The sequence below is a fragment of the Zalophus californianus genome, chromosome 14, assembly GCF_009762305.2.
Source record: "Zalophus californianus isolate mZalCal1 chromosome 14, mZalCal1.pri.v2, whole genome shotgun sequence".
NCBI classification, from domain to species: Eukaryota; Metazoa; Chordata; class Mammalia; order Carnivora; family Otariidae; genus Zalophus; species Zalophus californianus.
In genome coordinates this window covers 10,081,167-10,499,488 of record NC_045608.1, presented here as the reverse complement: position 1 = coordinate 10,499,488, position 418,322 = coordinate 10,081,167, and the positions used below count along the sequence as shown (strand labels likewise).

The following is a 418,322-nucleotide window of genomic DNA, read 5'->3' as shown; positions in this document are numbered from 1 at the left end:
CCTTTTGTGAGCACTTCTGGGGGGTTTTTATATTTCGGAGGCTTGTAAATGAAATGCTGTTTCTTGGTACCAAGGACGAGACAGTGTGACAATGTATATCGGTCTAGTGTGTTCTTTAATCCAGTGATTTGCCTTTTGGGGCAGAGCTGTGGAATATATAGAAATCAAATGTCTGCCACAGGTGTAATGTTAACATTTTTTAGGAGCCGTAGGAAAAAGCAAAAAGAAACAGAGAAGTCCATTTTGATTCAATTCAACATCTCAGAAAGTTTTGTCATTTCAACATGCAATCAATATAAAAAATGATCAGTTGTCAAGAATGTGACATTCTTGGGGCACCTGGGTGGCTCAGTGAGTTAAGCATCTGCTTTCGGCTCAGGTCATGATCTCAGGGTCCTGGGATCGAGCCCCGCACCAGGCTCCCTGCTCAGGGCGTCTGCTTCTCCCTCTGCCTGCTGCTCCCCCCGCAAAGATGCTGGTCTTAGATCCTTCTGAAAGTTAGAAGGATCCCAAATGATCCAATATTAAAAGTCAGTGCATGCAAAAGTCAGACCAGGAGGCAGGGATTTCGGTCTGTTTCATTCACTGCTGTGCTCCCAGCGTCCAGAACAATGCTTGGAACACAGTAGGTACTCAATACATATTTCTAGTTGAATTGATTCATATATACACACATATAACACGCAGATATATATACCTCTTGGCTCTAGGACTTGCAGTTAATAAACACCCAACACATGGTATTTGCTATTCTTTTTATTGTTATTGATGATATATTGGACTATAAGCCTCCTGCCAGGAACACTGAAGAAAGTTAAGGCTCTCTGGCTGCCTCTCAGAGATGACTGTCAGAGAACAGGCTGGGCCAGGGTGGGGCCGGAGGGAAATGGTAGCTATGAGAGGGGAAAGAGCATAGAACAGGGGAAGGGTGGGGGTCAGGAGACCTGGATTCCAGTCTGAGGTCTGACACCAACTCACTGTTGGGATTGGGGCCGTCTTCCGCCCTCTGGATCAAGGGACCTCCCCCAACCCCTGAACTGAGGGGGCTGGCCTGGATGATTCTGGAGCCCTTCCCCCTAAGGCTCCCTGGCATTCATAGGATGGCACACAACCAGTCATCTTCCTTCCGGGCAGTGGGTGGTATCATGCCTGTGCTGAGGCTCCCAACAGATAAAGGGCGCCATCCATAACTCTGGGACTGATACATTCCGTGTTCGTAAGTTATCCAATTGTCCTCATTGTCTTCTTCAAGCTGAAAGGGAAAAGCACGTGATCACATCAGAGGATGGGTCCTTCCACTTGGCACTGGGTCTCTGTGAGCATTTATGGTGGATACTGTGTGACATGCCCCCTGGGTCCCCCTTGAGGAAAGACAAAGAAGTCTCAGCTGCTGGGGAGGGGGTCAGCAGACAGATGTCAGCAGTCAGCCTTTTAGGCTTGCCTTGACTACAGAGAGCCCCACGTTCAAGGCTATGCCCCTTCCTGAGTTGCCCACATTCAGTGACGGATCTGTGTGGGTGTCTAAAGGCCTGACCACCCCAGATTGGGGCAGGGCAACTCTGAAGGCCATTGGAGCTCCAGAGGGGTGGGCTGAGATTTTCACTGGGCTCCTCCCCAGCTGGACTTCTCCCTGTGCCCACATAGCAAATGTGGCCCAGGGAGGGCTGAGCACTGGCATTGGAGTCCCCGACTTCGGATCCCAGCTCTACCACTCCCTAGATAAATGTCCTTGAGCAGGTGACTTCACCTCTCTGAGCCTCCTTTTCTCATATGTCAGACTGGGAGTAGCAAACACACCTCAAAAGGTGTTGTGATGATTTAATGAAATAATGGAGCATTTAGGACAGAACCTGAGTCCAAAGCCAATATTTAGTAAGAGGTGGCTATTATTATTTATTATTATTCACAGAGGAATGAGCCCACTGGGGCTGTGGAAAGAGTTGCCTCTGGCCAGGGTCATGTTAACTGAAGAATGAAGTCTGGACAAGGGATGTGCAAATCCCAGGAACCCTCTGAATGGGCCCAAGATGACTGAAAATATGGAGCCTAGCCTGAGACTCTGTATATATGTGACTTCTAGCAAGGAGCAATTTCTTTGGAGAGAATGTTTCTTTGGAGAGGATGGAGGTCACCTGACCTCTCTAGGCCTGCTTCCTCACCCGTGACATGTGGAGAGTAGGAGCGGCCTGTCTCAAAGGATACGATGGGAGGTTGGAGACGAGACAACACATGTGAAATGCTCCGCACCAGACTTGGAACGTAATAAGTGCTTAGTGCACGTCAGATAATGACCATAATTATTTACTAGTATGTTAGAGAGCATTAGTCTTACATGCCCCATGCTATGCCATGCAGAGAGTGTGTGGGGAAGGACGACAGGGTGGAAGCAGAAGGTCTTACTGGCACGTCCCAAGAGCCCACTGGAGACCCATCCCCTTTCTTAAAGCATGGGTAACTCAGCCAGGCCCTGGCCTCGTCTGCCAGTCGCCGCCAGCTGTATGGGTCTCCAGCAGCCACGTTTCCCGTCGGGTCAGCTGGGTCCAGAATCACAGGCCTGGAGGGTAACAGTGAGAGAGGGACGGGTGAGGAACCAGGGCTGTGTCTGGCAGATCCAGACGTTCCCGGCAGGGCAAAACACCAGCCTGCCACAGGCTGGGACTCAGGGCAGGAGTGGGGCGCTGTTCTTACAGCAAGCTCTTAATCCCCGGGAGCGATTATGATTCTTGCTCTAGCTGTTATTTTAGTTCAAATTTTGGCTCTTCCACTCATTTTCTGTTAAGGGTAACACAAGCTCCTTACCCCTCAGAACCTCAGTTTACCCATCTGTACAGTGGCTACGGAGGGCCTGCCTCAGACGGTTGGAGGTTTAAATCAGCAGGAAAAGGCTCAGCACAATGGCTGGCCATAGAAAAGGACCAGCAAATGAGGGGCCCTCATTGCCAAGATGCCACATCTGTATCTAGGGGCTCATTTACGTGGGGAGCTAATCCATGTGGAGATAGAGTACCTGGGTTTTGCAAGCTGCCTCTTTAGGTATCGTCCAATAATTGGGTTTTCAAAGTTGTAATACTTTGTCCAGTAGATGCAAAGCTGCTGGTAGTTCAGGACTAATTCCAAGACGGTCTGAAATCCCTGAGCTGTGCTGAACTCCGTTTGCTTGCTGCCGTGCTCCCAGGCATAGACTGTCAGGAGCTCCAAGGCATACTGCTGTGGCAGGGGCTTCCCAAGCTTCTTCTTACACTGAGAGGAGGAAAAAGAATCAGAAACGTGCACTTGTCCGGCTGGGGCATAAAGCACATTTCCCAAAGGCCAAATCCAGCCTGCCATCTTCTTTTGTAAATATCATTTCCATGGAGCAAATCCACGCCCATTCAATCCAAACCCACACTCCATTCATGTGGAGTCTAATGGCTACTTTCATGCTACAGAGTTGAGTAGTTGTGACAGAGACCATGTGGCCCACAAGGTCCAAAATACCTACTACCTAGGGCATTATGGAAAAAAGTTTACTGACTCCTGGGTCAAGAGCTTGGGCTCTGGATTCTGAGTGATGTGGTTTGAGTCCTGGCTCCACTGGTGTCCAGTTCCTGGAAGACAACTTAGACTCTTGGAGCCTTATTTTTCTCCCCTGTGAGAGGTCATAGTAGCACCAAACAAATAAGGATACTGTGAAAATTAACTGAGAGGAAGAACTTGTAGTATCCCTAAGAGCCAAACAAAATTCCCTTTGGAGTAAGAAATAAAACCCAAAGCCTCAAGTGATTTCACAAGCAAATTTCAAGTACCATGACCAGCACATAAATAACCAGGCACACAAGGAAACAAGATACCAAGAGTAATAACCAGCAAAGAAAGGGGGGGGGGGACAATAGTAATAAGTCCACAAAACTTTAAATATTGAAGGATCATACAGAGACTTTAAAATAACTAGAAACATTTTGTTTACAGAAATAAAAGAAGAGCTTGAACTAGAGGAAATTAGAAGCCATAAGAAGTAACTTAGCATATTTGAAAAAGAATAAAATAGAAAATGTTGAACAAAAATTTACAATAACTGTAATTAATAACTCAATTGCAAATTAGACACAGTTAAAGGAGAAATTAGTGAATTAGAGAGTATGTTAGAATAAACTATTCAGAATGAAACATTGAGAGACAGAAAGATGGAAAATGTGGAAGAGAGTGTAAAGATAATGGAAGATAGAGTGAGGTCTAACATACATTTAATTGGAGTTCCAGGAGGTGAGGAAGAGAGAGAGACAATGTTTTAGGAGAATGGCTGAGAGTTTCCGAAACTGGTGAAAGATACCCATTCACAGATTCAGGAATCCCAGTGAAGGACCCAGTGAGCTCCAAGCAGGACAAGTGAAAAAGGAATCATCATTAAGACACCTCAGATTGAGGGGCACCTGGGTGGCTCAGTTGGTTGAGCATCTGCCTTCAAATTGGGTCGTGGTCTTGGGGTCATGGGATCTTGCCCCACATCGGGCTCCCTGCTCAGCGGGGACCCTGTTTCTTCCTCCCCCTCTGCCATTCCCCACCCCCAGCTTGTGCTCTCTGGCTCTAGCTCTCTGTCAAATAAATAAATAAAACCTTAAAAAAAAAAAAAAAGACACCTCAGATTGAAATGGAATAAAATCAAAGACAAAGAGAAAAATATAAAGGCAGCCAGAGGAATAAGAGAGATTACCTACAAAGGAGCCACAGTTAGACTGACAACTGACTTCTCACTAGTGACCCCGGAAGATGGAGTGATATATTTCCGTGTACTGAAATGGCCGCCAACCCAGCAAAAATACCCTTCAACAATGAAGGTAAAATCAAGACATTTTCAGGCAAACAAAAACTAAGAGTTCATTATCAGAAGACCGTCAGCAAAAAAATCTTCCAGGACATACTTCAGGAAGAAGGAACATGATCCCAGGAGGAAGGTTAGAGATGTAGGAAAGAGCTGGTGGTAAAGAGCGCAGTAAACACATGGATAGATAAAATGAGCTCTAACTATGGAAAATAATAGTAATGCTTTGCAGCCTTTGAAAATACAGAGACTTGAAACACACAACAAAGTGGCATGTAAGTTGCAGGTAGTGATGGTGGTGGTGAGTGGAGTTAAAGTATTGTGAGATTCCTGTATTGTTTTATGGGAAAGAAGAGAGAGGGAAGAGGGGCAGGGAGGGAGGGAAAGAGACAATTCCTTGTCATGCAGGGCTATCTTGCTCATTGTAAAATAACTACTATTCCTGGCTTCTTTCTTTGTCAGTAGCATCCTTGCCCCCTAACACCATGGTTACCAAAAATGTCCTCATGAATTTTCAATATCCTTGGGGGCAGTGTTACACTTGTCAAGAACCACTTTGGTAAGTTCTAAGATGTTCAGGCTCCATGATCAAATTTCCTTCAACAGCAAACTAAGATGTCTAGCAAATAAAGGATTGTCTTGCTCTGCCTAAAGGTAATTTTTATTTTTTAAGATTTTATTTATTTATTTATTTGAGAGAGAGGGAGAGATAGTGAGCATGAGAGAGAGCAGGAGCAGGGGAGAGAGACAGAAGGAGAGGGAGAGAAGCAGGCTCCCTGTGGGCTCGATCCCAGGACCCCAGGATCATGACCTGAGCCGAAGGCAGATGCTTACCTGACTGAGCTACCCAGGTGTCCCTTAAAGATTATTTTTAAAGTAGGAAGGTTTATCCTTAATTACTTTCTTCTACTCATTCATCCAAAAACATACATGTATATTATAAAATGAATATTATATATTAGGCAAAGTCTTAAGTCGGAAGGCCCAAATTTCAAGTTTTTGTTCTGCTACTTATTAGCTGGAAGAGCGTTCTGACTCTTATTCTCTTTCTGTAATACAGGTTTGAGAGTAACACTTACCCTTACTCAGTGAACAGACTCACCATAAGTAAGATATAGGCTATTTGAGAGTAAGCAGAAATGCATATCACATCCACAAAAGATGAACTATGATGAGCCTGGCACAAGCAAAGCACATGATACATGTGAACTTTTATTCTGTGTGCTCCTGGCACGGCTCCAAGAGACCACATTTATTAGGACTGGCTGTGCCAGGCACCACGTTCTGTGTTTACTCTTGCTATGCCATGTTCCTCTTTGCAAATGAGAAAACAAGAAGCCAGAGGGAGTTAAGTCAGACCTGTTCAAGGTCAGACAGCCAGGAAGTGCACAGAAGTGTGTGTGTGTGTGTGTGTGTGTGTGTGTGTGTGTGTGTGTGTTTATAGCGTTCATTAATTTATTCAACAATTCCTTACTGAGCACCTATTATGTGCCAGGTATTGTTCTAGGTTCTGGAGATACCACGGTGAATAAAACACACAAATCCCTTCCTTCATGCACATTTTTAGTGGGGAGACAGACTATCCCACAGGCTGGAGCAGAGTTTCCCCCTTGGAGGAAATAAAAGGAAGACAGCATGGCCTGAAGGGCGGTGGGGGGGGGGGTTCGGAGAGGTCCAGGGCAGATCCTGGAGCCTCATGAGATGACTGGGACCAGGGTGAGAGTGATAGAGGGGTGAGAACTGGTTATATTTTCAGTACAGGACCAACATCATTTGTAGACTGGTGGGATAGAGGAGAGCATGTGAAACAGTCCAGGAAGACCCACGGTTTAGGCCAGAGTGGCTGGAAGCCCATATGGGGTTGTCATTTCCTAAGATGGGAAGGACCAGGAGGAAGGAGGCACCCTGGGTCCACGGGCACCTGTCCTAGGCCCTGCGCCTCCCCTTCTCATCCTCCCCCTCCTCTCCGCACCCCTTCCCTCCCTCTATTCTGCAACCATCCCCTCTTCCTTCTCTACCACCCCCCCTCTGCTCCCCAAGCAGGAGGAACATACCTTTTGGTACCAGTACTTGACCAGGCGGATGAGGCTCTTCACCTTGGTTGGACGCTGCCTCAGGAAGTCCCGCTGCAGCTCCGTGAAGCAGGTGGAGAACTCCCCCTCTCTGCCCAGATCCTGGCACTCTTGGATTAGCTTGATGTAGACTTGAGGGTTAGGCCTGCCGTTATTGGTCCACTGACCTGTTAGGGACAAATCCATCACTTTAAGATGTCAGCGCTTCTCTGAGGTTCTTTCAGTTGCTCTGAGGAGACAAGCTTGCTGGCCGTGGGGTGCAGCGGAAGGGGCAGCAGGCCCAGAGCCAGGGGGCCTGGAGTCCATCCCCAGCCTTTCCTTCTCCCAGCTCTCCAGCTCTCACCCCGTCCAGGCAGCCGTCACCCATCTCTCCCACCAGGGCTTTGGGCGCCAGCCTCCTTGCTGGGGCCTCCACAGCCCATTCCCCACCCAGCACCCAGACAGGCCTTTCAAAACCTGGTCACACGGCTTCTTGCTTCCCACAACATCGGGAATAAAGTCCAGAGTCCCCATAATGGCCTATGAAATTGGATGTGCTCTATCTCCTGCCGCCTCTCCCATCTCGCCTCCTACCTTGCTCCCTTGCCTCGGACGCCATGTGGCCTTTTTTCTCTTCCCCAAAGATGCCAAGCTCGTTCCTGTCTCAGGGCCTTTGCACTTGCGGTTTCCTCTTCCTGGAACCCCCAGATCTTCCCATGGTGGGCTCCTTCTCATCCCTTGGGCCTTAGCTCGGAGGTCACCTCCTCAGGGGATCCTCCATCATCACTCAGTCCGAAAAAGCCCTCCACCCTCCATTGCTCTCCATTGTAGCAATCCTGTTAGGTTTTTTGTCACAGCAGGTAGCCTGCCATTTATCTTATTTCTGTACTTATTGTCCGGCTCCAGGAGAGAGGTTCCTTGTTGGGCTCATTCATGGCCATAGAGCAGCGCCTGGTCCACAGTAGGTGCTCCATGGATAATCTGTGCCTCTCATTGTTGATTGGATGTCTCCATCCTCTGGTGTTACCTCTCTTCCGATCTATTTTCCACACTACAGTTGGGCTGTCTTTCCAAAACAGAAATCTGACCCTGCTCAAAACTCTTCCACAGCTATCTATTGTGCTCAGGAGAAATGCATGGCCAAGGTTGCAGGCTTCTGCAGGGTCAGCTCACTCCCTCCCTGCCCTCCACCCTCTGTTCATCCTCAGCATCTTGCAGTCCTCCAACACATCCTGATCTTCTCTCGTCTCCAGGCCTTTGCTTGCACTGTTCCCTCTGCCTGGTATGTCCTTCCTCCCCTTCTTATCTTTTTTGTAGCCAGTGGAATGCCAGCACCCAACACTGGACATGGAACAAGGAAAGATTCCCAAACTTTCTCATTTCCTGGTGGTTTTAGAGTTTCGGTATTATTCTCATGGGTCCCCTATGCCAAACAACAACAAAAAAACCCAAACAACAACAACAAAACCCACCCCAGTTCCATGTATGTAGTTGAGTACGAGGGAACAGTAGTAGTTTCTGTGGTGTTTCCCTCCAAAATTTAAAATCTAACCTATTCCATGTGCCCCTGTGAGATATTTCGCTGTGGCACCCTGGGGCGCCTTGGGGCACAGTTGGGGAACTCGCATTTTTTAACACCTCCTATGTGCCAGGCCCTGTGTAAGAGCTTAATGTAGATGATCATTTAATACTTAAAGTAAGAGCAGGACCTAGGTGGCCTGGTTTAACCCGTTTTCCTAACCAGGGGATGCTTCCTGTCCAAATGTTTCTGCAGAATTATCTAGAGATTCCAACCTTCGGCATAAGTGTAGCGGGGTCTCCTCGCGTTTGGGGTAAAAGATGCAATTCACATGTTGACTCTGTGCCGGATCTACGCTGCCTCATTTTCAGCAAGAGAAGTCTCAAGTAGAAGCAGCCAGCCTGACAGGAGTTCCCTGAGAAATGTCTTGCCCCCAAATGGTGCCAATTTGCCGTTTCATGTCGCTCCTGTGGCGGGTTATGACCTCATTCATTCTAAGATCTCCTCCCCACTTTGATGGGATGCCCCGTCATGGTAAGACTCTCCAACTGTGGGAAGTTTCTGTTCAGAAATGTGAAAAGAGAAAGAAGCCTTGACGCAGGACAAAGGCAGAAAGCTGGTGTGTGTGTGTGTGTGTGTGTGTGTGTGTGTGTGTGTGTGTGTGTGTGTGTGTGTGTGTGTGAGAGGAGAGAGAGAGAGAGAGAGAGAGAGAGAGAGAGAGAGTGTGCGCGTGCGCGCACTTACCCAGGACGTCAAAGGCGGGCAGTACATCAAACTCCACCCATTCGTCCAGATAGCGGTTCCGGAGCTGAAAGCTGAGGGCTCGGGGCTTCTCAGGCTGCAGACTCCGGACCTCAAACTGCACTTCAAAGATTTCTTCTATTTGACAGGCTTCCAGCTGCCTCTTAATTTCCCAGATGAAACGTTCTCGTTTGTGAAGCTGCTCCTCAAAACTCCCGAGGTTGTTAAGAAAGACCACAAGGTCAGCATCTGATCGGCCTCTGAGGGTCGTGCCTTTGCCCGAAGAGCCACCCTAAAACAGATGAGGAAAATGAGAACTAACAGTTATGGAGGAGAGCCTCCCTATATAAAGTGATGAGGACAATCACTAACATTCTTGAGCCTCAGCCTCTGCGCTGAGGGCATCAGCAGTCTTAGCTCCCATGATGCTCACAGGACTCTATGACTCCCATACTCTTGTTATCAGCCCCCTATTTCCAGGTGGGGCAACAAGAGCTCAGAGAAGGGATACAGAAGCCCAGCCTCCTGGTGAGAGGTGGCAGGGCTGCAATTCAAACCCTGGCTGTCTCGTTCTAGCATCTGTGTTCTTTACTCCCTAACCTTTACTATCTTATATAGGATTATATACTGTAGGCTGGCCCGTGCTGGGGAGTTTACATACATCATAGAATCTGTACAGCCCTATCAGGCACTGGGAGTTATGGAAGAGGAAAGTGAAGCACAGAGAGGTGCAGTGACTTGCTCAAAATTTCACAGCCAGCAGGTGCTATCTATATGATCACTTCTTAACCAGCCCATGATACCATAGAAATGGTGGGTCCCCATTGTGGATGGAGGAAAATGGGAACCCTCATACACTGCTGGTGGGAATGGAAATTGGTGCAGCCACTGTGGAAGACAGTATGGAAGTTCCTCAAAAAATTAAAAATAGAGCTGCCTTATGATCCAGGAATCCCACCATTGGGTATTTACCCAAAGAAAATGAAAACATTAGAGAAGATACATGCAATCCTATGTTTATTGCAGCATTATTTACAATAGCCAAGATATGGAAGCAGCCCAAGTGTCCAAAGATGAATGGATAAAGGAGATGTGGTACACACACACACACACACACACACACACACACACACACACACACAATGGAATATTCTCCAGCCATAAAAAGCATGACACCTTGCCATTTGCAACAACATGGATGAATCTAGAAGGTATAATGCTAAGTGAAATAAGTCAGACAGAGAAAGACAAATACCATATGATTTCACTCATATGTGGAATCTAAAAAATAAAACAAACAAAACAATAGACTCGAATATAGAGAGCAAACTGGTGGTTGCCAGAGGGGAGGTGGGTGGGGGATGAGTGACATAAATAAAAGGGGATTAAGAAGTTCAAACCTCCAGTTATCAAATAAGTCACAGAGATGAAAAGTACAGCCTAGGGAATATAGTCAATGATATTGTAATAACACTGTGTGGGGACAGGTGGTGACTACATTTATGATAAAGAGCACTGAGTAATGTATAGAACTGTCGAATCAATATATCGCATACCTGAAACTAATATCACATAGTATATTCGTTATACCTCAATAAGAAAAAAGAATCCTAGTTCATCAGGGAAGTTGAAAAGCTGAGCTTTCAGCAACGCCTGGCTCTGTTTTTGTGGAGTATTTACTTTACGGGAGGCGACACCTACAACTTTGTAGCCACACAAAATCAGAATAACAGCTAGTTGTTGTTGGCTGGAGAGGGGCTCTGGAAGCCATTTTGTCAGGAAAAAAACAGAAACAAGCCCCCGGGACGTAGTCTTAAACAGCTCATGATTCTGCAGAAATTGTGTGTCCCCAGCCTGGCTGTTCATTAGCAAATTATTTACTAGAGCCGGGCCTGTTTTCCTGTCTCTGAAATGGATGTGGCTGAGGATGGTGGTTCATAAACTTCAGCCAGGACATTTATTTAAAAGTTACAGGTGTAGGGCCTCACCCCAGAATCTATTCTAACGAGTTATGGTTAGATTTTTTTGGGGGGGGTATGGATATGTCAGAAACCACCAGCCCCAAAGACCTTTACCCTTTTGCTCTCCCTCTCTGTCTCTGCGGGACCTGTTGCCCATCCAGGCACCCCTCCCCCAGGCAGGGAGGCTTGGGCTCACCTTGACAACTTTGGACACCCGCACAGGGTGGGTCGCACCTTGGAAACACCTCTCCTTCAGGAAAGTGGAGATGATGTGGACGGCTTGCTTGATCTGCCTGCGGAAATGCGTGTCTGGCAGGAGAAAGTTTTCAATGAACTTGTCCAGAAACCTGGCGGGGGTCTTTTCCAGCTCCCCCATGATTCTCAGGGCAGGGACAGGAGTGCCTGTGGCTGAGGAGCTGGCTGCAGGGAACTCTAGCCTCCGAGGTCCTGTGGCCTGATTCAGTGAGTTTCAATTCCTGAGAAGGGAGGAGCTTAGCATGACAAACACCCAGAACGGCTTCCACCCTACCAGCTCCATCCACAACTTAACTACCCTCTCGTCCTTTATGCGGCGGCCCAGAATATCGGGCTGGACTCTGAAACTGTTGCTTTTTTTTTTTTTTAAGTGAGCGTGTGAGCCTGGGGGAAGGGCAATGGGAGAGGGAGACTCCCCGCTGAGCAGGGAGCACCAAAGGGTCCAAGGGTCCATCCCAGGGTCCAAGGGGCCATCCCAGGACTCTGGGATCATGACTGGAGCTGAAGGCAGACACTTACCTCGACTGAGCCACCCAGGTGCCCCTGAAACTGTTGCTTTTTAACCTGCATTAGTACCTCACCCAGGAGAAATTGTCATTAAAAACCAATTTGTGGTTTTCTGCTTTACCCTGGAGAAATTGTCACTAAAAAAGGGATTTGCAGTTTCCTGCTTTGTCTTTTTTTATTGCTGACAAAATTGTTTTATAGTTTCCTATGATCTTTACAGCGATATGTGCACATTGTAAAGTGGAAAAGAAGTCAGAAAAGCAGGAAGCCTAAAGACCATCCGTGATCCTAAAACTCAAAAACCACTATAAACACTTCGGTATAGATGTTTTCAGATATTTTTCTAGGTTAACACACACACACACAAGCACACACACACACTCACAGTTTGTTTTTTTTTTAAGCATCATGCTATATATATTTTCCCTTTCGACTAATAGGCTTTATTTCTTACAGCAGTTTTATGTTTAGAGAAAATTTGAAGAGAGAGAACCGAGCTCCTGTAACAGCACTCCAAGCGGTCTGAAGGGGTAACTTGCTTCAAGCTTCTGCACTCTATGCTTGCTGACCTAAGTCCCTTGGTCTATAGCAGAAGGGATCGTCCCTGAGATTTGCAGACGCCTGGTCTCCAGGAAAGAAGGACAAAACTATCCCAGAGCATAAGGCTTGACCACATTCAAGAAAACAGCTGCCGTGATCTCAGCCAGCCTGTTCTGGGTCCTGTCCACGGACGACTATCCACCTGCTTCTCCTGCCCATAACCCTCTTCCTCTCCCCGTGCCTTCCCCTTTAAAGCCTCCCAGCTCCTCCTGCACAGGGAAGATGGTCTTTGAGACATCAGTCTGTCATCTTCCCAGGTTGCCGGCTCCCCGAATAAAGCAACCCTTCCTTTCCACCATCATGTGTCCCTTGAGCATTGATTTTCGAGTGGTGAGCAGCGGAACCTGAGTTCAGAACTGGTTCTGGGTCTGGTAACAGATTGTGGCCAGCAGCCAAAAGCTGTGCTTCTGACTTGTCCAGTCCCGCCCCCCTCCCCGGGGACTCCCCGAGACAGAGCAGGTGGCTGGCTGCCGTAGGGCCCAGGGCCCACCCATATGTTGCCAGAGCTGGTGGCCGTGACAGATGGAACCAGCTGCTGGTGGCTGGGGGAGCCAGCGGGGCCAAGGCTTAGAGGAAGTTTTCCCAAGCAGCTGTCCAAACCCTTTTGTTTTGGAGATGCTCTCTGTCTACTCCGGACTGGGCATGGACTGACTGCCTATTTTCACTTTTTGTTGGTGGAAAGAAAACATGCCTCTGTTCCATCTGTTTGAGCTGATGGGCTCTGGGACCGGGTAAGTCGGCTGGCCTGCACACGGGGAGTCTTCTTCCTGTGCCTTCTGGGCTTTTAGCCTTCTGGACCCTTCTGGGTCAATCTACAGGACCACTGGTAAGGGACAGGACTTGGAAGTGGCTCCGTACCTGTCTCTCCTCAAAGGAGGGGAAATCTGTCTAAGAGGAATCTCATCTGTCTGTCTGTTTCTGGAATCTGCACAAGAACAATCACTATTCTTGCTGTGCTTCTGTAAATAATTAAGCCAAGTTTGTTAAAACTGAACTTATTTTACAAATATATTAGTCTGGGGGGGCCTGGGTGGCTCAGTCTGTTAAGCATCTGCCTTTGGCTCATGTCATGATCTCAGGGTCCTGGGATCGAGTCCCGGGTCGGGCTCCCTGCTCAGCGGGGACCTGCTTCTCCCTCTCCCTCTGCCCCTCTTCCCCCGCTCGTTCTCTCTCTCAAATAAATAAATAAAATCTTTAAAAACAAACAAACATATTAGTCTTCATTTGGCTATCTTTAACGGGACAGTGACTTTAGAGAAAAAGATTATGTTTCAGTAACACTGTGGATGTTTGTCAGATTCTGGTTCTGGTTAATTATCTTTGAGTGTTTGCTGTTTACCTATAAAACTGGGCTGGATCTTGAATCCTTCTGGTTTCCTCGAATGTTTGGCAATGACTCTCCGAACTCAGGTTCCTGATCTTCTCCCACTCTCTTGTCTTGGAGTCCTTGCTCCTTCTGCTGAAGCTTTGCAGACGGATGCTGGACACCTTGAGATAAACTTTGGAGAAATTGTCTCAACAGCTCCTATATTGACAGGAGTGCCTGTTGCCCTGCAGGCCCCTCAAAAGGATGGCTGGGGACGTTTGAACTACAAACCAGAAACACCCACCAGATTGCTGCTGAGATGAAGGAACTCAGGCTGCCTGCCCCCACTCCATCTGAAGGTGCCTCCAGCCTGACATCTAGAAATCTCACTGGCCGCACTCAAGACACTCACACTGGGTTTGTAATTTGCTCCGACCATTAACCTGTGTTTTTCTTTCTTTCTTTTTTTTTCTTAAGATTTTATTTATTTTTTTGAGAGAGAGAGCACGAGTGGGGGAGGAGCAGAGGGAAAGAGAGAAGCAGATTCCCCGCTGAGCAGGGAGCCGGTTGGAAGGCGCGTCTCCAGGAGCCCCTAACCTGTGTTTTGTTTACGTTTCCATAGAAATGCCTCTTATTCATGACCTGATTGCCTGCTGAACAGGGCAGAGTCTCTATGATGGCTAACCCCACCACTTGCCGCACCTATATTAGCTCCTCCTGGGAAGTAAGAATACGTATAGATAAAATCAGGCAGCAAGCCGCTTGGCTACAAGAAGCCCTTGAACGCCACAAACCCCTTTTCCAAGGTGGCTGGGGCTGGTTTACTGATCTATTCTCTAGGATACCCACCAGTATCAAATCAATTTTATTTATTTATTTATTTATTTTTATTTATTTTTTAAAGTAGGCTCCACACCCAGCATGGAGCCCATTGTGAGGTTTGAACTCACGACCCTGAGATCAAGACCTGAGCTGAGATCAAGAGTCGGACGTTTAATGGACTGAGACACCCAGGCGCCCCTTAGAGGAAATGGTAACATTAGGCCTGGCTATACTGTCCCTGTTGCTTGGGATATACTTGGGAATAAGGTTAATGATGTCATGCAGAGCCAACCTATACAGAAGAAGACTATCCATATTCTCAGACAAGGAGTGACATTTGACATATCTCCTCCATTAGAACAAGGGAGTTATGTCCTGCATTATGTCAAGTTCTTCCATTCCGAAGTCCCTACTTGGCCCTAATTCGGCTTGAAGCAGGTACATTAGCCAAGTCAGGCATACCCATATTTATGAAAACTCTCCTCATGTATATTCATCTTGGCTTCTCTGGCATGTCCACATACCTGGGGAAGGAGATCAACCATTTTAGAGATGGAAATTAGCTTTCTTTTCAACTGCCCACGACTGACTGCTGGCGGCTGCCTAGAATGCTGTGTTGAGCAGGATTCAGAGGCTGCTAGCAGGCTCTGTGAGGAAGATGCCATATTGATTAGCAATGTCTGCTATGAGTGCAGGGAGAGATTAGTGATGTCTGCCATGAGCACAGGGCAACCAGGGTCTCCTGCCGCTCCTGGAGGGGGCTGCATGGCCCTAACTGATACCTCTTTCCACCTGCTGGCAACTGGTTAAATTGTAGGAAAAACAGATGGACTATAGGGCAGTTGGAAAAGTCATGAGGGAGGCGGGAAGCTCAAGGCATCGACTAAGAAATATGTTCAAATATACAGCTTGTCCCCAGGGCACATTTAGGGTCTGGGGGCAGAGTGGCAGGGAGAACATGGGTAGTTTGAAAAGAAAATCTCCCCAGGTGACCCTAATATGCCTATCTCTTCCCCAGGATTGAGAACCACTCTTTTGGGGATAAGGAAAAGATCTTGTCTCTAACGTGGCTATCCGGTGGATGGAACTGATGGTTCCTTCTGGGAAGTAACCGACATTCCTGATAAATTACTTAAACACTTTCGGGATAGATCTTGGTGAGATTAAGAATCCCCGTGGGAAGTTAGTTACCTCCTCAGCTCATGTTCAGGACTGTTGGGGGCCACCTGTGAAGACTCCTTGCAGGATGGAAGGTGCTAGAACATAAAGGAGGCATTGATGATCTGTGATATTACTCATCAGCGTGTTAAGGACATTGCACCAGGAGTCCAGTGAAACAGCTCCTTTCCTGGCATTGCTGCCGTGAGCCGTTGGCCGTGTCAGTCCCTTCCCTGGGCTTTGGCTTATTCCTCTGTCAGATAAGTGAGTTGATTGAACTAGGCCCTGGCTCAACTCTTTGTCTCTTTGAGCCTTGACACTGTCTAATTCCACACCGGAGGCTGGACCCCTGTTGGGTGGGCACCAGCAAAAAGTATTCTTCTAAGAGGGTGTGGAGTCGGCCAACATGGCCAGAGACCACATCTGCCTTGTCCACTGCAGTAACCCCAAGGTTTGGACATAGCTGCAGATGCTCATTAAACACTGACTCTCCAAATAGCATCACGTATCCTGATGGGAAGGAAGCACTTCCAGAAACCAGAAAGGAAAAACCCCGGCCACCAGTTTTTCCTGGATATTCCTACTTTATTTTTGGCTACATCATCACAGAGAAAGGCAGTGGGCGGTTCTGCATGCACTGGAGGGCGTGTGTGTATTCTAGGCAGGGAGGTGGTTACATTTGTCAGGGGCAGCATGCGCCCGGACCGGGGACACCGTGAGCTTGCTGCATGCTGATTCCAGCGCCAATACCAGTGTCAGGCTTGAGCCGTGCAGCCAGCATGCTTTCTCCTGGGGGCAAATCGTGGGAAGGAGGTGGGCTGAGAGTGGGCGCCACGGGGACTGACGGAGGGCCAGGGCCAGGAGGCAAGATGGCAGCCTGGAAGTCACTGGCCATCTTGGGGAAGGAGACGAGTTTGATGTTTAGAAGATGGTTATTCAAGGCAAGAAATCAGAGTCTTCCGATGAATTGCGCAGGGAGCTGAGGGTGGAGGCATTGATTGGGAAAGGTTAAAAGGTGCGTTTGGAGAAAGTGAGAGTTGGAGTGTCCATCTGATGGCATCTATAGACGACAGGCTGTCAGACAGAAGGAGAGGATTTTTCACGGGGGAAGACACTGGAAACCTGGAGAAAACAAGCCTTTCTCATGGGGCAGTGACGATGCCCTGACCCCAGCCTCGCATTTATAATGTTCATTCTCATCGCCTTTTCCTCCTTTTTATTATTATTTTTTTAATTTTTTAGGAAGAAAGACCGGACGACTCATGATGGAACAACGGTCTTGGGCGTCAGGATCTGTCACTCTCTGAAGCTTCACATTCGTGATGGTATTTTATTCTCCCGACAAACTTGGTGAAGAGGGTGCAAGAGATAGACAGAGCCACGGACAGAGAGATTCAAGGTGGTTCTGAGTGAGAGACAGGACTCCAGAGATCAGAGAAGCAGAGAGTCGAAGAGTGCCAGGGATGGAGCAGTGTGTTTACTTAAGAGCAGACGGAGGGGGAAGGCTGGGGGCTTGGAGAGCCCTCCCGCCCCAGACCCGGAGCTCTGGTTTCTAAATGCCTTTTGCACCTATATGGGCAGCCCAGGGGCCGAGGAAGCCCTCTAGGGGCGTCTATGCAGCTGACGGGAGGCCACCATGCACCGGGGGCAGCGCCAGTAGCTGGCCCAGCCAGGGACCCCGGGCTCTGCCACCAGGAGGCATGGGCGGTGCTGAGAAGCGTGGGCCTAACTGGAACTGGGGAGGGGCCAGTTTGAGTTTGCTGGCCGAGCTGGGGAACGGGTGAGGCTGGCTTAAGGTATTTTTTTGCTGTTGCTAATTTACCTTCTTAGAAAGACGGAAAGGAGAGAGAGATGGACAGGAACAGAGGAGTGTGAGGAGCTGAGAAAGAGTTTGATGGGGTGTAAGGTTAGGGAGGGGGAGAGGGAAGGATGGGGGATGGGGAGTGCTAGAGAAAGGGTGTTGGGTTTTGCTAGGAAGCAAACAGATGGCATCCTGAAAGAGGGGGCTGCCAAGCCCCTTTATGTGTTCCGCGTGTCTATTTCTGGACGCATTTGGGGCCAGGAGGGTGCCTTCCTAGTCACCAGGGAGTTTAAACATGGTGGTCTGTTTTCCTGGCAACCAGGGGGTATGGTGTGGAGGGGCAGTGAGGGCCTGGATGCTCTATTTCTGCCCCAGTGCTGGTCCTCACAGACTTGCTCCGGTCAGCTGACAGCTGAAGGCATACACAGACACGACACTGGAAACACAAGGGGTGTGTGTGTGTGTGTGTGTGTGTGTGTGTGTGTTTGTGGGTGTGTGTGGGGGGTGTGTGTGGGGGGGTGGGTGTGTGTGTTCAAGGCCAGGAGGGTCTAAAAACAGTCCTAAATGATGAAGAACCTTTGCAGTTTTCCCAGAAAGCTTGTTAAATTCTAGCCTCCTTGTAAAAATCTCTGCATCCCTCTCCCTCCCGCTCCATCCTAGAGGGACCAGAGAGGGGCTGCAGTCAGGGCCTGCACCACAGCATCACAGATGGAGGAGAAAGGTCTTTGGCAGCAGTGCCCAAGGTCAGGGGGGCACCTCAAAGGCAGGTGCAAGGAGGGAGAGGGTGGGGGAGGCAGAGAGAAGAGAGACCAGAGTGCGAAGGGCAGCTGGGTCAGGCTGGCGGGTGACCTGGCATGGGGTAGGGCATGGAGCCGGGACCTGGGGGCCCACCCTAATCGCTTGACACGTGGTTCTCGTTCTGTAGCTGGTGCCAGCGCTCAATCTTCTTGTCCTTGTTTTTCAGACACTCGTACCAGTGTTTTAAGCGTTCTCCTTTGGCCGAGATCCCCAGCTGGCAGCCTCCTGGAAGACAAGATGGGGAGAGAGAGGGAGGTGGTCAGAGTGGAGGTTATGCATGGGACTCTCATTCTGGATCCAAATGTTTAGTTGGGGAAAAACTGCCACCAGCAGGGACCCCTCCAGCAACCTGGGGTCCTTCTTCATGGAGGGCTGTTGTTAGGATGTTGTTATTACTCCTGGCCTTCTCTGTGTGCACACTAGCTACTCAAGAACCTGCCATGGCTCCCTACTGGAGCATTAAGTTGTAGCTTCACGGTCTCATTTTTTTAAGACCTTTTGTAAGTCACCACCGCACTCACCGAAACTTGTCTCCCACTATGTCTGGGTACCCCTTGTCTATTTCCAAAGGGTCAGCTTGGCCACCCTGTCCAGTCCTGCCTCCACACCTTTGCTTATGCTGTGTCCCTTGCCTGGAGTGCCCTCCCTGCTCTATCTTTAATGACTGCTCTTCCTCATCATTTGAAGGGGAGCTGGGAAAACTAGAATCTTCCTCCAAGACTCGCAAATTGATTAAGGGGACTTCCTTTGCACCCTACTTTCTGAGGCCACAGACCCCACTCTCCTCTGTGATTTGATTATCCACTGGAGGTGATCTGTTCAGCAAATAACCAACCATGACCCAGTCACCCAGCTTTGTAAGCCCTTTCCTATAAAAGCATCCCCAAATTGGACCCAGATCAGTACGTGTTTGGACAATGCGGCCACCAAAACACACAGAGTGCCCTGAACCCTCCAAGAGAAGCCTGAATCCTTAAGGCTCTTCTCTCCTGGGAGGATGGGCTTTTCTCTGGGAGCCAGGAGCACTCACCGATATAATCGTTGGACTTGCCGATGTCATAGTCCCAGACCGAGATGTCCAGGGACTTCTTCGCCAGGTCACCATGTTTGATGTCATAGAAAAACTCCTGGATGCAGCAGAGAAAGACAGGTGATTGGGAGGGTTCTGAGCCTTCAGCATCAGAAACTAAGAGGCTGAGCCGGACCAAGGGGAGGCCCCTGAACTGGGCATCTAGGAGCAAGGGGGCCCTCCTGCTGGAGCTTTTACGCCAGGACTAACAATCCCCTTTCAACAAACACTCTGTATAACAAAGTCTCTCCAGCCCTGTAATTCACGTTTCAGTGACTCTCTAAAATCAGGAAGGCTGATGGGGTTTTTCTAAGAGAGCTGCTCCTGGTCAGGTTTCCTTGAAGGCAAATGGCTGTGAATTCAGTCCTTCCATTCTGGTAGCTTCTGAAGTGGGTTTTCCCCTCTCCATCATTTAGAGATTAAGGGTAGTTGAGGGCACGGAGACTGACGTGAAGGATAGGTGCTTAGGTTTCCAGACAATCTGACTTTTTACATAACTTTTCTGCCTAACTGTAAAATTCATTCATGTTCATTGTTAAAACAAATGAGGAAGCTAAAATAAAATCAAATAAAACCCAACCCCCAAAGCCTGTCATCTACCTATCCCCCAGAATAGCCACTGTCAACATTCCCCATGTGTGACCACATTAATATATGTTTTCAAAAGTTAATATGGATATTAATTTGAATATTAAACATCTGAATATTATATAAAGTATAATATAAATATGCTGCATTGTGACAATCTTCTTTTCCCATTTTAGAACATATGGTAAAAAACCAACTTAGCGTGTTAGCCAGTATCTTTCTGGTTTCATTTAATGCTTGTTGTGTAGCTGTCCCTTAACCTAATGCCCAACAACTGAGTATTTAGGTTGTTTCCAACCTTCCACTACCATTAATGATATGATAAAAGGCACCCTTGCAACTCAGTCATTGTGTGAATCCATGATAATTTGTTTAGGATAAATTCTGGAGACATGTATCTCCGAGTTTGTAAAGTTTTTTTTTTGTTTTTTTAAAGATTTTATTTATTTGACAGAGAGAGACACAGCGAGAGAGGGAGCACAAGCAGGGGCAGAGGGAGAGGGAGAAGCAGACACCCCGCTGAGCAAGGAGCCCGATGCGGGGCTCGATCCCAGGACCCTGGGATCATGACCTGAGCCGAAGGCAGACGCTTAATGATTGAGCCACCCAGGCGCCCCTGAGTTTGTACAGTTTTAAGATAGAGAGCAGTGGATGTACACCATGATGCCATTTGTGACCAGTAAGAAAGCTGGCTACATACATATTTGTCTTGTATATTTATAAATCCTGAAAGTTGCTTCAGAAGAAGAGAAGTAGGTGACAGAGGCTGGGAAGGGAGGAGGATTTTTGACTGGATACCCTTTGGTACTTTTGGAATTTTCAGGTATGTGACTCTATTCCCTGTTCCTCAAATAAATGGCATTTAAATTTTAAAATGTTAAGGCTTTTGGAGCAATTTGACAAACATCCTTTAGGAAGTTGGACCGGTTTGTTCTCTTACCCATGGTGTGTACATTTCCCCACAGGCTCACCAGCACCAGGTACCAACATTTTACAATATTTTTGTGCCAGTTTGTGATGAGATCCAGTGTCTGGCCTTGTTTCGTATCTTCTCTATTGCTAATGAGGCTTATTGGCTATTTGGATTTCTTCTTCAGTGACAGCGGTCGTTGGCTCCTTACTCAAAATTCAGGAGTCAGAGTTGGGACATTAGGGGTCCAGCTGAAGGAGGGACCTGGGAATACGATGCATTGAACTACTGGCCAGTGATGCTCTGAGCTCTGTTTACAAAGAACTTTCTCCATGCATGCTCATATGGGCACATGCATTTCCAAAGCAAAACAACACAGAGCACACTGTATTGTAGTTTTCTTGGTCCACTTTCCAACATTTGGTAAAAACCAGTGCTAGCTGATTCTGATCTGACATCAGATCACTACATTCAGTGGATATTTCTGGACCCCCCCCGTATATGACAGCTTGTCAACAAATAACTGAAATCCAGGGGGACAACATGAGATGCAGGGACACGTAAAGCCTGCAGGGGTTATAACACACTGACCCTTGAGGGATGACTAGGAGTCTGCCAGAGAGGAAAAGAGAAAGATGGAGGTCCAGGAAAAGGGAGCAGCAAGCGCAAAGGCTAAGAGATGTACCAAGGACCCGTGTCAAGTTAGAGTGACTTGAGGAGGGGAGTGCGAGATGGGGCAGGGGTGGGACGTGAGTTTGAAAGGGCCTGACTGTCACACTAAGAAGTTACGGAGCCATTGCTGGGTTAAGCAACGGGGATGAAAAATTCAGATTTGTTCTTTAGAAAGCTCATGCTTATGTGAGGATGGGCCGAACACAAGGAAGTGAGTCAGGAAGTCTACTGCAATGGTCCAGACATGAAATGCTCAAGTAACAGTGAGACAACAGGAAGGGGCACAATTCAATGGGTATGTAGATAGTGGACTTGAGGCCCAGGACAGACATGGGGAGTGAGGGAGAGAGGGCAGTGTCAACTGGGTGACTGGTAAAAGGCATCACTACCCCTATTTATTTCTTCAAATTTCAGGACCACAGACTACTAGACATCGGAAATGATTTCATTCAATCTGTCTCCAAATGCAGCTTCTTCCTATGACACTGCTCATCTACAGGCTTTTGTCTTGGGCTTGATTCCCTCTGGTGACAAGGAACTCATTACCTATCCTTTAGATAATTCAAGTGGACCTGTGAGAGAAAACTTAAAAAAAAAAAAAGATTTTATTTATTCATTTTAGAGAGAGAGAGCATGACCAGGGAGCGACAGAGTGGGGAGGGAGAGGGAGAAAGAATCTGAAGCAGACTCCGCACTGAGCAGGGAGCCGACGTGGGGCTCAGTCCCACGGCCGCGAGATCATGACCTGAGCTGAAGCTAAGAGTCGGACGCTCAACTGACTATGCCACCCAGGCGCCCCAAGAGAAAACTTCTTTGATGTGCTTTGTAACATTCTAGTAAGGAGCCTGTTCCTCTCTCACAGGAAATATCTCAGAGCATGACAAAAGTGAGGAAGCCTTACCTCATTAAACTCAGGATTCAAGGTTTTCTTCTTTATTTGAGTCTTGTGTTTGGCTTTCTTTCCCATGTCTGGTTTCAGCCAGCTGAGAGGAGACAGAGATGCTATTGTGGAGGAAGTTTAATGAATAAGATCAGCCTCTTGACCCCAAAGTCTCCCTCCCATGTCAGGAGAATAATTGAACAAATCAGAAAATGAGTCAACATTAACAATGGCCAATGTGCATGAGAGCAGCAACAGGCACTGGTCTAAGCACGTGCGGGGTATTTCATTCTCAACAACCCCTCGGTGGTAGAGCTCCAACTGCCCATTTCACAGGCAAGGAAACTGAGCACCCAGAGAAGTTGAGACATGTGCCTCAGATCACACAGCTGGGGACTCAACCCAGTGGTTGCCTCTGGAGTCTGTGCTCTTAGCTAGTACTCGGTCCCAATGGATCACACTGAAAGCCTGGAGAGTAGTGCCTAGAGTGGCACGATTACCCTTTAGGCTGCCCCCAAGTCCTGGGGAGGCGGTGACTGTATAGACAGAAAGGAGAAGATGCAAATCTGATAACAATTAATCCTCCTCAAAACTGTTCAGTGGCTCCCCTTCGATCTCCAGGTAAAGTTCAAAATCCTTGATGTGGCTCTTAAGGCTCCATATGATCGGGTCCTTGCTCCAGCCCAGCCTGCTCTTGTGTTATGCTCTTCACCTGACTCCCCATTCACTCTCCTTTCCACCCCAGGGCCTTTGCACATACCATTTCCTCTGCCTAGACAGCTCTTCCCCAGTGTAGGCACAATGCCTGGCACATAGTAGGTGCTCGATCAGTACTCTCTGGGCAAATAAATCAAATGGGCCAGAAACTCCAAAGAGTTGGGACATTCAGATTCTCCTTAAAGCTGTCACTAGCTGTGCAACTTTGAACCTAAGTGTAGCTGCGGCATGCCTCAGTTTCCCAATCTGTAAAGAGGGCAAACACTTTTTTTCCTCACTTACAGAACTGCTTTTGAGGATCATTTGCTTTGTTTTTATTGAACCAGAGTGGACATGCAGTGTTACATTAGCTTCAGGTGTACAACCCAGTGACTTGACAAGTCGATACTTAAGCTGTGCTCACCACAAGGGTAGTCACCATCTGTCCCCATGCAACATTATTGCAATGCCATTGATGATGTTCCCTCTGCTGTGCCTTTATCCCTGTGACTCATTCATTCTATGACTGGAAGCCTGTACCTCCCACTGCCCTTGAGGACAATTTTATTATTTTATTTTATTTTATTTTATTTTATTTATTTATTTGAGAGAGAGAGAGAACACACAAGCAGGGGGAGCAGCAGAGGGAGAGGGAGAAACAGGCTCCCCGATGAACAGGAACCCCCCATCACCACCACCATGCCCCCATGTGGGGCTCCATCCCAGGACGCTGGGATCATGACCTGAGCCGAAGGCAGATGCTTAACCCACTAAGCCCCCCAGGCGCCCCTTGAGGACAGTTTTAAAGAAGGGACGCAAAGGGGGGACTGAACCGTGTGAAGTGCTGAGCAAAGACAAAGGGCAATTCTGATTTTAAAAATCTTAATTTGATCTTTGACTGATTAGCGGCCTCCTGTTAGCCTTTCCACACCGGCCACCAGGGCAGCCGTTTTCCCGGTGACCACAGCAACGCTCCTTCTTCTGCAGGGATTGGGTGGATGGGAGAAGGGGTGGTAGGGAGAATTATTTAAGAAAAACAGTCTGCCTGTGGCTGGGATGTAACAGAGTGCAGAACAGCAGCCCGTGAGCTAATTTTCCTTATTGGACCAAAAACAAAACCCAATTACTCCTAGAAATCAAATTCATCCCTGACTCATGTGTTCTTTTGTTCACTAAATCCTCGTCCAAAGAAAATCCAAAGCAAAGTCTGCCCTGGCCTGATTTTGTAGCCATGACCTGAAGGGGAGCACTGCTTTCTATTATGAGAGGGAGTCGTTGGGAGGGAATGTCTCCCGAGCTGGAGGGAACCTCAATAAACACTCTTTGCCATGAGTAGGAACAGCAGGGCTAGTGATTTAGAACCGTAATGGCAGATGCTTACTGAGCACTTACTAGGTACCAGACCCCATGACAATGCTTCTCTCAGATCTCCAACTGCAGGGGGCAAAATGGACTGACAAGGTGGCTGGGCTCCGAATTCACCACTATGTTCTCGCTGTGGCTGCGCGGGCCCCGGGTTCCCAGCCAGCACCTGGGCAGGTGAGGACAAGAGGCAGCCCCCGTGGGAGATGCAGGCTTTGCGCTCAAGGATGCCCCCTCACCTGCGCTGAAACTTCCTCAGAACTGTACTGCAATCTAAGACACTTCCTGCCCAACCGTCCTCCCGGGCCCCTCCCCCTCCCCACCTGCTTTCCCTACGGTCCTCCTCTGGCTCCCTCTCAGTTTTTCTTCACGGGCATTTCCCCCCAGTAAATCTCTTGCACATCTCATTTAGCCTTGGACTCTGCTTCTTGGAGGGTAGAACCTAATGCTCAATATCACTCTTCCCATTTTACAGATGAGGATATCGAGGCCCAGAGACGTGAAGGCACTAGGCAAAGGTCACACAGTTAGAGAATACTGAAGACTATTGGTTCTTAAGATTCAAATCCAGGCAGTCTGGATCCAGAGCTCAAGCTTTCAATCATATCCATAGAAACACACATTTAGCTGCCACAAGGCAATGCAGAGTTCTCTTGAAGAGTAGGCCAAACATTACTGTACCGGGCACACTTCTAATTGCTTTCTATATGGTATCTTATTTGAGCCTTGAGCCTTGTGCCCATTCTTGGACGTAAGTGGAGCTACTGTCTGTTATGCCAGTGAAGAATCTGAGGCTCAGAGAGGTTAGGATAACTTGTTTATAGTTATAGAGCTGCAGGGGGCAGAGAGGGGAGTGGGAGCCACACCTGATTCAGTGATGGCCATGAGAATGTGCCAGGCGGACCTCCAGCTACAGCATCACTGACCGAGGCCCCAGCTGCTGCCCCTGGAAACCCAGCCACGCTCGTGCCACGCTGAGGACTGAAGGTGGCAGGAGTATTAGGGTGGTTCTGCTCCTAGGCGCCCTGGGACTCGTCTGAGGGCTGGTTTTGGCCTTGAGGACTCTGACGGCCTTGCTGAACTTGCATCCAGGCTGCAGCCACCGGACCCCGTCTCTCCCCTCCGCTCACGTGAGTGAGACTCGCATGGCGGTCTAGCAGGTGTCCCGTCTCCCTCACTCAGGCATTTGCACTAGTGAAGCCCTGGTCTGCTGAATCCCATCTTGGCAGCCGTCCAGAGGCCCTGGACTAACACAGCTAACACGACTCTCTGACTCCCCATGGTGGAGATTCTGGGAATAATCCAAAGTCTAAGGCCTTTTCTTTGAGCATTTCCAGATTGCACTGGGAAAAACTGGATTGCTTCTTTGGCGGAGGCGCTCTGGACTGCTGGAGGGACATGCTGATGATTCCAGGGGGCTCCAAATGGGATCACTGCAACCTTGCCGACTGCTTTTCTCCCATCGGAGGGGACAGAGCTCCGAAGCTCCTCATATGGGCGAGTGACACACGAGTCTGACTGTCTGAGACTCCAGACTCACGCTCTAGCCAGGTCTGGGCATTGTCTAGCTGTGTGACCTTGGGCAGGCTCATTTCCCTCTCTGGGACTCAATGTGCAATGATCTTGGGGAAGCTCTCTGGTTCTCCCTTTGCAAGGATCTAGGACCCCCTCTGGGGTCCATTCACAGTCCCAGTGACTCACAGCTTGACGAATGGATCTGAGTAGCCATTGGCGTCCATGGCGGCCAGGTGCACGCAGCGTATGATGCCCACAATGAGGCCCCCCTGCTGTGTGCTGTACATGAGGGACACCAAGATCTTGCCACGTTCCTCTGTGTCGCCAATACGTTCCACCTGCTGCAGTAGGAGAAAAGAAAAGTAGGAGAAATGGGCCTAGGAAGGGGAGGGGGTCAGACAACTGGATGGATGGCTAGTATTAGGGAGGAGCCTGGGGCGAGGAAGAGGAGCTGCCGCCCCCCCCCCCGCACCACAGACAGCAGATGCCCCCAGTCTCCAGTCTCCAGGGACCAGCAAGTGGTGACAGCAACACTGGTGAAAATCTAAGGCACATGGGGGACTTTACTCTGACTTGGACATGGACAGAGCCCTGAGTGATCATAGGTGGGGCTGGACCCTGCTTGCACTCTGACTCTGAGCTCAGATTTGCCGGAGTCAACCAGGCTTCTCACAATTATAGTCCCTGGGGTCGCAGGAAGGACCTGGGCAAAGAGCGCACACGTGTAGCCCAACCCCAGCCTCCACGTCACCACAGAGGGAAGGAGAGTGGCATCGCTCTGGTCCTGCAGAACGGCCAGCAGAGCTTAGCCAACGAAGCAGGGGAACTCAAGGGTGTGTCCTGGGTGTGAGAGGGTGGCCGGCCCCAAGGTGGGGGCTCCAGGTGGGAGGAACATCCACTTGGTCTTGTGTTCGAATGCCTCGGGCAAGGGTACCTCTCTCCTGGTAAACTGACAGACAAGTGGTTTTAGGAGAAAGAATAAGGAAGGGGCCGGGAGGGAGAGCAAAGAGAAATGGTGGGTCCCGACCGTGGCTTCAATACCCGCTCAGTGCTCACCTCCTCCTCATAAAGGGCCATGCCTCGGGCTGACCCAGTGGTCCCGGCACGCTTCATCTAAGGGGAAGGAACCGGAAAGGAAAGGTACCATGAGTCTATGAGGCTCATCTCCCTACATAAGAAGGACGAGAAAACCCTCACCCTTCCACTAGCATCCAGAGCCATGAGGGTGGGCTCTCCAAGCTTCTGTGGCCCTCCAGCTTTTCCCCTTTTAGATAAAATTTATATAATGTTAACCATTGCACAGGCTATGTTAATGCACACCAGCCTACGATGTAGGGTGTATTACTAACCCATTTTACAGATGAGAACACTGAGGACCAGAGTGGTTAAGCCACTTGCCCAAGGTCACACAGCCAACAAGTGGCAGAGCCCCCCATACACAAAACGGGTAAGATTTCATCTGGTCTGGTAGAAGTGGCACAGGGGTCCTGGGGTCTGAGCCAACAGATACTTCTTGGCCTGTGGCTCCTAAGGTTCTTCTGCGGGATTCTAGTGCTCTGGGCAACACTATGTGAAAACCACTGGCTAAGTCCAACCTCCCCACTTTAGGGATGAGGAAAACTGAGATCCAGAGGGGAGGGGAAGCACTTACGAGGCCCCTGCCCTTGGTGGGGCATGTGGGGGTAGTTGGTGGTGGGAAGGGTAAGGGCAAAGAACAAAAGAAGATGATCAGCAGGGTCCTGTGGCTGCTCTGCCTGTGCTGCCACCTCCGTGCCTCTGGGGCTGGCTGCATCCCCCACAGCAAGATGCACAAACTCAGGAGCTGAAAACCCAGGGGGGCCCTGGACACTGTCCTGACCAGCTGGACTCACTGAGTGAGGGAGAGAAGAGGGGGCCTGAAGAAGCAGCTGTTACAGGCAAAGATCCAGAGAAAATGCCTCACTCGTAGGATTGTCTGTAAACAATTTATTTGGAGCCTGGCATTTGGTGTAAATTGCTCCTTGCAATTTTTCTTGTCCTGTCTTCCAGTGCTATACAAATATGGTGTGCCACACAGACACTCCATCCTCCGGCCGGCCCTCTGGTGGGAGGATGCTGCAGGCTGGCCCCTCCTGCCAGCGACGGCGTCCCCTCGGGGAGCAGGCGCCCTGCAGGAGAGCTGGGCTCTGGCTGCCGCCTGAGAGCACAGTCACGGACTTGTGGTATGACCGTGGCAGCCCGCTCCCCTCTCCGGGCGCAAGGTGGCCCATCTGTAAAAGGGGTTGATTGGATTATCTCTAAAACAGATTGCTGGGTTCCACCCTACCTCACTAAGTCAGGATCTCCAGGGAGATCCACACAAATCTGAGTTTGTAAAGCGCTGGTTTATCTCCAGTTGAGACCTGCCCTTGCAGCTGGGGCTGTGCCACCATGGCTCACCCTGCCGGGTCCGGGCGGCCTCTGGTTCCCTGCATGCCAGCCACGGAGAAGGAGGGGAAGTGAGGAGGCGTCTGGGCCGAGGCTCATACTGCTGGCAAATTGCTGCTCACCAGACCGCGCCCTCTACCCAAGGGCTGAAGGAACCTCATCCTTACAGTCCAGGCACAGCTGCCTCTCCGTGAAATCAGACGTTATCAGAAATCCACTGAACTTTGGAGGCACAAACTCCCTTTCCAGCGTCAGGGGCGGGCAACTGCTCAGGACTGCAAAACAATCTGCGCATCCAGAGTGCAGCTCTGGAGGCCTCCCTGCTGGGTTTTTTTGAAGACACCAGTCTGGGTGTTCTCCATGCCAAACGTGTAAGGGCTGTGCCCAAAGACAACCAGCGAGCACGCCGCACACGTGGAAACGTGCTTAAGGCTCCACTATGATGGAAAACGTTTCGTTCTTAAAAAAAAAAAAAAAAAAAAAGTCTTCCTGTTATTGGTAGTTCTGAACTTTCGATATTTTCTTTTCCCTAGGGTTAAAAGGTACTAAGTAATGATTGCCAGTGGAAAAACAGGGGACAGAAATCAGGTATGGACAGTGTTTCCGTTTTCATTTGTTTGTGAATTTTTCACAAATGTGGGGACCTAAGGCATGAATGCAAGTCCCGTACCTGTGGACACTTTTCAGCAGGTTCAACTTTATGACCATGATAAATAGACCTGCTACATTTTTTTTCTGGACAGTGCCAGCATTTTTTTTTTTCTTTAAAGATTTTATTTATTTGACAGAGAGAGCACAAGCAGAGGGAGAGAGAGGGAGAAGCAGGCTCCCTGCTGAGCAAGGAGCCCGAAGTGGGACTCGATCCCAGGACCCTGGGATCATGATCTGGGCCGAAGGCAGATGCTTAATGACTGAGCCACCCAGGCGCCCCTGTTTTGTTTTTGTTTTTTTTTTAAACAAGGAAATTTCTTATCAATGGCAGCTAATTGGTGTTTGTGGCGTTTTTATCATGCAGTAGGTCCCAGTGAATGGATGGATATTCACTACACTTTTCTGAGTTGTCCTGCCTGCAAATACCTGTTTTTAATGTTGTCTGTCTCTTGTGCTGTTCCCGTAAGTTGGTTATTAAAATACATTAAACTTTAAAAAATAGAAATAAAAATCTCCGGTTGATTCCAAGGTATGGCCCAACTGAAGAGCCTCAGTTTGGTTCCTGTTCTTTCCCAAAAGGTGAGTACCACCCCTAACGGTAACAGCTCCAACGTTTTATATGGGCTCTCACATTAAGCCTTAAAAGACTCTATGAAGTTGGTACTTGCTACATGATTCCATTTTGCAGATGAGAAAACTAAGGCCTAGAGAGGTGAAATAATTTGGCTCAGATGATACTATAAGTGGCAGAGCCTGAGATTCAGACCCAGGGAGTCTGGCTCCAGAGCCCATGCTCTTAAGCACTACTCGACCTTGCCTCCTGTTGATCAGCATGGTGCTTTATGAATTCGTGACTGACAAGCAGGTCAGGCAGAATTATTTTCCACGATAACAACAGTTAATTTATGAGTGCTTATTAGACACTAGGTTCTGTTCTGATTCTGTCTTTCATACAACCCTCCTCTGGCGCAGGTCCTGTTAAAACGCCCATTTTGTAGACAAGAAAAACCGAAGCTCAGGAGAGTTCAGAGCCTTGGCCAAGGCAAGGAACAGGAAAGTGGCAGAGCCGGGCTTTGAACCCAGGCTGCCACAGCACACTGCCCTTCCCAATTGCACTGAGGAGGATTGTGACGTCAGAAGTGATGCCGGCACAGGGTTGGTGAAAGGCAGAACTGGGATGCAGCCGCCACGCTCTGACCTGAAATCTCCCTCCTGCCTCTACCGTGGAGCACCCCGCAGATCTATCATCCCCTTTGCAGGCCCAGAGGAAGGCTCTCAACCCCCAAACTCTTCTCCCCCATTGCATCCTTGGGGCAAAGGCACTCACCGGGATCACCCGCTCCAGACAGATATTGAAGTTCTTTTTCTGGTTGGGCTTCAGTTTCTTGAGTGAAAATCTGGTCTCACCGATAAACTCGTTATGGCCAAATTTGTCCTCATCACAGACAGAGATCCTGCGATCAACATACGGGATGGGGAGAGAACGAAGAGCCTATATTGAGCAAATATCATGTACCAAGAGCTATGATTGATACTGGCAGGGCATGTGCAATGTGCCCTTTCAATTTCTTATTTATTGAGCACTAGCCCAGCTACTTTATGTTCCTTCTTTATTGCAGTGTAACTTACAAGCAGTGATGTGCCCACATCTTAATTTTACAGATGCAAATTTTTATTTGTAATAAAAATTACAAAATTTTTGCATATGCATACACCGATGCAACCACCACCCAGATCAAGATATAGAACATTCTGGCTCCTGGAAGACCTCCATGGTCCCTCATAGTCATGACCTCCCTTAATGATAACCACTCTCTTGGTCTCTGGCAAGATTCATATTGTCTTGTTTTGGGCAAGTAGAATCAGATGGCATGTCTTCTTTTATGCTTGGCTTCTTTTGCTCAGCATTAAGTTGGTGAGCTTCATCTGTGTCTGTAGTAATGTGTCTTTTTCACTGCTGTATAGTATCCCATTGTGCAACCATACCGTAATACTTCTGCTATGGATGGAGATTTGGTTTTGACCAATTTCTAGCTTTGAGCTATTATGAATAAAACTGCCCCAGAACATTCCTGTCTGAGTCTTTTTGCATGCACGTGGATCTATCTCTACTGTGTATCTTGCTAGGGGTGGAAATGCTGAGTCATGGGCTACACCTAAGTTTAGCTTCAGTAGAAACTTCTAGTTTCCCAGACTGGTTCCACCCATTCTGCCCCCACCAGCAAGCCACACCAGTTCTGGTTGTTCTTCATTTTTGCTAACTTTGATTTTGTCAGTCTTTAATTTTAGTCTTTCTGAGGGAGCAATAGTATCTCATTGTAGTTTTAATTTTTAGTTCCCCGGTGATAAAGGAATACTTTTATGGCCATTTGAGCATCACCTTTTGCAAAGTTAGGCCAGGAACTTAGTTAACCTCTCCTCCTTTAATTTGTTCTCCGAGCAAACATGAGTTTCTCACTTTAGAGTGGAGACTGGGGCCCAGAGAGGTGGAATAATTTTCCCCTGGTAAGAGGCAGAACTGGGATTTGAATCCAGGTCTCTGTGAAACCTCAAATACTATATTGTCCTTTGTTATCTACCCTGCACAGCAGTGAGTAGAAAGAGGTACACACAGAAAGGGCAGGTCATGGACCCTCAGGAGGCCAAAAGGGCCAGCCACGGCATGATCATTCATCCTGACATATACCAAAGGGGAGGAAGGATGTGGCTCCCTGAGGCACGGGACGCAGTCTGGGGGCCAGGCAGGGACCAACAGCATCTTCCCCCTTGGCCATCAATATTTGTTGAACAATGTTCAAAGCACTGGAGCGCCAGAGCACTCTCATGGCTGAGTCCCACAATGTTTAGGACTGGAAAAAGAAGTTGTCTCTACTTGGCTGGTGAGCATGTAACCAACCCCATCCCTCTGCAGGGCCATGTGTCTCCAAAGACTTAATAATCATCATTTCTGACCTAATAATGCCAGTTCTAGGAATTTATCTCAAAGACATAAGAAGTGCAAAAATATTTAACTACAAAGATGTTTATCACCATATTGTTTCTAGTTGTGAAAAAAGCAGAAATAACATATGTATTCGATAACGGGGGACTACTTAAGAAAAATCATGAGATAACCATAAGAATATAACTGTATACGTGGAAAACAGTGTTGTAATTAGTCATCAGGGAAAGGCAGAACCATAATGCAACACCACTACACACCCACCAGAATGACCAGAATGACAAAGTATTGATGAGGCTGTGGAGGAACGGGGACTCTCGTACATTGCTGGCAGGAGTGTCATCTGGTACAATCGCTATGGAAAATTGTCAGTTTCTACTAAAGCCAAGCATATACATACACTATGATTCAACCATTACACTCCTAGAAGAAAAGCATGCATAATACACTGTCACTAGAATGTTCCTAGCAGTACTATTATAATAGCCCCCAAATGAAAACAAACCAAATGTCCCTTAACAGTTGAATGGATAAATAAAACTGTGGTATAGTCACACAATAGGATAGTAAAGAGTGACAAGATGAGGCACCCGGGTGGCTGAGCGTCAGACTCTTGATTTTGGCAAAGGTCATGATCTTGGGGTCATGGGATCGAGCCCCACCATCGGGCTCTGTGCTCAGCGGGGAGTTTGCTTGGGATGCTCTCTCTCCCTCGCCCTCTGCCTCTTGCTCTTTATCTCTCTCTCTCTAAAATAAATGAATAAATCTTAAAAAAAAAAAAAGAGTGACAAGAATCCCTAATCTACAACTATACACAACAACTTGGGCAAGTATCACAAATACAATATTAAGTGAAAAGACAGAAAAGAGTCATGCTGTACCATTCCCTTTATGTAAAGTACAAAACCAGACTGAGTTCATTGTTCTTTAGAAGTTAGGGTAGTAAATACCCTGGGGGGGGGGTCCTCACTACAGGGACAGTACCGGGGGCAGGGTGTCTGTGGTTCTGTTCTCAGACTGCAGTGTGTTCACTTTGCAAAAACTCATCAATCTGTGCAGTTTTTATGTGTGCATTTTTCTAAACGGCTGTTACCCTGCAATAAAAATGTTTACTTAAAGTAATAGCATAGCTGGTGAGAATATACGTGGAACGCCAATTTGAAAAGCAGTTTGTATGACTTGTAAAAAAACAAAAAACAAAAAAAAGATCTACTATGATCCAACAAACGCTCCCCTTTGGCATCTACCCTAAGGAAACACAAGTATGCACAGAAGAAAGAGTAAGGGATGCTCGTTGCAACTTTGTAAAAGAGAGAAGCTGGAAACAACCCAAACGTCCTTCCACTGGACACTGGCTGAATAAACTGATAAACATTTACATAAAATTTAAAACAGACCTGGACAGCTGGGTGACTCAGTCAGTTAAAGTGTCTGACTCTTGATTTTGGGTCAGATCGAGCCCCGTGTCGGTCTCTGCGCTCAGGAGGGCATCTGCTTGAGATTCTCCCGCTCCCTCTGCCCCTCCTTGCTGCTCACACTCATGCTCTCTCTCTCTCTCTAATAAATAAATCTTTAAAAAAACTTAGAAACATGCCAGACAATACCATCATTGTTTACAGATACATAATCATGTAGCTGAAGTATAAAACATGCTTGGGAATGACACCCATAAAATTCAGTGTGGCGTTTGGCCCTGAGGGGGAAAGAAGAGAAGGAGCGGATGGGGGTGTACGAGAGGAGCCTCAATCTGCATCTGCAATACTTTCTTTCTTGAACATAGTAACAATTTAAGTTGCTGAAGCACATACAGCAAAATACTAAGATTTTTCTGAAAGACTGAGGGTTGACTTTATGGATGTTCGTCTTATTATGTTTACACTTTCCTGTACATTTGTAATAGTTAATTATAAAACATTTTTAAAAATTTGAGATAAACCATTCTGTGTAATACTCTGAAGCAGTCAAATATGAGGCAGATCTAAATGTCTTCCCATGGCTGTAACTCCAAAATATAGTGTTAAGAGAAAAGGCAAGTTGGAGATCTATATAGCATGATACGCACTATGTTGTAAACAGTAGTAGGAATAACACATACACTCACAGAGGGAGGAAGCAGACCCAGGCTGGTGGAGGGGACTAACATTTATTTTTTTTTAATTTTAAAAGAGATTTTATTTATTTATTTGAGAGAGAGAGCAGGAGAGAGAGATCAGGAGAGAGAGTGAGCAGGGGGGAGAGGGAGAGGGAGAGGGAGAGGGAGAAGCAGGCTCTCCGCTGAGCAGGGAGCCCGATGTGGGGCTCGATCCCAGGACCCTGGGATCCTGACTGATCCGAAGGCAGACGCTTAACAGACTGATTCACCCAGGTGCCCTGGGGACTAACATTTAAAAGGAACTTTGCCTCCTCTATAAGTTTTTTTTTTTAAATAAGAAAAGTGTATTTACTTATTACTTACATAATTAAAAATGCAGTTTAACAAAACACTGTAGAAGAATATAAAATGGCATCAATACATTGTTAAGTAAGAGAGGCTAATTAATTATTAGAATGGTCTGTTTTTAGAGTACTTAATTTTATAAGAAATGTTTGCACATTGTACACATACGTAAATACATACAGACACAACCTGAACGTCCAGACACCAAGATGTTAAGAGTTTTGTTTGCCTGTATTTTCAAAAGTTTCTACCAGAAACATATGTTGTTTTTGTAGAAGTAAAAAAGAAAGAAAAAATAATGCAGATATGTTTTCAAGAGTGGCCTCTGGTAGCTACTCGTCTTAATCTGCCCGGCCTCAGCCCCCTCTCTGCCCACCTGCCCGGCAGGTACCTGAGGGTCTTCCTCTGCATGTCCTCGTCTGTGATGCCATGATAGACAAGGGTCTCATTCCAGATGGGGTTCCGGGTGTTCCGCAGAGTTTTTGTACGAAGCTTGTTGGACTAGAGCCCAGAGAGATGGACAGATACCTGCCTTGGTGGGAAGCCAGCCCTGCAGCCCCATCCTTTGGGTTGACATGGGGTGTGTGGGTAGGGGTGGGTGGGTGATGTAGGAGTCCACTCCCCTTACAAGCATCCGGGGGCTCAGTTGCTCCCAAAATGCATGCTCTCAGTGAGTGGAGGGCATCCCCAATGCTGGCTACAGCCATCATCAGTGCTGGACACTGGGCCACCCCTCCCTCCATGTGCTGGGCCCTCTCTTTGAACTTTCCATTAAGATTAGAAAGCATGAGAAAAAAATATGATTTATAAGCCAGAAAGGCAGAAATAAAGAGTCACCCACTTATAAGCAGTGAAAAAACAATTTCTGGGGGGTATTGAAATGGTTTCTTCTGTCTCCCCAAATAGCATTCTCCATGCCTGAAAGTCCTTAGGGGACAAGGTTTTCATTTTACTCTAAGAAAGACAGCTAAACATGCACTATATCCAGGAGAGGTGGCCTGGTAGCAAATCTAATTCATACTAACATGTAAATGACTCACTGGACGCTTTGGCAATGCCAGTTTGGATTCAGGCGTGAGCAAAGAAGAGAGTCTCGAGGAGAAAGAAGCAAATGTCACTGGGGGGTTAGAATGAGTAGTGGCCAAACACTTCACAGTTTGGCCATGGTCAGGTGAGGGACTCCCCTTTCTTGATCCAAAGAAAGAAAGAGTGAGAGACAGTGTATATGTGAATACACACGTGTGTCCTCTTTGTGTTATGGGGCATATTTCATACTTGCAGAGATTTTTAACAGCCATTTTCCCAAGATCATGCAACCAAGTGTACAGTCACTCTTGTTCCCTGCCCCCGCCCCCCCCCGCCACCCCCCCCCCACCCCAAGCTTGGCCCATGTGGAAGCAGAAGCAAGGCTCAGGAAGCAGACTTCCTGGGTTCAAACATTAGCTCCACTGCTCCCCAGCTGTGTGATTTGGAGAAAGTTACTCAACCTCTCTGAGCCCCAGTGTGCCATGCATGTCAAATTAACACAACAAAGCAGAAAATAAACTCCAGGAAAGCACCCTTTCATGTCTAGCCATGTGCTCTGAGTGGGTCCATCCAAAGAGAGAATTAACTCCATTGTCCTTCCCCAGAGCAAGGTAGTGATAAGCAGGTGAGCGAGCTGGAAGGGGAGAGAAAGGTGGGCGGGGCAGTAGTGCATTTTCACTCAGTAACAAGCATTTTCTCAAGTGCTTAGCACCACAGCCTAGAGAGATGAAAAGCATTTGGTTGGGACATAACGTGAGTGGGGGAGGTGAGCCATGGTCAGCACTGGGGACACACTGAAGGTATCTGAGCAGGTGGATGGCATAATTGGGGCTTCTGCTTCTCTCCTGGCCTTCGGCAGCTCCCTGGAGCCCCCATTTCTGGGTTGGAGAAACGGGCAGAGCACCTGCCCCTTGAGGGAGAGTAACTCCTGGTCTACCCCTCACCCCTTGCAAGGACTTTGCCACTCAGGGAGGAGGGGAGTTTGGGGCCAGATAGGGGGCCTATTTCAGGTTCTGAGCTGGGAACCTTGGGTACCTGCCAGGGCCCATGTGCCCAGCCTGCCGAGAGGCCCAGGCCATATGGTACCTTGCTGGCTCCCGGCAGGAGATGCAGCTTAACGTAGGGATCAGCCAAGCCGTTGGAATCCATGGGCTTCAGTCCCTGCAAGAGAAAAGGCAACAGCATGAGGGCCTCGGGAGGGCCTGGTGCTCAACTGTCACAGGCAATGGGCACAGCCCCTGGCATCTGTCCTGCCCATCGGTCCACCTATGTGCTTCCTCTTCCAAAGACAGAAGGGAAATGAAATATCTTTGGAAAGAATGCTGGAATCAGACGAACAGGGTTTGGAGCCTGGCCATGTCACTTCCCAGCTGGGTGACTTTAGGCAAGTTCCTTAACCTCTCTGAGCCTCATTTGCCTCATCTGTCAAATGGGATAACGGTATCTGCTTCACGGAGTGGTAAGACTTAAACACAGTTATACCTGTGAAGTGCTGGGCACACAGCCTGGCACACAGTGATTTGCTGCATCAACACTGGACTGTTACTCCTAGCATGGACAGAAATGCTCCAGAACAAGAAGGATGGGAGAGAAGGAGAAGCTGGGGAAAGGGGACCTGAGTTCTGCCCCTGGCCTCTGCACTCATTTCTGAGGCCTCAGTTCTTCCATCCACTAAATGGGCATCACAATGTCTGTCTGGCCGCCCTCCCTGGGCTTGAACAAGGCTCAAGTGAGACACCATGGGGGAAGGGAGTTTGTCTGCGGTAGGAATTAAATTGGGCTTGTTAGTATGAGCAACCCAAAATTCCTGGGGCCCAGACACACGCTGTCCATCTTCCTGTGTCAGGGCTGGGCAGGTGTCCCACCTCTGGGCTCCCACTGTCCTCTCTCTCAAATCCCAAAGCCATGCAACCTTGTGGGCCTCAGTTTCCCCATATGTTCAGCGGGGTTGATCGCAGCCCCTGTTCATGGGGTTCTTGGGGGATTAAATGAGACCTCACCTGTGAAGGGTGAGCTCTGGGCCTGGCACTAGTGAGTGTGGACAATGGGGAGAAGGCCACAAAGTTGGGGACAAGGGGGAAAGCTAGCAGAGTAGCCTCGTGGGTAAGAGTAGAGGCTCCTGAGCTGGACTGCATGGGTTCAAATCCCAGCTCTGCCACTTCTTGGCTATGTGATCTGGGCAAGTCACTTAATCTCTCTGTGCCTCAGCTTTGCCGTCTGTAAAATGGGAATGATGATAGAACCTTCCTCATAGGTGGCTGTGAAGATTAAGTGGGATGCGATCATAGTGGAAGGCCCTGGAGAGTATATAATACTCAGGAAATGCCAGTGGTTTCTGGGCCATTTCCCCGACGTGAGTCCACGAGGGTAGGGCCAATTCTTGCCCATGCTAGGATCACCGGCGTGTAGGGCAGTGCCGGGTACAGAGTAGGCACTTAATGAACGTTTCTGGAATGACTACTGCAAGGCTGCCACCTGGCAGATGCTATGCTTTTAAAAATCTGAATTTGAACGTCTTTGTATGGGGCCTGCTCAGGCCGGTTTACCAGAGCTACTACCACAGCGAACATCTTACACACTTTGCTCATCTCCGTCACCCGCCCAGCCAAAGAGCATGCGAGTGTTCTGTTCCCCTGTCTCGAGGGGGCAGTGATGGCGTGGCTTTCCCCCATTTCTGGAGCTGAAGGAGGGGACTGAATGGCAGAGAGCGAGACCATTACATCCGAACGGAAATCCAGCCCTCCCCCTACCAGCTGTGTGACCTCAGGCTTTAACCTTCCTGAGACTCAGTTTCCCCATTGGTATTATCAACAGGGCTAATAATGCTCCCTACCTCTGAAGTTCCCAGGAAGATGACTGGAGCTAATGAATGTGCTTACCTCATTGTGCTCTTGGGGCACGTGAGCACTTGCTACAGCGACTGATAAAAACAGGCGCTCAGCAAAACCTGCTGAAGATGTGCCCTGGGCGTGTTGATCCGGGAGTTGTGCTAAGCGTTAGCCTCGTTTATCATCCAAACTGGGACATTTTGTGCGTGAAAGGGGGAGCTTTTAATTATTCCAGCAAGGTCACAGGCATGGCTAGGGGCTGTCCTGGGCAAACGGGAACATGTGGCCACCTTACACTTAATACTCAGTCATGCTTATGGGAGATGCACATTATTATCCCAGATTTACAAATGGCACACTGGGGCTCAGAGAAGTTGAGTAACTTTCCCTAAATCACACAGCTGGGGAGCAATGGAGCTAGTGTTTGAACCCAGGAAGCCTGCTTCCTGAGCCTTGTTTCTGCTTCCACATGGGCCAGATTTGCAGTGGGGGAAACTCCAGTTACTTTCCAGGATGTACACTGGTATCATCCAGCTCTCCTCAGGGTCCGGAGTTGAGTTGAGTTGGCTCGCTCCCCCTGGAGCCTGCAGCCGCGAGATGTCGTAGGATCTGCAACAATGGGTTTCCCCCCACCCCCCACTCTGGCCACTGCTCCAGCCTGATAGTCACAGGAGCAGAAGGAACCACTGGGTGGGCCTGTCAGCTGTCAAGTCAATGCCACCAGGCAGCCCCTCTGCTTTGGTCCCCTCCAGAGGCTGTGGACGGGGCCGGGCTGATTTCAGCTCTGCCCTTGACTCCCAGCTGCCTCCACTCCTGGGAGGCAGCTACAGTACCGTGAAACCCCCCTGGGACCACCCCTGAAGGAAGCCCTCCCAAAAAAGCGCCCATGGCTAATTCCTGCCCCTTTCTCATCACCGTCACTGTCACAGATAGACAGGCCGACCTGGTCACCCATTCCATCCCCAAGTCCTCTAGACAAGCCAGAGCATCCTGAGTGGTCCCCAGCTTGGCCTCTCACTTACCTTGGCTTTTATGATGGTGCAGTGCAAGGAGCTATTGTCCTGGTCGTAGAGAAGGCTGAACTCCAGGGCACCCAGGGTGGCTGTAGGGGGCGGAGGCAGGAACAAAGAGAACATTCGTTCAGTCATTCAACAAACATTTCCTGAGCACTTACCATGTGCCCAGTCTGGTCAAGGCATTGAGCCTATAGAGGGGAAGACTCAGTCCCTGCTCTGCACACCCCATCCTGATAGACCCTCCTCTACTTCAGAGCCCTCGGCACACCTGTGATCGCTTAATCATGTGTGCAATTGCCTAGTTAATGACTTCCCATCCTGCTAGATTGAGAGCCCCCCCGAGGGCAAGGGCTGTGACCGTCTCCTTCACTGCTGTGTCCCCACTGGGCACAGTATAGGGCACACAGTCGGTGCTCACTTACTCGCTAAAGGAAGAAATGAGTCTGAGCATTTGCTGTTGCCTCCGCCTGGAACACTCTCCCTCTAGATCCTCACATGGCTGGTGTCGTCTCATTATCCATATCTTGGTTTAAATGTCACCTCCTCCCTCCCTGATCACTCCATCTAAAGCACCCACCCTCATGGTCATTGCCCTATTTTATTTCCTTCTTGGTGTGCTATCTCCATTTGAAACAAACCCATTTGAAACAAACTCATTGGTATGTTAACTATTTCTCTCCACTAGAATGTTAATTCCCTTAGATCAGCCATTTTGGCCTTTCTTCGCCACTGCCCCCGCCCCCCATGGTGTCCCTAGCACCTAGAATAGTTTGGAGCGCGTAGTATGTGCTTAATAAAATACTTGTCAACTACAGAGATGAGTCCATGAGTGCGTGAGCAGTATATAGTTGAATACAGTGATAGGCTTGTTATAAATCACCGGGGACAGCTCATCATAGGGACAGATACAAGCTGGGAGGGATCCTCTAGGCTTGGCAGGTCAGTGAAGAGATACTGAAGGCAGAAGGAAGGAGCAGCGGATGCTGTTCAGGTGCTAGTGTGCAGAAAGGCAGAAAGGTGGGCTAGGTACAGCGCATTTCCAGAGCAGAAGCAGCCCGAGGCTCACAAGGTAGTGTGGACTCCCCACTCTCCTTTCCCAAGACGGCAGACCCGGGACCCGTGGGAGAGCACAGCTGATATTTCATCCTGGTCATCTGTGAGTGACCATCAGCCCTTCCACTCACTGGTGGTGTGAGGTTGGCCAGGCCCCTGAAGCTCTCGGAGCCTCGGTCTCCCTATCTGTGAAATGGGATTAGTAGAAGCACCGATTCCCAGGCCCAGTGGGAAGACTAAAGGAGCACGTGCACACAACACACTTAGAAAAAGTGCTGGGCACAAAAGTAGCGCTCAGCAGGTGTTGACATTTAGGACTTCTGATGTGCATACTACATCGTAATTCCTCTTGTGTGTTTAGCACTACACAATAATAATGACTGCCAGTTTATGAAGCCTTTTCCCAGGAGGTACTTCAGTTTACCCTCCCCGCAGCTCTGTGTGGGAGGCTGTATTCACTTCCCATTTTACATCAAGGAGAGGTGACAGGATGGGCCCAAGCCAGGCCACTGATTATGACTGTAGGCCTACTTCTTCTGTGTACGTCCTGTCTGTCCACCTGACCAGGAGCTCTTGGAATGCCCCCAACCCCACAACACATCTTAGATCCAGACCCTCGTCCGTCCACGTCTCCCTCCAGCTCACAAAGGCCACCCCAGCTCTCCCCTGCTGCTCAGACATACCCAACATAAGTACACTTGCCCATGCTAGGATCACCGGCGTGTGTGTGTGGGTCCCTAGGACTTTGGGTCTGAGTGGGCGAGGCCCAGAACAGGCACTTTACAAGTCATTGAAGGGATGGATGCAGGAGGAAATGTCTAGGAATTTTTAAATTTTTAAATTATGGTCAAGAAATTACTTTTAGAAGATACACATTAAAGAGTTTTGGAGGCTATTAAAATACATATGTATATATATGTGAAACGCTGGGTCATATGATACTTCTGTCTGACTTGTTGAGGAACCACCGTACTGAACATCTGAACATCGCAAATGTAGTAGCACTGTACTCTTTTAAAATGATTTAAATGGTAACTTTGATGTTACGTATTTATCACAAAAATATACGTAGCACCTATTCTTTAGAAAGCTGATGTTGTTTTGTCAATTTAGTAACACAAATCTGTATCTTTATAGCTTGGTTAATATGTTTGTTAGGCTCGGAACACTGAGGGGCTGCTCCTCTCTCCCCGAGTGACTCTCCTGAGACACCCCTCCTGTAAGGGCCACCTACTTGCTTCATCCGAATCATAGCTGTTGGCTTCTTCTTCCTCCTCCTCCGGGGGTGGGGGCTGGCGCGCAGGGGCCGCGGCAGGCTGGGGGGCAGCAGCAGACGCTTGGGAATATGGGCCCGGAGGGGGGCCCGCTCGGTCCTCCCTGGCTCCAGCTACTGAGTAGCCTCCAACTCCCCCTGTTCTCTCCTCCCGCGGTGGGGCCATGGCCCCAGCGTAGCCAGAGTCGCCAGGAGCCACCTCTGCAGGGGAGATGGGGCAAGGGCAGGAAAGAGGCAGCTGAGTCTCTGTGTCATGACCTTAGCACTGCTGCAGCATTACATCAGCGATGAGCACCTACTGTATACCAGGTGCTCGGCAAGCCTTATACCAGAACCACCCCAGCCCAGCCACGGAGGATCACCACATCCAGTTGACGGGGCAAGGGGTGGGGTGCATCATGTTATTCACTGGTCCTCTGAATGTTGCCTTGGTCAAAACCACCTAGGGAAGCTTGCAAAAATGCAGGTTCTCAGGTCCCATCCAGACTCCGTAGGCAGTGCCATGGGCCTTGGAGTCCATGTCTTATAACAATTCCCAGGAGCTGATTCAGATGCAGGCAAAACAGACCTCATGGGGGTACTGATCAGTGCTTGGGCTCTGCAGCCAGACGGCCTGGGTTTGAATCTCTGCTGTGTGATGTGGGGCAAGTTACTTAATGTCTCTGAACCTCAGTTTCCTCACATGTAAAATGGGAATTATAATACCTGAGGGCGCTTAAAACTAGTAGCTGTTATTTTTAAAAATTATCTACTACGTGTACAGTACTTAAAACAGTCCCTGGTGAGCTAGAAAGCAATGAAGAAGCCATAGCCCTAGAAACTGATGACGATGCATATACATCATAGGAAAGAATCACTGTCACTTAGCATGATCTTAATCCATTCCAGGTCATGTGCTAAGGTTTTATATGCCTTAGTTTGTTTAATCCTCCCATCAATTCTGTGAGGTTATTCCCATTTTAGAGATAAGGAAACGGGCTCAGGGAAGTTAAGTGACTTGACAGCTGGGAAGTAAAGGAGCCCAGATTTGAACTCCAGCAGTCTGTGCTCTTAACCACTGCATGTGCTGTCTTTTTCTATCTAATCTTAGTGAGGACTCTCGAGAGTTTTGGAATTAGGGAGTCCCCTTAGAGCTCATCAGATGGGTCTCTGAGAGCAGAGGGGGCAAAGATCTAGCAGCTCCTGCTCTCCCACAGGAAGAGGGGTGGCCACTGGACAGGTATGGGAAGAAAGGAACACTTGCCTGGTCTCTGATCTGGAAAGCGTCCTGCTGGCCCAGGGCTGGGTTTGCTGCCTCCTGGAGGCCCTGAATGGGGAAAGAGAAAGGGACGGAGCAGAGAAGGTGGCATCATTTGGGTGTTCTTCCCTGTCTCCCCCTCCCCTCCCCTGCCTTCATTTCAGGAGTGTGGACACAGGCCTGGGGGCAGCAGGTGATGGACCGAGGTACCCAGGGATGCAGGAATGGTCCCAGTGGGAGACTCTGAGGTCAGAAAGACCTGGGTTCAAGCCCCAGTGCTTCCTTCCTGGGCCTCAGCTTCCTCTTCTGTGAAATGGGGATGGCTGTACCTGTTCTTTGCATTTCACCAGTTATTAAGAAGTTGATGAACGAATGGAGTAAGAATTGTTTGTGAGGTGACAGGCAGATTTATGCCTTGAGCCCACCATCGCTATGGTGGTCATTCCTGGTCCAGTGGATTCCTTACAACTACATTTCCCAAAGTATAGGATGCAGGAGAGAGCCACAGGGAGGGGGCTTGGAATAACATTCAACCACACAGCAAGAAAGTCATTGCAGTTTCCACTGCCTGCCTCGGTATTATCAATACCGACTCCATCATGGAAATGTTGCATTTAGGTGTTACTTCGTCTCTAACACCTCTCTAACTTTTGTGAATTTCCCTTTTGAGCAGAAAAGAACAGGCCTCGGGCTCAGAACCTTCAACAGGCCAGCATACTGAGACTCTCACTGCATGGCTTTATTTTCATTGCATTACTTTTTTTATAATTACCCCCTGCAATGGGTTGAATTGTATTCCCCAAAGGATGCTGAAGTTCTAACCCCCCAGTCCCTGTGAATGTAGCCTTGTTTGGAAAGAGGGTGTTTGCAGATGTTCAAGTAAAGATGAGGTCATACGACTATGGCCTTACAAAAAAGGAGAAATTTGGACACAGAGATGTACATAGAAGGAAGATGATGTGAAGGCACAGGGAGAATGCCACCAACCGGCCAAGGAAGGTGTGGGCCACCAGAAGCTAGGAGAGAGGCACGGAGCGGATTCTCCCTGACAGCCTTCAGGAGGAGCCACCCCTGCCAGCACCTTGATTTCAGACTTTTGGCCTTCAGAACTGTGAGACTATAAATATCTGTACTTTTAGGCCACTTGGTGTGTGGTATTTTGTTAGGATAGCCCTAGCAAACTGCTGGGTGTCTTTACGGCACGGAATACCAGTTTCTCATTTATGCCATTATTATATATATATATATATATATATATATATATATATATATATATATATAAGGTTTCTCTTAAAATAACACAATGTTAACTGCACCGAGTAGGCATTATTTCTATTGTTTTATGCAATCCATATTTGTATAGATTTTCCCATATTACCATCTCTTTGGTCACCATTTCTTCCTGACTCTCACACTGCTGTTCTGGGAGCATTTGTCCCCAGTACTTCCGTGACAGAGAGTCTGTGATAGCAAGTTCTCTCGGTTGCGTTTTTCAAGTGAATGCATTTGAAGAAAGATGTGAAGAAGAGAGCAGGCGGCAGGTGCATGAGGTAAGGACTGTGAAAGGGAGTGACAGTGCCTGAGGCGGGGCAGTGGGGAAAGAAAAAGCCCTGTCAACGCGGGTCTGGGACTCGCGTCTCACTTGTGCCCGGCTTCCCCACCCGGAGGATTACTCATTCTCAGGGTCTTCGCAGAGTTGAGGGTTTGGTGGTGGCTGTGGCTTTGCAGAAAGCCCGGCGGGCTCTGCAAGCAAGGACAGGAGGCACCGGGGTCCCAGCTGAGTGGCAGTCTGGGTGGGCGGGCGGCAGATACCTGGCTGCCCAGGCTGAGGCGGCGCTGGGCTCTGCACGGAGGCGGGAGCGGGTCTGGAGGCCTGCACGGAGTTGGCCCGTCGCAAACCTGCCGGGGAAAGGAAAGGAAAGCGCCGGTCCTGTTCTGCGCATGCGCACACAGAGTGGCAGCAGGTGGGGGCCTGGAACTGGCGAGCTGGCCCGAGGCAATGCCTTCTGGGTTTGAACTGAGTGCGGGACCCCGACACCCTCAGCATCTCTAGATCCTCTCCTCCCTTCTGTGCCTTCTCTCTGTGCAACACTCAGATCCCCTGTGCAGGTCACAGCGGCGACATGGGGGTCGAAAAGTAAAGGTTTCAGGGTGTTGCCTCCATCTGTGTGACCTTGGGCAAATGACCTGGCCTCTCTGGGCCTCAGTCTCCTCATCTGCGAAATGGGGATAACAGTATCTACCTCCTAGGGTTGCAGTAGAGATGTTATGATACAATACAAGCAAAGGGCTCAGAACAGCACCTGGCATGGAGTAAACACTAAGTATTATTATTGAATCTGGTCTCTATCTTCACATGGACCTAGCTCTGCCTCCAGCTTCTTGTATAAGCTGTGTGACTTTGGGCTGGTCATTCACCCTCTCTGAACTTCAGATGTCTCATGGAGGCAACAGCTCTATCTACTGGATAATAATGAATTAACATTTATTTCATGCTTACCATGTTCTGTGTTTCAGGGACTTTACATAGAAGAACTTACTTAATCTCTATACCCCATGAACTGGGTGCTGTATTATCTCCATTTTACAAATGGAGAAGCTGGACACAGAGGGCTAAGGAGCTCACTTAATGTCTCCTTACTGGTTAGTGGCAGAACCAAGGTTTGAATTCAGGCATTTTGTCTCCAGAGTCTGCCTGAGACCATCAAGTGCTATGGTCTCCTGCACAGCTACTGGGGCATCAGAGGGGATAATGTACACAGCAGTTCCTGGCATCCAGAAGGTATGATATTCCTGGAAAAAAGCTCCGTCATCTCTCATTTCACTGGGCTGGATCCCACCTTTCCTGAATTCAGCTCTTTGTCCTTGGAGAGATGCTTAAATGCCAATGACAGAAGATGCTTTGCCACCTCTGGCTGGGAGCCTACCAAGCCCTACGGATTCTGCAGTAGCACTGTGGTTTGTTCATTTGGGTCTTTGTTCATTCATTCATTCATTCATTCACTCACTCACTCACTCACTCACTCATTCAACAAGTGTTCATGGAATGTCTGCCAAGTGCCAATCCCTAGGCAAAGATGGACAAAAACCATCTTAATTCCTCCAGGAGTGCATGGCCCAGTCAGAGGAAGGAGATAGACACTGAGATAATGAGTTTATAAAACAGCGCTAATGGGCAACATCCACTAAGTGCTTCAGATGTGCCAGGCCATGAGCATCACCTCCCGGAACGCTCACAACTTGACGTCATGTGTGGTATTACAGTCCCCATTTGCAATAGAGAAAATGGCAGTTAAGTGTGCCCAAAGTCACGTAGCTCAGAAGCAGCTAGGACCTCCGACCAGGTTTGTCTGACTCCAAAATCCCTGTCCTTAGCTATTATGTTATACCTGCCCCAGGAGGTAGAAAGTGAATAATCGTGCACACTGGGCCCCCACAGCATGTCAGGCTCTGCTCCAAGATCTTTACAAGTACCACTGTGAGGTTTCAGTTCACTTAATCCTTTAGAGCAGCCCCATAAGCTAAGACTGATTACTGTCATTCTTTCCATTTTACAGTAATTGAAAGCCTGGTGTCTTGATCTGTAAAATGGGAATGCACAGCTAGTAGGTGGTAGAGCTGAGATCTGACCCCACACAGTCTTTGTTCTGGTGTTTGTGCCCTTGACACTGAACTGAAATGGCCATAGAGGTAAATAAGTAACATCACTGGGGATGGAGGCAACAGGCGACATTTGGCTAGGGGGATGGGAACAGCTTCCTGGTGCAGGTGGCCTTTGGACTTGGAGTTTGGGTATACCAACATGAAAGGGATATTGATGCCCAGACGACCTCTGTAGCCTAAAGAAAAGTCGGGATGATTTTGGTTTATTCCACAGCACTAACTCCACATCCTAGATCTGCGGAGAATGGGGCACTGGGAGGTGTCAGGATTACTGAATGGGAAGCACAGAGCTGACTTGATTCTTGTCGAGGGTCTGGGACCTGAGTTGCAAGTCATCCTCAGCACTCCTGCTGCAATTCCCTCTGGGGCTTAGTCTGGCTCATGACTGAGGGCTGCTGGCAATGACTGAGCCTTTTACTATACAGCAAGGGTATCTGGGCTCCAGCAGATCAGGAAGGGTTGCAATCATCCCTTCTGCAAATGGCACAAAGAGGTTAGCACAGACATGTCTGTGTTTTGGAGCACCAGACCCCTCTGAGTAACCTCAGTGCCACCAGATAGGATCTGACTTGCCATACCTGTGTGATGTGTGAATGATATAAAAATACAAGATGCTGGCCCTTCCTCTGCTCAATATTCTTCTGTGGCTCCCTAGCACCTTCAGGAAAACATCTAAACTCACTTATCTAACTTTTCAGGCTCTTGAGCAATGATTCTCAAACTTCGGCATTCACAGAAATCACCTGAAGAATTTGCTTAAAAAGTGCAGAGTCTGGGTCCTGACCCCAGAAATTCTGATTTAATAGGTCTGGAATGGGGCAGAGAACAAGTGCTTTTAACACACACCTAAGGTACATGGATCTGCTGATCCCCTGTCTTCTGTTCTCTCAGGGAAAGAAATTCTGGCTTTAATATGCTTTAGACAGTGACAAGCACTAATTAGAGCTGGGTGTCAGTACTCTGGGAACTCAGAGGAGGGAGCAATTAGCTCAAGGTGGAGCAGGTGGATGCTAGAAGCTTCATAGATGGCGATAACATTTACACTGACTCTCGAGGGACAGGGGGTCAAATCTGGCTCAGGAATGTTGTGTGACTGTCTTTTCCCTCAAGAGGCAAAATAATACAGAGGCTTAAAAGCACAGGCTTCATATACAAAAGTCAACTAAAAATGGATCAAAGAGGGGGTGCCTGGGTGGCTCATTTGGTTGAGCATCTGACTCTTGGTTTTGGCTCAGGTCATGATCTCAGGGTCGTGAGACTGAGATTCTCTCTCTCCCTCTGCCTCTCCCCACTGCACACTCTCTCTCTCAAATAAATAAATAAATAAATCTTTGGTGTACCTGAATATGACACCCAAAGCACAGAAAACAAAAGAAAGAAAAATTTGACTCGTCAAAATTAAAAACTTTTGTGCATCAAAGGACACTATCAATGGGGTGAAAGGGCAACCCACAGAATGGGAGAAAGTATTGACAAATCATAGATCTGGAAAGGGATTAATATCCAGAATATATAAGGAACTCCTGTAACTCAACAATAATAAAACAAACATCCCAATTAAAAAATGGGCAAAGGACTTGAATAGACATTTCTCCAAAGAAAATATACGAATGGCCAATGAGCACATGAAAAGATGCTCAACATCACTAACCATCAAGGAAATGGAAATCAGAAACATGAGATACCAGTTCACATGCATTAGGATGGACACACACGCACGCACACACACACACACACACACACACACAATACAAATGTTGGTGAAGATGTGGAGAAACTGGAACCCTTGTGTATTTCTGGTGAGAATGTAAACTTGTGAAGCTGCTGTAGAACCCACGATGGGTGGTTCCTATAAAACTTAAGCATAGAATTACCATATGATCCAGCTCTTCCACTTCTAGGTATAGACCCTCCCCAAATTAAGAGCAGGGACTCAAAGGGATATTTGCACACCAACGTTCATTATTCACAACAGCCAAAAAGTGGAAACAACCCAAAGGTCCATCAACAGATGAATGGATAAATAAAATGTCTATCCATGCAAGGGGATATTTTTCAGCCTTAAAAAGGAATTCAGGGTTCTGATACAAGTCATAACATGAATGAACCTTGAACACAGGATGCTCAGTGAAAGAAGCCAGTCACAAAAGGCCACATATTGTGTAATTCCATTTATATGAGATGTCAAAAATAAGCAAATCCTTAGTGGTTAGTGGTTACCAGGGGCTGGAGAGGGGGAAATGGAATGCAGAATTATTGTTTAATGGGTAAAAGTTTCAGTTTGGGATGAAATGGCTTTGCTGATGGTTAGTGGTGATGGTTGCACGACAGTGTGAATGCACTTAAGGCCACTGAACTCTAGACTCAAAAATAGTTAAAATGGTAAATTTAATATTAAGTATATTTTACCACCATTTAAAAAGATGTTTTAAAAAAGCACTTTCAATAAAAACTTCACCTCTGGAAGAGAAAAACAAGCACAAGCTTTGATGTTGGACAGACATAGGTTTAATTTCCATTTGAACCAATGATCAGCTGTGTGACCTAGGGCAAGTGGCATCACTTCTCCGAGCTCAGTTTCTCCATGTGTAAAATGGGAAGAGTAGATGTCTTCATAACAGGGCTTGGGGTTGTGACAAGGATTAAATGAGATGTTCTACGTGAAGAGCTGGGGCCAGCATCTGGCACATAGTAAGTACACAACAAATATTCCATATGATGTTGCAGAGCTGAGAAATTCTTCTTTCTCTATGAATCTGAATCACAGGTTCATTAGGGGGTATGCACGGTGGATTTAGCACAAGGTATGGACCCAGCTCTCTTGCCAAGAAGAGGGACTACGGGCCTAAGCCACAGACACACTACTGAAGAAGAGAAGCCAGAGGTCATCATGGGGCCTGAATATTCAGCCCATCTAACTTTGGACCCAGTCTCATCCCCTTGTTAAAAAGGAAATGAAGTGGCTCTGAGGGCTCACACAGGAGGTAGGGAGCTTTGATCTCTCCCATCCAGTAGACATTTTTCCCAAAGTCCGGGAATCAAGGACTCCCACGGTGGGCACTCTTGGCAAATAAATCCCCCATGAGTGCAGCCAGAGGTGCTGGGCACCAGTGAGCCAAGAGCAGCTATGAGTGACATCCTGGCTATGCTGAACCACCCCATCCTCACGGACAGCAGAGGCCACTGGCCAAGAGAAGAAAGAACTTGGGGTGGGTCTGTGAGAAGGAAGTGTCCCGACTTTGCTCAAAGGCACGTTGCATTTTCCTCAGGGCTTCCTGGGAGGAAGGCAAAAACCCCTACGTTTTCCTGACATTTGGCATTAGAGCAGGAAATGGGTATAACCAAACATACGGATGTCTAGAGTCAGAATTGTTTCTGAGTTGTCTTTCCTCTACCATAGACTAGAACCAACATCTAGAACGGAACGTGGCATGCAACAGATGCTCAATAAATACTGAATGAATACATGGATTAAAACATTGTCACCCCCAATCCTTTGGATTCTCCTCAGCCAGGAAGCCTGTCTGGATTTGCCCATGTTTCCTACCTGCTGGGCTCCGGGTGGAGTCACCGGCAGCCCCACCATGGCCGTGGTCCCAGCTCTCTGAGTCCCGGCTGGATGAGCTCATGCGTGCCTCAGAGGCCCTGCGCACGGGAGGCCCATAGCTTCCTCGCCCAGGAGCAGAGGCCGGTTCAGGACCTGGAGAGAAAAGCACGTGTTAAATGGAGAAAGGGCATCAGAGGCATGGGATAGAAGGTTAGAAGGGCTCCTGTCCCAAAATAGAAGATTGAGTCAGCAGAACCCACCTGTCTTCTGACCTGGGCCCCTCCTGTCTTCAGTGTCACCTGGAGAGAGAGAGAGAGAGAGAGAGAGAGAGAAATGATGGGGAGTCCTTGTTTTACGGTTTCTGGAGAACCCTTGCCTAAGGAACACACAAAGGGGCCCAGTGCCACTCTTAAGAACTTTTACAAAATGAAGTGGAAGTCTCCTCTCCCAACATCCCCTGTGAGGTAGCTCCCATTTACTATTTCACATGATTTCCTTTGTGTGCACGAGCATGTGTGAGCATGCACAAGCCTTTAAAAAGAACAAATTGGGATTATTAGCCAATGATCGTACAAACTGTTCTAGAATGTTCTCTGTTCACTTGCCAGGACTCACCAGGCATGCTCCAACCTCAAGTCCTTTTGCACGTGACATTCCCAAATGTTCCATGAGCCCTCTCCACCCTTCCCCCCAAATACTAGCTCCTCAGACAGCCCTTCTGTGACCATTCTGTCCAACATGGAGCCTCCTGGCACATCTGTCCCCTTTACCCGCTTCATCTGTCCTCTGGACACCATCACTATCTGGTATTACATGGTATTTGCCCGTCCTTGGTTCGTCGAGTATCTGTTCTCCCCAGGACAATTTTAGCTGTGTGAGGGCAAGGATTTTGTCTGTTCCACTTAACACTGTATTCCTAGGGCACAGAACAGAGTCTGGAACTCGCTGGGTGTTCAGTAAGGGTTTGTTAAAAGAATATCGAAAGCTTCTATCATGGGCATAACTCCAAATCTCTAATATACATTTCCATCGTTCAATTTTAAAAGATGCCTAATACAGCATGGTGTGGCTATACCACAATCCATTAAACAATCCCATCAATGAACATTTAGGGGTTTCCAGGGGTTTTGCTACCATAAATAATGATACAATAAATATACTTACACATATATCTATTTATATTGGTCCTTTTATTGCTGTTAGATATATTCCCAGAGAGGGATTGCCAGATCAAATGGCACGTATACTTCAAATTTTATTAAATTCTGCCATAACACTTTCCAAAAGCCTGGAGGTGATTTATAGTCCTATCAACAGTTTGTAAAGTATCCATTTCCCCCACCTTCACCAGTACTGGAATAACCAATAATTTTTCTACCAATAATTTTTCATCTGTCACTATGCAATGCTGGTGATGTTACTTCTTTCTAGTGATATGAATGGGTGTTATATCAAGCATAGTTTTGGGGTTATTTGCTTTGTCCAAAGTTATCTGATAAGCTAGTTCATATTATTTATGTGTGTGTCTGTGTCTTTAACATTATATAATATTGGTCAATATTTACTAAGTGCTACATTCTGCAAAGCACCTCCCATCTAGCATCTCATTTAATCTTTAAAATAACCCAGCGAGTTATTAACCCCATTTCACAGATGAGGAAAGAGTCTCAGAAGGCTAGGCGACGTGCAGAGCTGGAACTGAGATTCAGGTTCTCTTGGTCTCAGATGTCCTAGATCTTGATGGTGAAGCTGTGCAGTCTTCTCAGGCTACAGGAGGGAAAGCCTAACCAGGAAGAAGGATGTTTTGGCGGTGACACTGGGGGCTCCTTGGGGACACGGTGTATATTGAAAACTCGGTAATTCTCTGCAAGGAATAGACGTTGCTTGGGCCATGTCAGGAAGAAAGCATTTGGTGGATGCCTTTTCAGTGCCAGGCACCGGACTGCGCACCTTTAGAAGTCATCTTACGGGAGACAAAGTTGGACATTTCGACCTTTGAGACCTTCAGCGACAACTTACCTTTCAGAAGCATTGCCTGCACTCAACTCCAGAACTGACGTTCAGGCCAGATTTTATCACTTAGTGTCAACTGAGATCATGACAAGGGCCTCTTCTGAGGTCAGCCCCATTGGTCTCACCAGTTAAAATATGTTTGCACTGTAGTTGCTTTTTTTCTTCTTTTTACTTTTTTGCCTCTCCCTTTTATCATCATTTTACTTAATTAATAGTAATACTTGGATAAGAGTGACAATATCCATAGCCGTGGTAATTTTCTTTTGGTAATTTCCCTTCTACTCATCTTTCACTTTTAAGTAGTACCATTTCAGATACAGGAGATGGTTGACAGAAGAAGTTGCAGAAGAAGGAAGGCCTTCCCAGCAAGTCCCCCTCAGGCCCCGGTGTGTATTGCGGTGACAGGAGTCTCTCAGTTTCTAATTTTAATTTCCACCTCTTGTACCTCTAAATACTCCATCAGGGATGACAACAAAAGCTTTTGGCAGCCCGGCATTGCTGGAGAGTTTCCTGTGCTACCCTCTCTTTTTTTAGAAGTTTTTATTTTAATTCTACCATTATACAATAGTGTTACCGTATTACACTACGTGATACAATAGCGTTACCGTATTACACTACGTGATACAATAGCGTTACCGTATTACACTACGTGATACAATAGTGTTACCGTATTACACTACGTGATACAATAGCGTTACCGTATTACACTACGTGATACAATAGTGTTACCGTATTACACTATACTGTGAAGTGTTCTATTCACTCCAGATGTACAATATAGTGACTCAACACTTCCATACAACACCCCGTGCTCATCATGACAAGTGCCCTCCTTCATCCCCATCACCTAGTTCATCCATTCCCCCCACTCCTCCCCTCTGGTAACCATCAGTGTGTTCTCTACGGTTCAAAGATTGTATCTTGGTTTCTCTCCCTCTCTCCCTTTGCTAATTTATTGTTTCTTAAATTCCACGTACGAGTGAAATCATATGGTATTTGTCTTTCTCTGACTGACTTAGCATTATACTCTCTAGCTCCATCCATGTTGTTGTAAATGGCAAGATGTCATTCTTTTTTTATGGCTGAATAATATTCCATTGTGTGTATATCTATATTTATATCTACCATGTCTTCTTTATTCATTCATCGATTGGTGGACACAGGCTGCTGCCATACCTTGGCTATTGTAAATAATGCTGCTATAAACATAGGGGTGCATGTACTCCTCTGAATTAGGGTTTTTGTATTCTTTGGGTAAATACCCAGTAGTGCGACTGCTGGATTGTAGGGTAGCCCTATTTTTAACTTTTTGAGGAAGCTCCATACTGGTTTCCTGTGCTACCCTCTTGGTAAGGGTTCACGGTGAGCTGTGCAGAGGAGATAGGGTTCTTAAACCCAAGCCCAGAGGCGGGCTGTTCACCAGCTGGGTAGAAACACAAGACATCATGTCAGGACATCCTCCGTGTAGACCAGTTAGCCAAGATCTGTCCTTGGTCCTAAAAGGAGAAGGTGTTTTATTGTACCTCGGGTTGGAGCCCGGGCAGCATGCTTGGGCTCGGGCGCGACCTGCTCAGAGGCAGCAGGCTCACTGACAGGCTGCTGGGGCTTGGTCTTCCTTATAGGCATAGGCTGTGGGAGGACCTGTTTGGGGAAGCCCTTGAAGAACCACGCTCCAGAACGCTTCCACACCTAGGGGAAGAGAGGGAGAGGATGAAGACACGGCAGCCAGTCACTAAGAGTCCTGCCTTCACAAGTGCCACTTTTTAACTTTGCTCCCTGCCCACAGTACAGAGCCTGCCACAATTCCTACTTGACTCACACACTATCCCCAAACACTCAGTAGGCAGGGCCTGAGTAGACCCATTTTCTTGATGGAGAAAGTTGAATATCAGAAAGGTGATGAACTGGTATGAGGTTACCCAGCGAGAGAGTGAAAGTAGAGTAAGTGGACTCCAAGTCTTCCACCTCTTAAATATGGCGCGCTCCCTACTTCGAGGAAGAGAAGAGTCACGGAAGCGGGAGAACAGAAATTCTTTCAAACGTCATGGACTGTTCTACCAGTGTTCACCGCTGAGCTGGCTCCTTTTTACCAATCCCTTAGGACATATACCTAGCCAGGTTCCCCGGCCCTCGACTGCCACCCAGTTTCCCTGGTTACAGTGAGGAAGGGTGCCGCAAACAAGGAAGGGTGTCCCAAAAGCCAGATGGGACCAATCGACTCACCTCTCTCTGCTCGATGCAGATTTTGCAGAGCCACACGGGATGCGGGCGGTTACTGGAGGTTTCCACCCCACACTTGGTGCAGACATTCTGGGGACAAAATATAGCCCAGGGCACACTCAGATATGCCAGGCTCTGAGCTGCCAGTGATCGGGGCGAAGGGGGTGGGAAGGGTGGCAACTGAGCCCTATTCTCTCTTGGTGGATGTAAAGAGCTTGAACTCTTCCTCACCTCCCTCCCATGACCAAGGCCAGTTAGGATTAAAGTTCCAATCTGAGTCTTCATTTCCAATAACAACAACTGGAGTCACTCCCCGGCACTGGATGAGTGAATTCTCCTGAGTTCTCCAAGAGTCCCTGTGGGGTCTGAGTTTTCAGTGTCCACACAGGGGAGATCGCTGGCATGAGTTTTCAAGAGGAGAGGTCACATATTTATTTGTTTATTATTTCTTCTTTCTTTCCCGCATGAATCTGACCTAACCTAGCCTATGGCTGCTGCAGGTTCAGCTCTCCAAGGAGAAGAAAGTTACCCGTATAAAAGCTATGACTGTGTGATGGTTAGAATGTTATACTTTTGGCTGAGTTGCCTGGCAGTCAAGACAAAAAGGAAAACCCAACAGGTCACGAAATTTTCACTATCTGGTTGGCTGCAGCAGATTAAGTGTTTTAGCCTAGATAAATTTCCCCCAAAATTGCATTCTAAATGTTAAGGGGGATTCCAAGCAGGAGATGCCAAGTGACATTATGGATGTCTCCAGCTCAGGTGTTCCCCTGAATTCCTTTCCTGGGAATTGGGCAGACCCAAGGGCAGTTGTATCCGTGTCCTGGAATCGTCAAGTGCCGACAGCTTGAGGGGAAGGTGCAGGGTGGAGGGAGCACAGGGAGACTCGCCTTCAAGAATGAATGCTCAAGAAGCCCAATGGCTCTAACTTGGCTGGAGAGGGGCTTTCTAAGCCAGGGTAAGAGGATGCTCAGTAAACCTTCCATGTACACACAGGTGTAGACACCTGCCTGGTATGCTCTTGAGCCTGACACATAACTCGCTAAGCCACAACCAGGATACTTGGAGGCTCAATCATAGCTCAAGTCCTACCTCAGGCTCCCAAGTTCACCCTAGATTGAGCTGAGCTCCAAGGGGCAGAAGAGTCAGAGCATCTTCCAGGAGAGGAACCAGAATCAGGGTTGCCTAGAAGATAGTTGGGCATGGGAGCACCCCCAAAGGAATCATATGCTGGCAACTACCCTTCAGGATCCAAGCTCCATCCCCAAGACCCAGGGCCCCAAGGGCTGGCTTGAGCCCAGGCCTAGCCCTGTGCATGAGAAGAGCAGGGAAGCAGGGAAGAGGAGGCTGACAGTACCTTCTTACAGTCCTCACACACCACACAGGTGGAGCCCAGCATCCCCAGCTGTTCTCCACACAGGATGCAGCGGTTCACCCCGTCCCCGGCCACGTTCTTCCTCATGTTCTCCAGACGGTCCACCAGGCGCCTGGAAGCAGAGACAGAGTCATGAGGGCCTTATAGGACCAGGGACCACCAGCATCTCCCACAGTATCAGGCTGATGGTCTTAACCCTTCTCTGAGTCGTGGGCTCCTGAGTGTCTGATGATAACTGCTGGACCCTTCCCCAGAAAAAGGCACGTGTAGAGGAAATTCTGATACATTTTCAGACCACCGCAGACCCAAGTCCCATATCTCCCACCTCTTCTACTGACCGCGGGCTGACCACAGACTAAGCACCTTCTCTAGACTTTCTATCTCCCATGATCTCTGTTTATCTAATTGTCTACCTGACGTCTTCCCTTGGATGTCTTTGTGGGCATCTCAAAGTTTACTTACAGCTGCTCTTCAACTTGGCTCTTCTCCAGCCCCATCCCTAGCACACCTGCTCCCATTCTCAGGATGGAGCTGGACCCTGCCCCCCTGCTCCGTCCCCTCCACGGGTCGGGTTCCAGCTTCGGGCACCATGGGCATGAGAACCGCTGGGACGCAATTCGGGGATCACAGGCTCTAGAAGGTCGCTGGCAGCCCTGCCTGGCAGCCACCTGATACGGACTCACCCCACAGGCCCTCCTCGCTCCTGCCATCCCCGCAAAGTGCTCTGACTCACAACGTTATAAAGAGCAGCTTCTCCCTTTGTGCTTCATTCACAGGAGAGCCGTTCTGCCCCAGGGTGAGCCAAGAGCAGCCTGCAGGCTCCAGAGCCTCCCTGTGACCCAGATCGGACAGAACTGCTTTGGGAGGCAGGATGCGCAGAGCCAGAGGCGGCCCTCTCCTTCCTCCTCCACCTCCTCTTCCCTCCCTCTCCCTCCTTGGGTTCTCCCTAGAAACTGTTTTTATAGGATGATGGGTGGGGGGCAGTCACCAGGCGCAAGCCCCAGTCCACGGTCTCAGAACACCTAGCGTAACAGTTGCTGGTGTTTACCGAGCGCTTACCATGTGCCAGGCGCAGAGCTAGGCACTTCACCTTGATCTTCTTAATGAGTCCTTCCAGCAGCACAATACGCTGAGAACTATTCTTGTGCCCATTTTCCAAGTGGGAAAACTGAGGCACAGAGAGGCTGTGATTTACGCAAGTCACGCAGCGGGAAGGTGGAGAAAGCTGGGATCCAGACCCAGGCACAGTCTGTCCTGAGTCCCTGTTCTTACCTGTAATTCCACCCTCCTGCTCTGTGCTGGGCAGAGCCATGGGGATCTTCTTGAACTGTTTGATCTCCACGCTGCTCGCCCCACCCCTGCAGTCCCCACACCCAGGGAGACCTTCCTAGTTATTGGTAAGCACCAAGTTACACACACCCCGTTACCCCGGCTGGTTCTGTCCCTCTGTCTCTCACTTCCCTAAGCTTGGGACAAGACACCCAACAGTTGCCCCATCATTTTGCTTCCCTGAAAAGCCTTCAATGTCGGGTTGAGAAATCTGCAGTTTGGCCCTGGATTTTGCCTCTCTGGGCTTCCATTTCCTCATCTGTAAAGCAGAAGGTGTTAAGCTGAATCGGCGGTTGTCAAACTGTGCTTTATGGCACCCCAGATTTCCTTAGAGCCAGTTTAGGGGCCACCCACTGTAGTGGTGGGGTGGGGGGGTGATTCTGAGGGTCCAGAAAACCCTCCTTCACCCACAGCATGTCTGCATTTATCACTTTTGTTTGTTTAGGCTGTTAAATTAGATCTCCTTTGGAAAGCCGCAGTTTAAAGAAACGGCCTGAAGTTGTCCAGGGCAGGTAAACTTCAGGATGCCTTTCAATGCCACAGAATTATAAAATATTATGAGACAATGAGGCGAGCTGATGGAGGCAGGGGATGGTAAATGCATGGTGACATTCCTATTGTACACACTTTCCTCTTCTACTGATTTCTTCCTTCATCCACCGCCCTAGCCAGGAAATGGTTCGATTTTATTCCTCTCACTCTAGCAGGGCAGGTCCCAAAGCACAGAGAGGGTGAAAGGCTGGCCTGGGGCTGCTCAGCGAGGGCGAGTATCTAGTTCTCTGGGTCAGGAAATCATCTTTGCTTTCCATGAAACCCTCCTGGCTTCCCGCCTCGGGTCAAGCCTCAGGAAGACAGCCCAGGCCAGATGACCCAATTTTAAACTATAGTGCACTCTGTTTAGGAGGTTTGGAGGCTTTCCTGCCTCCTCGTGGAAAATCAAGGCCATGGATTCACTCACCACTTGCAAAACCCACACTCTGAGCCTCCACCCAGATGCCTGTTCCTTTTTTTTTTTTTTTTTTAAGATTTTATTTATTCGACAGAGAGAGACAGAGCGAGAGAGGGAACACAAGCAGGCGGAGCAGGAGAGGAAGAAGCAGGCTTCTGGCAGAGCAGGGAGCCCGATGTGGGGCTCGATCCCAGGACCCTGGGATCATGACCTGAGCCGAAGGCAGACGCTTAACAACTGAGCCACCCAGGTGCCCCCAAATGCCTGTTCCTTGCACTGTTCACTCCTAAATGCCGAAAGGCCCCATTAACAGGCCTTGTACGGGGAGTGTCTCATTAGCTCCTATGGTAGAGCAAATGGCACGGAAAAACCACAGATTTAAGATCATTATTCAGATGTCTCAGCTTGGGGACCCTTGTTATTTGTGAATTTGGCTGAGACCAATAAGGATAGAAGCACGCGTGGGCTGGGAAGAGCGCACCTTTGTCGCTGCTCCAAGATCTTTCCTGCAGCCCGCTCGTGTGGACACCCTCTCTGCGGCTCCCTGTGCTAGGACCTCAACACAGACAGCTGCCACAGCCAAAGGTCATAAACTTAGAAATGAAACTTTGCAGGAAGCTAAGTCAAAATCACAGATGGGTCTTTATCCTGGTGATAAAATATTTCCGTTTCTTTACCCCAGAAGGAATGTTTGTTCCTACTAGTCTTGGCAGGCGCACACTCTATGCATCCTGAAGGATGCCTGCAACCCTCCGCGCATGTCAATCACTCAGGGAGCCTTTGGAAAGAATACCGAGGCACGGAGCCCCTCCGACTCTCAACCTCGTCAGCTATGGGTCTGCTGAAGCCCGGTGAGCAGTATTAGAGTATGCAGCCCTGTGGGGAGCCACGGCATGGGGGGCGGTTCTCAAAATTCACGGTGCTTCTAGATCACCCTGGGAGAGTGTTCGGCATGCAGACAATGATCCTGTGGGATCGCGGCAGGGTCTGGGAATCTGTATTTTGGAGCAGCCCCCTGAATGGTCCTGATGCTGGTGAATTCCTGGCCATGCTCCGGGAAGGGCTGAAGGAAGGAAGGGGGCGGTAGGGCAAACTGCATGGGAAAATGCTCTCCTTATTATGTTAAAGGGGGGAAAAAGACCCCCCCAAAACCCAGGATGTAGAACTGTAGTCAGGGTGTGAATTGGGGTTTGGAACATGCTCATCTGCAGCTCTTCATGACGTGTACCAGACAAAAAAAAATTTAGAAAGGAAACACACCCAAATATTCACAGTGAGAATCACTGGGTGGTGGGATTATAAGTAACATTTATTTCCTTCTTTTTTTAAATTTTCCTTCTTTAATGCCTCTGTCTCCCTCCCTCCTCAAGCACCCGATTAGGTGGCCTCCCCTATGCTTCCTTAACCTCCCACCACGAACGTGTGTTGCCTTTATATTAGAAGAGAAAGTGCATTTTTGAAGATCGAGAGCAGGTAAGGCAGGGTTAAAAGACATGGGTTTGAATCCTACCTTCTCTCCAGTAAACAGGCTTGAAAAACCTCTGTTCTCTGGGGGCCCTTTTCCCAGACTTTACTGTGAGGGGTTAGATGAGTTGCAGCTCAAGCTTCCTCCCACAGGCAGCAGTCAGGGAGTCTCAGATCCTGAGGCTGAAACACCAAGACTTCCCCTGGTGTCTTGAAATAGAAGGTCCCTTCATGCCTAAGAGAAGGCCCTCTCTGTATCGGCAGCCTGGTTTGTTTGCCAGTCTAATGCATCCACATTAAGAGCCCAATTAGCTGGACACCGTACGTGCCTGTCACTCTCTAGTTATGTCTTTACATGCCCGATTAACTTTATGACTACCACTCATGCCTTGCATCCAGGAAACATCCATCACCAGGCTGAGCGCTTAAGGGGAGGGGAGCTGCTGTTCACTCTGTGACATCTCCCATTTCCCAGGATGCTCCCAGAGGCACCAGAAAGGGTACATCTCCTCCTCTGGGCCCCAGCAGACAACCCCCCTGGAGGTGACGGGAAGTGGATTCCCAACTTGGTCCGACCTTGCTATCCAAATGGAAGCAGATGTGCTGCTCCTTCATTCAAATATTTATGGAGCACTTGCCACGTGCCAAGTAGACAATGAGGACCCAACAGGGAGTAAAACAGGCGAGTCCCTGCCTTCGTGGAGCTGGCACTGCAGAGAGGGCTCGGGCACTACTGAATTCATCACATAGATCATCATAATCACGCTCATAGTAAGTTCCCTGAACGACAAGTATAGGCAGCCAGGAGAATGCAGAAGAGAGGGACAGAAACCGTCAAGAAGGGGCCTCTGAGGAAACACCCAATGAGTTGAGACCTGAGGATAAAGAGGAGCTGATCCAGTAAAGAGGGTGAGGAAAAGCACTTGGAAGAAGAGGGAATAGTATATGCAAAGGCCCTGACACACGCTCAGCATGGCTCATGCGCTGGGTGGAGGGAGATGAGGCTGGAGGGGTGGGCAGGGCCCACTCCGTTCCAGGTCTTGATGGGATAGCATCAAGAGGCTTTAGGTAGAGGAGGCTCCACATCCCCCGTTTTGAGACAACGCGTGGACATAAGAATGGAGCTCTTGAGATGCTCAGAGCAGTGAGAGTTTCAGATGCTGCAGTGGGTCCAGGCAGAACGAAGCAGGTAAGTCCCCAGACTTTGTCTACACATGGAGCTGGACTGGGTCTCTGGAAACTACAGGACTGTCCCCAGTGGGTCTAAGTCAGTACTGCTAAGAGTACAGTAGCAGGAGGGCCTTGAAATCCCATCGCCCAATAGCAGGTTCCGGGAAGCTGCCCCATGTATCAGTTTCATGTTGCTACTGTAACAAATCACTGCAACCTTAACAGCTTAAAACAACATATATTTATTACCTTAACAGTTCTGGAGACCAGATGTCTGACAGGGGTTCCACTGGAGACCAGATGTCTGACGCGGGTTTCACTGGGCTAAAGTCAAGGTGCTGGGAGGGCTGTATTCTTTCTGGAGGCTCCAGGGGCAAATCCATTCCTTTGCCTTTCCCAGTTTCTAGAAGCTGCCTGTAGTCCTTGGCTCATGACCCTTCCTCCATCTTCAAAGCCAGCAGTGCAGCATTTTCCAATCTTGCTGTGACTCTGACCCTCCTGCCTCCCTCTTATAGGGACCCATGTGATTACATTGGGTCCACTGGATAACCACCCCATCTTAAGATCCTTAACTTAATCCCATATGCAAAGTCCCTTTTGCCATGGAAGGTAACAGATCCTCAGGTTTCCAGGGATTAAGATGTGGACATCTTGGGGGGTAGGGGAGGGCATTATTCTGCCTACCACACCCACATTCCTGCTCCATCTGCCACCCAGGTCCTATTTCCCCCTGATTCACGTCTGAATCAGACTTCCGCCCTGCTCTCCAGAGCAAGGTTTGGGCAATATCTCTCTGCCTCGCTGTGGATGACAGACAAGCCAAACTTTGGACTCTGCAGGATCCCAATCACCTTCTCCCGGTGCTCATGCTCAGCCCCAGGAAAACGCAGACTCCCTCCACACAGGTAGACACACACACAGGCATGCACACACTTTCAGAATTTAGAAATAGGCAGTGATGCAAGGCTTGGGGTGCCAATTCTGGGCTGAGCTTGCCTGGGTCCATATTTGGCTTTGCCACTTCCTAGCTCTGGGACCCCAAGAAAGTTACTTAACTTTTCTGAGCCTCTGTTTTTCATCTGTAAACTAGGGAAAACAAAGTCCTTACCTCCTAGGGTTGTTGCAAAAATAAAATAAGAGCGTGTGTAAAATGCCCGGAACATGATAACTACTCAGTAATGGTTGCTGCTAATTATTTCTTCTGGATATCCGTGGCTTTTATAACTCCCTGTACTCACACTTTTTCTATCAGGATGCTATCATCTGCCCATGAAATCTGCCTTTTGAAAAGCCTTTGAAGGGGCTGCAATGACTAGAAATGGACACGGATGGCACGTATCCACCCAGGTGAACACCACGGGCACACCCCTAGAGGCACAGGTCCACACGCACCGGTGAGCACACCCGTGCATGCTCACACACCCGTGTGGGATCACACCTACATGTGGAACGCGCCTTCCCATGCACGGCTCGCAGAAAGCCTAGCCCCATTTAGCTACCTTCTGCAAACAAGGAAAGAAACCACATCGAGGACTGACATCGCCTGTTCCTAAAGCTCAGCTCCCTCAAAAAGTGCAAACTGGCCTCAGAAACATTCAGGCAACCACTTCTGAGCTGTCAACTACATATTGCAGCAGCGTCTCAATGAATGTTGGGGAGAAGGCTGATGGATGCACAGTTACCCTGGGAAGTAGGCTTAATGTGACGTGCTGCAGAGCCGAGGTGCCCTGCCTGGGAGGCATGATGGCTCTGCGGGCGATTCCTCAATCCATGAGGGAAATGGCAAAAAGCCAGGGCTGTGCCACTGACGGGATGGGGCCGGAGGGGCTGCCTTCAGAGCAGCGGTGGGTGGTGATTACACACAATTCATAAAAACAGCGCGAAGTGGGAGAGTGGATGTCATGTTGTCTCTCTGGATCTCTGGCTCTCCCTCTGTTTTCTCTCTCTCTCTCTCTCTCTCTCTCTCACACACACACACACACACACACACACACACACACCCCAATTCCAGATCGTGCTGCTTTCCCCCTCACCCTAACTGCCCAGTGGGGGGAATATTACCCTAAACTTGGCGTTTCCTTAAGTCAGTATCAGATCGTCTGCTGTGAATGGGGACACAGCTGCTCTGACGAAGGCTGGCCCGAGGCTCCATGGCCAAGATCTCTCAGAAGCCTATCCTAAAATGCCTGAGCTGCTCTATCACGACGCCATTCGGCGGGCATGCAGGATGCGAGCATTTCAGACTCATTAACTCTCACTGTTGTTTATTGCTGTCGACACCTGGGAAGCTGTAGATCCTAATTTCTCTCCTTGATGGATGGGTGAATGGGATTCCTGCCCAGGCCTCAGCTCTTCGGGGAAGGGGTCACCTCGGCTCAGAGCTGGAGACAAGGGAGCCAAGAGAGAAAGACTGCTGGAGGGTACAGAGGAGTTAAGGTAGTCAGTCAATGCCAGGCAAGGTGCTGGGTCCTTATAAAGCCTGGAATAGTCAGGGTTACCAGGTGCTGTGCTGAGTACTCCATATGCATTGTTTCTTTTTCCTTCTTTTTTTTTTAAGATTTATTTATTTATTTGAGGCGGTGGAGGGGCAGAGGGAGAGGGACAGAAAGTCCCAAGCAGACTCCTCACCAGGTGCAAAGCCCGACGCAGGGCTCAAGCCCATGACCCCAAGATCACAACCCCAAGCTGAAACCAAGAGTCAGACACCGAACTGACTGCACCACCCAGGAGCCCCACATGCATTCTTTTCCTTAGGCCATCTATAACCTGTGAGAGCAGTTCCATGATTCACCCCCACTTAACAGATGGGGAACTGAGGCACACAGAGCCCGTGAGGGGCAGAGATGACCCTGGAGGCCAGGTCTAGCTGTCCAGATGTTGTAGAAGGATGAAGTCTTTGTTTCACTGTAGTGCTTATGGTTGGAGCTCTTTCTATCCCCTCCCCAGGTGGGGGAGGGGACAAGGGTTGTTGCAGTGGAGAGACATGAACTGCCCCACTGAAGGAAGAAGTGTGTGAGACAGAACCAGTTAGCCTGAGTGAAGATCCAAGACACCCTGTCAATTCTTGACTTACTTAAATCCCTCAACTCATCTGTCAATTCCTTCCCTCCCTGCACCCCAGAAGGCAATAGGATACAGTGGAGAGACAGATTCAAGTTCAAAAGTCAGGTTTGGCCATGTAAAGGCTATGTGCCCCTGGGCAAGTGTCTGAACCTCACTGAGCTTTGGTTTTCTCGGCTGTATGGCAGGGATAACAGACTGTCTCTCAATGAGGGGACATTAAGGAAATGAAAGGAGATATAACATATTTGGAAGTCCCTACCATAGTGCTTGGCAATAAATACTTGCTTTTCTACAGAACAGCAGAGTTAGACTCTAGCCCTGGAGCCAGACTGCCTGGGGTTGTAATCCCACTTCTATCGCTTATTAACCGTGTGACCGTGGGCAAGTTGCTTAACCTCTCTGTGCCTCAGGTTCCTCATATGTAAAATGGGAATGATAATAACGTGATCTCGCGCATAGGGCTGTTATGAAAATTACATAAAGGAATCTACATAAGGCTTCGAGCACAGTGTGGGTACATGGAGCTTCGTAAGAGGGCGCTACTGCTTTATTTCCCTAGAAGTTGAGCGTGGTACCAGGAAAATTCTCAAGTCTGTTTCTTCTTTCTTCTAGACAGCAGGACTAGAACAGCGGTTCTCAGCAGGGTGCGTGTGGCAATGGCTGGAGGCATCTGGGGTTGTCTTAGCTGGATGGGGGTTTACTAGAGGCATCCAGTGGGCGGAGGCCAAGAATGCTGCTAAAAAAAAAAAAAACCTCCTACGATGCACAGGACAGTACACACCACAAAGAACGATCTGTCCCCAAATGCATGTAGTATGAAGGCTGAAAAACCCCGGGCTGGAGGGACTTGGAGACCCCATGGTCCAACTCCCCCTTTTACAGATAAGGTCTAGGAAGCAGTGAGGTCAAAGTGATTCAACGAGAGGCTTAGGGTTTACGATTCATTCAGCACAAATTATCCCTCCAACATGTATTCATCTCTTCTGTTTTATCCCAGACACTGGGCTACTTAAGGAATTGAGAAGACTTCCATGTTCATCTTACAAAAACAGGCTGCATAAAGTATTATTGCGAAAGGACATTAGAAATCCAATTCTTGGGGACACTGAGGTACTACTACTCAATGATTCTTAACATAGGAGGGTTCAGAGCCCCCCCCAAGTCTGGTGAAATCTATTAATATTTCTTCTCAAAAAATACACAAGACACATGCACAAACACCTCCCTGAATCCTATTTATAGAACACTTAGGACTCCAGGTTAAAAAAAAAAAAAAAAAAAAAAAGAAGGCAGCAGTGGGGGGTGGTCTTCCTTTTGAAAGAGGAGAGTATGATCTGGCTTACTGTCAGTGTGTCAACCTGATTCAATGTAGCAAAGTTATGCATCTTGTTACTCAATTCTCCCTCTGTTCACATTTTGGAAAAATTCTGTGCCAAAAACATAGGAGATGATGGAACTGAGATGGGAAGGTTGGATTCTGTCAACAAACAAGAGGTCCCCTTGTGTCTCTCTGCCTTCCTCCTCCATCACATCATCTGGACACCAAGGTTAATGACAAATCCTAATTACTTTTTGGGGCCCATCTGTTTAGGGAAAATGACCTCAAATGGAAGCCACCCAGCTACCTATCCCGTGGCACAGGCAGGATATGTGAGCTAAGCCTTTGAGAGGCTCTGGGCAGAAAGAAATATAAGGATGCAGAGGGACCTACCAGTGGGTAAAAACAAAACAAAAACCACAAACAGATTTTCCTAGGCAAATGTTTAACTGCAGAGTTAATACCTTCAAAAGTCCGGTGGACATCCTATGGGTGTCTGTCCAACTCACAAAGGTCCTTCTCACACTCGGCAGCCACGCTGGTGTGGCCTGGCACCCCTGGCCACAGCTGACTGGATGAGGGGAGTGCTCAGGGTGAGCTGGCCCAATCGGACTTCCTTCCCTAGGAATCTGGAATTAGGACTAGGAAGAGCTATAAAATCCAGGCAGGTATGGCACGGGTATATTTTCTAACATGTTGGATGTGAAGAAAAACTTTCCTGAGGCCAGGCTGTGTTTCTGCCCTTGGGTCCCTTGAGATATCTCCCCATCCTTATATTAAACTCGCCTTTTTGCATAAGGTGGTAGAGTCTCCAAAGATGGCCGCCATTAATGCCTTCCTTCCGTGGGGGCCTAAGTCGCTCTTCCATAAGGAGAAGGGACCTATTTTCCCTCTCAAAGAGAACGTGGAGGGGTGATGCCCTGCCAGTTCCAGACCCAGCTGCTAAGAATCCTGGCAACTTCCATCTTTGCTCTCTTGGGATCCAGCTGCCATGTAAAAGCTCAGGCCAGATTACTGAAAAAGCAGAGATCCCACGGAGAGGGTGGGCCACAAAGAGAGTGCTGAAGCACAGACATGAGAGCTGAGCTTTTGTGGCCCTTGCAGGGCAGCCCAGCCACCAGCTGAATGCAGCTGAGCGAGTGACCCCACCCCACACCACATGGAGCAGAAAACCAACCCAGCAGAGCCCTGCCCGAATTCTCAACCCACAGGATCATGAAAAATCAGAACTGCTGTTGCTTTAAGTCACTGTTTTGGGTGGTTGTTATACAGCAACACATAATTCAAGCAATCTCCCTCGAATTCATTCCCTTTCCTGCAAAGAGCAGTCAGGGCATGAAAAATAAACCCCACTATCCCACTTAGCACCTCAGTAAGGGACAAGGGGGCAACAGGAGGCTGTTTAATGAGTTTCCCTGCTGGTCATCATCTCTCCCTCCAGGGATGCTGAAGAGAGCAGAGCTGGGTTGTGGACTGAGTGGTGAGGCAAGGTTTAGACACCCCCCCCCCGCCCCCGCAGGACAGAAGCAAAGAGGCTTCCAGGAGAGAAGCAGCTCTTGTCTGCCGCTTGCCTGGGGCTTCCTGGGGTGGCTAGCTCTAGTCAAAGTGCCCCAGGGACGGAGGCGCCTCCTAGGAGGCCTGAGGGCGATTCTTCCCCAGATCTGTCAGAGCCTTGGGAGCACGCAGACCAGTACTGACAGCTTTGGAGGTACAAACAGGCGAACAAGAACTGGAAGAAACCATTAGACCAGCACCCAACAGGCTCCAGCTTCCAGTCCCACAGTGTCCCCCTCCACACCTGAACTTTTAAAATTTCCATGTTCTTCAGAGTCTAAGAATTTGGGGCCAAGCCTTCAGGAAAGACACCTAAGAATTAAAAGCAAAATTCTGAAGGTCAGCCAGACAGGAATGCATATCTTGGCTCTATGTGACCTTGGGCCAATCACCTCTCTGAGTCTCTTTCCTCACCTGCAAAAGGAGGACAATAATAGCACCCACTCGACAAGGTTGAGAGGAGCAGTTAACGAGTTAATCCACAGGAAGTTTTAGATTCAGTGCTTGGCACATAGTAAGTGCTCAATAAATGGTACCTAGTATGATGATGATCTTTTATGATGTTTATTAATGATGATGTCCCACCCCTCCCAGATGGCTTTCCCTCAGTTCATAGAAAAGAAGATTCCACATCACAGAGCTGGTGCGAACCTGGAAGGGTTCTCAGGTACATCTGCAATTTTAACCATTAGAAGGAGCTCATTAGCTCTGAGAGGGCCAGCCAACAGCAGGTATGAGGTCCTCCATCAGACACACCCAACCACTATAGAGTCTGAGCAGGAAGGATCCTGAGAATCAGCCTGACCCGCCTCATTAGATGGGGGGAGGGGGACCGAGGCCCCAAAGGCTCATTGACTGAGAACCCTGGGTTCTGAAGTGGAAGCCCCGATGGCACCCCGTTTTCAGCCTTGCTTCGTGCCTGATGTGTCATCTTGCTTTCCTCTGAGTCCGCTCTGATCCCTTCCCAGGGAAGCATGGAGAGAACAGGAATGAGGGCAGGTTTGAGATCATAAGACACAAATCATGTTGGGTTGCCTCCGGCAATGCTACCAGCGAGCACTGGCTGCTGGAAAGAGCCACAGCCAGAATCCCGTGGGGCTGTCCTCCCCCACTCTGGCAGAAGGAACACCATCTCAGCGAAGGGACACTCTGTCTTCAAGGGCTTGGCCCCAGCCTCCCTGGAAGCCTCTCAAATTCCCTTTAGGGAAGCCAGGGCTGCTGGAATTCCAGGGCTTGCCAAACAGGAGTCTCAGGGCATTTTTCTAGAATAGAGGCCTTGGCCAATGTCAAAAACTGAGCTTCCTCAGCAAAGTCATCTTTAAAGGACTGCCACTCTTTATGGAGCATGTGCTCTGTGCCAGGCACTACGATAACCCCTTGCACCCTAATTAAACACTCACCAAGAGTTAGGTGCTAATGTTGACCCCATTTTACAGATGAGGAAACTGAGGCACGGGGAGGTTAAAGTGGCTTACCTAAGGTCACACAGAGAGGACATGGTAGAGCTGGAATTTGAACCCAGGTATCTCTGACTCTGGGGCCCCAGGAATTAACCACCGTGCTATTCTACCACATCCTCAAGTTAGCTGGGGCGATATGATAAGACATGGAGGACAAGGCAGGGAACCCATCTATCTTGTTCTAGAAGGCTCAAGCTTGAATCTGCTCAGCCCACAGGGACCTCCATAACTTTACCCCCGAAGCAGCCTGCCTGCCATGTTTGTACAACACGGCTGGCACCCGACACAGCTGATTGGATGAGAGACAGCCCCTGACACAAGCCAGCTAATCAGAGCGCCTTCCCTGGGAATCGGGACCCTCTCGGCCACAGGGGACGTCTAAAGAAATTTGGAGCCTCAGGGTCTGCCACGTTCACTCACTCATTGAACAAATATTTTACTGCATCCCTACCATGTACTTAGGCTCTAAGAATTTACTAGTGAACAAAACGGGCAAAACAATATCTACCCTCAGTAATCTTACAATCTAACAGGGAGATATACAATAGTCGAAGTAATTATGTAAAATATAAAATATGTTACCCGGTGGTAAGTGCTATGGCAGAAAAAGGCTGAGAGAAGTTTTGCTTTTAAGCATTTACCCTTATTACCCATATCCCTCACTTCAAAAGGCTGAGGCCCATTGTTGGGTGAACACACACACACACACACACACACACACACACACACACACACACTCATAGACCTCCTGCCTGGACAACTCCCCACTCTGGTTTCCCTTCTAAAAAGCAAAATAAGAATGCAACCCCATAAGCGTGCCCCTGGAGACTTATCCCTTCAGCTACCTCCAGAGTAAGCAGATGGAGGGTGTGGAGCCTGACACTGACCCTGGCCATGACAGGTGTCTGTTGTCTGTCAGCAGCACTCCCCAACCCACCCCGACTAAAATGATCTGTGGAGGCTCAGACCAAAGGCACCGACTTCCACTTTCCACCCAAGACTCTTGTTTGCCCCTAGCTGAGTATGTGGGTGGAGAGATAAACAGGCACTTCGGTGCCCACATCAGTTGTAGGCAATTGGCAAAGGCTACCCCTGGCAGAAGGGTCTGGGGAAGGGGCTGCGGAGGAGGAGGTCCATTTGAGATCCTGGTCTGGGAGGACCCCCTGGGGGTCTGGCAATCTGACAGCCAGTTTTCCACCTGTGCCAAGAGACCCCCATACACCCGTACCCTCCCTCGGTCCCCCCTCCCCTCCCTACCCCCACAGTCACCCCCATTTTACCCACTCCTCCCTTTGCAAGACCACCCACATACTGCCCCCTCCCTCTCTAGCCCTGGCCTCACTCACTGATTCTGTCACTCTCTGACACACGTCACACAGCCTCCTATCACTATTCCTCGCTTCTCTCTCATACACATTCAAAAAAGCTCCACCCTCCTAAACTCTATTTTTTCCCTTCTTCTTACCATTTATGAAAATGAAGTGTCACCAGGGTCTGGGAAGTGTACGTGCCTCACCCCACCTACTGCTTGCAACAGTCTTGTGAGCTAGACTGTCGTGTCCTCTGCTCAACAAGCAAGCGAGCAGGGGCTCGGAGAGGTGAAGCATCATGCCCAGGACCCATAGAGGGCAAGTGGGGAGGCTGGGATGGAGCCCCCCGTTCTTCAGAGTCCAGACCCACCTGGTTAACCTCTGCCACCTCCCTCTTGTGCTGTCTCCCTCTTTCAGGATCTGTTTCTGCCATTCTCTCATATAAATTCACTGCAAATGCGCTATTTGACATACTGTCCCTAGACATTCTCCTCCTTACCTCTCCCTCAGCTGTATATTCTGGTCTACAGTGTCTCTAGAGCATATTTCTACACAGCTGAGATTGGCCCAGATGCCCTGTGCTCACAATCACGGGCCCCCAGGCTCCAATGCACTGCCCTCTCAGAGCTCCCACTCTGTAAGGCACCCCCAGCCACCAAGCCCCCTCTCCCAAGCCAGTCCCCAGCCCATTCTGTCTCCTCCTTCCTGAGCTCTCCCACCTCGTGCCACAAGGATTCCAGCTCTGCCAGCTGCGGGGGCGGGGGGGAGTGGCAAACCCCCGAGGCAGTCTGCCCCACCCCCCAGCACACCCCTGAGCAGCAGTCTGCTGGCCCTCAGGCCTCAGGGGCTCTCCAGATGGATGGGAAGTGTGGGGCCTCACCCGATTCGCTCCTGTTCCATCTCTTCCATCTTCTCAGCTCGAGCAATCACTCTGTTGATGATTTCCTTCTCCTCATCTGTCAGCTCCTCCTGCTTCCTCTGTCTGTCGGGCTGACCACCAGGATGAATGGACCAGCCAGCCTGGAGCCTGAAAGGTAATACGGGGAGGCATGAGGCTGCAGAGATGCCCAGCAGGAAGCAGGCAGTGGTGGTTAGGCTCTGGTCCCTGGGGTCTGGTATATCTCAGTTCAAATCCCCGCAGGGAAACTCACCAGCTGGAGACAAGCCTCAGTTTGCTCATCTGTACAATGGGACACTTTCTTCCCTCATAGCATTCTGATGAAGTTTATTTCCACTAAGCACTTAGTACATGGTAGACACTCTGTGAGCAGCATTTGTAGGATGCTCATGAGAACCCGGAGAGTAAGGGTGTTCTCAGGAGAAGAATCCAGAATAGAAGACTCTACAGCTGGAGCAGAAACAATTCTGGGAGGGTAGTCAGAAGCCCTGGGTCCCAGGTTGACCCAGCTCCTGCCTGGCATGGATGTTCTGTTTGGGCCACAAATGATTTCTTTTATAAATTAGAACTAATTGCCAACTGGGTTTACAAAAAGCTCTTCATTTCACATCAACATCCAGATTTCCAACCTCAAAAGCTGCCGTAGCTTTTGCATTCCATCCTGCACTTTGCTTGGCCTTTCTTTTCTTTTCTTTTTTTGAAAGCCAACATTGACAGAGCACCCACTGGGTGCCCACATGACCTCATGTCATCCTCACACGGTCCCTACAAATATGGAGAAATGAGACCACTTGCCCAAAGTCACATGGCTGGAAAGTGGCAGAGGTGGAATTCGGAGCTGGGCAGGCGGCTCACTTAACCTCCACAATATGGAGGAAACCCAAGCTCTGCCCACCCAGCCCCAGTGGGGGCAAGCAGATCAAAGGCTGCCGGGTGGAGAGGGGATACTGTAGTCTATGGCAAATTATCATCTCCGCTAATAAGATGGTTCACGCCCCATGGCACCGAGGTGCACCCCCTGAGGGGAGCACAAGGTTAAACACCACTAGAAATGCTTGTCCCTGCTAGGGAAGAAAATCAGTAAGTAGGAATCCTCTGGAGCCAGCACCCCACCAGCTGCCAGACTCCATTATTTCCACTGCTCTAATCACATCAGCAGGCATGAAATTGCCTTTTGACACTCAAAGTTGGAAATTAAAAGCCCTATCTTCCTCCCTCCCCCTGGCTTCTCTTCCATTCTCCCACCCTTAGTTGGTTCGTTCGGAAAAGCGGAGAGGGAAGAGTCCGAAAGCAAGAGAAACAGTTGCCTGGGCGCAGGCCTTACTCTGAGAAAGGAAAGGAAGGTGTGGCCTGGGGAAATTCCTCATGGAAACACACCTTGTCCTGCAGCAAGGGCCTCTGGGGATGAGCAACTGCAAAAAGCACTCGGACCACGCTGCTCAAACCCCCCAAGGACTTCTCACTGATTTAGAACAACGCCCAGAACTACATAGCGGTAGTGGGTGCATGACATTGTGAATATGATAACTGAATCGTACACTTTTAAATGGCTAATGTTATGTTACTGTGTGAATTCTACCTTCATAAAATAAAACCTGCTCTAAAAGATTTTGCCTATCTGCAAAATCCTACCCGCTCTATCCTTAACCTGCCTCTCCATCCTTATGGCCTTTTGCTTTCCCTTATCACAGTCAGCTGCACTGGCCTCTCTGCTCAGTCCTGAACACTGTCTTGCCCCAGGGCCTTTGCACCTGCTGTTCCCCCTACCAGGAAAACTTACTTCCACAGATCTTTCCAGGGCCGGCTCCTCATTATTCAGGTCTCGGCTCAAATAGCAGCTTCTTGGAGAGGTCTTCCTTGATCTCCCACAGCCCAGATTTACTTTTCTCATGGCACCCATCACTAACTGAAATTATCTTTGGAAAAATTTTTGTTGTTTACCTGGTTAGTGCATCTCTCCACCCATGCCACCGCCCCCCACCACAATGTTGTTCCAGGAGGGCAGAGGCCTTGTCTGAGTCTAGACCACTACCATGTCAGTTGTATTTAGAATAGTGTCTGAGAGTAAGCACAGAAAGATTTTGAATAAGACATGGTCCCTTGTGGCCCAAAGGGGTGTTAAATGTCTAATCAAAAGTGTGACCCAATTATGCTAAATGAAATAAGTCAATCAGAGAAAGACAAGTATCATATGATCTCACTGATACGAGGAATTTGAGAAACAAGACAGAGGATCATAGGGGAAGGGAGGGAAAAATGAAACAAGACGAAACCAGAGAGGGAGACAAACCAAAAGAGACTCTTAATCTCAGGAAACAAACTGAGGGTTGCTGGAGTGGGGGGGGGGGGGTGGGAGGGATGGGGTGGCTGGGTGATGGACACTGGGGAGGGTATGTGCTATGGTGAGCGCTGTGAATTGTGCAAGGCTGATGAATCACAGAGCTGTACCCCTGAAACAAATAATACATTATATGTTAATTAAAAAAAAAAAAAGTCGGTGAAATCCAGGAAAAAAAAGTGTGACCCATAGGGAGACCCAAGCAGTGGAACCTGGTCAGTCCACGGGACCAAGGACAGCTCCCTGGGGAAGTGACATCCATGCGAAGACCCCAACAAGGGTCTACTGTGATGCCGGCAAACCTTACATTTGAGACTGTTGGTTTGCATAGGCACCCTCTCCGACCCCAGGAAGGGCATTAGCAGTGGCTGAGTGATTGAAAAATTTGCAAAAGCAAGGTATTTTTGTTATTTTAAAGAGGGCCCCCTAACTTATATAAGCTTCGGGCCGCAGCAGAGTTAGGGCCCCTGCAGAGACCCCAAGAGGTAAGCTGAAATCTGTGATGGGATGGCAGAGGAAGAGACCAGGCCTGGCGGAGGGAATAAATGGTCTTTGCAAAGGCCTGGAGTTGAGAAAGCTGGCGGAATGCCCGAGGAGGTGAAGGTCCATGTGGCAGCCAGCCTGCAAGATGGTCCCCTAAGACCCATGCCTCCTGGTATTCACACTGACTCCCGGCTGGTCCTGTGTGTGATTGACGAAATACAGTGGAAGTGGTAGTGCGTGATTTCCAAGGCTGGGTCGTAAGAATCATGCAGCTTCTGCTTTGGTGTCTTGGGTCATTCGCCCCGAGGGAAGCCAGGTGCCATGTCATGAGGACAGGCAAACATCCCGGTGGAGAAGTCCACGTGCAGGGGATCGGGGGCCCTCCAGCGACAGCCAGAGCCAACTTGACTGCTATGCGATGCTCCAGCCCCCAGCAAGTCCTGGGATGCCTGCTGCCCAGTGGGCATGTGACTACAGCTGCGTGAGGAACCCAGTGCCAGAAGTACTTAGTCCAGCCACTCTCAAATGCCCACCAACAGAAACTGTGAGATGTGACAAGTGGTTTCTGCTGTCTTGAACCACTAGGTTGGAGGTGATTTGGTCTGCAGCATTAGATAACTGGAAACACTTGGCTGGAGGATAGAGACAGAGTGGCATAAAGACCCACCTACAGTGTCAGTATACAATTTCTGTTGCTGCATAATGAGTTGTTACAAACTTAGGGGCTTAAAACAACACACATGTATTATTTCACGGTTTCCGTGTCCGTCCAGGCCTAGCTAAGCTGGGTCCTCTGCTTGGCGTCTCACAAGGCTGCAATCAGGTGTTGGCTAGGCTGTGTTCTCAGGTGGAGGCTTGACTGGGGGAAAATCTGTTTCCAGGCAAATTCAGGTTGTTGGCAGAATTCATTTCCTTGCAGTTGCCTAAAGTGAGGGCTTGGCTTTTTGTTAGCTGTTGTCAAGAGGCCACCCCCAGGTCCTGGAGGCAATCTGCAATTCCTAACTAGGTGGGCTTCTCCAACTTCATCCTGTGGGCTGCTTGCTTCATCAAGTATTCCAGGTGAATCTAGCTCCTGTCAACTGAGAGTGTCTTCTATAACATAATGTAATCATGAGAGTGACATCAGGTCCCTTTGCTATATTCTATAGGCTAGAAACAGGTCCCACATCCCAGGTCCCCACACTCAAGGTGAGGGGATTACACAAAGTCATGAACACCAGGAAATGGAGACCACTGTCTGTCTGCCTTGCCTGAATGCTCCCCACAATGGAGACCTCACTCTCTTATAAGGAGCCTGTGATGTTCTGTTAAAAAGATCTTCCTTACGGTGTGCTAATATCCCTTAGTCTGCCATTTCTTCTCATTATTTTTAAAAGATACATTGGACTCTAGCATAATGAAGACCATTCATCCTTCCCAAAGAGCCTTAGTTACAACCTGATTCAGCCACCTCCCCAGGTCCCTCTGGCTTCCCATGGAAATGGCTGTCTCAACTGCCCCTCTTCTTCCCTCCTTTGTCCCTATTTTCTTCCTTCCTCCTCTTCTGATCCCTCTCCGCTTATTTCCTGCCTTTACAAAGCAGCTCAGTGACCAAAACAGAGCACAGGTTAGATGTTGGGCCATGTACCCAGTGGAGACCCCTTCGAGGCCATGTTCCTGCAGCTCACAATCCGCTCATGGACAGGGTCAGCCAGGGGCCAGACATGAAGCCAACACCTCTCACCCCAACACACAACTCATTGTGGTCCATGTGCATAGGAAACGGGTGCTGCTGGACATGCATGGCTCCAGAAACATAAGCAGGGATGGGGTTCCCTGACAGGGCGTGCCTGAGATAACTGCCTCCATCTGCAGACAAGCAGACGGTCTGCTGGGGGCTGCCAGCATCTCTCCAAACCCTTTCCCCATTCTCGGCTCCAAAACATGCAGTTGACAAACAGCTCCTCAGTGTTTGAAAATGTCACCGATTGGTCTCAGTGGGGACTCGCAAGCCTCCTGTGGATTTTCATGTTTTAATTCCAAAAGCAAACAGAGGGAAATGAGATGGTGTTTCAAACCAAAGCCTTTGCTCTCAAGGGGGAGGTTGGGTCTGTCTGGGTCTCCCCATGATATGCTGGGGAGCACTGTGAGCATGGGAGTCTCGAGAATGCTCCTATGACAAGACAGTGGCTCCCTTGCCTGGGCCTCTGGCATAGGATTGCAGCTGCACATCCTTAAGACCAGAGTCCAGTGTTGGGAACTTATCAAAGACCAAAGTTGGAGACCAAAGTACTGCTTCTTTGAACAAGTTACTCACAGCATTGTACCCAAGCCAGAAAACATCCAGAGGGCCACTGCAGGCCAACGTGAGCCCTCCTTGACCCTGACCAGGCAGAGTTCAAGATTGTAATCCTGGGTCTGCTATGTATAAGCAGGTGTATACTGGGGCTCTGCCCTACTCTGAATATCGGTTTCTGGATCTATTAAATGGGAATAATTTCATTTATTCTCAGGGACCGTGAGAGGCCACTCTGGACCCTCCAAAGCTGCATGAGGAGAGACCTGGCTCACTGGCTGGGACAGGTGAGAGGGAAGAGCCTAGCCTGTCTCCACTCTTATCCACATACTTAAGACAATGCTTCCTGGAGAAATATTGAAGGATTCCTGCCTCCTATTCCCCCCAAACTGTTCTTGGCAGTTCTCTAGAGGGATCTCAAGGGCTGCAGGGGAGTGGGGAAGAAAGGGACAGAGTAGGCAGTTAACCAGGCCTTCCATCCTCACTCAGCTGGGTTCTCAACACTAGCAAAGCAGGATCCCAGCTAAAAAAAAAAAAAAGAAAAAAAATTTTTAAAGAACTTAATATTTAATAAAAGCATGAAATATGGTTTATTGCATTGATGACCTCAATACTTCACCCTCCCAAGTATCCATGCTCTTTGCCATGTGAATTTGAACTTACTCTCACCAAAGAGTTAGTCTATTTCCCTACCCGTGAATCCTTCCCAGACTTACGACTTGCTCCAACCAATAAAATGCAGAGGAGTGATGTTGTGCCCTTCCTGAGGCTGAGCCTGCAAAAGTCTCGTGCATTTCTGCATCTTCACCTCTGCCACGAGCAGACAAGCCCAGGACAGCATGCTGGAGGATGAGAAGCATGTGGAGCAGAGCTAAGCCATTCCAGCCATGGCCGTCCTGGATCAGCCAACCCTTTGATGCATAAGCAAGCCCAGGCAAGACCAGCAGGGCCACCAGCCAAGCCCAGAACCCTGGGAATAAATAACTTTGGTTCTATGCTACTGAGTTTTAAGATGGTTTGTCACACAGCCAAAGCTAACCGATACACTATCCACTATGGCACCACACACAAAGGTGAAGCCTGTTAGAGTCTCCACATTTATTTTACGGGTTGGTATTACTTGAAATGACAAGTTGCATAAACTTCACTATCATATGTTGAATGCTTTCAGCCACTAAAGGTCTTTATCCAGCTCTCCTCTTATCTGTCTTATATATATTTAGCTTCTGAATTAAGTTTATTCGAAGAAAGAGTTTCACTGCTGACAAAAAGTTTAAAGATCACCGCAGCTGACCTGCTCATTTCCCAACTGACCGATGCTCTGAAGAGACCAGGGAATTGCTAAGTAACACGTGTGAGTCAGAGACTCAAGAAACTGGCATCCTGGCCATGCCTCATTGGCCACCTGAACATACCTGCTCAGGTGCATCTGGGGAGTGTCAGAAGGAGCCCTCCCACCACAGCCAGCAGCCACAGCCCCCAAGGCCGAATGAAATCCATCCTGACTCCTGATGGCAGCACCTCACAGGTGCTGCTCCCTAAAATACTGCAAAGGCCAGACTCCCGCCTCCTTTTGGCCTCCCACCTCGATTCTTCATTTCACACACACAAGAGTCACATAATAAATACCCGCCAGATGTCTCTATTAATAAATTATAATTCCCAAAAGGAGTGGGACGATGGAAGTGCTGTCGGGGCACGAAAGCTCTGAAGCATTAAATAGCAGCGGTGTGCAGAAAATTAATCCTTTTCCTTTCCTTTCTTCTTCTCCACCCCCCTTCCCCCCAGGATGCCGACAGAGGCAGGTGTCAGCGGGAAGTCTCTTTACGGCTCAGTGAATGAGGTTTTAATGAATCCGGGAGGAAAGGATGGGGAAGGAGAGGCTGCTACGCCACAAAATGGTTTAATATGCCCTGCTGGCACAAAGACCCTTTTGGATGAAATTTACCTCTACCAAACCAAAGGGGGTGCAGAAGGGATGCTGTGGCCCCCCCCCCACCCCCTTTAGAATGTGAAGGAAATCTCAGGGGGCCTGCTAATCTTTTAAGTCAGACTGAGTTCTACTCACTTCCTCTAAATTTCCACGCTACTCTCCTATTTGGATTTTGCACCTGCTGTTCCCCTAGCTGAAACTCCTCTGTCTCTTCCCCATCTTGCTCCTCCATCGCATGGTCTCAGTTTACACGTCACTTCTTCCAGGAACTCTCCCACCACGACCGCCAAGTCTGGGCTGGGCGCCTCTCCTTGTGCCCCACAGCCCACTGTGATTCTGCTACTACAGGGCCTTGCACATTCGTGTATTTGTTGCTGACTGGCTGTTCATTTGTTTGCAGACCCCACTAGACACATACTCATACCTGGCTATCCCTGTATCCCTGGGGCTTGGCACGGTGTTTTATACTTGGTAGGCACTTGGTATTTGTTAATGAAGGAAGAAAGGGGGGAGGGAAGGGTTGAAGGAGAGAAAGAGAATGAACATACACCCTTTCGACTTTCAGCCCTCGGGGAGCCTCCAAGAGCCCTGGCACCCTCTGGAGTCGTGAACTTCTCTCTTGGGATGTTCATATTTATGATCTGACAATGTCCCAGCCTCTTTCTCTGGATGTCTGAATAATATACTCACAATATTCACAAAACGCTGATCTGGTCTGGCCAGAGTGTTATCAGCCAACAAGAGAGATTGCAGAACATTCAAATAGTCTTTAGTGATCAGCTTGTCCCAAGCCCCCAGCTGACAGATATGGAGGGAGGGTCGGAGTCGGGGAAAGAATTTCCCCAAATCACCTGGTTAAGTGTTTATCAGCATTAAGAAAGCCTTTAAGGATTCTGGGCCTGATGTGGTCACTTGGGTCCAAAAAAGCTGAAATTATGCAAGTGCTATATGTATATACAAGTTCCATATGTAATATATATATATACACACACATATAATATATATTACAAGGTATATATAACATATATACACAACATATGTGTGTGTGTGTATGTGTATGTGTAAACACACAATGTATATATATACAAAGGTAAGTCAAGGTTGTAATTCACACATGCCTCTGACTTTGCTTGGTGCTTTGCAGTTTACAAAGCTTTCCTGTGCATCTCATTCGATCCCACCACCACTCGCAGAGGGAGGAAGGACAGGGTTATCAGATGTACCTTACAAAGGAGGGAGCCAGGACTCAAGGAGGTGAAGGGCGTGTCTCCAGGCCACGTTGAAACTGAGTACCACAGCAGGACTCAGTCCTGGGTTTTCCGATGGCAGGCCTAGTGTTCTGCTGCTGGCTTTGTGATAACTTCCCCATCTCAGGGAAGGGTAAAAACGGCTTTCCAGAGCTTCTCAATGTGCACACACAACCAAAGCTTGGTCTGCTTTGCAGCCTGACTGTTCATTTATTGGACCCAGCATTCAATCTGTCATGCATATTGAGGAAATGAATCTAATTTAAAACAGAAACATTGTAAGCAAAGATAGGACCTCTGCGTCAAAGGCACTTCACTGGGAAATGAGACTGACCTCCCATGAGGTGACAGGGACCATATGTGCGGCACGTAACTTTCCACAGGCTCTGTTCTGTTCCTCATCACCTTTTATTAATGACAGCAGTTATGTGAGCTAACACTGTCTTTATCTGAGAACATTGTTCCCAGGCAAATGTTGCAGAAGAGGGCACAGAGTGGTCCATAAATTTGCTGGAATCCCACAGATTACTAACAAGGATGAAACTGAGAGCTCTCCTAAGGAATGCACTCCATCTTTTTACCAAGATCATTTTTGGAAACTTCATAATTTTTTTTTCCTCAGGAAACTTGGGTTTGTTTGTTTTCTTTTTTAGATATGCAAAACTTGCTAGTTCCTTTTTTAACCAGCTCTCTTTAGGGGCAAAGCTAATTTGATCAGAAAAGAGATCAAATTCAGTTTGTAGCAAAATTAAAGTATCAAAATACTCACGGTTCTTTATCACTGAAGGAAGGCAAAGAAAGGAGAGAAAGAGAAAATAAAGTTAGGAAAGAAATCTCCTAACGCTGCCAACACTGGATGCAACAACCACAGCGTGTAAATTGCAATGACCTACTTCTGGTATGATTACCCCCCACCCCAGTCATTATCATCTCATTTTGGCACATCCGAAAAGGGCTGCTGCAAAGTAAGGTTGTAAAATCCTCAGCTTTGATTAAAATGACCAATCAGTTCAGCTTATTAATTAACTGAGCTGAACATTGATGTATGTGAACAATGGATTTTCGGTACCAAAGAGAAATCACCTACCTAATGGCAGCATGGCTAGCCTCATCCTGGGGGATGAGGAGCACACTGAGGGAGGGCCATGAGCCCCGAACAAGTCAGCGGATCATTCATTTGCAGTCCCCCATTTTGGTAAAGCAAGTTGTTCCAGAAAGGAGAACTGGATCTCCATGTACTAGGTGAGCAATCATAGCCATGTCATGGCCTCCCTATGTGCCTCAGTTTCCACCCCCAAGCTCTGGTACTCTCTGGCTTGCAGACTTGAAAGCCATGGAGAAATGTCAACTTTCAGGCACCAGGATTTCTCCCCACGTATTCCCAACACAGGGAGCACCCTCCCCAAGCAAGAAGCAAATTGCTTCCCGGCTTTCAAACGCAATCACAATGACAGTGTTTCAAACACCGTCATTAGATTCAAGGAGGCTGAGAGAGGAAGGTATTTGAAAATCACAAAAGCATCTGAAAATCACAAAAATAGTAAATGTCTCTGGCTAGCCAGCAGTTAATTAGGAGAAAAGCATTAGAGGCGTCTGCATGAGCTGCAGCAGATGAGCCAGCATGTGTGATGACTGTAATTCACCCATTAGCATTTATTTGAAAAATAATTTTAATATCTGACAGAAACGCAGGAGCAATCAAGGCAGCTGGATGTGCGCAGAATGCAAGATGTTTCGTAGAAGCCCGGCAGCACTTTAATGAAACAACGTCCAGACTGTTTGAATAATTCTAATTTAATTGTAGGGCAAATTGTTTGGCTTCATATTGACTAAAGTAAACTCTGATGGATGGTATTTTAATTAACTGACATTTCTTAAATAAAATAAATATTTTACCCCCAGCCACCCTTCAGGCAACTGTTTATCTTACAGAGACACAATTTTTGGCTGATGGAATACTCTCTGCAAAGTAAGTTTGGCTCCAAGAGGACACCACGGGAAGGGCTTGGCAGACTAGAAGTTTCCTTTTGACAAGGAAGCCAACAGAGTTCCCTGGGGTCTTCAAAACTGTAAAATTTGTAGAACTAGAGGTCTTAGAAGGAAGTGGACAGGGGCTTTTGCTTCAGAGAATATGAGTGGATTAAATATTCAGAAAGACCCTTCACCAGTATATAATTAGGTCCTAGATAAATTAGAGCAGACGCTCTTTTTAAAAAGATTTATGTATTTATTTGAGAGAGAGCGAGAGAGAGAGAGCGCATGAGCAGAAAGGGAAGAGGGAGAGGGAGAGAGATTCCCCAGCAGACTCCGCACTGAGCGCAGAGCCGGACACGGGGCTTGATCTCACGACCCTGAGATCACGACATGAGCTGAAACCAAGAGTTGGACGCCCAACTGACTACACCACTCTGGCGCCCCAGGGCAGACTCTTTTTTAATGCAGTTCTGGGATTGCTAGAAAGCAAGGGAATTCTCCAACTGCCTCCCCTGGCAAAACAAATAAACAAAATAGACTTTGTCAAAATAAAAATGTTTCCTCCTCAAAAGATTTTGTTATGAGAAAGAAAAGGCTCATCGTAGACCAAGAGAAAAATATGTGCAAAATGTGTTTCCAAAAAAAGGACATTTATCCATAACATATGAAAAAAACCCTGTAAAATTTAACAAGATGGTAAATGACCTGATTTTAAAAATGGACAAAAGATTTGAACACATTTCAACAAAGAGGTTAGAGGAATGGCGAATATTACATAAGATGTTCAGCATCATTAGTCAGTAGGGAAATGAGAGTGGAAGCCATAGAGAAATGCCACTGTGCACACACACTAGAAGGGTTAACACTGGAAAAACTGGTCATCTCCAGAGCTGGGGTGGAGTCAGAGAAGCTGGAACTCTCTCCCATGCCCGCCGGCGGGAACATAAAATGGCACAACCAACTTGGAAAATGGTCTGGCTGCTTAGTGAGAAGTCCCTATTATGCAAGTAGGGACAGTCTACTCCCAAATAATTACCCAAGAGAGAGGAAAGCATCTCTATAGGAGGTTTCATTTGTACCAGCCCCAAACTGGAAACAGCCCAGAGTCCCTCAGTAGACAGATAAATTAGTGGTATATCCACACAACGAAATGGAATTCAGTCATACCAATGAACAGACTATTGCTACGCAAAACAGTTTGGATGTTCTGGAACAATAGGGATGGCTCATGAAATAAATTGTGCTGAGAGAAAGAGAAGAGACATCTCTTCCCCAAAAAAGAGTTTGCGCTCTACAATGCCATTTGTAGGACATTCAGGAAAATGCAAACTAATGTCTAGTTACAGAAAGATGAGCAATTACCTAGAAATGGGTGGGGAGGAGATGGAAGAAGAGGCACAAGGAAGCTTCTGGGATGGACGGATTTGTTCACTGTCTTGGCTGTTGTGACAGCTTCACGAGTATATGTTTTTACAATGACCAAATCATACTTTGTGTGCTGTTGAAGGTGCGTATGTATACCTTTATAAAGGCAATCTTTTGAAAAAGAAAAAGAAGACCCAGCAGACGGGATCCAGGACAGTGAGCTGTGAGCAAGAAGCTGAGGCAAACACCAGCACTGCTGTTCTGGAGTCTGACCTTCAGCTCCTCAGGGGCGGAGACGTTCAATCTGAGACCCCGACATGGAGCCAGGACCCTCTGTGGGGGGTGAGGGGGGCTAACGTCATCCCAGGGGGAGTGGTACCCCTGACCCCAGGCAGGAGCAAGAGTGCCAATCCCTCTGAAGAAAAATATCCCTGAAGGAGAATCTCCAGGATTCTCACAGATTGAGTGCACAATAAAAATTTACCAAGTGTTCAAAGAAACAAGCCATTTTGAGTGAAAATCTCCAGGAATGATAAACAGCAGCCTTAGATTGTCAAGCAATGGTGTGCTGGTGAACTTTTCTTTTCTTTTTTTTTTTTTAAAGATTTTATTTACTTATTTATTAGAGAGCAAGAGAAAGAGAAACAGCACGAGAGGGGAGAGGGTCAGAGGGAGAAGCAGGCTCCCCGCTGAGCAGGGAGCCTGATGTGGGACTCGATCCCAGGACCCTGGGATCATGACCTGAGCCGAAGGCAGTCGTTTAACCAACTGAGCCACCCAGGCACCCCGTGCTGGTGAACTTTTCACAACTGACGATTTAACAGTGGGGAAAAAGCCCCACTGAATGCAAAACCAGGAAGAAATACACAGTAGTGTATCATTATATACACGGGTATGGTAGACGTACATAACATAACACAGAGAATAACAAAATGTCGTAAAATAATTAAGTGATTAATTTTGAGTCTTTACATCCTTTGTGTTGAGTATCATTTAACTGTAGAATTACAAACTCAATTTTTCAGAATGGTTGTGTTTAATTACTGGCTTGCAAAATGCCTGAAAATTTATCAGCTCTCATGAGCCAGGGTGGTACAGATCCAAGGCGTCACTGATTTGCGTATAATAATCACTGGATACAGAATGTGATGTCACCTTTATGTCCCATTTCCCAATTTTTAAATCATTAGGCCAAAAACAAACAGTAAGAAAATACTTCTGTGAGTCAGAGTCAGCTGGTGGCCTGCCATTTTGCGCCCTGTGACTTAGTCCAACTTCTTCATGTGATTGATAAGAAAACTGAGGCCCAGAAAGGGGCAAAGCTTCGCCTATGATCACACAGGAAATGAGCTTGGGTCTAGAAGCAGAACCAAGCCTGATTCTAAGGACCGGGTCCATGCTCTTACCGCCATCTCTAATATGGGGCATGCAGCTCAGAATTTCCTCTTGTTATTCCAACCTTGCAAAGCAGTAAAATCAGTGAAGTTTCTATAACAATACCCCTACCAGATCCATTTCTTCCCACCCCAGGGAAGGAAATTCTATTTGTTTCTTTGCAACTCCTTTCTCCCTCACTGACCCCACACAAGCCACACCCCAGAAGACACAGCCACTTACTTTGATTGAAGAGGTCGGTCACTGGGACACATCCAACGGCTAGAGCTGTTGCTGAATACGGTGTCCGTCATGGCAGAAGTTCGGTGCTCCTGGAAAATAGGAACCCAGAGAGGACATCACCCAGTTATCCAGCCGCTCTTTGTATTTCTCAAGTCCTTCCTCTATGCCAAGCACTCCGGGGGATGCAGAGAAGAAAGGGAACTTCACCCAGCTTCTCCACTTCCCAGATGGGGAAAACTGAGGACATCACACTTTCCCTAGTGGCAGAAATGGATCAGAGCAGAGAGCCTTCTTCCTTAAATGCACATTCTTCTCATTCACTAACCCAGATGACATGCCCAGCAGGGGGAGGGTCATCAGAGTTCTTAATTCCAATCCAGGGTCTTCCTACTGGGGGGTGTCATCAGACGCATTTGCCAGTCCACTTGGCTTGGTCAGCTTTGAGATCTGAAATCCTGGAATCAATCCTGGTTTTTTTTTTTTTTTTTTAAATACTTTAACACCCAAGCCATCAGAAAATCGTGGTGGCTTGATCTTCATAACAGACCCAGAATCTGCCCACTGCTCTCTGCCTGGCTGGCTACTATGATGATCCAAACCACTACTATCTGCACCCGGCTTACTACTGTAGCCTCTTCATTGGTAGCCCTGCTTCTACCCTTGGCCTTCTTCAGTCCATGCTCCACACAGGGGCCAGGAAGATGTTCACAAACATAAGTCACGGCTTGTAAAAACAGCACCACCATGGTTAAACACAGAGCTACCATATGACCCTGCAATTCCATGCCTAAGTATCTATCCATGCAAGAGAAATGAAAACACATGCCCACACAAAAACTTGTACACAAATGCTCATTGCAGCATTGTTCATAATAGCCAAAAGGTAGGAAGGACTCAATATTCACCAACTGATGAATGGACAAACAAGATACGGTGTATCCGTGCAATGGAATGTCATCCAGCTGTAGAAAGGAAGGAGGCATTCACACCTGCCACGTGGAGGAAACTCCAAAACATGCCAAGTGAAAGCCAGGCACAAAAGGCCATATAGTGTATGATTGCCTCTATAAGAAATGTCCAGAATAGGCAAATCCACAGAAACAGAAAGTAGATTTTGATTGCCAGAGGCTGGGGGAGGGTAGAAGGGCCGGAGGTGATGGCTACTGGGGGGGGGGGGGCAGGCAATGAGAATGTTCTAAAATTCATTGTGATGATGGTTGCACAACTTCATGAATATACTAAAAGCCACTAAATTGTCTACCTTAAAAGGGTGAACTGTATGATATGTGAATTTTATCTCAGTGAAGCTGGGGGAGGGAGATGACCCTTCGGAAAACTGGCAGGCCCATTAAAGCTATCAACATTTACCTACCCTACGGTTCATGAATTCTACTCTTAGGCACATACCCAGGGGGACAATGCTCATGTTCTAAAACATGTACAAGAATGTTCATAGCCTCTTTATTCATAACAGCTAAAAACTAGAAGTCATTCAAATGTACATCAACAGGAGAGCAGATAAATAAAAGTGGTCTGTTCACACAGTGGGATACTGGTCCACGATAAAAGACAAACTCCTGATGTACGTAACAATGGGGACGAATCTTGAAGACATGATGTTTTATGAAAGAAGCCAGCAGCAAAAGAGGACACGCTATTTGATGGCATTTACATAAAAGTTAAGGACAGACAAAGGTATTTGATGGTTGTAGAAATCAGAGCAAATCCATGGCTAACTTTGGGGAGGGTACTGGCTGGGAAGGGGCAGGAGGGGAACTCAGTAGGGTGAAAATGTTCTGTATCTTCATGTGGGTGGTACATACATCTGCAAAAGCCAGGTGTGCACCTTATGTCCCTTCCTTCACCCCAAATAAAGGAAATCAGCCCATGTCACTCTTTTGCTCAAAAGTCTTCAATGGCTCCCTATTGCTCCCAGAACAAAGTCTCAACTCCTTAGCATGATCTTGGCTCCTTATGACCTCCTTCTTTAACCCCACCTCCCACTCTCCTCTTGTTCCCTACTCAGCCCCACAGGCCTCCCTGTGCTTCGTCCAGCATCCCACTTCCTTGCCCTCCCGTCTGCCTGAACTCCACCTGCAGATGTTTGCTTGATTCATTCTCTTCCCTTGTCTAGGTCTGTTCTCAAGTGTCACCTCCTCAAAGGGCCTTCCCTGACTGCTCCACTTAAAACAGCTCCTCCGCTCTGGCTTCCTTCACTCTCATTTCCTTTTCTTCAGAGCTCAGATCCCTTCCCAAACTTACCATATGTCTTGTTTGTTTATTGGCTTAGAGTTTGCATCTCTTAGCTCTAAAATGTAAGCCCCTTGCAGGACTTATTCTGTTCTCTTCCCTCTTAATCTCCAACACCTCCCATAGCGCCTGGCACGTAGAAGGCGTTTAATAAATATTTGTTGAACGCCTGCATGAGTCTTCTTTAACACTAAGGCAATCCAGCTGAACTGAGCCAGGCTTCTGGCCTCTGCGAAGGTCCCCGCCTTGCCCCTCCCGCAGGGTCTAGCCAAAGAGAAAGGGGGAGAGACCACGGAGATTACATTTAATTAATTAAAAAAAAAAAAAACTTCAGAAGGTGGCTCACCGTGTCCAGTGGGTCCTGATTTCCCCGAAGGTCTTGGTACAACACGGCCTTGTTTTTTGGGACACTGAACAGCTGAGAAGCCGGGAGGTGAGCAGGGAGGGTACTCCCTCTGCTATCCTGAAACTGGTGGGGTTATTAAATTTTCCAGTGGGCTGAGGGCTGGACACGGGGGAGGGAAGCCTCTTATAGAGAAGCCATTTCGTCTGCTCCCCTGTGGTTGACATAATCTTCCCAGACTCATATGACAATTTCACTGTTCCCACTTAGAAAACAGAAAGAAAGGAGAGATGGCTCCTGGTGCAGAGGAAATCTGCTGAGAAGAAACTTAACGTCTCATTTTTGCCTGTGCTGGAAGCTGAGCGAGGCCACCCTGGGCCCTGCTGGGTGCCAAGAGCCTCGGGCCCAGGTAATGGGCTTCCTTGGCTGTCCCTGGACTGGACTTGGAACGTTCATTTGAATACCCTGCCTTCTGCTTTGCAGCGGAGAGGAAGCACTGCCCTGGGGGGTGGGGGTGGGGTCCCAGGAAGCAGGGAGGGCTGGGCCAAGGGTTACACAGTACCCCCTCCCGTGAGCTCTGATCTCCAAATTCCGGTGCCCTCGAGGGGGAACCTGGCCACCACCCTCTCCAGCTTTCATTCAGTCATGAGCACCAGGAGTTCATTTCCTATTAATATTCTGCCTGCCAAGCACAAGAGCGTTGGCTGACAGCCCCGTGGAAACCACCCAGCTCCATCCACCAGGCCTGAAGCCACCCCGGACAGTACTGCTTATTTCGGCTTTGCCATCCAGGGCTCTCAAAGCACTTCACCTCTCAGGACTGGACTCCTTGTCTAGTGCATGCCCTGGTCAACCGGACCTGGGCCAGGAGAGGGGATGCCTGAGCCATGGAGACACTGAACAGCAGAGGAGTGAGCCCAGAGAAAGGAGGTCATGTGTCAGCAGGCAGGTCCTCACTGGGGAGGGGAAGGGGTGGGAGGGGAGTAGATGCAGGGGGAAGGGAGGGGGCTAGCAGGCACTGCTGATGTCCTTTCCAGGAGGGGCATCCACCCCCCAGCCTCTAGGAGTGTTCCAGCTAAAAGCTCAGGGCAGCACCATTTCCCAGAGGATTGCCCTGAGCCAGCAGAAGCAGCCACCTTGCCCAGAGATACCCCAGGGGCAGCCCAAAGCCAATGAACAACGGACAAGGTGGGGATAGAAAAGCACAGCCTCCTTGGGTCCAGGTGGGACAGCTCTGTGTACCAACGGCTCCAGAGCTCCCCACGGGATCAGGCTGAGGCCAGACCCCAGCTGAAGCCACACCCCCCACTGCCCTATACGGCTTCCCTGAGTCATCACTAGTCCTACAAATCCCATCGCTGGTTCTGCTTTTAGAGAACTCGACCTCGTGGGGGAGTAGAAGGGAGAATTTTAGGACAGCAGGGCTCTGATCCCCGAATTCATCACCCCAGGCACGCCACTTAACCACCTTCTAACCTGACAGGAGGCGATCCTAAGACGCTCTCCTACCCGCCCGCAGATGGTGCTCCATGAAGTCCAGACAAGATGTCGGGTTTGAGGGTGAGTTAATAGAAATGGTAAGCCTCTGACCTTTTCAGATGCCCCTGCCTCTCCTACTGCGTGCTACAAAGAAGCCATCAGCACAGTGGACAGGAAGCCTGCAGCCCCAGGGAGAAGGAGCAGAGGGAAACCAACCATTGATTCCAGGAGCCAAAGGAGATGCACGTGTCAGATAAAGTACATAGGATTCTGTCCTAGAACCTGCAGAACCTTGGTGTCGCCGAGCTGGTGAGTTTAAGCACCCACAAGAGTCCCTGACATGCTGTGAGCACTTGCAGAATGGTAACCCCCCTTTCCTGCTTCCCCTAAGACTAGCCGATTCAGCAATGATGACTAACATTTCTTGAGCATCTGCTATGTGCAAAAGTCCATACCTTTACCATTTGCTTGAATCCTTACAATCCTCCTCCCAGGTAAGTGAGAGCATCCTCATTTTACAGGTGAGAAAGTGAGGCTCAGAGTGCTTAAGCCACTTGCTTAAAATCATAAGGCTACCAAGAAGCAGAGCCAGGATTTGAACTCTCTCCCAAGCCCATGTGCTCATCACTACTCTGCTCACACCCACAGAACATTCCTCCTCGGTTTTAGATTGTTCGAACCTGACGAGGGTTTGGTGACCCTCGACCCCTGACTGTATTCCCACCTCTCAGCCTCAGAAACAAGCAGAGACATGCCCACCCAGCACCCTCCCTGGAGATGCTGAAAGAGCACACATTTCGGCTTGGTCACGGCCAAAGCCATGGCTTAGATCCAGTCCTGCAGCTGCAAGTTCAGAAAGCATAAAAATCACCACCTCCCCAGAAGCCAGAGGCTCCAGCTCTTTTTCCTGCACACAGGTTGCCCCCAGTCCTGGAGCAAGCTCCAGGACACAGTCTGTTTTCCAACACAAAAACAACAATAGCAACAACTGACGGTTCCCATATCAAGGGCTCGCCACCTGCTAAGTGCCTGTCAAGTTTTATCTTGTTCAGTCCTCACCATAGCCTTCGACAGAGATGTTCTTACCCATTTCGCAGATGAGTCACTGAGTCATGGACTGTTTAAGTGGGCTCCCCAAGGTCCCGCTTAAAGTGTGTCTATGAAGCAATCTAAATGCTTGATACTAAGCGCCGGCTAGCCGGTGGTGGCGCATCTGGACGGTGGGTGCTACACAGCTGGAAGGAATAAAGAGATGATTTATGACAGATATGGCTGTGTCACTAGGATAAACTGCCTGGTGTGAACACCGCGATGCAGGATGAGGTTCCAGATCAACAGCACTCGTGTGCTCGAGGGGTGAGGGGAAGGCATGATACATGCGTGTGACTTTGGGTTAGACATGCATAAAGTATCTCTAAAGAACAAGCATGAGGCGGACAACACCGCTCACCTCTGGGGAGAGGAAGAGAGTCGCTGAAGCTGATCTGGGAAGGAGAATTTTCACAATGTACCTCTTTGAATTTGCAACCGTGTGGCAATGTGAGCTATCTCAAAATAAATGAACATTTAGTAATTTAAAAATAGTAAAGTGCTTTGGTGGCTGCCTATTGTAAGACTTAAGGCCTCCTCCTTGACTTCAAAGAACTGCCAGGTCCCTCCGCCGACTTTCCCCCCTGTATCTCTGACCACACACACCTCCTGTCGCACCGGCTTTTCCAGCTACCGGGCCTTTGCCTCTGCTGTTCTCCCTGCCTTGACAGCGTCTTCCAAGCATTCTCACGAGGCTGATTCCTTCTCATACTCTGCTGGTCTCTGCTCAAGTGTCACCTTCTCCAGGAAGCCTTCCCTGACTACACACTCTAAGTCACCTCCTCTCACCCCATTGCATTGGTTTCCTCTATAATACTTATCATGATTTGCAATTATTACTCTTTTTTCTTTATTTACTATTTGTCTCTCCACCTCTTCTGTAAGATCCATGACAGCAGGGCTGGGTCCAGATTTGTTCAACAGTTTTACGTCCAGTGCATGCAGGGCCAGCTTCATGGGCCCACAACCCAGGCAGTCGCCCAGGGCTCTATGCATAGAAGGGCCCTAAGCTTGCCTTAATGCTCTGCTGTTACCATCTTGAGATTCTTAATAATATTTGGACAGAGGGCCCTGCGTTTTCACCCTGCAGCCGGTCCTGAGTACGGTATACAGTAGATGCTCAGTAAATCTTCACCTAAGCTCGGTGAGTGCCACAGGCACTCCATAAATCTGCATGTAAGGGGCAGAGCCCTCAGGCCCATTCCAGATCTGTCCCCCTGCACAGCTTGGTGTTAAGCCATATGCCACCTTGCTTCCGAAACTACCATGAAGACTCTGTCTCAAGCCTGGAAAAGCCAGATTCCAGAACTCTGCATTTCTCCCTCTTTGCATTTTGTTCTGCCTACTTCTCCTTGGCACTGTTTACTCAGGAACTGTGCCTCCAACCACCTCCAGGTCTTCTGTTGCTTTCTGAGGAGCTGAAAAACCAACTCTGAAAGCCCATTTAGCTTCAGAGCTCTAGCAGGTGTATGGGACGGGCCCCTGGGGGGCTCTATGGGGCACTGCAGGGCACTGCAGGGAACCAACGTGAGCCGCTGTCTGCGCAGAATTCGATGCCACGGTTGGCCTCCCAGCCCCACAGTCTTGGGATTCACCCAGAAGCCTCGCAGCAGAACCTGCAGCCACCAGCTTGGACGGCGCCCAGTCACTTCTATCTATGTGTGTCTCTTTCCTGTCCCTCCCCTCTTCCCCTGAGTCCAGCCTATCACTGCTCAATTAGGAATCTGGAAAAACTCACTCAGACTATCTGGTGGTGTGGGAAATGCAACTTGCACCAAGGACCTCAAATGGGGGGAGACCGGGCGTGGGTGGGATATTCCAGGAACAGGGTCTGGGCTGAAAATATGTTTTGTTTGGCCCATGCAGTGTTTTTGGGAAAAGTAAAATCAAGCCAATATTCTAAAAGCATGGGACTTAATTAAAAATACAAACTGCCAGCTTCTGTTGAGAAATAGGAAGAATCAAAAAATATTTATAGAACATCTATTATCTAATATACCTAATATAGAACATCTAATGCCTAGACACTGTTCTAGGCATTGGGGATACAACATCAAAGCAAACAAACAAGAAGGAGGAAAATCACTGTCCTTGTGGAGCTTACCTTTTAGTGGGGGAAGACAGAAAATAACCAAACAGTAAGGCATTAAGACCAAGAAGGGGGATTGAAGATTAAGAAGGAAGTTTGAGTTTAAATAGGTATTCAGAAGAGGCCTCACTGAGAGATGATATCTGAGCAAAGACTTGAAGGGGGTAATGGACTGAGTCATGTGGATATCTGAGGCAGAGCATTCCAAGCAGAGGAGAAAGTAAGTGCAAAGGCCCTGGGGTGGGCATGTGCTGGTAAGTTGGAGAAATGGCAAGGAGGACAGAGTGGCTGGATTAGAGCAAGAAAAACGAGATGGGTAGGAGCTGAGATCAGAGCAGCGGTGGGGGGGGAGGGAAGGGGGTACGTCAGATCATGAGGAACATTTGAGCTTCCACTCTGAATGATATGGACGCCATGGAAAAGCTTTGAGAACTAAGCTGAATATGTTCTATTCTGTCTCAACTATGCATCCAACTTTGATTTGCCAAGCTCTTAGGGTTCCAACACACCCTTGCCAAGGCAAGGACATGGGCCAGCAGAGAGAAAGATGGCAGTCTCTTGCCTTGCCTGTCACACTTGATGGAGCTGAGTGCCCCTCCACTTGCCCACACGCCTTGCCATTCCAGACTCCTCTCTTAGAGCCACAGTGTCCCTTATATGGCCAGCTACATCCAGAAGGTGCAGGCCACTGTTGGCTTCCCTGCTGTTGCTCCTGAAGCCAGCTGGGCCATCCCCAGACTCCCCAGAACCTGGCCAAGGCTGGAATGGCAAGGTCTTGGCTCCTTCCATGCTGAGCTGGTTGGTGCCTGAGACAAGGACAGAGACAGGCCCGAGAGATGCTCAAGGGGAAGGCACCTCTGTGCTCCTGGTCTTGAAACAAAGCAAACTCATTGTCACCTCCACATGGTTCTCCCACAGCCACACAGCAGTAACAGATGATTCCTGCCATGAGCCTTTAAAGAGTCCCATGGGACAGTCCCCATTTTATAGGGTTTTCAGGCAGGCAAGGAGCCTAGCCCTTGCCACTCTGCAACTTTGGCAGGTGGTAGAGACCACACTGTGAGGGTCAGAGTCGTCCCAGCTGCTGCATCTGCCCCATTATAAACTAGTCACTCCCAGCCAACATACAAGCTGGCCACAAATGTTAACAAGCCCACACAAGATCATCCAAGTCGGGCCTAGACCGAAGAACCATCCAGCTGAGCTCAACCCCATCGCTGACCTAAACAATCATGAGATAAATTGATGGTTCCTGTTCTGAGGCCCTAATCTGCGGGGTGCTTTGTTACACAGCAAAAGCTGATGGAGAGAGCAGCCCACTGTTACAGGACAACAGCTGACTGTGGGCCCAGAGTCTTGGGATCCAACCCCAGCTCCCCTATTCATTTTATTTTCTGTGTGACTCTGGCAAGTCACGTAGTCATTCTGGGCCTCAGTATTTGCATCTGTAAAATGAGGACATAAAAATTCCCATCTTTGTTACATTTACCTTGCAGGGTTGCTGGGAAGAGCTGATGAGTTAACATATGTGCAGGGACCTTGTAATCCAAACTCCTTTTCAAGCAGTAGGCAAGGAGGTCATTGCTAATGTTATTTGAGGGTTTGGCTAGGGAGGAGAACAAAGGTCTAAATTCCAGTATTTGTTTAGGCTTGAGTGAGACATTTCAGTGGATTATTTGGGATAGAAATATCTTGGTTTGCCTATTTGGCATTTACCCCTCTTTTGGGGGGTAACAGCACCCCAATTTTCCCTCAGGAACCCTCCTTCTTTCTGTGTCACTTAGGAGGAGCTCATCCATTCTGGTCCCTAGAAGTGGACCAACTTCCCTTTCCGGGCCAATCAGTGCATCATAGCCCATGGGCTACAGCAGTTGGTCCAGGGATAGGCACATGACCCAATCTGGACAGATGAAGGCCTGCCTCTGGGACTGCTTAGCTGGTAGAACAGAAGCCCGGAGCTGCTATTAGTCACTTCCACCACCACATGGGAAAGGCCTGCCAAAGGATAAAAGTAGAGCTGAAAGACGGAAAGAGACTTGAGCTCCGATAATGCACTGGAATGCTGGACCCAGCCATGCCTGAATCTATCCTGGCCTTTTTGGCAACCATGAGCCAATATGTTGCTCCTTTTTTTTCTCAAGTCAATTTGAATTGAATTTTTGCCATTGCAAACCTCCTGACCTCTATGTGTCTTCACAGACCAGCCACCTTGGAGCAAACAGGGATGTCAAAGGCAGCCCAAATTGGTCAAGGCCTGGGGAGAAATACACCAGCCTTCAACAACCCCCTGGAACCCCCCACCCCCACTTCAGAGGCATTGCCACCCAAGCTCAGGCCTTGCAGGAGGACAGGAAACATTTGTAAAGCTTCCTCACCAAGGCCTGCTGAGACCCTGCACTGACAATTAAAATTCAGTGACAATAAACAGTACTAATTAAAAGCAAAACTAAGTACTTAATAAGACAAATGAGGTGGTGGTATTAAAAGTCAGGATGACAGAGCTGGCATTAATTAAAAACAAAGACTAATCTCGTACCTCCTCTGAAGAGGCTGTGTCTGTGTGTGTCTAGAAAATGCTCAGATTTGTTAATGTACTAAATGCCATGAGAACAGGAAGATTCTGGTATTGGTTCTATCTGCCTGGGGGTCGGGGTGGCAAGGGTCTTCCGAGTGAAGGGGACATTTGGGCCAGGCCTTGAAGGATGAGCAGGAGTGTGCAAGACTGAAAAGATGAAGAAAAGAATGGGGACGTGAGTGAGCAAAGACTCACAGGCTTCGGTGGACATGGCAATGTTTGTGGATTGGAGAAATTCACAGGAATGGAGCCTGGGGTGATCGGAGGGCAGGGAGCAGGGGGAGACAGGACCAGAAAGAGAGAGCAGGCCATGATTAACCCCGTCACCTAAAGCAATCTCCATCCAGACAACCCTGCTTGCATTTAAGGAACCAGAGGCTAAGACCACATGCTCTAGCAAACAGTTCAGCAGGGAGACCTAGGGTATGGGTGTGGCAGCCAAACCCATCCCACCATCTACCAGCCTGACAAGTGTATTCCCCTCCCTGAGCCTCAGTTTCCTCGTCTGTAGAATTAGATCCCAAATTATAACTATCGTGAGGATTAAATGAGATGGTGTATGGGAAGCCCTCAGTTCAGGGTCCGCTGCAAAACACCTGCTCGTCAAGTGGGAGCTATCATGAATTTACGTTACTATTAATAATAATGATTTCAGTTGCGTTTTCCTAAAGAGATGGGAGCCCAGCTCTGGCACTAGAAGGAAATGTCCCTGGCTTTTTGAAGCCAGAGTAAGTACATGCAGCATGATAATGATGAATAATGGAAATAATAATATATGATATTATCATATGATAGCAACAGTGTAATTGTACTAAAGCAAGGGTTGTTTTTGAGGGCTGCGGTGGTCGTTAGTGCTGCTGACTAACCGCGTGATAGGATTGCCCTTCTCTCTCCCTGGGAAGCTGGGAGTGGCCACATGAGCCATTTTGACCAATAAACGTTCCCAGGTGGAAACAGAAGCCAGCGCATTCTTTTTTTTTTTTTTAATAAAGTTCAATTAGCCAGCATATAGTACATCATTAGTTTTCAATGTAGCGTTCAATGATTCATTAGTTGCTTATAACACCCATTGTGCATATAACACTCATCACGTCACGTGCCCTCCTGCATTCTTCACCACATTCCCCTTTCCCTGTCTTGCCAATCGTGGATGTATGAGGATGGAGCCCCCCTCAGCCCGGGTCCCTGTGGGAGGATACATGCAGAGCAGACACACCCTACTAGCCCACCGCATCCAGGTAGCATGAGCGAGAAACAAATCTCTGTTGCTCCAGCCACTGAAACTTTGGGGATTATGTGTTACTGCAGCAACAACCTAACCCACCCTGTCTGTGCTTCCCGCGGGCCAGGACTGTACTAAGTATTCCATGTGCAACATCTCATTTGAGCTTCAGAACAATCCTAGAAAACATGGTCTTTTATTACTCAGTTTTACAGATCAGGAAACGGAAGCCCAGAGAAGTCCAGTCCTTTGCCCAAGGACACACAGCCAGGAAGTCTCAACAGGGTGTGCATTCACACACCGAAGGCAGGGGTGAGCATCCAGAATTGATCTTCCTGAGGAGAATGTCTCCTGCTGGAGAGGGGTACCCCAAACCTTTTCTTCCTCCTCTGGGTTATGAATCCGTCTGTGCCCTGAGTCTACAAATCCAAACACTGAACTACTAAGTGCACACACTGTTAAAGAACGCTCTCCAGGACTCCCTGCACAGTCCAGCCAATCACCTGATTCCTTGATAAAGTGGAAACTCGCCTTTGTTGTGCTGTTAACCAAGCTTATCTCTGCTCCAGCTAGGCTGTTGTGTGCAAGGAAGAGAGGAAAAGCTCAGGACTGATTTTTGTGTTCGCGCAAGCATGCCCAGACACAGGGGACCCCAAACAGGAAAATGCGATGAGCCACGTCTGCGTATTAAAACAAGTCACTTAGCTTAATGGCCTCTGGCTGCCACTCAGGCCCAAGTTGCAGTGAAACTCATCCTGATCAAAACCCGGCTGGAACAGACTTATCTGCGGCTCTAAAGCTCATCACACCACAGAGATCACAAGCACCATCCTGCCCCATCCTCTACCGCGGTAGAGGGGACAAAACAGAGCAGCGAGGGGCATTTATCCCTTAAAAAAAAAAAAAGGCAGCGGGCCTCATCCTCACATCCGAAGAGCCTTTTCACAACCACAGATGAGAGACATAGCATTCCCTTTTTACAGATGAGGAAACTGAGGCCCCACTTTGTCAAGGTCACATTGGTAGCAGGTGCAATATCCAAGGGCGCAGACCTGGGTCTTCTATAAATGAGCCTTCTCACCACCCTCCTCCATTGACCACTGATGCAAATAATACCATATCGGGCTCAGCATATTAATTTGCTGTTCTCGTACGGCAAATATGGTGGCTAGTGGCAGCATTGTAGGGTCTGACCCAATAATAAAAACAGCTTTGCTGGATATTTTCCATCCACTCCTCCAGAGGCATTCACGCTCCACCCGGCTCTGTGCCCTGGGAGAGAATGTCCTGTGTGGCTGGTATTGGTGGTTCTCTTGCCCTCTGGCTCCTGGCTGGGTTTGTCCAATGGGAGGCACCAGCAGAAGACTGGAGGGTGGGAAGAGAGAGGCTAAGGCATGTATCCTCTGGCCCCCTCCTGCTGGTCACCGTGGGCTGGCTGTTGGGGGTCACAGCTCCTGTCAGGAGGACCTCTCCATATAACTCTTTCTCTTCTGGGTCCCCAAGTGTTCCCTTGTGCCCCTCCAGGCCTAGAGAGGCTGATGGCTCCCTCCGTTGGGTGCTGGGCCATGGAGCATCCAAGACCTGCTGGATTGCTCACGTGACTGTAAATGTCTCTTCATTAAACTCTCCTCATTTAGTCCTCTAGGCGTGCATCCAGTTTCCCGGTGCCTGCGACATGCCAGGCACTGCTCGAGGTTACTTAGCTCACCTAATCCTCACAATGAGCCAATGAACGATGATTATTCCTCTTCACAGGTGAGGCACCTGGAGCACAGAGAGGTTCAGTAACTTCTCCCAGGTCACACAGCTAGTAAATGATGGGGACACATTTAGAATCCCAGCAGTGTGGCTCCAGAGCCTGTGCTTATGACCAGCTCACTATCCCACCCTGAGGGTCTGTCCTTAGCAAAGGTGGGATGGCATAGAAATTAAGAGCACCAGCCTTCAATTGGGCAATTTCCAAGTACAACCTCCTTTCATTTTCAACGCCATCCTGTGAGGTAGGCTCTGACATTACTCCTATTCCTGAGGCTCAGAGGGGTGTATTAACTTGCCCAAGGTCACCAGCCAGGAACGGTGGGGCCAGCCAGCTTATAGGCCCCGGTGTGTCTCCCTTCAATGCCAACACTCTTAACCACTACTCTGGGGGCAACTGGGTGGCTCAGTCGGTTAAGTGTCTGCCTTTGGCTCAGGTCATGATCCCAGAGTCCTGGGATCAAGCCCCAGATTCGGCTCCCTGCTCCGCGGGGAACCTGCTTCTCCCTCTCCCGCTTCCCCTGCTGTTCTCTGTTCTCTCCTCTCTCTCTCTCTGTCAAATAAATAAATTAAATTAAATTAAATTTAATTTAATTTAAAAACCACCTCTCTGGACCACCACTCTTATAACACAGCTGCCTGGACAGACCAAGCGGTGGGAGGTACAGTGAGGGAGACGGGCTTAGGTCAAGAATGGCTTTCTCACCATCAGAGGTATCAAAGGAGGGTATGCTGCTTTGAGAGGTGAGGAGATTCCATCACTGGAAGTAATCCAATGCAAACAGCAAAACTACTTGTTGGGGCTGCTGTAAAGAGGGTGACATGCGTTTCTGAAATGGCCTCTCCTTTCTGCATTTGGAAAGGAACAGCTCAAGCTCATGGACTCCTCCTGGTCCAGTCACCTCCTTGCACTAACTCCCTGACTTGGTCTGACTCTCTTATCAAGCAGGCAGAGCCAGTGTCTTAAGACAGAAAGATTAAGTACTCTGGCCTCAGATCCTCCCTGTCCTGGGAAAATGCTTATTTCCACTTCATCCTTGTGAAGCAGAGGCAATCAGGACCCCAGAAAGGGCTCCTACTTGTTTTCTCGCCTTGGCGAGAACACACACATGCACACACACATCACCCTCATTTTCACCCATGGTACAAATTTCATGACAGAATTTTCCATCAAGAGCTCAGGCTTTGAAAAAAAAAAAAAAAAAGAGCTCAGGCTTTGGAGTCACATGGACCTGGGTCCAACTGCTAGCTAAATCCAAGCTGGGTAAGTCTGGGCAAACTATTTAACTTCTTAGAGCCTCAATCTCCTCATCTATAAAATGGGTGCTGTGACAGCACCTATTTCCTAGGGCTGGTGAGAGGTGGGAGCAGAAAACAGAGTAGTAAAGACTACCTGGCCCAGTGCTGGCACAGGTGTTACCCAGGTGTTCTTCCAGAAACTCCGCCACCTGAAAAATAACACGAGTTCCAGAGTCTCCAGCCAGGAAGGACACTTCTTGCCTCAAACAGTGTGGCCATGGCCACTTCCCTGGGGTGTGGATGCTAAGAAATCTGAGACCACTTTGAAAAGAACAGAAAGCTTCTCTTCATTGCCATAATAGTAGATCTTGAAGACCTGCCTCCCTCCACCCCCTGCCCTGCCCAGACCCTCCTGGTGCCAGGTGGGAGAAAGTAACAGAAAAAGGAATCTCGGTTGGTGTTGGCTGGAGGACATGAATGAACCACAAAGTTCCTGTCTCTCTCTCTCTCCCCATGTCCCCATGGAAATAGCCATCAGAACATCAAGTATAGATGGAGCTCCCTGCGATTTACAAAGCCCTTGGTCTTCACGATCACGGGGGCAGGCAGGCATGAGATCCTCATCACTGAAGGCAGAGAAGTACGGAGGTTGAGAGGGGCCGAGCTGCCAGGGTTCAAATCCCAGCTCTGCCTTTTCCTATCTGTGTGTTAGGACAGTCACTTAACCTCTCTGTGCCTCACTTCCCTCACATGAAAACCAGAGAGGACAATAACAGTGAGAATAGCACCTCCCTCGGGGTGGGGGACATTGAAAGATTAAATGAGTTAATACGTTTCAAGCACTTAGAACAGTGTCTGGCACATGGTTGGCACTGAATAAGGAGAGGCAAGCTTCCCTGGTCACACTTCTGGGGCATAAAGGCTGCTGGTAACACCTGCAATGGCATTTATTGTCTATCAGGTGCCAGGGGCCACACTATGTGATTCACTTACAACGGGCTCATGTCATGCTTGCCAAGAGATACCAGAGTCCTTCTCACAAATGGGAAAACTGGGGTTTATAAGGGTTAACTGGCTTTCCCCAAGATTGAACCAGAGCCAGTAAGTAATAAGGCTGGGAGTCAAGCACAGTTCGACTCTAAATACTCACCGCCATCTTCTTCCTCCTGCCCATCCCCCTTCATTGAGCCCCTAAATCAGCCGAGAACATTTATTCTGTTACAGCACTAAGTGTTCTACACATGTGGTTATCTATCTCAATCCTCAACTCAGTCTTTAGCCCCATTTTATACCAGGAAACAGAGGCAAGGAGAGGTTAGGTATTGGCCCAAAGTCTCCAGCTAAACAGATGGCAGAGTCCGTGTCCAAACCCCAGATGTCAGAGTCCATTTTTGTATACACTACGCTACACACACACACACACACACACACACACACACACACACACACACACACACACAATTCCTTTAAGGTGCATCCGATAAGTCACTGTCCATCCTTTGACTTGAAGACTTTCTGAAAAGACATCATATTCAAACTACATCTGGGGGCACCTGGGTGGCTCAATCGGTTAAGCATCTGCCTTCGCTCAGGTCATGATCTCGGGGTCCTGGGATCGAGGACCCACATCGGGCTCCCTGCGCAGTGAGGAGCCTACTTGTCTCCCTCTCTCTGCCCCTCCCCCTGCTCATTCTCTCTCTCAAATAAATCAATAAAATCTCTAAAAAAAACCCTACATCTGAAGCTGATTTAGTTTCTCTTCTTTTCAAAGGTACTCGCTCTAGTAGGTGAAGTATTTTATTGCATTAGGGGCCTCTCAGCCTCCAGATTTCCAGGGACTGACATGAGCTCTCAAAAGTATATGACGCCAACAGCAAAAATATAAACACAGGCCATGGTCCAGTTTGTACTGGAGCAGCAGAGGAGATTGTTAAATTAATGTCCCTCAACAAACATGCCTTCCACCTTGGGTAATTCCTTCCACACTCACTCTGGACTTAGCATGTAGCTTTCTTTGGCCAATGGGAATATGACCCGAGCAGAGCTGAGGTCCCCATCAGAGTGCCATGCACTGAGATATGGAAAGGGTAGCTCCTAAAAGAAAACTGGAGTGTTGGTACCACAGAAAGGAGGAACACATGTCTGCTCCTCAGCCCCCCACGGAGCTGTCAATCTTGTGGAGAATGATTTCTGTGAACTGTGGAAAGCTAAGCCCTGAGTTTCTGCATTCTAAGGACATTGGTGGGGTTCTCCCAGGTGGAGAAAGCCCACCTGAGAGAGAGGCCAGCCCAGAAGAAAGCAGAGCTAGAGAATTGGAACTCCAACCTAATGCTATTTTTTTAAAGATTTTATTTATTTGACAAGAGAGAGACACAGCGAGAGAGGGAACACAAGCAGGGGGAGTGGGAGAGGGAGAAGCAGGCTCCCCGCTGAGCAGGGAGCCCGATGTGGGGCTCGATCCCAGGACTCTGGGATCATGACCTGAGCGGAAGGCAGACGCTTAACAACTGAGCCACCCAGGCACCCCACTAATGCTATTTTTGAGCCACTGGATACAGTCATGCTTCAGCCGTGTTGTGGACTCTTCTAGCACATTAGCCAATAAATGTCCCTTTGTATCACTTGAACTAGCCTGAGTGAGGTTTACAATCAATGTAATCCTGATTGATACACACACACGCACACTCAGAACCAATTCCCATTATTTGCAGATTCCATATTTGTGAATTTGCCTACTCACTAACTTTTATTTGTAGCCCCCAAAGCAATACTTGTAGCACCTTCATGGTCATTTGGCATGTGCACGTGTGCACACACACACAGAACAGCCAGAAAAAAACTGAGTCACCCAACATGCATGTTAGCTGCTAAAGTCCACTGGCAACTCTGCCTTCAGCTCTCATACTGCAGACAAGTCTCTTTTTCAAAGTCTCATTTAATGCCACGTTGTTTGCATTTTTATTGCAAACAATAAAATGACGATGATAAAACGGTGATTTCACTGTTTAAAATGGCCCCTGAGCATAGCGCCGAGGTGCTCTCTGGTGTTCCTAAGTGCAAGAAGCCTGTGATGTGCCTTAAAGAGAAACTACATGTGTCTGATAAGTTCATGTGCCATGTGCCATTGGTCGTGAGTTCAATGTTAATGAATCAACAATACTGTATACTGTTACGGACTGAATGTTTGTGTCCCCTCAAAATTCATGTGTTGGGACTCTACCCCCACAGTGGGATGGTATTAGCAGGTGGGGCCATGGGAGGTGATCAGGGTTAACTGAAGTCACGGGAGCGGGGCCCTCGTGATGGGACCCATCTAAGGGTGCCCATCTAAGAGTCACGAGAGAGTTTTCTTGTCTCTGCCACGCAAAGACACAAAGACAAGTCAGCAGTCCTCAGGCCAGAAGAGGATCCTCATCAGAACCCGACCCTGTTGGCAGCCTGACCTCGGACCTCCAGCCTCCAGAACTATGAGAAAGAAATTTCTGTAGTTTATAAACCATCCAGTCTAAGGTAATTTGTTACCATGGCCTGAACAGACGAAGACATGTATTGAATAAGGCGTCTTTAAGCAGAAACACACATAAAACAAAGGATATGTATGGATCGGTTGATGAAGTGTGAGGAGAGGCTTGCAGGGACCTAACCCCGTTATTTTCCCTTAGGAGCAATGATTCAGTATTTGCTAATTCAGTGATCATGGTGACTTTGCAGAATGTAACTACTCCAAATAATGAGAATCAATTCTCTCTCTCTCTCTCTCTCTCTCTCTCATACATATATATGTGTGTATATATAAAGTAGAAAGTATACTATATGCATAATGTGTAATATGCTATATATCTTAGGATACGCAGATGTTTATATATATATAATACTAGTCAACAAGTGCTCCTACCTTTCCACTTTCCCTTTTACAATGAGGACTATTTAGTGGGGCAAACGTTTAGTAGTTTGGTCTGTTTTCTGTTTTATTTTTCTCAGAGTGTGGTTGAGGCAAGGTGTAGATAATGAGATAATTGATGTAAAGAGGCAATTTGGGAGGAAAAGCGCCAGGGACCTACAGAGTACTGTCATTATGGCTTGTTTCCTGGCCAACTTCTCCCCCGAGACGTCCAAGGTGCATTTCAAACCCCGTTCCTCCAACCGTTCACCTTTCTGGAGCAGAACGAGGTGAGCTGGGAGGATGGAAACCAGCCAGGAGTGAACACATTGGTTTGGGGATTCGCCAGGGACGGAAAACTTACAGGAATTGTCCAGCACATGGCTTTTCTGGAGTCTGATCGGATAATGAAGCAGGGCTGGGAGCAAATGGGTTTCTAAGTGTCTTTGCCATCTCTAGCGCCCACGGCGTGGGCACCGAGGGGAACAAGGTTTGCAGTGAGCTGGGGGCGGCTGCCCGTGGTTCCTCTCACACCAGGCTGCAGCTCAGTTTCTGCCATAAACCGGGTCACTGACTGAGGCCTGATCTGAGGGAGTACGAAGGTCCTCATCTTTCAAAGCGGAGGGCAAGTGAAGAGTGAGTCCCCTTGACCCTGAGTCTTAGCTCTCTTTGAGAAAAGAAACTTGAGGAAAGAAAGAAAGCATGAAGGTCATTTCTCTCTGAAACATGAGTGGAGGCTTGGCAGCTATCTGCGAGTTTTTGGTCTGGTTTTGAATGGCCAAGCTGCCGTATGAAAAGCAAGAAAGAACACAAAAGTGTCCCTCACAAGCCTTCGTGGGACCTGGGGATGCGGAAGCCTTGGGTGGAAAACCAGGCTCCTGGAAAAGCAAGTTCTTCTGGCAGAACTGAAACTACGGTCTGAATCTAGAGGCACGAGGAGGAGGAAGCGACACGAGACTCAGCCTCTCCAATAGCCTCTTCACCTGGTGCTTCTGGAGACATCCTCAGGACCTCTCCTCAATAATCACCCTTCCTAGGAAGCCAACCTGTGTTCAGTGTAGGGACCCATGAGACAGGAAGTGGTTAAAGTCAGACACTTCACTGCTGCCATCCTGGCTTGGTCCCTTGCTAGCCTGGGACCTTGGGCACGTTCCCTGGCCTCTCTGTACCTCATTTCCCTTGTCTGGAAAATGGGGCTTACAAATATTCCTTCTTCTCAGGGCTGGTGGATGAAATGAGGCATGCAGAGTTCCCAGCACGGTGCTGGTCCACACTAAATGCTCAGGAAGTGGGAGCTCTCGTTTCAGGAAAAAAAAAAAAAAAAGACAATTCTAGCATGAAGTCCTGGTTGCCAAGCACAGCCTGTAAGGTTTGAACTTAATACACTTCTCCTCTCTCTTTCCCCACCTTCAGCGCCTCATGGCCACCTGTCCTCTCCCAGGTGCAGTAATCTCCAAACTGATGCGCTCTGGTGCTCTTTAAAATTCTCAGGTGGTGAGCCCAAGCATGAGGGACTAGGGGGCTATAAAAAGTGCTAATTCCAGCATACGGGAATTAAAATAAAGTAGAATATGCAAAATATATGCAAACCAAAAACAAACAAAAATGCTAATTCCAGGATCCCAAGCAAACCACCTAAAGAAGAAACTCGTCGTGGTGACTATTCCCATCACACTTTTTGGAAGTCTTCCTGGCAAGATTATAATGTGCAGCCAGGATGGAGACCCACCAGCTTAGAACCATGGGCCCCGCTCCACACCCTCTTCAGGCCCCCGTCCCTCCTGCCTGGGCATCTTATACTTGGTCATGCATCAGTCCCGTGGAGGGCTCGTGAAAACAGACTGATGTCCCCCCTGCCCGCCCCAGGGTTTCTGTTTCAGGAGGTCTGAGACAGAGCCCGAGAGTTCGCATTTCTAGTAAGTTCCAGGTGATGTTGATGCTGCTGGTCTGGGGACCACACTCTGAAAGCCATCACTTTATGCCAATGCTACAAAAAGGTGACCGGGGTGCCTGGGTGGCTCAGTCGGTTAAGCGTCTGCCTTTGGCTCAGGTCATGATCCCCAGGTCCTGGGATCGAGCCCCACATCGGGCTCCCTGCTCAGCGGGGAGCCTGCTTCTCCCTCTCTCACTCCCCCTGCTTGTGTTCCCTCTCTCACTGTGTCTCTCTCTGTCAAATAAATAAATTTTAAAAAATCTTTAAAAAATAAATAAATAAATAAATAAGAAAAAGGGGACCCACGAGACCAAGCTTCCTGGTTGCCAGTCTCCTTTCTGCAGGTAACACTCTCTCGCCCTGAGTCAGAGCAAATAACTCTGGGGTGTGCTGGTCAATGTCATCAGAAATCTGGGAAGGCCAGGGGGAGGCTGAAGGCTTTGGGGCCTCTCCTTCTCTTGTTTCTCTCCTTTTAAAAAACAATCCACCACTTAAGAGACTGTCCCTGAGCATTTGCTGCTTGTTCTTCCACACGCGGCCCAAACCCTTCGCCTGCAATGCAGGTCTTCTTAAATATTGAATAAGTCTGCTTCCACCAGCTGCTGTGGCCAGGGCTGAGGGAATGTGGATATTGACTAAGTCTTAATGTGATTAATCAGGTTAAAAAGATCAGGCTGCTGAGCTGGTTTTATAAAAGACTTTTCACTTTTTCCCCCAGCACCAAAATCTCCGGTGCCTCAACACCTTCCCTGTCCATCCCCCACCCCTTCTAGGCCTTGGGGATTTTTTTTTTTTTTCCGTACTGCTGCTTTTGCTGTTCAATGAACCACCAAGGTGAGTTAGAGCAGCCTGGGGAGCGGGTCAGGTTTTGAACAAGAGCACGAATATTAGAGAGGCACAGTTAGCGTTCATTTATCCAACAAATACTTACTGAGCACCTACTAGGTGCTGGATGCTGTGGGATACAGCGCACTGAGTGGACAGTGGTAAATAAAAGAGTCAAATGTTCCTGTTCTGTGGGAGCTGGCATTCTACTAGGGAGACAGACCACGAACAAAATAAATAATGTAGTAAGATCATGTGTCACATGGTGCTAAGTGCTAGGGAGAAATGAGCACACAAGGAAGACCTAGGATTCTGGCACGGGGGTGCAATCTTAAATAAGATGATCTGGAAAAGGCCTCTCTGAGAAGGTGATGTTTGAGGAAAGGGCTACAGAAGGTGAGGCAGGGGACAGAGGGTGAAATGGATTAGGAGAACCCCTTCTAGAATGTTGAGCTCTGAGATTTCATTGTCATCACCGTGATCATCGCCATGAAGATGGTAATAACTAAGGTTTATTGAGCCTCTCTCATGTGCCATGCCGGTCCAAGCAAAGATGATATATATGGAATCATTAAATCCCCAAGAAAATCCAGTGAGGTCGATGTTATTGCTAGCCCCATTTTCCAGATGAGGAAACTGAGGTACAGGGAGATTTAGTAACTTGCTCAGAGTCCCAGGGCAGCAGGGCTGGGATTTCAACCCAGGTGGACTAGAAACTATCCCTACCCCCCTCTCCAGATTTTCAGGGAGGAGCCCCACACCACGATTCACCATTCACCGCAGAACAAAATCTCTCCCTGGTTGGGGTTGCACTGCCCTCCCCCCTTCCAGGGGGTTGGTGCTGTAAAGAGGCTAGGGCACAGGGGGCTGGGCCCATACACACATGCTCTCTGTGCATCAGTTCAAGAGTATTTGTCAAATCGCTCCACGTCCTCCCCTGGATGTGAATCCTGTGCCGCAGCTAACTTTACAAAACGGATCAGATCAGGTCATCCGCTTTTGAAAACAGAGTTTCTCTCCAAACCTCTCTCAGAATAAAGACAAGTTGCCACACATAGCCCTGCAGGTACCACCAGCCTCATCTCACACTGGGCTCCCCCCCAAGCTTGTGCTCCGATCATGCTGGCTTTCATTCAGAGCCTTGAATGCTACCTCAGGGCCTTTCCACGTGCTGTTCTCACTGCCATAACTGTTCTTTTCTCTTTGCTTTACTCAATTAACTCCTATTCAGCTCTCAGGTCCAATGTCACTTCCTCAGGGAAGCCCTCCCAGATTTCCTTGCGATGCTCTCTCATAGACCTCTTCAGAACACTCAGGTTTTAATTTTATATATATATATATAAGATCCGCATGCATGATTACTGATTTATGTCTACCTCCTTGAGAGAAAGGACCAAATCGAAATCATTTTCTACTATATTCCAGCACTGAGCACAGTGCCTGGCAAATGCTATAAGTGAACAAATAGAAGGTAAGGATCTTCCCAACCAAAGATTCCTCAGAAAGCGTCTTCTATCCAAGATGTTTTTCACACTGTCAAGCGCCCCTCATTCTCTCAATTTATTTTGCATAGCAAAATAGTTCAAGTAAATTCTTTCTCAACTTTTCAACCACCAGGCAACTCCAAATGGTGTCTCTTCCTTTTCCTATTCTTCAACAAAAATTATCTGCAGTAGATGAGTTTTGTTAAAGTTATAAAACTTTCCTTACTTTTCTGGTTCGCTAGTTATTTTCTAAATATATATCAGCAGGAGGAAAAATCAATTAATCGATTATTTTATATAAAATGTTATCTTAAGTATGTGTCATACAATTAATGAAGTATGTACTATGTATACATGGACATTCAATCATTTCATCTACATCCCTAGGAGATTTTTGTTTTCTTGATTCCAGTTCCCAATAGATTATTACTTACGTCTGGCAAAACGTTTTGTGCGGGTCCCTGAGCGCTGGAGGTACTACAGTTCTAGCTGCTGGCGCCCATCGGGAAGGATCCTGAGGCCACCGAATTCACTGTTTGCTTTTCTCCAGCCTCTGGGACTGTCATTTTGTCACTTTTTGTCAGATTTATGCTTTGTCATTGGTCTGGTGGACCTGCTATGCTTTGGAGCTCTGTGATTTGGCCATTGTCATCCCCAGGAAATCAGTTTACCTCCAAGGGGCTTACTTCCTTCATCTGTAAATGGAATTCATAATTCTAACCCTCCTTTTTGGGAGGCTATGGTAAAAAAACATTGACTCTAGAAGTAACTTAAAAAAAAAGTTCTATGTAATCATAAGCAGCTGAGGTTTATGCCGTCAACGTACCACGTCCTGGGCGCTATTCCGGGTGCTTCATGTATGTATGACGTCATAGAGTCCTCACAGCGCCCCTGTGAGGGAGGCACCATTATTATTCCCATCTCACAGGGGAGTAAACTGAGGCCAGAGAGACCAAATAACTTGCCCAAGGGCACAGGCTGGCAAGTTGCACAGCTCGAATTGCAAGGAGCTCTGGGGTGGCGGCTGTACCTCTAATCGCTGAGCTATGGCCTCCTACCGATCCGTGCCCTCCCGCCCTTCATCGGAGTAACATTCATGCTTAAGACCCCAGATCCGAGCCAGGAGGATCTGAAGACTACAGAGTCCATTTCTGCAGAGCTACCTATTAAAGAAAGAAATTCTAAGCTGCTAGATCGTCACAACAACTCCGAACAATAAGTGGTGATTGATTATCTCATTTTACAGAGCAGAATGAGTCCCTGGGAGGTTCATTTCCTCGCTACGAAAATTCTGTCTTTGACTTTGGTGTCCAAAGGATCTGGGTTGGAGTCCCTGAATCTCCCCTTGACCAGCAGTGTGAATTTGGGGAACTGAGACCTCTCTGTCCTCTATAGCCTCAGAGTTCTGGTCTGCACTTAGGTAAGTGCAAAGCCCAAGGTCAAGCCCCCTGTCACTGCTCTGTGACTTGGTGGACAGGATCCAATTCGTTTGCTCCCATATCAAAGTGCAGCTCTGGGACATAACCACTATATGGTACGGCCAGGATTCGAACCCAGCTAGATACTCTTAGCTCAGGGGTCTTCTTAGCAAGAGGATGATGAAATGCTATAAATAGGTAGGGAGCCCCCCTGTCCCACCCCAGGGCATCAGAGACCACCCTGCATAGAGACTTGAGGCCACCCTACAGTCTGTCAACCCAAAATCTCAGCCTTTTGGTGCCCCATGGGGATGAAGGTTCCCATCCTACACCCACTGCCATGACAACCAGAGGAAGAATTTTCCAGAGCTGGAGTCTGTTCAGTCCCAGGGCCTTGGGGGGGTCCTTGCCAGCGGGGGGCTCTCTGGCCACTTGAAGACTCCCACTACCAGTTTCTACAGTGTTTTACCCTCTGACCATGTTCAGGACCAACAGGAGCCTTTCTGCTGCCACCAGTCCATTTCCAGAGGCCACGTCAGTGTTAGAGTAGAAACCCTGGGCCTGGGGACCCACAGAGGCGGCTCGTGTGGCTGACTCTGGAACAGGACCAGGGGCTCTCCACATAGATGGGAAAAGAACTACTCAACAGGGTGGCCACTGTCTCGGCCTCAGCTAGGAAACCGCTCCCCAACACACACACACACACACACACACACACACACACACACACACAAACACACACACACACGGTAGATCTAGCAGAACATCAGAACATGGAGGGGATATAAACATCTATCCAACCCTCCTCACAGGGTGCCAAAAAAGTTTTATCACACAAAGCAATGACATGCAGCCTCTCACTTCACTTTCAACAAACTCATCAAATGAATACTATCATTCTCCTCATTTTACAGAAGAAGAAACTGAGGCTCAGAGGGGCAAAGTCACTTTGCCCAAGGTCACACAGCCAGTGGGTATCAGAGTCTGATTCAAACTCATATCTGTGCCGGGGCTCCAAACCCCACCAATGTGACCACTGCCTCCTTCTCTTTACCCATAGGGCATCATGAGTGGGTGCTCAGTGTTTGTTGAGCAAACAATCAACAGCTAAACAGTGAAGCCTCTCCCCACACCTCCCCGATGACTATTAAATCTTTATTAAAATAAGTCTCTGTGTTCTGAATCCCAGCTGGTTAGTGCAAGAAAGTCCCAATATAGTCCAGGTAACTGGAAGGAAGCTAACAGGCTAAGAGAATGGGGGTATTTATGGCTGGGACTAAATGTGGGGGTATTTATGGCTGGGACTATAACAACAATTGGAAGCAAAGGACTAGATGTACGTTTTGTAATGTGGAAGGATCTTAAAAACACGGTGGTGAGTAAAAAAAAATGAGCAACAGGAAGATTTATAGAACATACCATTTATATAAGTTAAAAGTCCATATTTTGAAGGTGCATATACAAACAAAAGAGATGTCCATTAAATAGGATAGAAGGGCTGCCTGTGAGGGGAGGGGCATGGCCTATGTGGATAAAGAGAAAAAATAACAAAAAACTGAGAAAGAAACCTTTAGGGATCAACGGTGGTCTTGTCATAGGAAATGAGAGAAAGAACTCCATTTTCCGCACCTGGGCCAGAACAAAAATTCCGCACTCATCTACAAAGCAGATGAGTTCTGGGTGGAAACCTGAGAAGCTCCAAAGGAGGCCAGCTCTCTTCACACTATAATCAGAAGCAAAGCCCCCTCCTGGCCACCAGCATGGGAGCACTATTTATTTCTCCCTGGGGACTGCTCTCCAAAGAGGCATGGAGTGTTCAGAAGAGGACATGCGCCCAGACCCCCCTGCAGATAAGACAGAGAATACGTAAGTCCCAGCCAGATAAACCCTCCTGAAGGGGGGAAAAAACAACAGAAAAAAAACAAATCTAAAGAAATGGCCAGCTGGTCTCTTTGTGACAAGCGCAGGAGCTGTGTGATAGGTCTGTACCTTGCATGTCCCCTCTAGGGGTGGGTCGTCTTGCTTGGAGCTTCTGGGACATGCCAATGCTGATGACCCCCTCTGGCCGGGGCTCACCAGCTCTGGTGAACAACATGGAGGTCTCTAAGGATCAGAGGGAATGCTGCCAACGCCAGGAACTCGTGTCTTCCCTCCTGCCTAGCAGCCCTTCCCAAGAGCTCCCCCATCTGTAGACCTTTGGGAGAAATACTTGGCCACATCCCCGCCTGACACAGCAGCAGAAAGACCCCCTACCAGTATGTTGCTTAGCACTGGCAGATTAATTCAGCCCCGCTCATGAGAGAAAAAACCCTGAGCTGCTGCCTTTTCCTCTGGGGAGAGAGGGATGGTGCATTTTAGCGAGCATGGAAGGAGCATTTGCAATCTCCTTGAAAGCCCTCCCCCCCCGGCCCCCCGCCGAGCTTGGCACACACTATTGCTCTTGCCTCTTAAGTCACTGGCCCCTGGTTGCAGCCAAGGCCCCTTCTGTGATCCCCAGAATCACAAGTGCTGCACCAATGCCAAGAACAGGTCCTGTCTCCCCGGGAGTGGGCCCTGGTTCCTCCTGCACCCCCACATCTTATCCCTCCGTAAGACCTGTCTGTGATCCCGCAAAATACACCCAAATCTGACCACCTTCTTCCCTGGTCCACGGCCCCATCACTGGGCCCCCACTCTCTGGTCTCCCGGCTTCCACCCCTGCCTCCTGCAGTCCTTTCTCCACTAACAAACCAAAGTGATTATGACCGAGATTGTGAATTAGATCATGTCACGTTCCTGATGAGAACCCTCCCCCAAAATAAAATACAATCCAGACTCCTCGCCTGCACTGGAGTCCTGCATGACCCAGCCCCCAGCCCCCAGCCCCCCGCCCACCTCACCCCCCTCACTGCCCCCCTCCCCCCCACCCCCCCACCTCCCCTCTTACGCTGGTCTTGCTGTTCCTTCAAGACACCACGGTTGTCTCTGCCTCTGCACTGCTGTTCCCCCAGCCTGGATTGTTCTGGCTCTTTCTAGAAACTCAGCTTTCAATCCAAACATTGTTATCTCTCAAAGTTTTCCCCTGGCCCCCCTTTTTATAACTAAATTAGCCCCCCCTTACCTATCACTTGTCTTTCATTATCATGTCATATCGTTTCCTGAAATCATCTTGTTGATGTGTTTACTTAATTACTGCCTTTGTCCCCCACTAGACTGTCAGCTCTAGGAGGGCTACAGAACTCTGTCTCATTCACTGCTGAATCCCCAGTGCCTACGGCAGTGCCTGGCACATGGTAGCAAACAATACATATTCGGGAATGAACTGGTCAAAAGCAGCGGTTCTCAAAGTGGGGTTCCTGGAGCAGCAGTAACTACATCATTGGGAATAATGTGTTAGACACACCAATTCCTGGGCCCCATCTTAGTCCCACTAGAATCAGAAACCCTGCCTTAACCAACCTTCAGGGGATTCTGACACAGGCTCAAGTGTGAGAACGTCTGGCGTAGAACCATCTACAATCTCTCACTGAGCCCCTCTTGTGACAAATGAGCAAATGACTAGCTGGGTGGTCAGTCTTGCCAGGGGGAAGGGGCAGGGAGGGAGGAGGGAGCCAGCCCCCTGCCCCTGACTGACCACTGGCCTCTGCAGACCCAGGCAGAGGGTCTGACTAGAGTCATGCGGAGAACGTGAAGGCTGGGGAGGGCTCCAGAGACCATTGCATCCCTCCCCCTGAGTAGGAGAGCAGGTAACTCCCCCAGAAAGCCACGTCTCTGGTCTTTGGAGAGCTCTTCAATATTCCAAGCATCTGACATAGAGATAAGATGACCGACTCGTCCTGGTTTGCCCGAGCCTTTTCCAGTTTGAACCACAGAGAGGCTGGCATGCGAAGAGTCCTCTCTGTTCCAAGCAAACTGGGACAGCTGGTCACCCTACTCGGGGTCTCGGGGGCTCACAAATGCTTTCCCTTCACAAGCCACTCAGTATATCTACACAGATGAGAGAAACATGAGATGGGGCAGGGGCAAGAGAGTGGGGAGAAGAAAGGAGGGACAGAGACAGGCAGGGACACAGGAGAGATGGGACAAGGGACTTTAGAAGGGTGGGAGAGATGGGCAAGGGGACAGGGGCAGTCAAAGTGGGAGAGAGACCCAGAGAGAGAGATCTGGGGACACAGCAGCGCTAGAGTGACAAAGGAAAATGCTGACAGGTAGCCAGGGACAGGAACAAGGGGCAGGCTGAGGGCCAGAATGGACCACACAGATGCTATTTTGGCAGCACCTCGTGTGGAAGGCCTCCCGACAAACTTCGAGAAATCATTTCTCCTCTCGGCAGCCCCGGAACGCCACCCCGCCATCAACGGCTGGCACCAGAACATGCTTACATAATCTGTTCTTTACTGAGAGCTGTCTCCATTCACAAGTTGCTGCCTGTCATTGTGTAGGTGCATTAAAGAGGAGAAAGAAAGGAAGAAAAAAAGAAAGAAAAAGGCAACTGAATGAACTCACTTAGATCATATTGAGAGATGAGGAGACTTTCCCCCTTGGCTCTCCAAATAAACCCTTCACAAACCACACATCACCATGATGCCGTCAGATGGTCTTCCTCTCGTTGATTAATTGCAGAAGGGTGGGCAAAAACCCCCGGCTTCCTGAGGCATGTTATCTTCTCACTAACTGGATTACTAAGCCAGAGTCTGACACGACTCCATTACAATGAGATTTAACCATGCGTTATGTCATTAAAACTAATGACAGCAAGACAATGACTTCGAGGAAACCACGGTGCCATTGCACTCGGCGGCCCAGTACCTTGGTACAGCCGAGGCTCACACTTCCTTGGCCCAGATGGAAAGCAAGTTGGGCTAAGAACCGGCTGTATTCTCTCAAACCCTGAAGGCCCGGCCAGGCTAGAAAGCTGGCTGATCCCCGCTGCCTCGCCCCGGAGCCATCTGATAGCCTAAGTCCCTAGGTCCTGCCTGAGAAAGAAGCACCCGCCCCCCTCCCGTGGGGTGCTCAGAAGTTAGCAGGGAATGGGGTCAACACTGCTAGATCAAGCTTGTGCTCCTGTGGGAAACGGGTTCAGGGGCAGAGAGTAAATGGTGGGCGCTGGGGAGGCAACAGGCCTGAATCTTACCCAGCTCAGCCCCTTGGGAAATGGTGAGCAATGGGGGAGAGAACCTTTGGAGAAAGTCTGAGGCTTGCAACACACCTAGAACTGTTATAACTAACACCTGTAGAAGTGTTCTGCATTTCAAAAACACTCCTTTATCTATAGCAGTGGAGGTATGTAAAAACACAAGTCTCAAGGCCCCACACTCAGAGTGTCTGCTGGAGGGGGTCTAAGGCATATCCCAAGAATCTATCCTGGATTCTCTTAGACATCGAGAGCTTTCTACCCCCAGCAGAAGGTGAATCCAGCAACACGTGCCTTTCCTGCCTTTTGTCCCTTCTTTAACCTGCAAGCTCAGTGTGCGCAGACTCCACTCCCCACTCCAAAACAGCTCTCCCCTCACTTTTTGGAAGGGATTTTCCAACTCCTCCTCAGTAAAGCATAAATGACTAATAAGGCCAGATGTGTTATCCCATCCGAAGCATCTGCTCTTTGTCCAAGAGCAAGGCCTTAAGACAAAAAAACAAAGCTTTAATAATGGAGTTTCAAATGTCATTGAGTTAAGTGAAAACACCCCCAAAAAGGGTGACTAAGGAAGCCCTCTCTGTGTACCACCCCCCGAAGCTTACACATTGTAGGCAGCCACTTACTTAATCTAAGTCCCAAAAGAGATGGTGTCTTTGTCACCATTTTATTCCCAATACCCACCATGGTGCCAGGTGTACTGTAAGTACTCAATAAGTACATGGTACATGAGTGTCAAAGATGCTCTGGCAGGAGGAGAGAAAGGCCCAGCCTTACCTGTAACAGATCCAAGATGAAAGCCAAGTCCTTCTAAACTCGGCACCAATGACTCATCAGAACCAACCAACACTAAGTGCCTACTGTATGCAGACCTCGGGCTGGACCATAGGTCCAAGGCACCTCCTCGAATTGACCTGTCCACTAGTCAACCGAGGTTCCACTCATTTATCCCTGTGTGCATGCAGGTCACCGCTAAACAAGTGCCGTGTGCTAACCTTGATTTTACAAATTGAGATGCACAGGCTTGACCCTTTAGGATCTTGCCTGTGGCACCTCCAAAGCCCTAGGCACTAGCACCATGGCAGGGAAAGCTCGGGTCTCCTAGAAAAAACTCACGGGCTCTGAGCTGGTGAGTTGGAATGATTCAGCAAAAACCTCCCAAGGATGTGGAGGAACAAAAGACAGAGGAGTTGGTAGGGCTTCTCCCAGATCCCGTCCTCCAGGGCCTGACCACCACACTCACGAGGGTCTGCTTCCTCAGGGCTTCAGTGGGCTTCGAGGAAAGGAGGCCATGATGCCCATTTCACAGATGCAGAAACTGAGGTTCCGGGGACCACCACCAACTGCACAAGCACCACAGAGGGAAAAAGTGGGACCAGAAGTCTCCTGTCTCCAAGCCCTGTCTTCTCTCTCCTGGGCCCCAAAGCTGCAGAGCTGGCCCACAGGATTCACCTTCCTCTACCTTCCCCCAATCTTGTTTCAGTCCAGGGTGACTTCACTGTTACCAACACCAACATCATCCCCGTGGCTAATGTATGTTGCTTACTTACTCCCCCCAGGCTCAGTACTAAGTACTTTGCAAGCATTAACTCAAAGTTTTCCTAAATCCTTTAGTATCTTCAACTTTACAAAGGGAAAACTGAGCCTCAGAGAAGTGAAGTGACCCAACTGGAAGGATCTAAACCCAAGAGATCTATTTCCATGCCGTACTACCTTAATATACTTAACTGAGGAAATTGAGGCTCAGAGAGGTTAAGGGTCTTGCCTGAAGTCACACAGCAAGGAAGCGCTGGAGTCACAACTGAACTCAGGTTTGGCTTCTCCCAGAGTCCCACACTGCAGCCCCTCAGACAGCTGGTTAAGAAGGCAGAAGGGGGTGGGGAACAGGAAGGGGAGGGGCCCATTTCTGTGGTACCTCCTTCACAGTCCCAGCATAAGGGGAGCTCCATCCTGGGTGGCAGCTGAATAATTTAAGTTCGTCGGCTCTAGCCTACCACTACTGGGTCCCAGATATCTTTCTATCCCAGGTTACAGCCTCAGCCCTTAACAGAAATCTACCATACTGTTTGCTTCTCGTGGTCTTCACATCAACTCCTGATTCATCTACCTTTACGACCAGCTCCCCACTCAAAGGGGATAAAGAACAGGAGATGGGACTGAATGTCATGATGGTTTTTAGTAGAAAGTCACAAACTCTCTATGACCCACATGGGGGGGGGTAAATAAAGAGTAAATACCACATCCTACAAATAAATGCCCAGCACAGCCACCCGACAAGAACTCATAGCCTTGGACAGGCGGCCTGAATGTATACGAGCTATAGGAGGAAAGGCGGAGAGGGAGAGCCAGCTGGTGAGTCTTCCCAGGCCACCTTTTAGAATTGCAGAGCCTCCGGGGGCTGCATCTCTCCCACCAGTGAGAAAGGAAATGCCCACATTTGTCTCCACAGCTATGCTTCCCAATCACCAGCACTGGCTAGAGAGACACCGCAGAATGTCCTCCCTCTGTACCAGCTGGGTGGGGAGAGTGGGGGCTGCCTGAGCAAGGAGGAAAGGGATGATGCCTTGTCTTCATGACAGCAGATGTGTATGTCGCTCGGCCATGATTTACTGTGTGGTCTTAGATAAGTTGCTTTCCCTCTCTGGGCCCCCCTGAAGGGGTCAGACTAGATCAGAGGTTCTGAACTTGAGGTGCTCAGATGAGCATTAGGGAGGGTCCACGAGTCCCTGGGTATTGTGTGTTTGTGTGGATACGCATCTTTTCAGAGTGGAGGTTCTCAAAGGGGTCCTTGCTGCCACCCCTGGGATAAGTCTCTATAGAGCCTTCAAATGCTACTATATCTGTATGGCTATGTATCTGAGGCCACGAATAAAGCAGACCCCTCTCCAGCTGAGCACAGGATTCTAGGAACCTAGCAAAGTTCTCACAAGAGACCCCCAGTCCTGACTCACCCCAAACAGGCCTCCTCAGCACTCATGATAAATTCCCAAACACAGTACACATCCTTCCTAGAAGCATGCCTGCACACACACTCCTATCACACAGTCACAGAACCTGAGCTGGAAGGGGACCCGGAGTCACCTAGACCATCTGCCTCGTTGCACACACAGGGAAACTGAGGCCCAGAAAGGGGAGGCAGAGCTGGGGCCGGAACCCAGGTCCCCTGGTCCAAGCCCAAGCCTCCTTCCAGAAGCTTCTGTTTCCCTCTCCCTGGTGCACCACAATGCACCATTTCAAAAGTGATGGGGGAGGAGGGAGGGCAGCCTTTTGGATCTTAGCCACCCCCAAGGAAGTAAGGCTGAGAAGCAGCAAGGAGATGTTTTCAAAGCACCCACATGTTAACAACCCAGCCCCAGCAACCTCAGCTGGGCTAGCATGCATGCTCTGCATGGCTGAACCAGTTGTTAAAACAATGAAATACTCTTGTACCAGATGGTGATGTTGCACTGAGGCCCCCGGGGCTCCCCGCTACTCTCCTAGTACCACCCCCCCCACCGCCACAATCCAGCAATTAAAGGGTTAACACTTAGCACAATAGAGAACTCCTAAGAGCACTCCAGGGCCCCAGCCATCCAGTTTGACCAGTGAATGCCAAAGTTCAATATTTTAAATTTCACCCACGGCCAGATCTCGTGGCTTCTTATCTGAACCAAATTTCTGCATGTCAGTCATTCCTACTTGAGGCTTCCCAGGGAGGAAACTAAGGCAACTCAGTTTGAGAATCCTCAAGGTCACCCAGTGAGAAAAGCGTGGGATTTTGAGGACCCCGTCTTTGACACTAACCACCAAGCAGCCCACCCCCTCTGCTTCACATGCTCTCCCTGAGCAGGCACATGCCCCGGGATTTCGGCATCCCCACTTGGCTCCGGGACCCGAGAAAATGATTGAGTGGGCCCTGCTTACATTTCAGGCTTGCCAGTCTCTGGGGCTGATGTTTATTCCTCCCACCTCCAAGAACAAGATCCTACAGAGAAATCCTTGGGGGTGCAGAAGACTGAAGTGGTCCCTGAGATAACTGTGAAGATGCTAAAAATAAGGACATTCATTTCCAGAAAGGTAGATGTAATCAAAACAGAAAACAAAGAGAAATCTCCTTTTGATGGGTCATAGATTAGCAGCAAAGGTGTTTTAAAATTAAAGGTGAGTTTTTGGATTCAGTGACAAGAAACCTCGACTTCCCACTCACTAACAGGTTGGTGCAAGCTTATCCCATCGGGATCTCAGAGAAAGAAACCAGAGCGGGGTTTGGTCTGCCCTGGAACAGATCCAAAGCCGGAAACTGGGGTCCTTCTACCCAGAATCCGAACAAACTCTGTTCCCTTCTTTGTCTACTCTGAGACAGGCTCAGGATGGAGTCCCCCAGGCTGGTGTAGGGATGCACCCCCCATACAATCACTTACAGGTTGCACCACCTGTGAAAATAAAACATCGTCTGCTCAGCAGGCTGCTGGCTGCTCCCCTCTGGGCTGCCTGACCACTCATTCCAAGCAAAATGTGGTCCTTTCATGGCTCCCAGATCTCCCATCTCAAGAAGCTTAGAACAGTCAAGCTTGCAAAAATCACTACACTTGAATCACTCAGCTATACCTGGAAGATGGTACAGTCTGAGCCCTGTCCTATGTAAGCCTCGCCTGGCATGCCTAGGTGACCCTCAGCAAGGGTTAACCTTTCAGCCTCAGCTGACCCTCTCTCATCCAGGGCCAAGGTGCCCACCCACAGAGCAGAACATCCAGAGACCCTCCATGCAGGCTGGCCAGCCCATGAAGGGTTAATCCACTCTGAGAACTGCTGGCTACTTTCAACAGCTTCTGCTGCAAGGGAGAGGGTAAATTGGGCAGAAGCCACAAATTTGATCGCATTGCCTAAAACAGGAGCATATTTTACCCCCTCCCCGGGCACTGAGCCGAAATCTCATTTAGCTTTAGGGTGCCGCTTAGGCGATCAAACACTGAGGAATGTGGGCAAATAAATGTGGTCATTCCTCGACATCCCTCCCCCCCACCTACCCTCTATCCCACCAGCTCATGTACACACCTCATCCCAACTGGGATCTCAATACCCTTAGCCCATTTACACAATTTAGAAGAATAGCACTTACCTCCACACCAGAGGACTGCAGACGGAATGGGTGAGCCAAATTCTTGCCAACTCCTCCCTTCCCTTCCGGGGTGGGAAGACACTAACTCCCAATGACTTGGTTTGAAAGCTCAGTGGAGGTGCCTGAAAGAAAATAGTTCATCTGATTCCCCTACTCTTCCCAAAATAAAATCAAAGCGCCGGCATGCACACAGGCACGGGCGCGCGTGCACACACACACACACACACACACACACAGCAACTACCCCTAAATCATGCAGGACCAAGACGGAAAGAAATACCACTGCCAGAAGAAGAGAAAACTCAGACCAGTCTGTGGACAAGGCAAAGACAGTGGCTCCCTCAGACCGCCCTCCACATGGATGAAGAAGGTTTTTGCTCTGAGTCCTCTCCCCCCACCCCCTTCCTCTCTCTTTCTTTCTCTTTCTCTCTGTCGTCTGTCCGCGTCCCCGTAGGCAACTCCAGGTTGCTGGCAGTAGACGAATCAATTGCTTCCCCAGTGCCCGAATCAGTGGCAGCGGCCACCACTGCTGCAAAACCCCGTGTGAGCAAGGGAGGGGGCAGCAGTTTCCCGGCGCAGGGGGAACCAAGCCGGCCTCCCACCCGTGATTTATGTGTGAGGTGCCTGGAGAAAGAGAGGTGGGAGGCCAGGAGGAGAGGTCGGGCGCACCAGAGATCTCCGCTGGTGGAAACAGCAATCAAGAGATTGGCGATCAGCACCGCGGACAGCGCTAAGATGCGGCGGGCGGCGGAGGGATGGGCGGGAAGTGAACCTTCAGGCAGCGAAGTTAAGTTATTGGATGGTTTGAGCACAGAAGGGGGAGTAGTGAAGCGGGGGGGGGGGGGGGGCGGGGGACGGGACTTCTCGACATCACACAGTGAAGTCAGTGACAGCCTACCTACCACACACTTGTTCTAATATTGTCGCTCACTCTCAGAGCCAGGAGCTGTGCGTTCACAGCCCCTTTCCCACACACACCCCCAGACCTTCACTGTTCCTCTCTGCTGGGAAGAGTCTGACCCCAGTGTGGGAGGCTCCAAGTGGTTTTTGCCCCCAAAACTCAGCCCAGCTGACTTGGCCTCACTCACATTGCTTCAGATTTCTGACCTGTATCTTGAGTGCCTCAGAATTCAGAGCATGAAAGGCTTAACGAACATAAATTTCTAAGGGGCTTAGTTGAATAAGCATTTGACAGATTTCTGGGAACCAGTTCTGGCCCCCATACAACCTTGGAAAAGTCACTTAATGTCTCCAAGTCCCAAATGTAAAATGAGGATATGACTATCCAATTTTCCTAAACATAAAAAGCAACAATAAGAACACCAAAGTTGTGGGCTGCTAGGATATCATAACCTCCTACAATTCAAATGTTTTGACAGAGGGAGAAAGGAATTGATAGCCAACCCAGGATGGTATGCACCAAGCCTCACCTTTCAGCATGTGGTGTGAGAGGGATGAAGTTGGGACATTATAGGAGGTCTAAATCAGACAATTGCGCCTCGGCCAAAGACCCACCCCCAAAAGATCTGAAGTGAAATCACTGTATGAACAAGAAAATAAAACCATGAAAAGGAGAAATATACAAAGAGACATTAATTCCCATAGCTTCCAGTGTTCCAGATCTCAAGGGTCCTGTTCTTGCTTACTATGGGAAAATTAAAGGAAATTTCAAGTAGACCAAGATCTGATTAGACCTGAAAAGTAAAGGAGAACTCTCTCTACTGGGGACCCTCCTCTAAAGTGTCCCACTCACATGGCCCAGAGCGAGCTACTACATTTGTCACTTAATTCTCCCCTGGAAAAGTAGGACTTAAAATGGCAGGGTCTTAGCGATCATTTAGAGCTTCACTTTATAGATGTTCATGGTCATTGTGATCACAATGATGGTGATGATGGCGATGGTTATGGTGGTGGCAGTGGAGATGGCAGCTATCATTTATTGGGAATTGACTCTGCCCCAGCTATTCTCCTGCAAACTTTATATGTATCAGCTCCTTCAATCCTCGCCATGACCCTTTGACGAGACTATTATTACTTCCATTTTACAGATGAGGAAACTGAGCCTCAAGAAATTAAGTCCCTTGCAGTAAGTGGCAGACAAAGAATTCAAACCCAGGGTTGTATGATGCTGAAGCCCATGGCTCAGAATGTCTCTCTCTGAGAGTAAAGTTCAAATACGTTCTACAATTTTTTTTGGCAGGATCTCATTGGATCGTTTCTGGGAAGACCCTATGACACAAGTTCAATCCTCTCACTTTACACATGGAGAAAGTGAGGACCAGAGAGGGGCAGTGAGTTGCTCATAGCCAAAGAGCTAGGAAGTGGCAGAGTTGAGTCCGGAACTTAGGCCTTTCAGGTGCCAGGGCCTATGTTCCAGCCCCTAGGACACTGCCTGGTACATAGTAGGCAATAAACATCTAGAGTGATTCAGGGAGATAGGGATTAAAGTCACAGAGGAGCTGGTGGTAGAATGAGGACCCAATATTTCCCAGGTCTTTTGGCTCCTAGTCCCAAGGAACATCTACCCCACAGCACAGCTTCCAGGCTTAGGCACGCGTTCTAAAAGGGTCTGTCTCTAATTCAGATCTCCCTTAGGAAATCAAAATAGCTACCACCTGCTAAATGCCTAGACACCTACTGTGCGCTATGCTAGGCACTTGACACTTACTATCTCCAGTTTGCACAAGTGCTTGAGGTGGTTGCTATTTATGGTCCCATTTTCAGATGAGAAGACTGAGGCTCAAGCATGTGAAATGAAACCCCAAAGTTCACAGCTAGATAGTGGCAGAGGCAGGGATGCAATCCCAGGTCTGTCTGACTCCAAGGCCTCTGTTTTCGCCACCCTGTTAGTTTTCTGCCTCAATTTGGGCCCCCTAGAGGCCCCTGGTAAAGTGAAAAGGAGGCCTGAGTTGCCCCCACACACACACATCCTGGTTTCAACCAGAACAGCTGTGCTTTTAAGTGTTTTGCATACTGGGCATCTGCCCAAGCCTTCATTGAAACAGGGCTTTGCAGCAAAATTTAAAAATGATAATATGGTTGAAACCAAAGCTCTGCACCTTCCCTGATGACCACGCCATCTAGGAACCAACCCCACCTTCTCTGGGGATTTTGCCCCACCCTCTGCACTGTCCTGGTCACCATCTCTAAACCCTGGTTCTGTCCTGGGAGCTCCTGGAGAGCTCTTAGTTCAAAGAACGGGCTGCTCCTGTAAGCTCCAACAGCTCTGCAGCAGGGAGATACCTCGAAACCAGACACCTCAAGGCTCAGCCCAGCCAGGCTCTGATCCTCTCAAGGATGGAGGAGTGCTGTGGGATTTCTCAGGGCCCTGGATTCAGCAAGTTGCCCCATCCTGTCCTTGCTCTGCTGAGGCCAGAGGCAGCCTACTAAGTCTCTCGGTTACCCCCAGGGAGGATGGGCAATGCTGGTGATGGTTTTAACTACAAGCACAGAAGCCACCCATTATGTTCTGGGTGACTCATTTTGCACGTTATTATTATTTCATCCTCACAACAACCCTATGTGTTCAAATGGTAATCATTTTATTTCCATTTTACAAATGAGAACACTGAGACTCAAATGCCTAAAGCAACTAGCCCGAGGCCATTTCATTCATAAGTAGTGCAACTGGGATTGCACAACAAACCCTCCGAGTTTGTAACTATCATGCTATATGGCATCCCTAATTATAACTGTCACTCCCATTTATTTTTGGTGTTTATTATTCACCCAGTGACATATTGTATTACTTCAATGCTATTCATGACTTAACTTAGCACAATGAAATTTTACCCATCTTAAAGATGAGGAAATTAGGCCCAGAGAGGTCAGGTGACCTGCCCAAGCTAACACAGAACTACAAAGAGGGGGAAGCTCAGGGTGTGAATCTCAATAGTTTCAGGCCCCAGTGTGATGTACTCTCTCCCACGGAGATGGGTACAGAGGTAGCACAGAAAGAATGCTCCCATTTCACTTGGCAAATGGGGCAGAATAATGGCCCCCAAAGAGGTCCACGTCCTAATCCTCAGAAGTGGTCAATATATTGCCTTATATGGCAAATGGGACTTGACAGATATGATAAAGTTAAGGATCTTGAGATGGAGGATTCCTGGATTGGCACAATGGGTGGGCGCAAGGTAATCACAAGAATCCTCACAAAGGGAAAAGGGAGAAGGAGGGTGAGGGGGGGTGGTGATGTCGGAGTGTAGGATTGAGAGACAGAGAGATGAAGATGCTACAGTGCTGGCCCTGATGATGGAGGAAGGGGCTGCAAGCCAAAGAATGAGGGCGGCCTCTCCAAGCTGGAAAGGCCAGGGAAACGGATCTTCCCCTAGAGCCTCCAAAAGGAGCATAGCCCTGCCAACACTTTGATTTTAGGACCTCCAGAGCTATGAGATAATAAATCCGTGTTGTGTTAAGCCACTCACTTTGTTGTTCCATGTTATAGCAGCCAAAGGAAACCAATAGGGTGCATCTGCCAGGGAACCCACAATGAGAAGCCCCCAAATCAGCCTTAGCAATCTCGACTGAGCTCCCTCTGGGCCAGAGGAACCGGTACTTCCATCATTTTACAGTTGTTCTAAACCATACAGTGTGTGTGTGTGTGTGTGTGTGTGTGCGCGCGCGCGCATGTGTGCACATGCCTCTGCACACGTGTGCACACAGACGGAGGCCCTACAACAGAAAGGACTCGAGCTCAAAGCTTTAGCTGGACCACCAGGCTCTGTGGCCGGATGGCACTGCGGGGCACACATTGCCTCCTCCACTCCCTCCTCTTTGAGAGCCTCTGGGGAAATGCTATCATCAGGAACACAAAAAGGAAGAAATGTCACAGGGCAGCTTTCCAGGAGCACAACTCATCACTGGGGATCAGTCAGAGACAAAACAAGTAAATGGAGCAGAGTCAGGAAGAGTAAGAAAAAAAGAGAGAATTGCTGGGTCCCTGAGACCAGCTTAAGTTCTCCGACAGATCGCTTCCCACCAAGGGGCGCCTGGGTAGCTCAGTCGGTTAAGCATCTGCCTTCAGCTCAGGTCATGATCTTGGGGTCCTGGGATTGAGTCCTGCATATGGCTCCCTGATCAGCAGGGAGTATGCGTCTCCCTCTCCCTCTTCCCCGCCACCCCCTCCCTACTCCAGCTCCGTCTCTCAAATGAATAAATAAAATCTTAAAAAAAAAAAAAATCCCTTCCCATCGAGAAAGAGGCAAGTCTTGGGGAGGCCCGTTAGCCCCCTTAGGAGAAAATAGGGTAATTACAGATAAGATGCTGCAGGACTTGGCGGGACAAGTTTTTATGACAAGTCAACAAGTATTAGTTATTCATCAGTCAGTTTGGTGTTACCAGGCAAGGCGCTGCCAAAGCAAATAAGGCTGGGGTTGCCTTCCAGTGCTCTGGGCTTGGTTCTTGGCTCTCCCATTCACCAGCTGTGTGACCTTGGGCATGTCATCTGCACGCTCTGTGCCTCAGTTTCCTTGACTCTAAAATGGAACTAAAATCCCTTCCCCACCTACCTACCTGTGTGGCCAGGACGTTTCATTGAGCTAACTGATATAAACAAGGGTCCTTTTCCTCCCTGCAGAGTCTAGTTAAGCATCTAGCCCCAAATGACCGGAGGTGCTGGGAAAAGGCCATTGGCAGAGGCAGAGTGACGAAATGGTCAAAAGGCCAGGTTTTAGGGTAAGGCTGCCTAGGTTCCGAGTTGCTAAACCTCTCTGTGCCTCAGTGTCCCCATCTGTAAAGTGGGGGATAATAACTGTACCGCTTCACATGGCTGTCATTAGGATCACATGAGCAAATATACGTAAAAGCACTTAGAATGGTGCCTGGGATATAGGAAGCCCTCTGCAAATCATCTTTATTACTTTCACTGTTGTGATGATGATTGTTATTGACGAGATGCATTTTCCCCAGGGTGATACAATGTGGGGCTGAAATACGAAAGATGATGTGAGGCGGTCTGTGGGTACATATTTTTTTAAGGTCTGAGTGTTGCACATTTATTTTAAAGTGCATCAGAAAAAAATTGTATTCCCCCTTCCAGTAGCGACCTAACATTTTCTTGTATATAAACGTACTTAAGTATGTAGAATGTAGGGCAAAAATAAGTTTGCTTTTCTCTTTTATTTCAGCACCTCAATGGCATTATCTGCCCTGAAGTCAGCCCTCTGGGTGTGTTGGGTTCACTTAACTCCCCTCCCTGTAGTAACTGCATCTCTCAGAGGGCCGCTTCAGTCATTCCAGTAAGTCCAGAAGCAAAGTCTTATGCCAAGAAAATGAAGGAAGAATGCAGGATCTTCCCTGTCCCAGGTCCCCTTCAGAATCTGCTTCTGGTCTATAAAGAATAAATAACTAGCAGTAACTGAAGAGAGACCATATGTGTGTCCCTCATCTGAGCTCCTACAATCCAGCTAACCCTCTCCCAGGGTCCAGCCCCCATGACTGGCTCTCCCATCGCACTGAATATTCCAAGAACACAGCTCAGTCTCGTGCATCTCTGAGTTCTCGGGGCCCAGAACAAACTTGACGTCTGGTCCATGTTGAATAAGTGAATTATTCTTAGAACATTTGATGCCTGTTTCTTTTATCTTCAGTCTCAGACACGGGGAATCTGACCACCTGAAATTGCATGGTTAGTTATAAATGGCATATGTCAGTGGTTCGTGGGATCCTGCAAGGAGCCCCATGTCTTCAAAATGAACAATTTTAGGAAGACCTGGGCCAGGTCATCATCTCAGATGATCAATGCCAGAGTTGCTAGCCACAGGAAAAGGGCTGAGCAAGTTGGGAGAAGCCAGCACACCCGCCTGAGGAGTAAGATTTGAACTGGTTGAATTTGGGCAAGTGGGAAAAAAGAGTAGAGTGAGGAAGAGCGATTTGAGAAAAAAGCTCTGCAGACGGGACGCCCATCAAGGCATTCAGGATGGAGGAGGCTGACATTTCCAAAAGTAGCTTTAAGCTGTGATGGAAAAGGAATGAATCTATAATAAAGGGATGGCAGGCATGTGACTGGAGGAGGGGAGGTCAGAGCTATTTCCTATTGGGTCTTTCAAAGCACTCTTCCAGAAAGACCCTCTGGCTTTTCCCTGAAATGAACAAGCCAAATTCCTCAATTCTGCCAGGCATCGGTCAACAAGTCCTAGTCATTAGCTCATGTTGGGGAGGGGGCAAAGGGAGAGGTGACTCCTCATTTAGTGGCTTAGCTACTCACCAAGCTCCTAGAAGAATGGTTGAAAGGGAGTTAGCTTGGAATCTCACCTCGTCTACTCACTGGCTGTGTGACCTTGGGCAAGTCACTTCACCTCTCTGAGCCTTAGCATCCTCGTCTGTAAGAGTAATACCTACATCATTAGTTTATGGGACCATTCAAAGAGATAAAATATGTGAAGGGCTTGGTATAGCCCACAAAGTGCTGGCACATAGTAAACGCTCAACACATGAAGTGTTATTCCTATTATGATTATTATCATTACCCTCTGCCAGATGCTGGGGAAACCGTGACATGAGTAAGACTGCACCCCTCCATGCTACAGGCCAACGGGAGAGATAGAAAAGAGACCTCCAAATGACAAAACAGAGTGGTAACCGCTATGAGAGAGCCATGAAAAGCATACTGGAGGGAAGATATATATTTCTGTGACACATGGTGGCGGAGAGAGGAGCAACAAGTTATCTCTACAGGAGACCTGGGAAGTGGGTGGGCGGCAGGTGGCAGGGGGAGCGCCACATGCCCAACTTCTCAGTGCCCCGAGCGTTTCTCCCTCCCTACTCCAGTCCTCACTCCAACATCGGGGGACCATCTTTCCTCCAAGGAGATTTCTCAACATCGCCCTTATGTAATCCTGATGTGACACGACAGATATCCAGCAGGCTTGAAAAAGGAGAGGCTAGCTCTCCCCACGAATCCCATTGGGCTAAGCAGGTGAGGCAACACAGAGTGGCGCAGAGATGGAGAGGGACCGGAGTGTGGGGCCGCAGAGTAGCAGTCAGGTTAGCTGGCAGGGGGGAGTAAACTGTCACAGCCTTCCTGGAGGGTGATCCAGCACTATGTGTCCAAACCTTAACAATTATACACACTTACCATCTGACCCATTAGACTCTCTTCGGGAATCTAATCTAAGGACATAATCAGACATATACACAGAGATTTAGTATCACAGCATTGCTTATAATAATGACAGATTGGAAACAACCCGAATGTCCAGCAATGGGAGAGTCATTTGAATAAACTGTGGTATAGTCCATACCAGTGGCCATGAAGCAGCCCCACACTGGGACAGTTTTGACAGAACCCTGAAAAGATGTAATCTTGATACTTAAAAAAAAAAAAAGACTACAAGATTGTATATATAATTTGATCCCATTTTTGGATACATGCACCCTCTATGCTCCTTCAAAGTCCCGGTTGGTCATTCATTTATTCACTCAACACATGTTAAGATGAGGTCAGACTTACATGCCAGATGCTAGGGATACAGAAGGACACAAAAGTGACACCCTCCCTTCTCTTGCCAAGCTTCGAGATTCGAAATTCACCTCCTTCAGGGAGACCTCTATGATTACACCAGTCCAGACTGAGGGTCCTCTTTTCTGATCCCTGGTAGTCCCCCCGGAATTTATGAAGGATGATAACAGCATTTTCCCAAGACCTCAGCTAACTTCCTTACATGTAGAATATTGCCAAATACTTACAGCATCTCTGGAGAGTAAATCCTAGGATTGATCTCCATGTCCCAGATGAGAAGACCGAGGCTCAGACAGAGTAGGATATTTGTTCAGACTCATACATCACCACATAACCAAGCAGGGACTCAGTCTACACCTGTCCTAGGTCAGACCCCACACCTTCAAGCACTGCGTTTGTGCCAAACACACACTTAAGGGCTTGTTTGGGCCCAGCAAAGGGCACCTGTCTGCACTCTCAAGAGCCTTTCCTGATTCCTCTGGATGCAGTTGGACCCTCCTCTTCTCTGGCCCCAGTGCACATGATTCAGGCACTGCAACAGCCTGTCTCCTTCCACCGTGATGCCCAGCATGAGGGGAGGGAGACATCTGACCACCCTAAATTGCAGGTTTAGTTACCACAAATGGTTCATGTCAGTAGTGAATGGGATTCTCTAAGGTACCCCATGCCTTCCAGATGCTGCTGTCCATGAACAAGGTTAGAAGGACCTAGACTAGACCGTCATCCCAAAAGAGGAGTGTCAGAGATGCTGGCTACATCCAGATATCAGTTCCTGGGGACAGGGTACCACATCTCTCTCTTATGTCCTTAACACAGGGTCTGGCACAGGATAAATACCAAATAAATAGTGGATGAATAAATGATTTAATGAATGAATGAATGAATGAATGAAAGGGGGCATCATTTTTGCCAGCCATTTATTTCCTGGATCAAAGGTTTTCTTCCTCTGGGCCAGATGCCTAGAGTTCACTGAGCCTTGCACCATCATCTCACCCAGGACACTGCAAAGAAATGGAGCAGGAAGAAATTCAGGCTGCCCATTCACCCACGGCCCCTCTCATGGCCCCGACCACATGGAAGAGGAAGCTTGGAGAAAAAATGAGGAGTGATCGCTGCAGGGGAGGTCAGCTGCACAGCCCCTGCCCGAGCTGATGCTTCTAAAGCTGCAGCTCCATGAAACATTCTTGCTCACTCAGACAGCAAACCCAGGAACCTCACACCAGCCCTTTCCAGCACAGAAAGCAAAGAGAGAAAAAGCCTCGGGGGACATGAGTCTGGCTGCATTTGAAAATGCCTACTAGTTTTTCAGGGAAACCAGATAAGTTCCAGAGGGTACTTTTCATAAGCATTTATATGTCATTCTCCAGTCAGCCTTGAGGGGCATCAAAACAAGATCATTTGTTCTCATGGACCTAGCCTGATATTCCCATAATTCATTGCAAGAAAAGGGAGCAGATGTTCTGAGCCTCTCTGTCCTCTATAAAGTGGGAGTAAGGGGGGTCTACTTTCCTAGATGTTTGTAAGAATCAAAGGGGATTGAAACACACAAAAGGACCCAGCACAGAGCTCAGCGAATGGAAACATTCAGCAAATACCTGCTTGGTCTGAAGGCAACAAAAATCACCATAAAATTCCAGTGTTATCTGGAAGGAATACCAGAAAGATTACATTTATCAGCCTAGCCTCTCAAAAGAATGGATGAAGGACAGGTAAGTTTTGAAGGAAGAAGGGGAAAACTAGGGATTGTGAGGGGTTTTGTCAGACATCAGGCCAAGGTGGGCCCCGAGAAGAGAGATATTATTATGAGGGTGCTGGACACGGAAGGGAGAAAGGAAGGTTCAGACAAGGAATAAAAGAAGTAAGATGTATGAAAGGAAGGTTTTGCTAATTTCACTGAGGACATCAGAGCACAGTGGGGAAACAGAGGTGTGGCATGAGGAGCCCTGGGTCATCATCAGCACATATTTGGTTGCAAGAAACAGAAACCCCCTCAGAGATGGCTCTCATGGAGTCCGAGGTCCAGCCTCCCCACCACCATCACCTCTTGCCTGGACAATGGCAGTTGCCTCCCTACAATGCATTCACCGCACATGGCCAGCCGTATAGCCTCAGAGTTAAATAAGGACATGCCATTCCTTTTCTTGAACCCCCTCTGGTCTCTCCCCATTGCACTTAAAAAAAAAAAGAAAAGGTTTTACCTGGCCCCCCTCTCCCACCCCATGCCTCTTTGCCCTGCCTCCTACCACTCTCCCCTCTCTTGCTACGCTCCAGCCTCGGGCCTTTGCTCTGTTTATCAAGCACCTAAGCTTGTTCTCACCTCAGGGCCTTGGCACCAGCCCTTCCTTCTGTCTGGACTCACTTCCTCCTGTTCTTTGCACAGTGGGTTCCCTTGTTGTCATTCATGTCCTAGCTTAGGTCACCTCCTCAGAGAGGCCTTCTCTGATCACCTCCCCCTCGTTGCGGAGTTTAGTTTTCTGCATAGCACCTATCACCACCTGATGGTTTATTATTAATTCAGATAGATGGATAGAGTCTGTTTCTCTTGCTACAATATAAGTTCCATGAGAGCAGACACCTAATAATCAGCTTTATCCCAGCACCTAGAATAGTGTCTAATATACAATAGGTGCTCAACAAAAATCTGTTGGATGAATGGATGGATGGCTGGGTACATGGGTGGGTGGGTGGATGGATGGATGGATAGATGGATACAAAAACAAGATATGAAATTTAGCCAGACCTCATATGATGTGGAAGAGGTCCATCATAAACCAAGTGTTCTCCCTGTCTCCGAGTGGCCCCCGGGTATTTCTTTGCATATGCTCCAAGTCTTATTGGTCAGCATTTCTGGGCCTCTGCTATTTGAACACAAGCTCTGTGGTTTTGGATTCGTCAGCTCAGCAGTGCCCATGGGGCTGGGTGGGGGGCAGGGTCACACAAGACAAACAGAAAGAACCAGAGGGGCGACAGGTTCTTTTAGGAGGGTGTATCCATTTCCCGGGGCCGCCATGACAAATTACCACCAACTTGATGGCTAGATTTATTCCCTCACAGTTCTGGAGACTAGAAGTCTGAAATCAAGGTGTCACAAGAGGGTCACACTCTCTCTTGAAGGCTGTAGGGAAGAAGCTGTCCCATGCCTTGCTCCTAGCTTCTGGTGGATGCCCACAGACCTCAGCATCCCTTGGCTCATGGCTGCACCACCCCAGTCTCTGCCCCATCATCACATGGCTTCTTCCCCCTATCCCTTCTGTGTGTGTCTTCATCTCTTCTTCTAAGGACACAGGTCATATTGGATTTCTGGCCCACCCTAATCCAGTATGACCTCATCTTAACCTAACCAATTCTATCCACAAAGACCCTATTTCCAAATAAGGTTACATTCCGATGTTCCGGGTAGACATGAACTTTGGGGGATGCTAGTCAACTCAGGGCAGAAGGGGTATCAAAGATAGGGAGGCTCTCTATGACAGACAGCCTGAGTGGTCAGGCTCTGAGTCCAAGCTCTTCACTGACTAGTGGAGCAACCTGGGACAAATCGTTACCCCTCCTGCCTGGCCTTCCCCATCTGTAGAATGGGAGAAGGTGATGATAATATTGTTTGCATAATAGGGATCAAATAAGCTGGGAACTGTTACAACATCTTTTAATCTGTGATGTACTTCATAACTGTGAGTTATTATCCGTGGCAGCCATGAGAATACCTTGCAGACCTCCAGCTACAGGAAGTTTAATTAACCAAGGGCCCCAGCTGCTACATTCTCAAATCCATTGGTGCAAACGAGGCCACCCTTCCCATGGGCTGCTCCCAGCCAATGACTGAGTGCAGCAGGGATACTAAAACGGGCCGGTTCCAGGGAGACAGGCTCTCCTCTGGCAGTGGCTAGAGGACTCCTGACACTTTGTGGAAGCTTCTTTAGACTACAGGGGAGTCTAAGACGCCCCCCACCCATCCTTCCCTCTCCCCTTCACTCAGGGTCTGGTAGCTCTCCATGGCTTCCTGGCACTCTTCCTATTTTCTCCCACAGGTATTTCCCCTAATTAAGTCCTTGCACATTTAGTCCCATCTTGGTGTATGCCTATTGGGAGGACCCAGACCAGAACATTATCCCAGAAATAATCTGTTACCTTTGCCCAATCAGCACACATGTCCCTGCTCCTGATTACCCTTTAAGTAAATCACACTCTTACGCCCATACTTGGTCCATGAGGTCCAGATAGAGCTGACGCTTCCCTCTACTCCAGGGGCAGGCACATGCCCAAGCCTGATGAATCCTTCTATTGGACTGGCCACAATGCCAATGTCTGGTACAGAGAAGGGCATGTAACCTGATGTAAGCCAATGGATCCTTACCTGAAACTCTGTTACTGCTTTTAGGAAGGAGATATATCTTTTGCAGTGGGGCTGCTAAGCTGGTAGAATGCAAGCCTGGAGCTGCTGAGGAGCATCTCTGCCACCCTCCAGCCTGAGACTGAGATTGATGCAAAAGAGAGAGAGGGATGTGAGAAACTGATTCCTGATACCATTATTTCAGCACCTGGATCCAGCCATACCTGAAACTTATACTTGTCTATAATGTATGTCAATACGTTCTTTTTTTTTTTTTTTTTTTTTTTGCTTTAGCCTATTTGAATTGAGTGTTCCAACTAAAAAAATTAAATCCATAATTTTCCTGCCATGATTCTTCAAAGGGAGGACCAGAGATTGTGGCTTCTGGGGAAGAACTACAAAGTCAAGTAAACATCAAGGATGGACAAAATGGATTCTTTTAATTCAATGTGTGAACTACTTTCAGAGTGTCAGAAGGATTAAAGAGAAAAAAGAAACAACCAAAGAAGCATCAGTGGGAGCCAGTTTGGCTTTAGGCTGCTTTTTAAAGAAAGCCTCTCCACAATTAGGATTTCCAAATATAATCCCTCTCTCATTCGACAGAACCCAGTACCTAGACAGCTACTTCTGAAAATAAGAGAAATAAAATCTGTTTTCTGATGAATCATAAACAGTTCATCTCTGGTTCTTCTCCTGTTTGGGGATGAAACTCAGAAGAAAGTGTTTCCCTTCTTTTAAAAAATCAAAATTTGGGGATTTCTATCAATAAATTCATTCTGCTCTTCTCCCTAAATGGATTATTTTTGCAAATGTTCCCATTTGGTTGGGAGGCTGATATCAGGCCCATAATATCAACCACTATTGAGGTTGATCCTACATAGTGAAAAACATCTTGGCCACTCTTTGCTTGGCAATAGACTAGAACCCCAACAAAGCCAAGACTCAGTAATCCTTTTTCTCTTAGCTAAACAATAAGAGCACCCAGCCTGCTGAGGCACTGTGAACAGGACTACAGAATTCAGCAAAACGGTGGCCTGTGAGGCATTTCTAACTCAAGGCTCGATCTCTCTCCTTTGGAAATAAAAACACATAATAAACCATTAATGTTTAACTGGAGGCATCATTAATTAACATAAGGAGCCCGAACTTCACTATGCAGTTAATTCCCCTTTCCTGAGTAAATGCAAATGGCAAATGGAAGTTCTGTCTCCTATCAGGACCCTTCTGCCCTTCTTTTTGATGTACCTTCATCCCTGGCACAGTTTTGACGGCAAAAAGCAAAGGCACCTACATGTTCTTTAAATAGATCTCCGTGCTGACTGCCTTGACAGCTAATGGCCAAAGGATGCTAACACACAGTGGCATCTGTGTTCGCAAAATCAAGGAAGTTTTCCATCAGCTGACTTGCTCCTTTATTAAGGGAAAAAGCAATCAGGCAGGCAGGAGCAAAGCTTACTAGGGGATTTGAACCTCTGAACTGCACTGAGCAGACGCCCAGGGATGAGGAGGACTCAAATCAATAATAATAATAACAAACTTAATGATCACAGCAACAGAAGCGGCAGTAATGGCTACTACTTGCTGAGCACCTTCTGCAAGCCTGGCTTAAAATCACTGCTTTATATGCATGACCTCACCGAATTCTCACAATTAACTCTAAGAAATAGGTGCTAATATTATCTCTGCATAACAACATGATTGTGGTAGATTGGTTGCAAAAGTGGCCCTAATTCTTCCTTCTCCTGTACCCACAGCCTTTGCAACGTGACTTCACATTGCAGTGTGATTTTGCAGCTCTGTCCTTCAGGAGATGAAATCAATTTCTCTGCCCCTCGAATCAGGCTGGGCTGTCTTGCTTTGGCCAATAGAATGCCAAGATTCTGGACTTCAAGGGGACCTTTCAACTTCTACCTCTGGAAATCCTGCCCAATAATAAGCCTAAACTAGCCTGCTGGAAGATGAGAGGCCCCATGAGACAGAACTGAGCCCAGACAAGGCTATCTTTGACCAGCCAGCTCCCAGAGACCCACAGCCCATAAAGCAAGCTCAGAAAGATCAGCCAAACTCTGTCCAGTTTGTCATTTCTACCCAGGCAACCCGCAGACTAGTGAACAGTAATAAATGTTTATTGCTATGTGCCACTGAGGTTTTGCAGTTGTTTCTTACATATCATTATTGTCAAAACAGACTGACACAATGAGGAACCTAAGTCACAGAGAGATTAATTAAAGTGACTTCCTAGAAAATTTCTTAGCTCATAGTAGGTAGTCAACAAATATCAGCTAAATGAGTAAATGAATGAATAAATGAGTTGGAAACAAAATCTAGGTCTGTCTGACATGATAGTCTGAGCATTTGACAAATAAGTTACACCAGAATGTATATTTCTATCCTAAGTGAGTTTATTCTCTTTCAAAATTACCCAGCACAGTACCTGGCTCAATAAATGCCCCTTTGGGGGCACCGGGGTGGCTCAGTCGGTTAAGCAGCTGACTCTTGATTTCGGCTCAGGTCACGATCTCAGGGTTGTGGGATTGAACCCCATGTTGGACTCTGCACTCTGTCCCCTCTCCCTCTGCTCCATCTCGCTCTCTCTCTCAAATAAACAAAATCTTTAAAAATAATAAAAAAAATAAATGCCCCTTTCATTTCTTTTCTGTCACCCTTGATTTCTCCCCAACCAGTTTGAATCAATCCCTGCCCTATTATAAAGCCCACAGAGAAAAGAGGAAACGCAGGAAGTGAAAAAAGATGGGTATGACACCATTCTATCCCCTGGAAAAAGAATAGGTTTCAATCCAACTTTTCTCTGTTTTTATGTGTTCAATATAGCCTGGTTCTGCTCATATCCTACCTTTGATCTCTATCTTTTAATTCACAAGTTTATTATGATTACTGATATATTTGAATTTCCCTCTATCATCTTATTTTGTGCTCTTTGTTTGCCCTGATTTTTGCATGGTATTCCCTGGCATTCTACTTCCCCCTCTGCTAGTAGGGAGGTTTGTTAGAAGGTGGAGGGAAAGACGGAAAAGTATCTCCCAAACTGAGAAGGCACTTTGAGACCAGAAAATGGAAGAGGTGACTCCATACAGTCTACAAAAGTTTTATTCAAGGTAACTTACTGACAGGGTGGGGATAGGGTGGAAAATTATCCACAGCAGCTGCATAACTATTCTCTGCTAAGTCCAGATCTTAGTCCACAGATTTTATAGAGTGAGGGGACACGCAGAAGGGCACTGTAGCAAGATCAAAGGGTTTTCATGCACCTCAAAGGGCTTGCATGCACCTGACAGCTAACCCTTAATTCGATCTTGTGGCACCCCCTGTGCATCAGGAAGGGGAAAGACCGTTATCTCCAACAGATTCTTGGGAGGCCAAAACAAGTCTCCTCCAATCCCAGCCTCCACAGGCATTTCTAATGTGTGTATATTAACCTCCAAAGAGCCCAGAACACATAGCGGTCATAGAGCACACATGAACGAGTTGGAGGGCCAAAGATGGACTCAGTATTGTCAGCACTTCTCCAAGGTTGTATTTCCTTCCTATTCTTTCAGTGGTTACCTTCCGTTTTATTGTTGTTGTTGTTGTTGTTTTATTTTATTTATTTGACAGAGAGAGAGAACACGAGAGAGGGAACACAAGCAGGGGGAGTGGGAGAGGGAGAAGCAGGCTTCCCGGCGAGCAGGGAGCCCGATGCGGGGCTCGATCCCAGGATCCTGGGATCATGACCTGAGCCGAAGGCAGACGCTTAACGACTGAGCCACCCAGGCGCCCCATACATTCCGTTTTTTAACATGCATATGTGACTTCATCTGGAATGAATCTACTTCTCTACCCTCCTCCAAGACAATGTCCTAGAATAGTTTAATTCTAACCCCTCCCTACTGTCTTATACACCTAGCATTGTTTTTTCTCTACCCCTCAAAGTAATCACCCTTGCACACTGTACAAATATATACTTAGCATTTACTTATTATTACATTTTGAACATATACTATGTTCCTTATACAACTCTACATTCTTCAAAGGATTTTCACTCTCACCAACCCAAATCTTGCAAGGTAAGCAGTGGGAATACTAGAATACTATGATCATGATACAAGACTGAGAAGCTCCATGTCTCAGAAGGGTAATAAACCAGAGAGAGGGAGCCCTGGAGGGAGAAGCCAGCTCTCCAGACTCTCAGTTCAGGGCTCTCAGAAGTCTCCAGGACACTCCCAGCCGAATCAGGTTTAGTGTCCCCTCTTCATAAATATTCTGCTCACATTTCATCATCATAACACTTTGTATGCCAGTGACAGTCTGAGAACTTGTCTCTCAGGCCTGAGAGAGTTCTCTGTTCATTCCAAACTCTGCCCTGATTAGAAATTTTTTAATACAAGGTATCTATTGATCTACATCTATCTGTCTATCTACTATCAAGATAGAGATAGATATTTTTTCACAGCATGTCACCTTCCTTTGTCAGGCATGCTTTGTACACCCCAGGATCCTTTCCCCGGTGCCTTTCAAAGCCAACTTGTTCCTTGATTTTCCTTTCTAGCAGTCTCAGCTGTCTCCCACCCCACCTGTCCTTTCACAGTGACCTGGTGGTGATGTTGACAACGAAATGGACATCCATCCACTGATGCTGGGAAATGAAGGAAGGTTCTGTAGAATGCTGAATATCAACTTCAATTTAAAAAAAAAAAAATACACCCCTATCTACCTGCTGTAAAGAGCTTTAATCTTTCTCTTCAGGGGATTAAAACATTTCAAAGTAGTGAATGAAAACTCATTTAATATCTCGGTTCAAATATGTTCCATCAGCCTATAGATTATTTTTTTAAAAAATGACAGTGCTGAATGTGAGAAAAAATAAACTCAATTTGTGCTAGCAATCAAAATTTCAAAGCTGGAGTCAGGTCTCATAACGGAAAAGAGGAAGATCTTTTTCACCCCAGGGAACCCATTCCACTGCCATTATGTTTTACTTCCTTTTGCTTCTGCAAAGCCCCCTCCCTCAACAAAAGGTCTCATTCATTTCCCCCTCCCCTTTAAATTTCTGTACAAGCCTAGAAGAACAATGTTTTAAATGACAGTAAGAGCTAACAATGATTGAGCACTTACCGTGTGTCACTCACTAATCTAAGTATCTGACATGCTGTATAACACATTCAGGGCCCACATAAGTCTTTGTAGGGGGCAACACAGAGAGGCGACATACCAAAGGGGTGGAAGAGGCAGGATTTAAACCCAAGGACTTGCTCTGGCACCCATGCTCTTAATTACTCCATGGCCTCTCAAGGCCATCACCATTGCTGTCCCTTGACGTAAATCACTGTCCCGGTCATCTTTTATTACTATTCCTTCTCCTTCTGGGCACACGGGAACTGACACGTATACGCTGCATCACTGGGCTCCCTTGCCCATTGGGTTTATCAATGGGAGGCTCTGACAGGAGATCAGAGCTTGAGGAGAAAGAGAGGTTGGGGTCTTTATCCCCATGTCCGCTCCCTGCAGGGTCACCATGGGCTGGTCAACTACCTTGGCCAAATGCCACACAGCCCCTGTCAGGTGGCCGCCTCCACAACTTTCTCTCTCTCAAGGTGCGGATAACTTCTCTCTCTCCTCACCTGCCCCTTAAGACCTAGAGGTGGCAACATTCTCCTGCTGGTTCAAGTCTGTGGCCTGATGCCCAAACTGGCAGATTCCCTAAACCCCGCCTACATCTTTGTAAATAGCCCTTTCATACTCTGCAGATTTTCTGGGTTGAGTGTTCCTCTGTCCCTGCCAGGCCCCTGGCTGATTTGCCCGCCTAGGACAATTCATCAGAATTGCCTCAGACTGCCACTTCACAGATGGCAAAGAGCCTGGCACCACAGGGAGGATTATTTAGTACCCTCAGAAAATGGTCACTGCTCCATCAGTACCTCTTCTGAGATGAAATGAAAACATATATAAATCATTCTTTCTAGAACTATCTATGGCGTGCCTTCTAGATATTAGACACTACCCTGGGGGACACACCAGTGGATGGGACAATCAGGGTCCCACCTGGAGGAAGTGTAAACATTAGGGAGATTCAGATCACATACAGAGAAAACACGAGAACTAGAATAGCACTGCGGCTGTGGACAGCGATAAGTGGGAAGGGCTTCCAACTGGAGGCCTCTCCAGATGCGTCATACTTAAACCTGAAGGATGAGAGGACATGGCCATGCACTGCGGGGGAGAGGAGGTGTGGGGAGTTAAGTGTGGTGTAGAGTGTTCCAGAGGAAATAGTGCTTTGGAAGGCCCAGAAGCGGGAAGGACAGCAAAGGTGGTGGGTGTTTTAGATTGGGGGTGGTAGGGATTGCAGGTGGGGGGCTCAGAAAAGCAGGGAAGGGGCATTTTCTCTTTTGCAGCGACGAGGAGGACACTCCTGGTGTTTAGTGTTGGGCTAAGGATTCTGAATGCCCTGAAGGTGCAGGACAACACCTGACCATGAGGACTGCTCTGCCCTGAGTGTGAGCAGAGCTCCTTTGTCAAGTAAAGTCAGCAGCTGCGCCAGCCTTCCGAGGCCCTCTGAGAAGTCCGTCTATACCAGCTCACATCTGACAGAAGATGAGCCAGGACTGGAAGCTGGGAAGGAGAAGGGCTGAAGGGGGTTTGCATCACATTTTTCTCAAGAGGACAGCACCAGAGATGAAAGGGAACTGCCAGCAAGAGAGGATGGGCAGAGACTTTCTTTTTTTAAATTTTAGAGTCAGAGAAGATCATTCTAGAAGGTAGCTGCCATCACTGCACAGCAGTGTTTTTCAGACTTTAAGCCAAGACCCACAAGTAAGAACTACATTCTACATCACAACCCAGCTCAACGTGCATGCACAGAGATGTGTGACTGAAGCAAAAGTTTCACAAAACAACACTTCCACATACCACCAATGACGTTCTCCGATAGGTTCTATTCTATGTGATTTCTACCCACTAAACTGACTTGATAATTCACTAAATAGAGCTCACTTCGGGGCGCTTGGGTGGCTTAGTCGTTAAGCGTCTGCCTTCAGCTCAGGTCATGATCCCAGTGTCCTGGGATCGAGTCCCACATCGGGCTCCCTGCTCAGCAGGAAGCCTGCTTCTCCCTCTCCCACTCCCCCTGCTTGTGTTCCCTCTCTCGCTATCTCTCTCTCTGTCAAATAAATAAATAAAATCTATAAATAAATAAATAAATAAATAAAGCTTACTTCTTGGTGTAAAAACCAACACTGAAGACACAAGTAGAAGAGAGTATTGTTTTTTACTACTATTGTCTGTTTTTACTCTTTATTTTTATGGAAGTATAGTTGACACACAGTGTCACATCAGTCTCAGGTGTGCAACACAGTGATTCAATAACTTTGTATGTCGCACTGTGCTAACCACAAGTGTAGCCACCATCCGTCGCCATGCAACATGATGATAGTACCATTGATTATATTCCCTGTGCTGTGCCTTTCATCCCCATGACTTTCTCATTCCATCACTGGAAGCCTGTACCTCCCACTCCCCTTCACCCATTTTACCCATTCCACTACTTCCTCCCCTCTGGAAACCACCAGTTTGTTCTCTGTAATTACAAGAGCATTTTAAAGATTTTTAAAAAATGTGATAACACATTATGTTGATGAGCATGTGGGGAAATGAGCACTCTCATGAACTATTAATGGAAGCAAGAATTAATGCAATTCCATTAAGTGGGCCATTTGGTCGTCTTTATCAATATTTTAAATGCATATGCCTTTGACTCAGCAATTCCACTTCCAGGAATTTCTTACATATTTATTCACATATGTGCCCAAAGATGGATGTGAGAGAATATTCACTGCGGCATTGTTTGTTGTGACCTCGGGCTGCAAACAATATAAATGTCCAGTAGGACGCTGATAAAATGAATTATGGGACATCCTTACAGAAGTCTAAGCAACCATGAAAATAAATGAGGCAAGTTTATATGAACTAAAATGGAAGAAGGTCCAAGATGTATCATATAGTTAAAAAGGCAAGGGCAACAGGCTGACAATTGTTAAGCTGAATGATGGAGACAGAGGGATTTACTATACTCCTCTCTCTACTTCTGTAAATGTGTGAATTTTTCCATAGTTAAAAAGGTAAAAAAGACAAGTGTCCAAACTACGTGTAGTATGCCACCATTTGTGTTTAAGCCAATTTGCTTTAACAGACAAGGGGATCCATAAGGGATTGGAAGTAGCACGTGTCTCTGGCAAGAGACCTAGGGAACAGGTATGGGAGGCAGACTTTAACCTTATACCCTTCTCTACTCTCTTAATTTGTAACCACATACACCTTTTATCTATGTGTGTATGTATAACCAAAAACAAGATAGAGGGGCGCCTGGGTGGCTCAGTCATTAACCGTCTGCCTTCAGCTCAGGTCCTGATTTCAGAGTCCTGGGATCGAGCCCCACATTGGGCTCCCTGCTCGGCGGGAAGCCTGCTTCTCCCTCTCCCACTCCCCCTGCTTCTGTTCCCTCTCTCGCTGTGTCTCTCTCTGTCAAATAAATAAATAAAATCTTCAAAAAAAAAAAAAAAAACGAAGATAGAAATAAAACTGATTTACCAACCTCAACCAGGAGAGACAGACACCATTCTACCTGAAATCAAGACTCAGAATTCTGCCTGAAAACCAAACAAACCAATTCACGATGAAGAACGTACTCTTAACTTTGACCCCCACTACCCCACCACCACACCATGACTTTTGGGGGTTTCCTGAGCAAACAAGTCAAAAATGGAACTGTGTCCAGTTACCTTTTTCTGCCAAACTGTTGTTTCCTTGAATTGATGCAAAGATTGGACCACATGGGACCCCAATTAATTATGATTCCAAGTTTAACTTGTTTGGTTCCCTCACTTTAAGAATGACAGACTATGACATACGGCCGCTCCATTTCTCTGTGTCTATTGAGAGAAGAGGTCTGAATGAGGATATTCATTACAGCATGGTTTATAACAGGGAAAAACTGAAAACAGTCTAAACATTCATCAATAAGAAAATTGCTAAGTAATGACACATCTATATTATGGAACACTGTCATGGACTCAATGTTTATGTCCCCCTCCACCCTTCTAGAGGGGGATCCCTCAACTCCTGCCAAATTCACGGTTTGGAGCCCTGACCCCCAATGTGATGGTGTTGCGGGGGGGGGGGCTTTGGGAGGTGATCAGTTTAAATGAGGTCATGAGGGTGGGGCCCCCATAACGGGATTAATGACCGTGTAAGAGTGTTCTCTTGAGTTCCCTCTCTCTCTCTTTTTCTCTCTCTCTCTTTCTCTCCCATGTGAGGACACCGAGAGAAGCCAGAAAGAGGCCTTCATCCAGAACCAAATCAGCCAGCACCTTGATCTTGGTCTTTCTAGTCTCCAGAAGAGTGAAATATAAACGCCTGTTGTTTAAGCTCCCCCCAACCCGGGTCAATGGTATTTTGTTATAGCAGCTCAAGCTGACTCATAGAAATGGCATGATGTATTTAAAATAAGAAACAGAGCACCTGGGTGGCTCAGTGGGTTAAACGTCTGCCTTCAGCTCGGTTCATGATCTCAGGGTCCTGGGATCGAGTCCCATGTCGGGCTCCCTGCTCAGCGGGGAGCCTGCTTCTCCCTCTGCCTCTCCCCCCTCCCCCAGGCCCCTGGCTCATGCTCATTCTCTCTCTCTCTCAAATAAATAAAATCTTTTTTAAAATATTTAAGAAACATATATGTACTAACATGGAAAGAACTCCTAGACATTTCTGGATGGAAAAAGCAAGTTGTAGTTATACTGTTATAGTATCCTACATTTATGTAAAATGCACATTCATATAATAATATACATATTTATACACAAATGCACAGAACATTATCTGGAAATATAAACACCTAACAAATGACGGGATACTCAGGAGCACAGAAGAATCACAGTCAAAGGGGATATTAGCTTTGTTTGTAAGTTTTTATTTTTTATAAAAAGCTATTTCTGTATCACTCATGTAATTATGTAATTCAGGACATACCCCCTCACAAGTGTTCAGAGGGAACAGCCTAACCCCAGGCTACATAATCAGTCAACTTCAGGGCTACTTCTAGAATCTGAATTCTAAAATCTGCCTTGCAACCCGAGAGTTCTTCCCACTACCATTCAGTTCTCCATCTTCATTCTCAAACCAGCAAAAATTACATTCTGCTCAGGAGAGAATAGGGCAGGACTCCCATCCCACCAGACACCAACGAGGAGATAATGTTTTTATGCACTAAACGTTAACATGGTTAGATCTCAACGAGGTTAGCGAAGACAATTAATTTTAAAGCCTTACAACCGACAGTGATACACAAATTAGCTTCCGCGTCAGCTTTAGGAAACCAATTTCATTACAATGAAGAATTCAGAAGGGAGCTCTGATGCCTTTTTAAAAAGTGAGATGAAACTTCAAAGTGAGATGAAACTATTTTCTAGAGCAACTCCATAATTATACCACAAAGACGATGTTTACCTCAAAACCCAACACCCACTAGGGATAAGATGGAAGGAAGAAAGAAGCCTCAAAAAAATGTCAGGTTGAAATCTGCAAGAGACATTCATAAGAGGAAAATAAGAAAGATTAAAGGCCTCAGAAAGTTTACTATAAATTATAGCAAGAGCTAACATTTATTTATTCAGTCAAAAAAATACTGAGTACTGACTGTGCCAGGCACTGGGGATACAACAGTGAACAAGACACAGCAAAATCTTGCCTTTGTGGAGATGTCCCGCCAATAACATCAGTGCTACGATAATCTGGGACGGTGAACTGGGAGTATCAGGTAGGAGGCTTTGATGTGAAATACACTGAGTGGTCAGGGAAGGTCTCACTGAGAAAGTGACATTTGAGCAAACACCTGAAGGAGATAAAAGAGTAAGCCCAGCAGATATCTAAGGGAAGTTTGTTCCAGGCAGTGGGGGTGGCAAGTGCAAATGTCCTGGGACAGGGACATACCTGGTATATGTTTAAGGAGCAGCAAAAGCCTAATATGGCTGAAGCAGAGAGAGCAAGGGGAAAATCCCAGAAGATAAGATGAGAGAGGAAGCCAGGAGCCAGATGGTGTAGGGCGCCGGAGGCCGTTATAATGACCTGGGCTTTTACCAAGAGAGATGGGAGCCACAGAAGAGTTTAGAGAGCATGAGTGACATGAACTCACACAGCACTGGATCCTCTTGTGGGGAGCAAGGGGAGAGGTCACTATAATAATCCAGGGGGAAGATGGTTCACTGAGTATTTACTGTGAGCTGGGGACTTTACATACCATATCTTCTGGTTTTATTTTTCTTAATCGAGATATAAACCACATACCACAAAATTCACCATTTCCAAGTGTACAATTCGTTGTTTTTAACATATTCACAAGGTTGAGCAACCATCAACACTCTAATTCCCGAGCATTTTCATCCCCCCAAAAGAAACCCTATGGCCATTAGTAGTCAACTCCCCATTCCTACTCCCCCTGTCTCTGGTGACCACCGATCTACTTTCTGTCCCTACTGATTTGCTTATTTGGGACATTTCATATAAATGGGATCATACAAAATGTGGTCTTTCATCTCTGGCTCCTTTCACTGAGCATCACGTTTTCAAGGCTCCTCCATGCATTCCTTTGTAGGGCTGAAGAATATTACAGTATCTTATTAAATGCCCACAAAAGCCCTATGAGGAAGACACTATCGTTACCATGCCCAGTTTTCAGAGGGAAACCGCAGCCCAGAAAGGTCAAGTAAGTTGCCCAAGGACAGCCAGGACAGAGGAGGACCTGAGCCTGAACTCAGAAGTCTGGCTCCAAGCCTTGCCTATTTGACTACTTTGTTCATTGCCTTACTGAATGAATGGTGGACCTTCATCAGGCCCCTCATTGGACTGGGGAAACAGAGGCCCTGATTTCATAGAGTTTGGGTAAAGCCATGACCAAGACTCAGATGTCATGACCTCCTGTTCATCTGGGGTCCACTTTAGCATGTTCTTGCGGCACCAGTGGGACCTTCTCATTCTGGGTGGAGTGGCTAAGCCAGGGAGAGTGGACCTGGCAGAGGTAAGACCCTGGAGGTGGGATGGAGGGAGGGAGGAAGGGAGGGAGGGAGGGAGGGAGGGAGGGAGGGAGGGAGAAAGGGAGGGAGGGAGGGAGGGAGAGGAATACCAAAGGTGCTGCCTTCCCCCACGGTCAAACTCACAAACATCAGTGCAGCTCAGCAAGTCTTTACTGACCACGGACCATGTGCAAGAATCTGTGTGAACGGAGGTGTCAGTGTCAACAAGATGTGATCCCTGCCCTTGAAAAGTTCCCAGGGCAGTTGGGGAAAGGGCTAGCCCAATGCTACCACAAAGAAGAGGCTGTGGTGTTCCTGACTTTGCCATCTATGCATTCTACTAGGAGGCTGGCATGGCGCTGGGCACACAGCTTTCCCCCAACAGATATTTGCTGAGGAGCATCCATATACTCAAGATGCCACCCATTCCCCTTGGCTCTTTCTTATTAACCCTGCCCCACCTATAGCCAGCCCTGTTACCCCAGGAACACTTCCTAATAAAGCCTTTCACGTGAATCCTTGTCTCAGGTCTGCTGCTGGGAACCACCCAACCACCCAGGAGGTGAGCTGGAAAGTCCTGTCATAACCACTACCACTAAAGCCTACTGAGCGCTTACTATGTGCCAGGCAGGCATTACAAGCACTTCAGCTGTATTAACTTTACTCCACAACACCACTGAGAGGAGGATGCTATTACTACATGCCGCTGGCGGACGAGGGAAATGAGTTGCAGGGGCTTGCGGCTGCCCAGTCAGTAGTGGCAGAGCTAAGATCGGAACCCAGGCAATCTTTCCAAGCCAGGCTCTTGACCATTCTATGATCTGCTGCCTTTTGGGTCAGCTTGGGGAACACAGCCGGCATTTGGGGAGGCCAGGTGCCAGAGGCGAGATGGCATCTGTGTATAGAGAGAAAAAGGAAACAGAAAAGCACTGAGGGAAGGGCAAGGGGGAAGCGTCCGAGAAGACACCAGAAGTCTTCTGTTGCAATGAAGCCCAACCACAGCTCTTGCCAATGAGTTCCAAAAGATTTCTCTGATTCCATACAACCCCCTGCCTTGTGACCTGAGCCACCTTGAATGAATTTTTGTTCCTTGGAACGGAACTAATTCCTATATGTGCCAGGCACTGTGGGTAGTAAGACGAGGTACAGTCCCCGACTACGGTCAGCATCAGTGTGAAGATCTTGGCTTTGTTTTCGTTTTGAGACACTATTCATAGGCTTATATGGTAGGTTATATCAAGCTCTTTACATGCATTCTAGGGGGCAGTCACTGTAATAAGCTCCATTTTACAGACAAGGAAATGAAGACTCCGAGACGTTGAGTCCTTTACACAAGGTGATGGTGTTAAGTGGCAAAGCCAACACCAGCTTGGGTGTGACAGGCTCTACAGGCCACAGTCTGAAGCACTAAGCTTCCCTGCACTGTGTGTCCGTGCTCTGCTCCGTGAGGCACAGTAGGGAGCGGTGGGGTCTTCACTTGCCTGTTCTACCCCTGCACTGAGCAGAAGTAATCTCACAAACCACGCATAACTTCTCAGAGTCAAAACTGGGGGAAGCTGGCCTTTCTTCCGTAAAAAACTGGAATTGGGGCATAAAAGAGTAATAACACACAGTTACAGCATCACACGCTCCATTCTACCACTTCCCTGTTGAATCCTCTTTGGACTTCCCACAGATAAGCTCCTCCCTGACTGGCTGGGACCATGCAGACAAGCAGCAGGGATGTCTGATGAGTGGAGAACTTTTAGTGAATACAGAGTCTTCCGAAAGAGGTGACATGTCCCTCGCAAACCAGCAGCTGAAAAATTCCCCTCAGAGCAAACCAAAGTCCCTTCGTGCATCAGACAATTCCACAGAGCAAGTGTGCTCCTAATGGTTTGAGGGTTCCCAATGAAACCTCTAACAGTTTGGTATCAGTCAGACACCAACCAGGAAAACAGACACCGCTCCATTTCAGATGAAACACAATGCAGGAAATTGGTTATATGGGGGATGGAGAAGGTCAGAAGCCAAGAGGGGATGGCAAGACCACCCAGAGATTGGCTACAGCAAAAGGCCACAATTGTCCCTAGGTCTAGAGAGACAGAGTGAGGAAGAGGTATCACCAGAGCCCAGGAACCACAGTCACAAGGCAAAAGCTAGAATTGTAGAGGAGATGCAGCCATTGGTGGGGAGAGCTCTCAAGGTAGAGGGAGGTAGGGAAGAAATGGCCCAAGTTCTCTCTTCCTCCCACCCTCCTCCAATAGCCAAAGTCTCCCCCAGGCTGCCCCCAGGCAGAAGCTAGGGACCTCAAGAAACACAGCCCAAAGTCCTCACACTCCCCGCATGTTAACAGAACAGGGATGGGGGAGCAATAGATCTGAGGGCAGACGGACCCAAGACCACCACACTCTGGCTTCATCAAGTCATTCGTTTACTCACTCAGTGAACGTTTCTTAAACAATCACTAAGCCAGGTGTCCAGGACCCACAACACTAACAATACCCAGCCCCTCCCTTGAGAGAGAGTTATTTATAATTGTATTAATTGTGGGCTGAGAGTGGAGATGACATATGACTCAACCTGGAAGTAGTGGTGGATCTGGAGTCACCTCCCTGAGATGACATTCACGCTTCATCTCGAAGGATGAGAAGGGTCTGCCATGTGGGGGAGACATCTGTTGTTTTTATCTGCTCCGTATCCAGCATTCCTTGGGGGATGACCTTTAATTCACTCTCAGTCCCGCTGGTTTCCCATGCAATGAGCACATGACCCAAATCTGTCCAATCAGCACATTCCATTTTCCTAGCCACAATAACTGGACAGGAGCATGGGCACGTGACCAGACCGATCCGATGAGAAGAAATCCTGGACTCTCCCAGGACCCTTCATGAAAAAGAGCTCTCTTTCTCCTAGTCTTGTTACTCTGCCTGGAGGTGAGCCTGGACTGCGGGTAGAAATCTTGCCACTAGCAAGAATGAACATACTGAAGAATGAGGCCAACACCAAGGGAAAGTGATCAGAGAGAAAGAGGAAGCCCTGATGGTATCATTTGAGTTGGGGGATCCAGCCATTCCTGAGGCCAATAATTATCCAGTTATTTGAACGAATAAAAGTGTCCTTTTCGCTTCAGCCTTTTTATGTTGGGTTTCTGTCGCTTGCGATTAAAAAGGCCTTGACTGATAAGATGCAGAAAGGCAGAGGAAGTAGGGCTTGCAAGGAGAAGCAGGAGGGGGGGTGATGTATTCAAGGAACCACAGATAGTTGGATGTGCCTGGAGGGTAGAAATTTGTAAAAAGAACAGGGCAGAAGGTGAATCTGGAAAGGTGGGTGTGGACCTAAAGAGCCTTGAACCCTCAGAAGAGGACCCTGAACTTCTGTCACAGAGCCAAGAGCTTCTACAACTTTCTACTCTTATCTCAAATAATCAGCAAGAGTTCTAAGCACCTCAGGATTGTGTCCAGCATGGTGGGGAGTACAAAGGAGATGGTTCCTTCCCTCAGGGGGCTTCCCATCCAGCTGGGGGAAGATGAGGCAAAAGGGGGGAAACTATAACTGATAATGTAATAATAGTGAATACTTATTATTTATGATGTGCCAGATACGGCACTCTGTTTACTTAGATTTTTTTCATGGAATCCACACACCACTCTATGAAGTCGGTGCTCGGAACGTCCCCCTTGTTTTATTGATGATGAAACTAAGGCTCTGAGAGGTTGAGTCACTTGCCCAAGGTCACACAGTTCGGAAGTGGCAGAGGTAGAACTTGAACCCCAGCAGTGTGACTGCTGAGTCCACATACTTGAACCATTTTGCTGAGCAGTCAATTGAGTTACAGGTGGAATGAGAAAACTAAATAGGAAAGGAAGTCAGAATGTCAAGACTGAGTCTATAACCAAGCTGTAAATTGCTCTGCCCCAGGTCTCATTTTGGAAGATGGCCCATGGAGGGCCCGGCTGTGGGTCACAGGTCTGCATGGCAAACAGCACTTTTACCCACCAGTTGGCATCCCCATGGGCTCTGGGGCTGCCTGGCTCTGCTGAGAACACAAGACATGTGGGACCCTTCTCAAAGGACATGGAACTTAAAATGCAAGGAGAAGGAGCAACAGGCTGCCACTGACCACACCTCCCCCACAAGCCCGTCTTCCTTGGATGACACCACTTTTCCCATGACTGTGACAACCCCCTGGAAGGTACTGCAACTTGATGTCCCATTGCAGACTCCCCACACCAGAGCAGACCGCATAGAGTGTATTTGCTTTTTATTTTGGAGAAGGTAGTTGGGAATAGATTCTGAAGTCCACCCATTGCCTACCAACCATATTCTCTCATACTCGGAATGTGCATGCATGAGCTAGCACACATGAGTGCATGCGCGCGCGCACACACATGCACACACACACACACACACACACACACACATACATTAACCCTGTTGATGCAAATTATGCCCACCCTTCAAAGCCCCCTGAAATCCTGCCTCTTGTGGTAAGCATTCCTCAAACACCCAAACTGGAACCCCCTCTCTTGTCTCAGAGCTCTGAGAACCAGAGCCACTTGGAGAAAACCAGGTTCGAAGAGATCACATGGCACATAAGTGTCAAAGCCACAACCAAATTCCCACTTGCCTCATCCCTCTCCCCCGACAAGCTCTCTTCCATGAGATCTAGAGCCCTAATTTTCCGTATCCCATGGCTAGACACCTTTTAGTGCCTCAAGATACCTTTTAATTGTGGATGGCAGGTGGTGTTTATCATTATCAGTGTTGATGGACTGGTAATGGCTGTCTAGAGCATCGTGTTGAGAAGGATCCAGAGGGTCATCACTTCGTGCTCAGGGCCAAGACTGATGACTGACGGCTACCATGGACACGGGATGGAGAGTGATGTAGACAGGCCAGGCATGTGCCATCTTCTTTTCCTGTCAGAAGCCTCTCCTACAGGGGCACCTGGGTGGCTCAGTCGGTAAAGCGTCTGCCTTCAGCTCAGGTCATGGTCCTGGGATCGAGCCCTGCATCAGCCTCCCTGCTCCACAGGAAGCCTGCTTCTCCCTCTCCCTCAGCCTGCTTCTCCCCCTGCTTGTGCTCTCTCTCTCTCTCTCTGTCAAATAAATAAATAAATAAAATCTTAAAAAAAAAAGAAGAAGAAGAAGAAGAAGAAGAAGAAGAAGACGAAGAAGAAGAAGAAGAAGCCTTTCCTACATGTTCCAGGCAGAATCAGCTGCTCCTTGACATGGATTCCCACACCACTTTAAACACATTCGAGTACTTTTCCCATTGGGATGTAACTGTACGTTTCCATGTCTCTCCAGTTAGATAGTGAGTTGCTTGAGGTCACAGACATTCGTGCACCCCCAGAGCCTCAGTCAGTGCCTTGCCTGAGCCAGAGTCTCAATAACTATGTGAATGTCACAAAGTTCAGACCTGTTTATGTAATTATAACTTCACTACTTTATATCTTTAAACAACATTCATGATATCCAGCATCATATTGCATTGTGCTTGGTATTTTCCTACCCTGCCTAGCAGGATGCTGAATTTATATTTTATTTAATGTCATGTAATCTAATTTAATTTAATTTGCTATCAGTTGTTCAATGCTGACTACATGCTAGGTGCTCTGATATGGGATTCCTACCTATTGCTGCATTTATCTCTCCCCTACACCCTGCAAGATAGCTATTAATCCCACTTCACAAACACTGCGGCTCAGAGAGGTTATTCGGCTTGCCCAAGGTCACACAACTAGTAAGCAGCAGAGCAAAGATTTAAATCTGGGTCTCTGTGACAGCAATTTTAGCTGACTGATCACCATTATAATAGATCCATGGTCAGTGGGGAGGCAATGAGAATACTTACATTTAAAATCTAGAAACTGATGGGGGTGCACAAGATGCTGTGTTTCATCTCGTTAAATGTGGCCTTTCAGCTCAGCCTCCGTGGGGTGGTTGCCAAAGTCCGAGCTGCAGTGCCTGCTGTGCATGAGCATCCACGCTGCCTGAACTTGAACCTGCTGGTCCAGCCCAAAGTGACTCAGCACCTGGAAACATGTGCTTCTTTAAATAGATCCTGTTCTCTGCTGGCTCTCAGGGCCGATCAATGACTTACCTGTCATTGGAGGCTTGCTGAGCTGCTGTGCTGATGAGGAGCAGAGGGACATAAGGGGCACTGAGGAAGGTCACTGGTGACTGTGAGCCTTCTAGAGAATTAAAAGAATGGCCAGGTGAGACAACACCCAGAAGCAGGGGGGTTGTCTGCACCCCTCCCCCCCACAAACTGGTCTGGAGGGTTTAGTGCCATGTCCCTCCTTTCCCCAAAGCCCTGCAACATCATGGAGGAACCATGAACAAGGTGGACCAGGGTCAGGAGACCTATGTTCAGATCTCAGCTTTGCCACCAAAAGCTGCCTGACCTTGGACAAGTCCTTTGTTTTTCCATCTTCTCATCCATCAAGCCATACTCTCTAATTACAAATGCACAGCAAGAGGCAGAAGACAACCCAACTGCTCTCAGTGGAGGATCGGCCAAATGACTTATGATCCATCCACACTGTGAAACAAACACTACTCAAACGAGAGAGGCAACCGACACGGGCTGAAATGAAACCATCTCCGAGCAGGGTGTAGACAGTGAGCTGCCATCTGAGTGCTTTATGTGGTGTCCTGTATAGACATGTAACCTAGGATATTCATAAGATAACTAAAAGGACACACATGCACACATATTCTGGTGAATGGAAAAGACTCACATTTTGTAAAAGAAAAAATTAAGGAGGCAAAAATAAGTCTTTAACTTATCTTTTACTCTTTGCTTAAAAAAAATTTTTTTTTGTTTTCACTGTTGCATGTTTCCGAAACAATTTCCAAGTCAGCAACAAGAATCTCACAACCATGCTCAATGGGAAGCAAGGTGAGCTCTAGATAAACAGGGTCACCAAAGACCCAAGCCTGTTTCCAGTGGCCACAAGCTGAGTGGTTTTTGGCAAGCCTCCAGCCTCTCCGAGCTTTGGTTCCTGCTGTCTATCAGTGGCATTTGCCCATGATTAGTAGGGAAGATCAAATATGGAAGAACTTGGAAGGCACAGAGTGGTGCCCATCTGTAAAGTATGTATTGTTGGGCCGCCTGGGTGGCTCAGTTGGTTAAGCATCTGCCCTCAGCTCAGGTCATGATCCCAGGGTTCTGGGATCCAGCCCCATGTTGGGCTCCCTGCTCGGTGGGAGTCTGCTTCTCCCTCCCTCCCTCCCCCCCCCCCATCATGATCTCTCTCTCTCTCTCAAATAAATAAATAAAATCTTTTCCAAAAACTTATATATTGTTGTTAATAACTTCTTACTTCCATGAAACAGAAGAGTGAGTCTATAAAGGGTCATCTCAATATATTTATGGGACCTCCTCTATTAAGGCATTGTTTTCAAATGCATTCCAACATATTGTGTGACCTGAATCCCATTAGTACTGGTTTAGGGCGGAGCAGAATGGGGTTGAAGGCCCAGCTCCATCATCCACTAATGTAAACATCCAAAGTCTCAGTTCCTTTATTGGTAAAATGACAGCCGTTTATGATGAGCGCTGTGAACTGTGCAAGACTGTTGAATCACATATCTGTACCTCTGAAACAAGTAATACATTATATGTTATAAAAAAAAAAAGAAGAAGAAGAAGAAGATAGCAGGAGGGGAAGAATAAAGGGGGGGAAATTGGAGGGGGAGATGAACCATGAGAGACGATGGACTCTGAAAAACAAACAGGGTTCTAGAGGGGAGGGGGGTGGGGGGATGGGTTAGCCTGGTGATGGGTATTAAAGAGGGCACGTTCTGCGTGGAGCACTGGGTGTTATATGCAAACAATGAATCATGGAACACTACATCAAAAACTACGGATGTAATGTATGGTGATTAACATAACATAATAAAAAAAAGGAAATAATGGGACAAATAAAAAAACATTTTATAAAAAAAAAAAAAATGACAGCCGTGCTACTTCACAGAGATACTGTGGGAATTAGGTGACAGAACATAGGTGAAACTTTGAGCACAAAGTTAGCACCTATTATGTGTTTTCAATGAGTAGTAGAATTTTTCTTTTAAACTTTCTTTGCAGTTATACCACAAGCCATTTTGCTTTTAGGTTCTAGGTATTCCATATGAAGTTAGAAAAACCACAACCTCCAGATGGAAATGAGTATACTTTCTGTCCTAGCCAGAATTCCTGAGAAAGCAGAGGATGGGTCAAAAGTGTACATGTCCTGGGGACTGCAATCCCAAGGAAGCAGGAGTGAGAGGAAAGAAGGGATTCAAGTAAATGCAGGGTATTATGAAGCTGGGGACAGGTTGGTTGCTCAGAAGAAGTCTTCAGAGAGGCTGCACCTCTGAACTATCCATCTGGAGCCAGAAATAATATATCCACACCAGCTCTCATGGAGTGTCAACTACCCCACACTTTGATTTCATAGAGTTGGAGATCAACTGGACTTCACAATGCTTCATGCCTCAGTGGATATAAGAAATGTAAGGGACCAGAGCAACTGCCAACAACAATAGCAGGAATGGCAATAGCAAGGCTGGTGGCAACAGCCAGTGTCTCCCAGACCAGGAGAACATCACGAACCATTGCTAAGCCCACTCTGGCCAGAAAGCAAGGCAGGTACGCAGGTCCTGGAAGGCCCGTACACCAGGCCTGCTACACCTTCCATCCACATTTGCCTCCTTACATATTCACACTAGGATGTCAGCCTGCCACATGCTTGTCTAGTGTCTAAAGCATATAGATCCACTCCTGACCATCCGTCTCAGAGAATGAGTAAGGTCTTCTGTGCCCCAGGAGCATATGATCCCACCCTGGTCCACTCCCACTGAATGTCCTGCTAAGGACTGCCACAGCCCTCTGGATATTCTCAGCTCTTGGCTCCAGAAGGCTGCTTCCTTCAACCTCGACCTCGTTACCTCAGCCTCTTGCAGAGCTGTCCATCAGGAGTGGCATTTAAATGTGAGATCCTGGGCTTTTTATCAAAGGACATGATGAACAACCACAGCCATGCCAAATCTATTCTTGCTTCTGCTGGGTTTCATTGGGATGTGGAGCCATGGCATCAGTGCTCCCTATTTAAATTCCTCTTATTTTATTCATTCATTTCTTCAGCAAGTATGTATTGAGGTAATCGGCAAGAAAAAAGACATTCTAATAGAAAAATGGTTAAAAGGTAATGAATAGACAGTTCATAGAAAATAAAACACAAATGACTCTTAAGCACTTGAAAAGATGCTCAATTTCACTCAAAAAAAGAGAAATGCTTATTAAAGCTACACTGAGAGACCATATTCCCCATCAGACTGGCAAAAATCCAAAAGGTTAATAACACATTTTGTTGGCAAGGTTGTGGGGAAATAGGTATTCTCAAGCGCTTCTGGCAGGAGTGTTCCTATGGTGCATAATTGGACGATATCTATCAAAATTATGAAAGTGGATATTCTTTGACACAGCAATTTCCCTCTGGGAATTTATCCTACAGAGATGTTTGGACTTGTGCAAAATGATGTATATACAACATTATTCACTGCAGAATTCTAAAAGCAAAATATTGGGAACAATCTAGATGCCTTAAATAAATAAGAATATATCTAAGCAATGACATGCTATGTAGATTTTTTTCTTTAAAGAATGAGATATCTCTCTAATCACTGATATAGAAAGATCTCCATGATAGAGTGGCAAATAATAAGGCATAGAGCAGCTTGGATATGGCGTACCCACACTAATGCGCCTAACAAACCACCCCAAAAGTTTAAAAGAGTAATTGTTCACTCTCATGCTCTCAGATTTGGGGTTCTGTTGCTCTCGACTGGGCTCAGCAGGGTGGCTCTGCTTCAGGGTGCAAGCTTCAGGTCTTGTGGACTCTGTTCCACATTCCTTGTTCAAGGGCCAGGCTGAAGGGGACAACAGTTAGCCATGGCATGCTCCTCTCATGGTGGATCACGGAGCATAAGAAAGGAAGAGTACTGACACAAAGACTTTTCAAGACTCTCATGTCTTATCAGCTAATATCCCACTGGCCGAAACAAGTCACATGGTCAAGTTCAAAGTCAAGGGGTGAAGAAGAACACTCTACCCACCATGAGGTCATAGCAGGGGTGTGGATGTATAATATCACCAGGGAACAGTGAAGAATGGGACCAACAACTCAACTAACATTACATAAACATACACACACACACACACACACAAATACTCAATTTTACTTATTTTTACCTAAAGGTATCCTGAAGAAAAACTATAACAATGATAACCTCTACTGGGGGGCTGGGGAGAAGTGAGAACTTGTGGACCGAGGCTAGGTAAGGAAGAAGACATTCCACTATCTTCTGACATTTTTTAAATCAGGTCAATGGTTTACCTGTACAAAAAAATAAGTTAAAAATGCACACTGAGCCAGGCACTGGGCAAAGTCCTGGGGACAGAGCTGTAAATAAGATGGACCTGATTTCTGCCTCCAGGTAGCTAATACTTGGGGGCAGTGGTCTCTACTCTGGCTGCCATCAGAACCACCTGGGGCGCTTTTAAAAAATACTCATGTCCAGCTCCACTCCCAGAGACTCAGACTGTAATTAGCTTGGTGTGGAAGGAGGCATATGTACTTTTAAAAGGTCCCAGGTTGCCTCTTAGTTTTGTTGACTGTTTCCAAAGCTTTCGCACAGCAAAGGAAACAGTCAACAAAACTAAGAGGCAACCCATGGAATGGGAGAAGATATTTGCAAAGGACATTTCGGATAAAGGGCTGATATCCAAAATCTATAAAGAACTAATCAAACTCAACACCCAAAAAACAATCCAGTTAAGAAATGGGCAGAAGACATGAACAAACATTTCTCCAAGGAAGACATACAAATGGCTAACAGACACATGAAAAAATGTTCAACGTCACTAGCCATCAGGGAAATACAAATCAAAACCACAATGAGATACCACTTTACACCAGCTAGAATGGCCAAAATTAACAAGACAGGAAACAAGTGTTGGCGAGGATGTGGAGAAAGGGGAACCCTCTTACACTGTTGGTGTGAATGCAAGGTGGTGCAGCCACTCTGGAAAACAGTATGAAGGTTCCTCAAGACATTAAAAATAGAGCTACCCTACAACCCAGCGATTGCACTACTAGGTATTTACCCCAAAGATACAGACGTAGTGAAAAGAAGGGGCACATGCACCCCAGTGTTCATTGCAGCAATGTCCACAATAGCAAAACTGTGGAAGGAACCAAGATGCCCTTCAACAGACGAATGGATAAAGAAGACATGGTTCATATATACAGTGGAATATTACTCAGCCATCAGAAAGGATGAATACCCACCATTTGCACTGACATGGATGGAACTGGAGGGGATTATGCTAAGTGAAATAAGCCAAGCAGAGAAAGACAATTACCACATGGTTTCACTCATATGTGGAACATAAGGAAGAGTGCAGAGGACCACAGGGGAAAGGAAGGAAAACTGAATGGGAAGAAATCAGAGAGGGAGACAAACCATGAGAGACTCTGGACTCTGGGAAACAAACTGAGGGCTACAGAAGGGAGGGGGGTGGGGAGATGGGGTGACAAGGTGAGGGATATTAAGGAGGGCATGTGTTGTGATGAGCACTGGGTGTTATACGCAACTAATGAATTGTTGAACACTACAACAAAAATTATGATCTACTATATGTTGGCTAATTGAACATAATGAAAAAAATAAAATAAAAGGTCCCAGGGGATTTGGGTGTGATGCCAGGGTTAAAAATAACTAGTCTAGTAAATGGAAACAGATTAAAATAATCAGCATCTGCCTTCAGCTCAGGTCATGATCCCAGGGTCCTCAGATCAAGCCCTGCATCGGGCTTCCTGCTCAATAGGGAGCCTGCTTCTCCCTCTGCTGCTCCCCCTGCTTGCGCTCTCTCTCTCTCTCTGTCAAATAAATAGAATCTTTTAAAAAATAAATTAAATTTAATAATCAAATAATTCGTTGGCTGCACTAAGCACACGACAGGAAAAATATATAGATTTCTTATATTTTCTACATATAGGAAAGCAAAGCTTTCCTTAGTAACTGAATTCTTCTCTCTCTCTTATTAAAAAGTATAAGACTCAATGTATCATCCTTTTCACTTTGGCAGCCAGGAAGCTCCGTGCCAAATCGGAAGCTCAACTGGAGTAACTCCGTAAAGCCAAAATGCCTACACATGTGTCGTCTTTCCTCTGAACTGAATTTCCGCCCACCCTTATATTTTTGGTGAACTTGAATCTCAATTTCTATTTTGTCATTGGTTCATGGTCTGTGCTCTTATACAGCGGCTCAAATCTTTTATAATGCGAGGAACTAAATTATCAACAACAACAGCATCGATAATATGATGCCCTCTGTTTATTTACTTCGCACCTATTATGCTCCAAGCACTGAGGCAGGCACTTGAAATGTTTTCTCTCCAGTCATTTTTTTAAAACCCACAGGAGAGGTATCATTAGGCTCATTTTACAGATGATAAACTGAGACTCAGAGAGATTAATGGCTTGTCTGGAGTCATACAGCAGTAAATGGCAGGGCTGGTATATAGTTTTCCTACTGCTACTCACGGGTTACCACAAATTTAGTGACTTAAGACAACACAGATTTATCGTCCAGTTCTGAAGGTCAGGTGTCCACACGGGTGACCAGGGCTGCATTTATTCCGGAGGCTCTAGGGGAGAATCCTCTTCTTGCCTCTTTCAGCATCTAGAGGCTTGGGCTCAGGACTCCACATCACTCCCACCTCTGCTCGCATTGTCATATCTACCACTAACTCTGACCTTCCTGCCTCCCTTGTGATTACATCGCTCCCTCACCCCGAAAATCCCAGATACTCTTCCCACCTCAAAATCCTTACCTTAATGGCATCTGCAAAGTCCCTTTTGCCAGGTAAGGTCATATATTCCCAGGTTCCGGGAATTAGGATATGGATATGTTTCAGGGCCACTAGTTAGCTATCCATCACTTGGATTCAAACCCAGGCTTCTGTAACCCCTAATCATGTGCTCTTTCCATGATACTTTGCTGCATCCACAAAATCCAGGCTTTATTTCTATAAAATCATTAATCCCAGGGCCTCTGTGGGTCCTCAAAGAGAGAGGAACACGCTTCTCCACAGATTGGACAAGACACAGAAAAAATACACTCTACCAAAGAGAAATTTCCCCATTCCAATGGGAGCAGTAGGGCTATTCATAAGGTAGGGCAGCGAAGGATCGAAGGATCGGTCCCCTGCTCTTCCCTGCTGTTAGCCAAGTGAGGCTTCAAGATGTGGCGAAAAGTGGCTTTTCTGCATTATTCATGTGTTTCCTTTGTTGCCTCCTCCACTAGAACGTCAGCCCTAGGAGAGTGGGGACCATATCCATCACACCCACCATAGTACCAAGAGCCCAAAGAGCACCGTACAGAGTTAGCCTTCCACTGACAAATGCAAACCCCAAAGTTGCCCTGATTCCGTGGGTAGGATTTCACCTGGGTACAAAACCTGAAGATAGGGGAGGAAACTGAGTGGGCTCTGTCCCCAGTTCCTCATCTTTGGGAGGGGTTAATGTGAAAGCTGAGGTCCCTAGTCAGGACCATAAATGGGAAGAAACAAGAGCAAGATGTTGTTTGCCTAGCTGTGCCCTTCTGAGAACAGAAAATACATCTTTTGAACAATCTACATGAAGCATTCTAATGAACCGATCCTGCTCAGACATCAATAACAATCCACCTATGAAAAATCCCCCCACAAGGACACAAAGATAGATATACAAGGATATTCACTGCATTGTTTGTAACAGCAAGAGAACTGGACGCAACCCAAATGTCCATCAATAGGGGTTTGGGGAAATAAATGACCATATAGTCACAATGATAGAATGCTACGCAGCCACAGATGGACGCAACCCAAATGTCCATCAATAGGGGTTTGGGGAAATAAATGACCATATAGTCACAATGATAGAATGCTACGCAGCCACTAAAAGAATGGGATAGACGGGGGGAAATGTCCAAGACGTAACGTGCTCGGTGAAAAAAGCAAGTGGCGAGAAAGTATATAAAGTATGGTTCCATGTTAAATATATATAAATATATATACTTCTTAAACTGTACCCTTTAAGATCTGCACATTTCACTGTATGTAAATTATAACTCAATAAAGAAAAACCAATATATGTATACATTCTAGTTCTCTGATCTTTAAGAAGCAAACTTTTTCAAATTATTTTTGGAATTAAGACTTGCCTTCTCATACATATAGCATTTTGTGTTTTACTAAAAGGCTATTGAGTGAAAAGAGTAGCTTACCACCGGGGGTGGTTCACAAAAGAAGAAATGCAAGAGATATATATTAGCATGTACATGGAGAGTAAACATAAGAGATAAGCATATGCATAGAAAAGCTAAAAATATACACATATGCAATTTGGGAGTGAAATAATAGGGAATGGGAGGTGCAAGACCTTGGTTATTAGGGACACATATTACTTTAGCCATGAGAAACAAATGAAGATTAAGGAAAACCCTTTCCATGACCTTTTGTGAGAAACAGTGCAAACCCACTGTGTATTCGGAAAAATGCCAGGCATCAAAGGGGCATTTGAAATGTAACAGATCAAGAGAATTGAACCTCATTTGTGTTTTTAAAATAGAAAGAACTTTGTTGTTGTTTTCTGATTATAAAAGTAATTTGTGCTCATTGCATAATTAAACACCCAAACACCAGGGAAAGTAGGCACCAAAAGTTACCCATAATCCCACAGTGTACCGCCAAAGAGAGCAAAAGTTAATGCTTTTGGTGTCCTTACTTACAAAAGCAGCACCAATCTTTACAATCCAATTTTGTCCCACTTAATATATAAAGAATATCTTCGTGTGTCATAATACTACAATATATATCATCCTCTTAATAACCTCAATATATTATGTTACATATTTGTACCATTATTGGTATAACAGAGATCCCATCATTGAACATTACATTGTTTCCAATTTTTTACCTATTGAAATAATGATACAAAGAAAATTCTCATTATGCAGCCATCAAAAGGAATGAGATCTTGCCATTTGCAACGACGTGGATGGAACTGGAGGGTGTTATGCTTAGTGAAATAAGTCAATCAGAGAAAGACATGTATCATATGACCTCACTGATATGAGGAATTCTTAATCTCAGGAAACAAACTGAGTGTTACTGGAATGGTTGGGGGTGGGAGGGATGGGGTGGCTGGGTGATAGACATTGGGGAGGGTATGTGCTACGGTGAGCGCTGTGAATTGTGCAAGACTGTTGAATCACAGATCTGTACTTCTGAAACAAATAACGCAACATATTTTAAGAAAAAAGAAAAAGAAGAAGATAACAGGAGAGGAAGAATGAAGGGGAGTAAGTCAGAGGGGGAGACGAACCAGGAGAGATGATGGACTCTGAAAAACAAGCTGAGGGTTCTAGAGGGGAGGAGGGTGGGGGGATGGGTTAGCCTGGTGATGGGTATTGAGGAGGGCACGTTCTGCATGGAGCACTGGGTGTTATGAACAAACAATGAATCATGGAACACTGCATCAAAAACTAATGATGTAATGTATGGTGATTAACATAACAATAAAAAATTTAAAAAAAAAGAAAATTCTCATACATGTATCTTTAGGCACTTATCTGATTGTTTACTGAGAATAAATTCCTGGAAGTCCTATTTGCTGTGTCAAGAAGTTTACACATTCTGAAGGCATCTGATCCTTGTGACCACATACACTCTTTCATAACATGAATAATCATTAGTATTAGCAATTGTTGAGCATGAAGTTCACGCCAGGAACTGCATTCCTTTACCTTCTGAACAATCTTATGAGGCTGGTGTTTTTATTATATCTCATTCTATAGATGGGGAAACTGAGGTTCAGAGAGGTATATAACCTCTCAATGTCACACAGCTAAAAACTGGCAGAGCCAGGAATAGAACCCAGGTCTGTCCATCTCCAAAGGGCAAGCTCACAATCATAGCACTGTGCTGCCTACTAATCACAGGGCTTCCAGAATCGTCGTATTATTTCATCATCCAACCTACAGTGCATGAGAAAGCCCATCTCCTCACTTTTGCCCCCTTTTACTGAGTATTCTCATTTGTACCAGGCAAGCAGTGTGCAGCTGCAAATGCCAAAAATCTCAGTTCAAACTGGCTTAAATAATAAAGTGATTAATTGCCTCAAATAACCAAAAGTCCTAAGGGAGGCTATGTGTCAAGGATGCCTTAACTGAGAAGCACCATGGGGAGACCAACATTCAGGTCTTGTTTTTTCTCCTTGTCTTCTATGGTGCTGGCTTTATCCTCCATCTGATTCTCCTCCATGGTCTCAACATGGTCCCTGACAACTCCCAAGGCTGTGTGCCTTCTTCCCCAAGTCCAGACAAGAGAAGGTTGACTTTGTAAGCCCTCTCAGGAGAGTGAGAGATCTTTCTCAGTATCCGTCAGCTTCTCAGTGTCCTGAATTGCAAATGTGCTCATCCTGAACCAGTACTGTGGCCAGGAGGTAGGATTATGATGATGAGTTTAAGCCTGAGCTGCATATGCCCTTTCCTAGATCCCAGAGTGAAGGTAAATTTAGCTTCCTCCAAGGCTATCATAGAAAAAATGTGGCATGAAATTCAGGACACTTATCAGAGAAGAAAGGTCGGAGATTGGAGACTGGAGCATACACACTTGTGCCCCACCCTTCTCCTCTTGGGCCTTGCCAATGTAGGGGACGCTACACGCCAGTCTACCCTCGGTCATGGCAGGGAGAAGTATCAGGGAATTAACTTCCCCAGGGAGCAACCTTTGACCAATGATGAGAGAGCAGGTGTACAATCTTCAGTTGTACCACCCTGAACGCGCCTGATCTCGTCTGATCTCAGAAGCTAAGCAGGGTCAGGCCCAATTAGTACTTGGATGGGAGAGAGTAGGTGTATAAATACCCCGGCTCCCTCAACCCTTAGGTTGATCAACTGAGGAGCATGTTCTTCAGTAGTTCCCAGAGTTCTCCGGTGGGAATGAGCTCCAGTTGCCCACAGTAATAACTGGCTCACCCTGTTTGGGCTTCTTCCTCTTTCCTTCTCATGAGTCCAGTCCCCTGCTAGTGTTTCCTAAGACCACCCCCCAATAAACCGCTTACACTTGACTCCCTGACCTGGGGTCTACATCTTAGGGACACAAACTCAACAGTAACATGGTACAAAGCCCCCAACATATTGTTTTGGGTCTTTGTCTAGTATAGGCACATTCCAAAGAGATAAAATTGCAGTGTTTAAGGCTGATGATAGACATTCACTTGGTGGTTCTCCCATCTGCCAAAAGAACAATATCTAGCTCTAAGCTACCTCCTTCACCTTCAGATGCCACTTTGTATGCACAACTACATCAACAGTGACCAGACAAGAATGCGGTATTAAGCACCCCACTGTGAGTCTATCCTGCAGATACAGACATCTGGACTCCATGGTGAGATTCCTTTAGTAAAAAGAGAGAGAACTCTAAAAACTGACTCAGCCCTTGGTAAATTAGGGTTTTTCATATTTCTGGGCACATTTCACATTCCTGGGCACATTTGCTATAAACAAACTATTGGTCCAGCTGAGAGATAAAAAAGAAGCCCTTCCTCAAAAGATGCCACACATTAATTTTTAAGCTCACTCCTAAGAGATGCAATCTCCCCTTTAGTGCCAGTTAATGGAATTTGTATGACAACAATTTATTTACTGATGTAATTAATTGCCATATAGCTTTGCATGGCTGGATGCAGCATTGGTAAGTGGCTGATTTCTATCAGGAAAAGGAGTGTGAGCAGCTTCATTTCAGAGACAAGCCATAAACTAAGCAGATTCCTAGCTCGGAAATAACCTTTTTCAAAGGGAAAATCCTCTAGACTCTGAAATGAGACCTGATTCCCTGAGTCTGAGACTAGGAAGGGAATTGGAAGCTCATTGGGTTCAACTGCCCCCTTGTACAGAGGAGTGAGCAGATACCAGGAAAGAAAAGTGCCCAGTCTCTAAGATTCCCAATTGAGTTAGTGCACAGTGCCCAGGCAGCCTGACTCCCAGCTCAGTGCTTGTCCCACTAAGCCCTCTGCCTACACCCCAGGGTGCTGATGAAATAGACAAAATGTGTTCCCAGGAGGAGGGACTGGGAGCTGGTGGATCAACTGAGCTGAAGGCAAGGACAGGAAAAATGCCTGGCCCAGAATGCTCTTGAGAGCACATCACTCTCTCAAAGAAGACTGAGCCTGGGATAAACAGGAATTCTTGAGATAAGTCACAGGAGGTTACTTAGATCAAGAGAATCTATAGACCAAGCTCTATAGAAGCTACAAATGGGTGAAGGATGTGGCAGGCAAACATAAGGGAGTGGTGGGGACTGGGGCAGACAGGACAACACATGTCCATCTCAAGGATCTCGGGGCCAACAGATCATTTCCATTTTTTAAGAGAGACCAAAAGTTCAAAATGTTATGTGGGAAAAAAATGTTACAAGATATCTTCCGGCTTTTACGGGGCTCCTGGGTGGCTCAGTCGTTAAGCGTCTGCCTTCAGCTCAGGTCACGATCCCAGGGTCCTGGGATCGAGCCCCGCATCGGGCTCCCTGCTCCGCGGGAAGCCTGCTTCTCCCTCTCCCACTCCCCTGCTTGTGTTCCCTCTCTCGCTGTGTCTCTCTCTGTCAAATAAATAAATAAAATCTTAAAAAAAAGATATCTTCCGACTTTTAAATCTTGGCAATCGATGTAATTTTAAAAAGAGAAAGATTTAAGCTCCCTATAAGCCAAACAAAACATGCCATCTCCCAAGATATGAGTTTGTAACCGCTGGCACAGAGTATCAACAACAGGTGGCAGATTTGGTCATTCATTTATTCAAACATTCATTTCATTTGTTTGGGGTTGATCACTGTGGTCCCTAAGTCTTTCTATGCATTAGAATCACCTGGGAAGCTTAAAAATCTTAATGCCCAGGTCACACGCCACACCAATTACACCAGAATGTTCAAGGGTGGGAGCCAGGCATCAGGATGTTTTAAATACCCCCGGATGATTCCAACATGCAGCCAAGTTTGGGAACCACTAGTCTACATGAGCCAGGCTGTGAGTTAGCTGCCAAGGACACAAGAATGACCAGGACAGACATAGTCCCCATCTTCCCAGGGCTTAAACCCAAGTAAGGGATTCAAACAAGCAAGTATATGTGGCCAAGGCTGCCCGCTGTCACCAGACCTGATCTCCCCATCTTCCAGGGCACACATGGGACTAAATTTCCCAGCTTCCTTTGCAGTTAGATGGAGCCACGGGTCTGAATTCTTGCCAACAGAATGTGAGCAGAAGCCATTGGTTTCACTTCCGGGGCTGGCCCGTGAAACCCTCCAGGTCTGCGCTTCTGTGTTCTGTCATTCCTACTACCATACGTGGAGGATGGCAGAGCCACTGTCAGCCCAGGTCAGTGGGTCCATGGATAACTGAGGACCACCTATGGACCTAGCCGTCACCTCTGAATTATTGTTGAGATCTTGCTACAGCAGCCTAAGCAATATGCTAAGCCATTATAATAGAGAGAAAGACTATGACAGCCATAGTACCAGACACTGTGGGGCACAGACCCAGGTTGGGAGCATCAGGGAAGGCCTCCTATTTATTCACTTACTCGTTCATTCAATAAATATTTACCAAGCACCTGCTATGCACCGGGCACTGTTCTAAATGCAATTAATGAAATCAGCAAATAATTTGTCATACAAATCCCATTCCAAGTTGTGAGAGACACAGCAGGGAAGGAAAGACTCAAAAATCTCTGTCCTCGTGGAGTTTTTAGGTCCCTCAAAGTATAAGGTGACACTGAAACTCAGACCTGAAGGATGAATAAGGCAGGCAGAAATCTGGGGAGGGGGCACAGATGCAGTGCTCCCGGAAAGGAGAAAGACCTGGGGTGGGGGAGAGAAGGTGGCACTTTGTGGGGAGCATGGAGTAACTGGGCCCGGCTGGGGGACGAGGAGGGAGACAGAAACAGAGACTGAGGCTGAGAGACATGCAGGGAGACAGAGAAAGACAGAAACTGGCAGAAACAGAGATGGAGAGAGAGCAAGGCAGAGCAAATGCCAGAGACTGAAAAAGACAAAGACAGAACCAGAGAAAACAGTGGGATGAAAAGATCCGACAGGGACCATGAGCCAGGGACAATGAGCCAGGGACAATGAGCCAGACACCACAGAGCCACCTCCTCCTGGTCCCCCACCTTCATGGCCTTATTTTTACACAGGAGACAGATGTCTGCATTTTACTTAAGTTTACTTTGCTTTGTTGAGAAGATAAATATTTGATCTCCTGCAATGCCCAGCGGTTTCTCCTACACAAGAAGGGCATATTTAATTAGCCTGAGAGCAAGCCCCAAGCTTGGCTTGGGCAGAGCCAGCCGTGAGATTTGTCATCCACCAGCTGGGGCTTGGGTTGAGCGATGGAGGGCAGGCACGGGCGGCAGGAGACCCAAGTTCTAGACCCTCCCCAACTCAGGAGAGCTGTGAGGTCTGCGCCTCAGTTTCTTCGTTTGTAAAATGAAAGGGTACTTTCCCACTCCGACTTTCTGTGGCAGCATTATCAAAGTCTGTGATCAGGTATTTCATTGTGAATTTGTTTAATGGCTGTCTCCCATAGGAGAGCTTGAGGGCAGGTTGTGTCTGTCTTGTTCACAGATAAACACATAGTAGGTGTTTGAGAGCATTGATTTGTTAAAGGGAGGGAGGAAGGGCAGGAGGGAGGGATGGAGGGAAGAAGGAAGGGAGGGAGGGAAGGAGGGAGGGAGAGAGAGAGGGAGGGAGGAAAAAAATGTTAAATACTCCATGAGTCCCGTGGCAAGAAAGAAAGGAAGAACAGGCTACAGGGGGATGAACCTCACTTGGATCAAATCTTTGGGAAGAGAAAGCCAGCAGGATGGGCTTGCTGGGTTTCCCCAGGAAGCTCATATTGTAGAGGCATCCACAGTCCCACAACCACGAATGGAGGGAGGCTGGCATATAGAGGTGGCCAGCACCGGAGAACCACAGTGTTGGGTGGCCACCACTCACGCCCCACAGTGCTTGCTGAGCAACAACAACCAACAGAGCAGTACGAGGACCTCAGCTCCCCAAGGCTTTGCAGCCCAAGCTTCTTTGGGGCTTGGTGATGGTTCTGAAAAATCCCTAAGCATCCATTCCTCTCCCTCCTCCTTCTTAGAGCTGGAGTCTGGGAATTTGCTCCATTTCTAGCTAAAACTGAATATTTCCAGACAGTGGAGGCCTCTGGATTTTCAAAGGATAGAAGAGGCACTGAATTCACACAGTACAGATGAGGAAGAGACAGCTTACCTGGCAAAATAATTGGGGAGAGATCCAAATGCATAAAGGCTCAAGTCAGTATAAGTAAATGTGAATAAATGAGTAAATGGGAGAAAGGGAAAGTCCTTCTTCTAGGAGGATGCCAATGAAGAAATGTTAAAAAAAAAAAGAGCATCTAACCGAGCCATCTAAGTGAACCTCACCACGAACAGGACAAATCAACAGCACGCACGCACCTCCTGATAGGATGCACTGAGAAAAAATGCAGCTTCATCTCTGCATAGTACCTGCCAAAAGTACACAGCCTGAATCTAATCATGGTCATTGGGGAAGATGAATTGAGGGGCATTCTCCAAAATAACAGGCCTGAACACTTTGAAGATGTATCGGTCAAGGAACAGAAAAGGGCTGAGGAGCTGTTCCAGAAGAAAGGAGGCTAGGAGACTCAGAAATTAAATGTAATGCAGAATCCTGGATTGCATTCTGGACTGAGAGTAAATGGATATTACTGGGCCAGTCGACAAAATTTTAAAACGGACTGTGGATTAGATAATACTGTTATAGAGAGATGTTAGCTTTCCTGCTTTTGCAAACTGAATTGTGGTTATGCAAGAGAGCATCCTTTTTCCTGAAATACAGACACTGAGGTATTTAGGGGTTAAGAAAACTAGAAGGATCTGAACATCAAAGAAGAGGGTGTCAGGGCTGGTTTCCAGAGTCTGGGGACCTGAGTTCAAATCCCAGCTCTATCATCCCCTGGCTCTGTGACCTTGGGCAAACCTCCTGATGCTCTGAGCCTCAGTTTCCTCATCTGTAAAATGGGCCTACTAATGGTGCCTTTCTTCATGGGATTATTGAGATTTGCTGAGATAACCCACTACGAGGCCCAAGAACAGCTCTGGTGCATACAGATATTTGATGAATGTTAGAGGCAGCTGTAAAGCTGTAAGTCTCTGAGCTGAGTGAGATCCTCCAAAGTCTTCTGGTCTAACTTCCCTCTCAAATATGGGTCTCACCAGGAAATGCCCTCACGCAAAAAAAGCAGGATTTTAAATACCACTGAGACAGTCAGGGCGCTAAGTGCCCCAGTCTAACCCTTTGGTTTCATAAATGGGGAATCTGAAGCCTAGAACCTTCAAGGTCAGGTAGCCTACCACATTCACTCTGACTCACCAAAATTTTCATTAATACCTACTATGTGCCAGGCCAGGGGAGTTTCAAAGATAATCAAGCTCAAAGACTAAAAGTGTGAAAGTGTAGGTGTGCAAGTATTATAAAGTGCTGACAAAGGCAAACCAGAAGGAAATCTGGTCCACGTCTCCCCATGTAACCTCACCTGTCCCCAAATTTGCATCTTTAAAATGCCCAAAACTCTCAGTCTTTATTCAAAGCCTTGTAAAACTGGAATGTCAAACCCTTCCCCATTTTTCTCTCCAAATCTTGTCATGCTCTTACCGAACACCTTCAGTAGCTCCCTAGCCCTCAGGATAAACCCCAAACTCCTTTTCAGTGTATGCTTCAGCCCAGCTACTCAGAACAGCCCTGGGAGTAGACTGACAATCAAGCCACGAAATTTATTGAGCACCTACTGTGTATGAGTCTCTGTGAGGGTACCAGGAGGATACAAAGTTTGGCTTGTTGCCTTTATTGTTGGCAGCTTACCCTGGAACTAAGGAGCTGACATGTTTTAAAATATAGTCAGCAACACTATGGAGACAATCTGCAGCAAGTGTTTCCACAGGTGTGATCCACAGAGAAAGCCCTGCATCTCAGTCATGACACTAATCTCACACGAGGATGCCTGACACACGGCAGCACGTCTGTGGTCAATACCCACAGCGAACATGCTGTGGTTTGGGCTGCATGGAGGGAGCCAGGGTAAACGGCAGGACCTGGGGTTTCATGCTGTGCTATGCAGAATCCCACCCCCCCCCAAATATGTCCACCACCTAATCCCCAGAACCTTACATGGCCAAAGGGACTTTGTGAGATATGGTCTGCAAGGTCGTAAGATGGGGGAGTTCTTCTGGATTATCGGGGTAAGCCCCAGATATAATCCAGGGGTGCTTATAAGAGGGAGGCTGAGGGAGTCCCGAGTTGAGAAGAAGGACCAGGAATGAGAAGACAGAAGCGGGAGGTCAGAGTGATAGGCTGGCTGTGGACTAGGAGGTAAGGAATATGGGGAAAAGTTGGAAAAGACAAGGAAGTGAATTCTCCCCCTGGAATTTCTGCCAACACCTTGAGTTTACCCCTGTTTGGACTCCTGACCTCCATGACTATGAAATAACAAATCTGTGCTGTTTCACACCACTAAGTTTGTGGTGACCTGTTACAGCAGCCACAGAAACGAACATGCAGGCATCGTGCTACCCAACAGCTCCTTCGTGCCCACGGCACCATGATGCCAGGAGTAGCATTTACTCTCTGACTTTCTTCTTCAGACCCGGAGGCACAGGGACCCCATTGATGAGAGCCCAGCATACAACACGATTTCCTGTTGGTTTCCCCAAACCGCTCACAGTTTTGGAAATAGCCCTGTAATAAAACAGCCCCTCAACCCAGTCAGAGGATGCCAACTGTTCCCTACCAGGACCCTCACTGACAGACTCTCACTAATCCCACCGCCTGAGAAAGTCCAAAGTTTCATCCCTAGACTTCTGCATATTCCAGCACCTTCCAGAACATTCCTGGACCCTTGATTTCCGCACATCCCAGAGGCTGATGTCTTCATGTTCCTCTTAACATCCTCTATCCTGGCGCCTCAGGAGCTTCTTCAGATACATGAGCTTTATCTACAGTATTGGCAGCCTGGTCTTCAAACCCCCAAAGGAATCTACCAAGAGCAAAGATTCCTTAACTATGTCATCTTTACCTGAATATTCCACAGGGGGCACAAAGAAGAGGTGTACATTGCAACAACATGAACAATGACTGGTGGCCACTGTGGGCATCACTAATCCTAAAAAATTTATTGGGCTTTCAGTTGGGTCTTCAACTGCCCCATGCCTCTCTCCAGCTTGCTCAGGCATCTCTTCTCTGCCCCCCATCTCTTCTCCCCTCCACTGTCTTCTAAGCTTTGGAGAGAGTTCTAGGATGCGTGGACAGAAAGCTCATCCCCTCCCCAAACACTCATCAAAGCCATTTCTATGCCTATGAGGAATTCCAGTGGGGGAGAAAATGTTTCTCACCCTCAGTGCCAATGTAGCATGAATTTGGGGTTTGCAAACCAAAATGAGAGAAGGTGGGAAGAGAGAGATCAAGGAGCAAGGAACCCTAGCGACATGGCAGCAGGTGGGAGACCAAGAAGGAAAACATTTGCTGAGAGAGTCCCTGTGGCGGGAATGGGTAAGAAAATTTACAACGTTGAACATTCAATTTGAACCTGTTTCTTTGTCTGTCTCGAGTTGTGATCCAGCTCAGCCATCCCCAAAACTTCAGTGAAGGTCTGCTACACACAACTCGCCTATTTTGGTAATTCTTCGAGGCATCAGGAGAGGTACTATGTTCAAAGCAAGACAAAGAGAAGATAACAGCTTCGGGAAATAAGATGGCTCATGAAGCCACCTTGAATTCCAAACAAGAAGTGACCAAGAGTTCAGGAGCCCTCTGAGAATTCTCAGATATATTCGAGGAGGCATTGGACTTCCCACAATACACAGGATGGGAGCCTGGACCATTTTGATTTTGATTTTAAAGGGCTAAGTGGCCCAGGAAGTGTGCAGGAATGGGACACATCAAAATGACACACACGAGTGGCACTTGCAGACTTTGAACCTGAGCGCTAATGGTCAAGGCCTCACAATCATAATGCAAAATAGAGATGTCCCTGGATCTCTGCTGAACTGGGATATTAATTACATGTCTGCAAGACGGTCAGAGAGAAGGCTAAAATTAGCCAACAATCTGATATGTTGACACTTGGCATCAGTAACTGAAGCTTCAATGAAAGACAGATTTATAGGATGAGCTTGTGTTTCATGATGACAACAAGCTTCCAGGAGCCCCAGGAGATTCTGAAAGTTCAGCATTTTCTCTGCATCTATGTGGCTGTGCGTGGCGGTGAGGAGAGATGCTGGCTTGTAGTGAAAGAGGGAAAGAAGAGAGGGGGGCAGAAGCAATTGGGTTGATCCCCCAGTCTCATCGCTTGAATGTGTTGTTGTGGTGATGCTCATTAATAGGCACACCCAGAACCAGTGCTTTTCAGAAAAGTAAAGCAAAGTATAGTGCTGTGGCTAACTACAGAATTTATGATATTGCTTAAATTGCTGAAAGTAAGTCATGCCTAGGGTGCCTGGGTGGCTCAGTCGGTTAAGTGTCTGCCTTAGGCTTGGGTTATGATCTCAGATTGAGCCCCATGTCAGGCTCCCTGCTCAGTAGGGAGTCTGCTTCTCCCTCTCTCTCCGCCCCTCCCCCTTGCTCATTCTCATTCTCATTCTCTCCCTCTCTCTTTTTCAAATAAATAAATAAAAATCTTTAAAAAAGAAAAAGAAAGAAAGAAAGAGAGAGAGAGAGAGAGAGGAAGAAAGAAAGAAAGAAAGAAAGAAAGAAAGAAAGAAAGAAAGAAAGAAAGAAAGAAAGAAAGAAAGAAAGAAAGAGAAAGAAAGAAAGAAAGAAAGAAAAGAAAGAAAGAAAGAAAGAAAGAAAGAAAGAAAGAACGAAAGAAAGAAAGAAAGAAAGAAAGAAAGAAAGAAAGAAAGAAAGAAAGAAAGCAAGCAAGCAAGCAAGCCATGCCTAGGGTCTCTGATCCAGGAAAACCAGTCTTATTATATGCCAGAAACTGAGCCAAAGGTTTAACTAAAATTATCTCATTTAATACTCACAAATATGTGGTAAGTACCATAATTATCCCCTTTTTACAGATAGGGGAACCAAGGCTCAGAGAGGTGAAGTCACTTAGCTGGTACCTCAGTCAGGATCTAATCAAAGAGTTAGAGACCATTTTGAGCATTTAGAACAGAGAGGATTTAATTCAGGGAATTGCTTATGTGGGAGCAGGGATGGAAAGACCACCTGGAGATTATCAATAGCAGAAAGAAGCTCTACCCCTATGTGGGTGGGATGGAGGAAGGTGGTGGTGTCCTAGAACCCTGGGGCCAGGGTCACCTGTTGGAAGCTGGGAACTTGAAGGAATTAGCAAAGCTACCAGAAGCAGGGGTGGGGGTGGGGAGAAATACCCTGGTTTGTCCCCTCCTCCCATCTTCTAGCTTAATGCCAGTGCCCACCCCCCCACCCCCCACCCCCTCCCAGGGTCAGACCCAGCAGGAAGCCGGCTGATAAGGAAATCTGAGGAATGCAGCCTGTAGGGATGAGCCCCCAGGACCAGGACAGCTAATAAGTGGCTTAGCCAGAATCTGAACCCAGGTCTGATCCAGCCCAGTAAATCACAGCTCCCTTCATGGAAGAACACAGCCAGCGGTCAAATGCAAATTTCTTCAGGGTGGCACCTGCAGTCCCATGTGGAAACAGAGAACACTCAGATGACCCTCCCAAATTCTGGGCAACACTCCCTGTAGATACAAGGGGGTCACTCGGAGGCATGAGTTCCAACTCTGGCTAGTGTGATAGCTCTTTGTACGACGTTAAACTAACAACCTCACCCCTCTGAGCCTCAGCTAACTCCTCTAGGAAATGGGCACTAGAAATACACACCTCACAAAATTGATTTAAAATTTACAGAGCACCTGGTTCACAGCAGGTGCTCAAAAAATTGAGTTAATTACTACCACCACCATCAACAACATTATGTAACCTGCTCACAGAATTACCATTTTACTTACAGACTGGGTGTTCTCATGAGAGAAGATAGGACTGGCAGAGAAGAATAGTGAAATTCTCAGTCATGTCTACAGAGCTGTCCTGGGCATACCCTCCAAGGCCCCTCTGCTGTCAAGCAAACTTATTCAAGTTCATGAACAGCTCCTGGGAAAGAATACCTAGGGATGCTGCAAATTCTGTTTATTCTGGTTTCTTGTCTTTAATGAGAACATTTACCTCATGCTGTGACCCTGCTTTGCTTTCCTTAGAAAATGATTCGTCAGGAAAGAAAGAGACAAGCAGACACCTATGCAAACAAACCCAACTCGCAGAACCCACGGACCTGTTAGAGAATTGGGTTTAGAAGGCATCGGGACACATAAGCCACCACTAGGACTGTGAGATGTGTAAGGGAGACCCACACAAGTTCAGCACGAAGTTGGCTGAACTGCTTTGCTGTCTGGGTGGGAAGGGTTTCATTAGTTGAGACCCGCCGTGGGTCACGCACTCTTTCTGATTGGGCTGGAGGTAGTCTGGCTCCCCCAAATGATGCTCCCACTCACCTTCCAGAGGGACCCTCACCACCCCCTTGACAACCATGAAGTTGAGATGGCAGAAGGGTGGAATCATCCAAGTGTGGTCTAAAAAATGCTTACTCTCTGTATTGGGTTGCATAGTGCCCCTCTCTGCCAAAATGCATGTCAACCTGGAACTTCAGAATGTGACCTTATTTGGACACAGCATCTTTGCCAGTGTAATTGGTTAAGACGAGGTCAAATTGATTAGAGTGGCCCTAAGTCTAATAATTGGTGTCCTTATTAGAAGAGGAGAAGTCCTATCATGGGGTTGTTCCTGACTTTGCTCCCCCTCATAAGAAGAATGACTGACAACTATTCATGGACAGGACACCACTGAGAAAATTCTAGAATTCAGGAGAGTGAGGTGAGGCTGAAGAGGCTCCCGGACCACAGACATCAAGCTGGACCCCGGAAGGGTGATGGAAGTTAACTAAGTTTCTTGTGATGATCATTTCACAGTATATGCAAGTCAGGTCACTGTGCTATGTACCTTCAACTTACACCGTCTCCATGTCAATTCCACCTCAATAACACTGAAGGAAAAAAATACTCTGGCAAGAGATGCCAAGAATTGCTGGCAACCACCAGAAGCTGAAGAGACAAGGAAGGATTCTAACCAGAGTCTCTGAGGGAGCATAGCACTGTCGACGCTTTGGTTTTGGACATCTGGCCTCCAAAACAGTGAGAGAAAACATTTCTGTTGTCTTAAGCCGCCCACCCCCTCCCCCCACCCCAGTTTGGGATAATTTGTTCCAGCAGCCTCAGAAAACTAACATACTCTCCATTTCTATACTTATCTCATCAGAGACCAGCAAATTTAGGGACCAGCATCAGCCATGGACTGCACTTTGACTAGTGCTGGTCAAAGTCACTGTGAATGTGGATTGCCCCATCTTTGCCCAAGGGAGCTTGTCATGTTGGCTTCCCTAGGACCTGGCACTGATATTTTGGAGGTTTGGGGGGACAGTATCCTAGGTACAGGTGGGAGGGCCGTAGCAAATTCAACCCCAAGGCCCAGGGAAACTATTCTTCATATCATTGCCCCAATGGCCTAGTGTACTTTCTCCCTTCCCCCTCAAAACTTAGTACTTAATGAAGATTCCTTGGGATAATTAAGGCAGAGGTTTCATATTTTATGCACATAATGATCTACTGGCAGTAGCTGCCTGGAGAATAATTCTATGGCTCAGAAGGAAAAGTACTGCATAATTAGTCATGTCTGCTGGGGATTGAAATTGGGAGTAGTGGCATGCCAACCATTCTCAAAACATTCTAGCTTCCCTTAGGGGAAGATCTATTTTGGAGACATAATTTAAGAATACACCTACTGAGGAGCACCTGTGTGGCTCAAGTTGGTTAAGTGTCCGACTCTTGATTTCAGCTCAGGTCATGATCTTAGGGTCGTGAGATCAAGCCCCACATTGGGCTCCATGCTGAGCATGGAGCCTGCTTAGGATTCTTTCCCTCCCACTGCCCCTCCCCACCTCACACATGCTCTCTCTTTCTCAAACAAAAAAAAGAAAAAAAAATCACCTACTGAACTGAAACCATAAAGCTCCTAGAAGAAAACAGGGGGCGGGGCCCCTGGGTGGCTCAGTCAGTTAAGTGTCTGACTTCGACTCAGGTCATGATCTCTGGGTCCTGGAATTGAGCCTCACTTTGGGATCTCCACTCGGTGGGGAGTCTGCTTCTCCCTCTCACTCTCCCTCTGTGCCTTCACTCTCTCTCTCTCAAATAAATCTCTCTAAAAAAAAAAAAAAAAAGAAAACAAGGGGTAAGCTCCTTAACTGATGTTGGCAATGATTTTTTGGATTTGATGTAAAAAGCAAAGGCAACAAAAGCAAAAATAAACAAGTGGGACTGTATCAAACTAAAAAGCTTCTGCATAGTAAATAAAACCATCAACAAAATGAAAAGGCAACCTATGGAATGGGAAAAGTATTTCCAAATCATATATCTCATAAGGGGTTAATATCCAAAATATACAAGGAACTCAATAACAAAAACACAAGCAATCCAATTTAAAAATGGGCAGAGAAACTGAATAGACATTTTTCCAAAGAGGACATACAGATGGCCAACAGGTACATGAAAAGATGCTCAATGTCACTCATTATCAGGGAAATATGGCTCAGAACCACAACGAGATCACCTCACACCTGTTACAATGGCTACCATCAAAAAGGCAAGAGATAACAAGTGTTGGTGAAGATGTGGAGAAAAGGTATCCCTTGTGCACTGTTGGTGGGACTATAAATTGGTGCAGTCACTATGGAAAACAGTATGGAGATTCCTCAAAAAATTAAAAACAGACCTACCACGTGATCCAGCAATACCACCTCTTGAGTATATATCCAAAGGAAATGGAAACAGGATATCAAAGACATGTCCACATTCCCATGTTCATTGCAACATTATTCACAATAGCCAAGATATGGAAACAACCTAAGTGTCCATCAACAGAGGAATGGATAAAGATGTGAGATGTGAGATGTGAGATGTGAGATGTGTGTGTGTGTGTGTGTGTGTGTGTACACACAATGGAATAATACTCAACCGTAAGAGAGAAGTCCTGCCGTTTCATTTACAACGTGGATGGACCTCGAGAGCATTATGCTAAAGGCAGAGAAAGACAAACACCATATTATCTCACTTATATGTGGCGTCTTTTTTTTATTTTTTATTTAATATATGTGGAATCTTAGGGGGGCAAAAAAAAGCCAACTTCCTAGAAACAAAGAATAGAAAAGGAGTTGCCAGGGACCAGGCGGTAGGTACAAACTTTTAGCTATAAGAATAAGGTCTGAAAATCCAGTGTAAAACATGGCAACTAAAATTGATAACACGGTATTATATACTTGAAATTTGCTAAGAGAGTACAACTTAAATGTTCTCAGACACAAAAAGTGTGAGATGATGGATGTATTCGTTAACTATACAGTGGGAATCTTTTTGCAATGTATCCATATATCCAATCGTCATGATGCACACTTTAAATATCTTAAAATTTTATTCATCAGTTATATACCTCAATAAAGCTGAAAAAAATAATACATCTGAAAATTATAATAATGATGATGGTGATAGACTTACAGAATCCCACTATGTGTCATTTTACATTTGTCAGTCAATTTCACCCTCATCTAACACTCTGAGGTAGACACTATCATCATCCCTGTTTTACAGACAAGAAAACTGAGGCTGAGTAAGGAATGGTTTCAAGATTCCAACCCAGGTGGTCTGGCCCAGAGTCTTCACCCCTAACCACTCTGTCTGCAGATCTCTTGGCATCAAATCTATTTGCAACTCACTTTATAAAGAAGTACTTCGTTTTAAGTAGCCTAAATGTAGATGTGTCCAGCCTCAAGGTGGATCCCCATCATGCCTACCTTATCCATGCCATTGGTGACTCAAATTTCTCTGCAACAGAGTGCCCTGGAGAGTGAGAAAAGTAACAAGAGCAACAATAGCTAACACATGTTAAAAACCTACTATGTGTCAGGCCCTAGTCTCAGAGTTTTAAATCTCTTCCATTATTCAATCTGTATAAGTCCATGAGATGATGATCACTGTTACTTCCCCAAGGGTAATTAATCACTCTTCGTTTTATAGAGAAACACATTTCCAGACAGCTGCCGTCCCCAAACCCATGTCACAGCTCTTCATTTGCTCAACTAATATTCATGGAGCATCTACTATGTGCCAAGCCCAAAACAAAGAGCTGAGGCCACCAAGGTGAATGAGACAGAGTCCCAGCCTGAAGGAGCTTTCAGTCTGGTGAGGGGACAGACAGATAAGCAAATAATTACAATGAGATAAGATACCTGGATAAGAGGCCAGATAAATATAGAGAAGCAGCTAATACTGGCCTAAGCAGCGTTCTCAAACAGTGGTGATTTTGCCCCCCAGAGGACATTGGTAAATGTCTGGAGGTATTTTTAATTGTCACACCGGCAGAGGCGGATGCTACCAGCATCTAGTGGAGAGAGACCAGGGATGCTGCTCAGTCTCCTACCCTGCCCAGGACAGTCCCCACATCAAAGAAATATGCAGTCCAAAATGTGCCAAGGTTGGGGCATCTGGCTGACTCAGTCGGTGGAGCATGTGACTCTTGATCTTCGGGTTGTGAGTTTGAGCCCCATGTTGGGTATAGGGATTACTTTTAAAAAAATAAAGAAATAAAGGGTGCCTAGTGGCTCAGTCAATTAAGCAACCAACACTTGGTTTCAGCTCAGGTCATGATCTCCAGGTTGTGAGATCGAGCCCCTCATCAGTTCCATGCTCAGTGCAGCGTCTGCTTAAGATTCTCTGCCTCTCCCTCTGCCCCTCCCCCTGCTTGTGCTCTCTCTCTCTCTCTCAAATAAATAAAATCTTTTAAAAATAAAATAATTAATTTTAAAAATTAAAAAACCAAAATGTGCCAAGGTTGAGAAACCCTAGGCTAAAGGGGTCAAAGTCAAGGTGAATTTGAGTTGGGTTTTCAGGGATACGTAGGAGTTTCGTAGGTAGAGAAGGTTGGGAAAAGCAGCCCAAGCAGGGGGAATCGCTTATGCAAAGGCAAGGAGGCAATAAAGGGCAAGGCATGTTCAGAGAATAGAACAGCCCAGTATGAATAATTAAGTTCATCAGTATGAATAACAAAGTAGGCAGGGCTGGATCCCAGTGTGCTCACCAAGTAGTCTGAATTTCATCCTATAAGCAATGGGGAGCCTTTTAAAGCCTTTCAGCAAGGTGGACAACAGGCAGGTCAGAACTGAGAGATAATCCTGCACAAAGAATTAAGGGAGGATGGGTAAGACCCAGGACAGGAGGCCATGGAGTCAGGCTGGTTCCCCACACCATCCCTGCCCCAGCCTCTAGTGAACCCCAAAGTCAGAGTGCCTAATCTCCAGCAGGCCCAACTGCAAAGTGTCTTTCTCCATCCCAGACTCTGCCAGGCACAGATTCAAAAAGCAATTAGCCTCTGCTGACAGGGCAGTGACAAAGACCTGCCCTCCCTGTGAAATCCTGATTCTGGCAGAAAGAGCAAGTAGATTTCCAAACCCCTGCCCAGGGGCATTTCCAGCCATTTATATCTAGAACAGACTCTTTCCTGCTCAGGTTAACGAGAGAGGGAAGATAAAAGTCTTATTTGAGTCCTCATTAGAGGCTAACACACACACACACACACACACACACACACACACACACACACACACACACACACACACACACACACACGCTTCTAAGGTTATGTCCCCAACATCTCTGCATGCCTTCTTCCCTTCATTTCTGCTGACTTTGTCTGTAAGTGGTTTTAGGGTCCCAGTGGAACCTGCTAGCCTTACAGCTTCCCAGGGATCACCGAGACCCTCCCTCCTGCAAATCAGGCCATTCGCCATTTTTGCCATCAGCCCAGATAATCGATACTGGGCTCTCAGATCTAGTTTCCTCCTGGGGAGATCTCCTGAGCCCTGTATCTCTGCTCTGTGACAGCCAGGGCTGCAAGGGGCAGAGCAGAGTTTCCAGTTCGGGAGCCTGGACTCATTCACTGTATGACCTCCCACCGTGGGCCTCATTTTCCTCATCTGTATAACGGGAATTATAAAGTCTCTAACTTAAAGTGTTGTGTTGGGATTCACGGAGATCATGCACGTAGGTTGCTTCGTGCCCTGGTTGGCATGCAGGACACACTCAATAGATCAATATCACTCTTCCCAGAGCCACATAATGCTGCCCGGCTTTTCACACTCTCCCATTTCTTGCTACAAATTCTGAACCCACAAAAGAAAAAGGTGGAAGGGGAGGGGAAAAGTGCCAAAGTCCTTCTATGCCTCTGCCACAGCCACTATGTGCACGTGTCCTTCCTCCATCCTCATGGGGCAGCCATACAGACCTGCTGCTGAGACCTTCAGGAAGGAATTTCCTCCAGCTCAGAACCTTGGGTTCTGCTGCAGCATTCAAGCCAAGGCCAATGCCTGAGCATGGCGGGGATGCCTGGGCCTGGCCATTGCTGTCCAACACAGGTCCCTCCAGTGGGCAATCTTTCCTCGAGAGCCCCCCACTGGGTTAACCAGGACTTGATCCTGTCTGCTTCATGGCCCGAAGCCTCCCCCTGGCCAGTCCTTCTTCCTCCCCCCTTGATCTTTCACGGGCGTTAACTCCCAATAAACCTCTTGTACCCATAATTCTATCAGTGTCTGCTTGGAGGATGCAAATGACACACCTCACAACAAACCTTGATGCTGTGTGTGTGTATGTGTGTGTGTGTTCCAAGCTCGTTTCTTTCCCAGTAGCATGGAATCAGCCTGGTGTGCCATTGTATGAGTGAACCTTGTAGATCACAAGATCCTCGTGTAAAATGGGAGATCCATGAGAGTAAAGAGAATGGTGCCGGGTGCACAGCAGCACAACACATATTTGTTAAGTGAATGTCTACACGGATGGCTGTGATGCCTAGTGCCCTGCACCTCACAGAAGTGAAAAACGGGCGCCTGGGGGGCTCGGCTGTTAAGCGTCTGCCTTTGGCTCAGGTCATGATCTCAGGGTCCTGGGATTGAGCCCCGCGTCCAGGCTCCCTGCTCAGTGGGGAGCCTGCTTCTCCCTCTCCCCCTGCTCTTGCTCTCTCTCGCTTTGTTGCTATTTCTCTCTCAAAAATAAATAAATAAATAAATAAATAAATAAATAAATAAATAAATAAATAAATAAAAGCTTTAAAAAAGAAAAGAAGTGAGAAACATTCGGAAAGTCAAGTTTCCTTTTAGTACAGATCCCATAACAAGTAGCATCTGCTGAGGGTCGTGGTGGCTGCAGGGATGTCTTCAAGGAAAGACATGCCTCCCCAGCTGTAGAGCCACTGGCCCGAGGTCACAGGCCCACGCAGGGACTGATAGGTGTAGAGTACACGGACCCAGCCGTCTTGGCCATTTTGGCTCCAGAGCTCCCTGCGGGCTCAGCTGAAGCGACCATTGGGTCCCCACTGCAGCTCCAACTCCTCCCTCTGCTCCCCTGCTCCGGTTCTCTCCCTTCCCCTGGTATCGATCCCAAGAGCCCTCCTCAATAAACATCCTGTCTGCAATCTCCATCTCAGAGCCTGTTCCGACCCCCCAACAAGGATTAACTATGCTAAGAGCATTCACATGCATAAACGCAACGCATTCTCTCTACCGCCCTAGGGCTAGGATTCATTCATCCCCCCCTGTTGCGGAAGAGAAATCCAAGGCTCCGAGTGGTCACACAGCTAGCCTCACAAGTCTGAAGCCATGGAGAGTCTTCCACGGAGCAAAGATGCGGAGCAAGGAGGGTGAGACATCTCCTGACTCACCATTTCTCATGAGGTCTCTAAAATGCATCCACAGGCGATTAGGCATTTCCTCTACATTTAGTAGCGATACAGAGCTGGACATGTATTAAAGTTCAGATGCTGCAAATAGGTCATATATTTCAGGCTTGATTGGCATTTTTTAGCATGCAGCGGGGGACAGATATAGTGACTGTTACTATCTGACTCTCTGGTTAGGGTACCAGGTATTGAATCTTCAACAAGACACTGATGGAAATCTACTATATGCATTGATCGGCATATTCCTCTCTCTCTCCCCACAGTTTCTCCCCCCTCTCCCTCCTTCTCTTATTCTCTCTCTCTCATGCGTACACGTACCATAAAATGAAATGAACTCCAGAACGTTGAACTTCCCTACCCCCAAAATGAAAAACACTTCCTTATTGCCCCATCCTCAATGTTTAGCATCTCAAACTATAGCTGGCTCCAACCCGGAACTCTTATAGAAGATTACTGACCGGCAGGATCACTCTGGAACACAGCTCAACTACTGTCTTGAAGGAAATTGCAGAAGGTTCCATAGTGATGTCTGGGTCAGTCTATCAGCAGGGGGTAGCAGCCTACAAGAGCCGCTCAAAGGCACAGATCAGAACCCCGCCTCCCCGCCCCCCCTGCCCATGCCAGTAAAGCAGCCCTGGAACAAAAAGGCTGCCTCATTCCCGCCCCCTCCCCCCACGCAATGCTCTTCCCTCACGTGGGAAGCCCTTTTCATAGCTCTCACCTCCTTCTTCAGGGGCATGGGGAAGAGAACAGCCAGAAATTCAGTTGCCACCAACATTGGCTGACGCTGACCTCTATGTACAAAAGGGCCATGCCAGGGGTTTCTGGGGTTGCCGATGAGAAAACTGAACCCTATGTCTCCAAGAGCAGGCACTAAAACGGAGTCTGGGGATGCAACATGTTCACTTGCCAGGGGAAGAGGGAGGAAGCAGGGTGGGAAAGAGAGGCGTCAGCCAGCCACCCAGGAGTTCTGGAGCAGATACCGTCCATGGGAGTTGTCCCACGTGAGGCTGAAATGGCCAGGCCTTTACACCCCTACCTGGCTTCCCAGGAAAAGGCAAAACCTCAGGCAAGGTAGCTCTCTGCAGTTGAGGCTGACCCTGCCGGGCTGATGGCTGGAGGCCACCTGCGGGCCCTGCTCCCTGCCGCTGGGCAAGTAGCCCAGCAGTGTGTCCCCATGTCTGCCTCACCCAGTGCGTTCGCTTCCTGGGGCTGCTCTACACGGCACCGCAGACAAGGGCTTAAACCACAGCAATGAACCATCTCACCGTTCTGGAGGCTAGATGCCCAAGATCAAGGTGTCAACAGGGTTGGTTCCTTCTCAGGGCTGTGAGAATCTTCTCCAGGCCTCTCTCCTAGTTTCTGGTGGTTTGCTAGAATCTTTGACGTTCCTTGACTCCTGCTACATCACCCTGATCTCTGCCTACGCGTTCACATGGGGGTCTCTGTGTGTGTGTCTGGGTCCAAGTTTCTCCTCTATATAAGGACACCAGAGACACTGCATAAGGGGCCTAGTACTCCAGAATGGCCTTATCTTAACTAATTATGTCTGCAATGACCCTATTTCCAAATAAGGTCACATTTTGAGGTACTGAGAGTTAATATATGAATTTGGCAGGGGAGGGTACAATTCAACCCCTAACACACTGAAAGGGTAAATAACACACCAGTGCTCACACAGGATGTGAGGAGCAGAACTGCCATTGAAAGCAAGGTCTTCCAATTTTTACGAGGGTGCCATGGGCAAGATCATCCTGGATTATACAGCCCACTGGATTACATGCTATGTCAGGAGCTGAGCATTTCACTACCCTCCACTCCAGTGATACAATTAGTCAGGACTCAGGATTCAGTGGATTCCTTGGCATCACCCAAGGTGAGTGGTGAATTCTTTCAAGGTTAAATACTGGGAACAGTCTAAGAGTCAATAACCACTTAGGAGACATCGGGTCTTGAGTTTTATGGGTCTCAGGACATTTTGGTTCCCTAACAGAAGCCATGACTGCTACAAAAAATGTATTTATGAATTTATATGAATGATGTGTGCAATATATAAATATGCACATAAAAAATTTTTTTTGCATACAAGCTCAGGGCATTCAGAATGCCCATCTAGGATCACCAGCTTTATAATACTCCTGCTAGAAGGGCAAACTGGGGGGGGGGAACCAGAAGCTTAAAAGGGTATTCAAGAAGCTATGAAAATATGAGAAAGAAGTGAAAAGCTGGGCTCTGCCTGCTTTGCCCCATAGCCTGGGGGCAGTCTGAGTCTAACAACTTGGGAGGGGAAAAGCCCTATTCCCATGATCTGCCACTTCCAACCTTATGTTACCAGCAGAGAAGGAAAATTCTTCTTCTGCAAGAGAGGGAAATCACACACAACACCCCAACCTCGAGGGGCTCTTACTTGCATTTGAAAGTAAACTTGCATCAAGGTTTCCCCCTTAGAGGATGAGCTGACAGGAGAAAAATGGGTACTTTGGTTTCCCTCTTCCTCAGTTTTCATTTATTGGACGATTGGGCTAAGGTCTGGATAAACTATTATAGGAGAACAATATAAACTATTGTAGGAGAACAAACCATCATCCCAAGGGTTAGTATCTAACATACGTAAAGAACTTATAAAATTCAACACCCAAAACACAAATCATCCAATGAAAAATGGGCAGAAGACATGAACAGACATTTCTCCAAATAGGACATCCAGATGGCCAGCAGACACATGAAAAGAAACTCATCATCACTCGTCATCGGGGAAATACAAATCAAAACTACAATAAGATATCACCTCACACCTGTCAGAATGGCTAAAATCAACAACTTGAGAAACACCAGGTGTTGGTGAGGATGTGGAGAAAGGAGAACCCTGGTACACTGTTGGTGGGAATGCAAACTGGTGCAGCCACTGTGGAAAACAGTATGGAGGTTCCTCAAAAAGTTAAAAATAGAACTACCCTATGATCCAGCAATCACACTACCGGGTATTTACCCAAAGAATACAAAAACACTAATTCAAAGGGATATATGCACCCCTATGTTTATAGCAGCATTATTTACAATGCACCCGCCTCAGGTGCCCTCTACTATTATTTCTGCTTTGTGTTGATTTACACATTTTTGTAATAAAGATGTGTATTTCATGAGTCGTTGCCTCTCAGAAGCTCTGACGTCCCATAACCAATCGCTGTGGCCAGTGGAATGCAAACTTCTGAATGGTCACACTTGAGTTGATTTCCCGCCCCTGAGCCAAGGACAGAGCCAATGTCACCTGAAGAATCCTCAAGAAAAAAAATTAAGGGATTTTTATTAGAGGAAGGATGAAAAACAACAGGTGTCTTATCTTCTCATACTGTCTCAACCAACACTGGCTATGGAGAGGTCTCTTTTTATCACCCAGTGTCATAAAGCCCCTTTCCTTTCTTCCATCTTCCCGTCACCTTCCTAAGTCAGGAAAGTGGTACAATGAGGTCATCGAGTCTCTTAAAAGTTGAAGATATGGCTATTCATCAAGACATACTTATTGCTTCCCTAGTGTGTGACAGGCACTGTGTCAGGCAGTGGGGCACATCCGTGAACAATAACATGGCTGGTACTTTAAACAAGTACTTAATAACTCTGAGCCCTGGTTTCCTCATCTGTAAAATGGGAACAGCAATATAAATATAGACAGATAAAGATATACTGATATATATGTGTGTAGATAGATGATATATAGATATAGAGTTATCAGACAAAAGAGATTATATGAAAGATTTCAGCGAATAGTAAAGTTATCATTATTTCTCCTTCTCTGTCTCCCCTCCTTCCTCATTGATTCTTTTTATTGAAGACTTATTTATTTACTATTTTTAGAGAAAGAGTGCACATATGGAGGGAGGAGCAGAGGGAGAGGGAGAGAGAGAATCTCAAGTAGACTCCTCACTGAGCTCTGAGCCCAAGGCAGGGCTCGATCTCATGACCCTGAGATCACAACCAGAGCCGAAACCAAGAGTCCGATGCTCAACCAACTGCACCATCCAGGCACCCCCTCATTGATTCTAATAGTCCCTCTCTTAGTATCTAATAAGTGTACCCTCTTGACACTTCTTTATTATGTAAATGATAACTTTTTCATTTTTTATTTTGTTTTATATCTTATTTATTTTAGGTTTATTTACTATTATTTATTCTTTAACCAATAAGTTTATATCAGTTAAGTTTAGATTTAGCTGCATGTTAACAGAAACAAAAAAAAAATTACTAGGGCTCAAATAAGATTAAGGTTATTCTTCTTTTATGTAAAATGAGTCCAGAGATCGAGCATCTGGGGCTGTTGTGACAGCCCTACAAGTCACCAACAACCCAAGCTCCTTCTATCTTTCTTCTCTGCCACCTTTAGCAAGTGGCTTTCCTCTTTAAGGTTGCTTCATGGGCACAAAATGTCTGCTGGAAATCCAGCCATCACATCCACATTCCAAGCAGGAAGAACTGAAGAAAAGGAAATGGCCCAAGGCCGCCTATCTCTCAAAATGGCTCAGCCTCCTTTTAAAGAATTTTTCCAAAAGTGCCACCCAACACTTCCACTTATATTTCACTGGCTGCTGCTATCCACAAGTGAAGTTGGGGAATATAACTTTTCAGCTGGATGTACTGATGCCCAAACACAGTAGAGGTCTATTACTGATTACGAAGTGGAAAATGGATATGGAATGTAGACAACTAGCAGAGTATTCCTCAGCATTCCTTAGAAAGTGCAGATGCCAGAAACCATATTTTCACTTTATTAAACCACTTACTTACATAGCCTTTTCCTAGCCTGCATTCTTTATTCCTGAGTGAGAATTTCTTTTGAGTCTAGGCACATTTAGTCCCAGACCTACAGAACCTGATCGGGACACTATACCTGAAGAGCTACTCATCATCCCTTTCCAAAGGAGATCATTTCAATGACCAGTTTTCACATCTCTCAGACACAAGAGGCAGGAGAGCTTGCCAGAAAAATTCAAGCCTAATGAGCAAAATTCTCCCAATCAGCTTCAAATCCATTTCCAGGGTGAGGAGTCTTCTCATCTGTAAATGAGGGGGAGTGGGATGGAAGACTTCTCTGGCCCCTCCCAGCCCTGTCATTCTATAGCACTTTTAGATAGTCATCAAATCACCACAGGTGCAGACAGATTTCATCTCAAACCACTTGGAGAAAAAAAAGATTCACTATTTTTAAAACTCCATTTCAACTCTACTTAATAAGAGCTTTTTTTTTTTCTTTTGTTAATAGGACTTGGAAATGCATGGAAATTGGAAACCTAAACTCTTGGATAAAAAATATTAAAAGCTCCACTTCCGAGCTGCCTTATCATCTTCATTTCACTGGGTCATATGTAACTTGGGATTACATCTAAGGCAGCCATATCTTGAATGCAATTACCGTTGCTATGGTGGGTTCCAAAAGTATGCATTACTGAGACTAACAGCTCTTGCCAGTGACTTGGAATATCTAAATAAAGTAGACTACCACTAGAAAAAAAAATTCATTATCAAATCTTATTATTCATTTATACTGCAAAGGCTATTTAAACACAGCAGGCTACCATCATTTTTTTTTTATAAGAGGATATTATTTTGCTTGCAATTGTTAGCCCAACAAATTTAAAATATTTAACTTGAACAAATACATTAATGTTTTCTAATATATTCCTTGGAGTCACAATCTGGCTTCCCATCTGTTTGCTTCCCTGAAATATTGCTTTCCTGGGCTGTTGTTTGTTTTCTTGCTGATCCATTTAAAGTTGAACACTTCCTATTCCAAGGCTCAGATCTGTTAAGAGCATCAGCTGTGACCCAGGTGAGGCACATTTGGAGATTCATAGACTCCTTTAGGTCACTGAAGCTCCAGGAAGAGCAATGAAGGAGCAATTTTCACGGTGGCTAATGTCAAGAGTAGACACCTAGTTCATATCCATACCCTTGGAGGAATTTATTCTACTATTTAGAGGTTTTGTTTTCAGTTACAATTTATTGAGCACTTGCCAATAAGCCAGAATCTCTGATAAGTGGCTTATGGGTATCAGTTCACTTAATCCTCACAGCACCAAGGTATGGATACCTTATTATACTCATTTGTCAGATGGATAAGAAACCAGAGCTCAAGGAGGCTAAGTTATTATTCAAGTTATAGTAGTCACTGTGGAGCAGGGTTTAAATCCATGTCTGCCTGACCCCGTATCTCCAGCCCTACACACTGTGACAGAATGAACTGCTGCCCCAACTCCTCACCCTTTCCTGAATCCATGCCCTTTGGCATGCTACTCTGCAATTCCTTCCACAAAAGAGAGTGTACTTCACTGTCCCTTGACTTTGGGCTCAGCCATGTCACTTGATTTGGTCAATGTGATATGTGCAGATATTATACAAGCACAGGCTTGAAATGTATTGCACTGCTGGGCTTGCTCTCTTGAAATTCTGCCATTACTGAGAAAAGAACATGTTTTGGCTGGCCTGCCAGTCCCAAAAGGAGAGTAAGAGACACATGGAACAGCCGACCTGCAAACTTTTGAGCAAAAATTAAGTGTTTGTTGTATGCCACTGAGATTTTGGGCATGTTTGTTATACAGCAATAGCTAACTGATACAAAAACTAGTTTACTTTGTCTTGAGTATCATAGATCTTCATCACAACGGGAGAGAAATTTTGTTCAATTCAGCAGTATCAGTCACTGATACTTATAAAACAAAGAAAACATATAGCCACCACCGTATGGAAGATATCACCTGTCCACCACAATCTGATGGCCTAAGAGGTGTTGGACCCATGTCATTCATCATTATGTGCAGATGCCTGGCCATGATTAGCCATGAAACCTTTGAGTCTGACATGGAGCTTTGCAGGATTTAATCAGTTCTTCCAGAAATCTCCAAATACACACACACACACACACACACACACACACACACACACACACACACACACGTCTCCCTATCAATCAGGGAGACAGTTGCCAGTCTTAAACTTCAATCTGCTTCTCTTGAATCTCCGCAAAAGAGAGTCAAGAAACAACTCAAGCACGGGAGCCTGAAATATGTTGTGAGGATAGTAATTCTGACCTTTCTTTTCTTCAGAGAGTCTTCTGGTGCTGTGTGAAAGAACAAAGGGAAAACGCTCCAGGCTCAAAGAGAAAAGGACAGGAACGGGTGATACATGAGGAAGAAACCAATGAAAAAAAATGAAGAAAAAACAAGAGAGTGGTCAGATTCAGCAAATAGGATGCCAAAACATTTCATTCAGATACATACCTAGGAGTGGGCTCACTGGTTTGAATGGTAGCTGTATGCTTACCTTTAATAACAATTTGCCAAACTGTTTTCCAGGGTGGCTGTACCATTTTGTATTTGTCGAAGCCACCTGTGAGAGCGCCAGATGCTCTGTATCCTCGTTAGCACTTGGGATTGTCATTTTGTTGTTGTTTTAGTCACTCTAAAAGGCGTGTAGAAATGCTACACATTTAGAAGGCATTTCTGCTCCGCTTTAAACTTGAACTCTCTCCTTCAGGCAAAAATCATTCTTCATAATTTTGTAACAGCTTAGATTCTCACTATCAGTTGAGCCTGTCCTCCTGCACTATCTACACAAGGTCACAGGGGAGGGTGATTTTTTTTCTCCCTTTTAACTGTGCTTGGCAAACACAGCTCTTAGTTTTTCCCAGGAAGAAGTGCCATGAGAAATAAATTTATTCTAGCCCAGAGCTTGAGAAAGATCTGCCTTCAATTAGCCAACTGGATATATTGGCCTATTCAAACGAAGTCATAACTCAGATTGCATTAGGTTAAAAACATATTTAAATTCCTATTTGGATTATTAAAGAAAATTGAATATTTCAAGGGCTCCATGCCTAAGTAACGTTTGTGTGTTTTCTCAGAGGACAGATGTAGAGAAGGGAAGAAGATTTTTCTTCCCAAGCAACCATGTCTACAGTCTATAACAGTGATTCCCAACTTGGGGATAAGGTGGGGGGTGGCGGTGCCAAGGCTATTAGGATTACAGTGGGGGTGGGGTTCGTTATATGTGCACACACCCTCCTTTCCCCAGGATGTGAACTTGTCCATGGGAGAATATGTGTCGCCTTCAGATGAGAATTATTGCCATTGTGCATTGCTGAGGGGAGGGGGTTGCATCTGTTGGCCATGCTGGGGGAGACAGAAGGTGGAGACCCTTCTCTTAAAGTGTAATTCAATGCAGGGGTGGCAAGAGAGCAGTAGGACAATAGCACATGTGATTCTCCCATAACAAGTTCAGTCAGTTGGCAATGGCTGCTTGCAGAGCTGCACGGGTAAGGGTAGGGGTTTCTTCGGGCTTAGAAGGAAAGAGGGGAGTCGCTGATGGGTGGTGTCTGCCATGGGCATAAGCCAGGCGATTTGCAGATCTGTACCACGTATTTGCTCTCCTTGAAATAAGACTCTTCCAAAGGTGTTCGATTTTATTTTTACGGAATTTATGATTGTGCTAGATGTCGATAGGGCTTCTTCTTGGAGATGGTTTCCCAGGATAGAGACACATTTCTAATTCTTTGTCCTAGTGGTTCTCACCTGGGGGTGATCTTGTCCCCCAGGGGTCATTTAGCAATGTCATATTTGGTTGCCATAACTGGAAGGGTGCTCCTGGCATCTGCTGGGCAAAGGGATGCTATTAAATACCCTACAGTGCACAAGGCATTCCCCCCCACACACAACAAAGAATTATTATCCCCAAGGGTCAAGAGTGTTGAGGTTAAGAAACCTGCTCTGTGTCCCTTCTTATATCCCGTCCTTCTTGTTTCTAGGGTAGGGGATTTCCTGCTGAGATGGCTGGGGGCAGGATGGTTGGGGTCTTTGGATTATGATAAAGTAAGTCCATTCTCTTGGGGATTGAACTCATGACATGATGTTCAGTAACATGTAGGGGCCATGGGATGACTTTTGTGGGATAAAAGATTTCTCTAAGAAAAGAATGGTCAGTCTGAGGTGAGGAGACATGCTGCCCTTGGGATCCTCGGCTGCTTAAAACCTGTTCTTCTTTGTGGGCACGGAGTAAAATGATGGACAAACACAGGGCTCTGGATACACAGAGCACTTCCGGAGAAGACATTGTGATTTAACAGTCTTCAGGGTCAAATCTTTGATTGTACTTGGCTATGAAGCAAATAACTTAGGGATGGTTTTCCCACCTACCATTTCCACCACTGCTCATTTAACTACCTTGATTTTCTCAAACCTGCCTCCACTCTGCCCTTCTCTGGTCTATTCTCCAGGGAGGGGTCTGAGCGCTTAAGGAGGCTGCTTGTGCCCTGTCCACCGTATGGGGTGCACCCTGGGGGATGGGCACACTGGGCCAGAATCTTAATGTCAATGACATTGGTTGGGCATTTATTAGATGCCAGAACCTATGCCAAACACTTCACATGCCAACCTCCCTTAATCCTCATATTAACCCCATGAGATGCTCTTACTATCCCCATTTTACAGACGAGGAAACTAAGACACACAGAGAGGTTAGTCAACTTGCCCACAGTCACCTAAGAAATGCCAGGAATTGAACCCAGAACTCGGTAATTGAATCCGGCTATCCCACTTCACTAATTCAATTCTCTTATTTCAATTTCTCAATTTATTCAATTTCTCTTCTCTCTCATCCACACTTCCTAGCCCATCCTATGACGCAATTTCATTCAGAACAAAGGGCAAACTGATTTTAACTCAGAGCTACCTTCTGCCATCTTTTGAGTTCTTCCAAATCGGGCACCTCTCCCCTTTAATTTATTCACGTGACAAATATTTATTACACATCCACCATATGCTAGGCACTGCCAGCTGGTGGGACTCTTCTGACTTTGTACCAGGAAATTCTTTCACTCTTGCAAAAGCATGATTCTCAAAAATGGTAACACGGCTCCATTATTTATTGTTGGGCTGCACTGTTTTCTGCAAATCTTATGGAATCTTTCTCAATACAAATATTTCCCAAAAATTTAGGCTGAAACCAGCTTGGGTTGATGGCTGGGAAAAAGACTGTAAAAACAAAATATGCTTCCCTTTCCATGCACTGTTGGTTTTACTGCAAATCCTCTCAGCCACTTGATTTTTGAAAATAACATTGAACTAGGGCCACACAGATCAACAGGAATGGATCCCAACCATGACGTTGAGTAATAAAAGCTAGTTACAGAAGGATCTGCATACTTTGGTGTCATTTCAATAAAGCCATGTGCAAAATAATACAATATGTTTTGTTGTGGGATACACACATAAGAGACAAAAAATAAACACGTGTATGGGAATTAGAAGTACCAAATTCAGGATGTGGGTTACCTCTGGGGAGGGACATGAGGGAAAAATGACTGGGGTGGGAACCCCAATTGTTTTGGTAGTGTGTTACTTCTTCAAGTGGATGGTAAGTACAGGGGTGTCCATTATATTATTTCTTATTCCTTTTTGTATGTCCAAATATTTTACACATTTAAAATGATAGCTCTGGGGGCCCCTTGGCTCGGTCAGTTAAATGTCCGACTTGTGATTTCGGCTCAGGTCATGATCTCAGGGTCATGAGATCAAGCCCCATGTTGAGCTTTGTGCTGGGCGTGGAGCCAGCTTAAGATTCTCTCTCTCCCTCTCACTCTGCCCCTACCCCACCCCATGCACTCACACGCACTTTCTCTCTCTCAAAAAAAAAAAAAAAAAAAAATGATAGCTCCAAAATAGGCAGCTAGATAAGTTACATGGTTTCTATTAGATTGATCCATAAGAAACTGCTGCCCTAAGACCATTTTTTACCTACAAAAGTGCAATTTCATATGTTCATCACAGAATGCAGATCTGCAATGCACTAATTCATCCAAAATCAGCCTTTCTAATAAATCTCAGGTAAGAATAATTAAGCATGGAAAATGGCGGTCTGGGTGATAGTGTGTGTGTGTGCGCACGCACGCATAAGCACCAGCATGTGTGTTCCTGAACTCCAGTTAACTACAGTTTTCAGGGGACTGAACTAAAATCAATCTATGAGCTAAAATGTGGCGAGAATGGGAAGGAGATTTTGCAGCAAAGAGCAGACCGATGCAGCATTTGCGCCGGTGATCTGTGTGCACTGTCACTCCTCTTGCTTGCACTGGTCAACAGAACCCACCCAGCCAACCTCCATGAATCACTGTCACTTGTCATTTCTCAACATCCTGAAGCCCAGCGAGGCAAATCCTTGGCCATTAAAACCATGAGGAGGCTTTATTAGAAATATAAAATAGGCCACTCATTTCTAAGGTGCTTGAGGAGACTGTCATTATCTTACACCAAAAAAAAAAAAAAAAATCTATTTATGTCAAGTAATGGAACTTATTCCAAGAACAGAGGAATAATGAAAAACCTATATTGCGTGGCTATCATTTAGCCCACTTTCTCAATCCTTTCCAACTGAGAGCTGTCCCCAAAGAGATGTGCTCCTTTTTTTTCTCCCTCAAAGATTTAAAGGAAAAAAAGAAAAGAAAGGAAGGAAGGAAGAAAAAAATAACTTTTAACAGAGAGCAGGAGGGAGACCCCAGATTGCAGCACAAATGATCAAAGAAAACAAACTATGCATATATAGGGCAATTTGGGTTTTAAAATTTGAGGTCACGCAAGCAACACTCAGGACGCTTATTAGAAAAGCAAATTCCCACCCCTGCCCAGGTTCTGATTCACTAGGTCCCGCCAAGAGCCCCAGAACTGTGCGTTTGTAACAAGCATCCAGGGGATTCAGACGCAGGGTGTTTAGAGACCTCATCAGAAGAGAAATGGGGTACGAGGGTCTGGCCACCCTAAAACTGAGGTGAATTCTCCCAAACTCTGTTCTGAGCTAATGTATTCCATTTGCAAGCCTACAGAATTATTTTATTCACATATTCATTCACTTAGTTCATGCAATTATTTGTTCCACAAATATTTATTAAGCACCTACTATGTGCCAGGTGCTATGTTACAGTGAGAGACCCATGCTCATGATAAAAGGAAAAAGGGGGGAAAAAACGAAGCATAAAAAAAAGGGGGGGGGAATACAGATTAGCGAAAATGGCAGGGAAGGATTTCTTAAAAATTTTTTTAAACCAGGCAGCCTACTGTGGAGACACAGTACATAATTTATAATGACTACTTTACATATCTTTCTGCTGAATGTACCTAGATCCTTTTTATTTTCTCTTCCGGACGATAAGCTCCAGGCAAAACCATCCCATTTGTTATCTATAGCTGGAGACTCAGCACGCTGGGGAAATTGTAGCTTCTAGCGTTGGGGGCCTTAAGGATAGGTCACAGCACTGCAAACATGATTGGGCCTGAAAGGGAACTGCAGAGGCCAGGCGCTGAGGTCTCAGAACAAGTAAGGACCGCCTGGGGACTTCATGGGGCACAGGAAGCAGCCTCCGAATTCCCCTTGTCCTGTGAGTCTCGAACTGCCCCTCCCAGGCCTCTTCGCTTTATCTCAGCTACACGTTCCACCCCAGGATGAGCAGCAGTCCCTGTTTATCTGGGAATGACGGGGTTCGGGGGACATGGGGCTGGGCAAGTCCCGGGCAAACTGGAACAAGATGGCCACCCCACCTAACCCCCCATCCAAGCTGCCAATTAAAGGATGAGAAAGACAACCAGCCATGAGCACAGGGACACTGTAGGCACTTAATAAATATCTGTGGAAATGAAGGAACAGTGCCTAGCCCAGCACCTGCCACACAGTACAACTAGTGACTTGAGGATGATGATGATGATTACTATTGACACTAATGATTAAGCACCTGCACAGCACTTTTCTTAAATACTGAGGGTAGCAGACATTCTCCTAGGTCTGTTTTTAACATTTTAAATAAAATCTCTGATGTCCTGTTTGCCACGCATACCCATCAAAGTGGGCTGCAGTTTAAGAGATGAGGGGTTTCGTTGTTTTGTTGTTGTTGTTGTTGTTATTGTTTGGGGGTGGTGGGTTGCCATAAAATGAAAGGAAATGTTTTGACAAAAACCTCGTATAATTGCTGTTTATTTTAATCCCCTGTATTATGTAGAACTCGACTCCAGTAAAGGACAGTGACCATCAAAGCTATGATAGAGCTTTTGTTTATTTTTCTATCTATATGGTTCTTTATAGGCCCAGGTCTGGGAGGGAAAGGAAACAAACGTGTCTGTGGGACTCCTGACTGTCCCCTCTGCATGGTGTGCTTAGGTAATTCTGTTTCCACAGGAGGGTCTTGTCTCCAGGACTGCCGGATAATTCCTTGAGGTCATGAAGATCAGATACTTAGAAGCTCATCTACCAACAAAGCCTTTTAGGCACAAAGCAGCCCCCCAGAGCCCAGGGGCCCCAACCCTGCTGGTCACACTACAGAAAGCCATCACATGATGTCCCCTTGAGAAGTAAATGGACCCACATCTACACTCCTTTGCCTCCCTGCTTGTCCCTCTGCCTCTGCCCCTCCCCCTGCTTGTGCACTCTCTTTCTCTCTAATAAATAAATAAAATCTTAAAAAAAAAAAAACCTCTCTGTGGTATGCAGATGTCCCCCAAAGACCTGGTACCATTTGGGGATTGCAAATACCCAGTGATGTGACCAAGGTGAATATCATAATTGCTACAATTTATATGCCAGGAACAGAGCTAAGCAATATACGTATATCCTCATTTATCTTGACAACCACTCTATTAGTGGTTAAAAACACAAGCTTTGAAGTCAGATCTGGGGTTAGATCCCAGTTCTGTGGCCTATCGGGTGTCCTTGGACAAGTGATACAATCTTCCTCCTAGGCCCCAATTTTCTCACCTGTAAAGTGGGGATCAAAATACTCACCTAAGAGGGTTGGTATGGGGAGTCAGTGGCAGAATATCTAAATCAATTATCACAGTTAATGTTTAGGTAGTGGTATTCGTGAAGCTGATTAAGAAGAAAGAAGAGGAGGAAGATAAACCAATTCGGAGAGGCTACTTAACTTACCTAAGGCCATCCAGCTAATCTGTGAGAAACATGGAATAGATTCAAAGCCAGGTTTAGCTCACTTCCAATTTTTAACACCAGAAGATTCTCTTCAAACATCTCACAACTCTGAGCGTTTGCATCCCACCTCCTATACAGCCCTACTCTGAAGGGAGCTCAAAGGAACCCTTAGGGTGCCAAGGAACACTGTTTGAAAACAACTGCTGCTTTTAATCATTAATAACTAATCTAATTTAATATCACTTCCTATATATCACAATAGATATTGTGTTATCTACTGCCATAATAATGCCATGTAACAACCAACCACAAATAACATTCATTGCTCACACATCTGGAGTCAGCTGAGGGTTGGCCGATCCAAGGTAGGTTCAACACCACCTATCTCTCATCTTTCTCGAACCAACAACCAGCCCAAGCATATTCCCAAGGCTATTTGAGCGGCACAAGAGAACATGAGGGAACATACAGGTCCCTAGAGGCACAGGCTCATTGTTACTCCTGCCTTGTTCTATTGGCTGAAGTGGGTCAACACGGCCAAGCGCAGAGTCAGAGTACAAGACTGTAAGAATAGATGGGAAAGGGAGTGGTACCTTAGGACTCGCCAGGTCCTTGGATGTGCTAAGAAGCATGTTCAAATCTCCGGGGCATGACGTGTGCCACACTCGTTTGCCAGAATGTCTTCTTCAGACTCCTCGCAGAAAATTTGGCAAAGGCCCCCATGAGCAGTGCCCAGCTACTCCCCCTGCTTTTCAATCAGGCCTGTTTGCTGGACAGTTACAGTCATCTGTTTAATAGGGTCAAGCACAAGGGAAATAGTGTGAAGGCTGCAAGCTCTGTGATCTTGGTCAAGACACTTAATCTCTCTGCGCTCCAAAGTCTTCCTTATGAAACGGACAACATATCTGCTGTCATCTCTCTGGTGGTGATCAAATTAGGCCATCGAGGCAAAAAATGCTTTGTGAAGGCTAAAAGAATTTCTCAGCTCCTGGGCAAATCTTTCGAGGTGCTTCTCTCAGCCCAGCTCCTAAGACCAGACCCGGCCCAGAGTTAACTCACAGAGAATTTGCTGCAAGTCTTAAAAGTCTGGCCATGCTCTTTGACCTTGACTGAGGGTGGGAAGGGGAAGCCGTTTCTCTCATTGTTTGCTCAAAGATGTGGGGAATAGGAATGTGGGGGACGGGTCCTGGAATATTCTAGAACCTTGGCAAGTCTTGGCGTGGCTTCTGTCTATAAAAAGAGAAAGGAGACAAACCCAAGAAATGCTGAAATTAAGCCAACTCGTCTGCATCCAATGGCAACTTGTGTCCTCCAAACTGTTCCAGACGTACAAGCAGCTTAGTTGGTATTCAGGTGGCGACCATGCTTGCTGAAGCCATCCAGCCTTTATCCCAAGTGGAGTTCCCTGACTCCCTTCTGCTTTGTTCTTAATCCTAAAACTAGGGGAATGGAGGGAGAGGAAGCTCATTTCTGGTTAACAGCATACAGTACTTTCTGCACACCAGAGGAGGTGCCATTGTAATTGCAGGAATGTGGGCCCCTCCTCCGGTGTGCGGACTGTGTGGACACTGTCAAACTAGGAAATGTGAAGATGGGCTCTTGCATCTTGATCCTTTCTGCTTCTAACACCACATCGCCTCTTTGCTGTTGTTCACTATTGTCTCTTTGTCTTGTACCCTCCAGCCACTGGTCAGCTGATCCTCAGGACTGGAATGGGCGTTAGGACTCATTCAGCTAAACCACAACACCTTGTCCTCTCTGTCACTCCCCAGCCCCAAGCAGACATCAACCCACTACGCTTTTGGCAAGCATCCTCCCTCTCACTAAATTTCAAGGCTGAGAGGTCTGTTTAGGGGATCTTCAGACCACATCTTCGTTAGGTTCAACCACAGCCTCCCTTCCCATAGCTCCCTCAACCCTGATTCTGCTCACAGATGCCCCACAAATTTCATTCCCTCTCTCCCCTATGATTCTTCTTTGGGTATATAGAGGCAACTATCACCTCTCTTTGCTGAGAAGTTTTAGGCCATCAAGCTTGACCTTTTTTGGCTCCTCACCCTGTACCTGGTTCCCATCACCATCCACCATTATGCCCTTTCCTTACGCCTAAAGAGTACAACTGCCTCTCCTTCTGTTCAAAGCTAACCTTCCCACCTGTGTCCTCAAGCCTACCTCCTGCCCTCTCTGTCACTGTGGTGATTGAATTGGACTTGGGAATCGATTAAAAAAGAAGAAAGCTTCACAGCTGATTTTATAGCTTGGACTGGATTACCAGTGACAGTGGTGAGGAGAGGGGCAGGGTGGGAGGGAGATGATGAGGGAGGGTGGGGCCAGACTGAGTTGCGGCACCAGGGGCCATCCGGGTGGAGATGTGTAGCAAGGGGCTGGTCATAAGATGCAGAAGCTTGGGCGAGAGGCCTGGGAACGGGGATTAAGGAATCATCCGTGCAAAGAGGTGCTTGGAACATGAGGAGGGATAAGAGTGCCCAAAGGGGGTGCAAAGAGTGAGAATTTCAAAAGCATTTTGGGGAATCTCAAGTTCTAAGAAGTACAGGATGATACAGAGATGGGAAAGGCGCCAAGGCCACCAAGAGAAATTCAGTAAAATGAAAGCCAAAGGCGAGCAGAGGGGGAAGGTGACCAACCATGCAACCATGCTGAACGTGACGTGAGGTTCACCCAAAGATCATGGGGAAAATGTCCGACTGTTGGAAGATCAGGGTGAACTCAGAGAATGCGATTGCTACAGAGGGATGGAGGCAGAAGCCAACACTGCAGGGGGTGATACAAGGCTGAAGGGAAATGTGGATTTCCCTTCGGAGTCTCTAACAGGAGTTTCTGATTCAGAGGTTGCATTTTGTTCCCTCGGGCTACTGTACAAATAAACACAAACTCGACAGCTTAAAAGAAGAGAAGCGTCTCGAGGTGCTGACAAGGCTGTTTCCTTCTAGAGGCTCTGAGGAATCCCTCCCATGCTTCTCCGCTAGCTTCTGTTGGCTGTCGACGACCCTTGGCATCCCTTGGCTTGTAGATGTACCACTCCACTCTCTGCCTCTGTCTTCACCCGGCCGTCCCCTTGTGTGCCCCTGTGGGCATGACTTGAATCTCTCAGTCTTTTGAGAGAACACCAGTCATTGGACATAAGGCCCACCCCAAATCCAGAATGATCTCATCTCAATACTCTAACGACATCTGCAAAGATCCTATTTCCAAATAAGTTCACATTCATAGCTACAAGGGGTAAGTTCTTCAACGTGTCTTTTGGAGGCTCCTATGCAACCCCCCCGCCGCAAGGGTCCAAGTGTGGTGGACAGCCGTATGTTTTAGAAGAGAAGTTTGATGAAAACTCCTTCCTCCCGTGCCAATCTATGATGCCTAGAAAATAAATCATCATATTAATATCTCAGTAAAGATTTATTTGTTTAGGTAAATGGTAATGTGAAAAGCCTCAACAGGGGTGATATTCATTCAATAAATATTTATCGAACTGTTCCTATCTGCCGGGCATATTCCCAACAAGCGCTGTAATAATCTGGATACTGAATGAGATAAAGCCAGAGATTGAGAGAGACTGGATGGGGAGGGAGCAAAAAGAGATCATATATTTATTTAAAAGGAAGAAATTAATCTGCCATTTAAAAAGGAAAAAGAGCCTCGAGTTATCTAGAGCTGCAAATCTCTTCTGCTGGAGGTTTACCTGAGCCCGGGGCATTCCGATTTGGTTGTCTCCTCTGTATACGGAGGAAAGGAACACTGTTCTTGGAATCAGAAGTCCTCACAGGCTAGCAACTAAGACCCTGAGCGTCAGAGTCAGACTCACAGAGGATCCCATCTTCATGTGATGCTTACTAATATGTGGTCTCTCTGAGCCTCTACTTGCACATCTGGAAAAAGGGCATGAGAATAGTACGTATCTCACAGTACATTCTGTGCTTTGCCTGCACAGAGCAAATCCGTCATGTGGGCAGTCACTGGATGACTTTGGGCCAGTTTCCTAACCTCTATGACACCATAAAATGGGGATACCCTCACCTGCCTCCCAAGATGATGCAGAAATGAAACAAGAAAATAAGTATCAAAGACAGGGCCAAACAGCAAAGTCCAATCGGTGATTAGCAGTAGGAATCAGAACTTGGTTTGCAATCTCTGTTTGTTCCTTTCACTCAAAATTGATTTTCCTGTTAGCTACAGCACTTGCCCCTTTCTCGATCAACTTTGGAGATTGGCCTACAGTATGCCGGATAGGCAATAGCCTGGATTTTTTAAGTAAGAATGAATTTATTTACTCTGGAATGAACAAACTCCATGTTTCCCTTCCAGAATGGTTACCCCTGCATAAGAAAAAGGAATCCCAAAATTCAGTTGCAAATGGAGTTCCCCAAAATGGAAGTGTGTTGGGCAAGCCACATGATTTTGTTTAGGATGTCCACCAGAAGAAACACCAGTGGGAACTCACAGCCCCAATCTTTGTCTATGGGTTAGGGTTGCTAAATTTATAAGTAAAAACAAAAGATGTCCTACTAAATTGGAATTTCAGATAAACAATGAGTAGGTTTTCTTGTATAACTATAACTATAACCCATGCAATATTTGGGACATAGCTACACCGAACTGAAAAATTCCTCATTCCTTATCTGAAATTCAAGTGCAACAGGGAGTCCTGTATTTTATGTGACAACTCCACTATGGATTGCACTCCCAACCTGCATCTAAAACTTCCAACAAATTGCTCAGATGGAAGTGAATGGCATGGATAGAGTGACTTCCGAATTTCCTGGATGGTGCTAGGTACTTTGGATATTTTCCTTATGCAATCCACACTCACACCTTTAACAAAAGCCATATGGGTCAGCATTATCCCCCATTTTACAAATGAGGTGATGGACACTGAGAAAGACCAAGTAGTGTGTCTTAAAAATCTAAAGTAATTATCTAGGAGAGTTTTGTGGAAGGTGAGACTATTTCAAGCAAAAAAGAGTGAGTAAAAGGAGAGGATCCAGGAGTGAGAGTGGCTTGTCCTAGAGATACTGAGTGTAGGAAAGTGGACACTTCTCCCAACCCCTCATGGGACAGGCCACTGACCTGGGGACTCATCAGAGCCCAGGCTTTCCTAGGTCACTCTCTTGTGGTATGGTGCTCTCTCTCTCTCGCTCTCTTGCTCTCTTTCTCTCTCTCTCTCTCATCCACTTATCTCTTCCTTTCTCTTGCTGCTGCTGCATGATCATCTCAGCTTGGTTGTCAGCTGGCGCGAAGACTATCATTTGGAAGAAAGAAGAGGTCCCACTTGGACCTTGAGATGAAGTCATTTGCCTCAAAGACCCACATCTTGGGGACGGGGCATTTGCTAGCTGATAACAAAATGGAACTTTGATTTCCTATTTGTCACTGTCCCTCATGTGTGTAAAACCACAACTAGGAGATGGAGTGGCTGGGCCAAGCAGGATCCAGGCACTCCCTGGGTCCTACCACCAAATTCTGTCAAATGCTCAAGACCCAGCAATCATGAGTCAGGGAGTGTGGGGGGGAATGAGCCACAGAACATGAAGAAGAGCCACTTACAGTGTCTGAACAAGGCAGCAGCCCTGCAAAGAGGGGACAACGTGCTAACAAGCTTGTTGGCCAGCTGAGGAAATGCCCTCAGCCTCAAGAGGAATTCTCCTGTAACAGCATGTGAGGTGGATGAGATACCAGTTGGGAGGCCATTGCAGGACTCCTGGCCTTCAACCAGTGACTATTAATTGGGCATCTTCTAACTGTTGAATACCGTGCAAGGTACTATTCTAGATGCTGGGGATACAGCAGAGAACCCTGCTCTCCTGGGGCTTACATTCTGGTGGGGAGACAGATGATTAGCAAATGAACAATAAATAAGCACATTTCTTTTCAGTTGGCAGTAGGCGCTTTAAAAAAATAAAAGTAAATGATGGGATGATGGGGAGCGGAGGGCGAGGGGGCATCTCTGGCTTTAACAGAGACCTGAAAGGTCGGAAGAGGCCAGCCATGTAAAGATCTGGAGGTAGAACATCCCAGGCAGAGGAAAGAGTAAAAAAAAAGGGGGTGCAGGGGGGACTTGATGAGAGAACAGATAGGCCATGTGGCTGGAGCAGAGCTAGTGAAGAGGAGAGGGGAAGGGGTTGAGGTCAGATTGGGGGGAAAAGGCCTATCACACAGCACGTGGCAGGCCAAGGTGAGAAATGCAAACTTATCCCAAGGGCACAGGTGAGTTTTGGGCTGAAAGGTAAATAAGGGCAGCAGGGGAAAAGGTTCCAAAATCAAGAAGAACCAAGAGGAATACTGATCTAGTTGGTTTCGATTCCAGAACTTTGATTACCCCATGTTTACCCGTGGGTAGGGGAGCTGTCAGAAGAAGTGTGTTTTCACGTCTTCCTCTTCCAACCACGGATTCTCATCTGTCCTGCCACTGGTCGCACGTGGTCAGAGAGGTTTAAGATTCCAGGAGCCATACTGGGCTTGGGAAAGGACAAAGATCCCTTCCTTCATAAGCCTGGTAATAAGCTGTGGGTCCAGCCGATCTTACCAAAGAGCCAATCCAATCAGTCCAAGCCAAGCTGATAATAAAATGGCACCTCATTCCTTTTCCCCTACTGTTTCACGTGTACTTATCTCCATTGAGGACCTTGGGAGAAAAGGGATGGCTGATCCAAGGCTGAATTCTGGCATCAAATTCAGATACCCATCCAAAGCTTCCCAAAGCTCACAATGGCCCCTAATGTGCACAGAAGAAATCCTGAAGGATATATTTCAAACTGTTTTTTAAAAAACAGTTGTCTCCTTGGAGGTATTATGGATGATTTATATTTTCTTTTTATGCTTAACTGTATTTTGCAACTCTGCTACAACATTTACTTATGACCTGAATAGCATAAATAAATAAATAAATAAGAAGGACGATGGTGTGTACAATTAGATGAGACAACCCCCTGCCTTCTAAGTGCTCCTCAGAGTTTGGGAAGAAAACTAAAATATTTAAAGGAAAATGTTCCCTCCTCATGTTTCAGAAAGGCATAATATCCTCTCTTACAAACTGCATGGTATCCACAGGTTAAGATCTGAGTTTCTCCAGGATGTAATAGTCACAGAATATAACTTACCTCCCAAAAACCTGACCTTTGAGCTTTGTGTTTTATTACCTTATTTGCTTTTACAGCCTCTGTTGTAAAGATGTTTATTTTCAGCAACACTGAGTGATCGATTTTCTTCCTCGTCTCTCCCCGCCTGCCTTCCCCCAGTCCTGAAGTGCCTTTGAAAGGCCCAGGACAAAAACCAGCATTCAGTAATGGTAGATGTATTTTCCTCTGATTGCATTATCTGTGCTGGTGCTCAAAGGACCATTTTGTTTTCTCATCTTTGCCCTGACTGATTTCAAATGGTAGTAAAACAAAACAAGACAAAACAAAAATGAAGAAGAACCTGACAATTGACCAAAATTAATGCAGGCTTCCATCTTGCAACTGGAAATCATCATATATTAAATTTCTCATCAAAAAGCCAAAACTCAGAGCTTACAAACCAGTAGTCTGGGTGGTTAAATTTGGCTGCCATGTGTGTTTTCTTTAGCTCCTAATATATACAGCCTGCACAGTGATTTCAATTGGCCGTTGTTATCAATATTTACAAATCAGGAGATTTTACTCTGCAGTCCGGATTCCCAGTTTCTCTTGAAAAATCTGAGGATGTAACAGCCCTGTGGGTTCATACAGCCCCTTGGCAACCCCAGCTTGGAGCTAAGTAACAGGGCATGGGCTCTCCTATTTACCAAACTCCCCACCACTCCCTATGGTATGGCAATCCCATGACCAAGTTTCAATTGTCATTTATCTTCTTATACCTGGATCACTTTACTTGCTTAGGTTACCTGCCAGGCCTCTGTAGATACCTGAGTTTGCAACTTGTCATCTGAGTCAAATAGAGCCAATTCAGAGATGTTGTTTCATTGTTTCCTTCATATTTCAAAATTGTATCTGTGATTTGGGGCGCCTGGGTGGCTCAGTCGGTTAAGCATCTGCCTTCGGCTCAGGTCATGATCCCAGGGTCCTGGGATTGAGTCCCACGTTGGGCTCCCCGCTCAGCGGGGAGTCTGCTTCTCCCTCTCCCTCTGCCTGCCGCTCTGCCTACTTGTGCCCTCTCTATCTCTCTGTCAAATAAATAAAATCTTTAAAAAAAAAAAAAAAAAACTTGTACCTGTGCTTCAAATTGCACAAGGACAAAAACATTGTGTAGAGGGAATGGTCGAGAATGAGACAAAACACAAAAAGACTGGCTGGAGGCCCCAGAACAGACACATCATCTCTCTATGACTCAGCTTCTCCACTTGTAAATTTTCATTTAACAAACGTTTAGTGAGCATTCCCTACTTTCAAGGCGCTGTGCTGGGAATGGAGGGGAAGCTGGCTTACGCACTGGGCCATCTTTGAAGCATGCCTGCAATTCTTTGACATGCCTCCCAGTGCTGGGAGTGGGGGGCTGTGGTGAGGATTAGAAATAAATGGAGGTTTCTGGAGAAGAAACTGGTAAGTAGTCAGAAGATGCCAGTTTACAGTAGTCATAGCGGGAGTGAACTAAGGAATTAATCACAGGCTGGCACCCACAAAACCCCAGAAAGGCTTGGAACTATGAAAAGCAAGACATTAAGCCTAGAAAAAGAGGGATTCATTGAATGTCTGATTCCCCTCACCACACCCACTCCCCCACCTAGATTCACAGATCAGGGACAGGAGATTGTAGGTTTATTCTCTGGAGAAAATAGTGGCCCTCTGAGAAAATCTTTCATGCTCTGCATTTGGGGACAGCCGACTCCCCATTCAAATACCCCAAACAAAATCTGCCAGTCGACCACAATTCAGATCCCAAACTGTGTCTCTCTCTCTAAGTATGGGGAGGTAGTCAAAGATCACAGACATCTGTGAAAACCCCCAATGTAAAAGAGATCAATTCAAGATAAACCACAGCAATTCCTGGCATAGACAACTATGTCCCAGAGAATGGTCATTCCACAATGGTCAGCAACCAGCTCAAAGGTTAGGAAGATCTGGTGGATAGGTTTTAGATTTGCTCTGGGAAACACCAGACAAGGCTAGAGGATCCTTCAAAGTACACTGATTTCTGGCAATTAATCAGGTAGTGACTCATTCAATAATAATGTATGCAGATAAGGTGTGATCTCATTGTCATCACAGATCTGTGAGGCTGGGGGCCTCACAGTGTGTGTGTGTGTGTGTGTGTGTGTGTGTGTGTGTGTGTGTGTGTAAAAGTATATAAAAATATACTTTTTAAAGTAATAAAATAATTTTTTTCTAGGAGGAAAAAATTAGAATGTTCATAAATGAAGGTAGAATCTTTGTCTGTAACATTCTAATTGTCTATCTATAATGTTATCATCTATCACAATAGAGTATCAATAATACCTGTGTCTCCAGACTTGGAAGCCACCCCATAGAGCCAAGTAGACCATCACGAACAGAAGGGTCAGTCTGGAGAAGTACAGCAAAGAAAACCAAGTCCAAGATCACAGGATAGAAAGCAGAAACAAGAAGATTCAGAATAGAGGGGAGGATATTTTCGTTGGATTAGAGGATAATAAATAGATAGCTTGTTATAGGCTGTGTGCACCTTAGCTAAGGAGATAAAAGAATTTTTAAAGGGATTGCCTGTCCAGTATCTTTTCTCCCCTTTTTCCTTGGTTGTAGAACTCTGATTTTCTTCCAGAAGTCAGTGTGTCTGGATAAAAATAACATGTTTCCCAGCCTCCCTTGCAGCTAGGAATGGCCAATGGAAGCTGAAGTTGGGGGAAGGACTTCCTGAAAATCTCCTAAAAAGGGAGGCAAAGACCCTTTTCCCACTCCATGCCTTTCCTTCTTCTCCCTCCCTGGTATGCTAACAAGATGCTGGAGCTCAAATGCCATCTTAGATGATGAGGCAAATTTGAGCCCCAAAGCCACATGCTATGAGCATTATTAAAGAAGAAAACTACTAGAAGAGGTTTGGGTTACCGAATTTGTGTTGCTGACTTCGCTCTTTTGTTGTTATTGTTTGTGAGAGGGAGAATAAACCTCTTGTATCAAACAGGACACGTTGGGTTATGATAAAGATTCCCCCAAATTTCAGTAGCTTAAAACAACTAGGTTTATTTCTCTTCCATGCTGCCTACTCCAGGATCCAGGGTGATGTGGCAGCCACCATCTGAAGCATTGCTAGTCACCCCGTGAGAGGAGGGGAGAGAACATGGCTCTTAGAGCATTCACACATATCCCTTCTAGTTAGATTTCATTGGCCATAGAAAGACATGGCCATGCCCAACTGCCAAGTGCGTGGGGAAGAGTGATTCTACCATGGGTCTTGAAGGCAGAGAGCCAAGAATATTTAGTGAACAGTACAAATAACTAGCACAACTCTTTCCAGCGTAAGCTACTAGTTTGGGTTTTCCAGTACGTGCAGCAAAACCTGATTCCAACTGGGACTGGAGACCAAGTTGTTGAGCTTCACACCATCCCCCGGAGAGAAGCAGGAAGTAGGAACTCCTGTCACCTTCCTTTCTTCCCAGCAGTGGAAAAACAGTGACCAGGGCTTACTAAGCCCAATAATCACCCCCACTGGGGCTCCCAGAGGCACGAGAGTGCTAGTCAGAAGCAGAATGAAAATGGAACACAGGCTGACTGACTTCTTAACCAGCGAGACCCCCAAGACCTGACCTGCTTGTATTCACTAACCTTTGTCTTACATTTTCCCTAAGCTCTTCTTTCCAGCTTACCTTTTAACCCAGGCAAATGAAACCCGAAACCATCCCTCAGGTTAGACCGCCACCCAAACCACCCAGACTAGTTGAGCTAACCCCTGACTCGCACCTGCACAGACAGACCACGGAGTAACCCCTGGAATGACCAGCAATCACCTTTACCTCCTTATAATACTAAAACTTCCACCCTAGGAGAAGCCTCAGCCTCATTTACATAACATACAATGTATGTATAGGCATGTTTCCCTGAGTCGTACACACAACATTATACCCCACTTCTACATATGATGACAAGGTTTCCCTACCTAAATATTCATCCTAACCCTAAACAAAAGGTACCCGTTCACCCTCTGGTGGGGAGTCACAGCTTTGGAAGCTATTTTCCCACGCTCTCCTTATCTGCTGCAAATAAAGTTTGCTTTGTGGGACAACTCCACCAGGTGTATCTGTGACGCACCAAGGGGCGAACTCACGCTGGTTCGGCTACAACTTGACTTAACCTCAGTGCCTCAGAGCTACCTGCTCCATCCCTCAGATGTCCGGAGCTAAGCCCAGGTCTCCACTGGAACCTGCCATCCTTCCCCTACCAGCCAGGGCACTCTACCTGTCCTAGTGGAGACAGGTTGCTCTGGTGGCCCTTCCCAGATTCGCCTTCTGACCCACGATGCCGCACCAGGAAGTCTTTAGTGTCCCCTTTGTAAGTTTTGCCTTTATAAATAAAACCTTCTCTTCACTTTCATTTCCAACCAGACACCACCTCCTAGCTTCCTCACCCAAAGCACCCCTTTCCTCTCATTTGCCCTGGCAATATTCTGTTTGTTAGTGATAGTAGCCAAATGGGGTTCAAGTGAGGGCTCTTCTGAGTATTTTGCCAGTCAAAACAGGGCACTAAACCCAGGAGTCATAAAGAAAAATATCTTTAGACTTAAGCACAAGGGTTTTTTTTTTTTTCCTATCCAGCTTAGACACTAAAAAACAAAGGAAAAGACAAACACCAAATCATAAGAAAATATCTGAAAAAGAAGAAGAAATATGCAATGTATAGGTTACAAAATGGGTTATTATCCATAATATATAAAGAACTGAAAATCAAGAAGAAAAAAAAACACAAGGCAATAGAAAGTGGAGAAAGGAACACACACTTAGGAATCAAGACAGCCTCCCTAAAAACTAAGTAAATATGAATTTTTTTCATCAGATTTGCAAGAATTGATGATGGTCATTAGAAATGGACATGCTCAGGGGCGGAGCAAGACGGCGGAGGAGGAGACCTAGATTTCGTCTGGTCTCAGGAATTCAGCTGAATAGGGATCAAACCATTCTGAACACCTACGAACTCAACAGGAGATCGAAGAGGAGAGTAGCAACAACTCTCTGAACAGAGAAGCGACCACTTACTGGAAGGTAGGACGTGCGGAGAAGTGAATCCGAGGCGATATTCGGGAGGATAGATGGCGGGGGAGGGGGCCTCCGTCGGCCGCTTCTGGCAAGTGCTAGAGCCGCGGAGCACAAAATCGGACCTTTTAGAAGTCGGCTCCGCTGAGGGACGTCGCTCCAGTGGCTAAGCGGGGGTGGAACCCTCGCGGGACAGTGGGGTCTCAGGACCCTCGGGGTCACAGAAAGACCGGGGGTACCTGAGTGCGCCAGAGCTCCCAGGTATCGGAGCGGGGAAGCCGGCTGCAGAGACGGAGCCGAGGCGCGGGCTCTCAGCTCGGGGTGGCCATAAACTGTGATCCGCGGCCCAGTCGGGCCACTGCTCCTCCAGCAGGGACCCAACAAGCGGCAGAGCCGGGGAGTCTCCCCTTCCTTCCTGGGGAGGAGCGGCGCGGGAACGCACCGCAGGGATCTGCTGGGTTTGGAGACTCCACACGGGGTCGGGTGCCAGAGATACAAACGCTCGGTCACAGGCCGGGTGAGCACGGAGAGCGGCCGGAGACCAGGGACAAGGGAGTGACTGCTTTTCTCTGGGGGCGCACTGAGGAGCGGGGCCCCGAGTTCTCAGCTCCTCCGGGTGGAGATTGGGAGGCCACCATTTCTGCCCTGGTCCTCCAAAGCTGTACCAAGAGCTTGCAGGGAACAAAAGCTCCTGAGAGCAAACCCGAGCAGCTTGCTTAGCCCGGACCGACAAGGGCGGGGCAATTCCGCCTCAGGCAAAGACGTTTGGAAACCACAGCAACAGGCCCCTCCCCGAGAAGATCAGCAAGAACAGCCAGCAAGCCAAGACCAAGTTTACCGATCAAGGAGAACGGGAGAACTCCAGCACTAGGGGAATACTGCACATAGAATTCATGGCTTTTTTTTTAACCACGATTCATTAGTTCATCAAAGTTAATTTTTGTTAACTGTTTTTTTTCTTTTTCTTTTTCCCTTTTTCAACCAACATCTTATCAATCTCTTTTTAAAAAAAAAAAAAAACATTTTTATTTTTCATTTTTAGAGTCATATTTTATCCCTTCATAGTAGTTACCGTTATTTTTGGCATATATATATAAGTTGTTCTCTCTTTAAAATTTTGAGATAGTTTCTTCTAACAGATAAAAATATACCCTAAATCACTAGTGTATGGTTCTGTTCTAGTCTCCTGCCTGATCACATTCTCTCCCTTTTTTCTTTTTTTTTTTAAATCTTCTTTCTTTTTTCAAACAACTTCTTATCTTATCAAGTCCTTTTATAAAATCTTTTATAATTTTCATCTTTACAGTCATCTCCTATCCCTTCATTATATCAACCCTTATTTTGTACATATATGTCTTTCTTCCTTTAAAATTTTAGGAGGCACTTTTTTCTAACAGACCAAAATACGCCCAAAATCTAGTGTGTGGCACTGATCTATGCACTAGCCTGATCATATTTGATCACATTCTGCTTTTTTTGTATTGTTCTGTTTTTGTTTTTATCTTTTTTTTTCTTTTTTTTTTCTCTATTTCTTTTTTCTTTCTTTCCCTTTCTTTTCCCCTGGTTTCAGGTCTTTTCTGATTTGTATACAGTATATTTGCTGGGGACGTTGTAAACCTGTTAGCATTTTGTTCTCTCATTCATCTATTCTCCTCTGGACAAAATGACAAGACGAAAAAAATCACCTCAGCAAAAAGAACAAGAGGTAGTACCGTCAGCCAGGGACCTACTTAATACGGGGGACCTAGAGTTCAGAATCATGACTTTAAAGGACCTACCAGGGACCTAGAGTTCAGAATCATGACTTTAAAGATACTAGCTGGGCTTGAAAAAAGCGTGGAAGTTATTAGAGAAACCCTTTCTGGAGAAATAAAAGAACTAAAATCTAACCAAGTCGAAATCAAAAAGGCTATTGATGAGGTGCAATCAAAAATGGGGGCACTAACTGCTAGGATAAATGAGGCAGAAGAGAGAATCAGTGATATAGAAGACCAAATGATGGAAAATAAAGAGGCTGAGAAAAAGAGGGAGAAACAACTACAGGATCACGAGGGCAGAATTCGAGAGATAAGTGATTCGATAAGATGAAACAACATTAGAATAATTGGGATCCCAGAAGAAGAAGAAAGAGAGAGAGGGGCAGAAGGTATATTGGAGCAAATAATAGCAGAGAACTTCCCTAATGTGAGGAAGGAAACAGGCATCAAAATCCAGGAGGCACAGAGAACCCCTCTCAAAATCAATAAAAATAGGTCAACACCCCGACATCTAATAGTAAAACTTACGAGTCTCAGAGACAAAGAGAAAATCCTGAAAGCAGCTCGAGAGAAGAGATATGTAACCTACAATGGTAAAAATATTAGATTGGCAACAGACCTATCCACAGAGACCTGGCAGGCCAGAAAGGACTGGCAAGATATCTTCAGAGCACTAAATGAGAAAAATATGCAGCCAAGAATACTATATCCAGCTAGGCTGTCATTGAAAATAGAAGGAGAGATAAAAAGCTTCCAGAACAAACAAAAACTAAAGGAATTTGCAAACACGAAACCAGCCCTCCAAGAAATATTGAAAGGGGTCCTCTAAGCAAAGAGAGAGCCTAAAAGCAGCAAAGATCAGAAAGGAACACAGACAACATACAGTAACAGTCACCTTACAGGCAATACAATGGCACTAAATTCATACCTTTCAATAGTTACCCTGAATGTAAATGGGCTCAATGCCCCAATCAAAAGACACAGGCTATCAGATTGGATTAAAAAACAAGACCCATCCATATGCTGTCTGCAAGAGACTCATTTTAGACCCAAAGACACCCCCAGATTGAAAGTGAGGGGGTGGAAAACCATTTACCATGCTCATGGACACCAAAAGAAAGCTGGGGTGGCAATCCTTATATCAGACAAACTAGATTTAAAACAAAGACTGTAATAAGAGATGAGGAAGGACACTATATCCTACTTAAAGGGTCTATCCAACAAGAAGATCGAACAATTCTAAATATCTATGCCCCGAACATGGGAGCAGCCAATTATATAAGGCAATTAATAACAAAAGCAAAGAAACACATTGACAACAATACAATAATAGTGGGGGACTTTAACACCCCCCTGACTGAAATGGACAGATCATCTAAGCAAAAGATCAACAAGGAAATAAAGACTTTAAATGACACACTGGACCAAATGGACTTCACAGACATATTCAGAACATTCCATCCCAAAGCAACGGAATACACATTCTTCTCTAGTGCCCATGGAACATTCTCCAGAATTGATCACATCCTAGGTCACAAATCAGGTCTCAACCAGTACCAAAAGATTGGGATCATTCCCTGCATATTTTCAGACCACAGTGCTTTGAAACTAGAACTCAATCACAAGAGGAAAGTCGGAAAGAACTCAAATACATGGAGGCTAAAGAGCATCCTACTAAAGAATGAATGGGTCAACCAGGAAATTAAAGAAGAATTAAAAAAATTCATGGAAACCAATGAAAATGAAAACATAACTGTCCAAAATCTTTGGGATACAGCAAAGGCAGTCCTGAGAGGAAAGTATATAGCAATACAAGCCTTTCTCAAGAAACAAGAAAGGTCTCAAATACACAATCTAACCCTACACCTAAAGGAGCTGGAGAAAGAACAGCAAAGAAAGCCTAAACCCAGCAGGAGAAGAGAAATCATAAAGATCAGAGCAGAAATCAATGAACTAGAAACCAAAAGAACAGTAGAACAGATCCACGAAACTAGGAGCTGGTTCCTTGAAAGAATTAACAAGATTGATAAACCCCTGGCCAGACTGATCAAAAAGAAAAGAGAAATGACCCAAATCAACAAAATCATGAATGAAAGAGGAGAGATCACAACCAACACCAAAGAAATACAAACAATTATAAGAACATATTATGAGCAACTCTATGCCAGCAAATTAGATAACCTGGAAGAAATGGGTGCATTCCTAGAGATGTATCAACTACCAAAACTGAACCAGGAAGAAATAGAAAACCTGAACAGACCTATAACCACTAAGGAAATTGAAGCAGTCATCAAAAATCTCCCAAGAAACAAAAGCCCAGGGCCAGATGGCTTCCCAGGGGAATTCTACCAAACATTTAAAGAATTAATACCTATTCTCCTGAAACTGTTCCAAAAAATAGAAATGGAAGGAAAACTTCCAAATTCATTTTATGAGGCCACCATTACCTTGATCCCAAAACCAGACAAAGACCCCATCAAAAAGGAGAATTACAGACCAATATCCTTGATGAACATGGATGCAAAAATTCTCACCAAAATACTAGCCAATAGGATCCAACAGTACATTAACAGGATTATTCACCACGACCAAGTGGGATTTATCCCTGGGCTGCAAGGCTGGTTCAACATCCACAAATCAATCAACGTGATACAATACATTAACAAAAGAAAGAACAAGAATCATAGGATCTTCTCAATAGATGCAGAAAAAGCATTTGACAAAGTACAGCATCCTTTCTTGATCAAAACTCTTCAGAGTATAGGGATAGAGGGTACATACCTCAATATCATAAAAGCCATCTACGAAAAACCTACAGCGAATATCATTCTCAATGGGGAAAAGCTGAGAGCTTTTCCCCTAAGGTCAGGAACGCGGCAGGGATGTCCACTCTCACCACTGCTATTCAACATAGTATTAGAAGTCCTAGCCACAGCAATCAGACAACAAAAAGAAATCAAAGGCATCCAAATCGGCAAAGAAGAAGTCAAACTCTCACTCTTTGCAGATGATATGATACTTTATGTGGAAAACCCAAAAGACTCCACCCCAAAACTGCTGGAACTCATACAGGAACTCAGTCAAGTAGCAGGCTATAAAATCAATGCACAGAAATCAGTGGCATTCCTATACACCAACAACAAGACAGAAGAGAGACAAATCAAGGAGTCGATTCCATTCACAATTGCACCCAAAACCATTAGATACCTAGGAATAAATTTAACCAAAGAGGCAAAGGATCTGTACTCAGAAAACTATAAAATACTCAGGAAAGAAATTGAAGAAGACACAAAGAAATGGAAAAACGTTCCATGCTCATGGACTGGAAGAACCAACATTGTGAAGATGTCAATGCTACCTAGAGCAATCTACACATTCAATGCAATCCCCATCAAAATACCATCCACTTTTTTCAAAGAAATGGAACAAATAATCCTAAAATTTGTATGGAACCAGAAGAGACCCCGAATAGCCAGAGGAATATTGAAAAAGAAAAGCAAAGCTGGCGGCATCACAATTCCGGACTTCCAGCTCTATTACAAAGCTGTCATCATCAAGACAGTATGGTACTGGCACAAAAACAGACACACAGATCAATGGAACAGAACAGAGAGCCCAGAAATGGACCCTCAACTCTATGGTCAACTTATCTTTGACAAAGCAGGAAAGAATGTCCAATGGCAAAAAGACAGTCTCTTCAACAAATGGTGTTGGGAAAATTGGACAGCCACATGCAGAAGAATGAAACTTGGACCATTTCCTTACACCACACACAAAAATAGACTCCAAATGGTTGAAAGATCTAAACGTGAGACAGGAGTCCATCCAAATCCTAAAGGAGAACACAGGTAGCAACCTCTTCGACCTCAGCCGCAGCAACTTCTTCCTAGAAACATCGCCAAAGGCACGGGAAGCCAGGGCAAAAATGAACTATTGGGATTTCATCAAGATAAAAAGCTTTTGCACAGCAAAAGAAACAGTTCACAAAACCAAAAGACAACCGACAGAATGGGAGAAAATATTTGCAAATGACATATCAGATAAAGGGCTAGTATCCAAAATCTATAAAGAACTTATCAAACTCAACACCCAAAGAACAAATAATCCAATCAAGAAATGGGCAGAAGACATGAACAGACATTTTTCCAAAGAAGACATCCAAATGGCCAACAGGCACATGAAAAAGTGCTCAACATCGCTCGGCATCAGGGAAATCCAAATCAAAACCTCAATGAGATACCACCTCACACCCGTCAGAATGGCTAAAATTAACAAGTCAGGGAACGACAGATGTTGCCGGGATGTGGAGAAAGGAGAACCCTCCTACAGTGTTGGTGGGAATGCAAGCTGGTGCAACCCCTCTGGAAAACAGTATGGAGGTTTCTCAAACAGTTGAAATTAGAGCTACCATTCAATCCAGCAATTGCACTACTGGGTATTTACCCCAAAGATACAAATGTAGGGACCCGAAGGGGTACGTGCACCCCAATGTTTATAGCAGCAATGTCCACAATAGCCAAACTGTGGAAAGAGCCAAGATGTCCATCGACAGATGAATGGATAAAGAAGAGGTGGTATATATACACAATGGAATATTATGCAGCCATCAAAAGGAATGAGATCTTGCCATTTGCAACGATGTGGATGGAACTGGAGGGTGTTATGCTGAGTGAAATAAGTCAATCAGAGAAAGACATGTATCATATGACCTCACTGATATGAGGACTTCTTAATCTCAGGAACAAACTGAGGGTTGCTGGAGTGGTCGGGGGTGGGAGGGATGGGGTGACTGGGTGATAGACATTGGGGAGGGTATGTGCTACAGTGAGCGCTGTGAATTGTGTAAGACTGTTGAATCACAGATCTGTACTTCTGAAACAAATAACGCAACATATTTTAAGAAAAAAGAAAAAGAAGAAGATAGCAGGAGAGGAAGAATGAAGGGGAGTAAGTCAGAGGGGGAGACGAACCAGGAGAGATGATGGACTCTGAAAAACAAACTGAGGGTTCTAGAGGGGAGGAGGGTGGGGGAATGGGTTAGCCTGGTGATGGGTATTAAAGAGGGCACATTCTGCATGGAGCACTGGGTGTTATGAACAAACAATGAATCATGGAACACTACACCAAAACAAATTATGTAATATGTGGTGATTAACATAACAATAAAAAAATTTAAGAAAAAAGAAATGGACATGCTCATATGTTGTTGGTGGAAGTCTAACTTAGAATAATGTTTTGGGAAAGCAATATGGAACGTCTATCGAAGTTTTAACATCAGGTCGTATAGATTGAATACCCACAGCTTTTTGCATGCCAATCACACCTCAATAAAGGGGTTAAATTTAAAAAATAAATAAACAATGTGCCTACTTCCTAGGGTGGCTGGGTCAGGGTAAATGCTCTAGGAATACCCAGGGAGCAAATCAATGAGCCACCACTGTCGCTGCTGTTAATAGCAGAAGAGCCTTTTTCTCCCAATGGCTTAAAACCCTGCAGGAGGATTATTTTCCACCCTGTGGCCACAGTGATCTTTCCGGAACTAAAGCCCACCTCTCCAGCCTCACTTGACACTGCTCTCACCCTCATTCACATCCCTGCGGTCCAGAAGCACTTTTTCCCCATTCCTTGATTTCCTGCCTCAGGTCTGCACCTTCTGTGCCCTCCACCTGGAGCACCCTTCCCCCTGCTCTTCCAGTATCTGGTTTCCCCTGTCCTGCACCTCTTGGCTAAGATGTCCCAACCCAGGTTTCCCTGACAGCCCACTCCAAAACTGGCTGCCCACTGTCAGTCTCAATCAGACACTTGACTTCCTTCCCGACCCTTGGCACGCTCGGCATCACGTATGTATTCATGACATGGGTTCTGTCCATCTCTCCACCCTCATTGGACTGTGGGCTTCATGAGGGCACGAACACATCTGTTTTGCTCCCAAGCACCCGACACAGCAGGACCTCATTAAGCATTTGATAAGGGAAGGAGTGCCAGGCTCAATAAGGGACATTCTCAACTTAATGTGGCTTCTCACTAAGAGAGAGAGAGAGAGAGAGGGAGGGACCTGTCACACTGATCCACAGGAGAGCCAGCCTTCTCTGCGGAAATGAAGCTGGCATTCAGATGTTTGCAAAAAGAGAAAAAAGGAAGCAGAGTGGCTTGCAGCCCCAGAGTGGAGTCGCAGAGTAGGAAAAGAAGCTGTCGTAGACTATGAGAACTCCAGGACCCCAGAATGAGGACCACTGACCACGGGCTGCAGGGCCCGATCTCATCTGTCACGTAGACCTGCGGTCCTTTGTTTTCCAGTCGGCTTCCCTGAGCAGACTGTCGACGACAAAGATGCCGTGAATATGCTATGTCCCCCCACCATCTCTTCAATCTGAACACTCCCCTGACACAGAGTGTCACCCAATCATTATTTGTTGAAAGGCTGTTAAATCTTGCATCTTGTCTCTTCCCTGCTTCCAGCCTGTTCTGCAAAATAGGTGAAAACCACTGGCTATGTCCAGACCTTTATAGATTTTAACAGGAGATAAGTCCAAACAGGAAGGAATAAAGGTGTTTTTCCTGATAGAAACCCCTCCGTGGCATTGATTTTGTTGTTGCAGACTGCATTTATTTTGTTATCTCTGCATTAAAGGCGAGAGTGAGATCTTAGATAACCAAAGCAGATCAAGTCACAAATATCCTTTCCTCTCGCCCTCACAGCTACACTTGTCCTTCCAATTTCTGGTTCTTGTTTCTGAATTTTAGGAAAAACCCAATACTAGACTTATCACCTGGACAGAAAAATTTATCTGTGGGTTTCTTTCACTAATAACAATAATAATAACGGTTGTCTGGATGGCTAGTTTGTCGTGCACCGGGCCCCGTGCTGGGCACCTTGCAAGCATCCCATGCCACTGAAGCCAGTAATCATGAAGCAGGGGCTGTTTTTATTCCCATTTTACAGAAGAGGAAACTGAGGTTTGGAGGGGCGAACAGGCTGAGCAAGGTCCCTTAGGGAGAAAATGGCAGACCCACAGCCATGTAATGCCAACACCCAAGCTCAATGCCGGGTCCCATGATGCTTGTTTTGTTTTCATGGTGACCCTTGACAAGAGCTGGGTCAGATCCCTCCTACACTTGTGAATAAAGCCTGTCCCACAAAGGGCTTTCATCATTCAGCCTCTGGAAACCACAGGGTTACTCTGCTCGACATAATTCTTTATCTAATTGCTTGATTTTGTGGGATCTTCACCAGAGTGGAACCATCTTTATGAGCCCATAAAGAAGTTCCATCACAGAAAACCAGATCCCACTGCAGCCAGCACTGACTGCTGAACAGGAGAACCCCGTGCAGGAGGAATCCAAAACTCGCAGGCTGGCTGGGATGCATTCTGCTCTTAGCAGGGCAGAGAAGTCGCTGCCACCTTCTCCTCCTGGCCCTCCTCTTCCTCCCTCCCTAATACTGTCATTTCATTTCCAGCTGCCCCCTTTCTGTCCAGCCCATCTCTTAGAACAGCCCGTGGCAACACCAGATGTCTCTCCCGACATCTGCATGGAGCAGTTTGTTTCTCCCAGGCATTATTAACACTCCAGCAGTGTGCTCTAAGAAAGAGATAGGCCTGGCATTCTCCAAAGCCATTAGAGCACATGAATAATTTACTACTCCCAGAAAAAGGGCCCTTCCCCTGCACAATCTCCTCCCACACCTTCAGATTTCCTCTAAAGAGCTCCCATCAGGGACAGGAAGGACTGAAGTGGCATTTGATAGGAAGGCTCAGGCCAGTTATTATTTGCATCTGAAGTTATTACCTAGGGGCCAGAATCAAATTTTGAAATCACATAAATTCACACCAAAATTACAGTTTGTGAGTTTAACCCTGCTGGATAGAGAAACAAGGGAGTGACTTGGTGAGAAAGCCCACAGCAGCTTTAATGAATGGACACAGCCCACTGCTCTTGCACTGCACGAGTGGCTGGCTCTTCAGGGAAAGCCAGAAATGAACATGCAGCCTGGATGATGTTGTGAGGCAAGGTGGTGGGAAAGCGAGTCTGATGTGTGAACCTTCTCTTGGCATCTGTGCCAGCCTTGGACCCATTTGCCCTCAGAGCCATCCTTCCCTGACTCGGCTCTGTGTCACATGGACTACATTTCCCAGACTCTTTTGCTAACTGGCTTCAGGTTGGTTCAGCCAATGAGAGACCCGGGTAGAGATCAGAGGATGGAAGGAAGGGAAAAGCCAGGGTATTTCTCCCCTCCTCCCTGCCTCAAGTGACTCCTCTAGATGGAATTTCATCTCCTCTACGGCTTTAGCACTGGCTAGGCAAGCCTCTCCTGGCTCCAGCTGCCGCCACGGGATCTCAACAGCTGGACTCTATTAACACTCACTCTGTCCCTCCAACCTAAGGATGGCAGCAGCTTTTCTGAATGGCTACTCTGGCTCCCTCTCCATCACCTGTTTAACCAATTCCTGCACTTAATTCTCTCTTAAATACTCAGAGTAGTTTCTACTGTTCTAATAGGACCTTCACTGATGCAACCACTGATACCGACCAATACAACAATACAAGATTTAGGAATGCAATTTTGCACAGAAAGCAATGAATACCTGTGCCAATAATTCAACCCTAGAGATATACACAGAGCTGAAAATCAAGGCCTCCCAGAGATCAAGGATTCACATATGTGCGCATGTGCACGCGCGCGCGCACACACACACACACACATATACACACACAGACTTTCCAACCAAATTTTCCCCTTCTTTGGAGTAATACAGTGAAAATAAAAAGAACGAGTTTTTGAATCAAGCCAACGTGGGTTTGAACACCTAGCTCTGCCTTCACAAATCATATGAGCCCCTTGAGCCTCAGTTTTCTCACCTGTAAGATGGGGAGAATAATATCTGTGTTTTATAAGGTTGTCTGGAAAATTTAAAGAGCACAGTTCCTGGCACAGTGTTAACTGTTATGCAAATGTTGGTTCTTTTGACCTGAGAAAAGTACACAGTCACAACAAACACATTCTGGGGGTTGCAAGCTACCTCTGACACTTCCTCTAACATTTCTGGTCCTTTGAGAACCTTCAAGAAACATGAAAGGGTGCCCGTAGCCCCTTGGAAAAACCATGGTGCCTCTTAAGAAAATTCCAGAGATAAGCCATGGGGGGGGCAGTTATTTCCTTTAACAGGGAAGTAGCAAGTTCTGCTGCCAAATAATAAAACTTTTGACACATGAAACCTGCCCAGTGTGATTTTAGCTTTGACAGAGATGAAAGAAAGAGATTCAGCCAAGACACTTCTGCAAATGCCATCCCTTTGGAGCTGAGGAGAGATTGCCTCTGTTTTATAGGTTTGGAAGCTGCCCCGTGGGACCTCACTGCTCAGAATTCTTTAGTCTCTGGATGCTGTGACAAAACTGAAAAGCCAGCCCTGACTTTCTCTTGTGATGTTTAAAATAAGCCAAGGAAGGAAAGCCCCTGAGTGAGAATGTTGATTGGGTCTTGATTTTTTTCCAAATAAACCCCTGCTTATAACTTTCTACTGCCCATCAGATAAGGGATTATCCTGCTGCTTCTGAACCCCTTTAGCAGGAGCTTCTTATTTAAAAACTCAGATAGCTGATCCTCAGGAGTGCGGGATGAAACTTATTCTAATATCTTGATGGATTCCTGGACAGCGTCAGAAATAACAAATCTATATACTCTCTACCTCCAGATGTTCACAGGAAGGTAGCCTGGGAGGGCTGGTATAACTCAGAAGACTTGAAACGGGAAGAGAGGGGAAGAGAGGGAGAGGGGGAGAGAGAGAGAGAGAGAGAGAGAGAGAGAGAGAATGAGAGAGGGAGAGAGAGAGGTTGGTTCTTATTGGTTCTATTTTTCTGGAGAGCTCTGATACAAAGCCCCAGTCTGTTGGCCTCCAAAGACTGGGCCCTTATACTCTCTGCCACTCTTTAATTTGTAAACTATGAAGTGCCTCTAATTCCCATGCTACAGATGTGATCTTTAATCATCAACTGATACTTCTTCAAAGAGCTCTGGTCTGCCTGGGAAAAATGCAAAAGGGAACACAGACCTTGTCCCTCAATATCCATTCTTCCCTCTTCCTTTAGTAAGAGAGTCCTTGCATTTTAATGGGGCACATAGCCACCCAAACTAAAGACTATCCTTCCCTTACAGCTAGCTGTGGCCATGAGAATGAGTCTGAGCCAATGAGATGTGAGCAGAAGTGATATGTGCAACTTTTGAGTAGTGCATTTAAAGGGAAGAGGCATGCCCCTACCTCCTCTTTCCTCCTTACCACTGGAATGTAGATGTAATGGCAGGAACTGAAGCAGCCATTTTAGGCAATGTAATGATAACCATGAATTTGAGGATGGCAAAGCTAACAAAAAAAAAAAAAAAGGAAGAAGAAGAAGGTGCCTTCCTAAGACTCTACTGATTGGGAAACAACCACATCCATCCTGGACAGTATTCCCAGACATCTACTGCATAAAGAAATAAACATCTGTATCATTTTTAGGTCTCTTTATTACAGCAGCCAAAGCTGCATCTTAACTAATATAAAGAGTCCAAGTAGGAATTGGCCCCACCAATTGCTTCTATGTCCACTTTTCAAAGTCAGACACAACCACCCACCACCTTTTTAATCTATTAAAATGACTCATGTCTGGTGGCTCAGAAATCAGAACAATGTTTTAAGGCCAAGACTTTTTTAAACAACCAAACATGTACATCTCCCATAGTGGTTGATTAATTGCATTCATGGTCTCAGTTAATGACTTCCCAGTATCCCTCAAGAGGTGGAATCTGCTTTCCCAGCCCTTAATCTAAGCTGGCTTTGTTTTGGCCATTAACATTAGCCTAAGTGATGATGTGCCAATGCTAAGCCTATGCTTCAAAAGACTTTGTGTTCTTCTATTCTGTCTTGGGACCTGTCAGCCTGAGAACAAGGCTGAAATAGAGGATTAGACATTAGGTAAAGCAGATATCATTCACTGCACCCAAGACCAACCTCTTCAGTTTCCCTCCGGCTGATGACAGACAGATGAGAACCCAGTCAATAACAGCCAAGCCCAGGGCACCTGGGTGGCTCAGATGGTTGAGCATCTGCCTTCGGCTCAGGTCGTAATCCCAGAGTCCTGGGATTGAGTCCCGCATCACGCTCCCTGCTCCTTGGGAGCCTGCTTCTCCTTCTGCCTCTCTCTCTCTCTCTCCCCCCGTCTCTCATGAATAAATAAATAAAATCTTAAAAAAAAAAAGCCCAGCCCAGCCCAGAAGAATCACCCATTTAGTCCAGCTTAAATTGCCAACCCACAGAATCATGAGCTAAATAAAAGGTTGTTGTTTTAAGCCACTAAATTTTGGGCTGGTTTGCTACACAGTAATAGCTACTGTGAATATACTGTTATTCACACAGCTCTTATTCTATGTGCTGTTCAAGAGTTCAGAAGCAAAGAGCCAGAAGCTTTTGGCTACCTGCAGATGGATGAGTAAACAGGTATCACATTTTGAAAAAACTCTTGGCAATATCTGGGAGGAATATTTTAAATGCATACACCCTTTAATCCAGCAATCCCGTTTCTGGAAATAGATCCTATAGAAACACTTGTGCATATACTGAAATATATCACATATATCCCAAAGATAAATATTCCAGCATTGTTGTTAATAACAAAACATGGGAAACAATCCAAATGTCCATCAATTGGAGACTGAATAAATAAATTATGCTATAGCCATACAATGGAATACTATGCAACCATGAAAAAGAATGAGGTAGGCCTTTATGTGCTGACATAGAAAAGCGTACAAGATATATTGAAGAAAACAAGCGCTATAAAAATGTTTAGTATTATCTCATTTATATAAATTATGAATGTTGAACACATGTGTATACACTCTAAAAAAATAGGTTTATGTTTATAGAAACATTTCAAAAATCTGGAAGTAGGCCAAACAAACTTTGAATAGTGATTAGCTTTGTGGGGTCTAAGGGGCTTGGGGGTGGGGTATCACTTTTTACTCTATTTCTTTGTGATTTGGACTTATTTATAAAAATGGGTATTATCTTTGTAATTTACAAAATAATCACTGGGAAAACTTTCAAGCATCAATGGCCACAGTGAGCTGGTGGCAATGGATCTCTAAGAGTTTTTCATCAACATTTTTTTTAACCACAAGCCAGCTTTGTTCTTCACTATTATTTTCAGGGTCACTGCTAGTTCATATAGCCTTCTGTACAAATTAAAAGGAGCCCTTTTTCAGACTCCATCCAGGTGGTAAGCAGAGAATGGGCTGGACTTCAACTCCCATTCACCCCCTTGAGTAGAAAGCATCCTGCACAACCATACCCAGCAACCCTGGTTATTAATGATGCATTGCTGTCTTAGGTGAATTTGGATAAAGTAGAGGATTTGAAATAGAAAGTAGAAGAAAATTTCTTATTCATTTTTCATTGCTCATGAAGCTACTGAGAAGACAAAGTCTGCATATGAATCCATGTTGGTATTTTGTTCTGAACCCAAGAGAATAAAAGCCATAAGGATTTCTGAGAGGGTGAAGCAAGGGTGATCACATCCTCCACCAAGCTTCCTGACATTCATCTCTTTGCCACTCTAACCAATGCTTTCTCAATCAGTTCACTTTGGCCAGAAAGAAGCTTGCAGGGGCGCCTGGGTGGCTCAGTCAGTTAAGCGTCTGCTTTCAGTTCAGGTCATGATCCCAGAGTCCTGGGATCGAGCCCTGCATCAGGCTCCCTGCTCAGCAGAGAGCCTGCTTCTCTTCTCCCTCTCCCTCTGCTGCTCCCCTCTGCTTGTGCTTGCTTGCTCTCTCACTCTCTCTCTCTGTCAAATAAATAAAATCTTAAAAAAAAAAAAAGAAGGAAGCCTGCATTTGGGGGTGGTGGGGGGAGGTCTTCTGCCTCTGATTCTTCCAAGTCTCAACTATGGAGAGGGAAACTAGAACAGCTTGATTTTCATACCCTCAGCCGCCTGGCTGGACTGTAGCAGTGAAAGATGAGAGGTTTGGGGTAAGGCCCATACCAACTATAGATGTCAGAACTGGGGAGGGGGGCGTGGCACGGGGAGCCATGAGCTGGTTCCAAAGGCAGGGAGAGTTGAAGGCAATGAGAGCTAAAGACTGTCCAGGGAAGAAAATTCAGAATATAGTCACCAATCTAGTGGATGGAACAGAACCCTAAGAGGCAAGGCTTTCAGACATACCCTCCACTGTCCCTGAACCATTAAAATGCCCCTGGCACCACACAGCAGAGAAAAAAAAAAGACATAAGCTATTAAGTTCCGTTTCTGTCTGAAACAGGAGCGACATAATTTCCTGTCAGTGACCTACATTGTGAATGCAGCCATGGCTGAATCCGCAGAACCTGACTCCCAGCTCAGGTAAATGCAAGACACTGGAGTCGTCTGATATATCAGTGCTTGTTCCAAGTGAGTAGCAAGGGGGCTGGTCCGCTAGTCTTGAACCTGATGCTTCTGACTCTAGATTCACTTAGAGTCACCTGACCAGAATACAGCTTTGTGCCTTTGCAGTTACTGTGACCATACAAAGGCCACATATAGCCCAAGAAGGCTTTGCAATAGCATAGTAGCTTTCAGGGAATCTGATGTTTTTAAAATCTGTGTTTATAAAAACAGTTAAGGGTGATCATTTGCATTATAAGATGATGATGCTTCCTTTTCAAATGAATTCACAAGTGGGTTTCAATAAATAAGTGTAATCTCCTTATGCAATTAAGCTTTTGTTTATAGACCATAAACTCAGAGGATAAAGGAAATTTGAAGAAAGACTACTAATAGCCAAAATCAAGCAAACATTTAAATGCAGGCAAATAGCATGGGGCGCCTGGGTGGTTCAGTCTGTTAAGTGCCTGCCTTCAGCAGGTCATGATCTCAGGGTCCTGGGATCAATCCCTGCTCAGCAGGGAGTCTGCCTCTCCCTCTCTCTCTGCCCCTCCCCCCTGCTCATGCTCTCTCTCTTGTTCTCTCTAATAAATAAATAAAAGCTTTGAAAAAATAAAATAAATGCAGGCAAATAGTAATAATGCTACTAATAACAAAAACTTGTAGAATATCTAACCTTATGCTAGGCACTGTTCCCTTCATCTGTATTTAATCTTTGCAACATTTAACCTCTGAGAGAGGGATAATTACTATCCCCGTTTTATAGATAAGAAGCTGAGGCACAGGATGTCTAGTGATTTGTCCACTTATAATAACTAGAGCAGCCGGGATTCAAACCTGAATGTATTGAATCCTGTAAGTCAGTAGGATATTATGGCCTTCAGACACAGGTGGTTTAAGAATTCAGATAGGATTGAATAGGATTGAGCACTTTCATTGCTGACATTCCCTATGGATACATGTCATATGGAGCCATATCCCTGCTTCACACAAGCAGAAGCATTTGTTCCTGGATTTTAGGGAGGGCCATTCTAGTTTGGACTCCTTCAAAAGCAAAACCTGAGATGGGGACTTGGATGCAGAATTTCTTTGGGTGGTGACCCCAGGAAGAGGGACAAGGGAGTAAAACAGTGATATGATGAAGAAAGAAAAGCTATTAAAAGTGTGTTAGTGAACTGGTTATCTATATATAACTAGGGTTCATCTTTGCTGGGGAGCCTCCAAGGAACCATGGAGAATGTGCTTCACAATGGATAAATTTTATCCGCCGGCTCTTGTCTCCTACCTACTGAAGGTTACTCCTGGGAATGGTAAGGCAGTCCTTCTAGCCTGTGCTTGGGCTCAGTGGCCTCCTGCAATATGGAAAAAAGCTCTGAGGCAGAAAACCATAGAAATGGTGCAGTATGTGCTGGGATTGTGATGCTTACAGGGATGTGGAGCTGTCCATCCCTACAGGGCTGAAATCAGGTAGGCAGAGGGGGTAGATCCCAGAACACAAAACTCCTCTACTACAGTGACCAGTGGGCAACCTATCTTGCTGCCATTGATCCAAAACTGAAAGTTGCTCTCCTCTGCTGTAGGTTTCCTTCTGAACAAAATGAGTTTTTAGGGATGGACATGTGACCCAAGCTTAGGAATCAGAGGCCTTCCTTGGGTTTTTCTTCCTTGGGAATGAAGACAAGAACAATTCACTAGAACCCAAACCCTCAGTAAGCCAATCCAGCAGCATTACCTGCATACCTCTTTCAGACCTCTAGTTAACTATACAAAGAAGCACATCCGAGAGACATGTTCTTACATTCTGCATCCACTTCCACATAACTGGGTAACTACAGATATTCCTTACAGGTTTCCCTGTATCTAGTCTGGCCCAGTCTTCAACCTACCACCAAAGGCTACTTTCTGGAAAGAGAATCTGATCAGCCATCTCCTGTGTAAATCCCCCAAATAGATCCCCACTGCCTTACATGACATAACCTGAACATGACTTACATAATCTTGTCATGACTTACATATTGTCCTTCCTTCTTCCTTCCTGGTCTGACCTCTGCCCTTTCTTATCTCCAACCTCATTTCCTCACAATTTCTCCATATGTACTTTATCCTTTTAACTGTAAGCCACTCGAACTCCAAGGATTGACAAAATGATTTCCCTTATACTTCTTTGAGCTTGCTGTTCCCTCTGCCTGAGATATTTTGGCTTTTCCATGCACATTCTTCAAGACTCAACCCAAGAATTATTCCCTTTGGTACCTGCTGGCTTTGGCTTCTCAGAACATGTCCCACAAACTTCTTTCCCCATCCCCAGCCAATCAGTCAACCAGAATCTTCCATCTTCCTGAACAAAATGAATTCTAGGGATGGACAAGTGACCCAAGATTCGCAATCAGAGGCCTTCCTTGGGATTTTCTGTTAAAACTAGTGAGGAAGACAACCTCTTTCTCTGGGTAATGATGTTAGAAAGATGTGACTCTACAGCTGTTGGAATCCATGGTTCTAACCACATGGGAGCACTGAGCCTGTATTATGAAACTATGAGGCCAATATACTGGGGCTATTAGTCTGGACTCTTGGTTTCAAGTGACAGAAATCTAATTCAAACGTATTTAAGCAAATAAATAGGGGTTTATATGTTCACATTACTGGGGAATCTAGGAGTATATATTCAACTCAACTCAGGCATGGCTGAATTCAGAAGCTTAACCAATAATCAATCAATCAATCAATCAATCTCTCTCTGTCTCCCCCCTACCAATTGCTTGGCCATTCTTGTCTCTGCTTGGCTTCACTCTACATGATGGCCATCTCTACCCCACACTCTCATTCGAATAGCTTAGCAACAGTGAAAAGCATACTTTTCTCTTTTATCATCATTTTGTCAATCCTAGAGAAGTCTCTGGTTGGCCCAGCTTGGTCATGTGCCCATCCCTGTAGCTGGGGGTTCAGGAAGAATGGGTTACCATGATTCACAACCCTCAGGACCATGGAGCAGGAATCAGCAGACTCTGGCCCATGGGTCCAATCTGGCCTGCATCCTGTTTTTAAAAACAAAGTTTTATCGGAATACAATCACACTCATTCACTGGCATATTATCTATAGTTGCTTTCATGCTATGATAGCAGAGTTTGGCAGTTGTGAAAGGAACTGTGTGGCCTGCAAAACCTAAAATAATTACTCGCTGGTCCCTTACAGAAAATGTTTGCTGATCCCTACCATAGACAATGGGAGAGGAGTGAGTCTCCCTCTTCCTTAGAGCAAAATCCAGTACTTTTTATTGGCTGTGTAACCTTAGGCATATCACAACCTCTCTGACCAATGGTTCCTTATCAATATGTTGGAAATAGCAAAACCTTCTTCACAGAATGGATGGGTGGATGGATGGATGGATGGATGGATACATGCAAGCAAAGGATCTCATACTAAAACCTCTTTGTCTAGCATTGCGTTCCTTTGGAGTTAGATTTAATTGGGGAAATGGTTAATCTGGAATGAGTTGAATGGGAAGCATGCTGGGAAAATGCTCCTCTACAAAAAACAAAGAGCTTAATGCAGAGTTACAATGCAGTAAGCATTCAATATATGGTAGACAAGAAAAAAAAAGTTAATGGAAACCCAAAGACAGCAAAGCTGCCCTGCTGAATGAAAGCAAAGTAAATAACTTTGTAAAGGTACAGACTGACTTTCAGCATTGTGCTCTCCCTCCTCCCTACTAAGACCCTGACGCAATTATGTCTCAGTCAGAAGAATATAGTTTTGTCCCCATTGTGAAGAGAGGGGAGGACGGTCCCTGCTTTGATGTTCAAACACCTCACGATATTTGGGTACTGTCGCAGATAGCTACTAACCCAGAATGCAGTGGGTTGCTTATTTTGGTGGGGGAGGGGGGTTTGTTCAAAGCTGCTGCGGAAACAAAGTGTTTTCATTTTAATCAGAAGTGCTTCCAGAATAACTTTTCCTTAATTGTTCACAGAAGGTAACACATCAATTATTTTTTGTTTTTTTCTTTAAATTCAATTTAGTTAACATATAGTGTATTATTAGTTTCAGAGGTAGAATTCAGCGATTCATCAGTTGCATATAACACCCAATGCTCATTCCATCACGTGCCTTCCTTAGTGGCCATCACCCAGTTACCCCATTCCCCCCTCCCCTCCAGCAACCCTCAGTGTTCCCTATAGTTAAGAGTCTCTTATGGTTTGCCTCCCTGTTTTGAATCTTATTTTATTTTTCTTTCCCTTCCCCTAAGTTCATCTGTTTTGTTTCTTAAATACCACATATAAGTGAAATCATATGGTATTTGTCTTTCTCTGACTTATTTAACTTAGCATAATACCCTCTAGTTCCACCCACATCATTGCAAATGGCAAGATTTCATTCTTTTTGATGGCTGAGTAATATTCCATTGCATATCTATACCACATTTTCTTTATCCATTCATTTGTTGATGGACATCTGGGCTCTTTCCATAGTTTGGCTGTTGTGGACGTTGCTGCTGTAAACATTGGGGTGCAGGTGTCCCTTTGAATCACTATTTTTGTATCCTTTGGATAAAGACTCAGTAGTGCAATTGCTGGGTCATAGGGGCATAGCCACTTTTAATGGAACATTTCTTTTTTTTTTTTTTTTAAGATTTTATTTATTTATTTGAGAGAGAGAGAATGAGAGACAGAGAGCACGAGAGGGAAGAGGGTCAGAGGGAGAAGCAGACTCCCCGCTGAGCAAGGAGCCCGATGCGGGACTCGATCCCGGGACTCCAGGATCATGACCTGAGCTGAAGGCAGTCGCTTAACCAACTGAGCCACCCAGGCGCCCTGGAACATTTCTGAAGACTGAACAGGAGACAAAATTTTAAATGCCACATCTGCTTCCTATCAAGAACCTCTTACTCCTTCTGGGACTCGGTTGTCTTATCTGTAAAATGGGAAGACAACACTGCACTTCTGTGAAGATCCCTTGCATCCTCCCAAGGGCATAGGCCCAACCGTGTTTCTAATTAATGTTTCCCCCTTTCCTTTCAAAAGGGGGAAATTTTCTGAGACCTAAACAAGAAGCCCAGAAGCACATTTAGCCACCACTTACCATGGACCAGGCTCTCTGCCAGGTGCTCTACACACATCACACCTAGCAAAATCCACACACCCACCTGAGAAAACAGGTGCTGTAATTATCCCTTTTACAGATGTGGGACTAAGGCTTGGAGCGTTGCTCCGCCTTGCCCAAGGCCATCCGTCAAGTCGATGGTAGATCCAAGATTTGAACTTAGGTCTCTCTGACTTGAAATCTCTCATTCTTAACCATGTTATACTAGAGAAAACTGAGGCACCCAAAGGCTAAGTGGAGTAACTTATGGTCAAATGATTTTGTGGGGAAAAAATTGGTACTGTACCCCCAATTTCTCTGTAAGTATGTGATTATTTCAAAAACTTTTTCTAAATATACAACAATGAATATTTATCTACTGTGTAAGATGCGAGTGCTAGGAACAGCGCTGGGCATAAAGTAAGTTCTCAATTAAGATTAACTGTTCTTGGGGCGCCTGGGTGGTTCAGTTGTTAAGTGTCTGCCTTCAGCTCAGGTCATGATCCCAGGGTCCTGGGATCGGGCCCCGCACCGGGCTCTCTGCTCCGCAGGAGGCCTGCTTCTCCCTCTCCCACTCTCCCTGCTTGTGTTCCCTCTCTTGCTGTGTCTCTCTCTGTCAAATAAATAAACAAAATCTTTTAAAAAAAAAAGATTAGCTGTTCTCATTATCAGCATTTTCTTCTCCCCCTTCTGAATCTGAGTAGAGAGACCATGAGGCACCAGCAGGTAAGAGTCAATTAATCTGACCATCTGGGCACCAGCCCAACAGCAGTATTATCTATTAACAAATTGATCTTGCCCCAGTATACCAAATACTTAACAGCCACTCCTACACATGCAGCAAAACATTTGTTTTCTTTAGAGCGTTTTACTGACAAACAAGTCACACAATCCATCAGCAAATTCTATTGGCTCAGCCACCAGCGCATATCCAGAATCCTAACGCTTCTCATCACCTCCAGGGCTAACACCCAGGAGCACACTCTGGTCTTCTTGTACCTGGATCCTTGTAACTGCCTCTTACCCGATCTCCCTGACTTTACGCAGGTAAGCCTTGCAGTCTACTCTCAACTCACAGGTGGTATAATCCCACTTTAAAAAAAAAAGAAAAGAACATCAGATCCCATTCCTTCTCTGGTCAAAAATTTCCAGGAACGCCTGGGTGGCTCAGTCGGTTGAGCGTCTGCCTCCGGCTCAGGTCATGATCACAGCATCCTGGGATTGAGTCCCACATCGGGCTCCTTGCTCAGTGGGGAGCCTGCTTCTCCCTCTGCCTGCCGCTCCCCCTGCTTGTGCTCTTGCGCTGTCTCTCTCAATCTCTCTCTGGAAATAAATAAAATCTTAAAAAAAAAAAATTTCCAGAGATGTGCTACCTCGGCTCAGACAGGAAGTCAGTGACTTTACAAGGGTCGGCTCAGACAGGAAGTCAGTGACTTTACAAGGGTCGGCTCAGACAGGAAGTCAGTGACTTTACAAGGGTCGGCTCAGACAGGAAGTCAGTGACTTTACAAGGGTCGGCTCAGACAGGAAGTCAGTGACTTTACAAGGGTCTACGAGGCCCTACGACGTCTGCCCCCACGATCCCACCAGCTTCTTCCTCCTCCTCCCTTTGCCCCAGCCATGCTGTTCCCAGAGACACCAGGAAGGCTCCTATGTCAGGGCGTGTGTACTGACTATTCCCGCTGCCCGAAATGGCTAAGTCCCTTTATCCACACAACCAACTCCCCCTCCTCCTTCAGGTCTTGGCTCGAAAGCCACCTTCAAGGCATTTGACCCCCCAATTTAAAACTGCAACACACTTGTCCAAGCACTGCCTGTCCCACGTTTCATTTTTCCGTAACAATCTTCACCTTCTAAAACTTCTGTATTATTTATTCATTTTATTTGTTTTACTGCTGATAATTATCATAATATTAGCTCCTTAAGGACAAAGGTGTTGGCTGCTTATTTTCCCCCAAATATCCCAGGACCTAAAACTATGCCTGAAATATGGCAAAAGTAATCAATACTCTGTGTGATAAACATGAAGGAATGAAGGAATGAATGGGTCTTTGAATGAGGCAGAAGACAGAAAGAAGGAGAACAAATGTGAATGGAAATCATGCCAGGTGGTGGAGGTTCTCCAAAGCCAGAGGTTCGTGTCCCCTCTCGGGTTCCTCACCAGCCCACCTACACACCCACCCACTCTAACCTTGTACTTATGGACACAAACACAGGGAGTGACTGGCAAAATGAAGGTTCCGGTTTGGTTCTTCATCAGAAAGAATTACCATATGATCCAGAAATTCTACTTCCCAGTATGTACCCAAAAGAACTGAAAGCAGGAACCCAAAGAGATATTTGCTCACCCATGTTAATGGCAGCATTATTCACAAGAGCCAAATGGTGGAAACAACCCAAGTGTCCACTGACAGATGGATGGATCAACAAAATGGGGTCTACCCATACAAGGGAATATTATTTCAGCCTTTAAAGAGGAATAAAATTCTGATATGTGCTACAACATGGATGAACCTCAAAAAACATTATGCTAGGGCGCCTGGGTGGCTCAGTCGTTAAGCGTCTGCCTTTGGCTCAGGTCATGATCCCAGGCTCCTGGGATCAGGCTCCCTGCTCAGTGGGAAGCCTGCTTCTCCCTCCCCCACTCCCCCTGCTTGTGTTCCCTCTCTCTCTGTATCTCTGTGTCTCAAATAAACAAATAAATCTTTAAAACAAAAAAACATTATGCTAAGTAAAATAAACCAGACACAAAAGGACAAATATTGTATGAGTCCACTTATATGAAGTACCTAGAACAGTCAGGTTCATAGAGGCAGAAAGTAGAATATTGGTTCCCAGAAGCTCAGGAAAGAGGAGAATGAGAAGTTATGGTTTACTGGGGACAGGGTTTCTGTTTGGGATGATGGGAAAGTCCTGAAAGTGAATAGTAGTGATGGCTGCATAACACTGTGAAGATATTTAACGTCACTCAACTGTACACTTAAAAATGTTTAAAATGGTAAATTTTACATGATGAATATCTTGTTACAATAAAAAAAACGAAGGTTCATGTATTCTATTGTCTCTGGTAGCAAAAGCAAGGTGAATCCATAGCACTACCATGCACAAATACCAAGATATAATTAAGTTTTTAAAAAAGTCAAATGGTATTTATAAAATGAACCCATTTGTATTTTTAAAAATGAAAGGTGAATATATATTCATTAAGTCATTCAATATATTTATTGAGAGATTTTAATATTTATTACATATAGAGAGAGACTCCACTTTTGGACCCCGAAATCACCCCTCACTGTGCAAATATTTCTTCTTGGCTTCCTCTTACCCACTCCAATAAGAAAATCTTAGTTCAACAAAAAAAGGAAGATTTCTAGAAAATTCTAAACCTTCATGATCTTTCATTCATGGAATGCAGATAAGATATCTGACCTCATGGATCTTATAATCCAATGAAAATTTGCTCAAAGAGCAGGTGCCCAGTTGCTATAAGAACCTGTTTCAGAGGATGCAGTCTTTATTACACATGTGGAAACTGAGGCCCACAGAGAAGGTGTGGCCGCCTCAGGTCACAGAACTGGTTAGTAGATCCGTTTTTTCACCCCATCACTCCGACAGCCTGCTTCACCTTAGAGCCAGTATTACCACGAGTCAGAAAGTCTTACCAAGGCAGTGGATGGAAACAGTTTTTTAAATAATTTAAAATGGAAAATGCCAGGAGCACCAAGTAGCAAATCTCATTACTCTCAGAGATGAATGGACACGAACTTTTCCAACTCTAAAGGGAATAAAATGGAACGTAGCACTATCTGAAGGCTACCAAGAGATCTGGTATACTCCACATTAAAGAACCACCCAAATAAACATCATTGGTTTTAAATTCCTATGAGTGAACAACCAACCACCTCGAATTTTGAATCAGGAATTTCATATTTGAGAATGTCAACTAAGAAAACAACCTTAAGTATAAGGGGGGAAAAATATTGTGCACATTATGCATATAGAGAAAAATGAAAACCAACCTAAATATCCATTAACTGAGAAATAGGTTAGCATGTTGTACTCAGCAGAGCATTATTCAGCCGTAACAAATTGTTCTTATGATACATTTATATTACAAGAAATATTTATGTCATCGAGTGAAGTAAAAAAAGAGCAAAGAGAATTGCACACATACACTGTAGTGATTGCAGTTGTAATGGATTAAAAACTAAGCACATAAAAACACCAGCGGGAAATACACTAGACATTAATGGTGGTTGTCTCCATCTGGATTTTCCAAATTGCCTACAATGATCATAGACATATTCCTTTCAACATAAAAAAAACTAAATTTTTTAATATGTTGTATAATATTGCAGAAATGTATAGCCTCACATTCCCCCCCCAAAAATGAGTCTTATATTCTGAAGACTGATAGCCGTAATATGACAAGTCACATATATGAAGCATTTGCTATCGTGCCAGGCACCGCTCTAAGCACTTGACTTTTATTAACCCACTTAAACCTTTGCTCACTCACTCTGTTACAGCTGCACTACCCTCCCTGCTGTTCTCCAAACTATTTGCTGCCACAGGGACTTTGCACTTATAGTTCCTTCTGCCTGGAATGCTCTTCCCCAAGATGTACATCCACGTGGCTCACTTTCTCCAGGTCTCTGCTCAAATGTCACCTACCACCTGACCTAGCACAGTAGACGCTCTTCCTCTCTAGCCCCATTACTCTGGTTTATTTTTCCGCATGGAACTTATCCCATCTGTTTATATTATGTAGTTTACTTGATTACTGCCTGTAAGTCATCCCCCACCCATTAGAACATCTGTCTGGTTTTATTCACTGCTATCTCCAGCACTGAGCATAACACACCTATCACAGAGTAGATGTGCAATAAAAAGTGGACAAAAGTAGCAATCCTATGAGGTAGGCACCTTTATTATCCCCATTTCACAGATTACAAAACTGAGACACAAATTCTAAGCTACTTGCTCAAGGTCATAGGGCCAGTAAGTGGCAGAGCAGAGGCTCAGATATAGACAGTCTGGCCCCAGAACCTACATTCTTGAGGTGGAGTTAACTTAGAGTATTGATGAAATGGAACAGATTTTAAAGAGATTGCCTCAGAAAAAACAGCCCAAGGGAAGCATAACTTCCATTCATTAAGCATAAAGTTTGGGTCTTTGAACCAGAAAAAAAAAAAAAAGATTGTTTTGTACAAAATGTAATACACCCAGGTTCCTTGATTCTTGGCATATTCTGGGCTCAGGAAGAACCAAAGCTCATGTCCTGCTAAATCCACACTTCAGAGCACACTGTGGCATAAAAGAATTAGCAGTTCCCCAAATTATGGGATGTGTTCCCTGCAGCGTGAGCGAAGCGCCCGTGTACAAAGTGATGTCCACATTTAGTATCAGGACCGCCCTGCCAGCTGCTAATGGTCGCCAGCCACCAGCAACAGGAGGACAGAGACTGCGTCTGTCTTGTTCACTGCTGAGTCCCAGGCCCCTCAGGGGGCATCTGGCAGGCAATCAGCCAACAACAAAGATCAGAAGTGGAATGAATATCAGAGATAAGAAAACGGAGGCTCCGAGGGGACACCACCTTTCCAAAGTCCCTCGCCCCTAGAGGGGCAGCCAGTTCCCTTGACTCCAACTCCCCAGGGAGTGTTGTTTCTCCTGCAGGACAAGGACAATTCAAGCTGTCAGACCTCACCACACACTTGATGATTTTAAGGTAGAGAAGAGGGAAGCTCCCCAAACCTGTTGGATACCGCCAGCATGATGGCCAGGGAGGGCGCAGCTCAGGTCTGCCAGCTTCGAGGTCTGTGACTGGCTGCCAGCCTCCCGCTGCTATACCTTCCAGAGACCCCAAAGACCCACTTTCCCCGGGTTGCTCCCACCCAGTGACTGAGCATGGCATGGGTGGCACAGCTGACCACTCGTACCAGACACAGGCTTCCTTGAAGGGCAATCCTCCCTCTGGGGCTCTCCACCAAGCCTGGCCAAGACCTCCCGGCTGTACTGGGGTCTCAGGCTCTTCCCACCCAGCCCTCCTTCCTGTCCCTCCTTTTCCACAGCTCTCAGACCCCCGTCGAACCCTATTCCTGCTCTCCCTCCTTGTCATCCTTCAAAGACACTCACCCCCGTCGTTCTCACCTAACAGCTGAACAGGCACTGATTCTCAGATGGAAACATGATTCATGCCACAGGCTATCAAAGGATTCTGGGTGATTGTGGAAGGGTGAACAGTGTCTCCTCCCCTCCCCTGCCCAAAGATTTCTATGCCCTAATCCGTGAAACCTAGGGAGTGTTACCTTACATGGCAAAAGGGCTTTGCAGATTTGATTACGGTCAGGATCTTGGGATGGGAAGAAAATCTACCTGGATTTTCTAGATGAACCCAATGTAATTACAAAGGCCCTTACAAAAGGGAAGCAGGAGGTCGGAGAGAGAGAGAGAGAAGATGCTATACTGCTGGCTTTAGAGATGGAGGGAGGGGCCACGAGCAGTCTCTAGTGCCTGGGAGAGGCAAGTGATGGATTCTCCCATGGAACCTGCAGAAGGAACCAGCCCTGCTGACACCTGGATCTTAGCCCTTGATTTTAGTCTTCAGTAAGACTCATTTCAAACTTCCGATCTCCAGAACTGTTAAGAGAATAAATATGCAGTTGTTTTAAGCTACTACATCTTGTGAGCAGCATTTGTAAACTAATACAGTAATGAAGTAAAAGGGAGTAGCTGGATCGTCACGCTGACAAAATTTCAAACCCAAGCTCCTCAATTACACATGCTTTATCCACAAGACATCATAACTGGGCCATATTTCAGCGGCGCTGCTGCCAGAAACAGCAAACAGAAATCCATCTCAGACATTAACAAGCAGCCTTGGCAGGGTGGATGACACAGCTGAAATTTACTTTGTCTTGGGTCCTTTGAGGCAGTTGGGCCCCCAGCTCAAATTTACTTTGTCTTGGGTCCTTTGAGGCAGTTGGGCCCCCAGAGCGGGACACATCTGCTTCCACTCCCAGCGTCAAGGTCAGAGACCAGTCCAGATTTCAAGTCCCAGCTCTGCCACTGTTTATCAGCTGCAGGACCTTGAGCAAGTCATCTATCAGCCTCACCATTTCTTTCCCAGAATAATGGAGCTGCTCATGCCTCCCTCTGGGGATTCTCTAGAGGCATGAGATCATGGAGGGGCTAATAGAGTAACCGGCTGGAGAAAGGCTCAGGAAAAGTCTGCTGCTAATGATTAGTGATAGGATTAACGAGACCTCCTTAAAGGAGAAATCAGGCTTCTGGGATCTGCATTTTTAACATTTTAATTCACCCAGAGCACAAATATTTCTTGAGAGTCAGCTATGTGCATAGTCACCCAGGGCTCATCCTAGAGCAGGGGAGCAAACTTGTGGAAAGGACCAGATGGTATATATTTTAGGCCTTGCAGGATATACCGTCCATGTCACTACTACTCAACTCTGCCATTGTAGAGAGAAAGCAGCTGTGGACATATATGATGAGCGTGCCTGTGTTCTAATAAAACTTTATTTACAAACCTGGACCACAGGCCATAGTCTGTTGACGTCTGTCCTAGATACTAGATATACCTCAGAGGATAAAATAGACATGGTTCTTGCCCTCATGAAATTTCCCATCTGCATTCAAAATTTTTCTTAAATTAAAAAAAAATAAAAAGCAAATGGCTCCTCCCCTTCTCTGTATCAAGCTTTGGAACCAGACCTCCTGGATTCCAGTCCTGCTCCACACCTTGCTGTGTGACTTTGAGCCACTTGCTTAACCTCTCTGTGTGTGCTTGAGTTTCTTCATCGGTCAAATGAGGTGAGAATAATACCTACCCATAGGAGTGTCGTGGGAATTAAGTCAGGCAGTTGTTTGGCATCCAGCAAGGACAATCAATGGCTTTATTATTGTCATTGCTAGTGACAATTGAGCACTAAATATACACAGGCGCCATGAGAATGATTATCTTAGTGACCTCGCACCTACTCTCTGAGGTAGGATAATTATGCCCATTTTAAAGATGAGGAAACAAAGACTCAGGGAGATGACTGGCAAAGGCACACAGTTGGTAAACTACCTGATTTCACCCCATTTTGTCTGGCTCCAGAGTTGGGGGCCCTCGGTCACTATGCTCAGTAGCCCCACATGCTTAACTCATGTGTTCCTCTCTGATCTTCAGGGGAAATAATAAGTAATTGTGTTTTGGATCCTTCCAACTCCAAAGCATCAAATAAAAAATACATTTAGTTTGGAAACCCTGCTCAGGTCCCCGGGTGTGCTGGCTTGCTGCACCTGTTGAAATATCTCACGAGTCAGGTTGGGGGTAGGGGGCGGCAGAGGAATTCATACCTCCTTCAGAGCCTCCCTCCTCATTCCCCGCAAGACATTCTGTCCAGGCACAAAGCACGTGAAATCCAGCCGCTGACATTACCACAAGTCTTGGCCATCCCCGGCTCCATGCCCTTCCTATCACTTCGGTGACAGTCTGGCTCTTTTATTCTTCTCGGCTAGACGTCTCAGCTAGGCTTGTGGGAGAACTGTCTGAGTTCCCAGCCCCTCCCTCTCCTGCTCATACATTCATTCATCCCTTAAGCAGGCATTTGCTGAGCACCTACTGTGTGCCCGACGTCATGCTGAGCACTAGGGACATGTAGTGCCCAAGACAGAGCACAACTCTGTCCTCACAGAGCGCCCTGTGTCCAGAGCGGAAGCCCCGCGTGAATGATGACATCACAGTGTGGGAGCCTCGACAGGAAATGACAGGTAACTGAGGGTGAGGGTGGGTGTGCAGTTGATGTTTAACGGGTGCAGAGCTTCAGTCCTGCTGGGAACCGTACACTGAAAGATGGTTGAAATGGTCAATTTTATGTGGGTTTTATCACAATTTTTTAAAACTGTCTGCCCTTCAACAACTGGCTAACCTTTCTCCTTTCCATCTCCTTTCAAAGTGTTTGCACCCCTTGGCAGTGAATTATGCCTCGTTTAGCCACTCTGATCATTAAATATTCCAAATACATGAATTTTCCAGATACTTGAAGCTTATTCTTACACGGGGAAGGAATCTAGCCTTTGCTGGGTTCCTACTGTGTGCCCCCGAGGGGAAGGGTTCACATTCAATACCCATAAAAACTTGGCCACATAGATATTTTTTCTCCCCATTTTACAGGTGAGGTAACCGAGGCTCAAGGAGCCCAAGGACATTATTTGAGAATTCATAGCTAAGAAGGGGCAGCTTAGGGTTTGGACCTGCATCTGTCCAGTCACAGTGCCTGTGACTCTTTCTCTATTCACACTGTCATTACAACAACAAACTTTTAAGATAAAATTATTTCCTCAGAAATCTTTCTTGAACAGAACACATATTCCCGGTGAATGTAAATTAGCCCCAGGATTGCAGCTGTTGGGATATGCCAGCATTTACTGAAGCAGGTATCATGTTTTAATTTCCAGAATGTTAATAGATATGACATAAAAAAAAAAAGTCACATGCACAAATGTGTTTGGGAAACACTGGGTTGACAAAGACCAACATACTCCTTACTCACAGGACTTCTCAGAGCCTTTAATAGGCAGATTTACATTGTGAAGCCACAAGAGGGATCCGAAACAATGCAGTGTTTCCAAAACTTGACCTCAGAACTCTTTTCGACACAGCACCTTGAAGTCCATGTTGGGAAATTGGTCAGTTGTTATCCAACTTTCTTGGGCTTGAGAATCACAGGGATGCTTGTTAAAATGCAGATTCCCAAGCCTTACCACTGAGGACTGATCTGGAAATTCAGACAATCTGGGTAGAGTCCAGAGTCTGAGCCACATCTAACACTGCTGGTCTGCAGACAGTTCTGTGAGAAGCACTCACTAGAGGCTGGTGTTCTGGTTAGTTTCAGAGCTGCTCTAGCAATGGACTAGAGTTAGCTAGAGTTAGCTGTCAACTGAACAAAGATCCAGGATGGTCCAGAAATTCCATGTCTTAACAAGCAAGAGTGGATCAGAAGGAAAGCGTATCAATCAGCAAAAACTCTTGGCAACTGAGAGAAATCCAAACCATTTTTATATTTTAATGCTCTTGGTACACTGATAAATGAAGAAAGGCCAAAACAGAGAAACAGAAATTGTGGTATAGTTTAAATGTTGACACTTAATAAATTGGCGGTTTGTGGCCATACATGTGACTGCATGTTAACCTAATTTAGAGAGACCATCAAAAGTCTGAATTTGAATACTTTCATAAAAGTAAGGCCAGAACTGCCTCCCTTTGCTGCAAGCCATGGTCTCTTGGACATGCAGAAGAGAACTTATCCACCAGTGCTAGAAATGTAACTTACTAAATTCTAGTCTATTGTTACAAACATCAACCTCTTTAACTGTGTAGCAAATGCAAGTGCTTGCCTTCCCAACACACTTTTCTCCCTTCCTCCTTTCCATCAAAACTCCAGTTTTGTCCAGGGGTCTGCTCACCTGTTATGGTTATCTTTTGCTGTGTAATAAACCACTCCAAAACTTAGTGGTTTAAAATGACAACAACCAATAAAATAATATAAAATAAAATAAAATAAGTAAAATAACAACAACCATTTATTTTGCTCAGAAATCTGCAGCTTGGACAGATCTCAGTGAGGATAGCTCATCCCTGTTCTGTACAATGTGGAGAGCTTGACCAGAGCTAGGAGATCCACTTTCAAGATGGCTCACTCACATGGCTGGCAAGATGGTATTGGCTGTTGGGTAGAACTCAGCCATGACTGTGGGCTAGGAGCCTTGGTTCCTCCACATGGGACTCGCCATAAGCTATTTGGGCTCCTCACAGCATGGCGGCTGAGTTCAAGAGCAAGCAACCCAAGAAAACAAGATGGCAGCTCCATTGGATTTTTATAACCTAGCTTCAGAAGTCACATGGTTTCACACCACCATAGTCAGAAGCTTGCTCAGACTCAAGGGAAGAGGACACGAACACCGCCACTTAATGGAAAGAGTATCGATCACATTATAAGAAAGCATATGAGATGACATGGAAGATACTATTGTGACACTTGGATAATGCAATCTGCCACAAGATTCTTGGGTAAGGGTGACCCTCTCCCATGGTCATTATTCTGGTTCCATTCCTTTGGACTGGCTTAGGCATGTGAGGTGGTTTTAGCCGATGAACTGTGACTAAGTCGGCTGAGGTCTTCAGAAAAAGGTATTTTTGCTCTTAAAAAGAGACATACAAAAGAAAATGGAATTTATTTCAAGACTGGACATTAAACTGCACCTGACAATGACATCCAGAACCAGGAGAGCCATCTTATGACTTAGGCCTGTGGACATTAAGGTGGAAGAGGAGAAATAAAAGAAGAACATTGGTCCTTGGTGAGTTATCAAGGTACTGAATTAATCCTGGAATCACTGTGACTTGAGATAATAAATCTTCCTTATTACTTACGCCAGTTGGATGGGATTTTTGTCACAATAAAAGCATCCTTGTTGAACCCAAAATCTAGTGTGTGGCGCTGATCTATGCACCAGCCTGATCACGTTTGATCATATTCTGTTTTTTTGTTTTGTTTTGTTCTGTTTTTGTTTGTTTTTATCTTTTTCTTTTTTTTTTTTTTTTTCTCTTTCCCTTTCTTTTCCCCTGGTTTCAGGTCTTTTCTGATTTGTTTAGAATATATTTTCTGGGGACGTTGTTACCCTCTTAGCATTTTGTTCTCTCATTCATCTATTCTCCTCTGGACAAAATGACAAGACGAAAAAAATCACCTCAGCAAAAAGAAAAAGAGGTAATACAATCTGCCAGGGACCTACTCGATATGGACATTAGTATGATGTCAGACCTAGAGTTCAGAATCATGATTTTAAAGATACTAGCTGGGCTTGAAAAAAGCATGGAAGAAAAAACCCTTTCTGGAGAAATAAAAGAACTAAAATCTAACCAAGTCAAAATCAAAAAGGCTATTAATGAGGTGCAATCAAAAATGGGGGCACTAACTGCTAGGATAAATGAGGCAGAAGAGAGAATCAGTGATATAGAAGACCAAATGATGGAAAATAAAGAAGCTGAGAAAAAGAGAGATAAACAACTACTGGATCGCGAGGGCAGAACTCGAGAGATAAGTGATACCATAAGACAAAACAACTTTAGAATAATTGGGATCCCGGAAGAAGAAGAAAGAGAGAGGGGGGCAGAAGGTATACTGGAGCAAATTATAACAGAGAACTTCCCTAATGTGGGGAAGGAAACAGGCATCAAAATCCAGCAGGCACAGAGAACCCCTCTCAAAATCAACAAAAATAGATCAACACCCCAACATCTAATAGTAAAACTTACGAGTCTCAGAGACAAAGAGAAAATCCTGAAAGCAGCTCGGGAGAAGAGATATGTAACCTACAATGGTAGAAACATTAGATTGGCAACAGACCTATCCACAGAGCCCAGCCAGGCCAAAAAGGACTGGCATGATATATTCAGAGCACTAAATGAGAAAAATATGCAGCCAAGAATACTATATCCAGCTAGGCTGTCACTGAAAATAGAAGGAGAGATAAAAAGCTTCCAGGACAAAAAAAAGCTAAAGGAATTTGCAAACACAAAACCAGCCTTACAAGAAATATTGAAAGGGGTCCTCTAAGCAAAGAGAGAGCCTAAAAGCAGCATAGACCAGAAAGGAACACAGACAATATACAGTAACAGTCACCTTACAGGCAATACAATGGCACTAAATTCATACCTTTCAATGGCTACCCTGAATGTAAATGGGCTAAATGCCCCAATCAAAAGACACAGGCTATCAGATTGGATTAAAAAACAAGACCCATCGATATGCTGTTTGCAAGAGACTCATTTTAGACCCAAAGACATCCCCAGATTGAAAGTGAGGGGGTGGAAAACCATTTACCATGCTAATGGACACCAAAAGAAAGCTGGGGTGGCAATCCTTATACAGACAAATTAGATTTTAAACCAAAGACTGTAATAAGAGATGAGGAAGGACACTATATCCTACTTAAAGGGTCTATCCAACAAGAAGATCTAACAATTCTAAATATCTATGCCCCTAATATGGGAGCAGCCAATTACATAAGGAATTAATAACAAAAGCAAAGAAACACATTGACAACAATACAATAATAGTGGGGGACTTTAATACCCCCCTCACTGAAATGGACAGATCATCTAAGCAAAAGATCAACAAGGAAATAAACACTTTAAATGACACACTGGACCAAATGGACTTCACAGACATATTCAGAACATTCCATCCCAAAGCAACGGAACACACATTCTTCTCTAGGGTCCATGGAACATTCTCCAAATAGATCACAGCCTAGGTCACAAATCAGGTCTCAACCGGTACCAAAAGATTGGGATTATTCCCTGCATATTTTCAGACCACAATGCTTTGAAACTAGAACTCAATCACAAGAGGAAAGTCAGAAAGAAATCAAATACACGGAGGCTAAAGAGCATCCTACTAAAGAATGAATGGGTCAACCAGGAAATTAAAGAAGAATTAAAAAAATTCATGGAAACCAATGAAAATGAAAATACAACTGTTCAAAATCTTTGGGATGCAGCAAAGGCAGTCCTAAGAGGAAAGTATATAGCAATACAAGCCTTTCTCAAGAAACAAGAAAGGTCTCAAATACACAACCTAACCCTACACCTAAAGGAGCTAGAGAAAAAACAGCAAATAAAGCCTAAACCCAGCAGAAGAAGAGAAATAATAAAGATCAGAGCAGAAATCAATGAAATAGAAACTAAAAGAACAGTAGAACAGATCAACGAAACTAGGAGCTGGTTCTTTGAAAGAATTAACAAGATTGATAAACCCCTGGCCAGACTGATCAAAAAGAAAAGAGAAATGACCCAAATCAACAAAATCATGAATGAAAGAGGAGAGATCACAACCAACACCAAAGAAATACAAACAATTATAAGAACATATTATGAGCAACTATATGCCTGCAAATTAGATAACCTGGAAGAAATGGATGCATTCCTAGAGATGTATCAACTACCAAAACTGAACCAGGAAGAAATAGAAAACCTGAACAGACCTATAACCACTAAGGAAATTGAAGCAGTCATCAAATATCTCCCAACAAACAAAAGCCCAGGGCCAGATGGCTCCCCAGGGGAATTCTACCAAACATTTAAAGAAGAATTAATACCTATTCTTCTGAAACCGTTCCAAAAAATAGAAATGGAAGGAAAACTTCCAAACTCGTTTTATGAGGCCACCATTACCTTGATCCCCAAACCAGACAAAGACCCCATCAAAAAGGAGAATTAAAGACCAATATCCTTGATGAATATGGATGCAAAAATTCTCACCAAAATACTAGCCAATAGAATCCAACAGTACATTAAAAGGATTATTCACCACGACCAAGTGGGATTTATTCCTGGGCTGCAAGGCTGGTTCAACATCTGCAAATCAATCAACGTGATACAATACATTAACAAAAGAAAGAACAAGAATCAAATGATCCTCTCAATAGATGCAGAAAAAGCATTTGACAAAGTACAGCATCCTTTCTTGATCAAAACTCTTCAGAGTATAGGGATAGAGGGTACATACCTCAATATCATAAAAGCCATCTATGAAAAACCTACAGCGAATATCATTCTCAATGGGGAAAACTGAGAGCTTTCCCCCTGAGGTCAGGAATGTGGCAGGGATGTCCACTCTCACCACTGCTATTCAACATAGTATTAGAAGTCCTAGCCACAGCAATCAGACAACAAAAAGAAATCAAAGGCATCTAAATCGGCAAAGAAGAAGTCAACTCTCACTGTTTGCAGATGATATGATACTTTATGTGGAAAACCCAAAAGACTCCATCCCAAAACTGCTAGAACTCAAACAGGAATTCAGTAAAGTGGCAGGATATAAAATCAATGTACAGAAATCAGTGGCATTCCTATACACCAACAATAAGACAGAAGAGAGACAAATTAAGGAGTCGATCCCATTTATAATTGCACCCAAAACCATAACACACCTAGGAATAAACCTAACCAAAGAGGCAAAGGATCTGTACTCAGAAAACTATAAAATACTCATGAAAGAAATTGAGGAAGACACAAAGAAATGGAAAAACGTTCCATGCTCATGGATTGGAAGAACCAACATTGTGAAGATGTCAATGCTACCTAGAGCAATCTACACATTCAATGCAATTCCCATCAAAATACCATCCACTTTTTTCAAAGAAATGGAACAAATAATCCTAAAATTTGCACGGAATCAGAAAAGACCCCGAATAGCCAGAGGAATGTTGAAAAAGAAAAGCAAAGCTGGCGACATCACAATTCTGGACTTCCAGCTCTATTACAAAGCTGTCATCATCAAGACAGTATGGTACTGGCACAAAAACAGACCATAGATCAATGGAACAGAACAGAGAGCCCAGAAATGGACCCTCAACTCTATGGTCAAGTAATCTTTGACAAAGCAGGGAAGAATGTCCAGTGGAAAAAAAAGACAGTCTCTTCAACAAATGGTGTTGGGAAAATTGGACAGCCACATGCAGAAGAATGAAACTGGACTATTTCCTTACACCACACACAAAAATAGACTCCAAATAGTTGAAAGACCTAAACGTGAGACAGGAGTCCATCAAAATCCTAAAGGAGAACACAGGCAGCAACCTCTTTGACCTCAGCCGCAGCAACTTCTTTTTTTTTTTAATTTTTTATTGTTATGTTAATCACCATATATTACATCATTTGTTTTGGTGTAGTGTTCCATGATTCATTGTTTGTTCATAACACCCAGTGCTCCATGCAGAATGTGCCCTCTTTAATACCCATCACCAGGCTAACCCATCCCCCTACCCTCCTCCCCTCTAGAACCCTCAGTTTGTTTTTCAGAGTCCATCATCTCTCCTGGTTCGTCTCCCCCTCTGACTTACTCCCCTTCATTCTTCCTCTCCTGCTATCTTCTTCTTTTTCTTTTTTCTTAAAATATGTTGCATTATTTGTCTCAGAAGTACAGATCTGTGATTCAACAGTCTTACACAATTCACAGCGCTCACCGTAGCACATACCCTCCCCAATGTCTATCACCCAGCCACCCCATCCCTCCCACCCCCCACCACTCCAGCAACACTCAGTTTGTTTCCTGAGATTAAGAAGTCCTCATATCAGTGAGGTCATATGATACATGTCTTTCTCTGATTGACTTATTTCACTCAGCATAACACCCTCCAGTTCTATCCACGTCGTTGCAAATGGCAAGATCTCATTCCTTTTGATGGCTGCATAATATTCCATTGTGTATATATACCACCTCTTCTTTATCCATTCATCTGTCGATGGACATCTTGGCTCTTTCCACAGTTTGGCTATGGTGGACGTTGCTGCTATAAACATTGGGGTGCACGTACCCCTTCGGGTCCCTACATTTGTATCTTTGGGGTAAATACCCAGTAGTGCAATTGCTGGATCAAATGGTAGCTCTATTTTCAATTGTTTGAGGGACCTCCATACTGTTTTCCAGAGGGGTTGCACCAGCTTGCATTCCCACCAAGAGTGTAGGAGGGTTCCCCTTTCTCCACATCCCCGCCAACATCTGTCGTTCCCTGACTTGTTAATTTTAGCCATTCTGACGGGTGTGAGGTGGTATCTCATTGAGGTTTTGATTTGGATTTCCCTGATGCCGAGCGATGTTGAGCACTTTTTCATGTGCCTGTTGGCCATTTGGATGTCTTCTTTGGAAAAATGTCTGTTCATGTCTTCTGCCCATTTCTTGATTGGATTATTTGTTCTTTGGGTGTTGAGTTTGATAAGTTCTTTATAGATTTTGGATACTAGCCCTTTATCTGATATGTCATTTGCAAATATTTTCTCCCATTCTCTCGGTTGTCTTTTGGTTTTGTGGACTGTTTCTTTTGCTGTGCAAAAGCTTTTTATCTTGATGAAATCCCAATAGTTCATTTTTGCCCTGGCTTCCCGTGCCTTTGGTGATGTTTCTAGGAAGAAGTTGCTGCGGCTGAGGTCGAAGAGGTTGCTACCTGTGTTCTCCTTTAGGATTTGGATGGACTCCTGTCTCACGTTTAGGTCTTTCAACCATTTGGAGTCTATTTTTGTGTGTGGTGTAAGAAAATGGTCCAGTTTCATTCCTCTGCATGTGGCTGTCCAATTTTCCCAACACCATTTGTTGAAGAGACTATCTCTTTTCCATTGGACATTCTTTCCTGCTTTGTCAAAGATAAGTTGACCATAGAGTTGAGGGTCCATTTCTGGGCTCTTGATTCTGTTCCATTGATCTATGTGTCTGTTTTTGTGCCAGTACCATACTGTCTTGATGATGACAGCTTTGTAATAGAGCTGGATGTCCGGAATTGTGATGTTGCCAGCTTTGCTTTTCTTTTTCAATATTCCTCTGGCTATTCGGGGTCTCTTCTGGTTCCATACAAATTTTAGGATTATTTGTTCCATTTCTTTGAAAAAAGTGGATGGTATTTTGATGGGAATTGCATTGAATGTGTAGATTGCTCTAGGTAGCATTGACATCTTCACAATGTTGGTTCTTCCAATCCATGAGCATGGAACGTTTTTCCATTTCTTTGTGTCTTCCTCAATTTCTTTCATGAGTATTTTATAGTTTTCTGAGTACAGATCCTTTGCCTCTTTGGTTAAATTTATTCCTAGGTATCTTATGGTTTTGGGTGCAATTGTGAATGGGATCGACTCCTTGATTTGTCTCTCTTCTGTCTTGTTGTTGGTGTATAGGAATGCCACTGATTTCTGCGCAGCAACTTCTTCCTAGAAACATCGCCAAAGGCAAGGGAAGCAAGGGCAAAAATGAACTATTGGGATTTCATCAAGATAAAAAGCTTTTGCACAACAAAAGAAACAGTCCACAAAACCAAAAGACAACCGACAGAATGGGAGAAAATATTTGCAAATGACCTATCAGATAAAGGGCTAGTATCCAAAATCTATAAAGAACTTATCAAACTCAACATCCAAAGAACAAATAATCCAATCAAGAAATGGGCAGAAGACATGAACAGACATTTTTCCAAAGAAGACATCCAAATGGCCAACAGGCACATGAAAAAGTGCTCAACATCGCTCGGCATCACGGAAATCCACATCAAAACCTCAATGAGATACCACCTCACGCCAGTCAGAATGGCTAAAATTAACAAGTCAGGAAACGACAGATGTTGGCGGGGATGCAGAGAAAGGGGAACCCTCCTACGCTGTTGGTGGGAATGCAAGCTGGTGCAACCCCTCTGGAAAACAGTATGGAGGTCCCTCAAACAATTGAAAATAGAGCTACCATTTGATCCAGCAATTGCACTACTGGGTATTTACCCCAAAGATACAAATGTAGGGATCCGAAGGGGTACGTGCACCCTGATGTTTATAGCAGCAACGTCCACAATAGCCAAACTGTGGAAAGAGCCAAGATGTCCATCGACAGATGAATGGATAAAGAAGAGGTGGTATATATATATATATGGGATGGAATATTATGCAGCCATCAAAAGGAATGAGATCTTGCCTTTTGCAATGACATGGAAGGAACTGGACGGTGTTATGCTGAGTGAAATAAGTCAATCAGAGAAAGACATGTATCACATGACCTCACTGATATGAGGAATTCTTAATCTCAGGAAACAAACTAAGGGTTGCTGGAGTGGGGGTGGGGTGGGAGGGATGGGGTGACTGGGTGATAGACATTGGGGAGGGTATGTGCTACGGTGAGCGCTGTGAATTGTGCAAGACTGTTGAATCACAGATCTGTACTTCTGAAACAAATAACGCAACATATTTTAAGAAAAAAGAAAAAGAAGAAGATAACAGGAGAGGAAGAAAAGGGGAGTATGTCAGAGGGGGAGAGGAACCATGAGAGATGATGGACTCTGAAAAACAAACTGAGGGTTCTAGAGGGGAGGGAGTAGGGGGATGGGTTAGCCTGGTGATGGGTATTGAGGAGGGCACGATCTGCATGGAGCACTGGGTGTTATGAACAAACAATGAATCATGGAACACTGCACCAAAAACTAATGATGTAATATATGGTGATTAACATAACAATAAAAAAATTAAAAAGAAAAAGAAGAAGATAGCAGGAGGGGAAGAATGAAGGGGAGTAAGTCAGAGGGGGAGACGAACCATGAGAGACGATGGACTTTGAAAAACAAACTGAGGGTTCTAGAGGGGAGGAGGGTGGGGGGATGGGTTAGCCAGGTGATGGGTATTAAAGAGGGCACATTCTGCATGGAGCTCTGGGTGTTATGCACAAACAATGAATCATGGAACACTACCTCAAAAACTAATGTAATGTATGGTGATTAACATAACAATAAAAAATTTTAAAGAAAAAAAGCATCCTTGTTGATACAAATAGCTACCATTTATTGAGCATTTACTATGTACCCACAGCACATAGTACCACAACTCTGTCACTGAGCCAAGGGCTATACATTTTTTATCAGATTTAATCCTCACAGCAACCCAGGAGGCAGGCACTGTATTGGCCTCATTTTATAGAGAGGAAACCGAAAATCAGAGACAGTATGAACATTGCCCAGGGTCCCAGAGCAAGGGTCAGAGCTGGGATTTGAACCTGAGGTGGAGACCTGTGTAATTCATCTCTCTTCTATAAAACTGCCTCCAGGGACTGTCCATTGGCTCTCTGCCCCCATCCCCTTCCATTCAAAACTCCACTCCTATTTACAAGTTGATTCAGACAGCAGCTGTTGCAACCATGAATCAGATCTACTAGAAGCAATTGCAATCTTCAAACAATTCTATGAAGATGCTTAAGAGCCATACTATGAAATCCAAACCAGATGTGATTTACCCCCCAATGATGGCGATTCAAGTTCCAGCTGGAGTAGAAAGATGAGATTTGCCGAGGAGAGCTCGCTCTGCTTTGAAACACCCTACACCTGCCTCCTCACAAGCAAGATTCCAATTTAGCTTGAGTACTGCTTACAGAATTTTGGGGGTTTGCGATAACAATCATAAGACACAGATCAAGCGCTTTGCTCAAGTGTTTAAAGCATACCTTTCAGAGAACAACAAGGATTCCTGGCAATAAACTGAGTAAATCCATAAAGTGCCTGCATGATCTATATCCAGAGAATCTAGAAAAAGCCATAGAGATAAGAGTATCATTTGACAAAAGCAAAGACACCAATAGGTGTTTAACGAAACCAAGTATTCTAACTTCAAACGAGGCAAAAACACACTGATGTTGGACAATATGAACCTTCATTGTGGTGGTCAAAGGAATCAAAGGTGACATTAAAATGAACAATGCCTAGGGCACCTGGATGGCTCAGATGGTTAAGCGTCTGCCTTCCGCTCAGGTCATGATCCCAGGGTCCTGGGATTGAGTCCCACATCAGGCTCACTGCTAGGCGGGGAGCCTGCTTATCTCTCTGCCTCTGCCTCTCTCTCTCTCTCTGACTCTCATGAATAAATAAATAAAACATTAAAAAAATAAAATAAAATGAACAATGCCTGGTGGTTGGACCTACTAACTATCAGTTCAAACTCTGGACCTTATAAGCTTCATTTCTGCAATTCTCTCAGTATCTCCTTGTTTGACTTATCAGTCAGAAGCCTTTACGTTATATCTGAACAAAACCCAACTTGAGAAGTTTCCTTAAAATGAGACACTATTGTTTTGGGTAAATAAAATGACCAGGAGCTTCAGGTACAGCTGGATCCAGGCACTCAAATGATATGATCAAGGCTTTTCTCAAGCCATACAGGAGTCCACTTATCTTTCTTCTAGCAATATAGTCACAGATCTCCAAAATTTCTCACACTTGCCTGAGATTAAGAGTCTAATCTCCACATTCAACCACATTTAATATCCCTCTCTGATCCAAATCACTTACAGCCTGCTGTTCCAAGCAATGGCCAGAATCCTGGGATACACTCACCAGAATAAAGTAAGCAAGCAAGCAGTGATTTTACTGTGGAGCTTTGAATTTAATAGAGCCGAGATGCAGGCTGGCTGCAAGAGGCAAAAATTAAATAGTGACCTTTTCAAAATTTGCTTTCTCTGATGCAAGCGTTAGCCCATGGCTGCAACCAGACACTTATCATGTCTGATTAGTTGATTTATAGTCAGACCATGCTAAACACACAGAAAACAGAAACATGCCCTAATGTAACGGCACCCAGCCCCCTTTCTTAACCAAGCTCCTTAATGTATGACTGCTCAGTGTGACCCAGTCATGTGCCATACCCCAGACACACAAACGTCCCCATTAAGAGTGACTACATTTACACAGTAGCCATTTGTTTACATATCAATGCTGAGCTGGGGGGAAGGAGGGTCCTCCAGTGGAGAGAGGGGGAACCTGGCAAGGAAGAGGAAAGGAAAAATCTCGAGTATTGAGAGGAAGACATCAGAGACTAAAGGATTTCCACTTGTCATGTTCATCATTCTCCACGCTCCTCTCCTCCCTGCCCCTCCAAGAATTTCTGGCTGAGATTAAATTTTGTGGCCACAATCCCCTACCTCCGCAAAGCTTGCACAGACTCAGATTTCTCTGACAGTTGAGTCCATCAAAATTTAGTGAACTAAGCATCTATTGCTCCAAACTGGGGTGCTATTCAATTCAAAAAATATGTATTGGGCATTATGTGTCCTAGGATAACTGTCCTGAGAAGAGAGAAGGAAGGAGAAAGGGAGGAGATGGGAAAGGAAGGGAGAAAGGGGAAGAGGGAAGGGGAAGGAAGAAGAGGGACAGTTAATGAGCATCCGTGTGATGTGTGATGAGGCTGTGTAGTGCAGTGGTTAAGGTCACAGCCTTCAGCCAGAGCCCAATCTTGAACCCTGGCTCCACTGTTCCCCAGCGGTGTGACTCCTGATGAGTTACCAAACCTCTCTGAGCTTCCCCTTTCTTCTTTGTAAAATGGAGATAAACTCAACCCTGGAGTACAGATGTCAGGGCAATGTGTGCAGATCGGGTTATGGGGCTGGAGCCTATCCTCAGGCTCAGCCCTCAGGGTCCTCCAGCCGCTTCCAGCTGCCAATATCTGCATCTTTGTGGGGCTTTTTGCAGCACCACAGAAATCTCTGTGGCTGTGTAAGCAGAGCCAGAAGTGAAAGGTGCTAGCCCCGCCCCCCCAACCCAGGAGGTAGCCTGGACTTTCGCTCCTTGGCCCATTCTGGAGGTGGGCTTAATGCTGCCCCTCTTTCCACCTTCCCTCCCTTTACCACTCCCACTCTTCCAGCACTTCCCAAATAAGCCTCCTTGCCTGCAGATCTGTTTCTTAGTAGAGGCTCAGAGAGGTTGAGGCAATTGTCCAAGGACACACACTTTTTAAATAAGGGCACATTTGGCAAGTATTAGATAAGGGATTGACCAGAGACAGAAGCCTTCATCTTGCTTGTTATGGAGGATTTAATTAACTTGGATGGTTAGCTAATTAGCATGTGTGGCTCTGGCCATGGGGATACGATGCGCATGCGTTTAAGTAGCACACCTGGTGCCGATAAGCCAACACCGACTAGATCTATCCAGGAAATATTATGATGCCAACTGGAGGGGACTTACTATCTATATCCCAACATGCCAAGAAACCAAGGGATGTAGGAGAGCCAGGCAGACCCATGGAAAGGACCCTCAAAAGCTCTGTCCCCAGCCTCATTTCATCAGTGTCCCTGCCATTGATCATGGGTTGTGTGACATGGTGACAAGCGGTAGGTGACTATAGAAGAAAACAGGAAAGCAAATGTAATATGAAAAAGGGCCTGGCTCCAGGAACTATGGGAGAGTAGATTTCTTCAAGATTAAAAAATACCTATTCATGTCTAGATTTTACCCCAAAATAAAATGGGAGGAAGGAAGTAGACAGGGGCATAGATTGAACCACACTGGTCCTCAGATTATAGTTGCTGAACCTGGGTGACAAGTACATCCACGCTCATTCTACTATTCTGTCCACTTCTCCACGTGTTTGACCCGCCCCTAAAAAAAGTACAAAGTACAGGGGCGCCTGGGTGGTTCAGTCGGTTAAGCGTCTGCCTTCGGCTCAGGTCATGATCCCAGGGTCCTGGGACTGAGCCCCACATCAGGCTCCCTGCTCAGCAGGGAGTCTGCTTCTCCCTCTGCCCCTCCCCCCTGCTCATGCTCTCTCGCTCTCTAAATAAATAAATAAACAAAATCTTTTTTTAAAGAAGTACAAAGTATGTACTTGTCTGAGCAGAGCATTGGAGAAAAATTAGAGCAAGCGTTCAAGACCCACAAGCACCCAGCTAAGACTTTCTCCATCGGGAGGATTGAATGTGATTTGAAAAAAGAACACAGTTTTCTCTCTGTGATGCATGGGTTATGTAATGCCGTGCCCCAAATCATCTCATGTGCCACGAGAAATCATCTTAAGAGCCCGGGGAGCACATCCTGCATTGGGGGAGATACTCAACAAATTCATCACATGAGTTACAAAGCAAACAGCGATTGACATGGATGTCATCCACTCAAACTGGTGACCCGTTTATTTTTTTAACATTGGGGAGGGTATGTGCTATGGTGAGCGCTGTGAATTGTGTAAGACTGTTGAATCACAGACCTGTACCTCTGAAACAAATAACACATTATATGTTAAAAAAAAAAAAAAGAAGAAGATAGCAGGAAGGGAAAAATGAAGGGGGGAAATCGGAGGGGGAGACGAACCATGAGAGACTATGGACTCTGAGAAACTGAGGGTTCTAGAGGGGAGACGGGTGGGGGGATGGGTTAGCCTGGTGGTGGGTATTAAGGAGGGCATGTTCTTGCTGGAGCACTGGGTGTTACAGACAAACAATGAATCATGGAACACTACATCAAAAACTAATGATGTAATGTATGGTGATTAACATAATAATTTTTAAAAAAATAAACAGATTCTCAGAATCGGCTTGTAAAATAAATAGATAGATAGATAGATAGATAGATAGACATTAAACATGAACATCACTGCTATCTCCAAGAATCATGTCCTTCGGGCAGATAGTGCTTACTTCCTGTTGGACGAGGAAGGTGAAGACCATCGTACAGACAGAAAACCAGGGAGTAGAGAAGCATACATAAGCAATGTGCATCTGGAGGAAGGTGTCAACAGAGATTTCAGGTAAGTTGCTGCGGGTCACCGGGCTGAACGGAGATTTGCATGGACCCCACCCCAGGTTCTGAGACATTCATAAATTCTCAACTTCAAGAAATATGTAGTCTCCGAGCTCAAAATCATAAGCGAAGATTTGTTGACTTTCAATGAAAACACAGCTCCTTATGAAAACAAAGATAACATGACAATTATTATTTTGAAGATGGTTCATAAAGATCAAGTTTTTAAATATAAGCGGCTTCAAAGGGCCTAAGGGCCCACGTGATCCAGCTCTGCCCTTCTCTCAGACTCTGCCTCCCCCCTCCCTGCTTGTCCCCTCGGCTCCAACCACACTGGCCAACAGTTACGGGGGGTTGTCCTGTACACGGTAGGATTCTGAACAGCATTCCTGGTCTCTAACTGCTACACACCACTAGCACCACCCCCCGCGATTCTGACAATCAAAACCGCCTCCAGGCATTGCCAAAAGTCCCCTGGAGGAGAAGGAGCACCAATATTACATTCTCTGCTATATCTTTTGCGTATGTGGACATATGTAAGCTGGTAAGCCACTCTGGGAGAGGCATTACGAACATGCACTGCCCTCCGAGGAGGGCGGGTTCCATCACCTGGAGGACACCTTGTGGTTTATCCACTCTGCCAGGCTGGGGCAGATTGGCATTGCTTGTCATAAGATGGGGTGAGGAACTGGATTGGGAGTTTCAAGAAAGAGTTGGGAGAGTCAAAAGGCTGGACCCCCTCACCCCAGTGGAAAGGAAAACGCAATGCCAGGTAGTTCCAAAGAGGAGAACAGAAACGTCCGATGATCTTTTTTTTTGAGCTGTCAGTACTGGTTTGCGTGATGCAAGCCCTCCTCTATCTCACTAGGAAATCTCCAGCAAAGTCCACACTGCTCAATAATGCTTTCTCTTGGGGACCCTAAAGAGATACGGAGCTCTGTGTCCAGGCCGCCGCAAGGTTAAAACAGAAACAACACGAGCAGAGGCACAAGCCAGAGGACAAGGGGACGGTGGCCATCTGAGCTGCCCTCTGAGCACCTGTAAAAATTCTACGGACAGGGGCAGGTCGGGAGTAATGCAGCCCCCAAATCACCCTGTTTCCTCCGTCTGGACTATCCTCCCACCGCGCCACACCTGTCCACCCCGCCAGTTCATCAGGCCTGCCAGGTGTCAGCTTAGCCACTGCTGCCCATGCCAGGTCCTGAGGCCACCATGTTATAAGAACCTGTTGAATGTCTGTCTCCCCTACCACCACCCCCCCGGGCAGACTGAGAGATAATGATGACAAGGACTATCTGTTCACCCAATATCCCCATTGCCTCCCTGGCCCAGGGGGAGCCATCAACATCCGTTCGTGGCACAGTTGCACGCCCGATTAGCCAGAACAGGAGATATGGAGAAGAAGTCGATGCCGTCGATGCCCTACCCAGAACCTCTTTGCCAAATGGATGCACCAGCCTCCCACCTCCTATGGGTGTTGGCTGCTAAGGGTTCACAGTTGCACCCTTCTCCAAAGAATTGTCCTCCAAATGGGAGCCACCTGGCCAGGGAGGCTACACCCTAACCCACCCCTGGGGCAGCCTGAAGCCAATAACTGGCTGACATTGTGGTACAGAAGGCTCGCCCCCTTCTCTCAAGATGCACCAACTCCGTGGTGCTATTTATGCTCGAGATCCCCCCACGGAATCAGGCTGAAGATCTCTCCTCCTGGGCTTTTTTCCTGCCTTCTCTGACTTTTCTCACTCCCTTTCTTCTGAGAACTCTTTCCTCAAAAAAAAAAAAAATCACTTGAACAAGAATTCCCACCTCAGAGAATCCTAAAATGGGAATAACTCATTGTGACATTAGAGAGGAGATCATCAGAGAAACCGGGTCTGGATCTTTCTCAACCCCTTCTTAGCTCCATGACCTTGTGCAAATTACAATACATCTCTGAGCCTCAGTTTGCTCATCTGTATTATGGGGGATAGTCATGATACTTACTTCATAGGGTTTTTATAATGAGCCAGTGATTTAAAGTATGCATAAAGCTCGTACCACAGTACCTGGCAGGTAGTAAGCCCTTGATAGAGGGCGTCTGTTATTACCATCCTTTTTATTATTACTGTCCACCCAACTGAGAGTCAGATACAAAGTGCATTCCCCAATTGCATTACAATATCATCAAACAAGCAAAATCTGATTAAGAAAAAAAAAAAAGCCAACACCAGTAGCTAATTGTTCAAAAGGGAGAGATTAAAGCTCAAGGAAGTGAACTTTTCCTTGTTGTGGTAAAATTAAACCCAACACAGAAAAACAGGTTAATTTCTTGGGGAAAGAAAGTAATAATCTCATCACCAGGAGATACCCTATATGAACTCTGTGAGCCTGAGACCTCCAGAGAAGCATTTGTCAATGAGTATTTTAACACCCTGGCCTTTTCATCTAGAGCCAATCGATAAGCATCTCCAGGTCCCTCTTAGGTTGTGATTAGTTGTTTTCATTATTTATGATCTGCTGCATACAGATGGGACGAAGTTTCCACAGAATCCCTAAATGCCAGGAATTAACAGCATAGAAAATTCTGAAAGGATGAGGCATTAGGCCAAGCCTTGAGGGTAAGCAAGAATAAATGACACACTGCTTTTCTCTTCCACCCGTCCCCATTGCCACACCCTGGTCCAGACACCATCAGGAGCCTCCTGCCTCGTCTCCCTACTTCCTCCCTCACCCCACTGCTGTAGATTCCCCTCACAGAAGCCTCAGGAATCCTGTTAAGATGTAAAGTCTGGTCATGTCACTCCTCTCCTCTAAAGTCTCCGGTGGCTCCCCATCTTCATCAGAGTGACAGCCAAAGGCCTACAGTAGCCCCAAGGCTCTACCCAATCTGTTCCATAACACCTCACTGGCTTTCCCTCTTATCAATCACCCCCTTGTTTGCTCCACCTCCAACCAGACTGGCTTCTTTGCCTTTGGCTAAACATTCCAGGTATACTTCAACCTCAGGGCCTTTGCACTTGCTGTTCTGGTTGCCTGGGATACTCTTCCCCAGTTGTTAATATGCCTCATCTTCCCACTTCTTCGGGTCACTGCTCAAAAATCACCTTGTCAGTGAAGACTTCCCTGACTTCCCTGTTTAAATGGAGGACACACCCACCCCTCTCCCACACTCCCTATTTCTCCTTTCTCAGTTTTCTTTTTTAAGATTTTATTTATTTATTTGACAGAGAGAGACACAGCAAGAGAGGGAACACAAGCAGGGGGAGTGGGAGAGGGAGAAGCAGGCTTGAGCCCGATGCAGGGCTCGATCCCAAGACCCTGGGATCATGACCTGAGCCAAAGGCAGACGCTTAACGACTAAGCCACCCAGGCGCCCCTCCTTTCTCAGTTTTAACTTTCTCCCTAGCACCTTATTATCCCCCCCATTTAATATGTCTGTCTCCCCCACCAGAAGGTCACACCCTGTGAGCAGGAATCTCTGTCTTTTGTTCCTTGCTATAACCCCAGCACCTAGAAGAGTGACTGGCACAATAAATAAATAGTGGACTAAATATAATATGTAATATAAATATAAGTAGTATCAACATAATATATAACATATAATTATATGTAAATGCACATATAATATATTTATAATTCTAGCACAATGAAATAATAATTATCAATTGCAATAACATTATATACAGGATACATAATATCTTCATATTCTAATATGTCACATAGAATACATGTGTCTTAGTTTGGCCCGCTATAACAAAAATGTCACAGCCTGGGCTGCTTAAACAACAAAGATTTATTTCTCACAGTCCTGGTGGCTGGGAAGTTAAGGATCACAGCAGATTCCATGTCCTGGTTCATAGACCGCCATCTTTTCCTTATGTCTTCCCACGGCACGGAAGCTCTCTGGGGTCTCTCTCTCTCTCTCTTCTTTTTTAAGATTGTATGTATGTATGTATGTATGTATGTATGTATGTATGTATGTATGTATATATGTATTTATTTCAGAGTGAGAGCATGTGAGTGGGGGGAGGAGCAGAGAGACAGAAAGAATCTCAAGCCGACTCCCCGCTGAGTAAGGAGCCCAACGCGGGGCTCCATCTCACAACCCTGAGATCATGACCTGAGCTGAAATCAAGAGTCTGACGCTTAATCGACTGAGCCACCCACGCGCCCCTCTGGGGTCTCTTTTATAAGGACACTAATCCCATTCATGAGGGCTCCACCCTTATGACCTAATCACCTCCAGAAGTCCCCCACCTCTTAATAGCATCAGCTTGGGGGTTAGGATTTCAACATATGAATTCGGGGGGGCACACAAACATCCAGCCCATAACAATATATAATACATGATAATGCATGCAATACGTAGTAATATATAAAATATATTACCTAAAAAATGAATTAATTACAAATTTAAAAAATTTTTAAATAAAATACATTACCTATAATTACAATATATAATTATACCCTAAATATATTACAATTATAAAAAATATAAGTATATAGTACATAATACAAATAGTACTATCGAAAAGTAGCTGCTCAATAAATATTCCCTGAAAGAATCAATTAACTGTTGACATCCGTGCCCGGAGCAACTCTTCTGAGCACTGAACTTCCCTGCCCTCCTGCACCAGCCCCACCAGTTTCCCACCAGGACCCCACACCCCTCCTCCTGCCCCTTCCAGGTCTGTGATGGTGCTGGTCTCCTTGTCCTGAAAGCTTTCTCTACCCACAAGTCCAAAATCTAGTCCAGCTATCCTTCTCGGCCCCGTTCAAGTACACAAGGGATCTGAGAGATCTTTCTCATTATCCCAGCCTCCGGGACAATTCCCTTTGCTAACCGAGGCCAGCACTCGCCCTCTCTGCCGGGTTAGCCGGCGTGGGATTGTGTCCAGTTTAACACTTCATCACTTCTTTGATCATTCGATGTGTATTAATCGTGTCTGCCTCTACCCAGTAGAACTCAATAAATATGGGGGGGCGGGGTTGTTCTGAGAGCAGAGACCAAGCCACAAGATTTGTCCCTCCTATTTTCTTATAGCACCTAGACCCAGAGTAAGAATTCAGTGAACAGATCTTGAAAGTTCAAATGCCCTAGGGTAGAATAAATGGTTATTCAGCAAATATGCACTCCCTCTCTTTCCCTACCTCCACGGAAGGGGTGTGTTTCCCTGCCCCTTGGGTGCGGGCTTGACCGCGGACCTGCTCTGGCAGGTGGAGCGTAAGCATAAAGGCCAAGCTGACGTGGGCTTTCCCAGCATCACTGTGGCTGCTGTGTGGAGAACGGGCTGATGGAGGGCAAGTGGGTTGGCCCCCGGTGACAGCAGTTCATGTGGCAGAAAGTGATGAGGTCCTAGAAATGGCTTCATGGGGAGCAGACAGGACTGGCTGGTGGACTGGATGTGGGATGTGGAGAGGGAGAGAAGAATCAAGGTGATGCTGGGTTTGGGGCCAGAGCCACTGGAAGGATGGAGTTGCCATCTGATGTCAGGAAGGCTGTGGAAGAGCAGGAGTTTGTTTGGAGACTGTCCGATGTTGAATGAATTCAGTCTGTGGTCCTACTGGACCTCCCAGAGGAGGGGATGATGAGTAGCTGGCCCTGCAAGTCTAGAGTTGATGAGAACCCTCAGGCTGGAGACCATACGTCTAGAACTTACATGCCGAATAGTACTTTAAGTCATATTTAGGTGGAGAAGAGAAGAGGTCCAAGGAAGAACTGGATCCTGGGATGCCACACTGTTTAGAGGTAGAGGGACCAGCTAAGGAGACTGAGAATGAGCAGCCAGGGAGGTAGAAGGAAAACCAGGAGAATGTACTGTCTCAGAAGTCAAATGAAAACCCGGAAAGTGTAATGGGTATTTGTAATTTGCCTCCTCAGCACTCATTCCCCTTCTTCCAGAAATTGCCCCCAGTTCTCACTTGGAGATCTACTCCTTCTCTACTCAGAGCATCTGATCTGGGTAGGGTTCTACTCCCGGCTCCAAGCATTGAGCATCATGACCTAGAGCTGGTCAGTAAAAATGCTATGTTTCACTGGCTGGCAATTGGCTTAGTGATGAGCATGTGATTTCAGCCAAATTAATCAGAGTGAATCTCAGGACTCCTGCAGAAGCAATTGGGAAACTATTTTTAGCAGGATTTGAGCTTTGTACGGCAGCAACCACCTTACCACCATGAGAGCAGTTTATCTGTGAATGAAATCCACACAAAGAAGAGGTGGAGGTGGAGGTGGAGGTGGAGAAGAGGTGGAGAAAGTAGATGCTGGTGACTTCACTTGAATCTGGATTAAGCCACACCTGAAGCCTAGCCTTTTGACTTGTGTGAGCTTTTTAGCCTATGCTAGTTTGGGTTGGATTTTTTTTTTAACTTGGAAAAAATAATTCTGACTAATTCAGCAAGGGAATAGATAAAATCATTAGGATGTATCTATCCAATAGAATATTATTATACCACTAAAAAGAATTAGGTAAATCTGTACCTGTTGACCTAGAAATATGTCCATGATCATTAGTAAGCAAAGAAAAAAAAAAAGCAAATTATACTTCACTCCCACGATGATGGCTATAATAAAAAAGATGAACAATAATCATGGTTGACAAGGATGTGGAGAAACTGGAACCCTCATACACTGCTGATGGGAATGTAAAATGGTACAGCCTTTGAAAAACAATGTAGCAATTCCTCAAACTGTTCAAGGTAGAAATGACCATAAGATACAGCAATTCCATGCCTAGGTATATGCCCAAGGGTGTTGAAAACATGCACCCACACAACAACTTGTACACAAATGTTCACTCATATTGTTAGCAGCATTATTCATAATCGCCAAAGAGTGGAAACAACCCAAATGTTCATCAACCGATAACAGATAAATCAAACGTGGCCTATCCATACAATGGAATATGATTCAGCCATAAAAAGGAATGAAGACATGATGCTTAGTGGGATCCAATGATCCCACCATATTGTGTGATTCCATTTATAAGAAACGTCCAAAAGAGGCAAATCTATAGAAACAGAAAATAAATCAGGGGTTACCAGGCGCTGGGGGAAGGGTGAGGGGAAAGAGGGAGGAACTGCCAATCAGCAGGGATAAAAATGCTCTAAATTTAGATTGTGTTGATTTAGATTAAGGTTGCATAACCCTATCAATATACTAAAAACATTGAATTGTACCCTTTAAATGGGTAAATTGTATGGTATATGGCTTATGTCTCCATAAAGCTGTTCTTTAAAAAGCGAACTGTAGAACAATGCGTGTAGTATGTATGAGCCCACCTTGTTAATAAATAAATATGATAAAAAGCAAGACAGCAGCATGTCTGAGTCTCTATGTTACAAGATGGAGGACATTTCATTCCACAGATCCCTCTTGAGATGAGCAATGGATTTGCAAGGAAGAAACATTTCAACAATGACTTGGGGAGGGTAGGAACCCAAGGCATGCCCAACGAGCAAGATGGGGTCCATGTAGTAGAAGAAGGGAGACTTGGGAATTTAGGAAGGAGGCGGAGAAGGAGGTGAGACTGGGCATTGCTGGAGGGAAAAGAGAGAAGAAGCAGCCCCAGCAAAGACAGGGCCAAGGGCAAGACTTGATGCTGGTTGGAGTGTGCCTTCAAGGGATACCGGAACATGCCACCCCAAAAGATGCCTCTTTCAATTATTTTGAGCTAAAGGCCATTAAAAACCAGCAGACATAGGAAAAGTCCCAAAACCAGGACACATGTTCTCTTTTTGTAAAGGAAATTTCCATTGATAGAGGTGTCTCCCTTTCCTTAACTCTGGTCAGCAGTGAAGGTACCCTTAAATCTGCATAACAACCCTTACTAAACAACCCTTGTTGACCATACTTTTCCTGCTCACCTTCCCAAACTTGCCTCCCTCTCAATAAGCCCCAAACCAAGCCCCTTTTCCTTTAGCTGGAGATAGTCTTTCAGCCCAAGCTCTAACTGGGCGCAGCCATATGTTATATATACAGTGCACATGTTACTAAACTTCTGTTTGTTTTTCTCTTGTTAATCTGTCTCTTGTTCCAGAGCCCCAGCTGAGAACCTAGAAGGGTGGAAGGAAAAGGTTTCATGTCGTCCCCAACCCCTTGCAATGTAATCCCTTCCTCTGCCTCCACTAAGTAGGTCCCAGTTAACTCCCTAGGGCTTTTGTGCCCATGGACAGATTTCTTCTGCAAGAACTCGAAGATGTGCTAGGTTCTACATTTGGCCTGGGGAAAACCACAGAGCACCCCAAGACCTGGAAGCTGATATCAGGGATGCACATATAGGCAAGGATAGAAAAACCCAAGAAGAATAGGGTCCACACCAAGAACAGTGGTTAGTTCTTTGGTCGGATGGACAGCGAAGAACAAGAGCCCTTTCATTTTGTTTTGTTTACATACTTCTGTCTTGTTTGAACTTGCCACAACGAACATGAACTATTCTGTCCTTCTGAAAAGGTAAAAAAAGGCAATTCAAACGCCGCCTCCTCCAGGAAGCCTCCGAGGCAGACAAATGGACTCAGTGTTAAAATTATACCGTTCCTTCTGCTATTTCAGTGCTTGCCATGTGAGGAGAATTGACTGCCCTGGTTGCCCCAGAGGGCAGAGGGTGTTAATCGTGTTTCTCTGAGACTGAGCCAATGAAGGGAACTTAGTAATGCTCTCTGGGGAATGAATGTATGGGTGCTGAGAGAGTAAATGAATAAGCTCAGCTTTGCCCACAAGCAACACTGGATCCCACCACATTTTGCCCAGGCTCGTCCTACTAAAACAGCTAAATGACAAGAGTGGCCATTTGGGGATGCTGGGCAACCCCCCTGCAGGTGCCTGAGATTAATTACACTGCCACCAACACTTCCCCAGCACGGATTTGCAAGTCTTAATTACGTGCAGGGGACCAGCAGGAGTGCTCAGTCCCCAACCCAGACACCTGAGTCTCCATTGTTATTCTTTGCCCCCTTTCTCTTCTCCTTCTGACACCTCCAGCTCCCAAAGGAAAGCGAGGGACAAAGATGGAGCAGAAATGTGCCTCAAACAAGGAGGGAGCGAGGGCTCAGCTGCAGAGGACACCTCCACTTGGCTTCAGACCTCAGGGCCTGCAAGGGGAACAATGTCTTCTTGTATTTTTAGGAAATGGCTCAGCCAGAGGTGGGGGGGGGGGGGCGGCTGGGGTCCTTGCCCAGAGGCAGATCTGCATTACAAACACCTCTCAAAGCCTCCCAGGAAGATGGGATGTTTTCAACAAAGTCTGTTCTCTCAGCTGAGCTGAGGGGGACTGGAGGCACATTGGTCTCCACCAACCTCCTGAATTTTAGCTACTGGATCAGCATTTGACCGCTGGCTTCAGGGCATGTGACTGATGACTTGGGGGGGTCGGGGGGAGAAGAAGAAGCCCAAAGAAGTTGCTCCCAGAGGAAAGGAGAGTAGAGCGGATAACTGAGAGGGTCCTGGGGATAGTATCCAGCCTCAGTTTCCCCCATCTCAAACAACAGATAATATAGAGTACACTGGAAGTACTTACTTTCAGGCATCACGCTAAGGGCATCACAGACTCTCTCTTCATGTTGACAAAGCCCCATCTACAGATGATAAAACTGAGGCCTGGTAAGGTTAAGTCACTTACTCAAGGTCACACCACCAGGAAGTACATGGGGGGAGCCAGCTTGAAATCCCAGAGCCTTCAGCTAGCAACAGTGGGTAAGGGACAGTTTTCAGAGGCACACAGTTGGAGAAGGTGGGACATGACAAAAAGCAGGCAGCAAATATGAAAAGAAGTCACAGAAAGACAAGGTCCAGCCACTCCTCAATTGCTCTAGGACCTGCCATGCTCCACAGCTGAGATCTCTCTGGGACCCTGAGAAGAGCTGACTGGGCATGGACACCCTTCCCTTCTCGGCTCCCTCTGGCTCCGGATGGCCTGATGCTCCCCAAACTGTTACCATGGAGACTACTTCTCCTGTGACCAGAGCAGGGAGCTGGGGCAGCAGGAGGCTGAGGGCTAGGGCTGGCAGCAGGTCTGAGTGAGCACTGGGGGTCCTGGGGATGCGATGCCAGGGTCTGCCAGATGGCTGGGGGCAGGGGGCCAGCCCAGCTCCATAAGGCAGGTCCCCAGTGATGCCAGGGTCTGCCAGGCTCTCCGCAAAGCTACCGAAAAAATAACAACAAAAAGCACAGAAACACACATTTTTCTGTCTTTAATCATGCCTTAGCTGTTCGCGCAGAAACTACTGTGTGTCACATGCTATGCAGGGGGGAGTAACGGGGAACGCACGGATCCTCTGAAACTCATCCATGACTCCCCACGAAAGAATAAGTTCCCCCAAATAAAACAGCATAAGATCCCCCCAATAGATAGGATATGAATTAGCCCAACAAGAAGTCACTCCTGGGCTGGATTTTATTTGGGGGTTAATTGTCATGCACTAATTTTCATATTAGCACTAATAATAATAATTATCAGCGGGTGGCAGCGGTACTGACAGTTGACACTGAATCCGCACATACTCTGTGCCAACACGGAGGACCTGATACACATCGACTCCTTTCACCTTCACTCCCGTTATTATTATCCCATTTCACTGATAATGAGCTGAAGCTCAGAGAGGTTCATTCTTCAGCCCAAAGACATTGGTGTGTTGGTGACAATACACCAATACCTCTGGTGTATTCGTTTCCCCTTGTGATGGCAGTGGGCCCGCCAGATAATCCAAGAGGATCTCCCTGTCTCAAGATCCTTAACTTAACCATATCTGCAAAGTCCCTCTTGCCACATTGGGTAACACGAGTTTCAGAGATGAGGACGTGGACATATTTGGAGGCCGTTGTTCAACCTCCCACAGCTGGTGTGGCTGAGCCTGGATTCGAACCCCCAGGGCTGACGGCACAGTCAAGTCTGTGAACGACCAGGCCAGCGAGAGCATCTCTGACTCCTCGTTCTCGGGTTGGGGAATGCCTGTGCTCTCCAGCCAGCACGCTTCGCGGCTTCTCAGATGGCCGGGCCCTAAACGTTTAAAACTCAGCGTGGAGGTCGCGTTCCCAGATCAGCACCCTCGTGCATCAGTCTGGAGCAACCATTCAGCAGAACAAGGAAGACCACGGGCTTTGGAGTCAGACAGTCCGCGCTTCAATCTCCACGTCGACCTCTACCAGTTCTGTGACCTTGGGCATGCACTCTGCCCTCTCTGGGTCTCAGTTTCTCCATCTGCAAGGTGGGCATAATTACCCCCACCTCCCGGGTGTGATGAAGCTGTGGAGAGAGAGGGCTTCACAGACCCAGCACAGAGCTGATGCTCAATAGACAGAAATTATTGTTGAAAAGGTAGAGCTCAGTCACCAGCCCACTCTTCGGGATCACCTTGTTTATAAGCAGCTGGAAGCTCTCCTTGGCTTTCACCCCGAAAATCTTAGAAGTTAAAAAGTAAAACCCTTTCCTCGGGCCGGACTCCTCCTGGGACACTCTCTGGGCCCAGACCCTCCTCGGGGAGCCCCAAGGACAGACAGGAAAGCCCCAATCACAGGTGAAAAGTTTACCAGAACAAATGCAAAATGCTTACAACTTCCTGAGATGCAGAGACAAGAGTTCCACTCTGCTTCCCAGCCTCACTAAGGGGAGGTGTGTTCTGAGAACCAGGGTAACGATACATTTAACCCCAATCACACCAACAGCCTCTCCAAAGCCAGATACGCAACGTGGAAAATACTCCTTTCGGCCCTGACAATGCACGAAAGGCTGTAATTAAAAGGCCCCTGGAGTATTTCCAAATGAATAGCCCACCCCCCCAAAAAAAATATTTTGACAGGCGGGGCTGAATTATTCAGTAGACATTGCTCCTTATTTAAAGCAGAGCGTGGGTTGGCAAGAGGTTGTTTTGTTTCCACTTTATTTCTTCACTGGAGTCTTTACAGTCCAGGTTTCATTATAGTTCCAAGAATGCCACGATGCAGATCCGGGGAAATCTGGGAGCAACAGCGAGGATGCTGGCGGATGCACCTATATTTGACAAATGCTTCAGCCACTAGCCATATGCACATCCATTTAAATTAAGGAGTAGGAGGGACAGTTACCCTATTGCAGGCTGCTAATTTCATTGAGAGGACTCTAATTATTTTTCCTTTTTTTTTTTCTCCTTCCTGGGCAGAACAATGCCAGTTATATAAGAGTATTTCTACTTGCTGGAATTAAACATGAAGTAGGAAACGATGGCAGTGATTTATCTCCAAGATGCTCTGGATGGGATGAGGAAGGATCTCGTCGGGGCTAAAACACTCCCAGAAGAGAGGCAGAAATGACTTTCCTAGAGCAGAATTCTTACCTTTCCCAGAGTAGTAAAAAGAATGTTCAGCTGACTCTACCTGATTGTGGTAGTGGTTACATGACTGCATTCATTTGTCTGAACTCATAAAACTACGGGACCGTGAAGCAGCCCTATCATATTAAAATGAAAAGATATAATTGCAACTGATAAATAAAACTGATTAACAAACTAAAAAGTAAGAAAGAAAGCATGCTTGGGGATCTGCCTAAACTGGTCCCTGGGACTATTTCTGCTTCCTGAAAAAGCTTAATTCTCTGGGTGTGGCTTGAACCAGTATTTATTGAGCACCTACTAGGTTCAAGGCACTGTTCTAGGCACTGGGAAAGCAGCAATGAATGAGATGACAAAATCCTTGTCCTCAAATAATTGACATTCACCTGGGGAGAGACAAACTGTAAACAAAGTATATACATACATCATAAGACAATCTCAGACAAGTCTAAGTGTTATGAAGACAATAAAATAAGATAATGGAAGGCAGAGGGACTGGATGAGGAGCTACTTCAGACAGGCCAGAAGAAGCTTCTCAAAGGAAGAACCATTTGAACTGAAATCAGAAGGACAAGAGGGGCCAGCCAGAAGGAACAGCAAGTGCAAGGGCCCTGCGGTAGAAAGAAAGAAGATTGGTATAGTGTGGCTGGAGCCAAATGAGCCAGGGTAGGGTGATGATGAAGAAGGGGAGTGGGAGAAAAGGAGATGGGAGAGGTGGGCAGGGTCAGATCATTCATACCTAATAGGCTGTAGGGAGAACCTGAGTTTTATTCTAAATGCAATGGGAAGCCACTGATACATTTCAAACAAGCATGCAGAAGTGCAAGCAACAATTCCTCCAGGGGATCAGGGGACACTCTGGGAGGTATGCTAACCACAGACACCAGGACCATCTGTCCACTATGTCAGACCTGTCTTGGCGATTGATTTTCCAGAAAGTACAGCTGGATACTTCTAAACAATAGGATACAAATGGCAGGTTGGTTTGGGGGGCATGGTGTGTAATTTATTCAAGATCTATTACCAGGCACCTAGTCTAAGCACTGGGGATAGAGCACTGCAGAAAGCAACTCAGTCTGTCCTCACACAGAGTTCTGTCATCAATGCCAGAAGGCAGCAGGGGAGGGGAAGTACCAGAGATGTAAGAGAACCAATGAGGAGCAACTAATGCAGACATGAGGAAATCTGGGGAGGCTTCTCAGAGGAGGTAAACTGAAGGACAGGCAGAAGGTGAAAGGGGAAAAAATGGCATTCTAGATAGCCAGAATATCATGTGCAAAGGCCCAGAGGTCACAAGGGAAACTGAAGAGACATTGTTACAACTTGACTGGAATAGAGAATGAGAGAATATATGAGGGCAGGGTGGCAGCAGGGCCTCGTAAATCCCATTGAAGGACTTGGAATTTATCCCAGGAATCCTAGGGAGCCATGGAAAAGATTCAAGCCACGGGAGGACTGGACAATCAGATGTGCATGTTAGAAAGATCAAGCTGTCTATAGGTGGAGAAGAGACAGGCCGTGGGTGGGGTGAAAAGAGAGGCTGGGGGCTCCGGGGAGAAGGTGGCACAGTCATGCAGGTGAGAGACTGTAGGAACCCCTCCTAGAGAAGTAATACTGCAGATGAGAGAGGAAAATGGATTTGTAAGCCATGGATGAGGCAGATTCAACAGGACTCATGACTGGTGGGATGCCAGGATGGGGAGAGGTGGGGTCAAGGATCCACCGCGAGTTTCTAACTTACAGATTAATTGTGTAATGGTGCCACTGGATACGAAACTGTCTTTGAAGGGTTGGGGCAGATGATGCCTATGAAACACCTGGACGTGCATTGTCCGAAATGGTAGCTACAAGGCACATGTGGCTACGGAGTACTTGAAATGGGGCTAGTATGACTGAAGACGTGAATTTTTCATTTTATTTCATTTTAATTGCAAAACCGAGATCCGATTTGGCTACCAGAAAAGTTTTAAGTACGTTCAAGACTCAGTTATGTGAATCTACTTTGCCAATTGTAAATTTTATGAAATCTAAATCCAGATCAATTATCTCCGATGAAAATTTGGCATCTGAATTGAAATGTGCTGTAAGTGTAAAGTACATACTAGATTTCAAAGATTTGGTACAAAAAAGAAAAGGACCATGCCTCTGTTTCAGGTCTCTCTTCAAAGCAGACTGGATGTTGACTACAGAGGCTCAGGGCCTTGGGAATCATGGACTACTTGCTTTCCACAAGTCGACTGGCATTTGCCTGGTCTCAAGTCCTAGCATCTCAGATGCCGGTTTCCGCAAATATCCTAATGAACTAACATGTCATTTGAAAGCAGAAGCCCTTATAATTAATGAAACAAATCATTAACCCTGAAAACAAAAGTGTTTCCCAAAGCACAATACACGAATTTGCTAATTTAATGCAATAAATACTTACTAAGAAACTACCATGGACAGGACACTCGTTAACACTATGTATTCATTAACTGTTGCTATGTAACCAACCGTCCCAAACCTCAGCCAACAACCATTTACCTCTCCGGTACACACACAGGTCAGCTGATTCAGGTTAGGCTCGGCCGGGGTGGCTCTGTTCCAAAGGTCTCCCCGCCCCTTTGGACCTGTGGTCCCATGACCTCCCCCTTACTCCTTGTGCCAAAGGAAGACATATTAGCTGACCCCAAAGCCCAGGGGTGAGGAGATACGGGGTGTCCCAAAAGTTTTAGTGCAGCTTTAAGTTTTGTTTTGTTTTGATTTTTGAGTGCAGCTTGAAGTTTTCAAAACTTTGAAAGTATACATGCTACAAACGTAGAAAACCCATCCCTTGAAATTCTATTTAACTTTTCTTTTATGCTTATTTAGTACTGTAACTTTGAGTACAAAACATAATTATAATTTTTTTTTTGTTTAAATCCCTCTGATTGAAGATGACAAATGCTGACCCAAACGAATCACTTGCAAAGTCACATGAGCAAGGGCTTGGCTATAAGAAAGAAGAAAGAATTCAAGTCAACGATGCAGCTTACAAAGAAGAGTGTGCAAGGCGCTTGCACTCTGGTTGGAATGTTGGGTGGTGGAAGGTGAGTACTTATGATATGTGGGACAAAGAAACACAAATAAACCAATATTTTAAAAATGTTATTTTGGACTTCTATTTCTGAAAATAAACATGTGCCAGACAGCATGCTGTTCCATCGACATCACTTTGCTTACTTCCCACAACAACAAAATGAAATAGACAGATTTTAAATATGAAGATCAGAGAGGATGAGTGGCTTTGCCAAGATCACACAGCAAGTGACTGAATCCAGATTCAGTCCCAGATCTGATTACAAAGCTTGTACTCCTAACTTCTTGACTAGATACTGAGTTCCCAAAGTTAAACGTAACAATAATTCAAAGGAGAGAGAAGGAATTGAAAGTCTTCATGAAAGAGAAACCCTTTTTCTCTGGGTCTCAGAAGTTTGAGTTTGTTACAAAGAAAACCACAGGTCCAAAATGGCATCACTTAGTCCAAGTCACCAAACCAGCGCTTAATACCTAACCGAATGGCACTTTCAACCTCCCCCAGAAATGGAGTCCTAACTGATTAGTCAGGAATTTTCTGGGTCAGCACCAATAATGTAATCTGTCACACGGGTCCTCTCCGTCCCCCAAAAGAAGATGACGTAATCCACCTACTATGACCGTTTTGTCTCCAAATGAAGATGACCTCCCGTGAAAGAGGTCCTTTTTCCTGTTTACGACTTCCTTGTCCTGCCTTTAAAAACTCTTCCCTCTCTGCAGCCCTTTGGAGCTCCCCTCTACTTGCTAGGTGGGATGCTGCCTGTTTAATGATTAAATGATTACTAATCATTTAATAATAATTTAATAAAGGCACTTAGATCTTCAAATTTACTGGGTTGAATTTTTTTTAACAAGTTTGATGCTGATAAGTAAAAAAAAAAAGGCGGGGGGAAGGAGAGGCGGAGAGACAAAGAAAATGGGGTGAACAGAGTGAGTCAGCACGTGGAGGCAAAGTTTAAAGTCCCAGCGCACGCGCAGGAAGGACCAAGCCACCCACTTTGGCTTCCCAAGAAACCTGAGATCAGATTCCGGGCTGAGGAGTCTGTACTCAATGCCATAGAGGCAATAGGGAGGCGCTGAAGGTTTTATAGCAAGAAAGTGCGCTCAAAGCAAACTGCCTTTCTGGTTAGCCATAAAAGGAACAGCACGCTGAGCAAAGAACTGTGTTTAAGAGAGAAGAGCCCAGGCCAGAATCACAGCTAGGCCTTTGCAGGGCCGGAGAAACCAGAGAAGAGAAGCCAAGAACAATACTGTTAACTGGTGTTGATGAGTTTCACCAAGAGCCACTCTGAGGGGGGTCCTCTGTTCATCAAGTACAGCGAAGACAGAAAAAGCATTCCCTCAGGGGGTGCCAAGCTCACCTTCAAACCCGTCAGACACTCAAATTCAGGTAAGTGATTAAAAAGCACTTTCTACTACTGAGTGCTTTTCTCTCTCTCTGCTATGCCATTTGGTATGTCTTCAAATTAACATAAAACTGCATTAACCAGTTCCCTGAGCCAATGGGAAGGGAAAGAAATCCCTGGTTGCTTTTTACTATGCCCTGCTAGAGTGCAAAGGGAAAAGAGGAGGTAATTATGTACATCAGTATATTGCTCAATGCCTGCATTAAAAAAAAAAAAATTCTGAACAATCCGTCTGGCTTCTGTTAATTCTGTGCAACTATTATCTAAAATTATTACAGCAAGCAAAGGCAAGCAGGAAATAATGAATAGATTTTTTAAATAAATAGTTTGGGTGTGCTGCATAGGCAATCCGGGGGTGGTGGATTGTTCGAGCTGAAAGGAACCTCAGAAATTATGCAATCAAACCCCCTCATTTTATAAGGGAAAGTAGCCAAGAGGCCAAGCAACTTCTCCAAGTCCCACAGCAAGCTGGGATCCTGGTGTGTGGGAAAGTGGCTTCTATAAGGGCAGATGTGTTTAGAAAAGTCAGGTGCCTCTGAGTGTTGACTGTCTGCCACTCATGAAGTTACACATTTTTTATGAATTATCTAATCTGTGTAACAGTCCAATAAGGTGGGTACTTTGTATCCCCATTATACAGATGAGAAAACCAAGATTCAAAGCAGTAAAGTTGCTTGTGCAAGGACCCACAGCTAGTACTTGGTGAAGCTAGGATTTGAACCCAAGTCTAATACATACTTACACTCTTTTCCCAAGAGTATATGCAAATTAGAATATTAACTCTGAAGAAGACCAGCATATGCCACCCCAAAATATCCCACCCTGGCATAAAGATTAGTTTGAGCTGAAGGCAACTGAGAAAACAAGACACAGGAAGAGCTCTCTGCCCTCCCACTTTCTGACTCAAAGCAGGCCATACATTTCCCTTTGTAAAGGTGACATAAGTTTCCATTTGTAAAAATTTCCCATACCAGGAAAAGGAAATCACCAGAGATGACTTGAGTCTGCATAATGAACCCTACTAAACAACCCTTGTCCATTATACATTGCCTAATCACCTTCCCACAATTTACCACCCCTAGGGGTCCAAACTCCCATTTCCTTTGTCCAGTCACTTCTCCCCAGTTTATTACCCTTTGTTAAAATAAGTCCCCAATCTAATCTCTTCTTTGGGTTTTTACTTCTTTTCTATGAAACCCTGTGCACATAAAAATATTAATATGAATAAAATGCGTATGCCTTTTCTCCTGTGAATCTGTCTTTTGTCAGTTTAATTCACAGGCCTCAGTGATAGAATCTAAGAGGGTGGAGGAAAAGATTTTTCTCCCCTACAACTCCAAGACCACAAGCTCCCATGGCTCTCCCCACTGTAGGACCCAGTAGGAACACAGAGGAGTGGCCTGTGGGGGAGAAGGAGCCAGTGCTAACCAAGTACTAAGAGAAGGAAGATACATAAATGATGGCTCAGAACCCAGCTCATCCAAAAGATTTGATCACTTGCCCCCACTTTATTAACAGGGTTTTGGGGAGAATCAAGTGATATCCTGCATATAAATTAGGTTTAAAAACTGAAGAATTATACAATGGATAAATAAATAGACCTTTATTATTATTTCATCCAAAAATTACCCAACAATCTCAAAGACCTGAGAGATCATGAAGAATTGGGAAGAGAATAAGAAAGCTCTTCGAGCACTCCAAAATGTTACAAATGCTACCTGTTAAAGGAGAAATCCCAAATTCACTCAGATCCTACTGACTCTTGGTTTACACACAATTCACACTAAAAGTTACAGGGAGAGATCACAGTATAGTAAAAAGAGAAGAGTGTGGAGCCCCCTAGGCTTGCGGTTGAATCTGACCTCCACCACTTACGAGCTGTATCAACTTCAGCAGGTCACCACGCCTCTCTGAGTGTGCTGGTTTTAAAATATGTCTACTGTTTCACTGATATTCCCCTTTTCAAGAGGTAGAAGCTACTTCTCCTCCCCTTCTAACAAATAGAATAAAGTAGACTTGACATTGTACAGCTTTGAAGATCAGCTCATAAAAGGCATTTTGGCTTCTATCTTTGTCTCTCCTGGATCACTCACTCTGGGGGAGGCCAGCTTCCATCATGTGAGGTCACACAGGCAGCTCTATGGAAAGGCTCATGAAGCAAAGAACTGAGGCCTCCAGCCAACAACCACATGAGTGTGCCATCTTGAAAGTGAAATCTCCAGCCACAGTGAAGCCTTCGGATGACTGCAGCTCCTGCCACATTCTGCCTGCAACCTCATGAGAAATCCTCAGCCAGAACCACCCAGCTGAGCTGCTCCTGATAGACTGACCCTCAGAAACTATGAACGATCATTAATGTTTGTTGGTTCAGGCTGCTACATTTTGGGTTAATCTGTTATGCAGCAGTAGATAACGAATACACCAAGCCACAGTTTCTCCATCTGTAAAATGGGAATGATAACAGAGAATAGAGAACACAAATAAGAATACGTCTTATTATCCAAGATGTCTTGGAGATGCCTGGCATATGGTAGTCAAATACATGTTAGTTTCCTTTCCCACCTTTCCCTCAATGACACCTGAGAGTATACCTGAGGGAAAGAGAAAAGTGAAGTTGTTTTCTGTGACCTCTTTTAGAAAGCAAAACAATTTTTAAAGCAAGTGATTCTTGGAATGACTGTCCTTAAAATCCCCCTCAGTATGGGGCGCCTGGGTGGCTCAGTCGTTAAGCATCTGCCTCTGGCTCAGGTCAGGATCCCAGGGTCCTGGGATGGAGCCACGCATCGGGCTCCCTGCTCGGTGGGAAGCCTGCTTCTCCCTCTCCCACTCCCCCTGCTTGTGTTCCCTCTCTGTTGTGTCTCTCTGTGTCAAATAAATAGATAAAATCTTTAAAAAAAGAAAAGAAAAGAAAAGAAAAAGCATCTGCATTCGGCTCAGGTCATGATCCCTAGGTCCTGGGATTGAGCCCCACATAAGGCTCCCTGCTCAGTGCAAAGCCTGCTTCTCCCTCTCCCACTCCCCCTGCTTATGTTCCTGCTCTCACGATCTCCCTCTCTGTCAAATAAATAAATAAAATATTTTTTTAAAAATCACCCTTGACTAAAATAGAAGTTTTACTTACACACTAGCAAATACTGAAGCACACAATCCTTGACTTGGGACAGATCAACGTTCCAGGTTATCAGCTCTGCCACTTTACCAGCTGTGCACCCTTGGGAAAATTACTTAACCTCTCTGAACCTCGTGTTCTGCACATAAATATAGATGACCTCAGGGGGGTATGTTTCAGTCACCTGGAAAATATATTTATTTTGAACTCCTATTTTGGCATTCCAGATAGAAGGGCCAGCTGTTGCAAGACCAGAGCTGATTGCCTAGCAAATGTGGCTCCTCCTGTTTTCCACAAACCAACACGTGCGCACACTCACACACACACACACGCACACATACTACTAGGCAGTATGTTGGAGGGAGTGAAGGGAGGGTTAGGTAATATCCCCTTTTCCCTTCAAAAGTGCTTTTGCTACTCATTTTAATCAAGCTTCACTTTTATAAATATCTTGGAACTGGAGTAGGGGAGCCCCACCATACACCGTAACCTGTCTAAGCCCTACCCTTACTAAGGCTGGCCCCATTTCTGTAGTAATGCAAATGCCTCTCTCATCCTGCCCCCTCCCCCCAATGGAATAAAAGAGCCAACTGGGTGCCTGGGAGTGTTTGGAGGGGGAGCAGGTCAAGAAGCCAGGCAGGTAAAGGGTATTTAAAACACTGGCAGAGAGGAGCACCTGGGTGGCTCAGTCAGTTAAGCATCCAACCTTTGATTTCAGCTCAGGTCATGATCTCAGGGTCCTGAGATCGAGCCCCACATGGGGCTCCACACTGGGCAGAATCTGCTTGAGGATTCTCTCTCCCCCTCTTCCCTCTGCCCCTTCCCCCACTTGCACTCTCTCTCAAATAAATCTTAAAAAAAAAAAAGTTGGAGAAAGCTGGGCTCCTTTAACATGCAAATTGAGACCCCAGCTGCCCAGAAGCTCAGTTTTGAGCCACGTGGGCTGGGGTCTTTGTTAGCCAGGCACTAGAAAGAAATGGAGGTGGTTGCAGAGAAAGTGTGAGTTCAGGAAGGTTAAAGAACCTGGTTTGGGACAGGGGAGCTCAAGAATACAGAGGGAGCCTCCCAAACGCTCTCCCCATGGCTAGGGTAAAATTTTTTAAATTATTATAACCTACCTGAGGCATATTTTGAAAGGCATAAAGAATAATAAATGCCCCCAGCAGCAGATTAAGAAATAAACATCCCCAAAATATCTGCAGACTCTCATGTGCCCCTCCACACCCATACCACCACTGCCCCCACAGAGGGAGCACAATGTACAAACACTCCGAATTTGGTGTTCCCCAGGCATGTCTTTGTATTTCTACTACCTATTTGTGTAATGTGTATGCCTAACCTGATATAATTGCTTTGTAAAATTTTTTTAAAATTTATTTATTTGAGAAATAGAGCATGCATGCACAAGAGGGGAGAGAAGCAGAGGGAAAGGGAGAAAGAGAATCTCCAGTACACTCCCCACTGAGCACAGAGCCTGATGCGGGGCTCAATCCCAAGACCCTGACCCCCAAGATCATGACCAGAGCCAAAATCAAGAGTCGGATGCTTAACCCACTGAGCCACCCAGGCACCCCGCTTTGCATATTTTTAGACTTTATGTAAATAATATTCCATGTGCATTTTTGTGCAACTTTCTTTTATTGCTCTTGACATTATGATTTTTGGAGGACTCACCCCTGTTGATTCACAGAGTCCTAGCACATCCATTTTCAGTGGCATAAATCTAATGTATATATCCACTTTCCTGTTGATAAGGAGCTAATTTACATCCCCAACCCCAAATATACTGTGAAAAAGATTATAAAGGGAAATGGAATGAAATATTGAAGGCGCCTGTTTTTAGAGTTCTGCTATATGAAATGAGCCAAATATTTTTCATATCTACCTCAACGGGTTGCCATAAGGATTAAGGAACACGATGATATTAAGCTAACATTTATCAAGTGCTTACGTCCCGCCCAGCTTCAGGCTTAGACCTTCACATTTATTGTGCATTTATCTTCAACACAACTCTGTTGAGAGAGCAGCTAATCTTGTCCCATTTTACAGATGAGGAAACCGAGGCTCAGAGAAGAAGACATACTGCTCGAAGGAGGCAAGAGTGGGACTCAGAGTCCCTGAGAACACTTAACTCTATACCTGAAACTAGAAAGGGACTTGGGGCAGAGTCTGGCACAAAGGGAGCACTCACTAAATGGTACTTGTTGTTATCAGTAATAATGAACCATTTTGAAGCCAGGCAGGATTATCAGAGCTAGCATTAATTATTCAGCTCACCTGGGGAGAGTGACTTGCAGTATAGTCTCTATTTAAATTAAGAGGAAAAAAATAGATGATTGAGTGAATCAACCTTTCCCAAAATCTGATTCTAATTATACCCCAAGGGAGTGCCCTAAATCCGCAAACACTGGAAAATTTGCACCACTCTGATTTAGAATATGTGTTATGCAACCTTGTTTCACCAGACTGAAGGTTCAGGGTTCAGAAATAGTGCACTGATTTGAGGATATATGCCATACCAGTGTTGGGAAGAAAGAATTTTCTCTGCACTTCAAGATCCTTCTAGCTGGACTAAGAATCAAATTGACATGAGGCAGATTAACAGGAGAAAATCAAATTTAATAGCATATGTACAAGGAATCCACACAGACATGGAAATTCCAAAGACAGTGAGGCAACATGATGCTTCTGTGAGTTAAGGAGAGGGGTAGGAATCTGAAGATACAAAGGGGAGATAGACCATTAGAAGGAAGATGAAAGGAGCTATCTGGAAAACAAAGGTTGCCCTATTATGCAGATAAGTGTCTTAGGTAGAGAGGAATCTCTATGAATAGCTCTCTTCCTGGTGGTACAAGAAGACAGTTGAGGTAAAGGTAAAGAGATTTTCCTGAATCTGGTGGGTTTTGATTGCGTTTAACTCAAAATAATGTTCATGCGAAAGGGGCCCATCTTGGGGCAGCCCACCCTTAGCCCCTACACCAGGCAAGATGTGTAGTGCGGAATCCTCCATGCATACTAACTCACTCAGTCCTCACAGCACTCAAGAGGTAGGGACTGTTGTCATCCCATGAAAAACACACCAGAGGCTGATGCTCAGGGGCTTCAAGCCACTTACCTAAAGTCACTGGGATAGTTGGTGCCTATGACATAATAAGACATGATATTTGGTCTCTGTCCTCAGTTCCTGACACTGAGCTCCTAAAACCCTTCTGGTTTCCTGAGTGATGGGGTGCTAGGAGCCTCTTTTATTATAGTTGGTCTTAGTCTCCTGTTCCTGACACTGGTGCTTCTAAGACCCTTGGAATCTTTTTTTTTTTTTAAAGATTTTATTTATTTATTCATGAGAGACAGAGAGAGGCAGAGGGAGAAGCAGGCTCCCAAGGAGCAGGGAGCCCGATGCGGGACTCGATCCCAGGACCCTGGGATAATGACCTGAGCCGAAGGCAGACGCTTAACCATCTGAGCCACCCAGGCGCCCCCTAAGACCCTTGGAATCTTTACAGTGATGAGTGTCTTTTTGTATGTTAATGAGATGACTGGTGTTTGGGGGCCCCTACTTAGCTTCAGGATGGGGGCTGGTCACCAGAAAGACCAAGGCATGATTAGAGGGTTGGAACTTTCAACCCCAACCCCTTTCTCAACATCCAGGGAGAGGAGGGGGCTAGAGATTGAGTTAATTGCAATGGCCAATGATTTCATCAATCATGTCTATGTAAAGGAATCTCCATAAAAACCCTAAACAGCAGGGCTCAGAGAGCTTCTAAGTTTGTGAACACATCCATATGCCAGGACGGTGGAACACCCCAACTCCACAGAGACAAAAGCTCCTGCACTTAGATATCTCACCATATGTACCCTTCATCTGGCTGTTCATCCATATTTTTTCTAATATCCTTTATAATAGACCAGTAAACATAAGTAAAGTGTTTCCCTGGCTTCTGTGAACCATTATCACAAATTATCAAACCCAAAGAGGCTGTGGTGGGAACTCCCAATTTATAGCCAGTTGGGCAGAAGTACAGGTCACAACCTGGAACTTGCAATTGGCATCTGAACTGAAGGGAAGGGCAGTCTCGTGGCACTGAACCCTTAACCTGTGGGGTCTGTGCTAACTAGGGTCAGAATGGAACCAGTTGGTGTCCAGAGAGTTGGAGAATTGCTTGATGTAAGGGAAAAAAAATTCCCACATTTGGTGTCAGAAGTGTGAGTAGAGGGAACAAGTCTTCCCTTTTAAAGGCAGACATAGTGTGCCTGACTGTTGGCCACTCAACAGGGGGCAGGAGCAGGGCAGGTAAATCCCAAATCTCCCCAATCCCTAGGAAAGTCTGGAAACACTGCATTTAAACTTTTAAAACATACCAGGGGGCAGGAGAAGGGTAATGGAACATCACTAATAGTTTGCTTTATACCTGATTGTATTTATTATGCTATTCCAACAAAAATAAATTTACTTTTGCAATTAAAACCTTTACGTTCTAAAGAACAACCAAAAAAATCAGGTAAGCAGGTTGCAAAAGGCCATGGTATCCCAAGCTCTAAATAATCCATTCATTTTGTAAATCAAATTCCTACAAACCAAATTCTGATCAGCAAGCTGTGCCCAGGGTAGGGTCACATTCAAACCCTGTACATTTGACAATAGATGCCCTCAGCTCAAATATAAGAATATTATAATGTAACCATGTAAAATAAAATATACAAAGAACCATAAATTGAGTTGCCATTGACTAGCCGACATATGTTATAATGGGCACAGTGCTTCATAAAATGAAACATGTATCAATCAATTACATAAAGTCAAACTCGTAGAACCAGAGAATAGAAAGGTGATTACCAGGGGGAAATGAGGAGTTATTGGTCAAAGGATATAAAGTTTCAGTTAGAAAAATGAGTAAGTTCTGAAGATGTAATGTACAGCGTGGTGATTATGGTTAATAATACTGTATTGTATACTTGAAATCTGCTAAGAGAGTAAATCTAAACTGTTCTCACCACACACACACACACACACACACACACACACACACACACACACACACACAAATGGTAACTATCTGAGGTCACAGATGTGTTAATTAATTTGATTGTGGTAATCATGTCAATATACACATACTAAATCATCCCATTGTACACCTTTTGAAAAAATGTACAACCTAAATATATACAATTTTTACTTGTCAATCACACCTCAGTAAAGCTAAAAAAATAAAATTTAAAATGTTTTTCATTGTATGGTTTTATTTTCATATTTCAGAGGCCACACTTCTTTTTCAGGTACAATCATTCCCATTGGCCCTTGTAAGGCTGTACGCGCCCAGCACTGGACCTCACGGCCCCCGCTGGATAAAGCAACTCTCATCCAGGCCACATGAACAGAAAGTCTACTTTGTCTTGCTACAGGGACCCTATGACTCACTTCTGTATTCCTCTACGTCAGCCCTGCTAATGTGTCAAAACCAATGCAGCAGGAGATGAAGAAAGAGCTGATGGCGGAATGCCAAGAAGACAAATGATGAATGGCTGTCCCCTGGAACAAAGAGGTTAATTACTGGCATCTAAAATATCTGAGGGGAAGATGTTACACACCCATATTACCAATTAACCTCACCTCTAAGAAACCACCATCACTGCAATTAGTAGAAAATCCTTGTCACCCTAATTACAATGTCTACACAAGAGGCCAGCGTTAGGCATGGAGACATCTTTCATAACCTCCTCCTGGGTAGTTTTGAATTTTTTTGGCATCCTTTCAGTCAGTTACGCTCGGTTCCACTCCCTCCTTAAAACTGTCCCTTGAAATAGTTGCTGTTGCCTGCCATTCTGTGCATAACTTTTATTGAGCATTCACTACCTGCAAAGCACCATGCCAAGCACTTCTTATGCATTTTCCCCTCCTCCTGCCCACTTTGCTTAGTCATGGTCCCTGTCTGGTGCAACTTGTCACTTTTCAGCTTCCAAACTTGGTCTAAGAAATTCAACTTTGCCAAGTACTCCCACGAAGAGGCCATCTCTCTTGACTCCTACCAGCCTAACTCACAAGAGAGCAATGCATAAATCAGGCTGCCAATTTATTGACTGCTGTTGAGAATCAGAAGTGCTCAGGGGAATAAACTCATCTTCTCTACTCAGCACATGTCTTCTTGTTTACAAATCTACACAGGAAGCCATACTGTACACTCTTGCTGTCCCTTTCACCATCCCTTGCACACTGAGTTGATAACGTCTATAAATACCTGCGATTCTTTGCCAGATTAATCCAGCAAGTTAATCCAGTATGTATAGCAGGTCAGAAGCGTCAACGAGAAAACAAGACAACACCCTTAGAAGAAGCCTCAACTGACGGCTAGTGTGAGTAAGGGATAAGTGCTTCCTCAACCACACAACTTCGTTTACCATGAGCAACTTGGAAGCATGTGCTTCACAGCCTGCCAGGGCCCCAAGCAAGACTGAGCCTAGCTGGCCCTCAGCAAAACACTACAGCTTATTGCCCTTCTCTGTCTTCATGGAATTGGATGAGTGCTTCATGGAATCACCTGCCAAATGAAGTCCTTGCACTCAGACCCTTGTCTCTGGGTCTGCTTCTAGGGGGCCCCAGCTGAAGATAGACATTAGGTTGTCCTGCAATCCAAGAGTCAGTTGGGCGATCATAATATTGAGCCCCTCCTTTCTAGGAATTTATCTGATGTCCAAGCAGGTTCTCTTGCTTGTAGGTCTAGGAACAGTCTCTCTCCTGCCTGCTACTGGAACTGGAGAATACACTTTATTCTGGGGTGGGAGTAGGAGAAGACCAAACCTCCTTTCTTGCTTCTCCTGTCCAGTCCTGCAACACCTCCTACCCTCCCCAGAGTTACAGACACATACATGTGAACAGGCAATCTTAGCCCAGCACACACATGCTGTCCCCATCGGCTCCAAACAATAGAAAAAGGAAATTTAAAATGCAATATCATTGGGGCACCTGGCTGGCTCAGCCAGTGGAGCATGCAGCTCTTGATCTTGGGGACGTGAGTTCCAGCCCCACGTTGGGTATGGAGTCTACTTAAAAAGTAAATAAATAAATAAATAAATAAATAAATAAATAAATAAAATGTCATTTACCATACAATCAAAAAATATTTTAAATCTGGGAACAACTTTAACAAAAGATAAGCAAGATCTCTACACTGAGAACTACAGACATTGAAGACAGAAGTTAAAGAACATTCACATAAAGGGAGAAATATCCCATGTCAATGGATTCTTGAGATTTTAGTTCTCCCCAAAACGATCTATGGATTCACTGGAATCCCACTCAAAATCTACTAGGTTTTTTTCATTGAAATTTGCAAGCCAATTCTAAAATTTATATGGAAATGCAAAGAACCTAGCAAAAAGCAAGCAATATAGAAGAAAGAGAAGGAGGAAGGGAAAACTTATACCAGCAGATTTCAAGTCTTACTTAAAGCTATAGTTATTAGGGTTTTGTGGTTTTGGCACATGATAGACAAATAGACAAATGGCACAAAATTAAGTCCTAGAGCAGAACCCCACATAGACAGTCATCTGATTTACAATAAAGGCATTGCTGTTGTACAAAAGGATCATTTGAATAAATGATGTTGGATCAACTGGATATTCATATGGACAAAAAAAGAAACACCTTGATTCCCTACCTCACACCATACACAAAAATTAATTCTAAAAAGAACACAGACATATTTAACATAGTCTTCATCTTGCTTTTCTCACTCAATGATATGTTCTGAGAATCTACCCTTCTCTGTACATAACCACCCTACTTAATTTTTTTTAATGACTTCCAAGTAGCCCATGTCAGGATGTACCATGGTCGATTGAGCTGTTCCTCTCACACAGGTGTATGTACGTTCTCCAGTAGCATCAGAGAAGTGGAATTTCTGGGTCATTTCCTTCAGATCAATTAGTATCTCCATTATATTCGGTTTCTCCAAATTCACTCTGTTAACGTTAGCATTTTATGGTTGCCCCATGGAAGGTGGAATCAACACCCTACCCAAAGTTGGTTTGGATGCCAAGACTGATGATGCCACACAGGCACCAAGAGGGTATGTAAAGATTTATTAACTCATGTAATGAAATTTTCTGGTGATAATAGGGCAGGCACCCAAGCTGATCTGGAATGTCTTGACCAAAGAGAGGGATGAGACTTTCGTTTTATTGTGGTTAGGGAATGGAGCTGGATGAAGGTTCCTGTACACATGGCACCAAAGGAGTTCCTGTACACATGGGATTTCTTACTGGTTTGACCAGATATGGGGCAAAGGGAAAAGGGTAAGGGAGAGATTTCGAAAGCTGTTGGTGGTCAAACATCAAAATGGAGTCACACTTTATTATAACTGGTTTATATCAGCTTGGGTAGGTACCTTGCTACATGAACACATACCCTTTAGATCAATGAACAGTCACTAACCCATTTATCATAGACTCTGGGATTGGCTGATCATGTCAGGTTTGGCTAGGTCATGCCCCTAACTCAGTTTCCCTATCTGAAAAAGTGTTAAAGCCACCAAGTGCAGATATATCTAAGCTGTTCATTAGTCTTTTATTGAGCACTTAGTATATGCTAGGTACTATTCTGAGAGCTTTTGCATTAAATAACTCTTTGCCATATAACAATCTATAAACTGACTATTATTATCCCTATTTTATAGGCAAGGAAATTGAAGCACAGAGAGGTAAAGTGATTTGACAAAATTGCCTAGCCAATAGGTGGCAGAAATGACACTCAAAGCCAGGCTGTCCAGATTCAGAACTCAAGCTCTTAATCATTGTACTAGGCTGTGGACTCCTTTAAGACAGGGACAAATGCAAGGTCCCATTATCCTGTACAACTCTAGGATCAAATAGAACACAATGTAAGTGATGCCCTCTAGAGCTGTGGAACAAGTTGGGTCTTGTGTGCACCTAACATAGTGCCTAGCATATAGTCAGTGCTCAATAAACACTGGTTAATTACCTAATGTATTTACATGTAATAATAACAACAGAACCCTATATTATCCATGAGGATACAAAAACCAATACAATAAAATCAGCTGAAGAGCTCCAGCTCACACACTGGGCATTATTTCAATACCCCACATTAAGAGCAGCACAGGCAAAACCTCCCTACACTCATGAAACTGAGACTCTGGGAGGGTAGAAACTGAGTTGGTTTTGTTCCTGTTGGACCCCAGCACCCCAGCACAGGGCCTGGCATATAGTATTCACTCCAAAAGTACTTGTTGAAGAATATACAGGTATTTGGACAGAAAATCCCTGGATGGGGGCACCTGGGTGGCTCAGTCGTTAAGTGTCTGCCTTCGGCTCAGGTCATGATCCCAGGGTCCTGCGATGGAGCCACACATCGGGCTCCCTGCTCCACAGGAAGCCTGCTTCTCCCTCTCCCACTTCCCCTGCTTGTGTTCCCTCTCTTGCTGTGTCTCTCTCTCTCTCTGTCAAATAAATAAATAAAAATAAAAATCTTTTTAAAAAAGGAAATCCTTGGATGAATAAACAGATGCATGCATGCATGCATGGAGGGATAGATGTTTGGATGGATGTTTGGAGAGATGGTAGGATGTATGGATGGATGAGTGACCGTATGAGTGGATGGATGAGTAACGATGGGTAAACAGAAGGACAGGTGGGGCAATAGATGGGTGGAATAAGCAGTTAAAATCATGGACTGTTTTTTGGGTTTGTTTAAGATTTTATTTTTAAGTAATCGCTACACCTGACATGGGGCTCAAACTCACAACTCAAGAGGTACATGCTCCACTGCCTGAGCCAGTCAGAAGCCCCTCTCATGAACTGTTTAGACTGCCTGGGTTCAAATCCCAGCTCTGTCAGTTACTCCAGGAATAGAAATGGAATTAAAAGGATGAAAAAGTAACCCAAAATGAGACCCTGAGAAGGAATAAGAGGGTAATTTGTGAATGAAATATTTATGGAAGCCAAACACCTTCCTGGTAAAAACAGAAGCACTGGAATTCACAGAGGTAAACTGACTTGTCCAAGATGACACCATTGATGAATGGTGGTACCAGAACAAAAGTCTAGGTTTTCTGCCTCCCTTTTATTCATTGAACAAACATCTATTTAGTACTTCCTATTTGCCAGGCAGTATATAGGTGCTGGAAATACAGGACTGAGCACAACAAACACAGTACCTACCCTCAGAGCACTGAAAGTCTACTGGGAAGTGATAGTATCATACAGGGAAGTTCCAGCAGTTAGGAGAACATATAACAGTGAGAAGTAATCTAGCCTGGTGATCAGGGAAGGCATTAAAGTCAAAACCTGAAGACAATTGAAAAGATGGATAGGAGACATTTTGGCAGAACCATGTATTAAACAGCTCTATGACCCTGGGCAAACTGCCTAATCTGCATGGGCCCCTTTTTCCTCATCTTTAAATGTGGATCATAAATGACAAAATAGACGGTACTCAATAAATGTTAGTTCTCCTTTTCTTCCCCAGGAGGGTGTCTTTCTAAGCTAACATGCCATTCCAGGAGGAAGAAGAGTTGGGTATATGTATAGTCTAAAAAACACAAATTGTATTTGTTTCTTTATCCATTATAATATTTATTGAACATTGGCTGGCTGTCAGAAGCTTTTGTAGACATGGATGTGTAGTCCCTACTCATCAAGTCTAAGAGGATGTATCAGTCAGTTTAAGCTAGGTTATGCTGCAGTAACAAACACACCAAAATCTCAGTGGCTTCATACAACAGTTTACTCTTCGCTCACAGAGAGTCTGCTGCAGGTCCCAGTAACTCAGAAATGCAGGCTGAAACGATAGCTAATTTTCCATTTTGATCATGAGGCCTTCACATTCCACACCACATAGCAAGACACACAGAGAACTCACAGCTTTTCCTGCACTTAAACCTAGAGGTGCCCCACACCCCTCTGCTCATAGCTCATTGGCCAGCACCGATCACATGGCCCCACTTCACTGCAAGGCGGGTGGAAATGCAGCAGAGCACATGGAGTATTTGATGAGCATCACTATCTCTGCCACGGTGGAGACACACACAAATAAGCACACAAATAAGGATGTAATTACAATTGCAGTATGTGCCAGGAAGGGTCTGATTGCAGATGAACTGGCTAAAGCTCCTGAATGAAGACTTTAGAAAGCAGGAGACGCACACATAAAATTATAGATAAAAAGAAATAAATCACGATCTATCATAGACCTGAATTCTTAAAACCTACCCGTCCCTGCATCCTGGCAGCATCTGAGCAATGATTTCGTTTCTCTAGGCACAAACCACCAAAACAATGTGGAGCACAGAAATTCGGCCACACAACTCCCACAGCACCTGTAAAAAACAGCCTGACATGGCACAATGCCTAGAATGTATTTACTGGGTCCTGCTCAGAGAGTGAAAAGTTCAGCACATCACAGCCTGTGTCTGACTGGCACCAGGCTTCAGCTCAAACACAATCAACTGACCAGAGGACTCAAATTCAAATGCCCACAAGGACGGCTACATGAGAGGAGGTGGTCTCATGGGGCTGGGGAAACAAGGAGACCATGCCCACCAAGAGGGGCAATTGCCCCTCAACACCACCTGCATATTGCTACTCTGGAGTTTTGTGTGAGATTGTAGATTTTTTTTCAATGTGGGAGTTAAGTAAAACTAATTAATTATTAAAAACCCTCTTTAGGTTGAACAAAATGTACCTGCTGTCCAGATTCACCCAGTGGGCCTGCATGAAGGGGGTTCTCTATGAAGCTGGACCTCAGTTCTCTGTTCAAGCTCTAAAACAATGCAGAGAAGGCTTAGACAAATCTGGCTAAAATAGCCATAAAAGAGAAAAGCTGATATCAACCAAAATGCTTAGCAACCAGGGAATGGTTATGGAAATCCAGGTGCTGGATGAAATACTATGCACCCACTAAAAATGTTCATAAAGACAGAAGGACAGAGAGAGACAGGCTCAAGGAGGAAATTCTAACTGAAAAGAAGAGGATACACAAGTGTTACACATAATATAAGCAACCCAGATATTAAAACTATGTATCCAAAAAAGGCTGAAAGGAAATGCATCAAGTTGTTCACAGTGCTCTTTGGGGGGTAGGATTAGGGATAGTTTCCATTTGTTCCTTTTTTTATTCGTGTTGAATGAGTTTTTCCTCTTCGTAACAGGGGCAAAAATGCATATTAAAAATTAAACATTTGTTGGCGTGTGTGTCAGAGAATTTTACACCTCAGAAAAATATTAGCGGCCATCTACTCCAAAAACGTCTCACTCAACACAAGAGGACACTGAAGCCCAGAGAAGCTGAATAACTTTCCCAAGGTCACACAGCTGGTGAGCAGCAAGGCTGAGATTGAACTCAGGTGTCTTGAATACCAGGTCAGGTTCAAGCACAGCAGGCTACTGACCCAGGCATAATATAGACAGGAGGAATACTACGCAGAAAGGAAAAGGAAAGAAAGGAAGGGGGGGAGGGAAGGAGGAAGGAAAATCTTAAAACTCTTCCCAAGCTATGTACAGTTGGAGTTTTTTTTCCCATTTTATCTGTGGATCTGCTCATTTCCATAAAAGCTGATACTCTTAATTTTGTGAAGACTGCAAAACATTTCCTCTTGCAAATGTTCCCCAAGGTAAGACTTGCAGGAAGTAACCAAAGAAAAATTTTGCACTTTTAATTTAATTACTACTGTTCTCCTCCTTAGGGTACTCACCAAGAACTTGGATTTGAATGTTTTCCCTTAAAACCAGTGTGTAATGCAGTGGCCACAGAATTAAGAAAAATTAATTTAAAATGTCAGCCAAACTCCTGTGGGAGAACATGCCTCTATAATTTACCTTCCCAATCCATTAGTGCTTTGACAGTGTGGGAATTTAATATTTTAGTCACATCTTACATCTTGTGGACCAATTTGCACAAATTTGCTAATAAAAAGGCTGTCTTGACTAAACTATATCAAAGTGAAAAGCAGCTAAATTCCCCCACTGCCCTCATACACAAAATACAAAAATGATGTTAGCTAAATCCTTGGTTAAAAATGGTCTCATTGAGGGGGCTAGACTATTTCCATAAAATCATAGAATGTTAAAGAAGGGGGGGCACGTGGGGGGCTGCAGTTGGTTCCTCAGGTCATGACCTCAGGATCTTGGGATTGAGCCCCATGTCGGGCTCTGCACTGAGCTCAGAGTCTTGCTTGAGTTTCTCTCTCCCTCTCCCTCCGCCCCTAATCCTCACTCTCTCTCTCTAAAATAAATTAATTTTTTTTAAAAGTTAAAGAAGGGCTCAGGAGATGGGAGAGATGTGGGGGGTGGGGAGGGGAGGCAGAAAGAGACCAACAGATCAAGAGAAAGAATTTAATGTTACGTCCAGAGAGAAATGGAGGGATGAGCAGAGAGAAGTAAAGACAAGAGACTGGGACACAGACAGCAAAGAGACACAGAGAGAGGCAAAGAGATAAAAATTAATAATAATTATGGAGGTTGAAAGAAAGACAGACAGAAGCAGAGACAGACAGGAGGACGAACTGCAGACAGAGATAGCATGAAGCAGAGAGGGAGAGAGAGAGAGGGAGGGGTGGAGGGAGGAAGGGGAAACGAGAGAGAGAGGGAGAGATGCTAGTCTTCCTGCAGCTTTAATGTCCACATTATATCATCATCATCATTGTTGTAACAAACCATAAACAACCTGTCACCTGGGTTCAGGGTGTCCACCAAGGTCAGGGACAAGGTCAAAATAAAGTGGGTTGTTAGAATCCCAGGCAAGACAGAAAGAGAATGACCAACACAACTCCCTGGCTGAAGGCTAGACTCCCAGGATTCTGAGCCTTGGACGGTGCATTCTAGGCATGCCTGCCCCAAAATCATTCATTCTCTGCCTCCTGCCCAGACAGTCCTAACAGGGAGCAAGAGAGAGATTCCACCCAACTCTGAAGCACTTCATGTAATCAAGGCTGATGGCTGCAGACCAGGAAAACACCAAGCTCAGTGTGACTTTCAAACCCCATGTGTTCTCTCTCTGCCATGATCTGAAGATATCAGACACGATCATCAGCTCAAACCAAAGTTCTGTTTGTCCCCCAGACTTTGCTAGCCTTCACAACCTCAGGATTCAGCCTAGATGTGCCCCATCACCTGATATTTATACAGTAAAGGAAAAAATGATATAATGATAATATCAATGAGCATTTTTTGACCACTTATTGTGTGACAGGCACTGAGCAAAACTTTACAAGAATTATGTCCCTTCATGCTCATCACCAAACCCTCTACCTTTTAGGAACAGCACTTTTTTTAGGTAAGAAAACTGAGACTCAGAAGTTAGGTGTCTTGTCTGAGAGCAAACAGCAAATGAGTTGGGGAGAGAAGATTTGAACCCATGACCCAGGTCAGAGAAAGAGAGAGAGCACAAGCAGGGGGGAGCGGCAGGCAGAGGGAGAAACAGTTTCCCCAATGAGCAAGGAGCCCGATGTGGGTTCGATCCCAGGACCCTGGGATCATGACCTGAGCTGAAGGCAGACACCCAACTGACTGAGCCACCGAGGCATCCCTCTCCCAGGGTTTTTATGTCCGCTCACTTTTTAGATCTCAGTTCAATCAACTTTCTTCAGGGAAGCTTTCGCTGATATCCTTGACCATGTCAAATTCCCCTTTATGTTCTCTCATGGTGCAATGTACTTTTCCTGGGTTCCCTTACTGCAGGTGCCATTTTACATATATTGTGTGATTCATTGATGAATCACAGATCAACCCCTCTACTAGTGAAGAATTTCATAAAGGAGGGACTGAATCTGGTTTTGCTCATCCCTCTATCAATAGCAGCATGGGGCCCTAGCCCATAGTAGGTGTTTTCTGTATATGTGTGTAATTAATTGATTGGTTGATTAATGAGTGAGTGAATGAAATAACTAGAACCACATGCCAAAATCAAGAATAGAAATAGGAAGATAGAGAAATGCCCTAAGAATCAGCTAAAAGAGTTGAAAGTACTTGTCTCTAGGGATGGACTAGGAGAGGAATAGGAAACTAATATTTTGGGCACCTGGGTGGCTCAGTCTTTAAGCGTCTGCCTTCGGCTCAGGTCATGGTCCCAGGGTCCTGGGATCGAGCCCCGCGTCGGGCTCCCTGCTCAGCGGGAAGCCTGCTTCTCCCTCTCCCACTCCCCCTGCTTGTGTTCCCTCTCTCTGTGTGTCTCTCTGTCAAATAGATAAATAAAATCTTTTTTTAAAAAGGAAACCAATATGTTGTTATAAATATGTTATAATCTGACTTTTAAACTGTGTACTTGCACTACTTTGACAGACTAATTTTTTTAAATGAGATCATAAAAACTAAAAGTAACTACTTTACCAGACTTTTTTTAATATAAAGATGAAAGGGAGGGAAAGGAAGGGGTTTTCCAAATGGAAAGAGCATGGGGGGATGGGAGAAACGTCAGTGAGGAGGAATCCTGGAAAGTCAAAGGATCTGGATGCCCACGGCTACTTCGCAGAAAAGTAACTCCTGAGATACTTTGTCCTGAAAGTTATGGGGCCGGGAGCCCGTGTCTTGGGTACATCCAGCCCTGCAGCCACCGGCCACACCTGACTGGACAGCGAATCCGTGCCACGCTAAAGGCAACCAATCACAACATGAGAGGGAGACCATGAATGAAACTCTATCCAATAGAAGTGCTGCATATTTGATGATGGCAAATCCAGCCAATCAGATCCTCTCTCGGAAAGTATAACAGGGGCGCCGGGGTGGCTCAGCCAGTGAAGCCACTGCCTTCAGCTCAGGTCATGATCCCAGGGTCCTGGGATCTAGCCCCCCCACCCCGTGGGGCTCCCTGCTCAGCGGGGAGCCTGCTTCTCCCTCTCCCACTCCCCCTGCTTGTGCTCTCTCTCTGTGTCAAATAAATAAATTAAAATTTTTATCTTTTTTTTAAAGATTTTATTTCTTTATTTGACAGAGAGAGACACAGCGAGAGAGGGACCACAAGCAGGGGGAGTGGGAGAGGGAGAAGCAGGCTTCCCGCGGAGCAGGAAGCCTGATGCGGGGCTCTATCCCAGGGCCCTGGGATCACGACCCCAGGGGAAGGCAGACACTTAACAACTGAGCCACCCAGGCGCCCCTGAATAAAAATCTTTAAAAAAAAAAAAAAAGTATAACCAGCAGAGCAGGTGTTGGTTCTGATGAACAGGCACACATTGGAATTGATGGAGGCCCTCTATGAAATTATATACAAAATAAACTCCCCAGGTTCTATAGCTTTGATCAGATTATCAAAGGAAGTTGTGATGAGCAAAGGTTAAGAACTAGTAGATAGACCAGGTAAGTTTTTTTTATATTTTTTTAAATATTGGAAGATTACATGTAAAAATTTAGATTTCCAACTTCTGTTCCAAAACATACAGTTACACTGAGCCTATAATTTCTCATGGTAATGATTGCCCAGAGCTGAATTGTAGCTGCTCCCTGTAGATGGGGCATGTGTTCTCCAGCTCATCATATTCCCACCAGGCTCGTATATTCCTGGTTTTCATGTATGGTCAAAACTTTTCATTACGAAAAGTATTTTTAAGTTAATTGCCAAAATCCAAAGGTGATTTTACATAAATGTCTCACTTTCTGGCTTCCCAAGAATTTGGCCCATCCGGCCACACTGGGCGCACAATCCTGCCTAGCAACCATGAGTGTCCCTGGTGGGTCTCCAGTTGGCCCCACGGCCCATCCGCTCAGCATGGCACAGTGGCGAGGCAACCCCTGGGACCGCAGGTTAGACGCACACCTGACACCCTGTGGCTCCCCCAGCCAGGTGTTAACCCCCTGCCAGCCTGGGGAAGAGGGACACTGCTGTGGTCGGTGACAGGCCGCTGCGCCCCGAGGGACCAATAGCACCCGGCGACCACCTGTTTTCCGCGAGCAGACGCAGCCACTCCGCACACCCTTGCAGGGACCCGCCGCCCCAAAACCCAGGGGAGCCGCAGGTCGCGTGCCTTCTCCTGGCCGTCCAATTCCGTCGTCGCCCCACCCCCAGGTCTAGCGCATCCTCCAGCTCCAGCAGCCCTATTCCCGCGGACGGCGTCCTGCGTCCCCCTCCCCGGCCCGGAGGGCCCCCCACGACCCCCTCACCCAGGGCAGGCGGCGGCTCCGGGAGGCGAGAGCGGCGGCCCGCCCCCTTCCCCTCCCCGCACGCCCCCCCCCCCCCCCCCCCCCCCCGCTCCGGCGTGCCCACCTTACCCGCCCGCAGCGATGGTGGGCCGGCTGTCCCTCCTCCTCTGCCTCCAGTGGCAGCGCCTCTGCGGCCGCCCCCACCACCGCGACAAAGCCACCTGCGCGTGACCCTCGATCACCAAGTCCTCCCCACATACGCGCACACATACACACATGCGCGCGCGCGCTCTGCCCTTAGAAGTAGGAGCCGCCGCCCCGGGGGAAGTCATAAAGGGTTCCCGAGCCAAGCCTGAGGGTGAGGAAGACCACCGCCCTCTCTCCCTCCTCCGCCAGGAAAAGTTAGTTGTCTCTGCAGTTGGGTTTCTGGCAGGACCCATTCGCACGTTCCTCCCTCCCCATTCAGGCATTCACTCATGTTGCTGATCCCCAAATACACAGTGGTCCTGGGCCGTCCCAGGAGGATGCGCGCTTGCTGTCGCTCTACCGGGAACGCTTCTCCCTGTCCTAAGGGGCCTCAAAGGAAAATCACAGGGCAGGGGGCTGGTCCGCGGAATCAACCTTCGTCTCTAAGTCTCCAAAGGAAATGCCGGCTTCAACCTGCAGTTTTTAATCCATGGTGACTTAAATGGGGCTGAAAATGGACTTTCCCCTGGTTTATTTAACCCCTTTGTGACCCAAATGAAATAGCGTTGTTGTTGGGGATATCACATGAATTGTTTTAGGTGAAGTGCCTAGAACAGTGTCTGGCACACAGTAGGGACTGGGTAGTGTTAGCTGATATTAGAGTCTGCTTGCATTCGGCATGACGCGCTGCACCAAAGCTGAAACGGAACAAAACATCTCTCCAGCATGGAAACCATCTCATTCCCTTCCTCTTTAAGGCAAGTGATGTAAACCAGAGGATGGTGGCCAAGTGTGTCCTGCAGAATCCGTTCTGTTTGGTTTAGTTGCTGTTTTAGGAAAATGTGAATTGATTGTCAACGCTTAAAAACTGAGAGATCGCATAAACAAGGGGATTTTCAGTAACTCTTTGAAACAACAGAAAGTTGGGGCCGGAGCAAGCCCACTTGCCTGGAGGCAGGAGGTCCCAAACAGTGGGCTCTTTAAAGAGGTGTTTGCTCTGATTAGCCCCAGTTTCCACTAGACTCACTTGCTCCTTTACAAGATCTTCCTAGCCCCTGCAGACCATTTGAGTTTGGCCTACGACCTAATGCTGAGTTTTGTCCAGTTTCCCCAAGAAGTAGCTTTCATTATCCCCATTTTACATAAAAGGAAACTGAGTCTCAGAAAGGTCTAGTAAGGGGGCACTTGGGTGGCTCAGTCGGTTAAGCATCTGCCTTCCGCTCAGGTCATGATCCCGGGGTCCTGGGATGGAGCCCCCCATCAGGCTCCCTGCTCAGGGGGAGGTCTGCTCCCTCCCTCTGCCCCCCCCCCACCGCTTGCTCTCTATCTTAATTAAATAAATAAAATTTAAAAAAAAGAAAGATCTAGGGGCGCCTGGGTGGCTCAGTCGTTAAGCGTCTGCCTTCGGCTCAGGTCATGATCCCAGGGTCCTGGGATCGAGCCCCGCATAGGGCTCCCTGCTCCACGGGAAGCCTGCTTCCCCCTCCAACTCCCCTGCTTGTGTTCCCTCTCTCACTGTGTGTCTCTTTCTGTCAAATAAATAAATAAAATCTTTAAAAAAAAAAAAAAGAAAGAAAGATCTAGTAAATTGTCCAAGGCCACACAGTTAATATACAGCAGAAACTAAGGTTGGAACCAAGGCTTTATGCCCTCAGGGTCTGACCACAGCAAGGGAAGCTTAAAGGGGAAAAAGTGGTTTATGTCAAGCCATCTTTTTGAAAGGAGCATATTTATTAATAGCACACTTTGAATGCCAATTTGTTGGGACTGTTTAACAAGAATTTAAATTTTTAGCTTCATCTACGTTGGCAGTGTCCTCTCCCACACTCCCCCCACCTCCTTATTTTTCCTCATTTAAGCACTCTGAAAAATTCTAAAGGTTTAACTGAAATCAAAAACCTTTCTTATTTCATCCGTCTCAAGTTACTGGCAACCGTAGGTGTTCTTTCCTTTCCATTTCTTCTTTTTAGCTTCTTTATTTATATTTTACTGTTTGTAGTTTGTAAATTCCCTCTTACCAGCTGCTTGCAAAATCAAAATGTCTTTACCGTTAAGTTTCCAGCTAGGGTTGTTTTTTGGCCCAATAAACATATATCTGAGGGGGAAAAAAAATGTGTGCACACAAACACCTATCTGTATAGTCCCTAAAAGGTTCTTGGCGTCTCTCCAGGTCTCAGTGTCCCAAAGTGTTTTCACAGATCTTAAACCCAAACGCCAGAGTCACTCATGGCATAACTGTACCCTTCACATTTAGAACAGTTTGGTTGCAACCATTAGCCAGAAATATGATCCTACATTACTGTCAATTTATAAATGTTGACAACTCATTCAAAAGAACTTAAACACAGGGAAGACAACACCTCCCCACCACCACCACCAGGTGTAACAAGTTCATGACTTCTGTTTCCAACTTTCAGGGTGACTGGTGTGTCTACCCCTTCTAAGTCAGTGGGGAAAGCTCTCTGCCTTGATGCTTTTCCCTCTCTTCCTTGGCTCCTTGGGCCCCTGGAGCCCTTTGATCCTCTCCACGTTGACGGTGTGGGTTGTCAATCATTCTATGCCATATAACTCCTCTGCAAGGTGGGAGGGGTGGGTGGGCAGAGGAAGGGGTAGCTTTAGAAACTACAAATTGGAGGAGAAGAAGAAGTAAGAGCTCATCACTGGTCTAATTTCAGCCTCAGTCATCTCTCAGGTGCTACTCAAGTGTGGTCCCTAGGCCGGCAGCATCAGTGGCAACTGGGAACCTGTTAGAAATGCAGATTCTTAGGCCCCACCCCAGATCTACCCATCAGACCCTCTGGGCAGGGCTCCGAGGGAATCTACGGTTTAGTACTCTGGGGGACTCTCATCAGTACTGAAGTCTGGGGTTAACCTCCGCCTGAGTGCTTTTATGCTAAAGTAATCTCTCTCCACCTTATTTTACCAAAGCTGCCCCCCCAACCCCTGTTATCCTGGCCAGACCCCCAGAGAGAAAGGGAGGCTAGGAACGCCTCCCATCACACTGAGAATTTTGAATAACTTCATTCCTTGCCTTTGGAATATCATCTTATAATTCAATAATAAGCAAATAACCCAATAAAATGTGGGCAAAAGATCTAAACAGACAGTTCACAAAAGAAGGTATATAAATGGCCAATAAGCACCTGAAAAGGTGTGCAACAGCATTAGTCATCAGGGGAATGCAAATTAAAACTTCAGTGAGATACCACTACACGCCACCTACCAGAATGGCTAAAACTAATAAGACTGACAATATCGAGTGTTTGTGAGGATGTAGAGCAACTGGAACTTTCATAGGGTGCTGGTAGGAATGCAAAATGGAACAACTTTGGAAAAGAGTCTGGCAATTTCTTATAAAGCTAGATATACACTCATCACACAACCCAGCAATTCCACTCCTAGGCCTTTACCCAAGAGAAATGAAAACATATGCCCACAGAGAGACTTGCACACAGCAGCTTTATTCATCAAAGCCCCAAGCTGGAGGTGACCCAAATGTCCGTTGATGTGTGCATAGAGAAACAAATTGTGGCATATCCACAGAATGGAATACTATTTAGCAACAGAAAGGGAATGAACTACTGACACCCATAATAACATGGATGAATAGCAGAAACATCCTGCCCAGCAAAAGAAGCCAGATAGAAAATATTACACAGGGTGCCTGGGTGGTTCAGTTGGTTAAGCGACTGCCTTCGGCTCAGGTCATGATCCTGGAGTCCCGGGATCGAGTCCCACATCGGGCTCCCTGCTCAGCAGGGAGTCTGCTTCTCCCTCTGACCCTCTTCCCTCTCATGCTCTCTCTCATTCTCTCTCTCAAATAAATAAATAAAATCTTTAAAAAAAAAAAAAGAAAATATTACACATTGTATCCACTAGGGATCTACAGTGATACAAAGCAGATCAGTCAGTGGCTGTCTGGGGTTGAGGGGATGGTGATTAATGGCAAAGGGATATGCAGAAAGTTTCTGGGGTGATGGGAATATTCTTTATCTTTACTGGAGTGGTGGTTATATAGGTATATAAATCTATCAAACCTCATCCAACTGTCCACTTAAAATGGGTGCATTGTTGCACATAAATCATATCACCATTGAGATGATTGTTCTTAGCACGACTGCCCATAAATGACACTTCAATAAACATGATGATTTTGAAGTGCCTGTCCTGGCCCAGCTGTGCCCAGGAGGGAATCGCTGACACCAAAAGGGACAGAGGCATCTCTGGCATTTAGTCTGTCTTGGGGCTGAGCCTGTCTCCCTGTTCCTGCTGCAGCTTGGAGGCAGGTGAGCAGTGCAGAGGTTTTGCCCACATCAAATAACTTCAAAAGTCCAGTAATTGGGAAGTGAGCATCTCCAGCTCAATGCAATTACCGAGCACTACACCTCACTCTGCACCTTGAACCAGCAGACAACCCTGGGACAGGGAATCGGTAGGGATGGCAGGGGCCGCTCTCACGGCTGTCTGGGCATCTCACCAGCCACCTGCAGCCACCTGTGTGCCAGCCTCCAACACAGCTTTCCTAATTGGAGTCTGGGTCACCAAGGCCACATTCCCCGGTTCCTGAGCCTCTTTGAAGAGAGAATAGAGCCGCTGGCATTTCCCAGCAAGCCGGGTCTGTGTCTGACGGCGAAAGCAGAGCCGCCGCGTCCTCCCCCACCGCTAGGAGGCGCCACTCGTGCCGAATGACTATGTGAATGGCGACCGGGCACCCGGGCAGCACAGCAGCCCCACCGGAGGCCCGGAACTATGCCTCCGCTGCGAAGGTAAAATTCACATGGCATAAAATTAACCATTTCAGGGACGTAAGCCCATTCACCATGTTGTGCAACCATCACCTCTGTCTCGTTCCAAAGCACCTTCATCACCCCAAAAAAGAGACCTTGTACCTGTCCAGCAGTCACTCCCCTTTCTAACCACACCCCCCCGCCCCCTCCAGCCCCTGGCAACCACCAATCTCCTCTCTAATTCTCCGGATTTGCCTGTTCTGGATGTTTCATATAAATGGGATTATACCTTATGTGGTCTTCTGGGACTGGCTTCTTTCACTGAGCATCCTCTTTTCACTGGTAGCACGGATCAGCATTCCATTGTATGGATGCATATCACCTTTTCTTGACCCACTCATTAGTTGATGGACAGTGGGTGTTTACAATTCCTAGGACAGCCCTTACTTATTTCAGTCCCCGGAAGGGAGCAGGCCTGTGAGTTCCTTGGAGGACAAGTTCACGCCTTCTGAATTTTCCACAGATCCCTGGGGCTCTAGCAGAACACTACAGACTAAGCAGCTTCAACAACCAGCATTACTGCTCACAGTCCTGGGGACTGGAGGTCTGACAGGGTGCAGGCATGGCAGAGTCCCTGATGAGGGTCCTCTTGCTGGTTATGTCCTCACATGGCTTTCCTTGGTGCGTGCACACCGAGAGAGGTCTCTGTCTCTTCCGCTTTTTCACGAGGATACGGAGGGCTCCACTCTCATAACCTAATCTAACCTAATCACCTTCCAAAGGCTCCAGCTCCAAATACCATCACATTAGGGTTAGGATTTCATCAGAGGCATTTTAGGAGGATACAACATCCGATCCACAGACAGTACCTGCCTCTGACCCAGTCTGCCACCCCGCCCGTGCCTCCTGCCAGTTCCTGGTGGAGATATAAAATGGTAAATAACCTTGGAAATCAGTTTGCAGACCCTTATAAAGGTAAAGATACAACTTACCATATGACTCAGCTGTCCCACTCCTAGACATGTACCGAAGAGGCAGTGCTGGCTTTAAATCCAGCCCCATTCACTTTGTAGACGTGTGATCTCGAGCAAATGATTCAGCCACCCTGAGTGTCAGCTTATTCATCTGCGAAATGAGGATAATAGTAACGCTTTATTCGTTCGTTTAATCAACAGTTGTTGAGCACCTCTGTGAACCGGGTTGTGAGCCGGCAGTGGTGGAGGAAACAGATACGCCTATCCTCAAAGAGGTTCACACTTTGGGAAGGAACGTAAACATTAAACAAATAAGGAGACAAATTGTGATACATGCTAGGAAGGAAAGGAACAGGGAACTGAGAGAGGGGACAACATGGGGTGCTGGATTTTTTTTTTTTTTTTTAAGTAATCTTTATACTCAACGTGGGACCCAAACCACAACCCTGAGATCAAGAGCCACCGGCTCCACTGACTGAGGCGCCCCTAGGGTGCTGAATTTAAATTGAGGAGTGAGAGAAGGCTCTTCTGGGGGGAAATAGCCCCTAAATGAAACCAGAAACCAGAAGGTCAAAAGAGCCTGTGAAAAGGCCCTGAGGCCGCAGAACCTCCGAGTGTCTGCGGAAAAGCACAGGGCAGTGGAGTAAGGAAGGAGGCGGGAGTGCGGACCAGGTTATACCTGCACTGTAGACCAGATGGTGCATGTGGACATTATCTTGCAAGCAGTGCGGAGGGTCCGAATTCGGCTTTCCCCAAAAGCGGATGTCGGTTCCTAACCTGCCCCCGCGCCTGCGCACACGGAGCGCAGGGAGAGGCGCAAGAAAGGGGCAGCCCCTCCAGAGCCGGAGGCGGTGATCACAAGTCGGCGACTTACCAGGCTCGTCTTGGCAGCCAGGACAAGGGGGTTTCCGCACAGCAGCCAGAACCTTAAAAGTTTACACAGAGGTCTTAACGGGTTGTCACCTTGGTCTCAGGAACACCTTCCTCTCTCAAGGCTATGTCCTTGAGAATGGCTCCCCCCGTGGGAACGGTGGGCGGAGCGCACATTTCAAGGGGAGGGGTGAGGAGCTGGTGACCTCCCGATCTCCCCCGGCCAGCTGACGGGTCAAGCTGGGGTCACGTCCCCTCTGTGACCGCCACCAACACTGCACCCCTCGTGACCGTGACCGGCTCTGATGATCTCCACCCCCCCCCCCCCGCCCGCCCTCCTCGGCAGTGTGTCTGGAGCAGTCAGCGAGAGATTTGGCTAGCATGGAGGTGGCTCGTTGGGAGGCTATCCGGCCACACGGGAGGCAGATCCCACAGCAACCGATATAAATACGTGGAAAACACAGATCATGATAATGATTTCCAAAATAAGTAACAATTTTTTTCCACCGAGAGCCCCATGATCTTAGCCACTGATTTATTAAGTCCCCTAGGCTGGGGGTCAGATCGCTGTGGGGCTTTTTAAGTGTCCTCATGTGATTTAATAAAGATGGTACGTTCACAGTCTCATTGGGTATAAATGCACAACACTCTGGGTAATGGCACCAGTGCGTCCCGGCAAGGCAGAGAGAATGTCCAAGGCTGTCCTGTTTCAGAAGATGGCTCTTCTCCTTGGAGACGTTTCGGTGTTCAGGAGGACAGGATTTGTTGGCTCTCATTTAGGTCTTGTAGGGTGATTTTAGTAAGGGCTTCTCGATGTGCTATCAGGTCCTCCAGGCCAATGGAGGGAACAAAGACAGGTTCAGTCACCTATAGGGTCCAGATGACCTCAAGACCACATTGCTCTCTCAGCGCTGTGTCCTTGAAAACGGCTCCCACTGTGGAAACAGAGGGCAGAAGGCACATTCCAAGGACAGGGGAGGTGGCGAGGAGCCTCCGGTTGCCCAGGTCCCGCTGGAGGATCCAGCGGCTGTCTCGTCCTCTCCACGACCTCCTCCAACCGCAGACCCTGAGACAAAGATGTGAGGGCAAATAATGTATTTGGGGGAAGTGGCCTCAGGAGGCAGTGGTAGAGGAGAGGGTGAGGCCAAGGAAGGAAGCAGAAAGAGAGCACAACACTAAGCAGATTACCACTGGGGCAACAGGGCCCAATCCCCACTCAACGTAATCCCCAGCCTAGGGGCGAGTGATCTGCGGTATTTATCCACCAGCTACCAGCCGCCATCAGGTGAGGCTCGTTGGAGGAGGAGAGAGGGGTGCTACCTCCTGGCACTGGTAGCCTGCCCTATAAATAGCCAGATAAACTCTCAGCTGAGGCTTAGGTGCTCCTGTTGCAAGCCACCAGCTCTGCATGTCCAGAAACGGGGTGTGCCAAGGGGATATAAGCAGGGTGCTCACAGCATCCGCTGCAGGGAGTCAGTGAAGGATTTTCAGCAGAGAGATTTGCAAAGCTCACTCTGGTGGAGAAGAGGCTGTGGGTAACGCGAGTGGCAGCCGAAGTCCAGCTTGGAGCCTGTTGGCAGGGGTTCTGGAGGGTACCGTCATAGTTTGGACTGGGATGGAGGCAGTGGGGGTGGACAGCAGTGGGAAGGTTGGAGATATATTTGGAAGTAGGAACTGCAGGGCTTGGCAATGGAGTGGATGCAGGAATGAGGGCAAGAGGCCTGTCAAGGGTAGCACCGACGTTTCTGGCTCTATGAGCGAGGGAAACCAAGAGGCTGTTCCCCGAGAGGGGAAGACTGAAGAAGAGGATGCTGGTATTACTGAGGAATTCAAGGAAATGAAATGAGGTCTTGTAGGAAACAGACCTTCCCCACACTAGGCCCTCGGTGTGGTTTTGTGTTTTTCCTTCCATTCCCCCGGTCTCGGAAGTCAAGATTCGAGCCTCTGGGTCACGGGACAAATGATGAGCTTGCAACATTTCATCTCGGGGGAATAACACACAGTAGAAACAAGCCTCACAACCCACCTTGACAGGTTCCTGGAATTCCACGTGGCATCCCAACCCAGTTCTGGAGGCGGATTCCTGAAATTCCCTTTGGTCCAGCTACCCTAGGGGCAAATCTTCTCCTGGCTTGCAGTGGCTGTGGCATAAGCTGAGCATTAGAACAATGTGGTCCTTTTTAGCCAGTGACATGTTCTTAATTCCATGGGTTTCAATGGCTCAGAGTTTTCCTCTTAACATGTGGCTCAAAAATAAAAACAGGACAGCAAACGTTTGGGATTTGTCCCAGAAGATTTGAATTAGTCACTCATGTATTCAACAAGCATTAGCATCTAATGTTTTGAGGCAACTGATGGAAAGAGGGGAGCTTTTGTAAGGAGGTAAATCACACAGGCAGAGGTGAATGGCTCACTAAGAAAGAAACTGCCCTGAGGAAAGAAGGGGCTGAATATGTCCACATGTGGCTTTACAGGGAATACGGGACCGTGGAATGGCACAGTAGGCCTGGACACAGAGAGACAGGCAGAATCACCTGAACAGCTGCACAAGTTGGTACAACCACTTTAGAAAACTGTTTAGCAACGTCTTCTAGAACTACACATGCATAGACACCGTCATCTAGCAATTCCATTCTTATGGAAATGCATCCATCTGTTCAATAAAAGACATGTGCTGGAATGTTCCAGGTGGTACTATTCATAATAGCAAAAAAAAAATCAAAAAGAAACTGGACGCAAATGCCCACCAACAGTAGAATGGATGATTGCATTGTACTGTATTCACACGTGGAGTTTTGTGCCCTGTACAGCAAGGTGGATAAATGGTTTGCCACATGCAATAACATGGATGATTCTTGCACAAAGTTGTAATTCTAATAATAATGCTTTGCATCTGGACATGCTGTTAAGGAATTCCTTCCTTCAGGAAATATTGAACAGCTGCTACTGGAACAGACACTGTTCTAGGTCCTGGAGATACAGACAGCAAACAAGGCTATCCAATACCCTTGTTGCCATGAGCTCACATTCTACTAGGGGAAAACAAACAGCAAACAAGTAGTACATCCCAAATCTCTGAACATGTTTTAGTTGGGGTTTGGGCTTTTTAATGGAAGTAACCAACTTAATGACCAAGACTGGAAATAATGAACATTATGCTTTAAATCCAGAGTGGATGGGCCCTTGTGGGGGAGGGGTGGCCCTCGAATGGATGTCAAGAGACCAACGAATCTCCTAGAATTACACGCAAAATGTTGTATGTCTAGGGATTTTTCTGGGGAGATGGTCCAAGACATTCTTGGATTTCTAAAAATGTCATTGACCCAAAAAGCGTTCAGAATCCCCCCATTCTCTCTAATCTCGCTTAAGGTACGTGCAAACATTTTCAGAGCCCATGCCCATAATCACTGGGATCAACTGTATTTTGCTTGATTTGCTGCACGTTATTCTTCCAAAGTAGTAAATGCACAGTCATGTCCTATTTGTCATCCGGAAATGCTACAAAAGATTGTCTGTGTCACATTCTGTTCACTTCACCCAACCACTCTCAACCTCCGGCACACAGTCCTTTCTTGTTCCTCACCATTCCCTAAAGGTTGCTGTGAATACCTTTGCACAGATTTGTTGGTTGCTTCTAAAGGGTTTTCTTGGTGAGTATTGGAAAACTGCAAGAAGTAGGTCAAATGACACTCAGGTCTTAATACTTGTAGGTTGCTACTCACCACATTTTGAATGCAACAAGAAGGACTATTAAAAATCACCTGCAGATGACAAAAGGGATCATTTTTGCTTTAATTCATCACTGATCTCCCTCTTTCCCCCTGTAATAACAGTCATCTATCCTGGGTAAAATCGGAGAGTGAAACAGAGTACTTATTACAATAATGGAAAAATACCTATTTTCTGGCAAGACATTTCATGCTTCTACGCCCTTGGAAGTTCCACTCAAATCTTTTCCTATCATTCACCATAACCAATGTGTCAGTTTCAGGGTAAACAGGCAAGATGGGGGTGGGGGGTGGGGGGGTGAAGGGTGGAATGTTGCCATGGTAACAAAGGATTTCAGTGATGAGTATCCATGGTGATTGTTGCTAAATTCTGAGAGCTTTTAAATGCTTTATTTAAAATACATAACAACTATGCAGCTGCTGAGGATGTTCTGACGGGAAGAGAGGAATGAGTTGTTTGCACTTTTATGGATACGCTTGGCATGGTTTGGCAGGAAGGAGATAAGGCAGTTTAAGGACAGACATGCTCTATGTGTGATACTATTTAGTAGTTATCGAGGACCACTATCCCTCTCATACAGAATTCTCTCACACCCCTGGGTCCCATTTGTACCTCAATCACCTCCTCAACAGGGTAACACCTGAGATAAACTCAGGCAGAAACCAGCCCCCACCCTGCTCCTTCCCTGGGCACCCCGCTCCCACCACTGCCTTGGAATAGAAACACACAGAGCTCTGAGCAGAACGGAGAGTTTCCAAGGGGCAAACCTCATTGGAAGCTTAAAATAGGTGCTGGGGAGCACAAAGCCAGGACTATTTCTTTTTTCACTCACATGGATGTGAGTATGAGTTGGAGAAATGGGACTAGAACTCAGATCTTCTAACTGCTAATCCAGAGTTCACTTATTCTCCTTTTGTATTAGAATGAACTAGGACTATGAACAGCAGAGACCCAGTGTAACAGGAACTATACAAGATAGAAGCTCATTTCTCTTTTACAAAAAAAAAAAAAAAAAAAAAAAATCCAGAGGCTCAGGGAGCCAGGCTTCTTCTATCTTGTTGCTGCACTGTAGACAGACTCCATTCTTATGGTCACCTCATTATCCACTATGGCTGCCTGATTGCAGCCATCACATCCAAATTCCAACCAGCAGGAAAGAGGAAAAAATGAAGAAATAAAAGCAAAAGACCCAAACAGCTGCCTTTTAAAGAACATTCCTGAAAGCTACCATTTGATACTTCCCTTATGTATCTATCTACTACAGGGCCTCTCCTAGCTACAAAGGAGGGAGGGAAAGAAGAAAGAGAGAGAAGCTCTCATGGTCCAGATTCATCTAAAATGAGGACCTCTAGTGGTTCTTGAGAGATAATTTTAGATCCTACTAATCACCTTGGGAGAAACTGATCCTCTTTCCATTCCCTTCCAAACCTGATAATGACAACAGGGAGAAAGTCTCAGGCTGGTGTTTCAGGTACCGAACACCTGCTTTTGTCTCCTTTCAACAGAGATCCAGTCTCAGCCCAAAGTTCTAAGTATGCCTAAATATGCAGAGCAGATGTTAACTTTTGTTTTACATGAGTCGCTGTCTTAACCAATCACAGCGGCCTTACTAGAACTTAATATCATTGTTTGGTTTGCCTTGTATTAATGTTCACGCACTATCTCAGTGAGTAATGAGATATTTACATCTGTGACTTTTTTTTTCCTTTTAAATAAACAGCTTCATGTTTTACAAGTGAATTGATTTAAAGGAGAAAACCTTCACATAAACAACAGTACAGGTAGCACACGTATATGTTAAAAGCATGACTGAAGAATGGGACACACGGGTTTGGTGGACAATCCCAGTCCTGCTGCAGACTTGCTGTATGACTTTTAGACAAGTCCTTCAACAGTCTGGGCCTCCGCTTTCACACCTGTAAAATAAAGAAAACCAGACTTGATAGTTGCTAAGATCTCTGCTCTAAAGGAATTCTGGAGTTCACAAAGGACTCCAAATATAACTCCCCAGAACCCCAGCCATCACTTCTCCGGAGACACCAGCTTTGCCTCGGTGAGCATTTGAGTATACATAAACAGCAAACACTTGGCTTAGCAATGGAGATTAATCTGTATTCAGAGCATTGCAAATAAAGATTTTCAAACCAGTGGAGAGCTATCTCCCAAAAAAACAAAATTAGACTTAATTATTTTTAAAACAATACATCTCTTAATTTGCAAATGAGCAGAGCAGAATGCTAAGGAAGGTCTCATTTTGGATGTTAACTACAGTTGCTTTTTCAATTGAAGATTTTCATACTCTCTCTTCACACTTCCCCTCAACTGTTTATTAATAACTCTGCCTTTTCCTTGGTTTTAAAGTATCCCTAAATATTAAACCCGGTGTGCAGAGCAGATGCTAACTTTGTTTTACGTGAGTTGCTTGTCTTATAATAACCCAAAACAAAAGACCCATTTCCCATTTTCTCAAGAAATGCCACGAGATGGTCTCCTTGAGAACTCCAGTCTCCCAACGAGAGGGAGAAACAGACCCACTGCCCCTCAGACATGTCAAAACCCGAGCGCCCAAGCATATCAAGAAGTATTTGAAAATCATAAAGAGATACTATTTTATGCCCGCATATTGGAGAAAATGGAAATGTCTGACTATAGCAAGTGTTGGCAAGGATGTGGAGTTCTTCCAGACAAGAAGCCAAGCCACCAAAGTAGTAGGTGTGGTGGACAGAACAAAAGCTTTGGAGTCATTCACTCAATATTTATTGAGCACATACTATGTGCCCAGCACTGTTCTTGATGCTGGGGATGCAGCAGAGCATGACAGACAAACACCTGGCTTTCATGGAGTGGACATTCTCATGGAGAAGTGTGGATAACAAACAAAGAAGTAAGTGATAGAATCTGTTAAATACTGAGAAGTCCGAGGGAGAAAAATAAAGAAAGAGGAGGGAACTGGAGTGGAAGGGAAAAATGCAATTTAAAAAAAAGTTATCAGAGATGGGTCAGTGAAGTGACTTCTGAGCAAAGACTTGAAACAGGTCTATGTGGCTTTCTGAGGAAGAATATTCTAGGCAGAGGGAACAGCTAGTGCAAAGGCCCTGAGGTAGAAGAATTCCTGGTATGATTACAAAAAAGCAGGGAGGCCCATGTGACGGAAGTGAGGAGGGCAAAGGGACAAATGACAAGAGCTGAGGACAAAGAAGGAACATATGGGCTTGTGAGCCAGGGCAAGGCTACAGGGTGTAGTATGGGAGCCACCAAAGAGTTTGTTTTGTTTTATTTTGTTTTGTTTTGTTTTGTTTTTTTGCCATATGCCACCAAAGAGTTTTAAGCAGAGAAGGGACTGAGCATCTCTGGGGCTGCTGGGTTGAGAACAGACCACAGGGTAGAGGGCGGTGGGGGGACGTAATCAGGGAGACCAGGGCAGAGGCTGCTGCGACCATCCAGGTGAGATGTGACAGTGGCTGGACACAGTGATGGCAGTGGGGGTGGAGAAAAGTGCGAAGGTTTGGATGTATTTTGGGAAGCAGAAATGTGTTATAGTGAGTCCAGGTGGAGCTGAGTTTAATTGTAGCTCATCGACTTTCTTAAGCATATCACTTACCCTCTCTGAGCCTCGGTTTTCTCATCTGTAAAATGGGGATCATCACTCCCATTAGGGCTGATGGGAAGCCAGTAAGCTGGTGCATAGCAAATCAAAGCTATTATTACTGTCATTTGCTTCCAGCCAGGGTCCATCTCCTTGTGGCTCTGACCAGCACATGACCTGTCCTCAGCCAGAGGCCAGAAGCCCTCTCTTCTTCCCTGTCTTCCCACCATTCTCAATGGAGAAGGTTCAGGCTGCCTCTAACAGCCTTTCTGCACACCGAAGATGTGGGAAAAACAAAATAATTATGCCCTGCCTTTCCTGCTATTTTTCAGCTGGGGACCCAAAGTGCTTTTCCAACATTAATGAGACCGTGGAGGCTTCCAGCCGCTGAGCATTGCAGGGAGGTCACAGACGGAGCCGGGGACAGGGCTGGCAGGGTCTCTCTGTCTGCTACCTTCAGAGTCCCCCAGAGGGAATATGAGCTAATCAGAAAAATGTCCCATCCTGTTCTAAAAGGATGGATGAATATGCCCTTTGGGTCACTTCTTTTAAAAATGGTAAAATTCAACACAGAAAAAAAGGAAGCCAGAAAATATTCAAATGTTTGTGGAAGAAGTCTTACGTAATGCATGCTGATTACCAACAATCAGCTTATCCATTTCTGCCATAATCAAGCTGGAAATCAGTGTTAACATCATTAAGTCAATCAACAACCACTCTCTGTCATTTCGTATGTCACTCAGGCATGCTTTCCCTGAACCTTCTATTTAAAATAGCATCCCACTGCCCCACAACCACCACCTCTATCCTCCTTTGTTCCTCTGTCTATTAATATATATAATTGTGATTATTAATCGATTTTCATATTTACTATTTCCCCTGCCACCTGGAAGAAAACCTCATGTCTTCGGTATTTGTTGCTCGGCCCCGGCACCTAGCTCAGTGCCTGGCACATAGTAGGCCCTCAATAAATATTAAATGAGTGAATGAATGAATCAAGGAATCAGGGAATGAGGGAACAACCCTTTGAGGTAGGCAGAACTGGTTTATCTTTGCCATTTGAGTAAACTGAGGCTCTGCCCACATTGAAACAAATAGCTCAAAGAAGGGAGGGAAAGGGACTATTGGGAGTGTCTACTGCGTGCCAGGGACTGGACCTGGTACACTGCACACCTGAGCCCTTTAACAACCATGAAGAAGGCATGATTCTCCCCCCATTTTGCAGATGGCCAGCAAAGCTCAGAAACCGCCTCGAGGCAGGAAGAAAAATGCCCCCCCCCCCCAAGATGTACTAGTCCTGATGCCTGGAACCTGGGAACGAGCTACCTTCCATGACAAGAGGGAATGCAAGTAGCAGATGGGATGAAGGGAGCTAAGCAGCTGACTTTCAAATGAAGAGATTGTCCTGGACCGTCAGGGGCGCCCAGTGTAATCACAGGGTCCTTTACATGGGGAAGAAGGAAGGAGATCAGCGTCACAGGTGCAATGTGAGAAAAGACTCAACAGGCCATTGCTGTTTTGGCAAATGCAGGAAGTTGCCGCAAGCCAAGGTATGCCGTTGTCCTCCAGGAAGCTGGAAGATACAAGGAAGTGGATTCTCCTCGAGAGCTCCAGAAAGAATGTGCCCTACTGACGCCTTCATTTTGGTCCATTTGGACATCTGACCCTCAGCACGGTGACATAATGAATAAGTGTGTGGCCATTTGTTACAGCCGAGGTGGGAAACCGAGAGGTGCCTCGTGAGCAGCCCACACTCGGTGCTTGCGATAGATCCGTAGGTCACCACTGCCCTTGAGGGGACTTGCAGGGCTCCCGGACCGACCAGCCTGTCCCTAGCTGAGTGGGCCACGGGGCCGTGACCTCTGCCCAGCCATGGCTGATTGGAGCAGGGAGGGTCAACCAAGCTCAAATAGGTCAGAGACTCTCCCCCCGTGGAATTTGGAATGGACACAAAAGCCTCAAATTTGTTTCTGTTTAGAGCAGCCTCAGGACCAAATCTAGTTTATTTGTGAATGGGGCCCACTAGACCTGCACTGGGCTCTAAAATCTTTTTTTTTTTAATTAGCTGCCCGTGTGTTTAAATATTAAAATTTCTTATTTGCAAACTCTGGATGACCGGCTACTCTTCAAAACCAAGAGCCCCTGGCAACACCAGCCCACAGCCCTGCACGGCAGGGACTGGCCAAAGCAGGGTTCAGCTCCCGTCCCTAGAAAGAATCTTGCAGCTCTTTTTGCCCCATTGTCACACCACTCCCCCTTTGCCTCCCAACGCTAAAAGCAGGCACCTACTCAACATCTAGCATCCTGCCTGGCTGTGCACAGGACCCACACGTGTCAGCTGCCTTCAGGAACCCACTGTCCCGGGTCCCCATCCTGGCCAAAGCAGGGTAACCCAGTGGACAGGACCAGTGGGGTCCCAAGCCCTCTGGATGTCAGCTCGGTTAGGCCACTGGGGGGTGCCAGTGAGAGCTCAGAAGGCAAGAAGGGTGTGCTGTTGGATTATTCATTTTACTGGCTCCCATCCTATGGGGTCACGGAGGGCTGACCGCCACCCTCCACTAAAGGCCACGACTCCTGCCCATAACTCTGAAGTATCCAAGACTCTAAACTCAAACCTGGGTATCCAGGTCCTTCCTTCTGGTATTTGTGCCAAAGTAAGAGGACAGATCATGTTTGGGTTAAGTTTATTTGCAAGATTTGTCATTTTCAAATATGTAAACAAATGGCATATGGGCCTCCCTTTGCACTCATGCCTCAGGGGCTGCAAATGTTAGGTGTGAGTCTTCAAGGTGCTCCCATCACCCCAAGCCAAGAAGTGGGCATGGACCCAGACTGGGCTGATTTGATGCCCCCTCCCCACATGCTGAGCCTTCTGGGGATGCCTTTGACTTAACAGAGCCTGAGTTGGTTTCTGTTGCTTACAACCAAAGAATCCTGACAGATACACAGGTCCGCCCAGCCCCAAGTCCATCGTTCCTCCCATGAGACAAGGAGGTAAATACACACCAGGCCTGCATCCACAGAAGATACAGAGGATTTACAGAGGGAGGAAGGAGAGGGCAGCAGGACATCCTCAGGTACATCTCACAAGAAGAGTTGGACCCACTGCCTCCCGATGTCCTCCTCTCTCCCTCCCCTTAGACCTAACTCTTAGATCCCATCCCCCATGCCCTCTTCCCCCGACCCCAACTGACTCAGGGAAAATTGTGCATGAAAATCCGCTGAGTTGCATAAAAAGTTATGCCATCAGCTCCAACCTCCACCCTCAAATGTATCAAACAAAACAACAACAAAAACATTTTTTCTATTTTCACTAGAAAATCCTCAAAACCTCCACACTTGATTCTCTGTCTTTTGTAAATATTTCTATCTCATCCCCTAAAAGTGATCTCGCTGAATGGATGAATACTAATCAGGAGAGAGGACTGAGGAAATTTACATCATTTAAATGAGAGCCTCTATTATGCGAAATTATTATTCAAATTATGCAAACATCAGGCTGAACTTGCTGCGCTGGTGGCAGACCACCATGTGGGGAGGCAGGAGGTGGGCAGAGAGAGAATCTGGACACAAAGCAGAGTGACTAGAGGAGAATGGTCCTCAGTGGGATGGGTCCTGTGCATCCCTCTCTCGCTTAAAACATGCAAAAGTCTGAGTCATTCCCCTCGAAATCAGACGGGATCTTCCTTGTAACAGCAGCTCCAGATACTGGGAAGGATGGAATTCCCTCCCATCGGGGTGTCTTGGAAAGATGAGACAACCCGGAAAAAAAAATTAGCTTTCAGGGTAAATGGGGGAAAGAACAGAATGTTTGCTACAATGGAGACCAACATCCATTATTGTTACCGTGGATGCTGATGCCACTAAGAAGAACAACTCCATTCCTTTGCCATGTTTTGTTTTTGTTGTTTTTTTTTTTTGTTTTGTTTTTTAGGAAGTCGGATTGCAACGTTCACCTCCTTAAAGCCTTTTCGTGGCTGTCCGTTCCACACATCACCCTGAGGCCGACGTCCCCATCATGACTGGAACCTCAGAGTTCCAATCTTCCCCAGAGTCTTCCTAGGCTTTTGGTCTTTTCCTTCACCCCCTACAGTCATGCGTTTAACTCCTACGATAGGCACAACTCCTTCCTGCCCCAGGACTTTTGTCTGTGCTCCTTCCTCTGGCAGAAATGCTCTTCTTCCTGCTTTCGGACTAGCTGCCTCTTTCTCTGGCTCCAGGTTTTATCCTAAATGTCCCCCCTCAGACAGGCCCCCTTCCTGAGCTCCAACCCAATACCCCTTAAACATTCTCTAAATATTCACTGCTAGACACACACACCTCCTTTTCCTGGTGCCTACCATTTTTCCTTTCACAAAATACAATTATATACTTATTTGTGTCTTTACTTATTTTTTGTTTACCCCCACCACCACCAAGTTATGAACTCTTACAAGGCAGGGACTGTGTCTTTCTTGTTCACAGCCAAATTTCCGGCACTTTGCACCATGCCTGGTACATATTAAACAGGCAGTAAATAATGAATTAACTAGTTTATTAATAATCCATGCATTGATGGGGTTTTCTATAGTTTCCAAATAATTTTTGCAGTTCTCCTGACCCTCGAAACAAAGCTGTGAAACAAGCCAGGCAGATATTAGTTATTCTCATTTGCAGATAGACATCTGAGGCCCAGGCTCGCCCGTGTGTACGTGAGCAGAGGGTAGAATGCAGGCCTTCTGACCGATTCAGAATCCAGGGCCCCTTCTGCAGGCCACACTGCCGGGTCCCTATCACTTTGTAATAGGGTGTAATGGGCTCGGTCATTAAGCGTCTGCCTTCGGCCCAGGTCATGATCCCGGGGTCCCGGGATCGAGCCCTGCTGTCGGGCTCCATGCTCAATGGGGAGCCTGCTTCTCCCTCTCCCTCTGCCCCTCCCTCCCTGGGCTCAGGCTCTCTCTCTCATTATCTCTCAAATAAATAAAATCTTAAGGAAAAAAAGGTAGACATTATCCCCATTTTACAGACAGAAGTGGAGAGACATAGCCAAGGTCCCAGGGTCAGTTAGTCGGGAGTTGCTGTGATGACCATCCACTGTCCTAAGTTGGAATCCCAAGAAAACCTACTCTGAGACACGGTTTAACATACCAGCTACTTATTAAGGAGGACCCTTGGGGGCGCCTGGGTGGCTCAGTTGGTTGGGCGGCTGCCTTCGGCTCAGGTCATGATCCTGGAGTCCCAGGATCGAGTCCCGCATCGGGCTCCCTGCTCAGCGGGGAGTCTGCTTCTCGCTCTGACCCTCCCCCGTCTCATCCTCTCTCTCTCTCTCTCATTCTCTCTCTCAAATAAATAAATAAAATCTTAAAAAAAAAAAAAGGAGGACCCTTGGGATGGATCCCTGTGGAAGGTTGGGGAAGGAAGCATGAGTGGGCAGAGGGGAAGCCGAGCATGATACAGGCCCGACCACACCCTCAGCCTACCCCACCGGGAGTCATGGTGCCAATGCAGTGATGCTCCCTGTGGGTCCAGACGGCTGGACCTTCATACTCCACCTTGACGGGGCTTGAGCTGTAGGCTGGCCTGGAAGGGGACACGAGCAAGGGGGCTCTGCAGCTGAGGAATCCCTGGAGGGATGAACCAGGAGGCTGTTGGCACCCCCAGCAGCTGGGGCAACGCACCCTCTGTGGAAGGGAGATCAGGGTGACACATGGAACTGAGCCTGAAGTCTGAGAAAATTCAGAGACTTATCAATCCAAAGTTTGACTTCCTTGGGGCCCAAATATATGATGTCATCCCTGACAAATGGGAAAATTGGGAAAGGGGGGAGGAGGGAGGAGGGTTCAGATCTGACCAAGCTGTTCATGGCCGAGGTTGCTGGAATGAAAATTTGCCTTCACGGGCAGATGACGAAACCATCATGCTTTGAACTCTCTGAGATGGCAAAGCGCCAGGAAGACAACCTGGCATTTGTTTGGAGCATTGCATGATGGGAAGCGCCATTAACACTTGGAAAAGATGAAATGCAGCCAAGGAGATTAAAAAACAACACCGCACTTTCTTCCAGGGGCTGTGAGGACTCGGGCTTGTCCCCGGAGAGGTGGAGTGATTGAAGACAGTTTCACAGATGACGACAAAATGGAACAAGCACACAGTGAGGAAGCAGGAGGCCTGAGTTCCAACCCCAGCTCTGTATTGACAAACATGTTGTGTGTCCTTGGGCAAACCACCTGCCCTCTCTGGGCCTCCATGAGAACAGGTTACAGCAAGTACAGTGAGTTCTCCTCACAGAAGCCAGACATAATGTACAGCAAAATCAGATGGGTTTGCCTCCTAACGATGTCTCAGATTGCATTCTTTTATCCTAGCCACAACTAAACCTCTAGGAAAACCATTATTTCCACAAAGAAAAATGTTCATTCTTTATCTGCTTCAAAGACCAAGCCCTCTCAACTTTTGTTCTCTCTCTTTTGAAGGGGCATTAAGTAAAATATACATTTCGCTTTTCCCTTTACTGTAACAGCAGCTACGTGCTAATGCATGGCAACTGGGGCCATTTGAGCTCCATGTTGCGGAGGCGGCAATACAGTGTGGTCTCGGAGGAGCCGGAAGGCAGGAGGGGAAGAAGCTGGGGTGTTTCCTTCTCTCCCCTCCCTGCTCTGACAACCACCACATACCTCCTGACCTATCAGGAGCTCCTATTGGTGACCCCTCCGCCGCAGCGCCACCCATCGCCGCTGGGTCCCCCCAACTTACTTCCCCCCCTTCGCCCCAGTGGTGGCAATGGCTCCTGGCTGTGCTAGCCCCTCAGTGCCCACCACTGCTCCTAAATCATTATCAACAGTCTCTGTACTCAACTCTCCCCAACTGCCTAGTGAGAGCGTGCCTTGTCTTTCCTGCGGGAACCCTAGTTGACATGGTAGAGGCTCAGTAAGTATGGGGGACAAAAATAAATGAATGAGTAAATGAATAAATGGGTGGCTGGAAATGGTAACATGTGAGGTGACAGGTGTGCTAATTACTGGTTAATATATCATCATTTTATAGTGTATACCTATGTCAAATCATCACAGTGTATACCTTAAATGTGGATCATTTTTAATTGTCTGGTATGCCTCAATAAAGGGGGGGGGCTGTGAGTGAATGCATGGGCGGATAAAGTAGAGGATCAGGTAAGGATTATGTTAAGGTTAGGTTATGAGTTAAGGGTAAGGTAAGCCAGAGGGTAGGGGTCATGATTAGGGTAGGAGTCCCGGTGGGGATCAGAGGCAGGGTTTGTTTGCAAAGCAGAGGGAGGTGGGCTGACGTGGAAGGTGAGGTGAGCTGCCCACAGCTGTCTGCACGGCTGCATCAAGACTCTTCCACCTCGTCTGCACCGCCCAAGGGGATGTGAGGTGACTGCGCTGTGCAAAATGCCCATTAATTACTTTGGCCGAAGGTCAGCCGGCCTGCTCCACACTCGTGCCACAGACAGTACATGAAAACCACCTTCAAGAGGAAGCAGCACCCGGACCTCAGCCTCAAGCAAGGTCAGATGGAAGGAGTACGGCATGCCTGGCACCCTTCAAGGGAGTCGCCCGTCTCTGTGGCCGTTAGAGGAAGCCATTTCTCATCTCAGACAGGCGATTCTGGAAGCTACCAGAGCTGTGGCTTAGAATATACTCAGAAGCCCCCATTCGGAGTCTTCCCGTGTCTAATGCAGGCATTTTCCTCATGTGCAGAATTCCAGATTTCTACAGTATCCAGAGTTTCCCACGCTTCTGTGACTCAAAACCATCGTCACAATGTTGCCATATCCCCGTTGTTGTGCATGCTTTATTATTTATTTAATGCTTTCCTTTAGACTGACACTCACCCAGCACCTCCCTTTTTCTTGAATACGTTTTCAAAGGAAACATTATTATTTCCTGCCTCAGCAAAGTAGAACGGTTGAGGCACAGAGTCTGGAAGCATGCTTGCTGGATTCAAATCCTGCCTCCGGTACCCACTAGCTGTGTGACCTTGGGCCAAGTGCTTTCACCTCTCTGTGATTTGGTTTTCTCATCTATAGAGTGGAAATAATAACAGGATCTTATCTCTTAAGAGAATGAAAGGAGTTTTGAATGTAAAACCTTTAGAAAAGTGCCCAGAATATGCACTATTGGTGGTGGTTGCTCTCGGAAATGGAAAACCAGTTCTCACCGGCTACATAGAGAGAAGGTGGAGGGAAAACGTAAATTCAAAATTTAAAAAAAAAAAATCTTATGCAATTTACTTTGTTAGAAAGAGAAATTAGCAAACACCAGGCATTAAAGCCATGTTGGCACCAAGCTGAATTTTTCTTCCTGGGGTAATTGGAGACTGAACAAGATTTGAACAAGGTAGAACGCTTTCACCAGGTGATTTAAAGCTCTGTCCTTGTATCAACCACAATCATCCTTTGTACTCTACACTGCCTTCCACTCTGGTTTGCCCCTCCAATGACAGGGGCAAACATCCAGGAGATGGAGGAGACCTGCCCAAGGGCACAGGCAAATTAATACTGGAGTGTAAGCTGCGACCACGCAAGTGCCTGACTTGAGTTTGCATTGCAGAGATGTCCACGACCAGAGGCATCCATTTCACAGAAGCATCCAGGGAAGCATTATCTTGAATAAACACGTTGCCAGCCACCCCAACTAAATAAAGAGCCAGGTTGCCGCCTTCCCCCACAGAGGCACTTCTGTTTTAGAGATGTTGGTGGATTTCCATAATTGCCCATTTGGGCCACTTTTTTTTTTTCCCTCTTCCCGCACTTCAAATTCCCACTCTCAGTTTTAAATTCAGCAATAGAGAGCCCAAGAAACTCTAGGACCCACTCTCAACCCCCAAAAAGCAGAACCTCTCTCTCTCTCTCTCTCTCTCCTCTCTCTCTCGTTCCCTGAACCTCCTCTCCCTTCACCCACCCTCCCCCTCACTTTGTGGCTAATAACGTTATTATGGAGAGGCTAAGACCAGCACCACACAAATACAGGTGTCATTGTCAGCCCAGCTGAAGATGCTTTGGACCTAGGGAGTCCTGGAATCTATCTTCAACGTGAATAACCGAGAACCTCAGTCCAGCTCTGTTAAATGGGTTCATATCTTTAGGCATCTGCCTTAAAAGGCCCTGACGTTCAAAGAAAGGCTTATATAAAAATTCCATTAAAAATGTGAGAAGCAGTCAATGGCCATTACACAAAATGATTTGCAGAAGCCTCGAATATTTTCATCTTCGCCAAACTGCCTTTATGAAAAAGAGCCATAAAAGGAAAGACTTCAGCAACCTCCCAGGGGTTATGAACATGGGTATATTGCAATCAGTGTTGCTCTTGGCCTCAGGAAACTCGATTTTCTTTGCCACTAAATTTGCCTGCAATATTCTCTTTTGGTGTTCAAAATTAATTCAAATGTGCATTCCTCCAGACAAAGAAAAAGCAACAAAAAAATTAAAACGCCAGCTGAAGGGAGTGAAACCAGGAGACGGGTTGTCGCTGTGAGAGGGCGCGCCAATTATTTTCCCTCTTCCAGGGTCTGGGTTCCTCACCTGAGGAAACAGGGAACGGAAGCTAATGGTCTCTGAGCACCTGCCATCGGCGCCGCCTCCACACGCGCACGCGCACACGAGGTCTAACAGGACAAACTACCTACTCCTCCCTCCCACTAAGCCTTCCCCCACCTAATTCGTAGTCCGAGGTAGGCCGGCGCAGTCACCCAGACTCCGGACTTGAGCCCTCTAAGCTCCTTTATCTCCTTCATCAAACACATCCAATTATCACACGAAATCTTGCTGACTCTCATGTTGTTATTTTCTTTGGCTTTTTAATTTTTTATTTATTTTTTATTTTTTTTTTAAGATTTTATTTATTTATTTGACAGAGAGAGACACAGCGAGAGAGGGAACACAAGCAGGGGGAGTGGGAGAGGGAGAAGCAGGCTTCCCGCGGAGCAGGGAGCCCGATGCGGGGCTCGATCCCAGGACCCTGGGATCATGACCTGAGCCAAAGGCAGACGCTTAACGACTGAGCCACCCAGGCGTCCCCTTCTTTGGCTTTTTTAGACAATGTTTATTATTGTCCAGAAAAAATGGGTTCAGAATACTGCAAGCATTATCTCCTTAAATTCTTACAACCTAGGGGCGCCTGGGTGTCTCAGGCGGTTAAGTGTCTGACTTTGGCTGGGGTCATGATCTCAGGATCCTGGGATCGAGCCCCAACTCTGGCTCCCCAGTGGACGAGGAGTCTCCTTCTCCCTCTGCCCCTCCCTCCACTCACTCGTACTCTCTCTCTCAAATAAATAAATCTTTAAAAAAAAAATCCTTGCAGCATCAGAAATTAGCAACTTTTATTTTGCCACCCAGCACCTGCTCCGTTTCCTCTGGTAACAGCACCCTGTTTCCTTTTGGGAATGCCCCTCCCCAGCTCTCAATCCAAGAGGCTTGGGAAAGGCCAGGGCACACCCCCTTCCAAGGAGCAGTTACATGACTCAGGCCTGACCAGTGAGCGTACTCCATCCTTCTGGCCATAGGATTGGCTCGGCAATGGGCGTGTGATCTGTGGTGATCTAATTAAAACCAATCCCATAATTTTTATAAGAACTGTTAGGAGAGAGGTACTCTCTCTTCATAAGAGCTGCTGAGGGGTTAGGAGTTTAGCCTGGAGATATACTGGCAGCCATCTTGCCACCTAGAAGAAAGAAACAGCCTAAATAAAGCCAACACCGACTCAAGAGATAAATCTTTAGTAACTTTTTTGGAGCTTCTGGATGTAGCCATACCCAAAATTAGATCCGTTTTTAGTGAGCATACAACATAAATAGTTACCTTAGTAGGAGAATGAAGGAAAAATGTTTCAGGTACAAGAGCAGGGAAGCATATGCAAAGGCCCTGAGGCAGAAGCATTTTTGTCAGAAAGAAAGCCATCGTGGCTGGGGTTCAGAGACTAATGACAGGCAAGAGTGGAAGAAAATGAGGTCCGAGAGAAAGATAAGGACCAGACCATCCAAGGTAGATATTATTCTAAGGATATTTATCCAAAGAACAATAGGCAATTTCAAGAAGGAGAGGGTTAGTAATCTAATTCTGAATTTTGTAACGTGCACGGGAGGCTGCTTTAAGGCGAATGGACTGGGTTAAGGAAGCGAGCAGGGTAGATGTTGGAAGGATTGTTAGGGGACCATCGTAATGGTTAGGTGAGAGAAATGGTGGTCTGGAACACAGTGGCACATAACCACACTGCCACCCTTGGAAAGGCCATGTAGAGGAGGGAAGGCTGGTCATGGCCTGTCTTTGTAGCTACACAATTTGAAAACTAATGCAACCACTGAGGAAGATTTGCCACACCCAGCAGCCCCCTGAACCACCGAATCATGGAGAGTTAACACAATCAATAAATCTACAGTTGCTGAGTGAGAGTGCTGGTTTGCATACATATAGCCACAAAGCAAGGAACCGTGAGCTATTTCACCTGTTGAATTCAGTCACCCTTAAGCTTGTAAGAACCTGGAAGCTGGCAAACTGCCCCTGTCAGACAGGACCCTTGTACCTGGTTGTCTTCTCCTGCTAACACCCTCCAGTGGTTCTTCTCCTGGATGGCATTTCGTCTGAGTTATGAAATGCAGATATTAATTGTGGAGGAAAAAGACTCCTTTGCAGGGGAGAAATCAGATCTGTTACCTTAACCACGTGAACAAGGTTAAAATCATTGTTGATGGGACAAATGACACATTGTGCCTCCACTTGGGACCGACTGGGGATATAACATCACCCACGTGGCATTTTTTCCAAAAATGTTGAACCTGAAACTAATTGTAAGAAGCAATCAAACAAATCTGAATTGATAGACTTTGTACAAAACAAATGGCCGGTGGTTTTCAAATACCTACTGCCATGAAAGACCAAAGAAGGCAAGGGAACTATTCTGATATCCAAGAGACTGAATAAAAAGGACTACTTAGTGCCAGGCATGATCTCTGATTTGATCCTGGTTCAAAAAAAAAAGGCTGTAAAAGACAGTTTGGGGACCATTGGGAAAATGAAAATATTGACTGTATGGTAGACAAGAGTGTTGCATTGATGTTCAATTTCCTGAGCGTGAACATTGTATCGTGGTTATGGGAAAGGATGTCCATGCTCTGAGGATTTGTACACGGCTGTATTGAAGGTGAAGGGTCATGCTGTCTGCCCCTGGTTCTTAGATAAACAATGATAGATAAATGATAGATAGATAGATAAACAGAGCGGTAGAGAGATACATAGTATAAACATGCCACAATGTCAGAAATGGCCCCATCAGGGTGACCAGCACTTGACTATTGATTGTACTAATCTATTATTCTTGCAAGTCTTTTGCAGGTTTGGATGATTTCAAATTAAAAATTGGGGGGGGGGAGTCAGTAACTGTTTAATATCCACACACGCCTGTGTGCATATACAGACACACACAGGCCAACCCGCTGTCATGATGGTGAAGAACCATCTCCCCGGTGGGAAACATTGGGATAACCAAGCATCCTGGTTGGCCTAAGACAGACATTGTTAATAGCGCCCCCTAAAAAAGTGCTCCCCCTACTTATGTCAGGGGCGGTTGCCAAAACCGTCACCATTGTCTGACTTCTGCTATATCAGCTTCTATTCATTCATTCCTCAAACAGGTACTGAGTCCCTAATGGAGTGCCTGCAGCCGAGTACATGGAACTGACCATCTAAAGTCATGCTTGGCCAACTATAATCCACAGGCCAGATCCAGCCTGTTTTTTCATAACCTGTGAGAAGAAAGAAAAGAAAAAGAGAGAAAGAGAGAAAGAGAGAAAGAGAGAGAGAGAGAGAGAGAGAGAAAGAAAGAGAAAGAAAGAAAGAAAGAAAGAAAGAAAGAAAGAAAGAAAGAAAGAAAGAAAGAAAGAAAGAAAGAAAGAAAGAAAGAAAGAAGAAAGGAAGGAAGGACGAAAGAAAGAAAGAAAAAAAGAAAAAAGTTAAATTTTTAAATGATTGGAAAAAAATCAAAAGGAAAATGTAATCCTGGGACATGTGAAAATTAAATGAAATTCAATCTTCAGTGTCCATCCATAAAGTTCTATTGGCACACTGCACTACTCATTCATGCATGATCTCTGGCTGCTGTCTTGCTCCAACAGCAGAACTGAATGGTCATTAACAGACATTGTATGGTCCATGAGGTCTAAGATATTTACTATCTGGCCCTTTGCCAGAAAAGTTTGCCAACCCCTGGTGGAAAGCCATGTTTTCGGTGTAGTGCCCAGGCTTGCTGGAAGATGAAATAAGATTATGCAAGGATAAGGGTACCGCTGGTGCCTTGCACTTAGCAAGTGCTCCATCGAAGTGTGTTGGCTATCTGCCTCAATTTGCTCATCTGTAAAATGAAGGCAATAAGAGCACCTCCCTGGTATGATGGTTGTGTGGATGTAATAAGAAAGTGCAGGTCAGGGGCGCCTGGGTGGCTCAGTTGGTTAAGCGACTGCCTTCAGCTCAGGTCATGATCCTGGAGTCCCGGGATCGAGTCCCGCATCGGGCTTCCTGCTCAGCAGGGAGTCTGCTTCTCCCTCTGACCCTCTCCCCTCTCGTGCTTTCTATCTCTCATTCTCTCTCTCCCTCTCAAATAAATAAATAAAATCTTTAAAAAAAAAGAAAATGCAGGTCAAACACTTTGTACAGTACCTGCATATAGTAATCACTCAATAAACGGTAATGACTGGCTGTTAATGCAGCTGATTGCAGCAATGCAATTTCTGTTGACAGGCTGATAGTCACATTTATTATCTCAGTTAATCTGCTTAATGTTTCATGCAGAAGTATTTCAAATGTTCAACAGAATACACAGAACATATAATCTTATAAACCTATGATCTTCTATAATTGGCTATAAAAATTGATGACTTGGAAACATTTAGCGAAAATAGGCATTTTTGAAGTCCCTGGCACCCCACTTGGCCCCTCTCTGGTCCCATTATCCTCCTCCCTTCGTCAGACCAAAGCGACAACTATCCAGAGAGCGGGGGTTATCTTCCCCATACTTTCCTCTCTAGTTTTAGTTTCTCCACACATCGCATTATTGTTTCCACATGTTGCCAAATATGCAAAATGAATGGTTTCATTCTGTTCATGTTCTTCCATGACTTGCTTGCCCCTTGGTTTGTATGGTTGGCCCACCCTGATGTGATCTACTCCTCTCCTCTGCTATATCAAACTTCGGCATATGGGAAACTCCCCCACTGAGTCTGTTCATTCTTCTGCAGAGGGGACCATTTGGGGCATCTTCCATTGCTTTGCTCTTACAAACAAATGGCTGTTCTTGTTTGTGTATGTCTGCTAACTCACGGATTCTGAACAGCTGCAAAGGCAGTACATTATGACGGCCAGCCCCTTTCTCAGTGAGGCTCTGAAGTCTTTTTTTTTTTTTAAGATTTTATTTATTTATTTGACAGAAAGAGACACAGCGAGAGCAGGAACACAAGCGGGTGGAGTGGGAGAGGGAGAAGCAGACTTCCTGCCGAGCAGGGAGCCTGATGTGGGGCTCGATCCCAGGACCCTGGGATCGTGACCTGAGCCGAAGGCAGACGCTTAATGACTGAGCCACCCAGGCACCCCAAGGCTCTGAAATCTTAAGTTACTTGCCCAAGTCACACAGGCGGGACTCCAGACTGGGTCTTTATTCTCTGCCTTCCCCCAATCTCAGCTCTTTCAAATCACCCCCTTCTCAAATTGAAGCAATTTCCCACTTTTCCAAAGCAGAGGACATGATCGACCCATTTCTGTTCCCAAGATTAAAAGCCATTAGCAAAAAAACAAAAACATGTTGGCACTTCCAAAAAAATCAAAAGCATGTTGGTATGTTTGAATTAAGTTTTGCATTCTGTGCCAGGGAGAAAGGCTAATGGAGAATTTGCAATACTAATTGACTAAAAGAGCAAAAGATTTCTGCTCAACAATGACCTTTTCTAAGGGCTGTGTAAACCCGAATGCAATCCATGAATTTTATTCACATCTTCCCTGCTATGTGCCATCAACTGGTAAATTTTTATAACACAGAAACAGGCTATGTCAAGGGCTTGCAAGATCTTCCCAAGCCCTACAGGAAGAACGTAGATGTTTACTGAGCATGTACTAACTATGTGCTAAAGAGAGCATCTACAGCCATAAACTTCTCAATGGTCCTTCACAGAAGATACCATGATTTGCATTTTCCTAAGCAGGAATCAGGATCAGAGCCTTAACTGACTTGTCCAACATCACTGAGCTAGTAAGTGGCAAAACCAGGAAACAAATTCAAGCCTGTGCTGTCCCAAAGCCCTGATTTTCCAAGGAAATCCACACACCTAGGACAGAAATGTCCTCTCTCCACCTGGACCCTAAAATTCAAATGTATTTAATATCTTAAACCAAAATATTTATCCTAACTTATCCTTAGCAGAAACCTGGTGGCTTATTCTAAAATCTAAAGGTAAGAATTATATGGTCCCAAGCAAGGATTTTAGTCCATTTTCAAATGGGGAAAATGAACCAAACACAATAAATCAGTTCACAATAGGGAGCGGCTAGAGGATCATTCGTATGTCTGAAGCTCAGGGGTTTTTCTGCCCGTAACTTAAACCTCTGTTAGGCATTCTCTAAAGACTTCACACAAAGTAACCCTTGGGGGAATCAACCCTTTAGAAAGAAGGAAATTGATTTTAATGTGGGGAAAAAAAACACATGGTAATATGGAAAGCAACAATCAAACACGTATGAATGAAGATGGAAAAAAATTGCTTTTACAAGTCTAGAAATCTATCAGGACCCAGACATCTGTCACCTCCTCAACAGACTTTAATTTTAGAGTTTGCTTCCTTTAAAATTTTTTCCCCTTCTCTTCCCATAGTTAGATGGATTTCACATATGCTTGGGAATTCACAAACTTGGTCTTGGTAGGTGTGATATCTAAGAATATCTGAAGCTGCTTCCAAGTCGTTGTGGGATGACGCCTGTCTTGTTCTTTGAAATCCAGCCTTTGGATTTTTCTTACTCCTCATGGCTACTCTTGTGACGTCAGGTGATTCTCAAATCCATGTGTGCAGACAAGAACTGACCCAAGCCTGAGTATCATTTCCGGTGGCCTTTTTCTGCTCATAGAAATCCTCCAGTGCATCATGTTTCAAACTACAAATGCATCCTCTGGTGATCTTGTAAAAATGCAGATTCTGATTCAGTGGGGCTGAAGTCAGACCTGAGACTGCATTTGCAATAGCCCCAGGTGATGCTGATGGTGCCGGTTGGCAGACTGCACCTTGAGTGGCGAAGCTCCAGTGGGCTTGTTATTCTCTGCTTACCGCCTAGCCCCACCCCAGATCCATTCTCTGCCCTACAGACTGTAGCACCTGGACTCCTGGCTCTCTGGCTTCCGGATGGGTTAGGCCAATGGAAGGTGGGGTCAGTGGATTGAGCCAATGGGAAGCAACAGCAGGAGATCAGAGTGCCATATACTTAAGATAGCAAAGAGTACTTTGCAGGTGTGATTAAATTAAGGATCTTGAGATGGGGAGATTATCCTGCATCATCTGGGTCGGCCCAGTATAATCATCTGGGTCCTTATAAGTGAAACAGGGAGTCAGGAATGTCAGCATGAGACGCGACCAGCTGTTCGTGGCTTTGAAGACAGAGGAAGGGGCCAGGAGGCAAAGAATGTGGGAAGCCTCTAAAAGGTAGAAAAGGCAAGGGAATGAATTCTCCTCCACAGTCTCCAGAGGAATGCACCCCTCCTAAAACCTCAACTGTACTCCAGTGAAACCCATTTCAGATTTCTGACCTCCAGAACCATAAGATAATAAGTTTGTGGTGGTGTTTTTTTAAGATTTTAGTTTTAAGTAATCTCTGCACCCAACGTGGGGCTCAAACTCGCAACCCTGAGGTCAAGTGTTGCATGCTCTACCAGCTGAACCAGCCAGGCGCCCCAAGTTTGTGTTGTTTTAAGCCACTATGTTTGTATTCAGTTATTAATGCAGCAATAGGGGATCCAGCAAAGAACAAGAGGAAGTCCCTGTCCTCTCGGAGCTAACATTCTAGTGGAGAAGACAATCAACCAACAAATAAACAGAGCAGGATAATTTGAGGTGGCGACGTGTGCTGTGACAAACACAAGACAGGGTGACATAGTAGAGAGTGCCTGGGGAGGTCTCCACTTTGCTTAGGGTGGTTCAGAAGGGTATTTTTGGGAAGATGGCATTTGAACTGAAATATAAATGACAAGAAGTCAGCCATATGACAATCTGGAGGGAGAGCCTTTCAGCAAAGGGGATCAGCATGTGCAAATGTCCCGCAGAGCTTCTCAGCCAGGGAAGGTATTAATCCCCTCCAGGGGAATTTGAGGTGCCTGTGGTTGCCACAGTGACTATGGGCACCACTGACATTACCAGGTCGGGATCAGGGATGCAAAATACTCTAAAATATGGAGGAGAGGGGTGCCTGGGTGGCTCAGTCAGTTAAGTGTCTGCCTTCAGCTCAACTCATGATCCCAGGGTCCTGGGATCGAGCCCCGCATCAGGCTCCCTGCTCAACACCCCAGAGGGAGTCTGCTTCTCCCTCTCCCCCTGCTTGTGAGCTTTCTCCCTCTCTCTTGCTCAGACTCTCTCAAATAAATAAATAATAAGATATAGAGGAGAGTCCCATGCAGGGAAGTTCTGTCCACTCCAGAAGCCCAGTAAGGAATTGGGATTTGATTCTGAGCATGACGGGAAGCCACTGGAGAGCAGAGGACTGTTGGAATCCGATGTGTGTGTTTAACAGACCCCTCTGTGGGGAGAAAGGCAATAGTGGAGCGTGATTGGAGATGGAGAGGCCACTTAAGATCTTTCCAGGTTCCAAGAACACTGTTGCCCTATCCCCCTGACCTTCACAAGTACCTGTGGCTAGACGAGGGTGGCGGTAGTAGAGATAGGGAGAAGCGACAGAGTATAGATTTTGGAAGGACCAAACCGGCTGGTGGGTTGGACAAGCCAAGGGTGGAATGTGAGACACAAGGAGTTGAGGGCGAGTCCCATGTTTCTGGCCTCAGCAACTGGGCAGTGGCAACGCCACTCTCCGCACAGATCTTGAACTACTGAGCAACAGGCGCGGAGGCGCCAAGCACCAGACCCACGGCAGCGAGCAACATAGATGGGGGAGGGTACCTACCTTACAGGTAAAAAATAATCTGTTCAAACCTTCCAATAGTGGCTAACACATAACTGTCCCTTGGTGAATGAGGGGTAGTGTGGGCATGTCCTTCTACCCCCTTAGTCTTGAGCCAGGCCTCGCCCATAGCTATACTATTTTCCATCCTGTATTCAGCCTGTGTGTGTCTCCTTCCCCTAAATGGGCCATAAAGTCCTTTAAGCCATGGATTAAGACAGACACTGGTTTTGTATTCCCCCCAGCACCCAGGCCGATGCCTGACTCATTGTACTCATTAATAAGTGGTTGAATGGATGCATGCTTACATGCATACTGTTTGGCACTTTTGAATCTGAAAGAAAATCTGAAGTCATTCTCAACCCAGTGGCCGGGATAATTAAGACCGGTCTCACATGGCAGCTGACGTAGAGATCCAGCATCACCGGGGGTGCTGAGAACGTGTTTCCCGGGCGGTCTCCTCATTCCCCCCTGAGAATTATAATCACAAGCAAGGCCAAAACCACAACTCCCACCCCAGACAGGTGTATCCCACACACACCTACGAAGAGTTTACAGAAACAGATCCTGGTGACTCAATAATTCCAGTCACCTCAGTCAGTTGTAGAGAATTAAACATCTTTATTCCCCCCGGAGGTGGGGAAAAAATAAAATAAATTAGAAAAATATAGTTTTATTCCTAAAGTCAAGACAGATTCAGAACTCAAGAGAAAAAAAAAGTCAAGCGACATGAAGAGTTCACAGAAAGGCATAAAAATGCTCAGCCTCACTTTTGTGAGAAATGCAAACGGAGTTACATCGAGCCATGATTTTTTTACCCATCGGACAGACAAGGTGTGGGTTTGACAACATGCCAAGCGGATGAAGGTGTGAGGCAACAGGCTGCCAGGGATAAAGTAGGTACAGCCTCACTGCGGGACAATTCAGCATTACCTATCCTAGTAAGAAGTGTAAGACCCCTGGAACCAGCACCTTTACTGAGGGACATGTGTTCGAAGTTGCTCCCGGTCCTCAGGGTATGATGGGAAATTCTTCGTGGGAGGTAAGACGTGGAGAGATTTTTCCCTGTGTGCCCTACTGAAACTTCTACGTTTCGTTCTAAGCGAATGTATTATCGATTCAAAAAATACGCAAAATTCCAAAATTCGGAAGAGCCTTAAAGCCTCAGGAAGGGAACACTTTAAAAACAAAGCCATGTTGGTGAATGGGTGCAGAGTTTCGGTTGGGATGATGATATGGTTCTGGAGATGGATGGTGGTCACAGTCATACAACAGTGTGAATGCACTTGAGGCCACTGCACTGTCCACTTAAAATGGTTAAAACGGTGACTTTTATTTTTTGTGTATTTTACTACAATAGAAATAGTTTGAAAACAAAACAAGCACACAAGACTGAATCATGAGGCCACATTCAAATGCCATCATTTGGAAGACTCGGTCACACTGCTAAAACTCAGGGGCTTAGACCACTCGAATTCTCTATGAATAGTCCTGCTTGAATATGTTATTGTTCTTTTTTTAAAGATTTATTTATTTATTAGAGAGAGAGAGGGAGCAGAAGCAGGAGGGGCAGAGGGAGAAAGAGACTCTCCAGCAGACTCTGCACTGACCGCGGAGCTGGACACAGGGCTGGATCTCACGATCCTCAGAACATGACCAAAGGCAAAACCAAGAGTCCAATGCTCAGCCGACCACACCACCCCAGGCGCCCCATAATGTTATCATTCTTAATAAAGGAATTTTATTAATTGTAAAACTAAATTGCAATTTTTTTGAGTTTTTTATTTATTTAAGTAATCTCCACACCGAACATGGGGCTCGATCTCAGAACCCCGAGATCAAGAGTCACATGTTTCTCAGACTGAGCTAGCCAGGCAGCCCAACTAAATTGCAATTTAACTTTGCTTTGTGAGTTTCTATGAAAACACGACACAGGAAAAAAAATCCTTTGCCTCTACGACATGAATTTGATTGTTCCCTTAAAAAATGTGATCTTGGTGATGATTACATTAGAATTAAATGGCTCATTCCAAACCATAGTGTACACTCTAAATTACACGAGGAAGTCCTAGCAAAATTGCCTAGATGACCCAAAATAGTCAATTTAGACAACAAGAACTGAACAGTTAAAAATGCAGTGGATAGAGACTGGAAACACTAAAATATGTAAAAATGTACTTCATTTCGTTGCAAAAATGTGTCCCAAAAGTTCTAGAAAGGCCATCCATATGGATCACAATAAAGAGAATTATTCTTTGTTCAGTAATAGAGATGCAAGAGTTGAACAGAGAAACAGCTATTGTCTTGCACGTTCATTTTTAGAAAGACACACACACACACACACACACACACACACACACACACACACACACACACACACACACACACACACACACAGAGGTTCCCCACTGGTCAGGAAGCAGCTCAGGCAACCCCCACAACTGAATTCTAACTCCCCTCTAATTCATTCCTCTATGTAACTTTCACTTGACATTAACACCCCGAATACTGTCTACTCCGGTCCAGTTAGAACTATCTGCCTCAGGGACGCCTGGGTGGCTCAGTCGGTTAAGCGTCTGCCTTCAGCTCAGGTCATGATCCCAGGGTCCTGGGATAGAGCCCTGCATCGGGCTCCCTGCTCCTCGGGGAGCCTGCTTCTCCCTCTCCCACTCCCCCCTGCTTGTGCTCTTGCTCTCTGACAAATAAATAAATAAAATCTTAAAAAACAAAAGAACTATCTGCCTCCCTGGCTACACCCAGTGCCTCGAAAGCAGGAAGTTTTTGTTCATCCATTCCTCAGTGCCTAGCACCTTGGGGGGTGAATTTCATCTTTGCTGAATGGAAGAGAACCTGAACACCAAATCCCTGCCGGTCCGGTATAACTCTACAGTCTGATCAGGTAGAGAGGACTTCAAGTCTGAGGAGCACATGCAATCTCTTTGTCCATATGCTGCCGGCGGGTTTTACAGGGCAATATCACTTTCTCACAACCTTTATTTTAGGAGCGGTATTTTCTATCATGATGTCACTTGGGGATTTAAATCGTCTGACCTCAAATGACATGAGTATCAGCTCATTGGTAACTGCTGCCATTGATAAAACAGCAAATCTCTATTTTGGACTCATTATCATTTTGCAAATTCAGTTATTTGGAAGCATAGCTGGGTCCTGGGTGGGGGGGTGGAAACGGCACCTGCAGTGAAACCATTCGCTCGAGGTCCTGCCAGTCCCTTTGTGTAGCCTCTCACAGAGCACAAGCAAATGGCTGGATGCAAAGCATACGTGTAATGGGATCTAACAGTGAGTAGGTACTTTCTTCAGAAGCTTTTTACTGACAAGATGACCGAGTCAAATAAACCCTCAGTTCTCGGTCCACAATTGATTTGTTATGGGAATTCCAGCTTTGTCTCTAATCTGCACATTTTCTTGGGGGTTTGTCTTGTGAGTAGGAACTGTAGAACCAGAAGGCTCTTTCATGACGTGTGGAAGACAAGATATTGTCACTGCCTTCTCATTCATGTGCAGCCCAGGATCTCAGGAAGGATTATGGGGAATGAGGCGTCTCCAGGCCGCCGGCGCACCCAGCACCTCCTCTGGAACCCCAGAGGGTCACCACCACGGTAAAGCACAGAGCCCTTCCTCATAATCCTCATCGTTTGGAAGTAGTTGTCTCATCTCTGTCTTTCCTGCTGTCTGGGCAGCCTGCATCTTCAAGCACCGCCTGTATCCGTTAGAATTTCTGCCTTCTGACTCGTGCAAGGCCCAGCTCCCACTAGAATGCCACCCCTGGGAGGGTGGCCACCATGTCTGTCTCAGTCACCGCTTGGCGCGAGTCTAGCACAGGGGAGGCGTCTGGCATTGCCCAGGGACTCCCTATTTTGTGAATGGCTAGAGGACTGGTCTCACCAACGAAACCAGCTGAATCTGACTGATAGGCGTTAAGTAACTCGGTTGAGACCGAGAGGACAATAGTGTTTCACAGTGTAAATGAGTAATATGAATCTCTCCTTAGATTTACAGCAGAGAACTGAGAACTACCTGTTTTGTTTCTTATAAAATGATTTCTTTCTGCCACTGTTCATGCAGTGCTGTCGGAAGCAGCAAATGGCCTTGTTTGCTTGTAGCCTAAATCTATTCTCAAGGGACAAGCTGGTGTCCTGTGGTATACAATTTACTCCTACCAGCCTCCTCTGTCATCTGCTCTCCATATCCCCACCTGGCACCATTTACATTCAGTTTGTATGTTTCCTGATCATTTCCTGTATGTTTCACAGACATACTTTCTATTCGTTACTCCTCAGTTCTTGCAAATAGAATCCCCTGCCTCCGGAAGCTATTCATTGAGTGGGTGCTCAATAAATGCTTGAGGAACTGACTCATGTATTCTGTATTCCAAGTTATCCTCTAGATAAGAGCTGCTAAATGTCAGCATTTGGCCAGTATAAGAGGTTGAGTGACCTATAATCCCAGTTTTTCTTGGACATTTCCAATGAAGTAAATGACTAAATACCATAATATAAGAAAATGGTTTTATTCCTAATTTTTAGTTCCCATACAGTTTACAAATACACGTTTACTCTGATAATACAGCTTTGCAACTAGCAACGCAGTTGAACTAACACCCATAAATACAGGTGGGGAGACAATTAACATCCACTAATGTTTCTCTACATAAACTATTCTTTCCATGTCATTTTTTAAAAACAATTGCAAACAGACTACATAATACGTGGGCAAAAAGGCAATTAAGTGAATCTCTTGAAACACTAAATGTATAATAAACAGTGCATATTATCAACATTTACATGATTCACATCAAAATGATGACATCCTAAAATGTATTCCTTTTAAAGGATAGATTTATCAATAAAATATTACATATCTTTTAATACTCTGGTACAATACTTCATATACTGCAGGAAAATTAAATGTAGGTCTAGTCATCAGCTTAATAAAGGATCCTTTTCCGTTAGCTTTTATTAATAAAAGATCACAATTATGTCATAAATAAACAGGCAAATTATTAATTACATGATTTGAGGTTTAGGATGAAAACTTGTAGAAATTAGTTTGATATACAGTAAAGTTATACAACACACTAAAACCAACTGTTTAATATTTTTGCCTTGTGTGAACTGCCCATAGTGAAAAAAGAACAAACTTTTCAATGATGGAAGATACAATAAACTGTATTTTGGAACTTATTTTTCAAGAGGAAGAGGGAGAAAGGTTTCAACAACATTAAGGGCTAATACAGATCCTAATAAAGGCATCTTGAAATCAGGGAGGCCATGTGCTTGCTATATAAAACTTTATTCCCCCAACAACATACAGAAAACAGAAACTGTACTGGGTGTGTCCTTATGTCTACAGTCTAAGTTCCCCTTATGGATTAATAAGCTACAACAAAACACTTCACAATTGCATACTCTTTCCACATTCCCCCTGAACTAGAAATAACCCAGGATGTCATATTAGTTCTTCAGATCCCCAGTAAAATAGCCCCTAAAAATAATCTCGATAATCTTCTTGGCTGTTCCAAAGCAACTAGGCTCCATAAAGAAAGTACAAACACCAAGAAAGTCATACGGCAATTTTCTCATCCCCATTTAGCCGCATCTGAAAAGTCACGGATTCAGTGGGAGAGAGGTCCATGATTTTCAGGAGGGTCACACACTGGAGGTGAGGTGTCTTATTTATTTATTTAAAAAAAAAACAAAAACTCTTAAGACTCTGAAATTTGGCTTTTTAAAAAAACCCCAATACCATGTGTCAGATAATTTCTTCACCCCAAATATAAAACCCTATGCTTATCATTTTAAAATACTCAACCAGCTACGGGATGTTGTGCAAATTTAATGCCTACCAGCAACCCAGGAGCAGACTGCATCCCTGTATCTATCACACCTACTTGCCAGGTAACCTGATTCAACCTACTCAAGTTCTGACTGCGCTGGCCCCTCACCCTCTGACCTCCTCACAAACCACCTCTTTGGAACTTTCATTTCCACTACTTTTTAACACCTGCACCTCCAGCTCCCCACATCTTCACGGCCTCTCTTCCTGATTCCAACTCGGGGAGAGCAATCTCATCTGAGAACCTGCAATCCCCTTTTCACCAGACACATGGCAAACTTCAGCAACCTCAGGACTACTACAATCTTGTCTTGGCAGAAGTTTACATAACATGATAGTTTGCTGACTTCGTGGAGGGAAATCTAAATGAAATCAATGTCCGGTAACAAACAAAGATAGCCGAGATCAGGCGTTTCTGTTCCAAGCACAAAACAACTTGATCTTAAGCTACAGGCAGAGACGTTAATGCAGCAGATATATCTGTATAATCAAACCCTTGTATGCTGGTGAAAGACTTGGCCCCCAAAGTCCAGAGTCTCAACTATACCACAAAATCAAGGCAAACTAGAAAATTTCAATGTGACAATGCAATAAAAAGAAGAGGATTCAAGATCCTCGTTGCAAATACTGAACTGGAAGCTCTTTCTTTACAGGCTTGACAAGAAGACAGTAGTTACTGACATTCCCCTTAGAAGGTAATTACCTCTGGGCCACACCTGCGTTCTAGAGCCATTCTAGGCTCAACGGGGGTGTGTGGGTGTGTGTGTGTGGGGGGGGGGTGGGTCAATGTGCATTTTGTCTGTGAAAATGGCAGCGGAGGCAGTCCCCAAACTACCTCAAGGTTTCACGGGAGGTAAAGACCTCAGAACGGAAGTACTACCGGGGCTGGATCGGGAGCCAAAGCAAGAAGAATCTGCGTGAGGAGACCGTAAACTTATGGCCAAGTCACCGTGGCATTTTATTATCTTTACAAAGTCAACCAATGACACTTTCATTGAAACATACTCACTGAAGGCTGATTCCATACACGGGGCAAAGAGGATGTCTTTGGAGAAGGCACTTCAGGTAGAACGGTAGCAAATCTTACTGCTTGATTAGAACCAAAATGAGCTACTGCTAATTCAGTCTGAGGCGCGGCCTCGTGGGGAGCGCCCCCTCTGGGCTGCAGCCTGCCTGAAACCACGGGCAGGGAGGGAGCACTGCCCTCTGCGGCAGCCCCGGGACAGGACAGTTCTGCTTTCAGATGCTCTGCCCCCTCAACACATCCACCCTTACAAGACCAGTTTCCCCAAATGATGGCTCAGAAAATATGCTCAGAGCCAGAAGTGGTTCAAGAAGCTTCTAGAAGGCCCTCTATTTCTCAGTTTGACTTCCAGCTTACACCAGCTATTAGAAGCAGCTCCCATTTCCCAACGTCACCAGCAGCTTCTACTTTTGCTAACGACTGCTGTTTTCCTGTGACACTGGTTCTGACAAGCCTATTACTCTGGGGGGCCCCCCGTGAATCACACCTCCGCTTCATGCCCTCGTGCCACTCCCCCTTCCTGAATCTGGGCTGGGCCTGTGATGCTTTAATCAATAGAGGGCAGTAGAAGTTCTGGGTTTAAGTCCTAAGGAGGCCTGGCCATTGCTGCTTGATACCCTTGGGAGCTCTGAGCTGCCATGTAAGCGGTCCAGCTACCCTGCTGGCGGGGCCACTTGGAGCCACTGCATGGAGGAGAGGCCCGGGGACCTGCAGAGAGAAGCCCAGCCGTCCCAGTGTCTTTGGGCAACCAGCTGACCACACACACACACCAACACCAGCGAGAGGACAGGAACAGCTCAGCTGAGCCCAGGCCAGATTGAAGAACAGGGAAGAGGCAAACTAAAGAAGTATGGTTTCAGCCACTACATTTTGGGGTGGTTTGTCACCAACAATCGATAACCACGACACTGGCTGGTTATCCACAGATGCGTTTTTTTTTTTTTTTTCTAAATACAAGACGATGACTCAAATGAAAAGAAAATATGACAAACATTTTCCCACCACCTCCTCAGCCAACAGGCTGAATGGTAACTGGTCATCCGCTAAGAAGAAAACACACCTTTTCTCCCAAGTTTCCATGATTCTTTTTTCCCATGATTTTTTAATGGCAATGCAAAGGTAAAAGTCGACTTCTGACAGTCTGGGGCCACTGGCTTAATGATCATTTAGCCAAAAAAAGAGGCCATCAAATGAATTTTCCACTACTGGATAAGCAATGACAAATGAAACTCTTCTCACACCCACGGGATGTTGTCACCTTTCCCAAAACGTTCTTCCTCTTATAAGTGCCCTGTCATCCCTCACAAAGAGAAAAATAATTGAATTTTTAAGGTTATAAAAAGAAAAGAAAATGCCAATAAGTAGAATTTGAATCACCGTCATCTGTAAAATATAGAGCACAACTAACTGCTTCCTCAATTTAAAATAAAATTCTATAAAATATCACACTGTCTACATTGGAGAGATGATTTCTTCTTATCTGAGGAAATGAGTAATTGGTAATCAGGTATTGTTGAGTTAGAATACAGTGGTCTTTAAATGGTTTCGAATTTTGCTTATCCAAAGGTAGTCAACCACAACACAAGCCTTCCAAATTCAAATTCATTCTTCACATATACTTTCTTGCATCTGGTCTTGATCTTTTTAGGGAGAGGGTAAAGGTCCACATCTGGGGAAGAAATAAGTTAGAATTTTTAAGGAGCACACATCTAAAAGTTTCTCAAGGCATTAAACCATTTTTCAAGCAGATTTATAGCTTTTAAAGACACTACCCATTGAAATGGGAATTTTACCATGCAATACTGAAACCGTGAGTTTCCAACATGCATCACAAAGTGGGTCACTGTCTACAAAGGTGACTGACAGGGAAGAGGCGAGAGGAGTTCTCAGCGACAGAGCTCCCAGGGATGTGGAGGTGAGAGGGGCGCAGGCCCGGGGAAGCCAGAGCCCTGGGTCATACACCCCAGCAGGGGCCAAGGGGGAAGAGAACTCGGGCATCCTGATGCCAAACCTCCAGAGCTGTGTCCCCCCACTTCCCGGGTCCCCACAGATCATCTCCCAGCACAGCTCGGGTTAACTGACTCTAATACAAATGGAAGGGGCAATGACACCGGCTCTTCCTCACCCGTACCAGCCATCTCTCCATAATGAAGTACCAGCTTGGCCCCTCCCAGAATTAATTCTGTATTTGGTTTCAATCCTTAAGGAACTTGAAAATAAATCCAGCTTAGAAAAAAGGAGTTTAGGAAGAGAAAAAAGAGGGTGGTTTGTAAAACTTCGTTATGCTGCCCCTCGCTAGAACACTCACAAATGATCTGCCTGCTTAAAAACGCCACAAATGGTATAAACAACCGGTGAGCACTACCATTTAAATACCTAGGTCTGTGCTGAAGTCCTGGTGGGTGTTCTCATCTGAAGCTTTTCTGCTGCTGCATCAGACCAACGTTTTCATAGACTCTAGCATTATCTTCTCTCATTCTGAAAAGAAAAAAAAAAAAAAAGGCAAGAAAACATGAATAAAACGCCGACCATGCTGTCCAAGCTCGCACGGTATTTATAAAGCACATACTCCATTCTTTGAGGACCCGATACGGTGCAGACTCAGGCCCCAGGAGCTGCGTTCTAGGACAGGCTGTAAGACATAAACATACAGCAATATCAAGCTCAAAGTGGAGTAAGAGCCTCGAGTCCCCGTGCTCTCTGGGGCTGGAGGAAAGCGAGCCTTTCTTCTGGTGGGCAGAGCAAAGGAGGCCTATACGATGAGGCCTTTGAGTAAGACCTTCAAGCAGGGTAAGACGAGAGCACACAGAAAGGACAGGTGTTCATTTCAAGCAGAGGGATCCTAACGGGCAAGAGGTCCAAGGAAGGAAAGTGCAGGAGCAGTGAGACCCACAGACCCAATGTAGCCCCGAATCCAGCTACATGAAGGGGAACAGTGAGGGTGAAGCTCAGTGGTGGTGCAGGGTTCTGGGATGGAGGGCCAGTGCATCAGAAGCCAGACTCCATTCTGCTGAGCAGGGAGTGGAGATCAGCGCAGTCTTGGAGGGACAGGGGACCGAGCAGCCATAGATGCCAATCTGAGAGGGACAAGAAGGGGCTTGGGGTCCGGGGTATCCTGGGTTACACCCTGTAAGGAACATGATGGGAGTGGAGAGGCAGAGAACCTGCCGCACGGGGAGGCCACTGGCAATAAGGGAGTCGTCAGAGTTCATGAGCTCTGCCGATATTCGGGGAACGCTCTCTCTGGCCAGGACGCAGAGCCCTGACGAGCTGGTGCCACGGCAAATGACTGCAGATAGCAATTTAAAATATCAACACTCCCCCTCAGTCCACCGGGAAAGGAAAAAGCAGGCAGAAGGAAGAGGCAGGTTGGTGGAGAGAATACTTTTGCTGTATAATTTCATTTCAATGTTAACTAGAAGCCAAATGTAAATACAAGCCTCATATTTGCTATCTAAAACGTGCATATAGAGTATTAAAGTCAGCAGGGCTTTAAAAATCCACATCAGAAGCAAACAGAGATAAGACTCTTGGGGGAAAATAAAAAGTAAATGTTATACCACAGACTACCTTAGAATATGGAGAAAAATAATAATTTACGACTGCAGTTCACATAATCAATTTAACAAATGTTCTCCTAACACGTTTTAGCTTACACAGGGGTTGACAAAGTTCTTGTGAAAAGGATCAGAGGGTAAATAATTTAGTCCCTGCAGGCCATACTCAGTCTCTGGCATATAATATTCTTTGTGCTGCCGTTTTATTTATTTATTTATTTTTTAAATATAACACCTTAAAAACCATTCATGAGCTGTACAAAAACGGGGCATGGCCAGAATCTGTCCTGGGGGCTGTAGTTTGCAGACTCTTGGTTTAAAGGCTCAAAGTAGATGTCTGTTCTCTGTTGACCAGAAAATTAACAGATCATGATGGTGTCGGGACATTAATGGTCAACTTATTTACTTTTACTAAGCAAAAAGTCTTAACACAACCAAAGGGGTGTTACCCACTTTTGTTGTCCATCATTAACAACACCCCATAAAAAGGAAATTTAAGATTCTTCTTAGAGAACCACCACTTGATATACTGACAACCTCACATAATCACAGCTACTGTACCAATCAGCCTTTGGTTTAGGTGAATTAAAATTTAGTTTAGAAAGCCCCTGACACACTCGCTAATCAGCTGGGCAACAATAATGACAGGTGTGTGCTGCAAAGACCTGCTGTTTTTTAAGCTTTTCTATAGGACTGTGTTCAGGTAGAAAGAATTTCCTTCATTATTACTTACTCTGCACAAGATGGTGTTGGCGTACAAGGCGGGAGGGGACTCTGATCTCCACTTGTCTGGTCCGTTAGAGAATACTTAATATTTGTATATTCATGCCCTTTCCTCTTGCTTTTCTGAAAGGTGAAGATTGCATATATAAGGAATTGGGACTTTTTTAAAGGGAAAAAGAAACAACGAAGGCATTTTACCAAAGACAGACAGACAGACAGGCAGACAGAAAGGTTGGACCCTAAATAATGATATGTTGATCAAATGTCAGGGAATTCACCTCAATGTAAATAACACCATACAAGTGAAAAGTACTTTTGAACCATACAATTCAAAAGCAGAGTCATGCATTAACAACTTAGTATGTTAAATCAAATGTATCTATTTCTGAGCTAAGAGAGAATTCTCACTTTCTTTGCCACATTAACATCTAATCATTTCATAATTCACTTGCAACACATTTAATGATTCTCAGATAAACAGTTGGGAAAAGAGTTCCAGAAATAAATTCACTCCAAGTAAAAACGGCCCACAGGTACAGAAGATGGTAGCGCTTTATTGTCTCTTCCCCGCCTCCCACCTCCAGCCCAGAAAGGACCCTAGCACCTTTAAAACTTCATTTTTGGCTCTAATGATACTCTTGAAAAAAAAAAAATTGGCAAGGAAAACCAGCAGAATGTAATCTCATTACAGATGCAGAGTGAACTATATTTGGTAGGAGTCCCGGTTAGATGATTTATCACTCTTCACTCTTAAGTTCACCTAAAAACAACCAATTCTGAAAATCGAACCCACCAATCATCATTATATAATGTTGCCTTCATTCTAGGATTATTCAAGAAAACCAGCATATTAGAAAGGGTGCCCACATCAAATACTGACATGTAGCAGAGACTTCCATTTGCCGCTGAGAGGGTAAATTGGTGTGCCGTTTGTCCGAACTCGCAATACTAACCAGTTAGTGTCCAGTAGTAGCAAAACTATATTCGACAACCTTGAACATTCGCTTCTTGAGAAACTCATACACAGAAGCCTAAAAGGCCTGTGAAAGGATGTCTAGTGACACGTTACTCTTAATAATGTCTACACCAAGAGAATGAATCAATGTGATGTGTTCCTATCGTGAAATAATCTGCAACAGTGAAGAGAAGCAACAAAAAGAGAGACTGTGTGTGTATCAAAACAGGTGTTATAATCAATGTTAAGTGGAAAAACACAAATTACAGAACAATAAAACAGTATGATACCATCTGGCTGAACATTCTAAACATATAAAACAATGTTATCTACTATGTGTAGATTACTGGTATTTGTATTTTAAAATATAAAAAGATACTGCAAGCAGGGGTACCTGGGTGGCTCAGCTGGTTGGGCGTCTGACTTTGGCGCATGATCTCAGGTCCTGGGATCGAGCCCTGCATCTAGCTCCCCACTCAGTGGGGAGTCTGTTTGACCCTCTCCCTTTGCAACCCCCCTTGCTCGCACTCTCTCTCTGTCTCAAATGAATAAAATCTTTAAAAAAAAAAAAAAAAAAGACTGCAAGCCTAGTGATTGCCCTGGGGTTCCAAGGATAGAAATGAGGGGTGCACTTGTGCTGGCAGCTGTACCTGCCACATTTGATTGCTGTTATAAAAGGAAAAAGTGGGGCACCTGGCTGGCTCACTCAGAAGAGTGTGTGACTCTTGATCTTGGGGTCGTGAGTTAGAGCCCTACATGGAGTGTAGAGATTAGTAATAAATAAATAAGTAAATAAATGGGAAAAAACTTGGACGAAATGTGACAAAACAAAATGTCCAATTATAGGTATAGTACTATTAAATTTTTTTCAAAATGAAACATAAAACAAATTTAAATTCACTGGTGAAGGTTCTTCTTCCTCTCCTTACTCAAAACTCACCCCAAAACAACAGCAGAAAATCTTATTTCACATACAACAAGAGTTGCTACGACTCCAACCTATAAACTCTAAAGCATCTCTGTGACCATATATAAACATGGGACCAAAATAAAAAGGAAGCTGGACAGCCTAAGAGATTCACTGTCTGACTCTCCACAGAAAAAGCTTGACATGAACAGGCAGCTAGCTGCTTGCTGTCCGCTTCATCGTGCTATCTGCAACCGTGTGGGAAAAGGAAACGTCCTAAAGGACAACTGGGTGTCCGGGCCCCTGGATGACCCCGTGGAGCCAAGCTGCCCACTTCCTTCTCAAATGGCCTGCCAGCTCGGATTTTTACGTTAGAAGAGAAATGAGCTTCTATCTTGTTGAAGCCACTATTATTTAGACTCTGTTAAAGCAGCCCAACCAGTTTGTTAAGTGACCAAACAGCCATCACGGAACTTATAGTCTAGGGAAGAAGTTGCAAAAAAGAAATCCAAGGAGATTTGTTTTGCTTACTCTACACAGTATTTTAACGTTTTGAACAACTGTTTTTAAAAATCGAAAGGCCTTAAAAAGCAGCCACAGATTTTTAGCACTGAAATACTGACATCCACAAGAAATAATTTTTTAAAAGCTAGAATTTAAAATGAAATATTAAGTGGAAGACCTGGCAGAGAACATCCTTATTTTAAAACTTATTCTGGACAGTTGGACACCGACTCTTGGTCTCAGTTCAGGTCTTGATCTCAGGGTTGTGAGTTCAAGCCCTGTATTGGGATCCACACTAGTGTGGAGCCTTATTAAAATAACTTAAAAAAGGGGCACCTGGGTGGCTCAGTTGGTTAAGTGTCTGCCTTCGGCTCGGGTCATGATCCCGGGGTCCAGGGATCAAGCCCCACGTCGGGCTCCCTGCTCAGCAGGGAGCCTGTTTCTCCCTTTCCCTCTGCCTGCCACTCTGCCTACTTGTGCTCTCTATCTCTCTGTCAAATAAAAAATTTAAAAAAAAAAATCTTAAAAAAAATCACTTAAAAAAAAAACAACAAAAAACCTTAATCTGCAGTTGAAAAATCCTAACTCTTTTTTTTTTAAAGATTTATTTATTTATTTTGAGAGAGTAAGAATGAGAGAGAGAGAGAGAGAGCACATGAGAGGGGGAGGGTCAGAGGGAGAAGCAGGCTCCTCGCCGAGCAGGGAGCCCTATGCAGGACTCGATCCCGGGACTCCGGGATCATGACCCGAGCCGAAGGCAGTCGCTTAACCAACTGAGCCACCCAGGCGCCCCTAACTTGTTTTTTTTTTTTTTAAATAAAAATGTGAAATATACAATCAATAAGTTGAAGCATAAGCTTGCTTTGTACTCAACACTTTTTTTTTAAATTGTGGTTAAAAAAAACAACAGATAACATGAGATACCGGCTCTTGACAAAATTTGGAGTGTACAATGCAATACTGTCAAGTATATGCTATCGTTGTGCAGCAGGCCTCCAGAACTTTTTCATCTTATATGACTAAAACTCTACCCACTGAACAGCAACCCCATTTCTCCCTCCCTACTACTTTCTTGAAAAAAAAAAAAGTATTTCTACATAAAGTGATTATAAAAGAATTTTCTAATACAAACGAGACAGGAATTATTTCAACGAATTAAGTCACTCAAGGAAAAGCATAAAAATGTTGGAGCTTCTTAGCTTATTAAGAAAGAACAAGAAATAAAACTGATTCACAAATCAGATGAGTTTATTTCTCAGTACTGTGACAGCCCAGGCTGTCTGTACAGTACAAGAAAAAAATCTCAGGGGATAGGGGTTATTTTGATTTTAGGGGGGTGGAGGGAGATTTGTTACAGAGCCCTAAAGAAATGGTCTGAAATTGATCTATCCTTCACCTGAATTCAAGGACATAGCAGAGTTACCAAACCTTTTGTAATATTTATATTAAATCTTATGGGCTTGACAGTTCATACAGTCAAGGTTGAGAGGAGGGTCCAACCACAAGTCTCGAAAATCATCTGGCATTAAATATCCTGCCATGTGAAGTAACTGCAGTCCATTCTTAAACTGTAAATTACAAAAAAACCCTGTGGTGCCCGGCTGGCTCACTTAGAGCATGCGACTCTTGATCTCGGGGTCGTGAATTCGAGCCCCATGTTGGGCACAGAGACTACTTAAAAAAAAAAATTAAGACTACAAAATAAAGCATATATTAATTAAAAAAAAAAGAAAGAAAGAAAAGCCCCAAAGCCAAGAGCAGGAAGAAAGGATCAAATGAAAACGCTCTAGGGGCATCTGGGTGGCTCAGTCAGTTAAGTGTCCAACTCTTGATTTTGGCTCAGGTCATGATCTCAGGGTCGTTGAGATCAAGCCCCATGACATTCCATGCGGGGAGCAAGAAGCCTGCTTAAGATTCTCTCTCCCTACTATGGACTCCAAGAAACAAACTGAGGGTTTTGGGGGGGAGGGTGGAGGGATGGGTTAGCCCGGTGATGGGTATTAAGGAGGGCACGTATCACATGGGGCACTGGGTGTTATACGCAAACAATGAATCATGGAACACTACATCAAAAAAAAGATTCTCTCTCCCTCTCCCTCTGCTCCTCCCCTCCCCTGCTTGTGTGCACGCACACTCTGTCAAAAAAATAAAAAGAAAAGAGAAAAAAACAGGATAAATAAATAGAGAGAAGAGACAAATCTTCCCTACAAAGGAATTCTAAATAAGTTATGTAGAAACTAACCCTTTCTAGATGCTGGAGCTTAATTCCTCCCCTTCCTTTGGGTATGGTCTGCACTAGATGACTCACTTCCAAAGAACAGAGTAAGGACAAGGAAAAAGAGTCACTGTTACAGTGAGAGAAACCTGGCAGACACCACCCAAGCCTAGTGCTGAAGGTTAATATCCCCAGGCCATGTTGTTATCAAGTGCCCCTTGAGTGATGAGAAGGGCACCTCGCAACTCACCTTATTGGTACTCTGCCCAAAAATCCATTACTCTAATCAAATCACAAGAAAACGTCAGACAAACCCACACTGAGGGGAATTCTACAAGATACCTGACTAGAACTCTTCAGAAGCGTCACGGTCGTGAGAAACAAAGACTAAGAAACTAGTACCGACCCAGAGGGGCAGTAAATTCAATGTGGGATCCTGGACAGGATCCTAGAACAAAAAAAGGGCATTCGTGGGAAAACTGGTGAAATCCAAATAAATTGCAGAGCTTGGTTACCAGCAGTACATCGGGGTTAACGATTTAGTTTTGATAAAAGTACCACAGTTATACAAGATGGTAACGTTACAGAAAATGGATGATGCACACACAGGAACTCTGTATTGTCTTTGCAACTTTTCTAGAAGTTTACATATTATTCCAAAATAAAAAGTTAATTTAAAAAAACTACTGGAGGAGAGTATGTGTGTGTGTGTGTGTGTATATACCTCATATAATATATAAACCTCATATAAATACGAGGTTGTATAGCAAGAGTTCAACTAGAGCACTAATTAATTAGCAATTAGCCATACAAATAATGCTATACCAGTACAAATAAGCACAGCCAGTACCCAGATCTTGGCTTCAAAATACCACTCTACAACAAAGAGAATCAGGGCTCCTATGAAAAACAGCTGGGAAAGTACACGATGAGTCTTCATATTCTGGTGTCAAAAAGTATAAGGAAGTGAGATGGGGGCGCCTGGGTGGCTCAGTCGTTAAGCGTCTGCCTTCAGTTCAGGTCATGGTCCCAGGGTCCTGGGATCGAGCCCCGCATCGGGCTCCCTGCTCCGCAGGAAGCCTGCTTCTCTCCCTCCCTCTGACCTTCCACCCCGCTCTTGTTCTCACTCGCTCTTTCTCTCTCAAATAAATAAATAATCTTTAAAAATATAAGGAAGAAACTAAACAAATGAACGGGGGCGGGGGGACGCAAACAAAGAAACAGACCTCCGCCCCCCCAAGAAACAGACTCAACTACAGAGCCCACTGATGGTTACCAGGGGGGTGGGGGATGGGTTAACTAGGTGAGGGGATCAAGGAGGGCGCTTGTGAGGAGCACCCAGGGTTGTACGTAAGTGCTGAATCAGTAAATTCTACACCTGAAACCAATTTTACACTGTATGTTAACTGGAATTTAAATAAAAACGTCATTTTAAAAAAAGGAAGCACTCAAAAATAGGAACTATCAAAAGGACACAAGGACCAATTTGAAGAGGTGCCCACTAGCCAAATTTGGGACAATTTAAGCAACAAAATAAATAGTAGTAATGGACTATCACCCATTCTGACATGAATGAATGAATGATGAATGAATGAATGAATGAATGAGAAGGGAAAGCTCTTCTTTAGAGAAGGCTCCCACCTAATAAATGAAAAGGGAATTAGGATCTACAGCCATACCACCCTGAACGCACCCAATCTCGTCTGATCTTGGAAGCTAAGCAGGGTCAGGCCTGGTTAGTACTTAGATGGGTAAAGGGAATTATGGAAGTAGGAAATCACCACTGGGCAGATATCACAGGAGTAATTTTTCCAGGCAAGAATAGTGAATACATGTAAAATCAGTGGGCAAAAGGTATGATGGAAAGTAGGTTATTTATACAGTCTCAAACATCTTCCTATAAGATAGTAATTAAAAAGGGGGAACTCGTCACTGTACAGTGGAGAAAGAGAACACTGCCAGTCGATGAAACACATCAACAGAGGTGCTCCTGATGGGAGGTAGCAGGATGCAATATCACTTCTGTGCCAGTCCTGTCAAAAACACAAGACCTGAATGTAATCGAGGAAGCACATCAGACAAATCCACATTGAGGCTCATTCTACGAAATAACTGGCCTGAACTCTTCAAAAATGGCAAGGTCGAGGAAGATGAAGACTGAGAGACTGTCCCAGATGAAAGTAAAGATACTTGACAACCACATGCACCAGGGGACCCTGGACCACAGAAAGACCGGAGGAGGACAAACTGGCAAAATTTGAAGATGGTCTGCAGATTAGAAAACTGCTGTACCGATGCGAACTCCCTGGTTCTGACCATTTCACGATGGTTAGGTAAAAGAATGTCTTCATTTCTAGGACGTACACATCAGAGTATTAAGAGGCAAGGGCGCACAAATGTTGGCAACTTACAAGCATTTCATTTTTAAAAGTACATATTGTATATAGAGAGAGAAAATACAAATGAATGATAAAGTGTGTTAATATGTTAACAGGGTGAAGGGAATTCCATACACTGTTTTTGCAAATTAAAAAAAAAATTCAATACTGTTAAGTGGAAGTTAACAAAGAAATCTACTTTCAAGTAAATGGCAGAGTGTGGGAAGAATCCTTTATAAAAACTTGAGAATTTTCTCAAGCTCGCCTCACTTGCACCTTCCCCTGGACGCCTCCCTGTCTCTGCTTCGCCTCCTCCTGGCGCCACTTCCTGCTTCCTTCCCCCGGCTCACCACCCCTGACGCACTCTCTTTTTTCATTTACCCTCTTTCGCAAATTCCTTCAATCCCGAAGGTCCTTAACTCTTTAGAATTGTGGAAATGATGGTATTTAAAAGGCTTAGCCAATGATCCTACATGAGTTTCATTCTTTTGCTTAATTTAAAACTCAGGCGGCTTCACTGTTTAAGGAACATGTTCTGTTTTTGTCTAGCTCCTCCTGACCCCCAAAAACAGCAGTGATAAAGGTATTTTTAAAGGAGCTCCTAAATCCAAATTACAACTTGAGATTTAGGGTCAGAGAGACTATATATGGTAACGAGAAGATGCGAAGTGCTATCAAGGATGGGAGGGGAAGGCCCTCAAGTCGCCAAAACAAGGATAAATGACAAAGCTTCTAAAAGAAATAGAGCTTTTCCCCTAGGTTTCTAAACAAGATTACATCATATGCCTCAAGATATTCCTGAATTTGTACCAACTGTGTTTATACTATGTTTATAAATACTCTTTGTATTTATTAGGAGGTCCTTCTCTTTGGGCAACTTTATGCTTTAACTATTCCTGGCCCAAATTCAGTATAACCGGAAGACAAATAGAAAAAAGCCTATAGTGGGGCACCTGGGTGGCTCAGTTGGTTAAGTGTCTGCCTTCGGCTCAGGTCATGGTCCCAGGGTCCTGGGATCGAGTCCCGCATCAGGCTCCCTGCTCAGCGGGGAATCTGCTTCTCCCTCTCTTGCTCCCCCTGCTTGTGCTCTCTCTCTCAAATAAATAAAATCTTTAAAAAAAAAAGAAAGAAAAAAGAAAATAGCCTATAGTAACCATCTAAATATTTCACAACACTTACGATAACACCAAGTCAGATTTAAAGCACGAAAGGTCAAAACTGTACTTTGTTGATTATTTGACCTTACATATCTATACATACACTATTGCTGAAGATGTTTTTGTACAATGAAACAATCTAGTGTTCGGGGTTTTTTTTTTTTTAAGATTTTATTTATTTATTTGAGAGAGAGCGGGGAAAGGAGCAGAGGGAGAAAGACAAGCAAACTCTGCACTGAGCGCAGAGCCCGATGCCAGACTCAGTCTCACAAGCCTGAGATCGTGACCTGAGCCAAAACCAAGAGTCGGATGCTTAATCAACTGAACCACCCAGGTGCCCCTCTAGTGTTTTTATGTGAACTGAGAACCTACGAAGCTAACTAACAGGTATCTTACTTTGGCTAGCCAAGCTTTGATAATGTGGCTGCCATTCTGCTAGGCTGGAAGTCTCACAATTTGCCAGCAGGTACCATTCTGAGAAGCCAGGTTCTCTGGAAGGCAATACACAGCGTAAAGCAGGCAGGCAGGTATCCGTGCTGTTTAGACACTTCCTTGTCTGCAGCAGAGCAGCAGGGCTGGGGGGGGGGGGGGGGGGGGGGCGGGGAACGCCCAGATCCCCAAAGGAGCAGTCTCCTCATTTTCCTCCTCTCAGCATATTCCTAATTAACTCAGCTTTGTGTCTGTTATGAATAGCTTCAAATGGAAAGGATCCAACTCCACATTCTTCTTCATTATGCATGGCTTATTAAAATTGAAGTTTCACTGTTTCCAACTCAACCAAGTTGATGGTTCAAACTGCTGTGTGCTACGAAGAGTGAAGCATTCGTTTAAGAGATGGGATCCGGATAAAGACAGTCCGGATCTAAACCGGAACAGGCTGGACACTTCGAGGCTTTCAGTTCCAAACTTGCTGTGTGAAAGTCCTGGAGTCTGTCTGGGAAAAATCCTAACCTTTCCATGGGGCAGTTCCCCAATCTGCCAGGCCAGGACGACAGCGGCTACCTCCCTAAGCTACCCGCTACTGAAATATCAGAATTGTGAAGAGAGGCCCTTCCTGGTTGGGAACGAATTTCCCATTCCCAAACAATGGCAGCTGTCTCTCAGAGGCCCATCCTGCTCAAAAGGAGAGCGTATCTGACTGAGCTGCCCAGAAAAGAAAATGAAAATCTGCACTCCAGCCCCTCCAGGATTGGTACCTGCTCTTCTTCAATCCTGCGTTGTAGTGTTTCAATGTAATGCTGGACGGCCATATAGATGAATCGGTACTGTGCTTCTGTCTGGACCATCCCTGACCTCTGAGACCGCACCATCTGAATGGTTTTGGGAACATCGATGTCACAGTCGACGCCTGCAAAGGAAGCAACATGAGGCACTAGGAGAAACCGCAGGGCCGGGGGATGAAGTGGTGTAATGCACAACTTTTAGCAGACTCAGAGATAGAGCAAACTTAGTCTTTAATGTTCTAACTGAACGTGTTCCAATGGCTACACTGGCCTTCTGACCAATACAAATGATTCCAGAAAATTACCTGAGAAAGTGTCGGAGGTCGGGACCCCCTCACTTTCCAACCCCATAACGTCCAGCCAGGATGAGGTGGGTGGGCAGAGACCACCACAGCACATTCAACAGAAGTCCCTGGCAGTGGGACACACACACTGCTCCTAAGCTTCATTTTATGTCAAAAGCTCAAAGAGAATGTTTTGTTCTCTCGTAAACACACTGAAAGTCAAAGTCTTCAGCCCAGATTTTGTGAAAATGTTTTAACATTCAAATTCTCTCCCCCGGGGCTATTTTCACTAGCACATAAACTAAAAACAGGAACTATCGCTTCTTGCCCTCCAGATGACCTACCTTTCTCTCTGATGACGTCAATGAGGATATCAATCACAATGAACGTCCCTGTACGGCCGATTCCAGCACTGGGGGCAAAAGGACAAAGAGCAATGACAGTGGAGTCGTCCATGGGGGTTTCGGACTCAAAACCAAGCTACTAATACTACCAGAAACAATGTCTGCTCTTGGGAGTATTTATAAGATTGTCTATTTGAATAGATTAGCTCAGCGCACGGGGCTTTGGAGTTGGTCCAACCTATACTTGGAGCCCAGCTTCTCCAGTACAATGTGCCTGAGGTAAGTCCTATACCTCTCTGGCCCTCAGTTTCCTCGTCAGTGAAATGGGGATAATGGTAAATACTTCACAAGGTTGTTGTGTGGCTCAAATGTTAGTAATGTATGGAAAACACTAAGCTCAGAGGCTGGAATGGAGCAAGTGCTCAATAAACAGTAGCTTTTAAAAAAGTGAATAAAGTTTCACACGCAGCTACTTGCCCAACGTATGGATGAGTTTTGGGAAACTAAACTTTCCCCGGTATAACCACAAAGCCCAGACTTGGGTGCCAGCAGGCTGTAAACCGTGGTAGAGGCCACGGGCGGGGCTCCAGAGGCCTGGGTGGGGAGTGGTCCAAATCTTTTGAAGCAAACAAGTGTCTTATGGGGGGGGGGAATGTATCTTATTTCTGTGGCAGAAGAGAATAGGATCACAATCAAAGCAATGAATTCTAAATCACCATATTTTTAAAAAAAAGCAAAAAACACAAGCCGACATTACGAGACTACGTAGGGGCTCCCTGAGAATAAGGATCAAGTTCACCACCCTCTGCCCGGCCACCGCCAATACCTGGCAGTCCTGTAGGACCCACAAGAAAAATACTCTGGGGTCAAAGTGTGCCTTAATGCAGTTTATGCGTGCCTCAAACAGAGATTAAATTTTTCTCACAGTTCAAGAGCTGGGCTGAGTAGGTAAAAGCAAGCCCTAGTGGCATTAAGAGCTGGGCCAGGCTGCTGCCCAGAGAGGGGGCAGGGGCCGGTCACCTGCAGTGAACTACCACAGGCCCTGCATCCATAATGCTCTCTTGCTTATGGTGGACCTCCTCCAGGAAGTCCAGCACGCCCCCAGGGTCACTGGGCACTCCGTGGTCCGGCCAGGTCCGAAAGTGGTATTGCCACACGGTTCTCTCTGTATTCCCCTGGAGTAGAGCCAAGAAAAACCAGAAAAGAATTAAATAAATCAAGAGGTTGAGGAATCACCCAGTTCTGATCTTGCCCAGACCTGATGTGAGCCAATGGAGCAGGCCAGCACTGAATCTCCTCATGCTCCATTTAAAACTAAGACGAGTTTCCCAATCATGTCTCCTTTTGGAGCTGGCTGAGCAATCCTGAAGGCAACTCTTTGCCTCTGTCCTAAGAACCAAAATGTCCGGTTCAGCAATTAGCTCCTCAGGAAGCTACAACCTGAGTCACCTTTCTGAATCCTCGGTGGCAGGCAATGTCCCCGTTCCTCGTCATCCGTGTGTCATCCAACTCAGGGGGCAACTGAAGCCTCTGGGACCTGGGGCTCTCTTCCCAGCAGATGAGGAAACAGCTATCCTTTCAAGACACGTGTTCCTTTGTCTTTTTACACCCAGCCCTCCTCCCCTCTCCCAAAACACCCACTTCTATTACTACCTCTTAGTGTTTTAACCTTCTGTTCAATGCAAAGTAGGTAGAAAGGCAAGCTTTGTGATCAGAAGGCTGGGTTTAGGCCCGAACCCCAGCATTCATAATCACTGTGGTCTCCACACATCTCTTAAGCCTCAATTTCTTCATTTGCAAAGAGGAATAATAATCTCTCTCACAATACCACTGAGAGGGATTAAACAAGACCAGTTAAACACACAGCCACTCCTTGGCAGCAATAAGAGACTCAGCCACCCGTGCTCTCCTGAGGAGAGGGATCATTCACAAAGGTCAAGACTACAGAAGACCAAAAGCACCGCGTTCTAGGTCCACCCAGATGAGGTCGCTGTAGCAGCACTGTTGACTGCCCCATCTTCGTCCTCCGAGGCTGAAGGAAATCCAAGCTACTGACGTTTTTAAAGGAGATTTAAAAAAGAAAGATAAACGAAGCCAGTGTCCACTACCAGTGACCTTCAGGACATCCAATGAATCTGAACCATATAACATCTTTTCGTGAATTATGTGCATTTAATTTACTGATGTCAATTACTTTTACAATTTTTACTGATAAAAATTTTTCTTGATGTTACCAGGTAGCTAAAACTCAGGGGCTACACAGGAAGGACAGTCAGGGAAGGAGACCCAGCTGCCCAGCACAACAGCCCTGCTCCTCCTCCTTGGTAAATCTCTGTCCCAGGAGATCTCTGACCCAACTCCTCCCTACAAGGAAACTTAACAAGATCATGTCACAGCACTTTTAGAAAAAAATGTAATGTGTTCCATAAAAAGCGGTTAGCATGTGACCAGGAATTCTGGAGAAATCACCTGTCCTGTGACGGCACCTGAATCCATGGGTATAAAACACAAACCCAGATGCCAACATTTCCTGTACCTGATGCTTAAAAATCACTGTTAGCAAGAAGAAGGATGGTTTATCACTAAAACTGAAGAAACATCCACCTGCTACTCAGAAACACCTGATAACAAGAAGATGGGTGGTTTAGCCTAAAACTGAACAAACCTATGTGGAATCTCTGGTCAGTGTCCTCTAAATCTCTTCCATTTCTGCTTGACAGCTATGTTTTCCCAGCTTCTCTCTCACTCTCTGTAGCAGAGTAAACCTCCCCCTACCCCACCATCAACAGAACTGCACCCCCGTTAACATCAGAAGTTCCCGCCTCCCACCCTGGGCCACAACCGCCCAGGCTTCTAACTTGCTTTGGTCCTCTGACCACCTCATGGAGCTCAGCAGACCACTGAGCCCTCTTCCACTCTCCACCTGTCTCCTCCTGCCCCAACTGCCCCTTGTTGGGCTTGGACTCTACGTACTACTTTTTTTCTTTTTAAGTAGGCTCCACTCCCAGCATGGAGCCCAACCTGGGGCTTGAGCTGAGATCAAGAGTGGGATGCTCAACCAACTGAGGCACCCAGGTGCCTCCCCCGCCACCGTGTACCATTCTGACAATCACCCTCCACTCTCTCTCCATCCACTGCACCCCTGGGCAAAGCCCTAGGCCTGGACAAAACCAACCACCCACCTTCTCGGTTTTATACCCAAGGAACAGTGTCCTTGGAGAAAAATCACACCAGGGGATTGGCGTCGCTAAACGTTCATGTTCACCAGCTCAACTGGGCATTCAGCGCTGCCTGAAAAGTCACTGTATTCCTCATCGTCTCTACCCACTACTACTGGATACTTTTCCCACTTTCCAAGGATAATTCGTCTCTGATTCCCTTCAAATGCCAGTTGATGGCCTCGCCTCATGGAGAACATCGAGCAATTGCATGTCGGCTCCTCTATCTGCGTCTGTGGTCACCTCCTCCTTCTTGCGTCCTGCTGCCACCCACCCACGATGCACTGGAGCCCGCCTCCCCTCCTCGGCCATTCTCCATTCCTGCCTCCCTGGCCTCTTCGTCTTGACGTCTCAAAGGCATCTCACACTTTACCTGTCCAGGTGTTCACCCTTCCCTCCCTTCTCAAATCCAGTGCCACCAACCCAACGCTCAAGCTAGAAAACTGGCGGTCATCCTTAACGCTGCCCTTGCCCCTCGCCCCCCATCCACACCGTCACCAAACCCTTCCCACCTACTCCCGTTACCTCCAGGAGGTCCTCTTCTGTCCACCGCCGCTGCCACCACCGCACCACCTTTCACCTGGACGATTCAAGCCCTGCCTGGCTGCACAGCTTCTGCCCGCTCCTCTGCCCTCACCGCAGGGCCACTCACACTGCGTTTGGTTCTCCCCCCTCCTCCTCCAACAGCCCAACCATCCCCATGTCCTGCAGGTGCCGCCTCAAGGCATCTGCACGGGGTCGCTCCTCTTCCATTTATTCTGGCATTTTGCATAATATTCATTTCCAAAGGCAGGAATAAGGAAACAAACAAACAAACAAACAAAAACCAAGTGCCGGAGGCCCTGGGATCTGACCTGGAGAGGAGACTGCCAGACCCCACCACCCAGCAGCCTCCTAGCGGGCCTGCTGGCCACTTGGGTCACCCGGCCCGGGCCTCCCCGCCCAGGGCTGTCAGACACCTCCCTGGCACGCAGCTCTGCGTGTGCGTTCTCTTGGAGGCAGCCTTGGCCACAGGCACCCAGCTACCTAACGCACAGAGTTCACAGTTCTGAACACGAGAGTTAAGACTCTTCCCAAGTTGGTCTCTCTCAAGCTGATTCCCTCAATTCGCTACTTGCCTTCGTTCCCCATAAATCCCATTTCCCTTCAGTCTGCACATCACGGCAGGGGCTCACAGTGACACCTCCACCTGGGAGGCCCTCTCTCTCCAGTGGAAAGCTCACCCAGAAAAGCCCAGCATCTTCTGAAACGGTCTCTCTGATGCCCCAGCCGGAAGGAAGCCTGGCCTTCGCAACATTCCACGGCGCTTGGGTCTGGGGTACAGCTGTCTGTGTATGTGGCTTCTCACTGCTACATGATTTCAACTCCTCAAAGACTTCATTCATCTCTGGGTCCCCAAAAGACCCTGAAAGAGTAAGCCCCCTCTAACCACAAAATTAAAATGAATCCAAATCTAACCCTGCTTTGTAAAGGCAGTCACCCCAGTGACAAACTTAAACTATATGCAATTAGGAGCTGATGCCATGGAATCTGATCACGAAACAGGCCTCAGGGGCTTTGCAGCCACCACTCCCACTGCTCGGAACACTGTTCTCCAGACTCTCTGATGCCTGGCTCCCCCACCTTCGGCTCAAGTGATAGAACCTCAGAAAGGCTCTCCCTGATTACTCCATCTCAAATACCCAGTCACTTCTAACGTAACTTCCTGCAGCCTTCCTAGACTGAACACAAGCAGAAAGCTTAGTTGGTTGCTTACTTTTTAACCTTCTATCTCCCCAGGCTCTCTGGGAGCAGGGATTGTACCTGTCGTGTTTGCAATGTACTAGTATGCACCTGGTACATAGAAGGCACCCGATAAATGGCATGAATGCATGCAAACATGAGTAACTGCACAACCTTGGACTACTGCATGCCAAAACCAGTTACCAAAGTCTCTAAAATACGACAATATACTTACTTGTCCAACTTTTGAAAGTTTAAGTTCTCTTAATGTATAGTCATGAGCAGCACTTTCTTTGACGTTCCTAACACGCATGACCCCATATTCTTTTAGAGCATACTCGTCAGGCCAGTATTTGACACATTTACTCTGAAAGGGATCAGAGAAAAGACAGTTAATCTCTCTGAACTCTGAAATTAAAGCCTAAACCAGAGGAAAATAAATATTCGGGGAAGAAAAATACTCGAGTCTTGCTTAATGAACAATATTCAGAAAATGGCCTGTCTAGCATCTGGTGGATTTTCAAAGAAAAGGAAAAAAAAAGTTCAAATAAGAAAAAGCAGGTGCCTGGAAAGCTTGCAGAGCTGTCTGATCTAAGACGCATGTCAAAGGACAGGCAAGGATTGCTCATTTATCTCTAAAGAAGCAAAGATGCAGAGTGAGGGACTAGCTGGTTTGAGGGTTCTGTCTAGCCATCACTGAATTCTGACTTCCAGAGATCTGCCAGTCACTCTGCAGGGAAGGCAAGCAAACAAGCACTCTGGAGGTGGACGGGTTGCCCAAAGAGCCAGACTGTCTGGCTTATTTCCGCACCCGTGTAGGAGGACTCCATGCCTTATCTAACCCAAGTGTGAACAATTCCAGCAGAGCAAGGCAGCCGGTGGGGTTTTGAACCAGCTGCTTCTTCTATATCCAGATCCATTTGCTACCTACTACACACGTCACCGTCGCTTCCCTGGGCGCCTGGGAACACCGAGCCTGCAATAGTTGCTGGCCTCAGAGCAGACAGATTGAAAAACATGGCACCAAGTAAATCATTCTTGGTACCAAAGAGGAAGATATTAGCTCAATGAGAGATGAGTCTGTATATATTTGGTGTCCTGGGCAGAGAATGTTTTCGTGTTTTGTTTTTTTCTGGGAGCAGACTTTCCACAACCACCAAGACACCAGTATTGGCAAGAGAAATTTACCTTTTATACTAGGAAGACAGAGAAATTCAGTCATAAAACTACAATTAAAGAGCAGCTGCAGGCATCCCCACAGTCAATGATTAACTGAAAGAAAAAAAAACAAACATGGCAGAAGGAAAGCTGAACAGAAGAATTAATAGTGCAACTTTTTTGCCTGGCAATGGTTTACATGGTCTTTTATTTATTATTATTCTGATTCAGCTTTCCCTGCAGTATTTGGTAGACCCAAATACCTCTTTGACAGATTTGGTACAATTTTTATTATCCCCAAATAAGCACTTTTAATATTAATTGCACTCAATGTTATTGCTGGCCAATCAATTCTGTGACTGCTGGTTGCTCAGGAGACTCAGCAGAGAACAAAAGATTAAATCTCTCTTCATGCCCCCAGGTTCCGTGAGGAGAGGTAGCCTCCTACAAACCAGATAATAGGACGGAGGGCTCAGTTTTCCTTTCTACACTCAGGGCAGGTGATACTCATCTGAAGCAGAAACTAAGAAGACATTTTAACCTGTCCATTAAACACCTAATGTTACTGCAGGTAGCTGCTGGAGGAAGGTTTGTTTCACAGCGACCAGATCTGGCCTCTAAGGTTTTCAGAAGCATAACGACTAGTTAGCACAATGATGAAAACCCTACAAAATCAATGTGCCCTTCAAAACTGATAGGAAAATTACACTGGGAGCGCCAAACACCAAAATCATCCATCTATCTTAAGGTTTAACTTAAAGGTATGGCTGCTATATTCCATGCAAATTTTATGTAAACTAATTAAAGTATAACTACAAAAGAACTTTGACAAAAATGCAGAACTTTTCCATATTAAAAACCCACATGGGGGCGCCTGGGTGGCTCAGTCGTTGAGCGTCTGTCTTTGGCTCAGGTCATGATCCCAGGGTCCTGGGATCGAGTCCTGCACTGGGCTCTTTGCTCAGCGGGGAGCCTGCTTCTCCCTCTCCCTCTCCCCCTGCTTGTGTTCCCTCTCTCACTGTCTCTCTCTGTCAAATAAATAAATGAAATCTTAAAAAAAAAACAACAAACCCACACGGATAGGCTCACTTTGGGATAACACACAGAAATGTCACTCAATGAGATCTGTCTGCTTCTCTGTAGGTGTGGGATGTTACAATTTTTAAAAAACCTGAAGTGTCATGAAGAGTGTGGGGAGATGAGAATTTGACATAGCAGCTGGGTGGGGGTTGGAGGGTGCATGCTGGTACAACCACTCTGGGAGCAGTTTGGCCGAATCATTTCGAATTTACAACATGCATACCCTATGATCTAGCATTCCTTTTTTTGACATCTAACCTAGAGAAACACTTGCCATACACACACAAGCAAGAATAAGATTATTCACTTTAGCACTGTTTGTTAAGAGCAAAAACTGAAACATTTAAATGCTCGATACCTAAGGGTGAAACAAACTATGGTACATCCTTACTATGGAGCATCATGCAATTACTAAAAAGAAGGAAATAGGCCACTATGTACTAACAGTAGGTGTTAGAACATTCATTTGGGTGGGGCCCAAGATGTACAACAAAGTTAGTGTGTGAAAACACTTTTACATACAGTATTTTTCAGAAAATAGTACTATATACTTCCATAGGCACACATACATATGTAAGTACATACATACACGTAAATGCAGGTATGTAACGCCTACGGTAATGCCTCTCATACACGTTATGTATCTATGTAAACGCCAAGAAGACCGCATCACACTGGTAACAGGGATTTTAAATGGGTGGACAAGGGACAGTGACAAAGGCAATTTTAACCGTAACCATACTGTGTTTGGATATTTATATGAATATACTGCTTGAATAATTCAAATTAATGTTTAAATGCTTACATGTCATGATAAGTATAATTTATATGACCAATGAAATCACTATTTGTTAGTACTCTAATCCGTGAAGGTACAGGACGGGCCTTCTCACACTCCCTTGGGGACCTCTGCTCCTGTATACAATAGAGTAACAGGGACTGGATTTACCTTCCCACCTTAAACAAGTAAAAAACAGGAAGAATGAAAAGACATATATAACAGAATTAGTAACAAGGACATTAAAACAGTTATTATAAATATACTCCATATGTCCAAAAGGTTTAAGTTAAAAAGAGAGACACAGAAGGCATTAAAAACAACAAGAATAAAACTTCTAGAGATGAAAAAGACAATGTCTGCTATGAAAAACACACTAAATAGTACTAACAGCAGGTGACACACTGCAGAAGAAAAGACTAACTTAAAGACACACATCAAAAGAAACCTTCCAAAATTAAACAAGGGGGTAAAAAGACAACGGCACAAAATGAGCAAAGCCTCAGTAAGCCACAGGACAACGTCAAGCAGCCTAATATACGCGTAATTGGTGTCCTGTGTTTGCAGAAATAATAAACATTTCCAAATTTAGAGAAAACTATAAATCCACAGATTCAAGAAGCTCAATGAACCCCAAGCAGAAGGAACATAAAGAAAACTACACCAAGGCATGTCACAATCAAATTTCTTCTACTCCCTTTTCTCGAGAGAGTCAGTTAGAATAAGCTTAATTTGTTTATTCAATTTTTAACATGTAACCTGACATGGCTGATACTTTAAAAATATTTTATCAGAAGAGCATGGAGTATACCTTTCCTCTCTCCACTTCTTTCGTTGTCATGACAATCACTCGGGAGTTCTCTTGAAATACCATCCGCCAAAAGTCATTCACCGTGTTTTGCAGGCAGCCTTGTGTGGCAATGTAACTCTTTTTGGGCTTTGAATTGTTGCATTTGGTTTCAAACTCAGGCTAGAAATTTAGGAAGAAAATCCTTCAAACACTTGAAAGTTGCTTTCAGGTCACAAGAAATACAAAATACAAAAAATGGCTAGCAACATATGGTCAGAAAATACTGTGGAAAGCAAAGATTACCATGATAATATTTGCATTGATGTAATCTGAAACAGGCTCATTGGGATCACCGTCGTGTAGGACAACCCTGGTATGATCAACTGGAAGAAAGAGAGACCACAGTCATACCTCTCCAGGACAAATCATTTCAAATCAGTTAATCCTCAACGCAGTCCAAGTTTTGTTCACTTAATGATAAAACCACATAAAAAATTAACTCCTAAATGGGCACGACATCGATCTGATCACCACACGATGCCTCAAAATGCTATCTTTAAGAAGAATAAAGTAGCAACAGCAATTCCCTGGTCTTGATAATGTACTACAGATATACAGGATATTATCACTGGGAGAAGCCAGATAATGGGTACATGGGAACCCTCTGTATATTTTTATAACTTCTTTTTTTTTTTAATTTTTATTCTTTTTTTTAAGATTTTATTTATTTATTCATGAGAGACAAAGGGAGAGAGAGAGAGAGAGAGAGAGAAGCAGAGGGAGAAGCAGGCTCCCAAGGAGCAGGGAGCCCGAAGCGGGACTCGATCCCAGGACCCTGGGATCATGACCTGAGCCGAAGGCAGACACTTAACCATCTGAGCCACCCAGGCGCCCTATTTTTATAACTTCTTGTGAGTCTAAAAGTATTTCAAAACAAAAAATTGGGTTTTTTTTTTTTAAACAAAAAGAAGAGTAAAGTACAGATAGATGACATAAGGTCTGAGATTTGCTTCAACATAATTTGGGGAGAGAGGAAAAGTGGCTCAGAGTATAAATGAAACAGGACTGGTATGAGTTGACAACGTTGGGAGCTGGGAAGTGGGTATGTATGCTTCTTTATACTATTCGGTCTACTTATGAATATATTTGAAACTTTCCATAATAAAAATGGTGGCTTTTTTTTAATGAAGCAGAACGAAATATAGTATCTAGAAGATAAGATTTTGATAGTATCAAGTGACTAAATTCTGTACAAAAGTACATTACTGGTACAGAAATCTCAGTGCTCTACCTAAGCAACTTATTTTACAGTAAGAGGGGCAGCTGGGTGGCCAGTTGGTTAAACGCCCAACTCTTGATTTCAGCTTAGGTCATGATCTGGGTTGTGAGATTGAGACCCGAGTCGGGCTCTGCACTGGGCATGCAGCCTGCTTAAGATTCTCTCTCCCTCTCCTGCACCCCTCCCCACCCTCCCTCTCTTAAACAAAAAATTATTTTACAATGGGAATTAGTAATATAGCTGTATGCCTTGGACTCCCCATCTCTAAAGAAATAAGATGTTAATCAAGAGGAAGCATCTGACTGGGAGTAAGAGAGGAAAAGGCAATGATACTCTATTCAGATACTGCATACCATTGTTCCCGTCACCTTTTCCTATATCCCTGCATCTTACTAATGAGTTCCAGTAGGTCTCCTGAGCAGAAAGGAAAACTTACACATAAACAGGATGAGGCTTCCCCAAGGTCATCAGGACCATGCTGTGACTCAGACTGATTCTCTGCAAATTCCTATTGCCTTTTCTCACTATTATTAATGCCCCCACTTCCTCCCATCCTCACCTACACAAATCTCAAATAACCATATCGATGTGATGTACATATGTACCATGTATGTGTACATATGTACACAGAAAGAGAAAGACCATGCTACACACACACACACACACACACATACACACACGCATGTTTATGATACCTGACAAAATGGCTTGGACCTGATGAGACATTAGAGCAATGCTCACCATATTTGCTCATGCATCCCAATAAACTTTAATTGTGAAGTTTTTGAACACTGAAATATATACACACATATATATAAACAAGCCCTATTTTTAAGTTGGTAAATATATTATGCATGCACTGCCATCAATCTGTATGTCAGATTTAAATTTTTCTTTCTTTCTCTTTTTAGAGAAAGGATATAAATCAAGAGAAGTTCTAAATGTTCCTTCCCTTCCCCCCAGTGGACTGCCCTGCACAGCCCACTGTGGAGATCCCTCCAAGAAAGAGCATGGTACTTTGGGGGCTCCTATGCCAGTTCTCCCTTGCTTGCAACCTTGCTAAAATGGTCTATAAAACTGGGAAAATAAGAACGCCTGCTTTCTGTGCTGTGGAAAGAAGTAAGTGAGACAGATGCAGAGCCTGGCACAGAGTCAGCCCTCATGAGAGGGGGGCTACGACAACTACTTCGTGCCATCTCTGGGGTCCTCACCTAAGACCTCCATCCATCCCTCCAGGCCTCTGTTCCCTGTGGCTCAGCTTGGGCTCTACCAGGAGCATCTGGGGATTAAACGCCTTATGGATACCTCAGGGTCCTTTTCAGAGCAGAGTGCAGGTATTACCTATATCTCCTGTAACTCGAGCTCAGGAGATCAGGGAGCAGAGAGTTGAAGAGTCCTCGGGGGGAGGCTGGCTGCCTGTTGCCCAGAAGAAGGAATAGAGTCCCGGCAAGGAGGTGTGCATGTCCCAAGCCCCACAGGCTGAGTGTTGAAGTGCAAGGACACAAGCCTGGGACCTCTGAGGGCCTTGATGTGGCCTGACCCAGGGAGATGGCAAGCCTTGAGATTCTCACTCTTAGGCAGACAAAATTAATTAACAGAAGGAAACAACCCACTTCAGACTACCTGGTGGCAATTTTACCCAGTATGGGCACCACAGGAACTCAGTGAACGTCAACCATCCCCACCACGTTTGATGATTTTGGAAACCACTCACAACTGAAAGAGGCTAAGACCTCGGATCTTCTGAGGAGGCATGTGGCACCCAGGAAAAGTAACAGGGACACTGAGGAATCAAACTCTCCAAGAGTGAATATTACTGAACAGAATATTAATACTTACAGGGCAGGATGTTTTTATATCTATTTTTGTTCTTATTTTCTTGCCTCTGACCCTCTTTTCGGCTGTAGAGAAGTTTGCACTCCTGTTGTTGTAGTGTCTGGAAAGGAAAAAAAGTAAATACTATTCCACGTCAAAAGCTTTAAAAAAAAAAAGCCTGGCTCATCATTTCTGCTTTAAGAAATTTATCCTAGGAAAGGTTCAGGGTTGCAACAGCTACAGGAATGCTCATCTTAAAACTGTATCAACAGTGCCAAAAACAATTTCCAGTAAGAAAGGGCTGCCTGTATAACACTACCATTAATTCAAACTAACAAATGTTCTGCGGTCATTTAGAAATACATTCTAGGAGAATTTTTAATGCCTGGAAAACATGATCAGAGTAAGTGTTAAGTGAAAAGAAGGTCAGACTTCCAAAACAGTATTATTACATAAGCCATATGTTTGCATCTGCCTATGTATCAAAGAAATGGCAGAATATGCACCAAAAAAGTAATGGGGATTTTTTTTTTCAGGGTATGGGATTATGAAGGCCTTTTCTTCATTTTTTGGCCTAAATTTTTTTTACAATGAATTAATATTTATTAGTAGAGAAACTTTTAAAATAACAATTATTAAGAATGAAAGTTGGAGGGGGTGCCTGGGTGGCTCAGTCGGCTAAGCATCTGCCTTCGGCTCAGGTCATGGTCCCGGGGTCCTGGGATAGAACCCCACATATCCCTGCTCTGTCAGGAGCCTGCTTCTCCCTCTCCCCGGCCCTCACTCATGCTCATGCTCTCTCTCACTATCTCTCTCTCAAGTAAATAAATAAAATCTTAAAAAAAAAGAATGAAAGTCAGGGCGCCTGGCTGGTTCAGTAAGAAGAGCATGTGACCCTTGATCTCAGGGTTGTGGGTTCAAGCTCCAAATTGGGAGTACAGATTACTAAAAATAAATAAATAAACTTAAAAAAAAATGAAAGCCAATGAGCATCTGTGCAGAGTATATAAAAAACAGTTGTTATCATGCTCTTGACTTTATGATCTGCTGCCTACTTTTACCATTGTTTAATTCAGAGCAAGCCATATATCAGCTCTCCCAGCTGGATACAACAGAAGTGGTGCTGGGTACCACTGTATCGTGGGCATGCAAGCTTTGATCCCCCTGTGGCAGAAACCCACGTTAGTGCGCTAGGCAGCCAGGTTGCATCTACCGCATCTACACAAACACCTGCTCCCTAGCTTTTCCCCAGCCAGGGAGTGAGGAAGAGAACGTCAGGCTCCTGGAGCATGCGGTCAGGAGGGACATTTCTGCAGGGTAAGGAGGTGGGGAACGCGATCAGAGAGAGACTAAATGAGGCAGCCACAGTGGGGCTAGCCCTGGCGAAAGAGGAGACATGGGGAAGCAGAAGAGGACCAGCTGCAGAAACAGACAGGAAGGTGGACAAGCCAGGTTGATGCCTGTTCAAGGGGTAGGTTTTATTTTCAAAATTATAAAAAGTACCTCTTTTTTTAAGACTTATTTATTTGAGAGAGAGAGAGCACAAGGGAGGGGAGAGGCAGAGGGAGATGGAGAAGCAGACTCCCCATTGAGCAGGGAGCCCGACCCAGGACTCAAACCCAGGACCCTGGGATCATGACCTGAGCCAAAGGCAGACACTTAACCGACTGAGCCACCCAGGCGCCCCCAAATGTACCTCTTGAAGGGACCACTAGTTTCCAAAAAGTTTAATTTGTAAGCAGAAATCACAAGTGGGCAAATCAAGAAAGTGGAAGGCAAACTAAAAAGAAGAAAATATGTGTGTTGTATATGCATATATAAATTCCAAAATGGCTAGCTCATAAAGGTTTCTACCATGAGAAAGAGTCAGTGTTTCATAACAAGCGGCCCACTGTATTTCCACTTCATTTATGTGAATTTCACAGGCAGGTACGAGAGTGAGGATTTTAAATTGCTATTTGACTCCTGGTTTGAAAATGCAATATTTGGCCTTGACACACAGCTCATAACAAAAGTAGTTAGCTAGCTGGAACCTGGGCAGGAATAAAATACAATGTACACAGAACTCTGATGATGAGACGGTCATTCCAATTTTTAAAATGAGCTCAGATTAAGTAATTAAAGCCACTTGCCTTCTGCGTGCTGGCATTTCCTCTGAACTGTGAGCCAGTCTTACCGAGCAATATTGCCATGTTAGGAAGAAGGTTCTATCGTGATTTTCAGACAGTTAAGGTGAGGTTCAAAAAGAAGCTCAAACACTGCAAACTGACTCCCACTTAAACGTCAAACCAGTGAAGAGAAACAACATCAGCAAAAGCTACAAAGGGCCGGCGGGGGGGGGGGGGGGGGGGGGGGGGGGAGTCCTAGGAAATAATTAGCTGATTGATTCAAAACCAACCTGACAGTGAAGCGCTCAAGCGCTCACTTACGAGCCAAACCTCGTGTGACACTTCGCTGGTGGAGGCGCAGGCCCGAGCTCACTCTATAAAAGGCAAATTTCACCCAGGCCCTCCCTGTTCAATCTCCTCCGATGGCTCCCCCTGCCTGAGACCAAGTCTAAGCTTTTCAGAATAACTCACACTCTTCTCTGAGCTAACGGAGACCAGCCTCTAAGCTCAGCTTCTACTTCGCTGAGATACTATCCTGTGCCTCAGCTTCCTGGAGTGTAATGTGGGGATAGTCCTAATTACCTATCCCGCAGGGTTGGTGTAAGAGTTAAGTGAGATTACTGTGGAAGGTGCAGAAACGTGCATGTGGGCTGGACCATCTACTCAGGTCGACCAGGGGCTCCCCTTGTCCTGCATCAAGTTACTGATCGCCTCTTTCATGCAGATTTGGGGCCTGAACAGCACAAAGGCTGAGACAAGCGTTTGGGCCCCAGAGTCTTCCAAAAAGGACAAGCCCAGAGTGCCTGCATCCTGGGCACAGTCGGTGCTAACTGGCAGCGGCTGGCAGCTGTCACAGATTACTAATGACTAACTGTGTGTCTCCCCCCCAGCTCCCTCCTCAGTGACCATAAGCCCATTCTCATCCGTGCCTGCGGCCCAAGTTGTCTGAACACATTTCATTTCCCACTGAGGAAGGCTGCCATCCATCTAGAGAGAGGCTGAAAATAAAAAGAACTCAGAAGGGTGACTTGCCATGCTTTGCCCACAGAGGATCCCCAACTGCACCCAAGATAATCAGCTACCACCTGTTATGGGGTGCTTCCCCCCTAGCACCAGGCTGATGGCTGGAAGAAGCACAAGAATATCGTACAAGCCCGCCCCTGCAGGCTACAGCCCTTTTGTGGTTTATCTTCCACAACCTCTCTCTCACCAGCAGTCCCTGCGGCACAAAAAAGCTGCAAACGACCTGTCAGGCTAAATGTCGCTGTGTCTCCATCCCCATTCTCCAATGGGCAGTGGCAGGGATGCTAATGATAATGATAGGCAGAAAAAGGGACAATGTAAAGCTAGGACACAGGCTGCAAAATACCCCGTTTGCCCAAGTAATATAAACAAAGAATTTGGATCAAATGATGAACGCTTAAAACGTGCCAGAGGCCAGTTACAGTTTCCTGATTGCATGAGTCAAAAGAGATCTAGGCCAAAGGGATTGTATCAAATTTTAAGCCTTAAAAAGCATCAAGAGAAAGTCAATCCCAGGGGCGCCTAGGTGGCTCAGTCGTTAAGCGTCTGCCTTCAGCTCAGGTCATGATCCCAGGGCCCTGGGATCGAGCCCCACATCGGGCTCCCTGCTAGGCAGGAGGTCTGCTTCTCCCTCTCCCACTTCCCCTGCTTGTGTTCCCTCTCTTGCTGTGTCTCCCTCTGTCAAATAAATAAATAAAATTTAAAAAAAAGAAAGAAAAAGAAAGTCAATCCCTGATCCACATTGTACATTCTGAAGTGCCCAGGAGCTGGGGGGGCGCCTGGCTGGCTCAGCTGGTGGAACGTGGGACTCTTGTTCTTGGGGTTGTGAGTTCCAGCCCCACACTGGACAAAGAGATTACTTAAAAATAAAACATAAAAAAAAAAAAAAAGTGCCCAGGAGCACAACCAACGGTGGACAGGACAAGTGCTCACTGTGCAGAACCATCCCCTGACGTTTAAAGGAACACCCCTGCTTCCCACCCCCCAGGACCCCTGTCAGCCTAAATGCCAGCAGCAGCATCTCCAGTCACTGTACTGACCCAAAAAGACCCCCATGTGGCTTCCAAAGCCCTGATCGAAAACCACTGGACCTGGCTCTTGACCAGAATGTCATGAATCCAAATGGAGGAGCAAGATCAAGGAGAGACAGATAGACAGAAAACAAAATGGCAGAGCCACAAATACCCAGGTGCCATGACAACAGCCCAATGACCATTCTGCTTGCACTGCTCTGAGCAACGGGGACAAATCACAAAAATAACGCCACTAACCATTAAGGTCAGACCAAACTGTACAATTACTTTGCTTTTTTTTTTTTTTAAAGATTTTATGTATTTGAGAGAGAAAGAGAGAGTGAACATGAGCAGAGGGCAGAGACAGAGGGAAAGGGAGAAGCTGACTCCCTGCTGAGCAGGGAGCCTGACATGGGGCTCGATCCCAGAACCCCGAGATCATGACCTGAGCTGAAGGCAGACACTTAAGTGACTGAGCCACCCAGGCGCCCCAATTTACTTTGCTTTTTTTTTTTTTAAAGATTTTATTTATTTGACAGAGAGAGACACAGTGAGAGAGGGAACACAAGCAGGGGGAGTGGGAGAGGGAAAAGCAGGCTTCCCGCTGAGCAGGGAGCCTGATGTGGGACTCGATCCCAGGACCCCGGCATCATGATCTGAGCGTAAGGCAGACGCTTAACGACTGAGCCACCCAGGTGCCCTTACTTTGCTTTTAAAAACAAAACTAGAGGGGCGCCTGGGTGGCTCAGTAGGTTAGGTGGCTGCCTTTGGCTCGGGTCATGATCCCGGGGTCCTGGGATCGAGCCCCGCATTGGGCTCCCTGCTCAGCAGAGAGCCTGCTGCTCCCTTTCCCTCTGCCTGCCGCTCTGCCTACTTGTGCTATCTCTCTGTCAAATAAATAAATAAATAATATCTTTAAAAAAATAAAAATAAAAACAAAACTACAAGGGGGTATATATATTGGATGAGGTGGGGGAGGGGTGGAGATGGAAGAAAGAAGATTAATAAAATGTTGGTAAGTGTCAAAGCTGGGTGTTGGGAAAAAGAAGTCCATCACACTATTTTTTCTACTTTTGGGTGTTTGAAACCTTCAATAACAAAGGAAGGTTTTTTATAAACAAATTAATAATAAATAAAAATGTAAAAGCTCCTACTAGCTCTCCCCACAACACACATACCCCGCTCTTGGCCATGGCCTCCTGAAGGACAGAAAGGGAGCTGAGAAAGGCTGTCAGGCAGATGGTCTCCCTGGCTCTGACGCCATGAATAATTATTAAGACAGCGGTAACCACCTGGGCAGGATCCAAAACCAGGCCTTCTACCCAGTCTGAATGAACTTCTGTTTTCCCTTGGCATCTGTCCTCTGTGCAGAGGAACGCTGCAATTTCTCATCCCGTCCTCTTTACTGCAAACTCTGTAGTGTTGCCAGGCACCACGGGCGGGTGAAAGCCCCCACTTCCTGACACCACGCTGCATGGCCCGTCACCATTTCTGTGCAGTAGACTTGGGCAGCTTGTCCTGAATGAGTCCACAGCACCACCCGGGAATGAAGAGGCAGCTGCAGACTCCCATCACCAGAGAAGGTCCCAAATGATGGATAAGCACTTATGAAGATGACGGACAAAACCAACCCAAGATCTGGGCCCTTCCAGTTGCCTGTTGTAAGCCCAGACAGCCCCCACCCTCCAAGAAGGTGGAGAATCAGAAGAAAAATGAATTAAAAGGCATGGTCCCTGTAGAAGAACAGGTTCAGACACATGAAACTGCAGCAAACAGTCATGACAAATCTATAATTAAGTGTGGAATTAATTATGTGGCGTGGAATTTAGCGAGTGAGGTCCCTGAAAACTAACTGAAGCAGGTTTCTGGAAAGAGCTGAGGCCTGAAGCAGGTGAAGTATTGAGACGGGTTCAAGGAAGAAAGGAAGATATCCCAACAAGTTAGGGAAGGCAAGCAAACATGGCTAAGAGGCCAGAACTACTAAGGGGTGAAGGAGACTGAGATGAGCAGATGAGTCTAGAAGCTGTGTGCTAAGAAGTGGTGGCAAATGGGGTTAGATGCAGAGAGTCAGAAAAACAATGGTGGGCCTTAAAAACCAGGCAGAAGAATCTTCAACAGCTGAGTGAAAAGAAGCATGGACTTGGCGTCAAGTCTACCTGGCAGTACACACCACAGCCAACCATGCGCACCCTGGACACAAGCTTCTTGCTTCACTCTGGGCTTCAGTTTCTTCATCAAAATGCAAAGGCTATGTCTCAGGTAGGAAATAGGGAGCCACTGATGGTTTCTGAGCAGAAGGGGGACAGCAGAAATGCTGAGTGCAGATTCACATGGAGGGTGAATGGAGGGTCAGACCCGGAGGGAAGAAGAACAGCTCACGTCTTCTGGGGTGATGAGAGCCTGCGCCCCTGGTGTCAGGCGAGACTCCTACCTCCACCACTGCCCACCTGGATGGTCCTGAGCAAGTGCGTTGAGCCGTCAGAGTGCCCGTGGACGCAGTGAGGTGACTTCCCTAGCCCAATACGCAGCACCAAGTAGACAACAAGGGCTAGTTTCCTTCCACCCTCTGAGAGCAGAAAGACATTAGGAAAGAAGAATCAACAGCAGCTGGTGAATGGCAAGGGATGGCAGAAAGGGGACACAGAGGAGTTAAGAGAGGCTCTGAGGATTCCAGCCCATGCAGCCAAAGGATAAATAGCATGAGCACCAGAGACAGTGAAGTAAAGGGAGTTATCTGGTTTGAAGGGAGAACTAATAGGCTCCTATTTTGAAAAGACAGGACAGCCAAGAAACGTGGAAGGCATAATTTAAAAGGCAAAACCTGAGCTCAGAAGCACGATAAACTCAGGGGTAACCAGAATAGGTTGAGAATGGATGTGCTCCCCAATGAAGAGCGAATTTCAAGCAAGATGAACAGACGGCCCAGACCGTGTCTTCGAGAACCACCAGAGTTAGCCGGTCAGAAGAAGAAAACGCAGCGAACAGCAAGAGGCACAAGGAGGGGAAGAAGGCCTAAACCATGTGCATGCTGCCACAGGTCAGAGAAACCAAGAAAAGAAAACTGTGGGCATGAGGACGTGGACAGGGGTCTCCAAAGCGGCACCCGGGAAAGAGAGGCTAAAGCGAAGACTATTTGTATCACAGTAAGAAAGCCAGTGGGGTCTTCCACCAGTGTTCTCTCAGTATGTCAGAAGAAGTCACATCCAAAGGTGAAACAGGTAGGAGCTCAGAAGAAATGGAGGCCGCAGCACTGGCCCCCTCGATGAAGAAGACAGGACAACGGCGGACGCAGAAAGAAGCAAGGTCGTTTAAGCGCAAAAGGGAAGCTTGAGGCAGAGATGATAAAGTCCCAGAAAGCACCTTCGCTCTTATTCTCTGGGAAGATGTGAAGTGGCTCCAGCAAACTGAAACAACTCGAAAGAGAAAAACCTGATGCTGGAGGGGCAAAGAACAGAACAGAGAGAGACGCTGAAAGAGAAACAGTCCAAAGGAAACAAAAGAGCATTTGGAGCATTTAGCTTGAGGAATAAAACCTCTTAACTACGGCAATGCTCTGCCCACAGGAAGGCAGCAGCTCTTCCCAGTTGCTTAACTGGGAGCTCAGGCCTACGTGGAAAATCCTGGTTCCAGCTCAGGCCTGCCGCCCCGGAACATTTTTTCAGCACAAAGCTGGAGCCCTGGTTGGGGGCTATTGTTCAGTGCAGTGGGGTTCAGGCACCACGGGGAAGGAAGATTTCTGCTAGAGATCACCAGCAAGAATGATTATTCTAGACACAGCTTTGGGGTGCAGTTAAAGTCTTGTTTCCATAAAACCTAACCGTCTCCCCTGAGCAGGATGTAATCACTTTAAAGAAATCAAACCAGACTGTGGGTTTGAAGACAGGCATTAGCTCCTCCTGGAGACATGTCGGTTGGCAGAGCTGCTGGAAGGATCCAGGACATCTGTGTAGCTGTCAGGGAAATGACTGTAATGCCCGTGCAAACTGAAAACAGCTTCAGACCACGACAGAGAGAGAGGCTTGCGTAACAGGAGGAGGATGGGCTTTAAGAACAAAAATCAAATTACTAAGGAAAACAAGCTTTACTGCGCTGGGAAAAAATAACCCCAGTTATTATGATGTTGTGTGGGGTTTGTATGGGTGTGTGTTGTGGGTTTGTTTGGTTTTTTGTTTTTTGTTTTTTAAGTCAGAAACAGGAAGTTCAAAACTGAAATTTTTCCGAAATTCATTACTGCCACCCTGAATTAGATCCCCTTGGGCAAGTGTGTAGACGAAAGTGTGTAGTCTCAAAGACTAAAATGTGCATTCACAATCCTCAAGCAGGGCCTCCACATGAAAACTGCACGGGAATAAGGAGGAACACCTCAAAGCAAAGCCTGGAACATTCCTTCATACTTTCTAAGCATCAGAAAGCTGTTGCCTATTGAATATACAGAGTCTGAATCCATACCTCTCTCTCTCTCCTGAAAACAAATTCTATTCAATACTCAACACAAACACATCCTTTGTGTCTACCATGTGCCAGGCTCTCCTATAGTTTCTCCTGGGGGCTACAGGAAACAAGACAGGACTACCTGTCCTTGTGGGGCCCACAGATTGCTTTGGGTTCTCGGGATGATATTCACATGGCAGACCTAAAATAGCAGGATCAAAATGTATCTTTTTATCTATCTGTTCAGCCTCAGTTTCATTTCAGCAAAACCTCTTGTTATTCCATCAGACCGAGTAAGTCATCTGCTTCTGCGAATTCACGGTACAAGAGACAAGCATGAAAACAATAGCCACACAGAGTGCCCGTGAACTCCAAGGAGAGCAAGGATTATCGAGGAAAGGGCGGCTACTAGGTGCACCTGTAATAAGAACCAATCCAGGCATGTGGACAGGGATCCAGGAAGGTTTCCCTAAGAAAAATGACTCTGAGGCTGGGAACTGAGGAAAGTTGTTAGTAAGGTGAAGTGAGAAAGGAATATTCTAGTACAAGCCCACCCAATAACAGCCTATGAACAATCACATTCCCATCAGATATCTAACAGGCAGTTCAAACTTTAACATGTCCAAAATAAAGTTGACCACCTGCCCCCAAACCTGTTCCTCCCAGTCTCCCTATCTCAGTAAACTGTGACTCCATCCTACCAATTGCTCAAGCCAAAACCTTTCACCGTATCCTTGCCTCAGCTCTGTCGTACCACACAATCCATCAACTCTACCTTCAAAATATCTCAAGAACACAACCACCCCCACTGCTGCCACCCTGAACAAAACCACTGCCATTTCTCTGCTTGGATTACTATGATTTGCCTCTTTGCTGGTCTCCCTGCTTCTATCTACCCCTTACAGAGGGTGTCATGTGGTAGCCAGAGTGATTACATCCCTCCTATGCTCAGAACCCTGCACAGACTTTCTATCTTTCTCCAAGTGAAAGCCAATGACCTTACACTGTAAATATTATAATACTTGGAAGAGGGTACAAATGCCCTATAAATGCAGCCATGCAATATGCACCTCACCAGGATGCACAAGGGCTGAGTTCAGGTTTCAGGTAAGGCACATCGCAGGCACAAAATCCTAAGATCATAACCTGCCTTTTCATTTATGTAGTGAGTATCTCATTTTAGCAGAACTTCATTACAACAAATCTAGAACTATTATCCGCCTCTTCATGTTTATAAGCAGGGACATGCAGGAGATACAAGATGTTTACACAGATCAAAAATGGGCAGTCTCTAGAAAAAAATCAGACTTGGGGTCACAACGTCTTCATCCTACAACATACCCTAGAAGAAGATCAACAACCTGAATTTATTTTAGAAGCAAAGGAGAAAAGACTCAAAGAGCTTCACAAGAGACTTTGTATTTAAGATGCGACAAACGCAGAAGTAATTTGTAAGTGTCTTCTGGGGTAACATACCTGAAAGGACACACAGAGTCTACAGATAACCAAGAGTCGGGCATAGAGACAAACAAAACACAGCTGTCAGAGTTAAGTTAGGAAAGGCACTGCAACTTAGATCTCTGATTCACTTTTAAAGACCATCAGAACATGTGGTAAGAAGGAACTGATCCAAATTTATCACCTCCCAGGAAACAACTAAAGTACGATCGCTAAAATAATAATGCCTTGCTGCTGGGATCAAACTTCCGTTTCAGAAGATTTAGATTATACTGAGTCTCTGCTTTCACATATCTAATTTTTTCTATAACGGTTTGGTTCTGTTCTTAGCCATATTCCCTTGGCCCCAACCTTAAAGGGCAATTTTTTTTAATTAACTGGATTTGATAAGCAGGTACCTAAGAGATCCTGAAAGCAGACCATCAGCTATTTAGATCTAGCTTTGGTTATCAGATTTAACGTTAGTAACTGTGATTTAGTGAATGACAACTTATCACATCAGACTGACCTCTACGGAGAAAAGACACGATCTTGTTTTTTCCATTTCCCCCAAAAGCCAACTCAATCCCCCTCGCCTTTGTTGTTAATGATGTATAAAAGATGACCTGAATTTGAAATGTCACAGAGTGAAACCATCAAGTTAGCATTTAGAATCAACCTTCTTTTTCCAAGGCCAGAAAAGTCAGGCTATGGGTTGTTCTAAGTTCACATCTTGACCCTACCAACAGGATCGTGAAGAACACCCTTACTGCCATAAGCTCTCTGGGAAGGTTTGACTTGGTTTCCCTAAGCACTGCCTAAGTGAACTTAGTGTTCAAAAACCCACCCCTGCGACAGACACCCACCTCACTGCTGTCATTTTTTTGAAAGTTCACAGTCACTAAAGAAAAAGTGGTGTGTATGAATGATTGCCTCGGCTACCATTTTAAAAGAAAGCAGAAGATGAACATGGATCTAGATTATAAAATAGCTATTTCTTATCTTTACTAAGAAGGTTTGACATCTTTCAATTTTAATTAAAAATGGTATTTTTCAGACTTTAAATATACTAACCAAAATCGTGTACAATAACATAATAAAAACTAAAGATGAGTAACAACCGTTGTGTTTTTTAAAGTGAAATATTTAAAAATGTTAATATTAACAACAGTCAGCAAAAATAGGAAAAGATGCATGCACAAGGCTCCTCACTGTACTCTCTGTGATACACTGAAACTATCCAAATGCCCATCAACAGGCTGAAGGAACGATGGTACATCCACATAATGGAGCATACGCAGTAAAACTGAATGAAGACCATCTCTAGATAATACTGTGGAGTGATCTCCAGGACAGTGACAACAGCAAGGCTGGAAAAAATGTGTAAAGTTACGCTGTTTATCTACGAAAGAGAGGGGATATGGAAATATATACATATTTGCTTATACTTTAAAATGCAACGATAAACTACAACTTTTTAAAAAATGGCTACACATATAGGGAGAAACAGGACCGGGCAGAAGGGAGATTTCTCGGAATATACTTTTTAGGATCAAAAGCAACATTTCATATAATTATAAATAAAATTTCTAAAATCCAAACCTAATATGAAACCCATAACCTAATTATATATCCGGTGAGTTTACAACCACACAGAGAAGACTATTAGAAATGAGTTTAAAGCTTAGGAATGAGATCACCCATCTCTGAAGGATCTACCCTAAGAGATGTTGTTTCTGTTGCTCTTTAATGGAAAAAAATATTAAACTCTTTTTAGTAATCACAACCCAGCAAAATCTAGACCGTAAGGAACTTTCAGGACAAAGGACCTGCTTTCTCCAACAACGACATCAACAAAAAAGAAGGTGCTATGGTCTGAATGTTTGTGTCCCCCCCAGAATTCATGTTGAATGAAATTCTTGCCCCCAAAGGTGATGATATTAAGAGGTGGGGTATCCTTATAAAAGAGACCCCACAGGGGCGCCTGGGTGGCTCAGTCAGTTGAGCGTCCAACTCTTGATTCAGCTCAGGTCATGATGTCAGGGTCATAGGATTAAGCTTAGGATTCTCTCTCTCCTCCCCCTCTGCCCCTTCCCCTGTGCCCCCGTTCCCTGCTCCCATGCGCACATGCACTCTCTTTCTCTAAAAAAAAAAGAAAGACAGACAGACCCCCACAGTGCTCCCTCAACCCTTCTGCCATGTGAGCATACAAGAAGTCCACAACCCAGAAGAGGGCCTTCACCTGACCATGCTGTCACCCTGATCTCAGACCTCCAGAACCATGAGAAATACATTTCTGTTTATAAACTACCCAGGCTGTAGTATTTTGCTATATAGCAGCCTGAACACACCAAGACGAGGGAGAGGGAGAAGAAGGAGGGGGGTAAGAAAGGATGGAAGGAAGCTAGAATATTAAGAGACAGAAGACTTTTAAAAGAGAGAGATGTGTGAAGCTTATCTGAATCATAATCCAACAAATTTTTTTAAAATTATAAAACAACTAGCAAAATATAGTGATCTTTGATGATCTTATTTTTTCTAGATGTGGAACAGTATTTTGATTAATTTAAGAATTCCATAAACACTGAAGTACTTATGAATAAAACAATAATAATGGCAAAGTTGATAATGATGCATGGGGGTTCTTAATACAAATCTATTTATATACTACATTCAAAATTTTTTCTTAATCAAGTAGGAAAAAGCACTTCTCGATGCACACAAACTGCGTGTGTGTGTGCTCGTGCACACATGGCAATCAGGAAAATGTGAACAGTGAATGACATCCATTAATGTTAAGGAATTATTGTTAATAGCTTTAGGTGTAAGAATGATATTCTGGTTAAAATCTTTTGTTTTGTTTTTTTTTAAAGATTTTATTTATTTGACAGAGACACAGTGAGAGAGGGAACACAAGCAAGGGGAGTGGGAGAGGGAGAAGCAGGCTTCCCACGGAGCAGGGAGCCCGATGCAGGGCTCCATCCAGGACCTTAGGATCATGACCCAAACCAAAGGCAGATGTTTAACGACTGAGCCACCCAAGTGCCCCTGGTTAAAATCTTTTGAAACAAAATAGTTATAGATGAAAAAAACACCCGGAATTTGCTTCAAGATAAGCCAAGGCTGGGGGCACCTGGGTGGCTCAGTCAGTTGAGCATCCGACTCCTGGTTTTGGCTCAGGTCATGATCTCAGGGTTGTGGGGTCCCACCCCATGTAGGGCTCCACGCTCAGTGAGGAATCTGCTTGAGATTCTCTCTCCCTCTCTCTTTGCCCCTCCCCCCTGCTCTCACTTGCTCTCTCTCTAAAAATGAATAAATAAAATCTTTAATAATAAAAAAAAAAAGATAAGCCAAGGCTGGGAGAATTAGTGGGGAGTAATTAAAAAAGACTGGCCAGGGACGCCTAGGTGGCTCGGTCGGTTAAGCATCTGCCTTCGGCTCAGGTCATGATCCCAGGATTCTGGGATCGAGTCCCACATCGGGCTCCCTGCTCAGCAGGGAGTCTGCTTCTCCCTCTGCCTGCACTCCCCCTGCTTATGCGTGCTCTCTCTCTCTCTCTCTGACAAATAAATAAATAAAATCTTTTTAAAAATAAATAAGTTCGACTGGCCATATATCAACAATTGTTAATGCTCGGTGACAGACACATTGTTATGATTATGCTCTTCTCTCTGCTTTTGTATATACTTGAAATTCTGCATAATAAAAAGTTTTGAACAATAGGTTCTCCTGACTCCCGTAAGAGCCCTGAGCGTCTGCCCATCAGCAAAAGAACAGTCCGCCCCTGTGCTGAATCCACAGAGGAAGATCAGGCAGCAACCAACAGAACAAACTATGGGCACACATGGCAACCTGGACAAACATCTCGGACGGCAGGTAGAGCAGAGGCGGCCAAACAGAAGGGCACGCGCGGCTCCATGTATACGAGCTTCCCGAGGCAGCAGCAACCCCCCCACACCCAGGAAACCCCCAGGAGCGCAGCCTGGACCAGAAATGCATGCGCACAGGCTCGCAGCAGCATGACCCACAGCGTCCAGACCGTGGACGCCACCCGGCTGTGCGTCACGGACGCACGGAGGCACGGACGCACGACGCGCTGTTCTTTAACCTTCAGGGAATGAAGCCCAGGCGCGCCAGGACATGGGTGACCCCCGAGGGCGTTATGATCTGCCAAGAGGCCAGTCACAAAAGGACAAGTCCTGTAGGATCCACTCTCAAGACATCCTGCAGCGATCCGACGCGCAGAGACGGAGCCTCTGGGCCCGGGAGCCGCTGGGGACGGAGTTCCGGTGTGGGACGATGGAAATGTTCTGGAGGGGAAGGGTGGCGACAGCTGCTGGACACCGAAAATGTACTCAATCCCCTGAACCGAACGCTTAGAAATGTGATGTGAAAAGATGTGAAATTTTGTTTTCTGTATTTTACCACGATTTGAAAGGAAGGAGAACTAACGCTGAGTGGAGGAAAGCCATCGGCGGTCACCCGACAGGGGTGGAGACAGGGAAGGCATACCTGGGAAGGAACCTTCCAGAATGACAGCAACGCAATGCCCGAGGGCTGGGGTAGTGGGTACACAGATGGGACACCTGTGTCAGAAGCCAACGAGCAGAACTCTTCAAATGGCTGTACTGTGGGGCACCTGGGTGGCTCAGTTGGTTAAGTGTTTGCTAAGAGTCTGCCTTCAGCTAAGGTCATGATCCTGGGGTGGTGGGATCGAGTCCCGCATCAGGGTCCCTGCTCAGCAGGGAGCCTGCTTCTCCCTCTCCCTCTGCTCCTTCCCATTGCTCATTCTCTCTCTCTCAAATAAATAAAATCTTTAAAAAAAAATTTTTTTTTAAATACGTTCTCCAAATTTTAATGTAAGGTTTGTAAAATTTCTGTACTTATCCATCCTACCTCATGAGGCTTTATGAAGACTACATGAAATGAATGAAATAAAGTGAATATAATTAAAATGAATAGAAATGCTGCCCTTTATTTTCTCCGCTGGTGGAACAGAATGAAAAGAGTACTGAGCTTGAGGTTTAAAAATCCTGACTCATTATGTTGAGCATCACTTTCTTGGTGATACCCTTCATCACTGTCTTCCCTCTCTTGACTAGAAGCTCCTTAAAGACAGAAACCCTGTTTATCTTGTTCGCCACCGTGTCCTTGGTGATTAACCCCATGCCTGGTATGAACGAATAAACCTGAGCTCAAGTTCCTGTTCAGCAATGTGGAGCAAGGACTATGACTGTTCTATTCTGCACCCAACCTCAATGCTGCAGTGTAATCAGTATTTGTGGTATAGAGGCTGGACAGTTTACTTAACCTCCCCAAGCCTCAGCTTTCTCCTCTATAAAGTGGAAATAATGTCTTTCTCAACAAGTTGATCTGACCTACTGTGGTTTTAAGGACTTCATGTGGCCATTCATTCATTCGTCCCACAAATATTTATGAATTCTAAAGTCCTACAGAAAGTATGGAATAATCTATCGTTCCCATAAACAGAATAGTAATAATAAAATGACACAAACATTAGCTAAATGTAAATACCCATTCAACAAATATTTATGGAGTTTCTACTGTGTACTAGGCAATGTGCCACGTGCTAGGGGCAACTATGAAGGTAAGTATGATTCAATCCTTGTTTTTGAAGAAGTTTTCAGTCCAATGGATGAGAAGAGAGAGAACAACATTACAATACGAATTGGTAAGTGACATACCAGAGTGAAACAGAAACACAGCACATTCCCTCTGGAGACATTCTCCTACCCAAGTTGGTTTCAGGAAAGAAATCAGTTCACTTAACTTCCCAAAGTTATAAATGTCAACTCCCAAATTAAAACCGCCATGAGGTATTTCACTTTTACTTATTCACTGCAATAAGGCTATAGATTCTTTCTAAAGAAGCCAGCCAATGCTGGAAATCTTCCAAAGGAATTAGATCCTTTTGTTTTTCTGGGTTTTTGCCAGCAGTCCAAACCAAAAGAGGCAAATGGAGCTATTGGCTCATCCATTTAATATTAACTGCCAACTCCCTTATCCCAGAACACAATGCCCTTCTATTTCAAAGAAGCCCCCTCAGCAACTTGTTCCATGTCAATCAATGGCTGAATTAAGAAAGAACACAGATTCGAGTCTTTCAGATCCAATTCCAAATACAGGGCCAAATTCTCCCTCATTAAAAATAGGATTTAATAACTCGTGTAAAAAAATTTTTTTAATAACTTACCTCAAATTCTTCCCAAAAGCCTTGTTTGACTTTATCTGTGGTCTCAGCTAATTTGCTTAGTTCTCGAACCCGGCTTTCTATTTCAGCAGCATTGATACGTGTTGTGTTGAGGGGCTAATCAAATTCAGCAGTTGGTGTGAAAGGAAAAAAGTATTACAAAAAAAAAGGGTTAATGCAAAAAAAAAAAAGTTCCACATTGATAATTCGTAAGGCAAGGACAGGAAATTCAAAGGACACAGTAATTCACAATAAAAGTTTTCAAATACAGTTTCACTTTCTTTTCTATTTTGTGAGGAAATATATCTTTCTTCAATCTCCAAACACACTTTACTCCGGTAATATAAATTCAAACCTATTTATCTTTATAAATAGACCACAACATTATTTAGAGAGATGATATAATATTTGCTACTAGGTAAACTTTGAAATAGCAGTAACTCCAAAGTGAGTGAGTGTAATAGCCCAAAGATAACCAAAGGTAGATCTAGATTGCAAACTTGGTAAAAGCTTGCTTTAAAAACTCTGTGAGGCCTTTTAGACATACACATGGAGATAATCATGGAAATGATGTAATATCTGGAATTTGTTTCCAAATACCACAGGAGAAGGGCAGTGAGCACAGTAACAATGAAACAAGACTTGGTAAGCGGATCACAACTGAAGCTGGGTAATGGGTGTTTGAAGGTTCTTGAGACTATTGTACTACTCTATATTTGGAATATTCTATATTAGGATTTTTTTAAAACTTTATAAGGAGATGGAGCTTTAGCTTTCCAATATGCTCACCTGCTTGAGTTGTAGTACTGTGCCCAATGTTTCCACCATGGGATTCTTCTTGTAATGCTCCACAAGATCTGTCAAAGAGTCAAACCGTTCTCCTCCACCAACATCATATTTCAGCTCCTTTTAAGACAAAACAAAACAAAAACAAAAACAAAAATCCTGCTTATTACCTTTATGCTAAATTACTGTTTATCCCAACTGAAGTACAGAGATTGATTCTCCCCCTAAGATCAAAGAGCTGTAGGAGCAGAAAGGAGAGGAAGCGAGGATGATGAACCTGAAAGGCTGGCCCAATGTGAAAGAGCTGACTGTGAGGTGTGAGAAGCTCTAAGTAAGTATCTCTCAGCAACTAGGGAACAAAAAATTGTCCCCTTCATAAGTTAACTACGTAGTTAAAGAAATGAAAAACAGTATTCTTTACTATTTACTTACACATATAGGCTAAGGAACTACACAGCAGGCTGCTGAAGAGAAGGTAAATAACAATTTCTCTCTGAAATACAACAAGCTCCAAGGCTGGGTAGGCAGCACTGAAGGCCAACATACATGTCTCTACTTTCCTCTTCTAATGAAAATTTAAAAGGGAAATTATAAACAGAGGCCAGGAAATTTCTTCTGACAAAAAGTTCAAAATAGGCTATTTCAGGGAAACGACAGGAAAAGATGTTATTATTATTAAGAAAATACAATACCCTAGAAATTATATATGAAGATATTTGGGTACAATCTTTTATTTAAAAATAAAACAGAGGGGTGCCTGGGTGGCTCAGTTGGTTAAGCATCTGCCTTCAGCTCAGGTCATGATCCCAGGGTCCTGGGATCAAGCCCCACATCGGGCTCCCTGCTCGGCGGGAAGCCTGCTTCTCCCTCTCCCACTCCCCCTGCTTGTGTTCCCTCTTTCGCTGTGTCTCTCTCTGTCAAATAAATAAATAAAATCTTAAAATAAAATAAAATAAAACAGTGATGGAAGGGTAGGGAAGAAGCACTTTCAGAATGACAAAGTAAGGACCTCTGAAAATCCATTCTTTCACAGAAGCAACAAAAACACTAGTAGAGACGCTATGCCTGGGTTGGCTCAGTCAGTTAATTTGGGGAAAAAAAAGTTCCCACTTAAATTGGGGAGAAAGAAAAACAAGCTTTAGGGATGCCTGGGTGGCTCACTTGGTTAAGTATCTGCCTTTGGCTCAAGTCATGATCCCAGGGTCCTGGGATCGAGTCCTGTGTGAGACGGGTCCCACTCAGCAGGGAGTCTGCTTCTCTCTCTGCCTCTCCCTCTGCTGCTCCCCCTGCTTGTGAGCGCGCACTCTCCCTCTCTCTGACAAATAAACAAAAAAAATTCTTAAAAAAAAAAACACTAGTAAAAATTGTCATCAAATTTTTCAGAACTCTGGAAATTAACCAAGAACTTGCAACAGTCCAAGGAACATTCATTCAAGAAAAATGACTGAATCTTGGTAAGCAGCAAACCGTGGCATTTTAACTTGCCCTATATTCCCAAGTATCTCTCTCTAGCTCTTCTGTAGCCTTGAAAACAAACAGCCTCATAACCATGGTAGCTGTGAAAGCCAGCAACCTAGCACACCTAGAGGGCACAGAATGAATTTGGGAGCTCTCGAGAGACCTATCCCCAGAGAATAATCCCTGTGGGCAAACCTTGCTTTATTGCACTTTGCTTTCCTGAACTTGGCAGATAAATATTTTTAACAAATTAAAGGTTTGTGGCAACCCTGCATCAAGCAAGTCTATTGGCAGCCATTTTCCCAACAGTATTTGTTCACTTTGTGTCCCTGTGTCACATTTTGGTAATTCTTTCAGTATTTCAAACTTTTTAATTATTATTATTATATTTGTACAATAATACATATATACTAATAATATATATATGTAATATATATACTGTGATCAGTATTATGACTCACTGAAAGCTCAGATGATGGTTTGTACTTTTTAGCAATAAAGTATTTTTTACTTAAGGTATGTTGTCCAAAAAAAAAAGTGTATCATCTATTGTTTTTCAGACATAATGCTTGCACACTTAATAAACTACAGTGTAGTACAGCATAAACATAACTTTTATATGCACTGGGAAACAAAAAAAATTAATTTGACTTGCTTTACTGCAGTATTCATTCTACTGCAGTGGTCTGGAATTGAACCCATAATATCTCTGAGATATACCTGTATTTGACCTATTTAGCAGCTCCCTGGAAAAGTCCTGTTTTCAGAGCTTATGTTTATTTGACCTGACTTAGAGCTCACTCAGCCCTGTCTTCAGGGGATCTGCCCAAAACAATCAGCAGCAACTGCTTAATATCACAGCAGCCTGCAGCGGCAATACCAGTTAAGGCAAATAAGAGACTGACCAAAATGAAAAAAGGAAAATCTAGGCAATGTCCACAGAAGGCTTGGAAAACCTCTAACATAGAGCGACAAACCAAGAAACAGACTCTTAATTATAGAACAAACTAACGGTTATCAGAGAGGAGGCAGGTGGTAGGATGGGGAAAATAGGTGACATGGATAAAGGAGTGCACTTGTTGTGATGAGCACTGGTTTTTATATGGACAAGTCGAATCACAATATTGTACACGTGAAACTAATATTACACTATATGTTAACTAGCTGGTATTTAAATTAAAAGTTAAAAAAAAACTAACATATTCTTGAGAAGCTAGAAGGCTTTGTGTATGTGCAGGGCTGTGTAAAGTCCGGGGAGGACCCAAGAAAAACCTAATCTTCACCTCTAGCTGACCTTGAAGTTCTGCACAAACAGAAAGTGAAGGCTAAGGCAAAGTTGTAATCTGCCAGAGCCCTGAAACCGTGCCCTAACACACACACACACACACACACACACACACACACACACACACACACACACAGCCCCCTTGGCAAAAGTTGGGAGACTTAATGGTTCACGGCATTTAAGGAAATCCCTGTCCAATCATTAACTGACCACTAAGCTAACCAAGCAAAGACTTGTGGCTACACATGGCAAAGAATAAAGGAAAGTCACCAAACATAGAGCAATGTAATAACTACAGCAACAATAAAAAGTAGCAACAACCCTAGAAAAGATGGTATCTGATTTCCAGAATCACATCATATTATTTAAAATGTCTAGTCTCCAACAAAAAAATTAGGAAACATGCACAGAAACAGGAAAGTATGGACCAAACATGGGGGGGAAAAGCACTCAATAGAAACTGTCCTTGAGACGAACCATGAGAGACGATGGACTCTGAAAAACAAACTGAGGGTTCTAGAGGGGAGGGGGGTGGGGGGATGGGTTAGCCTGGTGATGGGTACTAAAGAGGGCACGTTCTGCGTGGAGCACCGGGTGTTATGCACAAACAATGAATCATGGAACACTACATCAAAAACTAATGATGTAATGTACGGTGATTAACATAACAATAAAAAATAAAAATAAATTTAAAAAAAAGAAACTGTCCTTGAGAAAGCCCAGATAAAGACTTGAAATCAGCTAGTATAAATATGTTCAAAGAACTAAAGGAAACTGTACTTTATAAATTAAAAGAAAATATGAGGATGCTATCTCACCAGAAAGTATCACAAAAATCTGTACACAAATGTTCATAGCAGCATTATTCATAATAGCCAAAATGCCCACAAATTTTTTAATGGATAACAAAATGTACTCTAGCCATACAATGGAATAATTGACAATAGTTTGTTGACACACACCACAATATGGATAAACCTTGAAGACATTATGCAAAGTAAAAGAAACTAGACGCAAAAGCCACAGATTATATGATTCTATCTATATGAAACATCCAAAACTGGCAAATCCATAAAAACAAAAAGTAGATTAGTGGATGCCGAGAGCTGGAGGGAGGGGAAATAATGGGGAGCGACTGGTAATGGACAGAGGGTTTCTTTTTGGGGTGCTGAAAATGTTCTGGAATTAGTGTCGTTAGTTGCATAATATGTGCATATACCAAAAACCTGTCCACTTTAAAAAGGTGAACTGTATGGTCTGTGAATCGTACCTCAATAAAGCTGGGGTCTTTTAATATATATTTAATTTAAAAACTGAAGAAATACGTGAATAGACAGTTTCTTTTTAGGAAAGTTTGACATAGTTGACCAAGAATCAATCTCCTTAGTCCTGTCACCACATTAAAAATAAGAAATAGGGGCGCCTGGGTGGCTCAGTCGTTAAGCGTCTGCCTTCGGCTCAGGTCATGATCCCAAGGTCCTGGGATCGAGCCCCACATCAGGATCCCTGCTCGTCAGGAGGCCTGCTTCTCCCTCTCCCACTCCCCCTGCTTGTGTTCCCTCTATCACCGTGTCTCTCTCTGTCAAATACATAAATAAAATCTTTAAAAATAAATAAATAAAATAAAAATAAAAATAAATAAAAATAAAAAGAAGAAATAGTGAGTTCAGGGGCGCCTGGTTGGTTCAGCTGAGGGAGCACGTGATTCTTCACCTCAGGGTTGTAAGTCTGAGCCCCATGTTATGTGTAAAGATTACTTAAAAATAAAATCCAAGAAATAAAGGAAGGAAGGAAGGAAGGAAGGAAGGAAGGAAGACAGAAAGAAAGAAAGAGTGAGTTCAATTCTCCTAGCCTTGACGCAGGAACTCTAATATGAAGGCAAATGCAGGCACAGGCCAGACTGTGACAATCCTAAGGAGGAGCTGAGGCCATCACTTCAGAAACAGGGAGACTGAGGCCGACTCTAGCAAAAACAGATCAGGTGCTCCAGGGCAAAAGGTGATGTGCTGAGGCATGACTTAATCTGCCAGCAATAGACTGGAAAGAAATAATTTAATAAAGTTCTGAAATGATGAAACCATTGTAATAAATAATATTCTAAAAACATAAAAGCCTGTGACTGAGCAAAGAAAAATCTGACTTTGGAAGTGATGTCCATCTTCCTCCAGCAGAAGAATCACCCGAAGATGACATTTTGCCGGACCGGTAGTTCAAATGGGACTTTACCTGACAGCGGATCATGACGTGGGTCACTTTAGACTTGCCATCATTGCTCTCCCCTTTGTCGTCACCAGTTCGGACAGACAGAACAAAATCTCCGGGGTGGCTCTGGCTCTCTCGTACCAGAAAGCTACCGTGTTTTCCTTTCTCAGTTAGTAATTTCTCTGCTTCTTTCCCAGAGAGGTGTCCATGAAACCACCTAAATTTGTTTAAATGAAAATCAATTGAGTTCTGCCACGGGTTCACAGTATTCTTTCACAAAACTACCATAGCCAGCTCTCCCAAACACTATTAAGAAAAAGACCCATTCCTCCAAGAAACTCGCCAATTCCACATGAGACAATTTGCATCCCAAGCAGGCAGGAAAAATGAGAAAGATGTTAAGAATAAGCATTAAACTTTTTAAATGAGCCCACAGTCATTTGTAAACAAATGCCCTCAATCTTTCCTATTTTCTTTTGTATCTCCCATCTTTTAAAAATGCACTTTGTCTTTTCTCCAAGACCTACACCAAAAGGACCAACTACTTAATCACAGCCCTTTAAAGAAATTAAAATAGTGGTGCCTGGGTGGCTCAGTGGGTGAAGCATCTGCCTTCAGCTTGGGTCATGATCTGGGTGTCCTGGGATCAAGCCCCACGCTGGGCTCCCTGCTCAGTGGGGAGGAGTCTGCTTCTGCCCCTCCCTACTCCCCCACCCCTCCCATCCCCACTCATGCTCTCAAGTAAATAAAAAAAATCTTAAAAAAAAAAAAAGAGAAATTAAAACAGAAAGTCATGGTAGAGACAAAAAATCATATGAATGTTTCCCTTGCTTTGGTATGTGAATACTACATAAAAAAGGAAACTATAAATTAATTTAAGCATTCCAAATTTCTTAATATTTCCAACCAATACTTCAACAGCCTCCAAGTTTGCTGTCAATATCTTTGGACTGTATACTGGGTTATCATTTCAAGCTCTAAAGCATATAACATCTAGAGGAAGGGTGAGGGATTTTGCTAAAAATGTGAATTCCCATGCCTCCCAACCAGAGATAGCAATACACTAAGTTTGAAAGGAGCCCAGCAATCTGCACTTTTACCCAGCACTCCAGAGTCCTGATGCGGGTCATAAGAGGACAGACTCTGAGACATTACTCTAAGATACTATAAAAAACATTGTTAATGGGGCACCTGCCTGGCTTGGTCAGAAGCTCACGGTCATGAGTTCTAGCCCCACGCGGGGGAGGCGGGGGTAAGAAATTAAATAAATAAATAAATAAACCTTTAAAAAAATCTTAACACAGTTATATTACTAATGTGGCTTTTCCCCTCAGGATCTTGGTAAGAAAGCAAGCACTGTTGTGGCAGATAGCGCTAAAGGCTCATTGCTAGAGGAACATACTTTGAGTTATTTTTCATCCACCCTCAACTGAACAGAGTAAAATTTAGAAATAAACTGAGTTGCCTAACAGCCTTTTGCTTGAAGCTACAGTGGTAACTGGAGAAACAAATGATCCACCTGTAACGCATTGACATAAAGGTGCAAGTTGAAGAAACCTATCTGAAGATATAAAATATACAAACCTAATTAAGAGACCTGGAATTTGTACTGAGTCAGAAAGGAGACTGGGAACGTAGAAAACCAATAAAATCAATAAAAATAAGTCGTCCTGGATTTCATCAGTTCCAACACAAGGGGAAGAAGATCTCTGAAATAATTTAATTCCCTCTAAGCAAGGTCATTCTCCACATTTGTGGATACAACATAAGAGAACTGGTGAAAAATCTGACCCTCCGCACTCTCTGCTTTTCAGCTTCTGAGCTTAAACTGACATCTGTTGGTGGCCTCGCTGAATAGCTGGTGGGAAGCTACTCCGGGACCTGCTGCTGAATGGGTGCCTCCATTAGTATTTTTCTTCTTCTCCTAACTCTCAGAGATTACCAGCTCAAGTTCAATAATCTTAAAACTACCGCATGTACCAAGTATATAAAGAAATTGCCTGAGACCTCTGCGAAATTAAGTGTAAGGAACACCAATCGAAGCTTTTACAAGAAAGGGGCACTCTTCAAATCATCTGATCCTATGATTCTGGTTTCAGTAAAACTGACGTTTAGTATAAAGATTACAGCCTGGGAAACAGGTAAAGCCAAAGCCCCATAATCCATTCGTAGAAGACCTACAGCATGGGACACATGCCCCACAGTCACTGACCTTTCAGAGGTAGGATCTGCACAGTTCAGAGGATATTTAAGCTCAATAACATCTCCATTCTTCTCTTTTAATTGCCCGTGATGTTCCATGTAATATTGGACCAACTCAGCCAAAGTGGCAAACTTCTCCCCTCCGTACAAGTCATAGTAATCACCAGTGTTCTGAATCTTGATGTGGGTGACAGCGCCATTTCTTCTAAAAGAGTCCATTAGGGGGAAAACAAAAACTAATAAAGAGCTATACTAGTAAAAATGGATGTCATATTCAATATCAGATTTCACCTAAACCTTGAAACACACCCAAGAGGCCAGTTTACACTTCTCCTGTAACAAACACAGTGAGTGAAAACCACACGGTCAACCATTTCAACACAAAGGGCTTTGTTTCTTGGCTCCTTTCCCTTCTACACCTTCTATTTTGGAAGTCTGACCTATCAAATTACATATATTAAGTGACAATAATTCTTCTCATCAGTAATTAATAGAGACACATATATTAAAGTTAAACATCACTCTATTTTCTAATCCAGTAAATCCATCCATAAGTGTTTTGTCCCCCCCAATGAAACTGTATAGCTACCCTAGGACTTGTATAAGAATATTCATTGCAGTTTTCTTTGGAATAGAAAAATACTGGAAACTCAAACATTTATCACCAAAATGGATAAATAAATAGTTACATACCCATACCCTAGAACACTACACAGCAATTAAAAAAAAAACACAACACTGATACATACAACTACATTGATGAATCGCAAAAATATTATGTTAAAGAGAAAGAGGCCAGGGGTGCCTGGCTGGCTCAGTCGGGAGAGAGTGTGATTCTTGGTTTTGGGGTTGTGAGTTCGAGGCCCACGTTGGGTGTACAGACTACTTAAAAATAAAATCTTTAAAAGAGAGAGAGAGAGAAAGAAGACAGACACAAATGAATATATACTGTATGGCTTCATTTGTCAATGAAGTTGTAGAATAAGCAAATTTAGTCTATAGGGTTAGAAATGAGAATAGTGGTAGCTACTTAGAAGGAAGGAGATTAGAAAGGGGCACAAAAGAATCTTCTAGGGTGATGAAAATATTTTGACTACGGTGTTCGTTACATAAATAAATACATTTGCCAAAATTCATGTCACTGTACACATAAGATACTGTATATAATCGCACCTTAAATAATCACTTTAAAAACACAGACAACTGACAGTTTCCAGCATAAGATGGCTAAAACGCTATCCCACTGAGTCAACATAACATTCACCAAAAGTTTCTATAACTTGGTATTTTAGTTAGCCCAGGCAGCCTGTGATTTCCATTCAGTTTTCTGAACAAATGAATATATCACAAGGATACTCATTATAACATTGGCGGGGGTAACACGCCCACAAGTGGCCAGGCACTTCCAAAATGATAACCATTGACCTATATGAGCTTTTAGTCCGACCCTGTAGCATTACTGATGAAGCCTCTGGAAAATATAAACACATTTCTACCAAGAAAAAAGAATATGGGAACTAAAGAAAATAAGAAAAACTGTCCCATGTTTCTGACAATACCTGCTTCTAATTTTTGGTGACATTTTCCAGTGGGTAAAAAGGGTCCTTCAGGTCACCCTGACCTTCAGTCAACTATATCTGACTCTACTTTAACACCTGAGTTTCCCATTTCTAGCCTTTACTTAATGCCATAACACAAAGAAAGATATTTCAGGTATGAACTACATTAATATAGAGCCACATAGATGGATCTCAAAAACATAATAGTGCATGAAAGAAACACAATGTAGAATGATATGCTCAGCATGTACCATTCATGAAAATTTAAGCACACACACAAGTAATACTATATATTATTCAAGATATAGACATACATACACATACAGATATTTTTCCACGTAATGTTACTTATCGTATCACTTAATGAATTAGAAGTACAACAAACTCACGAGAGTAGCTGCCAATGGGACAAAAGGAAGAACAGGATCAAGGGTGGTGAGGAAAGGGAAATTTTGTTTTATTTTATATTCTATTTTAAAGGAAAAAAATGACTGGCAGTAAATACAACATGGGTGATTGTACATGATTCTATGTATTTTTCTGTATTTTTTTCCTCAAAATTAAAAAGGGAGAGCGGGAGGAGGTGGGGGAAGAGAGGGAGGGGGATGTTCCTTGACGAGCTGAATATAAGGTAACATAATGATCGAATTTTAAGCATGAGCACATAATAAAAAGGTTAGATTGTCTGCACAGAACCAGAACGATAAACACATCATATACACATGCACACACGCACGCACAGAGGCACGTGCACATTTCTAACAGCGGCTATATCACATACGAAGAAACAGAAAAGTGAAACTTGGCAGTGTTGGACAGCTGTCAAAACCAGTGGTTCTAAGTTCACAAAAAAAGATATACAAATGGCCTTTAAACACATTAAAGGATGTTCAACTTCAATCTTGAGAGAAATAAAAATTAAAATTCACAGAGATACCATTTCTCACCTATCAAGCTGATGAACAGGAAAAGCTTGACCACACTCAAATGGTGAAGCTGTGGAAAAACGGGCCCCTCGTATATGACTGGAGGGAGTGCAAAATGGCACAATCACTATGGAGAAGAATTTGAAAAAACAATGCTATCTCTGCATTTACTGTCTGCCCCAATCACCTCACTCAAGAAATTCACCCCGAAGACAGCTTTTCAAAAGCACAGAACATAGGCAAAATGTGATCACATTTACTGCAGCTTTATCTATCACTGTTAAACATTAAAAAAAAAACTAAATTCCCATCTATAGGGAAATTATATAAATTTATATGCTATTCAGTTGACTACGAAGATGAGAAAGATCATTAAAAGATTTCTGTAAGTGACAAGAGTAAACTATAAAGAAAGATAGTTAGTATTCTACTTTGTAAGTGTAAAAAGAAACCGAAGGATAAACTAGAAATTAAGGGAAATGATTACCTACAGTGATGGATGGAAATGGTGCAAGGCATAGATATAAGAATGGGATTTCTCAGAAAATACCTTTTTATACAGTTTGATTTTTAAATCTTGTAAATTTTCACATATTCAAAAATTACAATTAAATCAATAAAGATCAGAAAAAGATGAATACCTGAAAAACATTGAAACAAATAGAAAAAATCAATCTCTCTTTGTAATTAGCTCACAACTACACAGAAAACTAATTCCAGTACCTTTTGAGCAGTACTGACTGTTTGCCTTTAGTGGGATATATTCTAAGAACAAAAAAGACTCTGAAATAATCATGAACTTCACTTAATAGGTTCGTAGTTAGAAATGACAATGGTATAGTAATTCTGGAACTATTTTTGTATTATAGAATTGGCCAAGTGAGGTCATATATTGCTGCTGCTGGAAGCAGGGTTCTCCACACAGGAGTAGGGAAGTACAAATACGGAAAGGGAAAAGGTGAGAAAGTTGCATTGAACTTGAACTATCAGTAAGAACACTTGGTTTGAGGGGTGCCTGGGTGGCTCAGTCGTTAAGCATCTGCATTCGGCTCAGGTCATGATTCCAGAGTCCTGGGATCAAGCCCCGCATCGGGCTCTCTGCCCGGCGGGAAGCCTGCTTCTCAATAAATAAATAAATAAATAAATAATCTTTAAAAATAAAAAAAAAGAACACTTGGTTTGAAATATATAAATATTTATTTCCCAGCTCCGTCTACTCTGAGGGCTGAGAAGCAATAAACACACCTTGCTTCTAAATCTTGGTTTCTGAACACCATTCCCCACTGAAAGAATCAAGGCTCTTGAGAGAAAAGAATGATTCCCGGCTTGGGGGAAAAAAAAAATATATAAATGGCCTGAAACATCTCACAGAACCAGAAGGCAAGGATGTAATCAAAGATCACTGGAGAAATGTCAAAAGGATACAGGAACCACACAGGCCAAATGTGGGGCAACTTGAACATCAAAAATAATAATGAGGCTGGGGTGCCAGGGTGGCTCAGTCGGTTAAGTATTTGTCTTTGGCTCAGGTCATGGTCTTGTAATCTTGGGGTCCTAGGATCCAGCCCCACATTGGCTCCTTGCTCAGCAGGGAGTCTGCTTCTGCCTCTGTCTCTCACCACCTGACCCACTCCCCTGCTTGTGCTCTCTCTTTCAAATAAATAAATAAAATCTTAAAAAAAAAAGAACAGAATTAGAAAAATAATTTTTCAGGTGCCAATATAATGATTTATTCAGACGAACTTCATCAACATATGCTAAAAACATGAAATGAGAAAATACTGGGGAAGATACAAACCATCAGACCACTTACTAATTACAAAAAGAAAAAGGTGCCTTTGTAATGAAAAAATCTGGCAAACACCTGAATCAAGCAATTAAACCGAATACCACCAAAAGATGGAGCAAATAGACACTCTGTGCTTCCTCCAGTGAAATAATGGGGTGCATCCAGCATCACCTCTGGAGTGTGCGTGCCAAAAATGTTTCATCTGAATGTAAAAATGAGGAAACAATCAGCGAACTGAGATTGGAGGACAGCCTAAGAAGTGACTGGCCTGACTGCCCAAAAGGGATGAATAGAAAAGGTCAGGAGAGAGAGAGAGAGACTAGAGACATAAAAATTAAATGCAATGAATGACCTTTGATGAGATCCTCCTGAATCTAGTCTGGGGGAAGGGGCAGGAATGGGGGGGGAGACTCAACTGCTTCAAAAACCATTACTGAAATAATAAGGGAAATCTGAATACAAATGATATATTATAGATTAGACAATATTATTAAAGCAAGGTTAAAATTTACCTATAATAATGATACTGTAGTTATACAGGAGAATGCCCTTGTTTATCCGACATACACACTGATGTATTTAAAGGTAAAAATAGGGGCGCCTGGCTGGCTTAGTCAGTAGAGCATACGACTCTGGATCTCGGGGTTATGAGTTCAAGCTTCACATTGGGTGTAGAGATTACTTAAAAATAAAATCTCTAAAAAAAATGTTTAAATAAAATAAAGGTAAAAATAAATATCCTGATTACCTACAATTTATTTTCAAAAAGTTCAGGGGCAAAAAAAAGTATATACACAAACATAGAAAGGGCAAACATGACAAAACGCTGGCAGGTGAAGAGAATGTGGGTGTTCACTCTATTCATCTTTCAACTTTTCTACAGGTCAGAAATGTTTCAAAATAAAAAGTTGGGGGGGGCGCCTGGGTGGCTCAGTCGTTGAGCGTCTGCCTTCGGCTCAGGTCATGGTCCCAGGGTCCTGGGATCGAGCCCCACGTCAGGCTCCCTGCTCCGTGGGAAGCCTGCTTCTCCCTCTCCCACTCCCCTTGCTTGTGTTCCCTCTCTTGCTGGGTCTCTCTCTGTCAAATAAATAAATCTTTAAAAATAAATATATAAGTAAAAAATAAAAAGTTGAGGAAAACAGGAAAAAAATCCCACCAATTCTCTAGTCCTGGTCCTGCCACTGACTAGCTGTGAGGCCAGCTAAGTAACTTAACCTCTGTGCTTCAACTTACTCACCTGGAAAATGAAGATAATTGTGGAACCTAATCCTAGGTTGTTGGGAAAACTAAATACAATGATATGTGTAGAGTGCTCGGTGCAACGGCCTGGTATATACATCACGTCCTCAGTCATGCTTGCTATCGTCGTGAGCGGCAGCATCATTACTATACACTCTCCATCCACTCTTACAGCTCAAATACCACACAACTTTAAGTTAGAAGCCTGTGCTGAGATAAGTCCTTAGGACTGAAAGACCCATCCCTTGTATTAAAACACAAAAGGGCGCCTGGGTGGCTCAGTCAGTTAACCATCTGCTTTCGGCTCAGGTCATGTTCCCAGGGTCCTGGGATCGAGCCCCGCGTCAGGCTCCCTACTCAGTGGGGAGTCTGCTTCTCCCTCTCCCACTACCCCTCCCCCTGCTCATGCTCTCTCATGCATGCACTCTCTCTCTCTCAAATAAATAAAATCTAAAAACAAAACAAAACCAAAAACCACAAGTAAAAGCTAAGGACAGGGGCTCCTCAAAAAACTAATCTAAGCCAAAAAGAGATTTCCCAAGTCCCAAAGGGATCCTAAATAAACCTACCACAGTTTATCCAACCCTCTATTATGGGACACAGAGTTGCTTTAGTTTGTTTTAAATTTTTTTGAACAGTATGACCAACATCCTGTTACATGTCTCTTTGAGCAAGTGTGACAATTTTTCTAGAAACTAACCTTCTCTTATGTACTTATTCCCTTTACTCTAGATTATTCCAGGAGCTATAACTCTACTGCTTTATGAATTTGCTTTTATTATTACTGTTTTTAAATAAGGAAGTAAGTAAATTATGTTGGCCATTAAAAGGAATAATTAGATCTATATGTGCCAGCAGAGAATTCAAAAACTTTAAAAAGGAAGTTGCAGAATAATAGATATAAGACCATGCATGTGAATTCTAAAAACACACAACCCAACTTTATATTGTTCATAATAGTACCAAGACAGTACAAGTATAAAAACACATTCAGGAAGGATATATGCCAACCTCTGGATAATGGTTTCCTCTGGGGAAAGAGGGAGGGGAATGGGACTGGGCAGGGGGACAAACGGGACCACAGCTTCCTCAGTGATGTTCATTTCTTGAAAAAGAAAAGTGGTCTGAAGAAACTCTTAAAAAGCATTTCCCCCGTTAAGAAATCAAAAGGAAGGGCGCCTGGGTGGCTCAGTTGGTTAAGCGACTGCCTTCGGCTCAGGTCATGATCCTGGAGTCCCGGGATCGAGTCCCGCAACGGGCTCCCTGCTCAGCGGGGAGTCTGCTTCTCCCTCTGACCCTCCCCCGTCTCATGCTCTCTCTCTCATTCTCGCTCTCTCAAATAAATAAATAAATAAATAAAATCTAAAAAAGAAAGAAATCGAAAGGAAAAATGCAGGCAACCAGGTTCAGGATGAGTGGAACCAGGATCAGGCAGTGCGTGGCCTAAGGACCTGCAACACTCTGTCCACCTCACCCTCAGGGGTCTCCCAGGGGAGAAGAAATGCCCATCATGACGCCCCTTCTGCCGCATTCCCGCACGCCCACTCTCAGGAGGCCACGCCTGAGCCCCACAAGCAGGCTTGAGTCACATCTGACCCATGGGCCAGGCCTTCAAACTCTCAGTGAGGGTGGCAAGCTGTCCTGGGGGGAGGGGGGTTCAATATTTCCCACCTGAAAAACCCTTGCAGGGTTCTCTTTTTCTTCCAACTTACCTGACGGAAAGGGTGAAGTCTCCAGGGTTGCTTTTACTGGGCCTCGCCAAAAAACTGCCATCAACTCCTCGCGTCAACAGCAGGTTTTCTGCCTCCACGCCAGTGATGTTTGGGTGAAACCATCTTGAGTGAGAGAAAAATGGAGAGAGTGATGAAAACCAACATTCTCCATCAGTACTGCTTTCCACACCATCACAGCTAAAACTCCTGTAAGTAGAGCAGCTAATAAAAATACAAAATAGCACCTTCTCTTCCTCTTCCCCCTCTTCTCCCGGGTCACTGTCCTCTCCTTGACTTCCTCTTGGTAGGAGCCTGCGATCCTGCCAGCACCGCCGGTGGGGCTGGGGGCATGGTCAGCGGGACTGGGGCTGGGGGTATGGGTATGAAGCTGAGCCCAAAGCCCAGAAAGACAGTCCATATGGTCAGAAGATTGAACACATGGAGTAGAATTAAACAAGTAAAGAAAGAAACTAGTGAATACATAAACATAGTAAGGATAATGAGAGCCAGGTTTCTCACTATTGGACAGGGGATACAACCAGAACTGAAGAAAACCAGAATATACCAGATTAGAATTGGCGGTAATGTAAACTCTAGTTTTTAACATATAGAGGTAGCTATAGAAATACAGATGTATGGTTCTGGGTATGTCTGGGTGCATTTGTGCAGGCATATACATACGTATCTTCCTAGCTCTCTCTTCTAAAAGGGCCTGGAAGCAATAACACCCCAGTAGCCATCAGCATAACCAGCACCGTTATCATGGTTTCTAAATACCATTCTCCAACAAAAGGAACTGGGTTCCTTGAAGAAAAAACTGATTCCAGGTCTGGTGCACTAAAAGTAAGATGAGCTTGGAATACCTTACTATATGCCACAGTCCCCTCCTCAGTGGGAAGCCTGCTTCTCCCTCCCACTCTGCTGCTCCCCCTGTTCGTGCTCCCACTCTCTCTCTCAAATTAACAAATAAGATCTTAAAAAAAAAAAATACATGGGGACAAAGGGAAAGCTCTTTGCAGTAGAATCACAAAGAATGATATATAATCAGTAGAGGAGGAAGAACAGAATTAGAAAAATCACCATTTGGTGACCATCACATTAATAGTTCAGGCAAGAATCATCAGAGGAGGGGCGTCTGGGTGGCTCAGTCGTTAAGCGTCTATCTTCGGCTCAGGTCATGATCCCGGGGTCCTGGGATCGAGCCCCGCATCGGGCTCCCTGCTTAGTCGGAAGCCTGCTTCTCCCTCTCCCTCTCCCCCTGCTTGTGTTCCCTCTCTTGCTGTGTCTCTCTCTGTCAAATAAATAAAATCTTTAAAAAAAAAAAAAAAAAGAATCATCAGAGGACACTAAATCTGGTGGGTGAACATTTCAGGAAGGACAGGGTATTTACAGCCCCTCAAAGTACCTCCCCACAAAATACTTATTAATTACTTGTTAATTAACAAAAAATACTCATGAACCTCACAGTGGAGAACTTGACAGATAATATCTTAACCAACTGATAAAAGTTAACATCACCAGTTATGGCATCATGTGCCTCCTGACATCACGCACTGAGAACACGTGCCACTTCTGTGACATTCCTGCCAAGAATGCATTACCTAATCTAATTATGAGGAACATCGGACAAACCCCAAGTGCATGACATTCTACAAATTAACTGTTAGCACATACTCTTCAAAAATGTCAAAACTGTGAAGGGGGAGGGGACATCCAAAGTACTTTCCAGGTTACAGGCCAGAAACAGGACACAAGTTATACACTGCATGGTTCTTTCTGCACAATATCATTGACCAGGGGGGAGGTAGGAATTTGATGATAATACCATTATAATCTAAATTTCCTGATTTTGACATGTGTACTGTAATTATGTCTGTGTCTCTGTTTTTAGGAAACACACAATGAGTATTTTAGAGTAACAAGATATCATGTCTGGAACTCACTCAAATGGTTCAGGATGAAGTTATACATACAGTGTGTATAAATATGAGGGAAGGCAAATGTCGTACAATGTTAGCTGCTAAATCTGGGTTAAAAGTAAACAGAAGTTGTCTGTATTATTCTTACAACATCTGTGTAATTTTGAAATTATTTCAAAATTAAAAGTTTTAAAAAACACACAAATAACGAAGTCCACCATGATTGCCATCCACTTCAGAGGATTCCTCTCTAGTTCCCAACAAGATTTCCTTCATGGATTCCAAAAGTCACCAAGATCTGTGGTAAAAAGAGTAATTTCTGAAGTCAAATTATCCGGAACCTTTATAGGCTAATTCAGTACTCCAGGGAACATACATCAATTATTAAATGTAGAGTCCTGGTCCTGATAATCAAATGAACTTCCAAGATACTTCTCAACAACTACTGGCCCAATTAAAGTGTACCACAACAGTGAAGAAGAGAGAACACAAGGGTGAAAAGCTGTCATCAGTCATGCATTAAGGACATGGAAAGCTCTGCAGCCTCGTGGCTAGGGCTCCGACCACAGAGACCCAGGTGCACATCTGAGCTCTACCACTTACTGGTACCACCAGTGACCTGGGAAAGTTCTTCCCAACTCAGATTCATCATCCTCAAAAAGGCAATGACTGACCGGGTTTTTTTTGCCATGATAATTCTTATGTTCCTTTTAAGAATAAAGTGATATTCCATACAGTATAGTGTCAGTCAGCCATTAAAAGTAACAAAGTACTGGGGGTTCCTGGATGGCTCGGTCGGTTGAGCGATGGACTCTTGGTTTTGGACTGGGTCATGATCTTGGGGTTGTGGGATCGAGCCCCATGTCGGGCTCCACGCTCAGCACAGTGTCTGCTTGAGAAATTCTCTCACTCCCTCTCCCTCCCCTTCTGCCCCTCCCCCCACTCACGTTCTCTCTCCCTCTCTCTCAAATTAATTAATCAATTAACTTTTAAAATGCTACAATTCGGAGGAACCTCAAAAATATTATGCTAAAGGAAAGAAACCAAACACAAGAGGCCACATGTTGTATGATTCCATTAATGTGGTATGTCCAGAATAAGCAAATCCATAGAGATAGAAAGTAGATTAGTGCTTGCTTTGGGAAAGGGGAGAGCTAATAGGTACAGGGTTTCTTTTTGAGGTGATGAAAATGTCCTAAGATTATAGTGTACTATGTAAATATACTAAAAACCACTGAGCTGTGTCCTTTAAATATGTATGGTATGTGAATTATATCTCATTAAAGCTGTTTAAAAAAAATAGGGGGTAGGCAAAAAATAAAATACATAAAAAATGAAAATAAAAAAGAATGAAATGGAATAATAAAAAAGAGGGCTTACTAAATTCACTCATTCCACAAACACAGCACTGAGGATGACAGCCAGCTAACAGAATAACATCCCTGAGGGTTTCTTTGCAATGGAGGAGATTAAAAACAACAACAACAAGGAGGGGCATGTGGGTGGCTCAGTCAGTTAAGCGTCTGCCTTCGGCTTGGGTCATGATCTCAGGGTCCTGGGATCGAGTCCCATGTCAGGCTCCTTGCTCAGCAGGGAGCCTGCTTCTCCCTCTCCCTCTGCCCCTGCTTGTGTGCCTGCTCTCGTACTCTCTCTCTGTCTCTCTTGCTTGCATGCTCTCTCTCTAATAAATAAATAAAATCTTTTAAAAATATATAAATAAATAAATAAGGAAATAAAAGTAAATATATAAAATGTCAGATGGTGATAACTGCTACAAAAGGAATAAAGCAGTGTGGGGCACCTTGGTGGCTCAGTCGGTTGAGAATCCGACTCCTGACTCTTGGTTTCGGCTCAGGTCATGATCTCAGGGTCCTGGGATCCAGCCCCACATCAGGTTCCCTGCTCGGTGGGGAGTCTTGCTTCTCCTCCCTCTCCCTCTGCCCCTCTCCCCTGCTCATGCGCTCTCTCTCATACTGTCTCTCAAATAAATAAATAAAATCTTAGAAAAAAAACATTAAAAAAAGAGGAATAAAGCAGCGAGAGGGGTGCTACTTATACAGGATATATGGGGAGGGCTTCAGTGATAAGGTAGCATCTGACAAGACCTGGAAGAGGCAAGGCAGCAACATGCCCATATGCGGGAGAGGAGCATACCAGGCAAGGGGTGGGCCATATGTGACATTAGGCAAGAGGTCAGTGTGGCTGGGGCAGGGCAAGGGACAGACAGGTGGGGGAGGCCAGTGAGGTAATGAAAAGCCAGATGTAGGGCCTCAGAGACACTGTAAAAACTTCAACCTTTATTTTTTGCAAAATGGGAAAGGACTGGAAGGTTTAGGCAGAGGAGCGACATGATCTGACATATTTTTTTTAAAGATTTTTATTTATTTATTGAGAGAGAGAATGATAGAGAGAGAGCCAATGAGATGGGGGAGGGTCAGAGGGAGAAGCAGACTCCCTGCTGAGCAGGGAGCCTGATGCGGGACTCAATCCCGGGACTCCAGGATCATGACCTGAGCCGAAGGCAGTCGCTTAATCAACTGAGCCACCCAGGCGCCCCTGACTTATATTTTTAAATCACCTTTCAAACTACTGCACAGGGATAACACACAAGTCAGTTAAGAAAGCCACCGTGATAAATAATCCAAACAAGAAATGATGGTACCAAGGACCAAGGTGGCAGTGGTGGGAGGAGTGATAAATAGTCCAACTAGGAATATCTTGAGGGTAGGCAACAGGATTTCATAAAGGATTATACATGGAATGGGAAAGAACAGAGTAAGAACACCCCTAGTTTTGGAGTCTAATCAACTAGAAGGTTGGAAATATGGAAAGGGTGAGGAGAGGAAAATCAAGGGTTAGATTTGGTATGTGTTAATTTGAAATGTTAAGGTAGTTGTCCAAGTGTTGGTGCACACTAAGCACTAAATGTTAGATATTATTATTGACGATCATAATAATAAACGTAAGGTTGTTCTGACAAGAAATAATCAGAAAAGGCAAGAATGCATAGTCTATCAACATTCCTGCTCTTTACAGTAACTGAAATTTTTAATTTTTATTTTTTATCCTTTTATTTTTAATTTTTTTATAAATTTTTTATTTAATTTTATTTTTAATTTTTCCTATACCATCTCACTAGTGTTTTAGGGGGAATCTAAACATCATTCTGATTGGCCTTGAGAAAAATCACATGGGCTGCAGCTAGACTGCCCTCATTCACATCCCAGCTCTGTATGCTCATGGGCTAGTGACTTCACTTCGCTGTTAACTCACCTAGAAAACGGACATAGTAACAAATGCATGTGTGCAAACACACGATTGCCTCGACACACACACACACACACACACACACACACACACATACACGGAATCCTCCTGATCTACACCCCAAGTTTTTTCACTTACTACAACTTAAAGATCGTTCTATAGCAGTACATTCTTCTTAATGGCTACACTATATTCCATCGTATGAATATACCCCCAGGAACTTAATCCCCATTACAGGACATTCGTATTATGCCTAGGTTTTGTTATTACAAATAATGTAGCAGAGGAGTGCAGTCGGCTCAGTCGGTTAAGCATCCAACTCTTGATTTCAGCTCAGGTCATGATCTCAGGGTTGTAAGATTGAGCCCCACATTGGGCTCTGCACTCAGTGGGGAGTCTGCTTGAGATTCTCTCTCTCCCTCTCCCTCTCCCCCAGTGCATGCTCTCTCTCTAAAATAAATAAATCTTGAAAAAAAAAAAAAGACAAGGGGAGCAGACGGCGCAGGCCGGTCTGGCGAGCAGAAACCATGTCAGTGTTCAGCAAGCTGTTCGGAGCAGGAGGGGTCAGGCCAGCAAGGGCAGCCTGACCCCTCAGGATGCCCTCCAGCGACTGCCGGACACGGAAGAGATGCTCAGCAAGCAGCAGGAATTCCTGGAGATGAAGATCAGGCAGGAGCTGACCGCCACGCCAAGAAGCCCAGCACAGAAACAAGCCCGCAGCCCTCCAGGCCCTGAAGCGCAGAAGAAGTATGAAAAGCAGCTGGTGTGGGGCGCCTGGGTGGCTCAGTTGGTTAAGCAACTGCCTTCGGCTCAGGTCATGATCCTGGAGTCCCTGGATCGAGTCCCACATCGGGCTCCCTGCTCAGCGAGGAGCCTGCTTCTCCCTCTAACCCTGCCCCCTTTCATGTACTCTCTCTCTCTCTCATTCTCGCTCTCTCAAATAAATAATCTTTAAAGAAAAAAAAAAAAGCAGCTGGCGTAGATCAATGGCACACTATCCACCATCGAGTTTCAGCAGGAGGCCCTGGAGAACGCCAATACCAACACTGAGGTACTCAAGAATGCGGGCTCTGGGGCGCCTGGGTGGCTCAGGCGGTTAAGCATCCGCCTTTGGCTCAGGTCATGATCCCAGGGTCCTGGGATCGAGCCCCGCATCGGGCTCCCTGCTCGGCGGAGAGCCTGCTTCTCCCTCTCCCTCTGTCTGCCACTCTGCCTACTTATGCTCTCTCTCTCTGGTAAATAAATAAATAAAAATCTTAAAAAAAAAAAAAAAAAGAACGCAGGCTCTGCTGCTAAGGCCATGAAGGCTGCCCACAACAACATGGACATCGATAAAGCTGATGAGTTAATGCAGGACATTTGCTGACCAGCAAGAACAGGCAGAGGAGATTTCAACAGCTATTTCACAACCTGTAGGATTTGGAGAAGAGTTTGATGAGGATGAGCTCATGTTAGAATGAGAAGAACTAGAACAGGAGGAACCAGACGAGAATTTGCTGGAAATCAGGGGACCCAAAACAGTCCCTCTACCAAATGTTCCCTCTATAACTGACCACCAAAACCCACTAAGAAGAAGGAAGAGGAAGAGGGTGACATGAAAGAATTGGAGAACTGGGCTGGATCCATGTAACTGGTCCAATGTGGGCTGGGCCCAGACAGACTCTGGTGGCCTGTGCAGTGGGCCGGGGCCGGGGCGAGGGACAGGACATGATGCAGGCAAGTTCCATCACTCCTGAATCTCCCTCCAAAGCAGCAGGGCTGCATCGCTGCTCATTCTCAGCATAGCACGGTGTGCACCCAGCGGGACGGGGAGGGGTGTGGGGGCAGGCGGGTGGGGTGGGGGTGGGGCGGGGTGGAAGGTGCCTGCTGTTTATAATGTTGAATTTCTGCAAAATAAACTGTATTTGTAAATCCAAAAAAAAAAAAAAAAAAAACAAACAATACAGCACAAGACATTGTTTACAATCATCATTATACACTTTTTCAAGTACATCCATAAATTAGATTTTCAGAAAATTGCTTTGGCAAGAGTTTGCCTTTCACTTTGACAAATCTCCCCAGCTGCACTCAAAAGAAGGTACCAGTTTCGACTCCCATAAATTGAACGTGAAAGCCCCCGTTTTCTCTCACTTTTGCCAATACTGCATATATTACCAATTTTTTTCATCTTTGTCAATCTGATTCACGGAAAAAAGGACCATTCTAGTTTGCATTTCTGTGTGACACTAAGTACTTTTTTATGTTTTCAAAGCCCCTTTTTCTTCCTTTTCTGTGAGTTGTCGGTTTGTCACTGTTCGCTTTCTCCTGCATTTTTTCTTCTTCTTACTAATTTATAGCAGCTCTTGACATACGCAGAAAATGACCCTTTATTATATGTGTGGCAAATATTCATCTTAGCTTTTTGCACTTTTCATTGTTTGCGGTATTCTTTTTCCACAGAAATTCATCTTGGCATGGTTAAATTTATCAGATCTTTCCTTTATGAGTTCTGGGTTTCTCACTATGCTTAGAAAAACTTAACTCACAGCACTGTTCTGAGACAGAAATAAATTAAATATAAAATACATAAAATACTTAGCACAGAACCAGCCCTTAGAGTTTCACCTTGGGAACCAGGAATTTAATTTTTAGTCAGAATAAAATAACTTACAATAAAGACAGATTTTCACAGGACCCTGCAAGGTGTGGCCCCAACCTGATTCTCTCTTTTTTATTTTTAAGATTGATTTATGAAAGAGAGAGAGCATGCAGGGGGGGCGGAGGGAGAGGGAGAGAGAATCTTCAGCAGACTCCCTACTGAGCACATAGCCACAACCCCGAAATCATGATCTGAACCAAAATCAAGAGTCAGATGCTTAACTGACTGAGCCACCCAAGTGCCTCCCACCCTGACTCTTATTTGGGTGACTTCTCTGTTTTCTTCAAATATGCCCCATGTGGCCTTTGCACATGCTGTTCTGCAGACACCCCCACCCCCCCTTTTCACAGCACCCTGAGCGTCCCCTGGGTGATATCAACATGAAATTGAATCACACATTCCTCTGACACACGCAGGACTGGCAGCCGCCAAGGGAGAGAACCTGTCTGCTACCATACAAATGTGTACCTCCAGCTCCACACAAAGGGGCTAACACAGGATTCCTTAAATATTTGTGGCTAGAAGGGAAGGACAAAAGGAGCCATTGGGGGTGGGTGGGGATGCCTGTCACTGCTCCTCCACATCCACAGTTCCCCATCGACATAGGTCATAGGTGGTGTCACGAGAGGCTGTCAGAAGAGACCTAAGTGTCAGCTGGCAAAGGCTCTCCTCAGACCTGCCCCACCAGCTCTTTCAAGAAAAAAAAAAGATTATTATTTCTAGTACACAGTCAATTTTTATCTGATTTGTAGAGCTAAGGTGGTTATATTCCCTTATCTGTATGCTATTACAATTTTAATAAGAATTTCCAAAGCGGGGACACCTGGGTGGCTCAGTCGGTTGAATAGTCTGCCTTCATTCAGCTCAGGTCATGATCTCAGAGTCTTGGGATTGAGCCCATATTGGGCTCCCTGCTCAGCAGGGAGTCTGCTCCTCCCTCTCCCTCTGCCCCTCACTCTCCCTCTGCCCCTTCCCCCAACTCCTGCCTGTGCATGCAGGTGCACTATCTCAAATAAATAAAATCTTTAAAAAAAAAAACTCCTTATGCACAGGTCCAGGACACCTTGTGCATAAGGCAAAAACCTGTCCCAAAGCCTCCCCATGGATTTGAAAACACTAAAATTTGATATTTTAACTAAGTTAATACCACTAGGGAAAGAACTCTTGGTCTACTTCTCTTCGTCTATTACCACTCTTGCACTTCACCCAACTTTGTTCTGTGCCCCTCACCTGTAAATGTGTAGGTGTTCATAACCATGGTAACAAATACATATTAAAAAACAAACAGGATGCCTGGGTGGCTCGGTCGGTTAAGCATTTCACTCCTGATTTCATCTCAGGTCATGATCTTAGGGTCGTGACATCAAGCCCCACACTGGGCTCTGCACTGGGCGTGGAACCTGCTTAAGATTCTCTCTCCCTCTCTCTCTGCCCCTCCCCCACCTTGCACTCTCTCTAAAAACAAACAAACAAATAAAACAGTTACTCAGGGTTCTTTCTACAGGACAAGCTAAATAAAGTAGACCACATTGTGTAGCCCCATAAACAGACCCCATTTAAAGCAATGAAATTTTATATTTAATCGGGACATTGGAGGAAAAGAACTAAAGTCATAAACATCTCTACAAAGTTTGGCAACCATTCTACCAGGGTTGTGGTAGATAGAATATAAACTGTTTTGTTTTAGGCTTTAATTTATGAGTCAGAAGAAAATATAATTTTCTTTCTATTAGGTGCATTTTTTTATTTTTATTTTTTAAAGATTTTATTTATTTATTTGCCAGAGAGATAGAGAGCACAAGTAAGCACAGTGGCAGGCAGAGGGAGAGGGAGAAGCAGACTCCACGCCAAGCAGGCAGCCAGATGTGGGCCTCGATCCCAGGACTCCGGGATCATGACCTGAGTCGAAGGCAGCCGCTTAACTGACTGAGCCACCCACGCGCCCCTAGGTGCATTTTTTTAAAAATCACACCTATATTCTGGATTTGTTTTTCCCCTCAGTAAAGCCAGTAAGCATACATATTTGAAAGAAATATATGCTTGCTTGTGTTCCCTCTCTTGCTGTGTCCCTCTCTGTCAAATAAATAAAATCTTTAAAAAAGAAAAGAAATATATGTATTTTCATTTACTAATATGAGTTGCATTTTTCTAAACATTAAGTAGGCCCAGATATCATAGCATGAAAAAATGTAAAATACTAAATTTTTCTTTCCCTTCCTAATTATTTGGATTGAAAAAGGTCAAGATAAGGCACAGGTTTATGTTTTTGCATCTTGCAATTTTTTTTTAAAGTAGGTTTTTAAAGATATTTATTTATTTAACAGAGATAGAGAGCACAAGTAGGCAGAGCGGCAGGCAGAGGGAGAGGGAGAAGCAGGCTCTCCACGGAGCAGGGAGCCCGATGCGGGGCTCGATCCCAGGACCCTGGGATCGTGACCAGAGCCGAAGGCAGCCGCTTAACCAACTGAGCCACCCAGGTGCCCCTGCATCTTGCAATTTAATTTGGAAATATTTCAAAATGTGTAAAAAAAAATATTTCCAATCTGTTTTTAAAAAGCTACTGCTATATAAAGCTGAAGTATAACTTTAAATGTGCCTGCTATGCAATTAGCAAGCATCACAGTAAAGACTGGACATGGCAAGAATCATCAGTGGGTGCTAAACCTGGGGAGAAGTGGAGTGGGAGGAGCAGGGTACCTGCGTGGTCTTACACTGTGTCTTCGTCAATCACTAATTAGTTACGGGGCGCCTGGGTGGCTCAGTCGTTAAGCGTCTGCCTGCGGCTCAGGTTGTGATCCCAGGGTCCTGGAATCGAGCCCCACATCGGGCTCCCTGCTCCGCGGGAAGCCTGCTTCTCCCTCTCCCACCCCCTCCCCCTGCTTGTGTTCCCTCTCTCGCTGTCTCTGTCAAATAAATGAATAAAATCTTAAAAAAAAAAAAATCACTGATTAGTTACAAGGGAGAAAATATGGGGCACCTGGGTGGCTCAACTGGTCTGCCTTCAGGCTCAGGTCGTGATCCCAAGGTCCTGGCATTGAGTCCTGCATCGGGCTCCTTGCTCAGGGGGGAGGCTGCTTCTCCCTCTGCCTGCTGCTCCCCTTGCTTGTGCATGCGCTCCCTCTCTCTCTCTCTGACAAATAAGTAAATGAAATCTTTACAAAAAAAGGGGGGGGAATATTATACAAAGGTGAAAGTGGACAAACCCTTTACCAGGTAGTCACTGATGATAATTAACGTCATCAGTGGACATCATGTACCTCCAGATATGATACCCAAAGAAGGTTACAATATCACCTACATAGTACTCTGGCTGAAATCTAATAATGATGAAACATTAGACAAATTCAAAATGAGAAATACTCCATTTTAAAAGGGGAAGGGGGAAATGTATTTTTCCCAAAAATCACTAGCATAAAAGACAAAGGTTGTAGAAGTATTCCAGATTAAAGAGACCTAACAACTAAATCCTATACTAGAAGAGGAAAAAAAGCTATAAAAGACATGACTGGGTCAACTGGCACAGCTGGAATACAACAGGTTAGACAAAAGGATTATTACAGATGGTAAAATTACCAGTTAAAATTTTTTAAAGACAGGGGCGCCTGGGTTGGCTCAGTCGGTTAAGCATCTGCCTTCAGCTCAGGTCATGTTCCCAAGGTTGGGATCCAGCCCTGTGGCTTCTCTCTCTCCCTACTTGTGTGCTGCTCGCTCGCTCTCTCTCTGTTAAATAAATAAATAAAAACACTAAAAAATAAAAAAAAAAGATAGTTTTATTCTTAGAAAATAGGGCGCCTGGGTGGCTCAGTTGGTTAAGCGACAGCCTTCGGCTCAGGTCATGATCCCAGAGTCCCGGGATTGAGTCCCGCATCGGGCTCCCTGCTCCTCCCTCGGACCCTACCCCCTCTTGTGCTCTCTCTCTCACTCTCTCTCTCAAATAAATAAAAAATAAAATCTTTAAAAAAAAATCTTTATAAAAAAATAAAAGAAACACTGAAGCATTTAGGAGTAAAGGGCTATGATCTATGTAATTTACCCTCAAATGTTTGGAGAAAAAAATTATAAAATATTATATATGTGTACATACACACACACACACACACACACACACAGAATATAAAGCAAATGGGATGGAAAGTTAACAGTAGTGAGTCTGGGTAAATGGTATTCCATTCATATGTGTATTCTTTGCACTATTCTTATTCTTGTAACTTTTCTCAAAGTTTGAAACAAATCCCAAGTAAAAGATAAAAATCATTTCAAAATTTTCTGAAAAATCCATTTGTTCAACTCACCAGCTCTGATTCCCATCATCAGTAAGTTACCCATCCTTAGCCCTGAAGCTGGCTGTACTAGATACCAAAAAGGGATGACAGGGAGAAGACAGAGATGAAAACTTACATGGAGAGAGAGTATGGGGACAGAAAGAAGACAGATTTATCGTTTTACTACCAATAATATTATATATTTAAATAAGAACTTACAAATTATAAGATAAAGAGATCTCTCCATGTTTATTACAAACGTCTCTTTTCAGCAATTGTGAACCAGTTCTGATAGTAAGGACAAAATAGTGTAGTATTGGCTATCATATTTTATGGCTGGTTAAAATTACTGCAACATTTACTGAATGCCATGTGCCAATGTAACCATTACATTCTGCTATTTACTTCTAAAAGTTTCTAAAGCAGGATCTAAACCCACACATTGTAACCACATGTTCTCACCTTTGCATGTTTCACAGAAATGACGCTTACATAGAGTATCCTGCCAATGCTGAGGGTGCAAAAGACATTATAAATCGACTTCCACTGCTGAAGGTATATGTAAACCCTACCCTACCCGTCAGGTAGACTGGGAACAGGAGATAAGGCCAATGGTTGTCTCTTTACCCCTTTATTAAATAAACTCTATTATCTCCTTTACAACTTACAATTATACCTATCATGTTATTAAGAATGAACAGAGGAGGGTGATGTTTACAAGGGAAACAGTAACCAGCATTTAGCACAAATACCTGACAGAGCAAGGGCTTAATAAACATTGGCTATCACCTTTGTTATCATTATTATTACTAGTGGAAAACAGCAGGAAAGATTCTTCTCATGCATAATTATGTCAGTATCACATAGGCCATTCTGACATATGTATCATTTATGTCACACTGCCTTTTAATAAACTTAACTTCAGCGTTCAGGGGCTATCCCTACATTATTTCAAATAGCATATAATTAGAAATTAAAAGTTCTAGTCCATAACCTATCTACTTGAGCTTTGATTTATTTTAAACTCTTCTTCCTTAGCTATTTTTTCAAAAAGCACTGGTAATCAACAAAAACTTTTTCCCACTTACATTTAATATTTGTGTTCAATCACTGACAATTCTGTGATGTGCAGCATGCTTATCACTAAAAATAAGTTGGAGTGAACTCCATCCCTTAGATCTTAGTGAGGGTAAAGACAAACAGTAGAATTAATACAATTAATATTATGGGGCTGGCCTCAAGGATTATGAACAATTGTAATATTAGGTACTGAGACCACACATCTTGAAGGCTGGCCCCATCTCCCACCTGGTGTGAATGTAAACAGCAGAGGTTAGTCTAACAACAACAACAAAAAAGTAACATAAATGTATTTGTGTTATCTTAAAAGATGGGGAAAGGCAAATTAGCAGAACTCCATTTGAGTTTATCAACAAAGTGATTAATACGGTGGGTCCAGAAGGTATTAGATGAGAAGAAACAGATACATTTCCAGTCCTCCCATGTACATAACAGGCATTTGATGAATGGCTGTTGACTGAATGAATTTGGGGGGGGAGGGGAAGGATAAAAAAGCAGGTAGAAGAAGACATCAGGAGGAGGGAAGTGGAGAAAAAGTCACATGAGGAAGGGAGAGGGATGGAAAAGCGTCCCCCTTTTGCTCATTTTAATATAGGCAAACCTGCCGGCCCCTGACAACCCCTTCTAACTGGCCATCTTCTGGCATTATTTAGTAAGGGTCTCGGTGGGTGGCAGGTGCCACCCATCTCTTCAAAGGAGTTGAAAGCGTGTGTGTGTGTGTGTGTACACATGCACACACACACACACACACACACACCCCCCAACACCACCGCCGCCACTTGTGAAAGAGCCACAAATCAACGTATAAAACAAAACGCCTAAAACACATGAGCCTGAGTGAGCTTGAAGACACAAAAGACAGAATCCCTGCCTGCAGGGGAATTTACAAACCCAAACAATTTGCTGGGAAATCACACCAGAAATCTAAATAACCACCCACACCTCCCTACCTCCACCCCTCCCGGTCAGTGAATGCAGATTCTGCAAAGGCTTAGCTCTCTGAGGCTAAGAACTTATTTATGACAAGTGAGTCTTAAAAAAAAAAAAAAATGCTGATAAACCAAAAAGAAAATACAATGATTCTGAATATTTTGTTTTATCTACGCACCCTCTTCCCCCAGTGGTGTGGGGAAACAGTCAAGCAGGCCAATAATTTCAGGAACTTATTCTTATTCAAGGCTGCCATGCTAAGAAGAGAATTTAAAGTAGGGATCCAAAGTCTAATTTCGGTTTCTTGACTAAATATAAAGTGACACTGGGTATATCTTTCTTACCAGCTGCTCCAAAAAAAATCATTATCTTTGTCCTTGGGGAGAAAGTTTATAGTTTGGTACTTTCTGCAGATTATACGAATATTCTTCTTTTCTAATTAAATTTTAATATCCTATAGGAAAAGGATAAGTCATGAAGAAAGGGCAGTCAATAGGGACAAGCAGTCTAAGTAACAGAAGCTAGAAAAAAGTTGTTAAGGCAGCTTTTTAATGGTAGCGGATAGCTTTGTCTTTGTATCTTCCCGTGGGGTTTCAGTGGTCAGCATCATGACTCTGATGACAAGGCAATAAAAGTAAACTGCCTCCGAAACTTTCCACAAACGGCTTCTACCTTAGTTCAAAGCCTCTCTCTCACTTGTCTGCTCTCCCCAAGTCCACTCGTGTCTCCTACAATCCTTCCTTCACAGCAGCCAGAGGGATATTTTTAAACTGACCAGCTCATGCCACTCCCCTGATCACATCCTTCCTTCTATGGCTTTACACTGCTCTTCAAATACAATCCAAACTCCTCTCCGTGGTCCACATGACCCTCGAAGACCTCACAAGGTCCTGTGTGGTCCAGTCCCCACCCACCTCCTCAGTGTCCCCAATGTGCTCCCTTTGGCTCCTGAAGTGCTCCAAGAGCTTCCCCACCTCAGCACTTCCATACTTGCTGTTTCCCAACACCTGAACACCCAGGGCTGCACAGTGCCTGGAACACAGTAATCCCACAATAAATAGTTCTTGAGTGAGTGGATCAGTGTTTCATTAGAACGGTTCCATGGGAGGATAAAGACTTGGATCTAGAATCCATTATCTTTACAAGAAACATACAGTATGTCTGTATGTATGTATGTGTGTATAGACAGACATACACAGTGTATATATGCATATATCAGTACACATGTACATATGTATTCTAAACAGAATATCCTATCCTGATAAATGTCTATTTCAGTTTGGTACTAGCTTTATCAAACTCATTTGATGCTGGCACACAAGTCTGTCTCCCCCTCTGAATTCATTGCTCCTTGCAACCATGACTAGTATCTTCCACATTTCAACGTTGTCAAGGACCACAGCACATATAAGTTTGCAAAATGCACACAACCCTCCAAAACTCAGTAGTGAACTGAGCTCCAGTTTAGGGAGTTTGAATTCAGTTCAGGGTCTTAAAGCCTTGACTGCAGTCCACAACTCCCACAGAGCGTGAGTATCTGCCTTGCCTTCAAGGTAAGGCAGTATCTGCCTTGCCTTAGAAACATCAGCATTGGATGGCAAGTGCTGTCTGTTTCCCAAAGGGAAAGAGGAATAAGGACAGTATCCTATTGTTCTATAGCTGCCTAACAAAGTACACCAAGGCCCACCAGTAACAATCACAAACGTGAGTTGGCTCTGCTTCTTCACGATCTTGTGTGCTCTCCAACGGTCTCTGCACTGACCATGTATAAGAAGGGTAAGTCATCTTAGCAGTGCCCCCTGCATTTGAGCAGTTCTGGCCAAAACTCTGAGCTTACATCGGGACACAACATTAATAAAGACATCCCAGTCCCAACTGGAAAGGCACAGGCCTGTTATTTTTCAGCAAGGCAAGTTTATTTACTCCCACAGGAGATAAACCAACATGGCCACCAGGAAGGGCCTGGGACAAAATGTACTTGACCTGCAAGATAAACCAAAAGCCTGGAGTCTGCGAACAAGCTAAATCTTCTGCTCCTCTCAGCTCAAGTCAGCATACATCATCTTTCAGAAGAACTAAAACAAATGTAGGAGCGCCTGGGTGGCTCAGTTAAGCGTCTGCCTTCGGCTCAGATCATGATCCCAGGGTCCTGGGATCGAGCCCCATGTCGAGCTCCCTGCTCAGTGGGAAGCCTGCTTCTCTCTCTCCCTCTGCTGCTTCCCCTGCTTGTACTCTCTCTCTCTGTCAAATAAATAAATAAACAATCTTTAAAAAAAAAAAAAAGGCAAATGTAAAGGACCTGCCATATGCCAAAAGAGGGCTTGGAGAATACAGGCAGTTTTGTCAGCTGAACAAGGCTGAGTGGTGCACACAAGCAACCTCAAAATCTAAATTCAGTACTACCACCGCTAAATCACCTGTGGGAGGGGAGGGTCATTTCATTGTTCACTGCCTTCATTTCCCTACTTATGATGTTGAGAAATATCAGTATACTGAATATACTGACATTTTAATTACTAAATGCATACAAAATCTAAATCCTAAACACACCAAAAAGAATTATGTTGAGGGGCGCCTGGGTGGCTCAGTTGGTTAAGCGACTGCCTTCGGCTGAGGTCATGATCCTGGAGTCCCGGGATCGAGTCCCGCATCAGGCTCCCTGCTCAGCAGGGAGTCTGCTTCTCCCTCTGACCCTCCCCCCATTCATGTGCTCTCTCTCTCTCTCTCTCTCATTCTCGCTCTCTCAAATAAATAAATAAAATCTTAAAAAAAAAAAAGAATTATGTTGAAAATTAAGCAAAACGAAATTGAGAATAATATTGGTCACTCAGGAGTCAACTCCTATGCTCACCTCCTCAGAGAAATCATTCCTAAACTCATCAAACTAACATTATCCCCATTTGTTTTTTTTTTTCTCCCAGCAGTTATTACTACCTGAAATTGCAATCTTCATTCATAGGTTTTTCTTTCCCCTCTCTCTCAACCAAAAGAATGGCATCTTTGCCAATCTCACTGCTTTATCCTGCCTGGTTCAATAACTATTTGATTGAATTAATACTGAGGTTAAAAATAATTTGAAAAAGAAAAACAAAGCTGGAAGACTAACATTGATCTCAAGTCTTATAATAAAACTACAATAATCAAGACCATGTGATATTGGCATATGGACAGATAAATAGATCAATAAAACAGAATGGATTCCAGAAACAGACCCACATATAAATGGACAATAGATTTTCTACAAAGGTACAAATTCAAAAGAGAGAGTCTTTTCAGCAAACGTGCTAAAACTGGTTATCTATATGCAAAAATATATACGTGTACATGTGCACATACATTTATATATATATATCTCCACACCTCACCATATACAGAAATTAACTCAAAGTGGATCATAAACCTAAAACCTTTGAGAAAACATTTGAGACCTTGGGTTAAGCAAAGATTCCTCAGCATGATTCATTAAAAAAAAAAAAAATTGAGGGGCGTCTGGCTGGCTCAGCCAACGTAGCATGCGACCCTTGATCTCTGGATTGTAAGTTCAAGCCCCATGTTGGGTGTAGAGATTACTTAAAAATAAAATCTTTTAAAATTAATGAATAAAAATAAAAATCGATAAACTGGACTTCATCAAAATTAAAAACCTCTGTTCTTTCAACAGAGACTGTTAAAAAAGACGAAAAGACAATGGGGCTCAGTCAGTTAAGCATCCAACTCATGGTTTCAACTCAGGTCATGATCTCAGGATCCTGGGATCCAGCCCTGTGTCAGGCTCTGCACTCAGAGGGGAATCTGGGGAATCTGCTTCAGGATTCTCTTCCTCTCCCTCTGCCCCTCCCCCCACTCATGCGTGTGTGTGTGTGTGTGTGTGTGTGTGTGTGTGTGTGTGTGTGTGTGTGTGTGTGTGTGTGTGTACACTCTCAAATAAATAAATAAATATTTCAAAAAGGGAGGGGCACCTGGGTGGCTCAGTCAGTTACGCGTCTGTCTGCCTCTGACTCAGGTCGTAACTTCAGGGTCCTGGGATGGAGCCCTGAGTCCTGTTCCCTGCTCAGGAAAGAGTCTGCTTCTCCCTCTCCTCCCCCCACCCCATCCCCGTTTGTGCGCAAGCGCTCTCTCTCTCTCTCTCAAATAAATAAAATCTCTTAAAAAAAACAGATGAAAGACAAGCCACAGGCTAAGAGAAAATATTTGCAATTCTGATAAAGGACTTGTTTCCAGAATAAAGAATTGTCTTCTTGTAAGATTTTATTTATTTGAGAGAGAGCAAGAGAGAGTGCGAGCACAGAGGGAGAGGGAGAAGCAGGCTCCCTGCTGAGCAGAGAGCCTGACCCAAGGGCTCAGATCCCAGGACCCTGAGATCATGACCTGAGCTGAAGGCAGACACTTAACTGAGCCACCTGGGTACCCCTGGAATAAAAAATTATTGAATCTCAATAAAAAAAAAACTAAGTAAAAATGGGGGGGAAATATTTGATCAAATAGACGTGTCACCAAAGAAAATATACAGATGGCAAATAAGCACATAAAAAATGATCAACATCATTAGTCACCAAGGAAAACATGAATTAAAACTACAATGAGGGGGCGCCTGGGTGACTCAGTCAGTTAAGCATCTGCCTTCAGCTCAGGTCATGATCCCAGGGTCCTGGGATCGAGCCCCATGTCGGGCTCCCTGCTCAGGGGGAGCCTGCTTCTCCCTCTCCTCCCCACTTGTGCTCTCTGTCGCTATCTCTGTCTCTGTCAATTAAATAAATGAAATCTTTAAAAAAATAAAGAATAAAAACTACAATGAGGGATGCCTGTATGGCTCAGTCAGTTAAGTGTCTGCCTTCAGCTCAGGTCATGATCTCAGGGTCCTGGCGTCTAGCTCCATGCTCAGCAGGGAGTTTGCTTCTCCCTCTGCCCCTCCCCCCATCACTCATACACACAAGTGCTTGCGCTCTCTCCCTCTCAAATAAATATCTTAAAAACAACAACAACAAACTACAATGAGATACCATGACACACCCACTAAAATGGCTAAAATTTTAAAAAATTGACCATACCAAATGTTGGCAAAGATGTGGTGTAACAAGAACTCTTACATACTACTAGTGGGAATATAAATGGTATTACCACTTTGGAAAACAGTTTGGTAATTTCCGAAAAAGTTAAATATACATTGACTGTATGACCCAGCCATTCCCCCAAGAGGTATTTTGGTAAATACCTCTTGTACACAAACATTCACAGCAGTTTTGTTTGTGACAGACAAACTCCAGAACATCCCAAATGTTCCCATCAACAGGTGGATGGATAAACAAACGGTAGTACACCCATACAATGGAATATTACCAAACAATAAAAAGAAATGAACTTTTTGATACATACAACATGATGAATCTCAACATAATTATGCTGAGCATAAGAAACCAGACATAAAATTCCATTTATATAAAATTCTAAGAATTGCAAACTAAGGTGTAGTGACAGAAAGCAGAAGAGTGGTCACCTGACAAGGAAAGGATTAAAAAATACTCAAGGAAACATCATAAGGGATAATGGATATGTTCATTCTCTTGACTATGATGACGGTTTCACAAGTATATGCATGTGTCAAAACATCAAACTGTACACTTAAATATATGCAATCTATTGTGTGTCATTTATACCTCAATAAAGCTGGTTAAAAATAATAAAAAAGACCTGCAATCTGGAAAATATAATAATTTCCAATTATCTGTGTTATGTTCACAACCTGACTTTTTAGCTGGCACGCATTTCTTTTCGGTAACATAGGAGGGCCAGAGAAAAGGAATGATCTTTGCCACTTGCAGCTTTGGCTATACCCCCACTTCTCCGCTTCTACACTAACAAGCTGGACAATGTAGGGTCTATTACCACCCGGCCCCTTCCCCACTCCCAACCCCCAGTCTTTTTGTCTCCTAAAGAAGCAGATCCTTACTTGTCTGGAAGAGCAGACACAAGGAACAAAAGGTTCAATGACTATTTGACAGATGAAAGAATAGACAACTGTTTTATTTAAAAAGCTCCCTAAAGAATTAGAACATTTGAGGCTATACACTGTTCTGCTGAAATACAGTTATATATTACCCAGATCTGTAAGCACTTGCCAACAGACCTGTCCAAATCACTCACTTCCTATGGGTTTTTGGTTTTCTTTTCTGGCCCTCTTTCCATTCCACGAATAAATAATGGGCAGGTGTATTTTGAAAAGACATTCTTAATATTTTGAAAAATCTCTCAAATAACCCCAACAACTTGAAACAGTTTTTCAAATGTCTAAGACAGTGACCATAACAAGATCATAAAGGAAAAGACCAAACAATGGCTCTTATGTGTGAATCGTATTTTATAAAGAGTGGCAATACAAAATAACAGAATCATTATCTTAAAACAATAGGTCACACTACAGTTCAACAACATAATAACGCTTACAAATGATTAATAGTTATAAAATAATAATAGCAGTATGGTGATTAAACAGTGGGGATTCTGGCTCCACCACTTATTGGTTGAGTGACTTCAGGCAAGTTGCCTAACTTCTGAAAATCAGTTTACTCATCTTTAGAACCAGGATAATACTAAGAAGAAGAAGAATTCCTCTTCTCATAGGGTTATAGTGAGGTTTAAACGTGTCTGGCTTACAGTAAGAGCTAAATAAACGTTAGCTATCATAAGTATTTTTACTCTGAACTTCCAAGGGATCCCATTAATTCACTAATCCTCCTTCTGACTCTTGGTGCAAATCCTGTCATTTACTAACATGAAACTTCCGAGCCTCAGTTTCCACATCCGTAAAACGGGGGCGATTAATGTTACCTGACTTTGAAGGCTGTGGTTAAGGATTAACTAGAGATACAGCTCCCTTCCCTCCCATCTCCCAAAGCGAAGACCGCGAAGGAAGGAAATACTTCTAATAGCAGCAGATACAGTCAGTTTTTCCATTTCTGGCACGTGAGGGGAGGGAAGGAGGTGCAAAGAGCCACATAAAGGGGTCAAGTTCCCGAACGAAGCCCCCAAACGCACGAGAGAGGCAGAGTGACCCAGAGCGGCTCGACCGTCGGGGGCCCGACCCCGCGCAACTCCCTCCTCTCCCCTCCCGCGTCCCGGCCCGAGGAGCCTCCCCAAGTGAGCGGGGTTATTTCGGAATCACCATGAGGCAACTCTCATGAGGCAATGGGTCAGGAATGCGGCGCAGAGCCGGGCCGCTGGCGTCCGCGGTTCCCCGGGCGGCTCTACCTGCCCCCGTCCTGACGGGCATCCCCAAGACTGCGGGAGCCGGAACTCGGGGAGGCAGGAAATGAATGGGGACCCGAGAGGTGGGGGCGCGGTGGCGCCGGGCCCCCGGCCCCGGGAGGACGAGAAGTTGGGAGGGAGCCTGTCCCCCGCGACCCCGGGCGGGAGTCCGAAGCCCGGCCGGGGCGCCCCCTCCCGGGCGGGGCTGATCGAACGCGGCGGGGGCCGGGCCGAGGCCCGGGCCGGGCCCTCGGGGCTCCTCACCTCCGCGATGTCATGTTCCTCCCGCCCTCCGGCTCCGCGACGGACCCGCTCCTTGCTCAGGCTCTGCTGGGCCCGGTCACATCGGGCTGGCCCGAGGGAGGCCCGCTCGGGACCGGACAGGGGGGCAAAGCCAGCCGGCCGCGCGCAGACCCCCCTCCAGGCCTGGGGATCCCGGAGACTGTGCAGCCGCCCCCCAAGCCCGGTTCGCTCCTCCTCCTCCCCCGCCTATCCCCGCCGGCGCCGCTGTGACGTCACCCGCGCGACGCCCACCGCCACTTCCTGCTCCCACTCCTCCCGAGACTGAGCGGCGGCGGCTGGTAATAGCAGTTCAGTGACTCCGTGGAGCCGCCGCGACGCAGTTAGCAAAGCGTTCTCACCCTCCTTTAGACCTGGGCTGCAAGGCGCGCGCGCGGCGCCCTCACTACTGTGCGCATTCCCGCTAATCGATCGCATTCTCTCCCACCGTGTCAATTTCCATTCCTGCCCTGACAGCCAAATCGAATTTCATTCATTTCATTCCACAAATCGCCGCTCCACTTTTTAGCTGTGTAACCTTAGGAAAGTTGCTGAGTGTCAGTTGTTGAGTCTCTGAGCTTCAGTGTTCTCCATTTCATTTATGTAAAATGAAGATAGTAACTGTATTCTCTTCCTAAGATTATTATGGGGATTAAATATGCAAAATGCTTAGAACCAGGCCTGGCCTATTTAATATGTGCTTTGTAATTCTTACCTGGATTATCATGATAATTAAACATCTGGTAGGCACTGTTTTAAACTATGGGGATACAAAAAAAAAAAAAAACAAAACAACTATGAGGATAGGGTAGTGAACTGAAGACAAAAATCCCTGCTAAAATACTATATTTCCATCTTCCTTTCTTTTCTTTATAGCCCTTTATATTATCATTTTTTAAAGTTTTTTTTATTTATTTATTTTAGAATCCCAAGTAGACTCCTCACTGAGCCCATGGAGGGGCTCTATCACACAACCATGAGATGATGACCTGAGCAGAAACCAAGAGCTGGGCACTCAACCAAGAGTGGATGCTCCACTGACTGTGTCACCAAGGCATCCCTTATCATTTTTTCTAAAGATTTATTTATGTATTTATTTCTTTGAGAGAGAGAGAGAGAGAGCACAAGCAGGAGGGGCAGAGGGAGAGGGAGAAAGAATCTCAAGCAGACTCCATGCTGAGTGGTGGGCACCACCAGAGGCTCACTCTCCCAACCCTAGCCTAAACCAGGAGTTGGAGCTTAACCCACTGCACCATCCAGGCACCCCTATATTTCATCTTAAATAGAGTAGTTAGGTAAGTCTTCACTGAGGATGACAAGCTGATTACAGATCTGATCCTGGAGTAGTCAGTGGGAATAACTCTGGCAAATAGCATTTCGCATCAGTGGAAATAACTCTGGTGAAAAGGGAGAGGCAAGTGCAAAAGCCCTGAGGCAGGAGGCTGCCTCCTGTATTCCAGAAACTGTGAAGAGATCTCTGACTGGAGTGCAGAAGGCGGTGGGAGGGGTGAAGGGAGACCAGCAGGAGATGAGGTGAGAAAAGCATAGAGATGATCTAGGGTTCTATAGGCTATTTAAATGAATAGTAAAATGGAGAGCCATTGAAAAATTTTCAGCAAAGAAGGAATATAATCTGTGTTTTAAAATTGAAAAGTAAGGAGGGCGCCTCAGTGGCGCAGTCGGTTAAGCATCTGCCTTCAGCTCAGGTCACAATCCCACGGTCCTGGGATCAAGCCCCGCGTTGAGCTCCCTGCTCTGCGGGAAGCATCCTTCTCCGTCTCCCTCTGCCACTCACCCTGCTTGTGTTCCCTCTCTCTCTGTCAAATAAATAAATAAAATCTTTTTTAAAAAAATTAAAAGTAAGGGTACTCTGGGAGAATCAGATCAAGGGGGCAAATCTGGAAACAGACTAGTTCAGAATACTAGAATACTGTAATATTCCAGGCTAGAGATGATGGTGGCTCAGACCAGAATGAAAAGGTAGAGCCTTTACCTGATGACTGTCCTTGTGATTCATTAAAGGCCACAGATCTAGGGGCGCCTGGGTGGCTCAGTTGGTTAAGCGACTGCCTTCGGCTCAGGTCATGATCCTGGAGTCCCGGGATTGAGTCCTGCATCGGGCTCCCTGCTCATCAGGGAGTCTGCTTCTCCCTCTGACCCTCTTCCCTCTCGTGCTATCTCTCATTCTCTCTCTCAAATAAATAAATAAAATCTTTAAAAAAAAAGGCCACAGATCTAGTAAGTGGCAAAGTCAGAATTCAAACCCAGATCTATGTAGCTCCAAAATCTTCATTTTTATTTCCTCCCAATGCTTCCCACCCATTCCTATTACAGAGAACTCTGATATAGTGTGCTGACTGCTTCAGCCTTGGTGATACCAAAAAAAAAAAAAAATCCTTACAAAATTTGTCTTTAATATATGTCAGTTTAATTTAGGTAATAGGCCTTCAACAAGCAGTTGCCCACCCTGTTTCTTTCCGGACCCCCTAAAAGTTCTAGCCATCTAGATGAGTCAAACAACACTCTAACTGATCTTAGGCCTATAGGCTTGCCCTTTCCAACCCATTCTTCACATAATAGCCACAGTAATCTAAAAAGCAAAACTACTCACTCCCTACATTGAATACTTCAATGGCTACTCATTGTTCTTAGGATGAAATCACAAAAAAATTTTAACAACCCAGTCTGGTCCCCACTTACCTCGCCAGCCCCTCTGCCCACGACTCTATGACCCAGCCATGCTGAATGACCTTCAGTTCCCCCTCAATCTACCATGCTTTCTCGCAGCTCAGGGTCTTTACACAATCTACTCCTTCTCCCTGGAGGCTTCTCGGCCTTTTGGCTAAGATGAAGTATAGTATCTGGCCTCTTTCCTCATGAACTCTGGTCTATACCTCAGATCTCACACTAGAAATCACCTCCTCTGGGATAGGAAGACTTACCTGATTCTCCCAGTCCAGGTTAGATGGTCCCCAAGACACCTATCCTAGCTTAGAACTGAACACAGTCCACAATAAATCTAAGACACAGTACCACATGGGAGTTAAGTTCTTGATCTGCAAAGCTCAGCCTGCCTACCTGGGTGTCCAGAGGTAAGTCACAAGACTTCTCTGTGTCTCAGTTTCCTCGTCTGTAAAATGGAGGGATCAACATACCACCACATAGGGTAGGTGGTAAAGCATGAAGGATTTGCTCTTGGGGGCGCCTGGGTGACTCAGTCCATTAAGTGTCTACCTTCAGCTCAGGTCATGATCCCAGGGTCCTGGGATCGAGCCCCGCATTGGGTTCCCTGCTCCGCGGGGAACCTGCTTCTCCCTCTCCCACTCCCCCTGCTTGTGTTCCCTCTCTCGCTGTGTCTCTCTCTGTCAAATAAATAAATAAAATCTTTAAAAAACCAAAACAACACAAAACAAAAAGAAATATTTGCTGTTTATGTAGTGCTGGGCAAGTAAGTACTTCCTAATGCTGGTTATCATGTGTCTCTTTTCCAAAGTAAACTGTCATCTCTTTGAATGCAGAAACCATTGCTTCGCCATTCTTTCAAATATTCTATACAGTCTGCAGCTAGAATGATCTTTTGAGAATACAAACCTAATCGTGTCAGTCTCAGGTTCTATGAGGGAGTTCAAAACCTTTAACTTTGGGCGCCTGGGTGGCTCAGTCTTTGGGCATCTGCCTTCGGCTCAGGTCATGATCCCAAGGTCCTGGGATCGAGCCCCGCATCGGGCTCCCTGCTCCTTGGGAGGCCTGCTTCTCCCTCTCCCACTCCCCCTGCTTGTGTTTGCTCTCTCGCTGTGTCTCTCTCTCTGTTAAATAAATAAAATCTTAAAAAAAAAAAACCTTTAGCATTAAATGGTAACCTTCCATTAGCACATCAGGCCCTTCTAAATATGAACAATGCCTACTTGTTCAGCTTCATTTACTTCCCTTACATGATCTCACAGTTTCCAAAGCCCACTTGCTGTTCCTTGTGTCCCTGTCTTCCTAAATTTAGTTCTTTCTGTCTGGAACACCCTTCAAACCTATCTCCACCTGGGAAACTAAGCATCAGGCAAGATTCAGCTCTAACTAAATCAGTTCCTCCAGGAAAAAGTCTCTGCACACACCCCTCAAACACTTCCTGAGAATAAAATAGAGGCCCCCCCTATGCTTTGGGGGCTGCCTATTCATCCCTCTGTAAGCCCCTAACACAGTTTAACATCATTGTTGGTTCATTCTTCTGTCTCTTCCCCTAGATCATGAGTTCCTTTGCTACTTCACCTTTATTTTATACCAATTTTTTAAGTAGGCTCCACACCCAACGTATTATGGCTTGAACTCACGACCCTGAGACCAAGAGTCACATGTTCCGCTGATTGAGCCAGCCAAGCACCGGCTTCTTCATCTTTATATATGCCCAGAGTCTAGTACAGTGCCTGCTTTAGAATAGGCTTATGAAATGTTCATTTAGGGAAAAAAAGAAATATTCATTTAAATTTTTTTTCAGATTTTCTTTATTTATTTGAGAGAGACAGAGATAGTGAGAGAGAACACAAGTTGATTTCTTTTTCAACCACAAAAGCAATACAAATTCCTTGCAACAAACATAATAAAGAGAATAATTTTCCCTGCTCCTCATGGACACATATCCCCAACTCAAACCTCCACCAGTGTTAATGATTTGGTATGTATTCTTCCACTTTTCTCTATGCCTATACAAATACACACATATATCTCACATGCACACTCACATAAATAACATATATACAGATTTTTTCTTTTTTTATTTAAATTCAATTAATTAATATAATGTATTATTGGTTTCAGAGGTGGAGATCAGTGATTCATCAGTCTTATATAATACGTATTGCTCATTATGTGCCCGCCTTAATGTCCATCACCCAGTTACCCCATCACCCACCCACCTCCCCTCTAGCAATCCTCAGTTATTTTCCTATGATTAAGGGTCTCTTATGGTTTCTCTCCCTCTCTGGTTTCATCATGTTTTATTTTTCCCTCTCTTGCCCTATGATCCTCTATTTTGTTTCTTAAATTCCACATATCAGTGAGATCATATGATAATTGTCTTTCCCTGATTGACTTATTTCGCTTAGCATAATACCCTCTAGTTCCATCCACGTATTTACACATGGCAAGATTTCATTTTATTGATAGCTGAGTAGTATTCCATTGTGTATATATATATATATATGCCACATCTTTTTTTTTTTTAGTATTTTGTTTATTTATTCATGAAAGTCAGAGAGAGAGAGAGAGAGGCAGAGGCAGAGGGAGAAGCAGGCTCCCGGCCTAGCAGGGAGCCTGATGCGGGACTCGATCCCAGGACCCTGGGTTCATGACCTGAGCCGAAGGCAGACGCTTAACCATCTGAGCCACCCAGGCACCCTTATACCACATCTTCTTTATCCATTCATCTGTTGATGGACATCTGGGCTCTTTCCATAGTTTGACTATTGTGGACATTGCTGCTATAAACATTGGGGTTCAGGTGCCCCTTCGGATCACTACATTTGTATCCTTGTGGTAAATACCTAGTAGTGCAATTGCTGGGTTGGAGGGTAGCTCTATTTTCAACTTTTTGAGGAACCTCCATACTGTTTTCCAGAGTAGCTGCACCAGCTTGCATTCCCACCAACAGTGTAAGAGTTCTCCTTTCTCTGCACCCTCGCCAACATCTGTCCTTTCCTGACTTCTTAATTTTAGCCATTCTGACTAGTGTGAAGTGGTATCTCATTGTGGTTTTGATTTGTATTTCTCTGATGCCGAGTGATGTTGAGCATTTTTTTCATGTGTCTGTTGGCCATTTGGATGTCTTCTTTGGAGAAATGTCTGTTCATGTCTTCTGCTCATTTCTTGATTGGATTATTTGTTCTTTAGGTGTTGAGTTTGATAAGTTCTTCATAGATTTTGGGTACTAACCCTTTCTCTGATATGTCATTTGCAAATATCTTCTCCCATCCTGTCGGCTGTCTTTTGGTTTTGTCGACTGTTTCCTTTGCTGTGCAAAAGCTTTTTATCTTGATGAAGTCCCAATAATTCATGTTTGCCTTTGTTTCTCTTGCCTTTGGAGACATGTCTAGCAAGAAGTTGCGGTGGCCGAGGTCACAGAGGTTGCTGTCTCTGTTCCCCTCTAGGATTTTGATGGATTCCTGTCTCACATTGAGGTCTTTCATCCATTTTGAGTCTATTTTTGTGTGTGGTGTAAGGAAATGGTCCAGATCCATTCTTTGGCATGTGGCTGTCCAATTTTCCCAACACCTTTTGTTGAAGAGACTGTCTTTTTTCCATTGGCTGTTCTTTCCTGCTTAGTCGAAGATTAGCTGACCATAGAGTTGAGGGTCCATTTCTGGGTTCTCTATTCTGTTCCATTGATCTGTGTGTCTGTTTTTGTGCTGGTGCCATACTGTCTTGATGATTACAGCTTTGTAGTAGAGCTTGAAGTCTGGAATTGTGATGCCACCAGCTTTGCTTTTCTTTTTCAAAATTCCTCTGGCTATTTGGGGTCTTTTCTGATTCCATACAAATTTTAGGATTGGGGCACCTGGGTGGCTCAGTTGGTTAAGCGACTGCCTTCGGCTCAGGTCATGATCCTGGAGTCCTGGGATCGAGTCCCACATCGGGCTCCCTGCTCAGCAAGGAGTCTGCTTCTCCCTCTGACCCTCTTCCCTCTCGTGCTATCTCTCATTCTCTTTCTCTCAAATAAATAAATAAAATCTTTAAAAAAAAACAAATTTTAGGATTGTTTGTTCCAGCTCTGTGAAAAATACTGATGGTATTTTGATAGGGATTGCATTGAATGTGTAGATTGCTGTAGGTAGCATAGACATTTTAGCAATATTTGTTCTTCCAATCCATGAGCATAGAACATTTTTCCATTTCTTTGTGTCTTCTCAATTTCTTTCATGAGTGTTCTATAGTTTTCTGAGTACAGATCCTTTGCCTCTTTGGTTAGGTTTAATCCTAGGTACCTTATGGTTTTGGGTGCCATTGTAAATGGGATCAACTCCTTAATTTCTCTTTCTTCTGTCTCATTGTTAGTGTATAGAAATGCAACTGATTTCTGTGCATTGATTTTATATCCTGCCATTTTGCTGAATTCCTGTACGAGTTCTAGCAATTTTGGGTTGGAATCTTTGGGGTTTTCCACATAGAGTATTGAGTCATCTGCAAAGAATGAGAGTTTGACTTCTTCTTTGCTGATTCAGATGCCTTATATTTCTTTTTGTTGTCTGATTGCTGAGGCGAGGCCTTCTAGTACTATGTTAACAACAGTGGTGATAGTGGACATCCCTGCTGTGTTCCTGATGGTAGGGAAAAGCTCTCAGATTTTCCCGACTGAGGATGATATTCGCTGTGGGCTTTTGTATATGGCTTTTATGATATTGAGGTATGCTCCCTCTATCCCTACACTGTGAAGAGTTTTAACCAAGAAAGAATGCTGTACTTTGTCAAATGCTTTTTCTGCATCTATTGAGAGGATCATATGGTTCTTTTCCTTTCTCTTATTAATGTGGTGTAGATTTGTGCATGTTGAACCACCCTTGCAGCCCAGGAATAAATCCCATTTGGTCGTGGTGAATAATCCTTTTAATGGACTGTTGGATCCTCTTGGCTAGTATTTTGGTGAGAATTTTTATATCCATGTTCATCAGGGATATTTGTTTATAATTCTCCTTTTTGGTGGAGTCTTGGTCTGGTTTTGGAATCAAGGTAATGCCGGCCTCATAGAAAGAATTCGGAAGTTTTCCTTCCATTCCTATTTTTTGAAACAGCTTCAGAAGAATAGGTATTAGTTTTTTTTTTTTAGATTTTATTTATTTATTCATAAGAGACAGAGAGAGAGAGGCAAAGGTAGAAGCAGGCTCCCTACTGAGCAGGGAGCCCGATGCAGGACTCGATCCCAGGACCCTGGGATCATGACCTGAGCCGAAGGCAGACACTTAACCATCTGAGCCACCCAGGCACCCAGGTATTAGCTCTTTAAATGTTTGGTAGAATTCCCCTGTGAAGCTATCCAGCCCTGGGCTCTTGTTTGTGGAGAGATTTTTGATTACTGCTTCAATTTCCTTGCTGGTTATGGATCTGTTCAGGTTTTCTATTTCTTCCTGTTTCAGTTTTGGTAGTTTATACAACTCTAGAAATGCATCCCTTTCTTCCAGATTGCCTAACTTGTTGGCATATGGTTGATCATGATATGTTCTTATACTTGTCTGTATTTCTTTGGTGTTGGTTGTGATCTCTCCTCTGTCATTCATGATTTTGTTTATTTGGGTCCTTTCTCTTTTCTTTTTGAAAAGGCATTTATCAATCTTATTCATCTTTCAAAGAACCAGCTCTTAGTTTCATTGATCTGTTTTACTCTTCCTTTGGTTTCTATTTCATTGATTTCTGCTCTAATCTTTATTAATTCTTTTCTCCTGCTGGGTTTAGGCTTTATTTGCTCTTTTTTCTCCAGCTCCTTTAGGTGTAAGGTTAGGTTGTGCATTTGAGATTTTTCTTGTTTCTAGAGAAAGGCTTGTATTGCTATGCACTTCCCTCTTAGGACTGTCTTTGGTGCACTCCAAAGGTTTTGAACAGTTATGTTTTCATTTTCATTTGTTTCCATGAATTTTTTAATTCTTCTTTAATTTCCTGGTTGACCCATTCATTCTTTAGTAGGATGCTCTTTAGTCTCCATGTATTTGAATTCTTTCCAAATTTCCTCTTGTAATTGAGTTCCACTTTCAAAGCATTGTGGTCTGAAAATATGCAGGAAATGATCCCAATTCTTGGTACCAGTTGAGACCTGATTTGTGACCCAGTATGTGATCTATTCTGGAGAATGTTCCATGTGCACTTGAGAAGAATGTATATTCTGTTGCTTTAGGATGGAATGTTCTCAATATATTTGTGAAGTCCATCTGGTCCAGTGTGTCATTCAAAGACCTTGTTTCCTGGGCACCTGGGTGGCTTAGTCAGTTAAGCGGCTGCCTTCGGCTCAGGTCATGATCTTGTGGTCTTGGGATCAAGCCCCACGTCTGGCTCCCTGCTCAGCAGAGAGCCTGCTTCTCCCTCTCCATCTGCCTGCCACTCTGCCTACTTGTGCTTTCTCTGTCAAATAAATAAATAAAATCTTAACAAAATAAGAAAATAAAAAAATAAAAAATAAAATGGATATTCAGTTCTACCAAATGCTTTAAAAAAAAAAAACAACAAAGACCTTGTTTCCTTGTTGACCTGCCTAGATGATCTGTCCATTGCAGTGAGGGGGTGGGGAAAGTGTTAAAGTCCCCTACTATAATTGTACCATTATTGATGTGTTTCTTTAATTTTGTTATTAATTGGCTTATATAATTGGCTGCTCCCATGTTAGGGGCATAAATATTTACAGTTGTTAGAACTTCTTGTTGGATAGACCTTTTCATTATGATATAGTGTCCTTCCTCATCTCTTATTACAGTCTTTGGTTTTAAAATCTAATTTGTCTGATAGAAGGATTGCCACCCCAGCTTTCTTTTGATGTCCATTAGCATGATGAATGGCTTACCACCACCTCACTTTCAAACTGAAGATGTCTTTGGGTCTAAAATGAGTCTCTTGCAGACAGGCATATCGATGGGTCTTGCTTTTTTATCCAGTCTGATACCATATGTCCTTTGATTGGGGCATTTAGCCCATTTACATGCAGAGTATCTATTGAAAGATATGAATTTAGTGCCTTTGTATTACCTGTAAAGTGACTGTTTCTGTATATTGTCTCTGTTCGTTTCTGGTCTATGTTACTTTTGGGCTCTCTCTTAGATTAAAGGATCCCTTTTAATATTTCTTGTAGGGCTGGTTTTTTGGTGATCACAAATTATTTTCATTTCTGTTTGTCCTGGAAGCTTTTTATCACTCTTTCTATTTTGAATGACATCTTAGGTGGATAAAGTATTATTGGCTGCATACTTTCTCATTTAGCACTCTGAATATATCATGCCAGTACTTTCTGGCCTGCCAGATCTCTGTGGATAGGTCTGCTGCCAGTCTAATGTTTCTACCCTTGTAGGTTACAGACCTCTTGTCTCCAGCTGCTTTCAGGATTTTCTCTTTATCTCTGAGATCTGCAAGTTTCACAATTATATGGCAGGGTGTTAATCTATTTTTATTGATTTTGAGGGGGTTTCTCTGTGCCTCCTGGACTTGAATGCCTGTTTCCTTCCCCACATTAGGGAAATTCTCCACTGTAATTTGCTCCAATATACCTTCTGCCCCTCTTTCTCCCTCTATCTTTCCTCTTCTTCTGGGATCCCAGGTATTCTAATATTGTTTTGTTTAATGGTATCACTTATCTCTCGAATTCTCCCCTCATGATCCCTCAGTTGTTTATCTTTCTTTTTCTCAGCTTCTTTATTCTCCATCATTCGGTCTTCTATATCACTAATTCTTTCTTCTGTTTCATTTATCCTACCAGTTAGAGCCTCCATTTTTTATTGCATCTCATTAATGGCCTTTTTATTTCTACTTGATTAGATTTTAATTTTTTTAATTTTAATTAGGTTTTAATCTTTAATTCGATTTTAATCTTTTATTTCTCCAGAAAGGGATTCTCTAGTCTCTTCTGTGCTTTTTGCAAGCCCAGCTAGTATCCTTATAATCATTATTCTGAACTCTAGTTCTGACATCTTTACTTACGTCCATACCGATTAGGTCCCTCGCAGTCAGTATTGCCTCTTGTTCTCTTTTTTGAGGTGAGTTTTTCTGTCTTGTCATATTTGCAGGAAGTGTTCACTTTTCTATTTGTAGAGTTGCAGCAATTCTTTTCTTAGATCTCTGGTTGAGTTTGCAGGTGTTCAGAGTGATTTGATAGCTATCTAGCTGAATTCCTGGGACCAGACAAAACTAAGGTCTCCTACTCCTCCGCCATCCTGAACTCCTCCGGGATTTTTTTTCTATCCTGTTTTTTAAATGAGTTTGTAATATGTGCCTATATTTATGGATTCATAATACATATGAATCCATTATTATAATATAATAGTTATATTGTGTGTATATATATGCATATATAATCACAAAGATTATATATATTTGTGACTTTATTTTTTCTCTTAATATGTAGTGAATATCCCTAGACCAGCATTTTTGTCCCATACAAATATAATGTGAGCCATATATGTAGTATTAAAGATTATAGTATTCAGGGCGCCTGGGTGGCTCAGATGGTTAAGCGTCTGCCTTCGGCTCGGGTCATGGTCCCGGAGTCCTGGGATCGAGTCCCGCATCGGGCTCCCTGCTCCTTGGGAGCCTGCTTCTCCCTCTGCCTCTCTCTCTCTCTGTGTCTCTCATGAATAAATAAATAAAATCTTTAAAAAAACAAAAAGATTATAGTATTCACACTTAAAAAAGTAAAAAGAGGTGAATCAGTGCAAATATGTTTACCCCTATATATCAAGATACTATCATTCAACACATAATCAAAATTATTGAGAATTAAAATTAATGAGATATCTTACATTCTTTTTTTTCTTATTAAGCCTTCAAAGTCCAGTGTGTATTTTACCCTTACAGCACATCTTAATGTGATGTAGCTACATTTCCAATGCTCCATAACCACATTTGGCTAATGCTACTGTACTGGAAAGCACACTTAGATGTAAGTCATTCTTTCCCATAGCTGCATAATATTCTGTAGAATGGATATACATCTTTTAGTCTATTTCTATGTTAATGGACATTCAAATTATTTCTAGGATTTGGGGGTGGGGAGTTGTACTGAAAGTAGTGTTTCCATGAACTCTCTCTCTCTTTTTTTTTAAAGATTTTATTTATTTGACAGAGAGAGACACAGCAAGAGAAGGAACACAAGCAGGGAGAGTGAGAGAGGGAGAAGCAGGCTTCTGGCTGAGCAGTGAGCCCTATGTGGGGCTTGATCCCAGGACCCTGAGATCATGACCCAAGCTGAAGGCAGACACCTAATGACTGAGCCACCCAGGCACCCTTCTTTATTTTTTTTAAGATTTTATTTTTGGGGCACCTGGGTGGCTCAGTCGGTTAAGTGTCTGCCTTCGGCTCAGGTCATGATCCTGGGGTCCTGGGATTGAAACTTGCATTGGGCTCCCTGCTCAGCAGGAAGCCTGCTTCTCCCTCTCCCACTCCCCCCACTTGTGTTTCTTCTCTCACTGTGTCTCTCTCTGTCAAATAAATAAATAAATACTCTTTAAAAAAAGATTTTAGGGCGCCTGGGTGGCTCAGTTGGTTAAGCGACTGCCTTCGGCTCAGGTCATGATCCTGGAGTCCCTGGATCGAGTCCCGCATCGGGCTCCCTGCTCAGCGGGGAGTCTGCTTCTCCCTCTGACCGTCCCCCCTCCCATGTGCTCTCTCTCTCTCATTCTCTCTGTCTCAAATAAATAAATAAAATCTTTAAAAATAAATAAATAAAAAATAAAAAAAGATTTTATTTTTAAGTAATCTCTACACCCAACATGGGGCTCAAACTCACAACCCCAAGATCAAGAGTCCCATGCTCTATCAACTGAGCCAGCCAGGCACCCCTTCATGAACTTTCTTTCTTTTTATTTTTTTAAAAGATTTTATTTATTTATTTGAGAGAGAGAGAGAGAAAGAACGATTTGGTGGAGGGGCAGAGGGAGAGGGAGGAGCAGACTCCCTGCTGAGCAGGGAGCCCGACATGGGGCTCAATCCCAAGACCCTGGGATCATGACCTGAGTGGAAGGTAGACGCTTAACTGACTGAGCCAGGCACTCCTTTCTTTCTTTTTTATTTCTTTCTTTTTTTTTTTTTTTTTAGATTTATTCATTTGAGAGAGAGCAAGGGAGAGAGAGTGATTGGGTTAGGGGCAGAGGAAGAGAATCTTCAAGCAGACTCCCAGCTGAGTGCAGAGCCCGACACAGGGCTCAATCTCGTGACCCATGAGATCATGACCTGAACCAAAACCAAGAGTCGAATGCTTAACCAACTGAGCCACCCAGGCGCACTCCCATGAACTTTTTATTGAGAAAATTGAGTGAATGAGTGAATCATATGTTGATCTTAACTTAGGGAGGTATTATCAATGTTGTCAATATCGTTCCCATTTTATATATTTTTTAAAGATTTTATTTATTTATTTGAGGGAGAGAGAGAGAGCATGAGCAGGAGGAGTGGGAGAGGGCAAGGGAGAAGCCGACTCCACACTGAGCAGGGAGCCCAACGTGGGGCTTGATCCCAGGATCCCAAGATCATGACCTGAGCAGAAGGCAGACACTTAACTGACTGAGCCACCCAGGTGCCCCCATCCCCATTTTATAAACAAGAAATCTTATGTGCAGAAGTTTATCATAAGATCATATATCAAGTGAACGCCAGGTTACAAGGTCTGTACCTTCTCTGCAGCACAACTGTCTGCTGATTTTCTGTCTTTCTGTGGTACCAAGAGGTAGGATTCAATGTATCTGTGTGACATTGGATAAATCATTTATTATAAATGAGTTTCAGGGCGCCTGGGTGGCTCAGTCGTTAAGCGGCTGCCTTCTGCTCAGGTCATGATCCCAGACTCCTGGGATCGAGTCCCGCATCGGGCTCCCTGCTCAGTGGGAAGCCTGCTTCTCCCTCTCACACTCCCCCTGCTTGTGTTCCTGCTCTCGCTGTCCTGTCTCTGTCAAATAAATAAATAAAATCTTTTAAAAAAATAAAAAATAAATGAGTTTCAGTTCTTTCATCTTAAATTCCTACTTCAAGGGCGCCTGAATGGCTCAGTTGGTCGAGGATCTGGCTCTTGATTTTGGCTCAGATCATGATCTCGGGTTGTGGGATGGAGCCCCGCTTAGAGCCCCACGTGGGGCTTTGCACTCAACAATGGAGTCTGCTGGTCCCTCTCCCCTCCTCTCTGCCCCTCCCCCGCTCTAAAATAATAAATAAATAAAATCTTTAAAAAAAATTCCTACTTCACAGTGAGGTTGCCCTGAGGCTTAAAATGATTTAGTGTCTGCAAAAATGCCTGTTTTGCAATTAATGAAGCACTGAGCAAATTTAAGAACATTTTATATATGACAAAACTAGGTGCTTGATAATAATGTTTACTTTATAACTAATATGTTGACAATATTTTGTCCAAGTAATGAAGGGTAAATTTTGCAGTACCACAATGAAACACAAGAGGGGGTTCATTTATGTTTTTATTTCAATGGCTGGTCATTTAACAAATATATTGGTGTATTTACTACGTGAAAGTTTATGAAATTTTTAATTTTTTTAGGGGCTTAAGTGAGCAACTCTGCACTTCATTCATTCCAATACATTTTCTTTTTTTTCTTTTTTCCAATACATTTTCTGAAGTAGCTGTTTCTAGGAGGTGTTTTGCTCAGGAGGCTGAACAAGTAAAGCTGCTGACACATCCATTCTTAAAAAAAAGAGCAGTGCCCAAGCTTTTCCTTGGGAATATTACAGGCCCGGACAGTGAATAATCATACACTGGCATAAAATGCAGCCTATTAGGATCACACTCATCCTTAATTTGTATGGAAGGAAAACAGACTCGCTTAGAACCCACATGTTTCAGCAGGCATAGCCAGTCTGCATTCACTGTAGCCTGAAAGGATCCACGGAAATCTCTGAGGCCTTCCGAGATCACTATATTTGTATCTTCAGTCATCCAGAATGGGGAAAGGCTACATGATTCCCAGGGAACACAGCCACAAAGCAGGTGATTTGGATCTGAAGAAAATCAAGGTGAAAAGATCTCACCACCAGGAACAAGCAAATGAAAGAGAATGGAAAATTCAAGCCAAAAGGTGTCACATATGTGGACATGTTGCCTTAAGGGCTTGAATGCAGTAAAAAACTGTAAGATATAGTGTTTTGTCTATTTTGCAAAGGTAATAAGTATTCTTCTTCTTAATTCTAATATGAGCAAAGAACTCTCTTATTCATCTTCATTTGTCATCTTTTTAATCTTTTTATATGGATGGTTAAAAGTGCAATCTCTGAAATCAGATCCATGTTATGAATAAGTTACTTGACCTCTTTGAGCCCCAGATCCCTCATAACAGTATCCTTCATAGGTTGTTGAGAGGATTGAATGAAATAAAGCAAGGCATGGGGCGCCTGGGTGGCTCAGTTTGTTAAGCGACTGCCTTCGGCTCAGGTCATGATCCTGGAGTCCCGGGATCGAGTCCCGCATCGGGCTCCCTGCTCAGCAGGGAGTCTGCTTCTCCCTCTGACCCTCCCCCCTCTCATGTGCTCTCTCTCTCTCTCTCTCTCTCATTCTCGCTCTCTCAAATAAATAAATAAAATCTTTAAAAAAAAAGAAAAGAAATAAAGAAAGGCACAAAGCACTGTTCTAACCACATAGCATACAATATTGTTTTTATTATCCCCAGTACACAAACATTAGCAGAATATTTGGCACCTAGTAGGATCTCACCAACAACTATGATGTTGATGTTGATGATGGTGGTGTCATGCTGGGGGGCAGGTGATGATAACAAGAACTAACATTTATCTAGCACTTACCATGCATCAAATACTGTTCTTCGTGATTTTGTCTATAGTTACTTATTTAATCTTCCCAACAACATTGTGGGGCAGGTAATATTGTTTTTTCTTTTTCTTTTTTAAAGATTTTATTTATTTATTTGACAGAGAGAGAGACAGCGAGAAAGGGAATACAAGTAGGGGGAGTGGGAGAGGGAGAAGCAGGCTCCCTGCCAAGCAGGGACCCTGATGAGGGACTTGATCCCAGGACCCTGGGATCATTTAACTACTGAGCCACGCTGGCGCCCTGTTTTTTCTTTTTTAAGATTTTATTTA

At 45.4% G+C, this 418,322-nt stretch overlaps 3 protein-coding genes and 1 pseudogene across 16 annotated transcripts; 1 reads left to right on the top strand and 3 right to left on the bottom strand.

Moving 5' to 3' along the window:
- Positions 1-741: 741 nt before the first annotated feature.
- On the bottom strand, positions 742-11,603 carry OAS1 (2'-5'-oligoadenylate synthetase 1). 2 transcript variants are annotated; one of them, XM_027576218.2, is made up of 6 exons: positions 11,267-11,603; positions 9,113-9,401; positions 6,853-7,037; positions 3,008-3,240; positions 2,333-2,554; positions 742-1,252 (listed from the first exon to the last, which is right to left on the bottom strand). In XM_027576218.2, exons 1-6 carry the CDS (start codon positions 11,444-11,446, stop codon positions 1,222-1,224), a joined length of 1,140 nt encoding a protein of 379 aa, XP_027432019.1. In that variant the 5' UTR covers positions 11,447-11,603; the 3' UTR covers positions 742-1,221. The 2 variants fall into 2 exon arrangements, with proteins under 2 accessions (XP_027432019.1, XP_027432018.2); XM_027576217.2 differs by having other exon boundaries at positions 2,401-2,554; positions 11,267-11,598.
- A 4,681-nt stretch (positions 11,604-16,284) lies between these two features.
- Positions 16,285-284,678, bottom strand: RPH3A (rabphilin 3A). Of its 8 annotated transcripts, none has more exons than XM_027575138.1 (22): positions 284,520-284,678; positions 83,443-83,531; positions 79,256-79,267; positions 70,193-70,339; positions 55,678-55,807; positions 54,324-54,410; positions 53,624-53,789; positions 50,348-50,386; positions 50,088-50,240; positions 44,690-44,776; positions 42,884-42,946; positions 41,602-41,841; positions 39,321-39,400; positions 36,557-36,631; positions 34,836-34,945; positions 30,394-30,520; positions 27,066-27,122; positions 26,196-26,350; positions 22,458-22,539; positions 19,348-19,444; positions 18,411-18,542; positions 16,285-16,792 (listed from the first exon to the last, which is right to left on the bottom strand). In XM_027575138.1, the coding sequence occupies exons 1-21, from the start codon at positions 284,658-284,660 to the stop codon at positions 18,412-18,414; spliced, it is 2,268 nt and encodes a 755-aa protein (XP_027430939.1). In that variant the 5' UTR covers positions 284,661-284,678; the 3' UTR covers positions 16,285-16,792; position 18,411. The 8 variants fall into 8 exon arrangements, with proteins under 8 accessions (XP_027430939.1, XP_027430941.1, XP_027430946.1 ...); XM_027575140.1 differs by adding an exon at positions 117,235-117,356 and having other exon boundaries at positions 16,285-18,542; positions 284,520-284,673; XM_027575145.1 differs by adding an exon at positions 117,235-117,356 and having other exon boundaries at positions 16,285-18,542; positions 284,515-284,535.
- A 36,421-nt stretch (positions 284,679-321,099) lies between these two features.
- On the bottom strand, positions 321,100-402,770 carry PTPN11 (protein tyrosine phosphatase non-receptor type 11). Of its 6 annotated transcripts, none has more exons than XM_027575453.2 (17): positions 402,543-402,770; positions 383,062-383,157; positions 380,941-381,063; positions 373,726-373,920; positions 371,538-371,730; positions 366,572-366,688; positions 365,786-365,899; positions 349,584-349,680; positions 346,769-346,848; positions 346,487-346,645; positions 342,895-343,026; positions 338,740-338,906; positions 337,720-337,787; positions 337,065-337,216; positions 327,763-327,875; positions 325,849-325,950; positions 321,100-325,141 (listed from the first exon to the last, which is right to left on the bottom strand). In XM_027575453.2, exons 2-16 carry the CDS (start codon positions 383,133-383,135, stop codon positions 325,881-325,883), a joined length of 1,854 nt encoding a protein of 617 aa, XP_027431254.1. In that variant the 5' UTR covers positions 383,136-383,157; positions 402,543-402,770; the 3' UTR covers positions 321,100-325,141; positions 325,849-325,880. The 6 variants fall into 6 exon arrangements, with proteins under 6 accessions (XP_027431254.1, XP_027431249.1, XP_027431250.1 ...); XM_027575448.2 differs by lacking the exon at positions 402,543-402,770 and adding an exon at positions 381,186-381,308 and having other exon boundaries at positions 383,062-383,150; XM_027575449.2 differs by lacking the exon at positions 402,543-402,770 and adding an exon at positions 381,186-381,308 and having other exon boundaries at positions 338,740-338,894; positions 383,062-383,150.
- On the top strand, positions 386,654-387,756 carry LOC113912430 (annotated as a pseudogene).
- Positions 402,771-418,322: the final 15,552 nt, after the last annotated feature.

Excerpts from the sequence above, each read along its gene's own strand:
- OAS1 (XM_027576217.2), bottom strand. The coding sequence starts at position 11,446 with ATGGGGGAGCTGGAAAAGACCCCCGCCAGGTTTCTGGACAAGTTCATT. Across the intron at positions 9,402-11,266 it reads GGGTGTCCAAAGTTGTCAAG|GGTGGCTCTTCGGGCAAAGG; the intron begins GTGAGCCCAAGC and ends CATCTGTTTTAG. Across the intron at positions 3,241-6,852 it reads TCAAGTACTGGTACCAAAAG|TGTAAGAAGAAGCTTGGGAA; the intron begins GTATGTTCCTCC and ends TCCTCCTCTCAG.
- RPH3A (XM_027575138.1), bottom strand. The coding sequence starts at position 284,660 with ATGTGTGCGCGTATGTGGGGAGGACTTGGTGATCGAGGGTCACGCGCA. Across the intron at positions 54,411-55,677 it reads TGTGTGAGGACTGTAAGAAG|AATGTCTGCACCAAGTGTGG; the intron begins GTACTGTCAGCC and ends TTTTGTCCCCAG. Across the intron at positions 34,946-36,556 it reads TCCTGCCGGGAGCCAGCAAG|TCCAACAAGCTTCGTACAAA; the intron begins GTACCATATGGC and ends TCTGGGCTCTAG.
- PTPN11 (XM_027575448.2), bottom strand. The coding sequence starts at position 383,135 with ATGAAGGAAATCTTGTTGGGAACTAGAGAGGAATCCTCTGAAGTGGAT. Across the intron at positions 365,900-366,571 it reads CAGTACTACAACTCAAGCAG|CCCCTCAACACAACACGTAT; the intron begins GTGAGCATATTG and ends GAATTTGATTAG. Across the intron at positions 338,907-342,894 it reads AACTTTCAAAAGTTGGACAA|GCTCTACTCCAGGGGAATAC; the intron begins GTAAGTATATTG and ends TGGTTTTTCTTG.